The sequence below is a fragment of the Lycorma delicatula genome, chromosome 6, assembly GCF_047948215.1.
Source record: "Lycorma delicatula isolate Av1 chromosome 6, ASM4794821v1, whole genome shotgun sequence".
Lineage (NCBI taxonomy): Eukaryota > Metazoa > Arthropoda > Insecta > Hemiptera > Fulgoridae > Lycorma > Lycorma delicatula.
Window position 1 is genome coordinate 118,933,351 of NC_134460.1, and position 576,716 is coordinate 119,510,066.

Consider the following 576,716-nt stretch of genomic DNA (forward strand, 5'->3'; position numbering starts at 1 on the left):
TTTATCCGAACTTCAGATATAATTTTTAAATAAAAATAACAAAATGGTGGACAGGGGAAGAACGTAGGAGAAACTGTCATTTTTCCTAAGGATATTTTTTGTTTAGTTTTACAAGTAGAATCTGAAAAAGATTAGCCAGTCCACTTTAGAAACACCCAGTATAAGTACTCAAAAAAATTTCCAAGTACTTCAAAAGAATTTTTTTTCATTTTTTTGACAGTTATCGCTATTTTTGCATCAATAACAATGTATTTTCTGATTTGCTACAGATAATATTGTTTATAGAATTTAATAACAAAAGTCTTTTCCCTCTCCATCTTTTCTCTAAAATGAACTGTTACCAGGTTATTTACAGAAACAGAAGAAAAAAATGGATATTTTTGCAATTTTTTTACATTTTGTTTAATAAAAATTTAAGCACATCATTTTAAACTGGTACATAACAAAATAATCATTTCTGATGATATTCCGGAGGCATTTAAGCAAAAGTTTGCATCATATAGAAAAAGTCCAGTCCAAATCAGATACTGCCTGGACTATCTTGTATATTATATATATATATATATATATATATATATAAATGAATGTTTGTCCTGTAAGCGTTCTTATACCATTCATCCGATTACGATGAAACTTTGGTGAGTTTTTGTGCGCATGCCCACGAAGGTTTTTGAATTAGTTTGAACCCACTAGGTGGCGCTGGGGGTTGAGATGTTTAGAAAAATTGTATTTATGTACTGATTTGGCTTATATTCAGAATATACAGGTGAACAACATAAAACCAAACCCATAACGTAACCGCTGCAGAATCGATAGGTTATGTTGGAATGTAATTTTATGAATGATAAGGATAAATTAAATAAGAAAAACATAAAACGTAATTTAAATGTTGCATTTATTTACCTTATTGTTACAAAAGATGTTCAAAATTACCACCCTGGGCATCGATGTGCTTTTGTTCTCGACTGATCGATCAAACTGAGAGTCGTCTGATGCAAAACGTTGTTTTCAATTGTGTTAATTTCTCGTTGAATGTTCACCTTTAGTTCATCAATATTGTGGTAATTAATTGCATAAAATTTCTCTTTTAAGCAACCCCAAATGAAAAATATAGCAAGTAGACAACTCTGGGGAACGTGGAGGCCACCGTCCTCTACTGACAGCTCGTTCGTTTGTAAAAGCTGCATAAACACGATTCAGTGCAACACATTTGATGTGCGACACGTTGCTCCACCTTGTTAGAAGCTGTATTAGTTATCAGTTATCAGTTGCGCATAGAATTCTTTGAAAATTGTGAGGTAAACTTGTGTATTAACAGTCCGGTCAAAAAATATTGGTCCCACTATACAATTGATAAACGCCACACAAATTTTTTCATTGTGAAGTGGACGCTCTAATATCTCGCGAGGATTCCTCACCATCCAATAATTGGTGTTCTGCAAATTAACATGGCCGGATAAATGAAACCATGCCTTGACTGACATGAAATACGACATTGGGTCTATCTGTCCATCAACAATGTTTTTAAGAAGCCAGTTTCAATAATCAAGTTGTTTCGGTTTCTCTGCCTCCTTCAGTTCGCGGTATGGTTTCAATTTTAATTCAAGAAGAATTTTACAAGATGTGTATTAACACCAGATAGTTGGGATAACTTGCATAGTGATTTTTTTGGACTGGCAGTAATTCTCATTTCAATATCGTCAATGACCTGTGGCATCCTAATGGAAGGCTACCTATTTCGTTTTGTATTTGAAACCGAACCTGTAGTACGCCATTTTTTAACTAAATCGTGTACGCTAATCTTTGCTGGGATACAGGCATTTGTAAATTTTTCTACTAATACTTGAAACGATCCAGAACAAATATAGGCCTCAACTAAAGCTATCTTCTCCTGAATTGAATAAGGCATTTTACACAAACACAACTGCACTGCAATAAAACGTACTCTGCACTGACACATCACCACCTCGCTAGTTGTGCGAGTCTTTCATAAATAGTGTTGGATAACGGTTTTATTATGGGTTTGGGTTTATGTTGCATATCCTGTACATTAATTACGTGAAAATAAAAACTTTTGTAAAAACTATACACGCTAGGTGGTGCTGCAGTTGAGATATTTAAAAACAAAACAAATATAAGAACAGGCTTTCTTCTTCTATATATGCAATGTATAGGCAATGTTCGTATGTGTCCGCTATAGATTAAAAAACTACTGAACCGATTTACGTGCAGGGAAAAAGAGAAAACGTAAATAGGGAGAAAGAAGAGGAACAGGAAAAAAGGGGAAGAGGGAAATAATGAAAGGTTAAATTTTGTGAAGCTCCATAATGTTCAGTTTTTTTAAGTTTTATCAAACTTTCAATTGTGTTCATGTAATCTATATATATTACTCCAATCTAGACACAGCAAGCACTGTCATGTCTTCTAGTATTGTTATAAAAAGAACTTTGGATACAACTAATTTTAGTCCTATACTGAATATTTTTTTATTGGGAAAAATTATTTTATTACACTTTTTTTGTGTAATTCATACATTATTCTGTTAACTGAGAAATTTAAGTGTTCAATAAAATCTGTCTGAAATACTTTAAACCAATTTTCTGTATGTTGGGTGTAGCTAGCTATGAATTCAAGCAATCCTCTCTTTATTTTGCCACTATAATATATGCATCTACTTCATCAAATCAACAGTCATAATGCATTTTAAATTCAAGATAATTCCAAAAACTACATCTAGGTGTCAAATAAATATATGAAATTATGTACTGGTACAGGAATTTGCTAGTTTATTAACATTTTTATATAATGAATCGTAGAATATGATACCAAATAAATATTTACTGAATTGCTAATAAATTCTCATTTAATAAATAATAAAATAAATTTGACAAACTTGTTTTATTATAATGAATTTCAGTTAATAAGTAATACAGCCCGCACATATCGATCATACAGATAATACATTTTACTGATTATTTGGTAGTTGAATATGTGAATGTTTTAGTGAAGTTTATGTGATCAGGTAGAAAAAACTACTCTTTCAATTCAAGATTAACTGGATAACAGATACTGCAATATTGAATACTGACTTTGTTCCAACCACAATTATTTAAGTGTCATTTTTAACACTGTTGCTACTACTATAGCCACTATTAGTTGTTTATGTTACTACTTATCTATTATAGTCAGTTGTAAACTGTTAATGCTGCAGTATAGTAAAGTTTCGCTCTTTGCAGTTGTGTTTTTCTAAAATGCCTTATTCAATCAAGGAAAGGGTTGTTCTAAGGGAAGCTTATGTGCGTTCTGAATCCTTCAGAGAAATCCAAGAAATGGATCAGATATTCGCAGAAAAATTTTCAATGCCAATTAAAAAGTAGCATCCAATGGGATCGGTTTCAAATGCAAAACAAAATAAGCAAGCTTCTGTAAGAACTCCAGAGGCCAAAGCCATTATTCAAAAAAGAATTTCTGCCGTTCTGAAAAGAATTATACATAAATTATCACAACAAAGCTGTATAAAATGCACATCTTGCCATAAGGTTCTTCATGATTTAAATTTGAAACCATATTGTGTAACAACTGTGAAAAAAATTAAGATATCAAACAAACTGAAACATCTTGATTATTGCAACCGGCTTTTAAAAAACACTGTCAATGGAGAAATAAATCCAATGCTGTATTTCCTGTCAGACAAGACACAGTTTCAGTTTTTGGGCATGTTAATTCACACAACACAAGGTATCGGATGACTGAAAATTCTCGCCAGGTGTTTGAGCATCCATTTCATGATGAGAGATTTGACATATTATGTCCTATATCATATAATAGGGACAATATTTTGTGATTGAACTGTCAGTACAGAAGAGTAAAGTACAATTTTTCAAGTATACTCAGTTAAATCATCAAAAAGGGGACAGCTTCTTCCAACAAGATGGAGAAACATGTTTCACATCAAACAATTCACTAGCATTCGTTCATGCATTTTTTATAAAGAATGAACTGTCAGCAGAGGGCGATGGTTTCAGGGTTCTCCAGATTTTCCTTTGGGGTTATTTCACGGATAGATTTTATGAATCAAATCCTGACTTGAAACTAATTTTGTAGAAATATGGTAAATTGCCAAGAGGAATGAAATATTTTTGTTACCTTCTTCACTGATGTAAATTTACTGTTTAATATAAACACGACAATCCCGTTGTAATATAGATGATATTCAGTGCTACATGTGTTCACCTCATGAACTGGGTATACAGTAAACATTATACTATTAAAGAAAGCAATTTTAATTAGTACAATTTGTACAACAATACATGTTTTAGAATCATAAGAGACTATGAAAGTAAGAATTACTGGAACCTATTTTATGGAGAACAATGAATTTACAAACTATCTCTAGTAAGTGTGGAAACAAAATAACTAAACAAACAAATTAATGCATTAAGACTATTGAAAAAAAGTTTTTAGAAAATAATTTTTTTACTAAAAATTCTAAAAACTTTTAATTACTATTTTCTTGCCGTTTTTAAAATAACCTATTTTAAACAAAAATTATTTTCTTTTTTTTTAAATTCCATTTATAGGGAAAATAATCTTTTTATATTGTTTAATCTTACATAGATATTTTAATATTGTATGATTAGTAATAAAATTAGAATTATAAGATTATGTGTACTGCAGCAGCTCCTGTGTATCACAATTTTCCTCTATTTACAGATAAACTTTTGAATTCTGGGTGGTTCCCATTTTATTTTAGATTGTCTATAATGTCCATATACTTTAACATTCTCTGCTCTTGTACTATTTTTTACTGATTTTCTATCACTGTTTAATTCTATTTTTTTCTTGACATACCAGTTATCACTTTTCCTAATTTGAAATTTTTTTAAGCTTCTATTATCATTCAGTCCCCCAATTACTTATTTATTTTCCATCGGTATTTCTGCTTAATTTTCCTTAATCTCCTCCATGATCACATTCAATTTCCTTCAGTATTTCTTTTTCTTAGTGTCCATGTTTCATCCATAAATAGGTACATCCCAAATATAACTCATCACAAGATGTTTCTTTAACTCTAACAACATCTTCCTATATAATTACACTTTCTTTCAGTTAAATAGTTTAACTACTGCTTTTCTAATTTTTATTTTCACTTCTGTAATCTTTTTCACTATTTTATTAAAGTATTTACTAAATTGAGTACTATTTACTCAATTCTTTCTTATTTAATGGATTTCCACTTCATTAGTTTTGCTTTTTAAGATTCACTTTCATACTACTCTTTTGTCAAAGTGTTTTCTAATTCTCAAATCATCTGTTGAATATACTGCACTTCAAAAAACTCTATGTTGTGTACAAACCTTTTACAGTTTACTTCCTCATATGCTGATCTTTTTCTTCTATAAAATTTTTAAAATAATGGTACATGACATTACAATCTTCAGGTCTTTTAAAGAAGTTGTCTGCAATTCTTTAGATATTTTATATAAGGTCAGGTAGATTTATTCAAGACACTTTTTACTTACCACATTTATTTAACACAAAAGAATAAAAAATTTAATTCATAAAAAACTAATAAAAAATGCTCACCACATCCTAACAATAAGCCAATTTAATAGTTTAAACGAGGATAGCAAGCGTTAGGTTAAGGTTGATCTTGTACAAAGTTCAGCATATGTTATTATTACTAAATTCAAATTCCACTTAAACTTAGTAAGGTACTTTTTCTATTATGTGTTGTTCACTTACCACACTTTTATTTAATAATACCAGTCGTATCAATACGACTTGACAGGCAGTCTTCTTAAAAAGATTATATATAAATGGGAAATTTTGTCTGTTTGCAACAGCATCATGTTTAGAACTTACCAACTGACTGATTTCAAATTTTCAAGATATATTCATGTTATCCCAGAAAAGATTTTAAGCCATATATTGAGGTTGAAGCTATAGTCTGATGTTTTGTCCTTACTACTTTAAAATAATGTTAAATAATTCATTTTTTCAGTTTTTATTAAATTTAGGATTCGACTTCAAAACTAAAAGAATAGTTAACTAATAAAAATAGGTCTTTATTAATTATTATAATTGGAACTCAATTAATATTTAAAATTTTTAATTTAATTTAACTAGTTAATATTTACAAAACAGCTCATCTTACCTAGTTCCTAACTTTTAAATTTTTTTCTGTTTCAAGTCTACTTATTATTTTCATTTTTTTAAATTGCATAATTAAATGTGAACAACACTGTATTTTTTACAGCGAATAAAATTCTGAAGGTCACTCCCTGTTATAAATTTAAACTTGTGCCAAATATAATGATTTTTTGTAAAACGGGGGAAAAAATTAAAAAATTGATAACAATTTTATTTGAAATATATTATTTTTCTTACAGTTACATAATTTTTTCTTCATAGTTTGAAAACAGTTTCAATTTTTTTTTCTATAAAAATTATTTGCTTATTTTTTTTGTTTGTTGGCGATTCAAAGCAACTGTTGTCTGCAACGTATCCCACCGATAGTTGTTTAAAATAATTTTTCAAGGTTAAACCCCTTATTGATTTGTATTTACATTAGGCTTGTTACTTCTCATTTTTCTAAGAGTGTGAACTTGATGTTTTATAAAATTTTGATATTCTCAATTAGTACCGGCTGTATTCTGTATAATGTTTGCGTCTCTTTGTTTCTTATATTGCTATATAATGAAAACATTATCTCATATTTTATTTTTCATTATATATACAAATTACATTTAGTGTGTCAAAAGTATGGAAACTCCTCAAAACTTTAAAACCATTCCAGATAGAATACTGTAACTTTCAGGATAAGATATCGGTCTACTACTTTGCCTTTTGACAAGAAATAGAATTTCAACCCACTCTTGGTGGGAGGGGGGTGGCCAAGGGGTTGTAACTCAAATATTTTAAATGATTAAATATTTTATACAATTTTTACAAGAAAAATTGTATAAATAAAATGTTGGTACGTTGCCTATACCCAGAATGGTGGCCGGATAAATTTTGCATTTTGAAAATTACAAAATTTTAAGTTCAAATAATAAAATTAAACAAAAAAAAATTAAACTGAATTAAATTAAAATTTATTTTAAAATTTGACCAATTGATATTGTCTGCCTTTACCAAATTTGTAAGCCATTTTTGTTATTTACATCTTTTTACCCTTTTTGTATTTATTTTTACTGAAAAATTGTTGTTTTACTAATTAATTTTCACTGTGCTAATAATATTGCTATCAATATGTCACTTAGTGAACAGGAGAGGGTCACACTTTTAATGATGAGGGTGATAAAGTTAGGTTGTATAATGAATTGTTAGGTTATCTGTGAATTGTAGCAATTAATGCAATATTTAATTATCATAACCCTATTTCAAAAGGTTTAGTGTCAAAAACCATCAAATGATTTGAAGAAACAGGGAGGCATTAATAATAGGGGAAAACCAGGGAGACCTAAATCTGCAACAAACCATTAAGAGATTATGCAAGTATTTATTGAGAATCCTCATTCTTAGACTTTAACAGCAGCACGAGAACATAACAATAGTCGAAGTTCAGAGATTCGAACAATAAAAAGTGAAAATTTCACTCTTCAAAATTCATCTAGTGCAAGAATTTAATGAAGATGACTATGATCGAAGACTTGAGTTCTGTGAAATTATGATGAACAATATTTGTGCAGATCCTATATTATTAAACAACATAGTTTTTAGTGATGATATTATATTTTTTTTAAATGGTAATGTAAATCACCATATTTGTTTAATTTTTTAAACGTCCGGGACCATCAGTTAGGTATTGCTTCAGAGGATGAGATGAATGATTTGCCATGCTGACCGGGATTTGAACCTGGGACCTTCGGATGAAAAGCCGAGACGCTACCAGTTGTGCCATGGAAGCCACCATAATTGTCGATACTGGACTGATATTAATCCACACTGGTATGTGAGAAACATACACAGTATCCAATCAATGCATGGGTAGGTATTGGTGGTGGAAGATTGATAGGGTATATATATTTATTGATGGAGATTTAAACACAGTGAAATATGAAGCTTTGCTTCTCGACCATATCATTCCAAAAATTCAAAACATTGTTGACTCTAACTTCCAAAAAATTTGGTTTTTCCCTCATTTCAGTCTTTAGGTACATGAAATTTTAAATTTAGTTTTTGCTGGAAGATGGATTGGGCGAAGGAGTCAAATAGTATGGGCAGCGAGATCACCAGACTTTATTTTATTACTAATAATGGCCAACTGGTATTGACATAAATTAATTATATAATAATTTATTATTATATATGGTAAGTGAAAATTAATATATAATTAATTACCCGATTTGTCACCAATGGATTCCCTTAAATGGGGGCCACTTAAAAAGTATTGTTTGTCATAATAAGCCCCAACATATCCATGATTTACAAAATAAAAATTGAGAATCAACAAAAATATCCCAGGAAATCATTGCATAATGCAGTATCTCCTTTTACAAACGACTGTCAAAGAATAGAAGGAGGATATTTTTAACATTTATTAAAATGAAATTTAAGTAAATAAACAAACGTTATACTTCCATAACATTGATAATATTCATTTAATCAAATTTTTATAATTTATTTATTTGTAATAAACAGTTCCTTAAATTATCAATGTAATTTTTAAAAAATTCAAACTTTATCCCACCACCATTTTGGGTACAGCCAATGTACATTTTAATTTTTTGCCTGAAAGAGAGAACTTTAAAATAATGTATCACACAAAGGATGTTACCTTTTAAAATAAGTTACAACCCGTGGACCATTTCCCCAAGGGGGTTGAAATTCTATTTCTTCTCAAAAGATAAAAGTAGTTGGCAATACCTTATCTTAAAAGTTACAGTATTCTAACTGGAATGGTTTTAAAGTTGTTGAGGAGTTTCCATACTTTTGACTCACTCTGTATATGGCTTAGTGTCTGTTCATTATTTTTGCACTTCTTATAATAATAATTATTCTGGGTAACATAATCATATGTATATGTTATTAAATTCTTAGCCTCCTGTAATTTTACAATTCATTAACATTACAGTTAGTTTATTGCATTATTCAATCACAAGATAGTATAAAAAGGTGAACTGTGTATACTAAACTGTATTAAAGAGATGTCTTGATAACCCAATTTAAGTAAATGGAACATTGAATAACTGTCATAATGGAGTTTCAATCTCACTGCAATTAAAATAATTTTGAAAACCAAAGTAATGAAGTAGAAAACCTCATTTTTCAAAATCATTTAATGGAAAAGATTGAAAAAAAAAAACAATATATATTACTTTATACAGATAATGTTGGAACAATATTTTCATAATATAATTATTCTATCCATATCTTAAGATACAAAATTATTTATAATTTCAAAAGTAGCAAATGAATATTGGTAAGTGGAAGGCATTCTAATTAGAATGAACGGAAGTTTTTTATTAAAGTTTAATTTGTCTTCAAATAGATTTGACTGCTGCTGATGATACAACTCAAATAAAGAAGTCAATGTTACATAGGCGATACCTGTGCAGCAACTCTGAGTGAATGAATAACCACCACTGACTACATACCCCATTATTCTGCGACTGCATGAATCTTTAATGCTGATCGTCAAGGTATTAGAAGGGAGCCACAGTTCTTTCATTTTCTTCTCTTTATGTTTCACAATTTCATCAGACATCTGTTTAATAAATTTATAATTATCATCTTTGTTAATTTTTAATTTCTTTCGTTTTTTCTTGAGCTGCTTCAATAACCTAAGGTGATTTTTCTGGATATCTGATCGTTCACGAGCATTAGGATCAGCATGCGGTAACTCAACCGGGCGTTCATTGGTTTTTTTTATTAACAACTGTAGATCTTCTTTTGAGGGTAAACAAACAATAGAATGGTCACTTAAATTACCACGACCATAGACCTTAATATTAATACCGATTAACATGTTTTCTTTATCACTTTCATAATTATTAACATTAAAATTACCTTTACTACCGCTTAAACTTTTCTTCATTAGATTTATATTCTCCAGTAAAGCTCTATCCCTTAGAACAAAAAAACAAGAAGGCACAGAACAAGATTCATTCCAGTCCCTCAACAGTTCCTTCCATGAATAATGAAATGGAGATGTTATTCCAAGTTTGATAAAATTTGCCCGTTTTGTTGGTGGTTTCCTAAAAACATTTTAATTAACGATTGATTACTTTTATTACAAATCAGAGAAATAATAAAATAATAATTAACAGTATGTAAAGATTATCAATCCTTGAAAGGCTTACCTAAAGGTTATGATGGAATGCTGTGGTTACAAACACATTGGTGTAAGGGAGTGTAGTCATTTTTCATATGAGAAGTAATCAAAAGATTTCTGTCATATGTTTTGCCAAGAATCTTCTGGATAAATTGTGATGCATGGGCTGGAGTGTTGTCATGATGAATTTTGCATAGGTCATACTGAGTCTATTTTGAATATCAAGGCATAGTTTATCATAAGTATGCTTCTCAAGGACAAGCTGTCAATAACGTGTACTACATAAAAAACAGTGCTACAAGAATATTACTGCATCCACAGATCTACAGCCATAGTAATTATGTTAAGGCCAGCAAGACAAAGAGAATAGCAGGAAGTGATTTAAATGTTCACAAAGCCTCTGCGCATAAGATAAGTTGAAAAATATTTAAGAAATAGAATGTCAAATGTATGGATGGGATGATGGAATGTACTGATGTTAACTGTAATATTGAAAGCATGAGCTGATTTAACTATTTAACTATGTTTTGGATTCAAGGGAGATGTAATTGAAGGATCAAGAAGAAAAGAGGTTGAGGAAGGATGTCAACTTTACCTGCAATGATTGTGACGTAAAGATATGTAAAGCTGTATTGAAGGTATGTAAATTCAAAAGTATGGAATATTTTACACTGATGTAGTTAAGATAGGAAAATAAAGAATGAAACATTTACTTTATTGCACATACCTTAGCTATTTCTTCCATTCTCTGATGGAGAAGATGGTTGAGGTAAATCAGGATAAACCTAAGTGTGAATTCTAATAGCACATAAATGATTGGTTACACAATGGAAGAAGCTATATAATCAGAGTATATAACAACTAAAGTAGAATATATAGGCTGAATGGAAAGAGCTCACAGAACAAAAATTATCAAGGTGCCATTTAATAAAGTTAAGGAAGAGTGAGAATTGTTAGAAGAAATAATCATAAAAGCAGTGGAATAAGCCTTGTCAGAGTATGAAGTTTTAAGGAAAGAAAAGGTAACAATAAAGTTTAGGAATGATATTGTATGAGTAAGAACAAAGAATTTTGTACCAATTAATGGAACTTCTTCAAGAGCAACTAGTAATAATCAAGGTGTTTAACAAGGTAGCGTTATCAGTGCATTACTGTTTATTTTGTTCATACATAATACAGAAGATGTCATTAGACTGTCAAATATATGCATTCACTGATGATATTTTCTTGTTTACAGACTGACAGTAAACTACAACAAAAAAAAAGCTGAATTTATACTATTTGGTAATAAATGTAAAGATTCAACTGATAATTTAAATATAAAAATAGGAAGTCATGTAATTAAAGAAGTACAAAATTTTAAATATTTAGGAGTAATGATGACAAGCAATCAATTAAAAGTTCATTATCATATAAACCATTCATTTAAAGCCCACTGTGAATGTAGTAGTAACTGTTGATAGTTAATAAAAAAAAAACTTCTGTAAAATCTCAAAAAATTTGAACAATTAAAACCATGGTATGTAATAATATTATTCTACCTAATTTCCAATGCTGTAATGTAATTTTTTGCTTTCAAGAATATCGCATAAAATCTTCTAAAATTACAAAACAAATGTATAAGAATAATAACAACTGGTACACCTTTGTTAACACATCACAGTTTTGATAGATTTTGACTGACTCAGTGTAGACAATTTATTAATGTTTTAATTTTTATAAATAAAATACCAATAGGTAAAGCACTGGAATATCTGATATTACTGCTTATAATAAATGTACACAACTAAAAAGAAGTTAAGAGCATACATGGTATAATAATATTCTAGAACTACTCTAGTTTACAATAATTCAAAACTAAACTAAAATCATACTTAAAAACTAACGTATATTAATTCTGTGTAATATGCAAAATAGATTACAGTTAATAGCTTCTCAAATTATATAATACATTGTTAATTAGAATAATTTTCCATAAATGTAGAAGTTATATTTTATTTTTATGTATAATTAGCCTATTACTTAAACGAAAAAAAGAATAGAACACATCTAGAAGATTGAAGGGCATATCTAGACGATAGTAATAAAAGGAGAACAGAAAACAAGAGAATTTACTGTGACATGAAGATGTTGTAAGTAGAAACAAGAAAATCTAACAGAAACAAAAGGCAGAAGTTAGGGAATATTAAAAGAGAACAGGAGACAACAGAAAATGAACAATTGTGGAGGTAATATTTAAAGATGTTACTACACATAAAAGAGAAACATGAGCTGAAGGAAAAGTGAAAGGGATTGGGTGTGGACAGAGGTGGGAAGAAATGTAGGGAGTTGTGAACAAGGTAAGTCATGGAAAACATATTAAAATTTCTGAGAATATGATGATAGTAGGTTCATTATCTGTGTAATAGCTGTACATACAAAACTCACAAGTTCTTTTGTGAGTTTGTAAATGAGAATATAAACGTTTGTGAATAGGAAGAAGCTTCGGAAATGAGGAAAATGGGTGTTAAGAATTATATGTTTATAATTATGGAAATATACAGAGAATATAGTAGTAGAGTAAGCCCTCCATTCAGTAATAATGAGCATTTCAAAATAAGGAAGAAACTAGAGCAAAGAAATAATATTAAGCAATATTTTAGTATAATAGAGGGGCTGAGCAGGCAGATGATAAAACAATTTTTAATGATTATCTAGAGAACACATTTTATGGAACAAGAAAGTACCAAAAAGTCTAAGCTGTTATTTATAATATTAATTATATCCCTACAACAATATATGAAGTTAGGGCATGGAAGATGAGAGCAAACTATCTGCGGGCTTGTTTATGAACAAATAAAATTCTTGAGAGCAACAACAGTGAAAATGAGAAAGAAAGGATAAAAAATGCACACATAAGAGATTATCTCGCATGGGAGAGTGTTAGGGAGAGAATGGAATAAATTGTGATGGTATGGACAAATTAAAATTTTATGAGAAACAATTTAGTAACCTCTTTTCACTCATGGGAGTGTTGAACTACAGATAAATGATAGAAAACTAAGAAGTTCAAGGGTAAGATGGAAAAGAAGTAAAGTATAGCATGAGGAGAAGAGGATACATCTGGCACATTTAGTAGGTGACTGGTGTACTGGTAAATAGATAGATGTATGTACAAAAAGGTATATCATAAATAAGATTTAACCAAAAAGATTAAATGCCAAAATACAAGTTAATACCATTATCACACAACTGAAATGAATGTAGCAACCAGTTTTAAGAACTGGAAACTGCACAATTAATTTTCTGATGATTGTATTAACTGTTGATCCATTCAAAAGTGCTAAGATCTACAAGTTTTGAGATTTACTCAAATTTCTTGTTTCACTGATATGTACTGTTTTGTATTGTGTTCTCATTTTCACATATACAACCCTGTCTTAAAATTTTAATTACAATTTATAGATAATACAACCAGCTTATACTTTTATTGAAACATTAAAACAGATATATTTGTACTGAAACTTATTTACCTGAAATGTTTTTCAGTCATGCTAAGCTTGGCTTCTTCATTGTCAATAAGACCTGCTTCTGAGTCTGGAGTGACTAGTGGTGCAATTCCACTCTCATTATACAATGAAGCTTGCTCTCTTATACCACCAACACGAGCACCACGCCAAACAAGGGCAAGCCATACAGGCATTGTCCAGCCTGCTGGCAATACTACATCCCAACCATGGCCGACACCTATCAACACAGAAAGAAAATAATATAAACTCCACTAAAACATAGTAAGTTTCACTCCTTAAATAAGTGACTTTTATAGCTATGCTTACTTAATGACAAAATATAATGCAGTCTTGAAAGAAGGGCATTCTTCACATCTCTGTTTTCTAAATGAAAGAAATGTGTACTGGTGTGAAAAATTTACTCTTTTTAATTAATATTCTCAATTCATGTTGAAACTCTGAAAAATAACTGTCATTCTACAGCTTAGGATACTTAAAGGGAAAAATAGAAGGAAAACGAGGAAAGTGTAGAAGAAAGATAGGAATGACAACAGACATACGAAAGGAAAGAAGTTACTGGAAAGAAGTTAAAAAAGAAGCTCACGATCAAGAAAAGTGGAAAAAACTGTCCAGTTGAAACCTGTCGCAAAACAAATCCATAAAGAAGAAGGTTTTACTATTTACGATTAAATTGTTTAAATTCAGCACAAACAGCAACTCAACAACAAATAATTTTAATTTACCTTGTTATGAGTTGGATTTTTTCAGATGGTAAAGCATCAAAGACTAGGTTATATTTAAATATTTGCTACTTAATATAATTTTGTAGAATTCCTTATTAGATTTATATTATGAATCAGCAGTTTATTTCAAATAACAAACGCAAATTTTGTGTAGCTCTACACAAAATTTTATTATTTAGCTCTATCAAGCAAAAGGATGAAACAACAGTCTCAGAGAATTCCACAACTAAATTCTTCTGAATTTAAATTCTCTATTGTTCTGATTACATTATAATGAAAACAAAAATTGTAAAGTTTTTTTTTATCTAGAGTACTAGTAAGTAATAGTAATCAATTCAAAGAAAACCTGACTAACCTGTACTTTCTAATATAGTATACTATGCAAATAAACAATATAACATATATAGGAGAAGAAAAACCTGATGGTTTTGATTGGTTATTGTGGACATGGTAGGGATCTTGGAAGGGTGGGATAATGGGCGGAGCGCCCATTATCCCACCATGAGGAGTGGAGCATTCCTCACTATGTACTACTTCAGTTATCATGGAGCCGTAACACATTATTTTTGCTGTGTAAACATCTTTCAAAAACGATTTTTTAATGTTTACACAGGGAAGATTCTATTAACATTTCAACATCAGCCACCACAGTCCTATACTTTCTTGTAACACAATTATGGTATTGGTGGAGAATTTCAATAGGGCAGCATCAACATCAAAAGAAAACGATTGAGAGGATGAGATCTGAATGAACAACAGAGAACAATGAACAGGTAAGGCAGGCAATTGAAGCTAGCCCTTAGAATTTGGTGCACTGACCTGCCTGTTCTCTGAATGTTCCTAACTGAGCTGTCAACCAAATACTGTATTCTGACTATACGGTGTTGGTCTGAAACAAATTCAAGGCAACTTCAAAAGCATCCACTTCACACAACGGATCAGAGTGGTGTGTTGCTGAAGTTTGGGATTATCGGACCATATTTCTTTGGAGGTAGTTGGACAGTCACAGTGAATATAGAATTAATGCTAAAGAACTTCAAAAGGCACATAGATCAAGCAAAACTTTGGTTTCAACCAGATGAGGCAACTGCTCACATGGCTGGGGTTTCAATGGAAATGCCAAAGAAGATGTTTCCAGAACATTTGTAATTTATTTACATGGAAATATGAACTGGTCATCCTGTTTACCCAATCTTTCAGTATGTGACGTCTTCCTATGGGAATATTTAAAATGTAAGCGTATGCCAGAAAACTACATTCACTACCTGAACTAAAAGCCACAATTCAATGCAAGATGGTTGCCATACTGGGATGCTTGCAGAAGATATAATGAAAAGTTTGGTTATTGACTCTATAATTTGTGGACCAAAATGGATAGGATCTGCAACATGTTATTTTCCACACTTAATGTTAGCATACATAAAACAATTGTTTTTTTTTTTTAACAATGGAATACATGAATAGCACATGACTTGAAGTCTAGCATATGAATAAAAATGACCTTTGTAATTACTGAGGTAATTATTCTAAAAATCATCAGGTTTTTCTACCTGCCATGTACTTTTGGGTTTATATATGTAATTATTTACTTGTACATTAATAAATAATACTGTACCTTTCATTCTTCTATCACTTTGAGATGCAGTGTATTTACTGTTCTGGATTATCAATACAGGTAAATAAAATTTACTATCTTGTAAATGATCAGCAGCAATATCATCAATTGTACCAGGTATCAGTTGCTTGGACTGAAGGAGTGATATGTCATTTGTTGATAATTTACAGTTAGTTACTTTATCCCTGATACTTCGATTCCAAAGAGGATTATCACTTAAAAACTCAGTGTTCAGAGGTTCAAGTATATGTTCATCAGTACCTAAAATAAAAAAATCAACTAAATTACTAAAAATTTTGGAAGAAATATCAGATATGCTTATTTATGCATATACAAAAGTACAGAAAAGAGGAAAACAATTTCTTGATAAATCTTGATTCAGCTGTAATATTACAAAGGTTTCAGCTATGCAGAATTTAAATTCTAGGAAAGCTGGCTTTAATTTCCTGTTTTACAATCTGTATTGAAAATTAATTAGTTTGTGAATTCAGCAAGTGAAAGGACTGTTACTCCCTTAAGAAGTTAAAACTTTTACAGAAATTACTGAAATATGAAGAAAACTGTGATGCAAGAGGGAGAAAGGTGAACTCAAACTCAGAAAGTTGATTATTTCAACTCAGAAAGATTATTTCAATTGATTTTCAAGAAGCAATAAAAAGATTGAAAGGAAATTTTGAGAATGGAGTTACTATCCAAGGAAGAGAATGTCATGACTTGCCTACAAAATTATTATTTTAATGGAAACAAAATACTAATTAACAGAAATAGTCAATGGAATGAATTTATAAATCAGAAATTCAATTTTAAAATAAAACAATGATAAGATGGGAATGAGGAATTAGAATAGGAGACTATAATAATCAAGTTGAAAAATATTATTAGGCAAAAAGAATGACTGAAAAATAAATTAGAAATCAAAAGAAAGTTAAGACAAACCAAGTACTCATGTAGAAAAGAAGTTTGCTGATATCTATTAATAGACCTACAATTAGACATTTTAATAAAAAGAGAATACCAATGCTTTATGAAAGCAAAAAAAAAGATAACAGGAAAACCAGAGAAAAATAATTTTAGAAATGTAGCATTACAAATGTTGAAAAAATGTAGTTTGATAAAATACAAAATGAAAAAGTTTTAAAACAATTTAGAAAGAAAAACGTTTTGTGCCCTCCATCTAGTAAAAAGAAGAATTAAATCAGTTTGTATGTACTGGGTGACAAAGGGGAGTGTACTCATTTCTAAAAGAGAAATTACTTAATTTACCACCAAACTTTATTTTTGTAGTAAAATGTGTGAGAACTAATGCCATTTATTTTACATTTACTGACCTTGCATTCACCCGAGTAACAGTGTGGTGTGCGGTATCCAAGCGCAACATTATTAGAGCCGGGAGGTAGCCCCGTTGCTTAGGGTGCTCTGGTCCAGCCACATACAAGAGTGGGGGGTTGGAGCTCCCATATGAAGGCATCAGGGACCCTCGAGGTTTGAGAGGGCTGCAGGGAAGTGTCGGATGTGTACAATGCACATTCAGCGCTGATAGGTTAGGAGCCCCTCTGTTTTTGATTTTGTTATCGCGGTTATTGTTTCGTCCTCTGTTGTTGTTTTGAATCATAGTACCTCTGCCCCCTTGTGTCCATGTCATTCTGGCCATCCAGAAGCGGAGGTCGGCGTACTTCAATGAAGCTGGGAAGACCCCAATGAGATGTCCTAGGAGGGGACAAGACAGGGGGGCAGAGACGACTGCTATGACTCCCTGAGACAACTCTGCTTTGCCAAATGGCAGAGACTGGTGGCCTTGAGAGGAGTTAAAAACAAAAAAGCACAACATTAATGGTTCCTATTTTTTTTTTTTTTTTTTGCAGAGTGTGGGGGATAACAGTGAATTTCAGTCATTAAATGTACATGATAAACAATTTTTTTTTTGCCAGAACCAAAAATGTTGAACTTTGAACAAAATGTCTGGTTCCAACAAGATGGGCTACTGCCCACACTGCCTGACATTCCATGAACATCCTACTAGGATTGTTTCCTGATCACTTGATTTCCAGGTTCAAAGATGTCCCTTGGCCTCCTTGATCTCCCGACCTCTGATTGTGTACTTCTGCGGGTTTATAAAGGAACAAGCTTACATCAAAAAATCCCATTCATTAGACAAACTGAAGACATCTATTTATAGAAAGGTGTATTAAAAAACACAGGAGACATTTGAATATGTGTGGGGCAGTTTCACCTCTCAACCTAAAATCTGCATTAAGGAAGATGGACATAACCTTCCAGATTGATTTTTTTCTATGTAACAAAAAATTGGCGTTCCTTTCCACACATATTCAAACCAAAGTAATAAAGTCTGGTGTGTAATCATGTGTAATGTTCATTAAAAATGAGTACACCTCCTTGTATCTCTATGTATATATGTTGCATTAAGAACAATCAGCATACCCAAAAGCACTTCCAAGTCCATGATAAGCTTCTGCACTACTCTGGATAGGAGACAAGAATCCTCAATCAGATGAAAGCCCCCATCCACCAAATACCAAGGATACAATAACTCTTTTGGTATAAATACAATAAGGATTATGACTCCTCACCAAAAGCCACTGGAGAAAAGGTATTATGAACTAAGGGAATATATAAAGTAACTAATAAATATACCAAAATTAGTGCTTTAGTACCTCTATTTAGAAGACTGTGCTCTCATGTTCACAATTCCTTGAGAGGATATGTCTACACGAATGGAAGCAGAGCACATTATTGGTTAAATAACTTTGCAGCTCAAATAGATGCTGCAACAAATTAATTCATCTTCATACTATAAACAGAAATCCAAAATAATAGCTTATGATTCCTACAACAAATCCTTATACCTTAGAATTTCAGAATGTGAAAATATTCGGCTAATGTAAAAGTATTAGGATTTCAATTGAAAAGTAATTAGTTGATATATAATAAACTATTTATCCAGAATTAGTTAATCGACAGCAAAAACTAAAGGGAAGACAAAGATTAGAATATAAGTATCAGATAATTCAGGATGTAAGAATAACAAAGAACAGAAAGGAATTGAGGGTAGGGTCAAACCAATCAAATAACTGATTGAAAAATAATCACAATGTGTGTAGACAATCACAAAAGATACAATGAATTTTTACTGAAACATCTTGAACACCAATCGGCTACTACATTTTGTTAATTTGTTTAGAATCATTCCCAAATCCAATTTGCTTAAAGGAACCAAGTGTTCTATTAAGTGTTCAATCATTTACAATCATGACTCACCATATTTATTTACAACTCACATTGCTTATAGTATTTACTATTTACTATGATCTGATGTTTATTAATTTAAAAATACTACCTAACTTTAGCATTACTTGTAACATAGAATGGTAGAGGTTTAAATAAAATATGGACAAAATAAATTTCTATCACTTACTTTTACTTATTCTTAAATGTGATTTTGTAGCTTCTTTTATGATAATTAAATCTTTAGAGGTAAAGATTCAGTAAGATTTTTATAACATGGATATTAATGCTTTTCTTAGGTAGGAAAGTTTACATCTTGAGAGAATAAATAATAAAAACACTAGAATAGAATTCATTAACTCTCCTTAAAAATAATTATGTGCATGAAAAGATTTTAAAAAAAATTATTACATAAAATACCTACTTCACAAAGAAAAATGAATTTACCTTCAGTATCTGTAATGACTTTTCTCCGTTTATCTGGTAAAGTGAATCTAGGGTCACGTATAATAAGAGGCAATATCATTTTACATGGTAAATTTCCAGGATCAGAAATATGTTTTTTCATTTTTAACCAGAGTTCTTGTTTCCTTTTAACTATCTCTTCTCCGTGACATTCATTATAATAATCATGAATCCATCCAACATCTTTAGACAGTAATGAGTCCAAATCATCAGGATCCAATGGTACAAAAGCGTCAGTTAATATAGACTGTGAAAGTGGCCCTGTTAATCGTAATCTGTTAATAGTATCTTTTAATTCAATAACGCATACATCACTAAATGTATTACTGATGTACTTCACTACTTTATTTTTACTGATTTTTGTTGTTAAATTTTCAAGATTACTTTTGTTACCTTTATCAGAATTGGTACCCATCTCAATTTCATTATCACTATCACTATCACTATCACAATTAACATCCTTACATTTAATTAAGTCAAAAACATCAATAATTTGATGTAAAAAATTATTATAGAAAGCCGGATGTATCCAGATCCATAATGTACGCAGTTCAGATGAAGGTAAATTTGATAAATTACTATTGACCGATAATGATAATGGAGATTTCCATATGAAATTAACTGTACCAATAACTCCATATGGATATTTATCTTTACAATATATCATGGTTGATCCTTCTCTAGCTCCATTTAACACATATTTAGCACCAAAAGTTAGACCACATCGAGGATCAGTTAAATGATTTAAACCATTTAAAATATTGCTTGCATCGCCATTTATTTCAATACAGATATAATATGAAATATCCTGTAACACAAGGTTAAATAAATCAAAAACAGAAAACTTTAAAAAAAAAATTCATTGTTTATATCACAGAATATTATCCTCCTATTTTGATTTAACATAACAGTTTTATAAAACCAGAAATCCATCTTTACCTCTTAGCATATACTTTTTTGTAATTTCCGACAAACTGGAAGCACTAGATGGCAATACAATTGCTGTACTTCTTTCAGCAAACACAAGCTGTTTATTCCAGCCTCTGGACCAAGAAGTCATAATAAGTATGAAACGACATTATAAAAAGTTATTAATGCAAAATTTTCTGCGCAAATGAATTACAGGTAGAAGAGTTTTGGAAACTGTACACCATAAAGGATGCAATATATAATATTTTTGATGCTTGGGAAGACATCTTGGAAAAGACACTGAAGTTGAGCTGGAATAAATTGTGGCTCTACCAGCTACCAGAACCAAAAACTGAAGAAGAAAATGCAGACAAAAATTTGAAACTGAAAGAAATTTGTGACAGCATTTCTGGTTTAAATGATGTTACAAATGAGGAGATAGAAGAATGAGTAAAATTATATGACACAGATTTAGGCTACGAAATATTAAATGATGAAGAAATTGTTAATCATATTAAAAATAAAGGACGGTGATAAAGATGAAGAATTCGATGATAATCCAGTGAGTAAAATGAGCTGCAAAGAAATCGTGGAAATACTGATGAATGGATCAAATGATATTCTGATCAAAAAGAAGCACAGGTGGTGAAGTTAATTGCTATGCAACAAGTTTGTCAATTCACATTAGAAAAAGAGAGGACGTTAAAAGTGCAAAGAAAATTAACAGATTTCTTTAGAAAGTAAAATGAAGTGTAAATACGTAAAAATAAATTTAAATACAGTACCTTTTATGTTAAGGTTATCGGTTTCACAGATAGAAGTGCTTATATAACAAAACAAGGCCTACAATGTTCTGTAGATACTGTGCGTTAGTCTTTGACTTACGTATTACAGTGTTGTATGTGCAGTGATTTTTTTTTAACTACAATACAATATATATGTAATTTTTATAAAAAATTGTGTTAGTGAATCATTTACTTATGTAAGTATACTACATGTTGCTGAATAATGAAATACTAAATATTCAGTAGAATACAAGTTAAATAGTTAAATTTCATCAGTTTGCAATCTTTTATGACAAATTTAGTAACAGGAGGGGGTGATAACAGTTAGGCACTGATCTCTATATAACTGGATAAGGGATCCTTATGGCGTAAAATACAATTAAGTGTTCAATATTGAAGCATATTCCAGCGCGAATGAGATGCTTGGAACTAAATAAAAACCATTGTACACTTAGCGACTATAATTGTGATGGTAGGGCAGTGTTTTATCCCTACTCTTTTTTCCTGTGAATGCAGTTTCATTTTATTTAGTTCTACCACTAATTTTGTGGCACTAGTTTATACTTCAAATTTTACCAATTCCAATACATGGGATCCCCTATCCAGTTACATAGAGATCAGTGAAGTTAGGCAAATACAGCGTTAATTTTTATATAACACGACTTTTGTTACACTGTATGGTAATTCAGCATTTTCATTTATTCATCACCCCCTCAGTTTCAAAGGTGACAAATTTTCAGGGTCCTAGTGTATATAGCACTCAGAATACTGAAGAAAACCCCAGAGTAGGGAAATGACAAGAGCATGTCACTTACTACTTCCTCACTATGATGGTGAAAAATTTCTAATATTAATATTTTTAACTTTAGTGTCTGTAAATGAACTTCCAGATCTGAACTATTCTTTCAAAAGAAATAAATTCAGCCTTTTTCCAATACTTCATTCACAACACATAAATAAAGAAACAAAGCCAAACTTTTTCTTGTAATAGTACTTTTTAATGTCAACCTACATAACCATCACAGTACTGTGAAATAAATGCTTCGTTACTTCAAATATGTAAACAAAAATCTATATTTATTAACATTATTACCCTTCATGCAATATAATGAATTTATTACAAACTAATCCTCAAAATGAAAAAAAAGACTTAAAAGTTTATAAGTTATGTTTCTATCAGATTTTTGTTCTATCTAATTATGCAATACTGCAGAGCATTATTTTTATGACACTCACAATAGCAACGGAAGTATAAAAATTCTGTTAGAGAATATTTTAATACATATGCTTTTACAGGAATATATTTGTTACATAATAATTATACTAAAATTATTAATTTAAAATATAAAACCGCTGATAAAATACAAAAAAAGAAGCTAATAGTTAAAAGTACTACTCTAGCCTCATTTCTGCCAGACTTGTTTAGTATGCACAGCCAGTGTTCTACACTCACGAAACAAGATGTACTTGTAATAAGTAACTGCTTTTCTTTTACTGATCAATATTTTTTAGTATACTAACATAATATTACACTTATGTAGATATTACATAAATGTAAAAATTTGTTAACTTCAACCACTGTATCTGGCGTCTGTTTTGAATATGTAAATATTATTTTAGAATTGCTCTACATCTTTTTATCTTTTGTTAATCAAATAATAGATAATGGTTATTATTCTTATTTTTAAGAATAAGTAAGTAAACTCTGTTTTGACATCCAAGACAATGCTTTTCTTTTCACTTTCTTCTCTTTAAATAATTTAATTTGCAATTATTGCAAATGAACTCAAATTAATTTGCTGTTAGATTATCACATGACATGTAGTGTCAATAAAGTGACAAGTGTTAATAAAAAAAAAAAAAGAAAGAAAGAGATGATTAATTATACAAAGCCAAACTTTTTCTTGTAATAGTACTTTTTAATGTCAACCTACATAACCATCACAGTACTGTGAAATAAATGCTTCGTTACTTCAAATATGTAAACAAAAATCTATATTTATTAACATTATTACCCTTCATGCAATATAATGAATTTATTACAAACTAATCCTCAAAATGAAAAAAAAGACTTAAAAGTTTATAAGTTATGTTTCTATCAGATTTTTGTTCTATCTAATTATGCAATACTGCAGAGCATTATTTTTATGACACTCACAATAGCAACGGAAGTATAAAAATTCTGTTAGAGAATATTTTAATACATATGCTTTTACAGGAATATATTTGTTACATAATAATTATACTAAAATTATTAATTTAAAATATAAAACCGCTGATAAAATACAAAAAAAGAAGCTAATAGTTAAAAGTACTACTCTAGCCTCATTTCTGCCAGACTTGTTTAGTATGCACAGCCAGTGTTCTACACTCACGAAACAAGATGTACTTGTAATAAGTAACTGCTTTTCTTTTACTGATCAATATTTTTTAGTATACTAACATAATATTACACTTATGTAGATATTACATAAATGTAAAAATTTGTTAACTTCAACCACTGTATCTGGCGTCTGTTTTGAATATGTAAATATTATTTTAGAATTGCTCTACATCTTTTTATCTTTTGTTAATCAAATAATAGATAATGGTTATTATTCTTATTTTTAAGAATAAGTAAGTAAACTCTGTTTTGACATCCAAGACAATGCTTTTCTTTTCACTTTCTTCTCTTTAAATAATTTAATTTGCAATTATTGCAAATGAACTCAAATTAATTTGCTGTTAGATTATCACATGACATGTAGTGTCAATAAAGTGACAAGTGTTAATAAAAAAAAAAAAAGAAAGAAAGAGATGATTAATTATAATGATTATTGTTTTTAAATTCTGTAGCAGTAAAAGATAATGATTATAATAAATCTTTCTTTACAGATTAACTTTATACTGCTAACAGAGAGTGCATTAAATTAATATAAAGACAATCACCGCTTTTTTTAGTTTAAATACAGCATACTTTTTTATTAATGGAACATAACAATAAAGTTTAAAAAATATCATTAACAGAAATTAATAACTAGACATAATAAGAATAATAAAGTTAGAATAAACTTAAGTTTTAGGCAAACTTAAAACTTCAGGTCAACCTCAGATTTCAAGAACTCATAAATAAAATAAAAAGCAATTACTTAAAAATTTACATTTTAATTTCTTAAGAGATACTTCCCTTACCATTAATAAAAGTTTATTATTATTATAATCTTTTATAACCACATAGGATCACTTTTGGTCAGACCATTATCAAAATCTTTTTGATGGGACTGTTTGTGCCTTGCAGTTCTCCCAGTACTTTTTCATACATTCCAATCTTCATGCTCTTTCTAGTATTGAAAATGTTCATGTTGTGAGTTTTTTCTTGTGAGTGTTTTTGTTCTTGATTTTCTTGTTTAATTTTATCTTATCTATGGTGTCTACTGGTGATAAGGCCATATTCCTTCAGATCCTTTCTTATTTCTCTGATCCATCTGCATCCTGTCTTAGTATTTTTCAAGTAGAGATTGTACTGTATTATTATTTTCAAATTATATTTTGAGGCCAATTTTATTTGGAATGTTTTGAAGTTCTAATATCTGTAATTTAACTTTGTCAATGTCATTTGCTAGCAGTGTCAAGTCATCAGCAAAACTAAGACAAGTTTGTTTTGATCTTTCAGCCTATTTTTGTTTTTGGGGGACATTTTTTGAGCCATTCTCTCATTACAATTTTTAAAGTGCAGTTGAATAATAGCAGTGACAGCCCACTGCCTTAGTGGAGCCCTATATTGACCTCAAATGGTTTCGAGAGCTCACCTCTCTGAATTTTACCTTTGTCTTAGTGTTTGTGAGGGTCAGTTTTATCATGTTTATTAATTTGGTACATAGTTCAAGGTGTCTGGACAGCTCTTTCAGGATCTGTAACCTCCCTGGTATCCTCCTAGTTCTTTCTCGAGTTGTGAATTGATCCTGCTGAGGATGATTATTGAAAGACTTTTATATGTTGTGCCTAGGAGTGACATTCCCCTATAATTGTTAAGTCTGTTTTTCTCCTTTTTTGCATAGCAGAAGAATCTGAGCTGTCATCCTGCATTCTGATAGTTCTTTGATCCAGATGTTAATAAGCTGTTGATGAAGGGCAATTTTTGTTGATTTTCCTGCCTGTTTTCATGTCTCTACAAAAGTCTCATCTTCTCCTACTGCTTTGTAATTCTTCATCTCGCCCACAGTAGTTGGTAAACTTCTTTTATAGAGGAAGAGTTGATGTTTTCTGGTGTTGTTGTTATTGGGGTGTTGGTGTTGAAGTTTAGGAGTTCTGTTCTTTCTTCGCAATTTAGGAGTTTGTTGAAATATTTAGTTAGGATTTCCACTTTGTCTTTATTGTTATGGGCCAGTTTATAGTTTTAATTCTTTATTAGTAGGGTTAGGGGTGAAGGTTTTGTAGTAGTTTCTTGACAGTGATTTATTGAATTCTTCATCTACTGACTTCAGTGTGTCTTTTTTGGTGTTGTCTTTTTATTCTCCTTAGGGTTGGAGTGGTTTCTTTTTTTGTTTTACTAGATTCTGGAAGGATGTTTCTGATTTTTTGAATTTGTGAAATAGCCATGCTTGATGTCTTTTCTCCACTGTTCCACCATTGATGTTTTGTATGGGATTTTATTGGGCTAACTCTTATGTGATTTGTTTAAAATTGTTAACTAGATCTTAAAGTTTATCCATGATTGTTATTTTTTCAGCTGCTTTTTGGTAATTTTCATTCTTAATTAGTTGGGTAGGGTCCATTTTTGGTGTTTTATCTATGAAGACATGGTCTAGCTGCCATCTCCTTTAGCGTAGTAAGGGTGTTTCCAGGTTTTGAGGTTTCCTTTTGAAATATGTGCATTTCAAGATTAGGTTGTGTTTCTGCAGAGATTTGACAAGTCTGTCCATTTTTGTCTGTTTTCTTTTGAGCAGGTCATTTTCCGATGATGTTACGGTATCTTTTTTCTTTGACTAGTTGAACATTGAAGTCTCCAATTAATTGTTTAACATAGTTTTTGGGGATGTTATTTATAGTCAGGTGTAAATTCCACAACTTTTCTATTTCTTTATGGTCTTTTATAGTTATTTTTATTATTAGTGGTTACATGGGTGTTTATTATAGTGCAGATTTTATTAAATGCTTTTAGGGTGTGTTGAGATTCTTGGGGATTGTGATGTGAATTCTTAAATGGAGTTTATTAATTTTGAGGCTGACTAGAAAACCTGTTCCAAACTGTGGGACTTTTTCATCACTCTCTTCACAGGTATACCTTAGTAGAGCCTATATCCTTGAGATTCCATGGCATCCTGGTCAGTGTTTGTTATTTCCTCAGATCCATGATGAGAATTTTGTGTAGGTCAGTTACACCAGTTATTATTTTTTGTTTACCAAACTGCACAAGCAAGTTTACATTGTGAATGGAAATTTAGGTAATTTGCTTCAATTTGATTTTGGATTTTGTATTTTTCTTGTTCTTGGGTGTAGTGTTGGGGCATTCCAATGCTTCCAATCGCATGTTACCATCTAAGTGGCAGCCTACCATATCTGAATGCTGTCTTCTCTGAACTCTGGTGTTGCTTGGTTCAGCCAGTGAAGTATTCTTTAAAAGACCTTTCATGGTTCACTGTCAAAGAGTCACCACTACCTATGGTGAGACTAGGTCCTGACTCTAGATGTGATCTATTGAGGTGTGATTTGATAACTGAAACTGTGAGATTTGTTTAGTTCACCAGTCAAATTTTTCGATTTGTTCTGGATAAATCCAGGCGCAACTAGTGGACGCTCAATCCGACTTTTGTTAAAGTTATTTTGGAGAAAATTTACATACAAAGTCTGATCCTAAAAATTATGCCCAAATTTATTACATACGTCTATATTATTTATAAAAAAGCTATTCTTTAAGAAAATATTTAGCTTGTCTTTGGTATATCAAGAATTTTCAAATGTTGAGAGTTATATTCCTATACTTGCATTCTCTATGAATGTTTATTCAAATTCATAAATAAAGATGAAATAAATGTTCAGATTGCCAACAACTGTTCTTTTTGGCTGCATAAAAAATGTTTCAATTTTTTATATGGCAAATGACAAGATTGTCCGCAAATATAAATTTTATAAATCAAGTATTAACAAAGTAAACTAAAATAATTGAACTTGGTGATAAGTTTTTTAAAACAAACAAGATTCTAAAATTTTAATATACACATGCTGAATATGTAATTTACAGCTACAAAGTTAATCTTAATAAAGTTTACATATTTTATATATTCTAAATTTTGTTAATCCCCTCAATCTTAACTTCATTAAATGAGTCATGTATCAGACCGCTGATAAACACCCACTCTTCAACCACAGTATAACCACTTAATTAATATAACTGAATTTCATTCAATTCCTCTGCACTATGATTAATTGAAACCAAAGTAGTGTGTTATGTAGAACCGGCATGAATTTAGGTAAACATACAAAACATTAACCATTGTAAAATAAAATAAAGGATGTAATAAGGACATACGTGAAACTCCAAAACAGACGTATAATTTCTCAGAATAAACACAGTTTACAATAATCGCTTACTGTCTGCAACAGCATACACATAAATGAAATATGGTTTAATCAGTCATCAATAAAAGCTTTATAAAAGCTAACAACAGATTTACTCTTGTGTAAAAAATAAAATAAAAGTTTATTACCTGTAGTAAGCAGTGCTGTGTAGAAGCTCTATAACATGCACGATAACTTTTATCATTTGGATAGTGCGGTAGCTTATAACCCCACTTACTGATCATATGGAAACGTTTAGCATGCCAAATATGTGTTTCTAACCAAATAAATGAGCGCTGTCTTCTGTTATATTCATTTAACAAGTTTTTTGGTCTTCTGCGATACTTCCGTCTAGGACGCTTAGTTTCTGCAGGACAGCCAGATTTCTCTCTCTAAAGTATCATTAAAAAAAAAAAAACTAAATTTAATTAATATCAAATAACAAAATTAGAAATAATAAACTGTTGACATTCAATCCTTGAGCTCTTACTAGTTTAATGAAAATATTTAGGGAAACTGTGATAATATATCATTACAACAAATACTAAAAGGTAATTTACTAGCTAATAATTATTACTGATTTAATATATTTCTTTTATTTAAGGCAGTAGTAGTCTTAAATGAAAAGACAACCTTTCTTATATATAAAGTAAAATTCCTGTAATTTTACTTTACCACATTTTACTTTACCTTTTTTTTAGAGGAGTAAGTTCCAGTTTCCTAAAGTATAAAACAAAAAAAAAACAACTAGAAGCAGTCCAGTACCAAACAATACTGATATAACATTTTGTAAAACACTAACTGCACTAACACTAAATCACTGCTGTCTGCTTATGTAAGCTCAAAGTTTTACCTTAATTCATCTATTCATCGTTATTGTTAAATCAGATTCATAAAGTATTTTGATAACAGTAATTTAAAAATACCAGACATGGAAAACCTTCCACTTCAACAAACAATAACACTGATGCAATTTATGAAGATTGGCTTTTAATTTTTCTAGAGATTGCTAAGGAACAGATTCCATCAGCATGGAATTATGGCACACATTTTAACAGAAAAAACTTGCATGTACTCTATCTATCTCCATGTTTTCTAACTGATGATCAGAAACAATCATGCTAACATCATCCAAGATCTTCTTAACTGTATCAATGAAACCTTTTTGGAAAGCATTATAATAGATGAGACTTGGGTTTATGGCTATGTTGTGGAAAAGTGGCAATTTTTCCCACTGGAAAGGATCACTCAGGCAAAAAAGTCTACACGATTTGATCCTACATAAAGATGATCTTGATTGTTATTTTTTTTGACTGGAAAGAATTAGTCCATAATGAATTCATACCACATAATCAGACGGTAAACAAGTAATTTTTCAGCATTTAGGAGATAAAGTTTGTAAAAAGAGGCCTAATTTATGAGAAAACCAGGGTTGGTTTATTGTACCATGACAATGCACCAGCTCATGCATCATATCTTTTATCTGCAATTATTTGGCAAAGCATGAAACACAATCTATACCTTACCCATCCACCATTTCAGATCTCTAACAGACTTTTTCTTATTTCCCAAACTGAAGGTTAATTTGAAAGGACATGGTCTTCAACTATAAACAAGATTGAGAAAAATGTGATACAATTGTGTGCCATTCTAAAATATGTGTTCCAGAAAATATACCAAAAATGGAAGAAGAATTGAAAGGGCTGTATTGTCAGCAATGGAGACTAACTACTGTGAAAGGGACAATCCTAATAAAAAGATGAAAATAAAGTTTTTAATACATAAATTTGTTATTTTTTGGGCATGTGTATGCATGCACGCACAAACACATATTTATTTATTTTAATATCTTGCACAATAAAAACATTAGGCATATTATTGTACATACACATATATACATACACAAATTAGTTTAATTTTTCTGGTTATCACTGACAAAATAATTTTCTGCTTATTCTACAAAATATTATCATTCACAATAAGAAGTGATTAAGTACACACAAAACTAGCTCACATCATATTAAGAGTTTAATTCTGAAAGAAAATGAATAAATAACAAAAGCATACCAAAGAAGGTAAAGAAAACAAATGCCAATCTGTTCAAGGATAAATAAAGGAGATTTTTATTTTTAACAAAGATATCATTTGAGTTTTCTAAAACAGAAATTAGATGTGTAGTAACAAGTAGAAACATTTGCTTATAGTAAACTATTAAGAATAAAAGCAACTGTTGAATCAAATTTTGCAACTAATGCCAAACTATGACAATACAATTATGGCTTCAATTACTAAAACTGTAGCTATAAAAGATTGCCACTATTAGGGTTAAAATTCAATGTCATGAAAAGAAAAACAAATAGTACAAGATCATATAATATTACTCAGAACATCATCACAAAAATAATAAAGTTACAAAGTAACAATAATATAATTTGAAAGATATCATTGTCATTAGAATCCTTCGTGCCCACAGTGCTCAGTACTATGAGACAAGACAATGAAAGGAAAATTAATACTGTAAAAAAAATAAAATCTATTTTATGAAAGTGGACTCCGCATGACTTCCTTGTATGCCTATTAAATTACATATACACATTTTTTTTTGTACTTCATTTAAACTTATTTCACTTGAAAGTGAGATACGATCCTCCACTTCTTTAATAAAGTGGACAGTTACAAAATTGCATTTTGGTGGACACCACATTGTATCACATTTTTTTGTGGTATCCACATCAGCATTTTATATTGGTTTATATATTAATTTTGTTTCACGTCGCTCAAGTAGTTTATATGGTGGAAGTGAGAATGTGTCAGATCCGTAACCATGGACACATCAGTTCGAATTCGACTTCATATATATATATATATATTAACTTTACTTTTTGAATTTAAATATATTGATTTATTAATAATTATTAACCTCTGCAAAAAGTTTTGAATTAAAATGAAAAGTACATAACATTTTATTTCACTAATAACTTTTTTCATACTTTTTTTTATTGTAATTATTCAATTATTATTTATGGTAAAAACGTTTTTACAATCAGAGGTTAGTAAATTATTAATAAATCAATACATTAAATTTAAAGAAAAAGTTAAAAATAATAGAAAGGAAATGAAGTCTAATTGAAACCAATATGCCTTCCCCTTATAGGATCCAAACATTCCATTAATTACAATTTTATTTGGCTATTAGTGTGGAACCAATGAAAATAAGAACCACTTATGATATATCATTGAAAAGCTCTCAATGAAGGCTTATTACAACAGTACAAAATTCAAATATTTTTGGATTTTGGACACTTTTGGTTTAGTCGATTGCAATCAAAAGGGGAGGTGCACAACTAGATGTTACAACAGTCTTAAATCCAAAATTTCAACAATCTATGGCTAATCGTTTCTGAGCTATGGGAGATACATACGTATGTACATATGTACACACAGACATCATGCCTGAACTAGTCAAAGTGGATTCCGGGACGGTCAAAGTGGATAATTCCGTTGAAATCTGAAAACCGAAATTTTTCGTGATCACAATACTTCCTTTACTTTGTACAAGGAAGTAAAAAGAAGCCCGTTCATTGTTTTGAAATGCCTTAATAAAATGCTAAATTAAATTATTAAATATTTATTACGCTTACAGTTTGGTGCTGACAAGTATGAATCACATAGACTAATATTTAAAAATTAAAAATTTTAGCTTATCCTTGTTTACATTAAAGGAATATTCAATTTGCTAAAAAGAAGTGTTCCTTGATCTTAAAAATAAAATAGCAACCCATCATTATCAAACCAGACAACAGAAATGTTTTCTTGTAACTTAAAATAATATTCTGACTTCTGAGAAAGAGCATTATTATGGTTCCACTATCATTTTTAATAAATTACAAACTCATTTAAAACTTTTCTTCATCAATCTATTTAAACATATTTGTTAACAAATTTGTTTTTACAGAAACAATATTACTCTTTTGATTAATTTTTAAACACCAATTAAATAATACCCCATCCCATTCAATACATGCACAAATATATTATACTTAAATAATTTTCATTAAAGTCTTAGAAATTGTGAATTATTTTGTAGTTATCTTTTAGATTTAATATCTTCATGTATTTGATGAATTTAACCTTATATTTTAAATACCTGAAATACTATTCCCGACTTCATTAACATAATGTATTATTATGCAGTAATCAGAATAAGAGATTTATTTATTTATTATGCTAATCATTATCACCTGGTTAGTTTTTGACATAAAAGTTAGTTGCATTTTTCCAAACTTGCTGGCAGCTTATGTAACCAAAAAATTACATAACTGACAAAAAAACATATATTTACAACGATGTTTAAAACCATACAATAAATGAAATGTAATTCTACTATTAAATTAATACTACCATTATATCCCACAGTCAAAAGAACACATCAACACACTTTATCCTTTTATTCTCTGTTAAAATTTTAATTCAATTCGATTTATTTCTTTCCACAATTCCACATAAAAATTACAAATATTTAAGTATACAATATTTTTTTTTTTTCTTCAGTCATTTGACTGGTTTGATGCAGCTCTCCAAGATCCCTTATCTAGTGCTAGTCGTTTCATTTCAGTATACCCCCTACATCCTACATCCCTAACAATTTGTTTTATATATTCCAAACGTACACAATTTTTTCCTTCTACCTGTCCTTCCAATATCAAAGCGACTATTCCAGGATGCCTTAGTATGTGGCCTATAAGTCTGTCTCTTCTTTTAACTATATTTTTCCAAATGCTTCTTTCTTCATCTATTTGTCACTTTATCCACCCATCTGATTTTTAACATTCTCCTATAGCACCACATTTCAAAAGCTTCTAATCTTTTCTTCTCAGATACTCCGATTGTCCAAGCTTCACTTCCATATAAAGCGACACTCCAAACATATACTTTCAAAAATTTTTTCTTGACATTTAAATTAATTTTTGATGTTAACAAATTATATTTCTGACTGAAGGCTCGTTTCACTTGTACTATTCGGCATTTTATATCGCTCCTGCTTCGTCTATCTTTAGTAATTCTACTTCCCAAATAACAAAATTCTTCTACCTCCATAATCTTTTCTCCTCCTATTTTCACATTCATTGGTCCATCTTTGTTATTTCTAATACATTTCATTACTTTTGTTTTGTATTTGTTTATTTTCATGCGATAGTTCTTGCGTAGGACTTCATCTATGCCATTCATTGTTTCTTCTAAATCCTTTTTACTCTCGGCTTGAATTACTATATTATCAGCAAATCGTAGCATCTTTATCTTTTCACCTTGTACTGTTACACCGAATCTAAATTGTAAAGATTAAAATGTAACGGGGATAGGGAACATCTTTGTCGGACTCCCTTTCTTATTACGGCTTCTTTCTTACAATAAGTAAAGCACAAATGATACAATATAATTACAATATTTAAGTACAAATTTGAAGTACAATGTTATAATATGAAATAGTACAAATGTAATGTACATAGTAAATAAATATAAAATAAGAGAAATTAAATTTTATTCAACAATTGGAAAGGTATCTAATTTTAGGTATCTAATTTAAAATTTTGCATTGAGATACAATCACAAAAAATAAAGGAACAGACCAGTCCCAATGCTTAATTCAATGATTTGAACTAAATTACATAAATTATATTATAACATATTAATTTAATACAATTTGTAGCCATCATCATAAGATCTTGGTGAAAATGTTTTTAAAAGGAGCCTATTCTAAATTACTCTAACAAAGGAAATTATTTTAAATTAATAAAAAAACTCAATACTTTCAAATGAGAATAACCAATCTTTAAGAGCTTTTACAAATTTTATCACTGTTAAACATGAGTAACATAGGTAGTCGATTGATTAAGGATTTTGGGTACAACACATATAAAAACACCTGAATGCTTCATTATTGGCTTGAATTTGATTAACATGCTTTTAACACCGACTATTTGCTGCACTACGTTTTTTGGAGCAATGATAACTGATTTGACATTGAAGCAATAAGTTTTTACTTATTACTGCACAAGATATTGAATTCTTCTGCAATTATTTTTGGTTCCTAGGCAAATAAACTTGCCAAGTGGTTCCATATAGAGGAAACAAAGATTACTGCAGATAAATTCAATAACATCTTTGCAAATATCACAAATGATTTAAAGAAAAAATATCTTCTTTAGTAACTGGATGAAATAAGTATAAACTACTTGCCCCATAAATTCATACATGCAACTTTCTAACTTCCTCCTACATGTGCAGAAGACGTTGTTTTGGTTATAAAAGAGTTGAATTATAAAAAGAATCGATGATATTTCTGCATTTATTATAAATGAAGTTAAAGATATTTTATCTCCAGTTTTGGCCTTTTTGATCAACCTGGAGTTTTGAATGTGGAAAATTTCCATCAGTCTTACAATTTGCAGTAGTTAAAAAATTAATTAATTCTTAATTAATTAATTAATTTTTTATATTTCAACTATTATAGAGGACTTTCATTATATTTCTATTGAAAATTAAATATGGTGCTTGTTGTGTGTTGATTAGGTTGTAGATTGAATAAGTAGACGAATTCATATTGAGTTTATGTAGTATTTATTCATTTGTAGAATACATTTTTGTTGAGTATATCTGGTAGTCTTGTTTGTTGTAGTTTGATTTCAGTTTAGTAATAACACATTGGATATTAATAATATAGAGTACTTGAAGTATATTGAATCGAATTAACGTAAATGAATGATTGAATAATAAATGCATTGTATGTTACCGTCCCACTACACCATCTTGCAACGTGTCACACCCGGAATGTAACAACGAAGTGAACGCGTGTCGTCAGCCCTAGCGGCGTGAATTGTAACTACAACAACAAGCTACCATTACAATATTTGAATAAGAAAACATGATATTAAAACTTAACAGTGCTGTCTGCCTTTTACTACATAGAGATGAAAGAGTATGCAAGCTAGTAGTGATGCAGAGGAAGGAAAAGCCAATCTATCTCAAGTTATCCTAACTCTAAAAGAAGCTAAAGAAGAGAGATGACAAATGGAGAAAGAAATGAACATGTCCTTTGAATACTTGTTAGGTGTGGTAAATGATCAAAAGAAACTTCTGGACGAACAAGCTCAGCAGATAAAATGTTTTACAATGCTGATTGAACATATTAAGCAGAAGAATGTCAGTCTTAAAAATAAAATCAAAATACTGGAGTTTAAAGTCAATGAAAATAATCGGTACTCAAGATCCAACACCTTTGAGAATCATGGGATGCCTGGAGCAGCCAAAGAAGATGTGTATGGTAACAGACATCACTGTTGCTGTGGGCATGGAAATCATGAAAAATTCAAATGACATTGTCACAGGCTGGGGAAGGGGGTCAATTCCAACACTCCAGCTGGGAGCATTGTGAAACTTGGGAGACGCAAAGACAAACAACATATTTTGGCAAAGTGAAAAAAGCGATTTTGGACAATCGTAAGTTTAACACGAATGACTTGGGGATGATGCAGGCAGCAGTTCCAATCTATATGAACAAGAGTCTCTGTCCAGAAAGGAGGAAGAAGTTGTTGCACGACAGCTGGGCAGGCTAAGACTGAGAAGAAATTTTATGTGGAAGGAACCCTCAGCTCCTATGAAAGTAATCACAGTTGATTTATCTAGCTTTAATTATTTAATGTAAAAGTTTACTCTCAGCTTGCTAAAACCAATAAAAATTACATACCTGGTGGAATATTAGTTTTTGTGTCTAAACGGTACTTTGCCATAACAGAGCTGGTTGCTATGAATATAGGAGATATAATCAAGGTCAATGTTTCCTTATATCATTTTTTTGTCTGCAGTCATTTGACTGGGTTGATGCAGCTCTCCAAGATTCCTCATCTAGTGTCAGTCATTTCATGTTGGTATACCCCCTATATCCTTAACGATGTGTTTTACATATTCCAAATGTTGCATGCCTACAAAATTTTCCCCTTGTACCTGTTCCTCCAATATCAAAGCGACTATTCCAGGATGCCTTAAAATGTGGCCTACAAGTCTTTTCTTTTAACAATATTTTTCCAAATGCTTCTTTCATCAATTTGCCACAACACCTCTTCATTTGTCACTTTATCTACCTATCTATTTTTAACATTCTCCTATAGCACCACATTTTAAAAGCTTCTAATCTTTTCTTCTCATGTATTCGGATCGTTAAAGTTTCACTTCCATATAAAGCTACACTACAAACATATACTTTCAAAAATGTTTTCCTGATGTTTAAATTAATTTTTGATGTATGCAAATTATATTTCTGACTGAACGCTCATTTCGCCTGTGCTATTTGGCATTTTTTATTACTCCTGCTTCATCTTTAGTAATTCTACTTCGCAACTAACAAAATTCTTCTACCTCTGTAGTATGAATCATACTTTCAGTAACAAATTATCTAGATGTCATTATAGACATTTTAAAATATTTTGTATAGTAGGCCTACTATAATAGGAAGTAGGCCTATATATACTATAATAGTAGGCCTATAATAATACAGTAAGCCTGCTGTAAAAATTTCAGATTTTTTCCACCTGTCCCACATGTGGTTTTTGAGCCCCAAAAATGAGACATTTTCAAAATCTCACGATTTGGTGGCCACTATTTTTAATGAAGGACACATGGTAAATGTCCAATTTTTTTTTTAAAGTACTACCAGTACCTAAGAATTAAAAGGTAAAAAAAAGGCCTGTTACCATATGCCCTTCATTATTTATTTTAGTCCCAAAATCTGAAAAAAAAAAAATAGTTTGTAAACATAACGTCAGTAAACATTACAAGATTTGGTTATATAACAAAATGAATTTTGAGTGCGCTAAGATGAAGTTCCATGTTTACTCTTTCAAAAAAGCCCTTTTTGGCTCTGTATGATGTAAAATATGAGTGCTACAGCTCATGGAAAAAGTGATGAAAATGGCTGTTTTACCTGTATGCAAGTTAGAAAATAGTCTATTACACAAGAAAATTTTTTTTTTAAATATAAAATAAAAAAGTCACTACAAGGTGGGTAGTTATCATATACCAAATATATCATCAAAATCAAAAATAGTGATGCAATAAAATTTTTGAAAATTTGTTGAATTAAAATGAAATACCCCTCAAATTTGCTTGCAACATCTGACTCATAATTCAATATAAATTATAAATATATTTATAAATAGATTTATATTATATATTTTTTTTAATATGAATTATAACCTATATTACATACAGTGAATAAGTGAAAGAAGTATACATACTGCTTCAATGAATGACTGTCTCAAAGCTGTAGGGAACCTTTTAGCATTATGACTCATAACACGTCTTTGCATATGCTTAGGTAACCTCTGACTTATACCAGATGTCCGTTGGGGATTTTCTGAAAAAAAGAAAGAAAAAAGAAGTAAATGTAAAGTTGTTAATTTTATTCTAGTAAATAGTAAAGATAATATTTGTAATTACTTAAGGGAGTAGTACAACAATAATGGAGATTTAGGGGTTTCTTCATATTAAATAAATAAATAAATTTTTTTATAATTTCTTTTTTCAAGAACGTCTTTCATCACATCGTATGTCTCTTTCAAATTAATACAATAAGCGATTGGTATCAAAGTATATTTGTTACCGTTGTGCAGTGGAACCACTTTATAAACTATACTTGGACTAATCTATGAAAAGACACCAGTCCTCAGGTTTATGAACTTTGCAACATAAGCTCATCAATATTCGTGCAATAAACCAAATTATTTTCACCAATAAAGTATGAGAAAGTACTTTTTGTCAGCTTTGAAAGCCCAAAATTTTTGTATTTTGTAGAAGTAAATTTCAACTTTGCAGTCTTTATCCTAACAGTTCAGCTTGATTTTTTGATAAATTTAAATCCCTAACCAAGTCATTTAATTCACCTTGTAATATAAGATGTGACTTATGGGAAGATAATTCAAAATCAAAATCATTGTTTTCTTCAGTATTGCCTGATTCTTCATCGCTGTTTTCGAAACATACATTCACAGGTGGTTCAGGAATTGGAATAATTTCACTGTGAGGTACAGGCCTGATTGCAAATTGCAATGAAGGATATTTTCCAGTATGTTTAGATTTTTTAGAAATTCCAGACACAGTTGTTAAACAAAAGTAATAATCGGTTCAAAAGTAACAATCCTTTAATTAAAATTTAACAATTTTTTAATAATGGTGGGTGATAGAAAGATTCTGAGTTCATATTCATTTGCAGCATCAAAAAACAGATTAAAATCATGTATTACATGTTAGGAAACAAAAATCATTTATTGGTGTATAATTAGTAACTTTTACTACGGTTCATTGTAAAAATTACTGAAATATCTAATTAATCAGTTAAGAAAATTTGATAGATCACCTCGGTTTAATGAAGATATTGCAACAATTTTCTGGTAATCATACATCCTGAGAAATCAGATATTTTTCATGGCCAGAATGAACTCAGATGCAGTGACTACTTTTAATGGAGTTTTTGAAAAGTAGGGTGTAGTAAAGCTCAAAGTGTTAATGAATTTAAAATATCAACAAATAGATCCCAAATTTGTGAGAAATTTCATGAGAGTCAAAAATGCATTCCACAAAAGGTGGGCATATGAAGAATTTGTAACCTTAACTTTTCAGGTGTAATTGTTATAAGATATTTTGTTTTAAAGTTGGATGTAAAAAAATGAATTAAACAAGGTTTTTAGGTTTTCAATTTTTACCTTTAACTTTTCCCATTTCTTTGACCCATCCTGTACAATTACACTACAAAACGCATATGCAAAAGTGATATTTTTTTAAAAGACAACAATGATTGAGTTTACTTACAATATTAGAAAATATCTCTCAGATCTTAGTTAAACATAACATTTTCAAAATATCAGCATAATTACTATATTATACTTTTTTTAAAAGGACCCAAATTTTTATATCAAATATTAAAATGTAAAGACACAAATATTCTTTATTTTGTTACAAAATATGTGTCGATCAAATATACATTACTTGAGATATTACACTACACCAGGTTTACAGTGAAAATTTTCAAATTAAGTTTTTTTTGTGCATACTACTACCATGAACCAAAAAAGATTTTCATGTCATTCACTATCATAGATGTTATGATATAAAAGGTGCAGTTTTCACAAATTTCTACATGTTTAATTTTTTTTGAGAAAGGGAGATTATAAAGTCTCAGAGCTGAAACTCTGTTACTATTTCCCAATTATTAGAAGAAAAAAATGGTTTCTAAGCCTATTTAATCTTTAAAAGATGTACCCTTGAAAATGGAAACATTTTGAAAAAATCTTCAACTTATAATTTTTCTTTTAAACATTCTATATTAAATGCTTAATCCGTTCTTTAATCATCATTTTGAGTATTTGTTTATTCCATCTGATAGGTAAAAAAATTATTAGGATGGGATATTAAATTGTGATTTGTAATTGTGTACTACATTAATAGTGATTGATGATACTTGATATTGTGTGTGTGTGTGGGTATGCATGTGGGTGTGGGTGTGTGTGTGTATGTGGTTGTGTATGTATATGTAAAAAAATTAAAGCTTGAATACTCTACTTTTTGACAGTATACTTCAGATTTCAAAAATCTAATCCCGCAATGTACTCTGGATTGTGGTAGATTGTTCAACAATTTCTGATAGTATTCCATTGCTGTATTTGTCTGAACGTAGATTTAGTGCTGTAGCAACGTTGCTAACAAAAAACAGAAATATCCTGCACGTTACTGAACGCGGCAATTTACAGCTTTTTACAGCTGTTAAGTAAATTCGAGCCTGATATTAACAAACTCATTAAAGCACATCAGATTCATCCTTCACATTAATGCAAATGTAATTTTTCAATTGAAAGCTTTGTTTTAATTATTATATTGTTACACTGAATATGCTATCACTAATGTTGTTATATAACTATATGGATACAGTTGTAATTTTTTTGAAAGCAATTTTAATAAAAATACTTCTAAACATGATTAAATATGCGTTTTAATTGTTCTCATTTAAAATATAAGTTTTAACACAGAAATAGGATATGCTATGTTTAAAAACAATAATTGCAATAGCCTTTTTTAAGAACGCATCTTAAAAAGAGCAATTGCAATTATTATTTTTAACAGATGGCAAATTTAAAAATTTTGGGGGCGGTAGAAAATTTTTGATTCTCAATGTGGGCAGTGGGTGAAAATGTTTGAGAATCAATGCTTTAAAAAGCAATCATCTCCCAATCCATCTTACCCAAGTATCTTTGAACAATTTATTATTTAGTTTCCCTTTTTCATGATTTGCTTTATTTCTAATTCTTCTCTTCATCTCTCATTCTTCCAACCTCGCTTTTCAAGTCACATTCGTCAATTTTCAAGGAAGATATTTCTCCCCTACATTCTCAGGTTCAAAATTTCCCATTCATAAAATATCATTTTCAACATCATATGTTTTGAAAATATTCTCAATTGTATGTCCCCAATACAAGTAAACTTGCTGTGTATTGTTATGCCACACTGCCTATATTATGACATATGCTGGATTCCTATCTAACTCTCACACAATGAGGATTCTTCTTACCCCAGAAAACCACATTTTCCTGACTTTTTCATTACATCCAAAACTTCTTTGCACCACTCCCTGCAATTAACATCTTACAAATGTTTTGAAAATCAAGAGCATTCAGTTCTGGCTCAAGGTCACACAGGCTACTTACCTTTCCTTGTTTCAGTTGCAAAACCTTGGCAGATTGGAGCCAATGCAGTTACTAGTGAGGAATTGTAGGTGACATGTTTGGATGCACAAAAAGACATATGGAGCAAGTAATGTCAGATAAAGAATCATTTTAACAATGACCCACCTTGGTTGAGAGAAATGTGTATTTGCTTCCGACAGTGTTAAAAACAAGCTGCATAGTGAATGAAATAAGACACGAGTACAAACTAGTATCTCAAATTAAATCTACTCATAAATAAGCCGTCAATACTGTGTCAGTCAACATGATCAAATTAAAAAAAGACTTGAATATAACCTATTTCAAATGTCGTTTGATAATGAATTATCAGACTGAGATATGGAACAGCATGTTGCTGCAGTCTGCTGTGCATTATTGGAAGGATTTCCAAATGTGTCACACACAAAGTTCTGATAAATGCACAAATTATCACAATTTATTCACAGGCCAGGAAATGAGGTTACTAGGCTAAGGAGAATCCCCATTTTGTGCAGAAGTTAAAAAGAGACCCATCAAATTTCACAGTAAGAACTTGGAATCTTCTATATTGGAGTGACTAGAACCCTTATGTTGCTGAAGGCTTCCAACCCCCTGTGTGATCCTATTATTATTGTCTTCATTCACTAAAAGGATACTTTGAGGATTTTAACCAATGCCACTAACAGATAAACTGAAGAAACTATTTACAGTATCGTGGAAACACAGGGCAGAATAACATATTAAGTACTTACCATGAAATTAAAATTGTGTATAAGCACAATAATATGAATACAACTAACAAATAAATTTTCTTGACTTGATTGTTCCAAAAAGAAATCAACAACGGGATACTTTCTAAATACACAAAAAAAATTAACAACAGACTTGCTTATCAAATCATATGATATGTCACATAAATTAACTGCTTGTAGAAACATGACCTACAGGCTAAGATTTAGCAAATCACATAGAGGAACTTAAAACAATAAAGTACCTAGTACACTAAGAGATATAACAGCATACTTATTAACTCATACAAAATACACAAAAACAAATAAAAAAGGGCATCATACTAGGGTCAATCCATATCAAATCAATCAATTTAATTTGTAAAGGTTGCTGTCAAAATTTATTATTTTTTATTTTCTTACCTAAGTTTGTACTACACTTTTTGATCTTAGCCAAGAGGCCGAGAAGTGATAAATAAGTTTGTACTACACTAAGAGAGTTGAAAACAGGTATTCAATAATTTTTTTAGATATTCTGTATTTTTTGAGTGGCCATTTTGCATTGGTGCGTCTGTCTATTTTTCATTTTACAGCAGTTTGTGTTACAGGCTGTAGCTTATATTTTTTTTTTTAAGCTATTCAGTTCAAACAAAAACCATGTTAAAGAGCATCAAATGTACAATATTTTCTGTGCAGTATATATTTAGGCCTACTTAACTGTAAATAAACAAAAAAATTGGTAAATATTAATGTTTTCAAACTAAAAACTTTTCTTTTAAAATTAAAAATAAAGATAAAACTAAGATTCACCTTCAATTTTTTTCTCTAGATAGTCTTTATAGTATACTACTTCCCTATAACGTTTAAAACCTTAATTGTTACATCCTTTTTTTAATGGGTCTTCAAAAATATTTTAAACACTTATTACAACTCAATGAACGAATGTTTCCTGAAAATTTTGGATTTTTAATTGTCCCTTCTGAGATATTTCAGACTGAAAATATCTGATTTTAGAAAAATTGCAATATTTGAATACCCATTAAAAAAAAAGGATGTTACTCTTAAGGTCTGAAACCTTTTAGCGAAGTAGTATACTATAAAGACTATATCTAGAAAAAAAATTGAAGGTGAGTCTTAATTTTATCTTTATTTTTAATTTTAAAAGTAAAGGTGGTTTGGTTTGAAAACATTAACATTTACAAATTGTTTTGTTTATTTACAGTTATGTAGACCTAAATATATACTGCACAGAAAATATTGTACATTTTTTGCTCTTCAACATGGGTTTTGTTTGAATTGAATATCTTTAAAAACCAAGAAGGTACAGCATTTAACACAAACTGCTGTAAAATGAAAAATAGGCTGACTCACCAATATAAAATGGCCACTCAAAAAAAACTGAATACAAACTTAGGCAAAAAAAAAAAAAATAAATAAATAGATTTTGTCAGCAACCATCATTGGTTGATTTGATATGGCTTGACCCACTATCATGCAAAGGAAGGGCAATTTAGTAAACTACAAAATTCTATCCTGATGGGTAGATCATTCTTTCTAGCCACAAAAAAGGTAACCATCATTTTTTCATATCCTTTTCGAATATTATTCCCCCCCTTTTTAGTTCTACGGGTAGGTCTGATGTATTATTTAATATACTATAATATATTATATACACGTGCATATGCATAATTTTATAATTCTGAGACTCCTAACAAAAAAATTACGCCATACAGACATTTAAAAAACAAATACATAAAATGTTAAATTAGTAGGTTTTTGATTAAATAAGTTTCAAGACTTAATTTGAACTTTACAAAGAAAGTCGTTAAAGCATATAGGTATGTAAAAATAATAATTCTGGACAGTTTATGTTCTGAAGAATTCGTAAAATATATAACTTTAAACAAAATTAAATACATCCACATTCAAAGTAAGAAATTTCGAGATTAGGAAACTAATCTTCGGTGTCATGCAAAATATGACAGTTTAGGTTGTAGTAAATTATTGTATGGTTTAATATATACCTATTGCTTCTGTAAGTGCTGCAATTTCCTGAGAACGAGAAGAAATAAAATCCATAACATTCAATGTATGTGGTAATACTTTGTCACCGCCGAGGGTAGAATCAAACTGTCGCTTAATCATTATTGGAAGACAGTTAAAATTTTTGTTACAAGATTATCAATAATTAATTTATCAACGATTTATCACTTAATAGCTCTTTAACTATCATGCAACACATGTAAACCTAATACACAAATCTAAACTCAAATTCCGTAAATGCATTAATAAATATAAACTGAAATCGAAGATTCCAAAATAACACGCTTACTTGTAAACTGTTAAACCAAACTCAACACATGGTACAAAAGTAAAATGGCTTTCATTAATGGCAAAAGCTAGTTGGGATTATGATATTTGCAAAGGAAATATTATTATATACACTATGTTACTTTAAAGAAACATACATTCATACATTTTCTAGTAAAACATTAAATTTATTTGGTGATATTAACATCAGTCTAACAAACAAATTACAATACAAGATTCAAAAAAATTAAGTGTTAGCATCACTGCTATCTATGTAGTTGCTTAGAACAGTTGTTCGCAGTTCCGTGTTGTCCTTGAAAAAAATCGGGTCGGGTTTGTAAATGGTGTAGTTAAAACAGCGAAATTCTGGTTGTAAGTTTCTGGTGAAATTACTAATTTGTTAATAAAAATGTGGGGCGAAAGGAATACTATGAATATGTGAAATTCATCTGCAGGTTTGTTCTTGTTTTCTCTGTATTAATTATTTGGGCTGCTAACCACAGTTTGGTAAATGCTTCTTTGTTCCTTATTTTATCTGCAGTTGTATTAAATATCCGTGTTTTTTTAATTTTTTATTTATCTGAGATTTTATTGTTAATGATTAAGTTCGTAAGCATATTTGTTATATGAACTAAAAATTTCGGAGAGTTAGTTATATTTTATAGTTCAATATTTTTGCCTATTACTGTCGCATGTTGCAATCTGAAGCAGTTCGTACGAATTAAGTTGTCAGCGCACCTTCCTGTTCAGATAGTTACAAACAAAAACATCATCTTTTGTTTCACAATAATTAACTTCATTCGAAAATCTTAGAACATGAAGAATTTATAGAATTAATCCGATAAGACATTAAACCAAATAGCGATAATACGTTTCACAAATTATTTACATTTGACATTTTTATGAGTACACTATTGTAATCGTATATGAAATTATTTTGTGTTCAATTTTTCTTATAACTTCCAGTATCTATGAAGTAAGCAGTTTATTTATGTATTATATTTTTTTTTTGTGGTAACTGGAGGTTGAATATTGTTGGATACTAAATTCATATAGTGCATTTAAAAAAAAATAATTTAAGAATTACTGTATACGTTTTCATTTTAAATGAAAAAGACTTACAGTGAAAATTTTTATTTTAAGAAATCCTGTTTATATTCCCATTTGTTTGCTTCCTTTATGATGAACTTAAAAGCAGTGAAGGGAAAGTTACTAATTTTATATTAGGTAGAAAGGGAAAGTTTAGGTTGCATTGCAGACCTAAAAATCTGCTGTTATGATACTAGTTTTATTTTTAACTGAATTGTTCAAAATAATCAAATTATGGATTAACTGGGACAGTGACAAAATTATGTTTTTACAATATGTAATGATAAAGCTTAGCACTTTATATTATTAAAAATCATGTATAGTGGTTTTTTAATAAAATGTAATGTTTATGAATTTATGTTTAAGGTAAAATGTGGTGTAATTTATTTTAATTATATCAAGAAAATTATGAATATATATATATATAATTTTCATAATAAATATATTTCCGTAAGAAGTTATTTAACATTCATTAGCTATAGGATTTTTCTAAACATATGATGTCCATTTTTCTTACCAAATTAAGTTTATTAGCTATAAATTAGAAAATTGAGTCAAAAAATTGCCAGCATTGTATGCTACATTTTTATTGTACTTACTCATTATTTATTACTCCTGGGAGTGCTGGATGCTCCTTAATAAACAGCAATTTCTGAAATACTACTCTGATGGAAACTTCACCGTAATCCAAAATGATATTGCGGAAGCATGTTTCTGGTTATAATTTACTAATTAGAAATTCTTGGTGTTATACATTTAGTGAAACTATGACAAATCTTCCAACTTATTTTAATTCAATATGCTACTGGATTGCATTAATGCTTTATAAATTTAAAATAAAACATTATAGTTATTTTGAGAAATTAAATTAAATAATGGTAGATTATATTATTGGGATTATTTGTAGTAGTTATTAACTTCTTATTCTTTACTGCCTCTTTCATGCTCTTTTACATTGATTACTGTTTTTTATCATTAATAAGTAGAATTTCAAAATGTTGAAATCTTTAAATTCTTTCCAGCAAGCAATTCTTTCTGTTATTTAAGTGTAATATGTAAAAAAAAATTTTTTAAATTAAACTAGCCAAAAATGTTTTGGTAGATAAGTAAAAAATTAATTATTTTTTGTTGAACATTTTGATGAAGACAGATATAAATGTTTGAGAATAACATAAATATTAATTACATTTTTTATTTATTCTCCTGATAATGATGTTAAAGCTAAAGATGCTTAAGTTAAATTTGAAAAAAATTCATTAAATAAATCTTTTATTCTGATCATTATGTAACAATACATTATATAGATCATGCCAGGAATATTTGAAATTAAATATAAGATATAAAATAGTTATAATTAAAGTTCTTAATAATTATTTAAAATATTAACGCATAAAATAATATTTAGGTAAATACATGAAGATTGTAAAAATAAATAATAACTACGAAATAATACACCATTCTGAAGACTTTATTGAAGATAATTTAAGTACATATTTACTTACAGATTTAAAGGATATAGAAAATTCAGGGTTATTAAAAATGCTGAATTGATATTTAAAAATTGAATGAGTAATAGTCTTTGTGTAAAAAAAATTTGAATTTCATTTTAAATAAATTTGTAGGAAGATTTAATATTCATTTAATAGAATATTAATATTTATTTAACAGAAGCTTAATATTCTTTCTCATAAGCTGAACTATTGGCTTCTTATACAAAACAGTTGTCTGGTTTAATAGAGGTGGACAATATCATTTTTAAATAATTAGTTACTATTCTTTTTAGCAAAGATTGATTCATAAATATTAATACAAGGATAGTTAACACTTAAAATTTTTTAATTATCTGTCAACACAATTCATCCTTATGAGTGCCAGGTAATGATTTGACAGCCTATTTTTGTATATCTTGAAAACATGTCCTGATAATAGTTACCCATTGATAAGCATTGTACATATACAAACACAGTATGTTTCAATAGTACAATCCAGTTTGTGTGTTTCAACTGACCTTCCAAAAGAAGTGAATCACAGTATTACATATTTCACATTGTACTTGGGGGAAAAACACGATTTTAATGCATCTTAGTTGAAAACTACGTAAGCATATATTTTTTTTTGTCGTAAAAACTGTTACAAAACATAATTTTACAAACCTAGTTCTATATGATTTTTCAAGTAGAATTCTCTTTTAAATTAAATGATTGAGAATTTTTTTTATGTTAGATTTTATAATTTGATTATCATTTATCTTATTTTTAAAGTACTGAATTAAATCATTATCGACATTCCAACCAGCTGTTTGGATGCTGGTTGAATACTTATTGGATGGACTTTTAGAACAATTTATTTATTTAAAAGTCTTTATAAAATGTAACAATGCAATATTAATCTTAAACAATGTGTAATTTTCAGCTTGATTAAATTTCAATGAAAAGGTTAGAATCCAAAAATAAAGAGTAGCTAAAAATTATATTCAAAGTAATGAATAGAATTTATTAAAAATTTATTATTACCAGTATGTATAAAACAAAAGGAAGTACTTACGTATTAACGTCACTGGAGCTACAGCTTTATTTAAAAACAAAGTAGTCAATCTGATTTTGGTGGAAAATGGGCAGATATAGAGTTTAACATAAATATTTATTTTATAAATATAATTTAACCAAACTTAACCTATGCTCACTTCGCTCGCTAATCTTGACTAATTAATACCGTAATTTTTTGAGTTACCATAATTTGATTATTTAAATAATAAACAATTGCAATAATTACTGAATTTATTAAATAAATACTCAAAAAATTACGGTGTTAATTAGTCAAGATTAGCGAGCGTAGGTTAAGTTTGGTTAAATTATATTTATAAAATAAATAAATATAAATAACCTTTTATATTCAGTTTTGGCCCATTTCCCACCAAATTCCGATTGAATACTTTGTTTTCAAATAAAGCTGTAGCTGCGGTGGCGTTAATACGTAAATACCCAAAAGGATATGTTCTTTTAGCCAAAATAATTAAACTTTCGTAAAAATAAAAGCAAATATAAAAAATTAAAGTAAAGTATGAACATCACTACAGAATAATCTAATAATAAACAATATACTTAAATATTAATTTACATATCTGTAACAAAATAAGTTATAGTTTTATAAAAAACAATATTTAAATAAACCAATCGCAAAATTAATAATAAAGTAATTAATGAAGAAATATTAAACATCATCATTGTAGGACCAAAATACCACTTTTAGAAGAGGAAAGTGCAGTTAGGTAGCACATCAACTTTAAAAAGAAAATAATTTCTGAGGAATTTTCTAAGTGAATTAACTTAGATAATTATGTTTTGTATAACTAATTATGTTGGCTTTAGTCATATGCAGATCATATAATATAACTAAACATGAGCCAAATGTAAAGCAGGTCCTCTATACTTCAGTATATCATTTGTGAAGAATGATAACTGGAGATTGCATTAACATTAATTTTTTAAGTATTAGTTTATATACACTTTTTAAAATATTCTAATACCTAGTTATTTTATTTCATTATCAAAAAGTAATTTAATAATGATTTGTAAAATAATTTAAAATGTAAATAAATAATAACTTATTTTTAGTTTCATAAACCACATGCATTTTAATATTATATTTAAGAAATATTTTCATTATTTTACTTGAAAATATGTTATAAATTTAAAATTTTCCAACAGTTCTGCTTAGGTAATTGCTTAGCTCATTCCCGAATAAGATAAAACTAACTGTAATTTGTTATCTGATTTAAAAGTGTGCAGTATTAATGTTCTCAGTAATCTGTTTTCAAAGGCACTCTTAAATGTAATACTTTTTTAAGTTAGAGATTAGATCTACAGAAAAAAATGTACAATGTAAAAAGAATAGGTGAAACAGATAACTAACAAATTATTTATGAACATATCAATAGCATGGAATGCATAGAGGTGTTTAATCTGTTTTAATATAAAAGCTGTGTGTTATGGATATATTTTTTCATTGTTAGATGGTTTCATGGTCTTGTGAAGTTACTTGTATATTATTAGTATTTTGAAATGCAATAATTAATATTAGAAATCAGTTGTTGTCTTAACTTTATGTGCCCTTTTAAAGATATGACGTGTAACCATCATTAACAATAATAAGTAATAAAAATTAACAATAATAATAAGTATGAGGAAGTAATATCACTAAATTCTCTAAATTTATAAAATGTTGGTAATGTTTTCTTAACTGATTAAAATTAAAGTAATTCTGATTTCATACAGTTAAACAGAAATATTAATACAGATATCCATAAAAGATTAGCCTGTTGACAATGTTTTGTATCGATTTTATTAACAAAGAAAGTTCAATATAATGTTTCTAGAAATATACCTTGAAAGTCTGAAGTTTTTTCACAGTACCTCTTCGCTTTAATAAAACTTGATTCATGTGTGCTTTTAGTGGCACAGGCGATATTTAAGTGGTATTCATATTTTCTCCACGCATTAACCAGCATTTGCTGAGATATGTTTTCAATCACATGTATGAACCACTTCTGAGTGGTGTCCAAATCATCAGCAGTAGTTGTGTAAACAATATTATTACTTAACTCAACAAAAAAAAATTGCATTAAATTTCCATTGGGATTATGTGCGGTTATCTTAGAGGCCTTTGAATCTGCCATTCATGCTGATCCAATGATCTATAAATGTTGCAGTCAAAGTGTCATCATTGATATCAGCCTAGTGAGCAGGTGTTCCATCCAGCTAGAAAAAATTTAGTTGCCTCTCTTGCATACATTTTGGAGAATTCATGATTAATAGCATGTTTGTTTGTAAACATTTTCAAGTTCTTTGTTTTTCATGAAAAAAGAAAGGTCGTATTATCTTACTGTGTATGCCAACCAAATTTTGAGTCTGGAGCTATCTCTGACATATGTTCCCTAACTGTATGTAGATTTTCTGATCCACAGGTATATAATTATTCTACTATTGACATGAAATGTGATGACATTTCATGTCAATAGTAGATACAGATATATCAATAGTAAAACAGATACGATACAAAAATTGGTTATCTGCTCGGTTTTGTTCAAAGTGAGATTATGGGTCCTCGCCTTCATAAAGATGATTAGTTTTTTATTGCAAAATTTGAATGTTATATGCATAAAGATTTAACCATTTCTGTAATATTTTATGCACTGTAGACTTTGGCAAAACTGCCATGAAGCTTATCTTGCTGATTTTTCAAGTTTTGAAGTAAATGGATCTTGAGTTGCCTCAACTGATTATTCATTAACTGAAATCTTCAGGCTTTTTTTTCTTTACTGCACCAGTTTCTGTTTTCTGACCATGATTTAGTAAGTTGCACATCTGGAGAATTTGTATCATACTAGGCTTTAAACATTATCAGGATATTAACAGTTGATTCAATTAACCGTACAACACATTGAGTTTTCTATTGTATTTATAACCATCTTGAATAAATAAAACAAATGCTTCTAGTGATTAAACCTGTAAATGTAATTTACTTGTGTAAATCTGATACAAAACTGTAATATTAAGATAATGTGATTTATGGCTTAAGAATAGATCTTTCACCATAATCTTTTATGATTGCCTGTAGTTTATTTATCAAAACTGTAATATTACTAGATGGAAAAACGCAGTAGCAAACCAGCAGTTTTGTCTAAACTTGTTTCATATGTGCATTTGTCAGCAATTAATAGTATAAACATATTTTGTTATTAATTGTGACCTCATTAGAAAATAGGAAATGACACCAATCCCCTACTCTCTAAAAATATACAAAAATGGTATAATTGTTGGACCATCAATAATAGTAGCCACCATTTAGATTTAATCACTTGTGGAAATCAGGGTGCTCCTTTTTTTCTGTGGATAGATAATGGAAGAACTAGTACACTTTTAAAATAAATTGAATGCAATTTGGTTATCAATACAAAGTCTTACAATTAAATATATATCAAATGATTGTCTACATTTTCTTTATGAATACCTTAATTTAGATCTACTTATTCTATTTGTTAATTTTTTCTCTCGAAGTCTATATGTTCTTTCAAAGTTAATTAAATAAATTATATTTTTGGGGCAAAACTTATGTTCTGTTATATTTAAATTATGGACATACAGACATCAAATAATCAGTAGTACTGTGTGTTCATTTTATTCTGCACATCATGATACTATACAGTATAATTCCACTGTGGACTGTAATACAGAAATACTCGCATTTCATTTAATTCATGGAAAGTAGTTGTGCTCAACTGGTAATGTTGTACAGCAAGTGTTGGAAATATCCACCATTTTCCTGAAGGCAGGTCTGTACCTTTCATACCATATTTTTTTACACCCTTCGTAGGATATAAGGGCTAATGGAATTCATCTCAGGTCTTTTAGAGTACGTGGGTTTGCTCGATATACACGTCCTTTCAAAAAACCTCAGAGAAAGAAGTCTGGTGGCGGTAAGTCAGGAAACAAGGGGCCACAAATGTTTTGAGATCATGTATTCACCAAACCAAAAATTGCATGGTGTTTTTGGATGTATGGCACATTGCCCCGTCTTGTTGCAGGTAATAATAGTGTTCATTAGGCTAGAGAAGAGCTACAAATTGCATAATTATATCTTTGTATGCCAGAATCAAGTTTTGTAAAATAAAAATCAGGCCCACTATTCATCATTGAGAAAACACAGTGATTCATATAATAAAATGCGTGGATTTTGTGTTGAGAAATATCTGTTCTGATACTGATGTAACCGTGTAGGTGAAAACATGCCTCGTTACTAAAAAAGTACATTCAGTATGCCTACCTCATTCCTTTCCACTTGGTTGATAAACCACTGGCAGTAGTACCTATTCTTTTAATAGTGTCTGGGGATTTTAGTTCCGTACACAATGTATTCAGTATGCATGTAATTTCTTTGTGGCCTTTTGTACACTCCTGTACAATATTCCTGTCTGCAATGATAATTTATGCAAACTTTTCTTTGGAATCTTTTGAAGTAATGCACTATCTGTTCCATTTTTCCTTCTGTCAATAATGAAGCACGCCTATATTTCTTGTCAGCAACACCCCTGGTCTCTCAAAAGTGATTGATTCATGATACTGTTGATTTGTTTGGCACAGGTGCACCTGGAAATCTTTCATGAAATTGTTCATTAACGTAGTCATATGACATGCTTGTACACCTCGACAATAAACATCCGCTGTGCTATTGAAAACAGCATGATTATTCACAAGGAACACATCACTCAATACTACATGTTCTGCAAAGATAATGTGCACTGTATGCACGAAAATGATTATTGCAAGCTGAAGGCACCTACTGGTAGGTTAGCTACTATTTATCCAACACCTAGGCAAACATCAATTAACTTTCAGAAATTGCTAAAATATAGTTACTCAATGGCAGTATGCTCAAGACAAATGATCGCACTGTAGTATGATTTTTCCAGATGGTGGCAGATGTGAAGATATTGTACTCTGTAATTTTTAATGTATTTTATTAGAGGTTAAGCACTCTAGCATGTTGGTTTATAGATCTTTTCTTTTTTTTCTTAATTGCTTTATCATTATCAAATGATAATACTTTTTTTATTTAACAGGTGTATAAAAAAGTTATCAGAGTCTTAAAACTATTAAATACTTCTTAATTTTGACTTGCAGTAGTAATTCGGAAATAAAGTGAAAGAGTAACTCTTACAGTTTTTCTTACACTTTCACAATTGTTCAATATACCTTTTGTCACATGGCACACATTCAACCAAGACAATTTAACAGCACACAATTCCACAATTTAACAGCTTGTTTAGAGTAATAGAAGCAGCAGCTGCTTCAGCCCTGTACGTCAAATCTAGTAGATCAGGTAGTAGAGTGGGCACATACACAGGAATCCATAACAAAACCCCCATAATAAAATTCTCTGATCCATCTTGCAGTTGAGGAAAGTGCCTTTGCACAGCATATCCAAGTATTCAAACTACTGTTACGCTTGCGTTAGTGATAAAGAATGGCCTGTAAACTTGCTGTCAGAATATCACATAGAAAACATTTAATTTTGGGGAGTTTGTGGATTCTATGAATTCATGAGGATTTTCTGATACTCAGATGCAGATATAATTTGTGTTAACTTTTCCACTAAGAAGAAATGTTGACTCGTCATTAAACACAATTCTATCAAGAAAGTCAACATCTTTATGCTGCAATATTTGATTTCAAGGTTGGCACGTACAGTGTAATCGGTAGGCTTCAAAACCTGTAAACTGTATGGACACATGTGTAAGCACTTCCTTTAAACATTCCATATTGGCATCGCTAATTCATGGCCTTCCTGCAAATTTTTTAGGACTATGCAGGAAAGACCCCCTGATTATGTTCAAGATTTTTATCAGACCCTCGGTCATGCTGTTCTCTTCCCTTTACTAAGACATCTGATCATTTCAAATTGATTACGCCATTGACAAATGTTATTGTCATTTGGAGGATCATAGTTAAACTTTCTATGGAATGCATGTTGAACTGTAACAACTTATTCACATTTAGCAAACTGCAAAACAAAGCTCATTTTGTTCAGGATTTACCATCTTTATTAGTGGCATTGTCAAGAGGGATGGTAGGCAATCAGTCTAGGCCAAGCATGCAACTAAAACTGTTATTTTTTCTCTTTAATTCTAGTCTTAAATCAACACTTTACACCCCATCCCCATATCCAAGAGATATTATAATGATTTAAAATTCTGGTACTCTTTCTTGTACACCCGATACATCAGTAAATTATATGTCATTATTAAATACAAGCAAGATCTAATGCAATAAATAAATGATTCAAAAAAGACTTCACAAATTTATTCAGATAACTTATAAATAGATTCAACAAATAGATTCAGTTCAGGTCTCATTTCATAGCAGAACACATAAAATTTTGACGAACGTAGTTCATTAGTTCTGAATTCGGCCACCAGTGTTGATAAATATGGATACATTTACTGGTTCGGAATGTGCTCGCTGTATGTTTTGGTTTCATAATTTACAATCAACAACTGCAGTTCAACATAATTTTTCTTAAGAGTATGGTAGGGACAAGTTGGCATACAATTTACTCTTCGCACCAAACTTTTGATGAGAAAGGTTGTTTTGTTAAACATACAAAATCACCAGGACGCATTCGCATCCCTTAAGCTGTTGTGGAACATTTCAGAGAAAGCTTTGCATATAATCTGAAGAAATTGTAAAGACTTAGGGTTATTTAAATGACATATTTAATTTTTAAATACCCTTTTCACTTTTTTGCTCTTATTTAATTAAATATTGGATTTTAATTTTTATTTAATATAGGAGTTGTAAATTTAAAGATCTTTGGGTTGGGTCGGATTCATTCGGCTCTTTACACTTCATTCATCTCCTGACGATTCAGCGGTTCTTCACAGTTCACACATCTCCTTTTGGATGCACTCAGCTCTTACAGTCTTCTTTCAGATGCACTTGGCTCCTGACGATTTAGCAGCTCCACATACAGTATATAAGCAAGCTCATCACTTCATTTGGACAATCCAGTTCCAGCTCTCTGATTAGTCTACTTCAAGTATTATCATTACATTTATGGATTCAATAACATATATAAAGATTCACATATGTATGAACATTATTTACAATTCACAATAAAAATAATTACAATCGCAGCTACATAAGATTTAATTTATTTATATGAATCGGCACCAATTTTCTACAAAATCAACTCGACATCCATCATGCGAGATTGACAAACGAATGTTTTCACAAACGAATGTTTGGTGTCAGAAACTTAGCAGCAGATTCGTGATAGCACAAGGTCAATTTATTTTAACCTAGTGTGCTCTAAGCAAACAAAGATTGTACGGCACGTTCTTCCAAGACAACTGTAAATGGTATCGTTTATCTGGACATGTTTCCAGATTTCCTAATTCCTCAGTTGGATGATGATGATGATGACCAAGATGGATGTCATTATTGTCAGCAAGACAGGACACCAACTCGCTACCACCTAGAAATCTGAGATTTTCTTAATACTTGATTCCCAGGTTGGTGGTCGGTCGTGAAGGTCCAATTGCATACCCACCTCACTCTCCAGATTTGATCCTGCTAGATTTTTTTTGGGGGGGTTTTATTAAAAATTGGGTTATGTACCACCTTTGCCGCTGATCTTGTTGAGTTAAAACTTCGAATTGACGCCACAGCTGCAAAGGTAATGCCTGAATTGCTGGCTACAGTCTGGAATGAAATCGACTTCGGGTGGGAAGTATGTTGCATTACAAATGGAAGCCATATCGAAGCAAAGTGAATGTTGAGTGACAAACTTGATGTATTTTTATATGAAATGAGACCTTAGCTGAATCTGTAAGTCATCTCAATAAATTTTTATGTGGCTTTAAAGTTATAAAGTCCTTTTTGAATCACCCGGAACAAAGGGGTACCTGGATAATAGAATTTTACTATTGAACATGGCATTTTTTGCTGTTGTCATGTTCCTAACTTGCTTAAAAAGATGACTTATTTCTTAAATGCATAGTAAATGGTTGATAACATTTTTAATGATACCTTGATGTTTTCACTTGCAAAAAGAATGCAAGAAAATACAGTTTTATTTATTTAGTTGTAAAAACATAAGCAGTACATTTTAAATTGTGTATTTACATTATCTGTTTTGTATTTGTAATTTATTCTGAAATACCTTAAGAACAAGTTGTGTTAATTAAATTTTAGTTTATATACATGTTAGTTTTATTTTGAGTTTAATTAACACTCAAACACTGATAAAAGGTATACATGGTGTTTGTACTTTCTGATAAGAGTTATGTTTATATAATATTAAAGTAAAAAGAAAAAACTAATTACCGTATTTATTCGAGTATCCACTGCACTTTTTTCTTGGAATTTGAGAGAAAAAATAAGAGTACGGGGCTTACTTGAAACATAGCCTTTAGCCAGGATAATTTATGTAAAATATACGTTTTCTTAGAAGTACCTAAATTCAATCACATAAATATAGTTATTAGGCCTTCGTTTATCAATACCGGATGCCACGTATATAGAATACATCCTTAATTATTAACATCCTGTTCATAGTATCGATAGGAATAAGTTACGGTATTTTTGTAAAACTGATTCATTCTGTATGGGCTGCATCCGGTTCTAATGACTACAGTATCAGCTACCAATCGTCGTCTTGTCTATTCGCCGTAGTCGTTGTACTGTCTGTATATGTAAACGGTCATGTGCATTTTATCTGTTTAGTTTATCTTGTAAAGTTTAATACGGCGATTTATTTTAATTACGGCATTAAAATGAGTACAAAAGGACAGCGTCTACGATCTTTTACAGTAAATGAAAAACTTTGCGTTATAAAAGATGGTGAAAAATTGGAAATCTGGCGGCAGGAAGAAAATTTGACGTAGATGAAAGCTGCATTCGAGGCTGGCATAAGAAGAAACAACTTCTGGTGAAAGGCACTGGTAATAAAAGGGCTTTTCGTGGCTTAAAACCGAAATACACTGACATAGAAATAAAATTGTACGACGTTGTTTTGTAAAAAAAGAAAATGCGGTTATGCTGTCACGACAGAAATGTCAATCATATGCTCGTGAAATCGCTAAATCGTTGAATAAAGTTGATTTTAAAGCAAGCCGTGGATGGATAACACGATTTTTTTTGCACGAAATGATTTGTCAATAAGACGAAAGACGACAATTTCTCAATGACTTCCAGACGCTTACGAACAAAAAATAGTACATTTTCACAAATACATAATAAATCTTAGAAAAGATAAAGACTATTTGCCTTTTCAAATAGGAAACGCTGATCAAACCCCCTGTATATTTTGAAATGCCATTTGACAAAACCGTAAACAAAAAAGGTGAAAAAAATGTTACGATTTGCACTGATGGTAATGAAAAACAAAGGTGTAATGTTATGCTTTGTATTACTTCTGATGGATCAAAATTACCTCCATACATTGCTTTTAATAGAAAAACTCTTTCTACCATACTGGTAAATGGAGTTATTATCAGAGCACAGGAATCAGGTTGGATGGATGAAACTTTAATTTTAGATTGGATCAGGTGTGTATGGCAAAAGCGATCAGGAGATTTACTTAATAAAAAAAATACCGGTATGCCAGTAATGGATAGTTATCAGGGGCATACGACTGATAAAGTGAAAGACATTTTAAAAGGGGAAATTATTACAAACCAAGTAATAATTCCAGGTGGATTGACATCTCTATTGCAACCACTAGATGTCTGCATTAATAAAACGTTCAAATTTGCATTACAACAACTGTACAGTAAATGGATGGCTGATGAAAATTTCTTCCTCACGTCTACAGGAAGAATCAAACGCCCAGATTTGTGTTTGGATAAAAGATGCTTGGGAAGGTATTTCCACGGAATTAGTAAGGAAAAGTTTAAAAAAATGCAGAATATCTAATGAACTTGATGGTAGTGAAGACGATCACCTTTGGCAGAGCGACGTGGAGACTACCGGTAACTCATCTACAGACATTGAAAGTGTCAGTGATTAATTAAAAATCAAATCCCATATTAAAAAGTGTATTTAAATGATCCTTTTCAACATGATACTTTCTTTTCGTTTTGGCCTATTGATTCTGAACTAAACTAGTACTTATGGTAATTAATTATTAATGTAATATTAATATTGTAATTTAAACGAATTAAATGCTTTACTTTCTGAATATTTTTGTAATTACGTATTTTTTTATTATATCTGTTGCACTAAAATACCAGTATATACTCAATTTTTTTTTTAGATTTTCGGTCCGGAAAATCTAGGTGCAGAGCTTATTATAATAAATACGGTAATTAAAAATGGGAGTATTTTAAATATTATAGACAATTTTAAGGCACATGTAAGATTATATTCTTACTTTTCTTAAAAGAAATAATGTCATCACTACAAGATCATAATTTTCCATTTATGAAGTCTGATTTATTAACAGCTAGTGGTCTAAGCAATCAGAGTTCAATAAAATACTTTTTTAAGATTGTTAAAATCACAATTTTGTATATAAAGATTCTTTAACAATTGTGTAACAAGATATTTTTAATGAAGACAAATTGTTATTGCAGTTGCCGGTCAGTTTTAGTCAGTTTGTTTTTTTAATGGATAGTCAAATTTAGTAAGTTTTAAAATTGAAGTGTCTTCTATTACACTTCTTTTTTTTAAAAAGAAAACATCAGGCTTCTTTAAAAAAATAATTACCTATGTACTTAAAAAGTTTTATTCTTTAAGTAGTGAAAATTTTAACTTTAAAAATTATAGAGAATTTAATTTAAAAAGTTTTACTCTCCATCCTGCTAATACAATTAGTAAGATGATCCCTAGAGCTACTTACTTGAGTAATTAAACCATAAATAAAAATGAAATATGTAAATAAATAAATAGAAAGATTATCAACTTTTTTTATAGGAAACTAATGGCACAGTAAATTCAAAATTGTATTTATTTTTTACATAACAACCATAGACACAGATTAAACATATCTTTGGTAAGCTTGTATTGTCCAGATAAAACAGACAAACTCAAATTTTGTCCAGACAAAATCAGTTCTCTCTGAACTGATTTTGTAGTATTTTTGGCCTTTCCTTTTTTTTCATGTTTCTAATTTCTCAAAATAGTAAAAATTTAAAGTTTTATTTGTAATATTACAGTAGAGATAAGAAAATTTATTCTGTTGATTGACAATTTGAGATTCTGTATAATTCAGGAGGATATGGATGAGCAATTTTTTTGTTTGAACATTGTTTGGTTGGTAAGCTAAGACTGCTGAGCTAACAGGTTTGTAACCTTAAGAAAAAAATACCAGGTAGATATTCTGCCATGTTTATCCCAGTTGTTAACCATTTTATGGTATCAATTGAAATTATTGTTGATGTCACTAGCGATTCTTGAATTGCATTCTTGATGTCACTGGCAATTCTTGATGCAGAGTATCTATCTCTATTTTAGTCTTAATTATTCATTTTGGCTATTTATATGTAATACTTAAGTTTAAAAAAATGAATACCGTATTTTATTCTGAACTTTTTCAAGCAAGGATTGTATTGCCTTTGACCAGTTTTAAAAATTATAAAAGAAATTTTATTTATTTAATTTTTCACATCATAGTATTTTCAATTTCTCTTTTAATATTGTGGAAAGGAGAAATAAACTTGAAATTTATATGTTTAGGTTTAATTTTTAATGAAAAAAATAATAATTTTTGTATATGATTTAATTTTATTTAAATGTAAAAAATAACTTTATTATTGAATTTACTTATTACAAGTACTTTTTTTAATTTAATGTAGTAATTTATTTATTATAACAAAACACTGTTTTAGAAAAAGATAATTTAATGGTGGAGTTCACAGCACTCTATAATAATAGTAATAGTAAACGTTTGAAGGAAAAATAATAATACTTGTGTGTTGAGCTTTCATAAAAGGAGGTTAGCTAGTTAAAAGTGTATGGGAAACATAGTTTATAAAGGAACTGTTAAGATAAATTTTTGATGAAGAAACAATCCAAAATATATGGTAGTTTAAAGATCTGCCTACTTCCAAAATTTATAGTTATCAACTCTGTGTGTGTCAGTCTGTTTACTTGGTATGTGTGTGAAAGTATTTAAATTAATTTAATATAACCGTGGTTATGTGTACACACACAAGAACTAATAATAAACATATGGGGAGGTGCCAGAATGGAAGATTTTATCTTTAAATATGAAATTTGGCAAATTGAGAATGTTTATTGAGAAAATTATAAAACATATGTGCCAAACAATATGCTTGGAGTAATTTGCTTCATCGTATGATACACGTGAACCTCTTCATACAGTATGGCCTGCCAACAAACACACACACATGCATTCATACTAGTGTTGTTTACAGTGTGTGTGTGTGTGTTAGTGTATATATATATATATTTTTTACATGTCCTGTTTGTTGAATTATAATTAGTATTTATAAACCACCACATACACACATGTCAAGTAAGAATGATCATCTTACCTTCAATCTAATAAGGTCTTTTCAAATCCTACAGAATCATCATCAGTTATTAAAGTACCACAATTATGAAAGCATAAGCTGCTTTGTCAACAAAGTAAAGACTGATTAAAACTATTAGTGAAATGTTGAAATTTTATTTTAGAGGCCTACCAATATTAACAGATAATCCTGGTCAAAATTTACCTGATGATTTACTAAATTGAAACTTTTATAATTATAAATATAATATTTCTCCAAATGCTTCAGTTTGTTTTAAACATTTGAGTTTATCATTAAATAAATTTAGTTTGTTTAGTATTATTTGATGTTCCAATGTTATGTCAGAATCAAATATTACGAGTATGTCATCCAAGTTGATGATAACTAAATTAATGATATACTCAATTTTACTGTGGAAACAGACAATGACAGAACCATACATTTTTTAGATGTAAACATAAAAATTAATGACAATAATGAAATTGAAACAAGCGTGTATAGAAAACCTACAACAATAATATAACCATTCATAAAAATTCAAATAACCAATTTTCACGTAAGAGAAACACACTTACTATGTGATGATACATAGAGCTGTTATTTATTCACATAACAATGAGAGGTATTAAATAATGAACTGGAATATGTAGAAAATATAGCTTTACAGAATGGCTACAATAAATCATATATTGGTATCATTTACAGGGAATATTTAAAGAAGAAATACAATAACAAAAACACTACCTTTATTCCAATGAATGGTTCTAAAAGTTGATAGAAAATATATTTTATATAATTATATAAATAAAATAGTGAATGCTTATAATGAAGAAAAATATACAATTGCATATAAACCTGTAAATAATATTTCAAAAAAGATCTATAACAAGAATTACTTTTTTGACAGATTTAACGTAGTGACATATATAAAATTAAATGCACAGACTGTGATGCCATATATATAGGTAAAACTGACAGATCTTTTAAAGCAAGATTCTCTGAATATCTAACAGCATTTAAAGGTAAAAAGAAAAATTTTTCAAATATAGCAGATCACTTGATTTAAAATTGACATAAAATTACAGATTTAGTAAATACTCTTAAAATATTAGAAATTTGTAATGTTAACTGAAGCATTTGGAGAAATATTTATAAACATAAAAGTTTCAATTTAGTAAACCACCAGGTAAATTTTAGCAGGATTATCTGTTTAAATTGGTAGGTCTCTAGAATAGAATTTTAACATTTGACTAATAGTTTTAATCAGTCTGACTTTGTTGACAAAATAGCTTAATTAATGCATATATAATTGTGGTATTATTTTAAAAACTGATTATTAATTTGTAGGATTTGAAAAGACCTTATTAGATTGAAGGTAAGAAGATCATTCTTGCTTTATATGTGTGTGTATCTGTTGGTTCATAAATACTAATTATATATATATTTTATGTACTTCAGTTTAGTTTACAATTAAAAAAAAAACCCCAGTGAATCAACCAAATAAAAAATAAAATAATTACTTCACTAAATTTGAAAGAAAAAAACAAGTAAAGCATGTATTTAGGACCGTATTATTAAAATACCATAATAGAAAATTATATAAAGTAATAAGTTGTTTTAATAAAGTAGTTAAATCATAAGACTAGATAGATGAAAAGATAAATTTCAATTGTAGTGGCATTTACAGAATTGATACTGAAATTCATACTGATAAAACTAAGGTTCTTTAAACATTTATGAGCATACAGAAATAAAAGAAGAAAAATGTTTAATTATGCTACTCACCTTATTACATATGGACATACAATGACAGATATGGTGAGTAATTTAGAAATTAAAAAAAAAAAATATTTACAATCTTGAACATAGAAAAATATTGGCATACCTGGTCAGGCATGACATTTCTCATATGCTAAAAAAATTCCATTTCCCATGTGTAAGCTTCTGTAATAAATCATTTATAAAGAAATAAGAATGAGAAGATAAATTTTGAACATTATATAAATTATTTCAATTGGCACACCTGTTGTAATTGCCAGCTTAACTGTAATTACTATATAATTAATTTGTTCATGATAGCAGTTAGGTTTTACATTTATCAAAGGTTAATGAATTCCCTGATATAGTATTTTATAACTAACGATGAATGAAGCATATTGATTGTTTAATTAAGAAATTTGTTTTCACTGATTTTATTGAGAAGGTTATTAAGAATATTATGATATACAACACATTTTTACCTGTTGATTATGTCTTTCTGTAATCTGTTACGTGTTATTTCATTTATGTTTGGAGTTACTGGGATTGATACAATTTTTACAGACTTTAAAAAAAATGTAAGGTGTTACTTTCAGTTGCATGGTGGGAGGATGAGTGAAAATGAATTTTTGAGATACGAGGAGTACAGAAATACCATTCACTTATAATTGTGGTTTCCTTACATATTTATCCATTTTGGTCTATGTATCCAATTTTTTTGGCACGAAAATATACAAAATACTAGATCAACTTGATTGAAATTTAGATATATTGTAATAGTATATCTGAAGTTATGCATGTGAAAATTTGATGAAGATTGGTCGAGTCATTCTTGAGATACACTCAATTTAATATAGAAGAAAAAATTGAGTTGGGCAAGATAGAAGCATGGTTCGTTAAGGTGCTGCAAGTTGAAACATTGACATTTTTTTATCTGCAGTATCATTTGTTTAGTTAAATATATGACATATTTTTCCAAGTACTTTTTTTTTTAGAAAATGAATATGCGTTTTCAAAAGGAAACAAAATAAAATAATGAAAAATTTGTCTTCTCACAAGATTTTTTTTTTTAAATTTATAAAGCAATTTGTATTTCCCTATTCTACTTATATTTTTAGAAGGTGATTGCACATAAAAATAAATAATATTTTTCAGAATTGATGATAACAATTGTTTTAATATTTAATGTGTTATTACCATTCTTTTGAGGTCAGGTACACTTATATGTAGGACAATATTATGTAATAACAGAATTTTATTCTGGTATGGAGATTTATAGTCCTTGGCTATTACACTGATAGACAACATAAAATTTTTAATGTTTCTCTAAGTGTGATACCATTTCTAGAATTGTTTTTTGCATACATTGCAGATCTTTAAATACAAATTTTCTATCACCCTTAATTTTAAATAAATTGCCCTTCAAAACAAATTAAGGGAAAGTTAAAATCTGTAAAATTTATAATTTTGCTCTGCCATACCTTTGTTAGAATGTTTTCGCTGATGCTTTTCTTTAATAAATAGCCCCAGGCACAACCCGAATTAATGCCCAACAGTAATTGGCTAGCATGTTAGTATTCCTTTTCCCTTTATGATAATAGTAAATTTTACCACGTGAAACTAACTTAATTAAAACTTAACTTAGTTGTTTCTCACCTCACAAATGAAGACATTTCAGTGAACGAGCACAGTGAATGTTTCCACCTCTTGGTGAAAACGTTCGTCATTTGTGTCTCCAAGGTTGTCTGGGAAAAAATTCAGATGTGAGTGGAGGAAATGTATTTTTAAAGACATATTACATCCCATAGATCTGTATGAAGTAAGAAGTTGATTAACAGTATCGTGGTAATTGTCGGATTTTTGTTTGCTGAGAAAAGTTTTGCAAACGTCTTTAAATGAAGGCAAAGCTGCACTTTCTACATTATTTAACATTGAGTTAAATACATTATATTTGACCAATTCTCTTATTTGAGGACCAACAAATATTCCTTCTTTAATTTTTCCTTCACTTACATTTGGAAATTTCTGCCTAATGTACAAAAATGTGGGACTATCCTTCTTCATTGCTTTTACAAAATTTTTCATTACTCCTAGCTTGATATCGAGAGGGAGTTAAATTTTTTTTTTTTAGGTTCAACTAAGGGCTCATGAATAATATTTTTCTTCCCATTTGGAGTTATTGTCTCATTTCTTCCATTCTTTGGTAACATAGTATTTATCCCTAGCTCTGCTGTCCCATTCGCAAAGAAAACACATGTACTTAATATTGCCTAGCAGCATGCCGAACACAATAGCTATAACTTTCAAATCACCACATATGTTCCAGCAATGTTTTTTTATAATTTATTATTTCAAGAATATCTTTCATCACATCGTATGTCTTGTTTAGATTAATACCATAAGCGATTGATATCGAAAGATATTTGTTACCGTTGTGTAGTAGAACCGCTTTTAAACTACTTGGCCAAATCTATGAAAAGGCACCAGTCCTCAGGTTTATGAACTTGTCCTAAGTGCAACATAAGCTCATCAATATTCATGCAATAAACCAAATTATTTTCATCAATAAAGTACTGAGAAAGTTCTTTTTGTTGGCTTTGAAAGCCTGAAATTTTTCTATTTTTTTTAAAGTAAATTCCAACCTTGCAGTCTTTATCCTGACAGTTCAGCTTGATTGTTTGATAAATTTAAATCCCTAATCAAGTCATTTAATTCACCTTGTGGTATAAGATGTGGCTTATTGGAAGATAAATCAAAATCATTGTTGTCTTCTTCAGTATTGCCTGATTCTTCATTGCTACTTTCAAAACATACACTCACAGGTGGCTCAGGAACTGGAATAATTTCACTGTGAGGTTCAGGCCTGATTGCAGATTGCAATGAAGGATATTTTACAGTATATTTAGATTTTTTAGAAATTCCAGACACTTGTTAAAAATCGGTTACCCTTTGTTACATGCCAAACCATTAGTACACCAAATGGCAAAGCCTTTTATGTACCTTTCAACCACTGAAAGTACAAATGATATACTTTTTTAATTAAAGGTGTAATATTTTTTCTATTTGATTTTATGGTAAACTCGCCACATACACAACAAAAGGCATTCACTACATTTACAGAATTTTGAGGCATTATGACACTGCACTGTTATTTAAGACAACAATGACTGAACAAAATTAATTCATTCATAAATCCAGTGCTTAATACAACAACACACCCTGTGATATGATTTAATTCTTTGTCTAGTATTGTTTATTTATAGCTTACAAATTATGTTAACAAAGTTAAATAATAAAAAATGCCCTAACAAAATCCAATATAGGAGCTTAAAATGCTAACTATATGTTGAAAAATGAAAAAATCCTGTAGTTAAAATTTAAAGATTTTTCAAAAGTGGTAGATTATAGAAAGATTCTGTGTTCATATTCGTTTTCAGCATAAAAAACAAATTAAAATCATGTATCACACGTTAGGAAACAAAAATTATGTTTATCGGAGTTGTCAAACTGTTAATACTTTATACAGCAGGAGTCATGAGCATCAAAAAAAGTACCTCAAGCTTTATTAAAAAAAATTTGATAAGTTTTTCATTGTCAGTATATAAATTTTTCTTCTTTGTCACAGAAATAATTTGTTTTTCATATCAAATTTTTATATTAAGGTTATTTTAAATATATTTAAAAATTATGTTAGTAGATTTATGTTGAGTTATTGTAAGTAATTTATTTTATATTTGAAAATAGTAACTGTTTTATTTGTTGGAAAACCCTCACTAATTGATAATTTGTTTGGTGGTCAAGCTCCAGTTAGTTTGCATTTTCTATGCTCTTCTTTCCCTTCTCACCCTCTCTCTTTCTTTCTCTCTCTCTCTCTCTCTCTATATATATATATACACCAATACTATTATATAAAGAGAAAGAGGGTTTTTGTTTGTTCGGGATAAACAAAAACCTACTCTATAAATCGCAACCAAATTTTTACCCATGTTTCTTGGAATAACTGAGAAAGGTTAGATATATTTCATTCCAAAAAACCTCTGAAAAAAATATAAGTATATATATATATATATATATTTTAGTGGGATTTTCCAGTTGAAGGACAAACTTTAATGAATTGAATTAATGAACTGTGAATTGTTAGTCTCTATCACTGTATTAGAGCTGGTTTGAACTGAATGATTTGAATCAGTCAAATGAATAATATTACAGAAATAATAGAATTAAATTTACATTAAATAAAATAAATTAAAAAATTTCTGTTTAACAATAATGATGGTTTATTCCGTGATATAAATGTATATATATAAAAGTTTGTCTCTTTGTTTTTTAATCGCATCGTGTGAGAACTAATAAACTGATTACTTTCAGATTTGCAGGATACATTAATGTTTTCCCAGGGAAGGTTTTAAGCCATTGACTGAGGCCCTAGCTCCCTTGAAGTTTAATATATTAAAAATATTCATTATTTCTTCACCTCCCAAGGCAGGTGAAGTTGTAAATTAAAGATATTCATCAAGGAAAAAATAGATTAATCCTTTTACTTCATTGTTATATTTCTGCCACCGTGGCAAAGAAATAATTTGTGAATTTTTCATCGTCAAAGATGTGTGTACTTTAGTTACAATAGTTGCATTATTCTATCTTTTGTAATTTAGTTTCTTTTTCAGGTTTCTATAAAGCCTGAATACTATTATTATATATCAGTATTATTCTTACATTCATGAGGATACCATACAGTGCGGGGAAGTCCAGGAGGTTGGAGCTGTTAGGGTAGATGTGAATGGTGACTAAAGCTAGCTCTTGGGTTCCAGGACACCGGTACCCCTGAAAAATCGAAAATGGCAAACGAAGCAAACTGGAGGCCGTGAGTTGGCTCTGGGATTTGCCTGGGCTGAATTGAGCCCCGTCGATCCAGATTCTGGCTACATGGGTTGGCTAGTATATATATATATATATATATATATATACACACACACACACAGGCTGTCCTATGAAGAAACCTAGAAACTTTCAGGACCTACTCTACTAGTGTTAATAATGAAAAACGTTCATATAAACATAGATCTGGAAACGCTTTGTTTTCAAGTTAGGCTTGCAAACGATTTCACCCAGATTTCAGCTCTTCTGATGAAAAAAAATCCTGCTGTAATTTTTGGGAACCAAATTAAGGAGTAAAGTAGGTGGTTTCTTTTGTAATTTGAGCTGAGAAATAGGATAACACAGGTCCCAGAACTGTTCATTCCAGTAGTGTTTAAGATATCAGACATAAAATACAAAATTCAGTGTTGAAAAACAATTCTTTTTTAGGTTTGTAGTACAATATCTTTGTTAAATGACTAATAAAATCCAGAAGATTTTGCAATAAAACTTGTAGATAATCTAATTCTGAGAAAATTAATGGAAATAGAGCAAATAGAAACTTTTAAAAATCTGTTTTTATTGAAGCAAAACAGACAGAAAATTGTATTATTTTTTTCTATACCTAATAAACATTCTTTTTAGAAATAGAAATTCTAATTATTGAAAATAATTTTAAAAGAAATACAAAATTTAAGAATATTTTAGCTGCATATATTCAATAATTTACACAGGTAAAATAACATAATTATGTAAAAAACTAAATTGAAGAAATATATATTACTTTAGAAATGTTTAAAACAAAAATTATTGTGTTGGTAATATTAACAGCTGGTCAACAATGAAAATTGTGTATTTCGTTTGAATCATGTCATATATTTTGATACAGATAAATGAAGTTTAGTTATCATATAGTAGAATAAAAATGGTGTTTCAGTTTTCTAACCAAGAATATGCCAAAATAATTTTTGTTTATGGATTTTATAACAAAAAAAAAAATCACTGCTTGACATGAATATCAGGAGAGATTTCCTGAAAGGCAGATTCCAAATGAAAAGCTTTTCTTCAGTGTATTGTCATTTACAAACAAAAGGTTGTCATTTCCAACATGTTCATTTTTTGTTGAATGCCAAGTGAATCGTCATGTTAATAATATGCATATATTCAGCAGTGTGTGATTCAGCAGAACCCAGGCACTAATACAAGGTGAATTTCATATCACACTGATTTGTCCAAAAACTAAGTATGGTGCATCCTATGGAAAAAAATTGTTATCCTTTTCACCCGCAGAAGGTTGAAAATTTACAGCCAACAGATTACTCCCAGCAGTTAAACTTCTGTCATTGACTTCTAGACAGTGCTAATAAGGTAAATTCAGTTTTAAATACTGATGAAGTTACTTTTATTAGAAACTGAGTCTTCAGTTTCAAGAGTAGACATTTATGGAGTAAATACAATCCACATCGTACTGTGGAAACTAGTTTGCAATATAGATTTCACATTAATGTTTGTGTAGCATTATTTTCAAGAAAACTCTGGGACCATTGTTTTCAATGAAAACCTTACAGAAGATGCATAAATTTCTTGAAACATAATCTTCTGGCTCTTTTGGAGGATGTACCTTTCATCACGATGATGCAGTACCACATTTTTCTTTAGTAGCTAGAAATCACTTGAATGCTAATTTCTTAACCTGGATTGGACATTGTGAACTAATCAACTGACCGCCAAGCTCATATGGACGCCACTAGATAAGATAGTATACAAACAAAAAGTTAATACTAAAGAAGAGTTACTCATTAAAATACGAAATGCTATTGAATTTATACTAAATGGTCTTGAGATGATACGGAAAGCCACCAGAAATATTTTACATTAGGCAGAGTGCTGTGTACATTGTGAAGGAGGGAATTTTGAACAGTTACTGGAATAGTTAGTTATTCTGTTACCATTTATTTCATGTATTTTATTTTTTTTTGTTTTGCTATAAGGATAATGTTTTTTAGGTACAGAATAATACGATTTTCTGTCATTATTCATCTGTTTCGCTTCAATAAAAATCCGATTTTAAAAGTTTTTAATTAGTTCTCTTTTCATTAATTTTCTCAGAATTAAATTCTGTAAAAATATTTTTATTTACTAAATCTCTTCCACATTTATTTATATTTAACAAAGCTATTGTACTACATACCTAAAAAAAGACTTGTTTTTCAACACTGAATTTTGTGTTTTACGTCGGATATCTTAAAAACAACTGGAGTTACAGTTATGGTACCTGTTTTATTCTACTTCCCATCACAAATTATTTCAGAAACCACCAACTTTACCCCTTTATATCAGTTGCAAAAATTACAGTAGTACTTAAGTACAGGGCTACAATAGGGCAATAACTAGTTTTCTAACAATGTAAACAGTCCTGCTGTTTAGAACCCAAAACATTTTATTTAAAAGTGTGGTTAAATTTAAAAAAATGTAAATTTAAAAGAAGTGTTTTTTTGCCTCTACCCATTATGAGTTTTGAGTAAAATTAAAGTACATGAAAAAGTTTTGAGATAAAATCCTTCCAGTAAAATTTTGAGATATGGGAATTTTTCTCCCTTCTTCCTGGACTGATTGAGCTAAAATTAAATGGCATCAATATCAGTAAAACAGAAATGACTATACCAAATTTTAATCAAAGTGGTCTATCCAGTCTGGCAGTATCACACAAACAAAAAAGGTTAAGGTTCTTATATATATATATACACACACACTTATGTACATCGCACTTCTTGGAATTTTTAAATGCTAAAATGTACTTTTGGTTAGGCTGAGTCATGAAGTGTCAACATCTACAAAAACCCAACATCCACAATTTAACCTACTTAGCATACTTTCCCTTATATAATGTGCTGTACAGATGCATAATTACTTAATAACTTTGATGCATAATTCAAAGATTTTCAGTTGAAAGGCACTTACGCTTTCAGTTTTAGAAAATGCGTCAATTTACAAAAGATCCAGTCTAGAGTATTAAAAATAAGTTCAGAACAAAAGATCTGCGTTTGTTAAATTTTATGACAATACAAAATAATTACCTTGTTTCATTGGAAGAAATGGAATTTTTAGTTTTGGCAGGTTCATCTCTTTTTTTTCTCTTTTTTTTACTATTGACATCTTTCATGTAGGTATTCTGATTTAATCCGCTGGGTTGGTCTAGCAATGAATGTGTCTTCCCAAATCACCTGATTTGGAAGTCGAGAGTTCCAGCATTCAAGTCCTACTAAAGGCAGTTACTTTATACGGATTTGAATACTAGATCGTGGATACCGGTGTTCGTTGGTGGTTGGGTTTCATTAACCACACATCTCAGGAATGGTTGAACTGAAACTGTACAATACTACACTTCATTTACACTCATACATATCATCCTCTGAAGTATTACCTGAACATTAATTACCGGAGGCTAAACAGGAAAAGAAAGAAGAAGGTATTCTGATTAATAAAAGAGTACTTAAAAACATTTATAGTATGAAAAATAATGTTAGGTTTGATATGGTTGGTCATTATTTTATTTAATTTTGGTAGAAATTTATTTACTGATAATTTTCCTGATTTTAAAATTACTTTTCTTTTTTCAGAGTTGCGATATCTGCTCTGCGCTTTGAAATATTGTCTTCATCATCATTACTGACATCATAATCACCATCACTTCACTGCGACAACTTATTTTACATCTTCTCTCATCTGATTCATGTAAGTTATATGATGAGATGGTAACAGAGGGATTTATTTTTTTAGTAATTTTACCTCTGTAAAAACTTTTATATAACATAATAAACGGATTTTTTGTTACTTTTCAGTATGATGGGGAATAACATAAATTTTTTTAACATGTTATATTCGTTTGTACCATTAGGTTATTTGAAGTTAAGTGATATTCCTGCCTTTCAATGTGCTGAATAGTACTGTTGTTTCTTGAGTATAAATCTAATCTTTTTAGGGATCATGATACTCTGTTGCTAGCAAAGAGAGCTAAATGCGTTAAGTATAGTAGTGAGTAAGAAAATGAGATAACAGGTTGGTTATTCATCATCATGATCATCATCATCATCATCATTCATCATCTGGTGTTCTGCCTGTTTGTAGATCCTTTATGTCATTGATGTTTCCATCAATCTCTGTTCCAAGTCTTCTTTGTCCCCTTGCAGTTTCCAATGTTTGCCTCATCAGTTAACACCATCCTTTTTTTCTTCGTTCCCTTTCCCCTTCTACTGACAATTCCAATGTGAGTTGTCAAGATTCTACTTTGTTTAACCACATGTCTTAAACCAGTTTCTTTTTCTTTTGTGTATTTCCTGCATAAGTGCACTTTCTTCTTTAATTCTGTTCATTATTTCCTCATTCCTCACTTTATTGTTCTTAACATTTTCTTCCTCTTCATATTTATCTTCTTGTAATTTTTTTGAGATATATTTCTCCACGTTATCTTTCTTTTTCCTATATGATTGTTTCTTTTTCATTTTTGATTATTGACTAAATAATCCAATAATAAAAACTGAATATTTTACACCATAGGGTCAAAATTAACATTTGTAACCAGTATACGGAAGTTTACTAAACAGAATAGTTGAATTATTATTAACTTTTATTTATATGACACACGAGAAAGCTGAAACTTTTGTTAAACAGCAATTCAACGTACAAATAATACTGATCTAGTAATATGAGTAACAAAAAAAACTTTTACTCTATCCTAATATTTCATTTAAGATTTTTGAATTAATAATTGTGTAAATATTTGATGTTAATAAAAACTAATATTTCAACAATTATGTAACTGTCCACTTTATTAAAGATTTGGAGGATCATATCTCACTTTCAAATTAAATAAGTTTAAATGAAGTGCAGCAAAAAATGTGTATATGTAATTTAATTGGTGTACAAGGAAGGTATTTGTTATTCACATCAGATTTTTTTTTTGTGATACAAGTACTGTTTTATGTTGTATAAAATGATTATGTTGATAAAAAGTATGAAATTCACATATTTATTAAAATTGCATTTTTTTCTATTGGTTTATGAAGAAAATTAATGTAATATTCATTTAAGTAAATAAAACAGTACTTAAATAAATCCTAACTTGCTGATTACTAAGCTAAGGTTGCACATGGTAACATCTGGTCTAGCACCAAGGAGGAGGTGGACTGTATGTGAACCCCAGGCAGACTTATTCTACCCACTGCGCTGGTCTAATGGTTAACTGGTCATTGCAGATCAGCTGATTTCAAAGGCAAGAGTTCAAGGTTCAAATCCTAGTAAAGGCATTTACTTTTATATGAATTGAATACTAGATCGTATTTTTTAAATGGTTGGGTTTCAATTAACCACACATATCAGAAATGATCGACCTGAGACTGTACAAGACTACGCTTCATTTACACTCATACACATCCTCCGAAGTAATACCTGACAGTAATTCCCAGAGGCTAAACAGGAAAAAAGGAAGTTTCATTTATGTTTCAGTACAATAACAATACTTTTTTCTTTTTTTTTTATATCTTTGGACTGTATTAAACTTTTTATGAAAAATTTTGCGATGACTTCTGAATATGATGAGCTATTGATGCCATTTTATTTTGGATTACAATTGGTAAAAGGGGTAGGGAGGTAAGCTCACCTTGGGTTCCATATCAAAATTTTACTTGAAGAGCAGTATAACCTTTTTAACATAATTCTCTTTATTTGCATTGTTACAAATGTTAACATTCCATTTAATTTTTCTTAGTAGTGTCAAGACTATTCACTAATTGAAGATCTTTTTTTGCTTTTTTTTACAATTATTTCACCACATAAGCTCGAAGGTTGTGCATGAATTTATGAAATGGAAATTTTGTAGGTTTGGAAAATACATGCCTGGCAGAGGTTCAGACCTCTACTTGTTATAGGAAAGGCTGGAATGATACCTCTCCACTGTGGAGATCGGTAAAACTATTGTTCATTACTTTTAAGTATTTTATTATCAGTAATCAGCTATTTATATGTGTTCATTAATATGTATTTTTTACCCTTTATGGCTTACTCCAAATGATGCTGGTTTTAGATTTGACTACCCACATTTAAGTACAGCTGTTGGTGGGGCTATTATAGTTTTTAAAATAAAATCTTTCACTGGTATTTGTTCATTTTATTGATAAAATGAACAAAATTAGAATCAGGAAACTAACTTCATTCTTGCCGAATAAAGCCCCAAATTTTCTTTAATTTTGTTGTAAAACTGTATGTACTTATAGGTGAACTCTTATATTTAAATGATCTGGCAGTATAAAATCACTGGTTTCAGAACTACTTTTGATACGCCGTCTTCTGAACAATATTTAATAATTTAACCCTCACTAAAGTAGCTTAAAATAAGTGAGTTTGAAAGTGTTTGATCTACTATGGCTTTGTTGGTAACTAGGTGAGCACATTTACTCTTAAGATATCTGCAAGAGGAGAAACTTTCTCCTTTGGTTTTTCTGATTAATCCATGCCAGTAAATTCATCTGATAATCTCTAGTCAGTGAAATGTCATCATTTTACTTTCATTCTTTACAGCTTTCAAATTTAATTCATGCTTTACGGCAGTATAGTTATTTTTTATGATTTTGTTTTTTTCCAAAACATCCTATTCTGTGCGGCAAAGTATTGTTATAGTCTAAACTTACGTGTGTAAGGATCTTTTAAGGAAATTTATGAAATAGTTGCTGCAAAGTTTCCTAATGCCTTTCTAACGGTTTTTTTTTTGTAAAAACTTTAAAATGCCTGTTATGTGTAAAAAAAAAGTTAAGCAGTTTTTTTTTTGCAAGATATGAAGAAGTATATTTTTTTATTTACTTTATGATTACGCAAAGGCAAGTATTGAATTTTGTTATGAACATAAATGCGTGACTGTACGTTGTAAATGATATCAGTTGAAAAAAACGGAAAAGATAAGACTTCTTTTGTTGTTGTGGGTTTTTTAATTGGTCTCTACTTTACAAAAAATACAAAACCTCAGATAAAAGAGCCATAAAAAAAAATTAAAGCTCGTAACCGTCCGCGCACAGGTGGCCTTAACATCGGCGGTACGAAGCGAGTCAGTTTCGCTGTTGTATTAAAGCTCAGTCGGAGTAAAGTTTTTTGACTGTAAAATCATTTTTTTGTTTTTTAGGGTATATAGTTCGCACCATAGGAATCATTGCGTAAATAAGAAATAAAAATGAATAATGAGGTAACGAATGAATAAATTGTGAGAAAATCGCGTTTAATGAAATTTTTTTTTTTAATTTCCCGACAGAAGATAAACCGATACTCTAATTGTTTAATTGCAAAGTTCATTTCCATACGTTTCAATGACTTGTATGTAAAATTATCGCTATCTTGGCACAAAAAAAAAATTATAACAATCGAGTTACTGTACGAAAAAACGAGAAAATCGAACGGAAGTGACCTTGACATTTTTCGATCGATGTGACCGGGCGTTAATTACGTAATCACATTATTACCGCTGATGAAACAAGGGTTTGTTATAAAACTATTGATAGTAAACGTCATATAATAAAGTGGTTTATTCGCTAATTTATTTGAAATTAAAAAAAAAAAAACTCTTAGAAGCTCAAGCATGAACTTCCAGTAGTAGTTAAAAAGGAATTTTATTTAGTGTTAGCGCCTAAATATAATTGTAAATGCATTTTAACTGTCTTAATACTGTTATTAAATAAATAATACTGTCGATAGGTAATAATAAAATAGGCCTTTCAACCCTTTGTATACATTTCACATAATTGTTTTTTAATTTGTTCAAAAAGCCGATAAAACTTTGAAATTGCGTACAAATGCTGTAATTTTAAATCTTTATGATGACGAAGTCTATATTTTTAAATAAGTTCGTGATATTTGGGAATTTCTAAAAATAAAATAGTAGAAGTGGTCAACTTTAATTGAAACCTTAGGTTACATTAATGATGATTGATTTCGATTTCTGAGTAAGATGAGTAATTGATTACCTACTGGAATAGAGAAGTATGCTTATTGTAATTTCATTTTCCATTTATTCTTTGAGTTTTCAACGTACTTTTAAACCGTACGCGCAGAATGATTTGCTTTGCCAAATTTAAAAATGTATCTATTATAATAGTTGGCAGCGATTATTTTTATTTTACTTAAACGAATCTGGGAGAAATATTATTTGCACGGCCTTAGAATTATGGTTTTCTTAACGATTGTATTAATTAAACGTAAGCGACTTCTTTGGCAAAAGGTCGTGAATTAATATAGAATTTAAAGGTGGTTGAACTTATTTAATTTTAAGAGTTTCTCATCCCTCGGGTTACTGCGCGTTCCCGCCGGTGTTTTATCGGGTTTTATTTAGAAATCGTTTATTTTCACTTATCGGTTTACATCCCAGACGTACACCTATTATCGGTATTATTTATTTTTTTCTTTTCTCATCGTGTCATATATGTTTATACTGTTTTATTCGTCAGATAGTCTATGCTTCAAATTATTGATGTAGCGTGCGCTAAAGAATCGATTGAATCGGAACAAATGTTCCGATTGAAAATTCGAATATAATTTTAAAAGAAACTGGGAATTCTGTCGGAAGAAACAATATTGTTTTCAGATTTTATTTCTATAACGATTTTTTTTTAAAAATACATACTAAAGAATTTGAAATCGCTGTAAACGTATATTTAATGTAATTTGTATTTAAGTATTTACCTGTGCACTATTACTGCCAATATTATTTGAGGCTATTAATATGTTAGCCGTTTAATAAATTCTCGGTACAATATGTTTTGATCTTTGTTTTTAAGGAAATAGAATATTGCGATATTTTTGGAACAGTTTTAAATTACTTATTCTGTGTGAATTATGTCCATTAAGATCATACGGATCGTAAGATAGTTTGTTTGTACAGAATGATTCAAAGAAACGGAAAATTTTGAAAGTTGTGTTGTAGCCGTGGGCGATTGGTCCCACTTGATAAGTGGCGCCAACCTCTCTAACCTAACCTGCCATTTAGTTGTCATGGATCCTTGGAGTGGTGCGCAACGTGCATTTGCTATCAAAGCGTTTTACAAAAACAATGACAGTGTGGAGGGAGCGCGTAGAGAATTTCGCCGTCATTTTAATATGGGACGGCACGACCGTGTTCCATCAGCACATCCAATTAAAACATGGATATCTAATTTTGAGGAAACTGGTTCTGAAAAAGAAACCTCCAGGCCGTGAGCGAACCGTCCGTACACCACAGAATGTTCAAGCTTTACAAGATGCTGTCACATGAAGTCCACATCGGTCAATCCGTCGTCTCTCAGCATCTTTACAATTGCATAGTTCAAGTGTTCGAAGAATGTTAGTGAAGGACTTGCAATAACATCCATACAAGTTGCAGATCGTCCAGGAACTGAAACCGAACGATGCAGTTGTGCGAGCACAATTCTGTAATGTAATGCTTCAGAAGATAAATGATAACGAAGAGTTTGTTCACGAACTGTGGATGTCAGACGAAGAGCATTTCCACCTCAGTGGATTTGTTAACAAGCAAAATTTCAGATACTGGGCACAAGAAAATCCTACGCAGCTACACCAGCATCTGTTGCACAGCCCGTGACGATGTGCTATGTCATCTTACGGTGTTACAGGCCCTTATTTTTTTGAGGATGACAACGGTCTTGCGATTACAGTGACGTCGGCTCGTTACGTAGCCGTGCTTGAAACCTTTGTTGTGGAACAACAAAAGAGATTTCCACAGATTCTTAACACAGCCTGGTTTCAACAAGACGGAGCAACGTCACATGCTGCACGAATATCGATGGCAGCTGTACGCCGATTGTTTGGACAACGTGTAATTTCACGAAATGGTGACATTAGATGGCCTCCCAGATCGCCTGATCTCTCAGCTTGCGATTACGTTTTGTGGGGTCACCTTATAAGCAAATTGTTCCACAGTAGACCTGCTACAACGGAAGAACTGCAGGCAAAGATCCGAAAAGCAATTGCGCAAATTCCAGTTATGTCAAACCATGAACAATTTAACGAAGAGACTTCGTGAATGTTTACGTAGAAGAGGTCACCTGGAAGATGTCATCTTTAAAAAATAAACTAAAATGTATGTATCCTAAAATTGCAGCATTTGTACAATTACATGAAATAAAATTCATTTTCTAAAAAAAATTTTTCATTAACGTTATTTAATTTTTTAAATTTCCCGTTTCTTTGAATCACCTGTATTTGATGTACGTCACTAGATATACCATAAAACCGGGGATCCGTCCGCCGTTTGTCACTTACATAATCGAACGTAAAATATTCTTTCAGTAAACAATTTTTATCAGAATTCAACATGTTTGTTTGAACCGTTTTTCTAATATTGTCATAACATATTTCAATCGCGTCGGCTTGTCTCATTTGGAAGTAAAATAAAATCCGAAATCTGAATCTGAGAAAATGATTTCGGCCAAAATTAAAAAGGATTCATGAATGCTGTTCAAAAGCTCTTCGCGGGTTGTGATGGACGGCCTTCCAATCAGGTATGTCGCCGTTCAGAAGTATCTGGGTGTTATCCTTGATGAGAGGCTTCTCTTCAAGGAGCACCTCCAGTTTGTGGCGAAGAAGGCTATTGATGGCTTCTTCGGCGTCCGTAGAGTGATCCATCCCGATTGGGGGTTAAATTACCGTACCATGCGTATTCTTTACAAAGGTGTCTGTGAAGCCATTATGCTGTACGCTGCGCCCGTCTGGGCTCATCGTTTGCAATTTCAGAGTTATAGGGATATTCTGTTACGAGCCCAGCGTCTTCTGTTGTTAGCTGTTGTCGGCGGTTACAGGACTGTCGCTACAGAGCGTAGCCAGCCAGCAGAACTAGACGCGGGGTCTTCAATCCGCGGTTAGGTTTCTAGCTCAGTTCCTGAGGGCGTCGTGGTAGCTGCAGGTGTCCGTTGTCTTCTTCGGAAGGCATAAATCTAAAACTACTATCTCGGGGTGAATTTACCGATGTAGATGTCCCTCGGGGTATCTCAACGGGGCCTGAACTGAACGCTGTGGTATGTCATCAGTTTGAGGGCAGAAGAAGTCTTCCGTTAAAGCCACTACTGGGTAGGAACGGAGGGGGTGGTGTAGCGACCGAACACGCTACGAGGCGGCATCTTCTCCCCTTGGGGGGGAATCGAGAAGTTCAAAAACTCGCGTTACGCGCATCTCTTGAGGCCGAGATGCACAACTGTCGTACGACATTGAATATTTGTCACTCGTAATTAATCTTACCTGCAGCGTATTCGTGCCCTCTTCCCTGCTAGAACCGTCACCGTAACTGGATGTTATTTTTAACTGTAATTTTATTTATTAAGTAGGTCATTTACTCGAGATGAACAAACAATTTCAGTTCCATCCCTAGTAACTACTAGGGACTTCTGCCCAGAACACAGTTCTGGGCAGAAGAAATCTACTTGCCGTTTTGGTTTTCTGGTATTAGTATCAGTATAAACCGATGTCTAGGCAAATGAGAAGGTTACTCGAATATCTTGTCGATATGACGTGGCGTGACTTACTGTGGAATATTTAGCAGTTACAGGATATCGGTTATCTCAAACGGGTGGACCTCGGATCGCGTCCTCCTTTGTCGGCTGGCCACCCGACTCTTTAGATTTATAACTGTTGCGATTTAACTTGCGGGGGAATTTAAAGGCCACGGTATGGCGTAGCAGTTAATACTCTGTACGATTTAATAATTAAGATCAGTTTAAAAAGAAATCGTGTGTTACCTGGTGTATGCGACTTGTTCGAGCGTCAGCTTGTAATTTGCAATGTGTAACTTGTTCGGAGGGGAGGGCATTTGTAACGTCCAAAGCAACGATTGTGCAATAAGAGGAAAGTTACATACTTTATTAAAATAATGGCGGATTTATCAAATATACGACGATAAGTAAACGAGATAGGCGGGAGCCAGGTCCCAACCTTTGTCATTGCCGGCTCCATTGCATCAGTCTTAAGCCGAGCTAAGGGTATTGGTTTGCTTGGCATTTCTTCCGCTACCACCCCATTCGGTCACCCTAAAGCATAAGACCGAATGTCTGTGCCACAAACGGCTACTGAGCCTCGAAACAGTTTAGCGACCAGTGTCCTAAATAGCTCTTAGAGCTTACCTAACAGCGTGAGCGGATTAAGCGCGGTGTTATACACCACCGGCTTACGTGTCCCAACTGCTCACTTGTCATATATTTACTAAAATGGGTAGGCGCACCCCGTCAACTACTAAAAATATATATGACATCCATAAATTAAAATTTACTTTGTTAAAACAGCAATTCGCTGCCACGCCTAGGTCGCTGAATGCCAGCAAGTACCTGTCCACCATATTAAAGCGTTTGGAGCCATAATTGGCTGGTGGTTAGCCATATATCTCAAGGTTAGCTTTCCACAGCAGTGCATTAGGAGTCTTTCCCGTAAGTAAACTACTGATGTCGGTTGAACATAGCAACCGCATCAAGGAACTCCCACGCAATCCGACAATGCGGCTCTCGCCGCTTGCAAGTGACCAATTTTCCCCTTGACCAGTTGCAGAGTGGCCCGGTCTCTGACCCCCCCCCCCCCCCCCAAGAGCAGGGCAGGCAAACATCAGGTGTTCATTTGACTGGACCTCCCCGCAGATGCACAGCGTATCATATGCCAGGCGAAATCGAAACAGATGTTGGTTCAAATTAACATGGTTGGTGAGCACCTGAGCACCCTTTGCCCTTAAAAACGAACTCGAGGCATACCATCCCCCCTGATACCGTATAAACTTGTACAGGAATCTTCCCATAGTCGTGGTGTTCCATTCCAGCTACCGTGCTTCCATCGCGAGGCTCTGCAGCTCCTTCCGCAGGCGGGAGATGGGCAACTGAACGAAATTTTGATCCAGTGCAATGTGATCACCGTTCCGTTCTGGTACTGGCCGAAAACCGCATCCCAAATACCTCGGTCTCCCGGCCTCTCCGCAATATCCACATGGCTGCCCGAACTTTCACCACTAAATCGATTGGGAGAGCCTTATCCAATACAGTGGTAGCCCCGTAGAAGGTTGTTTTAAAAACACCAGTGCATATAATTAAAGCTCTGCGCTGGGCACTTCTTAAATGTTGAACACGTGCTCTATTCATATCCAACCTATGCGCCTAAACGGGCGCCGCGTAAGAGATCATGCTTTCGAAGACACCTCGGTACACTGTGTACATTTGACGGCCAGACAACCCATAGTCCTTCCGAGCAGTTCTCCTAAGTTTGTGCATCATTGAGACGGCGTCCGCCGCTACTTGTCTAATGTGGTTGCTAAACAGCAACTTCTCATCAAACAAAACACTGGATACGGGAAACTGTGTGCACGTTGGGTCTCAAAAATGTTGAGTAAAGATTACAAAACGCAGTGAATGGCGTCAGCCTTAATTTTTCTCACGTGTTACGATAATGAGGGGGAAGAATTTATAAAGTCTTATCGTTACTGGCGATGAGACTTGGATCCAGTGTGACAGTCCAGAAACCAAAGAGCAGTCTAAGCAGTGGATGCACACTTCTTCTCCAAACAAGCCGAAAAAGTTCAAACAGTCACTGAGCAACAAGAAAACAGTGGCTACTACAGTATGGGACCATAAATGTGTCTTGTTGGACTTTATGGAGCAGAAGACAATAATAACAAAGGAAGTTTATTGTGAATCATTGCCTCTGCAGAGCGATCTGGAATAAACGAAGAGGCATGCTCTCCGGCGTGGGTTTGATCCACAACACTGCATGACCGCACTGTGCCAACGTCACACAAGATGTTCTCAAACAATTCAAGTGGAAAGTTTTTGACCATCCACCGTATAATCCAGACCTAGCAAGCAGCTAACGATTTTCACCTCTTGTTATAATTGAAGTCATGGTTGGCCGGACAACACTTCGCCCACCAACGGAGAACTTCAGGAGACTGTCAAGATGTGCCTTACCTCACTGGCGGCAAACTTCTTTGAAGAAGGCATCGGAAAGCTGGTGTTAGTATACAACAAATGCCTCAATCGTTTTGGTGATTCTGTAAAAAAATAAGTTAGATACTACTCAACTTTTAGTGAAAAATCATTTTGTTATGTCAATGTTTTTTTTTTTTTTTTATTATAGCCCATCGGAGCTTGAAAAAACAGCCCTCGTGTATGTGTGTGTGTGTAAATCTCAAAAAATATATTTATATTAATCAAAATTAATTTTTTCTGCTCTCGTAAAAAAGTGGTGTTCTCAGAGTATTATTTTTGTCAATAATTGATAATTGAAAAAAGTACGTTCAAATGTTTTAAAAATTCATAAATAATTATTGACGATAGCAGGCCAGTAAAAATAATAAATAAATTAAACAAAATTATTATTTTATTAGATATTAACTTATAATCTACCATAAGTTATTTATACTGCCGTATCATGAACAAAAGAATCACCGCTGTAACAAAAAAATTACGTTTTTGAAAACACATTTAACTCATTTACGAATAATTGTTTACGGAACAACATTGTTCTGTTTTCGTAACAGTAGAGCACTAACTTTTAATTTTAACTTACAGCTTTAACCTTTCTTTCGTACATAAAAATTAATTCTCATCGTTTGCGCTATAGAGAAACACGCCAACGTATTCTTGTTTCTCCTGGTTTCCCTGGAAAACAGCTTTTGTTTTTACAGGTGTTTCGTTTTATCAAGCTGTTGTAACAAGACCATTATAATGGACCTGATTAACGGATCCCTGCCATTTAAAAAGAAAGGGATGTTTTCTGTTATCCCCCCCCCCCACTTTTTTATCCAATTCACTTATTTGCATGAAATTTAATTATCATTGTCAATTTCGGTGGAGCATTTTTATGTTTCATTTAGATTTATTTATTATTTTAATTTATATCATCTAACCAAACAACTTACGCTCGCTTCGCCCGCTAACCTTGACCAGCGAACGTAGGTTAAGTTTGGTTCGATTATATTTATACTTTTAGATTTATTTATTATATAAATTTATATGGGTCTGAAATAATAAAAAAACCTTAAATTATTATTAAATATTAAAAATCGGGGGATTTTAAAGTAATACTTTCTTTACAAGGTTTTTTGACGCATTTATTCTTAAACGAATGCAATTTTTATTTAATATTACTATGTATGAGTTGTCATACTCATCGCGTTTTTAATGGAGGCTTGCCGACATCTGTTATCGATTAACATTTTTTTCTATTTATTATCATTTCTAAAAAACGTTTTCCTTACAGTTTTTAATGAAACAACCTTTTTAACGTAAAACTCCAAACAAACATAATTTTTATAAGGGCGAATTTTTTTTTTAAATGAAAGTTTTGGCGATATACTGTTATTATAAAGTCTTTGCTGAGATCGATAGTCGACATTTTCTGTAATCGCTTGCATTTCTAAGAAAAGCATCAATGGAGATCGGAAAGCTTTAATCTTTAAGCCATAATGTTTACCTTTAATCTGTTTTTACCAAAGATAAATGAAATTTTGTATACGCAAAATTTTTACTTCCTTTTAAAACCTTTAACTTTAATATGGTAATTTAGAAAAATTAGAAAAAAGTATTTTCCGATGATTTCCGTGAACCTACAGTAGAGGGGGAAAAATTAATAAGAAAAATTAATTTACCAGCTCCTATGTTAAAAGTTATAGAATACGGAACAATAAGTTAAACAATTTTGAAACTGTTACATCTCTACTCGTTTCTTAGAAAATTGGTGTTATTTGTTGAAATATAACTTTTCCGAAAAATGTAGTAAAAGATTTATCTAACTGCCACCAAAATTTAAGAAGTAAAGATTGTGTTTTTATAATAAAACCAGTGCTACCACACAGTTACTCAAAACGAAATTTCCCTTTACAAAAAAAGTACGAAGAAATGTAAGGAAAAATTTATATTTCTGATAGTTCGCCATTATCTCAGAATCAAAAAAATAATTCACTGGCCAATTAAAAAATGGCGTAAATAAAAAATAATTTCGTAAATTGTATATTATTTAATCAAAATAATATTATTTTTATCAAGAAACTTTCTAACAAAAATGTTAATATTATGTTTATCGAAAAGAAAGATAACTAATGAATATAGGATGAAGGCATAATCGGCTCATAGATTTGCGTACGTTTGTATATTATTTCTGTCTCACATCGTACGGTTTCGTCATCGAATAAAATTTACGTCTGTATTATTACCTCTAATCGTATTCGTATATAAAATAAAAAACGCGTCATTACTTAAGACAGTTGATAACTTTACTGTGGTTTTACCGATCTTCCAATTCAATTAATCGTAAGCGATTGATATTATCACTCGCAAGGAAATCATAAACGATTTGATACAGATAAGAATGTGGATGTAGTCATTTGCAACGGGCAGTCAATATTTTTGAACTTAACGTGTCGGTTTGTATCAAACGTTCGTGCGGTTTAATGCGAGTGTGTATCGAATCTCGTAAATCAATAGTAATTATAACGGTCTGGCTTGCTGTCGGTGTAGCTGTTCCCGCGTACTTTACGGAACTAACCCGTAACGCCAAACTCCAAACCCCCTCTTTTACTGCTCGTCACAGTGTCGAATACTGTGACCGTCAATACTCTGCCTAGGCCTGCTGTCCGTGTTTTTCTACAGATTAGGCAGTGTAATACGTTATATATTATTTGTCGTAACATTCAGCCTCGCTAAATTTATGTTGGATTATTTAACGACTACTTTGCATCTGTTTTGGTGTTTATACGACTACCATTTCTGCCATGACTTAAATTTTCACATTTTGAAGATAATACATCATGAATATGCAGGATTAATATATATATATATATATTTGTATTTTTTTAACGAACAAAAATTTATTATTTATATATTTATTAGAAAATATTCGATTTTCGTAAATTTAATATAAAAATTTGGATCATTTTCATAAATTATTACGAAAATGCTCAAAATTTTATTTTAAGAAAACGATGAATTTTGTTATTATACCAGTCAGTCAGGTGGTTATGAAATTTTAATATCCTGCAGAATTTGCAAAATCAAATCTTGCTTATACTGCCGTCGCCTCAAAAAATTCGCAAGATTTATGCAGTATCGTGTAGAACATAACATAAAATTGTATTATTCAGTTCTGTTGAAACGTAAGCAGTATAAGATAAGTGAATTCGTTCAGTCGAAAAATGCGAGAGGCAGAAATGCTGGTCGTATAACCAATCAGACCCCCCTCTCTTCTATTTTGATCAAAATATTTTATTTGCAATGGAAATCTTTTTGATTCTCATTCTTGAACGGCTTACTAATTGTTTTTCTGTAACTGAAACTCGTAGGTTGAATTTGTTTCAAATTGTTTTACCTCTTTTTAACGTTTAAGGTACTTGAATAATGTGTGGCAGGTCGCCGACCTCTTTTTGTTTAGACAGTTGTTTTTGCATTTTTATCGCTTGAATATCATGTTAGTATAAAATAAGTCCGAGAGAAAAATTTTATTTTCATAAAATATTTAAAAATAATTTCGGTTAGTTTTTAAATTGTTTTCTACATTTCTCTGTTCTTCACTATCATCTTGATCCATCTTCCGTTGAGTTAACGCATTGTATAGTAAATTTGGGGAGAGAGTAAATACTTAATTTTTTGTTTATCCAGTAAATCACTTTTTATTTGTGTTTGGATTTTCTCGTACAATAAATAAATTGATACAAAGATAAAGAATAAATTATGTCCATGAATTGTTTGTTACGCAACATCGAAGTTTGTACTTTGTGTTATTCTGCTTCGCTTACTTTATAAAGCAGTTTTTGTGAGATGCACCATCTTATTGGCAAATAAAAGCTCAGGCTACACAATAAATTTCAAAAGTTTCCCGCGAACTGCTTTCCGGCAGTGTTATACCACCTGCCTATTACAAATTATAATACATATTAGAGCACAGACGTGATCAAATAATGAGAAATTTAATTTTTATTAAAAAGAATATACTTATTCTTCCGTGTATTGATATTGTCCCATTCAAAGTAGCCTCCCCCCCAAAATTAAATTCATTATGCCAGTAGTTTTTCCATTCCTCAAAACATTTGTGGAAAAGGATTTCTTGTATAACCTTAAAATTCATTTAGCGGTGTTTCTTTACCTCATCCGTCGTCATAATTCTTTGTGCTTTTGATATTCTCTTAATTAGTGGAAAAAGAAAAAGACGCAAGGTACCATATCTGGATAATATGGAGGTTGCGGCATCGGTGTGGTATTACTTTTGGCTAAATAATCGCTGATTAATGGCGAAGCGTGAGCTGCACCGGTTCACACTTCGCCACTAAAACGCATCATTATAGCGGTACAAAATCCAAAAATTGTTTGCTCTGATCTGTGGTAGTTTCCTTCGGATTGCTCCGCGTAAACGCGTAAAAGGCATAAAACTGCTATGTAATACTGTTTGTTGACTGTACAACCTTGTGATAAGAATTCATAAAAGACGACGACACATTGTAATCGAGAAAACTGTAAGAAGAGCCTTAAAATTCAATCAACAAATTTTGCTGCTACTCGCTTCATACCCAAAATGTCAGTTAAAATTGTTTCACGTGAGTCGTATCGATTATCATAAGCTCTTCGGCAACCTTTTAATACTGATCGGTGATTATTGATCGCAGAGTCTTCATTTTCATGATTATGAAGATACTTTCAGTGCCTTCATTATTGATGTGTTAGGACTTCCAGTCTTTTGTCATCTTCACGGTCTTCCTGAAACCGTTTTTACCACTTATAAACACTTGCGACCACGTAACATCCTTCCCAGAAATCTTCTCTGCATCTTATTCCATTTTTAGTGTTAATCCCTTGTTCCGTAATTTTCAAACAAAACTAATTGCCGCTCGTATAACACGTCCTGATTATTCGGCTGCCAAATTTGAATTACGCGTCTAATATGGCTGAAAATATTCATACACGTTGTTGACGGTCTACCATAGAGTGGGAAAAAGACGAACTCAGTCGAAAAGACAACGTGCAGAATTAAAAAATTCTGGTTTAGTAGTGAACGTGTCTTCCCAAATCAGCTGATTTGGAAGTCGAGAATTCCAGCATTCAAGTCTTACTAAAGGCAGTTACTTTTATACGCCATACCGGTGTTCTTTGATGGTTGAGTTTCAATTAACCACACATCTCAGGAATGATCGAACTGATACTGTACAAGACTACACTTCATTTACACTCATACATATCATCTTCATTCATCCTCTGAAGTAATACCTGAACGGTAATTCCCGAAGGCTAAACAGGAAAAAGAAAGGGTTGGTCTCGTGGTGTACGCGTCTTCGCACATCAGCTGATTTCGAAGTCGAGAGTTCCAACGTTCAAATCCTAATATAGGTACTTTTATACGAAGATTAGATCGTGGATACCGGTGTCAATTAACCACACATCTCAGGAACGGTCGACCTGAGACTATACAAAACTACACTTCATTTATACTCATACATATCATCCTCATACTTCCTCTGAAGTAATACCTGACGGTGATTTCCGGAGGCTAAACAGAAAAAAAAAGATGTGCCGTTAGAATATTAATTTAGCGTGGTCAAAGATACGGAATTATTAAAAGTAATTATTAGGTCTATTAAGTATTGTTTAAAATACCTTCAGATAATGTGTAGTATTTGATGATTATACTAAACGTATCGTAAATAGTACTTAGGATAAGTAATACGAAAAGTAGGAAACTAGCATATATTAAAATTTTCATGAATTCGTACTTATTAAATTTGTTAAAATTGTCTTGATAATTTTATGTACGTATTAATTTTTTTTGTTGGGTTAATATCTTTAATTTCCTAAGCATTTGGCACCGTTGGTATTAATTAATACAATTGCATAAAGTTTAAACTTTTAATTTATACAGTTAATTGGGAACTTTAATTTACTAAAAGTTTATTAAACAATTTTAGAAAAAAAATATTTATTAAGCAATTAGAAACTTTAATTTATACAATAATATATTTTATCATTTAAGGTTCGCTGTAGATTAAAAATTTGGTTTAATGTAATATTTCGTTTTTTTTATTATTGGATTTACCATTTAATTATTTTATTTTAATAATGACTAAATTAGTAGATTTAAACATTTTTATATCTTAGATATAAATAGTATTTATACCTTATACAGCAGATATTATTAAATTAATCGTTGCATGTTCGAACAAAGAAAGCCGAAGTGATCATAAATAGAACAAAACCTCGTTCAGGTCCGATGTGCAACGAACATAAGAATAAATATATATAATCTGTTAGACGGTCAGTTTTTGTACGCATGTAGCCTGCCGGCACTGTTCATGCCTGAAGCAGTTTTTTTATAATGCACATAATATTAATGCGTGCAACAGTTTGGTTAATTTATTGTAAGATGCGCGCATCACGAGCCAAAGAGAAAGATAGTGAAAATGAGCAAGTGTTTCTTAAATGTGTTTATTATTATTCGCTCGCCGGGAGGTCAAATGGGAGCTGTTGTGTCGTTCTGTCTTCTCTCTCTCTCACTCCCCCTCCCCTTTCCATCATTTTCTCCCTCCTTGCGTTTCGTGATGTGTTCTGTATTTGTTTACATCCAAGTTTTACGTTCTTTACGTATACTAATCTCTTGCCATTTGGACGGTAATCAGGAATTTGCAGTCCTACGAAAAGCTTTTTTAATGTGTACTATTGCACGTCATCGTAATATCTTTAGTATTATACGGTGGTTATTTGTGTGGAAATCTATATTGTTGTTTCACAATTAATGAATCTGAGAACTTATTTCACTCTTCGATCGCTGTAACTGCGATTCCTGGTTCGATTTAGGGTGCGATCAGTGTTTATTTTCATGACATTTTTTAAAGAATTAAAACCAATAAAGCGATCACGGCTAGCCGATGTATTTATTGATTCGTGACTCGGATTCGAAACAGGTCGTCACTAAGGAACTTGCAACTTCCGGAAGGGTTCGTCGGGATTTGATTCACCGAACCGAATGATGCAAGGTTCAGTCAGCATGTCACCCTCTCGCTAGATGCGATGTTATATGTTATAATTTTGCGGATGGAGGTGGAAATTGGTAATGCGTTGAATATTCACCGGTCGTCTGTAGGTGTTTTATGTTGCACTAGAAAATCGACAACTATATTTTTTTCTTCCATAGTAGCCGACATTTCTTCTATGTAAAGAGACCTTTTCCAGTTTTGTTGCTATTTTGTATAAAATTATATGCCCTGTATACTTTTCAGTGTAATCATTATCTAAGAAAAAAAAACCTAAAGTTTAAACCTCGATTAAAACAATGAACAGTTTAAATAGCTTTGAAATCCATTTTTATTTTATTGCAATTTGTTGGGAAATGACGATAAGATAGAAATGTATGAAACTTGTGAATGAAATAAAAAACAAAAACATAAATAAAGAAATATTTTTTATATAAATATGAAAAATATATATCTTCATTTTGTTTTGTTGTAAATTTGAGTGTGTTTATTTTGCGAGTCTGTTTTGATTACATGTAAATATATTTATGTAACATTCCTAAAAATAAACCGGTGCCAAAAAATTGCGTGAAATGCAACGCTAAAGATTTCATTTCTGCTTTATAATACTACCTTTTTTTAATCTCTAGTATGATGTTTAAACAGTAACGGTACTTAAGTGACTTCATTCCAATATTAAATACATTCAGATTCACAAATGTTTATTTAAGTATTAAAATAAGATGGAATTTTTTATTTGGATGATTTTTATTATTGAATGATTATAAATATTTATGGAGTAATTGGTTTTTTTACTTCCTTGTTCAAAGTAAAGGAAGTATTGCAATCACGAAAAAGTTTGGTTTTCAGATTTCAATGGAAATATCCATTTTGACTAGTTTCAGTGTGACGTCTGTAAGTACGTACGTATGTATGTGTATGTCGCATAACTCAGAAACGATTAGCCGTAGAATGTTGAAATTTTGGATTTAGGACTGTTGTAACATTTGGTTGTGCATCTCTCCTTTTGATTGCAATCGACTTGACAAAAAATGCCCAAAATCCAACTTTTTTGGAATTTGAACTTTTTCTGAACTGAAGTAATGAGCCCTCATTGAGAGCTTTACAACGATATATCATAAGCGGTACATATTTTCATTGGTTCCAGAGTTATAGCCAAATAGAATTTCAATTAATGAAATATTTTGCTCTTACAAGGGGAAGGCACATTTGGAGGATCGTATCTCACGTTGAAATGAAATAACTTTTAATGAAGTGCAGCAAAAAATGTGTATATGTAATTTAATTTAATGTCATACATCGAAGTCATGTGATGTTCACATCAGATTTTTTTATACTTTTTATTAGTATTCCAAAAAGAATATTTTCAAGCTCACTTTTTTTTTAATTAAAAAATATATTAATATATAAATATTTTTTTGAAATTAACGATATGAGATAGAAATGTTTATATCATATTGTTAAAAAAAAATCCGTGTAACATCTGATGAGTTGTAAATCAGGTACATTAGTTTACATTTTTATTTGCTACATTGAGTGCCACTAAAGATGGTTCATGTTTATGCACTATTATTTGTTAAAAAATTGAATAATAAAATTAAAAAATGGTGGAATCTGTGATTATTTGTGTCAAATTGATAAGTAGCTACTTATTTATTATTAGTTTAATTAAAAATGTGGAAAGAGATGATGAATTGATGTTTTTAGTAGCTTTCTGGAAATTAAAATTTAAATAACAGAAACCAATTTAGATTTAAAAAATTTTGACTTGTATTACTTGTTTGCTTAAATATTGTTTATTGCTTGACATAAAATTGTTGATAGTGTTTTTTAAATGAATTTGTGTACTTTTTTTACATACATTTTTCATTGTAATAAATATTTTGTGGAAATGGCATTTTCTGAATCAACATGAATATGACTAAAAATAATGTAAAGTGCAGGAAGGTTGAAACAGACAAGGAAACAAAAAAATGCATTTAAGTTCCTAGGTAATTGGGCTACTGAAATGTAGTGTATTAAAAAAAGTAGTTGTTTGAATTCTATAAAAACCTTTTAGAGATGTAGCTTCTTATCAAAAATCTACTTCTTTTCCCTTTTCTTAAATATTTGATATAAATATTTTCTTAAATAAAAAATCTTCATTTTTCACTTTGTAACAGCAATTATGAAAAGGAAGAATCAACATGTATTATAAATATTACTTAAATATGTTTTTGGTATTAGTAACTACATGATAGGAAATGAAGATCAATAACACAAAAAAATTCACTTTATTCTGATGTGTAGTACTACTATTAAAATATTAATAATTTATTATTATTTTTAACAACTGCGGCATATTAAAAAGAGTAACTGAATTTCTTCAATTAATGAAAGTGTAATTAATTTATTTTGATTTTCCTAGATTCCTTGTTATTTATTTATTTCTAATTTTGTTCGTTGATATTGAAAATTTTAAAATGATTGCACAAAAGTCCAGTTGAATCATTAAGATGAAACAACCATTTAACAATCATAAATTTGTATTTTCCAGTTGCAGTACATAATTACTTACCTAATAATTATACAAATAATGGAAAGTGCATAAACATATTACATTGTTATGCTCTTCTGCAGCAACACAGCGAGTCTCGTTTGTTAGACAAATTATACCATATTAGTTTTCAGTCATTGTTTACAAATGCCCAAATTTAAAAAATTGTGATTATAAATTTGAGGACGTATATGAAATTATTACCAAGAATTTTGTTATATGTTGTTTTTAATCAAAATTTAATTATTTTGTGGAAAATGCATTGTTTGCTACAGATATTGTAAAATTTATTGAAGAATTTAATGAATTTAGAAAACATTTGGATAAAGGAACTTAACAAAAATTAGCATTTTCTTTATCTATTTTTGTTGTTTAAAAGTGACATTATAAAAACCTTCCAAAAACCTTGACTTGTGTTGCTAATTAATCATTTACTTAAGCATATTTATTTGTCTAAGTAAATCTCAAGAACTGAATAAGAGAAATTCAGTTTTCTGAACTGAATGGAATAGGATAGGAAATCTTGAAAAATTCATGATTTTTCATAAGAAACTTATAGGAAAAATTCTTACATATCACTAAGAGTGCCAAAGGCTGTATATAATAACCATCTTAAAAACCCCCTCCATTATGTCTTTTAGTAACTTATCGCTGGCCTTTGTGGCACGAGTGTTAGCGTCTCCGCATTTCATTTGGAGGTCCTGGGTTCGAATCCCAGTCAGTCATGGCATTTTCACACATGCAACAAATCATTCATTTCATCCTCTGAAGCAATACCTAATGGTGGGGACCTGTAGGTTAAAAAAAACTTATCCCTGTATGGTAATAGCATTAATAATAAATGAAATCTAATTATAGTAAGAAAACCATTTATTATACATTCACCTCATTTTGAATCTGATTCAGTTGGATAGAAGCAAACATCACTTATGTTTAAACAATTTTTATGCAATATTAATTCTCTTTAAATCTGCCATGCTTTCTTCTCTTGCAAAACAAAAACATTGAAATATTCTGAATTGATTTTTCTTTTGTAAAATGTGTTTACCTCAAAAAAAGAAAAATACCATACTGGAGAAGGATAGGTGAGACATCCTAAGTGACTCACTAACAGGTGAGTGACTGACAGGTGACTCACTAAGTTAGCAGAGATTGACATATTGCGATATTTATACTTAATTTTCAAAATATGTTCTACCTTCTAAAAAAAAATATCTTATTGGAGAAAAAGTTTCTCATCTGAATCGATTAAAAAAAATTAAAATTATGATATCAACAGTTTCCTAGTTTCATCCTCTCCCATGGCTCTCTAACCCCCAGGTTTTCAAAAAATGTCTAAAAAATATTGTTTTACTTAAACCATTTAAAATGTTCAATTCTGCATACCCTCTCCTGGGGTCTGCTACCATCAGTTCAAAATTGAAAGCTGGTGATGCTTATTAAAATGAATTATTTTTTGTCTTCAAATTATGATAAAAATATTTTAATTTCAACGCCATCTCTTTCAAAACTTCTGTTTCCAGAACAAGTAAAAAAATATAAAACATGTCGTCAGTGTTCTTTTTGGTTGCTCATTACCCATCAATTTTGAAAATTTGATGGGTCCTGCAGTTACCATAATATTAATATCAATAAGAATTAGTAATTATTGAAATCTAAATTATGATTAAAAAAAAATTCTACATATTCCCATAATTTTGATCTTTTCACAAAACTTGTTGCAAGAAAATTGTTAGTAGTTCATTAATATTATTTCTATTGGTTGATTTATTTATTTGTACATAAACAGTATCAGTTATAATATAATTTGCATCAGAAGTGTGTCATTAATTGTGACTGATGTACTTTTAACATAGATATTTATGTGAGGACATTCTTCTATCTAGCAATTTTCAGATTTCCTTTCCTGCAGCAATCAAATTTGAATGTACCATTAATACATTTTTTTAGGAACAATATTTTATCTGATAGTACCTTGATAGTGTAAGATAAGTATAAAAAAGTGTGTATAAGTATAAAAATTGAAAGCAGTGGATAATATACAGATTACTCTTAACTCTATAGTGTGATTATATAACATATAATCCTCGTAAGAAAGTTTTTTTGAGGTACCTCTCTATTTTTAGTCTTGTGCTCAAGCAATATACTTACATGCACATGCACACACACACACACACACACACACACACACACACACACACACATACACACACACACACACACACACACTCTCTCTCTCTCCCCCTCTCTCTCCTATTTTTATGTTAATAAATTTGTCTAGATAACTTCATTTTTTGGGTGGTCATTAAAGCTTAAATAAGTGGCATATTGCATGTGTAAGTACATGTGTACTTACATCTACAGGTTGTCCCATATAAAACGCAACCCATCAATCACTCATCCATGAAATTTCAAAAGTCAAGCTTACTCCCCTACTCGTTACTGAAATGGGCTTGTCCAACATCTGAACATCGCGGCGATGCAGTAGAACACTACCGATAGTAACAACAATGCAATCATAACGTTCAGTGTATTGCTAGAGACAAGATGGAGTTTTCGCTAGATGAACGTGTTTTCATTGTTGAGTCGTACTTCAGTACGAAATCAGTGGTTGCAATGCAAGATTTGTTTCACCAAAAGTACCCAGATAAACCAGCTCCTAACAAAACATCAATATTAGTTAGTTGCAAAATTTAGAGAGACTGGTTCTGTTAATAACAATGAACACAAAAGATCTGCGTCAGTGTTGAATACAGATACAGTCACTGAAATCAAAGACCGATTACTCGCCTTGCCAAATAAATCGATCAGACGTTTGTCTGCTGAAATTAATTTGTCTAAATCAACTGTTCATCGGGCGACCAAACAATTACAATTACGACCTTATCGCATTCAAACGGTTCATCGACTTCTTGAGTCCGACAAAGAAAAATGGCTACAATATTGTCAATGGTTCCGTCGATTTCTGCGTGAGGGAATTAATCTTATGGATTCGTTATTTTTCACAGATGTAGCACGGTTTCATTTGGATGGCTACGTAAACAGCCAAAACAGTAGAATTTGGAGTGCTGAAAATCCCCACGTTTATCACAAAAAACAATTACACCCGCAGAATTTGGGGGTGTGGTGCGCGATATCACGGAAGAAAATAATAGGTCCTATTTTTTTCGAGTACACCATTAATGCAGAACGATATCAGGATATTTTATTTCAGTTCATTGCAGTCTTGGAAGAGGAACACAGACACTGCTGGCTACAACATGACGGTGCGATATCGCACTACGCAGGTTCAACTTCTGATTTCGTTGAGGAATTCTTTGGTAATCGTGTTATCGGTCGTGGCTTGTGGCCACCAAGATCTCCAGATTTGACTGCGGCGGATTTTTTTTCTCAAAGAAAAAGTCTACAGCAACAAACCACGAACACTTGAACAATTGAAAGTCAATATTGAACAAGCTGTATTAAATATCCAGCCACAAACTTTGAAAAAAGTTGCAAGAAATGCTGTAAAAAGAATTGAAGCTTGTATTCAAGAAGATATAAGGTTGTGTTGCGTTTTATATGGGACACCCTGTAGTTCTGTAAGTAACAGCAATATTGTTCCTGTCAGGGAAATTTAAAAAAAATTACTGAATCTTATTTTAGTATTTCATTTATCAAAATTAACAGGTTTTTAAGTATTTAATGTAAAATTTAATTGTACTGTACCCAAATTTTTGTATCTAGGTGATTGAAATAAATTTTCAAAGCCATGTATGTCAACTTAGGCCTGTACATTATTACTAAGATACATTATATTTTCTTATCTCCTTTGTAATCTCTTTGCTTTAATCTAAAGCAAAGAGCTTTCACACTATGTTTGTTTTTTTCAGTTTGTGCCAACCTTGATTTTTCTGTTTGATTACATATGAATAACAAAAACTGTCTTGAATAAAAATGAAATATTTTTTTTACTAGACATTGCAATTTAATTTACAATGAAAATCTTAGTAACACCTACTGTTTCTCTTAAGATAAAATGTTCACCAGCAGGCTGTCTCCTCTTGACAAATAATATATTTTTGATACATTTACTTACTTTGGTGGTTACATTTTACAAAAGTGTATCCTAAAAAGAAGAAGTCACAAGACTGTGGTTAGCTTGAATTAAGTCCATCAGTTTTCTGGCTTTCCGATGTTTGAGGTTTTGCAGTTTGCTCTAGTTTCTGTAAGTTTTCTAAGCGATGTTCCTAGTCAATTTTTTAATTACATTCATGACAAATAGTACGATGAAAATTGCTTCATTTTTGGTAAAACTTGTTAATTTACACCATCAGAATGAATTTTAGAAAAAATTCATGACATAAAAATTATAATAAATAGAATTCTATACAACTTTCACAAATATTTTTGGAATTTTAAATAGAAGGGGGATTCTTCCCCTAACTGGACATCTTTGTGAATGAATTTTATTTATAGATTTCAGATGAAAAATGTTAAATCAAGTAAAATTTGAAACTAATTTCATAAATTTTTCTTTGAAATTGGACTGAATTTGACTTATGGACAGTGAATAAGTTCTGATTTATAAAGAAACACTAACATTAAGAAGTTCAATATTCATGCATAAACATTTTTATGTATATGAATGATTTTTTAAGAAATGTTATAACAGATACCACTGTTATTTTATTTAATAGTATTTTGTAATTTGCTGAACCCACCAGTGGTAAAAAGAAGTTCTGTTAATTCATTCTTTATTTTCTGATGAATTATGCCCGATTTCTAAGATAACTCGTTCATTTTTTTTTTTTTTAATATGTATCTCCTGTAGTTGCCAACAATAAGTTGAACAATATATTTATATTTATTTATTTATTTTTTTGGCATAAATTTACTTTGTAAAATTGCCAGTAAACAAATAGAACTAATAAAATATGTAGAGGGAATTTAATTCTGAGAAGATTAATGCAAGTAAAGTCAAATGAAAACAATTTAAGTTAGACTTTTATTTAAAAGAAAAAAGATCAAAACATGACAAAAATGTTATACTAAAGCAAAATCTTTTTGATGTAAAAAAACTCTTGAAAAAAATTAACTTTAGAGTTATTAACAACTATGGCTTTGGCTGATCACATTTTATTCATTTTTTCACATTTACATCTTATTCATTCTTCTGAATACCAGGATATTACTATAAGTTGTTTCCTGTAACGTGGAACCAACAAATTTTATTCCATAACTCATACACCCAGAACCTATTACTAATTCATGTTCTTACTCTCTTATATAGTACCCTAACAAAAATATTACAGTTTTCACAGCATATCCTGTACAGTTAAACATTTTTTTATTTCATTTTTTCTTTTATTCAAAGGTTATTAGTTTTTTATTTAACTATTTTGTTTTTGTTTTTTAGAGGATCAGAGGAGGAGGAGGTGGTGGGCGGGAGGCGAGGTGGAGGTAAGAAGGCTGTTGTTATATTGGTGGCAGTGACTAGCAGCAACCATGACTGAGGTAGACCCAGAAACTCTGCTGGAATGGTTGAATATGGGCCAAGGCGATGAACGGGACATGCAGCTCATTGCATTAGAACAACTGTGTATGCTGTTGCTTATGTCCGACAATGTCGACAGATGTTTTGAGAGGTAATATTTTTTAATGGTTTATTTATTTTTTTTGTAGTTTGATGCTTAATTGTTTATGTTTAAGTCATTATTTACTTAATTAATGTAAACAAATAATAGCTTAAGCCTAAGCCCAATTTTGAGAAATTGATGAGGGTGAAACACCAAACATTGGTGTTTATCTTTTGTCAGCTCAGTACACAGATTTTTGATTGTTCAGAAACCTATATGGTTACATTAAAATAAATCTGGCAAATTTCATCCTAGCAGTAGAATTTATTTATTTATAAAATTTGATTTTTCCACTCAGCATTATTTTCTATGCATCTTGTGACACTATTTGTCATGCTATATATTGTTATTTTTTGGTGGTGATCAGTTAAACTAGTTAACACAAAATTTATATATGTTACATGTTACAAAAATTTTCTCAGTATAATTTGGGTGTTGATTTCAAATATGCTATTGAAATTGTGTTACCCCAAAGGTTTTACATAAATCATAGATTTGTAAAAATGTTTTAATAAACTCATTTTGATCAATTACTGGTTACAGTTAAGAATAGTTTCTGTATGTTTACTTTTAAACAATATGCATACATGCTTAATAAAGAAAAAAATATATATATATATACACTGTATCATGAGAAGTAGACATGTACAAACATGTCTGTATGATGACATCATACAGACATCTGTTGTTGCCTATTACAGAGCTTAAAATCTAATTCAGTGTAGCTTCACTTGTCTCTACTGTGTTTATAGTGTTTTAACAGAGTTATTAAAGTTTTATTATATTTTCATCAATTCTTTATAATGCAGAAGTGATTTTTCTTGTTTTTATTTGCTGCAACATGGCTTCAGACTTCAGATAATTTTTATTGTGTTTGTAGCAAATTTACGCCTAAATCTTAAAGAAAGACTATTTATGAATTGATAAAAACACCTTATAAATTTTTGTTTGTTTGTGCACTTTGGGATCATTTTAAAATCTGAGCGCCTCATATTATTTGCATATCGTGCTCAGTATCATATGATTGAAGGGAAAACAATGCCATGCCATTTGCTTACTCATGGTTTGGCATGAACCTAAGGACCACAATTTTCATTCAGAAATAGAAAGTTCATAAAATATGCAGATGTATCCTTAGCTCTAAAGCCGGTACCACAAGGAGAGGTATTACCTGTACCTGTACCACCATCTTCCTACATTTCCAGAAGAACAATCTGAAAATGAATCAGAGTTGATGTTGAAGAATTTCTTCCTGTATCGGATGAAAAATCTCATTTAATTCAACATGAACTTAATAATTTAGTTTGTGATATAAAGTTATAAAAGCACCAAGCTGAACATGACTGCATCAGTGAAATCTTTTAGCAGAAAAAACAGAAGTTACTGTGTTTAGAATATGAAATAAAACTTTTTTCAATGTAGTTTACTATGAAAAATTCATTGTGCGTTTGTACTGATGTTGACAGCCTGATGAAAGAGCTTGGAATTTAGCATATTCTTGAAGAATGACGCCTTCTTACTGACTCTTTGAAAGTTAGCATGAAAACAGTTTTATTGCATAATGGTAATAAACAGCCATCCATTCCATTAGCTCTTGCAGTCGACAAGAAAGAAACATATGAAGCTATGGCATCAATATTAGATGCAATAAAAAAAATTTGTTAATTTAAACAAATTTTAAAAGAATATACATAAATAATAATTTTTTTTTTTAAATATTAATCTCTCAATGATTATGCATATTTTGGTAAATAATCATTAGAGACCGAATTATTTACATTTGCATATGCACTTGCATATTAAGCCCATTCTCACTGGTTATTGCATATTTTCCTTAAAATGTAGTGATGATGCTTCTAGTGATGATATTTTCACTATTTACAATATTTGTCAGTAGGGTACCTTGTTAATAAATGAAATCTTTTATTGTAGCCGGCCAAACCTGTTAGCTGCATGGCTCTTAGAGCGCACTTAGCAACCGTGGAACAGTACCTCTGATTGTTTATGTTTATAAAAATAACATTTTATAAAAATAACAATTGTTAATTAGCGAATTTATCAATGTGTTATTCAACTTACTAATTATATGCTGATTTTGAAATAAAAAAATTAAAAATTATTTTTTTATTATTAAAAAGATAAATAATTAAATAAGTTGTATATTTTGACACTTTTCATGCATATATTAGGTATTTTTTATGCATATTTCAAGCTTTTTATGTTGCATATAATTCGATCTCAATAAATCATAATATCTATAAAAAAAATGTAACTTATTACAGAAATTCTGGTAACAGTTTTGAATTCAGCACCCTGAAATTAGTTAAAATCGCCATGTACAATTCCAGATACATGAAAAAAAATTTTTGTTGGCAAGTGATATTTATTTTCTCCAAGTTTAATGTCTTTACAGGGATCACTGCTTTATTAGAATGCTGTATGGAAATGAACTTACCATAATTACAATATTAAAAATATTCAGAGGTATGTTTGCCATCTCATTGATATAAATTGAACCATTGTGTTCCTAAAAACCGTGATAATGTACTATAATTTGAATCTACATTTTAAATATAAGTTGAATAATTTAATTAAATGTACAAGGGTTGTTTAGTAATTAAAAAAAGACAAATAGGAACAGCAGGAAAAACTATTTAATAGATAAGCTGAAAGTGACAAATTCAAGCTGGATCTCTTTTTTATAAAATATCAGCTGTTTGAAGAATTTCCATTACTATAATCTCTTTTGTTTATTTCAAAATGTTGGCTCTGCTTGAAATGAAATGCGTACTGTTGAAGAAGAGCATGCTAATATAAGGTTTTTATTTTTTGAAGATGTAAAAACAGTCAAAATTCACTCAGAGAATTAAAATGATATGGTGAAAAGTTCAGATTTTTATAAGTGGCTTGAACTGTGTAAATAGAGCAGAACAATTGTTACTTATTGTAGTGGAAGTTTTGACTGACATTTTGCAAAATTGCAAAAATGATCTTATTTGCAAGAGCAGATCCGTAAAAAAATGTGGATATTTGCTGAAATTTGTTGTGCGAATATCAGCAGTGTCCATTCCATTAAGCATGATAACCAGAATATCCTTAAAATGTATTTGAGATGGGTTTTAAGACTGTCAACTCAACATTACAAAGACCACCTGAATTCACATTTGTATGGAACTTAAACATTGTAATTTTGAGGAAGGTAATGCTTTTTTTAGATTGCTTAACTCATTATCAAACTTTTCATTTTGAACCAGACTCCAAGTGTCAGAGTATGGAGTAGAAACATCCAAGTTTGTCTGCCAGGAAACAATTCAAAACCTACATGTCAGCCGGTAAAAATCCTAATTGTATTTTGGGACTATAATAACACAATTTATTGTGGTAGTTTGGATGAACAACGTTCAGTCAACATTGAGTAATATTGTGACACTATGAAAAATAAAGTGAAACTCACAATAAGGAAGAAACATCCTGGTTCCCTCTTAAAAGCTGTAATTCTTCTGAATAACACCTGCTCCTGTACCACCAAAAGATACTGGAAACTATTGAAAAATTAGATTGGAAAATGACTGTCTACCTTACAGTACCAATCTCACGCAATTTTTCTGTTTTTCAGATTTTTTTTTTGTTTGGTTCACTCGAAGACATTTTACAATGAGCAGAAGAGCAATTCTTCATTACTGTAATAAGAAAGATGAAACAAGTCCCTAAATGTAGCTGGGGATTATATAAATAAGTAGCTTTAGTTTCATTGTCATTGAATAAATAATAGTTTTTTTTACAATTAATTTGGCTTTTTAATTACTGAAAGCCCTCACACTATTTCTTTAGAGTTGTATGAAATTCATATTTTACTTATTCGTTAATTTTTTTTATTATTATATTCTCTAAAATAAGAAATTTAGATTTTATGTATTCATAATATTTGCATGTTTTCTATGCTTGAAAATGATTGTTTGTTATCACTAAACTGATCAGAATAATATTTTCTGATTTCTGTTTTATATTTTTGTAAATATTCCTCAAAACCACTTTTTTTTAATTTTTATTTGTTTTCTTATGTATGAGGGTAAGTCATTTATTATTCGCAATGTAGTTATAAATTTTATTGCAATACAAATAGAAAATTTACTTGTACATCATTTTTCAACATAGTCCCCTTGCATTTCAGCGCATTTGGTCCATCGTTGCACAAGCTTCCTGATGCGCCAGCATCCTGCGAGCCAGGAATGCACTGCTTCTTTCACTGTTTCGTCGGAGGTGAATCGACAGCCCCTTAATGCCTCTTTGAGTGGACGAAACAAGTGGTAGTCAGAAGGGGCAAGATCAGGACTTTACAGAGGATGAGCCAGTACTTCAAAGTTGAGTTTCTGGTGCGTTTCAGCAGTGTGGGCAGCAGTATGTGGACGGGCATTGTCATCCAATAACACAACACTTTTTGACAGCAGTCCTCGGCGTTTGCTTCGAATTGCAGGCTTCAGCTTGGCTGTAAGCATCTCACTGTAACGCGCACTGTTTATTGTCGTGCCCCTTTCCTCATAATGTTCCAGTACTGGGCCTTGTGAGTCCCAAAAATCCGTAAGCATCAGTTTTCCTGCAGATTGTTGGATCTTGAACTTTTTTTGCTGGGCGAATTTTCCATTCCATACTCTGCCGTTTACTCTCCAGCTCGTAATGATGGATCCATGTTTCGTCACCAGTGATGATTCTGTCTAAGATGTCCATACGCTACCATAGCGATCCAAATGTTTTTGGCAGATGTCCAAGCACGTTTGTTTATGCAGCTGTGTGAGTTGTTTTGGAACCCATCTTGCACAGACTTTATGAAACCCAAGTCTGTTGTGGATAATTTCGTAGGCAGAACCGTGTGACTAATTTGCAGACGATGTGCCACTTCATCGATAGTTACTCATCTTTCTAAGAAAACCATGTGATGTGCACGCTCAATGTTTTCCTCATTTGTGGCGGTAAATGGTCATCCGACTCCTTCATTGTGTGTAACACTTGTGCGACCATTTTTTAATTTTTCAATCCATCCGTAGACACACCGTTGCGGCAACACACTGTTCCCATACTGTATCGAAAGTCTTCAATGAATTTCGGCCTCTGATACTCCTTCTGACCACAAAAAACAGATCGCTGAACATTGCTCTTCTTTGGTGCAAACAGAAAGCGGAGCAGCCATGGTAACGGCAGGGCAGCGATAATAGAACTAATCTAGTAGTATCAAACCTGCAAGACATAACAACATCTAAACCACGCATGCGTCATCGCAACACGACAGTATTACTAACATAAACAAAAATATAATTAAATTGCGGATAATAATTGACTTATCCTCATATAATTTTGTACAATTTTGCTGTCTACATTCCACAGTTATTTTTAAAGCTTTTATTACTAATATTGTAATTAGATTCATTTTTAATTATTTTATCTATTTTTTATTGTTAATGTAGTTTTATTATTTATTAGCATTCCACAATTATTTTTTTAACTAGTGTTTTTATTATTAATATTATAATTAGATTCGCTATTAATTTTTTATATATTTTTTGTTGTTAATGCAATGTATTATTAGCTTTAAAAGATGCTTTTTATAATCCTAAAAATTATAAAGCATTTTTTATTTATTTTATTGTTGTAAATTAAATTTTTGTTTATATTTATATTCATTGTTTATTAATGTATGTTTTACATTATAACCTTTGGCATCTGCTATATTTTTTATTAAATAAAATTCTTTTTAGTTAGCTGAATATTATCTTCTGTATAGTTTATTACTCTAATAATCAATATTACATGCAGTACAGTATGTTGTTAATTTATGGTGGTGTCGATGTATTGATTTATTTTAATTGTTGTTATTGGTAATATTTGTTTTTGTTATCTACCCAAACCTTATTCATTTGTATCCTTTTTTTGTGCTAATATCTAAAAAGTTTGTTATTCATTTTTCCTTGTAAAGTGCAAATCCATTTAATATTATAAGTATTATTTTGTGTTACATATTGAGTTATCTATTGTGCATTGCCTAATGGTTATCAGCTAATCTAATCTGTAATTTTTTTTGTACTAGTAGCATTGGTAATTATTTCTTCCATATTATAAAGATACTAGCTTTGACATGGTACTTGAAACTAATTGTTAAGCCTGCTTTGAAAAAATAGTAATCATCATTAAATGTAAAATAATTTTTACTTATGCAGAACTTTAATATATTATTTCATTAATAATAATCGATTGATTTATATTATTTTTACTGAATATTTCTTGTATTAAGTAGCGGTATAGATCATATGTGTAACTAGGGTGGAGCGCTTGCTCCCCCTTGCTCATTTCACATTTTAATTAGATCAATTTTTATGGTACAATTCATTTTTTGATTATTGCCTAAAAATGTTCAATTTGGTTTAAGTCTGGGGAGTTGCTTGGCTGAGTAGTTTTTTAATTTTTATTGTTTGACAAATTGTAGGTTTTTTTGGCAGTATGGCATGGTGCAAAATCTTGATGGAACACTGTTGCCTTGTGGGAATTTGTTTTGAAGTTGTGTCATTACCCTTTACTCTAGAATCTTGATATATCCATCACTTTTCAATTTACCAACCACTGGAAAAATGAACATGGAACTTCAAATGAGAAACAACCTCAAAACATTATTTTCTGAGCCAGCGTTGTATTTTCATATGATGCTTTTCTTATATATGGAGCCCTTTGCCTCTGAATATAAAAGTGACTTTTGGAAAACATAACATTTTTCTAATCTTCTTTGTTCCAGTTAACAGTTGCCCACAAGAACCTTTCTTTTTTCACATTGCTGGTCTTAAAAGCTGCTTTTTAGCTGGTTGATGAGCGTTTCGTCCAGCTGAATGAAATCAGTGTAACATTTATCACGTGTAAATCTGTTCCACCGACTGCTAATTCTCGATTTAAGTCCACAGCAGATAATTTTAAACCAAATTTACTTTTTCTTATTAATAACAGATTCTGTGTTGGAGTAGTTTTTCTTTTACAACCACATTTGCCTTGACTTTGAGTTAAAAGAAATCAATTTTTTTAAATTGTTTTAAAATAGCATTTGCTCTGTCCCTAGTCCAACACTCAGAAGCTATTTGTCAGGTCGTACTGGTGTGCTCAGAAAAAGAAACAAGTCATGAACACCTTCTGAGAGTTATGTGCATTATTATATGTTCAAGTCACAGAACAAAAAATATGAAAATATGAAAACTGGCATAAACTTTCACAAAACACTATTTATTATATGAAAATTGATAAATAACCAAAGAATAAACCTCACATTACAACTTAAGGAATGGGTGTGGTCAAGCATTATAGCTACAACATAGCAATAAATAGAAAATTTCATGCTTGAATTAATTTGCTGCATTCTATTGTACATTTGTAGTTTCTTATACTGGGAGTTGTGTTAGATATTTTTACCATAGGAAACTAAAATGGCATGGTGATTGATTTCTGTTGGTTTTTTTTCTTTTCTAATTCAGTGCTATTTCTAATGTTGATTATATTTTTAAAGTTTAAATTTTCTTTAAAAAAATTTGATAGAATTTTTATAACAATAAGTTGAATTGATATTTAAGGTTTTTTTTTAAGTCCAAAAAATGTAGGAGCTGATGATTTTTTTTATTTTTATAGATCATTTTGTTTTCTATTAATTCTTTATAATTATTTAATGTTTTAGTAAGCTTGTTTTAAATTTAATAGTAGGATCATTTTGTAATTTTTTATAAGTCTTGTTATTTAAAAATGGATTAATTTTACTTGAGTAATTATCTTTTTGTATAACAACTGGAATAATTACTTTTATTATCTACTTTTACTTATTGCATGGCTAACCTACTGTTTAAATAATTAATGTTTTATAACTTTTTTTATGTTACTTATATGTTGTTAGATTATTTCTGAAGCAATTTCTTTTATTTATGAAATTTTATTAGTTGCATTTTATAAATGACCAGTATCAGCATTTTTGATCTTACGTCTTTTTTTGCATTGATTCAATAATAGAGTTAATTTTAAAATATCAATATCAATATTCTTTTAACTTACGTGATTAATATACACTATACTAAAAAATATTATAGTTTATGTTTTAAAGAATAAGTAAAACTTGAATCTGATCGGATTAAGGCAATAGTTTATTTAGTTTAAGCTATTCAACTTATATTTAAAAAAGATACGTATTCAAATTATGGTGTCAAATAAATTTTAGTAGCAGCAGAATAGTTCAGTTTATATCAGTATGAGTTTGTAAACTCACTTTTATATATGTTTAATAATTTAATTGTTTTTAGTTTAATTTTCACTGTCACTGAATAGTTTTGATGTCATGTGGCAACTTTGAACCTTGTGGTAGCCTTGGAAAGGGCCATTAGTGTGTGATGAATTAGCTATGCAAAGGGCTGTTGAGGCTGTTTTCTGGCAAAGTCAGCTTGGCTCAAGGGGTAGTAGTCAGGGAGTTGTAACTACTGTTGGAATCGGACTGAGCCTCCCCTCAGCAGCAGTTGGGTCCCCTCTACAGCATCTACTTAAGTAGAGGTCTCTAGAGTCTCACAATGTTGTATTGGCATGGGTGTCTTCCGCCAGTGCAACTGAGGCGCTCCCCAAGCACTGCTCATCTGGATCCATGTTCTGTCAATAGCAGACTTCATGCCAGATCAGCCAGGCTGCTTGGGATCTTGTGGTATCTGCTACAGTATCCTATGTTGGGGGCCGGCCAGAGGATGTCTTCCTTCTTCTGCTCCTGGTGGTGGTCAGCGAGTGAATGCTTTTGCAGAACTAGGCTTCTCCTTATAAAGCTGGCCAGTGCGTAGTCAGCTGGCTTGGCAGGAGGTACATATGTGCAGGCGCGTGTAGGTGGACTGTAACTTCCCCTGACATCCACTGGCTAGCGTCGTGTTCTCCAATAGTAAGCACAGCATGTGGTAACAGCACAAGGTGTTGTGATGAAGCACAGATCTACAAGTACTAAAGCATGGAAGGAAAATAAAGGAGTAAGAGAAAAAATTAATTGTTATAAATGATAACTTGAGATATAATTAGAAGATAGAGGAAGGTATTTCTTTACATAATTGATAGTATCATCTCAGGAGCTGAAAAATACTCCACTTTACCATTCAGTTATTATGAAGTAGGAAAAATTAAATTTTGTTCAGGGTTCCCTTACACCTGGAAAGACAGGGAAATTGGTTTGGGTCAGGGGAGTTTTTGAAAATAGTCCAAAAGTAAGGGAAAATTTTAGTAAAAATCCTTTCAAGCGCATGTATTACTCACAGAATTTTGTATGTTCTGTGGATTGTTAAAAATCCATGATCTGGAAACGAGATAAGTAATTCTTTTTAAAGTTTTAATTATTTTCAAGTAACTGTGCATAAATATTGCACCTCAATTGAATATTTAGTTTGTGTTTTAGTTTCTATGTGAAGTTCATTTGTATTTAATTATTTTATTACTTGTTTTTCACCTTTCTTTCAATGTTAATTTATTTTATTTTCTAGTTCCTCAGTGCAATCAATCAGAAGTTATGTCCTTCTTCATTTTATAGCGTGCACATATTACTTTTATACATTTTTTGATTTCACTTTCTGATTTCTTAGTTTTACATCCATTTAATTTTATATTAATAAAAAGGATGCATATGGATGGCTATGGGTATCATGGAGGCCATATTAAATAATGAGAATTTGTTCATCTTCCCTTCTTGATGCAATAAAATGTACTGAAAGAAAGAGTTACAGTTCAATATATTGAGGGTCAGGGAAAATTTTGGAAACAGGTCAGAAAAAATGAGGGAAATTGAAAGTGAAATTTCTATGGGAAACCTGTTATTAAAAAAATGATGGTAGTTAATGCTGTTTGATTATAGCACCTGCTTTGGAAATATTCTTGTTTGCCACATGATGAACTGAAGTCTTCATACTGTTGTACTATCAAACAAGAATTTTTCTTTTTATTGAAAAGAACTGCATACAGACAAATTGTTGCCATAGTAAAAGAGATTTTTAAAAGAAGTCTATCATTCAGTGTATTTACATGTATCTCACTTCAAGTTTCCAGTCACATTACTTGAAGAATTTTACATAAAGATCACCACTACCATCCTCATAAGGTGAAAATCATTGATTTTGTTAAGTCAATCATGTACATTGAGGCACCATTACTGCAAAATAATTGCAAATACTGTAAATAATTTTTCAATGATTGAAAAGGCTTATTTCCACCTTCCAATCTTTTTTATTAAGTAAAACTTTGCTATTGAGATAAAAAAAATCCTCAGATGTAGTCATTCCATAATCAAATGTGACTTTGCAGACTGCTGCTAACAGACCTATCAAAATAACCCACCGGGTTGGTCTAGTGGTAAATGTGTCTTCACAAATCAGTTGATTTCAAAGTCGAGAGTTCTAATTTTCAAATCCTAGAAAAGGTAGTTAGTTACTTTTATACGGATTTCAGTGCTAGATCGTGGATACCCGTGCTTCTTTGGCGGTTGGGTTTCAATTAACCACACATATCAGAAATGGTTGACCTGAGACTGTACAAGATTACACTTCACTTACACTTATACATATCATCCTTTGAAGTAATACCTGATGGCGATTCCCAAAGGCTAAACAAGAAAAAAAAGACCTTTCAAAATGGTTGTTAGGGTTCTTTGAAGGCAGTTCAGTAATACTGTTCTGTTAACTTCACAAGAAAGGTAGAAACATTTCTTGTATTTTAACCAGTTTGTAGTAGAAAATAAGTGAGAACAAAGTTGTTTTTAATAAAGTGATGCTGTCAACCATATTGAATGACTTGTTTTGTGAAATTAATTTTATATCAAAAACTATCTCTCAGAAAGAGAATATTTTATGGTCAGCCAGATTGCTAGACCTGCCTAAGAGTATGCGGAACAAAATGAAAATTACCTACAGGATTTTTTTTATTTAAAATTATTAAAAAAATGTTTGTTAAAAATAGGCTGGAGTACTTTAACCACATTCAAATTTTTTTTCTGCTAAGATGGGCATAATTTTTGTATTGAGTACAGTTTAGCTAATTTTTAGTTAAGTTTTGTCTTAACTAAATTATTACACATTGATGCATTTCGGATTTATTCCATTTTCAAAACTCACTGTAGAGTACAGTGAATTTTGAAAATGGAATGTATCTGAAACATGTCAACATATAATTTAATTAGATGAAGCTAAGAAAGGTAGATACTGTACTCAAAAAAAATCTTCACATCATGAATAAACTAAATATTGTTTTATAGACCGTAATCAAATGTGTGGTTGAACTATGTAAATAATAATTTTACAATTGATACATAAATATATATATATTTTTTTTTTTTTTCATAGCCAATCGTAAATATTATAATTTGTATAATATTTTTATCACATTGAACTTAATGTGAAATAAAATTACAATTATTTATTTCTGCTGTATATATTGAATCGCACAACCAAGATTTTTGTGGTATTGGCTGGGGAAATAATTTATTTAGATTAGTTTTAATTTATATTTTTGTATTATAATAATAATAATAATTTAATTCGGATTTCAGTTGCCCTCCACGCTCTTTCTTACCTGCACTATGTCGTATATTCCTTGATGAATGTGCACCAGATAATGTTCTGGAAGTTACTGCTAGAGCGATTACTTACTACCTTGATGTTAGTGCTGAATGTACAAGAAGGATTGTGGCAATGGAAGGTGCAGTCAAAGCGATTTGCAGCCGACTGGTGGTAGCCGAAGTTGCTTCAAGAACTAGCAAAGATTTGGCAGAACAGTGTATTAAGGTATTTCATGATTAATTTTCATGCCAACTTCCTTTTAATCCTGTAGAGGTTTTGATCAACAGTACAGTGTCAGATCATCAGTATTTACAATATAGATTGTATAGAGGTGTAGACTGTATGTCCTGAATATACAATCTATACAGTTTTGTGGAGATAGATGTTTTTTATTTGTTGATTTTTTTAAGATTTTTTTTTTTACTGTTGTTTCATTTAGTATTGTTATTAATATTTGTAAATAATCATCAGTTAGAGTAAATTAACAGAGTCCACTGGTTAAGAGATATCTGAGCTCTTCAGTCGATCTTCATTCTAGATTTTCTGTTATTAATAAAATACAAATGTTTATTTTAATGAAAATCTTTCATTTACTACTTTGTTATTTGAGCCATAACTGAAAGCAGTTGAACTTTATGATTTTGGAACTAAGAATATAATAGATCAATGTAGTCAACATAAGTTGAAATATACCAGTGTTATACCATTTAATAGTACCATTTTCAACATGTGTTGGATGTACAATACAATACATCATAATTATTCTTCTCAAATATGTTACACACAGAATAAGTAACAAAAAAATTCAAAATTTTGTAATATCAGAAAATTTTAATTTTTTGAAAGTAGTTATTAATTTTGATTCACTTAAGATTGTTATCCATCATAAATTTTAACAAGTATGTGGGCTATATGATTAGCTTTTATTTAGAAGTTAGTAAGTATTAAAATGAAAATGAATACTGAAGATGGTCTAAAGGCCAAAAGATGTATACTCTATGTTTCTACTGTAATTTATATACAGGTGTACCACAAAGAAACTGAGAAACTTTCAGGATGTGTTCTAATGATGAAAAATTTGTTTTCAAGTCATGGTTAGCAAAATATTTTGCCTGGATTTCAACTCTTCTAATAGCAAGTAGCCCTACTGAAATTTTTGAGATCCAAATTAAGGAATAAAATTGGTGGTTTCTTATGTAATTTGAGTTGGGAAATAGAATGTCCCAGAACTGTGTAATTCCAGTAGTGTTCAAGATATCCAATGTAAAACATAAAATTTGGTGTCGAAACAAGTTTTCTTTAGGTTGTAGTACAATAGCTTTGTTAAATGTCTAATAAATGCAGAAAATTTAGTAACAAAACTTGTACAGAATTTAATTCTGAAAAGTTAATGTAAATACAGCCAGTAAAAAGTAAAAAAAAACTTTTAAAAATCTGTTTTTTATTAAAGCAAAACAGACAGAAAATTGTACTGTTCTTTCTGTATCTAATAAATATTAATCTTAATATAGCAAAACAAAAATAATAAAATACATAAAATAATAAATGGTAACAGAATAACAAACCTCAGTTACAATAATTATTTGAAATTCCTCCTTTACAATGTACACAGCACTTTGTCTGAAATAAAATATTTCCAGTGCCTTTCTGTATCATCTCAGGATCGTTTCAGATGAATTCAGTAGCATTTTGTATTTTAAATCATATCAATTTTACAATCAAGTTTGTATTTTTACTTCATTGTACAAAGTAAAGGAGCTATTGTGATTGCGAAAAATTTCATATTTCAATGGAAATAACCATTTTGATCATCCAAGAAATCCATATTGAGTAGTTTTATCATATGTATGTATCTTGCATAACTCAAATATGATTAGCCGTAGGCTGTTGAAATTTTGGATGCTGACTGTTAGTTGCGCACCTCCTCTTTTGACTGCAATCGACCACCAAAAGTTTCCAAAAAATTTGGATTTTGGACTTTTTCCTAACTGCAGTAGTAAGCTCTCATTGAGAACAACAATATATCATAAGTGGTATTTTTTTTCATTGGTTCCAGATTTATAGCTGAATGAAATGTCTGGATCTTACAAGGGGAAGACACATCAGTTTGAATCAGACTTCATACACATATATATTTTTATTAACTTTTTTTTAAATTTAAATATATTAATTTATTAATAATTATTAACCTCTGATTGTAAAAAAAGACAATAAATAATAATTCAATAACATCAACAAAAAAAAAAAAAAAAAAACAAAAAAAAAACATGAAAAAATCAATATTAACCTCGGATTGTAAAAAAAAATGCAATTAATAATAATTTCAATAACAATAAAAAAAATTATGAAAAAAAATCAGAAGTTATTAGTGAAATAAAATTGTATCTTTTCATTTTAATTCAAAAATTTTACAGAGGTTAATTATTATTAATAGATCAATATAATATATTTAAGTTTAAAAAAAATATATGTATAATGAAGTCTGATTCAAACCGATGTGTGCATGGTTACGGATTCGACACATTCTCACTTACACCATGTAACTACTTGAGCGATATGAAACAAAGTTAATATATAAACTAATATAAAATGCTGATACAGACGCCACAAAAAGTCTGGTGCAATATGGTGTTCACCATAATGCAATTGTATAGCTAGCTGCCCACTTTATTAAAGAATTAGAGGATCGTATTTCACTTTCTAATGAAATAAGTTTAAAGGAAGAGTAGCAAAAAATGTGTGTATTTAATAGGCATACAAGGAAGTCATGTGATGTCTACATCAGATTTTTTATTTCTAATTAAAGTTGAACTTCTCAAATTTGTGTTTAATTTTAATAGACGTTATTTACACCATTTTTCCAGAATTAAATTCTTTAAAAAGTTAACTAGAAATTTTTATTTATTAGTTATTTTATTCTAAACCTAAAAAAGTGTATTTTCCAACAAAACATCTTCATGTTATATCTTGTTTTTCGTAAAACCTAAGTGAGATAGAGCTGGTACCACTTTATTCAATTTTTTAAATCAAAATTGATAAGGAGGCACCAAATATACCCCAAGAACCGTTTTCTGACCTATGTTTACATTTTTTCTTATTTTTGACTATAGAATCATCTCTCACAAGATTGCAGTTTAGAATTATCCCTCCTCACTATCACCCCCCCCCTCTCACTCTGTGTGTGCATGCGCGCATTTGTATAAAATAAAAAATAAGTAAATTTTTTATGAATAAAATATGTATATATATATATATATATATATAAAACTACATTTATAAATTTTTCTACACAGCTATAAGTTGTACTTTGTGTTTGTTTTTATTTACGTATAATATTTATGTATTATATACATTTTCACCCACCCTCATATTAATATTCAGAGTAAAACAACTCTTGCTATAATTTTTTTTTTAAGGAAAATTTGAAAAAATGTTAAACAGGAAAACATTGTAAATGTGGAAATAAAATGAAGTGTCTCTTTCTTGGGTTCAAAAACAATAAAATCTCTATTGTTTCTGTACTAATAGAGGGTAGAATATAAATATAAAATATTATTTTCTCTGCTGAGTAGTTCCTGTGATGGTTATTAAGCAACCAATCATGAAGAATTACAAATTTTTAGTTTATAAATCCATAAGTGGTTTTTTAATCCTGTGATATTTTTTAATTTGTGGTAGTGCCATTTAAGTATTAACAATTTTTTCAACAGTCCATTAATTTTCATTAACTTTAAATTGGATTTTTTTATTTCAAAAAGGGATAACAACTATTTTGTGCTTACACAGAGGTTAGGGCTGTAAAGGTATATGCTTGGAAGTTGAATACTGATTGTCTATTAATGAAAAAATTTCCACTTGCTTGTAAATAGTGCACATGAGTGATTGTTATTAATCCTCTTACAGTAATTGTCATGTCAGTTGTCAGTTGTCAGATGATTCTTTTACATTTTTCTTGCTGTAGAACAACTAAGTGAAGAGAAAATTGATGATCTCTCAACTTCTCTGAGACATTATTGCGAATGATGCTAAACACTAATTAATGATTTACATAGGAATTTTCATGTCCATAAGAAAATTTGAAGGAAAAATAAATTATTTGTTCAAATGACTCATTTTTACATTAATTAAAACAAGAAAATGCTTTTACTAATTGAATGGTTAAAGTAACAGTTTGAAATTTAATGGATAATTGAATAAAATGACCTACCTTGTTTAAATATTTGAATAGGAATGGTGCAGTAGTTCTTTAATGGCTTGTGATCTTAGTCAAGCTATGAAACGAAGACTGAAAAATTGTTTTTTCTATTTCCACAACAAAAAAATTAAGAAAAAGTAAAAGTTAAAAAACAACAACTAATGTGGAATAAAATATTAGTCAACTCCCGATTATCTGCTTTAATAACCAGGAAAAGGATCGTGGATAATCCAAAATCGTGGTTGACCCAAAAATAATATTTAAGGTTACTGTGGGTTGGACATTTTTGTAATTTTTAGATTTTTGTTCTAAAATGTAGTTTAAAATTTCCTCTTTCCAATGCATTTGAATCACCTATCTGTGTTTTATGATTTTTTTCAACACATTTTTCATTTCTTTACAAAATGTTGACTTTCAGCTGTTTTCATTTATTTTATAGTTTTTCCTCTTAATTATTTTATTCTACTGTACTTGTTTTTAAAGTTAGTAGCATTGCTTCTCATTAGTTTATAACATAACCTTATTGAGGTGAGTATAATATTTTATTGTTATCTTACTTGATTATGTTTTATTAGAAGTGTGCTGATGTGGATATTATTTATTATTATCATCATCATTATCATTCTTTATAGTGTAAATAGTTATATTTTTAATCTAATATGCCTAGATTGAAACGTGGTCAAAAAAACTAAAAGGTGGGTTCAATTATAAGACTACTAGTAACCCTTTACTACTATGTAAAGGGTTACGAAAACCCTTTCTTTAATTGAAATTTGTAGTTTGTGTAGCATAATAATATCGCACAATGAACTAACTGTTTTTCTCATATCCACAATGGTACTGCATTATCATATTGAAAACAAGCACACATTCATATAGCAAATGAATGAAGGAATACAACCTAACACAGAACAATGAAAAAACTTTAATTTTTAGCTTCTTTATAAGTTGTTATTTCTTTATCTCTTTCTGGGTGGCATTGTAGTTAAACCGCTCATGGGTAATTGAGAGTTGACTGTTTATAAAATTTTATATGTTTTGAAATCATATGATAGTTTGTTTTTATCTATCTTATTGAGTTCTTCAAACTCAAGGCTATATAGATGATTAGTGAATCTTATGTACCATTGTACTTTCTTTTTTTTTCTTTAAAGGTGCTTGAGTTGATATGTACGAGAGAGGCAGGTGCAGTATTTGAATCAGGTGGTCTGCATTGTGTATTATCATTCATTAGAGATCATGGTGTCAGAGTCCACAAAGATACTCTACATTCAGCTATGGCTGTTGTGTCAAGACTTTGCACTAAAATGGAACCAGCTGATCCATCACTTCCTGCGTGTGTTCAATCGTTATCCACTCTTTTACGTCACGATGACACTCATGTTGCCGATGGTGCTCTTCGTTGTTTTGCATCTCTGTCAGACAGGTACTACATTAGATTATATATTAATTTGGATAAGCTTGTTTTCTAAATTAACATATTTTAATTGGGCTGATATTTTGTTATTTACTTGTGTGTAACATTCTCAGAATTCTTAATAAACAGTAATTTTATTTATCAACATTTATCTAATAAATAGGTTACAGCTGTTGAGAACAGTTTTAATTAAATCGTGCACTGATTTATATACAGGATGATTCATGCACTTTCTGAGCTTATTCTACTAGTGAAAATAATGAAAAAAGTTCAAATAAACATAGATCTAAAATGCTCAGTTAGCAAGTTACAGCTAGCAAATGATTTTGTCCTGATTACTAGACAGAAAGTGAAATAAAACTATCTGAAATTTTGGAACCCAAATTATCACCATAAACTTGATGGTTTCTCATGGTTTTTGACCCAACAAATTGAATAAAACGGGTTTCAGAACCATATCTCGAATAGTTTTCATAATATAAAACAGCAACATCTATTGTCTAAAAACATGTTTTTTTATGCTTATAATACAAAAATGTTATTAAATTACTAATGCATAAAATTTATTATCAAAACTTTTAGAAAATTTAATTCTGAGAAAATCGATGTAAACTTGACTAATAAAAAACAAATACAAGTTTAAGAAATTAAAATTTATTAACTATTAACACTCAACCATTTGTAAAATTTTAAATTTTATAAACTACAGAAAATGAAGTTAAAACAGTTGATACAGTGTTATAAAAAAATAAAAATATAATTGATGCATTTAAATAATGTTTCCAGTAAATTTTCAAAAATCTGTCCTATTTCAGTACATTTGGCTGCATGCTTTCAGATAACTTAGCGTTGCTCTCCATAATTCTGTATGGTGGCATCTGTAATATGAGCATTCAACTCTTCATGCATATGTACTTTTCTCTTGCAGAAAATACTTTTCATCCAACCTCACCCACAAAGATCTAACTGTGTTAGATCAGGTGATCTTGGGAGCCAGGGGTGTGGTTTGCCTTGGCCAGTCCATCATTCTGGAAATTGCTCATTTAAGTATGCCAATACAGCATGTATGTTAGTACCTTTGTGCTGAAAGTACAAGATGACACAAAAAAAGGAACTGGCAGTACCGCTTAATGAGGAGGTAACCCTGCTGCTCAGTCATCGTGATGGAGGAGTGGAATGGTCAACAGTGTGGTTTCATTATAAAAATGTTATACAAATCGAAAGATAGTTTGGAAGGTGTACAGAGGGAGTTCAGAAGTTCCTGTTTTTTTGTTTCATTAAGGAATTCAAATGAATGTTTGAATTTAGACGTCCTGGGAGAATGAATGATCCAATTTAGCTGATCGTAAAGTAGACTACACCACACATTGACACTAAATCGGTTTTAGAAATTACATTCTATTGTATGTGGAGTGATTTCTGCCAAAGTCTGTTGATTTTAAAGGTTATTTATTGATGCCACTCCAAGTTGAATCTCATTAGAAAATAAAATGAATTTGTGCAATCTGTGATTAATATTCAACCAGTTGCAATATTACAAAAGAAGAGGAGGCCAAAATCTCTTGGTTGACGATTTTGTTCTTGTCGATTATGGTAAGTAGATTACACCCTATACTGGAACACTCCAAACTGGCAGGGAAGCCGTCGTGTACTAACACTTGGACTGCACTGATTAGCCTCAATAATGTTTTCTCAATATCACATCATAATGGGAAAAACGGTCGTAGGGAGTACTAATGCTGGGAAATGTATCAGCCCCTCTTAGTGTTAGAGTTAGAATATTCCACTAATTGTTTTAGGATTTGGAACTCTGCGGTTAGGGAAATCTCTTTGATATTCTGCAGTACAGCAGTTGCATTTCAATCACTTACCCCCTGTTGCTCTGCTGTATGACACACACACACTTAATTAAACTACACTGGACTGGCAACATTTCACAGCAGTTATGCAGAACATGCCATACACTGATGGAATAAAATAAAATGCATTGTTGGCCAGTTGATTTCTTTGGTAACTTACAAAATCATAGTTCTTAAATTTTCAATTTCACAGTGAATTCGAGAAAGATATATAAACTTTATTGTCTGAATAACATTAATACCGGGTTTTTTATTTTATTTTTATCTTTAATAAAACACTTATCTTCATATCATTGCACTTTGTAGAAAAGCAAACATATTTTGTGCCTGTATTCTCTTTGTTTTCATACACTAGGCAGTAGTAGTATAAAATCAAATTTCTTAAACTTGTTTATTGATTACTGGGCTATTTTACATAAATTTTCTCAGAATTATATCCTATAGAAGTTTTTATAATAAATTTTATACATTTAACAAAGCTTTTTGCCATTTAACAAAGTTTTTGTATTACAAACGTAAAAATTGTTTGTAGAAAATAAATTTTCCTCTGTTTTATGTCAAAAATTACAAAAACCACTGGTGATGGGGTTTCTGAATCCTGTTTTATTCAATATGTCGGGTCAAAAACCATCAAGTTTACCCCAATATTTTGGGTTCCTAGAATTAGAATGAGATCTTTCGCTACCTGTAACTTGCTAGCAGTGCATTTCCAGATCATGTTTTTATAAACTTTTTTCATTATTTTTGCTTGTAGAATGAGCTCAGCAAGCACAGGAAACACTCTGTGTAAAGCACAGTGTAACTAATTTTACTCAGATATGTCACTGAAACTAATATACTATAAAATATATACTATAATCAAAGCCATTTAGTGAGCTGTCAGTTTATTTATGGTATTTTTATTATCTATTAAGAATAATTCTTAATGAGTAACTTAAACTTGAACTCACATCACATCTTTTAAATGGTAATTTGATATTTTTGGGAAGAAGAATTCCATTCATTTCAAGATTATTTACATAAAAATCAGTTATCTTCTAGTTGATATAATAAAGCTTAAGAAGTAATAATGATGCATTGCCATTCCTTATCACTATTATTCTCTTAGATTATTATTAGTCTGTTATATTTATGATATTATTACAGTACTAACAGATGATGTACAGTACAGACAATGTTATTAATACATAACATTCTTTATGTTATGTGCTAATCTTTTAATTTCAATATATTTATTTCACCCTATAACATTAAGCATTGTAACATAATGTATGCCCTACCAATCCTTTCTTTGATGTAGCTCTGTTGCAGACTTATTTTTCTATCTGTCTCATCTTTAAACTTGTTTTATTTTAAATTTTGTCAATATAATTAATTTTCAAACACTGTTCAAATTTGCTATTGTTTTTTTCATTTCCTAGGATCTCTAGTTTTTATATTACAGTATGCTTTATTCATATATTTAATCTTTAAAGCAATAATGCTACAAAATTTCTTTACTGCATCAATGTTCTCTTTCCATGCACAAACTTATTTCTAATAAGTTTAAAATATAAATTATATTTTTACTACCTAAATTTAAAGATTCTTAAAAAAGGGGTTATAAAATGAGTTTTAAAGTCTTCTGTTATATGTTTTCTCCTATCTTAGTAATCAATTAACTTAGCATTACCTTTACTTTATCATATTTTGTTACTTTTGTTTTCCATTTTATGCTTTCTTGATGTGAAATTAATTTTTTTTCTTAAAAAATCAAATTATCAATATTTTTTTCAACTCTGTTTTGGTTTTGATAAAAAAATAGAACTTTTGTTCTTTTAGAAGAACCATATCATCATCAATGAATCTTATAATATTTTCATTTATTTCCCCAGATTGTTATTCTGCCATTATTTTGTTTCCCCAGATCTTATATTTTCTCTTCTGATAACAATTTGTAAAATTAAAATTAATGGAGTGTAAATTATATCTTCTTCCTTTATACATTAGACTTTATTATTCTAGGTTTTGTACCCTAGTTACAGCTAGCTACGTGATGTTTTAATCCAGTCATAAATTAATAGCTCCTTATTCACTATACTTCAAGTGTACAGCGTTTAAAATTTTAAATGTTCTGTTCCACAACACATTACTGGGCATCTTAAGATAAATGAATACTGTGTAATTAGTTTTCTTTCTCAGCCAGCCTTCAAGATTAGTTCCAGATTAAATTATCTGCTACAGGTCATTTTAATCACATTTTAATTGTAGGTATTTATCTTTTACAGGTCATTTTTTAATCAAAACTGGTCATTTGTATACCTTTCTCCTAAAATTCTATTTAGGAGTAATTTCATTTTAATTCAACAAATTATCAGTGCATCATTGTTTTTGATTTTAATTATATTTGCTATATGACATCTATCCACCTTGTAGTGGCCAAAAAATATTTTTTTTATATTAAAATTTTTTTTTCTTAAGTAATAGACTATTTTCAAACTCGCAAACAGGTAATTTAACAGCCATTTTCGTTACTTTTTCCATGAGCTGTAGCATTATTATTTTACATCATACAGATGGTCAAAAAGGGGTTTTAGGACAGAGCAAAGATTGAACTTCATCTTAGTGTACTATATATTCATTCTTGTAATCTTACTTGACGACTTGTAATGTTAGCATGACTGATGTTATGTCTCTTTTTCAGACTATAAAAGTTACTACTAAACTCATTAGAAAGAATAAGTTGATAATAAATAAATAGTCAATTACAGAATGATAAATAATAATTACAAAATGATAAACAATTCAAATACATTAACAAGTTGTTCAATTCACTTTTACCTCACTTTACTCCTACTAATGGAAATTATGAATAAATCTTGCACTTTTTGATAATTAACTTAACTTAGTGCTCCTGTCATTTTTTTTATTGAGTAGAACTGATAAGTCCTCATCATCTTTGATGTAATGTTGTGTCCTCTTCCAGTACAGTAGTTGATAGAAAAAGCTCTGATGGCGTGAGAATCTTTAAAATATTTTCCAGTTGAACCCATGTTTGATTATCCCTCAATGATTTTTTGAATCATTGAATCATTTTTTTAATAAGTACCAGGACCCTGCGGATGGAAAAAGTCTATTTGATATTCCTCTTTATTTTCATGTATTTTAAAAGATTTCGCCTAACCACCACTTAGCTTCATATATGCAGCAGACAAAATTTTTACATTTTGGCTTTCGTAAACCTATAAAGCAATCAGAAACGCCAATGTCCTTGTGTACGAATACTAATGTAAATGTTTCTGATTCAGAGGTCGCCCGGACTTTCAGAATACATTTCTGACTTGTTAGAACAACTGTGAAAGGTTCTTGTTTCTGGGACTGTTGTGATTACCTGATAACAAGAACTGAGGTATATTCTTCAGTCTCTTGAACATCTTTATTATAGCAGAAAATAAATGTTATATTTTTAATATCTTTGCAATAATTGTACGTTTCAGAAGGTGTAACAGTTTGATTGTTGACTGTCCTTTGAAGGCTTTCTTTAGTCACAGTTCTTTTTCCACCAGTACCATCAACTGGTCCTTTTCCATGGTATGAAGCAAAAAAATGCCATTCAGCTGTGATTCAAAATCTTCTTGATGGAAGCACAAATTTATGAAATTTTTTTGTTTTTATACTGAGCTGAGGAGCCATCATAAAAATTAAAAAAATGTTTGTGGTAACAGTGTTTTTACTTGCTTTTGGAAGCAGAACGATGTAGTATTGTGGGTGAAGTCTAATCACACTGTCTAATCACACAGTAGCTTTGGCTTTTTAATTTTCCGTCTTTTTTAAATTATATGAGAAATGGATGTACTGTGGCATAAGTTTTGACCAGTGAGTGACATGACTGGACTTCATCTTGCATCACAAAAGGAAAGTTTTGAGAGAATTCTCCCATTACAATATATTTACCCTCCAACAAGTTTTCCTTTTTAATGTGAAGGCAATAAGCTTGTTTCTTTGCAACAAAATGATGCCTTTTTAGATTATTTAAATTTTCAGTAAGTTATCTAAGTACTCTTGAAATGGGAGAATTTGAGTAGTTAGTTCACAACAGAAACCCACTGTTTGAAAGTAATTTCAGAATCAAAATCATCCCAGCTCTCTTGCAGTAATCTGAGCACTTCATTAGTGCCTGGACATTTTTCACAGTGTGACAGCATGTATGTTTCATTTTCTGTAACACATACCATGGTTGATAGGAGAATATTTAATCAAATAACATCTTCATCAATTACGTGACTGGGTTTCTTTTTGCCAATTTTTAACAAAATTCTATTTGTTTTAACTAATTGTTTGAATTGACATGCTAAATACTGACTAACTCTAAACTCAATTTGGATTTTTTTAATGCTCAGCTGCTTGGTAATAAATTTAAAATATTCATTTTTTCCTGGGTTGATTTAACTGTTTTCATTTTATACTTTTTTTAATGATTAATTCTTCATATTCCCTACTTAAATCAGCATAATTTTGTGGTACTAAACAAGTTTCTTCTGTAGAAATATTTAAATCGACAGGATTGTTTAATTTACTGGTAACTTACTCCGCTGTTTTTGCAACATTATTTTTTTTAAATTTGTTCTTTTGTGCTGCTTGATAATTTTTTAACCTTAATGGGGGAAATGCCAAATGCTGAACAAGCTTTATTCACTAACTCAACTATAACACATTGAGGCTGAAATATATCTTGACATTCCGGTTCGCTTTCTGTATCGTCTTGTGGTTTTTGTACCTTGTTTAAGCATTTTGAACATAATGCTCTTCCTGGAATTAATTTTAAATTTGGATTGCTTGTTGAAAGTGTCAAAGGTATTTTTCAAACAGATTTATTAACTGGTTTAGTGCGACAGCTATTTAGATAAATATTCATTCAGTTTTATGAAAAGTACAGAATTTTTTTTTCAGTACATCCACTTCTTAATGATATCAATGTTATTTGCTGTTCAGTAAACTAAAATATCATGCAATACTGAAGATCTATTGTAAGTCAATTTGTGACGTACTGTTTCAGGATGATGGCAATCATCCCGAAACAGGACACTTCATAATCTGTTTTTATAAAATGCAAGGGTTCCTACAGTAACAATACAGTATAAATTATAAAACTACTAATTGCACCTCACTTTGTCTTATCCCAGTTTCTTTGCAGCTAAAATAAAAACTTCTCTAATTAATCAATTTAAAATAAAAGATATCACATAAAAGAGAAGTTCACTCCTAATAAAATTATTTTGTAAACAAGCGTACAGTACCTAACCACAATATTAACAATACAAGATATCACATTGAAATCAAAACAGTAACTTAGCCTTCTACAATATTTACATTCAGGATTACGCAAACATTCACGTCCATGCATGTCTATTAACTTTTATGTTTAAACATGAGCTTGTGTGTATGAGTCATATTTTAAGTAATAAACTATCTAGAATATAAACTTTCTATAAAATTATCAAAATATTTTTTATAGTAGGCCTACATCATCGTCTGAAAAAATACATGCTGTGAATTTTTTGTATACATTGTTAACAGTTAGAAGGAATAGTGTTTTTTTAGCGATTTTGATGGCTTCATTACTGAAAGTACTACTGGTACCTAAGAGTTAAAAGGTAAAAAACAGACCTGTTATCTTAAGCCCTTCATTATTTATTTTGAGCCCAAAATTTGAAAAAAACAATTTGTAAATGTAACTTAGGTAAACATTACAAGATTTGTTTATGTAACAAAATGAATTTTGAGTACACTAAGTTAAAGTCCTATCTTTACTCTTTATGAAGTTCATCCTCTCTCTCTCTCTCTCTCTCTCTCTCTCTCTCTCTCTCTCTCTCTCTCTCTCTCTCTCTCTCTCTCTCTCTCTCTCTCTCTCTCTCTCTCTCTCTCTCTCTCTCTCTCTCTCTCTCTCTCTCTCTCTCTCTCTCTCTCCTCTCTCTCTCTCTCTCTCTCTCCTCTCTCTCTCTCTCTCTCTCTCTCTCTCTCTCTCTCTCTCTCTCTCTCTCTCTCTCTCTCTCTCTCTCTCTCTCTCTCTCTCTCTCTCTCTCTCTCTCTCTCTCTCTCTCTCTCTCTCTCTCTCCTCTCTCTCTCTCTCTCTCTCTCTCTCTCTCTCTCTCTCTCTCTCTCTCTCTCTCTCTCTCTCTCTCTCTCTCTCTCTCTCTCTCTGTGTGTGTGTGTGTGTGTGTGTGTGTGTGTGTGTGTGTGTGTGTGTGTGTGCGCGCGCCTGCGCGCGCGCGTGTGTGTGTATTACTTTATTGTATTTATAAATTAGAAAGTAAATTATACTCATATGTTCCCCTTTCTTAAAAATAATCTCTTTATATCAACTTTTTCTTCAATCATTAAATCAACTTCAATCATTACATAACATCATATAGATTATAGGATTCTAAATATATTGTGTTACTAGAAAAATTGTATTATTCCACTAAATGTAGATGTAGTAGGAATTAGCGAGGTTTTGTTTAAAGAGGAAAATGACATTTGGTCTGGTGAATTTAGAACAATTTACTCAGGTTCAAATAAAGGGCAGGCATAAGAAGGTTTCATAATTAACAAGAAGACAGGGAATTGAGAAGAGTATTTCAAAAAGCTTAACAATAGAATCATGGTAATCAAGATAAAATCAAAACTGAAGCCAAGATAAAATCAAAACTGAAGCCATCAACTATTGTTAACGTCTACATGCCTACAACTGCCCGTAATGATGATGAGGTAGAATGTGTATATGAAGAAATTGATAAAGCAGTTAAACACATAAAAGGCGAAAAACATTTAATAATAGTTGAAGATTGGAATGCAAGCATTGGAAAAGGCAAGGAAAAAAATATTGTGCGTGACTACAGGCTCGGTAAAAGAAATGAAAGAGGGGATCGACTTGAGTTTGTATGAAGTATAATTTAATAATTACCAACACCCAGTTTAAAAATCGTAATAGAAGAATATACACATGGAAAAAGCCAGGTGATACTGCAAAGTATTAGATAGATTATATCATCTCCAACTAGGATGTAGGAACAGGAAGGGTAGCCCTCCTGTGGAGAGGCATCATGACAACCGAAAGAGGGGGTCGTAGTGTCCTCTATGAACCGGGAGAGACCCCGATGGGTAGTTCAATTCAAGTGATAAACTAAAGAAAAGGGTGGGCTAGTCTACAGCCACGTCACTTGGGATCGACCCAGACAACATCTATTAGGCAAGTACCAGTTGCCTTCAAGTGGTTAAAAATGGTCCATAAAAAAAAAGATAAATTATATTATGTTTAATCAAAGATTTAGAAACCAACTCGACTGCAAAGCATTTCCAGGAGCAGACATTGATGGTGACCATAATTGAGTAATAGTGAAAGGTAGATAAGGGTTTAAAATCCTGAAGAAAAGGTGCCAGATGAATAGGTGGAATTTGGAGACGCTTGAGGAAGAGGAGGTAAAGAAGAGTTTTGAGGAGGACATCACAAGAGGTCTGAGTGAAAAAGATAAGTTAGAAAATATAGAAGAAGAATGGGAGAATGGAAAAAAGGAAATTCTTAAATTAGCAGAAGCAAACTTAGGCAGAACAAAGAGAACTGGTAGAAAACCTAGGATATTAGGGGATATATTGCAGCTGATGGACGAGTATAGAAAGTATGAGAATGCTAGTGTTGATGCAGGTAAAAGGAGCTATCATCAATTAAGAAATAGTATAAACAGGAAGTGCAAATTAGCGAAAGAAGAGTGGAATAAAGAAAAGTGTTCAGAAGTGGTAAGAGAAACTATTATTTGTAAAACAGATGGAGCATACAGGAAAGTTAAGGAGAATTTTGTAGTACGTAAGTTAAAATCTAATAATGTGTTAAAATAAAGATGGTACGCCAATTTATAATATGAAAGAAAAGGTCAGTAGGTAGGTGGAATTTACTGAAGAGTTATACAGAGGAAATGAATTAGAAACTAGTGTTATAGAGGAAGAAGAGGATGAAAAGAGAGAGATACAACACTCAGATCTGAATTTAGTAGAGCACTAAAGGATTTGAATGGAAGAAAGGCTCCTGGAGTAGACAAGATATCTGCAGAATTACTGCGCAGTGCAGGTGAGAAAGTGCTAGATAAATTATACAAACTGGTGTGTAATGTGTATAAAAAGCGGAAGTTGTGTAGACTTCAAACAGGGTTATTGTCATGATACCAAAGAAAGCAGGAGTAGATAATTGTGAAGAATACAAAACAATTAGCTTAACTATTCATGCATAAAAAATTGTAACTAGAATTCTGTACAGAAGAATTGTGAGGAGAGTGGGAGACGTGTTAGGAGAAGACCAGTTTGGTTGCAGTAAACGTATAGGAACAAGGGAAGCAATTTTAGCACTCAGAATAATAGTAGAAGGAAGATTAAAGAGAAAAAAATCAACTTACATGCATTTATCCACTTAGAAAAGGTATTTGATAATGTAGACAGGAATAAAATGTTCAGCATTTTTTTAAAAATTAGTATTCAGATATAGAGACAGAAATTTATTGCTAACATTTATAGGAACCAAACTCCCAACAGGAATAATCAAGGAACATAAGAAAGAGGCCGTAATAAAAAAGGGAGTCCAACAAGGATGTTCCTTATCCTTGTTACTTTTTAATCTTTACATAGAGCTAGCAGTTAATGATGGTAAGAACAATTTAGATCCGGAGTAACAATGCAATGTGAAAAAATAAAGATGCTATGATTTGCTGATGATATAGTAATTCTAGCTGAGAGTAAAAAGGATTTAGAAGAAACAATGAATGGCATGGCATGGATGAAGTCCTGTGCAAGAACTACTGCATGAAAATAAACAAGAAATATATGAAAAACATGAAATGTAGTAAAAAAAATGTAGATGGAACACTGAATATAAAACTAGGAAGAGAAAAAAATTATGGAAGAAGAGAAGAATTTTGTTATTTGGAAAGTAGAATTACTAAAGATGGAAGATACAGGAGCGATATAAAATGCCAAATAGCACAGGCGAAACAAGCTTTCAGTCAGAAATACAATTTGTTTACATCAAAAAATAATTTTAACATCAAGAAAGCATTTTTGACAGTAGTATATGGAGTATACCTCTATATGGAAGTGAAACTTGGACGATCGGAGTACCTGAGAAAAAAAGATTAGAAGCTTTTGAAATGTGTTGCTATAGGAAAATGTTGAAAATCAGATGGTTGAATAAAGTGATAAATGAGGAGGTGACAAATTGATGAAGAAAGAAACATTTGGAAAAATATAGCTAAAAGAAGAGACAGACTTACTCCAGGTATCCAGGAATAATCACTTTGATATTGGGGTGACAGGTAAATGTGAAAGATTGTGCAGGAAGGTAACGTTTGGAATACGTAAAACAAATTGTTAAGGGTGTAGGAAGTAGGGAGTATACCAAAATGAAACAACTGGCACTAGATAGGAAATCTTAGAGAGCTGCATCAAACCAATCAGATAATTGAACACAAAAAAAAATTGTGTTAATCCGGTGGTTAATTTCAACCAACCTTCATTGTATGTGAATGTATTCTTGTCATACACAACTTGATTTTTTCCAGATTTACCAGAAGAGGTGTTGATCCTGCTCCATTAGCAGAACATGGTCTAGTTAATGAATTACTAAATAGATTGTCAAATGCTGCCGGTCCCGCAACAACAACCGTTTCAGGACCAGGTATGTAAAATAGTTTGTTTAATATCTGTTTCCTAATTAACTATAGAGTATGCACAGAATACTCTGTAATTATAGTACAGTCTTAATATTCTTTTCTTTTTTTTTTAATATTACAACAGAACATAATTGAGATACTTTGACTGTGGAAATTATCTTCAGAATTCTTATGCCTCACACGAAGAAACAAAATTTCAAGTTCTTAAAATCAGCTTACAAGTCAATTTTAGTAGATTTATTGTATACATTTCATAAGTATTATATGAATTTATAGTGTACTTAGATAATGTAACTTGCAACTTATTTCAAACACCTAATGTTTTTTTTTAAAAGCTTTTGTTTGACAAAACTCTTAACTTATTTAAAATCAATACATTGTTGTCAAAACTGTGCCCCTCTCTATCTGTAGTGTTCCTGTTTGTAAAATCATTTACTCTTGTCAGCCTTCTAATAATAAAAGTTATTGAAGGATATTACTTCTTACCAAAGAAAATGATAAGTTGTAAGAAATGCAATATTTTAAAATTTAATATTTGCCAAATTAAGGATTAAATTGTCTCATATTTGTTTTAGCATATAGTAAGTACTTATTCAAATGTAGATTCCTTTCCTCTAGCTAAGTACTTGTATATAGAATACTTAACAGAAATCACAATTTTATATTATTATTTATATATATTACAGTGTAGTTTACTGATCTATATGTGTGTGTTTTAATTACATTATCTAGATTGTTAATGTAGTTTGCAGGTGTACAAAACAAATTTTAGGGAATTTAAAGTTGCATTATAATTTATGATTTTATTGTTTATTTTTATTTATCTTTTTTTTTTAGCATAGTTGTAATATGTTTTTTAATCATGTGAATGATTTAAAAAGTTTATGTTTTTGCATTTTCTTCTGAATTTGTTTTGCTATTATTTAAGAACTGTAGCAGAAAGATTATTTATTGTTTGTGGCATTCTACTCTGTTTGATTGATACATAGGTTGTCAAAACCTATTGTGTTTTTTCTTTCTTTTCAATTAAAAGAGACGCTAAATATCTGTCTACAAAATATACCAATAATTATGAAGTAATCTCCTGAATATTTTGAATATTCAAGATATATCATATTGTATATATACAGTTACCCTAATAATTCCACACTAATATTTCCCAGAATTCATCTTCAAGCCCATTAATCAGTCGCCTATGATTTGTTCCGAATATCTTCCATGAAAGAGAAAATGTAACTTCAGCTTTATTTTTGGGTTCAAGACAAAATTCAGGTGGCTAATTGTGGCAGCTACAACCATTGTGAGAAACCCAGAGTGTTTATCTGCAAAATACTGCAATGTTGGCAGGAAGACATCAAGATGCATTATAATGTAAGAACAGATTGTAGTTATGACATAAGTTTCATTTGTTCCTCTATCTCTTCTCTCAGATGTTTTAAAATGTCATATAATACTCTAAATTCATTCTTCTGTAAGAAGGGATGATTTCTTTGTGCATTGACTTCTTATGTTGAAAAAATAGAACTCAATGACGTGCTCTTTGATAACTCATAATATTTTATCTCTTTAGTAATGACTGCTGATCTGTCTTGATCTCACTGTAAAATGAACGTTCAGTTCCTTAACCTTGAGATGAAAATAGAGCCACTAGTTGTAGTTTTCCAAGTGCTTTTCATATATTTGGATCCTCAGGTCGAACTTCACAATTAACTTGTTATCGTTCAAGTGGTCTTGAAGTATTGCTTAGCCAACTCCTTAAGTGATTGTAATGATTTTACATTCCTTGAATGATGTTAAAGTTTTTATAAATTATTCAATTTTTTTTTCAATATTTTGGAGTTTGTGTTAGGCTAATTCATCTTGAGCATTCAAATGTCATAACTTTCAAACATCTCTGAGATATGATCTCTGCTTAAAATATTTTCTTTGTCTTAAAGGTTGATTGGTAAAAGTCCAACATATCATTTTTTACTGATCTTGCAAATGTCTCATAAAATTTGATTCATATGTATTACTTATTTTAAGCATTGATTGCTGCAGTTCATAACATATATTACAATAACACTCCTTTGTGCAAAATGCATTATTCTGTGACATTCATAAGTTAAGCCTTAATGCAAGTAGCATACCTGTATATTTAGTTGTTGAACAATCAGTATAGTCCAGGAATGATAGCATCTTGTAATTAAGTGTAATATTACGGACTTCATATCATATCACTTATCTCATCAACTATGGTGGCAAGTAAGCTGAATCCTTCACCTAACTGCTCCTCCACAGAGATGACGTATATCAGGCAGAACTTATTGCTTCCAACCTGGTATGTTTTGTATAGTAATAATTTTTCATCCAGTATCTAGTTGTCAAATTCTTTTGTAATTGCACTGATGACTCTTACAAAAAATTGTACAGTAAAGAAGACTATATTTTAGAAGGAGAAAGAAACCCTTGAAAGAAAATTAAAGTCGTGAGATTAGATCATGTATTCAAACTGTTTGAATACATACAATTAAGCACTCATTACTGGTCTGTTGGATGATCATAGATTATTTTAATTTGAGTGATTTGATGTATAACAACCAAAAATTGTATCAATAAATCAATTACAAGGCAGCCAATAATTTTTGTTTGTTGTCACAGCTGGTCAGCAGTGATATATAACTATTGACATTACTAACAGGTTTTTGGATGTAGCAGACTTTTTTTAAAATTATATTTATAAACCATATTATCTCATTTTCCTCTCTAATTTTCATTAAATAAGCAACGCAGACACTGACACAGCATTGGCAGCATTTATGCTATCCATTAAGAGCTGGTTGCAGGATACCATAATGGAATTTTTAAAATTAATTTTACTGTTTGTATCTGAAAGGTATTTTTTTTAAAGAAGTGAACTGAAAAAAAGATCACATTTTTTTGAATAAACACATTACTTTATAAGCATCCTCTTACGAAATTATTCTATGTGTGTAGGTACACCAGGACCAAATGCAGGTAACACAGCACCTGAAAGTAAGTCATCAGCATCTGTTTCAACCATTATCAGCCTCTTATCGACATTATGCAGGGGCTCACCTAGTATTACACATGTAAGAATTTTATTATATTATTTATGGCAAAATTTCATTAAAAAAAATTTTGGATTGGTTACTAAAATTATTAAGAGTTATTTGAGCATTCTTTTATTGAGTTATGGTATTCTGAGTTGTGCAACAGATGATTCAACAGCTTTATTAATTTTTTTCTGTTTCTCAGTAGCCTTACCATATTCATTGGTAGTATGTTTATGCAGTGATTTATCTTAGACTGCTGAATTTAAGTTCTATTAGATATTATTGATGTGACAATTTATTAATATCATGTGCTTGTTTGTTTTCATCAGATTTGATGAACTTGCTTCATAAGACTGTAAAGACAAGCATTTATTTTATTTATGTTAGTTATCAAGAAGGTGCTACATTCTGTTGCACTATACTGAAATTATCTGTTGAGATTATTTTCATTTAATAGAAGTTTTATATTTGAAGTCAGTCGTTTGTTTTTGTCTTTATTATGGATTTTTAATGAATAGATAACATTTATAACTTTAAAATTAAATTTTTCTTAATCTTGCACAAGAAAGTTAATCAGTAAAATCATCTTCAGATTCATACCTCTAAAGAACATCTTTGCTAGTAACGGGCAGTATCTTAAGTAAGGGGAACCAACATTGCATACAAATTATATAAGTTGGCAGAAAAAATTATCCTCCAATCCAATGAATGGTAATAAAAAGTTTTGGATTGATTAATGAGTAATTATATAAGATTAATATTTGTGACCTATCAGATTTATAAATTACTAGATCAAGCCTCAAATCTTTTGAAAAATATGCCTGTAAAATTAAGAACTAACAAAATGTGCCAATCCCATAGTATTGTACAATGCTGTTTTTTTTAATAGATGCAGCACTGTTTTACATGACTACAAGGTTGGCAGTCTTGTAAAAGACAAATTACAATGTTTATTACACTTTCCAGTAATTGTAATATGCATATAACAGTTTGTTATCAAATGCAATACTTCTGGTTGTAATGTATATTTAGAAGATTATATTCTGAGTCAACATATTTCTGACTGTACAGCTTACAGTCCATGATTCCATTTATTCTATATTATAAAACATATGATTACAAATAAAATATCAGAGAATCTTAGAAGAATATTTTTTTAATGTAATTCCTAGAAATTAATATTTAAATAATTAATTTTTATAAATTTTTATAAACTATTCATAATTTTCATTTTTTTCTTTTTTATGAAAATCTGGGTTGTTATGATGGTGAATTTATGAATCATTGGATTAATAAACAATAACCACAGAGCTTTGCAAGAATTTCTGAGGTTGGTACCCCGTCTCTAATGCAATATCCCTAGATATTATGTAACAGTATGACAAGTTTTTTTTTCTTCTAGCCCTTAATTGAAATTTTACTGGCCCCCAAAATCAATGCCATTTTTCTGACTGACTTTTCTTTTTCCAATTGTTTCTGTCTTCAATTTTATCTCTATAAAAAACAACAATCCATTCTATTTTATCACTCAGAGGTTAAATATAATCTTAGTGCAGAATAAAGAAATTTTAAAGTAAGAAAAAATAAATTTTTACTTTTTAAATAGTGGTAGAAAAATAAGAACTACAGCATTAAAGATTATTTTTCTGTAAAGGAAGTAAATTCATTTGTCGACTATGGTATTTATTCTTAATTTCTATAGAAATTCAGGTAGAACAATAAAGAAAGGTAAGAACACTCACTTGTAAAAAAATAAGTTTGAAATATATCATGGAATCACTTGTATAATTTTCACAATCATCTGCGTAGCTTATTTAAATTTAATAAACAATTGATTAAAATGGCAGATTTCATTTTTAACTTTTAATCTGTGGTTGTTAATACACAATTATGATTAAATTATAAGTGGGACTAACATACTCTTCTTATGCAACAAAGAGTTGGTGTACCATACATTTTTTTCATTTGATTCTATTATTAGTTTGTTAATTAAAAATATTTCATAGCTTAAGCCACTGCATGAATATGATAATTTCTGGCAGTAACTTTATTTAATTGAAAGTGATGGTGATTCCATATATTAACTCTACTGAGTTATTGGTGAGCATTCTTTAAAGGTAATTGGTAATTTTCACGATATTGGATTTATTTAAAACTGAAAATGATTATAGATTAACAGTAAAGAAAAAAAGAGTTAAAAGTAAATATAAATAAAATCGGTAATAAAAGATAATTATTAAATGAAACAAGATTAATTTAAACTTTTATAATTCATGTTTTTGTGGTATTTGATTAATTAATTTACTTCAAAAACTTTGAAGATTAAAAAAGTAGCTGTACTAAGAATGGAGATTAGGAAGTTAAATTAAAAAATATTATGAACAAATATGTCATAGATAAATTTAGGTTGATTTCAGAGATTATTTATTATTATTTTCATCATCGTAATATATCTTCTAAGCATTATTATAAATTATAAATATTATTGTATATTATAAATTGTCAAAAAATATATATGTATATATTACAGTGGTGAAAATAACAGTAAAAAATCACTGACTACTTAATTATACTGATAAAAAATTGTCACAAATGTATTTAAATTTAATGTAGATGATAATAATTATAATAATAATTTATTATATCTACTCAGTAAGCTACTCAGAAACCAACTTAAAACAAGTGGATTGGCAATGGAGTAATCTACCAATTCAGATGGTGTTTTTTTATTTATCTCTCTTTCACACTTTTCCTTTCTCTCCTTCTCTCTTTTTCAACCCTCTGTTTCTCAAGTTATGTGAATTGACAGAACTCATTTCCTTTACAAACATATGTGGCATATACGATTGTTATATATATTTTCAGCATTAAATAAGCCATTTCTGAAGTTTAACCCCTTCTGGAGGACCCCCTAATGTTTCAGTCTAAATCTGCCAAAACTCTGCAATGGCACCAGATTAAAGTTAAAACTCCCTACAGTTGAGAATGTAGTGCTAACCATTTGGAAGGCTGTGGTCTATTCCACGAATACTTCTTATACCAGCTTTTAAATTGAAAACAATTTCCCCCAGAGCTGTGTTTTACCATAACTATCAGCAAATCTTAGTGACAGACTCAAAAGATGACAAGAATTGCCCTACAGAAGTTTGTTTCTCTCATGGACAGTTTTTTGTGGCCTGTTCCAGATTGAGTTCCTGGGCCAATCTCTCCCCAAAAGGGGGGAAAACTTCTAAAACCATTTACATAGATTTTTTGTAGTATTTTCTACTTCCCTTAAAATCTTACTGTCTGCAAATAACTGAACATTGCTGATCAATGAAGACTGGATGTATGAACATTCTCAGGATAAAACCAACCATTAGAAACTGTGATAAGATCAAAATCCTCCTCAAACTAAGTAGACTTGCCAGTATGTCCACTAAAATACAATTATGTCCACTAAAGTTATGGTAGAATTTTAATACAAATCTAATGTTACTTTTGAAATCTTATTCTAGATAAAATTCATTTAAATGAAGTCATGGACAACAGCTACTTTACCTCATTTGAAATGTGATTTTCTTTTGGGTTTATGGAACAAATAATTAAGATTTGGTGAGGGTCAGAAATTCTAACTACTCAGTTGAAATTGGGTATTCCTGTTAGTATGATTATAAAATATTGAAGTGCATTAAACTAGTTATTCTTATGAAGTGTGGACTTTAACTGAAAACACTCGTAGGGTATTCATAACATTTTAAAGAAATCTTACTTTTGTATTATATGTTTGTGACTTTTGTACTTTAAATAGTTAACAAAAAAGTTTTTTGTTAAAGGCAGTAATAAAAAGAAATTAACATTTCTGTTATTTGTATAAGTGAAATTTAATGACTAATTTATTGGTGATTGTGTGATTTAGTGATCTAAAAAATAATATAAACATAAATACTAAACAGCTTGTAAATTTGATTACATAATAAATATATTACTAATAATAAAATACTAGTGAATAATAAATTCATACTAGTGAACATATATATACGCACATGTATGTAAGATAAGATTCTATTGTCTTCTGTTCACCACCATTTTTTTTTTTTTTTTTTTTTTACAGGATTTGTTAAGGTCAGAACTGCCGGATGCTATTGAAAAAGCACTGAAAGGAGACGAGAGGTAGTATATTTAAGTTGTTTTCTATTTTGTTTTAGTTAAGGAATCTTAACTTGTTAATATGTGACTTTTTGAGGTTGTTAGTATTTGGGTATTATTTTTAAAAAAGATATATAATTAATAGAAATTTGACCTATGAAATTAAAGGATGAAGGTTAATGAAAATGTAATACTCTTGAATAGAGATGTTTGTTGAACTGTCTTATATTTAAGTAATATTTTACTTGCATTTTTGGCAGCTTATTCATTTGATGCTTAAATGAAAACCATTTTTTAATATATTTATGAAGTCTACATTTCCTCAGTTTATTAAAAATAGAAATTTTTCCAAACCTGATTCAAATTTAAGTCATTATTAATTCTATACAAAATATAAACTAATAGACATGTGTACTATCTGGTTTAAAGATTCTAAAAGAAAATTGTTACAGTAGATGTGTTGGGAAATATTTAGGATGCTGTAAGATGCGAGATTCAAAAATTCAAATGCAAAAGCTTGGTGTAGCGAGTGTAGTTTATAAAATTTTCATTTTATAAGAGTTTTTCTTCAAATTTTAATACTTTATTTGTCTAATTTAAAGGGACTATTTTAGGTTATTACTATAAGACTAGCTTCTTGCAACTGTACTATATTGACATATTTGAACTGATTGATTGATTGTGTTGAAGAGCCAGTGCCAGTGAATGGAATAAAGGCAAGCTTATTGTAATTATTATTTGAATTACTCTGGCAAATCTATTATTCTTAAGCAACAGTAACTTTTATGTTGAGATTGGGAAAGACTTAAGGCAAAATACATCAATGATACATTTAAAATAAAGGCAATGTGAAATTATTCAAATAGTTACTTGAGTGTAAATGATCTATTTATTACATTCATTACATGTTCATAATTATACTAAATAACATGTTTAGTTGAGACTGTTGTTTAAATGGAGGTGACTTGAAGTATTATTCTATTTAAAAAAATTGCAGTTCGCGGTCAACTGCGGGAAAAGGAAATGAATTGTTTACATTTGATATTGCATATTGTTTAACATTTCCATGTGTGTTTATTTTTATCATAACCACATATTATGTCATTATTTTATATACATATATATTTATAAATCTGTCAACAGATTTCAACAATTAATTGTGATTAATGGCTGATTATAATGTTCAGATTGGTGCAGAAATCTTTTCCTTTACAACCTCTTTAATCAATATTTTTATATTGTAGCCAGGCTTTGGCTGATCTTATACAAACCTTTTTCCTTTTCTTAATAACATATAGGTATTGTATTTTGATGAAATCAGACTTGTCTGATTTCATAAGACTCCCCAAAGGGGAGTCTTATTCTTTAAGACTTTGGGGGTTGGCGTCCCCACGGGCTTAGCCTCTGCAGCTTTTCTTCCCACTACACACTTAGCTGCAGAATACTTTTCACTATACACGTATGCTACACCAGGTACACTACATGAATTACAACATATGCATTTACTCGACTACACAACAACATCCAACACAGTTTTCTCTTTCACTTACACTTGATGGTGTTGCGACATCGTACGAAATGCAACCGTAACCCAAGGTGGGAACTATCGTGCCGATGGGTGAATGGCTCTACGTAGTGAGTCTCGAACGATGTCCTCTGGGCACCAGAGCAAACCCAGTTGTATTTAGCTCTAGCTCCAGTACGCGTGCGCTCTGCTGGAGTGGTCTATTGTATCGCCGGTTCTCGTGGGACCAAAATTTCAGTTCCTACAGCCAATTCAATGATGGTTGGTGGTCCATCTGAAAAAACCACCACTTTAAGTCTGGTGAAAAGGCCTCGTTCAGCTTCGTCTGACGAGGATAATTTTGCTACAGCCAATGAAGATGGTGTTAGGTGCAAGAATGTCCGCTTTGTTATTGTTAAGAATAATCAGGAGGGTGGCTCCCTTCAAAAGGTCTCACCTTTCTTGATTAGTAAATGCATCACAGGATGTATTGGTTCTCCGAAGAACATAAAAAAATTACGTGATGGAACAATTCTGGTGGAGACATATAACGACGAGCAGAGTCGGTCTTTGTTACGTCTGACCAATATGGGCGGCATAATCGTAAGTACGGCATGCCACAGGACCCTAAATACCATCAGAGGAGTGATTTTTTGTTGTGACCTTCGAGAAATGAATTTCAGGGAAATTGCTGATGAACTTAGTACTCAGGATGTTGTAGAGGTGAAACGTATGATGAAACGGCAGAATGGAACAGAAGAACCGACGCCGTCCCTTATACTGACATTGGGTCTTCCTGTTCCTCCAGAGAGGATTAGAGTGGGTTACCTCTCCGTTTGGGTATGCCAGTTCATTCCCAACCCACGGCGGTGTTTCAGGTGCCAAAGGTACGGTCACAGTACAACATCTTGCTCGAGGTCGGAGATCTGTGCTCGATGTGCTACCGAAGGCCACAGTGACGCTAACTGCGAGGAAAGAGAAAGATGTGAGAACTGCCATGGTTCGCATACGGCTTGCTCCCAAGATTGCCCAACTTTTAAGGAAGAGAAGGCGATTCTCAAGATGTGTACTGAGCAGAAACTATCTTTCCCGGCTGCACGCAGGGAGTATAGGAAGATAGTTAACTCACGTAAGCTCGTTCAACCTGATGTATCCTTCGCCACTGCTGCGTCAAAACAGACTGCTACACCTGTTCATCTCCTCAGTGCAGATCCTGCACGGAACTTAAGAAGCTCATTAAAATGCTTCTGATCAGGTTACTTCGCTTACAGCCACTATTTCTGGGCTGACGAGGATGAGTGAAAAGTCCTGTGTCTCAATATGAATCCAGCAGTGTGGTCCGTACAAACGTTCCTACTCCCAAAGTGCTGCCAACAGCCATTATTTCCGGGCTGACAAGAGTGAGTGAAAAGTCCTGTGTCGCAGTAACTGAATCCAACAGTGTGGTTCATAAAAAAGTTCCTGCTCCTAACGTGCTGCCGGTACGTGCAGAGGCTACCACAGATGGCGGTAAGCCGACTAACAAGGTCCCCACTAAAGTGACCCGCATGGCCACCCCCTCTGGGATGTCAGTAGCGACATCCCGTTCTCATAAATCACCTCCGCCGTCACCCCATATACTGGAGGATATGGTTGAGGAACCTCCCAACCCAAAGGCGTCGGAGTTATCTAAGGTGAAGAACACAAAAAAGAAAAATAGAATCACGTACAACTGAATTCTATATGGTTTCCTTAGAATATTTATTATTATTATATTTATATTTTTTACTTTATTTTAATTTTATGAACATTATACAGTGGAATGTTCATGGTGTACGGTCCCGCATTGCAGATATTGGAGTACTGGCGCAGCTGCATGATCCGATTGTCATATGTTTCCAGGAGACTCATCTTCTGCGACATACCCAATCGCACTCAGGGCATACTTTTGTGAGAGATTCGACTGTGTAGTGGATGGTAGAGAGAGTGGTGGAGTGGCTATTTTCATGAGAGATGAGGTATCAGCTAAAAGGATTCGACTGACCACTCTCGTTCCTGCTGTTGCAGTGAAGATCTCTGTCCCCTTCAAGATGTATATCTGTAATCTATATCTCTCGCCGAACACTGAGTACAGTGCTCTGGATATCTCAGATCTCCTCACACAAATACCATCTCCATCATTAATAGTGGGAGACTTCAATGCCCACCATGTTTCTTGGGGCTCGACTCTCTGCTCCACTCAGGGAAATATAACACGATGTGAGACAGGACTTGGACCTTTGTTTGCTGAATGATGGGTCTCATACATTCATGTCTTTATCATCTGGTACTGTGTCTAATATCGATCTCTCCATGTGCTCGCCGGCTTTACTCCCTCGTTTTGATTAGTCTGTTTGTGATGATTTTCATGGCAGCAACCATAAACCAATTCTTCTTCGTTTTGGTGTGGACCACAAGGTTCGGAGAAGGCCACGGAGGTGGATTGTAGAAAAGGCTAACTGGGATGGATATCGTATGGCCTTCCAATCGCAGTGTGACGTCGGTGCGGACATCCTTGAGCAACTTTCCTCTTTTACGTCCAAAATACTTGAAACTGCCAGCAGATATGTCCCACAAACATCGGGTAATCCTAAACGTCCTTCCGTTATGTGGTGGAATGATGATTGCAAGAGTGCTATTCGGAATCGATGGCGAGCACTACGCAAATTCAATAATAGACCTACAACTGAACATCTAGATATGTACCGCAGGGCTAGGGCAGTGTGCTGTCGGGTCTTCTTGACCGCTAAGAGGAATTCATGGACGAAGTATGTGAACTCCATCTGACGTACTACTCCCACGTCCACTGTGTGGAGAAAAATCCATGCAATTTTCAGGTCACCAGGGCAATCTATTCTCGGTCTCGTTGATGAGGGGGAACTCCTTACGTCATCTTCGCCTGTAGCAAATACTAAAGCGAAATCTTACCGTTCGGTGTCTCTCACCTCGTCATATAGTAATGACTTTCAGAGGTACAAAGCACGGATGGAAGTATTGGTGTTTCGGATGGTGAATTGGACACTCCATTCTTACTTAAAGAATTGTTGCACCCACTTAGGAACTCACGTGACACTTCCCCTGAACCAGACAACGTTCGCCTTTGTATGCTTTCGCACCGTCCTGACTCAGCACTACAACATCTTTTGAGTATTTACAATGGTTTATTCTCCGGACAAGTCTTTCCGCCCGGCTGGTCGGAGGGATTTATTATACCAGTACTAAAGCTGGCAAAGAGAAAACCTATCCCTTAAGCTACCGCCCTATTTCTTTAACAAGCATGTTGTGTAAAGTAATGGAGAAGATGGTGAACCGCAGGCTTGCGTGGTACTTAGAGAAACATGGCTTTCTTTCTTCGGAACAGTGTGGTTTCCGACATCGGAGTTCTTCCATTGACCATTTGGTGTCGATGGAGACAGCCATATAAAACGCCTTCCTGAACCGCCAACTCCTCGTTTCTATCTTTTTCCATATAAAAAAGGCGTACGACACGGCCTGGCGACGTGGCATTCTTAACACCCTTAGGAGGTGGGGGATCACTGGCAACATGCTTGCTTTTATCCAGGGATTCTTGAATCACCGGACGTTTGTGTAGACGATTCATTTTCAGACAGTGTCGTCTCTGAAAATGGGGTACCACAAGGAAGTGTATTAAGTGGCGCACCTTGTTTTCTGTGGCCATAAACAGCATTACCAATTGTGTGCAGGCTCCTGTCTCTTGTTGTCTTTTCGTTGATGATTTTGTTATTTACGTTGCGAGCCGCTCGACACCCACTGCGGAGCAACTGATGCAGAATACTATGTTTCGCCTTGAGGCTTGGTCAGGGACTACTGGTTTCACATTTTCACCCGACAAGACGAAATGTGTAGTCTTTTCTCGGCTACGGAACCCTTCTAATCCGCAGGTTTTTCTGAACAGAGAGCTTATTGCTGTCTCTACTTACATCAGGTTTCTGGGTTTACTTTTTGATAGCCGTCTTACTTGGGTCACACATATGAGAGATTTGAGAACAAAGTGTTCCAAACTTTTGGATATGATGCGGGTCCTAAGTAACACCAACTGGGGGGCCGATCGGTCGTGTATGTTACGTTTTTACTACTCCCTTGTTCGTTCCCGTTTGGATTATGGTTGTGTCGCCTATTCTTCAGCTCGTCAAACCGTACTTAGATGCTGGATGGTGTGCATCATTCTTTTCTTCGGCTTGCGACGGGTGCGTTTAGATCGAGCCCTATCACAAGCTTACTTGACAGTGGCGAGCCATCACTTTGGGATAGACGAGACCAGCTTTTGTTATCTTATTTTGCCCGTCTCAGCGGACAGCCTAATCACCCAGCTTTTGACCCAGTTCTTAAGAATCCTAATTTGAGGAAGTATGAGGACCGTCCACGTTGTACTGCGCCTGTGGGTGTCCGTACACGACGTCTGCTGCAGCATATGAATGTTGGCACTCCCTCGTTCTTAACATCATGTCCATGCTCGAATCCCCCGTGGAGAATAAACCATGTAAATTTTACGTTTGATCTTACAACGTATGATAAACAATCAACGCCACCTATTGTTTACCAATAGGTGTTCCAGTTTCTCGTCACCAAGTCGAACCCAGACATGGTGGTATACACTGATGGGTCGAAGCATGATGGTACGGTTGGTTGTGCTTTTGTTTTCAATGAACAGACTTATATGTTTGGCCTACCCGGTGTTACGAATGTGTTCACTGCGGAACTACTCGCTGTGGATAGGGCTCTAAGTATCGTTGATCCTAAATATAGGAACATTCTTATTTGCAGTGACTCGTACAGTGCTCTCCAGGCGTTGGAAAACCTTTATTCCGGACATCCTGTCGTCGTTGGCATTTATGATAAAATCGCTGAATTAGAAAAACGAAACAAGGGGGTAGGTTTTTGCTTGATCCCTAGCCATGTTGGGATTCTTGGTAATGAGAGGGCAGATTCTGCTGCGAAAGATGCGTGTATTCAACCTCCTTTCACCACCCAAGTTACTACCTTTGATTTTATTAATCATATAAAACAATCACTGCGAGCAAGGTGTCAAAGTGACTGGACGGCTGCCGTCGATAGTAAACTTTGACGGATTAAAGACTCAGTGTTGCCGTGGGGCTCCTCTTGCAGGAACTTTCATCGTGAGGAAGTGGTCCTCTGCCGGTTACGGTTGGGGCATACGAGGATCACACACGAATATCTAATGTCAGGAGGAGACCCACCCCTGTGCACACGATGCAACTGCCGCATGACTGTGCACCACATTTTCGTGGACTGCGTATGTTATGGGGTGTTGCGTCGTCAGTTTAGTATACCCAGCAGCATTCTTGATGTGTTGGGCAATGATGGCAGGGTTTTGGAGTGAATGTTTCTCTTTTGCAACTGGGTTACTGCAAAGGATTTAATATACTTATATATGTTTTTCTGTAAGGAGGGTTTTTTTTAATAATTTTAACCTTTATTTTCAATTTGATTTTCTAGCACTAAAAATTTCTATGTGTTTAATTTTACTATGTGGGGTGGGGATTTTTTCACAACCCATCAGAATTAGGTAAGTTTTTATACTTTCTTTATTCTATTATTTTATCTTTCATATTTTATCAACTTTGTCTGTGATATTAGTTTTGGGTTTTATTTTGCCTTCTTGGCTTGTTTTAGTAAATTTTTATTATATGATTAATATTACGTTTACACCTTGTATAGCTTATTATTTTGGAGTTATATTACCCTTTTAATAATAACTACCGGGCAATGATAACGCCCAAGCGTTTTTCGCCCACAAACAATAAGATTAAACATACTTCACAGCAAATTTATTGCACATACTGTTCTTTAAGAGTTGTTTAATCCTATTTATATCTTTATAAGTTAATTAATTATCCCATATATTTAGTTTCATTTTTAATTTATTTTTACCTGAAATAAGTTTAGCCAACAGAAGTGCCTGTAAAAAAAGGAAAGCCAATTAAGAGTGGAGAAAGCTTTAACTGTAGCTAATGTTCTTAAAAATTAATCCTTAGGATATTATTAATTCTGTAGTTGAGAATACTTGTGAGACAACTAAATCCAGCCTGGCTACTGTGTTTTGGATTCTAAATAAGATAAAAATGAACATGGTAATCATGCTGTGAAAAACAAGGAAAAAATTGTTCATAAAACTAGCCATAAAGTTAAATACAATGACTGTAATGAGTGCCGTAAAGAGATTTCACAATTATTTTATGGAAAACTAACTTCCAAACTTTTCACAGGTTCTAGCAGTAGTAAATAATGACACTAATCTTCCTATTTCTTCAGTTAAGGTCTTTCTATCGATTAGCGAAAGATATTTGATTTGTTTTCAGGAAAATAAATCTAGCATCTGTGATGATTGAGTGCGATGACATAATTTGCTGGCGGCATATGTATTTAAGAGACATTAAGAAATATAGGGAAGAAGAATAGTATATTTGGATGAAACTTGGGTGCATGCAACTCATACTGGCAATAAAATATGACATGTTGTCATGATTAAAATACCAAAAGATGCTTTTTTAACAGGATTATCGACTAAAAACTGTTTCCAAAGGACTTTGATATGTTATAGCTAGTGCTGGTGGATAGGAAGGATTTCTTGAAGACAGCGATTTTATTTTCTTGGTCAAAAAATTGAGTTCTAACGAATGGCAGTACTTCCCGAAGGAAGTGTTATTATCATGATGGCTAATGCCCCACATCACCCAAGGTAGAAAGAAAAGATTCCCACTACTGCTTCAAAAAAAAATTCCATTAAGGAGTGGCTTACATCAAAAACAATAGGTTATACAGAAGATACTCTGAAAAAAGAATTTCTTATTGAAGTAAACATAAATTTCAAACTCATGTCAGTGACAAAAGCCAAGGAGAAAAAATGATCCTTCTTTGTTTACCACCATATCACTGTGAACTTATCCTATTGAGCTCATATGGAGTCAGATTAAAAGTTTTGTGGCTAAATGTAACAACACATTTAAAATGGATGATGAATGAGGTCATTCAAAAAATAACTGAACTTAATGTTTTTAATCTTTGTTATTAATTTTACAGATCATTAGTCCTGGTCTCCTTCAAAGTACTCCCCTCTCCTATTCACACACTGAAGCAGTCCTGGATAGCTTCATTTGAAATTGCCTTGAGGTTCATGATGAATCTCCTTTAATGTCATCAATAACCTCAAAACGACGTCCTTTCATCACTGATTTTAATTTTGAAAATAAGAAAAAAATCGTAAACAGCAGGTCTGGCGAGTAGTGAGGCTGAAGGAGGACAATCATCTGATTTTTGACACAACTGATGAATTGACAAAGCTGAGTGTGCAGTTTGTGGTGAAGAAACCATTAGTTGTCTCACAACTCCGGTCTCTTTTTACAGATCTTTCATATAACTGTTGTAAAATTCCTTGATAGCATGCATGGTTCACTCTTTCATCTTGAAGCAAGAATTCAAACTTCACAATTCCATTAAAATCGAAAAAATCACTTTGACATAGGATCAAGACTGATGTGCTTTCTTGGGGCGTGGAAATCCTTTGCTAATCCATGTAATGATTGAACTTTTGTCTCTGTGTCATATCTGTAAAACCAGCTTTCATCTCCTGTTATGATCCTTTGCATGAATGTTTCATCATTATCGGCTTGTTCAAGAAGTTGCCAATAAATGACCAGTTGATGTTCTTTCTGCTGTTCGGTCATCATATGCGAAACAAACTTTGCTGCAACTCAATGCGTGTGTAATTTTTCAGTCAAAATGTCACGGGATGACCCAATTGAGATTCTAACCTCTTCTACAAGTTTTCTGATGTTCAATCAGCGATTTGCGTGGACCAGATTGTTGATTTTCTAAATGCAGGTGTCATGAGTTGAAATTGAAGACCTACCTGGTCGAGGGTCTTTTAAAAGTGACTGACAGCCACTTTTAAGTCATAAAAACCATTCGTAACATAGCGTACGACCCACAGCATCATCTCTAAAAACTATTTCAAAAGCTATTTCAGTGAAAGTTTTCCTCTTTTTCACACAAAAATTTACATTATATTGTTTCTCCTAAAACTCACTACTAACACTTAAACATGTTGCACTCAAATAACAATAAAAAGAAAAGTAAATGAGATATCAGCAATCCAAGATCATTTGATTACAGAGGAGGTTATGCAGAACAGAAGCTGCCAACCGCACATCACTAAATCTTTCTGTTGATCAAATTTTTAGCAGCAGAAAATGTGAATCCTATGAATATTTCATCATTTAAAAGCGGTTTACAGTAGTGAAACTGTTGACAAGAGTATTGTGAATGGGTGAGCATTGAAATTTTGCAAATGTGAAGCTAGTAAAGCAACAATTGAGGACGCACCTCACAGCGGACAACCAGTTTCTGTGACTGACGAAAAAGATTGAAAGGAGGTGGACGATTTGCTTTAAAGTAACCAGCGAATCACCCAGCAGTACATCGCTATTCATTAAGGCATATCTAAAGAACAACTAGGCCATATTATTGAGCAATTAGGTTACTGTAAAATCTGTGCATGATGGGTACCGTGCAAACTGACAGACAAACACAGGCAGTGTCATGTCAAATGTTGCAAAGAACTTTTACAGTGTTATTTTGCCAAAGGAAACAAATTCCTTTTCAATATTGTGATGGGGATGAGAGTTAGATACATCATTATGACCCGGAGGAAAAAAGATAAAGTATGGTAGACATTACAAATCGCCAAAACCTAAAAAATTTAAAACTCAAGCGTTGGCAAGGAATCTCCTTTTGATAGTGTTTTGGAATGCCAAACATGTTTATGTGACTTGAGTATCTAGACCATAGGATGACTGTGAACTCTAATGGTACACTTGAGACATTATGATACCTCAGTCAACAAGTATGTCACGTTTGAAAGAACACCATGCCCATAATCTTGCAACATGACTATGCATAGCCTCACACATGGCCACAGAGGCTCTCTGCAAGCTGAAATTTGAGCTTATTTCGCATCCATCATACTGTCTGATTTGGCTCAACTTCCACTTCTTCCCTCATCTCAAGAGGTATCTCAAACGTAATCATTACACCATTGATGATGAGATGAAGGAAGCTGTGGCTACTTGGATCTGAAAAAAACCACCAGAATTTTTCAGTGACTGAATGCAAAACTTGTCACACATTAGGAAAAGTATAAATGGGAATTATATTGAAAAATAAATACTGCATTTTGTAGCTAAGGTATTGTACTTTTATTCGTTTTTTGTTTCATTCCCATGCTACACATATATATGAAAAATTTATCAGCCGAGCTTCGTAGAACCTTCAATAAATTCACCTGAACAATGAAGAGTCTGAAAGTCATGAAGGTAATGCAGATAGTGAGTGCTCAGGCATTATGCCATTATAGTAAAAATGTAGTGGACAATAAATATCTAGGATAATTAGTGTAACATATTTACTGTACATTTATTCCATAAATGAATAAAAGTGCATATAATGTTTGTCTGCTAATGGAATATAAATGCATGAAAAGTAAATAAAGTATCCAGCATCTTATATTAATACAGCCACCCTAAAGGTATTTTTTTTTAAATTAATTAATTAAATCTAAATTAAAAAAGAATGAGATAAATCTGCACTCTGTGAAACCTTATGTATTAGTCCAATTTTGTAAAATTATTTGGCAAAATTTCAGATGTTTTATCACATAACTGAGATTTTTTAAACGTTTGAAAATTACTGTTTACTATGTGTTAGAAAAAAACATTTTGTTGAAATTATGTCGATTACTTTAGACAGTGATGTGATGAACTCCTGAAAACCAGAAAGAAGTCATGCGAATTTTACTCTACAGTCTCAACTGAACATGTCATTGAGTATACTTGCATTACAAATTACATTAATAAAGATAGTTATAGCATGATATTTTTCTTGTGAGACTTGATCAAGAAATCAGTTTATACTTTTTTTTTTCTTTTTTTTTAATAATAAATGATATAAGCACATTGGATATCAGGAAAATTCAGAAGGAGAATTTTAGATTCACTGTAATAAATAATGTTCCTTTTTAAATTAGACAAATCTCTCATGACAAGACTAATTAAGAAAACAATTTCATTATTTTAATTACACTATTTATTTGTTCCTCTTATATATTAGGCAAAAGTTAAATATGTGATTAGTAGAACTATGAATCCTCTGGGTACGATATTCTAACCATTAAACAATTTTCTTATTTAGGCAGTAAATTATTTTCAAAGGATGGATAAAATGAGCAAAATGTTATGCAGAAAGTAAATTGCTAATACCGAACATAGACTTAATATTTAAATCATATATATATATATATATGATATATATTGTTCATTATGTACGGAACACATGTCCACATGAACGATTGAAAAACCAGAAAGCTGGTAGGGGAAAGCTTCAGGTAGACAAAATTTAAATACATAATGCAAATAATGAAATATCCTTTTTAATGCGTTTAAAGTAAAATTCATCAAAGTTGTGGTTAACTTTAAAGTTCTGAATTAATTTGTTTTCATAATTGTTAGTTATCATGAAAAATATTGTATTTGTAAGTTCACTCATTGAATTATTTGAAGATGAATATTTTTCTTTTAAGAATTATACTTTTATGTTATTTTGATTTTTGGATGTATCATGAAATCTTGTATTATAGAACGTATGAAGTTATTAATAATTTCCTTTATTAAATTCTGTTATATCTGTCATTAAATCTTTTTCTAATACAGAAAGTACTGCAGAGTTATTAATAATTACTTCCATAATTAAATTCCCATTTGTACTAGGCGTAAGTTATTTATCTCTCATTTTAATTTTTTAAAGAAAAAAATCTGATTTACTTAAGTTTTATAGAAAGTATATATATATATCTGTATAACATGGTTACAGGTTTTAAATTTGTATGATTATTATTAATATGTTTGAACATTATAATAAATCGGTAAAAACAATTGCTATCTATATCATATTCTTAAAAGTTCTCTTTGTTATTATGGTTGGCATATTTAAAAATATTGTAAATGAATATTAACATAAATTCTGTTAAAAATGGCAAACTTCTTAATATTACAAATGTTTAAATTAGGTAAAAAAGTAATTAATCTTAGGATGAATCAAATTTATGGGAAAATGCAGATTAGAATTTCTTTACATCAGAATTTCAATGTAGATTTAAAGTACTCTATTTTGCTCATTTTATCTTAAAAAGTTTTAAGTGACTTTTTTTTGTTGACAGTTTTCACACCTGTAACCATAAACATTAAGTTTTAACTAATTAAGTTTTCCTGTTTTGTTGATCTATATTTGTGATATCTCTTGTAAAATCAATTTAAATATAAATTATTTTTTTAGATGTTCCCTGGATTCTATGCGTTTAGTGGATCTACTTTTGGTGCTATTGTTCGAGGGAAGGAAAGCACTGGCAAGAGGTGGTAGTTGTACCGGAAATACCGCTAGTGGTGTAAGCGGTCAATTACTCCCTCGCCTTAGACGTATGGATTCAGCTGGAGAAAAATCACATAGACAGTTAATAGATTGTATTCGTAGTAAAGATACTGATGCTTTGATTGAAGCCATCGATACTGGAGGTACTTTCCTGTGCCATTAAAATAGTGATATTTTTGTATAAAAGGGATTAACACATTCATGGCTCATGATGCTCTGTGCTGAAACCTCACTTCTTGCAGTACTTATACCATCCCTGTTTATGTTACTGTACAGAAACAATAGCACAAACAAGAGATGGATGTTTTGTATTGTATCCATAGTAAAATGTTTTTTTTATACTTGTTAAAAAATTTGATTAAATTAACCACAAAGACTGCAAAATAAATTAATGTTTATTTACTTACAAGCTTTTGTAATTTCATTGTGACCCACAGTATCATTAATCTAAACATAAAAATATACATCAAATAAAATATTTTTTATTCTGTTCTAGTCATATCAGAAGTAAACTGCATTCATCACTGCTTAGTTCATGAATACGCTTATATACTTCTGACACTATTCTTCTATAAAAAATTTAATTGGTACATATTTCATGTTTATGTCATTGATGTTGGAATCATAATGAAAGCTTTGAATCTTCATAAAACATTTTTTAAATTTTATTTGTGGTTTATTTACTTTACATTTTGTGTGTTTGTGCAGTCATTAAAATTAGTAATCAGGGTTATTACAGTATTTACAAAAATGCCACTTAATTTTAGTGTTAATGAGTATTTTTCTTCAGAAAAAGTTATTTCATTACATAATAATATCTGAAGAACTTAGTTTTTTTTTAATTCAATTGTATTTTTAACCTTTACCTTTTCCAGTTATACATCACCTGTCTGATAGATCTATTAAACTGGTCACTGTTCAGAAGCCTGTAGCTGTGAATGTGTTAATATTAGATTCATTCATCTTTTAAACACAAGAAATATTTTATGTTAAAATATGGTTTAACACAAAAATTCCTAACACATCATGAAATTCATGCTTTGATTGGTTTTCTTTTGATAGTTCAAATTCTAGTTTTTTTGTTTTTATTACATGTATATAGTTTCTCTTCACTATTTACCGTAAGAAATCATAACTTAAAACATACCATAAAACATGTTGTAATCATTTCTTTAGTCACATGAAGAATGAATAAATTATAAAAAATTTTATTAGAACCAGGTGAAAAAAACTCAATTTTAAAAAGGTTTTTAACTTATACTCTCATTTGCATTTATTTATTAGCTAAGCAGTAAAATTGTGAATGCAGGTAGATAGTCTGCGACACACATATAGGTTTTAACATTGTTCTTCGCTAGCAACGATGTAACAGAGTTGAAACATTAAAAATGATTACTTTAACAAAATTCTGTTGCATAATTATTATGTAATTATCTAAAAGATTTAATTATTTATTGTTAAAATGACAACCATGTATAATTTTACATTACTTCTGGTGCAGTACAAATAGTATGCTTTTATATCATGTTATCATTGGAGGGATTTTCTCCCAGGATGTTAGCATTGTGCTAGGTGATTCCCAAGTCTGAGGAAGATTGTAAACTACGAGGGTGGTTTAGAAAGTAACTTATGTTTGTGCCTAGCGTGGAGATGGAGGGGATAGAGTCACCATCTTTGCATCAAAATGTTTCTACACTCAGTACACATCAAGCTGTTGTAGCATATTGGAGTGTGGTTTTTCTACTTGGTTGGTTGTGAATTATTGAAATGTGTACTTCAATAAAAAATCTCACAAATTGTGAGGTGCATTAAGTGATTAGGTTTTTATTGGCAAAAAACCTCAAACCAATTGAAATTCATCAGCAACTATGTGAGGTATACGGAGATGGAATAATGCGTGAAGGTGGAGTGAGGCAGTGGTGCATTCGATTTAAAAATGGCCACACCAATGTTCATGATGAGGACCACAGTGGTCAGCCTAGCCTTGTGACTGATGAACAATGAAAATCAACGATAACATTCGTGAAAATCACTGCATTTTGATTACAGAACTCTCACTTCATTTCCCCCAAATTTCAAAATGTTTACTGCATGAAATTGTATCTGGGAAGCTTGGTTATCACAATTTTTGTGCAAGATGGGTGCCAGAAATCTAGGGCGGCAGATTTCTATAGAGAAGGAATTGAAAAGCTTGTGCATCGTTATGATAAGTGCCTCAATTTAAAAGACTACTTTGTAGAAAAATAGCTTAGGATTCCCTTTCAAATGTATATAATAAAAATTTCTTTTTTTTTTATTTGGTTGGTTTTTTATTTTAAAACATAAGTTACTTTCTGGACAGCCCTCATATTTTTAACTATCCCATTCAGTTGTAGTTCCTCTGTGGGTTGAGCATTTTCTTCTTTCTTTTTATTACTTTTTCCTTCTTTCTCTGTAGTTTTTAAGAAAATTGTATCGACGATCACAACCGTGACTCATAAATGTCATGTGGCACCTTCTAGTAGTTCCCACCACTGAAACTCAGTGAAGTGACAACTGTGTCTATGAGACTACATGATGGAACTGTTTTGTATCGGGCAAGTTAGTTGAGCTATAAGTAAAATTGATAGCAAATGTGTTTACTGACAGAAAAGGCTTTTATTCCAATAAAGATTTAATGTACAATGAGAATTAAAGGTTAAATGTAATTAAGGTTGAAGCGAAGACATCAAGTAACAAATTAAAGTTGGCAAAACATTTATTTTACAGGCAGCATATGTTAAGATTTATAAACACAAAAAGTATTTTTTAAAAATGAAAGCAGGAAATTCTACCTATGTTTAAGGTATTTTGCAATGCAATAAATAATGGTTTACATTTTTCTTAGGGAGATATGATAGTCAAAATCAACCTCTAAAATTAAACATATTTATTGAAAATAACATTTGTAATATTACTGAATCAATATTTTATTATTAAAGATAAAAATATATATATATATTGTTTTAATGTTAAAAGATTTCACTTTATAATATCCCTTATTTTCAGGGTCTGTGATCAGAGGTTGTGTCACCCATACATGAGCAAAAACTGTATTAGAGTTTAAAGCAATTATTGTTTAATAGAAATACACAAAATCAAATCCATCAAAATATTAAAGGAAATTTTATTAGTAACTCCATACAATAGCAAAAAGAAAGAATCCTGTAAAGGGGTTCATAAAAGATGTTACCAAAATGAAAGATGGGTGTAAAAAATGTATGTTTAAATTAAATGACCCATAATTTATAGATATTAATTTCAGTATAACTGAAAGTAATCAAAGTGGAAGTCTAATGAGTTCATATAAAAAAAAAAAAAAACAACTTATATTTTAATATGACTTGATGAAAAATTGATTAAAATCAAAAATGGAAGTACACCAATAAACTGAATTTTTCTATAAAATTAATTTCTTAAGAGCTTTAATTCTTTAAAGGTTTAGTAAGTAATATTAACCAACCAAGTAATATGGGAATTCTGCATACGTTTACAAATATTAATAAAAATTATGTGTCTTGCCTTTTAGGCTGTATAATAATATTTATAATGGTTCATAAACAGTAATTATGTTTAAAATATGAGTTACTACATTTATACCAGTAACTTAGTTTGTTTACTGCCCTCAATCCTGATTAGGCTTGCATTTTTCTACTGTTTTAAATTTTAATTCTCATTTAATGTCTAATTTAATTAGGTTCCAGTTGTTAAAACCTAAACAAAAATATTTTTTTATTTTGTATAAATAATTTTAAACTTGGTTACAAACGTTAAAAATTATAATATAAGCAGTATTATAAAAAATTTCTTGTGATTTGGTAAAAGTTAATTAAATCCGATAAGATGTAATATGATCTATAGGACAAATACATTCATTATATTCTTGTGTAATACATTACAACCTCTATTCAAATATTTACAAAGAAAGAAAACTGGGTTTTCAAAACTTTAAGCTTATGAATTCTTGGTTATGTTTATTTACCAGAATGGTATAATATATGGAGATGAATAACCATACCAAAAAGTGGTAATATTCATTCTAGTTAATTAGCTGAAGAACATAGTAATAATTAAAAACGAAGTAGGTATAAGAAGAAGATTACAGATTTATAAATCAGTTGACTCCCCTATTTTGTTGATGGATGTGGGTTGTGGTTGATGAGAATAAGAGTTAATTTTAGTTACTAAATTACATTTTTCAAAGGAGTTCTGGATTGAACTAGAAGAGATAAAATGAGAAATGCAACTATATGGAAAAATCTGTTTGTCAAGCAGGTATCTGGTTTGGTTGAATGAACCCAAAGAATAAGACAAGACAGACACAAGAAATGAGACCACAGATAAATAAAAGGGAAAGAGAATAATAGTAATAGATTAGTAGGTTGACAAGAGGAAGGGTAATAAATAGCTGTAATTTTGGGAGGCTGGCTGACGAGTGAAATGAATTTAGAAAATTACTACTCAGTTTAACCCTGGAAGGTAGAGTGGGATGAAATTTAAGAATAATTGAGTTTAGGAATGAAAAATGCTTTAACCATAATAAAGTGATTCCTCATCTAAGGGATGAGTAATGACAACTGTATAACTTTTTTTTTTTTTTGCAGTTATAGACTGCTATTTAACTGTTTTTTTTTTTTTTTTATTAATTCTTTGTTCTTGTTTATATATTTTGAACAATTAGTTTTGTTTTCACAATTATTTTTTGCGATGTCAAAAAAGTTTTTTTTTTGTTAAACTAAATTTTCTCCTAGGTTTTGGTCTATTCATTTTAAAGGAAAATTTGAATTTCTTAACCTTTTTCCCCTCTGTTACATGAGTTTTCTCTGAATTAAGTCCTCTGAAAACACCTTTTTTTCCAAAATTATATTTTTTGGCACCTAACAGTTTTACACAACCTAAAAGAACTTATTTTCGTGCTCCCAGTTTTTGAGCTTAACAAAACATTTCAAAACTTCTGAAAATGCAGTTATGGGACTGATTATTTTTGTTAAGCTAAAGTAGTATATTAAATATCATTTTACTCTGTAATTAGTGGCCATTAATTTTACTGTTATATTATTTTACCAGCAGCAGAAATAGAGGCAAAACTTTGCAAATAAACATGTTTTTGGATTTATGTTTATGTATGAATTTTTGTTCCAAATTATTCACCAGACTGCATTCCATGAATTTGAATTAGACTGCATGAATCATCTGTATCTATCATGTACTTTGTATTTACCATGAATGTTTAAAAATTTGTTAAGGATGGAAGTACATGTTATCTTAACATCTAAACTAGTTTTTTCTAAAAATATATTTCTGTAACGTAAACAACTTGGATTGCAGGGGGAGAATGGATTTTTTATCCCAAAGCAATATTTATTTACTCTGTTTATTCTCTCAAGAACTAAGATTTACAGATGTGTAATGGTTACAATTACTGGTTAGATGAGATTAATTTTGAACCATTAGAAATCCCTATTAAGATTCAAACTCAACCCTTCCAGGTGGAAATAGATTCATTAGAAACAAGGTCAGATGTTAACTAATTTGTAATCAAATTAGATCTATGTGAAGACAATACTTTTTAGTTCATTATGAAGTTTGGGAATGGTTTTATAGAAATATTGTGCATGTCTTTTGTCAGTTTTTTCTCCGTTGCACAAATTATATGTTGTAGTTGTATATGGTTTTTTTTTTTTTCAATATATTGATGAACTTTTTAAAATCACACAATGAGATCCTTTTCTACTAAATTCAGAAATCAGTTTTTTCCTTATTTTAGTACGTATTTTTGCATTAACAAAGTGAGGGTAGAGGGAGAAGGTATAATATCAGCTCATAATATTACTGTATGTTCTGCAATTTAGTTTTATATCATTTCATTTCCCATTCCCTTTGTTTATGGTGTGCTTATTTGGTGTCAATTGTCTCTTATTTTCTGTTGCCGGTCTGTCGCAGGAATTGAGGTCAACTTTATGGACGATGTTGGTCAAACACTTCTTAACTGGGCGTCTGCATTCGGTACACAAGAGATGGTTGAATTCCTCTGTGATCGCGGTGCTGACGTCAATAAAGGCAAGTCTTCTTATTTTTCTCCTTATTTTGTTCATCTTCATACTGTTTTATTCATTTTTTTTAAATTTTCTTTTCTTTAAAGTTATTTCTTTACCTCTCCCTCATTTATCTATAATTTCTCTCTCTTCTTTTACTATTTTGCTCTTGTTCTGCACAAATTTTAATATTGGTTTTCTTAAATTGTTCAGTAATCCGATCACAAAAACATGTAATATTTCATATACATTATGATTTACCAAGATAGAAAAAAATTGTTATATTTGTTTTCTTGTAACTGGTTATTTGCAAACATTATGTTCAAATATTAGCAATTACCTGTGTAATCCTTATATGTTTTTTGGATATGGTATAATTTTTGTTAATGATCTAAATTTGTTTCTAAAGTGATCTTGCTCTTTATAAATTATATTAAAATAAATGTAGTAATTTATTATTGTTTATGTTAATAAAACTTATTATTGGTTCTGTTTGGATTATAATTTTGAGAAATAATGTAAGAGGAGCTGCTGATGTCATTATTAAGTATTCATTATAAGATGTGTTATGTAATATAAAATTACCAATTAATAGCAAATTTTCTTTAATTAATTATTAAATCACTTAAATTAGTTACTTAAAGTCATATAAAATTTCTTGAGGTAGTGGAAGAAATAGTTTAACTTCTTTGTGGTTGTAGCATTGATGTCAACTAAGACAAGTCTTTTGTATTTTTCTTCTTCATGATCTTATTCTTTTCCTTTCTTCAATTTTCTTACTGTTGCTTTTCCCTCACTTATTGATAATTGCTATTCTTTTTTATTTTATTCTTGTACCATTGAACTTTATTATTTATTGATAATTATTTTTTAATTTAATGAATTTTTTGTAGTTAATTAGAATTTTTTGATTAAATTAATGATATTTTAAAATAAAAGCTAAGTAATAATAAATTTAGACTTAACTTCTGAACCATTCTACACTAGCTGCACTTATTATTTTTGTCATTTCAAAAAGGAGCCTTTTGGAGTATTGTCGAAAGGTCAGGTTACTTGTAAACGATAGAGAACAGAATTATGTCTGGAGATTTGTCAGTGATTATTAATACAATTGAAACATAGATTTTTAAAGTAAACAATATAAGTATGCATCTTTTAATGCATACAGTGATTGACCGTGATTATATTTAAAAATTTAAAAAGTAACTGTAAACTCTACCATTGAAAACTTTTTTATTTTATTTCTTAACTAATGGCCTCTTTTTTTTAAATTTATTAATTTTCCTATGTCTAACAGTTAAAACATTCAAAGTTTAAATTTATTATTTCAAACTGTCATACATAACATTGACAATATGTGTAATATAGTTGACAATTCAATATGACATTGATTGATTTAAACATGAACAAGAAAGTGTCAGCAAAAAGATTTTCATTAAAAAAAGATGGAGCTGTAAATTTCATAAAATTGTGTAAGAGAAGAGAAGTTTGTAAAAAATGTAGTTCTGTTCCAATGAGGACTGTTTTGAATAATTCATAAAGCAAATGAGATAAATGGAAAAACATGAATTGAGGCAGAGCCCCAGTCAAAAATTACATAAAAATTGTTTAGTCAATATTTATTGCGAATTATATGAATTTTAAATTTTGTTCTTACCAATATTTTGACTAAATACAAAATAAATGTGAAATGAAAATGGCAAAAAATAAATTTTGAACTATAAGAGGGGATGCTGACCGTACCTAAGTTTCAAATGAAGTTCTTTATATCCTATTATTCTTTTCAGTGTGAAGAATTTCAATGATGAGTTTTATTCAAATCAGATCAGAAAAGCTTTAAAACTCAGATTCTAATTTGTTATCAGACTTCTATTTTATAAATAATTCATCCACTAAATAGCACCTTAGACATAGTACAATAGTTTAAAAATTATGTAAACACATGAAGTTACACAGTCACTGCTGCCACTGAGGCATATATGGCAAGATTTAATACAATGTCAACTGTTAATGCATAGCCACATAATATAAATTTGTATTAATATATAATTGTATTTAGGAGAGTTGAATATTATGTGTTAGTAGTGCCATAATCTAGTATTACAAGTAGAGTAGCATGTATGTGTAACGTGGACTTCAATGGTTATTTAGAATTTGCAGTAGATATGAGGTCTATAAATAAAGTAATGAGACTGGATCAGGAAAACTTTTTATTTAGAATCTAATTATACATAGACTCTTATCACCTTCAAAATAGTTCCCTTGAGAAGCTACGCAATGATTCAAACAGCTTTCCCACTCTTCATAGCAGTGTTGGAACCCAGAAATTGAGAGTGAATTGAGACAGGTGCATTGTCATATGCAGCATCCAGTTGTCTTTGATGGCTGGTCTCATGTGGGCAACTCTTTTCCACAGTCTCTCAAGAATTTCTTGGTAAACCTATTGATTTACAGTCTGCCCTGTAGGCAAAAGCTCCTCCTTATGGACAATGTCATTACTATTGAAGAAACAAATTAGCATGGTTTTGATTATTAATTTGCCCATTTTTGCTTTTTCTGGGATGTGGTAAGTTTGAAATGTGCCACTCCTTGCTCTGGCATTTTGTTTCTGGGGTACTCAAATGTCCGTCCAAGATTCATCACCTATAATAACATTTTTTAGAAAACCAGGATCAGCTTCAATTTGCCTTAGAAGATCACAGCACACTACCACCCTTATGTTTTTCTGTTCATCAGTGAGGTTTTTTTGGGACCAGTTTTGCACAAACTTTTATCATGTCCAATTCGTTTGTCAAAATTTGATGGACTGTGGTTGGTTCGAATTCAATTGTTCTACAATCATTCTGACAGTTAATCACCACTTGTACCATATCAAGTCTCTGATTGATTCGCTCAACATTGTCACCACTTTTTGATGTTGACGGTCTTCCAGTGTGTGGATCGTCCACAACTGATACCTGGCCATCTGAAAATGCTTTAAACCACCTAACAACTTGGGTTCGTGACAGAGTGTCATCTCCATACACCCTTTTCAATTTTTAAAAGTTTCAGTAGCATTCTCACCGAGTAACAGAACTTGATTGCACAACCTTGCTCATAATTAGTATCACTCATTTTTGTAACACAACAAAAACTTGTTTCACAAAAAGTTTGTTTACATCTCATGTGGCAAAAATAGACTAAAAAATATTAATATCTAATATAAATCAGCTGTTCATATAACCATATGTTTACTAGTAACTTTACAGTGTTGCCAATTTGGCCGCCAAAAAAACTAGTCTGATTACTTTATTTACAGACTTTGTATGTTAATTTACCAATATATATGTATTCACATTATTTCCATTAAAAATTTTGTTGATTTATTCACTTTCTGCTTGGAAGAGTTTTTCTTATGCTTGTACAAAAAACCTAACACATTTTTATTGTATTTTAGAAAAAGTGTCAGTTTCTATCCGCAAGTTTGATAATCATTAATGGATTGATTTAATTCAAATTTTGAATGTATTGTGGAGAGGGACATTTATGTATATATCAATTCAATTCATTGCTGTTATTTCCATGAACTTCTATTTTATTATTGGATTTGTTACAAAATATTTCTTATTTTTCCAATGAGTATTCTATTTTTAAATATTTAATACAGACCATAATTTAAATATTAAAATGTTCAACAAAAGACCTGAGAAGAATATAAAGTACTTATTCTTCTCATAATTTAAGCATATTAGCCATTAATAAACATTCCAAGATTCAGTGCCACCTGTGTAGATAATATTTTTTAATACAGCACATGATATTACAAATAAATATATATAGTCAAGTTTTTCAGTCAAATATTACCAATTGTTATCCAAGTTTATTTATGATAAAAAAAAGTTAATCTCACTACCTTAAAAGACACACATAAATAGACTAAATTTCAGTAAAGGACTGACAGGATATCATACTGTTAATTTGGCTTCATCAGCCTCTTTTCCCAGTTTATATTATTAATGGTATCAAAAATAAAAACCTTCCCCACATTTTCAAATCCAAGGAAATTAAATATCCCTCTAGGTCAGGGGGTTAGCAACCTACAGCACGCGTGCCGTGCTTGGCACGCCAAGCAATTTCTAATGGCACACAGAAACTGTAAGTTTTGTACATCAATAGTTTGATTATGATTGACACAAAAGTCAGAAATATAAAAGAGCCGCATCAATCGAGCAAATAAGTTGATGTTTGAAAAATGTATTTGGGAGTATGGCGACTCAAAACTTTAACCAAATCCTGTAACACTCCACAATTAAAGATTGCTTATCACTGTGGGCAAAAATAGGTTTCACAAAAAGTTTACATTTTTATAGGTATTTTTTTTTATAAATGATATTAATTGGTGAGTTTTAAAATACAAGGGCTATTCAGAAAGTAAGGAACGTTTCCACCTGACGCCGCCAGGCGCACGCCAATCGCATATATATTGGTGTGCTTGTGCTCGGCACCTAAGTCAGCGTCCAGCCGTGACAACGGAAACATCGCACTGCCTGTTTTTTTTTTTTATATACAAATTTGAAATGTGTGCTGCAATCGAAAATCCCGCCAGTTGTGAGGTGCGGTCTGTGATTCGTTTTTTGTTGGCAAAAAACTTAAAACCAATAGAAATTCATCGGGAACTGTGTGAAGTGTACGGGAACAACGTAATGAGTGAAAGTTCTGTCAGGAAGTGGTGCATTCAGTTTAAAAATGGCCGAACAAACGTTCACGATAAAGTGAAGAGTGGACGTCCGAGCATTGTGACTGACGATCTGGTCTCCAAAGTTGATGAAAAGATTTGTGAAAACCGCCGTATCACAATAACTGAGCTTTCTCTATGTTTCCCACAAGTTTCACGGACTTTATTGTTTGAAATTGTTTCACATAAGCTAGGCTACCACAAACTTTGTGCAAGATGGGTGCGTCACTGAGTGGTTGAGATCACAGGCGGCAGAATTCTATGACACAGGAATTTCAAAGCTTATCCACCGCTATGATAAGTGCCTGAATTTGTATGGTGATTATGTTGAAAAGTAGTATTTTAGTCCCTCTTTCACGTGTATATAATAAAAAGTTTTTCTTGTATTTGGTTTTTTAAAATTCCAAAACGTTCCTTACTTTCTGAATAGCCCTAGTAAATATATTTGAATTGTAAAAACAGTAAATCCTATTCAAATAATGTTCAGACAAAATTTTTTATTAAAATCTTTTTTTTTAAATAATTCAGTTAAATTTTGATTGATGTCTTTTGATTTATTTATATTTCCAGAATACTGTTTGTGTTAAATATGGCAGTAAAGAAAAGGAAACTTGATCATCATCCATTTCAAGAAAATTGAACAAAATAATATGAATTTGTAAAACAAAAAGATCGTGCTGATTTTGTTTTCTGTTGCGCAAGTGTTGTGTGTCACACATCTAGTGTACAAAGAAACTTTTAAACCAAACACCAATTTAAGTTTAAAACCTCAGAAGAGAAAAGTGAAGCTATCAAGAAAGCTATTCTGGTTTCAAAAAACAAATTGGTATTTTCAGCCAAGCAGTTAGAACAAAGAATAAAGCTACTGAATGTGGTTACAAAATAGCTCAACGTAAGGCTTTAAAAGGTAAACCTTTTACAGATGGAAAATACATCAAAGAAACATTTTTGAGCAGTGCTGAAATTTTGTTTGGTGATTTACCAAATGAGATTATACTCTCTCGAATTAGAGAAACCAGTTTCCACAAGATCAATTGAGAGGCGCATAACTGACTTGGCTGAAAATATAACAACTAAACAAACAATTGGATTAAAACAATCCCAAGTATTTAGTGTCGCTCTTGATGAAACCATTGATTTAAATGATTTGTAACACGTAGCTATAGTTGCAAGATATTACGAGAGATATCACATTTATGAAAAGTTGTGTTGCTTATTATCCCTTCATGATACATCAAAAGCAGAAGACATTTTGACTGCATTTATTAGTTATTTTGTTAAACATGACATTGACTTGAACAAATTATTTTGTGCGACAACTGATGGTGCTGCTGTAACGGTTGGCAAGAAGAAAGGATTTGTGTAACTTCTTGAAAATCATATTAACCGCAAACTGTTACATTTTCATTGTATTATACACCAGGAGAGCTTATGTGGGGAAGACCTCATCTCCGAGTTTGGTCTCAGTGATGACAACTGTTGCAAGATAGTCAACTTTCTTGTTTCTCATTCTTCACTGGTTCACAGGCAGTTCAAGTCTCTTCTACAAGAGATTGAGTGTGAATATGGAGATCGTCTGTTATACAGCAATGTTCGATGGCTTAGTTGAGATAAAAGTTTTAACTTCTTGACGAAAAACAACATTTTCCATTTTCAATTGAAAGATGAAAACTGGTTATTAGTTGATGTTTCTGACTGATATAAACACACATTTAATTGAGCTGAATTTTGAAATTACAAGGACAGGGTCAAGCAGTACTTTATCTTTTCTGCTATTGGAAAGCATTTATAATGAAACTCAACATTTTTTCACATGACATCAACATCAAAGCATTCAACTACTTACCAAATGTGAAGAATCATTCAAATCAATTTGAAGTGAACATAGATAAGCTTCAGGAGTACATCGAAGCACTCAAAGCAGAATTTTTTAAATAAAGTCAAGACTTCCACATTCATGGACCGTTATTTTCATTCCTTATTAGTCCTGACATACTTGATTTGACAACTAACCAATTGCAACTGTTTAGTTAGATGGTTATTGATGGTTTTGAACTGCAAAAGGTTGATTTAGGCCTTTAGAATATGGACATCAAAATCTCTTGAACTAAGGAAGTCTCTAGAAGGCAAAAATTTAGAAAACTTTGTTGCTACTCTCTACTGTTGGATATCCCTCCTGAGATCTATTATCTGTTTGAAAAAAATTACTTTTGTTCTTCTTTCAAATTTTAGTTCAACTTATTCCTGTGAGCAAATTCTCTCTCATATGAAAGCAGTGTTAGTTCACAACAAAGTTACCTAACACCTGAGCATTAAGAAAATTGTGTAACATTCAGTAACAAAGTATGTTGCTGATATTGAGCAGCTGGTTAAGACCATGCAAGGGCAAGGCTCCCATTAATAAAAAAAACTTATAAAAACAGTTTATGTCTTTCAGTGTGGTTTAAATATTATTGTATTATATTACTGTATAAAATACAATGTACAACAGATATATTGACCTTGACTTGTATAAGAATATGAGTGTTGTTGGCACACTGAATGATTTTAAACCCTTAATTGGCACAGTGTTAGCAAAAGGTTGCTGACATCTAGGTCATAGCTGGGGTACAAGGAATTTGTAAGCTGGAAAACCTAACTATTCATGGTTAGGTTTTTCATAGAACAAAAAAGGATTTTCAATTATAGATTAATAAGATTTAATTTTTTTTATTGGGAAAGAATTAGAATTTTAGTAAGTCATCTCTATCATTATCCTTTTCTGGATAGAAACTTTGCATTATTCAGAAAATTGATTTGTGTACATCTGATTTTTCTAGTAAGGTAGAATTATTGCTTCTCCAATAAAAGAAAACATTTATTCTATACTATTTCTGAATTCAGGAAACTTATGGTCTGAAGCAAAAATTGTTAGAGTAAAAATTTGCTATAATTTTTATTTAACTTTCATTACTTAACAGAATTGTAGCCCTTCATACAGTAATAGTTTACAGCCCATTTTCTGTGCTTTACTGTCAATGTTTGTAAAAAAGTTTTAGTTTTTAGCACTATATTTAATGTGTCAGTGATGACACATTAAACATAGTATAAATGATTAAATTTAATTAGTAATAAAGAATTTAATGTTGGCATTTAAATATACCTATTTCTCCATCACTTAATGTGCTATTGGGGATCTTTATTACAACTGATAAACGTTTTTCTTTTTTTTTTGTAAAAAAAACTTATGCTTTGTTTCTTAACTTGTAGGTCAGAGGTCATCATCACTTCATTATGCAGCTTGTTTTGGTCGTCCAGCTATTGCTAAAGTGTTGTTAAGACATGGTGCCAACCCAGACTTGAGGGATGAAGATGGTAAAACTCCACTTGATAAGGCTAGAGAAAGGGTTGATGAAGGACATCGGGAAGTGGCAACAATATTACAGTCACCAGGTAAGTTAGTATTCTTTTCATCCATTCTTACTGTAATGTCTTAACTGTTACTTCAAATTATTTATTTTTAAATTTTTATATTTTATTCAATTCTTATCTTATAATATTTTGATTTAACAATTTTCTTTTTTGTTTGTTTTGTCAAAATTTCTTAGTCAATCCTGTTGAGGCAAATGCACAATCCAAGAATCTGAAACGCAGAACAATTTTTGAAACAGGGTGTCCCATTTGAAATGGTTTATATTTAATTTACTATATCTCCCAAAATATTACGCATTTAAACATAAAACAAAAATTAAATTAAATCCTGTCTTATCAAGTTATAAAAAAAAAAATCACATTACATCACATGACTTCCACGTGTACCCTATCAGTCACATGAAGAATATTTAGCCAATAGGTAATTTCTTGCCATTGTTGGAAGCATTTCTGGTGTAATGATTAAAATGGCTCTCATGCAGCCCCTGGATGTTTGCTACTTTTGTCATCCAACACATCCTGTGTTTGACTTAACTCCAGAAGAAAAAGAAGTCCCAGGTGTTATGTCTGGCGATATGGGTGGCCAGAGAATTGAACCACCTCTTCCAATTCATGTATCACGAGACATCTCATCCAACATTTCCCATGTCAAGGAGTCAGTGCTGGGAGCCCCATCTTGCTTGAAGAGGATATTAGAATGCCTAAGCTCAGTTTGTGGGAACACAAACTGCTCTAACATGTCAGGATATGAAATGACATGTTGTACAGTACCTTCGCTGAAGAAGAAGGGTCTTATTACTACATCTTCATGAAACCACACCACAGATTAAGTTAAGGACTGTTTCTCTCAAACTCAATTATCTCATGAAAAGGCTCTGAGCCCCCAGATTCTTACATTATGATGATTGACAAGGCCTGACACATGAAATGTGGCCTCATCAGAAAACATATAATTGATGGCAGAAAGTCAAGATTCTGATCAACGCATTCCAACACATTTTCTGCAAAAGCAGCTTTCATTGGCTTCTCTTGTGGTTTCAGTGCTTGAAGCGATTGCAGTTTTTACGCATACAACTTCAGACGCTTATCGCGTATGCTTAACTCTATGGACAATTGATTTTGGGATAGTCAGTTCCCATGAGGCTCTGTAAATAGATTTACATGGGCTTCTTTAAAATTTTTCAGCAATATGCTTCACGTTCTCTTTTGGTACCCTTTGTCGGCCACTGCCATGCTCTTTAGCCACTGAACCAGTCTCCAAAAAGTTCTCTTTCCATCTGTTAGGGGTGGGAGGGGGGTTCTCTCAAACACCTGATGAAATCATTGTTGCAAAGCTACTATCAATTGAAGTTCCGCGTACCACCAAACGACCTATGCTTTATCTGCAAATGTTGTCATTTTAGATCCTACTGTAGTCACCATGACATCTGCCATGAATTTCCAAAATCACAGTTCCCACCAAAACTGGTACAGTTCAGCTGCTTGGTTGGCACCTGGAAACAAAAAATATTCCTATTTATTAATTTATGGTAGCAGAAGAAAAAAAATACCTGCAAATCATAAGAAATGGCTTGATTTTTTTATTTTAACAAATGTAGCGTAAAATAATTTATAAAACACATCAACTATTGCTAAATTTGTACAGTTTGAAGCACTGTTATCATTACAGTTTAGATTGAAATACTTTTAATTAAGTTTTAATGGTTATTTTTGAGATAATGATCTAGTTGCATTTGTTACAAGATGTCATTTCATTCACGTTTGTATCATGATTTATTATTTTAATAAGTGTTAAAATAAATTATTTTTTACTTAATTTATTTTAGGTGAATGGATGATTCCAATGGATAAAGAGAAGAAGCAAGATGCAATTGAATTAGAAGAATCAAGTGAACCTAAAGGTGATCCAGAAATGGCACCTGTGTATTTAAGGCGATTATTACCTGTATTTTGTAATACATTCCAGTCTACTATGTTAGCATCTGTTAGGTAAGTGATATAATTATTAATTTATTAATAGCTTTTTTAATTATTTTAAAAGTAATTTTTTTTAAATATAAAAAATTATAAGCCTTAGTTTTTTTAATACAATTAAAAATTTTATTTATATTTAATAAAATATATTAATGGACAATATATACAGAGAAGTAATTTGGTGAAAGCTTACTTCAGGGGTTTCATTTTATTCAACAAATGATCAGTGGATCACTATTTTTGATGATATTTGGTATATGATACCCAGACACCTTGTAGTGGTCAAAAAATATTTTTTTATATTTAAAAATAAAAATTTTCTTTTTCTAACTCGCCAACAAGTAAAATCAGGCATTTTCGTCACTTTTTCCATGAGCTGCATCATTCTTAATTAACATCATACAGAGGTCAACATGGGCTTTTTGAAAAGAGTAAACATGGAACTTCATCTTAGTATACTCAAAATTCATTTTGTTACATAACCAAATCATGTAATGTTTACTGAAGTTTGTTTGCAAACTGTTGTTTTTTTTTCAAATTTTGGGCCCAAAATAAATAAAGTAAGGCTAAGGGTAACAGGCCTTTTTTTACCTTGTAACTCTTAGGTACTAGTAGTATTTATAAAAAAAAATTGCACTGCTACCGAGATCCCTTATTAAAAAAAATGGCCGCCAAATTGTAAGATGTTGAGACTCTTATTTTTGGGCCACAAAAACCTCATGTGTGCAAGGTGCCAAAAATCTGAAATGTTTACAGCAGTAAGTACTGTTTATATACTTTAAAACGGTATAAAATTTATTTTGTTACTCAAAGGGGTTGATAAGTAATGAAGCCAACAAAACTGCTAAAACAACATATCCAGAAATACTGATGTTATGTCTCTCTTTCAGATTATAAAAATTACAACTAAACTCATTAGAAAGAATAAGTTGATAATAAATAAATAGTAGATTACAGAATGATAAATAATATTTACAAAATGATGAACAGTTCAAATACATTAACAAGTTGTTCAATTCACTTTTACCTTTTTTTACTCCTGCTAATGGAAATTATGAATAAATCTTGCACTTTTTGATAACAAACTTAACTTAGTGCTCCTGCCATTTTTTTTATTGAATAGAACTGATAAGTTCTCATTTAGCTTTGGTGTAATGTTGTGTCCTATTTCAGTAGTTGATAGGAAAAGCTCTGATGGTATGAGAATCTTTAAAATATTTTCCGGTGAACCCATGTTTGATTATCTCTCAGTGATTTTTTGAATGAAGTACCAGTACCCTGCAAATGGAAAAAGTGTATTCAATATTCCTTTTCATTTTCATGTATTTTGACTTTAAATGACTTCGCCTAACCACCATTTGGCTTCGTATATGCAGCAGACAAAATTTTTACATTTTGGCTTTCGTAAACCTATAAAGCGATCAGAAACACTAATGTCCTTGTGTACAAATGTTAATGTAAATGTTTCTGATTCAGAGGTCGCCCGGACTTTCAGAATACATTTCTGACTTGTTAGAACATAACTGTGAAAGGTTCTTGTTTATGGGACTTTTGTGAATACCTGATAACGAGAATTGAGGTATATTCTTCAGTCTCTTGAACATTTTTATTAGAGTAGAGAATAAATATTGTATTTTTAATGTCTTTGCAATAATTGTACATATCAGAAGGTGTAACAGTTAGATTGTTGACTGTCCTTTAAAGGCTTGCTTTAGTCACAGTCCTTTTTACAGTTCCACCAATACCATCAACTGGTCCTTTTCCATGGTATGAGGCAAAAAAATGCCATTCAGCTGTGATTCAAAATCTTCTTGATGGAAGCACAAATTTATGAAATTTTTTTTATACTGGCTGAGGAGCCATCAGAAAAATAAAAACAAATGTTTAGGTTGTAGTAATAGTGTTTTTACTTTATAACTTGCTTTTGAAAGCAGAAGAACAATGTAGTATTGTGCGTCAAGTTCTCTGTAATCTCGCCAGTAGCTTTGGCTTTGTAATTTTCCTTCTTTTTTAAAATATATTTGAAATGTATGTACTGTGGCATAAGTTTTGACCAGTGACATGACTGGACTTCATCTTGTATCACAAAATATATTGTTTTAAAGTACATAAAAAGTACTTACTGCTGTAAATATTTCAGATTTTTGCCACCTTTCCCACTTGTGGTTTTTGGGCCCCAAAAATGAGACATTTTCAAAATCTTACAATTTGGTGGCAATTTTTTTTTAATGAAGGACACTCGGTAACAGTTCAATTTTTTTTATAAGTACTACAAGTACCTAAGAGTTAAAAGGTATGAAACAGGCTTGTTACCCTAAGCCCATTATTTATTTTGGGCCCAAAATTTGAAAAAAACACAGTTTGTAAACAAACTTCAGTAAACATTACATGATTTGGTTATGTAACAAAATGAATTTTGAGTACACTAAGGTGAAGTTCCATGTTTACTCTTTCCAAAAAGCCCTTGTTGACCTCTGTATGATGTTAAAAGTAAGAATGCTACAGCTCATGGAAATTGACGAAAATGCCTGATTTTACCTGTTGGCGAGTTAGATAATAGTCTATCATTCAAGAAATTTTTTTTTAAATATAAAAAAAATAGTTTTTTGCCACTGCAAGGTGGGTCTTGTACCAAATATTATCAAAATCAAAAATAGTGATGCAATAAAATTTTTAAAAATTTGTTGCATTATAATGGAATACCCCTTCAGTTAACTGTGTACAGCAGGATGCTTAAATTTAACAAAACTTATTGATGAAACCCCCCTCACGAAGCAGTCGATCTGTACTAAGATATATCAGTAATGCTATCTAAAAACTAAATAAATTATTGAACTGTCCAGTTATATTGTTTATTTGTATATCTGCAGGTAAATTGTCTCTTGTATTTCATATGAAAATTATTTTTTCTATGAGAAAAATTGTTATTGCTTTATTTTATGTAACTTTCAATAATGTATGAAAACTTTTAACAGGTTAAGTCCCACGTGTATTACTTCTGTTACATTTTAAATGTTATTTTGTTATATTTAAATGTTATGCTCAGTAGCGCCTCATAGCTAAAATTTGTGAGAATGCTGCTCCAGAAAATTTTTTTCTGGTTCTTTTCAAGGTCATGATTAAGTTTTTTGTAAAAAAAGAATCAAATAGAATAAATAGGAGCAGAATAATAATCTAATTCTACTCTTTATCACATTCAAGAATATGATACACGGTTTTTAAGCACATTGTGCTTAAAAACTGTATTTGGTTTTAAAGCCATATTTAGTTTAATCTAATAAATAATAAAACGTCAATACAGATAATATTTTTTAGTATTATTAGATAACTTAATAAAATTTTAGCTTAAAAACAATATAGTCAATTTAAATTTCTATGTACACAGAAATAATACATAATTAGTTTTTACTAATTACTTTCTCTTTCTCCCTTCCTTATTTTTGGACAGATTTGGCAAAGAGACCTTGCTTTCCCCATCTTCTGATCATTACTGAAAAAACAGCTAAACCAGTTTCATATTCCTTCCATCAACTAAACTAGAAAAGGGAACGAGCATGCCACATGTGAGGGAAGCCTCACATGCGGCTTCCTATGTGTGCATACGCACAACACCAAAATTCACTAGAACTGTGAATCGCATAGTCCCATGCAAAGATTTTTGTACTTTTTACATAAACTGGGGGATGGCTAATGACATTCAGGTTAAGGATTATATATTGTACAAGTATAAAGAAGAATTAAAGAAAAAAAGGACTCATATTAAATTAAATGTTATCGATAATATGAAGTGTACGTAGGGTGTGCTGCAGTTCCACAGTGCCTATATGTAAGCCGCAACTGGTTGTGCTTCCTCCCATGTGTATTAAAAAAAAAAATACACACACTTGGGAATTCCTTTCCAATCCCATGTATATCATTTTTAATATATTTAAATATTACCCCAAAGCCCAGGTGTATTAAAACTTATCACACTTTCAAAACTGTTTCTTTTATCTTTTGCTTGACTGCAGTACACAAATAAATGCATTTTGCCTATGCTGCTCTGTAGTCTGGATATAAGTAAATAAAACAATTCATTGGATTGTAAAGCTTGTTGAAAAGTAGTAGCTTGTCTGTCAGCTGTGATTTTTATAACCTTACATTTTTGTTTACTGTGTGAATTTTATTATGAACAAAATTGCATCTTTTTTTATTCAAATCCAATTTCTACAAAAAAAGTTATACAGTAGAAGTCCGATAATCCGGCACGTTCGGGACCGGCTCGGTGCCGGACTATCGAAAATTCTGGTCTATCGGGCGATAATTATAAGAACAATTAGGTTAATAATTAAACTACAAATACAGTATGCAAATACATACAACAAAGTTTATTTTACATTTCATATAATGTATGTACACGTACTGTAAAACATATTTCACTTAGATTTAAAAAAGTCACGAATGTCTTTTTGTTTTCTTGACTTTTGGCGTTTAGTATAAAATTTATTTCTAATGATATGGAAATCAATAATTTCTGAAGCACTGTAGCTAGTACTAGCCTCAGCAAAAGAGATAAAATTATTTAGTGATTCTGCAGCTTCTGCCCAGCTGATTTTTTCCTTTTCTTCCGTTTCGGCATCTGAGTCACTTTCTTCAAGATTTTCTTGAAGTTTCCTAAAGTTTCTGAGCCAACCATCAGAATAATTACATTCACTTTCAGCAACTCCTAAATCTTGGCCGAATTTCTTTGCCTTTTCAACAATCATTGGCCCTGTTACCGGCTTTCCTTCAAAACGTACTGCACTAAACCATTTGAACAATACACTATCTAGCTGTTCCAGTTTTGGTTTTTTTAATGTTTGTCTAGAAGCCAATTTTTCAGTTGTTACCGATTGAGAAGCAAACTTCATTAGTTCATCTTTTTGTTTTTTAATGTCATAAATAGTTGATGAGCCAATATTAAACTCATTCATTAAAACATTTCTATTCTCGCCTTTTTCTAGCCGTTTGATGATTTCTAGTTTCTGATTGAGAGTCAGTGTTACGTGTTTTCGTTTCTCTCCTTTTAAACTCGAAGGCTTAGGTTTTGAAAAGATGGTCACTGTACAGTTAGAACGAAAATCACTTTTTTTATAAACAGTTTCAAAAGTTACGTTTACTGCGATGTGAAAGGACACAAAACAACAACGCACAAAAAAATGGCGAAGACGCTTCGTGATTGATTAACGGAGCTCCACTGCACCTGAATTTGTTGTGACAGCTGAGACTAGCCGGCCGCTAATAGTTTCCGAACAATACCGATCGCTTCCGGATGATACCGAACTACCCCGAAAACTTCCGAATAGCTCTCGAGCGTTTTTATTTGCTTTAAAGACACACTTTTGGAGCGATGCCGGACTATCGGGCATTCCGGACTGTTGGATGCCGGACTAATGGACTTCTACTGTAATACAAAATGTTGATATGAGTTTATGCTCAAAATAACTAAACAATTTTATTCCAACTTTGATACCGCACTTTATATAGTAAGTTTCTTGATTTAGACCTGCATTTTGTTTTGTTGACAGTTTATTTTTGACCTACCATCTGCCATTTTGTTTTCTTGATATTATCATACTGTATGTGATTTATAACTATTAAATGAAAATTGATGCAACCATTCTATAGATGCAATGAGTATATATCTAATATGCAATGAGTATATATCTAATGATGCAACGAGTAAACCACTGTAAACACATTACTTTATTCGTTGCTGTCTAATAAAATCTGTTCTAACATTTGTGTAAAGATAATTTAATGGATTATAAAAAAAAAAACAGTTTTACTTTATTCACGCTTTTGTACAATTTATTAATTTTTATGACTTATCCTTGTATTAAATCTGAAGAATCAAATCCCAGAGTTTTATGTGTGTATGATAAAAGGTTTATTTTTCAGAAAATTTATTTATATATTATTCTTGCAAATGACATGTACGCACACAAACTGATTAAAGAGTTCAATTAAGTTAATTGTGTTTTAATATTTGTATTTAAGTAATTCTTACAGGGTATATCCAATCTTTTTTTTTTTTTGTTATCAAAGTTAAGAATAAGTGAATCATCTAATGGAGTGAAAAAATAAAACTCACCGCATCAGATAATTTTTACAGACTAATTGTCTTAATATTAGGATTGACTGTAAAACAAATATAGCTATCACACTAGTTGAAAATTCTCGTAATATAGTTCCCTTTAAAATAAATTGATTTGTTCACACTATTTTGTGGTTCATTATTTTGTTTAAATTTAAAATTGTAAATATATATATTTTTAATTATTCTAATCTAATTTTCTGCTTTTTAAAATTGAAGTTTTATTACATAAAATAATCTTGAATTTCTATTTTTAAATGTCTTAATTTATTAAGAGAAATAATAAGTATCAATGTATTTTATCGACCTTTATGCTGTGCTATCATCAAGTTTTATTTATGTGATACAATAACTACCTATTCAAAGGGTGTCTTGGTGATTTCTGGTTAATTTACTATATTTCTTTTAATATTGATTATCAAGTAAAGAGAATTCTGTATTAAATTTTTTTAAATATAGACTAATTTTTTTATACTTTTTACTTATCTGACAATAAGTATTTATACAATTTTTGTAAAAATATAATTACTCGATAAAGATTAATTAAGTGCAGTTTTTTTTTTTATAGGAAGGCCAGTCTGAGTTTAATTAAGAAGATGGTGCATTATATTCAACCTTCACTCTTGGTAGAAGCTTGTAGCCCTGAATCATCCACTTACAACCTCGGTACAATGTTAGTTGAAGTTATCGCCACAGTCTTAGACAATGAGGTAATGTGGTTGTTTATAATTATAAATTAACTAAAAAACACTAAGCTTAACATTATTATTTCACATTCAGATCATTATTAACTCTTTTCTTTAATTTCTAGATTTTAAAAGATTCAGAAAGTGTTTGACAGTTTTTAATTATGCAGATCCTACTTCCAGCTTTTATTTATCCCTTATGTAATGTATAAAATGATAGTAATAGCAAAATTACCAGATTATTTTTAAGTTTACTGTAAACTTGTTTAAACATTTTTTAAACAACAGAAAATTTTTTTTTTATATATTTCTATACAGTGGAAAAAACTAGTGATTTAATAGGTTTATGCACATGTCTATATGCAAAGAAGAGAAATATGAGTGAGTGAGTTCAAGAGAATAGTGACTTAATATGAATGTTACTTTTATTCTTGTTATGACCATTTAAGTAAAGATTAAAATTAACAATTTTTTTCTCTGGTTTTTGCTTTAGTGTTTGTCCATTGTTCTTTCATTTTTTGGCTTATATTTTCTCTTCTTTCTTCTGTCTATTGGGTTGTTATTTTCTTTTTCTTTTGGAACCCCTTGAACTTTTTTCATATTTGATTTCTGTTATTGAGGTGTCATATCAATGACAGTTATATCATTTAGACTACATCAATATGCTGGATTTTTGTGTAGTTATATTTCGAAAATCCTTTCAGTTAATCTTTTAGAATGCATTCTAATAGATAATCTTAAAACATGACTTCTCTTTTACAATTTATTTTAGAAGTTTTGATAGATTTTTTTTCATCGGATCTCATTTTATATTTGCAATTTTTTTTCTTGGAAAATTTTCTTGTAGAATTTGTCTTTTGTTTTCAATGTTGTAATTTTATTTCTTATGATAATTCGGCACATTAATGTATAGAAACTTTACCTTCTTACAGTGCCTTAACTTTGCATTTCAGATCATTTTTTTTTATTTTTTGAAAATGTAGACCTTTTGACAAAGTTGTTGCTAACTCCATTTTTTAAGGCTGATTTTATTCATTATATAAGTGTATGTATTAAAACTTAAGTTTTATTTTTGTAAATAGCTATCTATAAGTATAGATACATTAGAGCAGAGATAAATTTAAACTGGGTTTATATTATAATAATGTGTATTTTAGTAAATGCATGTTAATCTATTTCAGCAGTGACAAAATTTTTTTACTATGTTTTATCCTCCTGTTCCTGCTTGTTACAAGTTATGTAGTTTATGGAAATTGTATTAATTAATAAAATTTAGCTGGTGTGGTAATGTGATTACTTTTTTATGATTTCCTTACCCTTGAAATAAGTTATTAAAATTCCTATATATATAGAATCTTTTGTGCGTTATAGAATCTTTGAAAAGGATACTTTAGAGAATGGAGAGTACTTTCAATTTTGAGAATATCTTGGTTTTAGGCTAATCGATTCTAAGAAACTATCTGCTAGGTTCTTCTGAAAATAAATTCTCCTTAGATGTGTTTAGCGAATATTTCAGTTAATTTTATATGACTGTGTATAAATGTATTATTTACATGTAGTTAGTACAAAATTATCTAACATGAGCTAATTTTATTTTTTTTAATGGGAAAGTACACTTCATGTCACCAACAGTGAAGTTATCATGTCACTTACATTATGGTTTATTATTTCTGTTTTATGTGTGTGGTATTTTTTCAAAAAGCTGTAGTAAGTGGATTTATTAAATTGTATAAACACACAATGAATACCATAATCAAATATTATGAATTTTTCAATTTGCATTTACTAAATTGAATCGATACAGGTGGAACTGCTTTAAATGATTATGATTATTTTTTCAAAATTAATAGTTTAATTGAAATTAAATAAAATTAATAGTTTTTAATTGTGCATTTAATATCTACTCATTACTTTACTTCAAGAATGCATGAATGAATACAAAAAAAAGTGGTAACCCAAGTGAATTTTAGTTAATCCAAATAAAAAAAATTTCTCAGCCCCATACATAAAAATCTCTTTGTATTTGAATTCTTGATAGCATTTCCAATTTAGAGTCTACAAGTGTCTTTACAATCTGAATCTTCTTCATGTTTATATTATACTTCACGCTCTTAAGTTATTATTTTCAAATTATATTTTCCATCTCATCTGCTTTGATACATTTTTTTTTCAACTCCAATTTTTTAATTATATTGTGTTTTATGCTGCAATGTTAGACTATTTTCTACTTTTTACTTATTATAAACTTATCTTCCAATACATTAATGATGCACACAATCAGGAAGTCTGTAGTAAGTGTCCAGAAATTTAAAGTAGTGTTTAAATAAAATCAGTTTTCTTTATTATTTATTTCTGTTTGTAAGTAAGGTTTTGTAACACCATATTCTGAGAATTTCCAAGAGATGTTTAAAAATACTTGCTCTGAAATTTTTAAATAGTAGTAATTTGAATTTGCAAATAAAAAATATTGGCTTTAGCCCATTATAAAATTTTACATTATGGTATGTAGGTGCTATATGGAGACATTAAATTTAGGTACTGGGAATCCCTTAAAAACACTGTAGTTCAATTTTAAGTTTTCCAAAAGTTAAATTATGAAACCATTATGATTTATTTATAATTCTTTAATCAAACATTATATATTTTTCATTATTATTAACTAACCTAACAGTCTGATTAGGCAATATAAAGGTGAGAGATGTGTTTATTACCTTGTTAAGATATCTTTATTTTTTTATTTATTTATTTTTTTCACGTTACATGTTTATAAATGAGTGATATGTTCTACATGTGCCCGTGAATTCCATTATTTGTAATAAGGTAGTCAGGTGTTTTGGATGTGATGAGACGGTTTGATTATAATGACTGGCGTATTGTTGATTTGTTTCGTGAATTTATATTTATATATATGTTTAATGTAATAAAAATACGTTACACTGTAATGTTATATATTGCAGATATCATATAGTTGGCCGCCTTCACCGACTTCAAAACCGAATATGACTGTAGAGACAAAACATTATTGGCTCCCAAAAGTGGGACGTCCTATCACTGTACAATCAGCAGTGGACTATAACATGTCTAATAAATTTATTATTGTTAATAATAACAATAAAACGGTAATAGTTAATGATTTATGAGTAAAACTAAATTGTGTTAATGTGTGCTGAATTCATTATTTTAATGGGAACCTCTCATTTGCCCGCATTTACATTCACGGTAATATTTTATTTTACTGATGGATTTTTGTCAATTTTTCTCTGATTCATGTCATTACTGAAATCATTTTCTCATCCCATTTTAAGTTGTTATCAGTATGTGTTTGTTATAGTATGAGAATTAACATGAAATGTTACCCAAAATTGTAGATAGACACTTGTCTTACTATTCATTTTTGTATTATATAAATCTGATCCTGCTGAGTATTTAATATTATTTGTATTATGTTCATTTGCAGTCAAAAGTAGTTACACTTCTAGTTTATTGAATCGTATTTTATCAGTAGATAACATATGTTGCTTTTTATAAGAATGTGTTCTGTGAAAGGCTTTCTCCTTCTAGGAACTCCTAGGTGTCCACAGATTTTCAGTTATCCATTCTGTGATGACTGAATGCACCCTTTTATGGTTTTCTGGTCTTATATCATGGTATCTTAAAGAATTTGTTGCAGTAATGTTGCGCACCACAAGTATTTCTATGTTCAGCTCAGTCCACTTTCTTCCACCTGTCAAGTCATTGGTTTGATCTTTTGTTGTAGGAGATTGCATCAACAACTTATTTCTTTGTTGTAAAACTGAACAAATGTTTGATTTAGCTTATTTAATTAATTTAATAACTTCACAATAAAGCGATGTGAAAATGTTATTGACATAATAGTTTCAGTAACCTCAGAGGAAGGAAGACAATCATCCAGGTTAAAAGTTTTTAAGAAAATAAAAATTGAAAATGAAGAAATAAAGTAAAATCATAGAAGGACACGCTTATATCTTTTAATTCATTAACATACACATTATATGATGTTTCTGGAATCCATAATTGTGTATCGGAGATGTTAATGGATGAAAAGTCATTGTTTGAAAGTAGCCTTTAAGATCATTAGAAATATCATTAAGGCCCATCACCTTCTTAGGCACATTATGAACTAGGTAATGATAAAATTGTCATGGAAGATGGGGTTTTTATTTGGGAAGTATAATTTTTACCTTGTTTTGGTTAATAGTGATAATAATGTGAATATATTTTTAGTAAATGTAATCATTATGCTTGAACATCATATATGTGGGTAGAAATAAAGATGAATCAATTGATTTTGAAATTAACGTTAATGTTTTTAATGACTATAGTACCTTCACAAGTACACATTCCAAAAAAATTGAAAAATCCAGTATATTTATATGCTGATGATAATACTTAATTTAACCTTAACCACTACAGATGGTTGCTCAATTATAGTTGCTTTATTTATCATTTATTAAAGATGAACTTTTGTAAAATTCACACATGCACATTCTACTGCTTTATATACCTTATACCACAAGGTATACATAAAATATCAAAATGATTGATTGATTTTCTGATAAAATAATTTGTTGAATTTTTTAGTAACTTTTTTAACAAACCTGGTACAGGTGTAATATTTTGTAAATTAAATGTTTTTTTTTTGTGTTATATCTTTGTAATATTTTATCATTGAAGGGTGTTTCACTAAATTATTTCATACAATCAGACTCATATTGGTATACATCACAGCTATAAAATAGGTTGTGGTATATATCACAGTAATGTTTACAATAATAATACAATTAAGGGGTTTTATAATCCCTTATTTTAATCTTTTGGTTTGCTATTTAAGTAATTTTATTATATCAAACCAGTGTTAGATCTTTCTTCAGTGAGTGATTTAAAATTGGAAAAGATCAGAAATTATTAATCTAATGTTTTATAACTTGCATATTTGTGGATTTGGTCTACATAGTGAATGCAGACAATTATGTATAAAGTCATAGTAATTATTTGTATTTAATTTCATATATAAGTAATATTTTCTATAAAAGTATAAATCAGCACCTTTTCGCATAATTTCACATTGTTGCTAAAATAATCAGCTTAAGTTTTATATGTGTAAGTTGATTTTTAAGTGGTTGACATATTGTTTGTTACACATTCCTGGCAACAAAGACATTCCATCACTTTTTTAATGAAAACAGTGGTAAAAATAGCTAACTTTGCAAATATATCATAAAAAAAAATGTTAAGCTTAAAAAATACAAGAAATTTTTTTTTAAATTCTATGAACAGTAGACATTTATTTTTCATTGAATTATTAAACAGAGATCTACAATGAAATTGTGTTAATAAGCTAAATGTTAAACTAAAATGCAAATGTGATTGTCAGTTGTAAGTGACTGTGGAAGGTTTAGCCAGTGCCAAAAATAATTCCAGGGACACAAGACACCAGTGTCTTGTGACAGCAGAATCTGGAGATTCTGCTGTTAATTACTGTTTAATTATATAGTATAAACATTATATATAAAATAAAGTTAATATTTAAAGCAGTATAAACAAAAAGTAACTATATTGGATGCTGTTTAGAAATAAGAACTTTCAATAGCTTGTGTAGGAAGAAATAACATTGTTTAGGATGAACAATTTGTTAATCTCGCTTTTAGTAGTGTCCACAGAGCAGTTAATTAGCGCATTTGTTTCTGTTTCTAAATGCTTTTAAAGATTAATCATTTTTTTATTCTTTTGAATTTTTCTAGTTACGAGGAAAAAAACGTTTTTTGCCCAACGAGCTGCCCAAATGATTGCCCACGCCTTTAAATGGTGAATATCTATTTATGCTTAATTCTAGCTAAAGAAATTGTCATAGATTTTCAATCTCATCTCTGGCAACAGAACATACATGTTTGGCGATCCCAGTATCGCCAACATTTTCATCACTGAGCTGTTTGCTATTAATAAGGCCTTAAATATAATTAGCCCAACATTTCGATGTGTACTTGTTTGCTCTGATTCCATGAGTGTCTTACTGGCAATGACATTACTCCAGACACCCTCTTGTGTGTGAGATTTAGCATGTTATTTTGCAAATGAACCACCATATTACAACTGTTTCTGCTGGATCTCCAGCCATATTGGAATTTCAGGCAATGAACGCGCTGATAGCACGGCAAAGGAGGCTTGTTCCCAGTCTCTTTTCGCCAATTGCATCGCTTCAAATGATCTTGTCTGTTTCCTGAAGAGGGTGGTTCAAGATAAGTGGCAAAGTGAATGGGATGCTACCATGAACAACAAAGTTTGCGCAGCTAAGAACACTGTCTCATGTGCAGAAATAACCATCAAGATGAGGTTATTTTCTGCCATTTGCAAATAGGGCACATAGGCTCACTCATAGGTATCTGATCACTCAAACAGATGCACAAGTTTGTGCTCACTGCAACTGCTGACTGATAGTGTACCATATCCTTGTGGATTGTGTCTACTATGCGGCATTCCATCACAATTTTAAATTACGCTAACATGCAAACTACTCTAGGGGATAATGAAATGTTTTTATCTGATGTTTTACGGTTTCTTAGGGCCATTCATTAATACTCGGATATCTAAATTACTGTAGTTTGTTTCAGGTATTCATACCAGTTGCTGTATAGCAGTTGGAAATTTTATTATTTTATTTTATATATATTTGCTTATTACAACAAATATATCGTATCTGGGCGATGATAATGTGGAAGCGTTTTTGCCAATATATAAAAAAAATAAATCTCTTGATTTTAAAGTCTTATAAGTTAATTAAATTGTATCAAAAAGAGCAAAATGTAATAGAGAAGATTAAGAGTAGGATCTAGAGATCTGTAACATAGAGTAAGAATTAGTACAACATTAAGTTAGCACATAATAAATGGCAAATATTAAAAAAAAACTGGTTAAATAGATAAAATAAAGTGTGTGTAAATTGTGGTTGGGAAGATTCATTCCTATAATTAATTCATTAAAGCATTTTTAATGTTCTATTGTTAACTGAAGTACAGTTATCATCAAATGAAAAAAAAAATATGTCCATGGGAAAGCTTTCAATTGTAAGAAATTTATAAACTGCACTAGTTGAAAGTAATTATATTTATTCTGTTAACACCGATAATATGGGTGTGTAAATTATGCTTTGTTATTAATTTTATTACATTTTGTGATGGCCAACAGTTACTAATTTGTTATTTTTTTACCTGAAAATAAATTTATTTTTATCTACGATGTCTGTAAATCCAATACATGTGTTTAAGGTTTACTTACATTGAAAATAAATAAAGATTCACTTAAGATTGGAAAACATCTCAGTGAAACACTCGTAAATTGGAGGGTTCCTGCTTCAGATGTGAATCCATCAATTTTCTCTGTAAAGTTCATTTTCATTTTTTATAAATATCTAAAAATTCAGCACAGTGATTTTTTGATAAATTAAAATAAATTTTTTATGTTTGTGTTTGTAACAATCTGTGATAAGAATTATTTAAAACAAAAAAACTTTTTTTTAATGACAAATTCAACCAAATTAATGTCACATTTCCAAAATTTATATCATACCGTTTTCAATCACTTGCAACCATTTTTAGTGATTTATTTTGCTGTTTTTATTCGAGTCTCAAAGTTCGTCGCTATTGTCCGTAGTTTGAAATGTTTCTTTATTCAGCGTATTATATGTTTTGGTGACAATTTATTGCATAATACTAAATTGTGGTCAAACATGATGACTTTTTATGTATTTTTCTATACTCTCACATGCAATGAATAAAATATCAAGATTGTTATGATTGTTGATGGAGTTACAATTTGTATCTATGAGATTATTAATTGAAGTTGAGTCTATGTTGCTATATAATAGAAGGTTTTAACTGTTTGCTCATTGTACTTTTACTAGAAGCTATATCCCATTTGGCTCATGTAGATTACTGTGTAGTTAAAGCGGTTCAGTTTATGTATTCCAGGGGAATTATGATTTTTAATAATTCTCTATGTGCAGTATGTAGTTTTATTCTGTTTATTTTTCTAAATGCCATACTGCATTAGTATTCTTCTAATTTGTGAACTCTTCTCTAAATTTTTATGTTATTTGCTTTATTCACTTTTTTAAATTTATTTTGTATTTGAGTACGTTAATGACTGGTGCTGTTAATATCATGTTCATGTGATCGATTGTGCTAACTATTTTGAATCGATCCATTCTGTGGATCATACTCTTCTGTATTGAAGCTAAATCACTTGTCTATACTTCATTTACTTCTAGTTGACTTCAAAGATGTAATGAAGACTTAAAAGACCATGTTGGCAACGTAACATTTGTCAAGCATCTCATAGATACAGATAATAATGAATAAATAAATAGATAGAAATAAAGAACATATAAAATTCTCAAACATGAAATGTATGAATTTAAAAAACAGCAAAATTATACTAAATTAAAATACAAATTCAAACCAGTCACACTTTCGACCTTATATGCGTTTAACTGTAAAATAAAATAAAAAACTGCCAACAATAACATCAGCTGACACCAGAATGGGAACAGAGCAGCATAGTTATTAAAGAATACTGCACAGCAGCTGAAAACATTAAGATTATTAAATTTGGTCTTGTTTGTCATTTAAAAATTATCATTTTAACCCATTAAATGCCAGAATTAAATAAACACTACTTATTTTTTATTAATTACTTTATTTCATCTATTTGTAGGTATATAAAGCTAGAAATATTTTCATATCAACAAAAAATTCAGTAATGGCTTAGTAATAAAATGGTTCGTTTATGCACCTTTGTCCAGAAGCATAATATAAAATGTAACTTTGTAAAAACATAAAAAGAAACCAAACTATTTATAAAACTAGAAAAAAACAAATATGAATAAACTACATTAAATTTTTTTTAGTTTATTGTGGATTTATTTTCTTTGCGGTGAATGAAATTCTTTGAAACATTTAGAGTGCAGGTGGACTTTACATTTTATACACAAAAATATTGTGTGGTTTTTGCACAGCTTACATCGTCTTCTAGCTTTGTTTGCATGTTCGGAAATAACATGCCCTACTTTGTCCAAACGAATATTTTCCGGCAAACTATTTTTTGAAGGCCGACCTTTGGTTGCTAATGATGGAGAAGGAATATTATCTCCCCGAATTTCAACGATAATACAAGGTACGACCTAAAGTCAATTTGATTGATTTTTATCATGGTTTACAAGCCGTTATAGTTTCCACGAATTTACTATAACAGAATCGATAGCATTAGTAAACAATGACCACCACCACTTTTTTCCACGCACTTTTATTCTATAGTTTCCAATGCCATTGTCATGAGAATCCACGCCACCCATGAATTTCGTGTATTGTGCTACCATTAATGGCTGACTAATAGTTATTTCTTTTCTGCTATATCTTTTTGTATTTGCTAATGGGTAAATTCCATTGTGATTACTGGCAACTGTCACCACTGCATTATCATTCCATCTAGCTACTGCAAAACTAGTTTTTTTATCAAATTCAAAATCGAATGTACCTCTATCCATCTTCTGCAATACTTTTGAACTCTTTAGTGGGCAATTAGGAAGCCTATTTTCTCTGACAGTGCCGGTAGCGAAATATCCTTTTTCATTGAGTAATTTAAATAGATCATATGTCGAAAAAAAATTGTCAAAATAAATTCTATGCTCGTTCGGATAGGATACAACATTTAACAGATCAAGTACTACTTGTGTCCCCAGACCATATTCAGGTTTTTCTTTTTTAGCACCTCCGTATAGTATAAATTGGTACAAATACCCATCAGAACTACATAAACACCAAAACTTGAATCCAAATCTGATTGGTTTTCCCCTTATAAACATTTTTACTGAATGCCTACAAAAATATGGCACCATTTCTTCATCAATAGATAAATTATGAGAAAAAACGCCTAACTGTAAATTACGTATGTTTATTTCATCAAAAAATGGCCGAAGTTTTGCAAATTTATTGTTCTTGTCAAGCAATTTGTTATCAGAAAGGTGCAGGTTCCTTTTTATTGCTCTAAAGGTGTTATGTCTCATTGAATTTCTGATTATTTCAACAACCTTATCTTCATCCTTACTCCAATACATTTCTGTTTGAGGTAACGTATGATAACCAGTCAGTATCGAAATTGCAATAAATCTTTTTAGTAATGCACTATTTAAAGAAAAATCATGCAGATTGTTGTCATGTACATATTTTATACTGAACTCTAAAATCATATTCAGCAAATCATTATCAAGATAAAGGAAAAATATTTCAAGGGGTAATTTTTCTGCCAGTTTATTTTCTAAAATTTCTATTTGTCTATGTTCTACTGAAATTGGCAATTCTTTATAAATTGGTTCAATTTTTTCCATTTTGGAATGTTTGTTTTGGGTTTAGTTTTAGATTTTTTTGGTTTATCCTTGCAATTTGATATTTCAGCATCAATGTCTTTTTCTGAATGTACATGAATCTCAAACGTACCTGCTATATCAGTTGTTGCTGTAGAAGGGGTCTCGATTAGAAAATTGTCATCAAAATCTTCTTCGTCTGTAAGTTCATCAACTTTAGGTGGAATATAAGTCGCCAATAGCAGTTGCTTACGATATGTTGTTATCTTCATCTAAAATGGACTGCAATTCGTCAAGTGTCAACGGTTTTTCAAAATTCCACATTTTAAAAAATACTTAAATTATAATGAAATCAACTCGACTCTTGTAAAACTAATACATGTACATAGTAAATAAAACACTATACTAAAAGACGGTGTAATATTGTTTGAGATATTCTTGAGTAAATTTCTATAAATTATAAAATTAATACCGAATATAATCAAAATTTAATTTGAAAAGGAAACGATGTATTAGCAAAATAATGCAATACAAGACTGTGAGAATATTCCAACATAACCTATTACGATGTATGCTTAGCTCATAAGTCATCACTCATTATGCCAAAGGTGTGTCATCGCACCATTATCTTTAACGACTGCTATTTATAATGATTTTTAAAAACAAGTTATTTTTATCAATTGACAATAAAAAACAAAACCTAGAGATATAATTAAAATAATAATATTATTTATAACAACCACTCTGCTATCCAAATATATTATAAAATGAAGCAGTTACACGGAATGTTAAATTACAGTAAGTTTGAATGCAGCTAAACTTAAAAAATAGAAACGTAATCAATTATAACTTATGTTAGGGTAATCAAAGAACTTAACAAAGTAAGGCCAAATTGTAAAAAGTGAAGAAAATTATTTTAGAAAAAATAAGTTTGCCAGTTTACACACCTCTGGCAAATAATCTGTTAAGTAATTAAATGAAATTATATTAAAACATTTTCTCATAACTACTGGTATCACATGAAAGTTATATATTCTTTAGTCATTAGTTTATGATTTTTTTAGATCATAGGTGATTACCCTTTATGAACTACAAAAAAATATTTCATCATAACCCAGGAAGTTTTGAATGCAGTCCAGATGGAATAATCTAAATCGTAATTTTAAAACCATACAAAAATGAGCTACATGATCATTATTAAAATAATAAAAATTAATGTACACAAAGAAAAACAATAGAATGTCATTTATGTTTGATTTTCTCAGTGAAAATAAGAATATTAGTTTTTACAAAGAACTGGTAAAAATGATGTGGATGACTTCAGAAACGACTGATGGGAATGAGAGCTATACCATTTTTTAGCTTTGTTGATTATCAGGTGTGTATTTTTTACAAGGAGTTGAATAAATTACTTCATTAATTTATTTTACATTTGCCTATGCTGTCTTGTTATTACATGAAATTGTTGTTGTCTGATTGTGATGGAAATAGTAACATAGCCATCACAATTAAAGTAGTTTTATGACACTCTGTAACATTTAGATGTCTTCAAAATTTGAAGGAGTACGTATTAGTTACCATTCTTCACTGTTCTGAGTTATTAGAACTGCCATTTTTGTGTTGAATTCTTGATTTGTGCTCTTAAAATGTTGTCTCCAAACCTTAAATACCATTGTAAGTTACATGCATTACTTTGCTTTTATCAACTTTGTTTCAAATGAAATTTTAATCATGAATAATAGATTCTTAAACTATAGAAAGCAGAAAAAGGATCCATTAAAATTACATATATTATTTATGGTATAAAGAGGAGGCAAATGAATAAAATTAACTCTTTTGACTGCAAAAATATATAATAAATTATTTTGTTTTTTTTTTTACTCTTATTTTATTATTATGCCACATGGTTATGGCATTTAACATACATTATAAATTATGGAATATGGGCACATGGGAGAACCCCCCTCCCTTATTAATAATACTACCATTTGTTGTTTTATTTTTTTTTTTTAATGTAATTTTCTTTTTTGACTTACTAATTTAAATCTGTTCAAGAAATGTAAAAGTAATCACTGTTGGTGTTGAATAGTAAATCAGTGTTAGTGTTATATGAGTGTATGAATAATATGACTAACTTTTTATTTTTATTTCATTGATTATTGTTTTATTACTTATAAAAATGTATCAGTTTGCATTTGTTATATATTTTAAAACTATTTTAAGGGTTGGTTTTAGCAAATGAAATGGTAGGTGTGAATGGTGTTTCACTTGACGCATGCTAATTGAAGTATGTTAGTGCTGGTACGTCTTTTTTTTACATAATAAAAAAAATCACTATCAATTACAAATAAATCCTTAAATTGGATTCTGTGTACATTATTATTCACAACATATATAAACGTTACTTTAAATGTACATGGTAATAGTTAATATTTCTTCCCGATGTTTTACAAAATACTTCTCTTCTTTACAATTAAATATATGTTGTAAAAATACTTATTAAAAGTATTTCAAATTTTGAAACATTTACATGAACATCTATCATTACGTTCTTAAAATGAAGTTGAATTACATCAACCGAATGTGCACGTGCAGTGACATAATTTTCTGTTGATGAAACTTGCAACTGTTCGTGCACTACATGCACTAAATATCGGCTGTATTTTTTTATCCTTTAAAAAGTTATGAATGAAATTTAAAATTATGTAGAATGAGGGTTTCATATATGTTGTAAAAAAAAAATTTACCTAAGGCACAAATAAGAATAGCCATACAATCTTTCGATAAAAGAACAGTTTGACCAGTCTTTCCGTATAAATAAATACTTGACTAGAGACTTGGGTCTGTTACTTCAGATCTGTATTTTTCATCCTATTGTTTCATATAATATTAAATATGTAAAAACTACATTTTTTCTTCAATTTTGTATGATTGAATAGGAAAATTTATTAAGCAAGTTACGGAAATAAAGTTAGTGAACTTTAATTCAAAGATTTTAGTACCTTGAGAAACAAAAATTTAAGTAAGATGTGTGATGTTCATAGAGAAAATCAAAGAGAAATGTGCCTTTCCAGTTCCAAAATATGGGTTGTGAGGACTTTTTTTAGCTGACTGATACTTTTTCACCTTTGTAGGGCAAGGCTCCCCACTCCTTCACCATTCCATACTCACTGATTTTGATTCGTGAGTGTAGTGATGAGGTGAACCCATTTCTCATCAGATTGCAACAGTTCAATTTAAAAGATTAATTTGCTCAAAAAATGTCATAACAGTTTTAAGTATTATTTAATTTTATTACCTTAAGTCAGTCCTTAAGTAATATATTATTACTTAAGTTTGTGAATTTATCATTTATAATCGATGTTAACAATTAAAGAAGTTTTAATGTAGCTCTGCAATTTTGCAAACACCTTTCAAAACAGATTTCAAATATGCTTGATTCTTTGTTAAAATTCTGTTTCGAATTGTGAAATAGAAAAAATGTTGAAATTTTCAACTAGCCTGTGACTGTAGTTGTGTGCCAGATGTAGAATGCTGCTAAGATTCCCCATGTTTAAAAGATTATGATGTCATTAAAAATGAAGTTATAAAGTGCTACTCTTCTCAATATTTTAAATGTGTTTGATTGCTTATGGATTAATCTCTAAAGAAGGGAAGTCTTTTGAAAATATTTGTACAAAATAATTATAACAATTAAGTGCCCTGTTCGTAACATTTAAAGTTCATGTAATAATGAATGGTTCAGTTTTTCTTTAAATTATGTCCTAAAGTGATGGAAATTTTTCTGTGTTCTTTTTTGTATTTTCATTATAAAATATCTCATATTTTACTTATATTTTAATTTTATTGTTAAATTTATTTTTCTGATAGTAGTTTTAATAATCTGTTACCATACTTGAATTTTTAAACTATTTTTATATTCTCCAGTAATTAATTTAATGTGAAATAAAATGCTACATTGGTATGAACTGGTAAGATTTAAGATATTTTCGCAAATGTGTAAGTTCATTTCATTTATAAGACCACAGAATAATACTCATGTTTTTATTTAGATGTTAAAATATGCATACTGGTGATGGATGTCTTTTTTTTATATCTGTGAAAATCATATCAATAAAGATCCATTTTTGTATAAGAATGTTGATTCAGTGAATTAATTTTTGATACTTTATCTTCCACTGTACAACTGTGTTGGGAGATTACAAAGGCGATTAAGACGTACTGTATGTTATTGAAGTGGTTAGGAGTTTAAGATCATGCTATATTTTTTTTAGATTTTAGCACACCTAGATCCTTGATACCATATTGCAGCCACCATTCTGTCGGTCTAATTAACGATACATCATAGCCTAGTGCTGTGTAGAGGTTAACAAGTAAAAGGTTTATTTATTGTAAATATAAAGGACACAATTGCCTGTGAGCTCAAATTTTCAAAGTATTATACGATAACTCAAGACTTCCATAATGTTATATTTATCAATTAATTAATTGTGTTGTCTGATATTCATATGAAATTGTCAATTACGAAATAGACATGTATTTAACAGTTCTATATTGCTGGTTGCAGTTCTGCATTACATCGTTAGATATTTGTGTTGTTTAGTAATAGTGAATATAACAGTAGTAAATTTATTGTTCCTTTAAAGCTATTTAATCAACCAGTTATATTTAAAACTATAAAAAGTTTTTTTCATACATACAGTTTTTTCATTCATAATTACACTTAGATGACTTAATATAATAAAGTGACAAATTTTTTTGTTAGTTAATTAATCTGTATATAATTTTTCCTATACATATTCTTCAGAACCTTGAATTGATCTACATCTGACTCATTTCATTATAGCTTTTGAATGTGTAAAGCATACTTTTTTTTATTCTAGAAACAAACGTACTCTTCTTGTTATTTCTAATTAAAAATGAATGTTTTTCAATTAAATAAGAATGTGTTTGTTCTCTATTACTTAAAAATAAATTTCAAACTTTTTAATGTTTTAAATATTATATTGAAGTACTGTTTATTAGTACACATCCAAAGCACGCGTAAAAAAATAAAATATAAGTTAAAATTTATTTAAAATGTTTGTTAGGTTTTTAAAGCTGACTGATGGAGGAGGCTTTATAAAGATAAGATGAATTATAAGAGACTGAAACTGAAAATTTTAAGATCCTAAAATGGGCTTATGATAAAGAGATAACAAATGCAAACAAATATGAACTGTAGTCACATCAGGGATATAAGATTGGAAGTGCTTTGAATTAAGTTAAAAATTGACAAAATAAAAGTGATTACAGTCAGAAATGAAAAAAGCTCTTATCAATTAATCAGACAGAAAAAAGTTATAACAAGTGAAGGTTTTCAAATATTTAAGAGGTTTTTGGTTGCTTGGAATGAATTCTTAAAAAAGAAAATCTCAAAAAGAGAGATTATGAAAAGGTGAAAGAATTACTGACAGTCAACACCATTGAGAGAAAATTAATACGTTAGTCACCTATTTTGTGTGGAGTATGTAGTTTAATAGAACTTAAACATTAATAGCGAGAAAAGGAAATAGAAAGTGTGGAAGTATGATTTTGAAGAAGAACAAAGAAAGTGAGATGGGCTAAATGAACAAGAGATGAGAAGATTTTGAGAGGGTTAGAGAAGAGAGGAACCTGATACGATAAAGAATAAAAATCTTTATGTGTTTCATACGTTGTATAGCAGTTGTGTAGAAAAATCATAGTGAAAAGGCATGGAAGATGGAAAATATTGAAAAGGATTTCTGACAATCAAAAGCTTTGTGAGAGAATTAAAAAGTTAAGTCACCTGTTTTGTGTGGAATATATTGTTTAATGGAACTTAAACATGAAGAGCAGGAAAGAATTATATAGAAAGCTTTAAAGTATGATTTTGAAGAAGAGGGAGAAAGTGAGATAGACTGAATAAACAAGAGATGAGGAGGTTTGAAAGGGTGAGAGAAGAGAGGAACCTAATATGATAAGGAAAGAAAAAATCATTATTTGTTTATATGTTATATAGCAGCAGTTGCTTAGGAAAATCATGGTGAAAAGGCAAAAAAGGAAGATTGGAAATGTTTAAAATGTAACAAAGCAGGAAATAATTATAAAGAAATTAGCCCTCATGCTAGAGCCCAAAATACGGGGTTCATATATTTTATTGAAGTAATAAGAGAACAAGAACTCAGCATGAAAGATTTTGTGTGTAATTATGTAAAATAATTTTTGATTCTATATTTTTTGAGTAATTGTTAAAATAAAATTTCAGGACACATTTTTTATTATCATTTATAATAATTTATTATTTTTAATTAAATTTGATTATCTTTATTGTTACAAATACAAGCTATGTAATTGTTTAGAATTATCTCTGATTAGCTGTTATGATGTCTCTTTGCAATGAAATGAAACAAAACATCTGAGTAAAGGTTACTTTCAATCATCAGTTTTGAATTCCTGTGATATTGTGTATTATGATTTTAGCGGCTCACTCGATAATCAGAGACCAGACTAGATCAAGTCATTATTAGGCAGTCTGGTAGGAGGGTCAGTTTCAGTCAAATTATTTCAGAAGATTTTTTATTTATTTTCTTTTTATATTATATTTCCTAAAAATAAAAAGATGTTGATGAGCTACCTGATATATACAGAATGGATGATTGCCTTTCACATATGAAAAAGGATTGTTCAAAGCGTGTTTTGCTTTTTGAATTCCATTAACAATATTTTGTTATAATAACACTATCATAGCCAGAACTCTGTCATATAACTGTGTGGAGATTTTTTATTTTTTTGGAATTGCTTGTTTTCTATGCATGGATTGAGGTATTATGGTGTGCAATATGACAAAAACATGTCACAAAATGATTTTTCACTCTTAATTCCAAAATTGATCAATGTTCTTACTACTAAAGAAAAAGTATTTTAACATCGTAATTTATGTTATATCCTATTATGATAGTTTTTTTTATTGATACTTAAAAGGAATTTCTATTATAAATAGTTTATGGTATTGAATTTTCAAAATTTTACAATACTTGTTTGGTTGCTGTGAAACTACTGCATTTTGTTTCTGTTATACAATTGTAGTAACAAAGCAGGGACTTGTAGACTCCTTTATTGTATCTACTTCAGCAGTAATAGAAATTTTATGCTACACTATGGCTAAACAGACTTTAATTTTATTGCTAGATGATGTCTTTGCTTTGTAGCATTTCTTGTTTCATTCAGGTAATCAAATACAACTCTTTGGTAATTTATGAGATCATATGTGCAACTCTTTTAATGAACTTTAACAATGTGATTGTGATTCTTTTATCACTTTTTTTTAGTAATTATTAGAAAACTGAATTATAAATATATTTTTAAGATATACTGTGAAATAATGATGTACAAGGTTTGCAGCTCAGTTGAGAGGTTCACTGAGGCTGTACTGATTAGCTGACAGGTTATAGCAACATCTGTGATGGCAAGGACTTTGGCTTTCTTAAACATGAGGCTTTATTTCTTCTATCAAGGGTACTTATGCATTATAGTATTAGCCATCTAGTATTATATTAACTTAACTAAAAAAATTATTATTATCTAGTATTATTTTAACTTTTAAAAAATTCAAGTTTAATTTTCTGTTTTAATCATTTTAATTAATTAAGGTAAATAATTTAAAGTATAGATTTATTTTTCATAAGTAATGTTATGGCTGGTAATTTCATGGACAATGTTTCTGAGTGGTTTATTTTTTATTGTTACCAGTTAATTAGTATTAATAAATTACTATACTATTTGTATTGACGAGCAGTACAATGCAATACAGTTGTCTAAAATATATTTCATTTACAGTAGTATATCTTTCTGTATAAGATAACAGTTTTTGTGTGTGCCCCTAGGGTAATTCTATAAACATATAATAGCTTAACAGCTAAATTTATTTGCATTAATTTGTATATTTTTCTTGTCTTTATTTATAGGATGATGAAGATGGGCACCTTGTAGTTTTACAAATTATTGAAGACTTAATGAATAAAGCTCAGGACATATTTCTGGACCATTTTGCTAGGCTTGGTGTGTTTTCTAAGGTTGTGCAGTTAGCGGGACCACAAGAGCCAGCACATTTACCTCCTGCTGACAATACTATTAAAAAAGAGGAAAGTAATGTAAGTTATCCTTATTTATTTATACAATTATTTTACTGAAATTAATCCTTTTAAGATTCATATTCCTCTGTACTGTTAAATTATATTTAAATTCTACTAAATAAACCTCTAAGTACTGAATATTGAGATAAGACATACCTTAATTTTTTGTGAAAGTAGTTTTGTGGATCTTACATCCTTGTTCATGGTTGAAATAATTCTGTTATTCCATAATAAAAAAATAAAATAGTTCTCTGTGAGAAAACTGCTGTTAAAAAAAATTATATTTTTATTATACAGTAATGGAATTAATTCAGTCATGACTGATGATCCTGTGAAATTACTTCATGAAAAACTAAGGTAAAGATCATGCGAAATTAACTTTATGAAAAAAATTAAGGTAAAAAGTGTCTTATCTCAACATTGTGTACAAGTGGTTTATTTAATAGAATTTAAATATATATATATATATATATATATATATATGTATGTATGTGCATACTATTTGACAAAGCAAAGTTTGTATTCATGTAGAACCAGCACTGATGTTTTGTTTGGTTAGAGACAGATATTGAGGTATAACACAACAGTACAGTGTCTGTGCTTAGTCCTACTGAACAGTGACATGCCAGTCAATCTATTCTAAACAAGAAATGTTGTCCATTTAAAATAGGCTACTGTAATTTATTTGGTAGTAATAACACATCTACAAATTACATAATGTTTATAACTACATGCCTGTTTTAAACTTTTAACCCATAATTCTATGACTTCTGCATCTCTGTCATAATATCATTACTTAAACCAAAACAATTGATGTAAGAAATTTTTACTTTATTTACTTGTGTATACTTTTTTTTTATTACAATATATTTTCATCATGCTTGTGTTTTAAAGTACATTGACTAAGAAAACAATTGCTTTTATTACAAAATAACAGGGCAAAAGATAAAATTCATTATTTATACAAAAGTAGGTGTAATTAAACTAAAAAAACTGAAATATTGAAATTAAAATGACATCAATTAATTCATTAATATGAAATTAATAAAAATAAAACTTAATAAATAATATGTTATATAATGACACTATCATGATGTGCATCTATATTCGTACACACAGACTGTAATGTTCAAAACAGCAATCTAATCTCATGGCAGAAGTCACAATTACTTCACTAGAACCACTGGAACATGACTATATGCAGCGGTAGTTTGTAAACTCTTTGATTATCCAGTTCGCTTCATCAACTAGTACACTTTTTTTTTAATACAATTATGAAAATGCCCTGTTATTAACTAAATTGATGTTCTACTGACCTCTATAGTGAAGTGGTAACATCTCAGGTTTTCATTTAGAAGAAGAATATGGGATTAAAATCTTAAGGCTTGTTATTTTACATATGCAAAAAAGAATTTAAGTTTCACATTTCCTTACACAAGCTTCAAGCTTAAGTATAAATTAATAAAAGCTAAATAAAAAAAATATCATATATTAATTTTCAATATTCATTAAAATTTTTGACAGGAGGAGTGTGAGCAGGAGACTCTTTTAGAGGATGCTAAGGAGATGTTGCCTGGTAAAGCTTACCACTGGCGTGATTGGTGCTTGTGTAGAGGTAGAGATTGTCTCTATGTTTGGTCTGATGCAGCTGCTCTAGAATTGTCCAATGGTAGCAATGGGTGGTTCAGATTCATTCTTGATGGTAAACTGGCAACCATGTACTCCAGTGGTAGCCCAGAAGGAGGAACTGATTCAACTGGTGAGTCACTGACATTTTTTTTTCTTTTTATTCATTAGTTTTATCCTAATAAATAGAAAAGATGGATTAGGAATCATAGCTAATTTTAATGTTTTCAATCATTTATTTGAACACTTATCATTTGATAAGTATCTTTTCCTTTAAACTGAAGTTAGGTATAACATGTGTGCACTTACGTTATTTAAAGTAAGAAGAGCGTACAGATTTTTTATTTTTATCGTTGCATGTTTTGTCCATCTAGAAAATGGTCATTAAAATGAAACCATGAAAAATCATCATAATTGTCTCCATCACTTTAGCAGCTTACTTGCAATTTTGAATTGTGGCACACTAAATTTTTTTTCTACAGAATTGTTAGTCGAATTTAATTATGCCATTTTACTCTGCTCCTTTGGGCAGGATTTTACCTGTTGACCTTTTCTTTCTTTTGATGGGAGAATAAACATGCTTGTTTTATACTCCATCTGTTATCTTTAATTAAATTTTAGAATTTTTGTTTATTATTTATGGAAGTTTAGTGCTTAAAAGCATCATTTCATGTAACTGATATACCAGGTTGTTAAAAATAGACATCTCTTCCACCATTTCTCTGAGTCACCTAACTACATAGATTCAGTCTTATTCATAGACCTTTGTAAAGAACTAGAACTAAATTTGATTATTGGATAAATTTACTTGTTCTTAGTCCTGTTAATAGTAATAAATGGTGTTGTTAGTGATATCGCACTTACATTCTGCTGAATTATTTTCTTTGTTATTCATTTACATGTTCATAGGATGTATGTTCCAAAAATAATATTATAGGTAGTTGCCTGTATATTATAATTTACATCGGTGATCTTATTTATAAAGATTATATACTCTTATCTGTATGTATCTGCTAGATCCGTTGTCTAAATTTTTGGTTATTATGTTTGCATGGTATTGAAGGTGTATGTTACTTTTTACATGAATGATATATATATATACAGTTAAATATGCACGTTTGATATCACTTGGTTTTGTGTGTAGTTTGTAGTTTTATATTACCTATTCATTGTAAATTTTGATCATTGTTCAACAGTTGATTCATGTTGGATAGATGAAGTTAAACTAATAATAATAATAACAATAACAACAATAATAGTAATTAGAATAGAATGTCCAATTTTAAGTTTGTAATATTTGTCTGACATGACAAGACATTTTTAGTTTCTAATTTAACTGCATAATATTTTTTCTCTTTTTTTTTTTTTTTGTCTTCAGTCATTTGACTGGTTTGATGCAGCTCTCCAAAATCCCTGTTTAGTACCAGTCAGTTTCATTTTGGTATACTCCCTACAACCTACATCCTTAACAATTTGTTTTACATATTCCAAACCTTGCCTTCCTGCACAATCTTTCACATCTACCTGTAACTCCATTATCAAAGTGACTTACTCCAGTATTCCTTAAGATGTGGCCTATAAATCTCTCTTCTTTTAGTTACATTTTTCCAAATGCTTCTTTATTCATCAATTTGCCGTAACACCTCGTCATTTGTCACTTTATCCGCCCACCTTATTTTTAACATTCTTTAGCACCGCATTTCAAAAGCTGCTAATCTTTTCTTTTCAGGTACTCCGATCTTCCTAGTGTCACTTATATATAAAGCTACACTCCAAACATATACTTTCAAAAATGCTTCCTTGATGTTTAAAATAATTTTTGATGTAAGCAAATTATATTTCTGAGTGAAAGCTCATTTCCCCTATGCTATTCAGCATTTTATATCACTCCTTCTTCATCCATCTTTAGTAATTCTACTTCCCAAATAAGATTCTTCTACTTCCATAGTCTTTTCTCATCCTATTTTTATATTTAGTGATCCATCTACTTTATTTCTACTGCATTTCAATACTCTCGTTTTGTTTTTGTTTATTTTCAAGTGGTAGTTCTTGCATCTTCTTGCTTCATCTATGTCATTCATTGCTTCTTCTAAATCTTTTTTACTCCTGCCTAGACTTAATATATCATCAGCAAATCGTAGCATCTTTATCTTTTCACCTTGCACTGTTACTCTAGATCTAAATTGTTCTTAAACATCATTAACTGCTAGTTCTATGTAAAGATTAAAAAGTAACGGAGATAGGGAACATGCTTATCGGACTCTTTTTTATTACTGCTTCTTTCTTATGCTCTTCAATTTGGTGTTGCTGTTTGGTTCCTGTAAATGTTAGTGATTGTTCTTCTATCTCTATACTTGAACCCTAAATTTTTTAAAATGCTGGAATATTTTATTCCAGTCAGCATTATCAAATGCCCTTTTTAAGTCTAGAAATGCCATGTTTGTTGGTTTGTTTTTCTTTAATCTTCTCATTAATTTGAGTGCTAAAATTGCTTTCCTTGTCCCTATACTTTTTCTGAAATTGAATTGGTCTTTCCTAACAGTTCTTTCACTCTTCTCTCATTTTTTCTCTAGATTTAGAAATAGTGGTTAACATTTTGCTATGTTTAGTATCATGTCTTTGTCAATTTTAGAATATATGTTATAACTCTTTGTAATTTCATTTGTGATAGTTTGATCATAATTTTTTTAATAAATGTATAAATTAGGGGTGAATATTACTGGTATTTCCTCTCCGATTTTCCAGCAACTCATAAATTTTCAAGAGAGGAATGTAATGGTGTGTAAAAAGGTGTGTAGTCCACACTTCATGTTTTATAGAATAGCAGTGAGATATCCCTTAATAATGTTTTGAAAATTTTGATTGTTTGGTATCATAAATTCAGCAATATTTTTTTTAGATCAACCCCAAAATGCTCAGTTACATTTGGTTCAGAAAATCCAAAATGTCTAAAGAAAAATTGTTTCACAACATTTCATTTGGTACATTTGCTGTGAATTATTAGCCTGGAGAAAACAAATCTCTTTCTATGTTGAGACTATTATCATTTTTTTAAGAATTGTTTTCTTATAAAATAATTCCCAAAAATATTTGCATTTCATGAATTCTCTGTTATCCACATCATTTTGTCTGCTTCGAAGACATTGCCCAGACTTCATCGTTTTGTTAATTCACTCTCCAAGCTGGTCAACTTGATGAAAAGTGCAAAAGATCCTCTAGTCAAAAAACAATGATGAGTACTCCATTATTTAATACTGATTTCATTAGCATGGTAAGAAAACCTGATAGGCCTGTTCAATACAGTAATATCTTTATGTACTTAACTTTCTTCTTTAAAATTTCCTTAGCAATACTCAAATTGCTCTTGACACCATTTACCATAATCCACTTATCATTTCAGCTTTATCTTCTTGAGGATTAACAAATACCACTCATTAGCATTCACTGAATGCATTACCTTGTATTCACCATCGACTCATTCCTTCATTCTCCATACCTATTTGTTTACCATGTTTTAGGTGCTGCAGTAAAAAGGATATTACTGTCAAATAGTAATATTCAACACATTCACTCTTTTTTTCTGAATCCAGGTAAAGGTTATGAATAACCATATAAGAGTATTTTTTCCATTTAGGAGCATAACATCAGAATATGATACTTGATGTATATGTAAACCTGTTTTATAAATTAATGTAATGGTTATTGTGGTGAACTGTACATACTAGTAAATAAGGAAATTGTTGTTTTAACATGTTTAGTGTTGCGAAGGAAAACATGTTTATTCACAAAACTTGAGCTGTATGGCTGTAAAAAAAAAACTTGTATGACTCACTGATGCATCACCTGTCCTTACAAAGACACATGACTCATTAACACCACCCATTATGGTGAACTATTATTTTTCATAGTTGAGCTCAGTCTCTTATTTTAATTTATGTAATAGTTTTTTATGTTTGAAGCAAAATTTTAATTATGAAAATAATAAATTAGGCAAAATGAATAGAAATAAATATTGGTTAATACTAGACTTGTCTTCACTTAATTATTAACTGAAGAATTTACAATTGATACACAGTAGATGCTGCTTATTAAAATCGTTGGGTAATTGAATCAACCAGATTATTGAATCATTTTCCTAAAACCCTAACCAAAACACAGCAAATTTTATAAAATTCTTCGTGTAATAGAATCAAGAATCGGTTTATTGAATCAACACTTTAATATTTTACATTTATATGTTATAATACAAAATGGATTATTTATGTCAATTGCACTGCATTATGTTGTTTATGCTTTCATTTTACTGTAGTACCTATATTTAGTGTTTAAGTTGATTATTCCAAGCAAATGAGTCATATCATATTTTAGTCAGCCACTAGCTGACTAAACAGCGCAGTGCCAGATTTCTGTCTGTAAAAGATGGCAGACTAAATATGCATACATGCAGTACAGTTCAAGCCATTCATCTTTCTACACTATGTTTACTGTACATATGATTTAATTCATATGTCTGTTTAAATCTTTTAGTTTTCTTTTTGCTTGTGCTTCAACTGTTGTTAATATTTAGTGTTACGTTACTATTGTTTCATTGTGATCATTTCTGATTTTGTCTGTTATCTATTTTTTGTGTACTGAAACTTCTCTACTGAAATTTCTGTGAATTTTAAAGCAGTGTAACATAAACGTAAGTATTTAAATTTACATGAAAGATTAGAACTTTTGAAAAATATGATAAACTTCCTAAGTGTAGTAAGCGATAAGCTTTAACGACACTGGGATTTTCTCATATCATTAAAAGCTGCAAAGAATTAGATGGTGCAATTGTCCTAAATGAGAATGTGAAACAGTGATGGTAAGAATGGAAATGTTGGACACGCTTTATTAAAGTGGTTCACTGAGTCAAGAACATTAAATACGTTCATCAGTACAGATGGTTGGGTATCTTGTTGGAAAGAGAGAACCAATATTTTTTACAAGAAACTATTGGGTAAAAATTGGATGCTGATCAACCTGCTGCAGTTTACTAGAGTAAGAACTGCATTCCTGAAATTTTAAAAAACTTCAAACCTAATGATATGTACAATTGAGATGAACTAGGATTGTATTTCAGAGCACTTCCTAATCTTTCATTACATTTTATAAAAATTAACATCTCAGGTGGTAAGAAACAAAGATCACATAACAATTCCCCCTCAGTTGCAACATGATGGAAGTAATAAAAAAAGAACTAGTTATAGGCAAATCAAAGAATCATAGATATTTCCTTCCTTGTAAACTGCAATTTAAACAAAAGTATACATGGATGATGTCATGTTTGTTTTCTTAATTTTTGATCAAATGTAATGAAAAATTGATCAGAAAAGAAAGAAAAATATCTTTAACTTTAGGCAATTGTACAACTCATACATCAGCGAGTTATAATGTAAAAAACATAGAATTAATTTTTTTTACCATCGAATATAACTGTTTTAATACAGCCCTTAGATCAGGGAATTGCAAAAACCCTAAAAGTTTTATATAGAAAAAAATATGAGGAGGTTGGCAATTTAAGAGATAGATGAAGCCGAATCTGAGAAGATTGCGAATGATATAGCAAAAAATATTACTTGTAGATCCTACTCATATGTTATGCAAAGCTTGGAATAAATTAAAAACTGAAACCATTCAAAACTGCTTCATAACATCTGGTTTTATTGAATCCAATGGCATTTAAGTTCAATCGAAGATGTGGTTAATGAAATTAATCAGTGGATCCCTATCGACGAGAACATTCCTGTTTGTACTTCTGATACTGATGATGAAATTGTATAAGAAATTATGAATTAAGGGCTGAAAGAGAATGAGACTGAAGAAACAGAGGAAGTTCGGCCACAAGCACCTTCGTTAAAAAAAATAACCAATGCTCTATCACTTCTATGGAAAAATTTGGAATTTTATGGAAGAAGATCAGAACAGTTCTGTGATTTTTGCAAAGAGGAAAATCATGCCTGGAAACACTTCAAAAAAAGATAAACAGTTACATTGAATTACAGAATAACTTAAATTTATGTAGTCTATATGTAAGTTACAGATTGTTTTTTCTTAATTGCATAAAACTTGTTTATAAATTTACATTTTACAGTATTGAATTACCCCATATTATAGTATCTTTTTATAATACAGTACTGTACATATTTAATAAATAGAATTGACTAAAACAAAAACACATGACAGTAAAGATAAGTTTATCTTTTTTGTTTTTTCAGTATTAGATTATTTTGTTTTAACATATCATGTTATCTAAATTAATGTTGTACCTAATACATGTGGTATTTAAGCTGTATACATTATGTTTTAGACCTTTTTATGTAAAATCAGGTTATGTTTGTAAGCATCCAAGAGAATAACCTTTGACGCTTAATTGAATCAGCCACTTTATTGATGCACTTTTGTTATGTACAAAAGTGATTCTAGTAAGAGGTATCTACTGTAAATACTAAATAAAGATTGATTACAAATTTATAAACTAATAAAAATATGTAATGTTTTACTTTAAATATCATCCGTATGCGTGTGCACGCAACTTACATACCATATACATTTGTTAATTATTTTTTTATGGCTTTAACTAAAAAATTATTTTTGTATAAAAGAAGATAAATAAAAAATGAAATAATATATTTTATTAAATACTATAATAAATGATGCCTATTTTGCTGTTCTGTACTCATGCGTAAAATGCTGTTTCAACTTTTATATTGAACTAGCTGACTCAGCAATACTTTGCTATTGCTAGATTTGATTTTTTACACAAGATTAATTAACACAATTGAAAGTTTGATAAAACATTAAAAAACTGAACATTACAGGACTTTACAAAATTTAACCTTTCACTTTTACTCATTTTCCTATTTCCCTGTTCCCTATTTATCTTTTTCCTATTTCTCTCCCCATTTCCCCCTTTCCCTTTTTCAATTTTCCCTTTCTCCTCTTTCCCCCTTTCTTTGTCCCCTTGACTCAAGGGGACAAAGAAAGGGGGAAATTTTTCCTTTTCCCAATTTTCATGCACAAATCGGTACAGTAGTTTTTTAGTCTACTGTGGACACTCAACCAAACATTGCCTTTTATATATATATATATATATATATATATATATATATATAGAAGAAGAAAGTCTGTATGTATACTTCTTTGTTTTGTAAATATCTTGACACTGGTCCCACCTAACGGGTATAGTTTTTGCAAAAAAATTTATTTTCATGTAACTAATATATATTCTGAATATGAGCCAAGTCAGACCATAAATGCAATCTTTCCAAACATCTCAACCCCAGCATCATCTAGCAGATCCATTTTTAGAAAAAAAATATTTCTTTTCACGTAACTAATATATATTCTGAATTGAGCCAAATCAAATCATAAATACAATTTTTTGAAATATCTCGACCCCCAGTGCCACTTAGCAGGTCCACTTTTTGAAAAAATATTTCTTTTCACGTAACTAATATACATTCTGAATAGAGCCAAATCGGACCATAAATACAATTTTTTTTAAATATGTCAACCCCAACACCATCTGACCGGTCCAAACTAATTCAGAAACCTTCGCGGGTGTGCGCATAACTCACCAAAGTTTCATTGCAGTCAGATGAATGGTATAGGAATACACACGGGACAAACAAACATTAATTTTTATGTACATATAAGATGAATCATTGTTATACATTACAAAACTATAAATAAATCTGTAAATCAAACCAAAAATAAAATAGTTTAATAAATAATTAATAACAGTTACAATAATATTCAAAATCTGTAGTTTATAAAATAAGATGAAAATATCTTATGCCTTAAATGAGGAGGCTGCAGTTCTAATTATGGGTATCGTGTTTATTGTCATCAAAGTACTTTGTAACATGAGTGGTGGTTTCTTTGACCACACTTTACAATAATAGATAATGTTTTCAATTTGTTTAGTTGTAACACACACTCAGTAATGTTTTCTAATTCTAATTTTTTTTTTTTTTTTTTTTTTTTTTGACGTATCGTGTAATAGTTATAGCCATAGGTGGGTGATGTGGAATCTCCTGTTGAGTGGTGGTCAGGTAGAGGATCAGGATTTCTAAAAATTCAAGATCTGTAGGATGAAAGAAAAAGGCATATTCTTACAGATATACAGTATTCAGTTCAGATTTTTTTGGAAGTAAGAACATTTATGTATAGGAGGAAGCTGTTGAGTGGAAAATGTGGATTGCCATCAACTTTGGATAGCAAGTTTAATTTGATCAATGCAGTCAAAACAATATTTTAAATGATTTAATATTTTTCTATATAAAGAAACAAAGATAAACTTTAATCACCAGAAATGCAGAAACTGCAAAGTTGAAATTAGCACTTTGAAAAAATAAGTTTAAAATTGCCGGTGCAACATAACAGAATTATCTTTAACAATAGCATTGAAAAGCATTTCCCAAGTGATACTACAATATAAACTAACTCAAGTCAGCTTAAACAGCCATATCAACATCACTCAGTCTTCTGAGTACTGCACATCTGGTTTTTTTCCAAGAAAATGTAGCTGCATTTTCATGTTACAAAGATGGAGGTGCCTTCCTTGGTAAATAAACCAGAGGTAAATAACTAGTCCCCTGTTCAGATCCCTGGGTAGGAAGAGGGGACCGATTTATTGAATTTTACACAAGTATAATTAAGTAATTGCCAACACCCAGTTTAAAAATCATAATAGAAGAACATACACATGGAAAAAGCTAGGCGATAATGCAAGATATCAGATAGATTATATCATGGTTAAGCAAAGATTTAGAAATCCAACTATAAACCATATCCAGGAGCAGACATGGATAGCAACCATAATTTAGTGATAATGAAATGTAGATCAGGATTTAAAAACCTAAAGAATAGTGCTAGATCAATTGGTGGAATTAGAAAAGCTTGAGGAAGAGGAGGCAAAGAAGATTTTTGAGAGGACATCACAAGAGATCTGAGTAAAAAAGATGAGGTAGAGAATATAGAAGAAGAATGGGAGAATGTTAAAAAAGAAATTCAGATCAGCAGAAGCGAACTTAGGCATAACAAAGAGAACTGCTAGAAAACCTTTGATATCAGAGGATATATTGCAGCTGGTGGATGAGTGTAGAAAGTATGAGAATGCTAGTGATGAAGAAGGTAAAAAGGACCTGTTAACAATTAAAAAATACTATAAACAGGAAGTGCAAATTAGCAAAAGAAGAGTGGATTAAAGAAAAGTGTTCAAAGTGGAAAGAGAAATGATCGTTGGTAAAATAGACAGAGCAGACAGGAAAGTTAAGGAGAATTTTGTGGTACATAAGCTAAAAACTAATAATGCGTTAAATAAAGATGGTATTGATTTATAATATGAAAGAGATGGTTGGTAGGTGGGTGAAATGTATTGAAGAGTTGTATGGTGGAAATGAATTAGAAACTGGTGTTGTAGAGGAAGAAAGGGAAGTTGAAGAGGATGAAAAGGAAGATACAATACTGAGGTCTAAATTTAATAGAGCATTAAAGGATTTGAATGGGAGAAGGTTCCTAGGATAGATGGGATACCCGCAGAATTACTGCACAGTACATGGGGTGAGAAAGCAATAGATGGATTATACAAACTGGTGTATAATATTTATGAAAAAGGGGAAGTTCCATCAGACTTCAAAAAGAGTGTTGTTGTTATGATAACCAAAGAAAGCAGGAGCAGATAAATGTGAAGAATACAGAACAATTAGCTTAATTAGTTATCAATCAAAATTTTTAACTAAAATTCTGTTCAGAAGAATTGAGAGGAGAGAGTGGAAGAAATGTTAAAAGAAGATCAATTTGGTTTCAGGAAAAGTATAGGAACAAGGGAAGCAGTTTTAGTGGTCAAATTAATAGTAGAAGGAAGATTAAAGGAAAAAAAACAACATACATGGCATTTATATACTTAGAAAAGGCATTTGATAATGTAGACTGGAATAAAATGTTCAGCATTTTAAAAAATTTAGGGTTCAAGTATAGAGATAGAAGAACAATCGCTAACATTTACAGGAACCAAATTGCAACAGTAATAATCAGAAAGCAGAAGAAAGAAGCAGTAATAAAAAAGGGAATCTGACAAGGATGCTCCTTATTAATTTTTTTTATCTTTACATAGAACTATTTAACTTTACATAGATTAATGATATTAAAGAACAGGTAGATCCGGAGTATTAACAGTGCAATGTGAAAAAATAATGATGCTACGATTTGCTGATGATATAATAAGTCTAGCAGAGAGTAAAAAAGATGTAGAAGAAACAGTGAATGACACGGATGAAGTCCTATGCAAAAACTAAAAATTACTACATGTAAATAAACAAGAAAAAAACAAAATTAATGAAATGTAGTAGAAATTAAGTAGATAGACCATTGAATATAAAATTATATATTTTATATATAAGAGGAAAGATTTTTGGAGGTAAGAGAACTTTTTTATTTGTGAAATAGAATTACTAAAGATGGAAGAAACAGGAGTGATATAAAATGCCAAATAACATAGGCGAAACTAGCTTTCAGGCAGAAATATAATTTGTTTACATCAAAAAATAATTTAAATGTCAAGAAATCATTTTTGAACGTATATGTTTGGAGTGTAGCTCTATATGGAAATGAAACTTGGACGATCAGAGTACCTGAGAAGAAAAGATTAGAAGCTTTTGAAATGTGATGCTATAGGAAAATTTTAAAAATCAGATTGTTGGATAAAGTGATAAATGAAGAGGTGTTGCAGCAAATTTATGAAGAAAGAAGCATTTGGAAAAATATAGCTAAAAGAAGAGACACACTTACAGGCCACATCTTAAGATATCCTGGAATCGTTGCTTTGATATTGGAGGGACAGGTAGATATGAAAGATTGTGCAGGAAGGTAACGTTTAGAATATGTAAAACAAATTTTTAAGGGTGTAGGAAGTAGGGAGTATACCAAAATGAAATGACTGGCACTAAACAGAGATTTTGGAGAGCTGCATCAAACCAGTCAAATGACTGAAGATAAAAAAAATTCATACACATTTGGCACATCAACAGTCCCTTGACATTCATTCAGTATGACTCCTGAGTAAGTTATTAGCACCTGACAAGTAATTATTTGTCATGTACCATTAAGAGTATTTTTTTATTTTATCAAAATTAATTTGTTTTAGGAAAAAACCACTATTCAGATGATTTAATTGATATTTAAAAAATAAGTCAGGATGGATCAAATACATTTTACATTTGCACTGGAGACCAGATTGTAGCACACCACCACCACCTACCACCTTGGTTTCACATACACACACACACACACACACATATTTAAATGTATTATACAAAGATAACACAAACACAATTCACTGGCTCAAGTATGAATGATATTTTTGTACATCCTAATAAGGCATGGCTTGGTTTTTTAATTATGTTAATTTATATTGTTTGATTATTTAATTAACTAATACAAATAATATGCGATGTGTTGTTTCAAATGCAGGCAAAGGAAGAAATACAGACACGTTAACCACTGAAGGTAAGAATCATTCATGAATACCTTTTTCATATCTACCAAAACATTATTTCCATTCATTGAAATATGCATGTAACTGAACTTGTATCAAATGGAAACGTTTTTATTGTGTACTTTGCTATAAATTTGTTTTTATTGCCAAAAATGTATTCAGAAATGTATGAAACTTATATTAAAGAAACGGAAAGTAATTAATTTATTTTCTATACTGATGAGTACTGTTTATCTTTCTTAGCTTCATTCTTTTATTATATGTTGGTGTGTTTCAGAACCTCTCCAATTAAACAGTTCTTTAGTAAATATAATGTACAAATGGCTATAAACACGAACAATCCATTAAAAAAGAGTTTTAATTATAATATACAAGAAAAAGATATTTACAACAGTAATGGTATATACAAAATAAAAATGTCAATGCAATCCAACATACTGGGAAGAAAATTAAAATTAAGATATAATAAACAAATGAGATTTTAAAAAAACAAAAATAAAAAATTCTAATTATGCAATTTATTTAATAAAAGATTGACATACCCCAATGAAAATGGAATAATCAATGAAATTAATTCACAATTTTATTAAAGGAAGAAGAATGAACATTTTAGAAAATTTTAAAATCTTTAAATTAAAAAGTAACAATGAAACAATCATAAATGAACAGATCAACAGTTAAGCAGATGTCTTTTTCAAGATCCTCAGTTTATTGAAAACAGGAAATAAAATTAAAAAATAAATATAACATTAATAAATAAACAAGAAGAAAGCCAGATTGATCATGGCATCAAGTAAAGGGACGGGGCTTGACTAAATGCTATATAAAAATTAATAGAAATTTAAAAGTACTAGTACAGTAAGTTTCAACAATGGACTAGTTTTGAAACGCATTAACATATAATAAAAGAATGAAGCTGAGAAAGGTAAACAGTACAACATAGAAATTATAGTGTTCTTAGCAGAAAATGTAATTATAACTGTTATCTTAATAACAATTTTAATTAATTTTACTTTGCTAACATTTTATATATATTTAATTGTGCACATTATGCAATGGCTTTATTTGTTTAAATTTCAAACAAATGTGAAAAATATTGTAAAGTTAAGTACATTTAACCATCAATATTTATATTATTTTTTATACATATCAACTATTACGGATCATTAGTATGCATGTGGCTTTCACAACTGGAATTTTATCTTTATTTCATACACACTTCATTTTCCAGGATTCTACTCATAAGGATGTTTACTGTCTTGTTCAGTGTGCCTTTTTTCAGTGTTGCTGTGTTTATTCATCCAATCGTGAAGATTGTTGAAACATTAATTTGTTTAATTTACTGTGCTCTAAGTAGTTGAAAATAAAGAATTATATTTTTTTCAAATCAGCGATTTATATAATAATTTTTTATGAATTTCAAAATTGTATATGGATTGATAACAGATCCTCACAAAGCCATTGTGGACATATTTTACTGTAGCATTATTTTTATCTTCATAAAGTAGACTTTTTATTTATGTAGTAGTTTTTTTTTTGCATTAAACAAAAAAATAATGAGATTATTTGTGTCTAAATAATTTTGCTTAAACAATAAAGATACTTTACCACCTTAGTAATTTGAAATGAACTGTTACAGCCTTATTTATTGCTTTTTGTGTTAATAAAAATGAAAAAATTAGTTACATATATTAAATATTTTATCATATTCATATGATAATTTTATAGTTTTAAGCAGAAGCTAAAAAGCTAGAGAAACAACAAAATGTTACATAGAAAAAAAAATTAAGTTTTATTATTTTAATATTATTAAATTATAGTCTGAAATTTCACATCGGAATTTTTTTTCTTTTAGTATCATATTAATATAAATAAAATATTTAATTTTCTTACTGTAACTGCATTTTATTTATTTTCATAAGAAATGATTCAATAAGTCATACATATAGCCTCCTACTGTATGCCAGTGTAAAATTTTTAATTTCTTCAAAAAATAATCTATAATATTTTACAGATTTGATGTTAAAAATAAAAATATGTCAACAGAAGTCTGTAATTTTAGCTAAGTTCGAATAAAAGATACTTAATTCAGTTACTCAGCTAATATAAGGATACTTTTTTTTACAGAGTTTGTTACCACATCTGTTTCATGCCTACATCAAGTTTCAGTACTTTATTACTTGTTTATTGATTTCTTAGAATTTGGTTACTTATCACTTGACTGAATAAACTTTACCTATTAGCTGATTATTTTTATTTATACAATAAAAAAAACTGTTAAAATTATAGACCATTGTTTCTGTTTGTTAAGTAGTTCTAGTTATTTACTTAAAAAATATGAGTTTAAATTTTTAATAATTCTGTTTTACACTGAAACACTTTACTAAAAATGATTAAATCATGGAATGCTTTAGCAATATCAGAACTTCTTTCAAAAGTAAAATAAACAGTAGCCTGTAATTAAAGTTCCAAGTATTGATGAGACCACATGCTTACTAGCGTTATCATAACACTTTGAATTGTTGGCATTGTGGATCCAGCATGTATGTGTATTTTATAAAAGGAAAAATACATTTTTTTGTTTATTATTATTAATGTTATATTTATTAAGAATTTTATTTATTGATAGTTTTCTGTAGTTTTTTCTCATTTAATATGTTAATAATATAATAAATTTAATTTTTATTTATATTAACAGTTGATAAAGAAATTTGTATCATTATGTGCCTAACAATTTGAAAATAAGAATAAAAATTTTGTTATAGTTTATTTGTAGGGTTATGCTGAATACTATGACAGGTTCCTGAGTTTGATATCTGGTACGGATGGAAATTTTCACTTTTAAGTAAATAATAATTTACATAAAGCATTAGTAACTTCAATCATTTTCGCTTAATATTACACTACTTTAAAAAAACAAATTGTCCAGCACAGTAGCGGGAGAATATTTTAGATATCGCATGTAACTTCAATATTCATTCATTTTCCTATCTTATTAAAGTATATATTTATGTAAATATTTAACCATTATAAAATGTTTAATTAATCTGAACTGCTGCACAATTTTTTTGTGATGTTTGGCAGTAATAACTTTCCTGTTTTATCCTAAAAAAAATTCAATGTCTTATAAGTTATTATTTATTACCAGATAGAGTTCCATTAATTCATTGATTTGTGTTTTAAAGAAAACCGAGGAGAATTTCTTGAGAAGTTACAGAGGGCTCGAGCACAAGTTAAACCTAACTCACCAAGCCAGCCAGTGTTATCTCGACCAGGACCTACTAGATTAGTTGTTGGTAATTGGGCACTATCTAGTCGTAAGGATGGTGAACTGCACATACATAATTCTGATGGTCAGCAGGTATACTAAATTTGAATATATGGAACAAAATAATATTATTAGAATATTTTATAGATTACGAGTAAACTTCTGATTTAAAAATATATATATATATAATCACCTTTTACTTTTACACATTTACATTCTTTCTTTTTTTTTTGCCACCTCCACCTTGTGGTCGAAACTGCTTTAATATGAATTCAGCCCTGAGGGAAACTCAGGGAAATTATTCACCCTTGTACTTCTTTTGCTATCTTCATATAGATAATCTTGACCAACATCGCAGACACTGCGTGCCATGATTGTTTGGTTCACAGCATACTCCTCATGATGCTATTTGGGGAAAGCACTCCAAATTCCCGCCAGGATGCTTGCCTATGGTGTAGAAACAAGATCAATGTGTGTTCTGTGGTGTCCTCCTCCGTTTCATTACTAACTGAAATTTTCTTTAAGGTTAATTAAAAGTTTTTTTTTTAAATTCATAGGAAAATATTTTTAATGGAAGATTTTTTGTCAAGTACAAAATGTAATCTAATATATTTGTTCCCAGTCTTTTGGTTAATATACTTCTTGAAAAATGAATCATTCAAACTGAATATTCTCATTATTAAATCATTTGATTTGTCCCCTTTAATATACCGTGTATAAGGATGGTACTTTCTTTCATAGAAGGAGTGAGTTTGCACAGAACAGTAGCTATTTTCCTTTTGTAATAGTCGAAATAACATCATTAGCAAGTACTGCCAATAAATCATAACTGATGTCTGTTAGAATATCCATGGTGATAATTGGTGTAATAAATCATTCTTAATCCTCTTAATGTCTTAATTTTTTTTATTGCAGTTCAAACTCTTATGCTCTATTAAATTTGAAACTATTGAAAGATTTGGCCCAAATTTTAATATAAATTTGCATCTAGTAATTAAAATGTTGCAAACATATTTTAACTTACAGAAAAATTAACATTCTAGCCAAAGTCCAAGAAGGAAATTCAGAAACAGCAGTTAATAATTTCTTATTAAGAATTATTAGTTTGTACTGAAGAAGGATTATTTAAAAAAATTCATATCAATGAATAACATTAACTATAAAAAGGAGGTTAGTTCCCGTTTAGAAAATGAAAATTCATTTTTTTTTAAGATAAAAGCTAATGAAATAAGCATTAAACTACAGAAGTTTATATTTCATTTAAAACAAAAAAATATTTAAAAAATACAAATAAAATAAGTAGGTTTTCAGACTATTAATATGTGAAAGTAATTTATGAATAATTTGTGAAAAATGGTAAATTTCAAAACTTGCATGGTTCAGTACCACATTTTATTCTTTTTTACTTCCTTGTACAAAGTAAAGGAAGTATTGTGATCGCGAAAAATTTTGGTTTTGAGATTTCAATGGAAATATCCATTATGACCATCCCTGAATCCATTTTGACTAGTTTCGGTGTGACGTCTGTACGTAGATATGTATCTCACATAATTGAAAAACAATTAGCCATAGGATGTTAAAATTTTGGATTTAGGACTGCTGTAACATCTAATCATGCACCAACCCTTTTGATTGCAATCAACTGAACCAAAAGTGTCAAAAAAAGCCCAAAATCCAAAAAAAAAATTGAATTTTGGACTTTCTTTTAACTGCAGTAATAAGCCCTCATTGAGAGCTTTTCAACGATGCATCATAAGTGGTATTTATTTTCATTGGTTCCAAAGTTATAGCCAAATAAAATTTTAATTAATGAAATATTTGGATCTTAAAAGGGGAAGGCACATCGGTTCGAATCAGACTTCATCTCCTTTTTTTACCCTTTCTTTTTTTTAATTTAAATATATTGATTTATTAATAATTATTATTCTCTGATTGTAAAAAAAATTTTACAATAAATAATTCAATATAACAATAAAAAAATATCAGAAGTTATTATTAACGAAATAAAATTTTATGATCTTTTCATCTTAAAAAAAATTTTTATGTATATGTAATTTAATAGGCGTACAATGAAGTTATCTGGTGTCCACATCAGTTATTTTTTTTAAATTTTGCAGTAGTATTTCAGAGTTAAATTTATAAATGAATTACATTTGCATAGTTTTAACAAGTGTGTATAATTTAATTTTTAATCTGGAATGTATTTAATGTAACTTAAATAATATTATTCATATCTGGTTTTTAATAGCAAGCTACGATATTACGAGAAGATTTACCTGGTTTCATATTTGAATCGAATAGAGGAACCAAACACTCTTTTACTGCAGAGACTTCATTGGGACCTGAATTTGCTGCTGGCTGGACTGGAAAAAGAGGAAAGCGATTACGCTCTAAGATAGAAGCTTTAAAACAAAAAGTATGTATTTATTAATGCTGCATACTGTTAAATAATTAGTCATTTTGATTAGTTTTGGTAAAGGAATATTCTGAAAGCTTTATATATATTTTATATATTAAAATTTGATAACCTTTGCTTTTAATAACCCTAATTTGTTTGTTTTTCAACTTATGCATACAACGGTAATTCAGTTAACAGACAAGTTTTTAAGTACAGGAAGTAAATAAAGAAATGAATAAAAAATTGACTAGATTAGATGAACTTCCCATAAAATTTTATAAATATTTTAAGGAGGAAGGAATGGAAGAATAGTTTGGATGTACAGTACAGTACAGAATGTTCTAGACTTAATGAAAATGATAATCATATCAATTTCAAAGAAAACTGGTACTAGAAAATGCACAGAACACAACAGAAAGTTCTTAATAAAGTAGGAGCCCTAAACCAGCAGTTAGTAAGAATAATGGAAGAAAATGCAGAAGAGGAACTGATTGAGGAAAGGGAAAGGAACCAGAATTTCATTGACTACTAAGAATGTTCAGAAATATACTTAAAGAAAAGAAGAGAAATGAATCTGTGTTTTTTTCGATTTAGAGAAAGCAGTTAAAAAGAATAAAATAGGAAAAATCATGGGAGATTATTAAAGAGAAAAAAGTAGAATGGAAAGACAGAAGGATAATTAAAGATTAATACATAAAATAAATATAGCAGTAATGAAAGTAAATAAGAATGTGATTGACTGGTTGGGTAAAGGTCAAGGAATTAGGCAAGGATGCTGCCTTTCACTGACACTTTGCAACATTCTTATTGAAGATTTGATAAGGAATATACTATATTAGAAGAAATGGAATAAGTTATAAATTCAGGAAGATGAAAAATAATTTGCAGGTTTGCTGATAATATGGTAATTCTAACTCATAGCATACATCAGCTTCAAAGATTAACATCCATGGAGAAAGGAATGAAAATAAGTATAAAAAAACTAAAATATTGGAAGTAAACAACAAAGAGGATTTAATGGTAAGGGTAAGTGAAGAAAAAATACAAAAATTAAAAATTACAGATAATTTGGGTACTGTGGTGTCAGAAGACTGGGAGAGTGCAGTGGAATTAAAGGAAAGGATAGATATGGCAAAGAAGCATTCCGTAAGAAGAAGGAATTACAGTTTAGTAAAAGTCTGGACAGAGTTACAGAAGAGATTAACCAAAGCTAAGAATGGAATGTTTTGTTATATGGAAGTGAAGATGGAAGATGAGGAAAAAAGAGAGAAACTGGATTGAGGCTTTTGAGATCTGGGTATGATGAAGGATGGAGAAAGTTAGTTTGATGGGCAAAGTGAGGAATGAAGAAGTAATTAACAGGATTGAAGAACATGCAGGAAGTACACAAAAGAAAAATAAATCAATTAGGGGAAGTGGAATCTTTATAACTGCATCGGAAAGGTCGGTAGAAGGAGGAAGAAGAGCAGTGAACTCAATATATGAGGTGAAGATTGGAAACTACAAGGGGACACAAGAGAAGGCTTGGACAAAAATGGATAGTGGCAGCAGTGGTGTAAAGGACCTGCCACCAGGTGATGAAACTGATGATATGCAGTGAATTATGTTGATGGAGAATCAGTATGGGTTTCCTTCCGGAAAAGATACGGAGAACGTCATACTCCATATGATGAGTGTGGTAACAACCAGTGAGACGGAATACGTCCTGGGGATTTTCCTGGACATTTCCGGGGCATTTAATAATCTATAGTCAAAAAAGAGAATGTACTGTAAGTAAATTGCAAGTTATGCAAAGTTACTTCAGTCATCGGGATGTGCTGCTCCATGAGGTTGGCAAGATGCTTTTTAAGAGATGTCCCCAAATCAGCTGTTAAGTCCATTATTGTGGGTGGGGGAGTTTGATTCTCTCTTGCGGCTGAGGTTGCCCAGCAGGTGTTGTATCATGGCATATATTGACGGGCTCCTGCTGGTCAAAGGAAGCTTGCGGATGGAGGTTGAACTCCGAGTCACTCAAAGGCCATTGGGCAGTGATGCTCCTCAAAGGCCATTGGGCAGTGAGTCAGCATGTCCATGTTTCTATGGCAGGCCAGCGTATATTGTTCAGGTTCGAAAGTACCTGCAATACACGGTGCCTGTTTGGGTGGATAGGCTAAAATATAAAGTTATCAGGACATATTATTAAGGGCTTAACGCCTAATTGTTAAAGGTAACTGGTGGTTACCGTACTATTTCATGGGAAGCAATCTTGGTGATTGCAGACATGAAACCGATAGACTTGATTGCGTCTGAGAAGCAGCAGTGGTATGTTGCTAAGAAGTCGGGTGAGTTGACTTTGGATAAAGTTTGAAAAATTGAACAGCATGGCAATGCCTTGTGGGCACGCCAGATGGTGGTGGGTGTTATACGCATGATCTCTTCCCAAATGTTGTTGGTTTGCAGGATGCCTCTGGGACGCACCATAATAAATATGTGACGCAATTTCTTTCCAGCCATGGTGCTTTTAGAAACTGACTGCAGAAATTCAGCTTGGTAGATTGTGGAATGTTTCCTCATTGTGGAAAATTGGACGAGATATCTACCATGTTCTTTATGATTGTTCGAAGTATGAGTTAATGCATATGGAGACCATCTGTCGACTTGATCTTATCGGCTTGGCATTGGATCTCCTTGTAAACTGCAACAGTGGAGAGTTTTATAGTGTATTTAGCAAAGGAAAGGATTGCTGAGGGGATCTAGAGCTCTGCTTGGATTTCTCTTGTATTCTGTTTTGTTTTATAAATTATGTTTTTGTTGTGTTTTGTCTTTTTTTTTACCTCCGAGTCCACCATTAGGTATTACTTCAGAGGATGAGATGAATGATTTTTAGCATTGTGAAAATGTCATGCTTGACCGGGATTCGAACCTGGGACCTCCAGATGATAGGCCGAGATGCTACAACTCGTGCCACGGAGGCCGGATTACCCTTTGTTTTGCTTTGTTTCAATGTTACTGTGTTTTTATTGTTCTGTATAACATTTTTATGTTTCATGTTGTGTGTTGAACTTACTTTTACCTTCTACGGGTACATAGTTCAATGCCTTTGTTTAGTTAGGTCTTTTTAGTCTTGCATAAGACTCTGTGAGGTGTGTTTTGTTTTGAATTCATTAAATAGTAGTACACTGATGGAATGTCACTTGTGGCATCCTGACCAAAGCAAACTGGAGTATGTCAAAAGCTGAGGTTTCAAAAATGACATCTGGTAAAGCCCATAAGGGCTTAGAACGGAGGGGGTGGCGGAAGGTGTCTTCCCCTACGGGATCAGGATGCAGTGAATAGTTGATTGCAATCCGTGTATGTTTTTATTTCCATTAATTTTCTAAATATGGTTGTGTCATCAGATTGTACCTTAGAAAAGCAATGTGGAGTTTATTTTGGTTCTTTGAACTAAAACAAGCTAGTATTTTTCGTTGAATGAATGCCCAGTAAATTAATTACATGAGCAAGTTTTCATGTACTGGTAGATAAATCATAAAAATGGTTTAAAACCATTTGTTGAAGCATATTTCTGACATTTAAGTCATGTCAATAGAATTTTGTAAAAACAATCTGCAACAAATAACTTTAACTGATGGTTGCATTACCGTGGTAGAAATAGTATAGAAACTAATAGTATAGAAGTATGACTAATCAGCCGTAATGAAATGCAATTTCTTAAGAGATGTACTTTTTTTGTTACCAAAAATGCTTACAGAAGAAATAAAAGTAAACTCCAAGATTACTGACTGTACAAAACTGAAAGCCCATTTTGATCATAAGAGCAAAACATTTCATAGTTGAATAGTAAACTGAGATAAGACATGAATTCATCATTATGAATTGTAATCAAGAAAGCAGAGTGAGTAGCAAAACCAGATCTCTAGTCGTAAAAAAATCCAAAATGCAACCTTCTGCAAAAAAGATTATTACTGTCTTGTGATATAAGAGGTCCTATTCTTTGCCATTATTTGAAAGATAAATTTCATCAGCAGTGTCATTTAATTAGAATTTGTAAAAGTTTTACTTCTATAATCATAAATTAATCAGGAACACACGAATTTCATGCAAAATATTTCTACAGTTTGATGAAAATTCTGCATGTAGCTTATTCTTCTCTGAATTAGTTTTATACTAAGTACATTATTTTGGGGGTTTATAGTTTACAATAAAGAAACAGTTTGTTGATGTTTGGTCTGTGTTTCAGGTAAATCATTGTGAAACCGTTTAGCAAATCCAGTTAGCAGTGTAAAAGAATTACCCTTTGGTAAAAACTTTATCTTGGGTTTTATGATCAGAAAATTATTAGTCTTCAATTGCACATTTTCATTAATTAAAAACGATTGATAATTCTGTTCCCAACACTTAATAAAGTAGTTTTTAAATGAGGAAATACCATTTACTGTTTTCAGTTTGTCTCCACATGCCTCTGTACAATAGCTGATTTTTTTCTTATTTAGTTTAATGTGTTGTTAGTAATTCTATTAATATATATTTTTAGGATTACTTAGTTTCTTTAAGAGTTTTACTCAGTCACATAGTACTCTTTTTTTCTATAATTTAACTGGTTTTGAATTGTGTTTTTTCTTACAGGTTAGAATACAAGCTCAGGAAATATATAATAAATATTTTAAAGTGGCTCAAGCTCAACCGCGTGGTGTTGTTGCTAAACTGGGATCAATTGTTGCACAGATAGAGCGCGCTTGTCAAAAACAGGTGATTTTGTTTTCTTATTATTTCTTTGAATAATTAACAATTATTCCATTTTGAGCTAACTTGTTATAAATTATTCCTGGACAAAGCTGGAATTTTAGTTTCCTAAATTAAGTTATTGACTTTTAAATTCTTAATTAAATTAATTTATGCTTAATATATTTATGCCATAATTTTTTGTTTGAGACGATAAGTCGTTTTATAACCAATTTCATTTTTTTTTTTTTTTTTTTTTTTTTTTTTACCAAATTTTATATATAAATTAATCTGCAGTCATTATTCTGACTGTATCTGATGGTTATAATATTATAATTGTTAAAACTATTTATGTGAGTGTGTACACATCTATATACGCACACTTTACAAGTTCATACATGTTTACATGGGATGTATATTTATATAGAGTGTAACATATATATATATAGATAGATATGATTTATGACGGTCCATTCCAGAACTGTCCATGTTAATGATCCTCTTAATTTGTTTAAAATAAATAATTTATGAGCCAGCTATAGAAAAGAAATAATTTATTGCTGTCTAGTATTAGATTAGATTTTTGTCTAGTAGTATTAGATTTTTTATTATCCCTTGAACCAAAACCCATGCTTCTTCTGCTGATCTGCATGCATGAACAATGACTTATGATTAATCAAGTTATCATTCTCACTATTAAGTATAATTTAAATCATTGGACAAAGATACCGTTAATATACTGTTATCCATCTGAAAGAAAACATCACCTGAAATTATTTAATTTCCAGTGATTATAGAAAGTAGATCAAATGTGGTTTTAATGGTGGCACTTATCTGTACTTTATGTTCATTTTCCAAATATTATTACACAAGATATTCCAGATCAGAAATACCAAGTAGTAAAGAACAAGCATGGTTTTATGCTTTATGTTATTTTGATTTGCTGTGCTCTGTTCCCACTTCAGTACTGGGATTTTTTCATAAATGCAATATATAAGTTTTAATTTAAATGACTTCATTTGTTTAACAATGCTCATATAAAAACATTAGATATGCAACTGTAAAAATAAAGTGTGTTTTGTGAACAGATAGAATTAAATAGCACACTCTATAAATATGAGCAAATAAAAACTCACAATACTCTTGAGAGGTTACATTGTGTTTGCATTAATATTAATGTGAATTGATCAGTAAAGTTATCACAAAAATTAATTAATCTTAATTTATAGTGCAGGTACTCTTAATCCTTAAAAACATTTCTTTGTATATAATGTGTATATCGACAAGAGAGCATATACAGCCTTAACTACAATAACATTTTATTAGCTTCAAAATATTTTGTATTTTAACATAGCATCCCACACACATCCTTCTAAATAAACCCACCAAAGATCAAAATACATCGATCTACTTTCTAAATATAACTGAGTGAGAATGTAGGCATATATTTTTTGTATTTTCTCTTGCTGTATTGGTCTTAATATTATCACCAAGAACTTTTTCAGCTTTTCTTCTATTGTTTTTAAGTTTTTTGTGATCTTGAGCTGGTTATGTTTATAAATTCGATTGAAGATGTTAAATATATCCTCCTAAACAAAATGCTGTACCCTGCTGACAAAGAGTGAGAGGGGGGTATATGTAATGTTTGGCTGATAGAATTACTTCATGTTACACCCAAAGATATATGTAAAAAGATGTATGAGGTTAACTACACCAATATGCCTTGCATTTTCAATATAATGAGGATGAAGTACCCATTATAGCTGGATCAGGTGGCCAATTTATTTCAGTCATCCATTACATTTTGAATGATATGAGATGGGTGGGATATAACAACCATTGGAGTGGAAAATTCATATTCTACCAGAGTTGATTTTTTAATTTGATTTGAATGACCAAATTAGGTGATCAATTGATAATATTCTCTTAGAAGATGTTTGCTAAAGACTACAAGACCAACTAGTGGATACTAACTGTTTTCACTGCATATTATGTGACATTTTATCTCAAAATAGAGTAAAAATAATAATAAAATTGTATCACAGTAATCCTGTAGTTCAGACATTTTACTAAATTTATCTCCAGTATGTACATATAAATATAGCTTTAGTAGTTAAAAATTATAAATGAAGTTTCTGAGTGATGATTATGTTGTAGTTACATAAAATATAATATTTTGTTCTTTTTTTAGCATATGAGGAGTCGTGAAAATGGTACTGGAACTGGCTGGCGGGAAATATTACAATCAGCATTATGTGAATTGACTCAGTTGTTGCAAGAAGAGGGTTTAGTATCTGCTTATGAAGTTCATAGCAGCGGACTTGTTCAGGCGTTATTGTCTTTATTAGCCACTTCACCTTGGGACCACGGGTGTACTCTGTCAAAAACGAACAAATTGCAGAAACAAAGAGTTGCACTCTTCAAAAATTGTTTCAAGGTAATCGTTGCATTATAATTTGCCGATATAGTCATCTTCTCCAATGTGATGTCTTAAGTTAAGTCTTGCTTTTGGTCTTAAATGTATCTTACTTACTTCCATCTCATTTAACAATCAATTTATTTTCGTCTAAGATGAAGCCTAATTGAAACTTTTATTTGAATCAGATCAACCTTGATTTTTTTTTACGCTATTTCTTTATTTCTTAGATTTCATGATTTGCAAATTCTGAAGTGTTATTTAAATTTATTATATTATTTCTGGCTCACAGTTTTTGTATTAAAGAATACAACACTCATTAATTACTATTAGTACATAATTTTTACAATCTACTGCTAACTGTTTAGTACTACATCGATTTAACCCAGTTGATTTTCATTGATTAATATTAGATAAATGAATTGTTGTATAATCTATTGATGATATTTTGTTTAGAATATGTTTATATGTGTACAGATTAAATGTGTTGTCTGTTTTCTTTTGTTTAGGAGAAATCTGGTGAGAATGGTAATGTTAATACATCTGTGATATTAGTACACAAGTTGGTTTCTGTTTTAGAGTCTATAGAAAAACTTCCTGTTTACTTATATGATTCCCCAGGATCTTGCTATGGACTTCAGGTATGATATTTTAGTTCTTTATTCTTATTATCATATTAAAATGTAATGTTGTGTAGTATTTTGTATTTTTTTCTTTTTTTTCATATTTTTATACTTTATTTGGCCAATTATAAACCGTCTCTTTGCAACAAGAAACAGAGTCAAAACAGAGATTCTTTTAATCAAGACTTTTTTTAATAGCACATTTATATTTATAAACTAAATTATCATTTGTATGGGGTGGGTGGAAAGTTCCTTAACAGTAATAAATCCAGCTTAATCAGGCTCTACTGCTGCCAATTCTCATCTTTGGTGTTGCTCAATACCTTTCCTCTACTGCTGGAAAGGGTGAGAAGGATAAGCTGTGGTGAGGATCATCTTGTGTGTTCATTCATAGTGGGATGATCTTAGTCGTTCTCGAGTGTGAAATGATGGCAGATAAGAGTACATTCACTATTGAAGAGCAGTTTTTGACTTATTTGTGGGTCCACAAACATCCACACTCCAATAAAACAATGGAGAACATTATGAATGGCCTCTTTGTATGTTTTGGGAAATCGTCACCATCATGGTAAGTGTTACTGACATGGTAGAAGAAGGCTTTTGCAATGGGAAGTGTTCTTAATGGACCATGCAGTGGGAGGCGAAGCACTCGAGCTGAGATATGTGCTGCTCTGAAGACATCGATCAAATGATCATTGATGAAATCAACATGCTAACATTCTGCAGAATTAGGCATTCCAAGATCAACAATGTGGAAGGACTTGAAAGATAAATGTTTTTGTTCAGCCACAGTTAATGAGCTTAATGACAATGACCTTGACAAATGTGTTTATGCATGTCAGCTTTCCAAGAGCAAACTATAAAAAGAATAGCATGTTCTCAGATGAGTGTACAATTGAAGCTTTTGTAACCAAGATGTTTTTTTCTGGACAAACAACAATCCTTAATTTTTTTAGGAAATTGAACACCATTCACCTCATGTTGTGATTTGGGCTGACATGGCAGCTGAACATCTCCTTGGACCTTATTTTTTCAATGGCGTAATTAATAAATTCAGTTATCTAAGAATGATTGACGAGTGGTTGCTTCCAGAATTAACACCAAAAGGGATCAATGCCAGCATTGATCCCTGACCTCATCACACCTGACGAAGTACTCTGCGATTTTTTAAAAGAAGAGATACAAAAACAGATACGTCAACAACAAGCAGCTCCAAGGTGCTGTTTGGTAGCGTTTGAAATGATCACCCCTGGTATGCTGTTATGGATGATAAACTGAACATTGTGATCCATACAGCTATGTTTTGAACATGATGGAACCCACAAAGCCCATGTTAGATCTGTAGAAGGTAAGTTGCACCAATCCTAATAATTTCATAACTAGCATAAAGGGACTTCATACTGGCTTCACTGAAAGATTTCCAAATTTATTTGCAAAGATTTTACACAGCCCTTACATGAAGTTGTGATGAGTAAGTTGGATTACCATAAGTTTTGTGCCCCTAGGTTTCAAAACAACACAAATTATAGCTATAATTTTAATTATAACTTTTCTCAAGGCCTATAACACAGAGGATTAGGCACTACTCGTTCAGATTGTAACAGTGACAAAACTTGGGTCTTGTAAATGAATGTCGAAACAAAACAAAATCTATGGAATGGGGCCACACACACACACACATAAAACATGATATGACAGAAAACCCTGTTAGCAAGAAAAATGATGGCTACAGCTTTTGGATAGAAAAATCTTTTGAATTCATGGATTATGGCACTTCAATAAATGCAGAAGTATATTATGAGATCCTAGAAAACTATGGAGAGCATTCAAGATAAATGACGTGGCATGTTGACTTAGTGATTTTCTTCATCTGTAACAGTGCTCATTTGCATATGGCTTACTGTACTCAACAACTTTAGGAATGTTTGTGTGGGAAATCATCGATTATCTTACATACATCCCAGATCTGGTACCAAGTGATTACCATTTGTTCCCTCACATAAAAAAACATAATGATGAGGAGCTCCGGGAAAATTTCACTGAGTGTTGAAAAACTAGGCAGCAGAATTTATGAAGGGACACAAAACTCAATCACAGATATGAAAAGTATCTCAATTTGTGTGGTGAATATGTAGAAAAATAGTTTACGGATATTTTCAAATTGTATGTAATAAGTCTTTTTCAGCAACTCGTTTTTTTTTATATATATACCAAAACACAAGTTACTTTCTGGACAGCTATTGTATGTATCTTCTGATGTATATATATGTTTTGGGTACTGCAGCTCCATCAAATCAAACACACTGTTAACAACCCACACCAAAAAGTTTAATTGTTTAGAGAACAGAATTAATTAATTAAAAATTTATTTTATCAGTTTTTTGCTGTAATTATTCTTCAATAATCTAATATTTATACTCTAACTTATCCCTTGTATTATTAGTAAATACCATGTAATTATTTTATGCTTTTGTCTGACTATTATTCCATTTTTAAAATTGAAATATAGAAACAATAAATTTCATTGTTTTACACAGCATTTAATGTTAAATTAAATGGTCATGTTGCCAATTTAACAAATAAATTGATTCAGTCAAATCATAATTATGTACAAATTAGTTACATGAGAATTTTGTAAATGTATACATAATTTTTTTTTTCTTTCTTCATACTTTTTCAAAGTATCAAAATTTATTTTGATGTTTTAAATAAATTGTTCAGCAGGCATTTCTTTTGATTATTCCTTTTATTGCATCACTGTAATTTATACATTTAGATAATTTGTTGTAACTTCTCATGTTTGTTAACAAATTTTATTTTATTGATTTTTTTTTCAGATTTTAACTAGACGATTAAGGTTTAGGTTAGAAAAGGCTCCAGGTGAGAGTTCATTGATAGATAGAACTGGTCGTAGTTTAAAAATGGAACCTTTGGCTACAGTAATGCAGTTGGAACGTTATCTGTTGAAAATGGTAGCAAAACAGTGGTATGATTATGAACGTTCGACTTTTGCATTTGTAAGAAAACTGAAAGAGCCCGGCACAAAACTAACATTTAAATACCAGCATGACTTTGATGAAAATGGTGTAATACACTGGATTGGAACAAATGGAAAGTAAGTGATATAATAGCATACTTTAATCTGTTTCATCAGGGTTAATAATTATGGGAAAAAGTTTCTAAGTTATGAATAAACTGTGGAAATTTAACATAAAACTATATACGTGGATACATTTTTGTGTATTCTAAAAAGATTTATCACTCCATCAGGGATAAGTGATGTATTTTAAATTCTTTTTTTTTACACTTTGTTATATCAATCTTTTTTAAAATGAACTTGTGAAATTCTTAATTGAAGGTAAATCTTTTATAACAACCTTTAAATATAATTTTAAATTGCATAAAGAAAGAAATGTGTGTAAGTGTTTTTAAAAATTATTTTAAAAACACTTGCTTCGTAAATACGTAGAGATACAATTTCAGGAATTTTTTTACTTTTGAAATGCATCATAATTCTGTAAAGATCTGGCTTTTTTTATTATTTAGAAAATGAGGAATCATCACTACATCATATTATATAGTTCCTTTACTTATATATGTCTCTGTTTACTTATATTTCGTGCTGATCTTTTGAATTCCTTACTGTTGCAATTTCTTTTTTGATAAACATAAGATTTTATCAAATATTGGTTGAAAAAAGAAAAAATAATTCAGTATTATATAGATTAATTATTGGTGTTTTTTTAAGGAGTTCACGTAAAATAGAAGTATAACCTATCTATAAAGAAGCCAAGTTGTTGATTGTATGACTAAATTTTATATAAAATGAACATAAATAATACTGGAATAGGATTAGTATTACGGGAATAGTATTATAATTTCTTGCATGCATATGTTCTCAAAATGGGAACTTGTATAGGTTTGTTGAAAACTTTTCATAGAGTTTAAGTAGATTGAATGCAAAATGTTTCAGAATAATACACTTTCAATTAATTTCAACTGAATGAAATAAAAATGTATCGCATTCTGACTAAATTGTCTCTGCTTAACATAATAAATGGCTCACTAGTAGGTTTATTAATATCCTGAAAAATTAATATAAACAACAGAATGCTATTATAACCTCAGTGATAAAGTGAGACCAAAAAATTGAAGACATGTAAATTTTCTGATTTCTTAACGAAAATAATGCATCAGCAGAAAAATGAGAATTTTTTAGTGTAGCTTTTCTTTTCTGAATTCTCATTTTTCTGCTGATGTATTATTTTTGTTAATAAATCAGAAAATTTACATGTCTTCAATTTTTTGAAAAGAAAAGCTACACTAAAAGTTAGTAACTTATCTAATTATAGATGAAATAGATACAGAAAAACACGTAACATGTTTTTAGTTTCTGGATAACCTCTTTTTTTTATTTGTGAATTTTAACAAGAATTTAAAAAAAAGTATATCAGTTATACACTTATTTAATTTACAGATCATAATTAAAGCAATCATTGAGGTAGGAAGCTACCCTTAGAAATAAAGCAAGTGATTGTAATAAGTAATCAGTTTCAATTTGTATAAGTAATAGCTAGTGCAAATTTAGTACTAGCGCCAGCCTATTTTTAATATTGTATCAGTATGTTAACTTTAGTGATTAGGAGTCAAAATTATCCCATTGTAGATGATAATACTCTCTACAAAATTGATATACTTTGATGATGACTGTTTAGTGGTAGAACTTAAATTTTTTTCAGTAGATTTTAATTCACAACATTCCTGTGCATGGTAATATGGAATTGAAATTTTGCAGTATAAGAGATGCTTATAAGCTTAAAAAGTAATAATAGCAAAAAAACTATTAAATAATATTAATATCATGATGATAGCTGTTATTGCCTAATGTTTTTAGAAAAAAATGAACTCAAATATCTTAGTTATAGAATAATACAAGGGCTGGTTTTTTTCAACCTCCGACGGATAAAAAAGACACTGACATAACAAAATTAAAAATGATTTCATTACTAAAAGTTGAATAGTATCTAACTTATTTTTCTACTCAATCGCCAAAACAATTGAGGCATTTGTCATATCGTGACACCAGCTTTTGCATCCTTCCCCACCTTCATCATGGATATCCATTAACCCTTCTTTAAATTTCCTACACCATTTCCATGCACTACCATCAGCCATAAAGTTTTCACCATACATTCGGCTCATTCTGCGATGGATTTCAGCAGCGCTACATCCTTCTGCTGGCAGAGAATGTATCTTACTTAGTGGAAGCATCGATCGTAACAGCCATGTTCAATTGTTCATAGCTCAGCTCAGATTGATGCAATGGAGCTGGCAGAAGTTGTGGTGAGTGGGATGGTACAATCACATGACGCACAGACCTGGCTCCTGTCTATCTCTTGTTTATCTAGATGCATGATCAGAGATTGAAAAAACAGACCTTGTAAATGTTGGTTGGTGAAAATAATTGATAACAATAAATTGTGGATTTATAATAAGTCATAACATTCAGTTTTTTTGAGGATTGTTATCTATATAAAATTTAGAAAGAGTTTCTAAGCTAGAGAAGAAATCTAGACTATTTGGTAATTTCAACTATATATTAATAATACTTTCTTTTTTTAAGCAGTAGTTGGTTACCATCAGATTTTAAAAGGAATTCATTCATAATTATGACAAAAAAATTAAAAAAGCAGATTTTTAGGTGTTTACAGAATTTAAATACAAACTACCTTATTTTGGGCCAAAGTACAATAATAAAATTACTATATGACATCAGTAATAACTAATAATAAAATATTAATAGATATTAATGATTAGTAGATAAAAAATGCAATTTTTAATTATGCGTAACATATTTTTATGTATATACAATTCAGATAGTAATTAATCACATATATACAGGATGTCTCCTGAGTGGGTCAACCCTGGACAGTACGGTTTAGTGGTCGTAACATCATCAGATGGAAGGAATTTACCATATGGTAGATTAGAAGATATCTTAAGCAGAGATTCATCAGCATTAAACTGTCATACTAATGATGATAAGCGTGCTTGGTTCAATATTGATTTAGGATTATGGCTTATACCGACTGCTTATACTTTACGTCATGCAAGAGGTTATGGAAGATCTGCACTTCGAAACTGGTTGTTCCAGGTAACTATCATGTTATTACTTAAAAATTAATAGACCAATTAAAAGAATAGGTAGCTGCTATGATTTTTATGAATTTTTTGCTGGCAGGATCTGAGTTTATTTTGAGTGTTAGTTATGCATGATTCTAAACATTGTGGTCTAGTTGGGTATGAATTTGGGCTTAAGGAGTTGGCTTAAATACCTGCTCTATGAAACTAGTATGATCATTATGGAGCTTTTGCTGTACTTATGGTTTTACATCATATTATTAAGGAGGATGGTATGTTTTTGAATGTTATTTTTCCGTTGTTCTTCAAACAGGTCAGATATAAAGATATAAAATATGTTGCAATAAGTGTAACAATAGTTTCCCCCCCTCCCCAGCTTAGCCATATTTTGGTACTGACTAGTACAAATAGTTTTGTTACCCCTTTTTCTCATACATCATTATTCGATAATCTTTGTTCTAAATTAATTTATGTTGTGTTCCAAGTCAGCTCTATAAACTAAAATAGCTTTTAGAAGTCATATACTTCATTTAATTCTGAAATATAATTTTTCTTTACTAATGTAAAGCTGCAATATAATACTAAAAGCCTTATATTTACTTAATTAATTTTAGACAAAACACTATAAACTGTTAAATGGTTATTTGAGTGAAGTAGGATTTTAGAGTTTTCATAGATATATTTTAATTTAGTGAGAAAACAGTTAATAGTTAATACATTATGTTGAAGATGTGCCTTGCTAAATCAGCATCATTTATCATTAAATTTAGTTTAGGTCTGTTAATGAAAGCAAAAACCATTCTGTAAACAGTTCAGTTTGTAGTACTGAACATTATTATTGTACAATTTCATTGGCATTCTTTTTAAAATATTTTTATTTTTTTTTTTTTGCAAGACAAAAATGTAAAATTGATTTGATGAAACAACATTCCAGATTGCTGTCATGTGAATTGATCACACAATTAAAACATTTTAAAATTGTTTCTTGTAACTTATTTCGTCTTAATTTATAGAATTAAAATATAAATATGATTAAAGATTTCCCTTGATTTATCTTTGTAGTATTAGCTCCATCAAGAGCTAATGTTGTGTTTAATATAATTTAAATAATGGCCTGTACATTGTGTTCTTACTGTGAATTAATTTATACTGACGTAGAAGGATTTTATGTACCCAGTTATTCTGGTAATGTTACCCCACAATTTGACTTATAAACAAGATCATCTAAGTACAAATAACCTATTAGATAATTTATGAGTCTTTATGTCATTTGTTGATATTGCTTTAATCTGTTTCAGGTATCAAAGGATGGTGTTAATTGGGTTACGTTATATACACATGTTGATGATACTTCACTTAATGAACCAGGAAGCACGGCAACTTGGACTCTGGACCCTGTACCTGCAGATGAGACACAAGGTTATAGACATGTCCGTATACAGCAGACTGGTAAAAATGCCTCAGGGCAAACGCACTATTTGTCTCTTTCTGGTCTTGAGTTGTACGGAACTGTTACAGGTGTTTGCGAGGATTTAGGTAAGTGTTATAAAACACCCAGCACTAGTGTTATAACACCATTATTGTGAAGAGTATTTGTTTAATAAAATACAATTATATTACTGTGTTAGTGCAGTTGCTAATTTAATAGGTTTTAAATTTGGCTGCATCAGATCTTGGTAAGCACAGGAAAGAATATTTAATCATGTGATTTAACAATATTAACATAGTTTAATTGCCTTGATCATATAATCGCATCTGAACTGAGCTAATATACGAGGTGCAACAATAAAGTAATGAGACTGATATTTCTTTGCAAGATGTGGCAACCCTGCAGCTTGCATAGGCATACCATCTTTGACCTTGGTCTATAAGCTACTTCTAGTCCAAGCAGCACATTGTTGCAACTGCTCAGTCGTGAGTTGTGCTGTAATAATTGAATACGTTTTGTGTCTCTCGTCACAGAAATGAAACCGCAAAATATTGCGCAACGGTATGCCATTTCTTTTTGCGTTAATTCGGGTGAAAACACGACGACAACTTACGGTAAGCTTCAGAAGGCTTTTGGAGAGGAGGTTATGTCAAGAGCTCAAGTTTTTCGGTGGCATAAAAAGGCAGAACGAATGTTGAAGATGAAGACCGCAGTGGACAACCATCAACCTCACGGTCAGATGTCAACTTGACCAGGGTGCGTGAAATCGTACGATCTGATCGAAGATTATCCATGAAAATGATTGCAGAAGAACTCAAAATCAATCAATAAATGGTTCGTCTAATATAAACTGAAGATCTTGGTATGAGAAAGATTTGTGCAAAAATGGTCCCCAAAAATCTCACACAACAATAGCGAGAAACACGGAATAATGTGGCAGCCAATCTGTTTTAGCAAATGGAAATCAATCCAGATTTGTTGAGCCGTGTTATCACTGGTGATGAAGGTTGGTTTTTTCAATACGATCCACAAACAAAACGCCCAAATTCGCAATGGTGCTCAAAGGGATCACCCAGACCAAAAAAAGCTCGCATGTCAAAGTCAAAAGTGAAATGCATGCTTGTGTGCTTCTTCGATTCAAAGGGAATTGTTCATAAAGAGTGGGTGCCGCCTGGACAAACAGTTAACCGATATTTCTACAAAGAAAATTTAGAAAGACTTCATAAACGAGATCTTCGTGTCCGTGCCAACATTGCTGATAATTGGATTCTGCATCACAATAATGCGCCATCCCATACTGCTCTGTCATTACAGCAATTTTTAACCTCAAAACAAATTTCAGTACTACCACAGCCAGCTTATTCACCAGATATCGCTCCGTGCGACTTTTTTCAAGAGTCAAAATGGCGGTCAAGGGACACCATTTTCAAACAAAAGATTTATAAAGAGCTGTGATGAGGGACACAAAGACGTGTTCACTTATTACAGCACAACTCACGACTGAGCAGTTGCATCAATGTGCCGCTTGGACTAGAAGTAGCTTATAGACCAAGGTCAAAGATGGTGTGCCTACGCAAGCTGCAGGGTTGCCACATGTTGCAAAGAAAAATCAGTCTCATTACTTTATTGTCGCACCTCGTATGTAGTAGCAACCTTGTTTCTTTATATATTACTTAGAGCACTCTGTAACACTACCAGTATGCTGTGTTAATTTTTAAATTGGATATATTAAATTTAATGATTAACTGAAAGGAAGTGTTCGTTAATTGAATGGTTCAGTCTAAAATATAATTCTGTTTTCCTGAGTTTGTTCATTCATCAACTAATTATTACATCTAATCAGAATATTAAAGAAGTTAAACATAAACTTCTTACGTATTTTGAATACATATCTAGAATAACATAAACAAATTATAGAAAAACACAAGAACAATGAAATTATAGTTCATAGAGATAAGAAAACATAAAAAAAGTGTCAATGAATCCGAATGAACAAATATTGCATCATGAGAAGGTTCAGTTATCTCCAATAAAATGAATGAATATTATTTATTTTCAACAATTTTTATTATCTGTTACATGAAAAGATCACATGTGTTAATGTAGAAGATAGTTTTATTTTTTTTTTTTTTTTAAAGACACAAATTGCACTTTTGATGTGTGTCGCTGATTATAATGACTGATAAAATCTTATTATTTATAAACGTTTAAATTTGGGAAAATCATGAAAAATTTATTAAATAAAGATTTATGTGTGCTACCACCTAAATATGAGGCTAATCGTTAGGTATGTCCCAAGAAGATCTTTATTTATAAATAATTTAAATCTATAAAACTGGTTTTTTGTAGAAACTTAGAGATTTGATTATTCATAAAGGAGGATTTTGTTCAGTAACGGTATAAGCTTAACTAATTATTCAGATATGTAGAACCATTTAGGTAAAAGTGATTTGTATACAGTATAATAAGAAATTATATTAGCTGAATTGGAAGATTAATTAAATTATTTGTATTCTTAAATAATTGTGCTAAATATAGGTACATAAATAATTATTTATGGTTTCTGATAGGCAGAACATGATGAAGATTTCAGTGGATGAAATCTTATTACTTAAAATTTATTTTTTGTAATATTGGCAGATAATTTTTTTATTATGGATAATTGCGTTAAACATCTTGTATTTTGTCTCAATGTAGGTAAAGCAGCCAAAGAAGCAGAGGCTAATCTTAGAAAGCAGCGTCGTTTATTAAGAACCCAAGTATTAAAGCAGCTAGTTATTGGTGCCAGAGTAATGCGTGGATTAGATTGGAAATGGCGTGACCAAGACGGTACACCGCCTGGTGAAGGAACCATCACTGGTGAACTACATAATGGTAAGTTGTACTTGTTTGTGCACATGTCCCAAGAATAATGGCTGCCAAAAGTAACTATACCTTTAACTGGGCTTGAACTACAGACTTGTAACATAACAGAACAGCTGTGAAAACAACTGATTAACAATGATGTTATATTTGCCTATATGTTATTAACTGATGGGTTGGATTTGTGTAATCTCAAGAAACAATATATAAATTTTTTTGTTGAGGTTTCTACAAAAATTTATAAGTTTGTTTTTTCAAAGATATCACTAGCCAGTAAATGTTTTAGCTAATATCAATATTAGCCTTATTGATTTTTCTAAAACAAATAAGTTTAGATCATAGTGTCTTCTTTTCAGAATGAATCTGTCGAATTTTTGTCAAAATGAACTTCTTTAAAGGTTGTATATTTTTGCTGTTGTTAATTTCAATTACTTGCAGGTGGGTAGGAAATCCCTTTAGTACATAGCAAGAATTACATTTGATCTGCTGTTTATTTAATGGGTTGTTTTTCTAAAATTGAATGCATTTATAATTTCATGATGTTAAATCTTTGAGATCACGGCTTTTTCTGTGATATATGGAAGGCTTGTATGTTGTTGTTAGTGTGTATCTTTGTGTGAATGTAAATTTCCTATTATTGATTTACAAAGATTGATTCTGTAATTATGTATGGTGACTACACAAATTCTCTTCTCTTAGGTGAACCAACCAATCTCTCAAATCCCACTATTTAGTAAAACCATTGAAGTTTAATTATTAATCAACAAACTCTGCATCCAGAGTATTACTAGTTTAACTTGTGTAGATTGTATTAACTAACCTTTTTTTACTTAAATGCTCCACAAGTTGTATATTTTATATACTTAATCAAAAAGATTTTACTTGAAAATGGATTACATGAAGTATCAGTTATATGAAATATTCAGATCCTAACCAATATTTTCCCAGTATTTTACAGTCCATATATACTTTGAGGGGAGTCATAGAAAAGCACTGGAAAAAACAAACTAATAATATTTGCATTCGTTAACATCAAAAAAGCATTTGATAGTATACCCAGGATCAAATGTGGGAAACACAAAATTTCAGATGCTGTACAATAAATGTGTAAGTTCTCTTCAGATTGGAAGTGGCCACTCATCATGGTTCAAACCTAAGAGGGGGAGTGTAGCTGGGAAAAGTTTTAACTATAATGGATGAAATAATGAAACAAATAAAACCCAGAATAAAAGGTGATTTTAATGCTCTGGCATTTGCAGATGATGTTATATGGTGACACGGTTGAAGAAATGAAAAAAAAACTAAATCTTTGGAACAATTTAATTATTTGGACTAAAAATTGGTAAACCAAAATTGTGGTAATGGTGGTGGAAAACACTTATCTAGTTGAGATGAAATTGGGTTAACAAAAGTTACAAACAGTATAACAGTTTTCTTACCTTGAAATCAATGCTGCAAAGGATGCCCCAGACAGATATGAAGTGATAATTAATTAATAAAGGTTCTAATTTCTACCAACAAGTTAAGAAACTGTTATGGGATGAAAAGATACCTAGAAAAGCAAAAGTGATGATATTCAAGTCCTACTTTTTACTAATAATATCCTACAATCTGGAGATCTGTGTACTAAACAAAAGGAACTTCAGTAGATTACAGTCAGAAGAAATGAAGTTCCTAGCAACAGTAATTCAGAATACAAGGTTTGATAGACTTAAAAATGAGGATGTTAGACAACATATTGGATTCACAACAACACATTTGGCATGATAGGAACAGTAAGACTGAGGTGGTTCGGCCACGTTAAAAGGATGATTAGCTGTAGTAAATGGGTCTAGCCATATATATATATATATATATATAGGGCTAAATAAGGAAGTACTGGGCAAGAGAAAAGTTGAAAGATCCAAGATAGAGATGGATTGACCAAATAAGCTGCAGTCTCAACCTAAGGGGAACTTCACTTCCTGAAACAGAAATAAACAAAATTTACTTGGACAGAATGAAATGTAAGAGGCTACTAAGCAACACCTGGGAAACCGGAGTTAACCACCAAATATCTATGTTGATATTGTTATTATTTAATTACATAAATAAATAATGTATTTGTTCACATCCTAAAGCTTTTTAGATGCAAGTTATTTTTTCTTCTTCAAAGAGAAAAATAGTGGATATGTACTACTGCATATAAAAGTCCTTTTTACAAAGATGTTTATCATAAACCATCCCTTTTCACTGCAATTCATTAACCCATAAATACAATTATTTGGAAATTAATTTGTTTACCCAAAGGGAATAGTCATGTAATTAAATAGTACATTTTGGTATTTTTGTTATAAAAAAGACTCTAGTGCTAGTGTTATGGATGCTGTGATATTCACAATTAAAAATTATTAGAGTTATAAATAATCTCTTGAGTTAAGAATTTGAATTATAATCGGAAGAAATTTAAATTGAACCTATACTTACTGAAATGTTGCATTACAGGTTAATTGTAATTGATATTTCAATTTCTAAGTGATTGTTGATGAGAACATAACTATGGCTCTAATGTAATAGATAGTACCTCTTGCGAGAGACATGAAAATTTAATGCTTCTATCATTATTTATTAATTTCATTGCTTATCTGTACTTGGTATGAAGATGCTGTTCCAGGCAGTGAAATTTTTGATGATATCCTTTTATTGAAACTTACATTCAAAATAAAATAGTGTATACTTGTGTTAAAAGCAAGTTAAATCAGAAGGATAAGTAAAAAAATTGCACACAAGGAAGTACATGCTTATCAAATGAATATTGTTTACTGCGTTATTTATTTTATCCCCAAGTTTGTTAATTGTTTGTTTGTTTTGCATGCACATGCACATGCACACTCCTCTCTTACTTATTTTGTTTCACTGTGTGTGTGTGTGTGTGTGTGTGTGTGTGTGTGTGTGTGTGTGTGTGTGTGTGTTCTCCCTCTCTCCCTAACCTGAAATTCAGTTACAAAAAGGATAACCAATTAATTGGTTCCTGCCATTTTGAATTAAATGTTATGCAAGTGATTATCTATATATGCAATATGTATGCACAACACATGATGATTGTTTATTAGTGAAAATAATCAAAGGGTCTTGAGCCTGCATCTTTTTTAATATCTTTCACTTTAATAACTATAGGTTTTTCTTTATATTATACTCTTAACAGAAGTAACCAGGTGGACATCACATATTACCAGGAAATGTTAAATATTATTTCCGTAGAAAAAATTGATTAGAACAATTAGATATGAAATTCAAATTTGATTAACTTTCAGTATGCATAGCAAAGACATTTGATCAGAAAAAATATTAATTTTTTTTATTCTTAAAAGTCTGTTTTAAATGTGATATATTTTCATTTTGCTCACTTGAAATTTTTGATAAAGTTAATTTTTCAAACATTAAATAAAAATTAACTCTTGAAAGTTTCATTTAAATTAATTCTGTTATTTTTAAGTGATAAATGAAAAACACAATTTATATTAAGGAGATAATTTTCATTGTTTTCTTAACAAAAATTTAAAAAAAAATGTTTTAACAATATTTAGACTAAAGTGTTCAACTTTATGTCTGTATATTTCAGTAAATTTTGTCATATATCAATTTTATTTTATTTAATTATGAGGCCCAACAGATTTTTAAGAATGATTGAGTGCCTGAGGGGTGTGTATCCAGACTACTTCACACCCAGTGAGTTTTTTCAGTGAGAAGGAAGGTTTTTTATCGCAGCATCGTAGAATGAAGCTGGTTGCATCAGGAGCCAATTACACACGAATCCCTCCATGCCCTCATCATCTTCAAATCGTTGCCCTCCTAGAGCTTCTTTAAGTGGCCCAAACAAATGAATCATAAGGCGATAGGTCCAGGCTGTAGGGAGGACGATCAAGTTGAGCCCAGTGCATTTCTTCTAGTTGTGAGACCATCAGAGCTGCAGAATGGGGTCTGGCGTTGTGGAGGAGGATGCCCTCTCGAATCAGTTGGTCATCTTTTGCAGTGATATACAGCCCTCATCTCGTTCAACAGCTCACAGTAGTAAGCAACATTGATTGTGCATCGCTCATGCAAAAAAATCAACGAGCCAAATGCCTCACCAAAATCAAAAAATGCAGTTAAAAAACTTTACCAGCTGACAGTCAAGTCTTGGCTTTCACTGGGGCTGCCTTTCCTATCCTTCGTCATTTCATACTGGCTGGCTTGTTTCAACTAGGGAGTGTAGTGATAGTGATGGACCCACATTTCGTTCCAGGTGATGATCCAACTCAAAAATGCATCACCTTTCCCAAACCTTGCTGTAAGCTTCTGACAGAAGGTAGGTAATTTGTGATGAACTGTAGGTCATTTGTAATGATCGCTTTACAGCTCCCATATCTTATTCCAACCTGTTCTGCAATTTCAGATACACTCACCCAATGATCGTCTTCAAGAATGTCTCAAACTCTGCGAATGTTTTTGTCTGTAATGCTGGTCCAAAAATGGAGATTGTGTTCCTGATTTTCTACTCGTTCTCATCATTCTTTGAACTCTTTATGCTAGGCAAACACACAAATCCTTGACAATGTTGTGACACAAAAACATCAATGCAACTTGTGTCTCTCGTCACAGAAATGATACCGCAAAATATTGCGCAACGGTATGCCATTTCTTTTTGCGTTAAATCGCGTGAAAATGCGACAACAACTTACGGTACGCTTCAGAAGGCTTTTGGAGAGGAGGTTATGTCAAGAGCTCAAGTTTTTCAGTGGCATAAAATGTTTAGTGAAGGCAGAACGAATGTTGAAGATGAAGACCACAGTGGACGACCATCAATCTCACGGTCAGATGTCAACTTGACCAGGGTGCGTGAAATCGTACGATCTGATCGAAGATTATCCATGAAAATGATTGCAGAAGAACTCAACATCAATCGAGAAATGGTTCGTCTTAATATAAACTGAAGATCTTGGTATGAGAAAGATTTGTGCAAAAATGGTCCCCAAAAATCTCACACAACAACAGCGAGAAACACGGAAAAATGTGGCAGCCAATCTGTTAGAGCAAATGGAAATCAATCCAGATTTGTTGAGCCGTGTTGTCACTGGTGATAAAGGTTGGTTTTTTTCAATACGATCCAGAGACAAAACGCCAAAGTTCGCAATGGTGCTCAAAGGGATCACCCAGACCAAAAAAAGCTCGCATGTCAAAGTCAAAAGTGAAATGCATGCTTGTGTGCTTCTTCGATTCCAAGGGAATTGTTCATAAAGAGTGGGTGCCGCCTGGACAAACAGTTAACCGATATTTCTACAAAGAAATTTTAGAAAGACTTCGTAAATGAGATCTTCGTGTCCATGCCAACATTGCTGATAATTGGATTCTGCATCACGATAATGCGCCATCCCATACTGCTCTGTCAGTAATTTTTAACCTCAAAACAAATTTCAGTACTACCACAGCCACCTTATTCACCAGATATCGCTCCGTGCGACTTTTTTCTTTTTCCAAGAGTCAAAATGGCGGTCAAGGGACACCATTTTCAAACAACACAAGATGTACAAAGAGCTGTGACGAAGGACACAAACCCGTGTTCTCTTATTACAGCACAAAATGTGCCGCTTGGACTAGAAGTAGCTTATTTTTACCCCTTGGTAAAAAAAAAAGCATTAGCAATAGCTAGGGCTTAAATTCCCTTTACCAGGTTGATCGATTTACCATAAACTTCTTTTTACTGGTCTAAGAAGTGAGACAGTTTGATGAAATGGCGCAGTATTTAAATGTTTGTTAGTTATAAACTGAAGTTTACAATCAGAAGTTTACATTTTGTATTAACGGTGGAGTTATGTTTATTAGTATTTTACATCAGTTTTATCATATTTCTTGTTATCATATTACTTTCCTATCTTATTTGAAAATGTTATAGTCTTCTTAACTGAAAATTTTAGTAATTTCTTCTTTATATGTTAACATTACATATTTTTTATTACTAGATTTTTATTTTCATTTCTGTTTCTGGTTATGTTAAATGTTAAAATTAAAATGCCTAGTGATTGAAAATACAAAACTAAGTAAAATTTTTATGAAATAGGCAACATTTTTAAAAGAAAAGGTTATAACTATATATTTTTCAAAGCAGTTGTTAATAGTTGTACATACAAAAATATTTACTGTAACTTGTAAAAATATAGATTGCTCATAAAAGCTGTGGTTTCAACCCTCTTCATTATTATAAAATTTACAAAGGTGAGATTTAACAAATACATTTTACTTAATTAACAAACAATCTGATGTAATATTCAGCCAAATTTTAAACAATTTTGCTTGAACACTTAAAATGTATACAATTAATGACAGCACAGCATGAATATAAACTGCTGAAGAAGGAGCTGAGAAATAGCTCTGAAAAGGTTAGAAGTTGAATCTTATTCATTTTTTTTTATTCTTTACATATTATTTTTTTTACTGTCTTTAAGTTCAATTTTCATATATGTCAGCTGCCTCAAAAGTGTTCTACTACTATCCATTTTATAATTGTTATGTGGCCCTAGAAAATATATCAAGACTATATTTTTTCAAGCTGACCAACCAGTACATTTCCCTTCACAAGCTTATACTGCTGGATATTTTTATGCAAAAGCATATTAACAAAGTGTTTATAGATAGTTAATTATAGCTTCATCACAAAATTTATGACTAATCAGCCGGAAGCATGATCCAAAGAATTCTATTCAGTGTGCCTATTTTAAATTTTAGGCATTTTTGGAATTGATTTTTTTCTTTTTTTTTGTTAAAATTCATAAAGAAGTTGTACTCCTTGCTTCAATCAGTGGGTATTTCTTCATTTGGATTATAATCTTAAGATATTCAACTGCAGAATTAAACATAATGATGGTTATAATTTTGCCATGTTGGATCAATATATAGTATATAATTAGTAACAGAAAGAAATTTTTATTCCATATGTCATTAGAAGACAGTGACGTTCGATATCTCACAGTTTACTTTAATTATATCAAAAGAGGTCAAACTGTTGTAAAAAAGAAACAATAAAAGAGAATAGATGGAAGGTAATGATTTAAACAGAATCTTCAGATCAGAAATTATTGACATGGTGTATGAATTAATATAAATAGTTCATTCATTACCTTGAATAAATTTAAAGATGATTTACAAAAAATGACCTAAAACTAAGCAGAATTGGTTATAAAATTATTTAAAGCCAAAACTTAATTTGCTGTTAATTAAATTATGTTAAACCTGCATTTTTTATTCAACAATCTTGAAAAAAAAATGTAAATTACTTTACTTTTAGAATTTTTTAAAACAACTTTTTTAGTTGTTGCTGAATTTCAATAAAATTTTCATTCATATACAAATTATCAAAATAAGTTCTATTATATAATGTTTAATGTTTTTCTTTAATTTGCCTCTTTACTTCAAAAATTATAGAATAATTTATGCTGAAGTTGTTATTGGTCATAAAAACGTTAAAATAATAATAATCAAAGAACTACAGTCTTTATGAAAAATTATTAAGAGGTAGTGGAATTTTTCTTAAAAACAGTTCAAAGCGATTACAAATTTACTTCTGTTATTAGCTAACATGTAGATGAAAATTCAATGGTTTGTTGGTGTATTGGTATTGGTATTTAACAATAATAATATTGTACTATTGTGAGCATTGTGTTATTTATTTCTAGTTGGTTTTAAAATTTATATTTTAAGGGTAAATAATAAATGTTCAGTTTAAGTAGTTCATGCTTCTTTTAATAGAAGTCATAGATGCTACCCCTCAAAAATCTGCTTAATGAATATTTCTGAAATGGATTATATCTTATCTGTTTTAATCCATGTTATTCCCTCCATCAAAAAGTTATTACATTTGATTTAAAAAAGAAATTAGTCCAGTTTCATTATTATCCATATCTTCTAAGTTATTTTATAAAATTTATACAAAATACTGTTAATTTTCTTGAAAACAATATTGACAAGTCCTTAAGATGACTTTAGGAAAAATTATCTATTGACATTTCTACTGGCTTCTTATGAATTGTTTTTTTTTTTACTATCGTGTCTGCAAAATTTTTATACTAATGAAAAATAAAGTAGTTTCTTACAGGAGAAACTACTTGCTGTTGGTTAGTCATACATTACTAACTGTCATGATTCTAAATTATGGCATTTTTCTATGTTTTTAAGTTCTCCCAAGGTCTAAACTATGTATAATCCTGAGTTAAATAATAAACTATCCCACCAATCCTGATGATCAGGTAATCCTTACTTACCCTCCACTCCTAGATACCTTTTTCTGAAAGATCAGTTAAGTGGTTGCAGTTTTCTTTTTGATTCTCAGTTCTGAGGCCTCAATTGTTTATTGTTTTCATTAATTATTTATCTTCCAAGAGCACCTGATACCTGCTAACAAGGCTGCCTGTTCAGCTCATACTTATTTTCCCATCACATCATTGCACAGTAAGTGTAACAGTTTAAACTCTCATGTTTCTGCCTTTTGTTGTTCAGCAATTTTATTGTTTTATGTAGATTTTTAATATTGTTTTCACACTTAGCATTCAACACAGGAATTTTATATTGTTTTAATTTTTAAGATAAATTTTAATTATTACTTTAATCATTTACTATGATAATTTTATCTCCGGGCACTGATAACAACTTGTGTCCCCAGGAAAATAAATAAAAAATAAATGTGTCAATATTCAAAGATAGTTTTATTTTAATTAAATGATTGTATTTTGTAGCTCATAAAATCACTTATTGAATAGATTGTAACAATCCTAATTTTAACATAGATAAGACAAAACAACTGTGCATTTCAGATAAGATGTTAATCACATTAATAGTAAAACTTTTATAATATTGTGAAATTTTTTACCATCTTTTTAAATAATAAATTCTCATTCTCGTGGGACAGTTAAAAATAATTTTGTCTGCCACAAAATTAAACCTTATTTTTGTCCCTCAAAGCATTATAACAACACTATGCTTGACGCCATTAAAATATTTTGTCTATATAAAATATATTTCCATTTAAAATAAAAAATAAAATATTTTAAAACTCAGAAAGTCTGAACAAATTTTAAAGATTTAAAAATTGGTATTAATATCATTGTTTGGCACCTACTTATGAATTGTGTGTATTGTTTTTAAATTTTAAAAACTCTTATCTTTAAACTTCTCCATATATTTATATTGTGAAATACAGGTTGACCACAAAAAATTAGCCCTGTCAACATCTGTTGACACCTGTACTAATCTTCAGAGTAAAAGTTGAAAATGGTCTCCACCAACAGCTAAACACTTATGTGCACAGTTTAATAAATGGAAGTATACCTGAATCAATTCTACCAGGGTAATACTGCTAATGCATATCCTGATATCCTTCAGTTCATCAATTTTATGTAGGTTGTTTTGATATGCTCATCCTTTCAACATTCCCCAAGTAAAGTCACATGTCAACAAGTCTGGTGGCCACAGCAGCCATAAGCTTCTACTCACTGTTCGCTCAGCAGTTCATGAAAACAAGCAAGGACCTCTCAGATGTATGATAGGTTGTCCCATTTTGCTGGAAAAAATCAATAATCACATTCTTCTGTGAACAAAGTCATCCAAAATGATCAGGTATTTTCTCTCTACTTTACGTTGAGGCCTGAAGTAAACAGTTTTCATATATGTGTTTGTAAATACACAACACACATACATATGGCAACCTTCAACCTGTTTATGCAATCCACTGGATGGACAAAAATGACACATCACTTTTAAAAATAGCTACCATATAAGAATGTATATTAGGTGCAGATTTTCTGATAAATGAAAGGTACACCTCATGTATTAGATGCGAATCTTCTGATAAATGAAACTGTGCCATGTCGGACATGGTAAACAAATGAGTTCAATTGACCATCTGCAACCACATTACAACCAGCAACAAAAGACACATTTTCCCTTCTCTGGTTTCTTCGGTTGTTGCACAACTGTAATGCAGTGCAGTGCAGTTTCAACTTCAAACACTTTGGGACGCGTCTGCAGGTTGTTCTACTCACCCTGACCTGTTTTGATAGTTTTCTGGTAGACTTCTAAGAAAAAACTATTAATAATCTTTATGTTGTTTTCTTGTTGCAATTTTGTAAAACTATCATGATACTTAATTCTCTGCTTTTTATGTATCTTTAATTTCAACATTTCAAAAACCATTAAATACTGTTATTTGTTTTATTACATTTATTAACTTCTTAAGTTTGATTTTATTGTTATGGATCATACAGATCAGTTTTGAAGATGATTCTTTAATTAAAGACATAGTGGGTTATAGCAGTTGGCAATAATGTTTACGAATGTAGTTGCATAATGGTTTTTAGATTTACATCATTCCAGTTGGCAGTGAAGTTGTGGTGTTCAAGTTTTGTGGTTGTTAGGGTTTATGTTTTCTGAATTTTTAAGTTTTTATTACTTTTTTGTTTTTTGATGTAACTGTAGAATTATGTGCTGACTGATGATGCAAAAGTAGACTTTTGGTATTAGTTTTTCTGTTAATGTGTTTGGTTGTTAAGTTGTTGTTATATTTTTTTAATACATTTTTATATAGAAGAAACAGAAACTGTGAGGATGAAATAACCACTTTCAAAAAAAAAATTAATTTAAATTGCTAGGCAAGATAACTGAACTACTTTAACAATAGCATTTAAAAGCACCTTTCTGAGTGGCGCACTACATATAGACTAACCCAGGCCAGGTGCCTGAGCTCGAATAACATGATATATTAACCATTTGCATGTCAATGTGTGTCATCATTCCCTTGGCAAAGTTCAGTGTAATGCATCAAATCATTAGTGCTAAATGTGTTATGTTGTAACATCGAGATTTCAGAAACAATTTAAATGATAACTTATTTTATTAGAGAGATGATTAGATGATTTTAAATGAACAGATGATTCTCAAAATAAAACATTTCCTTTCATAGGTACTAATCAAATTTTACACAAAAATTACAAAACTTACACAAAACAAAAACTACACATAAATTTTATTTTTATTTTATATTATTTTAAGTGTTATGTTAATTAACCCTTGTGAAAAAAATGTAACACACCTTAAACCTTTGTTACTATTTTAGTAGTTTACAAGAAGGCTAATTATTTAATAGGAAAAAAACCCGGGTTCAACCAGTTTTTCCCTTTACCAACTATCTGTCAGCCGATTGAATGTGTTAATAGGGCTTCTATTCTAATAAATTTCATACCACGCGATAAATTTATGATCTCCGTGGTGAAGTGATAGCAACTCAACCCTTATCCAGAAGGTCCAGAGTTCAAATACCTGATCAGGCATGGCCTGATTCATACCCGGGTATTTTTTTTTACCAAATTTCCACTACTTAATCCTATGTACAAGCTTTGAGTTTGGTGAATTAATAAAAAGAAATTAGAAATAAAATAATGTAAATTATTTTTTTTAGTATACAAATTGCTTTTTAAACTTATGTTTAATTTTAACATTTTTAACTTAAAATTTAATATTCTATTTACAAATTTGAGTTACTGCTGTGATATATTTTTTATAAGAAAAAATTTTGAACAGAATTTCTTTCCCATAATTAATTGCCAATATTTTTAAGTAATAAATAATTTGATCTCGATTAAAACGTCTAGATAGTATGGAAAGTTTATTCATAGTTGTCTCTAAATTACTTTACTGCTAGTACCAATTCAGCAAACCCACCGGGTTGGTCTAGTGGTGAACGCGTCTTCCCAAATCAGCTGATTTGGAAGTCGAGAGTTCCAGCGTTCAAGTCCTAGTAAAGCCAGCTATTTTTACACAGACTTGAATACTAGATCGTGGATACCGGTGTTCTTTGGTGGTTGGGTTTCAATTAACCACACTTCTCAGGTATGGTCGAACTGAGAATGTACAAGACTATACACTTCATTCACACTCATACATATCATCCTCATTCATCCTCTGAAGTATTATCTAAACGGTAGTTACCGGAGGCTAAACAGGAAAAAGAAAGAAAAAAAGTACCAATTCAGCAAGCAGTACTGTTTAACTTATAGCCATTATTTCAACTTATAGACCATTTAATGTTCTTAATTTTTGAATAGTGAGTTTCAGGAAGTTAAGTGTATGTGCTGTGGTGAGTTGAATTCTAAAATTTATTATATTTCATATATGTATTAAATTTGTAAGTTGTCTGATGGAAAACATTGGAACAAAATTATTTCCTTTTTAAAACAAATTGTCATCACCTAACACAATTCAATTCCATTATGTCAGTCTCCTAAATATTTTCATTACACATTCATTTTCAACGTTGCACAATCATCTATTTCATTGAAATCAGATTTCTTATTTGTAATACATTCCTTTGTTATAACAAAAAAAATGCTGTAAGAAAATAAAATGGAAGAAGTAAATGTGGAAAAACAAATATTAGATGTCCTTATAATCACTAGACAAGTTAAGGCAATAGCTTGGACATTATTTTATACTTCTGTTGATTTCTATCAGTTACTAATTTTAAAATTAATTATATCTATTCACCAGCAGAAGACTGCATTCATTAGAATAATAATCATAAGAGTGCATTGTTGTTGGATAAAGTAAAAGTTGAAATTGTATATATATATATATATATATATAATATATAAACTAGCAATTATTAATTCTTTTTTTTTTGTAATTGAAATTAAATGAAGTGATTCAGATTTGATTGTCAAACCCTCTTATAAAATTTCAATTATTTATTTACAATAATTAAAGAGACTGGATTCCCAATAAAGATAGTTTTCATTCTCACAATTTTCTTTTTCTAAATAATGATAAAGTTGTGAGGGAGGAAATAGAGTTCAATTGACATAAAATATGTAACAACAGTCTCAAGAATTGTTGAATGCTGAACAAATGCTGCTGCTCTCACAATTGAAATTTAACTTTTCATTGTGTCCAAGAGTAACAGGACATATTGATTTTGATAATGTTAAGCGATAATTTTTAATCCTAAAATATGATCTCTTAAAATAACAAGAGATGATTGTAAACATAGTTACATGTAGATTCAGTACGTGTATGATTAAATGTATTTTCCCTATCACTTTTGTGATCGGTGTGCTTTCAGGGTGGATTGATGTCACATGGGATCATGGTGGTTCAAATTCATACAGGATGGGTGCTGAAGGCAAATATGACCTTAAATTAGCATCTGATTTATGTGATAATACTTCATCAAATACCACAAACAGCAACAATGCAAATAATGTGACTACAGTTGCTGCTGCCACCACTACTACCACTACTACAACGACCACATCTACAACTCCAAATACTGCCACCAATAAACCTGTTACACCCACAGGTAGAGATCTGTCTTTTTTTAAATTATTTAAAAGTGTATAATCTATCAGTAACTGAGACCAAAACCAGTATGGAAAACATTGCCTTCCCATAGCATTTATTTGGATTAATTGTGGATAAAACCTAACTGCAGAAGAAGATTGGTTCAAAACATGTGCTATGAAGTAATGAGGTCAAGTCACAGCAGTTCTGATTAATTATTATTCCTTTTTAATTAGATATAATGTCATTACATGAGTAAGAAATCTTATCCACTAATTAAAGGTATAGTTACTTTTGTTTGCATTAATAATCCTGTCTTGCCAGTTTAATCATCAGGCGTCAGTTAAAGGTAGTGTCTCAGTGTTATTCAGCTAAGATGGTACTGCTAACTTGTAGTTTGACTTTATTACTTATATGAGGCAGGTAGTATTATAGTCTTGAAACTATGATAATTTTTATCTTACATGTTTAATGTTCTAGATTTATCATAGGTATTTTTTTAATGCACTTTTCAGTTCAATTTAATAAAAAACAGTTTAAGTCAAATTTAAAAATTAATAATTTGATTGGGAATTTCTCAAATATGATCATACAGTTTTCTTAAGCTTTTAATATATTTATTTTCGTTTATGATTACATATATTCGTACAAAATTTTAGCTCTTGAAATAACTAGATTATTGAAAAAAAATTATCATTTTTTTCACATTTCTTCAAAATGCTAAAATAGCAGTTTTGAGTTTTTCAAAAAATAAAAAATTCATATGATTTTACTTACTTACTTAATTTTTCCCAATTTCTTTATTTTTGTAAACATAAAGAATATGCATATTAAAATAATGAAAGAAAGAGATATAAGAAAATATGAAAAATGTAAATAGCTATTCATGTCAAATTTTTTTCTAATTTCAGTACTAGTGGTTTAAAAAATATTCTTATGTATTATATTTATTCATCTTTAAAGAGGATTATAACCTCTTATATCAAAAAGTGGTGAAGAAAACAAAATGTCACTATATACAATGTTACAGTGTGCCTAATATCATTACAATTATTACAATATAATTTTTTAATAGGTGATTACATGTTATAAAATGATTGTAACACCATGGTACCATCATTTTTATTTATTATAGAGCATTACCTTTTTGAATTGGTAATCAATCTGTTTATTATTTTCTGATTTAAAAATATTTTTTACCATTAACTGGGCTCATCCTAAAGACTACTATATTTAAGGTGCAGATCCAAAAACATGATAAGCAGTTAGAAATGAGTTGTAGCACATAACTGAGGATAAGATTTGGTGAGACTAGTAGAAGATAACTTTTTATTGATATCAGGTGTAATATACTTTTCAAATTTAGATTTTCATCAATATTTTCACTTAAGAATCTTGTAGAATGTCTCAGAAAAAATTTTCTTAAATGATATAACTTTGCATGGACTATAAACTATAAACATTTAGTTTTCTACATTATACATCAAACTAGTATTGCTTACATTCCAGTTATACATGTTTTCTAATATGCCGTGTCACTTCCAACATAACCATAAGGCTTCTAGTAAATACAAATAAACTTCTAACATAGAATTTACATGTATCCTCACTCATTTTTAAACCTGGACATCGAAAAATTTATTAGAGGGCAGGAAACCTGGTGAATTTTTAGCTTCATAAAAAACTTTCTTTTTTTGTCTTCAGTCATTTGACTGGTTTGATGCAGCTCTCCAAGATTCCCTATCTAGTGCTAATTGTTTCATTTCTCTATCCTACATCCCTAACAATATGTTTTTCATATTCCAAACGTTGCCTGCCTGTACAATTTTTTTCTTCTACCTCTCCCTCCAATATTAAAGCGGCTATTCCAGGATGTCTTAATATATAGCCTATAAGTTTGTCTCTTCTTATAACTGTATTTTTCCAAATGCTTCTTTCTTCATTTATTTGCCGCAACACCTCTTCATTTGTCACTTTATCCATCCATCTGATTTTTAACATTCTCCTATAGCACCATATTTCAAAAGCTTCTAATCTTTTCTACTCAGGTACTCCAATCTTCCAAGTTTCACTTCCATATAAAGCAACGCTCCAAACACATACTTTCAAAAATCTTTTCCTTACGCTTAAATTAATTTTTGACATAAACAGATTATATTTCTGAGTGAAGGCTTGTTTCACCTGTGCTATTCAGCATTTTATATCCCTCCTGCTTCATCCATCTTTAGTAATTCTACCTTCCCAAATAACAAAATTCTTCTACCTCCATAATCTTTTCTCCTCCTATTTTCACATTCAGTGGTCCATCTGTTATTTCTACTACATTTCAAAAACAAAAAACTTCTATTAAGTCCAAATTTCAAAAAAATTAAAAATTTATATAAAACGTTGTCATAATAATCTCTTTTTCTTTTTTATTTTGTTAATCATATTTACATTAATAACTACTTCTTACCAACTCAATATAAAACTTTATAATGGTAAATATGTGTTTTTGTGCAAATATGAAGTTAAACAACACATATGATAACCTGTAACTATAACTGCTACAGCGCTCATGATTCAATGTCTTTTTTATATCTGAACGTATCCCCTAAATAATGTTAAAAACTATATTTTAAATAAATCACTGCAATAAGTTTGTAACTAGCATAGTAACAAATATTTGTCTGATCTCTAATCAGCCATCAACTGAACATGTCAGAATTACTCAAACACAAGCCTAATAGTGATTAAGACAGTGATATCATCAGCAACTAAAAACAATGATTTAGTATTTTAGCTTTATAGACAATAGTACATTTTTTATCACCAACAACTAATTTTAATAAAATTAATTTAAAATTGTCTTTTTTTGGAAAAGTATATAGTCTGTTTCCATCAATATTTGTTTGAGACTTCATAAGAAGTTTTAATATTTTGTGGTGACTAGAATTTGACCAATAACCTTGAGAAATAAAATAGATTTTTGGCATTTAGTTTTCAGTATTGCACTTTAAAAAAAAATACTCAACAATACTAAGAAAATACCCAAAAAAATACTCAACAATATTTTAGTAAAATTTTTTTTAATTTAAATTTTCAGGTTGCAGTTCGGTAAAATAATTTTCAAGTTATAAAAGATTAAAACAAACAGAATTGTGTACAACTTTCTCAGAAACGTTTTTGAATTTTAAAACTAGGGTTCGATCCCTATAGTGACACTTTTTTTTACATTTTGTAAATGAATTTTAATAAAAGATTTCCAGAGTCAAGGCTTAAAGCAAGCAAAAGAGATTTTTTTTAACTTATTCAAATTATTAAAAGTAGGTTGCATTAATGTGTTATGTATTTATGATTGGGAAATTGAATATGAAAACTTTCAGCATTTACTGCTTTGGTATACTTACTGTTTTAATAATTATGTAGTGTGTGAGTAGAATTATGTAGTGATATAAATAAAATAGAATTTCTTTTTATCTACTAACTCATGATGGCATTTACATAAAGATGGCAGCAGGGGTACAAATATCTGCTGCAGAACGATGGTCTTGTCTCTCTGTAGGTTTTATATATTGAACATATATATTATTTGTGATTTGTATGTATATATATATATATATATCTTAATCTTAATATTATGCTTTGATCACCCCATCCTTTCTTTAGTAATGGAAATATATTTGCATTTGATGTGAACAAATTGATAATTGTCCATGGAAGCGTTTTTCACCCTAAGAAACCACCCAAAAAATTTTTGATAATTGTTCCTTGTCAAGCAGAGAAAGAATTTTTGAAATGAATTAAAATTAAAAAGTATTTTTTTTTTTAATTTTTATTTTTTTAAGCTACTTGATCTTGAAAGATTTAAAATAATTATATGTATACCTACACCGTAGTAGTTAAAAGAAATAAATTAATTTATAAGTAAGTTTTATTTTAGGAAAATGGAATAAATCTGGTGGTACAGTAACAGGTCCAGATGTCACAAGGACAAGTGTTTTAACTAGTCGTAAGTCCAGCTCCACTCCCAGTCTTCCAGATGCCACAGAAAATCAGGTTAAAACATCAGTTGCTAGCACAGAACAAGCTGCTTCCGCTGACAATCTGGCTGCCAAGGTGAGTAAATCCTGTATCAGGAAATCTTTTTTTTTGCTGTTATTTTTTTTAACTTTTTTATCATAGTTCCATATTATATTTGCTTGCTCTGTTAAGTAGAGACATATAGTGTTGTACTTTAAACACAGAGTTTAATAACAGTTATTTCCATATAATCCAATGTTTTCTGACTAAAGGGATATTTATATTAATATAACAGCACGCATTAATCTAAATCACTTTCTTTGAGCTAAACATCTGCATTTCAGCGGGCTTGGCAAGCCACTATTCATTAGAACCATTTGGGAACAGTAGAGAAAGCAATTAGAAATCTCTTCATGCCTCACTTTCCCTAGTGAACCTGGCATGGAATGTAGTCATCTTGACAATGGCTGTTTGGTTTCAGAAATAATTTATATATCATGTAAGATACCTAAAACTGTTCAAGTTACAGCACCTAACATATGGAATCTTTGCTTCTGAATTTCAAATAAATTATTGATGTTGTTCTTTTGATCATTTTAGTCAATTCATTACTGTAAAATTATCTGATAGATAATACATATTACCTGATGACATTTCAATATGATTTTTAATCATTTTATCAGACTGGTAATCTAATGTTATTACCAATTACAATTGCCAAAAGTGTATTTACCCTCAAGCAACTAAATTTTTAAAGATTATCTTATAAGGTTGGGATTTACGAGTTATATGACAGATTTGGTTAGAAAATTCCTGAACAAAAGAAAAAGTTTAACTCTGATATTCACCGAGCCTGTAAATTACTCTCACATTGTTGTGAATTTTATTTCTCTCGTTAGAATTGTTTTTCCACTTTCTAATCAATGGATTTATAAACATAATAAATCTAAATTATGAAATACTTATCGATTGCATTTTATTGTTTAATTGAAAAAAAACTATATCTAATTATTATATCATGGATTTTGATAACTTTATGATAATTTTTAACCTTTTACGAAGTTTTATCTACTCTTTTATTTTACGTTTTATGCCATTTAAATTCTTTCATCAATTTAGTAAGTGACTGAATAACATTTATCAGAGATGTAATAAAATTAATGTTCTGTTTTCTTAATTTATTTCACAAAAATTCTGATATTTGCTGTAGAGATAAACTATTAATTTTGTAACAAGTGATAAAGTAAACTAATTCACTTTGTGTTAGATTAAAATGTTCATAATTTATTAAAAAGTTATAACAATTATAATTCATTTTAATAATTTAACTTTAATTGTAATAATGCTTTAATTTTAATAGTATTACTTTTTGTTATAGCCTAAAATTTAGAATGAAGTGCTTAAATTAAATACATATAATTAAATTGATATACAGAATGATCACAAATTGCCTGGCATTCTCTTGAGAGATGATTCTGTAACCAAAGATAAACATAGATCAGAAAACAATTCCTTCGTGAGTTTTGACTCGTGAAACATTTAACTCTGCTTCCTGCTCCCTCTGTGAAATAAAGGTATACTAAAATTCTTGGGGTTGAATTGAAGGGTAAATTTGATACCTCCTTATGGTTTTTATCTAAGAAATAGAAAAAGTGGTCCCAGACCTCTGTCTTATTTAGGTTTTAAGAAAAACAGGATATAACATGTAAAAGTTTTGTCGAAGAATACAGTTTTTTAGGTTTACAATAAAATAACTTAATTTAACAATAAACAAATAGAAATTTCCAGTTACCTTAGTAGAGAATTTAATTTCGAGAAAATTGATGTAAATTACATCTATTAAAAACAAATTTAAAAAGTTCAGCCTTAATTAGAAACAAAACACATCTGTTCAGAAAAGTGATATGATTTTAATAAACAGAACAATTTTCATTAATGCATGAACAACATAATGTAAATGAAAACAAACAGAAAATATATCTGTAGCAGAAAAAATAAATAAAAAATATATATAAAAAAAAAGTAAGTCACATACTTTTTGGTTTTTTCTACAAATGATTAAATAGGAAAATGGTTACTTTATTCAGCTGCAAACATTTCTTCAAAGCAGTTGCTCAATATGGCTGCCATTCTGTTCAATGCATAGTTCAGCTCTGTGAATACATGCATCGGGCACATCTAATAGCATCATTATTATTCCTAATAGTAGGTCAGCTTCTATTATATGAAGACTCAATTCTTGTGTGCCAATACAAGTGGAATAGACTAACGACTTCATTTAACCCCAAAAAGAAGCCTGTTGGATTGAGATTGGGAGATGGGGGTGGCCATTTTATTGGTACATTTTGACCAATCCATTGGTTATTACATTTGTTATTTAAATGATTCATCACATCATGACAGTAGTGCGCATGTGCAACATCATTGAAAATCCACATCTGCATTTTTTTTTTTTTTGCAAGTGGAATATTTTCCAAGAGTTCCATCAGATTTGTTTGAAAAAAATGCAAGTACCGCTCTCCATTGGGCCTTGTTGGTGGTAAGAAAAAAGAGCCTATGAGATTATCACTAAGAAGACCACATCAGACAGTAAATGAAAAAATGCAATGGAAATGACTTGTAGCAGTCTCATGGGAATTTTCTTCTGCCCAAGTATGAATGTTTTGATAATTTATAATGCCATTCCTTGTAAAATAGGATTCATCAGTAATTACAAGGGACATTCAATAATTAAAGGGACAAATTGATATAGAAAAAAATGTGTGTTTTTACAAAATGAAACTTACTACTTCTCAACATATTAATACACCAATATTAATACACCTGTCCCAACGATGAACAAGTTTTTTTTATACCTGATGCAAAGAAGTCTTTGTCTTGTTGTTTGAGCCACTTTTCTCCACGTAATGCCTCCTTGAGTGGACCAAACAAATGAAAATCCAAGCGAGCCAAATCCGGACGGTAGGAAGGATGTGGTACCCATCCTTCCAATAGTTTCTTTGGTCAGCTGGGTGGTGTGAGGGTGAGCATTGTCGTGCAGCAATATCACACCTTTTCCTTGAGATCCGTGATGTTTTTCTCTCACTGCCAGCTTTACTTTTTTCATCAGCAAAATTAAAAACATCTATTACATAGATGTGTAATTGATACACATCTATTACACATTAATAGATGTTTTGAGTAGTAGGCACTGTTTATTGTATGCTGATTTTCCAAATAATCACAAAAGACTGCACCTTGGGCATCCCAAAAGATGGTCAACATGACTTCCTGCTGATGCTTGCATTCTGAATTTCTTTCAGACAGATGAGCTAGTGTGCTTACATTCCATGCTTTGTCTTTTGGACTCCGATTCAAATGCTGAACCAAGTTTCATCACATGTTAAAATCTTGTTTAAAAAAGGGTCACCTTCCCTTTCATAGCATTTTTTCAAGTTTGTACACATTTTGAATCTTGTTTCCTTGTGTTGTTGCGTTAAGTCTTTGGGAACCCACCTTGCACTTGTTTTGCTGTACTTGAGCTTGTTACTGATTGAACTGTGCCAACACTTGCTCCAACTGTTTTTGTTATATGTTCAACTGTAATAAGTCTGTCTTCACGAATAATGTCAATGCGGGTTTCAAGAGAAGGAGTTAACACTTCAACTGGCTGCCAGGACGTTGCTCGGCAGTCACTGAGATTTGACTGTTTTTGAACTGTTCTACCCACTTATAAAAATTTCTACGGTTCATACAACTTTCACCATTTTGTAAAATCATTTGAGAAAAGATTTTAGCCGGTTTTTCACCTACAGAAAACAAAAAACCGATCACTGTTGTTCAGCTAATGTGGAAACTTCAAGCAGACATGCCATTGTTAAATGCAATATTGAAGTTATAAACAAAACAATTTTTATCTGTTAGCTGTTCTCAGCTCATGCAATTAATGTCAACCTAAAGTAATGAAAGTACAAAACTCCTACAAACTGTTTCATTTCTGCATCAATTTGTCTCTTTAATTATTGAATGTATCTTGTAAAATATTACTTAGGAAATCAGGATGATTTCACATCTTATTAACCATCTACAAAATTTCTTTCGTTAATCAAAATCAGATTTTAACATTCGTCAGATTGTTACAACTCGTAACAATTTTAAAATATAATAATCAGTCAATCAGTTATAAAATATAATCAAATTTACATTGTTTTATTAATCTGTTTAAGATATTTCTGTACTTAATGTATTCAATTTTTGAGTTTGTGTTGAAAGATTGTTTGTTTAGTGCTCAGTTTTTACTTTGCAGGTATTATTATTTCCTGTATTCTAATGTTATTTGTGTTTTCTATATATATATATATATAAAGAGGAAACAAAATTGAACTAAATTGGGTATAATTGTTGCTCCTGTAACGTTCTCCACACGCTTGATTGAGAATCATGAAAGCAATGTGACAACCTACTTGTGCTTGATGTGGGTGATACTTATACCACATTCAGCAATGGCATTTCTAAAAAATGTTCATGCCCACCATCAAATTGTGGTTTAAGTATGTTTCTTGAACTCTCATCTTCAAAGCCTCAAATGTTTTACAACCTGGTACTCTTCAATCTGGATAATTTTCCTGGTATTCACACACAGCTGCCAATCCATTTTTATTTACTGTACCATAAATAACAATATATCCATCAACTCTACAAATGAAAACAAATTTGTTGTATCCCCCATTGTGAATTACTGAAAGAATAATAACAGCACAAACGTCGCTCAAATAAATATTAAAATGCTAGACACTAAACTTAACTATTAATCAGCTGTTATTGCCAACCTATGAAAAAAATAGAAATTTTTAATATGTTTTAGAAGGATGTCTTTTAAATTTATTTTTATAATTTTTAGCATTTGTATGTAAATTGTCCTGTTTAAAATTGTCACTTTTCCGATCCTTTCTTGTATTTTTTTTTAGTTGAACTTATATATTATATGTTTATTTATATATTTAACTTGTATATAAATATATATATTTTGTGTTTAATTTTAATAGACATTATTTACATCAATTTTCTCATAATTAATTTTTTTACAAAGGTAACTAAGAAATATCTGTTTGTTTATTAGTAAATTAACAAAGTTATTTTATTCCAAACCTAAAAATTGTATTCTCTGACAAACCAACTCTTACGGCAAGGGATGACCAGAATGTTGCTGAAATTGTAAGAAGATGTGGCTTGTTGTATGATAAACATATGAAATGGTTTTCACATGCATCCATTGTCATATTGAGTAAATTGAAGTTTTTCTCAGCTTTAAGGTGGAAATCTTTTTTATCCCCTATTTTAGCACTTGTGAAATCTACCTCTGCCTTCTGGCGTACCAACAGAGATTTTTTTTTCAAGACCCACTGACCAGTGTAAATAGCTGATATATAAAATTTACATCCTTTTGTAGTAATCCCTCGATAAATACATTGTATGAATAATTACAAGCTTTTAAAAATTGAACTTTTGTAGTTTTTTTTCTAAAATGAGCTATAATATACATATATTAGACGCATACTGAATGCTTACATAAAAAAAAAATATAAATATATTATATCAACAATGTACTAAATTTTAGAAATATTATGTAAATGTTTTGATTAAAGTTATATATTTTATTCTATAATTTTTCAATTAAATTAACTTAAAAAGTTATTACACACTATAGATTATATATATATATATTAAAAATGGTAATGATGGAATGCTCATTACCCCCAAAAAATGCCCAAAAATTGATACTATGCATAAGAGGATACTATGATTCTTTGGACATATCATGAGGATGCAGGATTCAAGACTTCTGAAACAGCTAGTACAGTAGAATCTCGACTTGAAAAATGACCAAGACAGGATGCAGTTGGATCAGAGAAATAAGAAAGGATTTGAAGGAAAGTAGCCTTACATCAGAAGACGCCATAGATAAGATAAAATTAAACAAGAAAATCAAGAACAAAAACACTCACTTAACCCTCACAAGAAAAACATTTTCAACACTAAAAAGAAATATGACACTAGAAATAATAATGATATATATAAGTGGTGATATTAGTATATAATTAAATCAGTAGTACACAATTGTCCTATGTTTTAATCTTTGAAAAAATGTTAATCGAGCTGCCCTCTATGACTCAAGTGGTAGTGTCTCAGCCAGTTCTTAATTGTTCCATAACAAACCCTTTTATAGTTTATAACACGTTAAAAAAATTATGTAAATATAATTCTCATAACTACATAACTTTTTTTTTCATTCATTTGAAATCAAATAATTTCTTAGAGCGAATATATTTTTCGTATATTTTATGAAAAAATATTAGTAAACACTAATAGTTAAATATATATAATTTTCTGTTAATCATAAACTTCAGAGGGCTGTGAAAACATCAATGTAGATATTATAATTTCTGTTGTGCGTGTTCTTACTTGGCCAAATGATGTGATGTTAGACAGGGATTTATTTTATTTTCTATATTATAAATTTTGTTGTTTGTTGATAGCAAGCTGCTCAGGCTTTGGCCGAAAGTGTTTTATCAGTAGCAAGAGCTGAAGCTATAGTCGCTGTTACTAATGAAAGTCAGTCTTGCTCTACTCCAGCAAGTGAACTCAGTGTGGTTGTTCATGCACTAAGGGATACTCATTCTGCTACTGCCAGTGATTTAGCCACTATAGTAGAAACATTAGCTTTGGATGATACTTCTAGAGTTAATGCTACTGCAGGTAAGTTGTCTCTTCAGTATATTTGATTTTTGATGGGTGAAATGCAGTTTATTTGCCAGTTAGTTTATGATCCTAGTTAAAAGGTAGTTAACTTTTAAACAAATTTGAATACTAAATCACGGATACTGCTGTTCTTTGGTGGTTGGGTTTTAATTAACCACACATCTCAGGAATGGACGACGACCTGAGATTGTACAAGACTACACTCATACATATCATCCTCTAAAGTACTTTATGGTGGTTCCGAAGGCTAAATAGAAAAAAAAGAGTCAGTTTATGATGAATAATGAAGCAAAATGGTTGAATCATCTTAATGATTATTAAACCATTTTAGTAGTTTTTCTTCTTTTCTTTTAATTTTTTTATACAAGTATTTTAACAGTTTAGCAACCTTATGAGACTTATCAATCCCACAAATAGTATGTTATGCAGGCACAGCAACACTGATCGATCCCACATGCAAAACTGTTTTTAAGGGACTTGTCAGTCTCACAAGTAGTCTAGTACTGCAGACATTACAATACTGAACAGTCCCACAAGCAATACTATTTTTAAAACTCGAGTGACACTTTTTGGTACCACTTGCTAATTTAATTAGCCAATCAGTCAGTAGAGAAGAGTCACGAAAACATTTCTATATACTTGAGCATTGTATTGGAATCTGATAATGTTTTGAACGAGTCATAAAAAACTCGCTAGTTAGCTGGGTAACTAGTTTTTGTCTGTTGTTGATGCAAACCTACACTGAATAAGTGCTCGAAACCTGCACTAAAGTGCATTGTGTGTGATAAAAATGTTGGTATAGGTTTTTTTTTTTTTTTAATCTTCACATGTGGATTAAAAATAAATCATAGAACTTGATAATTTCTGTTTGTTTTTTTTTATCTTTGCGACTTATTAATTTATTTTTAAATATTTAAGTATTCTAAAGCTGCAATAAAAAATAATATACATTGTATGATTTTATTTATTATGATTATGTTTTTTATGTCTCAGTTGTGTTGTAAAAAATTGCTCATCTTTAAATATGGTAGGTTTTGAAATTTTCAATTTCTATGGACATATGTTTGATTTAGTTTTGTAAGTTTCTTAGGTTTTTTATCATTTTTGGACATCAATTGTTTGTTTAAATAGGAAAAAAATCTGTAGGCTTTTACAGTAATTTGTGGTTAAAATAATATACGTTCTTTATATTCTTCAACTAAATTTAATGAAATTAATTCATTAAATTAATTTTATAAAATTAAAATCTGGTTATAATTTTACGCATAGTAATAGAAAAAAATGATAGGAGGATCCTATTCAAAAGCTGTAAAACAAATAAAATAGTCTGTTTTTTAAAAGTACGACTAAAATAGTGCAGGATGTATCAATCTCACTAGAGTATGCAGAGCCAATTTGATTGGTGAACTCCTATGGAACTAATCATTAGTCTCGTGCTCCAAAAAAGGCAAATAAAGGGGTTACTGCAAAAATAGACAGCTATTTGTTTGTTATTGTCAAAATATTGTAAAAAAAAATCATATAGGAAATAAAAAGGCAAAGGGTAACGAAACAATGAAAGTTGGCACTGATGTTCATTTTTATATCATTGATTTTCTTCTTTTTTTCATGGATCAGTGTTTCCTCAGCATGATCAATGGGGTAGTGGTGATGGTGGTAATTTTAGTTGTAGAAGGAAAAATTCTTAATTTTTTTCAAATAATGATTTTTATCAAAAAGTGTCAAGTAAGCTTCATTAAAGGCTGTAAAACTTCCTTAAAGTTGGTTTTTATTTGGTCATTGTTTAAACAAAAATTGACCAAGAATTGTTTTGAAATATCACCATTTTGCCCTCTTTTAAAAATATAAAATTTTAGTTTTCCATTTTCATTATTCACTCTATAACAAAGTTTGCGATGTTAAAAATTGTTATAGTTGAGAGCTTTATTAGTATCTGTAATTTTAATTTGGTTCTCATCTTGTTACTGTTTTGTCAAAGTTTTGAAAGTTTTTAATTTACCAAATTTAAAATCTTAAAATTTGTCTTCTTCAGAAGTAGAAATGTTAATGATATCTTATTATTCATTAATTGAATATATATTTTAGCTCTAAATATTAATAATTAAAAAGTAGAACATGTAAATTACGTTTATTTCTTTGCCCACTTTGCATTGATGCAGGAAAAATGATAGTGTTCTGATCGCAGATAAAAGCCTCTGATTTTAAACATAAAAGGTGTATTTGAATCTTTTTTTTTATGGTAAGTTACAGTAATTTAATACCAAGGAATGCAGTCTGTCCAACCTGCTGCATGTGAAGAATTAACTGTGACTTCTTTTATCTGAATTTATATTTATATATATTTAGTTCTTGACATGCCATTTTATTTTTTTTATACAACAAACTGTCATATATAAAAAGTGCAATAGGAAAACATCCTAATTGTTAATATATGTACTTATATACTATCATACTCAAACCTTTATTGTATTTATTTCAAGTAAATAATTATTTGAAGATAATTAACATTATGCACCGAAGGTACTGGTTATTTCTTGTGTGGGCAGTATGCAGTTATAGTTAACTTAATGGAGCAATTAAATTATGGTTTTACTTTTAGTTAACTAAAAAAAAGTCACTCTTATAGTGAAATTTTTTTTTCAAACTTAAAGAAAACAAATCATTAGTTACTAAATTTTAGCAAAATATGTCATTTAAATGGTCTGTCATAAACTTAATTATAAAATAAGAAAAAAAATGTAGTTGTTACAAAATCATTTATCCTCTCTTTGCTGTTATAATTTTATGAAGTAAAATAAACACTTTGCTCTCTTAAAATCTCAATTTTATGGGTGCTGAATTTTCTGATACCTATGTCGTTATAACATCTAAAGCAATATGCAAGAAATATTTGGATTATGTTTTTGAATATTTTATACCTTGATATGCATATTCATTTTTACAGGTACTTCGATTTTTCTTTCACACATTCCCCAGCCTTTTTTCAGTACTCATTAGCTTTATTAAGTATCTTTGTTGTATTGCTAACTGTAGAATTATTTGCATAATTTTGTTTTAATATTATAATCATACAGGTGTTAATGGCTCAAATAACTTGCGTCGCCAAATGAGTAGCAGTAGTGACAGTGAGAATAAGCCTCATCAGACACAACAAATGAACACAACAGCCACAACAACGCAACCACAACCACTGGTGTCATCTTGTACAGTTTCATCCGGTGTTAATGTCGATACAACAGTCGCCAAGACTAATTTGTTGGCAACATCTAATACTATAGCTTCAACTACTATTAATAAGGCACTGTTTTCAAGCAGAGCTAATAAGGTAATATTTTAAAGTTTATTAAATTTTTTTTCTGGGCATAACAAAGTTGAATATCAAAATTAGTAGCTTTTTTTACATGAAAAAAAGATTTTATATGAAAAACTAATTTACTTATCTATGTGTTTGTAAGTTTACAAATACTTCTTTTATACACCTATAAATTTTTTTGTAAACTTCATTATTAAGTTTGCTAAATCGTGTATTGTCTTTTTCATTATCTATGAGGGTTATTTTTTCAAGGTCCGATCGATCGCAAAATAAAAACCCGCGCAAAAATCGGATGAACCTTTGCACGTATGTGTTGCTCAGCGTCTCTAGTACGGCCTTCAATCACGCCGCATCACTTCGTTTAGTTCTGAAAATGCAGGTAGCACATGAAAATGTCTACTACAATAGCATCTCCTGCCAAGTGTGAAGTGTGTGTGGTAATTCAATTTTTCAGGCTGAGGGGTGTAATGTAGCTGAAATTCATCACGAATAAGTAATGTGTATAGTAAAACTTCAATGAGTGACAGCAAAGTGTGACAGTGGTACAGGAACTTTAAAACAGGACGTACAGATGTTCATGATGCAGGCGGTCAGGGAAGGAAGCGAGTGTCAACCAATGATCTTGTTGAGCGAGTGGATGAGGCAATTTGAGAAAATCATCAGTTCACAATTTCTGTATTGAGTGACTCGTTTCCTGAAATTTCAAAGTCAGCTCTCTACACCATTGTGAGAGAGACTTCAGTACCGCAAACTGTGTGCGAGATGGGTTCCCAAGATGCTGTCCGACCATCACAAAACAATGAGAATGGACGCCTCCCTAACGTTTCTCCAGCGCTACCACAATGAAGGAGAAGATTTTTTTAACAAAATTGTCACAGGGGACGAGACATGGGTCCATTTCAAAACAAAAGAACAATCCAAACAGTGGATGCATTTTCATTCTCCCAGTAAACCAAAGAAGTTCAAGCGAACCTTCTCCAACAGAAAATGTATGGCTACTGTGTTCTGGGATCGGAATGGAGTTCTATTGGTGGAATTCATGGAACGTGGCATGACTATCACTGCAGCCTCATAATGCGTGACTCTTCAACGTCTATGAAGGGCAATTCAGAATAAGCAGAGAAGAATGTTGTCACCAGACATTGTCTTTCTCCATGACAATGCTTGGCCGCACACTGCAGCTATAACAAAGAAGCTCCTGCAGCGTTTTCATTTGGAAGTGTTTGATCACCCACCATACAGCCCGGACTTGGCTCCATCCAATTTTCACCTCTTTGCTCACATGAAACGCTGGCTAGCAGGACAACATTTTGGCACAGACATCGAGCTGCAGACCGACGTAGAAACGTGGCTGAAAACAGGCGGGGCTCTGTTCTATGATGAGGGTATTGGAAAGTTGGTAGCACGCTACGACAAATATCTAAATCGGAGTGGCGACTATGTAGAAAAATAGCGTAATTATGTAAGTACTTGTTACAAATAAAAAAGTTTTTATTTTCAGTCTGGTTTTAATTTCGTGACCGATCGGACCTTGAAAAAATAATAACCCTCGTATCTTTCATTGAACATTAAAACATCATTTTTTTGTTTTTCTTAATGTTATCAAATGCCATTTAAATCAAGATTGTAAACAGCTATCCAATAAACTGATGTAAAATTTTGTGCTGTTTACAGCACACCTCCATCCAGAAGTTGGATGTTTATCAAATTCATGATATTTTTAATATTAATCAGTTTAAGGCAAGGTTGGAAAATATCAGTGATGTATTGCAGTGTCTCTTGGGTTATTTAAATTATTTTAAAATTCATTTCCAAACTATCTGGTACTTGAGTGAAAAATGTTTTCATATGGAATATTGACAACAAGAAGTATCACTTATTTAGTGTTAAATAGTATTTAAGAAGTCAACAGATAGTATAGTGGAAGTCTGTTGACTTCCACTATAGGAAAATAATTCATTAGATTGTTGTTTATGTCTGTTCTCTGATATTTTCATTTGTATAAATTTGTTAAAGTTTCATTGTTATAAATTAATCTTTTTTGCAAGTCAAAAATGTTTGTAATCAAATATATCAAGATTTTATATTATTGATTTCAGAATTTAATTATATTAATTGCGAGAATGATTTAGTTGGTGAAGAATGCTTTTGTAATTACACACATTTTTATTTTTGTTGATCTTTTTTTATTGATCCATATTTCTTTTGATTGTTGTTTTAAATCTATACAGACTTAAGCATGAATTTTAAAATGTGATCTTTTGTTATCATTATATTATCTGTCAGTGCCTATTTCAAAAATACCCATAATTTTTTTTAAAAACATTTGCTTCTGTGTTTGCTTTGATTTTTTATTTTACTTATATTGTATTCACACTTTCAGTTGGTTGGCTCCACATCGGAAGATTACAGTAGTGAAGTATCAGACATTCAAAGAAGTATGAGAGAGGGTACAGATATATTACGGAATAATACAAATAGTTTTCTATCAGGTACTACATATATACTCGCTTATATTATTTTAAAGTATTTTTTTTAAATATCTGCATATATTTTTATTACATTTCTTTTGTTCTACTTTGAATTTTTTTGTTAGATATTTTTTTATTTAATTATAAAAATTTAGTAAAAACATAAACATATCCCTTTACCTATCTGTTTAGTTCAGTTGTTCATTTGTGTTCTTGTTGATGAAAACTATGTTGACACCAGTTCTAAAAATATACCCCTAAATTAAATTATTATTAAATTCAATATGGTACTGGCATTTCTGTTGTATTCCCAGTTAAGGAAATAGTTCAGTTTAGGTCTCTGAATCTCAGTTACAACTTCCTGTAATCAAAGTTTGTTGGGGGAGATTGCGTAAGGAAGATTCAGCCAGTAAGGAGAAAGGTTTTATTGCTAATCAAATTGTTACTTCCAATTAACAATTGAAGTATTTATTAAATATCTTTATATATTTTTATTATATTTCTTTTATTCTACTTTGTATTTTTTTGTTAGGTATTAATATTTTGTTTAATGATAAAAATTTATTAAAAACCTAAACCAATTCCTTTACCTGTATGTTTAATTCAGTTACAAGATAAGAAATATCTTCCAAAGCTGGATTCCAAAATCACATGGAGATGAGAGGCACCCTTGACATTTTGATGAGCTACACAATAACTTGAAAATAGTTAAATATTAACTTTTTTTTTTTAATTTTTAATGTTAAAATATTATTTATCCTGTTAATAAATTTAATTTTTTTTGTGAAAAGTAATTATTATTAAATAGGCCAAAAAACATTACTAATCTGCCACTACTCTGGACAAGATGTGTAAAGGTAAAATGGCTAGCATATATTTATTGATAATTAATCAAGTTGATTCATATATGACTTGTTTCTATTTAACTCATTGTGTGAGTTTGTTATTCCCAGCCTTGTGAATTGGTAATCACGAAGAAAATACTGATTTTCTGAAACTTAGTTGTCAGACTGACTGAAAGACATATAGATTTTAAGCTCATCCCAAAAATTCAGTATTAATTTTAAGGATGGTTTTTTTTTTAGTAATTGTTTTCTACTTAAAATATTTTATTTTTTTGTAACTAGGTCTTATGGGTGCTAGGGGAGCAGTAAGAATAAGTGTGTCCAGTAGTAATGATAATCAGGATTGTCAGGAGGACAATAAAACTCCAAGGATAAAGCCCTCAAAACATCAACCAGTTACTGATTGTAAGTAAACAGTCTGAAGTTACTTAAATTCAGCAGGTAGAATGTATATCTTGCATAATATTTTTGCATTTTCTAATCTAGTTTTTTTCTTTGTTTATGAACAATATCTGCATTATTTTATTGGTGAGGTATTAGTTTTCTTTATATGCTTCTCTTTTGTTTCGCCTTCATTATTTTTATTTAACTAAAATGTGCATGCTGACATTCATACATCTACCAATTCTGTTGACATTTTGCATTTCTATTATAAAACTATTATCTGAAAATTATCATCCTCTCTTTTATATTTATTTAGTATTTTGCACGTTACAGTCATTAGAAATTTTTAATTTTAAAAATATATCTAGAAATCTTTATTAAATATTATATATATTTTCAAATGGTTGAAGCAACTGATAGTTATATCAAAGAAAGAATTGAAGGTTGTCAGTCAATAATAACTTCATTGCTTTCATAGAAAAATAAAATTTTAAAGTAAAAGTAAATTTATATATGATTAAAATATAAATGTTTGGTTAAAATCCAGCCTTATGTCAGTAGTTTTATTTAAATGAAAACGCCATGAGTATGTTAAATATGTTTTATTATCAGATTTTTGTGCACCTCAAATTCTAGACCTTAAATTCTCCAGTAAATGCTAAAAGTAACTGCTAACTTTAAAATACAGCTTCTTCGATATTGATCTTGTTGTGTAGTGTTCATGATTCATTGCTGTAAACTTTTTCTTTGGGTTTACCTCAAAGAAAAGGCTGTTTCGTTGAAGTTGCTATGAAAAAATATCTGGCAGTATTGAATTTGCATAGTGTGATGCACTGTCATATTATCACCAATGATATCGATCTTCCTCTTCCAAGAATCTGAACCAAGTACAACTCTATAATAAAAATATATTCTTGTAAAAATACAATCTTATCTTTCTAACGATACACTGAGCATTCTGATCGCTTTGTTATGGCTGCTGGTAGTAGTTTACTGCATCGGTTGCATTTCATAAAACGTGGAAAGTTGAACAGTCAGTTCAATTTTATTGAATGCTGATTAATGGATTGCGTTTTATATGGGACGTCCTGCGTAATTATATTAACACATAAATTGCATAATATTGTACAGGCAGTAACTCTGTGATGTTTTCCAAATTGATAACTCTGCTTAATGAATAATTCTCTTAATGCAGCAGGTGTTATTGTGAGCTTGTTCACAGTTTTTAAGGTTATTATTTTGCCTTAGAAAGCATAGCAATTATACAATTACCAATCATCTAATTTTTAATACAATTGCAGAATGGTGTATTTATCATAGGTTTGGCTGTTAAAATACTATTTAACTTTTTCCATATCTATGTTTATGATAAATGATTTTCATATGCCTCAAAATATTGGTTGATATCTTAAAAAAATAAATAAATAATGTAAAATTACCATTTATATTTTTAAAATATTTTGATTATATCAATTACTAAGAGCCGAGTGCAGCTTCACTGAAATAGTGCTTTTTTGTAAATTGTTTATTACTGTTTTTTACATAAAGAATATTCTATCTACAAATTTTTGTCTTGAAAGAAACCAAACTTTTCAAAATTATATTATTATTTGTTATACATTTCATTCATATTTATCCACATTAAGTACTGTCCTCCACCATTAATCCATGATCTCAAGGAAAAAAGATAATCAGATCTCCAGGTTTGTTTTGTAAAATTCCAGAAAAGTCTAATGGGAATTAACTACAATGGTAAGGATGAGAAGTGAAAGTGTTGTAAATGATTTAGTGAAGGAAGAACCTTTGCATGATAAAATAGCAATAGTGAATATAAAAAAAAGAATAAGATGCTATGGACATAGAAAATGGAAAAGGGTCTTTAACAGGAGCATGTATGATATTAAATTGGAGACAGCAAGAAGATTTACAGATGACAGATGACTGAAGAGGTGATGGTCCATGTAGGAGAGGAGGGAAATGGAAATAGGTGATTATAGAGAGGAAACTGGTTTATGTTCGCTTACTGCTTGAGGTTGGTAATTAAGATTCACCTTTGTTTTGGCAAAAATAAAATGTTGAATATGACCTTGAATATTTTGTGGCAAAGTTTTTTTTTAATTCTCATTTAAAGAGCGTTTAAAAAAATATGAGTTAGTTTCAAATAAAATTGAAAACAACTTAAATCCAAATATATTTGAAGCTGTTTAGACAGAATTATTTGATATTTACTGTTATACCATTTAAATTCATAGAATCAACATTTGTTCAGTAATTTGTTTGTTATTATAAAATAATATGAATAGTCCTTAGACTTGCAACTCTTTAATTTAAGCAGAATAGTCTATTTTTGTTTCTTTGATTTCTGTTGTCCTTTCTCAATTTGAAAGGGATTTTTTACAATTAAAAATTTTTAGGGACATTGTCATTTTTGTATACTACTGAGAAATGGTTATTCTATTTTTTTAAATTTAAACTTTTATGTCAAAAAAATTGTACAAAGAAATGCCTTATTTTTAAATGCATTTTTAATTCAGTCTTAAGCATCTATTGCTGCATTGCTTGACCTACATATGAACTATGAAATATTGTATTAAAAATAGTAGTTTATTTTTCAGTTTGTCATTAAAAGTTTTTATTTTTAAAAAAATAGTTTACTAATATTAATGTGTGATTTGAAAATACTGTTTTACGTAGTGGATTTTTTTTTTTACTTAAAATGCCAAAACCAAAGTATGATTTGTATTAAAAAAACTTGTTATTGATTTCTTTAGTTATTAAATCAGCAAAAGGTAGATATCCGTTAGTACTACCTGTCATTGAGATTTTTTTATTTCCATGGTGTAAAAGGTGATGATGATAAATATTTAGTTATTGGAAAACATAATGACAGTTTTTTGTTTATTGAAAAAATGTAAAAACAAGTTTTTAGTTATTTTAAAGAAATATAGTATCACAGAGTGAGTTATTCCATTTTCCTTTTCTTACCATTTCTGTTAGAATACAATCTTCCAGTAAGTAATTGTGACCATGTGAAGTAGGTTCACTATTTAGTAATAATTTTCCTAATTGTAAGGTTACAAAAAAAAAAAGTTGTGGTACAGCAAAGACAACTACAATCATTTAGGCATTTGGCTTTTATAGTCATGCCTATAACATAAACATATAATCTACCATACTTTTAAATAGGTGTGAATTTAACATAGGCAAGTTAGTTTACGTTCATAAATAGTTTTTTTTATTGTACAGAAAATAATAATTTTGATAATCAACATGGATCATTAAAAATATTTAATGACAAGGTCACTGAAACTTGAAAACTATTTAAAAGGTGAGATCATTAAAAATATTTTAGAATATTTTATTTAATTTACAATTTTATTAGTTAATAATGAATGCCAAATAAATTTTATCAGAAGTATGTTTTGTAAAAATATCGTCCGTACTAGTATAGAGTAAAAATCACCTGAGTTTTGGAAATTTCAATTAGCAAATTTGCTAATCTTAACATATTATTCATGAATAGGGATGTAATTAACATCACTGGCATGCCTAAATTTATTCAGGCAGCTAGGTATACTAAACTGCATTATCCATGCCACCTTAGTTTGCATGGTTTCTAGATAGCATTTCATTTTATGTGGTTGCATGCACTTTGATGCCTTTTTTGACATCACATTGTTGCTTCTTTTCACCATTGACTTGCAATGTAAAAGCAAAGTAGTAGTAGTAATCATATTTTTGATTTTTACACTTCACACTTGCAACTAGTTGATGATGTACCCTCATCATTTTCACTCATAAGGCTTATTGCTGTTTAGTAAAAACCAATCATTATTAAAAGTGCACATAAGAAATAATACTTCAAAAACTTCACTTGACTTACACAATAATATTCAGTTAATACAATCTCCAAAAACTAATTTAATACTAAAGCCGTGAAAAACTAACATTTATTTATGTATGAAAAACAAAATACCAGAAAATTCCAGAAATTACTATAACAATCGAGATATTAACTAGTGTCACATCAACTAGTCTCAACTAATTACTGCAGAGGTTCCACAAACAGTAAGTAAATGGTTTGCAACCAGCTCTGGTAGATGTAGCTTCCTATGAATTGAAAATTGAAATAAAATCTTTTTTAATTGTTTAATATTTCATGGCGTTGAGGCATGCGCTTTGGGAACTATTGATCTAGGGCATTGATTCTCAAACTTTTTCACCCATCGCCCACATTGAACAAAAATCTAGCATCCTGCAAAATTTGTAAACTTACCGTCTATTAAAAATAATAATTGCAATTGTGTTTTTAAGATGTGCTCTTAAAAAAGCAATTGCAATTATTGTTTTTAAACATGGCATATCCTATTTCTGAGCTGAAACTAACATTTTAAATGAGACAAATTAAAACTCATATTTGGAAGTATTTTTACTTTGAGAAAAATTACAATTGTATCTGTATAGTTATATAGCAACAATAGTGATAGCATATTCAGTATAACAATACAATATATAATTAAAACAAAGCTTTCAATTGAAAAATTACACTTACAATAATGTGAAGGGTGAATCTGATGTGCTTCAACAAGTTTGTTAATATCAGGCTTGAATTTACTTAAAAACAACTGTAAATCACCACAATCGGTAACATGCAGCCAATTTCTCTTTTTGGTTAGCAGCGTTGCTATAGCACTAAATCCACATTCAGACAAATACAATGATAGGAATACTCCAGAAATCGTTGAACAATTGACCATAATCCAGGGTACAGTTGTAGGATTGGTTTTTGGATTTTTTAAATCTGAAGTATAGTGTCAAAAAGTAGAGTATTCAAGCTTTAATTTATTTTTTTACTAATCTCTAAGCCTCTTGGTTGCAATGTTAAAGTAGTTTGAATATAATCATCTCTTATAAAATATAGGTGTCTAATTTCTTGTACTAGTGTAGTAAGTATTTAATTTTAGTTGGAAATATCAGAAAAACGTAATTTTTGCCTTTTTTTTAATCAGCCAACGCCTTCCTAGACCACCTGAATAACCCCAATTTTCTGTGGGCCTTCTATCCCCCCCCCCCTCTGAAGGCCTCCGCACTCACAAGGGGGTGTTATCATCCACTTTGAGAACAAATGATCTAGGGTATTTCCTTTTTTCATTAATAGGCTCCAGGGAACTTACTTTACAACATAACCTTTTAATTATGTATTTCAAAGCAGCAACAAGCTTGTGCCTCATTATAATCACTTCATGGTAGACAAATTTTGTAGCATATGAAAACTCCCTGCCTTTAGGATTCAGACCCAGGACCTCCATTTCTGTTGTATTTTTGAAATTTGTACCATTCTTGTTAAATTTTATTGCAGTATACTTTTTCACAAATTTTTTTTCTCTATCATTGATTTTCATTTGTATTTCTCTATCAAGTGTGGCTTTTAAGACCTAAATTTAATTTGTGTGATTTTATTTTTTAATAAATTCTGATAGAAAATGCATCTGGTAATTGTGGGTTTTTATTCTAGTTGAGCACATTTTGGTTTTTACTTAATTTTCTACTACTTCAGTAAATTATATGTGTGAATACTTAACAGGCAAATTTCAAATGTATCCTTCTAAAGATTACATTAACTAGTTGAAAAAAAATTAATTTCAATAATTATAGTATATTCTTGGTTATAACCTAAGCACATTTTTGACAGTTTGTATTAGTTTTAAAGATTAATTGTAAAACAATGTTGTATGGATTATATTTATGGGGTAAATTATAGCTCAGAAAAGTTTAAATTGCATCTAATATGAGTATGCTATTCATAACAGTTATACATCATATTTTGTAATTTTTATATATATTTTTTTTAATTGGTTTTCAAAAGAAATCTTTTCTAATTTATTTCAACAAAATATTGTTGATTTTCATTTATTAATTCATTAAATATATAAGTTACATATACAGGGGTCATCAAAAAAGGTTTTAGCAATAAAAAAATCATATCTCCCTCTGTAATTGAGATACAGTTTTTTTTAGACATAACCTTGAGCCAATACACACAACGCCTCTGTTCCACTGTCGATCAGTTCAATGGTGACAGTTCAGGAGAAAGCACAGTGTGTTTTGTGGTAAGCAGAGTTTAAATCAGTTATAACTGTTCAACAGACTTTCTGGTGTGTTTATTTATGGCAATATTCAATCCCCCTCATGCAGACAACATTATTAGATGATAGTATGATTAGTTTAAGGAATCTGACAATGTGGAAGCGAAAAAGTCCCTCGGACAGCCCAAAGCAAGTGGCGAAGCAATTGAGCATATATATAAAGTTGTTTAAGAAGCCTTTAACTAAATTGAAGTAGATGTATGCCCCCACACTTTAGCCTAGGCATTCAGCACGCTGTCAATGAAAGATTCCCTAATTGTTGGATTGGTAGGGCCGGTCCTGTTCTTTGGCCTCCGAGAAGTTCAGATTTTTGACACCTTACACCTTTTTTTTATGGGGATACATTTAAAACATTGTCTACAATGAAAAAATAAGAGATATACAACATTTAAGACAGATCATCGCTGCTATTGCCACAGTTAGCGCCTGCGATGCTCCAATGGACCTGGACAGAAGCTGATTTTCAGCTGGATGTTTGCAGATTGACAAACTGAGCTCATATTGAAACATTCTTAGGTATGTGAAAAAACATTTTGAGTTGGTGAATTTTTTAAAAAAATATTCCTTCGATTAATCTGTAGTAGTTTCTGAAATACATTGTTTTTTAAATTGCTGCAACTTTTTTCAATGAACCTGTATAATAATATACAATTATTTGTCTTTAGCTATTGTAATTTTCTTGGCACATTTACTAACACACTTTTGGAGAGATGCAGGCTGGTCAAAGTAATTGAGTAGTTATAGATCAAGAATTGTAAATCATATTTTGTGTTTTTTCATGTTGTTGAGCAAAATTTAAAGTTTCTATTCTATTATTTTTCATGTCTTGTGTCCAGTAGTATTGACAATGAATGAGCAGTTGGTCATGCATACCAATCTTGCATAACAATCTTTGCATTCCATACCACATATTTTGTTCCTTTTTCATGATAGCATGTTTAAATTTATCATGTTACTACTATTAATAATAATAATAGTTTACAACTCAAAAAAAGTGAATATGTAATTAAATAAAAATACAAGTTAAACCTATATAGTACAACAAAAGTCATTAAATCAATGTTTTTGTTCTTATACAGGTAAAATAGTATCTATTATGAATCTCTAGCATTTATTATTGTAATGCATTTTTCTTGAAACCAAGTACACATCTAACAAGTAAAACATTTAATTTTATACAATATTGTTCAATAAAAATTGTTGAGTACAGTTATCCTTCTTACACAGTTAACTAAACTGAACAGAACACAAATAAAAACCTGAAAAATTAGGTATTCCTGAGATTTACCTGGTGGGAGTTACCACCCCTTACACTTATAAAAAAAAACCAATAGAATTAATTAACAATTCATAATCTCTATACTTCTATATGTTGAGACAGTAATTTCCCTAAATTGCAAACTATTAGGCTGTTAAACAGTTGCCTCATGAGGTGTCTAGTTGAGATTTGCGTACATTAATATTTAGGTCTGTGATTGAGATCTCCCTTTCTTTCAAAATATCAGACACAACTAGAGAAAAAGAGTTGTGCATTTTTTTTTTTTTTTAGTAGCCATTAGTTTAATTCTTTTCTAAATTTGATCTTGGCGTTACCTGTTAACAAAATAGTTAACATAATGTGTTTGATATTTTTGTATATTATAGCATCAGACATCACCTAAGGTAATGGTCGGTAAAATAGGTAATGCCACTATGTAATATTAACAGTAAATTGAAAAAAATAAAACCGTTCTTCTGAAGTTTTTGGGGGAAAAAAAAATTACTATTTATTTATGAAGGTTTAATAATGTTAATTTGTTTACAAAATCAAAATGAATGAATTACTTTTATTATTAAGACAAGTTAACCAAACTACTAGTATAAATTATTAGAATTTAATTTATTGTTTTAGCCGTTATTTATTTTTAGCAAGATAGTATGTGTTGTACTGAAAGCTAAATATAATTCCTTTTCATGTGAATTTTTTTTTTTTTTTATTTTGAATATTACATAAGTTTTGTTCTGACTACTTTTATTTATTTTTAACACCTAATTGTTAGATTTTTTAATCCCCTTTTTTTCCTGTCTTATCAACTTCTATTGCATAGGAAAAATAATACTCTATCTATAATAATAATAATAATTAATAATCAAATGTAACATATTTTTCATGTGAAATAAATATTTTATATAATATGAACAAAGTATATGGCTTAATGCTTTGTTATCCTTACGATAAGAAAAGAGCTTGGAAGCTTGTTAGATGTAGATTCAGGGAAGAATAGAAAAGATTAGCTTTTTATGAATGAAATATGTAATGTTGAGTTATTGGAAAAAGTGAGCGAAGAGAAAAATTGAGAGCCATGAGAAATTAAAAAAAAAAGATACATTGGACATCAATCAAAAAGTGATTGCATGCTTAAGGAATGGTGGAAAAAAGGTGAAAGGAGACAGAGACTACATTTGAAAAAAGGCATAATGGTGGATACACTTGAAAGTCAAGGCAGCTATTTGAGACTGAAGAAAACAGCAGAAGAAAAACACAGAGAGTAGGTGCAATGTTTATTACAAGGAGAGAGAAAAAAGTGGCCCAATTTTACTAAAGCTGACAGTTAGGATAATGAGCAGTGTACACCCTGATCTTTAACTTGCACACTAATAATGTAGTGAGGATAAGCATTCTTTGAAGAATTAATTAGTAAAAGCAGCTTTGTTGTTCTATTTATTTTTTTTCAGCTTCTCTTTTAAAATTAATGTGAGGGCTGAAATTACCTTCCACTCACTTGTAAACTAAGCTGATATTCATTAACTTATGCTGGTTGTTTTATAGTATATTTCCACCACACAATTTGATTGAAATTATCTTTGAGAGCATTTTAGATGTGAGATCTCAAACTGATAATCCATGAATCCTCAGCTTAATCTCATTTTGCTTTTATAGAAATAGCATTTGTTAAACCTTCTTTGAAATAAAAGTGCACTTTTCTCTTTCATTATGTTTTTAAATAACCTGCTTTATTTATAGTTGTATTGAACTCTAATTGGTGTCTATATTCATCTATTTCTCGGTTGTCTTACGTATTCTGTCTTTCATGTTAATTCTTTAACAGTTTTCATCCATCTTACATTTGTTTTCACCCTTTAGTAAATTTTTGTTTACTGCTTTGCAATTTTATTTCCCTCCCCCAAAGATCTATACATTTGTAATTGCCATAGTTCATTATATTAGGGCTGTCCAGAAAGTAACTTACATTGAAATAAAAAATAACCAAATAAAAAAAAGAAATTTTTTATACATTTGAAATGGACAATCTTAAATTATTTTTCTACATAGTCGCCATTTAAATTGAGGCACTTATAATGATGCACAAGCTTTTCAATTCCTTCTCTGAAGAAATCTGCCCTGCCCCCTTAGTTTTTTGGCACCCATCTTGGATAAAACTTGTGATAACCAAGCTTCCCTGATACAATTTCAAGCAGTAAATGTCGTGAAATTTGAGGGAAATGAAGTGAGTGTTCCGTAATTGTAATGCAGCAATTTTCACAAATTTTATCATTGATTTTCATCATCAGTTCATCATTCACAAGGCTAGGCTGACCACTGTGGTCCTCATCATGAACATTGGTATGGCCATTTTTAAACTTAATGCACCACTGCCTCACTCCACCTTCACTCATTATTCCATCTCCGTATACTTCACAAAGTTGCCGATGAATTTCAGTTGGTTTGAGGTTTTTTTCCAGTAAAAACCTTATCGCTGAACACACCTCACAACTCACAGGATTTTCTATTGAAGCTCACATTTCAATAATTCACAATGAACAAAGTAGAAAAATCACAGTCCACATACTATGACAGCTTGATGCGTACTGAGTGTAGAAACATTTTGATGCCAAGATGGCAGCTCTACCCCCACCCATCTCCATGCTAGCCACAAACGTAAGTTACTTTCTGGACTGCCCTCATATAATCTTATTATCTCAGGTTTTCAACCATATATTTTTTCTCTTAATTTTTTTTTTTTAAATCTATTAATTTTCTGGTGTCTATAAGTAGATTGCATTCTTTTAAACATCCTGTTTCTTGATTTCTATATATGTTGCTTTACCTTCTTAATTGTAACAAGCATTTTGTCATTACTAATAATTACTGCTGGTAATTATTGTTTTCATGTACTTCTAAATACTATTTATACTCAAACCCTTTCCTAATCGTTCTGTCTTACACCTTATAGAATCTCCTAAATCCTTCCACACATGTTTGCAAATTTATAAACAGAATGTTTACAATACCTACTTTACACACACACACTTAACGTAACATACCTAAAAATGTTTTCCTCCTTTTTTTGCCCCAATAATTTTCATTCCTTTCCTTATATCAAAACATTTTCCAGTATTCCTACAGATTTTAATTTCATCATCTTCCTTACATTGACATTACAACATAAAAATGCCAAATAGGATTAGTTTTAAAAGAGTTGTTAACACTATTAGTGTTCAATTGTTACTTTTCTGAAAGTTTTAAAAATAATTAATTTTTAAAAGCGTTTGTACGATCCAATTATTATTTTATTTTTGTTGTAAAAAATAAAGTTTTGTTAAATGTCTTATTTTTTTTATCTCTACATTGGATGAGTAATAATGTTAACAATTTCAAACAAAAAATTTGCTGCCAGAGTGCTTTTTAACGTTTTATTTAGTTTGAACAATATATAAAAAACTTTTTTCTTACTTTTTTGCAGAAGTTAAAACAGTCAGGAATTTATTTATTGTTTAACACCACTTATTAAATATTGAAAAAATAGTACTGTTAATGTTGACAGAATACAGAGTTGAATATAATAGTCTAATACATTTGCAGATACCAAGTTTAATGTCAGTTGAAGTTAATGTTGTCGATAGAAAATGTGTTCAAAGATAGTGTTTGAAAAACAAAGTAATTTTTTTTATTTTTTGTCCTTTATTTTCTATGATGAAAATTAACTTTGAAACAGCAAATTTAATTAAACATAAATAAAGTATTTATTTTCTAATTTATTTAAAACGGTTATTTTTACTTCGGAACAATGTTCAAAATGAACAGACACAATTAAAATCCAATATACTTTTTGAAATATGCATTTTAAAAATAGTCTGCTGAATAAAAAAAGAATTTCCCATCAGCAATAAAATTTTGAATATCAAGTGAAGGTAGCAGTACCAGAAACTGAAGTTCGTTACAAAGGTGACTGAAGATGTTTTTAAGTAAACTATTAAAAAAGTTTGTAAATTTTGATTTATTGTGTCATTTGAAAAGTTTTTAGTTCTAAATGAATCAGTTTTTCAATGTAAATATTACGTCATTGATGAATGATGTACTTCTACCATTTTAGCAATTATTCAATGAAGAAATACATTATCATGCAAAATTATGTTGATACTTAATAACATGAGATTTATTTTAGTATAGTGTAATTAATCACAATTTTCTCAGCCCTCAGTTCAAAATTTATTTCCTTTTTTACTATTTCTTATTTTAAAAGAACATAGTTTTTTTATTGCAACAAATGTTTTTTCATAATTGTTAGAAAAATTTTACAACAGATCAAGATAGTGGAAGAAGATTGTTATATGATATTTGGGCTTAATGTGAAGATCAGATTGGTCTATTTATACATCTTATTTTCATAAAGTTTTAACCAGCTAATTTTTTTTTTGCATTGTGCACATTTAAAAACCTTATTATAGTTAAAAATTGTTCTAATTATGATTTACATGTATTTAATGCATACATTTTACTACCCGTTTACTTTATCTCATGTTGATTATCCTGTATTCATGTGAATCAAATATTTAGCTCTTCTTCCATCTTATCCTTGCTTACTCCTTTTGAACAGACCATTTTCCTGTACCCCCTTTTAATTAACCGATCTATTGATCTTTGTTCAACTCATCGCATTTCATGATTCAATTTAGAAAATATAATCTTTTTGAGTTAATTCTGAAATGATACCTTCTTGAATAATTTTCTCTCTGGAGATCCAATTGTGAATCGTCTTACCTCCATAATGTCTCAACATATTCCACTATTTTATAAGTGTATACCACTTTTATCTCAGAATTTATGATATAAAGTGCATTAGTACATGTTACTAAAGAATTATCTTCTACAGACTTTTATGCATGTGTACACACTTATGTTTATTCATCAAGTTTATTGTACATCTTAATCGTATTGTATTTATTATATATTTAAACATTACTCATCTCTTTCCTTTATCTTGAATGCCTTGCATTCTTAGTGCACTAATAATACTATACTACTTAATGCTCTTATATATTCATACTTAAGTAATTCTTAATTAAACTTTAATAAGTACCGTAGGTGTTTAAAAATATTATTATAAAATTCAGTGAAAGAACAAGCTCATTCCGTACCATATTTGATTAATCAAAGAGTGAAGCAAAAATTAATAGAATGAAAAGTCAAAATTGCAGTAGTCTGTTGTCTAATTAACATGGACAACAAATTGCTTAAAGTATACTTTTTTATTGAAATAATTTTACTTTATTAATTCTAGTGTGAAATATGTTCTGCTTTGGCTTGAACAACCTCTTTTACTTGTTTTGGCATTGATTCCATCAAATTTCAATTCATATTTTTAACCTCTTCCAAATTTTTATATTTTTAATTAACCATACTTCAGTTAAACAGTATCTTGCTGAGATGGATCTTCAGTATATTCTAAACCTCATTCTGGTTTAAACCTAGAGAATTTCCAGATTGATCAAGGAATTTATATTGCTTTCTTGCTTAAGTATGTTGGCTGGTTTTCTATTATAGCCTGACACATGGTCGTGTTGGAAAACACCACAACTCTCAGAAAATGTTTGTATAAAAGATACAGTTTTTCCTTTTTGTAATTTCTACAATGAATTCATAATTCCTTCTCATAGCACCAAGATTCCAGACCTAGTAGATGTGAATAAGAGTATAACTTTTCTTTTTTTTTGGAGAGTGCTTTATAGTTCGCTGAAAGTGTTAAGCTCGTATTGGTCATTGCTTTGTCTATCAACACTTGTTCTGAACCCTTGGACTAAAAAGTGTAATTTATCACCAGATATTGATTGCTCTCTTCTTATCTTGACTCCAAGATTCATAATTTCTGGCCTGAGCCAAACTTTTAGCTTCATTGTGAATGTTAGTAGCTGGGTTTCTTTTTTATTGGCTTTCTGGCCTTTCGTCCTGCTTCAGTAAGCCTGTACCATACTGTTGATGAATCAGTACTAGTATCAGTAGCCAATAAATCTCTCTGAAGATCCTTACTTGACTTCTGAGTATGAATTCTTCTCTTCAATGCCAAAATTTTATCTGTTCTAGAATTGTTTTATGTTTTTGCCCACACGTGGTCTTTTGTTTTTGAGAAAATGTTTCTTAATTATGTTTTCGTCCACCAATTCTAGAAACACTCAATTTTCTAGTCTTTGCCTTTTCTCTGGAGTTGTATTCATTTATTTATAGTTACAAACAAATAACTAAATGACCAGTAAATGCATACATTTCTGCAATTTAGCTCTGAACAGAGACAAAGCAATTATTATTGAACGTCTTAAAATAATGAAAACTAATTTGTTAAAAATATAGTAATGTAGTTTCTATTCTGTAAAACTTTGTTCCAGCACAGTCCAACTTCCATCTATACTTCATTGCTTGTCAACTTTCTACTGTACTCACATCCAATGCAGTTCTTAATGTTTTCATTCTTCTCTTTAAGAGTTTTTTCAGCTTCATATATTCAAAATATAACTTTTTCGTTTTGGTCTTTTGATTTTTGTATTTAACCAATTATTGAATCGTTTAGATTTTCAGTTAAGTTTATGACTAATATTATTTGTCATCATAATAAAAAATTTTAAATGAGAGTTGAAAATTCAACCAAACAATTCTAATTTACTTAATTGATTAATTTTATTTATTTTATATTTGTTACAAAGATAATTATAGAGATAGCAAATACATTTTAAAAGTCTGAATTTTATTCATAAGCCAATAGTATTAAAATTTTGTTGGTCAGGCCAGACAAGTGTTGAACTGACATTTTGCCATGAAAGCAAGCCCTAATACTCTACATGACCTTGTTATTTGAAAAACTAGTTTGATTCCTTTACATTAATTAGTATTTTTACCTGACTGCATCCATAGGAAGAGTAGTGTTGTATTTAATTGTAATGTTTGTTTTGTTTGTTCCCTTCTATACTTCACAGTTAACCAACAAATGCTATCTAAAAATTGTCTTATCTAGAAAGAGGATCACAATACTGAGGGGCAAAATTTTAAAATTATTTTATTTTCAATTTTAATGATAGTATTCCATTAAAAAAAACCACTACCTCTTTTGATATTGTTCAAAAAAATTTATCATTCTTGAAATGCAAGTGAAAAATGTCCTAAACAAAAGTAAGCAGGAATGCATCACAATTAGCACATACATGCATTATAGGCATATACATTATCATTTATTAACATTGAAATTTTTATTTAGATAAATATTATATGAATAGTAAAATTATGGAAAAAACAAAAAAGTGCTAAATAAAATAATTATTAAAAAATGATGAGGTTTTTATTTTGTTATTTTTTTTAAAAAAACCCGACTACTAATTGTGTACACATCTACCTAGTATAATTATAAAAAATGAACAAAACATAGTGAAAACAAGTTTTTCTTTCTTTTCTTACAGGCAATTTTTCAGGATACAGCAAGTTAGTCAGAGATGTGAAGTTAAATATTCTACATTTTATGTTGTAATCAGATGCATGCTTAATTTATTTGAAATTGTAACTTTAATTGCCTCTACTTTGTTAAGATGACTAACAGTTACCCAAATACAATATTAAATGTAGAAGTAATATTACATTTCACATCATTGACTAACTTACTATATCTTGAAATAAATGTCTGTAACAAAAGAAAGAAAAACTTGTAAACTGCTTTTTTGTTCGTTTTTCATAATTGTAGGTATTATGTGTACATGTGTTCAAGTAGCAGTCAGGTTTTTTGTTTTTTTAATTATTTTATTTTACAATAGATTCAAAATAATGAACTGCAATGAGCACTGGATATTTTTTTTATGAAAGCTGGGGTTTCTTACTATTAGATGCATGGAAAAGATGACCATTTATAAAAATGAAAATAGAACCAAGCTTTATTTGATGAGAGAAATTCTTTATAGCATTATTTTTCAATATGCTTCTTCCTGAAGAGTTGTGTATATAACACAAATATCATTAGTCTTCTTGGAGTCCTTTCTATACGCCCTCTCTGTGTATTCTTACTGCTTGCTAACAAGCTTTTTCCCTCTGTAAAACCAGTTTTCTGTCTACATTTTTATTAATTTGTCAGCAATATTGTGACCTTAGCTTTGAATCTAATTAACTAAAATAATTTTTCCGCTTTGTGCTCATGATAACATCCCCTTGCCTTCCTAACTTATTCATTATTCTTTTCCTATGTTTCTATTATTTGAATTTCTGATGAAACTAATTCCTTTGTGAAATATTCTGCCATTTTACTTCACTGGTTCCTACTACATTTAGCTGCAATCTATCCATTTCTCATTTTAAATTATGCGGCTTAATACTCTTATTTAAATTAATAACACTTCATATTCTCTTTCATAATATTATGGTATTTTCTGTTGAACAGATCGTACCAGAATTTTGATTAAATTACCATTTTTATCAAAGATGATATCAAATTGCATTGTAAGAGAACAGAAATAAGGAAATACTTCCTTGCCATAGTCAGTCAAATTCAATTTTGTCAGTTTTGCAGTACCCAAAAAAGCCTAACATAAGAGTATTAGTAGCTAAACATGTAAATGGAGCTTTAAATTTCAGTATTTTTGGTTGAATAAAATAACAAACAAACATCAGCACACTCTCAACACCTACTGAAAGGGTTGGCTGTTTCTTTCATGAATCATTCTTTAGTTAAAACTCTCCTCAGATTCTTGTCATATATAGTACAAGTCTATTGTGTACCTATGTGCTAGAACAGTACATGTCCATACTGGTAATAAGATCACATCATTCCTACAGAAAGTTTTGTTTCTGAATATGATCAGGCAGTTTGCCAATCCATGTAGTAATAATGAAGGAAACATTTTTAGAATTATTTAAATGAAACAAGATGGCAGAGTACATTGAATGTAGAACAATATGTACTGTTGTTTTTATCTCAATTTTGACATCTTAGTCATTAAGTTTAAATAGCAGTTTTTGTTTGAACTGGAGTCTAGTTTTGTGTAAAAATTTACTTTGTTGGTAAGAGATGCAAATTAAAAAAAAAGTGGCTGTGTTTTAATAAATGGTGTGCGTTTTAGATATTTTGATGCATGCTTCCTTCTGCATGCATGTAATATTATGTATGTTTATTAAATTATTGATCGACAGATTGATTATTTTTCAATTAACATAAATTTTGTGACTGTTAGAATTACACTGTTTGTAATGTGTTATGGTGGGTGTGTTGCGTGTATATATAGGCAAGAAGGAGAAAGACATAAACAGCGGTCGAGGCCCGTCCTCAACAAACCCGATGAGCATCAGCGTACCAAATCTAACAATGGCAGCCAACTCGACTGGCATGGAGCAAACGAACCCTGCTGGCCTCCTAGAGACATTTGCGGCTATGGCACGCCGTAGAACAAGTGGAGGCAGTGGGGGTGCCGGCAGCGGTGGTGGTGGTTGTGGTGGTGTTATGGGATCGGCCAGCCCGCAGGTTGGCGGTGGTGGCAACATCCAGACCGGTAATCCATCACCATCCACCAACACTCCGTCCTCCACGCCGACATCCGGATCCTCCCTGTTCCCTCGTGGCCCGAGCTCTGTCTCGAGTCTTGTTCGTTTGGCCCTCTCATCCAACTTTCCAGGTATCACAACACACACATCGTATTTACATAATTTTACAAATAAGTATAATATTTTTATATATTTTTTTTTTTTTATTAGACATTTATACATTAAACAATTAAAATTGATATGAAGATTATGTTAAACTTGAACCCTTTATTATATTTACCAAGAGTTATTCACTGAATCTTTTCGGCTTCCTCAGTATACGCCCTTTTTTTATGAATCTTTCCCTTTTCTTGTTATATATAATTTAAAATAACGTTATTTCCTTAGTAAAAAATCTCATTATTGAAAATACAACCATTTGTATTATTGTGCTTTGGATGAAATATCAAATGTTCCTTAATCATTTAAGGTCATTGGATTTTTTACAAATTTTAATGACACTTTTCTCATTTAATTATTAAAACAATGCTTTGTTATTTAATAATTCTGTTAAGATAGTTGAGATCATTTTAAAAGTAATTTTTTAATTCTTACTTTCTTGTAAATAAGAATAATTTTTACTGTAGCTTGGTAATGATGTGTAAAAGTAAAATTAAGTACACCTTGCTAAGTAACAAAGAGGAACATGCTGAGAAAGAATTAGTTGTGGGACGAAAAGGAATTAAGGTAAAAGTTTGTCATATTAGTTTTAGGAGTGGCTTTTAAATTTAAATTATACAAAGGAGTGGCTTTTAAATTTAAATTATACAAATCTAAAAGGGTAGTTAAAAAACATAATAATATATTCTCTGTAATTCATCAGTTTTACTTACAGTTTCAAATTCACAAAAGAAGCTGAATCCTTGATTAAGACTCATGTCAGATAAATTTTTTATTGATTTGCAGACTTATTTAATTTATATAAATCATGTTTGTGTAATATGATTCTTGTCTTGTTGGCTGGCTAGGATACCAATTGGTCATTTTATATGTAGAATTAAAATAACAATTTTCAAAGATTTTTCAAATAAAACTTCATCTTCTTTTTTCTTTAATTCATTAATCTGTGTCTTTTATTATTATTTATGTAAATCATTTTAGACAAGGCAGAACATACATTAATATAAATTAATATTAGTAGAAATACAGAATGTCAGATGATAGAAATGTAGGGTTATCAGTTCATGTAAAAAAAAGATACAAAATATTGATTTGTAATATTTTATTAATATTTGACACTTGAAAATAGAGTCGTGAACAGGAGGTCATTTGGGTTCTTTTCTTAAGCTTCAAGACTATTTCTAAATTATATGAATTGTGGTCTGGTTATTGTCTCCTAAAATGCTCTGGTTATAGTTGCATTGTGTATTAACTGTTTATAATTAAGCAATATTAAAAAGTGAACAAGATAATACTATCAGAATTTGTAGTTCTGTATGTTTTATTATTATTTTTCTCATTCATATTTACTTTGCCTCATAAAGTTTTTTTAGCAATTAAGCATTAATGTTGATAAAAGAGTTTTATAATTTGCAAGCAGTACAATGGAATCAAACTTATCATAGTTATTAAATCTCTTCTTTATATCATTAAAATTTTAATTTTTGAAATTGATTAATTGTTAATATGCAGAAAATGTATTCATATTATTTATAACACTTAAGCATACATATTAATATATATATATATATATATATATATTTTTTTTTTGTACTAACACTTATTCAGTATATCACTTTAAAATTAATTTTTATCCTTAGTTTTATATTAAAAAGAAATTGTTTGACTGTACTTCAAACCTTTCTGACTCTGTACTTAAAAAAAACTGCTGATGTGTGATCCAGTTGATAGTTGCTTAACAGTAGATTATTTTGATTTTCATCAAATGTATGTCTATCTTGCTGATTTGTGCTCTCTTGAAAGAATTTTTTTACTAGCTTTTTTTATGTATGAGGTTTAACCAACTAATGTACATCTATGTTTGTGATGGTTTTTTCTTTTTTATTGCCTAATTTAATGTTGATTTACATTTGGCTGCTGATAAATTAAATATTATTTTATTACTTTTTCCGTAAAAAATTGAAATTTAATTTGCTGATCTCCATCGTAGAGGTTAGTACACATATATCTGGCTTTCATGCACAAGATCAGAGCTTACACTTACAAATTAATTGTAAGAAAAAAACAAAATTAAAAAATTATTTCAGTGTTTTTTCCCCTACCAATTCTTTTTTATTATATATTAAACATTACACTGTACGGAAAATATTAATTTAAGTCAGCATAACATAAGTATGGTCTGATGGTCAGTTCTTGGCTGCTTATTTTCCTTACTTATATAATGGAAATTGTTAATTTAATGCTTCAAGATAATGTGATAATTTGTGAATGAAAAAACTAATTCTTAAAACATTAATTTGGAGAAAAATTGAATAATTTTGGTTATTTCAATAAAATATATTCTCTTATCCATTTCATTATGTAATAACACTAATTACATTTTTTACTTAAACATTTAAATAACAACCTGGTAAATTTGAGTTAAAATTCCATGATCTGGTGTAAAAGTAAATATAATTGTTTAATTCTGAGCAAGAACAGCCTATTTAACAATTAACTTGGAAAAATATGTGGTTATTAGTCAGAGATAGTGTATAGGCAAGTCAGCTTACAAACTCCTGTTTGTATTTAATTATTAAACTTTGTTTGCTTATAAACAGTTTTTATATTTAATTGGGATTATTTCATTATTGGGTAGTAGTTAAAGTTTTATTAAATGTTTGTTCAGTAACAAGAAGTATTGAATAGTTTGTTTTTAAAATCAAACTTAAAAATAACCTACTGACTTTATCATTTATTTATACATTCGATGTCTTTATTTGATTACCTTAATAGTAGTAAAATGATAAATTACTGCTGGAATACACTTAACATTGCTATTTGCTGTTGATCATAATATTAAATATTTTGGACAAAAACAAATTGTCCTATTTAGGAATTAATCTTATTAATAATAGCAAATGTCTTGTTTGTCGATCATTGTGTTTACAGTATTGTCTTTTGCCAACCAAATGATCCATGTATTCCTTTTTGGTGTGGGGGGTGAGCTACAGTATGTTTATGTAAATATTGTATATGGTGATGGCTATTTATGATTTGGGATTTAATATTCTGTAGTGCTGTACTAGGTGGATCAATATTTGTATCAATAATAATTATATATGTACTATATCAGTTGATCACCAGTCTTGTGTTCGGTTTCTTTTTAAATAAAAGATTTACCACTCATTAAAACCATTAGCTTGTTATTTCAAATATATTGCAGCATTGTGCCTATAAATATGTTATGGTTTTTTAATGGTTTATTTTGAATCGTTGATGTTAGAGAAAGAATTAATTGCAGATTTTCTGCAGAGGTTACTTTGTAATTCAGGTAAATTAGATATTAAAGAAGAGTTATTATATTTACTAAAATAGTTAAGATTTTCATATTAGATTGTTGACTAGCAATTCTACAACACCAGTATTTTTTTCTTGATTGATCAAGATCATATGATAATAAAAGGTAAAATACTACCATTAAAACTTAAAAATGGTTATTAATTAAACTAAAAAATTATAATAAAATATACACACGCAAAGAAACCTTTTCATTAAGTGCGTGTTAATTCTCATAAAAGCTTATGATAATTATGTCCTGATTATTTATGTTTTATAATTTAATGAGCTCTTACCTGCAACTTCGCACAAATACTTATAACAGAATATTCTATACAAAAAAAGAAAGAAAGGAAAAACGATTCATCAAAATTATTGCAGTAGTACTCAGGAAATAAAGAAATTTACACATTTTACAAACTGATAGAGTTTCAAAATTGCATAATTTCTTCATTTTTTTGAAAAAAATTAGCATGTTATCAGTTTTTTGTAGTCTGTTTGTTTCTCTATAAAAAAGAAAGAAAATAAAATAAACCGGCAATATTGGTGCGTTTTTGTTTGAGTAACAAACAAATTTTCAGATTAATATGATATAAATGAGTAAATGGTGTGATATTTATTTAAAAATATTTTCGATTGTGTTTCATAAACCGTCATACAAGACTGGCTGGGCTCATGTACAGGTGGAAGGGTACAGGGAGGTAGCTGATGAAATGGTGACTAACTCTGAGGATAAAGAACAAAGCAGTTGTGCACCAATTTTCAACTTTGATTGTTAATAGCTTCTGAACTAAGAATGCTATCATAGTCAGGAAAAATGCAATTTATAGAAATTTTATGTTCTTTCAGAAAAACACTTCCACTTTACTCAATTTCCTCACTGTTTTCAATGTATTAATGAAAAATCACAAATCTGTGCATTAAAATTTCACTCCATTGGACTGTTAGTGTGAAAAATTTCATCATGATTAGAATAAATATAAAAAACAAATGGACAAACATTCTTTATTTATATATATTGATATACACTTTAATATCAAAGGAAATATAAACTACCAAAACACAGAAAATAAATAAGTTAAACTTACCATGTTAATTCCAAGAATCGATTTTCACAGGCTCCTGCATCTTCAGTTGATATTAAATTCTTTAATTGCATTAAAAACATATATATTTACAGTTTTTTAATTTGTTGAGATTTAATTTGTCCATTTATTATGGACAAATATGCAAATGTTGCTGTGTAGTACTGAATTGATGTCATCATTCCACACATTCTAGCTTTCAATGCAGCAAAATTTGCCTTTTCATCCGTAATAAATTTCAAAATTTTTAAAAAAGAAAACAAATTAACAAAATTATTAATAAATATGTGTTTTTATATATTATAGAATTTAATGACAACTAAAGACGCAGGATCCTGAAAAAAATCAATTGTTAGAATTAATATGGTATGTTTAACTTATCTATTTAATGTTTTGTATTTCATTTGATGTTAATTTGTATTAATTCTACAAACATTCGACAATTGACAATCAATTCAAAACATTCGACATTGGTCGATATGTTAATGAGTTATTTGAATTTTTTTTTAAATGTGTATATATATATATAGGTAACCTTTCATTAAAATTAAAATAATCTTTTTATCTAGTGGCATTTTTTATATCCAGTATTACTGTGTAAAAGTTAAATCCCTAAATCACAGAAGCGCTTGAATTAGTTTGTAGAGCAATACAAAATGTTTTATAAAAATCTTGAACAAAAACACAAGCCTAGTGCACCAATATCATATCAAAAATCATTTTGAAAAATTCATCAAAAAAAGATCATTAAAGATTATCAAAATGCTAAAAATTTGAAGAAAGCTATATTACCTGTTTTTAATTTAATTATTACTTGAATCTTCTTTTTAAGAAGGAACTTGATGTAGAATGATTAAAACTCATTTTAAATAAAAGCACATGTTTATTGAGTCTCATAAAATAATTACAAAATATAATTTATATAAATATATTTTACTGATCTCTTACCTAAATAATAGTTTTTCCAATAAATTACAAACAAACCATATGTACTCACTCCTTTAACTTGTTCATTTATTTTCTACACTAATTTTTAATAGTAGGTTTATAGAACAGCTACTTTAGTTAAACTTTTTTTTTTGTCTTCAGTCATTTGACTGGTTTGATGCAGCTCTCCAAGATTCCCTATCTAGTGCTACTCGCGTCATTTCAGTATACCCTCTACATCCTACATCCCTAACAATTTGTTTTACATATTCCAAACGTGGCCTGCCTACACAATTTTTTCCTTCTACCTGTCCTTCCAATATCAAAGCGACTATTCCAGGATGCCTTAGTATGTGGCCTATAAGTCTGTCTCTTCTTTTAACTATATTTTTTCCAAATGCTTCTTTCTTCATCTATTTGCCGCAATACCTCTTCATTTGTCACTTAATCCACCCACCTAATTTTTAACATTCTCCTATAGCACCACATTTCAAAATTTCAAATCATTTCTAATCTTTTCTTCTCAGATACTCCGATTGTCCAAGTTTCACTTCCATATAAAGCGACACTCCAAACATACACTTTCAAAAATCTTTTCCTGACATTTAAATTAATTTTTGATGTAAACAAATTATATTTCTTACTGAAGGCTCGTTTAGCTTGTGCTATTCGGCATTTTATATTGCTCCTGCTTTGTCCATCTTTAGTAATTCTACTTCCCAAATAACAAAATAATCTACCTCCATAATCTATTCTCCTCCTATTTTCACATTCAGTGGTCCATCTTTGTTATTTCTAATACATTTCATTACTTTTGTTTATTTTCATGCGATAGTTCTTGCGTAGGACTTCATCTATGCCATTCATTGTTTCTTCTAAATCCTTTTTACTCTCAGCTAGAATTACTATATTATCAGCAAATCGTAGCATCATTATCTTTTCACCTTGTACTGTTACTTCGAATCTAAATTGTTCTTTAACATCATTAACTGCTAGTTCGGCTTCTTTCTTATGTTCTTCAATTATTACTGTTGCTGTTTGATTCCTGTACATGTTAGCAATTGTTCTTCTATATCAGTATTTGAACCCTAATTTTTTTTAAATGCTGAACATTTTATTCCAGTCATCGTTATCGAATGCCTTTTCCAGGTCTATAAACGCCAAGTATGTTGGTTTGGTTTTCTTTAATCTTCCTTCTATTAATCTGAGGCCTAAAATTGCTTCCCTTGTCCCTGGTTTCCTGAAACCAAATTGGTCTTCTCCTAACACTTCTTTCACTCTCCTCTCAATTCTTCTGTATAGAATTCTAGTTAAGATTTTTGATTCATGACTAGTTAAACTAATTGTTCTGTATTCTTCACATTTATCTGCCCCTCCTTTCTTTGGTATCATTACTATAACACTTTTTTTTAAAGTGTTATAGTTATATAAGTTATAGACGGAATAGAAATATATATATATAGACGGAATATAAAAGTTATAGACGGAACTTCCCCTTTTTCATAAATATTACACACCAGTTTGTATAATCTATCAATCGCTTCCTCACCTGCACTGCGCAGTAATTCTACAGATATTCCGTCTATTCCAGGAGCCTTTCTGCCATTTAAATCTTTTAATCCTCTCTTAAATTCAGATCTCAGTATTGTTTCTTCCATTTCATCCTCCTCAACTTCCTCTTCTTCCTCTATAACACCATTTTCTAATTCATTTCCTCCATATAACTCTTCAATATATTCCATCCAGCTATCGACTTTACCTTTCGTATTATATATTGGTGTACCATCTTTGTTTAACAGATTATTAGATTTTAATTTATGTACCCCAAAATTTTCCTTAACTTTCCTGTATGCTCTGTCTATTTTATCAATGTTCATTTCTCTTTCCACTTCTGAACACTTTTCTTTAATCCGCTCTTCTTTCGCTATATTTTTTTTTTTGGCACCATAGGTTAAACTTATGGTTCATAAAAGGAAAATCCAAAGAAAATGTTACTCATTGTAAAAATATATGTTATTTTAAAGATAAGTTATTTTAAAGTAACTGTGTAATTAAAAATATATATATATATATATATATATAAGCCACCAAAAAATGTGCAACACAGTGAATAAATGGTCATGAGTGGTCTTGGATAAATTATTTAAATTTACAAGCCAGGTTAGATTTATAACATAATTTTTTTTTCATACCTGTGAAATCATGTTTCTTTTGATCAGTTTTTTTTATTATTTAACAGGTGGTCTGCTCAGTACTGCTCAAAGTTACCCAAGTTTGACTACAAGTGGCCCTACTGGTACAGGATCTTGTGGAATATCTACTACTGCCGGTGCTGGACCGCAGTGTCTCAGTCAGGCTTTAACAATGAGCTTAACTTCTACTTCTAGTGATAGCGAACAAGTCAGCTTGGAGGTAATTGTACGTGAATATGTACATACACACGGGCAAGTGTTGGACACATTATTAGTAAAATACAATCCAGAAACAAAAAAAGATATGTAGTTCTCTGCTCAGTTTATGAATTTACCAAATAGTTTTATGAGTTTCAAATAAACTGTTAGTAGTTTTTTCTGTAATGCCATATCTGTAAATATTGAAATGATGTAAAGATTTAGATATAGCCATTGAACAGAAATTTTAATAATATGCTGTTATGCAGTTACTAGATCCCCCTCCTGTATGACCCAGTCTGATTGTTAGACAATCTGATTTTTGACACAAAACTGATGAATTGATAAAGTTGATTGTGCAGGCACATTGTCATAGTGAAGGAACTCGTGATTCCTTCACCACTCTAGTCTCTTTGCAAATTTCTTCACATTACTGTAAAAAAGGCCTTGATAATATGCACGGCTCACTGTTTGTTTCACCTTGAGGCAAGAATTTAAAATGCATAATTCCATTAAAATCGAAAAAACAGAGAGTATCACATTGACATAGGATCGAGACTGACGTGCTTTCTTGGGGCTTGGAGATCCTTTGCCAATCCATTGTGATGATTGAACTTTGATCTCAATGACATAGCCGTAAACCCAGCTTTTGTCTCCCGTTATGGTTGCATGAATGTTTTATTATCACTTGCTTTTCAGGAAGTTGCCGACAAACATCCACTCAATGTTCTTTCTGCTATTTGGTCATCAAACGAAGAACAAACTTTGCTGCAACTCAGTGCAAGTTAATTTTTCAGTCAAAATGTTGAGGTGTGATCTAATTTAGATGATAACCTCTTCTGCAAGTTCTGACAGTCAATCAGCAATTTGCACACACCAGATCATTAATTTTCTGAACATGGTTGTCATCAGGACTTCCTGGTCAAGGTTCATCTTTAATTGACTGACAACCGCTCATATGGTTAAAACAATTCATAACATTGCATACAACCCAGAGCATCATCTCTGTAAGCTTGTTTCAAAAGCTGAACTGTTATTGTGAGAGTTTTCCCCAGTTACACACAAAATTTTACATTATCATTGCTTCTGAAAATCGCACATTACAAAAATTGTTACTAACACATGTTGCACTAGAATAATAATAACACAAAAACTAAACGAGATATCAATAATCCTAGAACATGTGGCTACAAAGAAGGTTAGTGCTGCCAACCACACATCACTAAATATCTCCATTGGTGCGTAATTAAAAATGTTATTTTCCGAACAGACCTTTTATTTGAAGTAAAAAATTTAATCTTTACTCACTAAAGTAGGTTCTTTACCTGAAATTAAATATAATAGAAGAAGCTGGCCTGAGAATGTCCAGCTTCTACTAATGATTTGAAAAAAAAGATTTAAATGAATAGTTTTCAAAATATTAGTGAAATTATTTTTATAATCTAATAAATATTGAAAGTAATTATAATAAATGAACAAAAGATGTAATTTATCAAACTAAATCTCATTACAAAAACTGATGAATATTTAAGTACTTGAGGTGGTCATGCAAAGTACATGAATAATTTTTATTCACTTTCCAATATAAAATAATTTTCTTAATCATTTTTTATAACATTGACAGCTATGGTCACTAGAAATTGAAGTATCCCAACAGCATGCACCTAGCATTTTTAACTTATCTATAAGATAATGAATGAAACAGGTTTATTATATGTGATATCAGGCATTGGCATTTTAGTTTATTTCACACCTACAGATTCCCACAATTCTACTCCTGAGATATCCAAATGTTTTAGAAGTATCAGGTTGTAAGGGTTTTGTTCAGTCTTACCTATGATAGATGTAATCATTTATCTGTAACTTTGTTTTATACCAAATTATAAATTTATTTTATCAGATGGTTATTTCAATTTAGGTGAATTCAAATATTTTTTTTTTAAATCTTATTAAAACTAGCCAGAGCCTACATTTTTATTTACTTTTTAAAATTTGCAGGTTTACCAGGTTTAGAGTTTGAATCCTAGTAGCTATGCATTTTATACCTTCAGAAATGTCATTATATCACACTTTAAGCTTTATTTAACTTTAAATTAAAAAAAATTTTTTTTCTAAAACTATCACAATTGCAATAATCAAAAAGCCCACTTGATTACGAAAAAAACCTGATAATGAAATAAAACCAATTCTGAAAATGGCATACCATTGTGATAATCATCCCATCCCCAGCATATAAAAAATGAATAGTGAAGTAGTTTCCCACTGCCTTCTTTTACTGAGCTGACTATCAGTTATTAACCAGCTTGATTGTAGTCTGGGTAATTACACTAAATCCATCAAAGTACAGGTGACATTCAATCATACGTGTAATTTGCTTTGTACACCATAGAATCTGACTGTGGAAAGTGAACATTGTCTCTATTAAAAAAAGAATCAAATGCATTTACTCCTTTTTGCCATTAAACTATTAGTACAGTCAGAGAGTACAGCTTTTCCAATGGTTTTGGACTGTGGATCAGGACTATGGTCTGGTTTGTCCAGTTTTAAGGTTGTACTGCATATCAGGTCTGCATGTCCCCATTACTACAACTCGGTGGACTACAGTCCCTTGTATTTTTAAGATCACCACCTGTGACAAAACCCTCTGCATTAATGTACAGGGACCCCCTTCCCTCAATATAGGTATTTATCAAACCTATGATGGCTGCCATTTTTTTCAGCTTTCTGAGACACATTTGTCATGTGCCTTAGGAATGTGGTGTTTTGTCTATCCATTCTCCAAGATATTTCACTGAGGAGGACCAGCGGACAACCTTGTTTCTGACCCCCAAATTGGATGAGCTCTCTGCCTACCTGAGACCACAATCACTTTGGTCTTCTCAGACAAAAACTGCCGGCAGAAATTATGATACTTACCACCTTATTCAGAGTGTCCATCACAACCCGCTCCAACTTGGCCATCATGATCAGAGCCAAGTTGAGAGCTAACTGTCAGAACTGCTCTTTTGGCAAGCAAAACGAATGGGACTTCATCATAAGCGATGTTCCATATTGTTATGTTTAACTCTGAGCCCTGGGGAACACCACAACTTCAGTAAATTGAGAACAGTTGTAAAGAGGTTGAAAATGTTAATGGATTTGAGAATGTTAGTAAATGAAAATGGAAGAGTAAATATTTAATTCTAATTTATTTATAATTTAATTCTTAAGACAGTTAAAGAAAATGGATTTACTATAGTTTGTAGTTGACCAACCAAAGATTGCATTGGCCTTAAATTCATATTTGCTGATGTGTTAATGTGAATTTTGGGTCTAAGAAGAGATTGAAGATAATTTCTTTTTATCTACCTACCTTCTAACGACAACCGTAACTGCTCCCTACTTATTTTATATACTAAATTGTATGATATTTGCCAGTTGTTAAAATAAGGTTTACAGGAAATCTTACATTACATCTAAAAAAAAAAATTACAAATATAAAAAAATGTTAATATGTCCGTTTAATGTAAGAAATTAACTATTCTGAATGTATAATCATATACATTATTAAAGCACATGCATTTAATATTTTTTCTATAAAGATTTTTTTTATTTTTAGGATTTCTTGGAAAGTTGTAGAGCACCGACGTTGCTAGCAGAACTAGAAGATGATGATGAAATGCCTGATGATGATGACAATGATGATGATGAAAATGAAGATGATGATGAATATGAGGAGGTCATGGTTAGCAGAAATTTACTTTCATTTATGGTACATCTGACCAATTATTTTACTAATTACTTAAATGTATTGTATAATATTTCTTCTATTGTAAACAAAATAATATTTATATAAAACTAATCTCATAAAAGAAAGCCATCTTTATAATGTATGTTGTATAAATGTACTATTTTTTTTAATTTTCACAACATTTTATATTTCTTCTAGGATTATCATGATTTGAGTGTTTCTGCTCTTGCTAGCATTGTCACAATAACATTCATAGCTGACATGTTTTCAGAGTACTTCCATTCTCAAAACTAATTTTAGCACTCTAGAATGCTAAAATTGAAAATCAAATGTAACATGTTTAGGTCATCCAGCTGTTTTTTACCACACTTTGAATTATATTCTGTTCGAACATTCTCTATTGAAATTTGATAAAATCCACATCTTCCAGTCAGTCAGTTCAGAAAAAAATGTTCTGCAGTAATCTCTGGGCATTCGATTTTCTTATCTGTGGAGCAGCACAGTTCCTGCCCATTTGTGTAATTAACAGATTTATTTATTGTTGTACTGCTCACAAATTAAACATATAAGATTTTATTTTTTCATTACGAAAGTTGTGTTAATAATTTATGTTGTAGGAAAATTTCTATCGAATATCAGTGTATGAGTTTATTTTTAGTATTATCTCCATTATTAGTTATATGCTGAAGACGTAACTGATATAGTGTAAATGTAGTTGTAAAATTACATATCAGCAATGTGAATGATTCAGACATTCCTAAATATGAATCAATAATCTTGTTTCTTTCCTCATTAAAGATTTAAATGTGCACTTTTAATCCGCCTTAATCTGCCTTAATTAATTCAAATTAACCTTCATATTTCTGTTGTCTGTTTAAAAAATAATACAATCTGGAAACAGACCTCTTAGATGAAAATTTGAAAAATTTTATTGTTCTACCTAGAATTTACCAGAAAAAAAAAGATTTTTACCAGCCATCTATGCAGTGTATAACAAACTACTAACAAAATAATTTGCACAGTTGTAAAATTAATTTCATTAAACAAAAGTTCAACTCAGAAAATTTCCCTGAGTTGAATATCATTCCATAATATCTTTCCAATCATCTTCAAGAATCAAGAAGTTTGGCAGTTATATGCAACATGCAGTCAGCATAAAATAATCATACCTTGGAATGTATTATGATAAATTATAACATTTGTTTTACAATATATTTACCTGTAAGCATTAATTATAGTTGTCAAAGAAATGGCAGTTTTGTAAGATTCAAATTCTCTATTTAATTTCTGTTTGAAAATGTTTTTTATTTTATAGAAGGTTCAAGAACAAAAATTTACAGGGGAAATTATGAATATTATGCACTTACATTATGTTAAAAAGGAATCTTGACCAATGTGTAGAAAATCTTATTACAAATATTTGCCAACAACTAATGATTTATGTAAAATGTTCTCCGGACATGTTGATGGTTGTTTCCTGTTATTAACTGCCAATCAGTATTAATTCATCAGTTCTCTTACAGATAATCAGCATCAAGTGATTTCAACTGATTATGAGTTAATTAATAAGAAATGTTTTGTTTATTCACGCGCTCTTGTAATCAATTAGTCCCATAAGTGACATCTCAAATGTTAAAATGAACTTGGCCAATCAGATAAAAAGTGAGGGGGGAATATAAATGAAGAAAGATAAGGTTTCTCTATCATATGCTATATTAATAAGTTATTTATGACCTCTTCGGTTTGTATTGTTAAATGCCATGCAGTGACCATTGGTCATTTTTTGAGGTGACTTAATTTGTTTTTTTTTTTTTTTTAATTTTTAATATTCCATTCATTATTAAGTTTGTTATTCTACCATATAAAATGTTTAAATTAATCAAAATGTTTTTATGGTAAAAAACATTTATTGCATTTACAAGTAATGTTACAATGTTATTATTACCTACAAGAAATAACTAAAAGGATGTGTACAGGATTTTTTTTTAATACTCTTCTATTTATCTTTTCCATGAACTAAAAACTGATCATGTATTATTAAGACCTATAAGCTACTGATGTAACTATACTGTTGGTAACTTTTACAAATTTTTTTCTTTTAAACAACCAGTTATGATTCTGAGGTTCCATCTAAATATTGTTTTCATATTTTAAGGTAAAGGTAATTTCTCAGGTGATATTGGAACAGCAGATTTAAGTTGTTTAACTAATATTTATATTTGTGACGTTATTTAAGCCGCTTGATCAGAAGTATTAATAAATTATTCATAAAATTTTATTTGTTTTAGGAGGAAGAAGGTTATGAATCACGCAACGGAGGTGGAGGTGTTGTTGGCAGTGGCAGTAGTGGTGGTGTTACAGGTGGAGGTGTGGGAGTTGAATCTGGTGGTGGTAGTGGTAAAAGACGATCTTGGGATGATGAATTTGTATTAAAGCGGCAATTCTCAGCTCTTATTCCTGCATTTGATCCCCGGCCTGGTAGAACTAACGTAAACCAGACTACAGATCTGGAAATACCTGCTCCTGGTGGAGAAGAATCTAGTGTGGGTATGTCTTCTGAAAATGAGATACTACCACAACCCAGACTACAGTTAATCTTGAGAGGGCCTAATATACCTGGGGTAAGTTGTGTTATTTTACTATCATATCTTAATATAATTGTTAAACAATTAATTATATGTATATAGTTTTTGTAAAATCTGTATGTTTCTAAAATTTATAATTCTTTTGTTTTGTAATATTGAAAATTTTGTCTCATTTAATACTTAAAATCTGCCATATTTTGATATGTTTTGTTTTGAATAAACTTCAAAATTCTTATGTTTGTATTTATATTCTGTGGACTTTATACACATCAGTTTACTAAGAATCCAATTCTCTACAAGTTTGGTTCAAAACGTTTTTGTATTGTCCATTTAACAAAATTATTTTATGCCAAACATGAAGTAGTGTGTTTTTCTGCCACAGATTTATCTAAAACAACCAATAAAACCACTAACTTTACCCTTAATTTGGATCCTAAGAATTACAATCTGGCTTAATTTCACCAAAGGCCTGTAAATCGTGTGTAATCTTTTACCAGTAGAATATGTTGTGACAATTTGTTACATTCTTTGTGTGTGTGTATATATATAAAAACACACAAAAAGAATGTATATAGATATATAAGAATGCGTATATATATATATATATATATATATATATACACACACACATATGCAGTCTGGCAGCAATTCCAACATTGTTTCTGCAAATTGATGTCGTCTGATATGAAGTCCTTTTGCTGCAGTCCCTGAACAACCATTATCTTGTAGGGATGGAAATGGAGGTCAAAGTGTAAGATTCCCCAAACTGACCTGTCTGACATTCCAAGAGCACAGACATGATGCACCACCAAACGACAAGGGCTGGCTTCCATCACTTGAGGTCTGTACAGTTCGGTCATCTCCCCGTGCAGTCCCTGGTCTCATAGATCCTGTCATTTGAAAATTTCTCACCTACTTCATAATGGTATCTCGTAGAACGCAACCATGACAACCAACACTAAAATGGTTTCAAATTCTTGCTGTTTTAGCTCTACAAAACGACCCATTTCAATAAAGACGTTATAAACAAACATGCGATGCACTATAGACCAAGGCTTCATTGCAACTGAAATGGTATCTGGCAACGAGTACATTCAACCATTCTAGTTTGTATTCGGCCTACTGCAGCGCTCATGACTTTCTTTTCAAAACCACCCCCCATACCTCATTTTTGTACTGGGTATTTTTTTTAATTACAGGTTTTATTTTTATAAAAAATTTCAGCTAAATTTAAAAAAGATAAAAATAAATTTTTAAAAGCCATGACCTCTTTAATACTGTTTTTCTTTACTTGACTTCCATTTATTATTTAATATAATTTGAAATTCTCCTTATCTTTTGCAGTAGAACTGCATGGTACTCACCTCTTATATAGTCAAGCATAAATTTATTTTGATAATAAAAGACTGATGCATACCATTGTGAACACAATCTACTAAAGTAACATTCTTTCTGTAGTAAAACCAGATTATTTTGGCACTTTAGAGTGAAAAGTTTGAATTGCAAATATTTTGATCAAAGAATGTCTAAAAATAAAATTGAGAAAGAAACTGTTGTCCAAAATGGCACAGGCCAAGGTATCAGATTGTAGCACTTTTTCTATCTTCATATCAGCCCTCCCCTCCAACATTTAAAATCAAATAAGGAACCTGTGGTTTTGAGAGGGATAAAACATATGCTCACATGTATTCATTTTAATAAAGATCACATAATGTACCTTGTGCTTGAAACAAAACATCCATTAGAAAAGCATTAGGCCTATCATTGGAGTAATTAAAAATTCAGCTGTTTGATATATCAAACTGATCTGAAAAGAGTAATTAAATTATCAGTATCATTGTTTGTCAGTTTCCACTATTATTTCTGAAATCAGCTATTATTTATGTTCACCTAAATAACTTATACCTTTATTTAATGTCATTATTTCCTATTTATCATTCATCTTCCTCAAAAACAATAATATAAGTTTTTGATATCAGGTCAAACACCCCAATTAGTGGGCCGTAAAATAATAAACATAATGATAAAACTGACTAACCTGAAAAAGATCAATTAAAAACAAAAAATTGTTCACTGCTTATACATTGCTCATGCATAACTCCCAGTAGATCCAATGCGCTGAATACTTATGATATTATAGAAAAATAATCTCAAACCCTCTGATACTGTTTCAAAACCAAGTAACAAGATCGCTAGTTGGCATTAAACAAAAAGTTGTTCCTTTTTACTTACAACTTAAAAAAAAATACCAGCCATTTGTTAATCATTGAATCTGAATTTTTCCATTTCTTTTTAATACAGTGATCTATTTATTATTTTTATTATTAGCGATTTAAATTATAAGCAAACTTAAAGTAAGAAAATAAACTATCGATATGATTCATGAGTGTAGTGTGCACATATCTCCAGCTATGTATTAATATTTCTTATTTCAGTTCATGCATGTTTTTTTATATATTATTTGTTTATGGTAATAAACTTACCTACTTTTTTGTTCCTTATTAATCATAATTTCTTTCAAAGGTACAAGATGTGGAAATAGAATTATCAGATCCAAAATGGACTATATTCCATGCTGTACAAGAACTTATACAGATGGCTGATCTTGGAAGTCGACAAGAAAAATTAAGACGTATATGGGAGCCGACTTACACGTAAGTCAATGTGCTGTGGCCATTTGAAATTATGTTTTTTCTCTCGGCTTACACACCACACAGTATGTGCTGACTTCATGAAGTCAGCATGCATAATGTAATTGATAGGCTTCAAAGACAGTAACAGCTGTACATGGTATGGATGCATATGTAAGCATACCCTTAAAACATTTCACACTGGCATCATTACTTCACAGATGGTCTTTTTGTAAGTTTTTTTTTTAGGACTATGCAGGAAAAACTCCCTGACACGTTCAACATTTTCTTCACATACCCTCTGTTGTCCTGTAATTTTCTCTTAACACAGATATTTCTTGTTTCAAACTAGTTATGCCATTGATGAATGTTATTAGTGACTTGAAGGATCATAATTAAACTTTCTACATAATGCATGTTAAACTGTAAATACAGATTAACATGCATTCAGATTAGCAGGCTGTCGTGTGCAAAACTAAAACTGTAGTTTTCCCCTTTGATTTTACCTTAAATCTTTACTTTACACCTCATCTAAGAGATATTCAAATTAAGACCCTGATATTTTTTTTTTTTTTTTTTTGTATATCTAGTATAATGATATATATTTTCTTTGCTGCCCTTCACAAGGATTGAAGTTTGAAGAATTTGATCTATTAATTTTTTTTTATACTCAACATTGAAGTTTTTTTCTATTATTCGTTTCTTATTACCACACTGCTTTCTGTACATCACATAGATTTTTAATTATGTACTACTTTAAAAATTGATGATTTTTGTTGCTAACTTATCTGTACTAATATATAAAGAGGAAGAGGGTTTTTTTCCGGATACTCGATCTATTGCTTCAAAATTTTTACCCATGTTTCTTGGAAATAACTGAAAAGATTTTTAGATATATTTCATCAAAAAATTTTGAAAAAAAATATATATATGCGTAGTGGAGATTTCTCAGTTGAAGGACAAACTTTAATGAATTGAATTGATGAACTGTGAACTGTTAAATTGAATGATTTAATAAATCATTTGAATGAATAATATTACATAATATTAGAATTAAATTTACATTTAATATAGTAATCTATACTTATACATAAAGAAGATGTTGGTTTGTTGGGGTAAACAAAAAACTACAGAATCAATCACAATCAGATTTTAACCCATGTTTCTTGGCATTACTTAGAAGGTGTTTAGATATACTTCATTTCAAAAAATAAATATATGTAGTAGTGAAGATTTGCTGGTTGAAGCACAAACTTTAATGAATTGTGAGTGTCTATCACTCTGAGATGGGTTTGAACTGAATGGATTACGAATATTTGAAAACCAAATTTTAGATTCTTTGAAATTTCAATTTTCAAGGGATAAAATGGATTTTTAATTTTTTTTTGAAACCCTCTTATTTTTTCATTTCCTGATAACAAATGAAGCAATCAACTTGATTTCTGGTGAGTATAATCTTAATGTCAATAAAGCAATTTCTAGATTTTTGAAATTCAACCTTGAAAGGTGATTAAGAAAAGTAAAAAAATTCTTGAACAATGATTGTAAATTTTCCTAATCCAGCTATATGAATGAAACATTCAGTAGATTTGTGCTTGCAAATTTTCTTCAGATAAATATTTAAAAACCATTTTCGGTTTTTTTTAAGAGGTGCAAAGGTATATAGTGGTGCTTTGGCTCAACTAACACAGCCACTGCCATTGTTAGTGTATGTATAACAGGCTGCACCTGCCTCTGGTTACTTTACCAAGAAACATAAAATAGTAAGATGGGAAACGCAAGTAACCATATTGCGCGGGCAAAGCTGTGACAGGGAGCTAGTAATTAATAAAGTGCCTTGAACTTTACTGCTAAAGGATTGGATGATTTTGTTTTTAAAATGTGAATGCAATGGGAAACCACTACAATCTAAATTTTCTCTAGAAAACTTGGCATTAAATGCTTATTATTTTAAAGAAGGTTATGTCAGTTTGGAGTAACCTGTAACCCATTGGGTTGGTCTAGTGGTGAACGCGCCTTCCCAAATCAGCTGATTTGGAAGTAAAGAGTTTCAGCGTTCAATTCCTAGTAAAGGCAAGTTACTTTTATATGGATTTGAATACTAGATCATGGATACCAGTGTTCTTTGGTGGTTGGGTTTCAATTAACCACACATCTCAGGAATGGTCGAACTGAGACTGTACAAGACTATACTTCATTTACACTCGTACATGTCATCTCCATTCATCCTCTGAAGTAATACCTGAATGGTAATTACCAGAGGCTAAATAGGAAAATGAAAGAAAGGAGTGACTTGTGGCAGATCAGCTGTAACCAATAATGGTTACATCAATTAACATGACGCACGTATTAGATTAAAATAACAGTATATAATTTAGTAAATATAATTGACAGTATAAATAAATATGCTATTTTAAAATAAAAATTATGAATAAAGAATATTGCCATTGTAATAAAAAATTAATTTAAATAAATGTTTACCTTACAGAGGATGAAATCAAAAATCCAATATATATATAAAAAAAAAGATAAACTGGAATATATAAATATTTAATGATATTATTACCATAAATAAATAAAATGTTGTAATAATAATATTGAAAGAATATCAACAACTTAATTTAAAAGGCGATTTCTAAAACTATTAAAAAGACTACGTAAAAAAATTATATAATTATGACAATAATAATTTTTATTGTCATATAAAAATCCTGTCGTGCAGGATCTATCCATCCTGCATGAGTCAAGTGTTGGAACATTTTAAATAATTTACTTTCTTTTGCTTTATATTAAAGCTTTTTATGGCAAAGGAAAGTTAGCATAAATCAAATAACTGCAGGAAAAACACACTGTTACTAAGCAAAAAGATATACTGAAATCAAGATTAATAAGTTTTTTTTTGCTTGATAAATTAATTCACCACAGAAGCTTAAAAAAAAGCTTGTAGGGATATGGAAATGGAATTTTTTAGCATATGAAAAGAGATGCCTGTCCAGGATTTGAACCTAGGGCACTGGATGAAAGGCTGAGATGCTGCTTTTCTGCAAAGAGATCAGCAAATTTTGCTTTTCAGTAATAAATAAAAATAAATTATTTATCTAAATATTTACAAATATTCTTACTCACAAAATATAATACAATATTTTTTTGTGTAAACTGTTAGGTAGATTTCATAAGAAAGCTATCTATTGTAAAGGGTACTATGATTTGACTTCTGGAAAATTTTGACATATCTTCCCATTTTACATCCACCAAACCCCAAAACCACCATTACTTCAAAAGTTTATACATTTATGTATATATAAACTTGTAGACACGATAACTGCCGTAACTTTACGCCAATCACTTTCAAATTGATATATAAAATATAACAACCTAAAATCTCGGTTGAATTTGTTAATGGGCAAAATGGAATCATGGAGTGGAAATGGGGGAGAGCTTTTTCGAAAAAACAAAATATTGCTATAATTTTCATATTAAGTATGGAATTTGTTTAAAGTTCTTACTATTCTTTGGATAATGGCTTAAAACTTATCTAAGTAAATTTTTTTGATATCGCCAACCATTGGCCCAAGGGGTAGAAAAATGGGGTTTCAAAGACAAAATAAAGTCATACCTCTCTTAATAGGCACAGTATCGAATTGGTGTAAAGTAGTCATTAGTTTTCTAAACATCACCTAAACTTTTGTCTGAAATAATTTTGATATGACCAACCCTTACGGCAAGGGATGATCAAAATGTTACTGGAATTGTAAGAAGATGGAGCTTGTATGCTAAACATGTGAAACTTATTTCATATGCAACCATTGTCGTATTGAGTAAATTTGAAGTTTTTCTTAACTTTAATGTGGAAATATTTTTTTATTCTCTTCTTAACACTAGTGAAATCTACCTTTCTGCCTTCTGGTGAGCTGAAAGGAATTTTTTTATTTGTTGTAGCATTTGAATGTAATCATACATTATGTAAATTGCCAGTCTGCTGTTTCATTCAGTTTATTTTATACCAATATCTTCATGTATATTAAATTATTAGTTAGTATGATATGAGAGAAGAGATGTCTACTTGTGCTAGACAAAAGAGTGCAAACTTGTGTCACTGTCAGTGATTACATTGAACATTTCCAATTAAATGCATTTATAAATGAGCAACCGAACTTAATATATAGGTAGTCAACAATGCATTATCATGCTAAAAATGACTTAAATATGAAACCATTTCAGCCAATCTTTGTGAATGAATTCTCTAATGGAACCATGGAATAGTAATATGATGTGCTTTATTAACACGATTTCTAAATATAGTCCATACACAAAAATTTGTTTTCTGAATGAATGCAATTTATCACAACTAATGAGCTAGGAATTCGGTTTCTAAATTAATGAGAATCCTCAAAAGGAATATACTAAACATCCTTATATGGAGAGAAATGACATTGTAATACTTCTTTGGACCATATTTTTTTAAAGAGCACATGAAGAATAGTTATTATTTGAAATTGTTGGAAAGATTGTTATATCTCAACTTAAAGAGAAATTTATCATGGAATGTGTCTATATACAGCAAGAAGAAGTGTGCAATTTTCTGATTGAACAAATTCCAGACCGCTTGATCGTCCATGGTTCATAGCATCTCCAGCCCCATTGTAGAGGTCACCTCTGCAATGACAGGTCTTGGTTAATCCAAGACCTGTCTGTGTTGATACACAGCAAATGAAGAATTGCTTATCAGTGTGCCTTTCAAACAACTCCAGAGCTGCTTTACAACATGTCCAAGAGATATGGTGATGCATACACATAGACCTACTGAAAAAATAATCAAAGTAGAAATATGTATAAGTGTTCAAACTAAGTCTAGATCATATATTTGCCTAGAAGTTCATGAACACTGTAAATTACCTCCACTCTCCTAAAAAAGTAAATTATATTTTACATGTATCAGAGTTCATTTTTTCTTTTTTGTAGAATAATCTACAGAGAAGTAAAAGAAAGTGGAGAGCCAAGAAGTCAAGATGGAGGTGAGACTACACCGGTTGTGACTCTCTTTTCTAGAGGACATTCAGCCAGCACTTGTAGCGGAGGTAGTGTTCTTTCTCCTGCCACTCCCACTCCTCTCCCTTCATTGTCATGTACAGTAGAGGATGTATTACAATTGTTAAGGCATTTATTTGTCATAACCACCAGCATTCAACCCGAAGAACTTAATTATGGTATGTAATATTTTAATTTTGTTATTAATTTATAATTATTGATTTAATAATTTAATTATAATAAAGTAATTCTTAAGTAATATTTTTATATCTTAAACAGTAATGGCTTCTTATAAATCATGTTCTATATCCTTCTATAGCCGCACATTTTTAAAATTGTTGTTTCTGGTTATCCTATTCTCTTTTTTTGGATTATTGCTCTGCTCTCTAATTCTTCATTGCTTTATTGCTCCTTTGTACAAGTTAAACACAAAAGTAATATAGTATAGAATGACTCTTCTTTTTTCATAAATTTCTTAAGCTTTATGGTTCTTCTAGTTAAGACTGAAAATAATTCTTCCCTCTCAATTCTTCAAACCTGTTTTCCCTAAAAATTAGAATATTTTATTCTACTTCACTAGACTGTATGAAATGTTTCTCAAGATTCCGTGTTGTTAGTTTTATTCTTCTCCCTCCCTTCTAGATTTATTCACTTACCAAAATACTCTCTTGTACCTGTGTTTTTTTTTTTAACCAAACGGTCTTCATCTAGTACATCCTCCTCCATCTCTAGCCATTGTGTAACTTTTTTCAATGCTTGAGATGTTGAACTAATAGGATGTTGGTCACATTGATTTGCTCCTCCAACTTTTAATATCATTAGCCATTAAGACTTTTATGAAAAGCTGGCAGAGCCTCTCCAGTTTTTAAATTATATGTACTAAGTGTAGCCTACAGTGGTCTTTTTTCTGTAACAATGTAATAATTCTGTTAGTTAATCATATCTCTACATATACTCTCCAGCTTATATTTAAATTTTTCACACCTCTGTTAAAATGTGCTCTCAGAATACTTCTTTCTGAGCTCAATTTTTTTTTTTCTAAAAACCCCATACTTTTCCCCAAAACTCCAACCAACCTTTATCAACCCTAGAAGCTACCTGTTGTCTATGAGCTCTTTCTTCTTTCCCTGAACTCCAGTTTTCTGTGTGCATACATTTTATCTTACATTATGTTAGGGTTTTTATATAGATCTTTTGACTTCATTTTATAAATTTAGTAGTTTATTATGTTAAATGAGTATGATTAAATATCTTCATTGTTTATTTTTAAGAAAACGAATCAGAAGGTCAACTATCAACTGAAGAGTTCACCAGTAAGAAGATTACAAACAAATTGTTGCAACAGATTCAAGATCCGCTTGTGTTAAGTTCAGCCGCTTTACCAGCCTGGTGTGAAGAACTCAATCATTCTTGTCCATTCCTCTTTCCATTTGAAACTAGACATTTATATTTTAGTTGTACTGCATTTGGTGCATCCAGGTTAGTAATCATTTTATTTTTTATAACTGTTGATCTACAGCTTCTGATTAATTAATTTCTTACAGAGTTTGTCAACAAGTTATTGTCAGACATACATTTCCCCCTCATATATAGAAATTTATGTAATTTTTGAAGGGAGACTAGCTTGTTTCATATTATTTTGTATTGCTACTTTTCATTCAAAAATAGCAAATGTTTAACTGTTAGCTTTTAAAATTTACATGATGAAAGAAGAAACATTATAGATTAATCAGTCTGTTTCTAATCCTGACAGATAGATGGTAGCATACTTTTATCTCAATAATTTTGTATTTTGTTTGTTTCAAACTACATTTAGACAAACATTTTCAAGATTTAAAAAATAATTCAAATGTGAGAAGTATGATTGCATAATTAGTTTGCTTTCTCTGAGTAATTGACTTGTGATTAATACATATAATAGATATGTAAAATTAAAAAATAGAATAACTTATTTATTTTATAATAATAGTAATAAGAATTAATTGCTCTGACAACTAATAAATAACTTCAGATGATAAAATAAAATACTTGTTTTCTGTCCCATAGTTTTGAAAACAGAGATGATTATTATTCTTCAGTGGCGTCTCTAAAAACATAGGGCACGATCTGAGGTTGTTAAAGCTATTCACAAGATTGAAAGCTTATAGAAAACATGGCAGGAAATTGTTGAGAGAATGATGAAGATGGAATTGGAAATATAGATACAAGAGATAATCATGAAAGAGAATTCCTACCAACTGATGGTTCAAAAATTAGATTAAGGATAATTTTGAAGGGAAATTGCTAGAATTCTTTTAACACAAACTGAACGAAAGAAACAACATGATTAAGTGATTTCTTCAATGCTAGAACAGGAAGGAGAATGAAGAATTCACTAGTTAGTGATTATGAAGAGCAGATGATCAATAAGAATGGAACTTGTCTAGAAGAATGTAAATTTTTTTTGTTGAAAATATTAAATTGTCATTTCCAACACAGATATAAACGTTTATATGGTGCCAGCCAATTAGAAAATGGCAATTTATTATAATGTTGAAGAAAAAATTATTTTAATGAATATTGAAGACGTTAAGTGTACAGAAGCACAGAATGCAGAACTGATCCCTGTCTATATAAAATATGTACCTATCACGTAGGAGGATGAATAGGTAATGATAGAGAGAAATTAAGTAACTTAACGCAGAAGTATGCTTTACAGTCTATAAGCACAGAAATAAGTAAGTCTTCTCTGTAAATTAAGGCTCTCCTCTAAATTATCAAATAACTTAGTGGGTATGGTTGAGCAAGAATATGTTAAAAGATTCAATAATTAGTGTACCATCCAAATCTCTGGGGAAAGTGTGCACAGAACATGAAAAGATAAAAAAAGCACTGATTAAATGAAGAACTAGAATAATTGTTGGATAAAAAAAGAACCAGCACAATGTGTGAATAACCAGGGGAGTCTTTTAGTAGAAGAGCATAGCAACAAAAATGCAGAAAAGTGAAGAAAAAAGTACAAGAGCCAAAAATGATGAATAAGACAAAATTGTGCAAATAGTAGAACAGCACATAGGAAGATACCTAACAAAAGAGAACTAGGGTGGATCAATAAGTACCCATGTTAGGAATGAAAATGCAAGTTTTTCAGAAAAACCTTTTTTTTTATTTTTCAACATAATCTTTTAGGCGGATATATTTTTCCCAACGTCCCTGCCATTTTTTTAAACCCTCAAAAATATGATTTGTCAACCTCTTCAAAATAGGCGTCTTTCTTGATGACCTCTTCGTTTAAGCCGAATTTTTTTCCCACGAGCCACGTTTTCATGTTTGGGAACAGAATGAAGTCAGGTGAGTACAGTAGATGTGATAGCAATTCATGCAATTTAGCCGCAACAATTCCGGATGAGTGAGCTGATGCATTGTCATGATGAAACAGCACTTTTTTCTTTCCCAAGTGGCCATGACTTTTTCAATTTCTCGTTGAATCGGTTCAATAATTCACTGTAGTTCTGCCCCATGATTGTGCTTTCTTTTTGCAGAAAGTCTATGAGGATTATTCCCTTCGCATCCCAAAAAATCATAGCCATGACTTTTCCGACTAATGGGATCGTCTTTGCCTTCTTTGGAACAAATTTACCTGAAAAACCTATTGTTTTGATTGTCATTTGGTTTCTGGAGTATAGTAATGGATCCAGGTTTCAGTTGCAGTTACAACTCAACATAAAAACTGTGGATTTTGCTTAAAGAGGTCTAAACACTGTTTTGAAGTTGGCAATCATATCCGCTTGTTGTCCGAAGTGAGCACTCACAGAACCCATCAGGCTGAGTGCTTTCTCATTCTTAACTTATCATGTAAAATGTTTATTGCTATTCCATGCAACACTACAGCCTCTGCTACTTCGCACACTTTCATTCAGCGATCAGCAAGAATCACATCATGAACCTTTTTAATGATTTTCTCAGTAACCACATCTGCTGGGCTACCTGGGTGCTCTGCATCAAGAACAGATGGACAGCCACGTTTAAATTCATTAAACCAGTATCTCACAGTTGTCATAGATGGTGAAGAGTCCCTATAAACAGATTCCAACTTCGCTTTTATTTCTCACACCTTCCATCCAAAAATAAAAAGTGAATTATGGATCGATATTGTTCTTTTTCCATTGTATCAAAAACGCCATAAATGTTTAATACAAATGACTGTCAAATAAAAACTAACCTATGAATCAGTCTGAAATTTTGTATGGCGTCATTTGATAGATGGTAGTATACTGTAGTAATGCCAACTTTCCTCAGCAACAACACCTGTCTTCAAACACAGGTACTTACTGATCCACCCTTGTATTAAGCATGTAAATTCAAGAACATAAAATTTTGATTTATATATTAATAGAGATATCTTTTAAAGCATAATGATGAATCGCCTAAAGATTAGAGGATTTGGTTACTTGAAACCCATTCTAAAAAAATAACTCCAAGAAATGATTGAATGTTGGCTACGGTGGGATGATGACTTTACATTTGATAATAAAGAAAGTAATATAACAGGAAATAATGATAGGAGAAGAACAGAGTGCATTTACTTCAGGACAGTCTTATACAGACTGTATGTTCCCTTTGAAACAAATTACTTTTATTGTAAAATGGAAAATAAGACTGGAAATATCTGATTTTCATAGTTTTAAAAATCGTATGATACAGCAGCAATATAAAAGTATTCTCAGTTGTAGACAACACAAATATCAAGAGGAATTGTCTATACCCAGTGACACAGATGTAAAAGGACCAGAGAATATAATCAAAATCTTCAATAAATTATATACACGATTTGCAACCAATAAGATCTATATCAGGGGTGTGTGTTGCTTATCACTAACCTTGTTTAAAATATATTTGGAGAGAAATACTACTGTAGAAATCTACTGCAAGATCAGAAGAATAAATGTATATTTATAGGAATCCAGTAGATTATAACTGTATACATTTCTTACTGGTTGTTGACGACCAGGTAATACTTGTGTAGGATATGAACATGACATTGAATAATTGATGACAAAATTTCTAGTTATGTTGAATAAACAAAATGAAAATAAATTGCATGAAGGCAAAACATATAGTGAAAACAGAGGTGAAGGATCTGAAAATATATAAATAAGTTCATGTAATTCAGTTTTGTAATGAATATAAATTCTTTGGATTGTAATATCTGCAAGGGAAAATAAAAAAAATCACACAGAATTGGACAGGCCAGATAGACTACTCAATGATTAAATTGTTTATTATTGTAATCAGTATAGTATCAGAAATAGGATCAAGGTACGAATATATCAAGGTCTGGTACAAAGCATTTTTAAAAAATCAGTGTTTTATTGTTTGATGAACATTTTTTTTTTTTAATTATTTGTAAAATAAACTACACAATTTATCCTTTACATTATATAGTGTATATGTAAACACATATTGTTAGTTTATTTAAAAATTTACTATTGGTTTATGAAAATTCTCTGACTTCGTAACACAATAAAAGTCAATAAGCTGAGAGTATAGTTGAATTTTAGAAAACAACTTTTAAAAAGTAAAGAAATACAGTTCATAACAAAATTAAGTTATTAAATCTTTATAATTATATATTAAAAATTAAAAAAAATATTATTGAATATTACCTTTTATTCTTGTGCAGAATTTTTGGTATATAAATTTTGGTTTTATTAAACTAGCTGTATATTGTAACAGTGTATTTTATTTTGATAATTGTGTTATATTTAGATTTTCTTCAAACAAATATAAATAATATAATAAAAATTTAACTACATTCATCATTCTGATAAGCAGGTATAATAAATTGTTCTTGTAATAATTGAGAGAAAAGGTGGTAAGCCACTTAAGTTAAATAATTTTTTTTTTCATACATAGATTAATCATCTTAATTGTACATTAATTTTTTAACAGATCTATTGTTTGGCTTCAAACTCAACGGGATGTAACATTAGAACGTCAGAGAGCACCTGGATTATCACCTCGTCGTGATGATCCACATGAATTTAGGGTTGGACGATTAAAACATGAACGTGTAAAAGTACCTCGTGGTGAACAATTACTGTCTTGGGCGATACAAGTTATGAAAGTTCATGCTGATAGGAAGAGTATACTGGAGGTATAGTTCATAATCATTAATATAAGTATTTTCATCCAACTATATTAACTAAAAACCATTAGCAATGTGACTTCTGCAACAGATAAACTGATATTGACATAACTTAGTCATACTGATTATTTGTAATATTTAGTAATTTTACAAGTCTATTTCTAATTATATGTTGGTAAAAAATTTTTAATATACAGGGTGTTTCTAAAATGGCTGGCTATACTTTTTCAGATTGTACTTTAAAACTAATCAAAAAATATCTTTAGGAAAAGTGACAATTTCTCTTTCATCTCCTCCCCCTGTCCACCATTTTGTTATTTTTATATAAAAGTTTATATCTCAAATATACAAATGAGATTAATATTTGGTAAGCAACTAGCAAAAATCAGGTCTTAAGTACCTTTGCAAATTACAAAATGGCTGCCATATTTATTTTTCAATCTGTTATATCTTTATAAATGTTAGTTTTATCAAAATTTATGTTTTTGGTAAAATATTAAGCCTTTTATTTTGAACAAAATGACATTTTATTTTTTTAAAGCTGTTAACAAATAGTCAAGTTGTGGGAGAAAATTGATGTTGTAATTTTGTATCATAATTATTATTATTGTGAATTATTATTGTGGGCTATTATTGTGAAAAAATTATTACTTAATTTGATACTAATTTACAATACTAGAATTAACAATAAATAAAAATAATTAATATTTAATCAAATTGAATGTAAAGTAGAGGACATGAAAACAAACACAAATTACATCAATTTTCTTATATATATATATATATATATATATATATTATTTCTCTACATATTTGCCATTCACTGCAATACATCTTTGATATCAGCTTACCAGCCTTATTATTCCATTACTGAAGAATTTTCCTGACTGTGATGTAAACCAGTTAATTACACTGTTTTGCAATTCCTCTTCATTTTCAGACTTCTGCAATGTAAGCCATTGTTTCAAATGTAGAAAACAGTAATAATTACTCAGTACATGATCTAGATTGTAAGGTAGATAGATATTTGAAGATTTCCCAATGAAGTAATCACAATTGTCTAATGGTTTTGTTTGCTATGTGAGGTCATTCGTTATCATGGAGAAACAAAATCCCATTGGTTAGCTTCCTGTCCGTTTTGTTTTGAATTGAACATTAAGTTTTGTAAGCGTTTCACAGTGCATATCAACATTAATAGTTCTTCCACATTCAAGAAATTCAATCAGCAATATCCCTTCAGCATCCCAAAAAACCATAGCTTTTTCATAAAACTTTTTGGGCTTCAGGGATGATGAATGCTGCCATCGCATTGATTATTGCTTTGTCTCAATATTTGATTAAGATATGCACATTTCATCACTGGTTATAACATGTTTCTTCTGTAAATCATCACCTTCATTTGCAGTACCCATCTCGAAAACAACTTTCCGTAACCCAGTTTTTCAGTTAAATTGCTGGTTGCGAAACAAAGTGAAATTCAATCAATAATTTAGAAACAGTAAGCCTTCTGTTTTCATGGGTTTTTGCATTCACATTTTCAATCGATATCATTCAAAAAGACAGAAATCATGCCCCAAAAATCAACACGATTAAAAGAAGTAAACATAAATGGCAATAAAATCAAGGTAGTTACCCAGTTTAAATACTTCTGAGAATAACAACAAATATCCCAAACAAAAAAACCTCAATCAAAATAAAAAGAAACAAACTAGCTAAAGCTCAGATATTAACCTGGTACAGTTACAATAAAAAATACCTATCAATAAATGCAAAAATAAGATACTACAACACAGTTATAAAACCAGAAGCCACTAATGCAGCAGAAATGCTATTCCACCCGATCAAACAGTCAAAGAACAGACAGCCTCCAGAAAATCGAAAGAATTGGAAGAACTTGCATCAATAAAATTACCAGAAAGACGGGTAATGGGGAGATTGTGCCCAACAAAGTTTTGTACAAAGAGTTAAAACCCATCTTTGATGCAATGCTTAAGAGGAGACAAGGATTCTTTGGACATATCATGAGGATGCAAGATTGAAGACTTCTGAATTGGCTAGTACAGTACAATCTCGACCCGAAAAACACCAAGACAAGCAGATGGAACAGAGAACTAAGAGAGGATCTGAAGGAAGTTATTGGTCTTACACCAGAACACACCACTGACGAGATAAAATTAAACAAGAAAATCAAAAACACCCACTTCACACTAACAAGAAAAAACTTGCAGCACAAACATTTTGAACACTAGAAAGAGCACAAAGATCGGAACATATGAAAAACTACTGGGAGGACCGCAAGGCCCAAACAGTTCCATCGAAGAGACTTGGATAATGGACTGATTAAAGTGATCCTATGCGATCATAAAAGATAAAAAAACACAGGCCACATAATGGATGAAAGACACATGTGCAAACATGGCACATGTGTGCACCTGTTGCAGATTCAATTAACCAGTTTCTACTTAAATGTATTCACAATTAAACAGGTGAATTTAATATACTGTGGTCAACAATGTATGCTTATACTAAAAAATGCTTGAATATGAAACCATTCAACTTTTGTGAATAAATTATCAAATGGATAAATGGAATTTCATGTTGCTATCTGCCATGCTATTAACGTGATTTCCATACGTAGTGCTTACAAGAATCTTGTTTTCTGATGAATGTACAATTTGTTACAGTTCACAAACCAGAAATGTGATTTTCTGGGCCAAAGAAAATCCTCATTATGTGTTCAAGTAGAAAGGAACTCACCATACGTCATGATATGGACCATATGACATCACAGTACTTGTTCAGACATATTTTTTTGAAGAATACATGAATGATTATTCTTATTTGCAAATGTTTAAAAGATGGTTAATACTTCAAGAGAACAGTATCATGGAGCATGTTGGGATACAGCTAGATGGCCTCCAGCTCAATTTGTGAACTAAGTGAACAATTGCAGATTTTTTATATGATCCTGTACTTAGCCTGTTTATAGAGCATTAAAATATATGTCTTTAGGTCATCAGTGTAAACAGCAAGTGCAAAGATATGTTAGATCAAACATTTTCAAATCCTTTTTTGCTTGCTCTCCCTTAAGTTGATAATATTATGTACCCTCTAGTCAGAGAAGTCAATAAATTATTTTAGTAGCCTTCTGTAATCTATAGACTAATATTTAACATGTTTGTTTATTTTTAGTGTTTGAGTATGTTTATTTCTTTATATTGTAGGTCGAATTTCAAGGTGAAGAAGGAACTGGTTTGGGACCTACACTTGAATTTTATGCTCTAGTTGCTGCTGAATTACAACGACGTGACCTAGGTAACTTATAACAAAACTTTAGTATTAATACTATTTTTTTTACATTTTTAAATTTTATTTTCGTACCTTTGAAAATGCATGATGGCTGTCATCTGCTTTCAAGATGTTATTAACTCCATTATGTATTATAAATTTACTTCAGATAATATATTTGAAATTTATAAAACAAATTGACATTTATAAATTAACTAAACTGGCAGATTAATAAGTGCAGTGATTGGCATACTAACTTCTAAATCAGCCAGTCTTAGAATGAAGACCAAGAAGGAAACTTCTCAGCACAGAATATTAGCATTTTTATTTGCCATTAATTCACTCATACATCTTATCTTTGTTGTTGAAGTTTGTGTATAATAGCATTGAAAAATTTCAGAATTCAGCAAATTTTGTTTAATGTATTACTTTTTTTTTACTTAACCTAACCTTTACATTTACTTAACTTCACTTTTTATATATTAACTAACCTAATCTTTTCTTTCTCTGCATCCTGATTTTTTATTACACAGCCTATATCTTAGCTTAAATCCTATAACTGTAAAAGCATGTATTACATTAAGGATTAAATAAATAGATTCCTTCTTGCAGTTTATGAAGTGGTATTTATACCATAAATATATGAATATAATAATGTATGTTCAGCATATGAAGTCAAAAATACTTTCACTATATACACCCTGAAGTGTATGGGACTTCAATCTGTATATTCTGTCTTATTATTTCAAATATATTGCAATATAATTAATACAGAAGAGTCTCAATAATTTGAGTTTGCTTGGACCAGAATCAGTTTTGAGTATCAAAAACTCTGGTTTCTGCAGAAAATAAAAATTACACACAATTGTTAAAAAAGATGTACTGTAACAAACAACTAAATTAAATGTCAAAATAGTTTTAATATTTGCTTTAGTTAGATTGTTGAAGAATACTTCTTAAAATTAATGTTTTTACCTTTTTTGTGAAAAATTTATTTAGTACATTTTGCTTTTGAAATTATATTGAATTTCCACCACTATCATCTTTTCTTGCCAGGATTTAACCAGAAGAATAAACTATTTTGCACAGCACAGCATATTCTTTAAAAATCTTACACCGCTACTGAGATGTATTCTCTCGGAGATATGTTCCTCTTCATCACTTCCATTTTTTTTTTTTTTTTTTTTTTGTTCAGGATGTCTACAATAAATGTATTATGTCAATTCAAGCTTTCATCTCTAGCCACTTTTTTATTGATACTAATTTCTGTATAATTTTCACATTTTAGAAGATGGCTAATTTCTGAGATGACATTTGATTTTCATTTCATCAAATGTGTGAAAGTAAAGGAATATAGCAAAATTTTATTCCACAATGTTAGTAATTACTGCAAACTTAATTAATTACTGTTAACTTATCTACAAACACTAATTTATTTAATCTCACTTCACAATATAGTAAAACACCCCTTTGCTGAGTTTATTTTTTGTCATAATCCTTCAATTCTTTTTCCATTACTTTTATAAGAAACTGCTGCAACAGTTGACATATATATTTCTATTGCATATTCTCTTAAACCTCCTTGCCCATAGTTTTGTTAGACTTACGATGTCTGGTGCAAGGAATAGCATAAACAACACAATTCCAGCTATAAGAGCAGTTTTACAATTTAAAAAGCAGAAATTAATTATCTTTTGGTTTTGATGAATTGCATTGCAAATGGCTCAGGGCTTAGCTAACTTGCTGATAACAAGAAATTTTATTTTGTGTTTTTCCAATGCATTTGTTGTACCGATAGAGCAAATCATCAGTCTTTCTTTGCATCTTTTGTGACAACTGCTACAATTTCTCTATGTTAAGCGTATGTTGCTTCTCTATTTTTCTGTAAGAAGAATTGCATTATAAAGTTTTAAAGGTCATTTATTTCTTCCAGTTTAATAGCTTATTATTTTATTATCTACAGTATACCTTTTCTCATTGCATTGCACCTTTTCACAGCTACATGAACAGGATGACTTAATTTATGTTAATTGCATATAGCTGTAATTTTAAGTTAATCATTGTTTTTGATATTTCATTATCCTCATCTCAACTAAATCATCATGACACATTAAAAAATTGCCGCCTGTTTGTAAACATGATTAGAAAGAAATTCAGAAAAATATCTTTTTTGTATCTCAGTTCTATGAAGTGCTAAAATTTTGATTTTGGCAATTTCACATGTTATATGTATGTTGTTAATATTAGCTTCCTTATATTTCATTTTTAATTTGCTGATTTTTAACCCATATGTTTATAGATGTTTTGTAGAGTTTTTTTTTCTCTAAGTCGTTTATTTGTTATAAATTTCTACAGGTATGTGGCTGTGTGATGATGATGACGATGATGATGGTGATACGGTCGAGACAACTGGTCTCGATCTTGGTGAGGGTATGAAGCCACCAGGCTATTATGTACGACGGCTGAGCGGCCTCTTCCCAGCGCCCCTGCCCCAGGATTCATCAGCATGTGATCGAGCCGTGTCTCACTTTTGGTTCCTTGGTGTTTTCCTTGCTAAAGTTTTACAAGATAACAGATTGGTTGACCTTCCATTGTCACAACCTTTTCTTAAATTAATTTGTCAAGGAGATATACAAAATAATATTAATGAAAGGTCAGTTTTAGTATGTACTTCTCCAACATTCTTTTGTAGATAAAATACAAAGATTAAAAAAAATTACTTAATTATTCTTATTAATTTCAACATTTATAAACAAAAAAAGCTTACATACCAAGTAGTGTATGTATGTATGAATTTGAAATATTAAGTAGATTAAAACTTAAGATAATTAAAAAACAAAAATTAATCATTAAAAATTGGAATTGTTGCAAATTTATTTTAAAAATATAATTAACTGCACTGATAAAAATGTAATTATATTGTCTTCATTACTTACCTCAATTAAATGAACATTCAGCTGTACTTTGGAAATTAACAGCTGGCAATAGACAGTGAAGAAATCTCTCCAAATAAACTTAAGCTTTGTTAATAAAGAAATATAACTATTAGTCTCTGTTGAAGCTGTAATTACCATATTGCAGTAGGCTCTAAAGAAGATATCTAATAAATTAAATCTACTTACAGCTATTAATCTTATTACTATCATCTATGCAATATAATGATGACAGTGAACAAATTATACTCTACAGTCACAAGCTGAGAAGTGTTAAAAATAATAGTATTAGAAAATAATCAAATGTAAAATATTGAGATGTAGCCCAACTTGTTCATTTATTTATCTGGGAAGAAATCTTCAAACTTTTGATTATTTTCATCATAGCAGACCAGTGGAACTTTTGACTGGCACTTTGCAAAATAGTATTAATGATCTTATTTACTAGAACATGCATAAAAGTTTGAGAAACTACTAAATTTGTATTGTATCAGTATCGTCCCATTATCAATAATAAGCTGAATTTCTGTAAAACATTCTAGGTGGATTTCAAGACGATTAACTCAAAATCACAAGACACCAGAATTCACATTATACAGAATTTTAAACTACAGTTTTTAATGGAATGTAATGCATGCTATTTAACTTGTGATAAAACTTGGATTATTTGTTTTGATCTAGAATTCAAACATCGAAGTTCAGAATGAAACATCAGAGTTCACCCATCGGGAAAAAGTTCAAAACCTATGTGTCAACTGGTTAGGTACTAAACTTGTTTTAGGAATGTAAAGCCCAATTTACTGTAATTATTTAATTAACAACATATAGTCAACAGCGAATACAATTGTAGTAAACTGAAAATAAAGTGAAACCTGCAATAAAGAGGAAATGTCTTTGTCTCGCCCAAAGGATGTAATTTTTCTGCATGATGTATCAAACTGCTCAAAAGACACAGAAATTATGACTTTTGTGTGAGAACAAAGATATTTCCTCCTTATTGCAGGTTTCACTTTTTTTCTAGTAAGTTTGGCAACAATGGGAAGGTCGAGACTGGTAGAATTGTTGAAACCCCAAAGTGAACAATTTTTTAGTAATGAATAAGAAAGTTCATAGAAAGATGGGACAAGTGTCTAAATGTAGCCAGGAACTACATTGAAAATTAGCATTATTTTCATTGTCATTAAATAAATAATTTTTTTTCAGAAATTCTTGTACAGCTTCAATCTTAGATCAACTGTCATTTTTACTTTTATGACCTTTCTTTTATGCACTTAATCACATAATCATCTTCAGGAAATGGGAAAGTCATTTCATGTAGTTGTTTATTTACAGAATCAGAATTTTCCAAAATGCAGTAAAAAAAGTGGCATGTATTGTGATAAAACTAAGAACTGTTGAAAATTATCTTTTTAATTCATTGCGTTGCTAATAATGCATAGCGTAACTAATTACCCTATGTTATATTTAATTTAGTTTTTATATTTTTATTCCAATTAAGCAATTGTTAATTTTCACGCACAAATTATACGAAATGCTGATGTTAAATTTCAAGTTTCATACTCTATATATAAAAAAAAATAAAAGTATGAAGTATGGAGAAAAATAAAGTATGAAGGCCTTTTATGTATTATACATATTGTATAATACTTATAGAATATTATAATACTTTTAGAATAATTAACTCAGCTTCAAATAATGGACAGGCAGAAGTAGGTTTCATAATGAACAAGAAGATAGGGAAGAGAATAGAGTATTTCAAAACGCATAGCGATACCGACAACGATTGTTAACGTCTATATGCCTACAAGCGCCCATGATGATGATGAGGTAGAGTGTGTATACAAACAGATTGATGAAGCAATTAAACACGTAAAAGGAGATGAAAATTTAATAATAGTTGTAGATTGGAATGCAAGCATTGGAAAAGGCAAGGAAGGAAATATAGTGGGTGAATACGGGCTGGGCAAAAGGAATGAAAGAGGGGACCGACTTATAGAGTTTTGCACGAAGTATAATTTAGTAATTGCCAACACCCAATTTAAAAATCATAATAGAAGAATATACACTTGGAAAAAGCCAGGCGATACTGCAAGGTATCAGATAGATTATATCACGGTTAAGCAAAGATTTAGAAATCATCTCGTTGACTGCAAAACTTACCCCGGAGCAGACATTGATAGCGGCCATGATTTGGTGATAATGAAATGTAGATTGGGGTTTAAAAGCCTGAAGAAAAGGTGTCAGATGAATCAGTGGAATTTAGAGAAGCTTGAGGAAGAGGAGGTAAAGAAGATTTTTGAGGAGGACATCGCAAGTGGTATGAGTAAAAAAGATAAGGTAGAAAATGTAGAAGAAGAATGGGAGAATGTTAAAAAGGAAATTCTTAAATCAGCAGAAACAAACTTAGGCGGAATAAAGAGAACTGGCAGAAAACCTTGGGTTTCAGACGATATATAGCAGCTGATGGATGAACGTAGAAAATATAAGAATGCTAGTGATGAAGAAAGTAAAAGGAACTATCGGCAATTAAGAAATGGTATAAACAGGAAGCGCAAACTGGCGAAAGAAGAGTGGATTAAAGAAAAGTGTTCAGAAGTGGAAAGAGAAGTGAACATTGGTAAAATAGACGGAGCATACAGGAAAGTTAAGGAAAATTTTCGGGTACATAAATTAAAATCTAATAATGTGTTAAACAAAGATGGTACACCAATATATAATACGAAAGGTAAAGTTGATAGATGGGTGGAATATATTGAAGAGTTATACGGAGGAAATGAATTAGAAAATAGTGTTATAGAGGAAGTTGAGGAGGATGAAATGGGAGAAACAATACTGAGATCTGAATTTAAGAGAGCATTAAAAGATTTAAATGGCAGAAAGGCTCCTGGAATAGACGGAATACCTGTAGAATTATTGCGCAGTGCAGGTGAGGAAGCGATTGATAGATTATACAAACTGGTGTGTAATATTTATGAAAAAGGGGAATTTCCGTCAGACTTCAAAAAAAGTGTTATAGTCATGATACCAAAGAAAGCAGGGGCAGATAAATGTGAAGAATACAGAACAATTAGTTTAACTAGTCATGAATCAAAAATCTTAACTAGAATTCTATACAGAAGAATTGAGAGAAGAGTGGAAGAAGTGTTAGGAGAAGACCAATTTGGTTTCAGGAAAAGTATAGGGACGAGGGAAGCAATTTTAGGCCTCATATTAATAGTAGAAGGAAGATTAAAGAAAAACAAACCAACATACTTTGCGTTTATAGACCTAGAAAAGGCATTCGATAACGTAGACTGGAATAAAATGTTCAGCATTTTAAAAAAATTAGGGTTCAAATACAGAGATAGAAGAACATAAGAAAGAAGCTGTAATAAGAAAGGGAGTCCGACAAGGATGTTCCCTATCTCCGTTACTTTTTAATCTTTACATGGAACTAGCAGTTAATGATGTTAAAGAACAATTTAGATTCGAAGTAACAGTACAAGGTGAAAAGATAAAGATGCTACGATTTGCTGATGATATAGTAATTCTAGCCGAGAGTAAAAAGGATTTAGAAGAAACAATGAACGGCATAGATGAAGTCCTACGCAAGAACTATCGCATGAAAATAAACAAAACAAAAGTAATGAAATGTAGTAGAAATAACAAAGATGGACCACTGAATGTGAAAATAGGAGGAGAAAAGATTATGGAGGTAGAAGAATTTTGTTATTTGGGAAGTAGAATTACTAAAGATGGACGAACCAGGAGCGATATAAAATGCTGAATAGCACAAGCTAAACGAGCCTTCAGTAAGAAATATAATTTGTTTACATCAAAAATTAATTTAAATGTCAGGAAAAGATTTTTGAAAGTGTATGTTTGGAGTGTCGCTTTATATGGAAGTGAAACTTGGACAATCGGAGTATCTGAGAAGAAAAGATTAAAAACTTTTGAAATGTGGTGCTATAGGAGAATGTTAAAAATCAGGTGGGTGGATAAAGTGACAAATGAAGAGGTATTGCGGCAAATAGATGAAGAAAGAAGCATTTGGAAAAATATAGTTTAAAGAAGAGACAGACTTATAGGCCACATACTAAGGCATCCTGGAATAGTCGCTTTGATATTGGAAGGACAGGTAGAAGGAAAAAATTGTGTAGGCAGGCCACGTTTGGAATATGTAAAACAAATTGTTAGGGATGTAGGATGTAGAGGGTATACTGAAATGAAACGACTAGCACTAGATAGGGAATCTTGGAGAGCTGCATCAAACCTGTCAAATGACTGAAGACAAAAAAAAACCTATTGTATTTGTTTATAAAAGAAAAAATAACCTCTGGGCCAGAAGAAATCAACACATGCATGATAGATAATGTCGTGCACTAATGTCAAACTTGAACATTTAATTTCACGCACTGTGCATCCAGTACACCAGGCCCCTATGTCTATTTAATACTGTCAAGAGGTCACATCTTCATCTTGTTTTAAATCTAATTAAAAACTTTTCATAAGTAAACTATTTTAATTAAATACAAATTATTCCTTACTATTTTTAGATTAGAAAACATCAGTTATCTTGGACATATAAAAGTTTATTTGTAATGTTATATGCTACATGTTTATTAAGATAATAATAAAATTTTCTGTAATTTAAAAAAAAAAAATCCAAATGACTTTATCAATGTATTTGCCAATTCTTGGTGATATCATTGTCACTAATAAAGTTAAAAATATGATGCATTTTTAACAGGTAAAATTATGTGCAGTAGACATTTGTAGATAGAGTAAATCTTATCCATCATTTTATTTGATTTTTCTATTTGTAAAATAGGATTGGTTTATTGCCAAGAAGTCGTAGTGGTGCAATCGATGATGACATGATGGTATCTTCATTGATATCTGAAGAATCAGAAAAAGAGCTAGAATTGGATCCACCAAAAATATATACTGAAGAAGTCAAGCCTTGGTAATGAAGTTTTTTTTAAGCATTTTATTACTTACTTAAATAAAATTTGTACAATGCCATCTTTCTTTCCCATAAAAAAGGATGGTGCATGGGTTTATTTGTAGTATGTGCTCACATTTTTACTTTAGCTGCTATTGGCACATAACAGACCAATGGTGGTGTGCTGGGTAGTTGCACATGAAGGATTCAGTCATTTGAATGATTTATACTTCTCAAATTATTCATTTGTTTGAATTATTTATACTTCTTGATACAAACAATTTATCTAAAATATTTGTGTTTTGAGGATAAGAAAGGAAATCATTGGGGTGAGAGCTGTGTTAAAAATGACCAACTCAAGAAACAGCTAATACTGTTCGGAATTTTGAAGCTTTTCATTGTAAACGTTTTTGTGGTTGGTTGTTATTACACTTAATTCATCAACATTATTTAGTTACAATTGGCAAAAAATATTTAACAAAATCATGTGTAATGATTAACATAAACCATGAAACACTTTTGCAGTAGGCCTGAGGCTTGCCTTTTTCCTAGTAATTATAATTCTTAGTAATTACAGTCAGAAAAGAAGAGAGAATTATTTGATTGTAGAAATGAATCAGTATAGATTGTAAAAAATCAATTCACACAATCACTTTTTTGTAAATATTTCAAAGTGGATATTTATTATAAGTATAATATAATAAATATTGATTACTTGCCAGAGTACACTACAGTTCTCAATTCTTTTATACTTGATTATGTATGTAAATAAGCAAAGTGCTTTATGAGCCGGTAGGTATTGGTTTATATAACATAAGAATTATTTGTCTGAAAAACTACAAAGATTTTTTACAAATCAAGTACTAATAATTGAAAAATCTGTCTTAATATTGGTAGCTTAAAGATGATTAACGTAAATGATAGATCTGAAGTGGAAAATGTAGAATTTGTTTTACCTTAAAATGACGATTATAATGTATGAAAACCTTATTAAAAGAAGAATAAAAATTCAAATTTAATAGAAGTATCACAATGCAAAATAAATATAAATAACAAAAATATTAATGTAGGTACCAAAAAAGAATTTCTAATGAAAATTTCAGCTGTAAATTTGAATTGGTTACTATGTATGTAATATGTAAAAAATATATAAAAAGTGTGCTATTATATATTTTTTTTTTTTAAGAAAACTAATTAATAAATTAAATATAGTTGTTTTATCTAATCATCAATCATGTTGTAGTTTGTTAGAGGCTTTAGGTTGTTTCTAATGTTTGTTATGTTAGTACCTAAGAAGTATTTGAATTCAGAAAAAATGTTATACCTAATTTTAATAACACACTTCCCAATCATCTAAAAGCAACAGGGATGGGATTTTCCCTTCCATCCTTGCAGTTTTGTAACTTGTAGTTTGCCATCTAGGCTGGAAAGCCCATAGACACCATAAGCCTCTTCCAGTCTCAAGGGCTCAGCTTTTTTTTACCAGCAATCCACCAAGAAATAGAACTTTAAACATTAAACTTTTGCAATATCATCATCCACTTAAGAGTTGAATGAATGTAAAGCTGAAAACTTAACTTCTTTCAAGCCAAAATGTCATTTAAGTTTATTAACTATTCAAACTAAGTTGAAAAAATTAAGTCTGGTTGAGAAGCATAATTAATTACACCATCTGAAGAATCACTCTTACTGGCAGAGAGAGAGCGAGACCTCTTGAGTAACTACTGTAGGCATCAATAGATTCATGACTTAATTACAAAGGCATAATGACCCTGAAGACCAATTTTTAGAGTTTAAAGCTTTAGAGCAAATGTATGTGTACTCATAATAGAAAAATCAGTTTTTATCCAAAATGAACTTGCTGGGCAAAGAATCTATGCTTAGTGCTACACTATTTCCTAAACTCCCTAGTAAACAGCTGATGTCAGATCAAAAATTTGTTCTGATAGCTAGATCTTTTTTTTTCCATAGTAGTGCTTCTTCTGTAAGGTACACCCAAATGAAAACTGATCAAATATCAAAATTGATTTATTCAAATGAAAAAATTGTATTAGAAGTACCATTGTCAAAATCACAATGCTATTTTTTTTACTTATTTTATACGATCTCAAACAACAAAATAACCACCAAACATAGTAACAGAACTTAAAAAACTAATACCAAAAGTTGACTTTTGCAGGATCCCACATCACCAGTTGATAGAAAATTCCTAAAATATAAAAAAGAAAAATATTTTAATGTTTAATGTTTTTATTTTATATAATATATTTTTTCTGCAGATGTTCATAATTTGTAATGAATGTGTTAATGTACAGCAGTTAATGAATGTGGATTGTTGTAAAAGGATATTGTGAAATTTTTGTCTCAATGAAAAGTTTTTACAGGACCTTAAGGATGAAACTATGTTACAGGTTCTATGGAATTCTGAGTGCCGAAGATTTGTCAGAAATTGATCCTGTGAGGGGCAAGTTTTTAAAGGAATTACGTGATTTAGCTACTAGAAAAGCTAAAATAGCACAAGACAACACTCTATCTCCTGAAACTAAATCTCATCAAATACAGAACCTATCTCTGGTGTCTTGTAGTGCAGGTCCTGTTGTCCGCCTCGAAGACCTTGCTATTACATTCTCTTACCTTCCGTCATCAAAGGTCTTTGCTTTCCCAGCTACTGATCTTATTCCTAATGGTTCTGATATCGAGGTAAATTAGATTTTTTTTAGTTGCACTAGTTATTTACTGATTTTTTTAACTCTTAATAAAATCATGCCTGTTATTTGGAGTAAAAAGTTGATTTGTAAGTAAAGATATCAGTATAACAGTACAGATAAATTATATAATTAGATAAATTAATTATTGCTATTTGAACAAAGAAGAAAACCCTATGTTTTTTAACAGTTTGGTACAATTATAATGAAAACCAGAATGAAATAAATATCGTGTTTATATTTATATTTACTGCTGTGATAAGGGATAATGAATTATGGTCATAACTGATAGATTTTATTCTACATGTTATTTAAATTTTCAATTGAACATGATCATCCGCAAGAGACATACATAGCTTACAAAGAGACTTAGAATGACCTGCTAGTGTTAATTGTTATACCAGGAAAATTTAATTAATAAACATTGAACTTTTATGAATTATTTTTATTTTCAATTGTTGAAAGCTACTTTCTTACAACAAAAATTATTTTATAAAAACACATTAAAATTAGTTCACTTGGAATTATTGCATTTTAAGCTCTTACTTCAGTCTGGCTTCTTAATCTTTCATTATTACTTTCACATCCATGTTTTATGTAACATTTCAAAAGCAAAATATAAAAACAACTGGAAGGTCAAAATATACTGTAATGAACACTTAACATGAAGTCACAGTTTCGGTTCAGTAAGCTTGATATTTTTTATAACACATGCATTCCAGTAACTGTGCACATCATGTTATGTATCTGTAACAGTTCCGAGTTTCACATGATTCAGAGTTTATTCTTAGTAAAGCAATAATATACTGAAAACTGCAAATGTAGCAAAAAAATATATATATATTTAGGTTAAACTTTTATAGTCCAGTTTTTATTTCCTCTGTATGTAAATGTTCATATATATATATATATATATATATATATATATTATAATATTCTTTCAGCCTCCGCAAAGCACAGAATTAGAGAAACACTCTTACCTTTAATCTTTTACTCCATCAAAGTGCTTTCAGGTCTAAGCCCATCCTTAGTAATATTTTTTTATAAACTCTTAAACTGTTTACATTTACACAATAAAATTATTAGCTTTTTACATTTTGTAAAAATTGTTTGTTTAAAATAAAATAACAATTTTAAAAGGTTTTTAAAAACAAAAAAATTAATTTAGAACAAATATTTGTTTAGTCAAGAATAAGAAAAAGAATCTCTTTTTTTATTCTTGACGAATAATTTCATTGTGTAAATGTAAGCAGTTTAAGAGTTTATAAAAAAAATCACTGAGGATGGGCTTAGGGCTGAAAGCACTTTGATGGAGTAAAAGATTAAAGGTAAGAGTGTTTCTCTAATTCTGTGCTTTGCAAAGTCTGACAGAATATTTTAAATTTTGTGTGTGTTTGTGTGTATGTATTTATTATATATATATTCTACAAAATTTAATTTTACCAGAAGTTAAAACTAACTTAAAAAAATTCATGAAAGATTTATGTAATCCAAATTAATATACTTGACCTATGGTATTTCATATTTATTAACAGGTGGAAAGTACAAGCTTGCAGAATACTGTTGAATCAGTGGCTATTCTGATATCATATTTCATGATAATCCTTAATATTTTAAATGAAAGCATTTCTTCTGGTTAAACATTAAAAAGTAAATTGGCGCCCAAACGAGCAACTCTTGAATAGAGTATCTCAGGAACAAGAAAAGATTGGAAGTTTTATTATTGAATTTTCTCTTCTAAAACCAAATTATAAAAAAATATATTAAAAATAAAATAAGATTGATAAATTGTTATCACATATCCCTTTTTATTAATTATGTTAGATCTACTGCTCAGATGTACATATTATAGTAAATGAGCAGTACTGCTTTAAAAAAATAAAGATGTAAGAGAAAGCATTAGTATTTTTTAAGGAAAGAGAGTGAAGATACAAAGGGTGGCTGAAATGTGTAATGCATAGTCTTGCATAACTCCAAATGAAACAAATGTGGCATAAAATTTATTTTCTCTGCTACAAAAAAAATTTAAGTTATTTTTCCTCATAGTCACTACAGATCTCTTCCAAAAGTAAACCAGAAAGAAAACCACAAAACCAGAAAAGTAAACCACAATTCACCAAATCTGTTGAGTATGTAGAGTATGGAGTTGGTCCAAATTTCAACTTTACAAGAGCCTCAGCAGTTGTATGCGAAGTGTATGACAAGCATTCTTGGTTCTTTGCATTGTCAAACAACACACATATGTAAGGTGTTTTAACCTCTTTACACATCACAAAGAATTTACATAGAGTTTCCAGGTAGTCGGTCATGTACATAGGTTTGGAATCCCAGAACACTGACAAGAGAACTGATTTTTTTAAACCATAGTGCTGATATTCCATGTTTGCTGTTTTTCTTCTAGGTCATGATTGTGCACTCAAGTTTTGTCTCTTTTTACAGTATCGAAAAGCAAGACATTTCCACTGTCATGATTACATTTCAGAAGCTGTTCACAACCTTTCTTCCTTTTTGTTTGTTTTTTCTGCGAGTTTGTGTGGCACTCACCATGAACAGATTTTATGATAGCCAGTCTTGCAATAATTCTTCCTACTCATTCTTTCAATATGCCTATGTGGGTAGCAGTATGTTATGTGATGTGAAAATCATTTTGAATCAATTCATCCACCTCTGTTTGGTGCTTTTGATGTGCAAAATTTAATTGTCCACCTATTCACAGCACTGATCAACAGTTTCCTCACAATAAGCAGCATTTAAATGATATTTAACATCCTTAATATGTCTCTCACAAGGTATTCAGATTTCATCATTTTGATGTACAACCAGATACTGCAAGGTCATATAAATTGTATAATTGAGTGTATCAAAAGTTCTTCAGCACTGTTTTATGTCAATGATTTGAAGATGAGGAGAGAACCAGATGATTGTATGAGTGCATTACAATAGTTGAATGAGTAGAAAGAGAAGTTTGATTCTTATTTTTCATAATTTTTTTATAATGATGAATACAAACCATTTTTGAAAATTTAGTTGTAAAGTACAAAATGGAAGTAAATGAATTAATGGCCATTTTAATTCACTTAAAATGATAAATTATTTTAGAATTAATCTTCTTTTCTTGGCTTTATTATTAAATTGTGTAGGCCAGCCATTCTGAAACATACTAAAATGGCATTCTAAATTTACATAAGTATTATGCTAGTTCTAAACTAAATTATGCTTTTGTTTGGACATTATGTTTGTTTCACACTAGTATATGATTGAAGCGATGTAGGAAAGGTTTCTCTAATACCTGTTTTTTAAATTGTGTAATATATATTCTTTTAAAATTTCTTATAGTTATTTGTTACAGTTATTTGAAATATACAGATGATGAATGAAGAGAGAGAAAGAAAGCTTCATTAATTTTTTCATGCTAGTTTGCCCAGAGCAAGATTTAGAGACCAGCATTTCTAGGAGGAGTCAATATTTATGTACCTGTACATTTAGTAGATCTCTGTTAATTTTTTACAGCCATAAAGTCAGAAGAAATTATGGTTTCAATTTTCCATTAAATGCTATGATGCAACTATTTAGCAACCTAAGTGCTGATTGCATACAATATTAATATCGTTTTTTAATTGTTTTCTTAACCCTTTCATTTTGGTTTTGTTTAGATTTATTGTTTATGTTTTAAATATAAGCTATTTAACAACGTAGATGCTGTTTGCGTTACCTTTTTTTTATATTGTCCACAACTGAAGGTAATGAAATACACATTTGTATATATAATATAGTATGTAGTCTCATTGGGCTCAAATGAGCTTGTTATGGTCAATTGAAATACATAAAATAAAGTACACTCACAAACTTATTATATAAAAAATATAACTTAATATTTTTGTAATAAAGAATGTACTCTTTTTTTCTACACTACATACTCAGTAGGAGCATTCATTTGCAGTATAGAAAAATTTTCCTATAGAATAAAAATTATCTTTAAGAGAGAGAAGTATATACTCCATAATGCAATTTTAATACAGGTTTTTTTTAGACGTATTTGATTTGTTCATTAAGTAATTATAAATATTTATTTTTCATTTACGATTATATTTTTTATTGCTATATTGCAACCTCCTTTTAACGAAAAAATGAAAATAATTATTTGTTATTTTAATTACGTAAGGTTTCATAGTTTAAGAATACTTAGATTAACTCACTATAAATATATATTTATATATATGATCTTTTGTTATTTGAGTTTAATTCTTACCAGTAGAATAAAATTAAATTAGAAGTAAATATAACTTTTTTTTCAGTTGGGTTATTCAATTATCAACATATATTTTAAAAAATTATAAATAATTATACATATATTTAGTTACATATCTCAATGAAATCTTTTAAATATTTTAAGAAAAAAATTAATTATTCTGAGGCATTTTATTTATCCATATTTTTATTTTAAGGTTTTTATCTGAAAGTCTTGTTTTTCTACTCCCTATTAAAAAGTTTTAAACAGGTTTACATCAGGCATGATATGATTTTTATTTGTGATGTCAATGAGATTATTTCTTGTTTTGCAGGTAAGTCTAGATAATGTAGAAGAATATATTGAAGGCACTACACGCTTCTGCTTGGAGAAAGGTATTGCTCGACAAATGGAGGCATTCCGTGCAGGGTTCTGTCGTGTTTTCCCTCTCAGCAAATTAAGAGCATTTACACCAACAGAAGTCCGAGTGATGTTGTGTGGTGATCAAAATCCTCATTGGACCAGAGAAGATCTATTAAATTATACTGAACCAAAACTCGGATATACAAGAGATAGGTAAATGATATTACAGTTGTATACATATTTATAATTATTCATTATTCATAATTATTTCAATGATGCAGATCAAGTATATAACCAATTTAATCATTTATGTGATGTTTTAATTATCACTATTTGGACTCTGTTAATCAATATCTAAAAACATATGTATTTTATATTTCTAAATTATAAGGTATAATAATTCTAGATTCAAAAACTATTGTGAATAGGGACATTAAACAGTCTTACTTTATTAAAAAATTTAGCATTTAAAAACTTGCTTAATACATATTGTAGAAAAAAAGTTGTATAAGATTTTCATCTGAAAGGGGTGCCGGCACCCCTTTCAGATGAAAATCCACTGGTGGATGAGAATTTTTAAGAGTATAAATATGATTTTATGAACAGTGAAGCTCAGTATTCCAGTTTCTTGTGTTCTTTATTTTAATATTTTTAATGTATAAAATGTTAATTTTTCGTATAAATTGATTTCTGTACCTTCATTTAAATAATAAATAACTACACATCCACCTAATAAATATCTTAATCTAGCAGTAATTTTTAAGATTTTTTTATAAACAGGCAAAGAAAGATGTAATAAAATTAAAAATGCCCAGGTAAGATATTAAACAGCACTTATAACCTAATGATTCCACAACACTGAAACCTCTCAGAAAGTATCATCCTAGAAAATGAAGGGTGTGAAGTAAAAGATTAAATTCTAATAGTCATAGCAATATACAATAAACTAATTTTCTATATTCTATCAAAGTAAAAAATTATTGGATGCAGTTTTATAAAAATAATAAAATTACATTAGGTAGGGCAAAGATAAAGTGAATGAATGTAATATGGTGTTGACAGTGATGACCCAGCTTACTGATGGTATCCAAACCAATGACTAAGAAAATATAACTACCAATTAATTGTTCATAAAAAAAATTCTGACATCATAAAAGATTTAAAGCCTGCTTGCTAATCCTAATAAATCAAAAAATAAAATACAATAATTTTCTCATTAAAATAAAGAAATGTAGTAGTTAACAATGTTGATACTCATTTCACTCGCACTAGGTTTCATTAAATATATTTTCTTTGTTATATCACCACAGTTTATATAGAAAAATAAATTTTTAATTTAGAGATCTAATATAGTGCAATTTCAGTCTTCAATTCAATTATTTCCAAATAAAAATTACAAATATTTAATTATACAATAGTAAAGTATAAATTTCAAGTGAAATTATACAAAAATGAAGATGGCTGAAATGCCAGCACATGCTGAACTTGAGATATCTGAGTGACACGTGAATTGGTTTGGTATCAGACATATGATAACATCTTTACTATGCTTTAGTAAAGAGCATACACCCTTGTATTTCTTTCTGTGTATTGTTATGCTACTATTTTGTTTATCTCTATTTTTTAATAATGTTGTAGATTCTTTTATTTATTTTTTCACTAGACTATGTGATCACTCTTTTGTGATTCCAATTAATGTAAGCATATTTGTTTCTATATATGTAGTTTATATACATATAAAGTATGTGAATATATATATATATATACTTTATTGAGGGTGTTTGCTGGAAACCCCCTTCACACGCTTTTTTTTTTTAATGTTATTTACTTGTGGTTGTTATGCAAGTAAATATATATATGTATGTATTTATTTTATTTTAAAATTCTTTAGGTTATACAACCATAAAAAGAAAGTAGCAGCTACTGTATTTTACTGTTAGAAAGAAAATGATTAAAACATTACCTTAAAAGTAAAAACAATTTTTCAATGATACCTTATTTATTCTGAACATTATGCACTTATTTAACTTTTAACAAGTTTTTGTTTACTTTCACATCCTTTTCCAGAAACCAGTGCTTAAGTTTTACCTTTATGAAAAGTTGGAAATCATTAAAAGCCAAAATAATCTATTGGCTGGTTAGTCAGTGTGAAACACAATAGATGATGTTGTTTGATCAGAAGTTTGGCTCGGACATTTTGAGATAGAGCCCAGTGGGAGACATCTCTAGTTATTAATTGCCTGTTGCAGTCATTTTAGCATTTCACATCATGTATTTTTATTTATTAGCCTCCTTAATATATATATTTGTTTGGTTCTGGAACCCATCTTCATGATTTAATGGGACAAGAGCTTCTGTTTAAAACTTCTTAGGTTTGGTTGTCATCCATCAGTTAGTGTCAGGCATAAGTTAAATTCACATTTGCTGTGATGTATGTGAGAAATTCATTACTCTCCCTTTCATAAATAAAAATAATAATAATAGCATGACATTGCATGCTTTGCATTGTGAATGTCAGAAAACATACATAGAACCCGCCTCTTACAAATTTTTAGATGCCCAAAATTGAGGGAAAGGTTTTATGAATCATCATGTGAGAAGCATATGAAATGTTTCATAGATATGGAGGATGTGACACTGATTCTGCCATGTGAATTCATTTTATCACGTTGCAAATAATCTATGATGACAACTGGAACTCCAGTTGATTCATCATGATGAATGTTTAACATTAAATTTTCTATATAATCATTCCATGTACGACAGAATACCTTTTATTATATCATTCCTAGAAATAAAAGGGTGCTAGGCGCCTTACTAAGGCATACTAAAGATGTTTATCACATGTCTGATAACATACTAATTCAGGTTTCATTTTATCATTACTACAGATCTAATATAAAATTTCTATATTAACTTCTAAATACAAGCTTCAGAGCAATGAAATTTGTGTGGAGTATGTATAAATAATCAGTTACAGAGATTACCTGCCCTTGAGTCATGATCATCATTTATTGTTGTGGTGGACAAACCGCTTCTAATTTCCTTACAATCTTTAATATTATTTTTTTTAAGTATGAAATATTTTTTTTAAATACTATTTTTTTCTATTATCAATTCTTCTAAATTATTTTATGTAGGAGTTCAGTTTCCATTCAGGTCCAAGTGACCTGTGTGGATCATGTTTCTTCTTTAAAATGTTTTACAAACTCTTCCTTCATTGACAATGAAATAAGAATTTGTTTTGGCATAATTCTTTACCATAAACACATTCTTTTACTCGCAATGTAAACACAGTTAAGGACCCTATCCTTAATTGAATTCTGATGACACCTAGTTATCTCTGCAGTGACTAAATAAAATATATGTGAATTGTAGTTCCCCAATCATCAACTCTTACTAAATTCCTTTATATAATACAACCACTTCATCATTGTATAAAAAATCAAGTATTTACAGCTGCTACTTCTAAGTTGAAAGCTAGCTGTAGTATACATGTTTTTTATTGTAATTATATTTTAATTATTTTTAAAATGAATTCAAAAACTAAATAATTTTGTCTTGACTGTTTTATCATTGCAGTCCTGGTTTCTTGAGATTCGTGAATGTCCTTGTGAAAATGAATGCAGAAGAGCGTAAAGCATTCCTCCAGTTTACTACTGGCTGTTCTTCATTACCACCAGGTGGTCTCGCTAACTTGTACCCAAGGTTGACAGTAGTACGCAAAGTAGATGCGGGTGAGGGCAGCTATCCTTCAGTGAACACATGCGTCCATTATTTGAAGTTGCCAGATTATCCAACCGAAGATATACTTAGAGAAAGACTTCTTATTGCTACTAGAGAAAAAGGATTCCATCTTAATTAATTATTATAAGTTATAAATTATTATTTATAATTAATATTGTTTTAGGATCTCAAAAAAAAAATGCAAACAGACCAGTTAAAAAGTGTGTATTCAATCATATTTATCTATTTTCGCTTCTTTTTTATTGTTATTTGTATTTTGTCGTTAATTGTAAGAACTTACATTTTATTATAATTATTATTATGATTTATATTAATACTGTTTGTTTCTATTCAGTGATGGAACTTACATTTATATTAAAGTAATCATGTGGCCTGTATGTATATAATATATACTTGATTTATTACATTACAGCTGTCTCAAATTGAATTGCTTTTTTCCTTTACGTTTGAGAATTTTGTAATAGTCAAAAGTAAGTAAACATTTGTTATAGTTGTTATGAAAAAATTGGTTGCATTCTAATCTATCAATAAATGCGATGTGAAAAATTAAACTAAATTCTTTTTATTTTTAACTGGAAAAGTTACATGAGACTTGAGCTAAATGTTATTATTTTATTAATTTTTAACTGCAACATTGTCAGAGCCATTAACCTGAACATTTTGTAAAGAAATACGGTTATAACTAACATAAATTTCAGAAGGAGGTATTTTATTATTTTTATTAGAAATGAGACTTTTATGTTTAGAATTTAATTATGTTTATGTTTTGTTTACTTACGGTATAATAAACATTTCATTAATGACTTTCTTTTCTATTAAAATTAATTTTTTATAGTTTACTTCTTTTTCAACTAATGATTAATATTATTAGTATATTCTTATTAATGATGATATTTTAATAAATTAACATTCATAAAGTCAAGTCTGAGGTGGAAAGTTTTTAAGTCCCTAGCTTTTTTATGTTAATATTATTTATATTCCATGATTATAAATATACCAGATATCAAAAATACAAATAGCATGCACATGATGTATTTTCCCGTGCATAGTAATATGGTTAGGAAATTAGGTAATCTGTAATGTATAATGCTCATTATGATCGATCAGTTTTTTTTTCAATCATTTTTGTTTTTTTTATAATTTACTATTGTTACCTCAACTATAAGTGGCATTCTAATATGCTACCCACAAGAGTCTTATTCCAAAAACAAAAAATAAAACGTAACAAAATGTTCATGTAATTAACTTAATATATTAGTTTTTATCGGTGTTGATCTAATATGTTCTGAGAAGGCAGATAGGGTGAAATACGCTAAGAAAACAGTCCTACTGCTGTCCAATATTGAACTAATAAGTACATGCTAAATATGCTAATAATTACATGTTTGATTGAATAGACAAGTTTGTTGACTGAGTTGCTTATAGCAGCAATATTAAAATACACCAGACCTGCCATCTAGTATTAAAATATACTTCTCACTATATGTATAATCTGCCTCTCTATAGGGCGTCATGATCACTTATTCATTATATGTTAAAGTTAACAGTCGCACAGATTGAAGTTCTGTTAAAATCACTGAATTCTATGGAACTGTGATTAAATATAATCAAATTTGACAGTACATAGTAAATGTTATATAAATGTATACAGCACTTTACTCATTACATACTTTCAGTGTCTCTGTACATACATACTTTGGTTATTAATAAATAAAAATAAGTGAAAGCAGGTTGTGTTGAATTTAATGCTTCATAAAGATACTTAATTTAAATTATCTGGCTTTAGTTCTGTAATCAATTACACTATTTGTCATTTTTACATCTAGTTAAAATATTTTAACTATATCATTTGTATGCACTTGCTGACATCTCTCAACCTGCAATAATTGCAGTTGACACCAGATTAAGTTTTAGTTTGTTGTTGTACAGTCCTAAGTAATAATCCTCATTTCATTTTTGTTAGATGATTAATCCCCTCTCCTGTTTTTGATGGTGTTGAACAAATGACTTCTTTAGGCACCACTTTTTTTTAATCCATTTAACACACCTGACAGCATAAAACCAGACACTTAGTTTAAAATGATTAAGAGTTAGTTGTGTTTGTTAGATTTTTTTTTATATTCACATTTATTGATATAATAATTTGCTTCAACTCGCCTGATGGAATTCACCATCTAAAAACTTGGAATGGGTCTTTTTTTCATTTTTAAGGATTGAAAATACATCCACTGTATATAAAATATTTAAAATGCAGTTTATTATATTTTATTGATATCAAAGATTATTATTTTTTATTATACCCATTGTATTGTGGTTTTGGTTTTTGAGTTCTTTATTCTGAAAAATCAGTACTTTTGTACTGCAATAATTCCACTGTTTTCTTTTGGTGTATTATCAGCTATGAATCATTTTTACTCTGATATATACAAAACATTGCATTTTTATATAAGTAAATTTATATCTAGTACTGTATATTATTTATAATGACAGAAGACTATTTTTATTTTTATTGTGCCTTACTGCACAAATACTATACCATATTTTGATGATATCAATTTTATTATTGTTATATGAGTTTGGATATAAAGGTGAAACCGTTCTATGAAAATTAGAGTCATTGTTTTATTGTAAATATTGATAATAAAATAAAATATATGTTTTATTAGTTCCTCTTCCTCACATGCATATACTAGTTTAATATTCTATTTCGTAACAGTATATTTTAAATTTTAGTATTATATAAGTTAAAATTAAGTTACTTCAAAAATAATTATTAGTTTTTATTGATATATGGATATTATTTTTGTTATATTACTATTATTATTAATTAGTTAGCTTGTATTATATATAAACTATATATATATTAATAAATAAATATTTTAATTAAAACAGTTAAGGCAGTTGGGGGTTAATAATTTTGATAGTGATAAATTAAAAAAAATATATATTTCTTTTGTGATTATTTTTACCCACACATATATTTATATATTGATAGTGTTATATAATTACCATCAACTCTATTTAAATTATAATATATATGTAAATGGATGAAGAATATAAAGATGTAAATGTGAAAATGTGATGTACTACCACTTAGTTATAAATAAAATTAATTTATAGTTACTTATGTGATGGTGATATCGACTTAAGATGATGACATTGGCGATTGTATGATGATGTAAATTATTATAACTGTTGTGTATTATGTTGCAATTAGAAGGAAATAAATCAGAGAAAAGATTATTAGAGTATTTTGTTTTAATTTATGAGCCTGTCAAAATTACGTAAGCTTTGCCTGAGAGAAATACAAATGTGATTTTTTATGCTTTTATTATTGATATATTGAATTATACTCATGTACACAATTTTGTTTATATTTTTTGAGCAATGTAGAAAGGGATTATATAAGTTTTTGGAAAGTCAATGTGCATCTGATTTCACAGATTCCAGATGCTTAACATTTTTTACATATTTCAGTGTAATAGAAGAGCTTATTAAAAAAAATTGAAAGAAATCCTTGTACAATCTTGTCACAACTTAATTTTTTTTTACAAATGCATAAGATTTATTTGATGTTGCATTGTCTACAGGAGAAACATTTAATTCATTTCAGTGAATAAATTAATTCTCAGAATTTGCACAACTTTGGTCATCTGAAATTTGTTATTTCTTTGTACAAAAGACTACTCCATGATCAGACATAGGAGTATGATGTGGACTTACTAGAAGCCATATATATTGCAGGCCTCATCTTTTTTGAAAAGAATATTAATTGCAATTGTTTTTTTTGTAAATTAATTTTCATCAATCGCCTAATAGAAGTGGAAATTAATGATGTTTGGTTTCAACAATATTTTTTTTTTTATTCATTATCAGTATTTTATTTTATCAGTATTACAAGTGAGGAGCCTGTTGGAAATTAGGTTCTTTTTCCACAAACCAGTTTCAATGATCTGCTGTACTTAAAATTATATTGTTTTCAAAATTTCACTTTATACTCACTTAATACTCCTCCAACAGAATATGCTATATGTTAAAGTATTACAATCTGTGGCTATACTGCCTATTATTTGAAAAAAATTTCAGTAATTTTATTGAAGTGATAATTTATAGTTTAATAAGTGAAAAAGCGGGTTTTTGAAGAAAAGAGGACTAAAAAAAAAGTTAATAAAAGAAAGAGGTAAGTAAAAAATGTTAAAAGATGAAAACTGCATTAGCATGTCTGAAATAGTAGAAGTTTATAAAATATTTAATAATGTTTAAAAAAAGGGTCAGTTGAAAAATTGTATAAATAAAATTATGTTTTATAATGGGGTTAGTAAAAAATTTCAGGATCTGTACTTCCCTAACTGTATTTCAAAGCACAAACCTCAGAAACATTGTCATTTGACACCAAATCAAAAGAAAAACATAGGCAACATCTGGCAGCATTTTTTAAGAAAACAGGATGTTCCTTTTAATAATTGTAGGAAACTATTAATGAATTTTTAAATTTTCCATAATGGATTTTTTTAAACAAAGCTATCATATTTTAGAAAACATGAAAGATCTGTGTAAAATGAAAATTGTCATTGTAAATTTGATTTTAGTTTATGAAAACAGGCAATGTAGCTGCCTGTAATAGGATAAGTAGCCTACCTGCAATGTAAGAAAGATATGGCTCAAGCTAAACATGACCATTCAATTATGGGCAAAATTTACTGCTGCCAAAGGTTTAAATGTCTACATTCATAACATAGATGCTTCACAATTTTACTGTTTTTGTTTTTCAGAATCAGATTCTAGAAATTGCCTGATTCTGTGGTTTCGTTGTATATAGTCCTTTAACAAATTTGATGGGAAAATATCAACATAAGAATTTCTTGTCAGATGTAACTGGATGCCAGAGCAGAAATACAATGATATATTTTAGTCATTGATTTTCAAGACAATGAAAATATTACACATTTATTTACAAAAAGGAGTCGCTCATTTGACCAATGTGATATTACTTTATATTCATAAACTCCATAAACAAAATTAACAATATCAAATTTTTTAAACTGTATTTGGAAATTACTGTTACATGTTGAGGGAACAAAATAAAAACCTTTGACATCTCTCTTTTTCAAACAGTCAAATATTTACTATGTAGATTTAAAATATAGAACCTATGAAACTTTTTTAAAAGACTAGTGAGTGGACTTTGCTCTAAAACTTACACTGATCAGTTTAAATCTTCAGTAAAAAATTGATGTTTATTTCAACTGCATTTTAAGGAATAAAAACACTTACAAAAACGAATTAATTTCATTTTATTTCTAAGAAAATAAATAAAAAAGAAAAAGACATTATGACATATCAGTATACCAAACATGAAAGTAGAAAATGGTTTGAAGAATTTTTTCTTGTGGTGAACAAATATTAAGTAACATGACAGCATTGAATTTACACATAGTAGAACTCAGATAAAGGTATATTTGATGCCAATTATTTTTATCACCACCTGGTCATACACAAATGTGTGAGCTACTAAAAATGCTGAGTGTTCAAAAAGTTGCTGTGCACTAGAATTATATAAGCGTAATGACAAAACTTTTCTTAACTGTTACTTTGTATTTTTATTTCATTATTTTATAGAAACTTACAGTAACTGGAATAGTTTATTAAAGGTGTTGAAAATGAATGACCTCCTCCATCAATGCAACACTGCACGTTTCAATTTGTTTTCAAACACTGGAATCTCATATGTATGCCATTATTGCAGTTTTAAGTTCATCAATCATGTGTAGTCTGTTGCAGAATACTTTGCGGCCCCCCCCCCCCATAGAATGTAATCTGGGGGAGTTAGATCGGGCAGTTTTGCAGGCCACAAATCCCTTGAAATGATTCATTCACACATTTCATAAAAAAAGTCATTGACCTGTTAGTTGTGTGCGCCGAGGTACTATCTTTTGGAACCAGCTGTGATTGTTTCCTATTCTGTTAGTTGCCTGTATAAGTATTAACTGTATTTTCAAAAAAGATTGGACCCGCAATGTGCTTTCTCACACTGATACAGACTGATTTTTACTTCTCTTGTAATTCATGTAGGTTAGTTGTCAACCAGTCATATATTTTGTGAATTAATATACCAAATGAAACCATGCTTCTCATCTGTAAAAAGTCATTTTGAATCTATCTGTCAATAAAACATTGAAATTTAATTGACAATTATTGTCCTACCATAATAGTAAATATTTAATATAAAATATTGTCCTTATTGACAGTTTAGTTTCTTGACATGGCTATAGGTTTTAGCAACACACATTACTTTGTTGAGAAAAAGTTTCAGATCTTTTCTTATAGCTTTGTGTGCAGTAGCAAGTTCTAAAATCTTGCTGCTGCACTATCTTACCCATTGACTTTGATGGACACTTTCAGCCACAGCATCCTAAATATCAAGCAGCTTTTGTTTGTTTAGTTTAGGTGGTCTTCCACTTCGATCAGCATCTTCAGCAGAGCCTGTTGCCTGAAATTTTTTGATGAAGAGTTTTAACTGCATTGCAGTGAAGAACAGGAATATTTGGAAACTTTTCAGAAAACTTGTGAAATAAAATTATCATTTACATTTTTTTTGCAACTATTGATTCCAGTAAACAAAACGAAGCACATTCCAGTCACTGCTCAACAATTGACGTCTTTGTTTATTACTGAACAGTGCCTAACAAGCCCATAGGACAACCAACTTAATGCCAAAAAAAACAGAATATACATAATTATAAAGCATACTGCACAGTGGCTTCCTGAATGCAGTAACAATGAGCTACTCAATTAAAATAAAAATAGTATCAGTTACTACACTGATATAATGACAGTACCGGCATTTATACTCAAAATCAAAACATTGGCAAAAACCTTTAACTTTGACATTATTACGTTATTGCAAATTGCACAACAAATTGACATGTAATTCAGTAAAATGAATTAACTCATCTTTAATTTTTTATGAACTTTTAATTTTATCATTATTTCAACACTGGTTACCTCTTTTTCTGGCATTCTACACTTATTGGATCGTTATATACAGAATGTGGTTCAACAGTGAACCTCATTTTTTTATAATGGCAAAAGTAGCAATATTTTCATTAAAGACGCCTGTTTTGGTTCTGTAATGTTGTGTTCCAAACCTTTACCAACTGATATTTTTAGATAACACCTATATCAGAGTGCTTAAACCTTTGATGCTAACAGACTTGTGTTACTCCATTTCAGTTCAATGGTTTTGAAGGACACTAATGTGTAGGACAATAAGGGGTGATTATTTATCATGGTTTCCAAGAAAAATGCATTGGTAATTTCAGGTTGATTCGATTTATAAAACTAAGTTAGGCAGTCTTCATGAGCTTCTGACCGATTGCATGTTTTAATGCGGTGTCACGCCTATTGTTTTCTATTCTGTGATTTCCAGATATTTAATTTATAAGTTAATACAGTAGCTTCTTAAATTATTTTAAAATTAAATTGCTTTTATCATTTTTAGATGTTATCGTAATTTAAACTCCATACTATTATGCATATGTTAAATAAACTTATTTATTTATATGTTATGCATATGTTAAACAGTTTTTGTTTTAAATTTTTTTAAACAATTTGGAATCATTTTATTAAAATGAATCCATTAGAAATAAATAGTTTTTTGTGTGCAATGCTGCAAAAGCAATTTATCTCTTCTAGCACTTGTTTTATTTTTTAATTGAAAACCCTGTTTGTTAACTGTTGGGTACAGTTAACAAAAATAAAAGAAAACACATCTCGTATTTGCCAAAAGAAACTGGACTTTAATTGGAAAGAAAATAAATGAACTTAAGTTAAATCATAACCTTAAAAAATAAAAATAAATTATGAAATTAACAAAACTTAATGATATTAAATGAGAAAATACATGAATATACATTTTTCAATATTCATCGAAGCTTGGTCTTCCTTACTTGGAGGACCAGGATCTGCACAGCTTGAAAGTCAGGACTAGAATGACAAAAGCTGGCGTGGTGAGAGGTAGGGGAAGCGAACAAAGCAATGGACAGAAGAGTGTGTCTGACAACAAGAGTAGTGTCTTAGTGTTATTATGAGAACGATTAGAGAAAACGCGTGGAATTCGGGAACGAAGACATAAAAATAATTTACAAGCAAGCAGACCACTAAAGAATTACATTAAGATTGATAAAATAAATTCTGAATATGCAAGTTGAAGAAATGACATCAGGGCAGACAAAGAGAAATAGACTTCTAGGAACTATGACAATATTGAAATTGGTTGAGAATAAAAGAACACTATATATATATTAAGACTAAACAGCAATAAAATAATGCGTGATAGAAATAAGTTGACACCAATATGATGATGCAACAGTCAGTTAAAAACCCAAACAACCTATTTAAAAATACATGTAGATATGCCTTACAAAAATGCAAAAAAAAATTACCAAGCCTGTAAACTACAAGACTCGACACCATAACCTTGAATTCATTGGAATAAAACGACTTTACGCAAACGGCGTAAACATTAACTGTTGGAAAATTGTGCCAATGAATATATTATAAATTTGGAGGGTAAAAATATTAAAATGCAAAGTGGTATGGAAAAAAAAAAAAAACACATTTTGAAGCACACTGTTTTACTAATTTAAAAAAAAATGCTGTAACTACCAAAACTTGCGTACATGAAGAAACGATAGATGAAGATCATTATGGGAAATTTGTGTGTTGATTTTTCTTCAGATCCAGTTTTAATTGAAGCTGATGATTCAACAAATTACCCTGATATTGTCACTCTTTTACAAAATTTAAAAAATTGTTAATCAACCACTAAAAAATTAACCATCTTACTTAGCATCTTTTGGTTTCTAATTAACAGTATGAAGTAACTGCTATGATGAAAGGTTTATTTTTGTTATTTTCAAATCTTTTCAATAATAGGAAACTAAAAAGCTGTTTACAAAACTTTAATTAAAATCTGTAACTATTATAATTAGATAGTTGTAGATTTTATTTAAATTTCTGTAAATGGTTTTTGAGTATTATTAATTTCCCATTTATTTTAATGAAATGTACATAATAGCACAGGGTTGGTTTGGGTAAAATTGGATCTTCATACTCTATGCTCTAATAATTCTGACATACCTGAATGTAATATAATATCCTGTAAAGAGGTAATCAGATAACTTACCAATGGCCAAACAGAGTTAAATAAAAAATTATTTTTTTCTTTTTATAATGTTTTGAAAAATAAAATTTGAGTGATGGTTTTTTTCTTAAACAGGATTTTTAGTAATTACTTAGCTGGTTTAATGCCTTCTTCCATTCATTTTTGTTTTGAACTTATTTACTGAACTGTAGAAAATGAATAGTTTGTTTTACATGCCAATTATTGTCTTCCTCTTATTTCTTTTCTTTTATAGATTCTCTGTTACCAAATTAACCAAACCTGATATATAAACAGCCCACCAACTTGTTTTATCTCTTACAACATTCTGTCATGAATTTTCTCTTCAGTTTGTCTCCTCTTAAATTCAATCCTTTAAAATTTCAACACCCAATTTTCAAGATACTCTTGAAAAATCATACTTTAAAGGTCTCTTCTTTCTTTCCCTTGTACTCTTCTTATTGTCCATGTTTTGCTATAATGAACTGTATTATAAACAAGTATTTTTAAGAATTTCTTATTAATTCTTACATCTATTTAATACCAGCTGACTTCCTTTCTGCAAAAAAACGTATTGCTTTCGATAATCTTGATTAATTAACAGATTATTAATTTTTAATGATTTATAATCTGTTTTGCCACACTTGTTTTTTTGTTTAGTTTTTATTTGTATTGTTATATTTTATATTATTAAATGTTTTCTCAACAAAAAAAAGTCTGCCTTCTACAAATGTCATGGAGGTGACTTTTTTTCTCCTTAATGAAGCCTTCTTTTTAAAATTAATTAGAAGTCCAGAATGAATTTAAAATTAATTAATTAAGTCCAAAATAAAATTAATTAGAATATGCATACTCTTTCTTAAAACAATGTGGTCTTTATATAGAATTAATGTACTGATAAAATGTAAAGATGATTTTAGGCATTAAAAAGCCTGACGGACCCAGTACAGAAAAAGTTGAAGAAATTTGTGCTAATAATCGGTAAGAGCGATTGCACAAAATAATTTATCTCTTAAGTGATCAGTGCAAAAAGCAGTAAAAAAATATTAATACAATCCATACAAGATTCAATTAACATAACTTATTAAAAATGATTTTGATAGGAGGGTTGATTTCAGTGAAAACAGATTTCTTTCTTGGTTCCAAGAAAACCCTCCTCACCAGTAACATAAAAGTCATACTCAGCAACATCCAGTACAGTTAAAAGACCAGAAATTTTGAAAAAAATATTTTCTGATAAGTCTACAAAAGGATGTAAAGAAATAGAAAAGGTTATTTCCTGTCAAGTCTTAAAAGGTTGGAGTTAATATTCCATATTTTATTTATCAAACACTGGCAGATAAAACAGAATTGAATATTTGATTGAGGTCATGGCAATCTTCAAAAAATATTTGAAAATCAAATCAAATCAATCCGGGTTTTTTTCTATGGGTTTTAAGTTTTATTTGGTTATTGACAATTTAAACAAAAGTAATTTATGTCAATAAAAGCAAGTGTTTACTCTATTTTTTGAGCAGTTTACAACCTTCTTGGAAACCACTATATTAAGTTCTGGGACACACTTTTTCCAGTAAAATAGTAACAGTTTTTTGAATAAAGATTCTAAAAAATTGTATATTCAATCATGAAACTTATGCATTGTACGAAAATTTGATAGCCGATTTGAACATATTTATTCTCAAAATAAATTACACGTACGTAATATTCGTAAATAAAAAGAAATCGGTTTTTCATAAGTATTCATTAATATTCGTTCAGCTTCTAACAACTTCATATATGGCTGCTAAAAAATCACCTTACTAAGAGAAATCATGACTCGCAAACACAATTGGTGTGGAATGTTTTTATGTACTTTTTAAGCATATACAATCAAACCTCCTTAATACGAATATTTACTTGTCCCCTTGAAATCACCTCCTTTATTCAAAAATTTCGAGTAAATTATTTACATATTGTACACGATTTCCAAAGAAGTAAATCCAGTGTGTATACCGATCGTTACTTTGGACTGTGAATTTTATCCGGTACACTATGGCTAACGTTAATCAACTTCAAACTTCGGACGTGTCACTGACACTGCGTGATGATTAATATCCGGTCTTTTTCCTTACAGCAGGCTATGCATAAAATAATTCCTCAAAATTTTTATTACAGTATGCATTTTGATTTTACGTAGTTAACACTAGTTTTTCTTGCGTAAGTTTTATTTCATTTTATGATTTTATTACGTACATTTTTTGGTCTTCTCGCTCAATTTTTGTTAACTTTGATACGTAGGCCAACTATACATTTTTAATAGTCGTGTTTTATAATAAGCGTACAGCGAAAACAAAGCATTATCTGTGATAAAAATATTATTTTAGAGAAAAAAGGTAACAAAAAAATAAAGACATTGCTCACGAATTTGGAATTCCTTCGTGCACTTATAATATTCTTCGAATGTGGACCGCAAAAGAAGAAGAGGTAGAATTCGCCGATATTGATCAATGCGTGATAAAATGGTTGAAATAATATAGCGATAATAATGGTTAGCGGGTCCCAAAGAAAAAGCACAGATGTTTGCAGAGGCTTTTTTTTAATTTTTACATAATACTATATACATTTTGTCTTTTCTAACGTATTTTATTACTGTAGTACATTATTATAGATTAACATTTTTATTAAATTTTGAAATCTCTCTGTACAATTTTCGAGTTTCATTATTTTATACCTATAAATAGAAAATTCCTTAAATCAAAAAAATATAAGAAAGCTACCTACTGTAATTGGTACCATGATTCGACATTATATATATAATATATATATATACGTTAATTAGACGAAGTTAGCGACCGTAGGTTATGTTTGGTTAGGTTATATTGACAGTGCGCGAAACGTCATGGCGCGGAATTAACAATCTAATCAAACATAACCTATGCTCGCTAACCTCGTCTAATTAACGAGGTTCTTTATGCCAGTTGTAATTTTAAGATCTTCCGTGATTTGAACAAATCTCTATCTCGCGGGTTATATTACTTATTAACAACCCAAAATGGGCAAAATCGAAACTAAAGTTTCGAAACTTTTTGAAATTTTTTTAAAACTTTAAAAAAAAATATCGAATTCGTTTACTACTATTCTTTGGATATGGACCTAAAATTTAGGGTTTGCTGGAATTGTTAATATGAGGCTTGTCATGCTAAATAAGTGAAACATTTTTTCACATGCAACCATTGTATTGTGTAAATTATTCTTAACTTTAAGGTGAGAATCTTTTGTCCCCTACTTAGCACCTGTGAAATGTACCTCCACTTTCGGGGCGTGCCGAAAGGGATTTTTTTACTTTGACTATTTAATTTCTAGGCATTTTGTAATTTTGAAATTACAAAAATGACTAAAATTTCTTAAACCCTTGAATGTTCAGTTGACATTACCTACATAATATTCTCAGAATTAAATTCTCCACAATTTTTATTGTAAACATTCTGCTTACTACCAAATTAAGTTATTGCAAGTCAAACATAGAAAATTGTGTTTTCTACACCAACTTTGTGTTTTACAATAAACTTTTCCAAATAACAAGCCATGGCTTGTTATTCTTGCGACACTTAATCCTTACTTCATAACAACCTGAGCTGTAGAAGGTATAATTAGAATACACCATCTAGCAAGGTAATTTAATTTGTTTTTGTAAAACAAAGCAAGAATGTATAAGAGGTCTTGTTCAGAAAATAACCGAACATTTTTAATTAGTGCGTGGCAAATTGAAGATTGTCAGGGAACTACAGAAGAGGCTGGCATCTCAATTGGATCATGCTGTGACATTTTTGACTGAAAAATTGACAAAAAACACGCATAGAGTTGCATAAAGTATGTTCGTAGTTTGAACAAGCCAATGACGATGAAACATTCATGCAAAGGATCATAACAGACATGAAAGCCGGGTTTACGGCTACAACATTGAGACAAAAGTTCAATCATAATGGACTGGCAAAGGATCTCCACGCTCCAAGAAAGCATGCCAGTCTTGATCCAATGATAAAAGTGATTTTTTGATTTTAATGGATTGTGCATTTTTAATTCTTGGCTCAATGTGAAAGATTGAACGAAGTCTACTATCAAGGCGTTTTACAACAGTTACATGAAAAAATTTGCAAAAAGAGACCATAGTTGTGGCAGGACAACTCATGGTTACTTCATGACAGTGCACCCTCAAGCTTTGTCAATTCATCAGTTTGTGCTAAAAGTCCGATGACTGTCCCTCATTCTCCCTACTTACAGACCTGGCTCTGTTGCAATTCTTATTTCTGAAATTAAAATCTGATGGAAAAAGTAAATCATGACAAAAGTAAATTCATCTCGATGCAGGACACTTTGCGAAGTGGAAACACCGCTGGGGAACTGTGTTAATGGGGGAGGGGAGTAGTTTTGAAGGGTTCAAGGATAATTCTTGGCTCAAGGTGAAAGATTGAACGAAGCCAATAATCTGTAAAATCAATATTTTGTAAAAACCTTTTAAGAGAATGATAAAATTATCCTCTTTAAAGGTCTTTACAAAACTAAGAACAAAAGCAAAGAAATCAACTGTCAACTTTAATAAACCATTTTATTTCTTTAGTTAAGCAAAAATAGATATAATTTTCTGCCGAATTCCACATTTTTGATGTTCAAAATTGTACAGGAACATCCTGATTCCCATAGAAGAAGAGGTGACGATTGCAGTTGCCAAAACCATCCCCTCCATTCGTATCCCTGATGGGCTTTACCGGAGGTAGTCTATTAGACTCTCTAAACCTAAAACACAATCAACAGTAGTTGATGCTTCTTAACAAAAAATTTTTCTTAACAGAAAAATAACTGATCACATCAAACTCAGTTTCTCCAGCCAGTCGTTAGGTAATAAGACGTTATAATTTTCATTCCATAATGAACAATTACAACTTTCCTGTTAAAAGTAATTCCCAATATAAACTTTACAACAAAATCAAGTTATACCATTAAATTACAAGTTTAACCATTAGAAATACAGGTGCTGTACAAATTTGTGATCTATAACAGAAATAAACTGTACTTTAAATTAGATTATAAATTTTTCTAATTTTTCTATTAAGCTCAATCAAATGAGCTTTAAAAAAGTTAATAAGTTGAAAATCTGAATTCAATCAATTCAAACAATTTGAGTTCAATCAACAATACAACTCTATTGATTGTTAACCTGCAATTTTCCAATGTTAAGTGTCTCAAATAAGCAGTATACCCTAATAAGTTAAGACACTTTGATCAAGGAATCTGGAAGACAAAACAGAACAAAATTTTACACAAACAATTTTAGAAAAATTTAAGGTTGATAGAAAAATGAGAAATGAGATGAAAGGATTGAAGAAGAACACTTATGTGGGGGCTACATGAAATTGTTGGGATATCTAGTTAGAAGTGGAATCTTGACAACTGCATTGGAAAGGTCAGTAAAAGTGAAGAAAGACAATTAATAGGTGACGATGGAAAATACAAGGGGGTGAAGGAGAAGACTTGGGACAGAATTTGATATTGACACTGCCATCAGGCAAAACAAGATTATTTTCACTCCAAATGAATAAATTTATTTTATTTAGTTTTTCATCTGTCACTTAACTAGTTATATTTTTTTTACAATTACTTCTGTTAAACACTAGTCTTTAATCTTAAATTTTCTCCATTTAATAAATATCCGAGTTATGTTCACTGTATCTTACTTTATGACAAGACAAAGAAATGTAGTGGGGGGGGGGGATTTATTGCAGATGACTGATCACTAATAAAATTTGATACTTGCACTCTCTGCTGGACATCTATCATTGGTAAGGGCATGCATGGTTAAAAAAAATCATGCACAATATCTCCCATTTAAGGCAAGAAAATGGGGGTAAACAATTCTTGTATTTCCCATTTTCTATGTCAAAAGAAACAAATAATCTATCCCAGGATGCTTTAGGGCACAGCATGTTTTTCACTCATTTAGTTTTTTCATTATATCAGTACTCTTCTGTTGGTGTCTTAGGAGGAAGAATAAAGTAATCCCTTTCATCTGAAAGGTTCTAGATTGCATGCTTAAAAAAAAGTATGTTAACTGCAGTCATCTATAAAGTCTATTTGCTGTAAACAAATACATGCTGTACAACATTGGAATAAAAACTTCATACTTCAACTATTTATAATACATGTAACTATATGATTAGTAGATCCCTAACTTATGTAGAAGATAACATTGAGTGAATGAGGAATGTAATTTAATAAAACACAACTTAAAAATATTATAATACAAAGTGCATTAATAAAATAATGTTAATAAGATACATTTACAACATTAAAAAAACAATTTTTAATGGTTAAACTAATCTTTTTTTCAAATTTATGGTCAGTTATTTATTTTTGTAATAAACAGATTTTCATTTAAATTAATTAAAAGTAAAAATGTATATGCCAGGTGTCAATGATAATGGTTGCAGATAACCTGACATGAAATAAGACTCCTGAAAACAAATTCTAAAAATAACAAACATCCCATTATCAGGTCAACTAAGGTACATTAGGATTGCAGTGACTTCCTGTTTATTACCTTCTTTCCTGAGAAGGTATATTTTTAGTATATGTGCATATCCCTAGCTCACTAAAATAAATGAGTTCTGTTGACACCTTTCTGTTCCCTTCAAGGACAGGCTGTAATATTGAAGCATTTTGAGAATATACAACTTGATTCTTGTACCTCAGGTTCTATGCCAAAAATCACAACCAACTATTTTATGTAAATGGCTGACACATTTATGTTAAGAAGTGAATTAATGTATTCCTTACTGAAGTGTAAGACATTGCCTTATTCAATAAAGTAGTCACATGGAAACCCCTCCTAAACTTTAAAAATGTTCCAGATAGAATGCTGTAACTTTCAGGATAAGGTATCGTTCAACTACTTTACTTTTTGACATGAAATAGAATTTCAATCACTTTTTGCGATGATGGCCCAGGGTTGTAACATTTTAAATGTTAACACCCTTTGTGTGACAAGAATAATGGTATAAATAAAAAGTAGGTATGAAATCTGTACCCAAAATGGCAGTGGGATAAAATCTGGATTTTGAAAAAATTAAGGAACTTAAAATTTAATAAAATTTTCATAAATTTGTGAATGGATATTATCAAAGAAATTTATAAAAAAATTATATATTAAGCCTATTGTTTGCTTTTTTACTTACATTTAATTTTAAGTATTGATTGTTATAAATAAATGTTTGAAATGTCCTGTTATTTGATAGTGCGCCAGTTAGATGTAAAAAGATGATACTGCATTATTCAACAATTCCATATTGATATTTTGTGCAGATTCTTGAATTTTATATTTTGTAAATCATCAATTCTATGATTTACAAAATAGTCCCATATGTCACCAGTTCATTAGTGACAAGTCCATTGATCTTACTGGCCATTCTATTTGACCCCTTCAGGCAACCAATCTCAAGGAAAAAATGAATTTAAAATTTCATGTACCTGAAGACCAAAGTGATGTAGGAAACAATCTTTATGAAACCAAATGTTTAGGAAGTTGGGGCAAACAAAGTTTTGAATGTTTGGAGTGATATGGTTGAGAACAAAGACTCATATTTCACTGCTTTTAAATTTCCTTCAATAAATACAGGCCCTATCAATTGTCCAACCAATACCTACCTGTACATTTACTTTGACTGGAAACTATGTGCCTCACAATACCAGTGTGGATTAATATCAGTCCAGTATAAACAATTATAGCAATTATATTGCCATTTAAAAAAAAAGGCCACCACTAATTGTTTTAATAGATTAGGAACTGTACAAATTTTGTTTGTAATTTCACTAGTCTTTGTAGTCATCTTCATTACAGCAAGTTCTTGGACCAGATGAATTCTGAAAGATTTTAAATTTTCACTTTTTCATGTTTGAATCACCGAAATTTCACTAGTGTTATGTTCTTGTGCTGCTGCTTTTTCAGTCTAGGAATAAGGATTCTCAATAAATTCTTGTATAATATTTTAACGATTTGTTATTTGTTGCAAATTTAGGCCTCCCTGTATTCCCTTATATTAATACTCACTGTTTCTTCAAATCGTTTTATGGTTTTTGACACTGTACCTTTTGAAATAGGGCTAGAACAATTGAATGATGCATTGAACAAATTCACAAACTTCATTACATGACCCAACTATCACTAAAACCCTTTATCATTAAAAGTGTAACCTCTTCACTAAGTGACATGTTGGCAGGTAGCACAGAAAAATTAATTTAGTAAAAGATTAATTATAAAGAAGGTGAAGATATAAAATAACTTATTAGATATAAATCTAAGTTACTAATATATGATAAAGGTAAATCTTAATCTTACTAATTTGGTAAATGTAGACAAAATCAATTACCCAACTGAACACAATGAACTCTCATAATATACTAAAATTGGAGTAATGAAACATTCTAAATGTAGTAATATACAGCAATAAAGTAAGTTTCATTTTAACAACAATGGTAAGAGATCATCAATGATCAGCTGATTAGCTTGATTAGGTAATATTTATTTATTAATATTTTTATTTATTTACTCATTAAATTTGAAAAATTAAAAATTTTTTAAATTTAAATTTCAACTTTTAAAATAAATTTTAATTAGCTTAAATTTTAATCTAATTCAGTTTAATTTCTTTTTATTATTTATAAACATATTAAATTTAGTAAGTTTCAAAATTTATCCCACTATCAGTTTGGTTACAGACTTCATACAAACGTTTTGTTTATGCCTTTATTCTTGGCTTAAAGAGACATTTAAAATAGTTCAGTTACAACCCCTGGGCCGCCCCCCAAGAAGGGGCTGAAACCCTATTTTTATATCAAAAGGTAAAGTAGTTGAACAATACCTTATCCTGAAAGTTTACAGTATTCTATCTGGAATGATTTTAAAGTTGTTGAGGGGTTTCCATACTTTTGACTCGCTCTGAATATATATAAATATGTGTCTTAAGTCAAAGGATCAAAGTCTTAAGGATTTTAGGGGTAATTGTATACTTAAAATACTGGAGAAATTTTGGAACACATTTTAAAAAAAATATATATATATATTTATATAATAAATAATAATTAATGTATATATATATACATACACCCACAACAGAAAAATGATATAATTTATTTGTTTAAACAATTTAAAAAAAGTGTTGCAAATTTCTCCAGTATTTTAAGGATGCCATTACCCTTAAACCCTCGTAAGATATGTTATACATTTTTTCTAATTTAATTGCTTCATAATTGACGTGTATAGTTTTATATTATTATAAAAACCAAGATTTAAATTTATATATATAATAAAAGCAACATATATATTCTAATATCGAAAAAATTTACTAGATAACATAAGTTTCCTTCACGGTTTCATTTATTTGCTGGAGTTTAAATCTGTTAACTTTATTCATCGTGTCCGATGAGGGGTTGGTTAACATCTTAACGCTTCAGTTCATGGAAATGAACTTCCTTACGGCTCCGTTGCTCTTATTTTTGTGTCAAGGAACTTAGTTTTTCTACGGCAAATTAAGTTCTACGAAAATATGCACACTCCTTGCCTCTTTTTCACTGTAATCTCACTAAACGGCAACCGGGTTTAAATTTTTAAAATACATCATCCGTTAAGTGCTGCTCTCTATTGATGAAGCCGAAGCAGAATTTTAGGCAATGGCTGCCTTTGTGTTTATAACATTAAGCGTAGCCAACAGAAGATGATCTAGTGTGTTTTTTAGTAAGGTGTTAAACTTTCCTTTTTATCGCTTTTGTTGTCTTGGTTTTTTAAATTTAAATGTAAATATTATATAGGATTTAAAAAAATATATACCTTTTGTTAATAAAAGTATTTTTGAGGAGGAACGTTAAAGTTGTTTTTGATTTCGTGTTGTCTGCCTGATCTTAGAAGCTCAGTAGCAGCCGGTTGAGTAATAAAGTTGTTCGCGGGTTAAAGTGTCGGTTGTGTTATTTTGTTTATTTTAATATCAATAAGTTTGTATAAGACTGTTAAAAATGCCGCCCAAAAAACGTGATAAAGAAATTGATACTTCAAAAAATACAAGAACGGATCACATTCAAGCTGATCATGAATTATTTCTTCAAGCGTTTGAAAGTGAGTATAGATATAGACCAACTTGGTGAAGCCTACAACCAACCACACAGGGTTGGGCAAGGACTTCCTCAGTACTTTGCCAGTATTTTTTTTATTATAAGTAGTTATTGCGTTGCACTCATTTATTGTTATAGACTATTTCCCCTTATTATTAATTATTTTCATCTTGACTGAACAGTTGGAAAATTTTCTAACATAGGGTATATTTTTGTCAGTTATTTTTGGTGTACTTATAAAATTCGTTACTTTTGAATTTTAGTTTGTTTTATTTTCGGCGTTAGTTTTTAGCCGTTTTCCTTTAATGTAAATTCTAAAAATCTTTTAACCTACTAATGTTAATGTACCTTTCACAACTTTCTTGAATTACTCATATAAACATGTGTATTTTTATAACCTAGGAGTATGTTCAAGGGTTAAAACGATCACCATAATTTTTATCAAAACTTTAATTTTTTATTAAGTAGTGAGTAATATAATGTGTTAACTTGAAAATAATATATAACATTTGTTACAGTATCATAATAGAAGCATCATTTTCATTGTTTCAGCTTGGCTGATCATGGTTTTTGCCTTAGTGTACAATTTGATATTAATTTTTAATTTTAGTATAACAACTTCATTAACGGTTAATATTTATTTTACTTATTAAGATAAGATGATGAAATTTCATAAAAAATTCATGTTGAATTTTGAAGAAGTTCAGTTTTAAATATAAATAGTGTGTTAATTAAAAGGTTAGGCTTTCCTGCATGAATTTTATTTTTGCAAATTTCCTTTTTTAGTGCAGGACAAGTCCAATTACAGTGAAGTTGTATGCGATATACGCCATTCCTTGAGCTTAAATTTAAACTACATCATTAAATAATTTCATAATTAACGCTAATAGTGTTGGGTGTATCCCAAATGAAATCTCATGTTGTAAATAAATTTTTTCTAATTTATTGGTGTAAAGTTTCATGAAAACTACATGCCAAGTCACCATCAACAAAAGGATTTGAGCACTTATAAACAAAGCTAGGTTGAGTGTCTTAGACTGATAGTAAGGATTTTATTTTAGTCATTCAAATTATTTAAAAAAAAAAATCAATGACAGGAGAAAGTTGAGTACTGTTTTAACATATAAATAAAAAATTTGGTTGCTACCGTATAAGTAATATGAGGCTGAAATAAAGATATTTTTAGAACCTTTTTTTGCATTATTTCTATCTACCTATCAAATGTCGACACCAAATTATGAACTCAACTTCTAAAATGCACCTGAGCTGTAATGTTACATATAAAATTATTTCAACAAAAAAAAATAAACTAGATTTCAGATTCCTGTAAACTGCTTTAACAGTTTGAAGAATGTGCAGACAGAATTCAAATTTTGCATCAAATAGTATTATCAAATTTTTAATCTAAGCAAGTGAGTAGAGGAAATTGTGCAACTCTATGAATTTATTAATTCTTAAGAATATGTCATTAAAAACCAGTAAGATAATTTGAATCATTTTTCACATATTATCTAATAGGGAGAATTCAAATCTCTTGGTAACACTGCTGTTATGGAAAATTATAAAAAACTTGTTGTGTTCAACTGACTCTGCCTTTGACCACAAAATAATTTTTTTCTGCTGTCTCACAAAAGCAATGAATTCTTAAATAAAAATCCCTAACAAATTTACGTTTATCAATACATTTTGTTAAATGTCATTAATAAATTTAAAATTATGAGGTAAGAAAAAAACCTTGTGTCATGTTTGCATATCATGTAGATCCAAAGATAATATGGTTTTACAAATTGTTTGTCCAGAAACAAACAATTAAAAGTAGGCTATTGATCTGAAATTTGTAAGTGTTAAGGAAATAGGATGGGTTGGTTATGTAAAAATTTGAATGCGATTGGTCCAGTTTTTAAAAAAAAAAAGATAGCGTTTTCATTTTCACTCTGATAACATATCTTCAAAGATATGTAAAAAAAAATTGGTACTTACGTATTAACGCCACCGCAGCTACAGCTTTATCTAAAAACAAAGTAGTCAATCGGATTTCGGTGGAAAATGAACAGTCTCTGTATTAATTTTAATAAATGGTTATTTATATTTATTTTATAAATATAATTTAACCAAACTTAACCTACGCTCGCTAACCTTGACTAATTAACACCATAATTTTTTGAGTATTTATTTTAATAAATTCAGTAATTATTGCAATTATTTATTATTTAAATAATCAAAACACTCCTGTTAATTAGTCAAGGTTAGCGAGCGAAGCGAGCGTAGGTTAAGTTTGGTTAAATTATATTTATAAAATAAATAAAATGGTTATTAAAATTAATAAAGAGTCTGTTTTGAATCTATGTTAAACTCTATATCGGCCCATTTTCCACCGAAATCCGATTGACTACTTTGTTATTAAATAAAGCTGTAGCTGTGGTGGCGTTAATACGTAAGTATCAAAAAATTTAATATCTTAAACCTCTGCATAAATTAATTTAAAGGAAAAATACATTTTTTTTTTAGAATATGATTGATATTTTTATTTTTTTTAAAGCTGAAACTTGAGTGTACAAACTTTCTTTCCTATTAATTGTTTTTAATTTAAAGTGAATTATTACAAAAAGTTTATCATATACTTTCACATCTTTGCATATTTGTTGCCCACCATACCATTTCAGCATTATCAGTGCTTAGTTAGCCAGGTCTGCTATGCTGCTCCAGTGTTTAGTTTTTATTTCTTTATGATATGTGAATACTACTTGCGTTTTCTCGAGTACTACTTATATACCAGTCAGTTTGCAGTTTTTTATTCTTATCCAGTTTTGTAGCTTTTATTCTTCCTTGCTATTTAGCATTTAGTATTTTTTTGAAGATTTTTGGGAATTTAAACGTAGTTTTAAACACCCTTACCCTCCATGAAACGAGGTCCATCTTGTGTATATATATATATACAAGATGGCCAAATATATATATATATATTTTGAGTAGAAAAGAAATATTATGTTCATTGTGGTTTTGCTGGAATTACTTGTAAATTAACATACTGATTAGTACATGATGAAAACATCTTGTCAAATGTTATGTTTAGAGTACATTTCTATATTTAAGTGACATTAAGTTTAATTTTTTGAGTATCTGTAACACAAGGAAATTAAGAAAAGGGAAAAAGAAAGGCTAATTTGAAATATGAGCACAGAGGAGATTGAAGAAGATTAAACAAGCAGAAGAAAAACAAATAAATAATAAGAAGTGAATGAGAGAAATGTAGTCGGAATAGTTAAGAATTGGAATCTGGTCGGGTTATATTATTAGACTAGAAGAGTTTATTAAAAGTTTGCGGGAAGGTGCAATATCTTTAATATATATAATTACTTAGAGATGCTTAAATTAAGTAAAAGTTACAAACAGTTGAAAAGAAAATGGAAACTTTCAGGAACTAAAAAGTTTCAATGGGAATAGATATAAACATGTGGAAGGAATCTGCCATCTCTTGGTTGTTTTTTGTATTTGATCTGTGTAATAGCCTCTAATTAAATTTCAAAATTTTACTTGATTTTCAAGCATAAAATAATGAAGTAATTTAGTAAGGTTATTTGAGAAATAAAATTGATAGCTTTTTCAGGAGTAAAAAATTATATACTTTATTGAAAGCCTTAGATAGGCCAGTGTGTAGATAAATTTTTAAACCCTTTCCTAAAATGTATTCCAAAAATCTGATTAAGATATACGCAGGTTAACGATAGAAGACCCATGAATGAGTTATCATAATTTTGTTACCAAAAATTAGAATAAGCCAACAAGGGGTTGAATTGTATTCCTGGCTTTTCCCTTTAGAGATTTTTATTTCAAATTCGACATAGGGTTTTTCAATATTAATGGCTTTATTATGCAGTATTTAGAATATAGTTACGAAAAGTATAAAAATATTCATTAAAATAATTAGATCCATTTGATTCCTTCATCAGATGATCTTTTTACCTTAAAAATTCTTCAGTATTAAAAGCATAGTTGAGAAACAGAATATTCTTGGAAAGAAATGTTGAATCCCAGTTGACTTCCTCGATCAAAAATATTTTACCATGAAAATTATACACCATTTAGAACATTGTTGCTAAAAAAAATTTGGTTACTATTTGGCTCCCTTGTTTGATGCTACTTGGCCCGTTATTATATCGCATACAATTTTTTTTTTTAATAACAGCTACAACTTGAAAAACAGATATATCAAAAATTATAAAAAGTTTTAAAATTCCTAAGTCTTGCCCCGCGGGACCTCTATTTAAAAAAAAAACGTTCTGTGTCATCTACACTATACTAGCTACAGTTGGATTTTCAATCTTGAAAATTAAAGTTTAAAAGAACTTAAGTTCAGGTCCCATTCAGCACCCTTAATTTTTGGAGCGTAAACGTGTACTTATTGGAGTAATAAGTTGGGCCCAATTTGGTAGAATGTTATTCCACTAAAATAAAATAACAAAATTAGCATATTAAAGAAAAAATTACGAGGACCATATTCTGATGTCCTTTGTCTGATGAGGTAAAAAATCAGGTCAAAGCTTTGAATGTACTTAACTAAATGTCAACTTTTTTTGTCAACAAATTTTAGAATTGTCAAAAATAGTTTAGAGATATTATTGATTATCCCTGCCCTAAGTTTGGTAGACTTTGGAATTTTAAATAATTTAATACCTACTTTTATCATATTAAAGCTCAATTTTATACTACCTACATAAAAAGTAAAAAGTTCAAAATGACAAAAAACTACCCCTTCTCTTTTTTTTAATTTTGTTCAAAATTTAATGCTATCTATAGATAATCGGAATTTCTGAGCCATTTTCAAAGAATTTATGTTGAACCAATCTGTTTATATTATTTGGAATACAGACAAACACCAGAAAGAAGATGTTCATACATCTTCTGGAAATTTTTATTAATTTTTTTGTGTTGTCTAAGAGGACATTGTAAAAATCAACATTTACAAAAATCCTGGTACCAAAACGTTTTCCCGATTCTATGCTATACTCTCTCTTTATAGCTAGCTATCTTGATGTAGCAACATTAGAGCTATATCTAGGGCAGCAAAATACATGATATACCCAGTTAATCCATTTACTGTTATACATTATTTTGTTAGGTTATATTGATTCCGTGTACTGACTTAGGAAATCAACATTAACCAAACATAATCTACACTAGCTTCGCTCGCTAACCTTTTCTAATTAATGGTATATATTGTTGCTAAAGGTATTATTCCTATTGCAGTATCTTATTACAGATATATATTGTTAAAAAAGAGAAAAAATATTTTTGGGGGAAATTCCGAAAAGTACCATTTTTTGCATGTTGACATGGATTCCATCGTTTTTGTGGGTTAAACCTTTGAAATTTCACATACCAGAACATTTTTTAAAGGTTGAGCTCCCGTAACTTTTATTAATAAACATTGACAAAACATGTTGAAATTTCAGGGAGTAGTTCTTTAAAATTAAAAAATTCTGGATAATTTAATTCATTCTTTAAAAGGATGTCAATTTTAGCGTAATCAATAAATTAAAATAATTTATTTTTTATGAAGTATTCATGAACCATACTTTTTTAGAATTTAATGCTTATACACACTTACAGAAAATGTTAGAGTTTTTCTTAATATGCAACATATTTGTGATTATATAAGTCTCATGTTCTGACTGAGAAGGTCGACCGGTTACCAAAATTCCATAAGAAAGACAGAAAATCCAAGGCATCTTAATCACAAATTAAGATGCCGTTTCTGAGTGAAACAGTTCATAGATATACTATTCTCATACGGGAAAAACTGACTAAACTTATAATTTTAATGTTGTTTCTAATTTTTTTAGACATTTTCCCTATAGTCTACTAGAATGTTTACATATGAAATAAATAAAAGTATTTAGGATATAAAGTATTTATTTTCAGATATTTATAGTTTATTGATTGGCTGATTATCAATTAGTTGTGGTTTAAAGGGTTCTTCTGGCTCTTCTGATATCTGCTTGATTACCCTTGTCAAGTTTATTTACAATATATTTATATTAATTTTTTTTGTATTCATCATAATTATAAATGTGATTGTTTTAATTGAATGTGAAATTTTTAATAACATTCAGGACATTTTTGATCAGATTAAATGTGAGAATAATAGTATTCTATCAACAGTCACTCTCCAGATTTTGTAATTATTAATCTTTGTTGTACTGTGAAAGCAAAAATGATAATGAATTTGGTGACACTGAAATTATTATTGGAGATTAAGAAATTGTACTGTTGAATTTGAGGCTATAAAAAAAAGAAGTAAAACTTTTTTAGGGTTTAAGTTGGTTTAGAAATGGATGTATAAATTAAATTAAACCATTTTTTTAAAGGGTTTTCTTAAAGTAATTTATTACCAATGATTTGGTCAAAATACTACACTGCTTTGGATTTCTCTTATCAGAGGAAGTCATATTTTTTCCCTCCTCTTTCCTTATTAATTATTCCAACCTTGAATGATAGCTATCAGTATTGTGTCGGCTGCCACCCAGGTATTGTTAGTGGAGTAATGTGGTTTTTTTTTTATAGTCGGCTAACCGGACGCCTTGTTTTGAGGGGTTGTGGGAATGGCTTGGCAGAATAGCAATCTTTTGTGACTGTGGAACTGTTTGAGGATTCTGTTGTGTGCAGACGTTGAAATAAAAGATGAACTAATGTCTTGACAAACTTGCTGGGTAAAACCTGGAATCCTTTATACGTAATCTAATCCTGTGGAATTTTTTATCTTAGATTTTTTTGTGCTTTTTGACTTCGGAAACTCCAAAATGTAAAGATATACAAATATCCAGCGAAGGATAATTTTTTTATTAATGGTAATATTTTTATGAAATACATTAGTTCTTATAATTAAACAACTCTGTTTAACAGATTAACTCTGATTTTTGACCGATTGTTAATTATGTTCAACAGATATCTATATTAAAACAGTGTAATGTGAAATCATTAGTATTGTTATAAATGTTAGTTAAATTGCATTATGTATTTCGTCAGTTACTACATTACTTAATAAAATTAACATTGTGTGTATAATATAGCAGTAGCACTGGATGAAATTTTGACTTAAGGTAAATAGCAAATGTTGGATAAAGATGTTACGTGAAGATTGCAGCAATTTTGTGGATGTAGTATAAAATCCATGTGCTGAAGATTAAGCACATGGAAATTAGCATTTGCTGAATGACGTAAAGTAGATAAACGGTGCAGATTCCATGCTATCGGATATACATGATTTAATGAATGCAGTGGATATGAATGGCTATCAAGAAATAAGATTATGAGCGTAGATACAATTATTATTAAAGTATGAGAAGTAAAAATCAGATTAATGAGAAAAGATAAAGAAGGAAAAGTGGAAGAAGTGCATTGTACAAAGTCAAAAGATATTTTTGACATGCGGTAGGTCACTTTGAACAAACAGTATAATGGACTTGCTACAATGCAAGTAAAACTTAAAGAAGTGTGTGGAAGCTACACAGTAAAGCCAGATGTAAAAGCAAACAATGACAATATATTTTTTTTTACAGAAATAAACGCGAATAATCTTAATGTTTAATTCTACGTAAAGCCAGACAGTTAGAAAATATAATCATAAAAAAGAAAGAAAATCCCAATCCGTAAATCAGTTAGGATTTGATTATAAAAATCTAATGATGAAATTTACAAAAAAACAGGAAAATATTAGAAATATATTTTGCAAAATATTAGATAGCAAAAATTTTGTTTTCATGGATATATTTTCCGAATGAATTATAATAGATGTTCTGTTTCGTGAAAGCAGAAAACCACCTGGAAGTATTAAATATTTTAGAAAAAGAGTTATTTAGGATAAAGGTATGTAATTTTGAATTCCAGAAAATTGGAAGAAGAAAAGAAACTTCACAGAAGAACATCATGAAAGACAGAATTACAATGTCAGAAATTCAGAGAAAACACTGGAATAAGGAATTTTAAATGCTGTTTCTTAGTTGGCTGTGGAAAAAATTCACTGGAGTCATTGGACTGATTTTTGCTATTAGTTACTTGTTACTTTACTCATTTAAGATTAAAATATGATCATTTACAAAAATTTTTTAAATATTGTCTGTAATAGTGCTTTGTTGTACCCATAAAGTATCAAGAACAGTTAGTAACCGACTAAAACATTTAGTTTCATAATTGTTAATTGTCTAAAATAGTACCTAAAAAAATATATTACATGAATCTGTAATAAATATGTAATATTGAATGTTATTTAATATCTTAAACTGTTGTCTTAATTTAATGCTTTGTAGAGGAGGTAGTTATTGCAACAGTTATTAATAGGAAAGTAACTCCAATTTACCCAGGTGTAAAACTTAAATTTTCTCATTTGTTTCGCCTGTGTTTTTTTATTAGAAACCAATAAAACTATTTTTATGTGAAATTTTAATTAAGATCAAGAGAAAAAAGTAGTAATTATAATTTGATGCTAATATCAGATTCACTAATTGATACTTTTTTAAAACCATTGAAAATCAAAATTTTGGAATCTGTCTAAATGTATTTTATATGAAGAAAAAAAAGTATTTTAATTTCTTAAAGTTTAGAATTTTTTTCATTTTTTTTTTGTGTGCAACATCTGTACTCATTCACGTATGATAAGAAAGGTGTGCATGTTTGCTGTAAATGTTGTTTGAATTTAGTACGACCATTGCATTAGCTTAATATCTGTCCTGCATTCATGTTTTCTTTTTTCTTTGTATTGTCCTATAATTACAATTTGTTGCAAGGATAGTGTTTTGTTCTAAACTGTAATTTTGATACTTACTTTTCTTTTCATATAAAATATGAAAAGAAAACATATGTTTTCTTTTTATATATATATATAACTTACAATAACTATAAATGGTATGGTACAGTTAAGAACAAAATACTATCCTTACAACACATTGTAATTATAGAACAATACAAAGAAAACGAATGCAGGACAGATATTAAGCTAATGCATCGGTTGTACTAAATTCAAACAACATTAACAGCAAACATGCACACCTTTCTTATACGTAAATGAGTACAGATGAACGAGTACAAAAAAAAATGAAAAAAATTCTAAACTTCAGGCAATTAAAATACTTTTTTTTTTCTTCATATAAAATACATGTAGACAGATACCAAAATTTTGATTTTCAATGGTTTTAAAAAAGTATCAGTTAGTGAATCTGATATTAGCATCAAATTAATTACTACTTTTTTCTCTTGAATTTAATTAAAATTTCACACAAAAAAAGTTTTATTGATTTCTAATAAAAAACAACAGGTGAAACATATGAGAAATTTAAGTTTTTTTACCTGGGTAGATCGGAGTTACTTTCCTATTAATAACTGTTGCAATAACTACCTCTATAAAGCATTAAATTAAGACAGCGGTTTAAGATATTAAATAATATTCAATATGTTTTATATATATATATATATATATATATGAATTCTGTTTATCCATATTAACTATAACTTTTCAGTTTATCCTTAATATGGTAAAAGGATTTGTCAGAAACTAAAAAAAAAAAAATCAGTATTGACCTCTATGGTTCCTCTGATTTATTACTTAATGTATTCAGAATTACAGTAAATTTTACACTGCTGCCTAAAGTAGCATTAATTTTTTGACAACTTATTACTTATAAGGTAATTAATTTTTTTTAAGCAATTTTTATAAAATTATTTGAAAGTGATATAGGTCAAAACTATTCATATTTTCTTCTCTTGATTATTAAGGAGAACCTTATAGTAATGTTGATAAAGTATCTTTATAATACGTTAAAAAGAGGGAAAAGTCATTACTTTATATTTTTGAGATTTGCAATTCCACGCACTTAAGATGCAGGTGTAAATGAAGTGTATTCTTGTACAGTCGCAGTTCGACCGTTCTTGAGATGTGTGGTTAATTGAAACCCAACTACCAAAGAACACCGGTATCCACGATCTAGTATTCAAATCCGTGTAAAAATAGAACGGGTAATCACTGCTAAAAGGAATTGTTACGTATTCTTAAAAATTAATAATATCTACCATCTCTACATACAAGTTAGAAGAAAGAGCCTTAAGCTTCCGTTGCAGTTTTTAATTAATTATCGAAACGTTAAAAAAATCTTCCTAACCAATTTATTTAAAATACAGTTACACATTTTTCTTTACAGAAACGGTATTACTCTGTCAATGAATTTTTAAATAATACTAATTAGAAAAAAAACATGAATTTTCTGCATCCCATTTCAATATGTATACAAGTAATTTCAATTAATGTCTTCCGTATTTTGTAGTTATTTTTTTAATTTAATATCTTTATGAGTTTACCTTAATATTATTTCACATGTTTGTATTTAAATTAATAATTATGGACTTTAATAGCATCTTTTTTTATTTTATGTATGTTTTAAATAGGATTTTATCGCAGTTTCTCTTAATCAATCCAGGAAGATGCTAGGGTACTTCCTTTTTTATCCACGAGGCAGCATATCTTACCATTCCCTATGGAATTTATATAATGTGTTGTTATGTACCGATCAGAATAAAACATTTAATACTTTGTTTCATTCTTTAGTATTAATTGAAATGTAAATTTTTAACACCGGGCTACTTGTGAGATTAGAAATCTTGGCGAAATCATAACCTGTTACTACTCCGCTACTAAATTGTGGTTCGTATATAATGCGTGATTTCATAACAAATAGGTACATTAGTGTGTTGCTTTAAATATCTGTTGTGTTCTTTGTTACGGCTGTGTCCTTTGTTTTGATTTTTTTAGTGCTGGAGGTAAAAGTAGAACCGGCCTGAATTTTTATTTTTTCTGAGAGTATTGATGTTGATATGAAGTTGTCGATTGCGGGTTCTACTGCCGCTTTTATTTCGGTGGGCCTGACTGCTGCTTACGTGCAAGAGTAGAGTCGAGTCTATGGAAAACCATTTCATTCCTTATATTTTGCCGGTCAGCCCGGTATAAGACGCTTACTATTCTTTAACAAGGCTGTACCTTTTCGAGATCGATTTGTGCTTCTTGTCGTGTCGCCTACAATTATTGGGGAATCTAACAGTGCTTTTATACGTGTAGTTTAACGAGGAAGAATCGTTCGGATGAAAAAGATAAGCGTTTAGATTTGATATTGCATTGTGCCAAATATAAATTCACAACAATACGGTTAAAGCGCAAAATTTGCCAAAATATTATATTCTGTCGTTAGGAAGTTATGTTAAAAAGTTGTGATAATGGGATTTACATTTTAATGCATGATTTTCCTTTACATGGTAATTTTTATGCAGATATAACAGCAAACACAGAGTAGTTGAAGTAGTGAGTGTTTAATGGAGCCATTTCTGGCGTGAAGTGTTTCGTTTAATAAGGCATACTTTCAATAAAAAATAAATGAAACTATGATTGACTGATTTTAGACTTTTATAAGTTTATACGGTTTTTAAAAATTAAAGTTCACTTATTTATTTTAAACTGCTTTAATCTTCTGTTAGTAGAGAAGTTTTTTTATTGGGATACTGAATTCCTGAAACTAGACTGGTTTGCAACTGCTTTATAAAACATAAATATTGTAATCTGTTTTAAAAACATTCTTTATTGTTCAAGTAAAAGTTCTTTGCACCGTTACCCTTGTCTGCATTGCTAGTTTCTGTAACCGCAATAATTCTTTTGTTTAGGAAATGGATCTGAATGCTTTTATTGTCGAAAAACAAATTAAATTAAATTTTATCGTTTGGTTCTTTTTTTTACTTTAATTTCGCGTATATTAATAATGTTCTTCTTCGTGATAATATTTACTGGGTTTGTGACTTCGTGAAAATTTAAATTGATGCTTATATTTCCGAAATAATCTAAAGATTGATATTCTATTAAAATCTGATTATTTTTATTAAAAAAAATTCTCCATTAACCTTTGAGAACTCGCGCTGTTGTGTTTTGTACAACAGGTTTGATATTTTTTGTATTCCTTGATTCGTTTTTTGTGCGTAATGTATGTTGTTACCAGACTTCACGAAAAATTCCTACTTTTCGAGATACTGGAATTTAATTTGAGACATGTCATTTTATTTCATAAAATTTTTTAAGAAATTATCTTGTAATTATACATTAAATACAATGAATACAATTTTGTGATACAAATATCGTTTGGTGAAATGAAACCGAAAATGTTTTTATTAAAAATTTTTTTTTTTTTTTTGTTTTTAGTATACTTCAATATAATTTTTTTTGATGCAAACATCATTTGGTCAAATGGGACAGAACATTTTTTTAAGCAATAAAATTTTATCAGTTTTATATTAATCTCAGTTAAGTATGTCACTGTTGTGTAAAATACAACACGGGATTACTGTTAAATTTTTGGCGGTAGTTTCTGAAGATTAAAAATAGTGCATCTGTTCTTTAGTACTTACAGTGGCGGCTCTCGTATAGGCATTGTGGAACTGCAGCATCCCCTATTTCCACTTGCTATTATCGATAACATTTAATATAATGAGTTCTTTTTTGTTTAATCCTTTCTTTATACTTATACAATATGTAATTCTTAAGCTTAATGTCAGTAGCCATCCCCCCCAGTTTATGAAAAAATACAAAAATCTTTGTATGGAACTATGCGCTTTGCAGTGTCAGCTGCATGCTGTTTGACTGTTCTGCGCATGCGCATATAGGAAGCGGCTGGGAGGGAGAGAAAGAGCGAGCGAGCACTGTCGCTTATGCAGTGCCGGCCCTACCGTGCTGGTGAAAGGTAGTTTTTTTTTACTCCGTGTGTATTGTGCTTAAAAACTGTGTATCATATTCTTGAATGCGATAAAGTGTAGAATTAGATTATTTTCCTGTTTCCAGCTATTCTGTTTGATTCTTTTTTTTCGGTTTTTTATTTTACAGAAAACTAACTCCGGGCTTGAAAAGGCTCAGTTTTTCTGGAGCAGCACCCCCACTAATTTTAGCTACGAGCCGCCACTGGTACTTTAGAGAAAATTACAGGTTTACTAATGCTTGGCAGTTATATTTTATAGGAAAAATATAATTTCCTTATTGAGGAATGTAGAATACTAGCTGACCCTGCAATGCTTCGCCATTGTTAGATTTGAGTATATATGTAGGTTAAATGAACACAAATGAAAGTTTGATAAAACATTAAGTTTTAAAACTGAATGTTACGGAACTTCACAAAATATAACCTTTCACTTTTACCGTAGTTCATTTCCCCCTTTTTCCTACCCCCATCTTCCCCTTTCCCGCTTCTTTTTTCGATTTTCTCATTTTCCATGCCCCCTTTTCACTTTTCCCCTTCAGCCTTTCCATTTCTCCTCTTTCCTTTTCCCCGCGCGCAAATCGGTCCAGTAATTTTTTTAGTCTACAGCGCACACACATATGAATATTGCCTTTTATATATATATAGAAGAAAGTCAGTTTGTTTCGTAAATATCTCGACACCGGCGCCACCTAGCAAGTATAGTTTTTGCAAAAAATTTTCTTTTCACGTAATTGATATACATTATGAATATTAGCCAAATCGGACCGTAATGCAACTTTTCAAACATATCAACCCCTGAGCCATCTAGCGGGTCTTTTTTTTACAGAAGTATTTTTTTCCATGTAAGTAACACATACTTTGAAAATGAGCCAAATCGAATTATAAATGCAATTTTTCGAAATATCTCGACCCTAGCGCCACCTAGCGGGTCATTTTTTGCAGAATATTTCTTTTCACGTAACTAATATCGTATGTATTCTGAATAAGAGCCAAATCGGACCATAAATACTATTTTTCGAAATATCTTGATCCCATTGCCACCTAGCGGGTTCAAATTAATTCAGTAACCTTCGCGGGCGTGCCCACAACTCATCGAAGTTTCATCGCAATCGGACGAATGGTATAGGAACGCATACGAGACAAACAAACATTCATATATACGTATATATAACACATAAGCTTTTCTTAATCAGTCTTATTTGAAAACATATTTCTGTCTCGTTCAGTGAAACAGGGTTTTTCTTCACATCGTGTATAAATGTTGAATTACTTTTCGGTAAATGAGTCCCCAAAATCGTATGTTCTTTACCTGTAAAGTGTGAGTTATTTTAAACATTTTGCCCATTGAGAATTTTTGTTTGTCGAGTCGATAGATTTGTAAACCCAGTCGTTAAAAAAAAATTTCGTATTAACGTTTCTTTCAAAAAACACTTAAAAGAAATCTGTTTTCACTAGATTTCATCCCTTAAAAATTTTGAAAGATGTTTCTTTTTTAAAATCGATTTATAACTTATTCGTTTTAATTTTTGTTGTGTGAAAATTATTTGTTAATAATCTCTATCCATGGTTAGTACTGTGACAGAAAAGAATTCCATCAGTGGAGAAATAGTATGTTGAAAGTTATTAAAATTTTTTTCGCTTAACTTTTAACTTTTGAAATATTTTGTCATAAATGCATCCTGAACGAGGAACCATATAACAATCTGTTTGTTGAGGCAACGTTTTGTAATCTCGTTACAAATTTTTCCTGAGCTACTCGCCTAGTAGTTTACCGACAATTTGAAGACAATAGTTCGAAAAATAATAATAAAAAAAATAAAATATCACAACAAAATATTTGTTGCGAATCCATTTTTATTTATTTATTTTTTGTGTTAACTATTCGGTTTCGTTTCATTAATGACATTTTTTCCCAAACAATAAAGATAAACCAAAGAAAGTATCCATTTTACTTCCTTGTACGAAGTAAAGGAAGTTATTGTGTTCGCGGAAAATTTCGGTTTTCAGATTTCAACGGAAATATCCATTTTGACTAGTTTCGGCGTGACGTCTACGTACGTATCTCGCATAACTCAAAAACTATTAGTAGGATGTTGAAATTTTGGATTTAGGACTGTTGTAACATCTAGTTGTGTACCTCCTCTTTTGATTGCAATCGACTGAACCAAATATGCCCAAAATCCCCCAAAATTTTAATTTTGCACTTTTTCTTAACTGGCGTAATAAGCCCTCATTGAGAACTTTTCAACGATATATCACAAGTGGTACGTATTTTCATTGGTTCCAGAGTCTAGCCAAATAAAATTTTAATGAAATATTTGGATCTTACGAGAGGAAGGCATATCGGTTCGAATCAAACTTCATCTCCTTTTTTTAATTTAAATATATTGATTTATTAATAATTATTAGCTTGTCATTGTAAAAACGTTTTACGATAAATAATTCAATACTAACAAAAAAAAAAAAAATTGAAGAAATATTAGAAGTTATTAATGGAATAAAATTTTATGTAATTTTCATTAAAAAAAAAGAAAAAAGTGTAATGTAATTTAATAGGCGTACAGGGAATTCATGTGGTATTCACATCAGATTTTTTTATCTTATTTTGCCAGTAAAGAAGCGCAGAAAATTCTAATATCCTGTTACTGTTAACTTCCTTATAATTAATCTTTTTAATTATATTTTTTCCGGTCTGTGTCATTTGGTCTAATGATTTTATAAAGTAGTTTATCTTTTTCGATGAGGATTGCTTTTATTTTTAGAGTTACAAAAATCAATTCTAAACCTTGTTTTGATAGGCTAATTATGAAAACGTGAGTAATTCAAAGTAATTATTTCTTTAGGAACGAAATGGTATAACCCGCAATCCATTGCGGGTTGCTGCTCGGGAGATAAAAGGCCGATATATCATTTTGTTGAAACTAATATCGTCCGTGTAGGCGCGAAATATTTAATCACATTTTTATTTCACTGTTATCGTTTAATTAGCTTTCGTTTAATTCGACAAAAAGTAGGTTTAGATTAAAAAGGATTCTAAAAGGTAAATATTTGTTTGAATTTTGTAGACGGATTACAGTTATTGAAATTTAGTTACGTAAATTAACAATGGAAAACGTTTTTATACAATCGGACGATTACCATCGATTTTACCGTTATTATAAAGCGAATTATTTATCCTTTAAACTTATCGGCAAATGTATAACGCGGTTAAAGGTTTGTCGCCGCGACAAAACGGTTACAGAAACAAAATCGCGCCAGAAACATTACTCCTACCGCTATTACTGATCGGCAGTTATACGTCTTTTGCACGCCAAATGCATCCGTTGATCCCGATCCTATTACGCGCATTGTAATAGTTCGTTGACGTATATTTATCCTGCGAGTACAATACATATTAAAAAACAAAATGCAATACATCGCGTAGAAAATAGTCAAGCATATTTACAATTTATGTTACCACTAATATATTAAATACACAACAATATGAGTCATAACGTATTTAATTTACATAATATTTATGAAAAAGGCTGTTGATATTAATTAATTCGGTTAATAAAAATAAATTCCAAGCAAAATAGACCGTTTGAAAAATTATGTAGTTAATTTATTCAATAGGTATTTTACTTACTCAACCGTGCAAAAAATTCTCGTTGCAACTGACATTTATTTAAGTGTTCATTTCATAACCGTACATTTTGTTTTATTAACATTATGTAGGAATAATTTTTTTTTTAAATAAAAACGTTACATCATGTTTTAAAACGTCTTTTGTGTGTGTGTGTTGCAGTCAATATAATTCCATCTGTGCGTTATATTATTTGGCTGTATGAAGGAATTTAATATTACGAGTAAAACTGATGATGTTAGGTTTATTGATAAGGAAGTGTCGTAACATTAAGGAATCTTAGCTGTTTATTTATTATAACATAATTTTTAAATACGAATCCATTTATTTATGAAATAATTAATAGTTGTAAAAGTTATTTATAAAAATAATAAAGTATGCCGCGTAATATTATTTCTTAAACATTATTAATAAATGAGAAATAGAAAAGATTGAGATCAAAAATAAGACATGAAAATTGTTATTTTATCACGTAAACTACACAGATTTACAAAATATTTTTTTTGTTTCTCTAAGTGTGATACCTACGCATCGCATTGTTTTTTTGCGTAGATTACAGATCTGTAAATAGAATTTTACCCTCGCTCCCAGTAAAATAGAAATGCCACATTAAAGGTCTATAAAAATTACGATAACTAATGTTATGGGATGTATATATCTCGTATTTATATTAAAAAGATGCTCTCCTTTTTAGGCAGCCTTAGACAAATAATCAATTAAAATCCAATTGTAATAAGCGAGAAAATCAACAATCTATTTGTGCCTTATTGATATATCTCGGTTGCAACGTTCACCGTGTTCCTTGCTTAATGTCCCAAGGTTTGGCGGGAAGAAATCCAGATGTGGACTTTTAGTAACGTATTACATCCCGTAGCTCTATTTGAATTTACAATATCGTGGTAATTTCGTGATATATGGACATTCAGAAATTTTCGCGAGTGTTTTTAAAAACGCTGTCCATGCAGCGAGTTCCAAATCGGATGACACAGATTTAAACATTTCATCTCTGACCGGTTTACCTTATTTGCGGGCCGATAAAAATCCCTTCTTTAATTTTTCGTTCGCTTAGTTTTTGGAATCTCTGCCTTATGTACAAGAGTCCTCCCTCGATTGTCCTTAATAGCTTTTACAAAAGATTTTATTAATCCCGGTTTGATTTGAAGGGGCGGTAAAAATACATTTTCTGATTTAATTAGAGGATTGTGAATAATGTTTTTTTTTCACCTGGAGTTAAGTTGTCGCGTTTTTTACGGTTTTATTATACAATGCTGATCCTTAGGTCGGCTGTCCCGTTCACAAATAAAACAGTAGTACTTTTTATACCCTAACTGTACGCCTAAAAAAAGAGCTATTAATTTTAAATTACCGCATACATTCCAACTATGATTCTTATGATTTTGCAGTAACAGTTTTCATAACGGTATGCTTCTTTCATATTAATTACAAACTGATCGGTACAGAAGGATATTTTTTACTATTGTGAAGGAGAACTGCTTTTAATTTATACTTGGAGGAGTCGATGAAAAAAGGTCAAATCCTAAAATCATGAACTCGCCCTAATTTTAACATAAGCTCATCGCTATTTGTACAATAAATTTAGTAATTCTCTTCAGCAAAGTCTTTTTGTCGGCTTCGATAGTCAGAGATTAAGTTTAAACTTCTTACAGAGTCGTTTAGCCCATCTTGCGATATGAGATGTGGCTCGCTGGTTTGTAATTCAAAGTCTAAATCGTGATTGTCTTCTTCCGTAATAATGTCTGCTTCTCCATCACTGTTTTCACGAAAAAAGTTTTCAGGAACCTCGAGGTGCTGGAATGGATTCGTTGTGAGGTACGGGTCTAAGTGCAGATGGCAGTAAAGGATGGAGTACAATGAGTTTAGACTTATTAAAAATTCCAGACGGGATTAGTTAAACAAAAATAACCATCGGTTAAGTCATCTTTTGGTTCACGTCAAACCGTAGGGACACTGAGCGGTAAGGCCTTATTTGTGCCTTTAGCCATAATTTTTAGTCGATCTCGTGTCAGTATATATTATTTGAGGAGCCCATGTCTTATCCTGATCATCGATTTTAAAGTTTAAGTACACTTTATAAGCTTTTTTAATTAAAAGTGTTTTTCTTGCTTAGTTTTATAGTGAACTCGCCATACACGTAACAAAAACTATTACGAGACATTTACATACTTACAAGGTGTTGTAAAACTTCACTGTTCACTCGCTTAATACAGTTATTACACTGACTGAAGAGATTTTATGTAAAATCTCTTCATGCTTGTGAAAAGCAGTACGTTAACAAAGCCGTCAAGCTTTTGAATAGTACAGACATGAACTTGTTCATGTACGCTTCAGTAGATAAGTATGATGTGATGTGTAATGTTTGTGTTATGATTTAAGTTATTGTATGAGGTTAAAAACCGATTAAAAATATATACTTAGCACATAAATATAAAATCTTTCTATTAGATGAAGAGGAAATATTTATTTTTATGTAAGCGAAAATCTCAAGTAAACTAATCGCTACCAAATTTTAACAGTAACTTCGTTGTTATCGTGAGTGCCATAGGCTATATGAAGATGAAGAATTATTTATTAAAATGAGTAAATAATAAACACTCCATTGCGGTGCTGCACTTCTCATTCGGGCCGCTAGACGGCGAGCCGTTAAATTTTCATGCCTTTTTCTTATGGCGAGCCGCTTCCAAGGTATTTTTTAGTAGAGAGATTTTCCAGTAGAGGTCTTACTGAAATTGAAGACAATCAATCGTGAGTAATTCATAATTAACGCCAAGCAAAATCTACTGAAGGTAAATTGATGAGCATTTTTATACACTTTCTTTTTACAGTGTAAGTGCATACTAAAAGGATTATTTTTAAATTCCTAGTAAAATGAAGTAACGATGGGGATTTACTATTTTTTGAATTTCTCTGTAATAAATGAAGATATAAGCTTGATTTTGTTGCATGTGTAATCTTCATGTGAATATCTAAAAACCAGTTTCTAAATTTTTTTTAATTCAAAGTTTAAAGAGTTAAAATGGATTTTTAAATTTTTTTATCGGCTATTTTTTTAAATTTATTGTAACAATTGAAGAAATCAACTTGATTTTTGGTATGTGTAATCGTATGTGTAATTAATCTTATGTGAATAAACAGATTTCTAATTTTTTTAAATTCGACCTTGAAACGGGGTGAAAAAAGTAAAAAACATTTTGAACAATGATTTCAAATTTTTCCAATCCCCACTGCAGTAAACGAGAGATATTCAGTAGATTTATGCATGCAAATACTCTTCAGATAAATATTTAAAACCATTTTCGGGGTTTTTTGAATTCCGATTTTTTTATGGGTGCGGCGGTATACGGCGCGGCGGCTCAACCAACACAGCCACTGCCACTGTTGCTGTATATGCAACTGGTTGCACCTTCCTTCAGTTACTTGACAAAAAAACAGAAAAAATTGACCGCGATGGGGAACTAGTAATTATATAAAATGAAAATAAATATAGTAAATAATCGTGCATCATATCAATAATTTTCAAAATTTAAATTTTGTAATCTTTCAAAAACGTTGATTGATGGAAAACTTCTGACTTAGATTTGTTTTAGCATTAAAACATAGGATAGGTTGCATGTATAACATATTAAAAAAAACATATATATATATATATATATATATATATATATATATATATATATATGCAAGGTGTGTGAAAAAAGTAATGAGACTGACGTTTTACTTACCAAAGTTTTTATTTTTTTCAAACAACAATGTTATTACCAAAGTAGTTCCCTTGGGCAGCTATACACTGGCGGAGTCGTTGTTCCCACTCCTGGTAGCAGCGCTGGAAGACTTCAACTGGTAGGGCTTTTAACTGCTCGGTCACTGTCTTTTGAATGTTCTCCAGAGTTCCAAAATGATGTCCTTTTAAGACATGTTTTAATTTCGGGAAAAGGAAAAGTCACAAGGACTCAAATCTGATGAATAGGGGGGTTGAGGAACCGTAGGAAGGCGTTTTGAGGTCAAAAATTCCCTGATGGAAATGGCCGTGTGATACGGGGCATTGTCATGATGAGCATCCACTTGTCTGCAGTGTCTGGTCTCACGCGAATCATTCTTTTCCTGAGCCTTTCATGGACACCTTTGTAAAACACTTGGTTGACAGTTTGTCCTGGAGGAACAAATTCTTTATGCACGATACCCCTACTGTCAAAATGATGTTTGATTTGCTCATTCGACATTTTTTCGGTCGAGGAGATGACGGAGTGTGCCACTCTTAGCTTTACCGCTTTGTTTCAGGATCATACTCAAATATCCAGGATTCATCACGTGTGATCACACGATTGAAGAATTCTTGGTCATTGTCATTCCTCTCAAGAAAATCAACGCACACGTTTCTTCGATTGTCCTGTTCCGTTGTGAGGTTTTTCGACACCAATTTCGCACAACCTTTCGCATGCCCAAATCGTCTGTCAAAATTTGATGTACGGTGAAGGCGTTTAATTTTAACTGTTCACTCATCATCCTTATTGTTAAACGACGGTCTGATCTCACAAGAACCCTCACACGCTCAACGTTTTTGTCAGATTTTGAAGTTGATCTCCCTGAGCGAGGTTGATCTTCAACTTGTTCTCGGCCTTTCAAAAATGATTTGTGCCGGCGGAAAACTTGTGCTTTTGATAAGCAATGTTCCCCATAGGCCTGTTTCAACTTTTCAAAGTCACACTCGCGGATTCCCCAAGTTTAACACAAAACTTGATTGCACAACGTCGCTCTAAATTCCGATGCCCATTTTCGTAACGCACAACAAAAACACAACTTCACTGATGGCGCTGTCAAAAATAATGTGTTGGCTGACGGAGTTGAAACTGGTTCTGAGCATGTGGAAGGGATGAACTAACCGGTCTAGCACAGACCGGTAGACACAGCGTTGCCAGATCGCTGGCAGTGTTACCAATCTCATTACTTTTCTCACACACCTCGTATATATTTATCAGTGTTATTGTTAAAATAACTTGTTATTCGAGATATACTTTCTTTGCAAATGCACAATTTCGACTAAGCTTGTTTAGAAGTAAATAGGGTTCTCTTCCGTTATTCTCTCGCCAGTTATCAATCGAATTTATGAGTCTGTGATGATTTTCAGTACTTTTACAATATTATGCGTCTATAGTAATTAAATATATGTATATTACAGAGAGATAGAGAAAATATGATTATATCTTCTCTTAAAGAGTGAATTAATTACATTTAATGATTCGCTTACTGACTTGTTCACTTCTCGAAGTTTTGATGCTTTGCAACTGATTATTCCTTTTCATTTGATTTTACTTATCCAATCCGTTGTAACAAAAGGGAATACCGAGTGGCGTTCAGTTGCGTCCGAATATATGGTAGCAAGGTTCCTAACTATGTCCAGATAAATATTGTTATTTATATATTCTTATATTTATATATTCGAGTTTTGAAATATCGGTTAAATTCCGTTACTGAATTAGAAATTAACCGCAATACATTTGTGGACAATAGTAATTTTTTGTTCCCTACCGTTTATAAAATTTAACTTTATCAAGGTTTCAGTTTTTTATCACCATGGTGGTATTTTTTTGGTAGGATTACGGTAAAATTAGTTACACAATTTCTCATGATGTAATTCGCATACCAGTATATCTGCTAATTATACATGACTATTGTCTTTGGATGATTAAAACGATTTTAGATGGGTTAGACCGTCTAGTTAAGCGTATTTCCTTAAAGTTAAACCCCCTACTCTTAATTTCAACCTAGTCTTAACGTGATAAATATTAATGGGATCATTTTTTCATTATTTTCCTGAACTTCTACAAAATTACAATAATACTGTGTCTATTATTAGCAACAATAAAAATTTAACATTTGGTGGGCAGTGGTCCCGGCAATTATCTGCGGGAGATGTGTGGTAATAAACTTAAATAATTAGTTTTATTAGTGATCAGAAATGACCTTCGAAATCGATGAATCTCTGTTCGTTAAAATACGACGTCGGCAGAGTCCTGCGTGAGCGATGGATTTTCGTCGGGATCTGCTCTAAAACACGCGAATGTTTTATGTTTGCTGCTGCTGACCGAAGTGCGGATTCGTTATCGCAAGTAATAGTCGATTTCATCGCACCGGGTGCCTTAATTTCATATCAGTGGCCGACTCACCACGGGATATGAAATTTGAACCGTAATTATGTACTTAAGACTGTTAATACTGTTGCTCTCAAAATTTTATAGATCCGATTATTGGAGCGCTTACCCAGATTGTTGAATGACTGGGGGATAGAAAAAAATAAGCTTCTTCGAAAAAGTGGGACGGCGAGAAATTTATTAGGTAGCTCTTTATACGAATTTCTCTAGTGCTGCTATAAAGTAGAACTAGAGGGTCGGAATCCGTTCCAGTTAATTCTGAAAGACATTGCCGCCTTTTGACCTGGACAATAAGTCCCTAGTTGGGTTTTCTGAATGCAGTAAATATCACTTTCATTCTATAATATATTTTATATAAATATGTCGCATATAACGTACATACTGTAAAATAAAATAACGTAAATTAAAAAATATTAATTTTTATAATAAATTCATAATTAAGAAAATAAGTATTACAAAAATTCATTTGTAAAACGGGCGGGATGATAACGTAAGACAAATAATTTTAGTTGTTTAAACAAAAAAAAAATGAACTAAGTGGTCGTGTGGAGGCCTCGATCAAAATTTCTACGAATATTTCGTACAAAGGTTGTTACATACGTTTATGGTTATTCGTTTTTTCCACTAAATTATTATTAAAAAAAAATCGTTTCTTGAGTGAGTTAATATCAGGGAAACGTTCATTTAGAGGTCGAGGATGGTTTTATGTGTATATTCTGTTAATATGTACAAAATCGTTAATATTTAATCATGGTTAAGGCAGTGCTGACTCCCAAATTTTGCTAAAGTAGATTCGGCCATTCCTGTTTGATGTCCCTTTTCAGGGACGCCAAAAAAAAGTAAAGGCCCAACAAAACGTACAAGTAAACTTAAATCTTTTAATCATAGGCAATATATGTGTATATTGCCAAAGAACATATATACAGAGTTTCATTTTAATCGTCCCAGGCGATCTTTTCGTTTACTATGCACAATAAAAAAAATGGCGTAATCAAAAGTTACTCAGAGGAGGAAAACTCAAGATGACCTTGGAATTGACCTTGACCTTATTTCAAGGTTAACAAGATTTTTTCAAATGGAATGACCTATTCTTGACTCCATAAACGAAAGCAGAAAATTTTACGCTGGAACATGTGGTCACACGTATAACCTTGGAACCTTTTTGAATGTCATATTATTAACCGTCAGAGATAATGTAGCACGGGTGCTGGATTCTTTTCGCAGATATTTATAGTCACTGGTTTCTAAGTTGTGACAAGAGGATTGCTATCTGGTACTGTCTTGAATCAAAAAATTGTGTTAATCGGATGCCGTATGTGATTAACTCCTGAACCAAATTTATAACCTTCAAGAAAGTTCCAAGGTGATATGTGTGACAACATATTCCAGTGTAAAATTTTCTACTCTTCTCATTAGTGGGGTCAAAAATAGGTCATTCCATTTGAAACAAATCGTTTAACCTTGAATCAACTTCAAGGTCCAATCCAAGATCACCATGTGTGCCTCCCTCAAATCTTAGTAACGTATGTTTTGTTTGTATTTTTTTTTTTGAATTGTGCGTAGTTTACGAGAATATTGCCTGGGGCGATTAAAATGAAACACGTGTATATATATATATTTTTTTTTTTGTGTGTGAGAGAGAAAGAGTGCCGTAACCAAAAACGTAGTAGGTGGGATCCTATATGAAATTCAGATTACTCCTTAAATTTGTTAAAATAATTCTAACAATAAATAATTCTAATTCTATTTTGTTAAAATAATTCAAGATAAGAAAATTCTGCGCCAAGAAGCATACTAAAGAAAGCGTGGAGCGAAGTAGTTTTCTATTAATTTAATTACTGAGCGAAACATACTGCTGCAAATCGATATGCTCAGTCCATCGAACTAAAGTTCAACCCTATAAGGAATACTCACTCTATTCATTTCAGAGAGTGGCTCTCTTATAGACATTGTTACTCTCAGCGAGAATATTCTTATAGTCTTTCTTGTACCTCAGGTGTTTAAAGTTCATCACGGCCATGAGAAATATACGAGGGATAGTGCAAATCAACAAAGAATTTATTAATACATACCTTTCTATCGAGAAATAATGGGTTATGTACATTGCATTTATGTTAATTAAAAGGTATGTGTATTGAAGTTTTGAGAACGGTTTTAGTTCTTAATTTATCCATATGAATTTATTATAGAGTAAACGGTGAAGCTTAAACAAGAATCTTGCTACATTTTTACAAGCCGCTTTTCGTTTAGTAATATCACCGATTTAATCGCGTTCTAAAAACATTTTACGGAAGTGAATTTTATTCGGGGAAACTAAGCAGCCTGAAATAGTTACGCGTTGTAGAAAAAACTTAATATTATTTATCAAAATCGGGTAAATTTTTGTCTCGAAGTGACGGCTGTTTCACGGAGTATTTTATTGAACTACAGTTTTCGTACGTAGGGGATTGACGTTATTTTTCAGAGAGCGCTCATCTAGTATCGTTTCTACCAACCTACCGGTTTGGTCTAGTGGTGAACTCGTCATCGCAAATCAGCTGATTTCGAAGTTGAGAGTTCCAAGGTTCAAGTCTTAGTAAAGGCGATTACTTTTATACGGATGTGAGTACTAGATCGTGGATACCGGAGTTGTTTGGTGGTTGGGTATCAATTAACCATACATCTCAGGAATGGTCGGGCTGAGACTGTAGAAGATTACAATTCATTCATACATATCATCCTTTGAAGTAATACCTTGCCGTTGTTCCGGAGGCTAAACAGAAAAAGAAAGAAATATCAATTGTACCTACTTCGATTTAAATGAACCGTTCCAGCGTATTAAAACTATTCGTACGTGGCCGACAAATTTATAATATATCGTCTATTTGCAGGCGTCGCCAACGATAAGAAAAATGTACAGATAACTAGTAAATATATAACTTATTGTATGTTATTTTAGTATTAATTTTTTTAAATGTTGTTTCTTTTGGTGATTTTTTTACTGATATATCTCTGTTGAGTGCTAAGAAAAAAATAAGATTTTTGAAAGACATAATTAACATTTTAAAATTATAATAATGAGTGTTTGCTATCTAAGTCATTGAAATGAAAAAAAAAAAAGACTGCTCCTATTACAATGTATCGGTTGATAATGATAAATTGTGTCAGCGCAATATTTAAAAATACTTTATTATTTACATTTATTTCCTTATCCAATAATGTTATAATTTTACTTGTTCATTAATTATGTTTTCATAAGTGAGAGAAATTAAAAAAATTGTCACTATTGATTTTTAAAATCGACCTGTTTTCTAGATTTAGAAATATGTGTTTATATTCCTCTACATCAGGCATGTCAAACTCATTAACGACCGAGGGCCATATTAAGAAGCATTATTATTAAATCGCGGGCCGCTAAAACAAAATAAAGATGAATTATAGCTTTTATTATAAACAAAATAATACGTACAAATTAATAATACACAGAATATAAACATTAAAAATGACGTATATATGTAGGAAAGTTTCTTTTTTTCGATTTAACATTATTTAAATAAAATATATATTTTTTAAAAGAAATTTGGTAACGTTTTTCAATAACCAAATTTTCAAAATTTGGTTGAAGTTGTTGAGCTGTAGTTATTTTTAAAATTGTTTGCACATGCTTGTCTGTTAATCTTGTTCTTTCCGCAGTTTTATTATTTTTATAAGTGGAAAATAGTTCGCCAAATACGTGTTACCGAACATAAATAAAATACGTTTAATTGTTAATAACACATTGGGAAATCGTTCCGGTGATAAATAATTATACAAATGTGGAATTCCAACATCCATATATTTTTGTTTTAATACGGAATCGCACTGAATTTCGATTAGTTGCAGTAGTAAATTTTCATCAATAATTTCAACATAAATGGACAAAGTAAATAATTGAAATTCATTTTCACATTTCTTGAAGTCCAAAAAAATCTTCTTTCGAATTCATTTTCTAACAATTTAATTTTGTTGACATATTCTGTCTGAAAACTTCAATTGTGGTGATTTTTGTAATAATTACTGGCAAGATTCAAAGTGAGATAAATCTTCTTTTTGAATTTGTTTTTGCCAGAGTAATAATTTCTGTTTGAAAACGTTGATATTATCATTTAAGGTTGTAACCACATGCTGTTTGCCTTGTAGTTTGAAATCAAGTTGACTAAGGTGATTTTTAATGTAAACGACAAAGCCAGATCTTTTATCCATTGATGATAGTTTTTAATATTTCACATTCATAGTTTTTGGATTCTAAAAAAAGTGATAATTTCGTTCAACAATTGAAAGAATCACTTTATGATTGGAAAGCCATGGAATTTCTGTGTGATAAGGTAGATTGGTGTATTCACTTCCTATATCTTCTAGAAATTTACTAAATTGACGAGTCCTCAAGCGCGAATATAATTTACAATGTTAGTAACATCTTTTATAACATGTCCGAAATTTAGAACTTTGGAGCATAATGTTTGTTGAAGAATAATACAATGAAAGTATTGAAGAGAATTATTACCTTGTTCTTTGCATTTTTCTTTTACTTGTGTAATAACTCCTTTAACAACACCAGTTATGGCAGGAGCACCATCAGTTGTAAGAGAAACTAATTTTTGTAATGGTAAATTATATTTATTCAGAACATACGTCATTGCATTAAAAATATCAACCCTAGTGGTGTATCGTGCACTGGGATGATCTCCAGAAGCTCTTCCAATTACTTTCAAGTTCGCATGACATCCGCGAATAAAAACAGCTAGCTGAGCTTTATCTTGTACGTCTGTGCTTTCGTTAATTCCAATGAAATAAGTTTGAAATGTTAGAATTATTAATTTTAGTTGATTACGTAAATTTTCAGCTATAACATCAATTCTGCTGGCAATGGAGTTTCTTGTTAAGCTTATAATATTTTAATTGTTCTGGTACAATACTTCCACCGCTTGAATCATACATTCGCTAATAAATTCCCTTTCAGTGAATGGTTTCGACTTGGTTGCAATTAAATGCGATATCAAATAGCTCGTTTTTACAGCAGCTGTATTATATTCAATAGATTTGGCAAATATGCTTTGTTGTTTTTGAATTATCAACCTTAATTCTGACAATTTATCTTCACGAATTTCCCTACGTATTTGTCATAATTTTCTTTATGGACTGTATCACAGTGTCTTTTAATATTATACGTTTTACAAACCGCTATGGAGGAGTTTCTGCATATCAAACATAACATTTTATTTTTTCCTTGAGTACTTTTGTACTCAAAAGTACAAAATGGAAAGAAATTTCCATTTTTCTTGAAAAGTGCGACGCTCTTCTTCAATTATGGTTTTCTGCTCATACTTGTGGAGGGCTTGGGCATTGTTTTAATAAATTGTCAGTTAATCACTAAACAAAGAACACTACTTTTTTAAACCAGATGAAATTTGTTATGTGCAAACTAAACTGGAACGCAGCATTCGTTCACTGACTGCTAACGAAAGCTTCTGACTGTTGGCATTTCGTGACTCATTGTCATGCGGAAAGTATAACTGTTCTAAGTTAAGAAGGCGTGAACACACGGATGCGCAGAAACTCGATTGGGAGTGGCATGTGAAGTGGTGTGGGCAATGCTAGTACACTAATGTACTAGCATTAGTACATTAGTGTACTAGCATTTGCAGCATTGACTTAAAATTTTGAATTTTTGAATAACTCATCGTTATCATCATCGTCTTGCAATAAAGTACTTTAACCGTACTAAAGGTCAGTTTTCTACGACCACTATACAAAAATGGAGAAAACTACCGTAGCACATTTTCAATTTTTCTCAAAATATAGTGCCACTATAATGCCCATTGTATAAAACCTTTTTGGGCCATTTTCAGAGAATTTATGTTGAGCCAGTCCGGAGGTATAAAATGTAGGCCAATACACGTACGTAGATATATCTTCCGGAAATTCCTGAGGTTTTTACATTTTTTGGACTCAGGGGGGGGGGGGTTCACGAAACATCGACATCAGAGAAACCTGACATCGAAATTTTGGACCAATCTATATACACAATATGTCTGAAAAGTTCCGGAACTAAATTAAATAAAAATACAGATTTAAAGATAAACATTTACTCACATCAGCCCTCTACATAGAATCCTTCTGTAGTTATACACTCCTTGCAGCGCCAGTAGAGCTCGTCAAACGTTTTGGAGAAATCACTTTGTGGGTTTGCCTTCAATTGTTCGGTGCAAGCCCTTTGGATGGCCGGAATGTAGTCGAAAAAGCGGTCTCATTTTCAACTAGAGTTTCGTGAACAGAAAATAGCCTGCTGGAGTTAAAACCGTTGCCATATAAGCTGGAACATTGTCAAGAGAGTCCAACTGCCTGGATCCCGGTACTCGGGCCGAATTGGACGAATACGACACATCAGCCGTTTCATTACTGCTAAATAAAATTTAGAATTCACGGTTTGACCAGGTGGGACAAATTCATGGTGAATCAGGCCCTTTGAATCGAAGAATGAAATCAACATCGTTTTCACACTTTATTTTTGCCGCCTTACTTTTGCCGGTCTTTGGTCTATCTTTCCGCTATGATCTGAAGGATAAGGCGAGGTTGTTAGAGCAGGAGCGCACTTACTTTCGCAACGTTTTCTTCGTGAACAGCTGCTGATGGCCTCCCGCCTCGTTCGTCGTTATCCAACGACTCTACTAGTAATGGGAAGAGTCGTGAACGAGTCGTTCCTTCGATTCGATTCTTTGAACTGAACAAAAGAATCGAGAATCGGTTTGCTGGAGAAACCGTTCCTGTTGACGATTCTCAACAATGAATTGGATAGGCTATAGGAAACCAAATCTTTCTCAGTTACGATTCGATTCATCTTTCTTAAGGAGTCGAGTAAGAGTTGTAAAGAGAAGAAATGAAGACATTTAGTAGGTATGCACATGCATCAGTTGAGTCGAAAAGGAGTATGAAGAGAGATGAACCGCAACTACGTAGACTTGTATTGACTACATTAATTTAGTTAGGGGACTTTTCAGACCTACTGTGTACTTTCCATTTATAAAGGTATAGCTGCTGCATAGTAGCGGTAGAGCTTTATTTGGGAAAATAAGAATAAAACTTTTGTTGTTTTCTAGTTCCAGATTGTCTACACCAATTTAAAAACAAAAAAAAAAAATAATTTTTAAATTGTATATATATATAAATGACAAAAAATCTTTAGCGGGCTTTAAAAGCATATTTTACGTGAAATAAACAACACTAATTAAAAAAATATCTTCAAATCTAAAAAATTTGCCAAAATATAGTTTTGGAAATTAATAGTTTTATTAATGTAAGACGCTACAAAAAATATATGAAATAAAAGACATTAAAAATGCAATTAATGAACAAATAAAGTTTCACAATAAATTTAATTATTAAGAATTAATCATTTACATAAAATATTTTTAAATATTGTTTCAAAATAAATTGTCTTATCTATCAATATGTTGTAATAACAGAACAATTCATTTTATTTATTCTTTTTATTTTATTCGAAATTCCTAATTTTAAAATAATTAATTATAAAAATTCGTTCTGGAGAAGCAGAAATCTGCTAAATTTCTCAGCGGAAATAAAAAATCCAGTAAGTAGAATAATTTTCAGATTAATTTTATTAAAATTATTATGATCTACTATTAGCGTGCAGTTTGTTAAACTAATTGTGTCAATATTATATATATTATTTTTAACGAGATGTGCCGCGCCAAGCATTTCCACTGAGTTCAAGAACATAGACAGGCAATAAACGATTATAAAGTGTTTATTTAACATCAGTTGCAAATACAATATCAGATTACAGTAGATTGAAGTATAGTACATATTTTATATACAGTTTATGTATATGTGGTGAAAGTAGTCTTTAGATTCACGCGATATATATATATACACAGTAAGTCTGAAAAAGTTCCCAAACTAAATTTTTGTAGTAGATACAAGTAGCGCCATCGCTCGGACTAGCAAGGAACTGTGTAGTACAATGTACGATGTCGGACGTGTGCGTGTGTGTATACACAAAATGTCATCACGTTTCGTCATTCCAGTCTCGAGTTAGTTTCGGCCCCGTACGATGTTTCGCTTGTGCGAGCTCGTGACATGGAACAGAGAAGCGCGATAAAATTTTGTGTTTGACTTCAAAAGGTTTCGTTGAAACTTATTCTATGAAAGAGCAAGCATTCGGTGTTGAAGCTGCATCTCGTACTGCAAGATACACGTGGTGGAAGCGGTTTAAAAATGGTAGAGAGTCGTTGGATGACGTCGAGCGAAGCGGGAGACGTCAACAGCTGTTTACGACGAAAACGTTGCGACAGTGAACGCGCTCCTGCTCGAAATACCTCATCTTATCCTTTTGGCCATAGCAGAAGAGCTAAACATCGGTAATGATGCGGTACGTACAATTCTGGCAGAAAAAATGAAATGCCGAAAGCTGTGCTCTCGTTTCGTTCCAAACTTCTTGACCGAACAAAAACAGGTGTGCGCCTTTCTTGCGCTTAAGACTTCGTTGAAACTGCCGTTAGCGACCCGACTTTTTTTTGCAAACAATCGTAACGGAAGATGAAAGCTGGTACTTCATTTATTATTTGCAAACAAAGCGTCAATCCGCTCCTTGGTCGAGTCATGGAGCACATAGGCCGGCGAAAGTAAGGCAGCAAAAATCAAGTGTGAAAACGATGTTGATTTCATTCTTCGATTCAAAGGGCCTGATTCATCATGAATTTGTCCCACCTGGTCAAACCGTGAATTCTATATTCTATTTGGAAGTAATGAAACGCCTGATGCGTCGTATTCGTCGAATCCGGCCCGAGTACCGGGATCCGGGCAGTTGGACACTCTTGCACGATAATGCCTCGGCATTTTCGATAATCTATGTGGTTTTTTCATAAGTATGCTTCATTATCACTTGGCAACCTATGTTAAAAAATTAAAAGGTTTGTTCAATTTTGTTAGGAATCATATTGTAGTAAGCGCCATTGACAGTAGGCTATTGTGGCATAAAAAAATTCGTAGAAAAATTTAATTACAGCATTAAAATCACCTGTCTTCTATGCGTAAAATGTATAGAACAACATTCATAGGTCGTTTTCCTTTTTCTTTTTGTCAGTATGAAAATAAAAAAAAACTTTGTTTTTAGAAGATTTTCGGATAAGTAAAATTAAAACAACTTCAAAAAGGACGTAACGTATGATGATAAAGATGTTGTTCATCTAACACTTATTTTATTTTTTGGAAAGGGGGAAAAGCGTTTTCAGCGATCTAAATATTTTGAATACTTTATTCAAAATGCTGTCGGGCGTTTTGCGGTGTATTTGGTATCAACCGTTCGAATCATCAGTGCTATACGAATTAGCCAGTAAAAATTCGAAATCGATATAAAATTTTGGAGACGTGTAACGTGTCTATGGACCCGTTACACGTCCAAATGCATGTGGACATGGATTTTGAAACCTTTTTATGAATTAAAAGTACACAGTGTTTCAGATGAGTATTCTGCTGCTAGCAGTAAAATACGAATGTTATACGAATAATATTCGTATATAGAACAACAACAAGAAATACGAATGTTTCTTAGACGAATAGCTTGTCAAATCTGCTCTTTGCAGAAGAAACACCTTTAAGAAGGTGCTACTTGGGCGTATCAAGTACAGTGAAACTTCCCTTAACGGGCACTTCCCAGTAACGGACTCCTCTTAATACCGGACACTTAGATTCCCCGGAAGTTTTATAGTGGTATTAGTGGATAAAATACTTCTCGATAACCGATATTCAAAATAACAGACGCGGACAATGAATTTACCTATAAAAACTGTTCAATCCAAAAAAACGGCGTTGAATTCAATGGCGTTGAATATTGGTGCTTCGGTTGGTGAATTGAACACTCCATTCTTATTTAAAAAATTGTTACACGCACTTAGGAACTCACGTGACACTTCCCCTGGACCAGACAACGTTCGCCTTTGTATGCTTTCGCACCTTCCTGACTCAGCACTACAACATCTTTTGAGTATTTACAATGGTTTATTCTCCGGACAAGTCTTTCCGCCCGACTGGTTAGAAGCATTTGTTATACCAGTACTAAAGCCTGGCAAAGAGAAAACCGATCCCTTAAGCTACCGCCCTATTTCTTTAACAAGCGTATTGTGTAAAGTAATGGAGGGGATGGTGAACCGCAGGCTTGCATGGTACTTGGAGAAACATGGCTTTCTCTCTTCGGAGCAGTGTGGTTACCGACAGGGGAGATCTTCCATTGACCATTTGGTGTCGATGGAGGCAGCCATACAAAACGCCTTCCTGAACCGCCAATACCTCGTTGCTATCTTCTTCGATATAAAAAAGGCGTACGACACGGCCTGGCGACGTGGCATTCTTAACACCCTTAGGAGGTGGGGGATCACTGGCAATATGCTTGCTTTTATCCGGGGATTCTTGAATCACTGGACGTTTCGTGTTCGTGTAGACGATTCACTTTCAGACAGTGTCGTCTCGGAAAATGGGGTACCTCAAGGTTGTGTATTAAGTGCCACCTTGTTTTCTGTGGCCATAAACAGCATTACCGATTGTGTAAAGGCTCCTGTCTCTTGTTGTCTTTTCGTTGATGATTTTGTTGTTTACGTTGCGAGCCGCTCTACACCCACTGCCGAGCGACTGATACAGAACACTATATTTCGCCTTAAGGCTTGGTCAGGGACTACTGGTTTTACATTTTCACCCGATAAGACGAAATGTGTAGTCTTTTCTCGGCTACGGAACCCTTCTAATCCGCGGGGTTTTCTGAACAGAGAACTTATTGCTGTCTACTTACGTCAGGTTTTTGGGTTTGCTTTTTGATAGCCGTCTTAGCTGGGTCACACATGTAAGGGAATTGAGGACAAAGTGTTCCAAACTTTTGGATATGATGCGGGTCCTTAGTAACACCAACTGGGGGGCCGATCGGTCATGTATGTTGCGTTTTTACTACTCCCTTGTTCGTTCCCGTTTGGATTATGGTTGTGTCGCCTATTCTTCAGCTCGTCAAGCCGTACTTAAGATGCTGGACGGTGTGCATCATTCTTTTCTTCGGCTTGCCACAGGTGCGTTTAGATCGAGCCCTATCGCAAGCTTACTTGTAGACAGTGGCGAGCCATCACTTTGGGTTAGACGTGACCAGCTTTTGTTGTCTTATTTTGCCCGTCTCAGCGGACAACCGAATCACCCAGCTTTTGACCCAGTTCATAGGGATCCTAATTTGAGGAAATATGAGGACCGTCCACGTTGTACTGCGCCTGTGGGTGTCCGTGCACGACGTTTGCTGCAGCGTATGAATGTTGGCACTCCCCCGTTGCTTCCATCATATCCGTGCTGGAATCCTCCGCGGAGAATAAATCATGTGGATTTTAAGTTTGATCTTACAACGTATGATAAAACGATAAACGCCTCCTATTGTTTTCCATCAGATGTTTCAGTTTCTCCTCACCAAGTTGAACCCAGACGTGGTGGTATACACTGATGGGTCGAAACATGACGGTAACGTTGGTTGTGCCTTTGTTTTCGATGAACAGACTTATATGTTTGGGCTACCCGGTGTTACGAGTCTGTTCACCGCGGAACTACTCGCTGTAGATAGGGCTCTAAGTATCGTTGGCCCTAAATATAGGAGAATTCTTATTTGCAGTGACTCGTACAGTGCTCTCCTGGCGCTGGAAAACCTTTATTCCGTACATCCTGTCGTCGTTGGCATTTATGATAAAATCGGCGAGTTAGATAAAGGAAACAGGGGAGTAAGTTTTTGCTGGATCCCTAGCCACGTTTTTGCTGGAATTCTAGGTAACGAGAGGGCAGATTCTGCTGCGAAAGAAGCGTGTATTCAGCCTCCTGGCTGAATACACGCTTCGTATATTGGGTGGTGAAAGGATTCATCACCTGAGTTACTACCTTTGATTTTATCAATCATATAAAACAATCACTGCGAGCGAGGTGGCAAAGTGGCTGGACGGCTACCGTCGATAATAAACTTCGACGAATAAAAGATGCAGTGTTGCCGTGGGGCTCTTCTTGCAGGAACTCTCGTCGTGAGGAAGTAGTCCTCTGCCGGTTACGCTTGGGGCATACGAGGATCACGCACGAATATCTAATGTCAGGAGAAGACCCACCCCTGTGCACACGATGCAACTGCCGCATGACTGTGCACCACATTCTCGTGGACTGCGTATGTTATGCGGCGTTGCGTCGTCAGTTTAATATACCCAGCAACATTCCTGATATCTTGTGCAATGATGGCGGGATTTTGGAACGGATGTTTCTCTTTTTACATGGTACTGGGTTACTGCAAAGGATTTAATATACTCATATATGTTTTTCTGTAAGGAGAGTTTTTTTAATAATTTTAACCTTTATTTTCGATTTGATTTTTTAGTTCTATATATTTAATTTTATTATCCGGGGAGGGGATTTTTGCATAACCCATCGGAGTTGGGTAAGTTTTTATACTTTCTTTATTCTATTATTTTAGCTTTTATATTATATCAACTTTATCTGTGGTATTAGTTTTGGGTTTTGTTTTGCCTTCTTGGCTTGTTTTAGTAAATTTTTGTTATATGGTTAATATTACGTTTACACCCTGTGTGGTTTATTATTTTGAAGTTATTTTACCCTTTTAATAATAACTACCGGGCGATGATAACGCCCAGGCGTTTTTCGCCCACAAACAACAAGAAAAAAAAAATTGAGTTGCCGTGCAATTGTATACTGTACATTGAGCACGTGTAATATTTTTATTACGGTGAAGTACTGTATTTTTTCTTCTACGTTTTCTATACGTACGTCCAGTTTTGTGTATTGTATAAAAATCATTACTGCAACTTAAAAAATCTCAAAATTGTAAACGCTTATCATTAAAAGAAAAAGTAGCAGTTATAAATGTCTACGAAAAAGAAAAACTCAGATAAGCCATGTCTTAAAAGCAAACTTTATATCCTCAGAAGTCGTGGACGAAAAATGACAATCGGATAAGCAGACGAGAATCTCCTAAAACGCCAGGCATAGCGGTTGACATTTTGATTTATGAGTGGATTTGTAAGGCTCGTGCTGATAATATTCCGGTCTCTGGATCTTTGATACGTGTGGAAGCCCTAGAAATTGCTAAAGAACTCTGTTACAATGATTTTAAAGCATCAGGAGGTCGGTTGGTTAAATTCCGAATTAGATATAACGTTTCATATAAAAGTGTTTGTGGTGATGCTGATTCTGTAGATGAAAAACTGGTGTCTTAGTAGAAGGAAATTCTGTACTAGTATTTAATTTTATTCTCTTATTCTATTAGTGGATTACAGCAGTACAGTATTTTCTTTTTTTATTCAAGTGTGAACGTAGAGGACAATGTTTTCAGAAGAAAAAACTTGAATTTATGAAGTCGTATTAGCAACTATTTTTTTTTTTTATCTTAATTCACATGAAATAAATAATGCTGTTCTATTAATTTTCTGTACAACTGAACATAATACTATATTCACATTTTTTCTGAATAGCGGACGCTTTAAAAAACGGACAGATTGTTGTTTTCGAGCCGTGTCCGGTATTGGGAAATTTTACTGTATTTAATAATTCATAATAGTAATTTTATTTAGTTACTTTTTTCCATCGTTTTATTTCAACTTAAAATTGTTTTAGTCTAATTCGTGTGGCAGTTATGATTTCAACGTTACCAAATTTATTGTAAGACGCTCAATCAGATTCCGGAATGATCTTTTGTAAAAAAAAAATCGTCATGGTGTTTTAAAAATCGTTTAATAGACTGTTACTTGGCATAGTAATAAATAAGAATTAACGTGTTAGAATATCAATTTTCTACTGTCGTCAGTTACTTTTTTGTTGTAAAAAATTTACAAAACTCTTCAGAAAAATAGTTTAAAAAAAATATATTTTCACGCCAGTAAATTGAAATTGGAAATGGACTGCAAATGTAGTTTTATTCAGAAAATAAAACAAAATGATGATTCATAATTATAAATGATGGTTTAGAATGATGGTTCTAAAGTAAAGTTAAATTTTTGATTGTACAGTAATTCGACAAAATCAAGCGCCAAGTTATATAAAGGTCAACCCCTAATATTTGTTGACAATCATAAAAAATGTTGATATAGGAATTTCATTAAATACGTTGTACGCGGTTTGTTTATTATTGCTAGTCATTTTGTTGAAAATAAAATTATAATATAAAGGGGCGTCGCAATCATATCTTTGTTACATTTATCTGTTAAATACGCATATTGAATATTTTTTTGTTTTTTAAATGATGACGATTGTTGTGAGTTTAAATGTTAATAATAATTTTATACACGTCATCAACCGAACGTATCGTTAGAAAGTTGGCTCATTTAATAAATAAGCAAGGTTCAGGTTTATTGAATTGAATCTAAAAATATAGTTTTCTCATTCCAGTAAAATACTTGAAAATAAGTGTTGTAAGGTTTTTACGTATAAGTTGTAATTTTTCTTCTTTTTAAATATATTAAAGAAGTTGCATCTCGTAGCCCATTATGTGTATGTACATAAAATATTTACTTATAATAAAACCTGTTGCACGAAAAAATACAACTGGCTCTTCAAAACTCTTGGTAATATTTTTTATTATAATGTAAAATGTCGAACCATTTGTTAAATCATCCGTGAAAAGGGACGCGAATCCTTTTTCGTTTGTTTCTCATCGGCCTATCTGAAATAGGAACCTCGACTGACATGGGAAAAAGAGTAGATATGTCAGTCTAGGAAGGGCTTTTAATTTTAGAAGTAAGAGCAGGGAAGCGTCGACCATTAGCAATTTAAGTACTCTAAGAAACCCACCGGGTTGGTCTAGTGGTTAACGCGTCTTCCCAAATCAGCTGATTTGGAAATCGAGAGTTACAGCGTTCAAGTCCTAGTAAAGCCAGATATTTTTACATGGATTTGAATACTAGATCGTGGATACCGGTGTTCTTTGGTGGTTGGGTTTCAATTAACCACACATCTCAGGAATGGTCGAACTGAGAATGTACAAGACTACACTTCATTTACACTCATACATATCATCCTCATTTATCCTCTGAAGAATTATCTAAAACGGTAGTTACCGGAGGCTAAACAGGAAAAAGAAAGAAAAGTACTCTAAGAAAGTTTAACCAAACTTTGCGGATTTTATGTTTTGTCACAAAAATTACTAGTTTTTTGGGCGGTGAATTGATTAACAAAGTCCTCAGTACGATATTTTTATCTGTTAAGGAGTTGGGTAGGTATTTCGATTTTCCAACAGATCTACCGTGAAAAATGTCATTAAGAAGTTTTGAAAAATATACCCTGTTTCTTTCTTTTTCCTGTTTAGCCTCCGGGAATTACCATTCAGGTATTACTTCAGAGGATGAACGTGGATGGTATGTGTGAAACAAAGTGTATGTAGTCTTGTACAGTCTCAGTTCGACCATTCCTGAGATGTGTGGTTTATTGAAATCCAACCACTAAAGAACACCGGTATCCATGATCTAGTATTCAAATCCGTATAAATTGAAAAATATACCCAACAAAAGGTTTCGAACAACCCCAAAAATCGTTCAAAATCGAATCCTTTCGTTATCTACAAATAAGCATGTTTTGATAAAGATTTTTTAATATGCGAACAATATTATTTTTATATATAATAATTCCCTCTAGCAGTATTATGGATCGGCCTAATTATTTTACTGCGCATTCGATGAGCTGAAATTTTGCATGAGGCACCAATTTAGTCATAAATCGTACGTAATAATAATACATATTGGAACAAAAAAAATATCCGTTGTATAATTTTTAAACAAATAAGAACTTATTGCAGGGAAATATATAGTGCATATTGTAATATAAAATTTTACTTACAATTTTCATGATTGCTAAATTTGTCCTCCGATACATAGGATATATCTACACGATAGTTAAACTGGTGCCATTCTTGAGCCATCATGTCTGGTGTTATTGCAGCCAATGCTGTTATGCGGGCGGATTCGCAGTTCATCCAGAGTTGCAGGTAGAGAGAGCACAAACGGAGTCAAACAAGAAACAAGAAAAAATTACAAACGGTAACCTTGGTGGCCAATGGTGAAAATGCCAAATCGACAGGCCCCTTACACGAATCCATCGTCGTGAAAGCTCTGAATGTTAAAAAATGTCAAACAAGCAGATGCTTGTGCGGTGGTACTCTGTTTTGCTGGAAATTGAATTAATCAGAATCTGCTTGTAACTTCGGGAAAAGCCAGTTCTGCAACATTTCCAGATATGAGATTCTTTTAAGGGAAACACCGTTTCCCTTAAAAAAAATAAGAAACGTTAACCTTTTCTTGGAAAACGGCACAGACATTGTTTTTTGGAGAGTCATTCATGCTCGACTTTTGCGTGTTGCGGCTTTGATCCCCGTATTTTTAGTTTGTGGTGGTTCTCTTTCCACTTAGATTAAACATGGCCTCGGTCTTTAAACACTAAGCTTGAAAGAAAAATGCCATTTCCTTTCTGCTTGTCTATTATAAATCCACAAAATTCCTCACGTCATTGTTAATCACCTCTGCCGAGGACTTTTACCGACTGAATCCTGTATGAGTTTGAGTAACAAACGTCGCTTCAAATACGCTAGACAGTTAGTTATGTGAGGAACGGCTAACACGACGACTGGGCTTTTTCGAGCTACGTTCGAAACTCCTGGACACGTTCAATGTCTTCATCCAACACAGCGGGCGAGCTGCGGATTCCCTTGATGCAAACATCCTGCGTTTTGTGAAACTGTTGTTGCCAACATCGAATACTGTTGATTAATAGGAGGTGCAGTGCTGGAGTGTTGTCGAAAATCCCTTGGTAAAGTTTTCACGGATTCACAATTGTTGAAGCATGTTGAACAGTGCCTTCTCGGGGTTGCCATCTTGACGCAGACTGAAGAGCATGTCACAAGGGAGGTACTCCCGGAAATCGAGTGAATCTAGAATCATTCCCTGTTTGTATGCTACATGATTCGTTTTTTAGCGGTGAAAGATTGTGAAGTTATAGCCTTTTGAAATCGGCGAATTTTTTGATGCACTGTACGTTACCATTTTTATTGTACACACCCAAAATTGTGATCTTTTAAAATAAAACTTAATTTTCAGTATTTATTAAATTAATGTTATTCTGAAATAATTATCGGTACTGTTATGATAAGCTGAAATGATTAATATTTAAAGTTAAAAATTTTCAAAAATGGTGCTATTAAACTTGAAGTCCATGTTCCAGAGATACATGGTTGACAGCAGTTCACAAGTAACGTGTAAGCATACCGGAAAAATTTGTCGGAATTTAAAGAAATCGTTTCTTTCGATAATCCTCGTCAGTATAGTGAAATTACACGAGGTATAAAAATAATTCCATATAATTAAAAAAAACTGTCGCAGTAAGTGAAGAAGGTCGAATTTCAGGTCTTAGTTAACTTGAAACTTATCCAAAAACCTAGATTTTTCCCTCTAGCTCTGATTTCTGTGAACCGATTCGCTTGAAAATCAATAGACTTCAATTTCTACTAGGTTTACATCATTCTACCAAATCAAAATCGATTAAAAATTGTGCCCAATAGAACGAAAAAAGCTAAAAATGTGTAGCTAAAAATGTATAAAACTAAAAGAAGTAGTTTCTCTGCAACAGTTATAGTATTGATTTTTAAAAATCAATTTGACGGTTATCTGCATTTCATTTACAATTTTTCCTTATAAAACGATCAGGAATATGATTTTCTATGCTTATAGGGAAGGCAGAAGAGAGCTTGCCCCATTTCTTCATTAAAGTTTTAAAATTGATCAACATGGCAACAGCGTGCCAAACGAAGAGGGTAGTATTATCGGAATTTTCTAAAGGTAGATGGAGAAATCGAAACTCCTTTCAACTCTGGAATGCAAAAATACGTTCATACGAACATTATTATTTTGAGATTTTCATTTTAAGAGAATGATTTTTATTATTTCCGTTTGGTATTTTATTTCAATAATTATTTAAATTAACTTTCATTTTATATACTTATAAAACAAGGTTTAATTTTGCTGTTCTTTTCTTACTGTATAACAATAACTGACCGAAATGGGATTTTTTTTATTGAGAAGTTTAGTTCATCTACGAACCTCATTAAGATAATTTGATGCAGCATTTTTTTCAGGTTTGGACTAATAACTCGACTCATTTTCTTTCTTCTTTCTTACGATACAGTTTTTTCCACAAACGCCTTCCTTTTCTGTTCCTTAAACTCGCATTATAAATTAAATTTCTAAAGAGATCCTTGCTTAAAATATCTTTTTCTTTAACTTCGACCTCTTGTAGATGTTTCTTAACTAATTCAATCCGATTATTTTTGTTTTTTTTTCTTCCGGCATAAATGTATTAATTTTGTCAGTGTTTCTCTTTTTACTCGTTATAAAGATGTGGCCAAAGAAACGCAGTCTTCTTTTTCTGGATATTTGAGAGTTTTCACTTTTTTTTATAAATCTCTTAATTACTTTTTGGAATTTTGATATTATCTTTTAATATTGGGCCTGACTGTTTCACCTTTAACAGATTTATTAAAAAAAAAAAAAAATCATAAATGCGTCGATAAAAGGTAAAGATGTGTTTTTATCGGGCAATTAATATATTTTCAAAAGGTGATGTTTTTATTTGTTAAGTTTATCGATCAGCCGGTCTCCGTGGCGGGAGTGGTAGCGTCTCGGCCTTTCATCCGGAGGTCCCGGGTTCGAATCTCGGTCAGGCATGGCATTTTCACACACGCTACAAATCATTCATCTCATCCCCTGAAGCATGCCTAACGGTGAACGCGGAGGTTAAAAAAGCTTTTGTTTTTCATAGAATGTCAAGGTTAAACAAAACTGATAACATTTCGTAATTTGTGTGTTTCTTTTAACGATGACTGTCAGTGAAGTAAAAGACAAAACACAATAGCTTAGATTTATATGAAATTTAATAATAAAAAAATTATAATTTTTTATTATTTGGAAACTTTTAAATCGGTAATGTAGAATTTTATTTTACATTTTAATCTTTATTTAGAAATAAACATTTCCCTTCAAAAGGACATCTTGCAATAATTTTGATAGGCGGGGCTGGGAACAACACCCCCAGATGAATTTCGTAATGGGGTTAATGTCTTTGTAGAACGGGCAGTGCTCTTTTACGTTGGCGTGTATAATATTAAATAATTCTGTACATTCACGTTTGAATATCATGAGATATTCCTGAGATTCTGATCGATGATTCTTATTATACTGTTATAATCTGTATCGCTAACAAGATAGTTTTGCTTGAATAATATCGATTACACGAAAAAATATATTTTTAGAAAATATTTGTTATTTTTTACTGGGTTTAACAAAACCGCGTCTATGTAAGCTCGTAAGCCATATTTTTTCTTCCAGCGAGAAAGTTGGATGCAGTTGAGTTTTATTTGTAAAGTGCGTACGATGAAAATAAAATCTTGCTTGCACGAGAGGGACAGTTTCTGTGCAGGGCATTACAAGAGTAATTCAAAATGATAGATTTAATTTCATAACTCTGTATTCCAAATGAAGAACTAATGACAAATGTGAAGTAAATTACATCTGATTATACTCGCAATAAACTTTATAGACAGAATTCATAAATGTTCACTGAGGCCACATCCGGCTGCACAGCACACATTAAGCGGTAGCTGTACTCGTCCCACAGCTGGAGATCCGAATGGGGGACTAGTTTACCTCTGGACTATTTTACCAAGGAAGGCGCCTAGATCCGAATGGGGGACTAGTTTACCTCTGGAATATTTTACCAAGGAAGGCGCCTAGATCCGAATGGGGGACTAGTTTACCTCTGGAATATTTTACCAAGGAAGGCGCCTCCATCATTGCTATATGAAAATGCAGAGAGCTACGTTTTCTTGGAAAAAAAGCAGCTGTAGTTTTCCATTGCTTTCAGCTGCGCAGTGTAGTTTAGGAAACTACACTAGGAAACAGCGCACAGTGATCGAATTTTTAACAGCAGTAAATGTAAATCCTACGAATATTTTTCATCATTTGAAAGCGGTTTACGATAGTGAAACCGTTGACAGGAGTACTGTGAATAGGTGGGCATTGAAATTTCGCGAATGTGAAGCTGGTAAAGCTACAATTGAGGACACCTTGCAGCGGACGACCAGTTTCTATGATTGATGATACATATCGAAAGGAGGTGGACGATTTGCTTCAAAATGACCGGCAAATCACTCAGCAACGCATCGCTATTCAGTTAGGCATATGTAAAGAACGAGTAGGCCGTATTATCGAGCAAATTGGTTACCGTAAAAAATGTGCACGATGGGTACCGCGTAAATTAACGGACGAAAACAAGCAGCGTCGTGTCGAATGTTGCGAAGAACTTATACAGCGCTTTCGTGCCGATAGAAACGATTTCCTTTTCAATATTGTGACCGCTGTGCTAATATATATATATATATATATATATATATATATACATTATTTAATTAGATTAAAGTAACGGTAACAAGCTACTTCTGTTAGTAATTGTAATAATAATAGTAATAATTACATTAATAAATTGGAAAAACAGCAGTTTTGTTGTTTAAATTAAAAAAAAAAAAAAAATCAGCAATTAAGTTAGTGTAAGATGTTTTCAGGATAGTGAATAGTGCGGTAAGCCAGCCGTCAGCCTATGCGCACAGCTATACGCCGTTGTGCACAGACAGTTTAGTCTATAATAAGTTTGCAATGTCGTTCTGTTCGGTCAGCAAGTAACATTAAATGATTTATTGAAAACTTCTTTTTTTAAGTCGGTTTTACGAGTATATATTATGGAAATTCTTATGCGAGGGAGGAATTATTCGTAATAGAACTGTTAGTTGACGACGATGGCGTGTGTGTATGTAAATCTTTTCCAGGAAATAAGTAATAAATAAAACAAAAATTTTAAACAAAGCTATTTCCTTTACAGTTAATGGTAACTACGGTTATTTTATTTATAATTATAGTAATGTTTTAGTTTAATTGCGTATAATTTTTTGGCGAATGTAGTACCTTAGGACTTTTCTCCTCGTTTCCTGAATCGTTGAGGTGGTGTTATTTTGTTAATTATGTATTTAACTTATTAAAAGAATTTAAATTTTAAACATATTGGATTTTTTAACTGTCGTTTCGTGAATTTATGCGTTACGGTCTTGTTTGATTATGATAAGCTATGTAAAGGCCATTTCATAATTGTAACAGTCTTATCCGATTATGAATGAGCCGTAACGTATTTTTTGTGTATAAAGTGTGATTTCGATTGGGCGAGTATGTCAATAATTTCAATAATTTACTCGTATTGTTTCCCGTTTCCCTCCTTTTATAACTAACTAATGTAAAGTACCTGAGGTAGAAGAGGTGTCGGTCAAAGTTATATTCTCTGAGAATGACGATGTTCATTGTAAAACCAGTTCCTGTAGTAAGAGTGAATAGTATCACTTTAAGGACTGGATATCATCTACATTCGTCGGTGGGCTGGGATGTAGGTGTGAAACCGTATATACAGCTCTGTTAACAAGGAAAAGGAAAACCGGGTATATTCTTCACTTTCTTTAATAAATCTTGGCATGGATTGGTTGTTGTTCTTTAAAATGGCTGCCTTTTTCGTTATTAATTTGTGACCGGTCGCATAAAACCATTTACGGTTACGGGTCTTAACCTGTATTTAGATCAGTTTTAGAAATTTGTCTTCAGAAAATGATGGAAACATAAAGAAAAGTAGGATTTTTCTTAACGTTTAACTGCAATTACTAGCTTTTGCCCGGAGCTTCGCTTTCGTGGATTTTGGACTTGTACCAAGAATAAGTTTTTGAAAGAAACATTAGAATTTTGTTATAATTCTACCGTATTCTAAAGTTTGATATTTTTAGTGGGTACTTGTTTACTGAGGCTAGAGGATTTCGGTCTTGTCTAATTGTTTCTAGCGGTCGGCTTCTTCCTGAGAACTTTCGTACTCTGTAGACTTTGTTGACCGGCAGTGTTTAGCGTTCGCGAACAATATTTTCTTTTAGGTAACGCTACAAACAATCTTTTTGAGCAATTCCTTTTAAACTGCATTAGAGTTCTTTAATTAACTATCTCGACCAGAAAGTTAAGGTGAGCTTATTCTGGAACAGGCTACGTAAAACTAACCCACCGGGTTGGTCTAGTGGTAAACGCGTCTTCCCAAATCAGCTGATTTGGAAGTCGAGAGTTTCAGAGTTCAAGTCCTAGTAAAGGCAGTTACTTTTATATGGATTTGAATACTAGATTGTGGATACCGGTGTTCTTTGATGGTTGTGTTTCAATTAACCACACATCTCAGGAATGGTCGAACTGAGATTGCCCAAGACTACACTTCATTTACACTCATACATATCTTCCTCACTCATCCTCTGAAGTAATACCTTAATGGTAATTCCCGGAGGCTAAACAGGAAAAAAAAGGCTACGTAAAACTGCCCGTGGGGAAGTTACCTTCCTTTCTGTATGTCAAATCCCGCCACTTGGGACTTGATAGGCTTGGCGAACCAGACAAAAGAATCAATCGATGCTAAGTCCAACTGCCTGCTAATACAGTAATAAACAAAAATAACTTCTGAGAAACCGACGCAGACACTATTATTTAATTTCTATTTCACTGTTTTTCAATTTTAATTTTGATTGCTGCAACGATGTATCCACATTCGCTTGTGTTGTGCCTGTTCCGGTGATGCTCTCGCTGATTTTAACTTCCTGAGCTTTCGAAAACTGCCGTCATATCTCGTACGCATTAGTTGCATGCGTTTAATTATTTTTAACGTGAATTTGTCAAATATAATCATGAATAATAATAATTTCTGTAATATATAGAAAAAATACATTTAATATATTAATCGAATAATTTGGTATTATAATCGCTTTAAATAAACTAAAATAAAAACGTTTTAATTATATATTTAATATTAAATTTACTACAGATTTTTTTCATCGTATGATTTTGTATTTTTTAATTCGTCAATATATGGCATAACATATAACGTATCTAATGTAATTTTTTCGTGCACGTGTGTAAACACTTACGACTGAATCGTACCGTGGAATTGTGTAGATATCGTTACTAAATAGAAAAACACCGAGCTAGTAATTACGTAAAACCGATGGAGGTTTTAGTTTGTTAACTTGCTCAGTGTTTTTATTTTGCATGTAAAAGTAAGTTGTATACGTTCATTAGTTTTTGGTCTTAAAATTCAGTCTTAACATATTGTTAAGATTTAAAATTGTCATACAAACTTTTTGTTCGCCTCATCTCCCCCGAATTAGATTTTTGAAAAATTGTGAAATACATGTAATTTTATTTTCAAAGGAATGACTGAATACCAACTTTCACGACTGAAGAATATTCGTTTTTTGATGTAGACTTTTTATGAAAAATTTAAAAAAGGTATTTAAAAAACTGATTTTCTTATAGATTTCGCCACGGAATATTTAATAATAATTTGTGTAATTATTATATATAATTATAATAATAATCTGATGCTTGCTGCCTGGTAGGTGTTGCACTGCATATCAAAAAATATTTCCTGGAACCAGTGTTCATATAACAGAATCCACTCTATGTTTTCAGCTTTTTGCAGAATTTGTTGCCGCGAACAGATGTTAAATGTAATGTTAGTCAAAATACTACTAGTATTACCTTTATAATTTTACACACTAAACTATTAACTCTTGTATCAAGAATTTTAATTTTTTTGTAAACTATCTATTAATAAATTATTTGTTGTTTTGAAGATTTATTACCCAGTATTTAAAAATAACAAATTTATACAAGATAGATTAATTTAAGATATTTTAAACCGATATATAAGCAGGTTGTAACTCAATCTGTAACAGTTTCCTGTCTACTGAAACAATTAGTCATAACAAATGTTTAGAAATGTTCAGAACAGTAGCCATACATCGATAGTAAGCATCGTGTTCAAAATTAAAAAAAATTATCTTAAAATTTGTTATAAAGCCTTTTGCTTTTCTGAATTTGTGATGTGTATCGTTTATAGGATAAGTTGTACAGTGGATGTATTTTTATTTCATGCTAAACGAAATTCACAAATGAACTTAAATCCACGGTGAAAAAATTTCAGCGAGCTCGAGATAATCAATAATGGGCACGATTTCATGAAAAAAAAAAAAAGAATAGGTATATTTGGAAAATTGGGAAAAGAGTATCAGTATGTTATTTTGATTCTGAAGTGTGAAGAAAGAATAACTACTGCGTGTATTTTATCCCGATCACTAGTTCAAAAAGTAAGAACATATAAAATTAGAAAAGAAATGACTCTAAACCATTCGTTGATAACCACTTTTTTCAATACATCTAGAAAGAACAGAAATCGTGAAACTGTCACAGTTGATGATGTCGACACGGTTGTAGTTATACTGATCGTAAATCAGTTTCACAACACAAATAAAGTAATAAGTATTTGTAATTTTAATTAAAAGTATAATAATATTAAAAGTATAATTCGCATTTTGGGTCGTTTAATTTTCCATGTTGGTGTTCATTTTTTCTTTTTTTAATTTTTAATACAACTTTATTCGTAAAATTATTACATTACTACTACGGCATACAATTATTGTAAATAAATTAGTAGAGCAATATATAGTACTGTACTATAAAAATATTTAACCTGTTTAATTCAATGACTTGTCCTCTTCAAACTAGGCTTCTTCTCATGTAACACACTTATCCCAGCGATGTTTCCATTGCCGGAAGGATTTTTCAAAGTCATTCTTAGTGAGCACTATAAGTCTTGTACTTCTTTTGATCTCTTCTCTGTTTTCAAGTCTCTTTCTTTCCTTTAAGCGGAATTTTAATCTTAGGAAAGAGCCAGAAATTGGAGGGAACAATGTCTGGTGAGTAAGGTGTTTGCTGAAAGTCGTTCGATCCTGTGCTTGCCAAAAATCTCTGCATAAGTGTGTGTAGAGAGAGAGAGAGAGAATGAATGTGTGTGTGTGTGTGTGTGTGTGCATAATGCACGGTGTGGAAAGTTGTGATGCATTTTTCAGTCGCCATTTTCCCAAAGCGATGGTCTCTTGCGTCGAAAAGCATTTCTTAGCGAACGAAGAACATTTATTGATAGCGTATTCTGTACTGACAGTTTTATCAATAAAATGAGGAACATATCCGTGATGAATCGTGCTTTGGTAAAAAAAAATTGTCGGTATGACCTTCACATCGCTTCGTAATTGCCGGACTTCTTTTGCCGCGGAGAACTTGAAATTTTCCAGTGGTATGAATGCGCCTTTGTCTCGGGGTCATAGGTATATTTCATGTAACATGGGTATTTCATACCTACGTTTTACGATTACTTTTTTCCCCTATAATTAGGATCACCATTAGCACATTCCAGCATGTTTACGCAACTTACAGTAAGTTTTCTTTTTGTTCATTAATGAGACATTTTGGGACAAATTTAACTGTTACGCGCCACATCCCGAGCTCTTCCGTTAAATGATTGCGCTTAGCCAAATGAAATTCCTATTTCATTTTCAACTTCTCTAATTGTTATTCGACGATACCCTTTGTCGAACTTGCTCAATTTTTTCGGGATATTTGTCTGGTGGAAGTTCTTTCTCTCCCTTTTTCTATTTAGTCTCCGGACCACCGTAAGGTATTACTTAAGATGATGAATGATGATGATAGGTATGAATCTAAACGAAGTGTAGTCTTGAAGTCTCAGGTCGACCATTCCTGAGACGTGTGGTTAATTGAGACCCAACAAATAAAGGACACTCGTATTCAAGATCTAGTATTCAAATCTGTGTAAAGTAACTGCCTTTACTAGGATTTGAACCTTAGAACTGTTGGCTTCGAAATCAGCTGATATGCAATGACAAGTTCACCACTAGACCAACCCGGTAGGTTGTGGTTGGTCTGCCAGAGCGTTCGTTACTTTTGACAGACGTTCGGCATCTTGGAAACTACCTACCACTCTTTAATTTGTGAAACATTCACAGCTTGAACTCCAAAAGCTGTTAAACTAAATCCCAACCGATCCAGTTAAGGTCACATTCCACAGCGGTCCTTCTCCTACTCTACAACTTGTTACCGCAATAAAAAATAATTTTTGACACTTTTTGTTACACCTTGTACACCCCCAACTACTACCACATTTAGTCCATCGGTCATATTGTAGTCGTCTTTCTCTTGAAACATCTCTCTTTTCCATGTAATCTTAAGCCGATATTAATCGGTTTAAGATATAACCCCTTGCCCTGTAGTCATATGCACACCGAAAATTAATTTTCATAATCAGGTTAAAGGGAACAGTTCTGTAATGGTTGTAGAGAAGAAATAGTATTTTAGAGAAATCATACATGGACAACTATATATAGTTGCTGTTACGGACTGTTACTTATAAGATAGTATGTTGTGACCAAACGTACTCTTTCTTACATAAACTATTCTTATCGGGAGGGAATTTTTAATCGCTTTTTTTATACGAATATTAGTCGACCGCTACTTAAAGTTTGTTTTCAATTTTATACACATTTTATCACTAGGCCTATTATTTCGAACGCATCGGATTTTCCAAGTTTTAAAAATAACTGTTCTTGAATGAAACTATTCTTAAAAATAACTATTCTTGAATAGAAAAGTTCATTGATCGAAAAACACCAAAATTGGGCGAGTACAATGTAAAAAGATTTATTAATAGGCAGTGCGTTGGTAATGTGGCATATTTTTGCAATTTTTTGCATGTTTCATATGGGCGTAAATTTGAGGTATGTTAAAAGCGTTCAAAAAAGTTAACTTTTTTAGTTTTCGTTCATTTTTTAAACAGAAATTTATTAAAATTAATTTCTGAAAGAAAAAGAATTGGGAAGTAAAATAACTCCACTTTTTTTTTAATCCTTACGAAGCGAATATTTAACATAAAACTCATCGACAGATGTACGATACGACTTAATCAAATTTTTTTTATTGCTGTGTTTTTTTTTTTGTAATGCAACCTATAAAAATCATTTCAGTTATGATATGATTGGAAACTAAATAATAAGCTGGTTTGATAAAGAACCTTTAAAGGACTTCTGACATTTTTATTTTTTAATTTTAAATCTCAGTCATATATGAAATGAAATTATTATTATTCGGTATTTACATAAATGCTTCATAAAAGTTGATCTCTTTCTGGAATGTACGTCTAAAAATTATAATATTAATACGTTAAAAACAAATATTTGAATTTTTTTCCAGGTGAGGGCTAGTTTATTTGTTTGGACTATTTCCGTTAATTTAAAAATTTTAATGTTATAATTATAAAATAGATATCCGTATTTTAATTTATGAGTATATTTACTTTATTTTGGTTGATAAGTATAAATACTGTGCACCCATTATGATAATTATCTTAATGAGAATAATATTTACTAAAGTGTACTGAAATCCATTATCTTCTATTATTATTATTTTTTTTTTTTAGCTTATGGATGTAAGAATAAGTTCGTTTCTGGACTCTGCAAAGTCCAGATTTTTTCCTTATTGCGTTATTAAATTTTAAATACACGATTGTAGTCGGTCAAATTAATAATCGATGTACATATTTGTTATTAATGATATATTAGAAAATGATTGGTAATTTTTATATCACGTATTTCGTTTCCTTGCTTCTTTCTTTTAATCGCATCCTGTTCGTAATTGTATAGTTCGTTGGTATGTACTACAGATCGCAATATGAAATAAATGCCGTAATTTTTGGGTAAAATAGCTTTATCTTGAAAAAATCTGTTAATACTAAATGCAGAAAGGAAGGAGATCCTTTATAATGCTCATATATGAATATAAAATTTTGCTGTATCGAAACAAGAAAGCTCGAAAAGAAAAGAAAGAGAAGTATATTTAAGTTAGCTATTTAGAAGAATGTTGGAAATTAAGTGGCTTGATTAAACTCGGAAGTAAGAAGTCTTATATAAATTAAAAATGATTTTGTTACAAAAATTTACAGAATTTCTTGGATCCAGCGTCTTCATGAGAGGAGCGTACTATCCAGATCGATATGACAGAGCGATATGGAATATGGTATAAATGAAAACGGCAAATTAAAAAAAAATTGTAGCACAATCTTCAATTTTGTAAAGTTCAAACTTTTTTAAAAATGAATCGTGCCAAATTAAAAGCAATTCATTATACTAAGCGTTGTACAACTTGGCGAGTACTTTTATGTTAACGTCCCGTAAAAAGAACCGTAGAAAACTGTTAACTTTTTTACGATTAGAATCTTTGATTTTTTCTGCGTAAAATTTATAAAATAAAACTTGCGTGTCCTTTCCATTTTTATTTTATTTCATGGAAATAGGTAAAAAGATGACTTCAGGATATTAGGAACACTGTTTATAAAAAAAAAAAAAATAACCGACGAAGAAACAAAAGGGTGATAATTCCAACACACATTGTCCAACCAACCTTACTTTTATCACTGCTGAGTATAAGTTGATTTAACGATTTTTAAAATGGCATGAGTTTTTTTCAAAAGAATCGCATTCTAGGATCTGATGGAGTTAAGCGATATTTAGTATCGTTTTAATCGTCAGCGCAACAAGAATTCGGCTATAACAATTTGATATAGAAATAAAATTATAGAGACTCGTGATGTATAGAGCGGCCGAGAAATCATCGTACCTCCCCCTCTCCGAAAGTTAGAACTAAAAATTAGTAATGAGTTGTAAATGAAAAAATGCGATATAATAATGAATTGTTTTATTTACTCACTTTACACGTAGTATTAATTTTAACGGTCCAGTGGGTCTCTATGTTCGCCCTAATGTTGCACGCACAATTCTATACGTCGCCATGTAGGTACGTGTGCCTTGATAATTCCCCATAATGAATTTGTCGGTGCAGTGAGATAAGGACTTCGTAGTGGCCATGATGACGGAACTGGTGACGCTGGAATACTGCGGCCAGTCCGACATCCTGGAAATTTTTCATTCAGAAACGCGCGGACTGATAGAGCAAAATGTGGCAGGTGCTCCATCCTTTCAAATATGGTGCAACCATACTTGTTTCATGAGATCCTTCTCTTGAAGTTGTGCCTCCACAGTTTAACCGTGCCTCCAACGTCTCTAATTAAGTTTGTGCATTCACTGGCCCGTTAAAAAAATAAGGACCAAACAAATGACGAGCTGTCGTCATTCCAGCCCGTATCATGACGTGTGGTGGATTTCTTTCCGACTCTGTCGCGTAACAAGGATTTTCTTTCGTCCAAAATAACATATTTCTGGCATGCGAACTGCGATAGATTGCACATTCGTCACTAAAATGTACGGATGCATGCAAGCGGGGAATTTTTCTACTAAAACCCGCAGGATGAATAAATCGCGTCGTTCCATGTCTGCATCTGACAGTTCATTCATAAACATCGGACGAAGTGGCCGAACTTTCACGTCCTTTTCATATGGTCTTGCATTGTCGTTCGCGGTATACGAAGTTCAGCTGACCGTTTACGAATTGATGGGGATTGTTCAGTGGAAACTGCAACACTAGCACACGTTTCTAACCGCGTTAATTTTCGATCACTCCGCGGCCTATCTTTAACTATGTCTAATTCAAACGCACGTTTTTCCCCAGCCAACACTGTTGCTTTTCGTGGTGGCGGCGGCTTATTAAAGAGTTGCCAAAACATATCACTAATTAGGTTCATTGTTTGATTTTTATGTTGTCGTTCATAAACCATATGACACCTGTCAACCGTTCCGCGACGCTGTAATTAGAGTCAGCCATTTTAGCACAACTTTCTTTTACTAAGAGTGTGTGACGTTGTATAAAACTTTTACCTACCGACCCAGCGAAAATATGTATGTTCTAAACACATATCTTAACTCATATTTTTCGTTAACGTTAGTGTGCGGTGACTTCCCGGCCAATTGTGCAGTGGCGGTCATACGGCGAGCTTGGATGTTCAGCTCGCACATCACTGCTATACTATTGTTCTCTGAAACATTGGCACACCATGATTAGTCATGTCTTTATGTTTTTCTATGAATTTGAAGCAGTTTGTTTTTGATGTTTACAGTATTAAGAAAGTGACATCATGTTTCAAATACAGAACAATTATTTTTATTTTATGTTTGTTTCTCTTTTGCTTTTCCACGTACATAAAGTTCAGTTCTGTGGTTATGCCTCTCGGAACGGGTTTTTTGTTGTGTGTTGTGTATTTTGTTACGTAATCAGTTAATGTACGATAAGATATTTTGTAAAAGGTTTTTATCGTGGTTTACGGTTCAAACATTTTAAAGTAACTTTGTTCACGTGCGAATATTTATGGCTGAATTTAAGTGTTGTGAAAGGTAAAAAACTTCGAAGACAGGCGCGCGAAATTCTAAACAACGGGTTTGATTTCATGAAGAAAGAATCTTTAGCTGTTGGAAGATTAAAAATTGACATCAACATATTTAATATCAAATTTTTATGGTAGTCTTTTTTTAGACCTTTTTTCTTTACCGAAAATATTCTGAAAACTCTACGGATGTGTTGTGTTATACATTTTCACAGAAATTATTGATTTAATAGTTTAGTGCAACTCAGTTTTTTACCGCAATTTTTTTTTTTTTACGACTTACACACCAGTCACCCGCCAGATTTTACTACGTTTAAAATTATTACTTACTAATTCATAATTCGGTGCTAACTTCAAAAAGTCAAAATTTAAAGAATTGTAGTTAGTTTTTGAGAGTAATATTTTACTTTGAAATACAGATAGACAAAAAAAGATTTTCAAGAAATCACAACGGCGAGTAACCTGCATATTAATGAAAATAAAGAAAAGAATGTTGAGAAAGGATGTAAAGATCCTGCTACCGAGTTTAAGATAGGTCCAGGCTTTTGGGATGTATATATATATATATATTACACACACACACACACACACACACACACACACACACACACACACACACACGCACACACACATATATATATATATATATATATATATATATATACACACACACACACATATATATATATATATATATACACACATACATATATATATATATATATATACATACACACACACACAGACACACACATTTTGTGAAATCGATTTTTTACCAAAAGAAAAAAAAACTTTATTATATATTAAAATAAAAATTCGTGCATGCACATAGAATTAAGAAAAGTTTCTATTTTTTTTAAATCTGTTAAAAATAGAGCGGTTATGTTACATGATCAAGTGCTAATCTGATGTTTTGAAAATATTAAAAGTTTTACGTATATGCTGGTAGAATTCAAGTCTTTGTATTTTCCGTATTGGTTTTATGAAAGCTTATTTTGTGAACGCGCGATTAATAATCGTTACAGGACACGAAAGAACTATATTTGGATGACAGGCCCTTGAGAAAACTATTGATTTGTAATGTAATTACGAATTCCAATTTCCCAATGTTAAAATACATTCGTTCACGTCGTCCCAAATCTGCGGTATTCGTTGCTATTTGCAAAAGAGAAACGTATCTAGATAAAAATCCACTCTACTTGTTTTGGAAGCGATATAAACAAAAAGCTCCACGTGGTTATTGATAAAATATGTTCTTGAGCTTACCAAAAATTAGCGCGGCACATTCTGAATTATTACTTAACGCGGCCTAATCCTTAGTACGGCACATATTAGATTTAGTACAGCACAATATATTTTTTACCCGTTTATTTACAAGTTTGTTTTTTTATCTTTCTTTCGCTGCGGGCTCGTGGTGAATCTGGAAACAAACAACGGATTCAGAAATCTCCGTTGTCGCGTTAATAATGTTTATATTTAAGGATTATTTTTACTTCCATTCTAGACTTGACTGAAGTGGAGTATAGATTATTCAATTATAGAATCGCGCGCGCGCGCATCAATATATTAAAGGTTTTTAAATGTAATTTTTGTAGTTTCATAAAAGTTGTAAACTCGGCAACGGTGCGTTGTAAAAGAAGGTTGGCGCAATCAGAAGTTATACGAACGTAAAAAGTAAAGTTAAATTTCCGTTTTACTTTGCTTATGTTCAATATGGATTACTTAAAATATTCTTATTATGTAGGTCTTTTTATATACCTGTGATAGAAAACGTATTGATCGTGCGAATATTTAAGTTAGTATCGGTGCGTTATTGAATGCCTGGAGTCGATCGAGCGAAAATTATATAAAAGCATTTCTCATTTTGTAATAAAAATATAAATGATTGAGTTTCATTGATCTATTTTGAATTTTTATTCGTTTTTTAAAAGTATTTTTATTTATTTCTCTTTGTTGGAGTTTATTCACGGTCATTGATCTGAAGTTAGAAAAATGTTATTTATAGACTCGAGTTTAGAGGCTTTTTTAATGAATAATTCATATTGTGTTTATATTTAAATTTATTTTAATATTAACACGAGGGCATCGTTTCAATATCACACAAATGTTTAAAAATGCGACGAAGATGTAATTAAAAAATTAATTTTAAAGATTAAAAATTTCCATAATTGTAGAGCAAAGTTTTTATTAATACTTAGATTTATTGATGTAAGAAGATAAAAAATTTAAAGAAAAAAAGTTAGAAATAGTTTATTAACCATAATTGCATTACCTTAATGAAGGTAGGTCGATGATAGACATCAAACTGGTATTCATTTCAATCCAGGTACACTCGGTAATGCTCTGCGTAACTGTTGCAACAAAATCGTGCAATTTGCAGGTGTTCCATTATACCAGTTTTTTTGATAAATGCACAATGTTTTCTGTCCTCCCAAGAAAGAGCTTAATCGGTGTAAAATGTGGATTTGAACGGAATAATCCTTCTCTGCCATTCCATTTATTGCTGATTTTTTCATTCGGTACACCAGAGCTTGAAGGCCCTCCGTTTTAGTGGAATTTTAAAGAACGCGAAAATAATCTTATTTTTCATTTCGAAAAAGGGGAATGGTTGTTGAATGCAGGGATAATATTTATTTATGACTTTTCCATTGAAAAAAAGCGTCATTAGTGCCTTGTCCACCATTCATGAAATTTTGGGGTCTTATTCCAACTACCCGATCGGGTTTTTATCCTTCTAAATTTCGAAATTGTACGATTAACAGTCGGGATATGAAGTCTATTTTCTTTAGGAAAAAATACCCAATTCAAATAATAATCAAACTGTATTCACAAAAATGTTAAAGTACCTCAGGATCCTTTAGTCTAATTTCATGAAGCTAAACTTTGTACAAGAGCAATTTTAAATTCTTTTTGTGAACACTGCACAGAGGTCAGGTCAAGATGAAAAAGATGATCCTGGATTCCTTGTACACAGGCAGTATAAATATAAATGACAATAAAAACAATATGACAGACAATATATTATGTACTCCACATTATTTTAATTATTTTGCAGGTGAATTTTATTTTTTCTACTTTTTTTTGTTTCTTTTCATGTGTGTTATCCCAGCATAATTTCTTTATAAAATGAAATTTGTCTTATATTTTCACTCTTAAGTTACACTACACACACACAAATGCTTGTGTTTTCTGTACCACAATAAATAACCTTCTGAACTGTAGCGATTTCAAGGCTTGGTAAACAGTTAGACAAAATTTGTCAATATAGTTTGAATATTTTTTTACCTGCGTTAGAAAAAGGAAATTTCCAATATTCTGCTCAGTTAAAAAAAATTCAAATGAAATTTTTCTTTATAAATTTATGTTGGTACATCTGTTGAAAAAGTTAATTTTTTTTATTATGAAAGAAGAAAACTATTTGTTGTCCGGTACTAGGATTCTTCAGCTTAGAATTCCTATAGGAACTTCCTACTACTGAATTATGTATTTCTTTTTTGTACGAAGAAGACAGAGGATTTATTGATTATGGATTGTTTTTTTTTTTTTTTTTTTTTTTTGTGTGTGTGTGCGTGAGAGAGAGAGAGAGAGAGTGCGCGCGCGCGTTCAAACATAAAAGTCATTAACTGTTGGTCGTAATATGCTTTACAACATTGTCACTCGATTGAGACACATGTTGACATTTATTTCATGAAAATTATTGCTACCATACTTAGTTAAAAGGACACAAAATGCATTCCATCTACACCCCTCTTGTATAGGTAGACAGTGATGCCATTTCTCTGTGGTGGAATCTCTAATTTAGAGGTTCTAAATTTTAAACCCAGTCTACCTTGGGATTTTTCACATGCTGCAGAAGTTTGTTGTGTTTGCATTTCATGAAACATTTAAAAAAAATTAGTCTGTAATTTGGTTTTATGGTTGTTCCTTTACACGACATGCAGTAATACCAATAAGAGCGATTAGTTCATCTTGCAAGGTTTATTTATTTTTATTTTTTTAAATTGCAATTTGTATTGTGTGGAATAATACACAACTCGAGATGGTCATCAGTTTAGTTTTGGTTGAAAAACAGATATTAATATAAAACCACAAATGCTCATGTCATGTACCATTAGAACTTAAGTTTGAATTATTTAATAAGTCGTAATTTACAAAAATTATTTAGTCTGATTTTATTTAATAGCTAGTGTATATAATCATTAATTAAAGTATAAAAAACTCCTGTATTTTTTTGAGCCTTAGATAATATTAAAAAAAAGAAAAAATTTATGTGTACAAAATGTTGCAGAAAAAGTTAAAACTTTGAAAGGATATAAGGTTATCAGAAGAGAGAAAGATAGTTAGAAGTTGTGTGATCAAGTGTACATATGTACAGTCACACATGTTCTGTCATATAAATGACAAGAAGTGGGAATGGATGGATGAGAGAGAGATAGAGTGAGAGGGGGGAGAGAGAAACATGGTTTAAAAAAATTGATAACTGAGGTAATTTGGATCTGGAATACCCTGCTTAAAGTGTTGATTGATTCGTATAGTGTTCTAGAGAGTCCAAGTATATTGTGCAGCTTTATTGATTTTTGAGATATGGAGAGCTGGCATCCTTTGTTCATTTAGCCTGTTACCATCTGTAGATTGCCAGGTCTGAATGTGTTGTTAATTAGAACCTAACAGCAGTAGTTATTGAACAGTAGTAAGAAGCTATTAGCATTAAAATATAACTTGTTCAGCCAAGACCCAAACCATCAAACTTCAGGATAATTTGCACTAACTATTTGTGTCACTTCAACTCCCTTCAAAATAATTATTAAAACAGTTTCATAAGGTTGTTTTAAGAACTTTCTGGTATATTTTGTGAGGGATATACCTTTCATTAAAAATAATAAAAAAAATTCATGTAAATATAGGTTTGGAAAGCTTTGTTTTTGTGTTATGGCTAGCTAGCAAAAGATTTTGCTCAAATTTCTTACCTAAAAGTCAAATAATACTAGTTTAAAGTTCTGCAGATTCAAATTATTGAGCACAATTAGTTTATATACAATCATACATAAAAAAAAGGTAAAAAAAGGGTCCCAGAACTATACCTCCAGTAATTTCAGAGAATATTGTAAAACCCAAAAAATTGGTACTGAATATAGGAATTTGGTGTAAATTTAACTTTTATTGGAGCAAATGAAACTTAAAACAAAATTTGTAGAGACTCTAACCCTGAGAAAATTGATGTATCGATAAAAACCAAATAAAATGTTTAAAAAATCCATTTTTATTGACCAAGCACAACATTTCATAACATATACCAGTAATGCTGTAGGCATTTAACTTAAAAGAGGCCTCATCACTCAGTAGTTTACAGTAAATGCACATTTTTATTAAAATGTATATTTTGGTGTGAGATGGGTAAAATAATGAACATGTTGATACAACTGAATCTGGACTGAGGATGATTGTTTATTGCCTACACGTTTGGATATTGCCAGTTTGTGGTCGATCATTGGTTTTGAACAATGTTGGGCAATCCTGTATTCTTAAAATGCGGTAAACTGTTGTAAAATGTTGTGTGTCAGGTTCAGGGAGAAATTTCAAAAGCAAACCACCTGTGAAAAATGTTATTCAGGAGTTAAAAAAAAATTGTGAAACAGGTTTTTTGTTATACTAGAAATGTGCTCAACACAGGTCAGTTTTAACAATACAGTTTATACAGAACATTAAAGCTGTAGTTACAATATCTCATAAATCTTTGCGGAGACTAAGCTGGGAAAAAATTATTTCACTAGGTTCAGCCCACACTGCAGTTAGAAGAACTGAAATGTTATCCGCATTGAATGCACTTTCTCCATGAGGTAACTAATGCTAATTATGCAAAAAGAATTCACTAGTGTCAATGGTTCAAGAACTTCATTAGCTGCAACAGTGACATTTTATCAAATGGTTTTTTACAGATGAAGCGTGGTTTCACCTTGGTGTATGTTATTAGTCAGAACTACTGGACGTAGAATACTAAAAACCTGCACATTTTCTTTGAATCTTCCCTGCACCCACAAAGAATAGGTATATGGTATGCAGTTTCAAGGCAATGAATAATAAGACCCTTGTTTTTTTGAAAAAAAAAAAGTTGGTTGCTGTTGTCTGTTAAGAAATTATATAACAGTTCATAGCCTTATTACAAGAGGATAACTGACTGCTTGCTCTATTATGGAGATGTTGGTACATGATTTTTTCAGTGGAAGAATCGTTCTAGATTTTGGTCACCAAGATCCCCTGATCTGACTAGTCCAGACTTTCTGTGGGGCTACTTAAAAGAAATTATTATAGGAGCAATCCACACAATCTGCAGGAATTGAAGACAAACATTACCAATGCTATCCAGGAAAGACAGAGTACAGCTAACAAGAGTAGCCAGGAACATGGTCAAACGTGTTGACAAGTGCATAGAAGTGAATGAACATAATTTTCAACACCTTGTGTAAATTTTGTAAGTGTTTGCCAATAAACTATTATTTATAAACTGAACTAAGTGATGGGGATGTCTCTTTTAAGTTGAATGCCTTCATATATAGATTAAAACTCCAAGCGGTTAAACAGTATACTAAAAACAAATAAATTATATGCAGTACAGTAGAAAGAATCTTTATTTGCAAGATTTTCAGATTTTTTTAATGTATTATTTGTTTTATTTATATTTATCATACTCTTATTTTATTTATCTTTTTTCTGGATAAGTATGGCATTAAAATTCTCCCAAAGTGTTCACAATTCACGAAACATCTTTATGAAAAATAATGAAGCCCCATTTTAAGCGATAAACAAATAATGTTCTCCACATAGCTGCGACAGATACTTTTATTGGCTTTGATTCTTTATTTCACCGAATAAATACCAACACTCTGAGTGTAAGTGCTAATAAACAATTTTTTTTTATGTTTAATAAAAATTGATTCTTACTTTCTTAAGGGACATGTGGATAAATAGACATAACTCAGATTAATGGTATTTGGTTCAGTTATATACGAGTATGAAATGCATAGTATTATGAGAAGAGTTCTTCTGATTAAAATATTGAAAAACTTCAATTTTATGTTCTTGTAGATACATGATATTTTGGTAGTAAAAACCTGTGTTTGTAAAGTGTGGGCTTTCTTAGGACTTATGTATGCATTCAGCCTTTCCCATTTTGTTACGCATGTTTGTGTTTATTCTTTATAAGATCATTGTATTGAAATGTGGAAGTAAATTTTCTTTGTATGTAAAACAATAGATCTGCCCGTGACCTATTAACCGTATGGAATAGTTGCGGTTAGATGGTACTAGTAAAGTAAACACTTGCATGTAACAATGTTTAATGAATGTTTTGTGGGTCACTCTGATGCCTGAATAAATAATTTTTTTGACATTGTATACTACTGCCTTTAATGACAGACAATTTTTTAGTTTTTTTATTTAATCATTTTTTTCAATATATCTCTCTGATATTGTGATATTACTTTTCAGATTTATTTATTGTATTTTAATTTGCTTACGTTAAATGATTATTACAGTAAAGAGATATTTTTATCGACTTTAAAAAAGGAGGTCCACAGTTTGGATTTTTCAATCGTTTTGACCAAACATACTGATTTTCAATGATTAGTTTTAATTTTATATAGATAATTTTGTGTGAAAAGTTACATTGACTTCATACATGTTTAGAAGTTGTTTTTAATTTGTTTGCTGTTGAATTATGTAGTATTGAATTATTGTAGTGTGATATGTACAAACTTGATGTCATTTTGAATAAAGTATTTTCATGTTTTAACTTAAAGAAAATTAATAACAATATTTAAGATAAAGAAATTTTTTTTCATTCCTGAAATCTTTATCTTTTTGAAATCTTTATGTAATTTCTTTGCGTTTTATTTTTTACTTTTATATCATTGTTACTTGGTATTTGATTATTGTAGAATAATGATCTACATTAAATTTTTTCAAATTACTTTCATGTGAAAAGTCAAGAAAATTAATTTGAAAATGTTGATTAAAAATTCATGCATGTTTCCAGCATTCCAGAATTTTCACTCCAGCATTCATTACATTTTTAATTCATAGCAACATTATTTGCTTGTTTTGTTTGTGTTTCTTTTCTTATTGTTATTAAGATGAAGATTTTTTTTCTTTTTTTTTTTTTTTGGAAAATGTATATCTCATACCATCGGCAATTTTCATAGATCTGTGTGTAATTTAAATAATGTAAAAAAAAGAGAAATTGTAAAATTAAATGAACTTTAATTTTGTAAACACCACATGAAATTATTCTTTTTTTTATGTTGACTTTAAAAAGTTACAATTTTAAAGAACTGAAAAAGTTGTTATTTTTGGTGCCTTTTTTAAATTTAATTTATTTTTTAAGTTTTATTTCATTATTTGTTATGCCCTCTAATATATGTAATAAAAGAAAAAACTACTAATTTTAAATATCTGCTGATTAAGTGTTTAAGTAATTTTATTTCCTTTAACAAGGTTTTATTACAGATTGTAGGAAAATTACCGATTGATAATATACAGGATTAAAATAGTTTGTAGGAAACCCCCATTTCCTTGTTATCTTTAATATTGGGGTCATATGTGTTTGGCATATTTTATATTCTGAAAGAGCTTATATAATTGGTAATACTGAAGGCTTTATAATGCCATTTTCATTCAGTGACAATTCTGCACAGGGTAATGTCTGGCAGAACTAGTCTACATTTATCAGTTGGGTTAGATTTTATTTATAGGGTTTATATTTTAATTATATTGTGGTACTTGTATTTGAACACGTGCAATAATTTACAGAAATTATTTCAAGCATATGCTCAAAACATGTGTAAATTTGTAATTGTGACAATATTGCATTATGCATTTGTTACATAATTCATTAAATGTAAACAGTCTATTGGTACCTGCCATATTTTGTAATTATAAAATCAATACAATTGTCCCTACTTTAGGAACAGTAGGTAAAATATTTTTTAACATCAAATGACATGCAATTTTTTTCTAAGATTTACTTTCTAACATACTCTTGTATTTTTCAGTTTTAATATTTATTAGTGATATTTTCATATAGATGGTTTTTTTATATATTTTTGTTTTTCTTAGTTTCATTGTTTGGTTTTTGTCTTCTGTTTATTGTTTTTATTTAATTAATTTTTTTACAATTGTTTGCCCAAGCTGTAAGGTCCCATTTACACTGATTTTTTTATAAGGAATTTCATGAAATTCATTAAATAAAATTCATAGTGGTGTGGGTCCTTCTGAAGTTAGTTCCGATCTTTAAAAACGCCCAAAAATCAAAATATTTTCATGATTTCATGTATTTTAAAATACATGATTATGTATTTTAAAATACTCCAGTAAGAAGATATCTTTTTTTAGTGGTATGCTTTGTTTTTGCCCCAACTAGAGTGGTTGAAACAACTCGTGAAATATATATCAAACAAATTATGTCTATCATATAAATGACAATGGATGATGTTAACAAGAATATTGGTTTTGCACATAAAAAATATATGCTATACAAATGATAAGGAAGTTCAACAGCCTGAAGATAAATTGCCACCAGTTTTTTGTTTATTAATTTTAGGGAACATGGCATACCGGTCAGTTCCAGTCTTTCTCATGATTTTATTATAACATCTTATTATTTATGTTATTAATGATTATTTTTTTCATTTCTGTTGCAGAACCTACACAAATATATCGATTTTTAAGAGCGCGGAATATGTTATCAGTGAGTAAACATTTACGTTAAAAGATATTTATTTTCATTGTATGTAGATATTTTTATTTTTATATGCTTCAGTTATTGTTTATTAATTTGTGTGAATTTACTGGAACACATTAATTGAAAATCTAGTATAGAGTTGATAATGCTTAAAGTTTTTCTTTTGTTACATTTTTAATTTTATTGTAAATTATTAATGAACTTTGCCCTTCTGCAATACTAAGAGAATTGTAGTTTTCATGTATTATACATTGTAAATTTTTTCTAATGGGTTTTTTCTTTTTTTAGTTTTTATTTTCATCTGTTTTGAATCTTTTAAAAAGTTATTTCAGTGTTCCTTAACATGTGGTCCGCAGACCCCAGGGTACTTCAATTTTTCCAAGAATGTTTTTGAAGAATTGAAAAAAATTATATATTTTTTTTGCTTACAATTGAAAAAAAAAGAACAGTAAGTTATAAAAAAAAGGAAGACATAAAAGGAAACTATTTGAAGGATGATATATTTGTTAACAGACACAAACATATATGAATCATAATAATATGTGAATTATGAATCATAAGAAGAATCTATTTTGTAAAACTTATGAAAAATGGGTGGGTTATATTCCTGTGGTAAGAAGGTGCTTTGCTTGAATAAATTTGTGCGTAAAAGTGAGGATTGTTATAGATTTGATTTTAGTAAGAATCCTTGCGTCTGTAAATTTGAGTGAATATTCACACAGTTTATGTTATGAGTGTTTACTGGAATTGTTCATGTTTCTTTTACATCTCTGTTTGTTTAATTAAGTTCCTTGTATATCGTTAGTAGTGAATTTAGTTTTATTGTGACAAAATTTGTTACTACATTTAAGAATAACTCTCAAGGTAGATAATTGAAACTGAAACAATACAATGGCGGTAATGTGAATGCATTTATGCAGAGCAAATTGAAGGTTACGTCAGTCATTTAAAAAAAATATTGTTATATTAAAGACTAGGGAATGTTTGTTGGCTTCACATGTACTGGTCTAGAAGAGAAATTACCACAGTGTGTTAGTTTGTCCAGTGAGATCATGAATCAATGAAAATTGTAAAAGAATATTAGTACTTAACATAAAGTACATTGACATTGAACATAAATAACTTGCTGTAAAGATAATCAAAACTTTTAATTTGCTGCATAAAGAGCTTTGGATTTAAAAAAAATATATATATAAGTTTGGAGAATCAAGAAAGTGGTGAAAATGCTGCTACTGACTTTAACAATGCAGAAGTTACAGTAGTTTTAACCAGCTGAAGAAGTCTTGGTTTCTGCATGGATTCATACAAAAGCTGTTGGTACTTTTTTCTCAAACTACTTGACAATAGTCACTGATAATGGTTTTTTCACTGATATTAAGTAACAGTTATCAGAAAAACTAAAAGACTAAAATATTTCTGCATATTTTGCTTTTCAGCTTGTTGAAAGTAGCAGATATAACAAACAAATGTTTTTGATATTTAACATTAAAAAGAAATATGAAAGAAATATTGTCAAAATTTTCATGTTTACATCTTCATCAGTACACACTACTGATGAAGAAATATTCATTTACATTAGTGATTGTATAACAATTTCAGTGAATTTATTGGGATGCATTTGATTTAGTAGATGATCATTGCATGGAAATGTGACATGACTTATTGTGTAGATAAAGGAAATTATAGGTAAATGGCAGGATCAGCTAATAATCACCTGCATATGTTGTTAAAAGTTAACATCATCATCTTCTATGTGGTACTAGCTGTAATTTTTGTTTTATAATGTATCCCAGTGCAGTTAACAACTGCACTAAATGTTCTGTGAACAAAGTATATATTTCTTATACTGGGTATTGAGTTCCCTATAATATCAGATGCCCATCTGTGTACTTATTTCCAGTGGACGTTTCCATCACTTAACCATTAACTTAAGTTAACCAGATATAAGGAAACTGAAACTACCTACCTGATGCTCATTAGGAGCAGATGTCTGCTAGGAGAATCCAGTTGCAGTGATTTATATTAATTGTTCTAAGCAAGATCAGTTGTTCTTTTGTAATTGGTCACTGAAATTAATAGTTCATTCTGCTTCAAGAGTTCAGTATGTTAACTTCTGAATTCTATGCCATACAATTGGGGCTTCATCATGTTGCAACTTGTCATATTAATTTTGTCTGTCATATTATAGTGTATTTTGATTTAGTTAGTGCCCTTTAAGGACTGATGTACATCCAGACAGTATAAACAATCATGTGTCTGTTTCTATTCTTAGCAATTCTACTGTATATATTTTAAGTATTTACTGTAATTGTAATCGCATAGAAATTTAAGGCGTAATAAAAAAGTTAATTTAGTCTGTTATGGAGCTTATCCTCAGCCACTCCATCATCAAGCACGTAATTCAGATAATGCATGGTATGTTCTGCATTACCTGAAGGTAAACTAGCAGAACTAGCGATCAAATGATGTAGGCAATAACCTGTTGTCAATTATTCATGATTACTACCACTCATATTAATTTTATAATTATTGTTCATAGATTTAATTCTGATTGTGAAAAGATAGTTTCCTAAGTAAATATGTAACTTCATTAATTGATTAAGTGCATATTAATTATGTTTCCAGAAAAATTCTTTTTCTTGCAGTATTTTTAGAATCATGTGTGTAATACAGTAACTGTGCTAACATTATTCATTGAGAAAAAAAACGTATATTTTATATCCTGCAATTTTTATAAATGTAAATAACATATTTTCAACTTTTCATAGACTTAACTAAAGACGAATTTTTATTGCTTGAAAGAGATTTGTTTTAAACAAAAACAAAATTGTTTGTAAAACTTATTATATCTGCTGTATTGCTGTATCTGCTGTATTTTCTTATAATTATTATAAAAAATTGCTTGAAAATTATAACAAAACTGCCAGCTTACTTACCTCATAAAATTTTTAGTTTCAATTGTTTTGATGAATTGTTTGATATCTATTTCATATTGTGCTATTCTTCAGCTGTAGAACTCCTAACAAATAAAAATAAAAATGTCTACTCAAAATTGAGTGACTGCTTGTTAGAGCCCTCCTCTCAGACCACAGTCTGATAGAATATGTTATGTAATGAAAGAACATCTAATAAAACTTTTTTTAATTGTAGAAAATTTTCAAAATAACCTTAAATAATCGAAAATGAGTACCAGTTGTAATATTAAATTGTAAGAACTTCTGTTTTTTTAGTATTCATAACTATCCATACTCCTAGTACAGTATTATTTCTTGGTATTTGTGATATTATATTATTGATGTAATAATCTACATAACTATCCATACTCCTAGTACAGTATTATTTCTTGGTATTTGTGATATTATATTATTGATGTAATAATCTATCATTCTTTGCGTGGTAATAACATTTGTCATTTAATAGTTTTTAAATATAATTATGCATATTCCTAATTTTTATCAGAGTTAGAATTAAAAAGAAACAATATTCTTATCATAATTTAAGAAATCATTTCCTTTATTCGTTTATTTATTTATAAATGTAATTACATTGAACAAGTGCCATAATTGTTTTTTAGTAAGAAATAAAATAATTAAATTTTATAATAAGATTTTTATCTATAAATTATTAAGTTGATGTAAAAATGAGTGTAACCAGGAATGATTAGTGATTTCCTTTTTTGTTATTTTAATCAGTATTTAGAAATTATATATATATATATATATATATATGTATATTTTATACTTTTGCCTTTGAGATATATGTATGTATATATATATATATATATTTTTTTTTTTTTTTATTTGTGATTTGTAAGCATCATTCCATTCTACAGTTCCTACTGTTGTATTTTAATTTTTTTCATTAGATTTCAATTAACATATCATTTAATTAACTATTAATAATCAGAAATGTAGATAATCGATTACCAAACTTTAATGAGCAAATACCATATAACTTTTTCTAAGCCAATAAATTTTGGAATAAGACTTATAAATTAACACAATTACAATTACATTGTCATGTTTTTAAGAATTTGTTAATTTTTGTGTTATCCAGCAGCCTAAAATTTAGTTGGGACTAAATTTTTTAGGCTTCTGTAATTATTTATTTACATGGTAGTAACAGGCTCTTATGCCTTCTTATAATTACTAAATGAAAAATGAATTTTGTAGTCAATGAAAAATGCCATGACTGACCGGGATTTGAATCCTATATTATTAATTAATGTAGGCTTCTTGATTAATGACGAGTTCTTAGTTTAATCTGTGGTCTGAACTGAAAAGTTATTCAGCATTCTAAAAGGTACCAGATCCTATCCCAGCAAATTCTGTCCTTATTATATGGGTAACTTTTGAACAAAAATTACAAAAAAAGGGCTTCATTTTTTATCTTAAATGTCCTCTGATATCTCGTACTAAAATTCAACCTGGTGAGAAAAATCACTAAGAAATACTTCAGTTTTTACAATTGAAGATTTTGTCAGATGTTCCTCTGAAAAATATTTATTTTCTAATGTATTATTTTTTTTATGTTTAATTCTATTAGGTGTTTTTTAAATTGCTTACTAAGAGATACACAAATTTGCTAAGGATGGATTTGATGTCCTTGCTTATAATTTTAAATGCATTTTCCTTTTAATTTTTTGTCCTTTTTAGATGTTTAGTTAAAGAATTTTTATGGAGCATATTAATATCAAAGAGTTTCTCCCATAGTGCCTTCCTTCCATGGCAATAGTTTATGTTTTCAGTTTGCAAAAATATTTTCTTTTTTTTAAATTTGTTCTTTGCTCTATGCTACAAAGGGAAAGTACAGCGAATGAACAGAATTTTGTTATCAAAGGTTTTGCAAATGTCAACATTTTAAGACCTGTATTACAAAAAAATGTTATAGAAATTTTCAGAAGTCTTTACATTTATACATGTTGCCAAATTCTTCAAAAATGGTTCAAAAAATTTTTTGTATTTGGGGCATGGGTATGACATTGAGTTTTAGAAAAAAGTAAAAAGGGAGAAAGGTTTCAATGCTTTTAATTTTTTTTATAGTCGTAGAAAATTGAAGTTTAATATAATGAAAGTAATATGAAATTCAAAAGTTTTAACCCACTAATTTAAGGGTGAGTGATGATATTCTGTAAAATCGGGGTAAATATCTAAACAGTCTGCCTCTCATATCTTGAAAACCGTTGACCAAAAATATGAAATTTGGCACATATATATTATGGGCCAAATTTCAATTTATATATATATATTCTAACGTAGGTCCAATTTTTTCAACCCTATCGGATTACAGGGGAATCCTTATAGGTATATTTTTAACCTGTTGAATAATGGGCCAATGTATGGAAATAAAAAAAGAATTACTCTAATAAATTAACTTTCAAGCCCTGTAAAACAAGAAACCTGAATGCAACTCTGCACTTAAAGTATCAATCTTTTTAAACTTTAATTTTAGAGATTGAAACTACCACTGTGTCATGATTTAATGTAGATAATATGGATACATTTTGTAAAAAGGAAGTCTCATGGGACTGTACATAAGAATTCAAGAAGTTTTTTTAATCTTTTATAATTTCTGATCTTTATGTGTTTTTCAAATCGTGGCTGTTGTTAAAAATGTTGTATGAGTTAGTTATTATCTAGCAAGAAAGTCAAATGGGTCAAAATCCTTTTCTTTAAAATTTTTTTTTTTAAATTATACTCTAAATACAATATTAATCTTATTTATAAAAGAGGTCAGCTGGGACCCAAAATTTGTTACCAAGAATTTTATTTATTATTTTTTTTGTAGCTTTAATTTTTCATAGTTTTTAAAGTAAAATATCATTTGATGAAAGTGTCGAAATTGGACCCAAATATTTTTACTGAACATTTGTTTTTTTTTTGGATGAAATCTTTCTTTCCTGGTCAACCTATATTTAATAATGTCTTATTTTACTTAATTTTATTGTATTATTTCTGTTAAAAATTTTTGTTGAATGTTTAGGATAGCAGAAGGAAAATTTTGTAATCCTTTACTGGCTTTTTTCTTCAGATTTTATTCTGGTTAATGTTGGTTCGTTGACATGTTTTGGTAGAGTGTACTTTAACTGAGTAAATCCCGAAAAACATTTTTTTATACAATGCATTTAGGGTTTCAAAAAAAAATGTTTTCTTCACAAGTTTTGTATAATTTTTATTCTTGGATTTTTTTTATGTATCCTGAGCAAAGAAATTCCAAAACTGTTATTTATTAAAAGGGATGGACCTACTGGAATTTTCTTTAAAGTCTGTTAACATTTCAGTTAAGGTAAAGATAAGATCTTAACATATTTTTTAAAATTGGTTTGGCATTTCTTGTATGATTGTGTCATACAGACGATACAAATCAAGATGTGCCAATTTCCACGAATGTATTTTATATTAAACGCTGTGGTGTCAATGAAGACACCAATGAAGGCATAGTTACTCTCTGGTAAATTTTTTTATGTCAATTGTAAGATTGTTGTTATTTTACATTGTAACAATATTTTTAAGTAACTTAAAAAATTATGTGTTAATTTTATACTGTTATTTATGTTTACCTACATTCTTAGGCATTAATATTTGCTAATTAATTCCTTTTTTTAATAAACTTTGAGAGTCATTGATGCTTACTAAGAGACTAATAAGTGTCTCCATTTTGCAGCAAAACTGTACCGTCTTTTAACATGTGAGATAAGTTTAAAAAACCTGTATACTAAATGTGGCCTTGAATGTAGATATCTTTTATATCCTTTAATTTATGGGTTGCTATTCCCTATTTATTCTAGTTGTAAAAGCATTAAGTGAGGTTCATTGTCTTTCCCAGAATGTGTCTAGTACAGTTAGGACTTTCTAAAGCTTACATTTTGTAAAAGTCAGCTGTTAAAATTAAGTTCTGTATTTTTAATAAACAGGTTATTAATTTAAAAATAAAAGAATAAGATAAATTTCAAGAAATACAGTAAATATTATCAAATAAGTTTTGTAATCACATTTTGTCAAAGATTTTGATGATAGTTAAACAAGGTTTTTTCACAATTTTTTATTTGCTGTTCATAGCCTATATTTAACTGGCAACAATATTTTGTTAATTTGCTATTATCATTGTAAACATCACTAACTCTAAACTTGATTTCATACAATATCGGGTTGTTTTTTTAAGCAGTTAAACCATTGCCATTTGTTGCTTTGAATTCAATTTTTTCTATTATTGCAGAGTTTAAACTTGAATAATAGGTCCTGAAATAGATACCGTTTCACTTTCACATTATCAACTCTACCAAATAGCATAGTTAACTTTATTATTGAAATCCTTTTTGTTTACTTAGTCGCCATAATGCTGACTGTCCATTCAGCCATTTATCTACTTTTGCATACTCTATTTTTATTTATGTTTTATTGCAGTGATATTTTTAAACTGACTACTTAAAATGTCCAAATATATGTTTTTTTATATACAATTTATTGAAATGAAATACAGGATGATCCAAAGAAACGGGAAATTTTGAAAGTTGTGTTGGTAGCCGTGGGCGATTGGTACCACTTGATAAGTGGCGCCAGACTCTAACCTAACCTGCCATTTAGTTGTCATGGATCCTTGGAGTGGTGCGCAACGTGCATTTGCTATCAAAGCGTTTTACAAAAATAATGATAGTGTGGAGGGAGCACGTAGAGAATTTCACCGTCATTTTAATCTTGGACGGCACGACCGTGTTCCATCAGTACATGCAATTAACACATGGATATCTAATTTTGAGGAAACTGGTTCGGCAATGAAAAAGAAACCTCCAGGCCGTGAGCGAACCGTCCGTACACCACAGAATGTTCAAGCTTTACAAGATGCTGTCACACGAAGTCCACATCGGTCAATCCGTCGTCTCTCAGCATCTTTACAATTGCATAGTTCAAGTGTTCAAAGAATGTTAGTGAAGGACTTGCAATTCCATCCATACAAGTTGCAGATCGTCCAGGAACTGAAACCGAACGATGCAGTTGTGCGACCACAATTCTGTAATGTAATGCTTCAGAAGACGTGTGGATGTCAGACGAAGCGCATTTCTACCTCAGTGGATTTGTTAACAAGCAAAATTTCAGATACTGGGCACAAGAAAATCCTACGCAGCTACACCAGCGTCCGTTGCACAGCCAGAAAGTGACCGTGTGGTGTGCTATGTCATCTTACGGTGTTATAGGCCCTTATTTTTTTGAGGATGACAACGGTCTTGCGATTACAGTGACGTCGGCTCGTTACGTACCCGTGCTTGAAACATTTGTTGTGGAACAACAAAAGAGATTTCCACAGATTCTTAACACAGCCTGATTTCAACAAGACGGAGCAACGTCGCATACTGCATGAATATCGATGGCAGCTGTACGCCGATTGTTTGGACAACGTGTCATTTCACGAAATGGTGACATTAGATGGCCTCCCAGATCGCCTGATCTCTCAGCTTGCGATTACTTTTTGTGGGGTCACCTTAAAAGCAAAGTGTTCCACAGTAGACCTGCTACAACGGAAGAACTGAAGGCAAAGATCCGAGAAGCAATTGCGGAAATTCCAGTTGAGATGTTACGTCAAATCATGAACAACTTAACGAAGAGACTTCGGGAGTGTTTACGTAGAAGAGGAGGTCACCTACAAGATGTCATCTTTAAAAAATAAACTAAAATGTATGTATCCTAAAATGGCAACATTTGTACAATTACATGAAATAAAATTCATTTTCTAAAAAAAATTTTCATTACGTTATTTAATTTTTTTTAATTTCCTGTTTCTTTGAATCACCCTTTATTAAAACATTTTAAAAAATGTTGTGTTTCTTGAATAATGAGTGGCAGTTTATTTTAGAATTTTGTGTTACTAGTTATTAAAATTATGTTTTAATAAAATTAGGGTTTTAACGTAATGTAGTCAAATTGTGTGTGTGGTTAAATGTGGACATAATGTGTGTCCAGTAAGGCAGGGAAAGAAATAACTGTATTTAACTGTATTAAAATATTTAACTGTATTTCTACAGTTAAATACTTTCTTTCATTTTTGCTTTACAAAGGTAAAAAGGTTTTCTGCTTTTGTTTTAGAAAAAGTTGTAGCCTTACACATTGTGTAATGATCAGGACTTAACTTGTTTTTTGATTAAATATTTACACCCTTGCCTTACTATTTATCAGTCTTTTTAATGAGTTAATTCTACCATAGTTATTCGAGGGTATTTGTAAGGTCCATACAAAAATAAAGAAGAAAATATTTCAGGAATAATTTCTTTTCAGGTGCTCAAGTTTTTTAATCCCAACCTTATTGTATGATTTATCCAAGTTTTCAAAATAGGCAGTTATTTTAACAACAATCATCATTTTGTGTAAATGTCTTTCCAGCTAGCCACTTTTTCATACCTGGAAATGTGCTAAGTTTCGTGAGCAGACTGGATGCAGGAGAATATCATAGCATAATGTAACAGTCTTAGGAGAGTGAGTCAGTGGATTGATTGTTTGTTGAAAAAGAACCTTCCATCTTCACCAGTGTCTTCATTTTTTCTTTATTTTCTTATTTAGAGATCCAGCAAAGATGTATATTATTGTCTGTACCAAATTCAGTTAGCTTATTATAGAGTTGAAGTTAACAAACTGCAAATACGAGTGTTCAGGCGGTCAATTCACAAGATCTCAAAATTGAACATGAGTAAAAAATAGTGATCATATAAAAGATCAAGGGTTTTAATAGAACTAAGAGACATAATATTATAAATTTATGAATTTGTAATACATAAATTGAGGTTTTTCTTATTGTAGGTTTTTCTTATACCTTTTTACTTCTTTGTATGAAGTAAAGGAAGTATTGTGATTGCGAAAAATTTTGCTTTTGATTACATTTGATTACATGGGTGTTATTTGACTGATTAATTATACGGTGACTAATATGAGTAATGATTATTGTGTTGTATATAGGTACAGTCGGTTTGTGAATTGCCACTGAAACAAGGGTTGTAACTCAGCAGAAACATGATGAAATTACTAATCCAAACGCAAAATTTGTTTCGTCTTCACTCTACATGCTAACTGAATACAATATTGTTTGGTTATGTTTTACCCTTCTCCATAAACTCAATAAAGATTGTGTCATAAGCATCCCAAAAGACAAGTGACCATCACCTTCCTTGCTGATGGAACGGTTTTTGCCATTTTTGGAGCAAGTTACCTTATTGCTACCCAGTGTTTTGAATATTTCTTGATTTCAGTTTGGTTGTGATTATCCAAATTTCATCAGTCATGAAATCGTACATAAAGCCTTCTTGATTACATTGAAATATCCCCAAACTGCGCTTAGAAATTTCTACTCCCTCACACTTTTGATCAATTTTGAGCAAACACAGCACCCATCTTGCAGATAGTGTTTTCATATGTAAATATTTGTGTAATATATGATATGCACTCTTTATTTGAAATGCCTATTGTCTTAGCTATTTCATGCATTTTCAACCTTCCATCTTCTATATATCATAATGTTTTCAATATTCTCTCGCAGTTATAATCTCAATAAAACATCTGGGACATTCAGTGTTGTTTGGGCCCATGTGACCAATTTTAAAATAACCAAACTATTTGTGAACAGCTTCAACAAAGTGACTCACTATAAGACTTTTTTAGTCTTTCATAAGTCATAATACTTAATTATCTGCCAGCAAGAGAATTAAGAATTTGACTAACTGAAACTTAAGGCAAGCACCTAATGAAGATGTGGGAAAATAAGAATGACCTCAACATTGTGCTACTTGCACCATCCTTGATTTGAACAAACTTATCAGCCAGCACCCTATGTATGTCTTTCATTGAATGTATTTTTTTTTTATACAAGTATGATTTGCCACATTTACCCTATTAATTTCTTCTAATATTTTATTTAGCTTTATTTTACCTCTACAACACCAGAAAAGTAAATCACCAGAAGTTTTTTATTACTTTATTCTTGTTTTTTATGCTGTAGGTTTTTCTTATTGATGTTTTTCTTATTGTAGGTTTTTCTTATACCTTTTTACTTCTTTGTATGAAGTAAAGGAAGTATTGTGATTGCGAAAAATTTTGCTTTTCATATTTCATCAGAAATATCCATTTTGAACATCCCTGAATCCATTTTGACTAGTTTCACTCTGACGTTTGTACGTATCTTGTATAACTCAAAAACAGTTAACTGTAGGATGTTGAAATGTTCTATGTAGAACTGTTATAACATCTAGTTGTGCACCTCCACTTTTGATTGCAATCGACTAGGCCAAAAGTGTCCAAAAAAGGCCAAAATCTGAAACATTTGGATTTTGGTCTTTTTCTTAACTGCAGTAATAATTCCTCATTGAGAGCTTTCCAACAATACATCATAAGCTGGTACTTATTTTCATTGGTTCCAGAGGTATAGCCATATAAAATTTTAATTTATGTAATATTTGGATCTTACAAGGGGAAGGCACATCGGTTCAAATCCAACTTCATATACATATATCTTTTTAAACCTTTTTTTTAAATTGAAATATATTGATTTATTAATAATTATTAATCTCTGTAAAAAGATTTTTACAATAAATAAAAAAAAAATAAAAAAGTTAGAGAAATTAAATTTTACGTAGTTTTCATTTTAATTCAAAATTTTTTACAGAGGTTAATAAAATGTATTTAAATTAAAAAAAAGTTTTAAAAAATATATGTTTATGAAGTCAGATTTGAACCGAGTGTCCGTGGTTACGGATTCGACATGTTGTCACTTACACCACATAACTATTTGAGCGATGTGAAACAAAATTAATACATAATCTAATATAAAATGCTGCACATTTGCACCACAAAAAAATTGTGATGCAATGTGGTGTCCACCACAATGCAATTGTGTAACTGTCAACTTTATGAAAGAATTGGGGAATCTCACTTTCAAATGAAATACGTTTAAATTAAGTGCATCAAAAAATCTGTATTTGTAATTTAATAGGCTTAGCAAGGAAGTCATATGGTGTCCACATCAGATTTTTTTAAATTGATTTTTGAAAAGCTTTATTATAAGTGAAATTAAACTTGTGTATTCTACAGATTGTGCTTCTTATGTGCGTGATAAATTTTTGTTGAGTAAGCCTGTTTCATCATAAAGTTAGGTCGTTTTTGAAGTTGACTGGAAATGATGTGCATAACTATTAGAGTATCAATATTTTAATTACTGTGAATTGATATGTTTCAAGAAATTGTAATTTGGAAAATATTAAAAAAAAAAGGTAAATATTATAATAGCTTGAATTAGATTGTTGTAATCATTCCAACATAGATGATACAACCCTAAAAATAGTTAGTGCTTTATTTTATGTAAATTCTTTCTGCTTATGCCATTCTTAGTAGGTATGTATGTGTTTTGTTAAAAACATAAAATTTTTGTTCTATATTCATTTGTTGTTTGTGACTGTAACATGCAATAAAATAAATAAGTTTGCAATAATATATGTATTTTTAATTATTATATTTTGATTAATCATTTATGACAGTGAAGTGTTTTGCATAGTGTTCCATCAGACTTACCTATTATTCTACAGAGGTTTCACTTAGTAATATTAAAAACACTAGTGCTTTTATTACTGTTACCTTAAAATAACTGTTTTTATCATTTTTGTTATTAGTTTACGTCTAGATTCAATTGCACTGTAAAATCTGGGTTTCATTTACAAGATAGTATGGAATCCTTTCTCCTAGAGTCGTTTAAAGTTGGCATGAAACACAAGGTAAAATTATCTGTAGTTAAGCTAGCCTTTATGATTGGAAATTGAAAACCAAAAGTATCTAACAATGCGAGTTAAATGCTTCTTTCTGATGTGTGATTAATGGTATTGCAGAAAATATCTCAAGGAGTGTATGGCACTGCTTGTACCCAAAAGAATTTTTGTTTGTTTTAATGCAAAAATTAGTAAAAATCATCTGTGTATTGTTTATAAAATATGCTTATATGTTTATGTTCATCTATTGTTATTGTTTTTTAAAATGTTTTCAGGTTACTTAAATTGAAATTATAGTTTTAAGATAAACCTTGGTGATGAGAAAATTTGTTACTATTGATTTATTTCATGCTATCCACTCTTTAAAAATATTTCAACTGTTTTATTTAACAATTTTTCATACTATTTTTTAGGAAGAAAATATTTAAGCCAGTTTGTAAATTTGACAAGACATTAATAGAGTTTTTTTTTATTTTGTTGGCTTACCATTAAAAGTTTTATATTTATGAAAATTGTTAAATTGTTCATTTATTATTTTATTTAAATTGTACATTTATAAGCTCAATTATAGTTAATATGAAATTAAAAAGTTGAATGAGCAATGAAATGGAAAATTCATGAAACTAGTCTAGTGACTTTAACAATATAACAGCAGTATAATGCATCTATTTAAGCATAACTTATTTACTTGCTATGAGAGTTAGTGTTAATGAATTCTTTATTTTAATAGAAATTTTGACCTCCTTTTTCTATTGTAGTAGGTATTAGTGTATTTAAATTGCATTAGCTGATCATAAAATTTTAAAGATGAGTTATGTTTTGTTACAGCCTGTTTTTCTTAATCGTACTTTAAGTTATATGCGACAAAGGATGTCAAGAAGTCATAAGAAAAGAGCAAATTTCAAAGTTGATTCATTACTGGAACAAGTTGTTTTACGACAGCAGACACCTTGTGTTACACAGCCATTTATAGGATTTATGACGCTTACATTTCTTGGCTTTTATGATAAAAAAAGTAAGATAAATTATTAGATTTATCTATTTTTGTTATTGATTAATTAAAATTAAATCATTGTTTTGGAGTTCATTAAATGCAAATTGATCAATGAGAAATGAAAATGTAATGAAATTATCCTTGCTTTCTTGTGTTCTATCAGCCAAAAAAAAGGATGGTATTTTTTTATTGATGGTCATACCTCTTTATTGAGAGAATTTTACAAAGATTACACTGGTCAACATAAAATTTGGAACTGAAAAGGGAGTAGCTGTTTTATAGTATTTTATATGCTGAATCTGAATTTGTAAATTCTGAAACCACCCATCATATAACGCTAAGTTACTATCCCTTAAATTATTTGTTCCATCATTCATGAAACAAACAATACAAATAAGATAGTAGTATCTGGCTATAATATGTTCGCTTATTCACATCTGATTTATATTTATGTTATGATGCATTCTGTAGACCTATATTTGATTCATAACAGTTGAATGATATCATTTCATGTCAAGCCAGATATGTATAGACATGTCAGTGAGCCAAGTAATGAATAATTCAATGTGATGAAGTTTCTTCAGTATGAGTTCAACTCTTGGTATGACTTGCTGTGTTGTTCAGTTGTGGTAGAGGTTTTATCATATACATATTATAAAGATTGTTTCATAAGAGGTGCCATAAATTTAGTAAATGATTTTTATGACAGAGCAACATGTGGTATTATTTTATTGAACATCAAGATTTGTTGTGTTTGTGTTTTGCACTGTGTTTTATTGCACTCTGTGGTGACAAAATTTTATGAAATATTTTAAGTAATTATGTATGTATAAATTAAAACTTAATTATTTTTCTAATTAAGTTAGTATTTCTGTAATATTTAAGTTTACTTTCATTCATTAAAACATTTTGAATTTTACAATGAATAAAAATTGGGCTTGTAAAAATTCTCCAAATATTTTTTGTTATGTTTGCAGAGAATTCACCATGAAAAGTCAATGCAAACCAGTATCCAATGTGCTGAAAACTGCTTACAAATATTATTTTGATTGTTCCTTGGGAGACCAAGATAAATTCTGTGCTCCATATATAGCATGCATCAAGTGCTATGTTAAACTAACCTAGTGGTTCAAAGGAAAAAAAGAGCATTTTCCTTTTGGGTTACTTCTGATTTGGCAAGAGCCTATTAACTTTTATGATCACTGCTATTTTTGCTTAACAAATGTTACTGGTTTTAATTCAAACAATAAAAGCAGTATTGCATATCCAAATGTTCATTCAGCTATGAGACCAGTACTTCATGGTGTTGTTTTACTGATTCTGATTGCCCCAACTTCTTGGAAATAAAGTTCTGATTCCCCAGAAGGCACAACCGATGAATTCTCAACTTCAATAGATATTAATTACATTCCAGAAGAATCAAATACTGAACTTCACCTCATTACACAAGCAGAACTGTGCGATCTAATTCGTGACTTGTATTTGTCGAAACAATGCACAGAACTCCTAGGTTCACGTTTTAAAGAATGGAATTTATTAAACAAGAATACTAAAATTTCAGTATATTGAAATTGAAATGAAAATTTACTGAAATACTTGATAAGAGATGGTTTAATTTGTTCCTGCCATGATGTTAGGGGGCTAATGTCTGAAATGAACATTGAGTTTGTTATTCATGATTGGTGTTTATTTATATAATTCTCATCAAAAAGAAGCTTAAAGGCAGTGTTGTCGCATAACTGGAATAAGTTTACTTCTATACCAGTAGCATACGCTGTAGGAATGAAAGAAACATGAAAGTATGTCAAAAATTTTAATGGCTCTTAAGTACGAGGTCTGTAAATAAAGTAATGAGACTAGTTTTTTTGGCAGCCAAAGTGGCAACACTGTAAAGTTACTAGTAAAAATATGGTTATGAACAGCTGATTTATATTGGGTATTAATATTTTTAGTCTATTGTTGCCACATGAGATGTAAACAAACTTTTCATGAAACGAGCTTTTGCTCTGCGTTACAAAAATGATTGATACTGATTATGAGCAGCATTGTGCAATCAAGTTATGTGTCGAAACATTTCAGTAGCATTCTCACCGAGTTTAGAATGCTACTGAAATGTTTTAAAAATTGAAAAGGGTGTATGGAGATGACGCTCTGTCATAAGTCCAAATTTTTAGGTGGTTTAAAGTATTTTCAGGTGGCTGGGAATCAGTTGCAGACGATCCACACTCTGGAAGACTGTTAACGTCAAAAAGTAACAACATTGTTGAGCGAATCTGAGACTTGATATGGTACGACTGGCAATTAACAGTCAGAATGATTCCAGAACAATTGAATTTGAACCATACCATAGTCCATCAAATTTTGACAAACAAATTAGACATGAAAAAATGTTTGTGAAAAATTGGTCTCAAAAACCTCCCTTTTGAAACAGAAAAACAACAGGGCGGAAGTGTGTTGTGATCTTTTATGGCGAATTGAAACTGATCCTCATTTTCTGAAAAATGTTAGCACTAGTGGTGAATCTTGGTTATTTGAGTATTGAGTAAACGAAACACCAGAGCAAGGAGTGGCACACTTTAAACTCAACACATTCCAAAAAAGCAAATCAGAGCCATGCTAATTTGTTTCTTCGATAGTAATGACATTGTCCATAAGGAGTTTTTACCTACAGGACAGACTGTAAATCATTATGTTTACCGAGAAATTTTAAAGACTGTGGAAAAGAGTTGCTCGCATTAAACCAGCCTTCAAAGACAACTGGATACTGCATCATGACAATGCACCTTGTCACACTGCATTCTCAGTTAATGAGTTTTTGGCAAAGAAAAACATTCCTCAAGTTTCTCAACCACCTTATTCACCTGACTTGAGTCACTGCGACTTTTTTCCTGTTCTTGACTTTAAAAATCACCTCAAAGGACACCATTTTGGAACAGTAGAAAACATTTTTTAAAAAAATGTAATCGACCGTCTGAAGAATATTCCAGTTTCTGAGTTCCAAACCATTTTCTGAGTGGAAAAACCATTTGAAACATTGCATGGCTTCCCAAGGGAACTATTTCAAAGGTGATAAAGTTCATGTATAATTGGATTGTAAGCAAAAGGTTTTTCTGAACCCATCTCATTACTTTATTTACAGACCTCATTTGGTGAACACTAGTGGTAAATCATTGCTGATCTAAAAGTGATAGGGCTTCTTCTCGATCTCCAGATTGGCGTTAAAAAATGTGTGTGTTTCTTGTGTTTATGAGGTAGTCAGGCTACAGATAAACACTATGCAGTTAAAGACTGACCAAAAAGAAATCAGTTTAATCCAGGAAAGGAAAATGTTGTCAATATTCTCCTTGTCGAAGCAGATTGTATTATTTTACCACCTCAGCTCATAAAATTAGGCCTAATGAAGAATTTGTAAAAGCATTAGATAAAGATGGAGATGGTTTTAAATAATTAGTTGAGAATTTTTCACGATTAAGTGAATCCAGATTAAAAGAGGGAATATTGATCCGGCCACAGGTAAGACATTTAATTCATGAAAATATATTTAACAACAAACTGAATCCTGAAGAACTAGCAGCATGGAAGTCATTCAAAGATGTTGTTACTGGTTTTCTTGGAATCAAATAAGCTGAAAACCATGATCAACTTATAAATGAAATCTTAGTGAACTACAAAAATTTAGGCTGCAGAATGTTATTGAAAATTAATTTTTTACATTCTCATTTGGATTTTTCCCTTTAAATTTGGGTGACATCAGCAACAAACAAGGAGAAAAAGGTTCCACAAAGATATATTGCTGGTGGAACAAGATTATTAAGGCAGATGGGATGAATCTATGATGAGTGACTACTGCTGGGTGATAAAAATAGAAGACTTCATTGAACACAAGAGTAAAATAAGAAAAAAGAAATTAAGATAAACGTAAATGTCTGCAAAGTAAAGGTAGACATTTTAATTATTATTTTTGTATTCTGTTATTTAAGAACTTCAATATTTTAAAGGATCATTACAAAAAATCTGAGGTTGGTGAAGAAAAACTGATTTCATTTTAAGATCTAGCATAAAAAATACATTCTAATTCTAATTCACCTACTTTTGTCACAGTTCCAATTTTTTTTATTTGCTGGCCTGTGTTTTCTATAGTTGAAGATTATAATAATTTGCTATTTTTGGTTGCTATATTTGTTAAAGAGTAAGAATGAATATATATCATTGAGAATTCACAAGTACTTGTCAACATTAACATTAATTTTTTTTTTTGTGGAGGCAAGATAAAATACTACATTGACATATTACACACAATGGCTTAACTGTTCCAGCTTCTGTTGAGTACTATGATACTTAGTAAATTAAATTACTTTATAAGAGCAATTAAAACATCTAATCAGATTTATTACATCAATGAAATGATCTTGGATGCAACAAGGCCCTTATGGAAGGTCTGTTGAATGCCAATACATTCTCTTTTTGTTATTTAGTCAGCAAGCAAAGATGAGGTTTTACTGCAACATGGTACGTTGTCAATTTTTCATTTAGAACCAAGTCACCTAAGTTAACAAATTGGTTACTTCTTGTACTTCATAGATGTTAATGCTGACTTTTTCAATATGATTTTTGTTGGTTGATACATTTTCTAATTTTTCATTTTCCTCAGCTGTTATTCTGCCAAATTTAAAATACTTAAACCACTCATTACCTAATTGTGTGTTTGAATTACACATTCCTTCTCATTACACTTTTAAAATTTTGGTAAAAGTTTTTATAAATTTAAAACATAATTTAATACACATAGGACCATATGTTCTTCAATTCTGTATTTTCATTAAGGGAATTATCACATACGATCCAGAACGTAATTCAAACCACTGTGAGATGTAAAGTGAGAATGATCATGTGGAAATTGTAAGAGAATTGTATTGTAACAAACCCCACTGTGCAGCACCATAAGGCAAACATTATGGCATCATATTTGGAGGCATATTTTCAAGATTGATTTCACTGTGAATAGGCTTTGTCTTCCATTTTGTACTAGTTACATGATGAAGTGTAACTGAAACTACGTCAATAAAAAATTAAGAAATCAAAAGGTTGAATTTTTCAAAACCAAAATCGGTTATGAATGATATTCTTTAACCATTATTGTTTAGAATCAGTGGTTTTTTTGTAAAATATTTTATGGGACGATTAGAAAATTGCATTATTTTACTGTGTATATTTTTTCAGGAGAATGTCATGAAGAACCTGTTAAAGTAGAAACATTATTGTTGAAGATCTGTCATAAGAAGAGGAAAGAAGTATCATGTCCTGTAATGACAGTAAGTTTATTACTGACTGACATCGCGATTTTCATTTTTATTTAATTGTTAGTATAGATCGGTTCGTGTTTACTAGGTTATTTTTGTTCACTTTTTTGATTATCTAGTTCACACTTCCGTAGTGTAATTATTAATTTTTTTCAACAAAACTAACAGCTACATTGTGATGTTTTAGAAAAAAACTAATTAAGTGATTTATAATTATTTTGCTTATAGTTCCTAATGAATATTTATATGTAGTTATATTCTACACTGAATGTTTTTTTAATTAAATAAAAAATAACAATCTTATTTTATATTTAGAACATTAATTGTAAACTTATTTATACAACTAATGATTGTGAAATGCTAACCCCGAATGGCTTGGATGCGTAATAAAATAAACAGTATTTTAAACATTTTGATTAAATTTAAAACCCCCTTATGGGATAACTGCAATATAAAATATATTCTAGGTAGGGTGTCTAATTAAATTGAAATGTTAAAAATAAGTTAATAAATGTATTGCAAACATTTTCATTGTAGTAGATGTTCTGGAATAATGGAAAATCAGTGTAGTTTTGTTTTATATAATTTGCATAACTTTTTTCACAGTTGTATTCTGTTGTATTAAGGTATAGAACAGCATTCATTTCTAAAATTAAATTCTCTACTTAATAATACAGAACTTAACATTGTGTTGAACTTTTTGTCATAAGAGAGAATTTTTATCGTAAAATGTCATGAAATGGGCGATTAGTACTATAATAGAGTTGTTTTAATCATAACTTAATTATATTTTCTGTTGTATTTATTTGTATTGAAATGAGACTTAATTTATTCCAGGTATCACTTGGTTCTAGTTATGTTCCATACAATCCTTCAGAAGACTATCCTCCTCCAAAGGCACCAGCTGTTTCTATACCAACAGAGTCATTTAGTTTATCTAACGGTCATCTAGTTAAATCATACCATTTGTTACTTAGGGTTGGAGCAATGTCATCGAATATATTAACGCCAAATAGCGACATTGATTCAGGTATTATTTTTTTATTTTTAAAAGGAAATTTTATTTTATAAAATTGAAATAAGTTATTTTTGTAAATGTTTTATTTTTAGGCCATTTATCAGTTTAGCATAAAAAATGTTATATCAAAGAATAATTTATATCCAACTGCATTCTCTTCAAATCTGAAGCAGGAAAGAACAGCAAGAATATTCATGCTAAAAAGTGGACAGGTTGTAATTGATTTTTCTATCTGGTTAGCAATATTTTTATTCAACATTAACAACTTTCAAGCTATTGGTAGCGTGAAACATTACCAGAATGTGGTTTTATTGCTATTCAGAAGAGTAAGACACATGTGCCCTTTTTTCTAATCCAAGCATTTTACATTTGTTTATTTTCATATAAAAAATTAACAGATTTGAGTTCGTTAGATTTCCTGCCACACATGTAATGTGGTCCTTTCATTTTGTAATACTGATATCCAGTAGCATATATTTACATTTTCATGGCAAATAATAGTTTGCTTTGGTTGCTGCAGAACATACCTCTGATTATCTATTGAAGGGTGTGACAAGAATATATTCCAACAGCTGAGACTACATATAATAATAAAAGGTTTCTATAGATCACTGAAGTTAAAGAATACTAAGTGGAGAATGTTAGTGGCTAATAGCTACAGCAGTCAATATCAGTTAAAATTTTAATTTGAAAAACTAGTTCATCCTACTATACTTATGAGGAAAGTAGTTTTTATAAGGAAGAAATTAGGAATGTGTTTTTGAGGTTTTATGGGCATCGACTGCTGTGGTCATTAGCCCCTTCCACATCAAAAAAAATAAAAATAAAAACATACTTTTCCCTCCCTGATGAAAACACGAGCGACATAGTCAGTAGATTTGTCTTGTCAATAGAAATCATCTAATAAATAGACCTGTCATAGAATTAAAACTCCAAAAGAAACACAAAATGGCAAGGGTGTAAATGGTCCTTGCCACTTAAAAAAAAAAAAATTCACTTCACGTAAACACTATCCAAATCACAATTACAAAATATTAAAATCATTAATATAAAAAAAGTTTTAAAACACATAATGACAAAAGGGCTATTGCCACTTAGCATTGCACAGATCACTTATAATAAAAGATGTTATTAATGTTAATGCATAAAAAATTAAAATCCCAGAAAATTAATTTATTGCCAGAATCGTGTTCTCTGAAGTAAAAATCTGTTTTATATGATTATGTTAAATTACTTTTTTCAAATGTACAAAGGAGAGGTATGATTTAAACTGTTTCAAATTTAATTTAGGTTCTATGAAAATTTAAAAATTGATCATTATTATTTAAATGTAAGGAGATAATATGTGTTATGTGTTTTAGGATAAATATATGGTTTGTTTATTGTACATTTGTTTTAGATTGCATAATTATAACTTTATTTTGCAAGAAGTTTCCGATCCGGTCTGTTGTTCTTGGGATATTCTAAGTAGAATTTGGAACAAGTTTTTTGAGAAAAGAAGATATTTTAAAGTGTATTGAATTGTAATTTTCATCGGTGGATTGATTCACTTCAGTATGTGGGTGTAAAAGAAATTCAAGTAAATTTGTGTTTGCTTACTTTTTTTTTAATCAAGAAGAATGAGAAAATTTTATATGTACAATTGCTGCAGTGATATTTGGAGAAAATAAAGCTCTGAAGATGAAGTTAAAGGTAGAAGAAATTAATTTGATGAAGTCTTAACATCACTTAAAAGGAAACTTATGCATATTGATGTATTTCTTAAAGTGTATGTTTGCTTTTTGTGCATTTTGTAATATTATTATATACTTGGACAGTATAATTTAGAATTTATGTTTCTCTAATTTATTATTTATTTCAGGAGTGCGTATTGTTTTTGTAGGAAGTATTTTTTTATACTTCTATATTGCCAGATCAGGAGCATATGATAGTGATTACCTTTTATTATTACTTTACATGATCGTCTTACTAAAAACAAATAATTTATAATTAAAAAGTTAAATAAAAATACCTTTTTAAAGTGTAATAATATAACATTTGTTTACTTGTTCTGCTTATTCGTGAATGAAATAAAGGGCAAAATATCTTCATAATGGATACATAAAATCTATTAACGTTTATATTTTAGGGATTATGAAGTCTTGTTTCACCTGATAATTATTTAGCCATCAGGCCTATTATGCAGCTGTGATGGTCCATATACTCATGATATGGAGGAATGGCTGCTCATTGACTACACTGGTTCAACAAGTTTCCCAAATCCTTGGTGCAGAACTAATCTGATCGTTACCTAAAATTCAGAAGAGAAGTTAAGGGTCGGGTAGCAAGTTTACCTATAGAAGAACTGTGGCACAAGATTGACAACCCTACCAATTCTGTCTGTTTTGTTATTATTTAATCTATTTAAAATGCTATAAAACCATTATGTTCTTGATGAGTATCAGCTATATTCTAGTCTTTGCCTAAGACTTTTTCCCATTTCCTAAAAGGGTTACATCTCTGTTAAAGCTCAGTTTATTTAGTAAACTACAGCCTTAATAACCTTATTCAGCAAGTTTTTTTTGTCATATTTGATGTGACTTTTGAGATCAGTAGTTCAGTGTTTAACGGTAAAAATAGAGTATTACCTCAGAATTCTTTTGGACAATATCAATCTTTATGAAAATTTAATTGTGCTTTAACCCTCTGCTTCAAAAGTTATATGTTCCTGATGTGTGCTCTTTGTTTTTTGGGGGTGAAAACTACCTGTTAAAAAACAAATTCACAAACCATAGATTTAAATTTTTCATAGATTGAAATCAAGTGTAAATATATAGAACAAACATTCTTTTATGTTATGGAATATAATTTATGATGTTTTACTACGTTCCACCCCTTATGATGAAATTAAAAAAAAAAATAGTTTTCAATAGTTTGAGATGTTCTAATTGTGCATTTATAATGAATCAAAATCCCTTTACTGTTTATAATATAATGTATGATTTATTGCAATGTTTCAACCCTCAGTAATCACTCCATATAAAAAAAATTGTTAAAATGATAGATTTAAGTGTTGTAACTCAAAATCATTTAAATGAGTAGAATAAACATTGCTCCATATTTTGAAACATAATTTATAATGTGTTACAATGTTGCAACCCTTAGAATCCACCCTAATGATGAAAAAATAAAGAATCCTGAATAAAAAAAAAAATGAATCCTGAAAATAAATATTATTTTGTTAATTATACTTAAAATACTGATTTTCTCTTAAGATTAGTCTATTGAAATAATTAATTTATTTGAGTTTAAGGTATTAATAGAAAAGAAACATTTAATAACTAGCGATATTTTAATTATTTAAAATATTAATTTCAGTAAACAACATGACAATATATATAATTGCAAATCTTAGTATATATTATTTGTAATGAACATTTTCTTGACATCATAAACGTGCAGCGTTGTTATTATTAATTAATGCAGTCTTTCATCTGCAATTATGTCTTTTAAATATCCAATGATTCAAAACTAGTATGTATAGGTGAATTCTGAAAATATGAAACGTGTATAAGAGTTACCCGAAAAAATATGTGCATATAACCCTAAAATATACATTATAGAATTTGTAACAATTTTATTTAATACTGTTAATGTGTATTTAAAATGAAGTATCACAGAGAATGTTTTTAAAGTTAACCAAATAAAAACCACGTTTAAAAATCTATTCAACATTCAAATTAAAATTAATGAATTATTTAAAATAATTAATATATTTAATTTTATCATGAAAATTAAATTTCTGCTCGTTTATTAAATGATGAAGTGTGAATTTGATGTATTTAGATTTTTATTAATAAAAAAAAAAGAATTAACTTTAATTCAATAATTTTTGAAAGGTAATATTAATGAAGTGCACCAGGTGTTTATTCTTTCAGTTTTGTAAATGCACTGACTACACCTTATAAAAGATATATATATATATATATATATATATATATATATATATATATTTACATATATACATGTTCAATATACCTATATACATCTATGTACAAAGTTCTATCATCCATCAGCAGGTGTTTGCCTACCGGTGTGCTCTGTTACTTTTCTTCTCTTATCTGTACTTTCATTGATATATAAATGGTATGTGTGTGTGTGTGTGTGTGTTTGAGAGAGAGTCAGGATATACTTATACATATGTACAGTTATATGTGTTCACATGTATTCATAAATGCTCTGAAACTGTTTAGAATATAAAAATTTACATGCTTGGAAATTTCACTGAAAAAATGTGATTGGTTTTTCAACTATAACTTCCTTAATTTTTAAGCTATCCAATCACTCAAAAATCCATTTTGCAGGAAATTTCAAGGGCTACAAAGCATGTAAAGTTCAGATTCCTTGAGCCCTTTGTTTTTGAAATTTTTGGGCTTGGGGAAGGTGGTCCTCACACTTAAATGCAAACTTGTAATGGTGGTATCTCAATCAATTTTTATTCTACAGAAAAAAAACGAAAATTTTCAGTAAAAAAAAAAAAAAATTAAATTTTTGTACTCTAGTATTTTTTACTATTTTCTTTAGTTTTTTAATTACTGTGAAAAAAATAAAAATTTTTGAGAAATATCAAAGTTTTTCAAATTTGAATCAACTTTTTTTCAAATCTAGGCATTCCAAACCAGTCAAACTTCTAGAACATATTGTTAGTATTAAATTGTTAGTAGTAAATTGTAAAAGGATTACATTCAATTCCAATTCTTGTGGAAAAGACTTTTGTTTCATTGCTGATTGTTTTCTCTGAAAAAGCAAGACAAACATTTTATTTTCACCATAACTTTGTTAGTTTTCATACTAATGACTGTTACCAAAGCTAATTTTAAAGCTCTTTTCAAGTACTTTAAAAAATATCCTATAAGTTTTCCTCGAAAAATGTTTTGTTTTACCGTTATTTAATGTTAAAAGGTTCAACTTCAGTTTTCACAAACAAAAAGTTACCTTCAACGAGGCATAACTCAGTTCATACTGCATCTACACAAATTAAAAAAACACCACTCTTTGTTATTTTATAAGCTTCATTTTTGCTAATAATAATTTTTTTGATAAAATGTAAGGTTTTTAAGTTATTCGTGAAAAATCGTTCATGGTTGGATGAAAAATCAACATTTTCAATCACGAATAACTCAAAAAGTATTTACTCTACAAAAAATTTTTATAGAACATTTTTTGCGTAGAATTTACCCCTCCATTGATTTCTGTAGTTATTTTGAATGTAATAATTTCCACCCTCGAGAAGGGTTGGCAATCACCCCTTGGGTAAAAGCACACATTGGCACTATATAACTTTTGTTTCTTGAGCTATTCCCTAATTACTTTCAAAATTTCATGTCAATCGGTTTTGTCTGAAATAATTCTGAGCGAAAAACTGTCAAACACTGGACTACAGTAGGAAGACTTATTGATTGATAAACTAATATTCTTACTTAATATAGCTAGTTGGTTTGGACCTACCTCAGGTTGTGGATGCATTTTATTCTTGCACTAATAAGCAAGAATACATAAAAATGCACCATTACAACTAAATAAGTAATAGAATAGATTTTTGAATAAACAACTACAGCTACTGTAGGAAAGCTAACATACTCTGGTGAGTGATAGCGCTGTTGTATATTGAAAAGTATTGAGGATTGCCACCACTAAACCGTTATATCTTTGTGTATTATCTTAAATTTCAGTGATATCTCTTGGTTTGTGCACTTCTCTGGTTCTCTTCAGAGTTTTTTCATATAGATGTGTCAAACAAAAAATCATGTGTAATAGAAAATTGCCTTCATTTTAGATGATTTCTTAGTGAATTTATATAATCTATATAGACTATAAAGCCTTCAGGTGTTATAGGCATGTATATGGGAAAATGTTCCTTATGAAAAATTCCAAGCCTGTCCAGAATTTGAACTTAGAAAATTACTGATTAAAGAAGATTCTACTACTTCACCCTAGAGGTTGGTGAAGTGGAAAATTTAAGCCAACATTTTTAATGTATTTCCTCCTTTAGGGATTGGCTAAATGGTCTGTGGTTATGTTAAATACCGGTGAACGGTTATGTCAAATACCGGTGAACACCATAGCCGCTACAAGGATGTTTGAGATTGTTCAGTTGAGAAGTTTGCAGTTGGCTTTTTAGCTTCGAGAGGAAAAGCAGTTCTGTTGCAGCATATTTAAGCTCACCATTGTAAATTGTTGATCTATTTTGTGCTGTTCCCATGGGGGGTAAAAATTTTGTGGCTCTCTCTATTGATGGCTTTAGATACTGCTATTATTAATATTATGCTAATATTAATGGATACTGCTATTTAATCTGAATGGCATTATCCATTTAGATACTTTAGAAGGCTACCTGGAAAAAAGGTGTTAAAATTTATCTTCTTTGTTTGGTTGTTGATCCCATGTCATGGTTCTAGTGGGTGTCCTACCTTGCTATTCATTCCCTTGCCTTATTCTTGATCCTTTCTCTGTTTAGATTGCTGCTAAGAATAATGGGAATCTTCTGAGTCAGTATATTCTTGGATATTTTTTTTTGGAAGTTTTTAATGGCTGCCTGTCAGAGCAATTGTTACTGCATGGCTGCTTATTAGATGATGTCAGATCTTCTCCTTACATATTCTGTCTCCTATCATTAATTGTTTAAAATACACTTATGAAGATATACTATAAAGATGATTTTCTTTAATTTTTTTATTCAAAGAGAGTAAAGTTTAACCAATCGTAAAAAAATGTAAAAAAACATACATTTTTCTCTTTCCGTTTGTAAGTCTTAAAATACTGTTAAGCTGTGGTATACTTTATAATAGTTATTTGTTCTGAATAATATACTGAAAGAAATCTTTCAGATTAGCAGTTTACTTATCTTTTGAAGTTTATGTAGGTGATTAAAGTAATTTTTTACACCACAAAATTTACATTATGATCTTGAATTGATATTTACCTTTAATTTGATTATTTGTATATTAAAATAAATCTGTTCGAATTGCTCATATTTCAACATATTGTTTCAATCAGGTCTTATTTTATCTTTATAGTTTGAAACAGTGACTTATCAGACTTCTATAACGTAAGCAGAGATCTGTTACTTATTATGGGTAGTGTTTGTAATACTTATTTTGTATTTTTATTAGTTTTATTTCTCATTTATTAGTTTCATATGAATTAATTTTTTCAGAAGATAGGTAATATTTAATGAATTTAGTATTAATATAAGTTCATTATTGTATCAGTAAAATCGGTTATTTTTTAATAAATTATGGATAAGTAACATTTTATTACAAAAATAAATAATATGTATTATTATATATTTTTTAGAACCAGCACAGAAGAAGAAAAAATTGAATGGTACTGGTAAACCAGTTGGTGTAAATGGTATTGAAGAGGGATCTAATAATGGAAGCTGGCATCAGTTTGGAACCGACCTTGTTATTTACGACAAACAAAATAGATGTCTACTATCTGATGGTGATTATGAGCTACTTCTGGAGGAGTTGAACACGAACCCCGCTGCAGGCACCAAGGTTTCCACTGCACTAACATCTTGGGAGTATATTGGGCCAATTAAAGAAGTAAATATTATTTGCCTTCTTTAGCTATTTTTTATGCATTGTATAACTTTCAAAAGAATATTAATTATGTAATATTTAGAAAACTCATTTCCAAATTTTTAAATGATTTATCTTTAATTTCAAAGTTAAACTTTAGTTTTTTTTTTTTAAGAAAAATAATGAACTTATCTTACGTAAAAAAAATATAAAATAATCGAATGATTTATGAAAGATTAAAAAAAGCTAACAAAAGTTGTAATACTTTCCAGGCATTGGTTATTTATTCTTATAAAATGGAAAACATATATTTGTACATATATATGTATGTACCTACATACGAAGGAACAAATTTTTTTTTTGGGAGGTCCTAGGGTCATGCAATTTTGAGAAATGCAAAAAACCCATACTCCATTTTTTGACTGATTTTTCATTCTTTGCTTCTTACAGCATAAATCTAGAGCTATGATGCCAGGAAAGAAAAAATCATTAGGGGATTTGCTTGATAAAATTGAATTACTGTTATCTGAATAAGAAAGATACTAATTCATTTGGTATAGAAAGATAATGATCATTTGCTAAGGATCTGCAGAGTAATGCGATGCATAAAAACTTTTAACTCTTTGTTTAACCTGTTACCTGCTGTTGCTGTTGTGAGATGTTTATTCATCTGATCACTGTTATCATTAAATCATTTTTCTGGCTTTCTTCTATATAATTATATTTTAATTTGAAGATAATCAATTGATTTTGTTGATATATTATTTTTTTTTACTTAGTTGTTCTTTGGAGAGTAAAATTTTATACTCATATGGTGGTTTCATAAACACGCCTGCTGGTATAAATTCAGTGAATTGCTAAAATAAATGCATATATTATGTTCTTTATAACTTTTTTTTAATATATCAGAATTAAAAAAATCATACAATATCTAAAAGGTTGGTGGTGTAAAAGAAATTGAATTGCCAATCTATGGCAAATTGTTTTATTTATCTGTCTTCTTTTATACAGAAGTTTCAGAGTTCAGATCCCATGAGGCATTTTCCTCATTCCCTCTGGTAGGTTGGCGTCTGGCCAAAAAATTCTATCAAATTCCACCCATGTAACCTCAGAAAAAAGAAACTGTGGAAAATGTATTTAAAAAAGGATAAACACTAGTTTTTAAGTATAAAATAATATTTTAGAAATAAAAATTTAATAGTATTATTTAATTTAATGTAGAAAGAAACATTATTTTAAATTAAATATTCCTTTGTTTTACATTTAGTGTAAATGCTCATGATTTAGATCATGAGCATCATTAATATTAATGAATCTTTTCCATCACCCAGTATTCAGTTAACAATTCCATAAGTATTTTTTATTTCAATACTTTACTGCTAGCAAATCTGTTGTATAAAATCATATTGTATTCTAAAACTGCATTTTTTTTACATTGTCTTAAATGAAGCCTCACAAACTGAATGACTAACAAACTTCAATATTTTTTAGGAGTAGAATTTTCTTAATGTATTGTGAAATCTTTTACTTAAAAAACTTTTGTTAATTTTGCACAGCAGTTTTTTTTATAATACACATGTAATAATTACACAAAAGATTACAATTTATGTACATCTAGGGTCACTCAATACATTACTCATAATGTGTTTTAGGTGATGTATTGATAATGCATTAAAAATATGACAGTAATCACAGTATATTTTTTTTTAGTTTGTCACATAACTATTAGTTTTTTTGGTGGTATGATTTTAACAATGTTGGAGACAAATTATCAAAATTAGAGTCATTTGATACACACTTAAGTTGAGCTAATGAAGTTGTTGAGAAAAATTTATTTTTACTTTTCTCTTCAGTTTGCTAAAATTAGGATCTCTTTGACCTATATTGAGAAGAATTTAATTTGCTCAGACATTAGAAGCATTTTATCCTCCTTGTGGTTAGGGTATTTGTTACAAATAAGCACTTACCTGAATTCACCATGCTGTTAAAGATCATTAAATGGTAAAAGTATTATCTCTTAAAGTATTGTCTATTCCATTACCTCACATTTGTTTCATGACTGACATGAACATTTTTTCTTAAAAATATATATTTTTTTAACTACTTTTTTTTTAACTATAGTAATGTGTAATAGATTCACATAAACCCTTAGCTATTGTATATAACTTGATCATTACTGTATTACTTGTCTTAAACCTGTAGCCCCCTAGTGAATGATTTTCATGTTATACTTCAATCCACGAATAAATGTTATCACAATATCTTCTTTTTATATGCCTCTAACGTGTTTCATTAAAGATACTGTCTGTTATTAAATATAATCAATTGTTTCCTATATTCTTTACCAAGTTTGTATATCGCATTATTGGACATTCTGCCAAATTTCACTAAAAAAACCTGTATTTTCAAATTTCTATTGTTTTTAAAGTGTTACATTTTTTTTAAACTTAAAATTAAAAATGTACTTGTTTTATTCTCTGTAATTTTAAATTTATGATATCACTACAATTTGCTATGTGATCATTAACAAATAAGCAAATGATCTAAAGATAAAATCTTTTTGAAGGAACTTCTGCAGCCTATATTTTTTTTTAACTTCAGTGCGTCCAATTTATTTAATATAGATTTTAATTACTTAATTCTTATCTTTTTATTTTCAATGTCCTAAATCTTTCAGGTTGTAGTTTTTGGTAGTACAGTTAAGCTTGTGCAGTTATATATGTAAATTAACTGGCATGAATGATTAAAAAAATAGTATATTTTCAGAAATTTGAAACCGCATATTTTTTCTGGATGATCTTCTTGTAACTTATTCAAATAGTATAGTTATTTTCAAAGTTAGTGCAAATTCTCAATCGTTCAGTACAACTTAACACATTCACTTAGCCGTTAGATTTAATTTACCCCCACATCCCATGAACAGATCCATTTGGTACTTAGAGCAGTTTCACCTTCAAAACATTTTTTGATTGTGAAACCTGTACATATGTACCCAGTTGTTACTTATTTTTGTTAAATGAGATCATTATGGATTTCAAATTTCTGATCTTTAATGAAAGGAATTTTGGGTTTTTATTATGATAATCGGAAAGTATAAGAGTGTTTACATGCTTTTATAAAAGTATTGTTTTTTAATCGAGGTGCTAAAAAGAAAGTATTGAATATTTATGTTATTATAAAAGAATAACAAGTACGAGGGCTATTCAGAAAGTAAGGAATGTTTTGGAATTTTAAAAAACCAAGTACAAGAAAAACTTTTTATTATTATATTCATGTGAAAGAGCGACTAAAATTCTACTTTTCAACATAATCACCATACAAATTCAGGCATTTATCATAGCGGTGGACAAGCTTTGAAATTCCTGTGTCATAGAATTCTGCCGCCTGTGATCTCAACCTCTCAGTGACGCAGCCATCTTGCACAAAATTTGTGGTAGCCTAGCTTCTGTGAAACAATTTCAAACGATAAAGTCTGTGAAACTTGTGGGAAACATAGAAAAAGCACAGTTATTGTGAAACGGTGGTTTTCACTAATCTTTTCGTCAACTTTGGAGACCAGATCATCAGTCACAATGCTTGGACGTCCACTCTACTCTTTTTTGTGAACGTTTTTTCGGCCATTTTTAAACTGAATGCACCACTTCCTGACAGAACTTTCACTCATTACGTTGTTCCTGTACACTTCACACAGTTCCAGATGAATTTCTATTGGTTTTAAGTTTATTGCCAACAAAAAACGAATCACAGATCGCACCTCACAACTGGCGGGATTTTTGATTGGAGCACACATTTCAAATTTGTATATAAAAAAACGGGCAGTGCAGAGATGTTCCCGGTGTCACGGCTGGACGCTAACTGAGGGGCCGAGCACGAGCACACCAATATATACGCGATTGGCGTGCGCCTGGCGGCGTCAGGTGGAAACGTTCTTTACTTTCTGAATAGCCCTCGTACTACAAGAATTAATCATTTTCATTTACTGTAGTCACTTGCTGAGAAACGTTATAAACCGTTAGCTATTAGTCTAGCTGGTATCGTAAGTTTTGGGATATACTAATTAATAAGTGTAGGATAATTTTCTTTAAGCAATATAAAACCTGATTAATATTGATATATGGTGATGCACCTAGTAGAAATGGACGTTAGTGTTGCTTCTAATCTGTTTAGAGATGGTCATACACCCAAAACATTTTACAAAAATAAAATCAAATATTATTAAAAATATCTTAGAACTGTTATGTATAATCAGCTATTTACCATTTTTTATCTACATTACACCAAATAAAACCAGCAGCTTATGTGAATGTAGGTCTCTAGGAGATCATGGTGTTAACCCTGAACCCATGCACAGTATGCACCTTGTTTATTCAGTGTCCTTCATGCTATACAGTTTTTCCTAATAACGATAAATATTTTTAATATTGTGTGTGAACATGTATATCGATTTTGGGCCAATTTTTTTTTATATATTCTGTAACCGGTGATTTATTAAATTCTTAATTCTAATAAAATCATGTAAAAATATGTTTGTTTAGCTTTCTACAAATTTAAATAAATGCTTTAGATAATCAATATATTGCCATTACACTAACTATTTCTGTTTTATAATTTTGTTTATAAAGCAGCAGTATAACAAAAATTGTAATTAATCATTAAAAAAAATAATTATCACATTAACAATATTTTGAATGAATGCCACATTGTTTAATCTATTTTTATAATTTTATTCTTTTTAAAATTTTTGAAATTTTTTTTCTTGTTCATAATTTTTTTTTTCTTTCTATTATCACATTGTTTAATATATTTCTTTTTAGTTTTAATATAGTGGGTTTTTATTTATTTTTTAATATAAAATTATAATTTAGAGAGGAAGTATTTCTAAAATTGTTTTGAAGAAAAGTAAGTTTATTTTTGTAACAGCAGTTAAGGTGAACAACTAAGGTGCATTAAAAAATCTTGCGAAATAATTTTGTTTTAAGCTTTTGAAAGTTGTACTATGTAAAGAATGAACAGAAAAGTATGAAATATTTATTAATTTTGTTAATAGTTTTAAAATTTGAATTGAAACTTGATTTAAAGGTGAACAGTTTACTGTTTTTTATTTTTTTTTTAATTTAACTTAAAAAAGAGCACAATTTTATATCAAATTAATGTAAATTTAATTGATAAATTAATTTTTTTTTGTAATTACATTTTTTCTTATTTTTAATACATTCATATTCTGTTCATTCTAATAATTGCATGAATTCTATTTTTATTTTCGCTTAAAAAGGGGTTTTCAGTTTATTGTGCTTGATGTTTATTGCAGTAGTTAAAATAGTTTCATCTTTTTTTTATTTTGTTGAAATCAAAGGTTTAGGGATGTTGATGCCAAAAATGATTAGTCTTGAAAACAAATAAATACATGTACACATTTTTATTTGTGAAATCTTTTTTTTGTAATCAAAATTTTTATTATCAATGTATTATTGGATATCAAATGTAGAATTCATCGTTACTTTTTATAAATTCAGCTTAAATCCAGTGTAACTTTTGGCTTTTGTTGAATTCATTTTTTTTTAAAGAAAACATGCAAAAACCCAATACTTCTGCTGAATGAAATCACAGTGCATTAACAGTTTGTTGGTTTCTAACAAATTACCTTTGCTTAGCTGAAAACAATTTAATATCAGTAGACATTTCTTCTGCTGTTGTACCTAAGATTTGGCTCATATTTTCTACTAACTGTATCTAGGCTCCAAGTTAAAAAGTTATTTTTTAATATTCCAGGTAAAGAATTTATAAATTCCTTTATCTTTGATTTAGTTAGGCTTTTAATTATTGTACTTAAATATAACAAATATATTTACTTATCTGTGTAACTTATCTGTGAAACAAAATGTTAGGTGTTTGCAATGCTGGTAAGATGTTGCTAATTTCTTGTTATATGAGATGTGTTCCACATTGCTCATCTGATTTCAAGTCATTTTTTTGTAAGTATAAAAAAAATTTGATGTATTGTTTCAGTTAGACTTGGAGATTTTATCACATCTTTAACTTATAATAAACTTTATAATCATGTATGTAATTTTCTTTTGTCCAATGTGACAATACATTTATGTGACATTCAACCACTATGTAGCACTAATTATTCCACACAACATATTCGGTCAAGAATAAAAATTAAATTCCATATAAAATATTTCATGAAAATGAAACCGTCTAAACCATGGCCTTACTCTGAATTGTCCATATTTCATATTGGTTTTACCAAATATTTTATATGGTTTCACTTTTTTTTTATTTTGATGAAGTGCTGTGAGATTTAAGGTAGAAGTGATATCAAGTGGAGATGAGTGTTGATGTTCTTATATTATCTTGTTTATATGTTACTGAATTTAAATTTTATTTTAAAATATGCATAAAAAAATGTATATCTTATTATTTAATTGCCTGGTTCTAGCAAGTATATGTGTTTCCAAAATAAAACCTTTTTTTTAGTAATGTTATTCTGCTTCTGTTGGTGTTTGTTGATAACAAATGAAATTCAAAATTATGGTTCAGTCTTTTGTTAGTATTGAAGGTATTTGATATGATACAATCAAATCTAATAATTAATGTGATCATGCATATTTATGAAAAATTCTTTTCTTTCAGTAGAGTAATTTCTTTTTCTGAAAACAATTTGGCTAAAGTCGAATTTAAGGAAACAAATTTAAGTTAGAGTATACTTATTTTATTTTTAACTAATTTTTATGAAAAAGAATTTAATAAAGAAATTTGATGAAAAACAGTTTAGGAATGTAAAATCAGTTTAGAATATACATAATCAGCAGTTAATTTCTTTATAATAAGATAGTGATACTGAAGTAGGAGGTGTGCTTTATGTTTATTAGTTATTTAATCATGAAAGTTTTTTCTACATTCAGATTTTATTTTCAAGTTCTTATTTAATGATAATTCATAATATTGATTGGTATAATTTTTTTTCTGTTATCTTAAAAATTTTTATTATGCAGATTGTGTAAACCATGATGTAGCATTTAAATGTTGTATGTTTATTTATTCTTTATATATCAGGTTGGTAATCCCTTTAAGAATATTTGTTTTTACTAGAGTAAGAAAAAATCTTTTATAGTTAAAAGTACAGATAAAACTAATTTCCTTTCAATTATAATTAACTAATACATAACACCACTTTAATCTGATGGAAATTCATCCTGATAATTAAAATTTTGCATTAGACTATTTTATTTATATGCTACAGTATTATGTAAGAAATTTTTATTTGTCCAATGAAAATCAGTTATTCAAAATTAAAACATCAAAGTTCCTGGTTAATTGAAAGTCTCATTTGTTCACAGTGAGAATTTATAATCATTACAATAATCTGTTGGAATAGTTTATTTTATTTTTCAAACACTTTGTTAATTATTTTTGTAGAATTTATTGTTTTTGATATAGCATGCTGTACATGTATTGTATTGTCAGTTAAGTATAGAAATTAGTTTTTTTTTTGTTTTTAAGGTTTTAATACTTTTTGAAAGTAGTTAAATAGATTGCATTGATTAATTTTTCATGCATGAAGCCTGTTTTTTTGTTGTTGATGTGTTTTATTATTATTACAAATTTTTTATCAGTGTAATTTATGTTCATTTACTGAACAAAATAGTTAATCATTATGTTAATTAGTTTATTTAATTCTAATATTGAAATGTTACAGAAAATTCTGAAAATAAGAAAAAAATAAAACAAATTACTTTTTGCTGAATATTTTAGAAAGGATTGATCAAGAATTGTTTAAATTTCTTCCTCATTTGATATATGAAATTATTATTATTAATTAGCTTGAACTCATAACAGTGGAACAGTATCAAGCTTACCAAAAACCATTTAATGAACATTTGATCATCTTGAATCTCTTGACAAATTCTCAACAAACTTTCTTACCATTTCAGTATTGTCATCTTAGTAATAGTATCTATAATACAGATTTGTAATTATAAAATTGAGTTTCATTAGCAAAATTCATTATTTTGAAGATACTTTTTAAGAAGTGGCTTTTTTCTCAAAAATAATTTTAATGTTAATTAGTTTTATCTATTTCTGAGGTTTATTCATATTTTACAGTGCATCCAGAAAGGTTCTGTGCACTCAAATTAAGGAAGTGTAATGACAAAACTCTTAATTATTACTCTGCATTTTCATTTCATTATTTTATAGTAACAGATTGTAATAACTGGAATAGTTTTCAAAAGTTGTTGAAAATTACTTTTGCCAATATCAATACAACAGCGCAAATGTTGAAACATGTGTACTGTTGTATAATAATAGTTTGTTGAACACTTTAACCAGCTGATGCGCTGGGATGTCTTGTATGTATATCATTATTATGGTTTTTAGTTGTATTAGTCAGTTGTACGTGGTCTGTTGCAATACATTGCTTATTTCACTACCCCCCATAGAAATTTGGGAGAGTCAGTTCAGGCAATTGTGCAGACCATAAAACCCATAAAATGATTTTTTCACCAAAGACGTTTCATAAAAAAGTCATTTAACTGTTAGCTTATGCGCTGTGGCCACCAACTTGTTGAAACAACAGTGATTGATTTCCACTTCTGTTAACTTACTAATGAAGTTTGTTAAAACAGCACAATAACAATCACTGTTAACTGTATTAAAAAAAAAGGACCCACAATGCACATTCTACTTACACCAACCCAGACTCCAATTTTTGCTTTTTGTAAAGATTGTTCATGTAATTCATGGGGGTTAGTTATCGACTAATCATGTATTTTGTGATTTAATATACCCTTCCAGATGAAAAATGTAATGTCAAGAATACCTATAGAATTTTGGTCAATAAAATGTTTAAACCATTGACAGTAATTTAGTCTTTTGGCATGATCTATTGGTTTCAGTTCTTTTCTTACTGATTTATATGCAGCAGCAAGTCTGATATGTTGCTGCTGTGCTAATTTATGCATTGACTTTGTTGGAATTTGGCCAAACCATCCGAAATATCAAGCAGCTTCTATTCATTAGGTTTAGGTGGTCTTTCACTTTGATCAACGTCTTCAATAGAGCCTGTTGCCTGAACGTTTTCGATAAGAGTTCGAACTGCATTGCAGTGAGGAACAGGTGTATTTGGAACTTTTCAGAAAACACGTGCTACACTAAATTAGTATACTTGTCACCTTTATGAAAGACGTGTTCAATGAGAAAAATGTGTTCCTCTCCTGAAAGAACCATTACATTTTTTGCAACTATTGATTCCAATAAACGAACAACATGAAACAAAACTAAGAACATTCAATCACTACTCAACAAGTGACATCTTGGTTTATTACTGAGTAATGCCCAACAAATTCACAGAGCAACCAACCTAATGCCAAAAGGAGAGAATGCACCACATAATTCTAAAGCATACTGATCAGCGACTTTCCGAACACTCTATATAAGATTTATTTATAGTTCATATATTTATATTCATATAATATATTTATATGCAATTTAAATGCCTAGTCTCTTTTTATGAAATTTTCTTATTAATAATACAATTGCCATTAAGTAATTACTAAATTATTCTGCGGTTTTTATTACTTCCTTTTCTTAACTGATCAATTAAGAGATTTTATCCAGTAAGTATTTACTTAATTATGAAATTGTATAAAGTATTTACTCGTAATTAGTTTAATGAACTGCAGTTGCCCAGCCATCCACATCTAGTTTAACTAAGGGTCTGTATTTAACAACTTATTTCCATAACATTTGCTTCTGTACAATGCATTTAATTACATTTGTGCAGTTTTTCTAGGTAGCCAACCATTAACGTGACTGTAGTGAAACAGCTGTGAATAGTTAAAACACTTCAATGTCTCTGTTTGGCCTGTTTTATGTACAGTATTTTCTCTTTGTCATCTAATAATATTCTTATTGCTTGGTTTTTAAGGATTTTAAACTGAATTATTTCTTCTACAGCCAATAAATGGTAAATTATTGTTATTCATTAAAACAACTTGTTCAAATGAGTTGAAATATAAAAAATAAAATGCCATTGAATGACAAAGAAAAAAAATTATATGCAATTAACACATTAGAATAGGTAATACATATTTGTTGATGTGTACTGTATTCATTTCTTCTTTAAATAATAGTGTGTATATGTGTTTTATGCATATTGTGCATTGCTGTTTATTAACTTCGGTTAACTCTGCTAGTTAAACTGATGAACTTCCCTATAGTTGGTTGGATTCCAGGCATCATTATGTTATTGCTACCCTACAATAGTTTTGATCTAATATAATGCTGTTTTCCAAAATTAATATAGCTCAATCATTTTGTAAATCTGGTCTGAATTCATTTTATTTATTTTTTTTTTTAATGCAGAACCATTGATTATGGAATTTTGTTGTGAATGAAGAGTTAAAAGCTTGAGGTGGTATTGAATAATTTCTATTTTTATATAATGATGATATATGGTTATGGAAAAATTGATTATAGTTGATAAATGTGAAAAGAAAGTATAACGGAGTGATAAAGTAAAATTATTTTTGCTTAAAGAGAATTTAAAAAAATTCATAATGAAATAATTATGACTTTCTGTGCAGCAAACAATGGCATTTTCATTCATTTAAGATGGAAAATCTCTTATGATATTATTTGTTTAAACTTCTACTTACCTAGATGGCATCTAATTTTATAATACTAAATTGTTAGTTGTTTATTATCACTTAATCTCCTAGAATTTTTTTTCGTGGATTATTATTCAGTTCTTTCTTCTATTTTACCATTTATTGATATATGATGTGTTTGCAGGTATTATTTTAGTGTAATTGATTTGGTTGACTAATTGTTTCTTGGACATGTTCAGAAAAATAAATTTATTTTTTACAAAAAAAAAGAAGATAAATCTGATTTTATTATATTTCATGTTCTAGGAGCATGGTGATCATTTAACATCATTTGAGAAATTTAGTTCAGGACCAACCTTAAAATTCAGATTACAGTGGTCTAAGGAGCCAATAACATCAATAGTGGACCGTCCAAAACCTCTTGGACAAATTGATGAATCATTAGATAATAACAGTAATAAGGAAAACAATAGGCCAGGTAACAATATCTGAAGAAGAAAATGGTGTATATAACAATTTACTGATGTTAATGTAAAAAAGTAACTTTGTTAATTTTATGTAGTTCTGTTAATCCTCCCGTTGCTAAACTTTTTGACACCTTTATTTTACCATTTGGGCTATTTTGACTACCCCAATACAATTTTGTGATTTAGTGTAATATTTGTTTTTAGATTCTGTTATTTTCAATGAATAACTTTATTTAATTTTGAAATACAGTTTTTCAAATTATTAAAAGTATTTAAACTGAACATAGATGCAAAGTACAATAAATTTCATATCATTCACAAGAGAAATTCAATATTAGGACACCAGTAAAATTAAAAATGTATACATTTTGGCTGTCATTGCAGTAAACTAGTATTTGGCCTCAAAATAACAAATATTATTTTTGAACTTTTCATTCAGGTACATTTTTGCACAACATGCACTTTACAATAACAGTTATAATAAAGGTATACATGCATTAATTCATTGCTTTAATCTATCTTCTCAGTAATTCTTATAGGTGTGATGCATATAAAGTATCTAGAGTACAAGTGATATTAAAAAGTATTGCTATTTTCTCTTAGAGCTAATGTGGACAGAGATGAAGGTGATATTTATAGTACTGAATATTGTCTGCATTTCAGTGGGCTTGGTATGCTGATAAGCAGCAGTATATTTGATTCAATACATAAGGTAATTGGAAACCTTATTATTCACGTTCCCTTTCCCTAGTAACACTAATAGTGGAATGTTGTTATTCACAGTAGTGGATATCATTTGTATAATTTACTGGTATCTCATATTAGATTGGCTATCACCATTATGGTTGTGGCATTTAACATGTACCATGTACTAGTAAGATAGCACCTATAGTACAGTATGTTATAGAAGAAATGTCATGTATGGTAAACACACACACATACACGCGCATAGAATTCAATGTGGACTATGATATTTTACTGTTATAGAGAAATTTCTTCTAAGGAAAAGTCATAAATTAGTAAAATCATAAAATTGGTTATTGTTGCTTACTCTTTGAAATTATCCTATTTTCTTAAAAATAAATAAAATTAAATTATAAGTAAAAAATTAAGGGATATAAACTTACAGGAATTTGCAGAGAACCGTTTTTCAAACAGACATTGAACACTAGGCAGTGTGTATTTTAAAAAAACAAACTCTTTTTCATGTAATATTTGAAAAACATACTAAATAAAATTTTACATAAAAATTTATCAGGTTTTTTTATTTAAGACTTATAGTTTAAAAAAATCACTAAACAGTTGTAATTGTTCTCATTTGTTTATTGAACTTCTTGTAAATGATTTCTGTTTTATAACAAACTGAAGTAAAAAACTTCAGCAAAACTGAAGTTTTTTGTTAGCATAAATAGTAATGATGCTAAAATTTCCTGGCAACTTCTAAGATTTATGGGCCAAACATTATGAGTGAAAGTAAAGTTAGGTAATCTAGTTGGTTTACAGAATGAACGTTTATAATGAAGGGCATAGTGGTTGCCTACAGTAATTGCAGTTGAGTTAGTGGAAGAAGTGAGTATGAAAGTTTTTGACAGTTACAGATTTATGGTTTCAAAATCCTCTGTTCAATTTCCTTACTTTTCATACTCAGAAATTAACAAAATTGTGTCGGAGAATTTTGATTACAAAAGATTTGTGAGGCAGGTACCAAAATGGATATACATGAAAAGAAATGTTTTAATTCAGTTTAAAATTTTTGGCAGCATTTTGAAAGTGAGTGATCCATTTGGCCACTTTGTCACTGGGGGTGAAACCTGGATTTTCTACATATAGCCAAAACAGCAGTCAATGCAGTGGCAAAATGATCTCCATAAGTAAAGAAGTTTAAGCAATCACCTTCTGTCCTAAAAATTTTTTCTTTGTGAGGTCAAACATGTTAACTTTTTAGACATACCATTCAAAACTGAAAACAAGGCTTGCTAACCAGTGAGGTTGTGATTATACACATTAGCACTCAACCATATTGAGCTCTTCAAACTGTTAAGTTGTAAGAAAAATTTGGTTGAGAAATTTCTACTATCCACCCTATAGCCTTGATGTCGCATAAGGTGAATATCATTTATTCATGCATTTAAAGAAATTGGTAAGATTGAAGCAGTTAATAAAAGACTGCAAACTGAGGAACGATGTTAGTAACTGGTTCTAAACACAATCCACAAACTTTTATGACATTGGAATAAAGAAATTATTGAAACAAATTCAAAAATGCATGGAACTCAATAGTAATTACATGAAAAAATAAAGAAAGTTTGTAGACTGCACTGACTGTAATCAGTCATATTTATCTTTGAATCTTTTTTCAACTTCAAAATTGACCTATTTATATATTTTATATAATAATTTTAATTTAATATTGTAAGAAGTATTTAAAAGAGTATCATGTTTGATTTTTGTAATATTCAAGGAAGTAATGAAACTTGTAGATGTTAAATTCAGAAATATCTCTAAATACAATCATTAATAGTTTTTTATTTTTTAAATATTATATAAATCTTTTGTATATGTATAAAATGTATATTTTAATACTTGGTGTGTTCAGAAAGTGTTAGCCTTCTTAGAGCCTTGAAACAGAATATTCATATCTTAGATAAGTATTTTATACGCTCAGTTATTGCTGTTATAATTTTCATTCAAATTATAATTATTCAACTAATCTCATTAAGCCCAGTTCTTTTTCTGCTATTGAAAACATTTTTTAAAGTCTTGTTTCAGAATAGCATTCAGTCATCTCTTCATCTTTTGCATTGTGTTCTCTCAACCATCAGATTGCAACACTTGTAGTGCCATTTTTACTTTGCAGAACCATCACTTTTTTTAGTTAAAAACTGGAGTTGTATTTCCAGTTCATATTTTTAAAATTGCTTGTGCTTAACCTTCATAATGTCAATGTTATCTCAAATTTAGTTTATCGCAACACTAGGCTGAGCTCTCTCTTGACTCATCTTTTGATTACAGCTGCTTCTAAGGCAAAAAAATAGGTAGAATGAATATGTAAAAATTTTAAATTAAAATTTATTTTTTTATTTAAAAAATAAAAAGTGAAATTTAGTTTCGTTTTATCTTGGAAAGAAAAATAATATACAAGAAACCACAGCTTATTTCCTTAATAATGTTTATTGGTTCATTTACTTTTTCATTGTTATCAAAATACATTTCCATAATGTTCCTTAGAATTTCATATGAAAGTCACAGTTAAGGATGTGATATGGTTTCTTATTTGTAGAATATTTCAATAGGCAGCACTTCTGGTACAACCAGACTTCTGTTATCATACTGGATAATCATTCTGGTGAACTTAAGCCTGGCCACTTGTTTTGAGCTGCCTGACAAAGATTTCTAGGAGATTCCTTTTAATTGGTATTGATATTTGTTTCTCAGTCTTAAAAAAAGAAAAGAAGTGAACAAGAATAATTCCTACGTGAAACATAGTTGTTCATGTTGATAAAATCAGCCTTTACTAAACATTTTTCATCCATGGAACTTATTCCTAAAGTTCACACTAACTAATTCTTATGTTTGCATTAATGCTTCATTAATTTCAGGAAGTTTTATTTTTTGTCCACTGAAAACCAGTTGTGGAGTGCACCTCTTTTTGGACAAAAAGTAACAAGAGCAAGTTCATTTTACTGTGTTGTTACTGTGGACTGAAAACACATCCTGAGGCTGGCTGGCGTGGTGCTTTCTAGTCCATGAGAAATCGTAGTTTCCATATCATTTGTCTGAGAAGGCTCATGCAGTATTCGTGGTAACAGATTTGAATGAGGTGTTGCTTTTTGTGAATATTCATATGTTATCTAGTAATGTGAAATGAACTCTTGTAGTTATAATTCTTAAACAAATATATTTTCAAATCTTAAAAAAGCCGTGTAAATATATGAAAAATTGATCAGTTATGTGGGTAATTGTTTTCTCTTGTTTTTGCTTTTGATACCCATCATGTATATTTCTTGCATTTGTATGTGTGAGATATATATATATATATATATATTATTTATAAAACATGTGAAAAAATAATTATCGAATGTTATACATTAATGTTTTGAATTCTGATTAAATATTAGATTACATTTTTATTTTCTTAAATTGGATATTTTATCATTTAAAAACCATTTGATATAATTTAAGTATTATATTTTTAGTTGCATAATTATTTTAATTCTGTTGCAGAAAGAACTGCAGCAGGAACTGGAAAGAAATGCAAAAATGAAGAAACTGCTTCAGCCAAGACAAGCAAATTAAAAATAGTCTACCAGTTTTTATATAATAACAATAGCCGTCAGCAGACTGAAGCATGTGAAGATCTGCATTGCCCCTGGTGTTCATTAGATTGCAGCACATTATATGCACTACTTAAACACCTGAAATTATGTCATTCAAGATTCACATTTACTTATGTTGTAAGTTGTATTACTTTTCTAGATAGTATTAAGTTTATAGTACTTTCCAATTATCAGAATAATCTTGTGAGGGTTGTTGGGAAATTCTCGACCTGACTCAGAGGTTGTGCAAGTATATCCAACTGACGTGTTATTTATTAAGTATGATCCTGTAGATGATGTGCTACTAAATTTCAGACAGGTGCGTTAAACAAATAATGATTGTACATTTTTACAGCAGTGATATCTACAATTGATGTTTATTTTTGATTACGTAGTGTAAAAGATATAGAGGTTTTTTTTAATTGCAGCCAATACCTCAAGGTGCTAGAATAGATGTTGCAATCAATGAACATTATGATGGGTCGTACACTGGTAGCCCTCAGGATTTGATTTCACAACCTCCAGGATTAGCATTTTCCCGCAGCGGTCCTGTACGAAGAACATCTGTTTCAAACATTCTTGTTTGTCATCCAAAACGACCGCGTCCATCATTATCTGAATTTGTAGAATTGGATGAAAATGAATTTGATTGTCAACGACCGTATATAACTGGACATAACAGGTAAACTGAATTATATATTTTTTTGTAGTTTTTTTACAGTTTCATATATATTGCCTTTTGTATCTTAATTTCTAACCCTTATCTTTCCATAGCTTCTATCACATTATTTATTTAATATCTGAATTCTCAACCATGTTTCTTTGATTCTTTTTCATCTAAACTAATAACAGTGCTTTGATTATTTCTGTACCATTTTAATCTCTTCTCCCCAACATCTAGAACTGTCCTTATTATTGGTATTTTCTTTCTAATTTTATTCTGAATGCAGTTTAGTTTTTAAATTCTACATTCCTCTAAATCACTAATGCTCCCTAATCACTCTCTTTCACTTTATAAGTTGTGAACCATGCAAAATGATGCTTTTTAACTGCTGCATTAAAAATTAATAACTTTGTTTAATTTATTTGACCATCGTGATTGGTAATAATAGCAAGCTGAACCAAAGCTACTGCTTCCATGCACATCCTCTTTGCTCATTCTATTCTGTAATAAAGGAAAATGTAAATATTTAAAGTTATCTCATCCCTTTTTAATGCTACTAACTACAATTAAACATTTTTGTAAGATGTTGATTATGAATTTTCATTTACTATCAGTTACATTTTTAATTTAACAAACTTTTAATGTTTTTTAATTTCGAAACTCATATATGAGTAAATTTGTTTTGGCAATCTTTAAACGTCAGTATCAAAAATAGCATCGTAGAATATTTTCTTATAATTTTTATTATTCTGTTAATATTGTCATGTGTTCGCGACTTGATCAGGATATTGAGAGATTAACAAGTACAAATGTTTACAATTACATTCCTTGCAAATGCCTTTGCTGTTTACAATAAATTACCCTAACAATTTATAAATGAGTTTAATACTTTATAACTTTCGTTTATTGTGGATTAGTAACACGTTGAACAACTTCTGCATTCACCCCTGTCCACATTGAAATGTTTGTGACATCACTTTACTCATTACTATACACTGACTGATAATGCCGTCACACAGTCGTGTCAAACACGACGTGCAGCACTACTCACTTCCACTTGCTCAAACATACTGGTTCGTGCAGTGTTTATATACTCTGTTGAAGCGTGAGAATTCTCATCATCCCTTACATTTTCCCATGAATTCCTATTACAGTTCAGTAACCCTTCTTGTCAAACAACAGCTGTTGGAGGTGTTACCATTGATGGTAATAGAAAGAACAATTGTTAAACGAACCTATTAGCCTGAGAAAAGGATCGCTTTTAGTACCCTTCTGGATTCCTTTCTTAAATATTTTCTCATACTTTCTTCTTAATTGGAAGGACTCCATTGCTCAGGTCTGTTATACTGATCTTAATACATGTTATTGATCATTTAACATTAATTTTTTTAATCAGAAATTGTATAACATTAACATATTTTCAATAAAATTTTTTTTTTTGTAGAAATATTTGTTTTTTAATAAAATTTATTGAAACAAGTACAGTTAAATTTTTGCTTGCTGTTTATGAGTTCTATTATATGTGTTGTATTGTGCACTGCTCTCACATTCTATTAATTACAGTATTCATTTTTTCTTATAATTTTTTTTTGTTTTAAAAAAAGAAAGAGTTACAAGAAAGACAAATCATGATCATTGAGAATGGTTAAGAATAAACAAATTTTTTAAAGGTAAAAATTTATGTTTAAAGTACATAAACATTAAATATTTTGGTTGTGGATGGAATATGTAGTCCAAATAAATTTATATATATAAATATATATATTAACTATTGTGGTATAAGCATAATCTCTAAGTACATTATTTTATATCTCACCTTATTTAGTATTTAAAGAATTTTATCCTTGTGCAAAATTGTACATCCTAACTATTTATTTATTTACAAGGGGCGTTCGTAAAGCACTCACCTGCACAGAGATGGCATAAATATGACCGAATAACTTTGATATTTGTCAAATATGAACCTTTAGATGTTGTGCTGTGAAGTTTCAGACATATATTCAGTTGCTTATTTAATAGGGTAAAATCTTATTTAACAGTGTATCTGACCAAAATGAAAAAGAAGTGCTCTTTCAGCAAATAATGCACCTGTACACACGTCTCATATTGTTGCTAAACTTCCTTCCACATTCTACATATTTACCGAATTTGACTCCCAGCTACTTCCTCTCCCCCAACCTGAAGAAATGGCTCATTGGATGAAAATTTACTTCAAATGATGAGGTCAAAGCTGAGATAATCACTTATTTTGCAGAGTTTCACAGAATGCACAATGTTAGTGTATTAAAAAGTTGGAAAGTCCCTTGGTGTAATTGTATTGAATTGCAGGGTTGACTACATTGAAAAAAGAAATAAAAGTTTGAAAGATTTTGTTTTTTCTGTGACAGGTCGAGAACTTTCCGAATGCCCCTTTTATAATTTTGAAAAAAATTATTTTTTTAAACAGTATTACAAAATATATGATTGTATCAAGTATTCTACACAAGCTCTCTCAAAATGTTCACAAACAGTTGAATAAATTCAAATTGATAAAACATATGTAAAAGTAAAAAAGCATAGATCTGCTTGACTGAGTTGAAAATTTAGGCAGTTGCAATAAGTAGAAGTAAGGTCATAGTATGTGTAAAACTTGTATAAATGACTTTTCAAACAAGTATGGGTTAAAAAATGTCAAGGTAGTTAAGTGTATAGATTTCAAAATAAGGGATTTATAATCTAGACATACCACGAGGTTTCAGGTTTAATAATATAAGGCAGGTAGTATCCTGCTGCTTAGGAATGTCCAAACTCTTAGTTCTCAGGAAGAGAAATAAATGATTACATTATATCTTTGCATATCCACTGACAATAATTTTTAGTATAAGGCTTCATTTGTTTATTCTTAAAATAAATTTTTATTTATCTATAAATTAATGTAATAGAATTTTTATTAGTATAAATGATTTCATTTGAGGTAGGTTTTTTAATAACGAGTATATAAAAAACCTACCTCAAATGAAATCATTATAAACAAGAATTCTAATCATCCTTGGTCCCAACAAATTAATATTTTTAAAAACATGATAAATAGAGCAATAAAATGCATAAAAGATAAATAGGAATTGTATAATGAAATAAAAAATATAGCTATAAAAATTGGATATCGTTTGTCATTAATTGATAATATATATAAAAAAATATAATTCAGAATTTTTCAATAACACAAACAATACCCATAAATAAAAATAAAAAAATAGTGAAAATATTTATATAAAATAAGGCTAAAAATATATATAAGTAATATATACACAAATATATATGTGTATATAGATCCTTCTTGTAGAAAGAACATGTTCTAGTCATTCATTATTATGTTATATCATTTTTTTTTTATATGCAATTTCTTATAAAATTTTTATCATTGTGTTTTACGTATTGAAAATATACTTTAGGAAATAGCTGCAGTATGTTTGTTCTACTCTTCCTGAATAAAATATACTTGTGTAGATTTTTATGCATTAATTACTATTTTTTACTGTTATGCATTTATTATTTTTTTCCAACTTCAAGTTATTTAATACATTTTTATGTATTGGCTTAAAGATTTTTTTTTTTAAATACTTCATGGAATAAGTTAAAAGTAAATTTGCAATTTATAATTTTTTTCAGATAAAACATAATCTGATCTTCAAAAGCTCCTACAGTTTGTTTTAATTATGAATAAAAAATTATTTAAAAAAAAAAAAAAAATTTGGATAGAAGGTCATGTATAAATAGGTTCTTGCTAATGTGCTGTAAAAATGATGTTAACAGTATTTGAGCAAGTTAATATGAGGTTTGTTCAAAAAAAGACCGATTGTTTTTAATTATGTGCCAACACATATTTAGTGATGTATGGATGGCGGCAGCATTGTGTTTCACGTAACCTCCTCTGTAACCACATGCTCTTGAATTGTTGATATCTCGTCTAGTTTTCATGTTATTGTTATATTTGAGTGCAACATGTTTAAGTGTTAGTAGAGATTTTTGTAATGTGCGTTTTTCGGGAGCAACCGTACAATGTAAAATTTAGCATGAAACTGGGTAAAACTCAGAAACTTTTCAAGTTTTGAAACAAGCTTATGGAGGTTATGTTCTGGGTTGTACGCAATGCTGCGAGAATGGTTTTTCACAATTTAAAAGTGGTCGTCAGTCAATTGAAGATGACCCTCAACCAAGAAGGCCTTTGGCTTCAACTGATAACACACATTCAGAAAATCAACGATCTAGTGCGTGCAAATCGTCGATTTGACTGTTAGAAAACTTGCAGAAAGGGTTAGCATCTCGATTGGATCATGCCATGACATTTTGACTGAAAAATTGAACATGTATTGACCTGCAGCAAAATTTGTTTCTTGTTTGATGATCAAATAACAGAAAGAACATAGAGTGGAAAATTTCCAGCAACTCCTTGAACAAGCCGATGGTGATGAAACATTCATGCAAAGGATTGTAATGAGAGACAAAAGCTGAATTTATGGCTATGATATTGAGACAAAAGTTCAGTCATCAAAATATCACATATTACAAAAATTGCTACAACACAAACATCTTACACTCAAATAACAATAACACAAAAACTAAATGAGATGTCAACAATCCACGAACATGTGGTTACAGAGGAAGTTATACAGAACACAATACTCCCAACCGCACGACACTAAATATCTCCATTGGCGTGTAATTAAAAAAGTTTGGTGTTCTTTTAAACAAACCCTCGTATACCTCAAGAAATTTTTGTATTAAGTTTATTGTATCTTTGAGTGATTAAGTATTTCTGTTGTATCTATTCATAGATTGCTTTTTTTTAGATTGTATCATCATACAACTACATGTTTGCCTATTTATCCTAAAGAAATGGATATTGATAGTGAAGATGAAAATGATCCAAAATGGTTACAAACAAAAACACAAATGATGATAGATGATTTCACAGATGTTAATGAAGGTGAAAAAGAACTTATGAAAATGTGGAATCTTCATGTTATGCGACATGGGTACGTTTTATTTATAAAATTAACTTGTTTTTTTATTTTTCACCTATAAAAATCTTTCGTTTTGAAAGATGCCTTACACTCCACTCACTGACCGGTTGCTTATTGAAATGCCATGTGCGTATTTTACATGTATGAATATTTTTACTTCACACTGCTCTATATTTATAAATAACATATATTTATTTAGGAAGGCAAAAACTTTGTATGTGTAAGTTGCATCACAGTATCTGTGATTCATATTAGAAGTAAGCAGTAATTTCTGAATGAAAATGACAAAACTCATTAACTATAATTCTTTTTATTTTTATTTTTTTTTTTAATTTTATGCTTATTAAGATTGCAAAAATTGAAATAATTAATGCAACATGAATTTTTTTTGTTCAGTCTTGATACTTTACATTTTGAAAAAGTTTTTTAAATTGTAATGTTTTTTTAAAAACGTCACAAATTACAACAAATATTTCAGAAAATGTTATTTCAGTATATTCTAAAATTGTGTTATGTTATTTTTAAGTATTCTCAAAAAAAGAAAACCATTAATAACCTTTAAAAAAACAATGAAAAGTTATGCTACAAGTTCATTTAAATTTTTGACCAGTAAAAAACAACCAACCATTTTGGTATTTCTTGTACATCAAAATATCTACACTACTTTTTTTAAAGCAACTCATCAGTGAACTGTTTCCATATTTTGTTCATGTTTGATGATTTGATTTCAATTTTTTTTTCAGTTTTCTTGATAAACACAGGTTTAAAAATGGCGATTCTTAATACCTTAGTACTATAATTTTCTATATTGCACCTTGTCTTTAATACCTAATCTCTTTAAGAAATATACCTAACTCCTCTTTCCCCTGTATTTTAATTATGCTTGTGCAATTAATTTTAATTTCAAAGTGATTTTCTATGATAAAGAAATTATAGCACAGTGAACACAAATGTAGAAATGTGTGAAATTGTTATTTGTTAGAGAGTTCTTGTTATTTTGTGGAATAATTATTATTTAGATGTTAAAAATGTAACGTTTAAATGTAGGAATATTAAGTTTAGTGTAAGAGATAACATACCTCTAAACAAATAGCTGCAGTATGATATTAAATGTCTAGAATATGGTACTATTTTTTTTTTTTTTTTTTTTTTGGTATTGGTAATAAAGGGGACAAAATGTTAAAATATAATCCAAGTTATATATGATATAATAAAATTACTTGGAGTTAAGTCTAAGCATTATGAAGACATTGAGTGTTCTTTAATCTATTTTGTTTTGATTAGTATGAGTATCAATCAAATATAAACCAGACTATTGTTTATAACATTTTTATTAATACAGAATAAAAATACAAAATATATTTGCTGCTTTTTTGTGTAGTTTTCTTGAATTTACATTTTTCCCAATGTGTGGGGAACTTTAGTATCCCTTTTTCTGCAAAAGATTTGATGGTGTGATACAAACCAGTACACAGGCTACGATGTTGTTGCTCTGGAATTTATGTCCTCTCAGTGCCTCTTCAATGGCCTAAATAAAAGAAATCACAGGGGGATAGATCTGGACTGTACAGGGAAAATGTTCTAAGGTTTTCTAAGTAAATTTTATCTGGATTATCCAGTGTTAACGGCTCTATGAGGTGTGGCGTTGTTGTGAAGGAGAATCACATCTCTGATTGGCATCTTGTTTCTGTTGGCAGCTTTCACTTTGTCCAGTAGCTGGCAGTTAGTACTCAGAATACTAGTGCATCATGGAGAAGGTCTGTTGTGCCTTCTTTGGGTATTTGATGAGTGGTCAATCCTGATTGGGATCTTAATTTTAAGACTGAGTATCCTGTATAAGGGCTTATGCGAGGCAGTTATGCTATATGTGGCACTTGTTTGGGTGGATAGGCCAAATATAAAAACTATCAGGATATATTATAAAGAGCTCAATGCCTTATATTATTAATGGTAATGGGAGGTTACCATACTATTTCATGGAAGGCAATCTTAATCATTACAGGCATGAAATCAATCGATTTAATTGCATCAGAAAAGCAGCAGCGATTTGTTGCTAAGAAGTCAGGTGAATTGACTTCAGAAAAAATTTGCTAGATAGAACAGCATGGCAATGCTGTATGCCAGGCCAAATGGGATGAGGTATAGTATGAGTGTTATATGGATGATCTCTTCCCAGGATGTTTTTGGTTTGTGGGGCGCCCTTTGGGTTCACCCTAACAAGTATGTGACACAATTACTTACTGTTCACGGGGCCTTCCAAGACAGACTCCAGTGATTTGGCCTGGTAAATTCAGATGTGACAGGTAGATGACGCATACCATGTAATTTATGGTTGCACAAAATATGAACTTATGCCCACAGATACTATTTGTCGGCTTGACATTGTAGGGCCGACATTATATCTCTGTGAGAGTTGGAAAAACCAGGATGAATAGGTAATCATTGAAAATTTCATCAGATACCTGGCAAGAGAACGGATTGCCGAGGAAATTTGGGGTTCTGCCTGGTCTTTCCTGTGTTTTGGTTTTGCTGTTCTTGTGTTATAAGCTTTGATGTTTTTGTAGTGTTTTGTTTATTTAGTTTTATTTTTAAGTTAATTTTTATTTCTTGTTTTGTGTTATGGTTGTGTGTTGAACTCGACTTTTAACCTATCAGGTAGGTAGTTGTGCTTTTAATTTCAGTTCCTGCAATGTCACTAAGTCTTGTTAAAGACTCAACATAGATGTGTTTTGTTTTAAAGAATTCATTTTGTAGTAGTACACTGATGGGAATATCAGCTGTGGTATTCACATTGATGGCATCCAGACTGAGAGAAGAACAAGGCTGAGAGATGGCTTTTGCTGAGGTTCTGAAATGACCTCCATAAGCCCATAAGGGTTAGGTATGGAGGTGCTGACCAAAACTGCTACATGGAGGGTGTCTTTCCCTATGGGGTCATGATGATACACACATTTTCACCTTTACAGGACAAGGCTTTTTACTCCTACAGTATTCCATACTAACTAATTTTGACTTGGGAGTTATTGATGGACCCATATTACAAGTACTTTTTTGACTTGATGCAAAAAAAGTATTTCCCTCTCATCAAAATCAATTCAGGAGATTGCCAAATTTTCTGTCTAACCGGTTTCTGCTTCTGTTGGAACTCAACCTACACAGACTTTGCAGAACCCGTAGTACTTTGTGATAGTGAAATGGACACTTCCATAACTGATACCTCTTCGAAAGTAATTTCATCAACCATAAGGTGCCAGTTGTCTTCAGTGAAGTCCCATTAATTGGTTAAATATTATCATCCATCCCACTTATCCTTGAACACGTATTGTAAATCTCATTTTCTAGTTTCATGCCCTCCTTTAAATTTGCTGGCCAGTTGTAGATTTGCATATCTGAAAGTGTTGCATCCTCACTGCACATACAGTTTAGTCAAAATTTTGGAGAGTTTGACATCCTCATTCATGAAAAATCTCATGAAAATATATTGTGCAACCGCTGATTTAACCTGTTGCTCTGACATGATGCTATTGATCGTCGAGACAGTAATGCCAAGGCAGCTGGAGCATTCATTCCTTTGCCATATGTTAACCATCATCTCTCAAGCCAGCCCACTCGTGTTCGTATTTGAGCTATGAAGACAAAAGTCAGTTTATGAATGACTAACCTTTTAGCTAATGAAATTTTTAAAATATTTGTTGAAAATAAGCTATATAATGTTGAACCATATGCAAGAAAATATTGGTATCAAATCTAATCTATGATTAGTAAACCATACAAAATAAAACTTAAGAAATTTTTTTACTAAAATTAACTAAAATAATCACTGTTGAAGTATCAATTATGGTAACGCATCTATTAAAATTCTGAGTTTAAGATATCATTTTTACATACCTAAAATTATCTGCCAATTGTATTATGAGTAAAGTTTTACAACTATAAAGTTGTAAAGTTTCATTCTACAATAAAACTTTACTACAGAGTAAAGTTTTATTCTGTCACATGATTTATCTATAAAGATTTATTCTGTTATCAGATATTTTAAGTACCAAAAAATAAATAAAGACCCCCAGAGCTTTTGGTAGTCAAGCTTTAATTTCTTATTTATTGTTCTAATAAATGGTTTACCGATGTATTACACTTGACTTTTTTCTCAAGATAAAAGTTTGAAAGCAGATAGTCTTCCTACTCTATTTTTTGAAAATTTTTGGTAAGTATGATTTACTGTATATCTCTGAATGCAAAATGACTCCGAATCCAGGGCAACCCCCCATTTTTCAACAAGGGATTATAGAAAAATGTGTACAGCACATACTAGGTATATTCTGAGAACTTACAAATGGTTACTTTCTTACAGTTAACCGAAGGAGGCGATAAAAGTACTAGCACACAAAGAATAAAATCAGATACAGACCTCTCTTAATCAGATACAGATCCAAACTTAGTCCTCCTCACTGGAATAAAAAATCTGCAGTGTTACTGCCACGGTTATTATGATCTTATGTATTTGTTATACAACACTTCTTAAAGCTGATCAGAATTGATGCATTGGATATGCATATACAAGCAGTCTGGATCCACTCCGCATTTTGAGATAATGCTAACGGCTTCTTTAACTTCGTGGTAGGGGATCAGGGCTTGACCACCTTGAAGCAACCACATGCTGTACTGCTGCTTCAGATGGTCTTTAAATGTCTTATTAACAACAACATCTAACACTTGTAGTAGTGAACTCATGTCTGTGGTATGATGACAAGATCTGTTTAATTTCAGGATTTCTTCCTTCACTGCTGGTGTCAGATGCCCCTTTAAAGATTTAAGGATCAACATCCCACATTTCTTTAGAAAAGTACCTGGCTTTCTGCTACAGACTGTGTAGAGCCAATCTATAACAAGCTCATTGGTCATTCACCCTCTTCCATTTCAAGGAAATATGACACCAGGTGGTAGGTTTTTCTTTGACATAGTTTCTAATTGAGGGTGGCACAAGGTCGCATCTTTATTTCATTGGTAAGCATACACAACACAGGGGTATTTACGATTTCTCATTGTCTGTAGTGCAAACCATTACACTTTGTGTATGAATGGCACCTTTCTCTTCAACTGTTGTACTGGATGGCATGTTAAAGTAAACAGGAGTCTTGTCAGGATTTTCAATGGTTGCCGTAAGAAGTAATCAACTTCCTTTCTCAATCTTATAATGATTCACTAATACTTGACAACTTCTCATACAATGCTCTGGAAGATGTTGAGCAAGTGATGTTTGATGTCACAGCACAAGTCTATTGCAACACATCCTTGTACACCACTTAAGAGTTGGCTTTAAATTGAACACCATGCTCCTGTGCCAATTCACATGCTTTAATTCATATGAGGTTGCAGGAAACTGCCAGTCTTTATTTACGTTTCTTATACATAAATGCCACTACTTCCATTTCAGTATTTTCAAAACATACTCTGTGGGTTAGTGAAAGTTTTCCTGATTGATTGAACATTTTTCAACATTATTTGTCCTTACACCTCTTTTGAATATTAGATTCTGTGACTTCATTCTGCCATCATGCCACACAGTTGTTTGTTGCTTCTGCTTGCCAATTTGTGTCGTATTAAACTCTGTTAGAAGTTCAATGTAGAACCACGTTGTTCAACACTATGATCCATTACATATGAGAGTTACTGTAAAATAAAGTCAAGAAGATAATGTATTGCAAAACAATGCTCAAAGTGCATGCAAACATTAAAGTGTTTAAAGCTGAAGCGGTAGGCATGGCAAAGGGTAGTGTTAGGAATTAATGAAAGCTTGAAAAAAAACCCCACATCATTTGACCCCGTACTTCTGGGCATGAAATTGTGACAAAAAAACCTCATCATGGATTCAGAAATATACAGTAATATTGAAAGATTTTGTTTAATATAAATACTTTTCTAGAATGTATTTAATTATGGAATAATATGAAATAGTTATTGTAATTTAATTGTATTAATTCACTATTATTATTTTTTATTAAGGTATGTTGGGGACTGTCAGATTCCATTGGCGTGTACAATGTTCTTAAATGATCGTGGTCGTACGCTTCTTTTAAAAAACTTATACAGAAATTTTGTGCTTCATATGTGTAATTTGTTCGACTTTGGTTTGGTAAGTCCAGTTACTGTTTACACAACTATACAAAAACTTCAAGAAATGATTAGAACTGAAGAAAACGATGAAGTCAGCAAAGTTTTACAAGAATCATGTAAAGCTCAGAGACAGCATTGGTTATTAGAAGGTGTTAACAAACCCATAACTGAAACAAGGCGTCGTAATAAAGCATCGACTCATTTTTCTTCACCTAAACCTGAACGCCAACGAATCGCATCTGAAAATGTTTCCAAAAAACGAACATCGGAACAACCTGTAAGAAACATTGATAAAAAATTAGCGACAACTCCTGAAAAAAGGAAAGCTTCTACTAATTTAAAACCAGAAGGTAATGCAAAAAAGAAACAGCCTGTCACAGGGGGAGTTGTTTCACCTCGAATTCAGTTAACGAATACTAAAATTCCAAAAGAGCCACTAGTTGGTAAGGAAGCATCTGGTGTAAAACTTAGACGGAAATCGTCTTCTGAAATGACTAGTAGTTTAACAGCGATTCAGCAGAGAAGAAAGTCATTCGCTGGTGCCACTGAAACATTGCGAAAGAAAGTTGTCGAAAATGGTATCGGCCCCGCTATTGCACATGTTATTCCTTTAGAAAATTCAAGGCGGAGACCACCAGAAAATAACGGCACATCAGTAGGAAATAAAACTAATGTTAGCTAGTCTTAAAATAATTGTATTTATTCACTGAGTGAGCGATAAATTTTGAATAAAAGAATTTTATTTTAACGGGTAATGTAAGAGTTAATTTTCTTACAGTATAATTACATCTACTCATTACTCGCATTTTGTAAGTTAAAGGAACTCAACCGGCTGTTACTTTCTTCTTTTTTAAATTATTAATTTACTGCAGTTGCTCACATTTTACTTGGATACTGTAGTTTTTTTTTGTTTTACCTTTATGCCTACACTTAAACACTTCTACTTGGTGTATATACATGGTTTTATGTGTAGGTTGTGTACATATATTTATATAATTGTTAGTAAGTCAGTAAGCAATGTTTTAATAAGAGTATATTTTTATTCTTTTAATAAAAGATTTATACACTTTTTATAATGAATCAAGTGTTTTTATTCATATTAAAATAAAATAAAAAGTTCATGCAGAAATCTTATTTGAAGTTTCAGATCAAGAATTTGTAAATTTTAGTTTTATTCGGAGTTTAAATTATACTTATTATTTTTATCAGTCATACAAGTGTCCCAAAAGTCCCACAACATAGGAATATATGCAATATATTTATAATATCTGTTCAATATGGTCTCCGTATAGGTTGAAATATAATTGAAAATGGTCTCTCGTGTCCCGCAGAATGTTGATCACCAAGTCAGGCATTACAGATTGGCACACAGTTGTGATGCACTCTTGTAGATGGTTTTTGTCCCTGATCTTGACTATGGGTTTAAATCCGGGGATCCTGAAACTCATTCCACTCATCCCCTACGAACGATCCACTGGGGGAAGTATTCATCGAGCCAATCATGAACCTGTGTATTGTAATGCAGGGGTGCACCGATCTGCATGAACCATTTGGTTTTCCAGAACCCAGCAAATACAAATCGGGTAGTAATTAATTTTCTAATATTGCCAAGTAAGTTTCACTATGAACTGTCCCATCAAAGAACTAGGAGCCAATGATATCCAGTCTTTCCACAAACCACACCAAACCATGACATTATCAGCTCCTTGCTCCTTACTGTTGATAAACCAGTGAGGGTTATTGTCGAACCAATACTGTAAGTTATGTTGGTTCACCTCACCGTGTACATAAAAGCTGGCTTCATCAGAGAATATAACTTGAGAAAAACTCTGGGTCCTCTAAATGGGTCAAAAACCAATTGTACATTTCCATACTGTTTACCAAGAAATGCCCACCTGCAAGCTTGTTCAGCGAATTGATTTTTTCAGACTTACAGAGATACCTTTGCCAAAATCCCTTCTACTACTTGTAGCCTTGAACTTTGCTAGCAGTTTGCCAACTGTTGTGTGTGACACTGGCTCTTGTTGTGGATGTTTCACATTAAATTCATGTGCAACTTGTCTATGAGAGAATCCTTCTCTTCCACAAAGGAGGATAATCTCTACCTGCTCTTCAATGGTCAACATCTTTCAGTCCTGCAACTAGAAAACAGAGCAAAATTAGTAAAATCCCTATGGTGCGGGACTTTTGGAACACTTTATATTTTGAAATGCTTATTGAATTTCCTTTATTAGTTTTATAATATTTTTTAAGTTGTCATAAGATTTATCTAAAATCTTCTGATTACCAATACTTTGTTTTAAAAATAATTTGAGTCTGGTTGTACTACATGCTTAACTGTTATACAAATTTACCAAGTTTTTGTTAAATCTGAAAATTATCTTGCATTTATTTAAATAATTATTTTTTAATAGAAAATGAATTTTCATTTAGAATTAAAGTTTTTTATACTTTTGTTTTCTTTGTTCGTGTATATTTATTTTTTACTGCTCAGAAATTCTATAGAATTGTCATGTTAAAATATGATTAATAACTTTAAAAAAAAGTTTTTAACATTTCTTTAAAACCATACAATACACTTTGTCATTTTGCATGATCTATTTTAATTTCATATGTAAAAATCTTTTTCATGTCTGATTTTAATTTTGGAGATAAGAAAAAATTACAGGGATTGAGTTATGCATTAAGATTGTGCCTTTCTTAAATTATTTAATTTTTTTTGTTTATTTTTTTGTATCACTTATTATGTGGTAATATAGTGACATAAGTTAATGAAAAATAGTTACAGTGAATCTGATGCTGTTTAGTGGATTGGCAGACAAAGGATAAATGTAGCACTGTCTGGTGTTCTTTCTATCTTTTGTGTAAGTTTGTACTAGACAAATTTTTATTTATCTATTTGATGTTTAAAGAATAATTATCTTAAATTACATTGTATTAATTTAATATTAATTCGTTTTATATGTTTAGTTTTTAAAGTGTAAAAACAAACAAAGAAAAAGAAAGTTAATATATATTTTAAGTGATTAATTTTATTACACACCTGCATAAAGAGGGTAATGGGTTTCACAATCTTTATACATGTATATATGAAACTGTAACTTCATTCCTCTTCTTGTCAGTGACTCAGCTATATGCCTATATAAAAAAAATAATAAAGCACATGACTACCGTGTTATTTCATAAAAAATAAAAACCTGATAAATCTTAATATCAGAAATCATGACTTCAATTTATTCGGAAGAATGCATATGTTGACATTTAGTGAAGGTAGATAAAATGGTTTTCTTTCATATTCTTTTTTTTTTAATTTTAATAGTTTTTTTTACTTGGTTACCCTCACCATTTTATTTGTTATTTTTCTTCAAAAGTAGGTGAGCAGTGCAGTGAATTAATTTTTTTTTTAGTGAATTTATTTATTTAGATGTGGTTAAAAATATGATTTTTAAATAATTATTTATATAATTAATCTGCTATTATTAATTATTATTGTTTTCTAATAAATGAAATAACACAAGCCTATCTCTTCTCCATTTTTATATTATCATAGATAACAATTTTATAATTTCAGTTTTTCTTTTAATTTACTAAAAAAAAAAAAACTTCTTACTATAAATATGAGTAAAAAATTATTTGTTTTGTACAATGTCTTACAGATGCTATGCAAGTAGTAACTTTTCTGTAAATTCTGACAAGTACTTTAAATTAAATTTATTTTTAACTGTTCTATAAACTACATGCAGTGATAAACTAATATATCTAATATACTTAATTTTTCTTAAATTGAATATGGTTATAACCAGTAATAGTTTTATTTATTTATAGGAAAACCTTTTTCATCATGTTCTAATAGGACTGAAAGTAATTCACAACAAAAAACTAGATTATTAAAATTTATGAAATGTAGCATATAACGAAATTATATTCTTATATTATTTTATACAATTGTATATTCTATATATGCCCATTTATGATGATGTGAAATGAATTCACTAAAATTTTTCATTTTAAAACTGTACTTTATAATTAAACATCAAAATATAATAAAGTGGAATTAATATTAAAAAAAATTGAAGTACTTTTTTCAATTTAAAAGAAACATTAATTTTTAAAACTATTACAAGCTGTTTAATGGCATAAACTTTTACATCCAGTATTATAATATTCAGTTAAAATTTTATTGCCATTCTATGGACAATTTTAGGACCATCATTATTGCATTAAACCAAGAATTTACATTGCTGTAAGTCACTTAAAATAATCATCTATTTTTATAAAAAATTTACTATCATTTTTCTGAATCTGTAACCCAGTAAATTTTTATTGTTTCTTTGTTAGACAGTTACTTCAGATTGTATCTTTTAACAGAATATTTGAATAGTCGATGCTTTTATTTTCCAGGACATTATGATTATATAAATATGACATCTTTAATGCTGATAAATTTTAGACTACAACACGTATTCTTTTTAGTTCATTTTTTAATTATCTAAATTAGTGTTTTTCTTCAATAGTTATTTTTTATATTCTCATTTGTTTGTGTATCCCTTGTTTTGTGAGTTGCAAAGGAACTTTGCCATATAAAAGATTAAAAAAAAAACTAATATTTATAATATATATATATATATAATATTTAGACTTAATTTCAGAGGATATGGTACACCTGATGTGAATTCAATTGTGTTAATTTATAGTGATTAAAAAGTAGCTTGTATTATTCTTTACTGCTTTGTTAAGTGTTTATATGTAAATAAGTTCAGTATATAAGTAATCTGATATTATTTTAAAATACTAAAATTGTAGAACATTACAATTTGATTAACTACATCAAATGTTTATATCTAAAACTTTTTATTCAGTAAAGCTGATAATATCATAGTAACTTGTTATTTATAAAAATAAATGAACTATTTATTAGATACTTTGGAAGAGAAAATTAAAAAAGAAAAAGCAATGAACATTTGTTGTGAATGTTTAGGGATTTTTTTTAAGTAACCAAATCATTGTTCATTTATTGGGGGAAAATACAAAAAGAAGAAGTTTGTCAAAGATTTCTGAATTTTGTACTGGTCATTCTCATCATTTTACAACTCCAGTTTCCCAAGTGTTGTTTAGTAACCTTTTTCATTTTATTCTGTTTCAGGAAGTGAGGTTTCCCTTAGGTTGTGATCATGACATTTGATCTTCCTACTTTTCTCTTGTTTGATACTTCCTTATTCAGCCTTATTTACAGTACTCTGCTGCAATTCATCCTTTTAATATGGTCAAACCACTTCAGTATTTCTTTACTATCATGTCAGGTAGTGTCATGAATCCAACTTGTTGTCTAACAACCTCATTTTTAATTCTATTACATCTTGTTTTTTGAGTTATTGTTCTTAAGAACTTCATTTCTGCTGATTGCAGTCAGTTGAGGTCTCGTTTGTTTAGTATACAGGTCTCCAGGCTGTAGGATATTATTGGTAAAAAGTAGGACTTGAACATTATAATTTTTGGTTTCCTAGGTATCTTTTCATCCCTTAACAGCTTCCTAACTTGGTGGTAGAAATTAGAATCTTCATTAACTTTGTTGGTCTCTTCATATTTGTCTAGGCCATCCTTCATGGTACTGTTTCCAAGATAAGAAAACTATTATATTGTTTGTAATTTTTCTTAAACCAATTTATCTCAACTGGTTCAGTGTTTTTCCAATTTTCATTTTTCATCCAATATAATCATAAATAAAAGAGGAGATAGTGTACTTCCCTTGTAGTTTCTAACCACGATGAAGTAGCTGCTTCTGACCTGAACAAAACTTAAACGTACATCATTCAGCATTTGAATTTTTGTGATTAGGGTTTTAGATAAACTTTTCTGGGCCAGGCACTTCTTATACCTTGATCCTGGGTATGTTATCAAATGCTTTTCGATGTAATGAGTAAATATTATTGGTTTGTCTTTTTCCCAATGCATCTCATTTTTTTCCAAGATTTTCACAGCTTATATAACTAACAATAAAGTGATTCCCCTATAATTTTCACATTTCTGCTATGACCCTTTTTTAGTAACAGTATTAGGTTTCCTTTTCTTTCAGTCTGCTGTTATCTTTCCCTCTTTCCATGTCACATTTAATACTCTCACCAGCCATTGATGCCCATAAATCCATTCTGCCTTATTCATATTTTATACTTAATTTGTCCACTCCCACAATTTACCATTTTATATTGTAGTTATTGCTTTTTCTACTTCTGACTAAGTTATTGGTGGTTCCTCTTTGAGAACCTCTTCACAAGCAGTTAGTACCGATAGAATTTAAAAATTTGTTTTTAACAGTATTAATTTTTGTTAATGTTATTATAAATTGAGACCTGATTCGATTTTTAATTTCTTATTCTTTTCCTAAAAATCTTTCTTTCTTAAGGAAAATTCTTTTCCTTAAAATTTTATTATGTACTTGCTAAATATTTATTTGATTACAGTTTTATGTACATAATTCTAGAAAAGTTTTAGTATCAGCAAAAACTCTATTGTTTTTAATTAGAGAAGAATAATTTAAAAAAAAATTTAGGTCTTTCTAATTTGTGTGTTACTATTTTAAGTGTTTTTAACAAATTATTCTTGTGAAATGAATTTATGAACCCTTACAAAATGTTATTTCTTTTGAAATGAACTTTGGTTAAAATTTGTTTAATGCAGACATAATTTAAAGGGAAAGAATAATTAAATTTTCATATTGATATCATAGTTTCTACACATTTTCTAATGCAATAAAATTTTTCAAAGGATATTCTCTGAACATCAAATGCAATTTGACGAGATGCATTGGTATAAGATTGTTTATCATTTTTCTTCATCACAAACCTCTTTTTTGGTTTTATTTAATATTTTTTATTTTTTATTATTTTTAATATGTTTTATTCATCATTGTCTAGCTAGTAATGATTAATAAATGTCATAACATTAACAAACATTTTATAGAGGTTATTTAAATTTATATATTATTGTTACTTAATTTATATAACATTAAGTTATAATGTTTCTTATTATTTTATTTCTTGCTTGTATTTTTTTGGTGGCTTTCTTAAAAATAGCTAAAGATGGTTTAATGCTAAACATCCAATTATTTTTAAAAATTATCTGACATTTAACAAATAACATTTTTTTTCTCATCTACATGTAAATAAGTATAGAAAATGCTACATTTCATTTATATAAAGATGCAAATTGTCATTTTATAAACCCTTTTGTTTTTCTGCAAAAAGGAATGTTATATCTATATTAATCATTTTGCAGAACATAGAATATGTTAATATACTTTGCTGCTGTTGATTTCTAGTCAATCAACCTGACTATAATAGTGATTCAGCGTGATGATAATGTTTTGATTGTATATGTTTGTTAATTATTTTTTTAATATTTCCTTAATAATGACAAATCTTAAAAGGAGTAAAAGCTGTATTTCTAAGAACAACCATATAATAAATTATGACATTTAGACATGGCTTGTGTGATTTCTTCAACAATAATAAATATCAAAAGCAAAATTAAATTTCACCATAATAAAAATGGTTAGAATAATTATTAAGTAAATTATTTTATAATTAGTCAATTTATTTAATTAAAAATATTATTACTATTTATTTATAATTGACTTACTAAATAATAACTGCCATTTATGATTGTTGTTCATTCTTTTTTTTTATTATAGTTTTTTTTTGTACACTGTGAGTTGTGATAAAACTTTAATGTGCTATTTTTTTAATACACTTCATGTGTTCTTAGCTTTATTATAATTATTATTTGGAGTCTCAAAAAAAAATTGTATATATGTAAAACATTAAATTTATTTTTAATGATGTGTGTTACAAATGTATGTTGCCAGTTACAGTTGATGCATTCCTCTTAAATTTATGTTAAAGCACAAAACTATAAATGGTAAAAAATTACACACTTAAGTGTGTAATATATTTTGTTAAAGATAAAAAGGTTCTAATTTCATTACATGATATACAAAAATACCTCTCAATGTAATAAGTATAGTTCACTATTAAGAAAAAAAACATTAAAATTAATATAAATTCATTTATTTAGCAATAAACAAATCATGTGTTGCCTTTTTTGTGTTTAAAATTATAAATAATCTATAATTATGGTGTACAAGTAGGTATTGAAGACACACTATGTGGTAGAGAGTAATGGGCTAAAGCTTTTAATTGTCTAAAAAGCACATTTTCAAATATTTTACAAATAAAAGTTGTTACTAAAAAAAGTAAGTAAAAATAAAATATTTAGAGTTACCTTTTTAATGGTTCCAAATTAAAGAGGAGAGTGTATATTGAACTTAACTCTATTTCACCTTCAGTGGTGCTAGGTTGAAGTATTTTGAAAAAAGTAGTAGTATAGTATTATTAACTTTATCTCCCTCTTATCTCATAAATCATTTAACTAAATCATATGTAGAGAACTAAGGATTATTTTGTTTGAGTTCCAATATCATTGCTAGAAACCCCTAATATTTGTTTTCTAAATACTATTCATACATCGCTCGGGTTTATAGAATTATTTTTTGAGGACAAATGAGGACCAACGTTGATTTAGTTTTTCTTACTATCACCTTAACAAAAGGACATTACAGATGTTCAAAGAAGGTTCTAGGGAACTGTAATAATTAGATCTTTAATTGGTTTTTAAATTACCATACGTGACAGTTGATATATACTTTTTTTAATAGCACTTTAAACGGCATTGATTTCTATGTTAAATCGCATTGTTAGCAGTAAATTTCACCCGGCATTCTTAACTTAAATGGAAACCAGTTCATTGATAACATGCCATTAATCACTGATGTTTTATGTTCATGTTTTGAGATAACCTCCTTCAATTTTCAGTTTTTTCTGAGAAGTTCAGATTTTGTAGAGTAATCAATCACATTATAAAAGATTGTATTAATATTTTTAATCAGGAACTTTTGTAACTAATTGTTATATTACCGTTTAAATATGAGAGCAGTTTTAAAGATCTGTACTTGTCCAAATTTAAAAAAAAAATAATTTTTGAATCCATTCAAACATTTATTCAATTTAAAGTAAATGGTATGGTTAATATTATAGATGTAATAATTACTTGTAACTGAAATTAATTTAAGTACTTAGCTTTTTAATAAATTTGTTTTTGCAGTATTATTACTATATTGAAAAAATAATTTAAAAAAAATTACATTATTAAAAGAAAAATATAATTTGAGACTCCTATAATAAGATTTAATAAATATCACTGCCAACATGTATTTTCCTCCACTTCATTATTATTATTTATAATAATTTTAGTATACCTGTTCATTATTGTAATTTTTTTTTATAGTGTTGGTGTGTTTGTGTTTATAAATTAAAGTCACTTGTTTTTTACGAATGTTATAGATAATAAAATTAAATAGAAAATTGTGAACTTAATTATAATTTTTAAATAATACGTTATAAGTTAATACGCCATATAAATCATTGTAGTATGTTATTTTTCATTGATTATTTTTTTTTATTGTAGTTATTTAAATATATATTGAAGGTATTTGCATATGAATAAAAATTATTTTGCCAGTTAATAAAGGGGAAAACAAATTTAAACCCAAATTTTTAAAAAAATACACTAAATAAAGTTTTACTTTTTAATTTATACCAAAGAAGAAAGCATTAACAAAAAAATTATTATCTAACCAGTAACTAATAAATTTTATTTATAATAAATCATTCTCTTTGAGTTACATGTAGTTTAAACAAACTATTATAAATTTAAAAAAAAAATATATATATATATCTGATTATATAGGAAACGAATGAAAATGTTAAAAGAACACTGAAAAAGACCATTAAAAACATACTTAATATATCCTCCAGCTTTAGTGACAGTAATCCGTTTTAACAGTAAAAAATGGTTATACAAAAATTTGTGATCTTCATTCTGTTGGAACTAAACTGTACTAAAACATATATAACAAAAATTGTATATACAGCAATATTGAATTTAAAAAACAATTGTGACATTTTCTCTGAGATTGTAATCTACAAATGTAAATCTAGTTACATTCCAAGAAATATTTTTTAAAAAAATAAAAATATTTTATATCTCATAAGAGGTTAGAAGTAATTGTGTTATTGCTAATTATCTTATGGATTGGTAAAAAGTAAACAAAAACAAAGGCTTAAACTTATTGTGCTGTGCATCTTGTGTAAAATTATTCCTTAAACTAAGGGCACTTTCTTAAAAGATACAATGATAAAGCAAGTAAAATCAGTACATTTTACAGCCAGTGGTACAGAAGGGGGTACCATTGGCTGATCGGTATCATTATCTAATTAACATACCTTATTGTTTTTGAATTTCCTTTATCATTGAAGATGAGACCTGTTACACTGTATTGACTATGGACGTCATCTATTTGGTTTAAAATTTTTTACCAGTTAAGATTTGAATTTGAATCGATTAACCACTGAGCCCTCCTGACCCTACATCTTGGTATAATGAGAACAAAAATAGATTTTCTGTTAATGTTTTGTTATAATTTTTTTTTTTTGTAAATTGATATGTTTAAAAAATATTCTATTTTATTATTAGAACTTTTCCTTCTTATACTGTTAACTTTTTTCTTTTTTTTTTAAGATAAGTAAGTACTTAAGTATTTGTCATGTTATATTCATTACATTTTAATTATTTAACTATTATAATTTATTTCATTATTTATAATTAATTACTCTTTTTACTAGTGTTTATTACCAAATTGTATTTCAAGTTTTTAATGAGTAAATTTTTATAAAAATCTCATTATGGTGTTGAGTAAATGAAATTATACTTTTTTTTTGTGATCTGTAATCCAGTTGGTTAATGTGCGAGTTTAAAAAAAAAATGTATTGTGTAATACTTTAATACACTTATTTTATTTTATTTCTTGTTTATAAAAAATATTTTAAGAAAATAGATTTCATACTTGTCCATATGAGATTAAATGTTCATAAATTTTTAATCAAACTTAAGTATATAGAATCTTCCATATTTCTTGATTTTTATTTTTTTTAATATTAAATTGTTACTACATTGCATGTTTGACGTAATTGAAACACATTTTGTTGACCAGCTCATAATTCTGAAATTCCTATCCATGGGTACAATATTTATTAAATTTAGGCAATTTTTAGAACAATGCAGTGTTATGCATTTGACTTCTATGTGATTATATAAGAGTGAATAAATTTTTCGCTGTAGTCAATTTATATAATAAACAACCATAAACAGTCTATTAACTTTGTATTTTAAGAAATCCTCTTACTGGTGGCATAATATTCTCATTGTAACAACTGTGTAAAAATTTTTTTTAATTACTGATTGGTTATTGAGGGATAAAACTTTATCCTCATATTTAGATACTTAGGTATCTAAACAGAAATATTCTTTGTTATTATTGAATATAAGAGAAATGTCTATTAATCATGGTCTTAACAGTTTTAATTTTATCCTTGATTCACACTCTTCTGTTGTATGTTCAGGTAATAGTTATTGTCTTTGATAGAAGGTGGCAGATCATGAAATGTTAATATTGATTTCTTGAGTACTGTCCATTTGTTTGGGGATTCTGTCTCTTGTGTAGTGACCAAAAAATGTGTGCAGCAATATTTAAATTCTGTAACTTTCTTAGGACTGAGGGAGAGAGTGATTGTCTTTTGACTTTATATGAGAACTATAATTATATATATATTATATATATATATATATATATGGCTGCATGTAGAGATTTGTCTATAATATCTCTATAGTAATTTTTATAAAATTGAGACTAAAGTACATCTTTATTTGTCTTAAGATGGGAGAAATTTTATATTTTGTACAGAGATTTATTGCACTGAGTACAGTAAAAAAATTAGATATTCATTCACAACTCAGTTTGTACAGAAGAATAAGATTAGGGATATCTTTTCCTTCTATTTCTACTATTATATAATTTCAAATTTTATTTTTTTATTTTGTTACATTTAGATGTGGAAGCAAATTTATACTTCACATATGCACATAGAAAACCACTTTACATAGCATCAAAATGCCTGATAAATCTGAATATTATAGATTGTGTTTAGGCCGCCATGATTTTGTTAAATTAGTGACATGATTCTCTACAAATGCTGCAGTTTTCAGCACAAGAAACAGATTACAACTGGTTCAAAGTCCTTACTTAACTCCCCTCTTAATTTTCATGAGATATGGAAAATTTCTGGAATATTACATAAATTAGTAAATTCTTTTCTTTTTCTGGTGGCTAGTGTTACAGAACACTTAGTTTTAGTTAGGACAAATTTCTCTTGTTGCCTTACCTAAAAAAAATTGGTTATTTTAACATTTTTGCAAATGTTAGCAAGAGGCATCTGTAATTATTTTATTATTGAAATACGTATATTGTGTTTCAGCTGTACCACATTGACTAACTTTTAGATAATTTAGATAATAGAATTCAACAAATATATATAAAAGTTTTTAATTTACAAAAAATAAATAATTTAAAAGTAATTGAAATAATAAATTGTAAAATTGTTTTTAAATTAATTTTTAAAGTTGATAAATGCAATATTACAACCATTCTTGGGTAATGTATATTTGAAGAATTAATATTCTTTCAGGTGTGAATTAACAGATTCCATTAAAATTGGTCATTGAAAAAATTCATTCAGTATATATATATATTTAAACAAGAGTTTTGTCTTTATAAAAAATTTGAACTAATATATTTCATTTCTTAAACTTAAATAGTGAATGTTCTGTAATCTGTTGATGTTTCTTTTTTTTTTTTAATATCCATCTGTTCTGTAATATAATTATGATGATTATAATATAAATAAAGTATCTGTGTATTTATAACATGTATCATTAAATTGTATAAATAATAATTTTATTAAATAAAGCAACAACCAATTCTATTTTTTTAATTCATGGGCTGTAAGTATAATTTTTTATAATTATTTTTAACTGGAAAAAAAATTAAAACGATATCTCATGTACCTGAGGTACTTTTTAATATACCTCTATTTGCATAAAGTGCCTTTTATTTTATAATATTCGAAATTTTTGGAAAATATTAGATTGTGGTACAAGTTAATTGTTTTCTTTATTGCCTATGTATGATGTGAAGTTTTTGTTCTTAATTTTTTATGATTAAAAATTATTTTTTAACATAGTTATTGTATTTTAATGTTGAATGAATTTAGGGCGACCCTTTTTTTTTTAGAATGCTATCGTAATAAAATAAAATCACTTTATTGCTAAAGTGATCTTTATACATACAACCTTTTAATACTTCATGTTTTATTTGTGTCAATTAACTATGTACATCATTAAATATTAATCACTTTATATATAAATATTTTAATATGTTTCATGTAATGCACTAAATTCCACTTAATCATAAGTAACTTTAAAAGATTATTCTATTTTTCACGACTAAAAATATTGCACAATGTAAAAAACAAATTAATGAATCAAGCTGATAGCGGTTTTAGTTTTTAAAAACTATTTTTAAAAATGCAGGAGAGATGCTTTGTCTTTCTTTTTAACTTATTAAAACAACCTTATTAACCTAGAGTTATGGATAAAACTTAAATACAAATTAAAGTTGTGTCTTATTTATTGTAGGTAGCAAAATTGTTGTTGATTTTTTTTTAAATTATTACTTAATTTCATTATAATTATGATTTTTGTTTCTTAAAACTTTTATGGTAAAACTGGTTATTATAATTTGAATACGTGATAACAGAGCTGTAATCTTATAGTACTTATATATGTAAATTTAGAACAGCTCTCCAGCAGTTTCAACTTCCAAAAGAGAGTATTGTGTTAAAACTGGAAAAAGATAAATATTAAAGAAAAAATCCTTTACAAAGATTTAAGTTTCTTCTTCTTTTTTGTTGTTGATTTTGCTACTTTGCAACTGGTAAACATATTATAAAATTTTATGTATTATTAAAGTTTCTATATTAATAGATTATACTTTCAGTTGAAATTTTTTAATTTGGTCCTTCAGCATGAGTTCCTGCCCACTGAGAAGATCTGCTTCTAACAGAAGCTTTCATCTCTTCCTATCCTGTCACTTCCCTAGTTTTCTATGACTTTTTCTTTCTTAACCCCTCTTCTATTAACATCTATAGAATCTTATACACATTTCTTTGCTTATCCATCCTTACAAGTTAGACATTTTAAAAAGTCTATTTCACAAACCCACATTTTGTTTATGTACCTGTATTTCATAATCTGTATCTCTTTATTCTTCTTCAACACTATAGCCCAATTTGAGTCTTAGCCTCCATCATCAGTAACAATAACAATGCTCTCCAATGTTTCCTATCTGTTGCCATCTCCATGTAACTTCCACACCTATCCTTCCAAGATCATCCATCCATCTATCCATCTTATTCTCAGGCGGCCGCTCCTTCTGCTCTTGTTTACCTGTCCTTTTAATATTTTCTTTGGCATGCACTGTGTTCATCTATTCATTCTACTTGTCCCAGCCTCCATATTCGTTGCTTTTATGAATCTATCGATGTCTTCATGGTTTAGTATTTCAGTCTTCATGCTCTATTTCCCAGTTATGTATCTCTTTATCAGTATTCAGTAAAACATTTTAAAAAAGAATGCCGATGGTATTTTAAACCTAAACATATTCTATAGGTAATTTGCTAGAGTTTGTTTAGAGATTATTGGGGATCAATTTGTCAATAAAATCTTTATGTATGTATATAAAAATAGGTGTTTATATTTTCGTTTATACTGTTTTGTAATAGTTATTAAAGTGAATGATCTGCAGATAAAAATTGTTGATTTTCTCTACAGTTACACCCATAAAAATTATTTTTTAAATGACTGACACTAATATACTGTTAGTGCTGTAAGTGATTAAACTGTTAACAAAAGATATGGATTTTTAAAAATAGTTTCATTGCATAAATTTAGTTAAACTTTCATTAAATATCAGAATTTTATTAAATTAACTCAATGTACATTTCCTCAAAAACATTTTATTGAATAATTGAAGAAGTGAGGGTCGCCTTAAATTTGAGTTCATCTTAAATTTGGTGTAATTTAGTGAAATCTAGTATACAGTAAAAATGTTATTTTTTACATTTATTAAAAACAAAATGAAATTTTATTACTCAGGAGAAAGGGAGTATCATATTGTTCATAAAAAAATATATATAATGTATTGTATCTGTAAATATTTAATAATATTAATAATCGGTAAATAGCCAAAGTAATATTATGGCATTGTGTATTATGCTTACCAAAGCTATTACAAATTATTAAAAAATAGTTTTTTTTTAAATCTTAAATATATTGTATAGCCTCAGCATTATATTATTTATAAAAAAGAAACAAATTCTAATATAATGGTAATCTAAAATAGGCTATATGATATGTTTTTGTTTTCTCTAAGCATTATTTGTTATTCTTTATGTTGTAAATAGTATATTAATCTAAAATGTAATAAATAAGTAACATAAGTACTGTAAGTTTGTTTTTTTTAATTACAGTAAAACCTCTCCAAAACAGAATCTAACGTGGCCAAGTAAGAAATTAATTTTTAAGAAGTTTCAGTCTTACAGGGTTCCATTAAAAAACGTGTTAATTTATAATAAAGTCCTATGGAATGAATTACGCAAATGTAAAATGAAGTTAGATGCTGATATACATTAGGAATATTTTGGAAACTTATATACTGTATGTAGACTACATTATTCGATAGTTTTTAAAAATTGTAAAACTGATATAGGTTATTTTTAGGGAATACATATACTATTTACTGCATCAATTTTGACTACCAGAGGGGTAATGAGAACTTTTCATTCACTAATATAACATTTTTCTATCTTCAAATTAGTTATATTTCATTTGAAGGTTACACTTATAAAATAAAAATACACTTAGCGTAAAACTCAACATGAACTAACACTGGTTCTAAAACAAAATAATTTTTTAAAATAATAAAGTACTATATTTAAACTAAATAGATATTAATCAAAACATAACTAGAACAACAGTAAACGTCAAAAATGAAAACATTTACATCTTCCAATCATGGTTTTCATGACAGTGAATAAAATTTTTCTCGTTTGATATGTATAGCAATTTTAAGGAATGGTTAATTTGTTGAGAAAATACAGCACATAGATTGTTTACATAAGCTGTCGCTTACTACTGTACTTTATTAATGACCATCGGTTTATAAGCCAGAAGTTAGAGCCATAAATGTGATAGTGTACTTTGTACTAAACAACAATTAGTAACATACTGGAATTATTATTTTCCATATCGTGATTTGTGGACAAACTTTTTTTTTAATACTTTATTTTATTACAGAGTACTTCATTTTCTTAAATTTCCTTTCCGTCTTATTGGATAAATTCAACATGTGAAATTAAAAGTAAATCCATTTTTCTGTTCTGTTTCCATATTGTAGAATTTTCCATCTTGATGAGATTAATTTCTGTTAAAATTAATTAGACTTGGGTAGTTTTGAGGAGGTTTCACTGTATTTTTATTTAATTTATATATTACACACAATCTTTTTTTAGATCATATATATTTTATACAATCAAATTAATTAATTAATCTTTTTAATTTATTACCTATTTGTTAAAAATACTTAAAAAATATATTCCATTATATTGTAATAAAATTTCAGTTAAAAGTAATATTTCATCAAATAATTAACTTAAATTATTTATTTTATATTAGATATTATTTTTATTTTTGATGAAAATTTATACAGTTTGGATTAAGCTGTGTAAGAGATTTAATTGTCTTTTTTGTTTGGGATATTAAATCTTGCAATTTCACTTCTTATAACATAAACTTAAGCAACCTTTCTATCTATTGACCTTAAAAATTTAGGGCAGAAAATGTTAAATTTTATTCTAACTCGTTAGTTGGACTGGTATTAAGGGTTATTTCATTTGTTCACTATGAAAATAATTTTTTTGGTATATTACTATAAACTTGTTTATCTGGATTTGATGGAGGTTATGTATTATCCCATGTATAAATATTTTTTTCTTTTTACTCTTATCTTTAATTATTGTAACACATTATTACAACACTACAAAATGTGTTGAATTAATGTTTTTGTTTTGTTTTATACCTAGTCCTGATGTATTTTAGTAAAGATAATGTAATATATACTTTATTCATTGACCAGAATAGAAAAACAATGTATAAATTTTACATAAATTAAGCTTTTTAGCACTTGTACATTATTTTTATGTGTTCCGATATTTTTCACAAGTATTGAAACACAAAACTATATTTTACAGTAATTTTGACATGATGTTGGGCTGTAGTTTTAGATTTCACATCCTGTAATTGAATGGAAATGTTAAATTAATTAAAAAGAACAAATTTAATTTGAAAGTACTTGAGATATGCTAGGCAGCAGTTAGATTTTGTTTTCCCCTTGTGTGTTTACTTTTCCAAAGTGAAGGCTTCTATATAGAAAAGCTTCTACAACACTCAAAACTATGAATGTTGATTTGCAATTGTGTTTAAAAAATAATATTAACTGTTAATATGTTTCTATAGTAGTAGTATTATTAAATAGTGTTCAAATTAAGAGGACAAGCATTTTAAAAGAACTATAAGTACAAAAAATGTTTGTTTAGTAAGTCCTGCACATATTTCATGATCCTGTGTGAATTGATTGCTCCTGTTAACTGGAAAATAATATAGTTTTCAAAAAAAGTTTTCATTTTTGGATGAAGTTGGTCAGAGGTTTCAATCCAGACTCCCCAGACTTTGAAAGCCTGGTTATACAGTTCGTAACAGCAGTGGATTGGTGACCTCCTGGGCTAAAAATTGTTTCCTGCAACACTTCATAGTACTTTGTTATCAAAAGGTTTGGGCTGAACTTCAGTTTGTTAGGAATGGTTAGTTGCAGAATGTAATTCTTTAGCCACATCTCTGGTAAACAGATGCTGACCACTTTGTTGCTTGCTTCAAGTCAGACGCAAGGTGGGTTTGAAATGTCAGTTTGGTCTGAGGTTGTATTTTATTCCAATCTATCCTGCATATCTGCAGAATCTTCCTCTATTTGCCACCTGGGGCCGCACCAGATGGGGGTCGCAAATCCACACTAGAGATATCACTATATATAATGTAGTGATATTACACTATATATAATTGAATAGTCATAATATATATCCATAATTGTTTAGTTATTTAATTACTAATTGTATGCAAATAACCGATAATGGTTCCCGTTTTTATGACAATTTTCAGATGAATTTTATATTATATAAAAAATGTATGTATGATTGGTATTCAGATCCAGAACTTTCCAAATGAAAGGCATTTCCTTGCTAGACTGGCAGATTTTATAACTATGTAGTCTAAGTATATTTAGATTGCCAGAAGAAATATAAAGGATTCAAGTTTCAAAGTTTTTTTAAAAATATTCTCACTGCTGCCCTTCTATCATATACTTGTTTTCAGTTTGAATATGGAAATCAGAACTACTATCTCATATTTTTTATGTAATTTATTTTTAATGCAGTTTTAAGCTATATAAAGTTCTATAGTCATCATTTGGCTACTAATGTATGATAACAACATGCATTGAAATTTCATTTTTTAATTAAAATTATCAGTCTGAATCAGCTTATTTTATTCACATCTATGTTTTTAGTATGCCAAGATACTCTAGTTATTGCAGAAGCATCCAGGTATAAATGATTAAATATTTCTTACAGCTTTTGAATAATTTTGATAAAAAAAAAATTATTTTAGTTTGTGGTGCATACTTAATATATATTACAAACACACAGAGCATTTACTGTTAGTCAGTATGCTTCTCCAGATAAACCATTAATTCCTCGATCATTTCAAAAATTTAAGTAATTTATAGACCAGTATCATCAGTCATCTGTTTGGACTGTAGTATTTCTGAAATAAAAAAAAACTTACAAGACAACTTTAGATAACCTAAAATATTTGTTATTACTGTTTTAGTTTCGCTTCCATTGCTTAAATATTATCTAGACACTAGACAATATTTTTTTATTATAATATATATAAACAAGTTTTTAGTAACTATATACAACTAAATCAATCAGTACATATTTGCCAAGAGACATTTTATAAATTGTCATCACTGATATAACCTACTATTTTAATGGGTTAGTTCTGTGGGTTATAACTGTGAGATTTTCACATGCAGGTCTTACAAAATCTAGGAATATTATTGGTGATCTCTTAAAACTACATATTACCAAGTTTATTTATCTATTCATATTTTTTTAAGTGAAGTATACATTTTTCTGTTAAAAAATACTTTTATTTACATTATTATAGTATTTTTTATATATTTCATTTTTATTTAATGCAATTATATAGCTCTGATATAATTTCATTTATAAGAATGTTTATGGTACAGGACCTTGTTTGAAAAAAATTATAAAAAAGTAATATGAATAAAGTTGCAGTATTATCCAAACAAAGAGAATATATATATATATATATATATGTATAAAATTTTGATGTAGTTACAATGTATTATTTATTTTTATTTAACTAATTTCCATTGTAAAATTTTGCTGATTATTTTCTAAATTTTAAACATTTGAAGTAGCCTGAACAGACAAACAAGTATTTACTTGTTGATGAGGGTAATTGCTATGGAAAGTAATGGTGCAATACTTGCTTTATATGAGCAGTATTGTTTTCTGCTTGTTTTTTAGTTACAGTGTGAACATCCTTTAATCTACTTAATTTATTACTTAGTTGCTAGTACTTGATTATATGTGTAATATTTTTCATGACTGTACTTTTCTGATCAGTTCACTTCCTTACCTTGTAAAAAATTCCCTTTTCATCCACCTACTTTTTTTGGTGTACCTCATTCTCCTAAATATTCTAGTTCTATTACAAAAGTTTCTTTTTAATATATTGGAAAAAATTAGGACGCTCAACTTACCTGATAATTACCTCGGCCGACTGAGATTGAGGTTTTTTAAAAATATGATAGCTATCGGAAATAAAACAGTCACTGAGCAAGTTCATTGATAAAGCCATCACATCAAATCACATGGATTTTAACTCATCCACATTCTTAACTCAATTCAGTGAATCTTTACCTACCCATAGAAACCACCAAAAAGTAAAAGGAATATAAACACAAAAGGTTAGGTGGTAATAATTGTATAATCTACACATACAGAATAACCATGAAACAGGGCAGACAACCCTGTCTGTCCTGTTTCATGTTTTGAAGCCTCTCGAAGTTCAAAATATCTCAGGATATCTTTACATAAGATTGGAGAAGCACATTATTGATCAACGATTTTTCATAGACCAACTTTAATTATGCTACAAAAAACTGATCTTCGTAGTTGCTAAAAAACTAAGTTATACTTAGTTAAACCAAAGTAAGTTATACTACGTAGTTAAACCTCCTCCTTTAAGTGATATTATTCAAGCTACCTTTTAAAATAATTCTTGCCCATTCTAGCATTTGTAGTGAGGATTTTCTAACTGAATCATAAATATAAACCTTGAGTCAGATCTTATTAGAGGGTTTTTATTCTATCATTTCAATTGTCAATAAATTTTCTGTTGTAGCATACTAATGAATTATATTTTAATGTACTGTGTACATAATTTTTGTTAATCTCAACCTTTTTCAACCAACAAACAACCTTTTCTTAATTTTTATATAAGTTACATAATTTTTATTCGTAAAAATATAAAGTTCTTGACGTCTTCAGCACCCATAAAAAAACTATAATAGCATCATGATTTTTTTTTGATTTTTTAATATTTTGCTGATTTTTAATTTTAATGAAAAAAAATTAAATTAATATATATATATATATTTACCAAAGGTGTGAACAAAATTTAATAGGTTAACATGAATTTTTAAGCCAGTGAACAAATATTTAGTTGTGAGTTAGTTGTTAGACCCATCATAACATATCACATTGCCATTTTAAAAATGCCTACATAAATGGAGAAGGAAAAGGATTTATTATTTAAAAATATTTCTCATGGATTTTAAGCTCAAGAAATAAATTAACATTTTCTTACATCCCTTTAATATCTAATGTTAACAATAGATAAGTTTATAACATTGAAATGACTTAAACATATGGTACACTTTTCCATAGCAGCACTCCTATTTCCACTAACTGACTTTCAAGATTAGATCTCATCTGTTCAGGGTGCCTTACTAGATAGGATTTTAATTGGAATATTATCATTTTTTCTGTAAATACTTTTTATACAGTTTGTTATGTATACAAATCTAGATTTGAAGTGTATAATCGTAACCTTGATTTCTTATTGACATTTTAAAGGTTAGACTGCCATTTGTTCATTCTGTAATTTTGTTGTTACAAAAAGAAGTATATGCAAAAGTTTAATGTATTGTATTGTTATATTATTTAAGTTAGGTTAAATTAGTAGAAATGTTGGTTATATATGTAAAAAAAAATTTAATTAAGATAAATTATTGTTAGCATTACTGGAATATTTTGTTGTAATACAGTTATATGAGAAAAGTTAAATTTATTTTACTTTTTTTTGTTTATGTTTTTAAAGTATTTTTGTTTGGAAGGTTTGGTGTATTTAATGATTTTGGTTCAAGTTTAATGCAGAACTTATGTTGTGTGTTTGAATGTACACACCATAATCTGATACCATTGCGACCATATCTTCAGGTGTTATTGTTAGTTGATAAAAGATTATGATAATAGTGTACAAAGACTTCTTGTAGTTTGTGGTGATTTTTAGTGATGTATATGCTTTGTAAAATCATTGAAATTTTATTAAAGAATGAATCGTATGTATGTAGCCTTTTTTTATGTGTAATAGTTTCATTTCAGTTGTTTCCATGTGTACACTTTTCTTTGCTACATTGCCAGTTTTAACATTTTTATGAAAAGTATGACTAACAATTAAAAAATTGATAGTAATAATCCCTGTTGGGATTTTGATATTCATAATATTCTTAGATCACTTCTAAAAATACTAAAATCTGCATTACAAAATTCTGTATAAATAAATGTTGTGAGTATATTTATTCCTTTTGTTGTTGTATTTTTAGCTAGTTGTAGGAAACAACACTCTTGAAAAAGAATCATCCAAGAATTAACAATGTTTAAATTTTTGCTAACTGAAGAGAGATTCAGAAGTTAGAGGCTTTAGGAGAACTGCCTAATCTCTTTAAAACCATTACTTTTTTTGAATCCTTGACAACAAATGCTGCAGTTTGTCAATTTTTGCTAATTTAAGATGTATTAGAGGCCTGGTTTGGTGGAGAATATCAGACTTCTTCAATATCATTAAATGTTTTATAGAAGAACTAGCACAATTTTATTATTATAAAACTGGGTTATATAATATCATTGTGATAGTAGTTTATCTTTAGGTGCACTATAGGGATCTAAAAAAACCTAATACAAAATAAATTATTCTTTTAGTAAAAAGGAAAACATAATTTATGTTTAATAATATAAAAAAACTAAATTTACTGAATATGGCTAATATTTTTTTTTTACTATAGCCTTAAGTAAGTAACAAAAAACTGATGTTGAATTTTGTACAAACTTTGGTAGGACAAAAAATGGAATGCCTGGCTAATGGGAAAGTACCGAAGAACTTTTCTATGAATGAACAATACTTGTATACTGCCTATGTATTGTTAAAAACGTAAGATTATTTACAGAAATAGTCAAATTTTTTCTTGTAGTCTTAGTATCATTATTATATTTATTTCTGTACATCAGTGATACTCCACCTTTTTAGCCCTAAGACTCCCAACCCACCGGGTTGGTCTAGTGGTGAACGCGTCTTCCTAAATCAGCTGATTTGGAAGTCGAGAGTTCCAGCGTTCAAGTCCTAGTAAAGCCAGTTATTTTTACACGGATTTGAAAACTAGATCGTGGATACAGGTGTTTAGTGGTTGGGTTTTAATTAACCGCACATCTCAGGAATGGTTGAACTGAGTCTGTACAAGATTACACTTCATTTACACTCATACATATCATCCTCTGAAGTAATATCTAAACAGTAATTACCGGAGGCTAAACAGGAAAAAGAGGAAGCTCTAAGACCCCCAAAAAGTAAAAAAAGAATATATAATGAATATTTTGCAAATCCAACCCAATGAAACCTAGTTAAAACTTTTTAGCTGCGTTGATTGTGACGAGTATGAACATGCATGTAGTGTACAAACATGATGCATTTACAGGTTTACACAACTTGATGTGTTTGTATATGCTTCTTGTAATGTGGTCTGCTTGCATAAAATTCGCTATAAGAGTGACATGTTCGAACATGCATACGATACATTTGAACATGTGCTCTCAGTTGTATAAAAGAGGCGTAAGGGATTGCAGAATGTTAGTTTACTTTTGAATGCAAAATGTGTATCTAGTGATACACATACCCCATTGATGCCTCCACACACCGCGAAGAAAACCAGCCACTATAGACCACTGCTCATGGGTCATCCAGATAATACGGAGATCCAGAAAGAAATGTATTCTCTCGAGTTCCCTAACAGCTCGTGAACGTTTGACCTCGTATCGGGGACAGGCGTGGAGAACATAGTCCACTGTATCATCAATCCGGGCATTGACTCGAATCCACCAAACGAAACCTAGCCAAACTCGCCCGGAAAGAAACTGTGTGATATACCGATTGGGGGAGACCATCCAATCGCACTTAAATCAGACTCTACAGGAAATGCAACCTGTGGGGTATTCGTCCCACCTGACCTGCCTGCCAAGAGGCAAGGCCACGGTCTTCAATCTCCTGCTTTCGTTCTGACATCAATAGGTTATTTACCTTGGAATGTAGCGTTCCTTACGCTCATTAACAAAGATATCTAATGGTTACACTTCGGCTATAACACAGACTGCCTCCCGCAAGACTTCTATAACAGCCAGCAAGAGGAGTCGCTGGGTCCGCAGCAAAATGTCCATGCAATACCTAAAAGCATTGCGGTGAGCCCAGACAGGCGCAGCATGCAGCATAATAGCTTCGCTGACACCTTTGTAAAGGTGTAAAACAGAAGATTTGAACATTAGCAGTGAACTTGTGTTCATTTGAATGAACTAGGTAATTTTTTTTGAAGTAGGTAATTCATTCTTCTTTGAGTGAAATTCATTAACTGTTCTTTTAACTACACCTAAATCAAAACTGTCCAGTTCACTGACAGGTTTCGAACGTCGTTTATACTTTTTCGGCCTGTTGAAAGGACGCGATTGGGATGTTGATTGAAGAATCATGTCGTTTTCTGTACAGTCTTTCAACCTGTGTTCTTGATATCCCACAAGCAGCAGCAGTTCTTTCTTCGCATTTTTGATTGCCAATTATCGTCAGTTAATTTACCTAGCTTATTTTTCATCATAAATATTATTTATAATTTCACGTGCTTGACTCCTAAGTTTTTTCCTTAACAACGGATTTAAATTCCGCCATAACAAACCGCACTAATAAAATAAATAATATATTACAAAACAGTGAGTAATTATAAACTAATATGACCGCACAAAAATGCTATCCGAATACCTTTTACTGAACACAATATAAACTGGACTAAAGTTTACTTCTTTTTACACACATTGTGTACTACGAATGACGGATCTAAATATAATCATGACGAAAGACATCATTTCTAACTGCATTATAATTTGTTATAGGCCTGTACATAATACCAATCATTGCATTAGTCACTGGTTAAGAAATTGTTATTGTTTACAAGACGACTTGTAAACAAACGAAAATTAAGCATTTTTATACATGTAATCAATTGAAGTGGAAAAATGAAACAAAAATAATAATTACGCGTAAAAATAATGCTTTGGAAAACAATAATGTAATGGAATGTCAGCACGTGACGTCACATCCTTGTAAATTCGCTGGGGCAACTACACACTCGTACACTATTGAGCCAACTATCTGCGCGCGCGGCCATGTCCGTTTAGCCTAACCGAAAACATTACTCGCTTCTATCTGCTGACACCTGTAATACGGCTAATGTGAATTGCTAAACTAGCATTTATCAAAATTAAACTATTTGATAATACACTTCATTAATTTATTATTTAGTTTGAATTTATAATATTAAATCAAAATATGATCTTTATTATACATACAGTACTTTATCTATAGCATACACTACACATATTATTTTAATACCAATTTATCCAATAAAATCCGATTTATTTAATAAAATACGATGACCAAGTATGTTATTGTAATTAAATAATCAGGTAGTGTAATATTTAAAAGCATATTTTCTGCCAATTAATTACAACTATTATGAAGTATTTCGTAAGTACAGGTGATTCAAAGAAACGGGAAATTTAAAAAATTAAATAACGTTAATGAAAAATTATTTTTAGAAAATGAATTTTATTTCATGTAATGGTACAAATGTTGCCATTTTAGGATACATACATTTTAGTTTATTTTTTAAAGATGACATCTTGCAGGTGACCTCCTCTTCTACGTAAACACTCACGAAGTCTCTTCGTCAAGTTGTTCATGGTTTGACGTAACATCTCAACTGGAATTTCCGCAATTGCTTCTCGGATCTTTACCTTCAGTTCTTCCGTTGTAGCAGGTCTACTGTGATGGAATACTTTGCTTTTAAGGTAACCTCACAAAAAGTAATCGCAAGCTGAGAGATCAGGCGATCTGGGAGGCCATCTAATGTCACCATTTCGTGAAATGACACGTTGTCCAAACAATCGGCGTACAGCTGCCATCGATATTCGTGCAGTATGTGACGTTGCTCCGTCTTGTTGAAAGCAGGTTGTGTTAAGAATCTGTGGAAATCTCTTTTGTTGTTCCACAACAAATGTTTCAAGCACGGGTACGTAACGAGCCGACGTCACTGTAATCGCAAGACCGTTGTCATCCTCAAAAAAATAAGGGCCTATAACACCGTAAGATGACATAGCACACCACACGGTCACTTTCTGGCTGTGCAACGGACGCTGGTGTAGCTGCGTAGGATTTTCTTGTGCCCAGTATCTGAAATTTTGCTTGTTAACAAATCCACTGAGGTAGAAATGCGCTTCGTCTGACATCCACACGTCTTCTGAAGCATTACATTACAGAATTGTGGTCGCACAACTGCATCGTTCGGTTTCAGTTCCTGGACGATCTGCAACTTGTATGGATGGAATTGCAAGTCCTTCACTAACATTCTTTGAACACTTGAACTATGCAATTGTAAAGATGCTGAGAGACGACGGATTGACCGATGTGGACTTCGTGTGACAGCATCTTGTAAAGCTTGAACATTCTGTGTACGGACGGTTCGCTCACGGCCTGGAGGTTTCTTTTTCAGAACCAGTTTCCTCAAAATTGGATATCCATGTTTTAATTGGATGTGCTGATGGAATACGGTTTACCCACGGTGAACCCAGATTAAAATGACGGCGAAATTCCCTACGCGCTCCCTCCACACTGTCATTGTTTTGTCATTTGCTATCAAAGTGACCGCTTTGATAGCAAATGCACGTTGCGTACCACTCCAAGGATCCATAACAACTAAATGGGAGGTTAGGCTAGAGAGGCTGGCGCTACTTATCAAGTGGTACCAATCGCCCACGGCTACCAACACAACTTTCAAAATTTCCCGTTTCTTTGAATCATGCTGTGAATCATGCTAGTCTAAATACGATAATGTAATAATATTACGATAGACATAATAATACGTCAACTGTGGTGAGTCATTCCTTATAAGATTCGAATGAGATACTGAAAGTGTCGTGATGACAGATAGTCAACACTATGTTTTTGTAAGAGACTACTCAGCCTGCCAATCAGTCGGCCGGCCTGATTGGCAGTACGGTGCGTACAATGCGTACAACCAGTACGCACAGATTAGCACAACAGAATCATCCACGGTCAAATACCACGGAGCGTCGTAATGATGTGGTAAAAAGGGCACTGGGGTTAGCCCTGGAGCAGGATGTACATCTAACCTAGGGTAAGAGTTTGCAGTGTGCCATGAGTGCTGTCTGCTTTAAAACAATCGGGCCAACGCCGTAAACAGGACGCCACCAAGTGAACATTTTTGGTTCATGAATAAGAAAATTAAATTTTATGAACAGCCATTTTATTATAATAATATTTTAGCTTTAAAAAATTTGGGATCTTCTAACAATAGAATATAACTTATTGGCTAAGATGTCCATTAATGTAATGTAATAGTAAGTAATTATTTTAAAAACTATATTCTCACATATTTACTACTGTACATCATTTTGATTAAATAATTAATTAAACTTTTTACAATCTATTAATTCATCCAGCCTTTAGTTTTTTAATTATCCTATAACTAACTTAGTGTTATTTTAAATTCATAAATTTAATATTAATTATTAATAAATTTGTTTGATTGTCATTCTGAAAAAAAATCATACATATTTTTTTTCGACAAATTCTCAGAGCAATTATAAAAAAAAATTGTGTATATATATATATATATATATATATATACATATATTTTCATTTTTTAATTGAAATAATAGAATTTTTTTACATTAATATTAAAGAAATTAATAAAATTTTAATTAAACAGTATCAAAAGTGAGTTCAGTGCCTTTTAAATTTTCTTCTGTCCATTTATCAAATCGTTCTGATAATTCTGGTGACATGTAATTTTTCCAGTCTCCAACTTGACCTTTTCGTATAAACATTTGATTTTCATCTTTACTTTCATATTCTGGTCCATTTTTAATTTTAAGGAATGATTCTAAATTTAAAGCTGGATTTTCTTTCATTTTATTAAAACTTAAATGTTCAATTAAACTTGATATTTGTTCTTCAGTTAATGTCTCTTTTAAAAAATTGGCTGCTTTGATTATTGCCTTCCTGTGATCCTGTTAACAAAATAGAATATTAAAAATGTATACTGATATTATAAGAGAATGTTTGTTGTTCATTTCTTTATGGCAGAAAAATTATGGATTCACCAATTGAAAGGATTCACTAGAGGAAATTTGTATTTTTCTGATATATTTGGACCCTTCATTGTTATCCTACCATAAAAATCTTTGACTAGCAAGATAAAATATGAAGGAATTAGAGAAGGAAACTGGAAAATATACAAAATATTATCAAGGGGCATCCAAAAAGTTAGTTGCGCTAACATAAAAAGAATAATGAAATCTTTATGAAAATTATTCTATTTTCTTGAAGTATAACTGAAGATGTAACCACCAAATTTAAACACTTATCGAAGCATGCCCTGAGATGTTCCATGTCTTTATTGAATTCCCTTGCTACATGGTATAACCATTCTTGCATTGCATTTTGAACTTTGTTATCAGAGTGATAATGCTACTTGCTAGGGCCTTTTTCATGAACCCACCAGGTTGGTCTAGTGATGAACACATCTTCCCAAATCAGCTGATTTGGAAGTCGAGAGTTCCAGCGTTCAAGTCCTAGTAAAGGCAGTTATTTTTATATGGATTTAAATACTAGATCATGGATAGCCGGTGTTCTTTGGTGGTTGGGTTTCAATTAACCACACATCTCAGGAGTGGTCAAACTGAGACTGTACAAGACTACACTTCATTTACACTCATGCATATCATCCTCTGAAGTAATACCTGAATGGTAATTCCCGGAGGCTAAAAAAGGAAAAAGAAAGGAAGAGCTTTTTCATGGGACAAAATGTGGACTACAAAGTGCAAGATCAGGACTCTAAAGAGGGTTTCCCATTTGAATCTTTTCAGGTCCTTCATGGTACATACCAAATGAAGTATAGCATTGTTATGCATAAGCATAACTAAGCAAACAAAGAGTGTGCCCTGACCGTTCATTTTAATTAAAGTTTTTTTTTTTATGTAATCATTAGTTTTTTGGGCAGAATGTTTCTACACTTCATTCCTCAGTGTTTTATTTATTTAATTCTTTTTCTTTCATTACAGTTCTTACCTTCTATAATCAAATTCTGTTGTTAAAAACCTTTGTAAATGTTTATATCAAATGTCTAATGAATTTATAAATATATAGAATGATTTTACATTAATTTACTTTTATTTAATTGTATAAAATTAATGTATTGAAGGAAAAAAATATCTGTACATAACTTTAGCTTTATAATAAGAAAGTAAGTTGATGAGAACTTATTTTGGCTTCTAAGGGAACATATTTCTTCATTGACTAAATTCATTATGTTCACACAAGCAAAAAGTACTTTTTTTTCTAAATAATTTAAACAATTGTGATTAATTAATAATAGCAAGAATTTCTTACATTTCTTTAGATTTGTTCACCTTAAGCAAAAAATAGCCAGACTTTAAGAGAATTATTTTGCATTTAATGGTTTTCTTTTATTTATTTTTTATCTTTGGTTCTGCCTTGCAAATTGTAATGGCTCAACATAACATACGAGGTCTGGAAATAAAGTAATGAAACTAGTTTTTTTTTGCAGCCAAAGTGGCAACACTGTAAAATTGCTAGTAAACATATGGTTATATGAATAGTTGATTTATATTAGGTATTAATATTTTTATTCTATTGTTGCCATGTGAGACAAGCAAACTTTTCGTGAAATGAGTTTTTGTTGTGCGTTACAAAAATGAGTGATACCAATTATGAGCAACGTTGTGCTCAACAAGTTTTGTGTTAAACTTGGTGAGAATGCTACTGAAACATTTTCAAAATTGAAAAGGGTGTATGGAGATGACGTGCGTCACAAGCCCAAGTTTTTAGGTGGTTTAAATCATTTTCAGATGGCCGGGAATCAGTTGCGGACAAACCACGCTCTGTAAGACCATTAACATCAAAAAGTGATGACAATTTTGAGCGAATCAGAGACTTGATATGTACGACCAGTGATTAACTGTCAGAATGATAGCAGAACAATTGAATTTGAACCATACCACAGTCTGTCAAATTTTGACAAGTGAATTGGACATGAAAAAATTTGTGTAAAATTGTCTCAAAAAAACCTCACTGTTGAACAGAAAATAACAGAGTGGAAGTAAGTGTGCCGCGATCTTCTAGGGCAAATTGAAACTGATCCTGATTTTCTAAAAAAAAATGTTATTACTGGTGATAAATCTTGGGTATTTGAGTATGACCCAGAAAAAACATCAGAGCAAGGAGTGGTTCACTTCATGGAGTGGCTCAGAGCACTTCAAACTCACTACATCCCAAAAAAGCAAAAATGAGCAAATCAGAAATCAAAATCATGCTAATTTGGTTCTTCGATAGTAATAACATTGTTCATAAGGAGTTTTTGCTTACAGGAGAGACTGTAAATCACTATGTTTACTGAAAAATTCTTCAAAAACTGTGGAAAAGAGTTGCTGCATGAGACCAGCCATCAAAGACAACTGGATGCTGCATCATGTCAATGCACCTTGTCACACTATACTCTCAATTAATGAGTTTTTGGCAAAGAAAAACATTCCAATAGATCTTCAACCACCATATTCACCTAACTTGAGTACCTGCGACTTTTTCCTGCTCACAACTTTAAAAAAACAACACAAAGAACCAATTTTGGAACAGTAGAAAATATAAAAAAATGGAACCTATCATTTGAAGAATATTCCATTTCTGAGTTCCAACACTGCTATGAAGAGTGGGAAAACCATTTGAAGTTGCATGGCTTCCCAAGGGAACTATTTTGAAGGTGATAGAGTTCATATATAAATAAATGAAAAGAATTGTAAATAAAATGTTTTTCTGAACCAGTCTTATTACTTTATTTACAGATCTTGTACTCATTGCAAATTTTTGTGTTCTTTGTAATCTCATCCTATATAGCTCATACTGCAGAGTGTGTTTCTGCTTTGTTTTATCTGAATGCAGATAATGATGCTGTTGGAGAAGGAACATGTGGAAATTATCCTGTTGTGTGGCCATAAAGGTTATTCAGATTGTGATATTAGTAATAAGTCTAATCACCATCATCCTGAACGCCAATCAATATCATGCAGCACTGTGGGAATATTACTTGACAAGTTTAAGGGGACTGGTAATATTGTTGAATGGCCATGGAGTAATGTTGCAATATAAGCAGCTGTGATTTCTAAGGTCTATGTCAGTCAAAAGAAGTCAATACAGTAAACCAGCCATAATCTGAACATTCCTTGATCCACCATCCACGTCTTGAGAAAGGAAAAATTTCACCCATTCAAGCTCAACTCCTGCAACACTTATTTGAAGATGATCCTGATCATAGCATGGAAATGTGTTGATGGTTTTTGGACAGGATTGAGAAGAATGTGGACTTCCTATCCTCAGTACTGTTTTCAATAAGTCTGGTTTTTATGAGAAAGGTGAAACCAACAGACAAAATTTGTACTACTCATTACAGAAGAATCCTCATTGGTACAATCCATCCATACAGCAGGAGTCAGATGGTGGTGTTGTTTAGCACCTGGAATGATTGTATCACTCACCCATACTTTTTTGAAGGAAATGTGGACGGTGAAAAGTACCTGCAAGTGCTTAGAGATTGGTTGGTGTCTACATTGGATATCAATCGATTTTTCTGGGTGATTCATCCAAGATAGAGCCCCACTCACATTGTGCAAGTGCTGTAAGACACTGGTTAGATGAATATTTTACTGAACACTGGATTAGTCACAGAGGACTGAGTGAGCTCTACAGCCTCCAGATTTGAATTCAATGGACTTTTCATTTTGAGGTTATCTGGTATCATAGGTGAACAGGGTGAAAATTCATGATATGGCCCATCTCTGAAACTGGATTGAGGATGAATGCTATGCCAAAGTCAGTCATTATAGCCCCAAGGTGTTAAACAACCTGAAATTCACTTACAGACCGTCTAAAATTCGACAAAGGCGATATTAAACCAATATGGCAATTTTGCCTATGGTGTGACATTCTTTATTTTGCTGTGGTTTTAGACACCTTTACTATGGTACAGTATGCTACTTGTACTGTTTGCATTTATCTTTGGATTGTTCTGACTGCAATAATAATATATTTCACAATTCAATCTGCTTACCCCTTACCTAATCTAAAATATGTTACTTTATAAACTATAGTTATAGCAGTCATTATATCATCATGTTACCACACATATCAAAATCATTTTTACAATATCATCATTATGTCAAAATCATTCCTTCCAATCAAGTGTCATCAGTATTTAACATATTAAAATAGTGCTGTTAATTGTATGTTAACTGTCTTGGATTATTAGGGAGTAACCAGAATATCCAAATGTACCTGTTATTAAACCATTTAAAAAATATCATTCTTTGCACATTTTAAAACAGCAATAATTAATTACAGCTGATTGGCTGTAAAAAGGTGTCTGTTTACCATCATTTTTTTAAATAGCAATATAAATTACTTTGAAAAAATTTAAATGTAGCTTCCTTTTCAATACCAACACTTTTTTGAACATGTTAAAGTTATAGTTAGCCCTTTATCTTTTTTAATAGTTGTTAAAAAATGCATCGAAATTGATTTGTTAATTTTCAAGTTATTTTTGAAATTCATTGAAATGATTAAAAGATGCTAAAATTACTTATAATTTGAAAAGTTTACATTGAAGATTTTCATGGTTACTATTTCCCATAATCGATTGAAAGAAAAATGTGTTTCAGTGATGAGAAAAGAAAGACACAAGGATAAATATTAAGAAATCATTATGGGTAATTCACCTTCAATCAACAGGATGTTGTATAAAAGGAATTACGACAGGATGTTGTAATTCACTTTCAATCTGGTCCTGTGAATGTTGCCCAGATTTACCTCTAGTAAGCTAGTCTCACTAATTACCAAAGTGGAGCAATAACATTGACTGTCATTTCCATATAAGTGTACTTGTTCAAGGATTTGAAACTGGTTTTATGTACCGTTATATGGTAGCAGTCCTATCATCAGTGACTGACATTTGAAATTAATGTTTAAATCATTAATTTTGTAACATGTTTTAGATAATATGAGTACATACCTTTTTCATATCTTCATACTTCAAAAATAAAACATTTGGTTCATTACGTAATTTCCAAAATCCCAAAATGTGATCCCAAATTGGTCCATATGGAGCTGTAAAAATACAAAATAAATTTATTTTTCTCACAAGCATTGTTCTGAAAAATAACAGAAAACTCTCTTCCACTATAGTTTATAATATTTGAGAAATTTGTATTATCATTATCTTTTATAACTGCATAGGATTACTTTAATCAGTCCATTATCAAAGTCTCTTCTATGGGACTATTTGGGCCTTGCGATCCTCCCTGTACTTTTCTATGTTCTGATCTTTGTGCTCTTTCTAGTACTGAAAATGTTTGTGTTGTGAATTTTTCCTTGTGAGTGTGAAGCAAATGCTTTTTTCTTGATTTTCGTGTTTAATTTTATCTTATCTTTGTTGTCTTCTGGTGTAAGGTCAATTTCCTTCAGATCATTTCATATTTCTCTGATCTATCTGCATTCTGTCTTGGTGTTTTTCGAGTCAAAATTATACTGTACTAGCAGTTTCAGAAGTCTTGAATCTTGCATCCTTATGATATGTCCAAAGAATCCTAGTCTCCTGTTATGCATGGTATCAGTGATGGGTTCTAACTTTTTGTACACAACTTTCCTAGGCATAATCCACTACTGTCTCTTATACTTTTTAATGATGCAAATTCTTCTAATTCTTCTTTCGGTTTTCTGGAGTTTGTCTGAGTTTGATTGTTTGTTCAAGTGGAAGAGTGTTTCTGCTGCATATATGGCTTCTGGTTTTATAACTGTGTAACCTCTTATTTTTGCATTTATTGATAGGCATTTTTTATTGAAAGTGCCACAATAAACCAGGTTAATTTTACCAAAATGCAAAGGTTAATAATTACCAGGTTAATTTTTGAGCTTTAGCTGGTTTTTTTCTTCTCATTTGGATAAAGGTTTTTTTTATTTAAGTTGTTTGTTAATATTTCTCCGAGGTATTTAAATTGGGTTACTATTTTGATTCTGTAACCATTTATTTTTACTTCTTTTAATATTGTTGGTTTGAGAAAGTTATATATAATAGGTTAACAAAATATTTTGCTAAGTATGGAATTGATTTCAAAAAATCAATGTGATTTCCAGAAAGGTAAAAGTACCAGTCAGGCTTTAGCTTGAATTTCAGATTTTATACATGAAAAACATGACAACAGTAGTAAACCAATTGTAACACCTTTCTTTGATTTGCTAAAGCTTTCAACATAGTTAATCACAAAAAGCCCTTTAAAAATTGTGTGCTTATAGCATCCTTGGCCAAGCTCATGATCTATTTGGGTAATATTTGGAAAAGACTCCAGTCAGTCAAAACAAAAAACCTAGAAATGATTTTCAAATATTAAATACTGGGATCCCTCAAGGATCAATACTAAGACATCTTTTGATTTTAGTATATATTAATGATCTTTTAGATCTTCTACCTCAATAATGTATTGTAGCATTTACTGATAATACTGCATTTTTATATTCTGAAAACACATGGGAACAAACATATAATAAAATGGAACACATTACTTACAAATAATTTCAGATTGGTTTAAAAACAATTTACTTTCTCTGAATGTTGAAAAGACAGTATTCATAACATTTACAAACTACAAAAATTACATAAATATATATAGTTTTTAAATAAACAAACAAGAAATAAAAAGAGTGACTAGTACTAAGTACCTAGGGATAGCTATTGGTGTGCATAAGAAATGGAAGAGCATATTGAAATTATACCTGAAACTAAGAGTTTTACTTTCTATTTTTATAAAATGAACTAAATTTTTAAATGTTAAGACTTTATTATACATATATTATGAATTGTTTAATAGTAGAGCAAACTATGGGGATTGATGTATAAAAATGAACTTATGTCTTTATTAAATTTACAAAAAAGACTTCTTAAATTATGGAAAAATATAAAATAAACATAAAAAACCACTCGACCTATGCCAAACCTATGTTTGTTTTATCATCCTACAAACAGTTTCAAAATACATATAAAAATCTAAGCATTAAACCAAGACAAAAATCACTGGTATTACCAAAATAAACTTAAATGTAAGTACAAAAAAGAATCATTCAGTGTCATAATGTTTTATAATGAAATTCCTGAAACTCACTTATAAAGAATTTGAATGCAAAAAATGAAACTGTTAAGATGAAATTAAAAATTGGATAAATGATAAAATGTAAATTTAAAAACCTACAAGAATTGTAAATAATGTAAACAAATGATTATTAACAAAGACATGATTGTGAGGATTTGGTTTTAAATATATTTAACCTTAAGTTTGTAATTTCAGTTAATATGAAATGAGGTCTGAGTGCAGTAAATAATACCTCCAGCAGAAATAGTCTTATTATAATAAGAAGAGCTAATTACTTGTACGTACCTGACAAATAAATTAATAGATCTCATGTACTTTAGAGTGGGTTGAAAAATATATAGTAGTATTGTTTTACAACTTTTTTCAAGCAGGCTGAAATTTTCTGGTACATTGTACATACATATTACATTGCATACATGTTACATTATTATCCAGTAATGTTTAACAGCCAGTTTAAGGTCTCAAAATAACATAAATTATAAAGCTCTTAATGTTAATGTGTTTTCCCATAGCTATTTTTAGCCCTCTTCATGGTTCAGTTTTTTAAACATTTTTTTACTTAGATAAATCATAAGTCTGTATTACAGAACTATGCTGTTATATAAAAATTAAAACTATCTATAGGGGAGTAAGAAATATTTTAATTTCTGTCCAATCTTTTTAGACACATTAATTATAATAATAATTAGTTTTTAAGCCATTCAATTATATTTTACAAATTAATACTTTAATAACCTAAATTTAGGTATTTCATTGATACTTTAATTTCTTAATGTAAAAAATATTTTGACAAGAAGCACAAATTGAAAGTACAGCAGAAATTTTACAACAAAAAAATTTCATCTAACTTAATCTGGTACATGCTAAATCTGACACAAAAAATAAGACTTTCAAAGCATTTAAAATTTTTGAAAAAAAAATAATCCGAACATTTATTTTTTGTTTATTTTGGTTATTTCTATTAAAACTGAAAAAGAAATTAAGACTGCTAAAATCAAATTACACTTCTCGCAGGCAATGCAAAAGAAAGGCTGATAAAATTTTCAGCTGTTTATTATGCAGAATAATTCAAGGTTATAGGGTCGAATTAGTCAGCTTGATCAACTATTCTTTGAAGAAGATTTTGAATCTGAAGAAATTTTAATATTTAAAAATCAAACTCCTCTGAATTACAAACCAGAGAGCTGAAAGTATTTTTTCTTTACTTTAGGGATATTAGTTATTTGCTAGCCTATTTCTACTGCTATTAATCCAATATTCATTCAAGACCTTTCCCATTAAGCTAAAGCATGTAACCACAAATATATATTAATAAATATTGTTGAAACCTCCAAAGATTAGATTCAGAAAAGATTTAACCTCTGTCTTTTACACACTGTCAAGAAAATCTGATAATTAAAGATGGCTAAATAATGAGCTGTTCATACAAATTCCTCATGTTTACATTTATTACAAGAGATATTTTTAATAAAATAATTAATAAGTGATATATCCACCTTACCAGCAAATAAATGTTAAGTCCTTGAGATCTTTTGGTTTTTCAAACCATTATCAGGAGTTAAAATATTATAATGAAGTCAAAAGTAAAATACGTATACAGTCATGACTGCATGTTAACAGTATACTCAGAGTTTACCAAGTATTCTGAATATACAAATTTTAAGATAAAATTAAATATTTTATAAATTATAGTATTTTAACTCCTGATGATGGTTTGAAAAACCAAAAGATCTCAAGAACACTTATTTTCTGGTAAGCTGGATATATAATTTATTAATTACTTCTAATTATTTGATTAAAATATACCTATGGAACCATGTTCAAGAAATTTATTTAGATATTTTTAAGTTTACACCTAAAATTTTGGCAATGTGCTCACAAAATTTCCTTGGGTATACTTAAACTCATCATAGGTTAAAGGGAAACTATGCTCATTTGTTTTAGAGATATTAGTAAAATAGATCCACACACACAAACATCCAGAATTGGTCCCTTGATTTTTGGACTAGATCTCTTATTTTTTAAAAATTCTAAAAGCCAGATATTCAAAATTTTACACATTACAAAGCTTACCCATATTCTACACTATAATAATAAGAAAGTAATTTAAGTTTATTAATGTCATTATTTTAATTTAAATGAGATAATTCTACTGCTGAATTAAAGCAATATACATTGTTTTGCAACAGAAAGGGATAAATCAATCTCTCTTTTTATAATGTATGCCTCAGTTGCTTATGATTTTGATACATGAAGACACTTCAAATACAAAAGGCACCAGTCATCCTTGATTTCTCTGAGAGTAATGATGTTCACTATGCATCCAGTACATGTGGTGAACATAATAAAGGAATCACTTGCATTTTTGTAAGCTTGTTATATTGTCATGCAACAATATATTTAAGCCTAGTGAAGAAGCTGTTGAAAAACCACTTCATTCCTAAGTTTCCTAGTAACCCTAGTATGAGATGCTTGTTATTCTTAAAGAGGGTTTGTTTGGGAATAACTTGTAATAATATTAGGCTGCCTACAACTGTTAACAATTATTGAACTTAACATACTTACAAATGAGAAAATTGTATGTAGTAGAGAGCTTAGTCTAAATAAGTCATTTTAACTGTTTTATTGGTAGGATTTTTAATAAAATTATCATAGACAAATTGGTGACATATGAATAATGAATACACAGAAGGAGTATTCCAGTGTATAGCATGAGCCAGTTACTAATGAGAATGTACTTAGAAAAATGGAGCAAAAAGCAAGTGAGGAGCTCACAGTAACTGGGTCAAATAATTCAGGTAGATAAGCAGTAGTGCATCCAAGAAATTATTCAAAAGAAAATACAAGGGAGGTGAAATTGTGGTAGAAAATACATCTAATGACTTGACAAGAGCAAGGTTCAATTGCACTTCCAACAGAATAATTTAGAGCCATGACATGAAAGATCAGAATTGTACCAAAGAAGAAGAAAAGATAGTTTTTCTTTACTATTTAAAATTAGATCAATGTTATAAGTCATACAAAATGTTAACTTTCATAAACTGACCTTTATTTGCAAGGAATATATCACAGAATTCATCAAATGTTGCTCCTAAATTATGTATAAGTTTACAATAATAATAGTATGATACGCACATATCCTTTGGATTGCGAGCCACATAGACAATCTGAAAAATAAGATATTGTAACAGTTAATTAGATTAATAATCCCTAATTAAATATTACTTGCAATGAGTGTGGTTAATTAATGATTGCTCATCAAAACACAGTGGAGGTGTCATTTCTCTATGAATATTCATATTTAAAGATATATTTGTACTATTGAGTTTTCAGACCTAAATGCTATATAAACCATAGAGAATAGTGCCTTATAAAAAGTGATATTAAAAAATGTAAAAAAAGCATTTGGGTGATATGTAATCTTACTTGAGTTTAAGGTTTATATAGCCTAGTCTAGCCTATATAGATTGGTCTAGTTTTGATTATTTTTTTTTAATGCTTGATTGTTGTAGTTAAAACTCAACATTGTAATCATGTCCATCTTATCAGTGTTTTTAAATCAGTAGCTAATAATAATGAATTTCTATTAAGTGAAAAAGTTATTATTATAATAACTTCATTTTGATATTTAAATAGGTTAAACTAATTTTTGTATTCAATAAACATATAGCCTATCACTAAATTTATTAAGAATTAAAGACTATGATTTTATATAATTTTAGCCACTATTTTGTCGTCTAATTAATATTTACACCATTAATTTCCGTAATGACTATACTATTATTAAAAATGCATTCTTCTTCAGTTGAATTACAACTTCACTTGGTGAGTTTAGCTTGCTGATGAGGAGTAATATTTTTAGATTTGTGAAGAAGCCAATAAGAGACTACTTCAACCTGCACAAGAGCAACCTGCTCTTGTGCAGGTTTCAAGAGCAAAATTATTGCTCTTGAGCTTAAATATGTGCTGTTTTCAGGTATGATGTGTGTTTTATGATTGATCATCTACAAATATTACAGTAATTACATTAATAGACATAACTTTAATACATTCTTTGTTGTTGGAATATTGGTATTGTTTTGGTATCATCGATAATTAGTTTAAAATATATAGTTTTGCAACAATAAACTGATTAAATTTTACTACATCTTTAATAACTTTAAATGTTCTCAGTTGTCCTTACAGCAATCTTCACTGATGCCTATGATTCACGGTAATTACTAAACTGAACACTTCATTGAGATTTCATGGCTTAAGCGACTCATCATGTGAGTCACTATTATTTACTAGAAACATTATATTATAAAATTTGGTTCAATGTTTTATTGTATAATTTTTTACTTTTAAATTAAAATAATTATGATTCTACTTACTATTTTAAAACTGAAAAATTTGAAGAAACAACTTTTAAGTTATCAACAGAGTTTTGATTAATAATTGTAAGTATTATGATAGGATATTTAATATAAATCTTTTAATCTAATTTTTAAGAAATAATAATTTATTACTGCATAAAATAAAAGTAATACCTTTGGTTTAACGGTTAACAATTGTTTTGGCAGTAACTCTAGAGGAAGATGAGTTTTGACAAATCTAGGCTTATCTCTTGGCATAGATTCAATTATATCAACAGAATTTCCAAGTGATTCCTTCCACTTTCCTTCCTCATTACCCATTACAGCTGTTAATCTGAATAATAGTAAAAAAAAACAAATATTTTATCCAATTCAGTACACTTTATAAATCTCTTAAGAGGAGAAAGTTATGTTTTGTAATAGTTAATGAAAGTAATTGCTGTTACATTTTCCTCTTGGAAAAATCAAAGAAAACCATGGGAATATTTGATTATAGCAGTAATTTTTTTTTTTTGTCTTCAGTCATTTGACTGGTTTGATGTAGCTCTCCAAGATTCCCTATCTAGTGCTAGTCGTTTCATTTCAGTATACCCTCTACATCCTACATCCCTAACAATTTGTTTTACATATTCCAAACGTGGCCTGCCTACACAATTTTTCCCTTCTACCTGTCCTTCCAATATTAAAGCGACTATTCCAGGATGCCTTAGTATGTGGCCTATAAGTCTGTCTCTTCTTTTAACTATATTTTTCCAAATGCTTCTTACTTCATCTATTTGCCGCAATACCTCTTCATTTGTCACTTTATCCACCCATCTGATTTTTAACGTTCTCCTATAGCACCACATTTCAAAAGCTTCTAATCTTTTCTTCTCAGATACTCCGATCGTCCAAGTTTCACTTCCATATAAAGCGACACTCCAAACATACACTTTCAAAAATCTTTTCCTGACATTTAAATTAATTTTTGATGTAAACAAATTATATTTCTTACTGAAGGCTCGTTTAGCTTGTGCTATTCGGCATTTTATATCACTCCTGCTTCGTCCATCTTTAGTAATTCTACTTCCCAAATAACAAAATTCTTCTACCTCCATAATCTTTTCTCCTCCTATTTTCACATTCAGTGGTCCATCTTTGTTATTTCTACTACATTTCATTACTTTTGTTTTGTTCTTGTTTATTTTAATGCGATAGTTCTTGCGTAGGACTTCATCTATGCCGTTCATTGTTTCTTCTAAATCCTTTTTACTCTCGGCTAGAATTACTATATCATCAGCAAATCGTAGCATCTTTATCTTTTCACCTTGTACTGTTATTCCGAATCTAAATTGTTCTTTAACATCAATAACTGCTAGTTCCATGTAAAGATTAAAAAGTAACGGAGATAGGAAACATCAATGTCGGACTCCCTTTCTTATTACGGCTTCTTTCTTATGTTCTTCAATTGTTATTGTTGCTGTTTGGTTCCTGTTCATGTTAGCAATTGTTCTTCTATCTCTGTATTTGAACCCTAATTTTTTTAAAATGCTGAACATTTTATTCCAGTCTACGTTATCGAATGCCTTTTCTAGGTCTATAAACGCCAAGTATGTTGGTTTGTTTTTCTTTAATCTTCCTTCTACTATTAATCTGAGGCTTAAAATTGCTTCCCTTGTCCCTATACTTTTCCTGAAACCAAATTGGTCTTCTCCTAACACTTCTTCCACTCTCCTCTTAATTCTTCTGTATAAAATTCTAGTTAAGATAGCAGTAAAATATAAATTTAATTCATAGAAAATTTTTAAGTAAAATTAAGACATCAAAACTATGTAAAGTAAAAGTGATCTAGTGCTTAAACTTGTGATCGCAAAATCAGCTGATTTTTGAAGTCGAAAGTTATAATGTTTGATTCCTTGTAAAGGCAGCTGCTTTTATATTGATCTGAATGCTAGACTGTGGATACCGATGTTCTTTGGTGGTTAAGTTTCAATTAACCACATGTCTCCAGAGTGGTCAGCCTGAGTCTGTTCAAGGCTACACATTTACAATTACACACCAGACTGTGCACAGATGCCTTGGAATCTCTGCAGAATACTGTTGACATCATGTTATTGTGCTGTTGCTCAGTAACATGGTATATCTAAATAAATAAATAAATCAAATATTTCAAGAAATTAGTGCAGAATTATATATATGTAATGGAAATTCAAAAATTTCATAATTTGAGTTACCAGTATGCATTTATACACAATGCCAAAAATAAAAAAGTGTGTCATACAATTTATAGTCTAACCACACAAAAATCATACATAGGTTATGAATATGTCACCACTTATTAAAGAAAAGGATGTAAGAAAACCTGTTAATGATTTCAAGACAGTAACAAAAATGAATTGTATTTATTTATTTCATTATTTATTTCCTGAGTCAGGAGTAAATTAATATAACCAATGTTTGAAACAATTGTGTTTTAAGGAAAGAAATTATTTCATAGTTGTTTAGTTGGAACACTCTTTTCAAGCATACCCACAACCAGCATTCATATAAGTTGTAATTATTCTTTTGATAACTATGTCTTATACAATTTTATTTAATAAAAAAAGTTCACTATTACTTTTTCAATTTTAACTATACTCATTAACATTAATATCAGCCAGTAGCATCTTGCATTGTTGCCTCCACTGACTCAATTCGCCTACTCCATGTGGTAGTGTACAAGTTGCTGCAAAAAAAGTGTACTGCTTTTGCTGTGCAGAGTACGTCTCTTTATAATTGTGATTGTAGAAATGTTTTCTTGTGTCTGTGGTTATTGTTAAAAATGTCTATAGTTTCACCTGATATAGGAAGTCTGAGTAAGAACATTGTGAATAATGTTTATTGCTATTTTCAATATTTAAAACTTCAATTAAGTGATGTTTTTTGTGAGTATTTTTCCAACGCTCAACAAGCTACAGCATCTGTTTTTTGTGTTTCTCTCAAAATGGTTGAGCAAATTATTGCAGAAGGTAATAAGAGCGCTAAGGAAAGCTGATAACAAAACACGTGTAAATTTTTTTCTTCTCCGAAGAAAAACAACCAAATAATAAACCCGTGACAGATTTGAATGATTTTGATAAGGACATGATCTGTAGAATTGTAATTGAGTTCTATGACCATGGGAAGTATCCTACCATTCACAAAATAAAAGACACGTTACAAGAGAAAATTAATTACATATTGGTAGCATGATGTCTTTATGGAGAATTTTTAAGGATCTTGGATTTTCATTCAAAAATTCTGATGTGGACACCACATGATTTTCTTGTACGCCTATTAAATTACATATACACATTTTTTGCTGCAGTTCATCTAAACTTATTTAATTTGAAAGGGAGATACGATCCTCCAATTCTTTAATAAAGTGGACAGTTACACAATTGCATTGTGGTGGACACCACATTGCATCACATTTTTTTTGGTGTCCATATCAGCATTTTATATTAGTTTATATATTAATTTTGTTTCACTTGCTCTAGTAGTTATGTGGTATAAGTGAGAACGTGTTGGATCTGTAACCATGCACATGTCTGTTCGAAGTCTACTTCATATATGTATTTTTTATTTTTTTTATTTTAATAAATATATTGATTTGTTAATAATTATTTACCTATATAAATTTTTTTGAATTAAAATGTAAAGTACATAAAACTTTATTTCACATAATAACTTAGATTTTTTTTTTCATATTTTATTATTATTGAATTATTATTTATTGTAAAACATTTTTTTACAATCAGAGGTTAATAATTACTAATAAATTAATATATCTAAAAACAATTTAAAAAAAAATGTATATGAAGTCGGATTCGAACCGATGTGCCTTCCCCTTGTAAGATCAAAATATTTCATTTATTAAAATCTTATTTGGCTATAACTTTGGAACCAATGAAAAGAAATACCACTTATGATGTAGCGTTGAAAAGCTCTCATGAGGGCTTATTACTTCAGTTAAGAAAAAGTCCAAATTTTTGGGATTTTGGGTTTTTTTGACACTTTTGGCTTAGTAGATTGCAATCAAAAGAGGAGGTACACAACTAGATGTTACAACAGTTCTAAATCCAAAATTTCAACATCCTACGACTAATAGTTTTTGAGTTATGCGAGATACAGACGTTACGCCGAAACTAGTCAAAATGGATCAGAGATGGTCAAAATGGATATTTCCGTTGAAATCTGAAAACCGACATTTTTACAATCACAATACTTCCTTTACTTCATACAAGGAAGTAAAATGTAACGATGCTATTAGTTTTTAACAGAGGCGAAATATTGTTTTATTACGGGAAGTATTCCTTCAAAAAATGTATAATATTCGAAACGAAGAAAATCTACGCCCTATTATTTATTTAAATGAAACTTGAGAAAATCAAAAGATTATACTTGACAAAATTAGTCAAGTACAGGTGGCTTAAAGGTTCGTGTCGGTAAAAGTTGCCGTTTAATTTTGTGTCTTGTTGGATCTGTCAGGTATGGTTTTATTAATAATGCCAAGCTATTGCTTCAATCGAAGAAATCTGGTGATTTCCATGACGAAATGAATGCAAAGGTTTTTATCGATTGGTTTACGGATTTGCTCTGTGGATTAGAAGGATGCGACAGTATTATGGATAATGCAAGTTAACATTCCAGATATACGGAAAAGGTACCGACTAACAACACAAAGAAATTTGACGTAAGGGAATGGCTAAAATAGAAAAACATTGACCCTGGTTTTTCAGTTACTAAGCTTGTGATCTTCTAATTATTGTTCAACAACATAGAAAATACAAAATTTACGATCTGGCAGCAAATATGTATTACGCCTTCCACCATACCACTATCAATTTAACTCGGTTGAACTTCTGTGGGCCCAGATTAAAAGAGATGTTGCTGACGAAAACAGTACTTTTAAAATAAAAGATGTTAAAGTGTTGCTGAATGAATTTATTTTATTCTAAGACATACGTTCAATTATTATGCTATAAACTGTACATAAATTACACAGAAGCAAAACACTGCTTATTATTTTAAACAATCTATGTGTGAGAGAGCATAATTGTGTATGAACTAAGATCTTATGGTGGGGACTGTATGCTGCACGCGCAACCTGCCTATATTAATGGTAATGAGTATGTATAGAATACTATACATATACTTATGTATAGAATAAGTTCCAGATGTGATAAGCTACCATTAAAAAAATAATCTCCCTCTGGGCGGAAAGGGAGCGCGTCGCGGAAGATAAGCTAATTAGTGCATCAATCTGTCGGGTCCCTACCGTTAAAAACCTCCATTGGTTCGGAACGCAGTCCATACTTCACCAAATGAACTAACGCCATTTTTCTATTTGTAAAAAGGCAGTCCATTAGAATCATCCAGCAGCAAAGGATGCAAGTCCGTATACTGCAATAAGTAGGAGGGTATTGCACCCTCTGACATCCTTGCGTTCCGTTACGTTCCTGTGACAAGCTACTTTAATAGAATCTGGTTTAAAATTGGAATAAATATGCGATAAATTGGAATAAATATAAATAAATTTGAATAAATATTGGTTTAGAATTGGATAAATATGAGATGCAGGATCATATTTTATTTGTTTATTTTTATTTCATTATAAAAAGAAATTGTACGTATGATGTATGAATGTTAGTTGTAAGTAATCATCAACTTATGTTCTTCCTGATGAGAGGTCCCTTTCGCCAATGCTGATTCCAGTCATCCCTGTTCCAACCTTTCCCTTCATCTCCTTTTAGTTTTCAAGGATGTTGTAAGTGTTTATTTTTTGTTACTAGGCGTTTGATTTTTTTTCTTAATTTTATGAAACATGTTGTGTGTAAGTGTGGTTACATAACATTTGAATTCCAATATTAACAAAACAAAAATGAAGGATTTTATCTGTCCAGATTAGATTAGATATGTATGTGTGTGTGTATATATATATATATATATATATACACACACATAGAATGATTGCAGATTGCACCGCAATATCTCGGTAGTTGACTTTGTAACCAAAAATAAGAAAAAAGGTTCATATAAAAGTCAGAACACAGTTCGTTAGCGAGTTTCGGCTCGCGAATCATTTAGCTCTGCTTTCCGCTCTCCCTGTGAAATTAAACTGTATTAAAATTCTTGAGGTAAAAATTTAGGGGTAAATTTGGAGCTTCCTTATGGTTTTTGAATTAAGAAATTGATTATAAGTGGACCCAGATCTCTCTACCTTAAAGTTTTAAGAAAAACGGTGTAAAACACGAAAACGTTTTGTCGGAAAATACACTTTTTTAGGTTTGGAATAAAATAACTTTGTTAACTTACCAATAAACAAATAAAAATTTCTTATTAACTTTATAGAGAATTTAATTATGAGAAAATTGATATAAATAATAATTATTAAACTTAAACACAAATTTGAGAAGTTCAACTTTTCAAACACAACACAAACTTCTCATTCACACACAAACTGGATCGAAAATGTTATGCACTTTAAAAGAACAATTTACGTACAAATGCTAAAAATTATAAAAATAAATCTTAAAGACATCCTTCTATAACATTAAAAAATTTTATTTTTTCGTAGGTTGGTAACCGATGGTTATTCAACTGATCAATAATTAAATTTACAGTCTAACATTTTAATACTCATTTGAGCGATGTTTGTGGTGTTATTGTTCGGTCAGTCATTCACAATGGGTGATACCACAAATCTGTTTTCATTTGAAGGGTTGACGGACATGTTAAAAGTAAGCAAAAATGGATTGGCTGCTGTGTGTGAATACCGGGAAAATTATCCAGATCAAAGAGTACCGGATCGCAAAACATTTGCGGCTTTGGAAAGGCGAGTTCGAAAAACAGTTATTAAATCACAACGATTCGATGCTGTCGTGAACGTTTTGTTCAATACCAACCCTGTTAGATCAGACGATCGTGGTGGCCAGGAATGTGGACCTCCGCGACTGATCCATTTCTTAGATTTAAATGAGTGAAAACGGCACAAGCGAAATGTTGAGGCGCGCGCTCGTGCTGGAGGTATACTTTGCGTCTCAGCGCTAGAGAAACATCTTCAAGCAGCTGCGGCAATTCTTCTTCAAGAAAGTACTACTAGACCTCAGGATTAAGCAGCCAGGTAATATGAACGCTCCTAACCGCTGCATTGTGAAGAAGGCCGCACCATTCATTGACACTAAATCGGTATTGAAAATTGCCTTCCACCGTTTCATTCGGATTTACTTCACCCCATGTATGTTCATTGCATAAGTTGTTTATCGTTGTTCATCATAAGACGCCATCTCGAGTGAAATTTGCCTCGTCAGTAAACAAAACATACTTTTAGCGTTGTTAATTTTCATTCCGTCAGTTGCAGAACACCAAGCGAAGCGGACCATCTCCTGGTTGTAAATGTTGAACTGGCTGTCTTGTTCTGTTTAAGTGTCCTCCAAACCATCGACTTCGAAACTTCGATCCGCTTAGAAAGACGTCGTACTAACGCCTGAACTACGCTGCATCGATAATGATTTCACCAATAACAGAGTCATATGGGACAGATAGTTCGTAACTGGTACGAATACTAGGAACCTGTTTCCCGAAGATAGCGAAAAGACGTATCAATTGTTTTGAGATCTGGAATCCTGCGGTTCGGAAAAAATATTTCATATTTTACTGCAGCATTACTATTACACACCCGAAATAAATAGTATATCAGCGTATTCCTGTGTTGTAAATAAGTACAACATTACTTCAATGGCAAACCGACACGTCCCCTTCTTTGGATCATAGAATTCGATTTGATGTTGCGTTTAAGGTTGCCATGTGGGTGGGTGTCGTGCCGTCGCTTATGCTGACGACGCGCTGCTACTGTTTGAAGGGGATTCGCGTAACGAGGTAGAGTTCCGAGCTGCTCGTGCTTATGAGACACTCCGACTGTGGAGTCTCCAACATAAGATGATTTTCAGCCCAGAGAAAACCACAATGATGTTGTTTAAGGGCCGATTGGCTGCTACCCGACGAATCCGGATCCGGATGGCTGGTCTCCCATTCGGTACGTTACGACTCAAAAATACCTGGGTGTTATCCTTGATGAGAATTTTCGGTTCAAGAAATATCTACAGTATGTAGCAAAAAAGGCCGCTGATGCTATTTATGGAATCCGTAGAGTCATTCATCCCGATTGGGGGTTGAATTACCGTACCATGCGTATCCTTTACAAACGTGTCAGCGAAGCTATTATGCTGTATGTTGCGCCTGTCTGGGCTCATCGCATGGCCTTTAAGTATTGCGCGGACATTTTGCTACGGGCCCAGGGACTCCTCTTGCTGACTGTTATAGGCAGTTATAGAACAGTCTCGCGGGAGGAAGTCTGTGCTACAGCCGGAGTCAAACCAATACATATTTTGGCTAATCAGCGTAAGGAACGCTACATTTCCACATCATGATGGGACCGAGTGGGGGGACGGGGTTTTTCCCGGCTCCTGCGCGGACCGGAATGAGGTTACGTTCCTCTTGTTAGGTAACCTAAATTGTTCGTCTTAACTGGGTGTAGGTCTGAATTTCTATGTTGCGTAAGACATAAGTTTGATTGTTATGAGTGTAGCATTGTTTAACTTTAAATTCGTTCATTTTCTGAGGCATTTACAGTCACGAACAGTGTTGTCAAATCTTTACTAGGCGCGGGGTTCGCATTTTCGCGGTTTTAGTCAGTTAGTTTGAGCGAATCATGTTAGGTTAGATGTGAAGATGTCCGTTTGAGGCCTACGTGAAGGCGAAATTTGATTTGTATTTTACTGATGCAGATGTCTGCCGAGGTATTTTCATCAGTGGCATCCCAACCGAGGCCTGGTTAATGACTGTGAGATGCAGTCAGATACAGGGTCTAAAGACGAACTCCGGTAAAACCCCTCAGGGCTTGGAACGGAGGGGGTGGTGTGGTAACGTGACAAGGTGTGTGTCTTCCCCCTACGGGGTTAGAAAACCGATCCCGTTAAAACTAAAATTCACATAAAACCTTCGCTAACGGCAGCACAATTTACATTACCCGATATACTTAATGTATCTAACAGATGATTTAAAGCAGAGGTTCCCAAACTTATTTTTCTCATAGACCACTTTCAAAATTTTGCTGGTTCTGGTGGACCCTCTGCAGCTACATTTCTACCATATTTCCAGTCAACGGAAAATGTGAAGATTAGATCCAACTATGAAAATTTGCGTTACGGCTGAGTTCCACGAACTAACAGGTTCCGAAAAAAAGTGAGAATTGATTGGTTAATTTTTGATTGACTGTGCTGTGAGTGAGTGTCAAAAAAGTAAAGTTGGCCAATCAAAAAAAATGCTTCCATCCAACTTTACATTTTTGACATCTACTCACAGCACAAGAAAGCAATCAATTCTTACTTATTTTATTTAGAAAACTTCCCATTCAGAGTGGTAAAAAGCAAAAGAAAAATAGTATATTTTTTTGTGTTGCATTTATTCAAATATGTAATCATTACACTATTAATTATTATTGTTATCATATTGTAATGTAATATAATAAAATTTTCGTAATATAATTAAAATTTTCGTAATATAATTAAAATTAAACATTAATAACGTAATGTAACTTCTACAATGACAATCACAACATTTTAGTTCTTCACTATCGAAACCAGATGAATTTTCGTGGACCCCCGCTTACGAATTGTGAACCCCCATTTTTTGTCACGCCAACGTAGACCCCCGTCGAGTCTCCCGTGGACCCCTGGGGGTCCACCTGGACCACTTTGGGAATCAATGATTTAAACATACAACATTGTGCACTGTTGATCAAATGTTATCTTATTGCCTACTATAAACAATCATTTTTCAAATACTCGTAATTAATTTTTATTTATTTATTTTTATTTAACAATTATCGATTGTTTCTAATTTTTAATTTTTAAAAAATTCTTTAACAGTAATTTTTTTTCTATAAATATTTCACATGACCAGAAAAGAATTTGGTTTTTGTTTGCATTAAATAAGTACTTTTCTGACAAATGCAGTATTATACTGTTTCTATATAAAATTCTAATTTTTCTAACTTTTCTTTGTTTTATTCAACTTATTTTACACCATTTTGTTCAGAATTAAATTCTCTACAAGTTTTTTTAAAAAAAGTTTTACGTATTTATTACCTATTTAAGAAAGTTATTGTATGTCAAATATAAAAAACAGAGTTTTTTTACCTCATTTTATTGATTTTCACCCAGATTTCTCAAAACCTACTGCATAAACGGTTCTGGTACCTATTTTATTTGATTTTCAAGTGAAAAACCATAAGAAATCACCAATTCTGCCCCTTAATTAACATTCCAAAAATTTCAGTACGACCTCATTTTACTAGGATAGCTGAAATCCAAATGAAATCTTTCACTACCCGTAACTCACAAATGAAAAATTTTAGGACATAGCTTTTTCCATTATTTTCAAGAGAAGAATAGGTTATGAAAGTTCTGGGAGAACTTCATGATACAGTCTATACAAGTATATACGATATGTTTATTTAAACTTACTCAATCAATGGAGTACGAAACATAAATGGTGTTTGTGCTGCCTCATAATCAAGGTTGTTACAAATACACCAGATCATCTCCTGTGTCCATGTACTACCTGTAAAAAATAAAATAATTTTTAAATTAAGAACAGGAATTTAGTTTAAGCTAAATAACGTACACAGTAATATAATGTAACAACAACCATAATAATTATGTTAAAAATGAAATTTTTTGTATGAATATAAATTAATATACTAATATTATAATGGATTGTTTTATTTAACTGTAATTATTCTTTCCAGCATATTTATTTATTCTGTATTTTGAAAAGTTGGTAGTGTTAATATCACCATAATTTTTTTTCTTAGTTAAAACAAAAGTGGTTGTATTTTTATGATATCCATAATATCTTCTGAATTATGATTTATGAGTATTTTGTAGTTATTTTCTTTATTTAATATCTTTGTGTATTATTATTATCATGTATTAATACTTAATATCATGTATTTATTTTAATTAAGTAATATGGACTGTAATAAAATCTACTTTTTATTTTATGATTAATTGAATGTTCTGTGATGCTGCTTTGATTAATATTTTACCACAGTGTCCCTTGATCTATCAAGGAAAATGCTGGAATAATTCCTTTTTCATACAGGGATTAGCATATTTACTCATTCCTGATTTGATCTATATAGTATATTATTATGTACCGATCAGAATAAAATATTTATTTATTATTGTTACTTTAGAGAAGTTGTGTGATCATGTAGAGTGTATGTTGACTGCTGAAGAAAGAGATTACTGCTTAACAGGGATCATGCCATATAGAAATCAAAAAGGTTTGACAGTTAGAACACATTGTTTAATGGAAATACTGTTGAAAACAGAGAGACCAGATAAAAGATTTTATTTAAATAAATATTTTTTTCTTAAGATAAAAAATAATGATAAAAATTTCAAAAAATACCTTTTTGGGGCGTTTTTAAAATCTATAGCTATGTATATTAAGTATAAGGAAGAACAAAGTAATACATGTAAACAAGGAAGTAGGATAGTTCTGTTAAATAAAGAGAAAGTGACCTTCACTTTTAATGAAAAACAATAAAACCAGTTTTTTGTTGGTCCATTTTTTTTAAGAGAGAAAGTTTACTGTAAACTAAACAGAACAAAGCTTAATCTATTACTACTTGGAATTAATAAAATACTACATTTATAAAATTTCTCCACTTGAGGAAGTACAATCATACCCATTGACCTTGAAGTACTGTTTCAAAATTCATTATATAACAAGGTTTAAAAGAAATTTTACAAACAAAAATATAATGGTGTAACATTCTATTTACATGAATTTTTAGAAATATTTTTTCAATAAGTTTGTCATAAAACAAAAATATATTCTTTGACATTCCTCAGCTGAACAGGAGCAGGGTATAAAGCTGTATATTAATTTGTTGAATATACAATTTTTTCCAATCTTTCTTATGACTATGATAAACAGATATTTCTTTCATTTATTTCTGTGAGAGTAATGATGTTTACTATTCAGCAATCCCTGTGGTAAATAGAGTAAAGATAACAGTTGTAAAACTGCATTTCAGGGGGCTTGGCATGATATGCAATAGCACATTTAGCTCAATGAAGAAGGTAATCTGAAGTCATTCTCATTTTCTTTGGTAAGCCTGAGTTATTACTTTTATGAATGATTGTTATTTTTTTTGGTGATTTGTGACTCATGAAAATGTACATGTACATTGTGACTCATGTAGGTTACTTACATCAGTTATGGTTATGCATTTTAAAACATACAAAGAAAGTAATCTTAAATTTATAAATTATAAAATATATTATCAAAATAACTAATTTTTGTTCCATAAAAACATAATGCCCTCATAAACTAAAACTTTTTTTCTCTTTAACCTCCAGAACCACACAAGGTATTATTTCAGAGGTTGATTGAGGATGATATGTATGAATGTAAATGAAGTGTGTTCTTGTACAATCTCAGGTCAACCATTCCTGAGATGTGTAGTTAATTGAAACTCAACCACCAAAGAACAACAGTATCCATGATATAGTATTCAAATCCATATAAAAAAACTGCCTCTACTAGGATTTGAACTTTAGAACTCTTGACTTCAAAATTAGCTGATTTGCAACGATAAGTTCACCACTAGACCAATCCAGTGCGTAAACTAAAACTTACAATATTTTAAATATTCTAAACCGAAATCTGTATAATTGATTAGTAATAAAATCAATAAAGTATTTTCTTTAAGTTTAGCTTGTCATCCACAATAACACCAAGATACTGGTATTTTAATCATCTGGTATTATGAACGTTAAACATTTTATATTTGTTTTTGAGAGATTTAGGGCCAGATTGTTATGGTAAAACCAGTCTACAGTATTTGTTCATGATTTAAATAACTGTAAATAAAAATACAATTTAATTTTAAGAAATTAGTTAACATTTAATTACAAAATAAGTTACTGAAATCATTTGATTATTATAACAAATGGTTTTCTGTTAATTGCCTAATAAAGATTTATTAATGTAAACTTAATTTGAAGGTAAAATTAAGTTATTAATAAAAGTCTTATTAATAGTAGGATGATAATAATTAAAAAAAAAAAAAAACACAAAAAATTCTAAATTATGTCAACGCAATTATTACATTTTTTTAATTCTGCTGATGAAAAAAAGCAATGTGAAAAAAGCAGGAGCTGGTAAGTATGAGAACTACTACTGCTTTTTTAGTCTGACATCTGATGTACTGAAAATATCCACTAGATAATTTGCTGGTGAATAAATTGAGTGGTAGAAATAGTATTAAATAGTTTGTCAATTAGGTCATGAAGAGCATCCTTACAAGGAAGGTCACTCTGGTTTTCAGCCTAATCTTAAAAACAAGCTTAAGAATAATGAAGCCACATATGTGACTGATATGATTCAGTTGGTCCAAAAAATGTTAAACCTTTATATTTACAGTTATTACTTAGCACTTGCACTACTTAAACACATTATTTTAATAATACAAAAAAAAAAAAAATATATATATATATATATAAATACGTAATAATAACATAACATTTATTTATAATCTATATAATTATTTTTGTACTATTATTTATATCTTAATAAATTTTTTTTTTGTCCTCAGTCATTTGACTGGTTTGATGCAGCTCTCCAAGATTCCTTATCTAGTGCTAGTCGTTATCTAAATAAAAAAATAGTATAATTTTTACCTGTTCTTGGAAATGAAACCATCCATACATCATCTGGGCGTATTTCTAAATTAACAATACGTTCTCCTATATCTTCATACTTAGGGGGTAATAACACTTTGCCTGGACTTATTTCAACCAAACAATCCTTTACTCCAAACATCGAATCTAATTTTTCAGCAAATACAGGTTCTGGTCTACTGATTTTGATATGCATCCTGTAAAAACAATTAAATGGTCATGAAGTTGGTTATTAGTAATATTAAATTATAAATTTACTTTACTTTTTCCGAATTATAATTTTTTTTCTTTAAATTAAATATGTTGTATAACAATGGCATTTTAATTCAAGGGTTATGGCTTCAGATCCTTCCAGAGTCAGCTAGTTTTTCCGTCTGATGTGTGGTTCTCAACTTAGTTGCTGTTATTACCCATCACATAATTGATACCAAAGTCCCTGATATGTTAAGTTTTGAATAACTAAAATTGTATTGCACCCATAAATCTTCTTTAAATAATTATAAAAAGATTGTGTCTTCATCTTAAAATTTATATTATCATGAACAAAAATATATTTTGGAGAAAATTTGGGTTAAATTATATTTTGTGCTCAGATTAATGGTGAGAGAGTATTGCTATCCAAACAAATCTATGATTTCATTTTTTTATAAAAACATAAAAAAACTTTAGCATTTATTTTCTTTTTATATTTATATTATAAAAAAAATTCTGAAAACCCCCATTTACCAAATAACTATATAATATTTTATAATAATAAACTATTATAATTTTTTCTAATACATTTCCTCATTAAAAAATTACAAACCATTTAAAAAATACATTTTTTTATCATAGTAAACCAAATCTTGTCGTTGATAAATAAATACAAAGTTAGATGACAGTCAAAACAGATTAAGAATGTTAGACATAAGCATCATGTTCTATGCTGTATAAACTAAACAGGGAACACACTAAACTGAATGAAAATGAGGAATCAAGCTAAGTATTTTATTTTAATATAAGTAGGTATATTAAAAAATACTTATATTTAATTAAATACTTATTTAACAAATAATTGAACCAATAAAATCAGCCCTTTACAGTCTTAGTCAGAAACTGGTGTATTTTAATAGTTTACTATTTAAAATACTAAAATAACTAAATTAAAAAAAAACTAAAATAAATTATCTGATAAATAAATGTATTACAATTTGTTACTAGATAATTTTACTACAAAATAATGTAAAAATTTAGTCATAAAATATAAAATTGCAAGAAAATTATATGAAATTGTTTATTATTTAAATTATTTTTTTTATTAAAGTACAACTATTAAAGTACACCCATATAGAAAAGGGTTCAAAAATCATTTACAAAAAAAAAATTCACAAATTGATGTGCACTTTGACTTAAATTGATTTCATTACTAGATGCAGGGATATTCACAAAATTAAATTTGAACTAGAAAACAGAACATCAACAAGAGATAAAAGATTAAAAAGCATGACTGCCAAAAAAAAAATTTCTGTCAAACATTGCTCTTTAATACAGGATAATCAAAGGGCATTCGGGTGACAGTTTTGTATATATTTTTTGTTTTATATATATATATATAGGCTATACTGAGCTGCTACGGAGGAAGAAACATATATACATACATATACACATATACCCTAAATACATTACACTCATTTTGGGGCAGTTGTGTAAAAACATTAGTAAGACAACAAGCTCACATGTATGAGATACGAGGTTTTCAAATCGTTCAGAATGAAGCGTTAAGATGTGCAGTATTAAAAAACGACTCATTCATCTGATTGACTTTTTAATTTAAAAAAAAATTGTTTAAACATAAAATCAGATACTTTAAAACGTTGTTGGAGCATTGATTCTTAGATTCTATTCAGTTAGTATATTACACATCCAGGGAAAGGAAATACGATATACTCTGTTAATATTGGACAAAGTTGAATTAGTTAAGATAGAAAAAATGATTTACATTCCATCATAAAAGCTTGTTTTTACAATACGTAAATTGTTTTCAAAGGTATCAGTCTTTTCAGTTTCTTAATGACTATGTTGATTACATTTACACTGAATTTAATGTGTTATATTTTTGATTTTTGTACCACAAAAAATCTAAAGTTAAACCTACAATTACCTAAATAATTTATTTTTGAGGTAAGAACTAGATTATTCAATGAAGTAAAAACATTTTTCAGTCAAAAATGGGTTTGACCATTTTAATAATTTTTATTTTTATTACTTTTTTCATTTTTTAAAAAACTACCATTCATTTTCTAAAAATAGGTAGTAATGTAAATGGTTCTTTATGATTTCTGACTTGTTATAAGATGGCTTGGCTTATTTTAATTAAAATAGTCGTATGAACTCCCACAAACCTATTTGTTTTATTTCTTTTGTTATAAATATGTGTATTTAAATTTATTTTAAAACTTTTCACCTACAATGTATCCTATCGTATCTAATGGTTTTTTCACTATTGCATTCTGCTATGTTGAACACTGATATTTTTTATTCAAAAGAAACTAGTCTTTCATCAAAAGTTTTACATGATATTTGTTTTTAAATACATTCTGCATAAATACTATCTTGACTGCAGACAATTGCATTCGTATTTCACATGGCTTGCATATAACCAACTATGTTCTCATTAAAAATTTTCTCCAGCTGTAGAAAAAACCACCAATGGCTGTGTCAATACCCTAATACATATTACATATATATAAATACATATCTGCTACCTTAAAAGTTTTGAAAATATTGCTTCTATGAATATTTTGTGTTAGATGATGTAAAACAATGTCATTTTTATTATATAAGTCATTATTTTAAATTAAGAAATACAAAGAAGATAAAAATACTAAGTCTTCTTATACAGGCCCAAAAGAAAAATGCATAAAAATTTCAAAAGGGTTTTAAGTAAAAGCCCCTGAAAAATTTAGATCTTCATTTCTGTTAAAATGAAGTTTATAATTTAAAAAGCACTCTTAGGGGCAGAAATATTTTTAAATATTTGTATTTTATGGTTAGTTTAATAAAAGAACCAACAAAATTGGTTAAAAAAAAACAAAAAAATTATAAAAACTGCAAATTTTTTTGATTGTAATTTTTTTTATCAGAATTTTTGTTAAAAATCATGCAAAGGTACAAAACATCAGGAAATCTTGTTGTCTATCTCTATTTAGAAATTCACTTAAACATTTGGAAAAAAGCAGTCAATAATTCACACACATATTTGGGAAATTTTCTTGCAACACATCCTAAATGAGAAAATGGAAATAAAAAATTAATTGAGAAAGTATATTTCCCATTTTGATATAGTACTAAAATTAACACTATGACACCCTTTTTCCACATTAATATTAAAATGTTAAAAATAATATTAAAAAACGCAAATCTTAATTTAAAAAATGTTTCAAATTTCTAATAAAATTTCTCTCTTTTTTTTCTATTTAGCCTTTGGAACCACTGTAAGGTATTAACTTCAGTGGATATAATAAAATTTGATTTTAACAAACATTAAAAAATATTGATTTTAATTTAAAATTTAATTAATAAATATAATTTAAATACTTACTTGATATTTTGTTAAATTATTAATATCTTGTGTAAAATGAATATATTTTTGTGTAGATAAAATAATAAAGAATACAAACTCTCCAGATGACAATTTACTACTGAATGAATCCAAACTCAGATCACTTTATTAATAACTGTAAAAAAAGAAACCAATCAACTTTCTCCACAACATAACAATCTATCTTAAGAAAGAAAGTTTCCTTCTCATACATGCACGCATGAGAACACACGCAAACGCGCTCACTTACATTAGACATGATAGATTAGTTATAGCAGTATCATCCGTACCACTTTCTTTAACGAAAAAATTTGTCATTTTTTTATCAAAGTTTATGTAGTATAATGCTCTTGAATATATGAAAGCTAGAAAAAGTTAATATTATATAATCTTCTTTCTTTCTTTCTTTTTCCTGTTTAGCCTCCGGTAACTACCGATTAGATAATACTTCAGAGGATGAATGAGGATGATATGTATGAGTGTGAATGAAGTGTAGTCTTGTACATTCTCAGTTCGACCATACCTGAGATGTGTGGTTAATTGAAACCCAACCACCAAAGAACACCGGTATCCACGATCTAGTATTCAAATCCGTGTAAAAATAACTAGCTTTACTAGGACTTGAACGCTAGAACTCTCGACTTCCAATAATATTATATAATCAAATTGCAATAACTAAACTTCAAACTATAAATTATTGCTTAATTAAAAATATTTAATTTTCATTGATTACTAATTACAATGTATATTTTCCTTGATTGGTTGATCACTTATAATTTTGCCAGTCATTTTGCCTTCTGAAGTTAAAGATTGATAAATCGTTTTACTTTAATAATACAAGTATGTTATTTTTATTAACCCTTAAGTAGTCGCCCTATGTAAAGTCACGCAAGTGGTCGCTGTTTGTTGTAGGCCTACATACCCCGGCCAACTTTTTTCACTTTTAACACGTGTGTATTCATATTTTTTAACGGTTATGCTTTTTTATATAATTATATTATTTTTTGTTGTAATGTTAAAGTATTTTGTTAATTTTTTTTTTTTTCATTGTATGAGTACAATTCTTTTTTTTTATCATAACAGTACATCGTAATATTACTTTTTTTTCTATATTTTACAACTGATATTACTAAATAAACAATACAAAACATTACTATGATTTCTGAATTACTTATGGTATACATTACGTATGGTATTCAGTTACATAAAAATGTAAAGCATAACATTTTATGTTCCGTGATATAAAATTTTTGTAATGATTTATCTGAATTATTCTTCCTTAACTCTACTCCAATAAAAGTATAAGTATTTTTAATGAAAATTTTATTCTGAGTCATCTTAATCTGCACAGGTCTTGCAGTGTAATTTGTTGCTGCGTTGTGTTATTTACAAGTAAATTTATTGCAATTTGTGTAAAGAATCGTCATATTGCAGTCGCATATAACATAACTTTAGTGTCATACGTTCCCAAAAAACGTAAGGCAGTTATTTTGATTTCAACAATGCACAATGACGCAGCCATAAATGAAGCAACTGGTAAACCAGACATTATATGTGACTGCAATATGACGAAAGGCGGTGTAGATACTGTGGATCATACGTATGGGTCCTACTCGACATCGCGTAGGACACGAAAACGGCCACTCGCCTTGTTCTTTGTATTACTAAATATTGCAGGAATAATTTATAGAATATTATTTAAGAACGTATGACACTTAAGTTATGTTTCTTTGAAATCCGAATAAGGATATTCCGACTTCACGATCTTTAGCCGGCAGAGATTCTGTTGAAATTTCTTGTTTGTTGCGTCTAAGAGTTCCTACAAAAGTAATGCCATATTCAAGTAATGACTTTACAAGTGGATAACTAGAATACCAGTTGTCGTATGTGAGATTTCTAGATGAATAGGTGGTCTAATAATCTGTGCACAATGCTTCACGGAGTATTGTCTACTCCGCCCTTCTGGCTGTAATCCGCAATAAATTTCAATATTAATCATATAAAATGTTTTAGAATCGACTAAAGCGAAAATCTTTAATCCATATTTGGCGGGTTTCTTAGGTAAGTACTGTATAAAACTGTACCTCCCACGAAATGGTTCGAATTTTTTGTCAATTGTTATAAAATCCCCAGGTAAGCAGGAATTTTTACAATTGGTCGTGAATTGTTCCAAGAATGTTCAATGGAGCCAATTTATCAGCTTTCTTCTTTTTCGATTTCGTACTTTTACCGTCAAATGTGATGGCTGTAAGCAACGTTTCAACGACATTACGTCACGGCAAATTTCTATGCCAGTACCATCAGAATCCCAAATTTCTTCTAAACTGGTTCGATTTGCTTTCTTTGAAGCTAATAGGTAATAGTCCAATAAAAGCCATAATCTATTTCTTATTGCTGCCGTTGGCATTCCTTTCCCTTACGTAAACTCCAGAATCACGTATATTTATTATATTTCTATTTGTATAATCAACAATTTCTACCAACATATTATCGTCTACAATATTCAAAAATGACTCCACTTTTCTATTCACGCTATTCTTTACTGAGGCAATGCCAATAGCTGCTGAGAATCGTTTCTTCAAAATATTTTTTGAAGAAACGCATACTTACTATTGACATTTTCTTCCATTTGTAAATTTTATATGCTGCTTTCTGTGGTTATTTTTTATTTTTCATTGGAAATTTCTTGTACATAATTTTAGTGAAAAATTCTTCATTTTCTTCAGACCAAATTTAATTTTCCTCATCCTTCCTTGTTTGTTTGAATGCCTAATTCGTCAATCTCTGAATTAGTATCACGACCACTTCTTCAATATTTTTCACTTCCGAATCAGTGGCATCGTCAAATTCATTGTTTTTCTCATTGTTGGATATTTCTTGTAATACAATGGCCACCTGGTCATCTTTTATAATTTCCCGATCCCTGTCAAAGAAAATCTCTTTTAATTATTATTCTTATAAATTATAATTAAAAAATTAAATTTAAATGTATTATTTTAAACCTTTTAAATTGAAAAAAATAGAGTTCTAAAATGATCATTTTTATAAACCTATAAAATAAAAAAATAAAAAAATAATAGCCTCTTAGAAATAAGCTTTTATCAGATAGCTAACCACACCTGATGATTTTTTGGAAACTACAATTCTATCTGAAAATAAATTATGTTAAATAAATAGACATAAAAGGCATGTAATATTATGGTTTGAATAATTTTATTTTACTTAAATAATTTGTCGCGTGGCATATAGAGTACGCCAAAGGTGTAGGCACAATACAATTTCCCTTCAATTACAAAACTCAACGAATCCACGCTATTTCCATGCTTACAAATAGTTTGAAAACATATTAACATGGACTGATTTTCAAAAAAATTAAAATTTCTTCTACCACTATTATTTCATATAATTATTACATTATATATTATAATGGATTATAATCGCTTCACTTCTTTACTTATTAGTTTTTTACTTTGGAATGCTGTTCTGACATGGTAATAACCATCCTTCCAGGATCAAGGAGAATCTTTTTGTTATCCATGGAAACCCATCCTGAAAAAAATATATTTAATTAAATAAAAATATATTTATCTATTTATTTATAGTAATATTTTGGATTGATGTCAAAGTTTTATTGATATATATATATATATATATATAATGAAGAAGAACCAGAATTAAAAACAAATGTAATGACTTATTCTGGAAATTTGTGCAATTCATTCATTTGTTTGTCTAAAAAAGACAGTTAATAATAAACAAATACAGTATACTGTAGTATTAACATTGCAATTATTAAGTTACAAAACAGTTTAAAACATTCTACAAAAACAGGATTTCAAGAATACTGTATTAATTGAAATTCTTTAAGTTTATTAAAAATCTAAAGTTGGCAACACTGCTCTTTTCAGAAACAAAATTTGAATCGAAGTTATTGTACAGCTGTTCAACAATTAACCTATTATTAAACATAACTAGTCTTTTATCTCTGATTTGTGTAGCATACGTGTGAGTTTTATGATTCATATAAAGTATTTGTAAATTTTAAAAAAGCAAGATGCCATTCAAATCAAGAATATGCAGATATTGTGTTTGTTTATGGTTTTACTCATGGAAATGGTTGGGCTGCAAAACATAAATATCCGGTCAACTGAAAATCCATATGCAATTAAAGAATCAAAACTTTCAAACTCGATTTTCGAAAAATGTATGGTGTGGTATAATTGGGGACCAGTTAATTGAACCATTATTTTTCAAAATCACCTTTCTGATATTGTGTACAAAGATTTTTTTTCAAAATCAAATGCTAGTTCTGCTAGAAGATGTACACCTCTTGAAAAAAGGGAGAAAATATTATTCAAACATGACGTTGTACCATCTCATTATTCACAAGGCGTAAGACAGCATTTAAATTTAAATTCCCAAATTAAAATTTAGATAACTATTTTATTATGAATGAAATAAATATAAATTTTCTTAAATTTCTAAAAAATAATTTTTTACTCATTACTTTCTTTCTGCAATATGGTTTGAAAATTAACTTTGCTAAATTTATCATTGCTAAAAATACAACCTACCTTTAAACGGCTAACTATATATTCATCATATAACTTATGTTTTTTTTTTCTTTTCCTGTTTAGCCTCCGGTAACTACCGTTCAGATAATACTTCAGAGGATGAATGAGGATGATATGTATGAGGAGTGTAAATGAAGTGTAGTCTTGTACAGTCTCAGTTTGATCATTTCTGAGATGTGTGGTTAATTGAAACCCAACCACCAAAGAACACCGGTATCCACGATCCAGTATTCAAGTCCGTGTAAAAATAACTGGCTTTAGTAGGACTTGAATGCTGGAACTCTCGATTTCCAAATCAGCTGATTTGGGAAGACGCATTCACCACTAGACCAACCCGGTGGCTCATATAACTTATGTTAGTGGAAGAAAACTTAACTGGCTGTTTTACAGATTACATATTATTATACCATTACTTCTGTTACAATATTGTTTACATATTAAAAATAGTTATAGACATGAAATCTGATATATAACTGAATACATCAGATAATTAATATTATAAAAAGAAGAAGGAACTGGTCATATGGTATACAGTCATAATTATATATTGGAAACATCAGCTTAATGTAAAAACTGGCAGTACTACTGTCCTTTTGATAATAACCTCTTCCTTTAAGCTGATAACTACACAGATTATGAGTGAATGAATGAAAAAACCTACAGGTTGTGTATGTGGTTAGCATTATTATTAATCATTGCTGCAGGATACATAATTTTAATAGGATTAAATATTGATGTTTGATGGTCGGAGTTTATGGTATTGTCTTAGGACTAGTCGCCTTAACTTATTAAGAAGTGTAACTGCTAGTCTATAATTTGGTTTATAGTCTACTTTAAGGCAATATAGGTTTCAGTAACACAAAACTATTTTTGTTATAAAATACCTTGTTACAATATAGTATAATCCTTGTAACAAGAATAATACTAAGGTATTATGCTGCAGGATGCTACCAAAGTACACATGTAAGAGCAAAAGTACTTGAGCAAAAAGATGGATTTACACCTGTTTGAATATTACTTTCGTAAAATTATTTATGTGTATATCAATTCTAAAATTAAGAAAGCAATCAGTTCATACTTTAACCAATATGACAAAAATAATTAACATTAAAACATAAAAATATGTAAGAAATACATAAATGAATAATGAAATATGAGCATCGTAAAACATTTATAGCTAGCTCTGAGATGTACTATTTATGTAATCAAAATCCTCAAAGAAAATAAACATTGGACTACCAATAAAATTAAAAAGAGTTTGAATATAGTTTTTCACATATAGACCAATTATTACATATTTTATTATTAACAATTCTCAATGCATATTTTATATTTCTACAGATTGCCAGTTAGGAATTAAAATAAAAAAATATTTGCTAAAGGGTGTACTAGACAATTTCATGATATGAACAGTATGACAAAATAAATTACAAAATGATGTAATATAATTATTTTATGTGAATTCACCTATGATTACATCATATAATCATGACATTGGAATTAGATTTTAATCATTCTTTTAAGCAATATTTTAAAATAATTCAAAATATAAATAAAGTACATACAATATAGCACGATCATATTATTAAGGGTTCAGGAAATATTAAATCTATATATATAAAAATATTAAGTTCGTTTGTGTACGGCTTCAAAAACTCAAAATGTTCTGCACCGATTGAGCTCAAATTTTAGCACGATATGTAACCCGCATCAAAGATGTTTTCGTCTATTTTTAATTTGGAAATGTAAACAAAGGAAAACCAATCAGATCAATGCAAGATGGCCGCTGTCAAACACAATGACCAATATTTCTTTGAATTATATTTAACAGCTAAAACATCTGTATTTTATTAAAAAAAAAAAAACACCAAAACAAAAAGAAAAGCCACCAAGAAGGACAACCGCAGTTGGTGATGATATCAATGATTTATAGCGTATAAAAATGCCATGCCTGTCCGGGATTCCAACTCGGAACCACCGGATTAAAGTCCGAGACGTTACCACTCGCGCCGCGGAGGCCGGCAAACATATTCGTTAGGAGCCGAATAAAAACACGACTTAACAAATATGGCGTTGTGTGTCAAACCAATTTTATACGGACTATAATTACTTTTAATACGCGAAACCCTTTGCAATGATTGAACATTAACTTAAACCTCTTCAAAAATTATTCCTTTTGAACTAAGCCACATTTTGATATCATTGTTTTTCTATAACACGGCTGGAATTCTTTTGTTTAATGATAAGAAGCGTTGTCAAAGACAATAACCGAATTCTCTTCCAAAGGACATAATACACCGCTAAACTATTTCTAAATAATTCAAATTCGTGTAATTTTTTTACGAATCGCGTTTTTATCAAAATCTCACCTTTTTCTCAATTGAATTGCGGGGTTTTGTGTTCTTTGGAGACCGTAATTCATTAGTAGATTCATACTCGAGAATCACGTTGTACACTGAAGCAGCACAACTTCTACTTACGTTATCAGTTTATTAACATCTGAAATCAACGTCGTTTGATTATTCTGTAATTTGTAAGCATTACAATGCTTTTGTAAGCATTTAAAATGATGTGTTTTTACGCACGACTTAAGGGCTTTTTTTTTCGCAGCCCACAAATCTTTATATATAAAAATGTTAAGTACGTTTGTGTACGCTTCAAAAACTAAAAATGTTCTGCACCGATTGAGCTCAAATTTTAGCACGATATATAACCCGCATCAAAGATTATTTTTATCTATTTTTCGCATCAGTTACATACCTGCGACTGCGAGAAAACAGTTTTTTTAACGGTCAGTTGTGTACCAGTGACCGCGCCATCTGCCGGAAGGGGAACACTCGCCATACTAGCTAACGACAACCGCAGTCACATGTGAAACAATACCTGTTCCCAATTACATTGTTTATTAACAAAAAAAAAAACGTATCCACTTGCATCTGATTTTATTATTATACAATCTGAATTAAATATTCACTTTAATCGAGGTACTTTTGTGTGATCGTGTCGTGATTGAGCTGCGCCTTTCACCAAGCTCTGAATTTATTAGAAAACGACCAACAGTGGGATATATGTATTAATGACGCTTGCAACACTGCACATCCAAACCAAATTCACGCATTATTCGCAATTATATTGACCGCTTGCTTCCCTTCATCTCCCACAGAGTTATGGGAAAGATATCGATCACATATGGGTGAGGATATTTTGCATAGAGTATGCCTAGAAAATACCAATATGACCATGGAATTTACAGTAGGCATTTACAACGAAGCATTGATAAATATTGAAGACAAGTGCTTAGTTATTGCAAATAAAGTTCTTAGTCAATTGGGAATGCCGCACCCACCCAAGCTGCGATTGCTTCATCTGATGTGGATTTACGCCGTGAACAGAGTTAGAACATTGGTGATCTTCAGTCATATGTCCAATCAAACATTCCCATATTAACGTGTGAACAGAAAGGCATTTATGATCGCATAATGCAAATGATAAATGACGGAGTTGGGGGGACCTTCTTCTTGGATGCGCCAGGAGGAACTGGGAAAACATTACTCATTAGATTGATTCTAGCAACAGTTCGATCAAAAAATGACAATTATCCTGTTGCGGAATATTAATCAGCCAAAACTCTGCAACGGCACGCGACTTGCAGTTAAGAAATTGATGAATAACGTAGTGGAAGCAACAATTTTAACGGGGCCTTTCAAAGGTGAAGATGTCCTCATTCCTCGAATACCCATAATCCCAACCGATACACCATTTTAATTTAAAAGATTGATATTCCCAATTCAATTGACATTTGCAATCACAATCAATAAAGCTCAAGGTCAATCTTTAGAATTGTATGGTTTAGATTTTGCAGATTGTTTCTTACATGGGCAACTGTATGTTGCGTGTTCCCAAGTCGGCAAACCAGATAGCCTTTATATCTACGCAGACAGTGGAAAAACAAAAAATATTGCAAAATTAAACTTCTATGAAACGTATGCTTTGTTTTGTTTCTCATTTCTCATCCATGCAACCACAATGTGCCACAGCGAAGCGTGGCGGGTAGAGCTAGTAGTTTATAAAATGAAATTATAATGTAGACCTGTTTATAAATAAAGTAGCCCTAATGGATTGTATGAAATTTATAATTGTACAATGATAATATGTATTATAAGACAATAAATATAAGTGATAATAATAGTCACCTTTGAAAATGTCACAAATTTCACATACCTGGGATTGGAAATTAATAGTGACAATAAAGTGCCCTTCAAAATTAAAAGAAGACTTATGCTTGGCAACCATTTATACTTCACCAAAGCTAAGTTAATAAGGTCTAAAGTTAATAAGGTTTACACAGAGTACTAAAATGAAAATCTATAAAATGTTAATTCGACCAATCATGACCTATCGATGCAAAACTTGGACATTGAACACAGGAGACATTAAGGCTTTGAAGGTGTTCGAATGAAAAATAATAAGGAAAATATATGGACCTGTTTAAAGAAGGAACAATGAGGATAAGAAAGAATGAGGAGATACTGTAAGGACAAAATATAGTACGGGTAATAGAATTACAAAGAATTGGTTGGCTGGGTTACATGAAAGAATGACAGAACAGAGATTGCAATGAGGGATAATGCATGGAGAAATAGACAGGATTAGGAGAAAAGGTAGGCCAAAAACGTGTTGGTTCCAGGATGCAACAAAGGATCTGTCAGCGATGGGGGTAAGAAGATGGAGAGAGGTGGCGACAGACAGGGAAGATTGGAGGCAAATCATGGAGAAAGCCAAAGCCCAACATCAGACTGTAGTGCTAGGATAAGAAGAAGATAATAATAGCACTCTTGCCTTATTTACTTTAACATAAGAAAGTTTTTTAAAGGATCTTCATCAATATTCTACATGATCTTCCTAATTTGATGTACAGTAGATTCAAGTAAAACAAACATTATTACTGTATTATTAATTTGATTTATATTACTCAACTGAACAAAAATAACAACTATGGAGACAAGAAAAAATTTTAATGAAATAGAATATAGTTTTTTACTACTGAAAACAAAATCAGTTCTTAGATGCATGGATAATGAGTTGAAAGAATAAGCTATTATAATAATTAGTAGACATGCAATTTCTATCAAGTAATGAAAAACAAAGCCAGTTTGGACAGCTATAATTGCGCAATATTAGGGAGTAAGAAGCATGTCCCCACTCACTTTTACTACATACAAAAATTTTTTAGCACAAAAGGTGAAACTGTTTTAAAAAAAGTCCCGTAAGGATAACAATTTTTTTAGGAGAGTAGTGATATTATTGACAATGCAGTCAATACCACTTTAAAAAGAGTTTGGAAAGGTCATCTTTTTCACCTTAAGGTGCAATGAGATATTTTAACCCTTATGGTTGCAACCCTGCTACACTGTGTGCTGCCCGTCCATGTAACCTTTCTTTAAATTAAAAAATTAATTTGGCATAACGAACTTATACAAACATCTTTGTAACAGAAACATTTTTTATTCTTAAAAACAAACTAAAACAAGAGCTCATCTCAGAAATCATAAACATACTAAACATTATTTCAAGACAAAATTACTTTACATTGAAAAATAAATATTACGTATGTCCTCCTGGCTATCTTGTTGGTTACCCTAGCTGAAATTTTTCTACATAGAACAAACACTTACAGTCACCAACAAACAAACAACATGTTCATAAAATAATATATTGGAACAAATACGTTGATGATTAATGTTAGTAGAGATAAGGAATATTTTATGAACTAAAGATTTAATTCTAATTATTACATGAATAGATTTAAAGAATTAAGAAAGAATTAAAAATATAAAATAAAATTAGTGCATGCATATTACATATCTAAAATACAAAATAAAGCCAGGATTTTAGGAATTTTTAGTCATACACAAACCATGAAAGGTCAAATAATGATAATAGACCATAATATATTTTTTCTTTTTTTTCTGTTCGTAATATTTTAATTACGTGGCAGGAACCTGTATCATAATGAGGGTCATTATGAAACCAAATTCATTATTATAGGTGTTTAACCAATCAAATACCTACTTTTCAACTACTGACCAATTAGAATTGAGCACTGTATAATGTATCAGCTATTTTTTTACTTTGATTTTAATCCGATTTACTAGTCGGCAAGCCCACCAGACTGGTCTAGTGGTTAACTTGTCATCGCAAATCAGCTGATTTTGAAGTCCAGCGTTCTAAGGTTCAAATCAAGTAAATGCAGTTACTTTTATATGGATTTGAATACTAGATCATGGACCCAACCACCAAAGAACACTCACTGGTGTGTTCTTTGGTAGTTGGGTTTCAATTAACCACACATTTCAGAAATGGTCGACCAGAGACTGTACAAGACTATACTTCATTTACAATCATACATATCATTCTCATTCATCCTTTGAAGTAATACCTTATGGTGGTTCTGGAGGCTACGCAGAAAAAAAAGTGAATAGTCAGCAAGCAGAGGTTAACTTGAAAGTACAGAAGAGGTAAATAAGTTTCTACATTACACTGTTTAACCTTTTGTTAATTATGTTGTAATTATGAGAAAAAAATGTCTTTAACACTGATCAGTATTAAAGAAAAGGCCGAACTTATGACTAATAACCGATTGCCACAAAAATGTATTATTTAATGTATTTTTTGAAAAAATTATAAAAAAATATTTCGTAAACAACTTATTTTATCATTGATTTGAATCAATAATACCAATATCTTCTCAGATGTAGAAAAAATACAGTTTGCAACTCTGCAGACCATTATTATAGGCCCAATGCATACAATTAATAAATGCTAGCCTAATTGTAATGAAGAAATTACTCAAGCTTTTCTGAACAATTTCTATATTGTTTATACTGTCTCCCTGGCCTCATCTAAACAATCAAAAGTAAGCCTAGTAATTCAAATCTATTGGTTTTCTGCTATTAATGTTAAAATCTAAGAAGTCATTAAAAGGATTAAATTAAAGAGATCGATTGGGTCTGATAAAGTCATCATATCTGTAAAAGATTGTGATGAAATGTTGGCCTTCCCTCAAAAAATAATTTTTAACTGTTAAAACTAATGCCAACCGTATGTTGGAAAGTGACAAAAGTAGTTCTGTTTTCAAGTCCAGTAAGAAAAATTAAATTAAAAGTTTAAGACCTTGTGATTCTCTCTCTGCTCCAAGTAAAATTTTTTATTGTAATTATTGTTGAAGCTTACTCTTCCATGTAATATTTCTAATTAGTGATCTACAGATGGTCAACAACCACTAATTTAAAATTAGCTAAGTTAGTAAGTAAAATTACTAATTTCAAAACAGATTTTGGATTGATTTGGACAAATAGATGTAATCTACACTGATTTTACCAAATCTCTGACCATGTAAATCATTATATTCTTTTGGATAAAATTCAAGGTATGGGAATTTGTAATGATTTATTTCACCTCTTTTGTTCACATGTGTATTAGGAAACAATATGTGATTTAAAAAATCAAATTCTAAAATCTTTTCAAATTTTACAGGAGTGCCATAAAACCACTTTAGAGCTCTTTTTGTTTTTAATGTTTATAAATGGTAGATACTTTCCAGTTACTTTTCCAGAAGGAAACTGTATTCAGCATTCTGTGATTTATAGGATCTACTTTATTAAACGTGACAGCTTTGCCTGTTAACAAGGTATCATTATTATGATAAGCTTGAAAACTTCAGTCTTTGGAACTATGTGTTTTATAAGGCATGTACTGTTTTTTGTTCACTATTTTTTTATGAATGAAATAAATAAAAATTTTCTTAAATCTCTAAAAATAATTCTTTACTCATTACTTTCTTTCTGCAATGTGGTATAAAAATTAACTATCATTGCTAAAAATACAACCTATCTTTAAGCTGCTAACTATATATTCATCATATAACTTATGTTAGTTGAAGAAAAATTAACTGGCTTATTAAATTATAATAATTTAAAATAAATTTTTATTATTTGTAGATTAATAGATTCTTGAAATACAAATCAGTAGTAAATTTGAAAATAAATTATTTTTATATTCTCAGATTACTAGATTTTTTTTTTGTTTTTACCACTTTTACCTATTGAAACTTAATAATTCTTGTACCAATAAGTTTCAGTTTTCATAATTAATACAACCTGAATATCAGCAAATCTTTAAATACAGCCAGGTAGTTGTAATTTTATATCGGTTAGTTTTCCATGTTATTTCCCTGTCTTACTTTTTTTGGACCACCGGTATAGAGCCTACCAGACTAAAAAACATTTGCGTAGAGTGCACACTGTAGGATGTAGGGGCAGTGAAATATTTAGAGCGGGATCTCTCAAGTACTAAATCCGCCACAAGTGTGAATGGAATTTATAAAACTGGCTGAATGTATTATGCATTATATTTCATTCATCATAGTGAATAAACGTTTTTGAGGTATTAGCAGTTATTACTGTTTCACATTTTTCATAGGTTAGTAAGGCTGTAATAAATAAATAAATCTTTATTAGGTACATAAAAATACATTACATAGATCACGTCAATATAAAATAAACTATAACCATAAAAACAAATTATAAAATAAAAATAGATGTGTTTAAAATTAATTTTACTTATTTAAATACATACTTACGAAATAATGTTAAGGTAAATAAGTTAAATATAAAAAAATCTGATGTGGACACCACATGACTTCCTTGTACATCTATTAAATTACATATTCACATTTTTAAAAGTACATAAAATTTTATTTCATTAATAACTTGTGATTTTTTCATATATATTTTTTTATTTTTATTGTTATTATTGAATTATTATTTATTGTAAACAATTTTTACAATCACAGGTTAATAATTATTAATAAATCAATAAATTTAAATTATAAAACAAAGTTAAAAAAAAGAAGGAAATTAAATCGTATTCGAACCGATGTGACTTCCCAAAATATTTCATTAATTAAAATTTTATTCGGCTATAACTCTGGAACCAATATAAAATAAGTACTACTTATGTTATATCGTTGAAAAGCCCTTAATGAAAGCTTATTACTGAAGTTAAGAAAAAGTCTAAAATCCAAACATTTAGATTTTGGGCATTTTTGGTCAAGACGATTGCAATCAAAAGGGGAGGTGAACAACTAGATGTTACAACAGTCCTAAATCGAAAATTTCAACATCCTACGGCTAATCGTTTTTGTGTTATGCGTCATACATACGCACGCACATGCGTACGTACAGATGTCACGCCGAAACTAGTCAAAATGGATTCAGGGATGATCAAAATGGATATTTCCGTTGAAATTTGAAAACCGAAATTTTTCGCGATCACAATACTTTCTTTACTTCGTACAATGAAGTAAAAAGTATTACAAAAAATCCACAATTCAGAAGCTGCTACTCTAGATTATTTTGAACATTTATTTATGTACTAGCGTTATCATTGATGGAAATTATATCCACGCGATCAGCAATGCTAAGTCTACCTGAGAAACACAATGTAACGGTTTTACCCGTGTTTAAAGTTGAATGGTTACAGTCTATCCTGTGAATAATATTTTTAACTTCTATTGTACAATTTTCAGTTCCTTTTAAATAATTATCTTTATGTATAAATACAGCTGTGTCGTCTGCGAAAAGGATTACAATGAATGGCTCAAGATTTCGAGGTTTGTCACTAATTAACAATAAAAAAAACAAGGGACCGATAACACCTTTCTGAAGCACTTCGCGTTCTACATCTTGAAGTGCGGACCTAAATTTTTCAGTTGTATTCTTACCAAATGATGAAATTTCAACTATTTGTTTACGGTTGGTAAGGTATGACTTTAGCCGATTGTAAATAACTCCTTTTATACCATAGCTACTAAGTTTTTCATCAGTAAAAGATGTGGAAAGGTCACAAAAAATTGAAAATGGAATCATCTTGTTATCTATAATATTCAAAATAACTTCCAAAAACTGGGTAATGGCTGTATCAGTAGCAAATTTTTTCCTAAAACCATGATAAAGTTTTTCAATACGGTATAACTTTTCAAGAAAACTTATACGATTAGTATAACGTAACCGTAATATAAAGTATACGTACATAAATGTACGTTTAACCGTAATATAAAGTATTACGGTTATATACTTTTGAAGAAAATATAAAAATCGATTTTTTATCATTTTTTCAAACACAGAACGTTCGGAAAATTATTGTTTACTGGAATTATGGAAGTATAATGACGAAAATTTTTTAATTATTACTTTGTATTTTTATTTCATAAACGGATATTACATAAACTGGAATAGATTAGAAAAGGTGTTGAAAATGACCGCCAACATCGATACAACACTGCACACGTTTCAGTTTGTTTTCAAATACTTTAACCAGCTGATGTATTGGAATGTCTCGTACGTATGCCAATACGTACATTGCGGTTTAGTTCGTCAGTTGTGCGTGGTCTGTTGCGATACACTGCTTGTTTCGCTGCCTTCTCCCCATAGAAAGTTATCTGGGGGAGTCAGATCGAGCGATTCTGCAGGCCACAACCCCTCAAAATGATTCGTTCATCAGAAAATTCGTAAAGTCATTGACTTGTTAGCTGTATGTGTTGTGGCGGAATGTTGTTGGAACCAACCGTGATTGAATTCCAGTTCTGTTAAGTGTCTAATGAAGTTGGTTAAAACAGCTCAATAACATAATAAAGTATGTAGTAACATACAGTAATTTTTACGAAATTTTTTTTTTAAAGTAATGACATTAAATTTAGTATTTTGGACATCTCTGTGAGTTTAAGGTAGTTATTCTTTTGATTTCCGTACCTAAACTGTACCTGTATACAAACACAAAGTATTCTTGATAACAGTCAAGAATGACAAGTTATTTTTATTGAACTGGTAAAGGGAAAGTTTCCAAGGTTCTCTTATAACCCATTAACAATAAAATTCTAACAAAATATTTAAACACGTGTTCTGCAGTTACTGTCTGCCTACACATTAAAGTAGTGGAATTTCCTGCAATTCATTAACTAATGCAGAACATTAAAATTACTGTGCAATTTTTATTCATTTATCTAAACGAGACATTCCTCTACAGTACTTAGAAATAACAAATAGAATTCTTAGAAAACATTTAACACGTACTCCCTCTATTGTTCAGTGCATACATATAGTTCAGCAATCATTTTTTCTGGGATTAATTCAGGTGGTCTCTGTCTTTGGATTACGTTAATCGCGTTATACAGTACTGTACTGTACTGTTTCTTTAGTGTACCGTATAAAATGTCAAAAAGTTAGTTCGTCAAGTGCCTTAATGTTTTGAAAAAAAATTAGCCTTATACACAAAAATGACAAAGGTGTAAAAAAAGCAATCGCGCAAAAATTTGGAATCCTACCAAGTTCATTGTCAACAATTTTAAAAAATCGGGAGGGGATACTACAAGAACTAGACCGGCGTAAAGAAAACCCTAGTGAGAAAAAAATTAAAAAACAGCACGTATGATGATATCGACGAAGCCATTTTAAGATGGATGACAGTGATGCGCGAAAAAAAGCTTCCGTTATCCGGGACATTAATTAAAGAAAAAGCCCTGGAATTTGGGCCCGCATTAGAACACAAAGATTTCTAGGCCAGCAATAGGTGGTTAGAGAACTTTAAAAAAACGACATTGTGTTATTCATATAGTAATTTCTGAAGAAAGTTCAAGTGCTAACGTAATGACTCTGAAACTTGGAAGCAGATTGTGTTGAAACCGATTTTAGAAAAATATCCGTGAAAAGAAAAAAAAAGAAAAATTGTACTTTTTATTGATAATTGTACGGCACATCTTCAAGACATTATTAATTCTGTATTAAATAACATAAAAGTCGTATTCCCACCAAACTTAACGTCAATTATACAACCGTTGGATAAGGGGGTAATTAAAAATATTAAATTGCGCTACCGAAAAAGAATCCTGGAAAAGATCGTAAGCATTGTAGAGAACAACGAGACTATCTTTGTTAATATTTATTGTTGACCTCCAGGAGCGTATTTCTGAATTATTAAAAAAGTATGGACCAATGATGTTAACGATGAAACAATATTCTGTTCTTTTTGTAAAGCTGGTTTCAGTACCACCACGACAGAATGGAATGAAGAAGATGATTTGACACTAGTACAGTTAAAAGTCACTGGAATTTTTTTCCAAACAACTGAAATGCCAGTAACGAAGTTATACTAGAATATTTCATCACTGCTGATGAGCAGGTTACCGTTTCTGATTTTCCGGACGATTACGACATACTTCATAGTGTTATTAAGTTCTCTGAACTGGTAGAAGAAGAAGAAGATAATAATGACAAAAATTGCAAAGACCAGCAGGAGGAGAGAAAACTTACCAACGACGAAGTTTTACAGTCATTTAAAACAATTAGGCTTGGATTACAGGTCAAGGATGAAGAAGTTACCTGCCAGTACTTTTGAGTAATTAAATGAATGTGAAATTTTATTGAACGTAGTACCTTATTCAAACACAGAAAACAACAGAAAATGACTCGCTTTTTCAAGTAATAAATTAATACTGTATTAAAAATTATATACTGTAAACATTACCGATCAATATCTATGAAAAACTGACGAATGCATTATGATTAGCAGTTTTTTAATCAATTTAAAAAAAAAGTTTATTCATTTTTTTTCTGTTATCGTTGTGAAAAAAAAAAATGTGCTAGAATTAAAAGTACAGTGTGTTAACCTACAACCGAATAGAACAAAATTTTAAGTATACCCTACATCCATTCTAAGTACGAGCTAAGTCCTTACCTGTGATACATACTTTTAATGCAGTATGTATAATGTATTAGATTAATATATAACGCGTCATAAAAAAAAAAAATTACATTATTTTCAGTAGCGCTATTAAAAAAAAAACTGTACTTAATTTTAATTCATCATAAAACGGATAACACGTTTATTAAAAAAAATTAGACTGGCAATTCTTGTTACCTCTATATAACGAAAACCTCTATTTAACGAATTTTCTTCCGAGATTCTCGATTTCGTTAAATTAGCGTAAATTTGTTTGTAATTTTTCAGATGATTCTGGAAGTTATCAGATAAATAATATTTAGATATTCTACGGAAATTTCTTAAGTAGAATTAGATTTAATTTAGTAATCCATGTACTTTTCTTTTATGTTTAAACTGTTTCTTTGTTAATAAAGACAAACTAGAAAGTAAGCCGTCTGAAACTCATTAAGAAAATTATAAAGTTTTTCATCACAGTTATTACTTCCCCAATTAGTTTCTGACAGCAAGGTTCTCAAATTTCTAGTTGAATTTTTATTGTCCCCAAATAAAGAATAAAAGTAACGATTTTCTCGTTGCACGTTTTCATTGATGAAGATGTATTACAATTTGACAATTATGATCTGAAACTGCACAAAAAGATCGAAAATTATCTTTTGCAAAATTTGTAAAAATATGTCTACGTAGTTGGCTCAAGTCCTTGTAATTCTGGACTAGTAAATCCTTGTAATCCGAAGTCCTGGTTGGCTAGAAAGTAGATATTTAGATTTGGTACTTAAACTGAGTTAGTTCGTCGTAAAACTAAAAGTGTCAAGAAAGTTAACATTAAAATTACCACACTATAACATTGAATTTATTAGAATTTTAAAAAGAGTTTCCGATAGTTTATGGGTGAAGGTTTCAAAAGATCCAGGAGGTCTATAAATTACCACCGATATCAACTTTAGACTAAGACATTGAATTGTTCAGCATTCGAAATTAATTTCTCCCGAGAATATCGGCAACTTTCAACTTTATTAAAAAGTTAGTCTTTAACAAAAAGTATGGCTCTCCGTTTTTTATGAGAAGTTCTATAAAAAGCTTCCGCAATTTGAAATTACCGAGCTCAGAAATGGCTTCTGTGTTGGTCAGCCAGTGTTTTGAAAAACATGCAAAATCTGATAATTCATTGGAAAGAAATATTTAAACTTTTCAGCCTTATTTCTTAGGCATTCGATATTTATATGGGAAATCTTAAAGTTTGTGCGTTAAAGTTTTTTCGGGGAGGAGGAATCAGCGTTTGATATTATAAAATCCAATGACTATTTTGATGAATATTGACTGCCAATGTTGTAAGTGTTAATATAATTAGAATTTATCATATTTTTAGGAAAACACTTGTTAATTTTAATTTCTGTATTAGGGATAGATGGAATTCTATCATCGGATGTATTTGAAGAATTAAAAAGGAGAATCATTTCCAAAATAGAAAAAAGATCCCGCTGACATTTATACGAATTTCTTCCTCAAAATTTCCAATCACAGGATTTCACCCAAAACTGCCTACCACATGAATGTAAATGTAGCTCGTGCCGCGTGTACATTCGGCGGCTAATAGCCATTTTTGGATTCATAAAGGAATAATGTGAGGATGTCAGTGTATATCACACTTGTATGGCTAAATCTGCCGGTATTCTTCGGAACACCGGAGATCTGCACCGAACTCTATCGATGGCATCCGTACAACCGATAATAACATCGTGGTCACCCGGACTTCTTTATAAGGATTTTAATTGGTTTCATTTGATCGACTGTTTAAAAACATTTTTCAAAATTTTCATGGAGGGTTGCCTTCTGAGCAACTTGAATAAACATCATGTACTAGCTTGAGAGATAATTTAATTAAAATAGTATATAAAGAACAATTTTATTTTATTTTTTCCAATGTTGAATCCATTACTTAAAAGGGGTAAATGGAAAAAAATTGGAATAATCAATTACAAACATTTTAATATAAAGTTCTACAGATTCCTTTGGCTTAAAAAATGAAAAACTATTATAAAAAGGTGATGTTTGTCATATAAGCGAGAATGATGCAGCAGGCTAGGCACAACTGTTCAGAACATTTTTTACCCGGTAAATTCCACTTCTCAATAAGTTAATTTGTATTGTAATTTTAATTTATAATATTTTATTTTCTTACTGATATTAGACTATTCAACTATTTAAAATATTTACTATCAGCTGTGTTGGATAGTTTTTTTTTTCACCTTCATTTACCCCGCCCCCCTGAGCCAGAACAGCATCTAGCATAACTCAGCTCTGGCGGGTGCCTTCGTCTCAAACTACCTTGGCAGAACACAAGATTCCATCCAGGTAGCCGGGACTCAGTCTTGAAGTACATTCCACGCCTCTTCGAGGTCCCGGTGAGGACCCCAAAGGTGTCCCTTCACCAGGACCAGGACTCCGGTCTTAATGCCCTGCTTCTAATGGGGAACCTCCAAGGGGATCCCCACCGGGACTACGGTCTTACATTCCCTCCCCCAGAGGTGCTGCGAAGAAGTCCCCGTCCAATCATTGATGATGGGACGCCAGAATCTCCCACCCCTCCTGGACAGGGCTGTCCCCCACAGATACCCATAAGAACTAAGCAGGCACCGCATCTTCATGTTGCAGGAGAAGCCTTGCATCTCCCACCCCTGGGTGCATGTCCATGCAACCGACAGGAATTACACCGAGCCTCTCATCAGCAGTCCTTCCGTAGATGACTGGCCTCACCACAGGTGAAACAGTGGCCAATATGTCCTGGCCCGGTACACGAATTGGCCCTGAGGTCTGGAATCTAGCAGGGAAAACAAGGTTTGTCAAATGAACGTCTCATAACCCTACAAGCTACCCATCCAATATGGATACATCCATCAGCCAATTATTTATCTGCAAGGGTGGGCGGCACAGCCACAGAGACCAGCTACGTCGCACCATAGACCGGTCGCATGGACATAACTTCGATCAACTCTGACTCCCCGTGATTTTCCGAAACTCCGTAATGAACTCATCATGAATGGTGAGTAAATGCACATCCTTAATAAGGTTGTGGACCCTCCTACCACTCCACCCTGTCAGAGTCGTAGTTGTGCCCTCGATCTTCGCAGAAATATTTGAGTGTTAGGTAAATATTTGAGTATCATTTTTTTGTGAATGTTTAAAAAACAATATCCTTTTTTATTTCACTGGTTTTATTTCAAAGATGTTGACTTTTTCTTAAAAATGTTTAAAAAAATGTTTCTCTCTTCATATCGTAATAAATTAAGTAATTATTATATTATACATATCGTAATTATTTTTTTTTTTTATAAAATTTATTATTTTTCAATTAAAATTTATATAGTTGTTCTCCGCAAAATAATAGAAGATTACTACGATATTTAATTTTTTGCATGATTTTCTTCAGGAAGATGCAATAAAATGTAATTTTTAGTAAAATTAAACATATTTTTAACAGTTTTTAGTGGCGCACAATATAAATATTTAAAAGTTCGTAAATATTAAGTAATAATTTCTAATACTAGTATTGCCTAAGTTAGTATTGAATAAAACTTATGTGTACTTACATTTATTTGTTGAAATTGAGACTGAAAAAATTATTGATTTATTATAAAAGAAAGATCAAGATAAAAATAAATAGATAAATAAATAAATATTTCATAAACGAAGCAACATATTTTAAGTGAATATGAAAAATTTAGTTCATTCCGCTTATTTGTGCATTGAGTACGTGCGCAGCGACGGTTGTGCAGTGAAATTTACAGTGAACGCAAATAGAGAGATGATTTATAATAAAAGTGATTATTTCAAAAGTTTTTTAATGGTATTTTTTTTAGGGGTAGAATATTGTGATGTTTATTACCCAGCTGGAGGGAACATGAAATAAAATAAATCATGCAATAATTTCACAACATTCTACCGCTTGCTGTGTTCGAATTGGAGAATTACTTCATATTGTCTCCGATAGGTAGTGTGTTTCATTCCAGTAGGTAAGAGGTTAACGGAGTGTAGAAACAAAGTAATTTGAATGAATGAAGTGTTATTGGATTGATATATCGATTTGAAAAGAGATTTATATCGTTCCTAAAGTGAGGTCAGCTGATTTAACTCTACATTGATTAGAGAAGGGTTAGGATAAATTTAATCGTGTTTATTGATATAAAATAATATGAATTATCCAGTGTCTGTTGGACAAAAAGTATTGGTTGTGTGGGATAAAGGTGCTGATCCTGAAAACCTTAAAAAACTTCATGGTGAACTTTTAAATGTTGTCGGTACTAGTGGCTATGTGCAGTTGGAGAATATCGACAGACTTGAGTTTGGTACGCAATATAAATAAATTTTTAACTTTGCTAGTTGTTGCATTTAATTTACTATAACTGTAATGTAGGTAAAGCAAACCTTAAAATTGTCCATAACCTAATCACGTTCCTTCTAAATATCTTTCATCATATTATGCAATTCTTTGATTTAATAACCAAATTATTATTTTTATTGAGATTGTTATAGTAAAATATCCTGTATTCTCTGGAGACTTGTTTTAAAGACAGATATTTAGTTAAATTTCTTGAATTTTTCTTCATTGTATGTATACTGAAGGTATTTTCTACTGAAGGTCAGTTGTAAGAAAAGCAACATTCTTTTTTAATTCATTATACCTTATCTTAGAAATTTATTTCTTCCTTGGAAGAATTAGAACAGAATGATTTGTGTCCTTTCATATCTGTACATCCAATAACAGTTACTGTGCATAATTTAAATATATAAAGATTTAAATCTGCTAATATGACAAATTTTCAAAAAAATATATATTAATATATATGCCAGTAATTATTTCTAGCTTACCAATAAAAACATTTTTTGTGTTATTAAGGTTACATTTTTAGTCGTGTTTATTGTTCTTAAAATTTTGCTGTTTATGGCAAGAAACAGTTAATTGTCAAATGGAAAACACAAACTATTTACCTAATTATAGATATATTTATAAATATATAGTATTCAAATAAATATAACAAGTAATCACCTTCTGTTTTTTAGTATAATCAAATCTATATAAGATTCAAAGTGTTTGCCATTTATTTCATTAGTTAAAATGTATGTTATTGGTAGTTCTGGACAATTATACTTCATCACCTTCAGTTTTGTTCATATTTTATTTACTGTAAAGGCATCTTTAGGATCAGGAAAACACAAGATTTAAATGTGGGTAAGCAGGTTTGGGTAGCGAGTGACCCGTACAAGGTTAGTCTCTGTCACATTATCAGCAATCAATTTTGTGAGTTATGGTGACCTCTTAGATGCTAATCTGTTCTATGCAGAGAGGTTAGGGTTAAAGTTAGAGTTTTGTGAAGAAAGGAATAAATCATCAATGAACCTTAATAGTTGTAAGAGTTGGAATCAGAGTCAGCCATTGAAGATGATTGATGGTGCTTTTCGTAAGGTGATTCTCTGTTGTACACATGACTTTTATCACGGAACATGTACTCTAGTCTCTTTCTCTATAATGAATTTTTTTTTTTTTAAATATAAATTGGCCCAAGTATCCTTCAAGGTGATGTTTAGTATTGCGATATCCTTGTAGTTTACCTACAAACTTTACCCTAAAACTCTTAACCTTAACTCCAACCTATATCTGCAGAATGGATTAGCATCTGAACAGGTTGTCATAACTAGTTAGATTGATTGCTGATTGATCTGAGTACTGATAATGTGGTGTAGTCTTTGACTTTGCATGGGTCCCGCTGCCCAAACCTGCTTTCTGATATTTAGATCTTGTATTTTCCTGATCCTAAACATGTTTACTAATGTAATAAAGTATGAGAAAAATTGAAGGTGATCAAGTAATTGCTTTAGAATTACATTGTTATATGCTAATGACTAAAAAAAAGAAGATTTTTAGATCTATTAGTGTTTGGGAGGTTAGGATTGCTGATTGTTTGAGTAATAGCTTAGTATATTTGGTTCAGATACAGCACAACTATATTTCACCCTAAACATTAAAAATCTTTGATCTTAACCATTATCACTTGTTATAATATTTGTTAACAACCAGTATCGCATATTTTTTTAATTGTTGTAGTTAAGAATGATTAAAATTAGTCTATGTAATTCCATTCCATACTGTTGGCTGAAAAATTAATTTTACCGCCCCACTTCTAATTCTAATAATGAAGCAGTATAGTAAAATATAGAAATGGAAGTTTGAAAAACAGCAGGCTCTTTGCTGATAACATTGTGAGGTACTGTTAATGAGTGAAGCAGAATTAGTGGTTTTACAGTGGGGGTTGAACCTACTTATCATATGAAGCAGTGGTTCAAGTAAAGAAGTCCTTTAACAAAAACTTCAAAAGTCTATAGTCTGTTAATCTACTCATTACCAGTTTTCTTATGCAGAGTTTTAGGCACAAAAATGTCTTTGGAAACTCATGTGCAACTGAGTTTAATCAATTCAAACTACATTGAAGAGGACTTTTTGGTGTTACAAAGCTATTGTTAATGATACAAAATGTATATTGTAATTAACTTAGTGTTTGTATATGTTATTTATTATGAGACAAGTTTGTCATATCTTTATCCAAACTGCTTTTCAAAAAAAGTAGCTAATTTGCTATTGTGTGAGAAATTTCTAGTTCTATGCCTGCTCTGGTTTTATCATCCCATTTGTTCTGCTTTTTAATAAATTTTTACTTAAAGAAGTACCTATTTAATATTACTTAATGGTACAGTAATGCTTTTTATTGTTTAACTCATGAAAATATGTCCTATGTTTAAGTTGTTGAAATATAAAATAATGGGATTTTTTTTTCAGGTGAATACAATAATTCAAGTTTTGATGTAGTATTATCTGGTATTGTACAACCTGCAGCTACATTACATTCTGATGATATTTTAGGTGAAATATTAAGATTAATTAAACCAAGCGGTACATTTGTATTATATGAACCTGTCAGCATTACTAAAGTTTCTGAATCATTAAGGTGAATATCTTGTGAAATTTTTAAATGTCTTAACTTTTTAATTATTTCAATGTAATTAAATTTTAAAGTTCATTTACCTCATTAGTTACTTATTTCTTCTACAGTGTGAATTTAAATTTTTTCATTAGCTTGTCTAATGCAGTTTTTGTTTTTCCTTAAGTTCTGTTGTGATTTGTTGTCCTTCCATTTAAATATTCCGATTTAATCTATTATTTCTAATTTATATGATGTAGACCTGTAATTTCTGCATCTTGTATTTTTATTTTTGTTTTACCTTTTAGGTAAGAATAATTTTTCCTTTTTAGTATTTACCTTCTGTACTTTCTACTTGAAACAAATTTACTTTGCATGATTTTAAGATGCAGTCCATCAACTTATTTACTTATAAGTTAAGTTATAAATCTATTTATTTATAAGTTATTTAATTTACTTGTAAGTATATTTATTTATTAATCAGCTTATTTATACTATTTATTTATAAAAAAGGTCTCTTCTCAAATTCATCTTAAACTTTTAATTACAATCACTCTTGGGGCAATAACACATTTCAAAAGCAATATTCTGTGTAATGAATGTAAAGCTGATTTAATAGTTTTAATTTTATTATGTTGATTTATCTATAGAAAGAAGTTTACAATTTAGAAAATAGTTGAAACAGAATTGATCCTGTATAAAGGAATTATAAACTCTAATAAACAAACATTTTATCAAGCAGCAGACAATAGTGGTTTGAAAAAATGATTATCTCTTATATTTACTGTAGGCCTAAAAAAATTTTTTTATTTTATATTAGAGACAAAGAAATATAAATATAGTTATTAAACAGAAATGTGCTAAAATATTAGTGATAGTACAAGGGTGAATCAAATATAAACTGTAATTTTTTTAAAAATAAATTTATTAATTAATTATATACATAATTACCTTCATTCATACCTTCATTTTTTCTTTATATAATCTCCTGCATGATCTGCACACTTTTTCCGCCAATTTGGAAGCTTGAATATTCCTTGTTTACAAAAAGTTTGAGGATGAATCGTAAACCAATTGTATACATGCTCCTTGACATCTTCATTTTTTTGAATTGCCCTCTCCAAGAGATTGTTTCAAGGGCGCAAACAAAATATTGTCACAGGGGGACAAATCTGGACTGTAGAGAGGGTGGTTGAGAGTTTTCCAATGCATTTTTTCCAATTTATCCCTAGCCAGAATTGCAGTGTGTGGCCTGGCATTGTCATGGAGAAGGATGACATCTCTAATGGGCATACCCTGTCTTTTGTTTCGGTAGGTGGCTTTTGTTAACTAACATTAGTAAGCTTTTGTTGTCATAGCTGGCAATAGTAAGCCATATTCATTGATAGTGGAGAAAATCAATGAATAACATTCCTCTTGAGTCAAAAAAAATTCTTGCAAAAACTTTTCTGGCTGACAGACAGGTTTTGGCCTTCACTCTTCAGAAGTTTCTTACAGATCTCCAACCTGACCTGTTTTTGATTTTCGGTCAACAACCTTGGAACCCATTGAGCATTAATTTTTCTGAAACTAAGATGATCAGTGATAATGGATTGAACACTCTCATAGCTTATACCCACTTCTGATGCAATTTCTTCAACCGTGAACTGGCGATCACCTTCAATAATCTGTTGAACGCCATGGATGTTGTCAGCTGTGAGACTTGACCTTAGATGCTCATCAATCATGACTTTTGTTTTCTCGCTCGTCCTTAAATTGTCTGGTCCACATATGCACTCGATTGGTGACAGTGTAGTGTCCCCAAACTGTATAAAACGAGTTAAAATTTTCGTGGGTTTAATGCCTTCATTAGTTAAAAACCTTATGATTATATGTTGTGCAACAAACAACAGAACCTCTTGCTCACTCGTGGCTGTACTGATGACAGAACAGAGCAGAGGAGCTAACCAAGCTGGTTCCCCCTCTCTAACACACTGAACATTAACCACCCACTCTGCCATCCAGCTCGGAACTGTTTGCTGCGTAGAATAGCAAAATTACTTTTTAAGGTGTGATAAGAACATAATGAGAATTGTAATTATAAAAAAGAATTTTCTTATTCTTTTACATTATTATGTCCCATTTAAAATATTTTTTGAAAGATATGTGGTATACCAGTGTTTCTTCCAATCCTTGAAACGTTTATGGAAAGCACTTGTTGGATTAACCTTAAGTTCATTTAGTGATTTTTTTTTCTTTATTTCATATATCGTCACAATTCATGAACCTTTTAATGTTCTCTTAATCAGTAGGAACAAAAAAAAATCACACAGAATACAGGAATACAATGGGAATACAGGAAAATGGGGATATGATGTTTGGAGAATACATTGGCTGTAACTATGATATTTTTGGATGTATATTTTTTGGCTAAATATGACTTAATAGTAAAGTGTGAACTGTAGCATTATCGTGGTATAAAATACAAGAATTGTATAACTACATTTATATCATTTTGGTAAAAATTCATAATGGACAATGCCCTTGTAAGTGAAAGAAATAAAAAACAATGAGAACCTTAACATTCAATTGAACTTGTCATGTTTCTTTTCAGTTTTGGTTTTTCAGGAAGATTCCATCAGGTTGATTTTGGAACTTCATTTCAATATCATAACCATAACATGTTATGACATTTTATTCATCAGTGTTATCAGCTAACAATTATTCTGTCTTTACCATGCTGTCTTTGTTAAAATTCAGCAGTTTTAAAACAATTGTTGCTTCTACTGTTTCCGACAGTAGACACAGAGCCTTTGGTTCACAGACCTTTTACCAAAAATGTAAAAAATTACTTCATCAAACTGAAAAAGATTCCCACCTTTAATTATAATCCTATCATTTGGGATTATTGACATGGTTTTTTTGTGTTAATTCAGGGGATTAAAATTTTGAACTGATTATTCATGTACCAAAACTAGAAAAGTACTAAAACTATGACTATGTTACAGGAGTGAATCAGAACTTAGATCTTCACTAAAAATTTCTGGATGGGTTGAGATTTCAAATTCGCAAAATGTATTGCTTTCTGATAGTGAGAAGGGTTTAATAAAAGGATTATTGAAAAATAATGATAATTTCCAGTTAATAAAAGTTGAATGCAAGAAACCAAATTTTGAAGTGAGTATTTTCTTTTAGTAGAATCTTTTTTTAAATATAATTTGTAGATTATGTGATATGTCTTTGTTGTATGTATAATATTATCCAAATTTCTAAAACCCATATAACCATTGAATTATTACACAAAATTGATCAGCTTAGATTCTTAGTGTTAGTGCTTTTGGGGATTTCAAATTGAAACAATTTTTTGTTATATCATTCATTAAAACTACATGCATTGATGTTAAGTGAAGACAAAGAGAATCTTCTTGTAATATGGAGATCTATCAGTTGAAAGCTTATGAAACATACGTAATGATCATGCGGAATTGATTAAATTATTAATTTGGTCTCAAGATGAGAATTATTGGATAAACTGTGAAGGAGAGATATTGCATTTTCAAGAAAACTTAATGATTGGAAATATACTCCCTCTGCCCAGAAACACTCAAGACTTTTCAGAAAATTATTTTGAAGAGAAAAACCAAATTTTGACTACAATAATAATGCAGCTGGTTTTGAGAGCTACAGAATACTTTGCTTTATATTTGTTAGAAACTTGTTTTTATATCTAAGTCTACTGGGATTAAAACTAATTCTCTACCTAAGAAAAAAATTCAAAAACATACATAAGGACCAGATATGAGAAGTGAAATCTGGAGCAAGAAGTGCATTTTAGTTGTTAAATTATCATAGTCATTTGTTAAAACTATTTACTTTTACTTATAGTTGCAGTTTATTTTTTAAAGATAATTTTATTTTATTTTTTCAAGTTCAATTAATATTACATTTTTTAGTTTTACCTTTGATATGAAAGACCTATTAAAAATTCAGCTTATATGAAAAAAAATTGTTTGTAAGAGATGTAAACCTGAGAAACTTGCAACTTGTTCAAATAAGTAGTAGAAGTATTGCAAATAAATAATTATTACCACTTGGTATTAATTACATAAGTCTTTAGATAACTTATTATTATTTTAATTTTATTAAGTTGACACACCTAGTGTGTCAACTTAATAAAATCTGAGAAATACACACCTTTATTAAGGTGTGTATTTCTCAGATTTGTATTTCTAAAGAATAACATTGTTTATTTTTAAAAGCAGAGTTTTTTCTTGATGTATCCATATTAAAATTAAAAAAAGAAACTATAGAAAGTAAGTTTTAACTTTTTAACTAAAATGAAATTTAATTACTAAATATACTAAAATAAAACAGGATTGTGCACTTTTAATTTAAATGTTAACTTGACTTTAACTATGAAATTTGTGCAAAATTTAAGATTTTAGTTGTTTATAGTTTTGACAGTCTTCTATAAAATATTTAAAGCGTTGAGAGATATCATTTTCATTATGAGTTTTTGTGCAGTTTTTTAAGTCTGTTTTACTTGTTTTTTTAAAACGTTAAAATTTTGTTTGTATATTTTGAGGTATGTTGAGAAAGTAAAGTTACAATGTGTCTGTAACTCAGAAGAAAATCTTCCATTTCAAAGTTGGCACTTTTGCGTGAAAGAAGAGAACAAGCTTAGGTGGGGGTCAGTAGCTTGATTGATGTAATCAATCTTGGCTTGGGGAGTCTAAAAAGATTTTAGGTATGAGCATTTGCTAAATTTTAATTTTTTTAGTGTTTCACTGCTGAGGAGTTATTTAAGAAGGCACTGTAGAGACTATTTTTGAAAAGTGAAAAACATTAAATGGGCATCATTTTGATTAGAATAGTCATAGCCAGAGTCTTTTTACTTCAAAACTTTGTTTTCAATGAACAGACTTATATGTTTGGCCTACCTGGTCTTACGAGTGTGTTCACCGCGGAACTACTCGCTGTGGATAGGGCTCTAAGTATCGTTGGCCCTAAATATAGGAACATTCTTATTTGCAGTGACTCGTACAGTGCTCTCCAGGTGTTGGAGAACCTTTATTCCGGACATACTGTCGTCGTTGGCATTTATGATAAAATCGCTGAGTTAGAAAAACGAAACAAGGGGGTAGGTTTTTGCTGGATCCCTAGCCACGTTGGGATTCTTGGTAATGAGAGGGCAGATTCTGCTGCGAAAGATGCGTGTATTCAGCCTCCTTTCACCACCCGAGTTACTACCTTTGATTTTATTAATCATATAAAACAATCACTGCGAGCAAGGTGGCAAAGTGGCTGGACGGCTGCCGTCGATAGTAAACATCGACGGATTAAAGACTCAGTGTTGCCGTGGGGCTCCTCTTGCAGGAACTCTCGTCGTGAGGAAGTGGTCCTCTGCCGATTACGGTTAGGGCATACGAGGATCACACATGAATATCAAAGGTCTGGAGGAGACCCACCCTTGTGCACACGATGCAACTGCTGCATGACTGTGCACCACATTCTCGTGGTCTGTGTATGTTATGCGGCGTTGCGTCGACAGTTTAATATACCCAGCAGCATTCGTGATGTCTTGGGCAATGATGGCAGGCTTTTGGAGCGAATGTTTCTCTTTTTGCATAGTGCTGGGTTAATGCAAAGGATTTAATATACGTATATATGTTTTTCTGTAAGGAGAGTTTTTTAATAATTTTAACCTTTATTTTCGATTTGATTATTTAGTTCTATGTGTTTAATTTTACTATCTGGGGTGGGGATTTTTGCACAACACATCGGAGTTAGGTAAGTTTTTATACTTTTTTTATTCTATTATTTTATCAACTTTGTCTGTGATATTAGTTTTTGGTTTTATTTTGCCTTCTTGGCTTGTTTTAGTAAATTTTTATTATATGATTAATATTATGTTTACACCTTGTATAGCTTATTATTTTGGAGTTATATTACCCTTTTAACAATAACTACCGGGCGATGATAACGCCAAGCGTTTTTCGCCCACAAACAATCAAAAAAAAAAAAAAACTTAAAAACTTTTGTTTTTCAACATCCTTTAAAATGGTATTTCACAATATATTCAGCGTTGGTTTATTTTAGTGTATGTTGTTGCATATACAAACATATTAAAATTATTAATCTATTAAACTAACTTAGTTAATTAGTTTATTTTATTTGTAGGTTGGTGCTTCGTGTCAGTTGAAATTAAATGTTCAGGCAGCTGTACCAGCATCAGTTGCTGCTGTCTGGAAGTTGGATGGTGATGATACTGTTGAAGATGATTTAATTGATTCAGATAAATTATTAGATGCTGAAGACCTTAAAAAACCCGATCCTGCAACTCTTAAAGGTATTTTTTATTGTATTGGCTAGACTCCACTGATTAGTCACCTTACGATTTCATTGTTATTTGTAAAAAGTAACTAATTTGTAATGAAATATACCATCTGTCTATAATTTTAATCGTATCCCATTCATTGAAGCTCTTTTTTATTATTGTTATTAAAACCTTGTAAATTTTTTTATCCATTTGTCTTTTAAAAAAGTTGAGATAAAATAGATGAAAAAATGCCCAGATACTTGTCTGTAGTCAAATTTGATTGCATGCTACATTATAGTAATGTATTTCTTAACTGATTTTCTGTAGTTTGGTTTAAGTGACTATATTAATCATATTATACTTGATACAGAGATTATACAATTAAAAGTTAGTTTTCATTGTATAAGAAGTATTTTATACTGTAATAAATTCAAATTATGAAGAGAAAAACAAATTCAGTTGTTTCTTTATTAGAGATTAATAGTGATGCATTGTAATGGCTAGTCAAAGGCAAGTCTATTTCAAAAGATTGCTCTTGATTTTGGAGTTAGTGACCACATTTTGATTATAGTAAAGGGTAAATCTAAAGGTGTCAAGTAGTAAGTAGGTGTAGGTAATCAGTATAGAATGATTTCATTATTGAGGATAATTCTGTATGCACACTCATCTTGTAGCCTTTCTCAATCCAGTCAGTCTGCATATAAAGCTATTAATTTCAGAATAAATTTACAGTATAAACTTTTAAATTATTGATAACTCCTTTAAAGCTGTATCATATACTATATAATATATAATGTTGTCATTAAACTAAAAATTATATCTATCAAAACAATATGTGTTAAGTACTTTCAACAATATAAATTGTTAATTAATAATCTTTACTGTTTACTTTGCCCACATATTGATGAAGTTTGCTGGGAGAGAATACAATAATATATGTGTAAAACTGGCAGAAATTTTATTTTTCAAAAGTAGACAGAATTTACAGTTTATATTGTTACTGTTGATACAAACTGAATGAAAAAAAAAAATAGCAGACAAAATTAGTTTTCAATTATTGTAATTTGAAGATTTTAAATAATAACTTTAAATGCTATATCATACATTACTTTCCATTATTAATAAAGTGTTTTTTTCTTTAATAAAGTGTTCAATTTCTAAAGTGAATTTAGTGACATCATTCATTGTTAATAGAGAATTACATGCTTTATGTTTTACTTGTTACAGACTAATTCATTAAATTTTATGAGAATTCTCTTCTCAACTTGGACTGAGAAAAATTATATAATTAGTGTGTAAATTTGTCATTTCAGACAGTAACTAAAGCAAAATGGTAACAAACTTAGTGTAGAAATTGTAACAATATTCAATTTAAGTTAATGTTTTAATGAAAACTGATGTCTAGAAATTCATTACTGATAAAAAAAGTATATACCCTGTTTTATTGTGTTCATTTAAAACATTATATTTATTCAATAGGATGAATCAAGAAAGAAAACTTTTATACAGTCACGTAAAATGTTTAATTAAAAAACTCATTAACTTGTATGTTTGATTTTTCTATTTTCATTATAATTTATAATTAGGTTTTAATATATATAATTGGTTTTTCATTGATATTTTTAGTTTAGTTATTTATCTCATTCACTTTTTAAGTCAATTCTAATAACATTAATGATTACATGTAATTTTTGTTAAGAAAACAGAAGTATAGATAAAATAGAAGCAACCTGATATGTAGAAAGGATTGACTATCATGTAGGCCTTTCTGTGTTGCTTTTTGAGGCCTATTTAGAAGAGGCCATAGGATATGTGAATGAAATTTTTTAATCCCCTCACAATCTAAGGACTGGATTTTTCCTAAAGATTAAAATGTCAAGTTTTACTGTTGCTATTGTTATTTTGGTTGAAACTATGAGTTAAAAAAGCAATAAAATCAGTGACAGGAGAGAATTCAATTTGAAAATAAGTGTAAGCAAAACAAAACAAAATATGAAAAAATAATACTATAAAACCATATCCTTTCTCTAAAAAGACAAGATAAAAAAAAAATTATTGATTTTTAATTAGTTTATTAATAATTAAATAGGATAAATTTTCAGTCAATATGGGTACAGTGTAATGATGTTTTATATTCTGTCTGATTTATAAATTGGATTTTAAAATTCTTGTTTACCAGTCTGCACAGCTCATAACATGGCAGTATACATCCTATGACATATCTGAAAGTTGAAACAATGGTTTAACAAAATTTTTGGATTTGTTTTTATAAATAGAATATCAGAAAAGATTCATTATATCATATTGTAGGGATCTGCACACATCAGTAAATTAAAGTTTCATTTGACCTAATAGAATTAGAACAAAACTTGGAATATCATATGGAGTAGTATATGAAAAAATAATGTGAAGTAAGGGTGAACACTAATGTTCATTGCAGAGTTAAATAATGATGGCTGTAGTCCCTGTTTTGATGGTTAACTGATAAAATGAATGGTTGGTGGATTAAAAAGTATATAGTATGTCTCGAACACACATTCCTTTAAATAACAACAAATAGATTTCTTGTTATTTAGAGGAATGTGTGTTACAATAGGAAAGTTATTTGATAAAGGGATAAAATAAAATTATCTATATGAATATATTTATTGTTAATAATAAAATGGACTAATTATGGATTAGGTTATTTATTGTTCCTATTCTTGTAAAGTTTACTTTTTTTTGTTGATTTTCTGTTTGTTGATAAAAATACGGTTTATCTGTTTCATTCATTGTATGCAGATTTATTTGATGTGCTTGTTTGAAGAAAGAACAGTCACAAAGACATAATTATGTTGCATATTGGAAAATATGCCATCGCTTTACTAAGTAGAATATTTTTCCTTGGCTAAGGAAGTCTGCATTACTGGTGAACTGTAATTTTAAAAGTGTTATTTTCAATCATAATAGTGAGTTATGAGCACTATATTTTTTCATAAAAAAGTTTGAGTATTATATTTTTGCATAATTTGGGAGATGTGTTGCATTGATAATGTACTTAATTTTATAACTGTTATGTTCCAGTGTGTGGTACAACAGGAAAACGTAAAGCGTGTAAAAATTGCTCTTGTGGATTGGCAGATGAATTATCTGGTGCTGGTGATGAACCGAAGAGCAACAGTACAATTGCTGCTCCCACTTCATCTTGTGGAAACGTAATACATTTTAATTATAATTTGTCACAATTATATGCTTAAATCTTTGTAATGCATGCTTTTGTGTGTATGTGTATGTGTGTGCATGCACACGTGCTTGCATGAATGCATGTGATATAGAGAGAACATTTTCATTGTACTGGGTGGGCTAAAGGTCATTTTCCCAGTTACTAATAGAAAAACGGTTTTTAAAAAAGTTAAAAATATGTTTTTTTATTGCATTTTTAATGCAAATCAGAGGAACTGTTTGAAAGTATTGTCCTTTCCTTATGCATTTGTGGTAGAAGTTTATCACTGAATTATTTATATATATTTTTTAATTTGAAAAGATTAGAAAAAGTTTTTTCTGATTTATAAAATCAACTGAGCTTTCAATTTTTAAACTCAAGTTCATTGAAGTAGTCTCTTGACTAAAAGAGAATAGCGAGGAGGTATTGCTACCAATATCTTGATGGTTTATATCAAACACAGGGTTGTTTAGTTGTTTAGGGATAGCAAAATTTCATAACATTTTAAGATATGAATCACCTGTAACACTTTCACTGAAGAAATAATGTCCCCACTCTCCCTTTTGTTATATTTTCCTATTGAACATGAACTCCAGGCACATGAAAGTTCTTCTTGATAATTACACAAATGAAAGAACAATTTTGGTTTACTCGGCAATTCAGTTTGAAGTTGTTTCAAAATGAATTATAAATTCCTTTATTATTTCATCCTTCTATCAAAATCATCTTCACAAAGTTTGTGAAGTAATCTTAGCTGAGAACATTTAAAGTTACAATTCCTTAAACATTTTTCATAAACTTGTTCTAATGTTTCCAGCCTAACAGACGTTTTTGTGGTTGATGTTTTTTTTCTAAAGTGCAACTAGTTCTTGGCCTACCTGATTGTAGACCAACTCTAGTATTTTCAAATAACTCGTTCAGATTACAGAAATGTTGATGGAGAGTTAGATAATCTCGAATGGACTTGTTAACTGTAACGATATTGTTGTTGTTCTACACTTACTTTATTTTTTCTTCTTTTTTTTTTAATGAAACACTGTTATTTTCAATACAGATACAAATGTGAACTGAAAAGGGGAGTAGTGATAATTATATAGCTAATTATTATCAACTATAAAATCAAGTGATTTCACATTTGTTTAAAATTTAAATGTGCTTATAGTGGAAACCGACTTCTGTATCTGACCAGGCAATATTGGTTTCATAAAAGTTAGTAAATATTACTCATTTGCAACAATTAAAAAGGCTGTATGTTGTGACAGAAAATCAAAATCATAGTTTTATTTGGATATAATTTACTATTGAAACTTGCATGTATTTTGGTTTGTTATATATAAATAAGTTAGGTTATAAATTTGGATTTATTGATTCCAACTTATAAATTTTAGAATGTATAGATTCCAAAACAATGTATTATTAAATACTTTATTCAGAATAAAAGTATTATTGAATTTAATTTTGGAGGATTAATTATTTGTTATAAATAGATTTTTGAATAATTTCTAATCTGATTTTTAAATAATTTTTGTTTTATTACAGTGCTATCTTGGCGATGCTTTTCGTTGTTCAAGTTGCCCATACCTTGGAATGCCTGCTTTTAAACCTGGCGAGAAAATACAACTGTCTGATAGACAACTTAAAGCTGATGCATGAAGATTTCAGTAAATTTTGTTTCTGTTTGTATTATATTAGAACCGATTTATTTTTAATTGTATTGTGATCAATGAATATCTTATAGTTGTGGAATACATTAATCTTTTTTTTACTTTTAACAAAGTTAATTAAAATTCAATGACTGTACTTTTTTTTAAATTTGCATAAATTGATCTTATTTTCAATAAACTCAAATTCAAAATATAATATTTGTTTTTGGATTATTTATTATGTGTATGTTAAAAAGGAAGGGTTAGTTATCCTTTTTCTTGATGGCCTCTTTTTTTTTAGTATACTTTTGATATACTTAAATATCCCAACAAAAAATTAGATCTTTGTGACCAATGATTTCTTTAAAGACTGGAAAAACTCTTAGCTGAACACATCATTGTGATGGTCAAACTTCATTTCATCCTTAATGCTCTTAATAAGATCTCTTGCAGTTTGTAAAATTTGACAGAATGTGTTTATATAGTGCATTTGGAAAGTTGCTGAGCAGTATTCTTTCGAATTGTATGGTGTATTCTGTTCTTTTGGCATTAGGTTGGTTGTCCTTTGGATTCATTGGGCGTTGCTCAGTAATAAACCAAGACATCACTTGTTGAGTTGTGATTGAAATTGCTTCATTTCGTTTCATGTTGTTTCATTTATCAGAATTAATAGTTGCCGGAAACATAATAATTCTTTTGTTAGAGGAATGCATTTTTCTCGTTGAACACGTCTTTCATGAAGGTGGCAAGTATACTGATTTAATGAAGCACAAGTTTTCTTAAAAATTTCCAAATACTCCTTACCTTCACCACAATGCAGTTTGAACTCGTATCAAAAAATTTCAGGCAACAGGCTCTGTTGAAGACGCTAATCGAAGAGGAAGACCACCTAAACTAAACGAATGGATGTAGATGATGAACTGGTTATTTATAAGGATAAAACTTGTTTTGTTAAGTATCCTCCAAAACATTGAATGTGAAACTCCAATCTGCTTAGAAAGCTGTCATGTACTGACACCTGGACTATGCTGAACTGAATTGATAATAATTTCATCAATAGCAGTGTCATGTTCGATAGATTGTTCAAAGCTGGTAGAAATACTAGGTAGCAAACTTGTTTCCCAAAGATTGCGAAAAGTTGCGCTAATTGTTTTGGATCTGGAATCCTGCAATTTGGAAAACTTATTTCATATTCTACTGTAGCAGCTATAGCATTACCATTACACACACCAAAAATGAATATAATATCAGCTTATTCTTCTGTTGTAACTACAGCATTACTTCAATGGCAAACCAATCACGTTTAAACTAAAATTCACAGAAAACCTTCACTAATGACAGCACGGTTCACAATACCGAATATACTTAATGTACTTTACAGAATGATTTAAACATTAATACAGTATTGCACATTGTGGATCTTTTGTTATTAATTTGTCAACTTCCAAGTTTTCAAATTTATTGTATTTCTGTCATTTAAAAAATTATTACCTAAGTAATTTTTTTTTTTTTTTTTTTTTTTTTTTAATAGCAGATTTAACAGTAAATTATGTTTTTCCAAATTTTTCACATCAAAAAAAGAATATGGTTTTTGTTTACATTAAATAAATATTTTTTCTGACAAATGCAGTAATGTGCTGTTTCTAAATAAAATTGGAATTTTCTAACTTTCTTTGTTTTATTCAGCTTATCTTACACTATTCTGTTTAAAAATTATTTTCGCTACAAGTTTTGTAACAAAACTTTTAAAGTTTTGTATGTATTTGATAAATGTACGTATTTTGATTGTATTTAACTTTGATAAATGGGCAATGATATTGCCCATTTATCAAAGTTATTGTATATCTCACATAAAAAACAGTTTTTACCCCAATTTATTACTTTTCACCCCAGATTTCCCAAAAACTACTGCAGATAAGGTTCTGGGACCTTTTTGTGTGGTTTGTCAGGTCAAAAACCATAAGAAATCACTAATTCTGCCACTTAATTATTTTCACAAGAAGAATAGGTTATGAAAGTCCCAGGAGCACTTCATGATATGTTCTGTATAATATATTTTTTATGAATAATAAAGGTCACAAAGACTTGAAACCCAAATAAATTAAATTCTTGTTTGTATATGCATTGGATGTTTTCGCAATAAAAGAATAAAATATTCAGCCCTCAGGTAAATTAATTTTATATTATTGCTGTAATCATTCATAAAGATTAAAAAAAACATTCCTTTTCCTTCACTGAATGGAAAAAAAATTAAAAGGTAGAAAAGTAGCATGCAAATTAATCCGAACACAGATGTTATTTAATAAAAAGTAACTTTATTTTTAAAAAATCATCCCTTCTAATTTGTAAAATAACTAGTAATTAATATGTCCTCCTTCATTCTTAATCAATCACTTCACATAGACATAGCATCAATTAAACTAACTACATATTTTATTTAACTACATATTTTTTTGATTTCTTCATCATGAAATTTTAATGATATTGCTTTAACTGGTCAGTTTTTTGTGGTACAATAATTTTTGAGAGTTGTTTTTTGACTATTGTGCAAAAATTTTCTATTGGGTCTAAGTCTGCGGAATTGCCTGGCCATGGGAGCACTCATGTTTTGTTTCTAAAAACTTTTTTTCACTTTTTTGGCAAATCCTGTTGGAACATTCTGTTGCCTTGTGGGAATTTGTTTTGATGTTGTGTCACAACCTTTCCTTCAGAACTTGACATATCCTTCACTTTTCTACACTCCATCTACTGGAAGTAATGAACAAGGACCTTCAAATGTGAAAAAACCTCTATAAACATTTATTTCTGGAGATGTTTAACTGTGTTGGATATGAGTCGGTGATGTATTTTCATCTGATGTTTTTCTAATGTATAGAACTCTTTGTCCTTCAACATAATAATATGACTCGTCAGAAAATATTACAGTTTTCCAGTTAACAACTGCTTTGGCCCACAAGGGCACTTTTTGTACATTACTCGTGTTAAAAGCTGCTTTCAACTAGCCAGAAAGCTTTCCATCTGGATACAGAAATCAGTGTCTAACAATTGGCTGTTAATCATTGGTGTCTGGTGACGATTAATTCTTGATTAAAATCCACAGCAGATGATTTTGGATTAAGCTTACTTTTTCTCACTAATAACTGAAACTGTGTTGGAATAGTTTTTCTTTTACGGCTACATTTGCCTTTCCTTTGAGGTGAAAAGGGACCAGTTCCTTTAAACTGTTTTAAAACAATGTTCACTGTCCCAAGTGAACACTGATCACTTCAATCAAGTAATCAAAATAATGTTAATTTGTTGGACAATTCTGATGGAGAATGAAGTATAAGTAAGTAGTGACAGGTTTGTATTGCAGTCTCTGTCAATGAAGTAGTTACTACTATTAAGGAAGTAATCAACCTAAATTAAAAAAAGGATTTCCTTCAATGTAAAACATCTGTATCCTTGGTAAATAATTCCTATTTATACAAGCATATTACTCACCAGAAAAATAAACAAAATTTCACTTCTTAATTCAATACCATACTCAGAAGGTATTTGTTGTGTCGTACTGGTATGCTCAGAAAGAGAAACAATTTTCAAACGCTTTCTTGGAATAATATCCATTATTATATATTCAAGACACACACAACAAAAAATATGATTATATGGTAAAAAAATAATATAAATTTTCACAAAACACTATTTATATCATGAACATTGCTAAAAATCGAAGAATATGACTTATACACAGACATTAAAAGAATTGGTGGGGTCAAGCAATGTTGCCACAACTTAGATATAAACAAAAAATTCCCTATATTGAGATTAATTTATAGGATACTGTACAAAACTTGATCCTGTTGAAATATTTAACTTTTTTAAACGTAATATAAAATATACAAAAAAGCATTTCAAAACTCTTTGTATCAATGAGTTAATATGAATCAGTGTTATAATATTTATGTTAATGATATAATAATATTATTTTATCAATCAGTTAATATGATAACCAAATTGAAACAAATACATAAATTAAAAATATTACAAAAATATAACTCAAATAAAAGAATTAAAACTTTTAATGACAACTGGAATGTGCTGGTGCTCTTATTGTGTATATGATCTTGTTCTAAATGTTAGCCTAATTAAAAAAAAAAACATCAGGTGCAATCAATCAGATTGAAAAACATCAGCACCTGTCATTGAAGATGTTAACAAAACATTTTGAAATAAGTTATTAACATTGCTTTATAATAAATGTTTTTTCAATTTGTCATAAGAAAAGTTGACATTCTTAATACTCACAAACTGCCACGGATCAAAATGCAGCCAAAAATTAAATATTTTGTTTCTTCTCAAAAAACTTATTTTATGTACAGTATACAGTACTTTTTTTAATTAAATATAAATAGATTAACCTTGAAAAGGTTAATTTTTTAAATTATAAGAAAAATGTTTAATAGCTTTTGTTAAAACTTTAAAATTAGTGACATTGCAATATAATTTATTTAAGACAGTTCTCTGAAATTAAGAAATAAGACTTATCAAGGTTATATTATTAGTTTTGGAAAGTTTCATTAAATAATAAATTAATACAATTATTATAGTTAATATGATCAAATTTACACAACTGGTTGTTTGTAAGAAAATATTATAAATTAAATTTTTTTTAATGTTATTTAAAAGTTTGTTTTCATTTTTTAAATTGTGAAGATGAACTGTCAAACATTGATAACAAATCCTACTTTTAATGTATACAAATTATAATCAGTTGTCTATCTGCTGAAAGTTATTAATATTTACCCTCTCTCATATTAAGTTGATCTTGAGCGTAACAGTACCGGTTGTGTCTCTTGTTTTTATTGCAGCAGTTATTATTGTTTGAATTTATCCCTACATCTTGGGATATACAACTATGCTATTATGTAGCATTGCTTTTATAACAGTTTTACACCTGGTTATAGGAGTACCAATTTTTTATACTACCATAATCTGATGCCATTAGCATGCATGTTTCTCACATTGCTTTCAGTTTTTCAAAATTAGCTCGAAGAGAATTTTCTCAACTAAAACTACTTCATTGATGATTGAAGTGATACTATAAGTGAAATTGAGCTGTAATTGAATAAAGGAAAAATTTTGTATCCAGAGAAAATAAACAGTATTTATTAAATTGATACGTAAAAAATAATGTTAATTTGTTAGACAATTCTGATAGAGAATGAAGTATAAGTAAGTAGTGACAGGTTTGTATTGCAGTCTCTTTGTCAATGAAGTAGTTATTACTATTAAGGGAGTAATCAACCTAAATTAAAAAAAAGATTTCCTTCAATGCAAAACATCTGTAACCTTTGTAAATAATTCCTATTTATACAAGCATATTACTCGCCAGAAAAAAAAAAATTTCAACAACCCTCATTTTTCGGGTGGATTTAGAAAAATCAATTATAATTTCAGAACATCATATCTTTACTTCTATAAGGTCTAACGACGATTTTTTTTTAAATGTAGGGCATAAATTAATATATAAACTGTAGTAGTATGCTTTTTTAATACCTACTTCTGTATTAAAAAGAATTACATATAAAATGAAAACTAGTACCCACATTACTAAATTCTTGATTTTATTTTTAAATTTGTATAAATGGGAATGAAATGTATGCTATTTTGAAACACGATAAATCATAATTTTTGGAAAACAAGCATTAAAGTATACAATGAAAAATATAGAACTCGCCTAACAAAATCTTTTAAAATTCTGCTGCTTTGTATGTTACACCTTCCTTTTTTCTTCAGATTTTTAAACCTCAACATTCTTCTCCTTTTCTGGTACTTAGAAGATCTTGTCTGTTTCATCCTCAGTTTCCATTTACAGGTGACTGTTTCCTCCCAGTGTGTTTCCTCTTCCTTCCTACAGTGACTGTGTTTCTACTAGGTGATAGAGCAGACTTCTTCATGGATTTAATTGTGGTAATATTTCCATAACTGAGGTCATTGATTGCTTCAGCAACAATGATTTCAACCAATTTTTTGGGTAGATTTTTAGACTTTTAACAAATGGCACCAAGTGCAACTATGCAAACTTTCGTTGACATTTTGTGTGCGCCCTTGGGTACTTTCCAATAGTGGAGGATCAACTAATCTCTAACATATCTTAAAACTATTGTGTTGAGTGGTGTGTGGATATTGTCCTTATGACTTAAGGTTTTTCACCATTAGTAAAGGCTCTCTGGTAGAAACACTAACTCTCATTGTCTACAGGACACTTGGTGTGATATTTTGGTTCTTAGTGGAGAGGCAGTGTTGTAAGGTTTTAGTAAGGTATTATTCCCCGTTTCATTGACTCAATGTCGTTACCAATATTTGCTTTTTTTGATTAATCAGTATTATTATACAGTATTAGTTATTATTATAAATATAAATATTCTGCAATATTTTGAATTATAGCAAATTAACATTTAAAAAAATTGATATTATATTAAATGTTAACATGTTCATTTTTTTTATTTCAATATAAAAATAAATAATTTGTAAATGATTCTTACCTTACAATGTAAAAAATACAAAAAGAAAAGTTTAAATTCAATATGAATTTTTATATATATATAAGTTAAGTTTGATAAAAGAGTTACGTTTTTAAAAAACAAACTTTATTTATACAATTAGTATACATGCAATTGTAAATAATTAACTGTTAATATCATTATGTGTGCATGCTAATGTGTTATAAAATAGGACGATATAATATTGAATGAGTCTAAGAATTTAATAGAACAATGTGCATTGTACAGGTCCATACTTAAGAATGAATTACATTACATTAAGAATTATTACATTAAGAATAAGATAATTATTACATTAAGAATAAGAAACATAGGTTGCACCTGCATAACATTTTTTCTCACGGTGGCTTTTCCAGAAAACTAGGGATAGGCAACACATGTGGCTTATGGAATGTAATGCATCTTCTATTCTTAGGCTATTCTCAGTAATGTAGCTTTAATATATATATATATATATATGTATATGACGGTCAGGTTCACTTCACTCGCTCTTCCTGTCTAGCCAGGAGTTCTGCCTCCTGGACTCCTCTGTGTTTATTAAACTCATTCTTGTGAGAATGATAATGATAAATAAAAATTAAATCCTGTTAAATTTATATAAACTATCAGTGTATTGTAATTTCTTTAGAGCAGCAGTTTGGTCAGTACAGAACCCAATAATTGATTTTATCGCAGCTTCTCAGCAAAATATGTAATCAGAATTACAAACATAAATTACCATCACAATGTTACTAAATCTTTTAAAGATTGTTTCAATAGCGGTAACATAAAACTTAAGAAATTAAAAAAATAATTTGTTTTTTTTTATCTCTTAAAATATTAACTTTCAAAAAGCCTGAAAATTATTTTTAGGTAACATCTGAGTAGCATTTGCAAGTTCAAATCTACTGAATATTTCATTTAGTACAGTTGAAAATTTTCATTGTTTGAAAGATTTTTACCTTTCTTTACCCCTTTTAAGGTTGAATTTTAAAAAAATCTAAAAATTGCCTTTTAGATATACACATGAAGATAATGCACACCAAAAATCAACTTGATACTTCCACTTGCGGAGAAATTTAAAAAAACAGCCGAGTTTAAAAAAAATTAAAAATTAATTTTTACCCTTTACATTAGGAATTTCAAAAAATCTAGAAATTAGTTTTTAAATACACACCAAAAATCAAGTTATATCTTCATTTGGTAGAAGTCTTCATTTGTACAGAGAAATTAAAAAAATATTAAATTTCATTGTTACTCTTATTTTAACCTTTTAAACTCAGAATTTCAAAACATCCTTTCTTAGTGTGCACTTACATGTAAGAAGAATGTATATATAAATTTTCATCTATATATCTTCAGTAGTTTTTGCTGGGTGTTAATGAATCACTCAGTCAGTCAGGGAAAGTTGCTTTGCAGGTAGGAGCTCCAGATCATTATAGTCAGTCAGCAAAGAATTTTTTAAATGAGTAATTTTGAAGGGAAGTGGAGTAGGGGCTCCCAAAAAGGGGCTTATTAGGAGCTCCCAAATTCAGTGGCAGCCTAGAAGTCCAAACTTAGCAACAGGTGACAACTCACTCTGGGGCATAGTCAAAGAAAAAATCTCCCATTTGCAACAAAGGAATGTTGATGACCTGCTGTCGTCAGAGACTGTTTTTACTGTTTTGATCCCTCAACATAAAAGAGGAATGTCTAAACACACTTTGCGACTGATAAAACTATCCGGACAATGCAGTTATGTACAGATGTAATTTAAAGTAAGTTTCATGTGTTGTAGTTTTATTTAAATATATTAAATAAACTAATTAAAAACAATTCATGTGTATTTCTTTATATGGAAAGGAACTTTGTGGCCTCACTGATGAAGTGTTAGTAATATACAGGAACCATTAAATAACTTTTTGACAGAAAAATTAGATTTAGTAAATTTTATTACCACCAGATGATCTATTTTCTGGCATGAGACAGTCACAATTCCATGTGGGAAAAAGGTAGAGCTGTGAAACCATTTTAAAGGAAATTGAAAAATAATAAATTTGACAAAAAAAACTTCAGGTTACAACAACCTGTTTTTTTAATGATATCTGTAGATCTTAATGCCTTATTTATTTTTTGTATATTACATATGATATAAATTAACCTAATGATATGAAAACATATGAAAAAAAATAAATATATATATATACATGATTCAATTCTTTCACATTTGGTTAACTATTAACTGGTTTTCTGTATTATATTGACTTTTAGCATATCAGAAAGTGGTAACACGCCCCCAACAAATATTTCATTATCTTAAACAGGAAAACTACATCACAATAAATTGTCGTACCTGATTTTTTACCATTCAGTCCACCTGTTTTAAATTCCAGTTACATCCCACAAGTTGATTCACCTAATAATAGAAACATTAATTTTATGACATAACTTTCAACTGTAATTTCAGAAAATTTACACTTTTCATTTAGTGTATTATTGATGTTTTATCTTTGTTAGTAATAAATATATTCTTTTTTAAGCCTGACTGGGATCCAAATCGTGAAACTTCTGTATAAAAGCAAGATATTCTAACACAACACCACACAGGTTGATGAAATAATGAAAATTTAACATATACCTTGAGAGTGAAGAGAGAAAAATTAAAACAGTTAGTTGTTTTTATATTATTCATAACTTATTTAACATAAAAAGTAAGATTTTCTTTGTGTTACAATTACTATACCATTTTATGCATATCTTTGTCTAGGCTGATGATATAAGATTACAACGTCATCAACTAATTTCTTCCACTGGGTTTTGTTTTGACGGAGGTTTGCAGTTTGTGTTAAGTTGTATTGTATGTGTTTCATGTCTTCTTGGATATTGTCTGACCACAGTTTCCATTGTCACCCTCTTGATCTCTTCCCAACTTCAATACTGTTGTATATTTGGTATAGAATTGTTATTATCCATTCTTGAAATATGACCAAACCAATGAACGTGGCTGCAGAGAGTTAGTGTAGTAGGTGACATTTCACTGGCTTCTATCCACATCCTTGTTTCTATAGTACTGCCACTATTTTATTTTCATTATTTTCTGTAAGCACCATGAGAAAACTAATGGCATTTCTTTGTTCTTGTTTTTTGAGCATCCAGATTTCAGATCCATACCAGTGGGTTGATAAAGTGACTTATTTTAATTTTCATTTGCAGAAGAGGATGCTTGTTTTTCCACACCGTTTTCTTAAGTTTGCAAGTGATGCTGCTGTTAGGCCCATTTTCAATTTATTTTTTTGTCACAAAAATCATCATTTGTTATCAAGCTTCCATGACAGAAAAATGTTCTACAGTTTTTATTGGAGTACCTTTGTTTTGTACTTTAAAATTTTAGTCAGGCAATTTTTTCTTTTCACTACCACAGTCACAGTTTTCTCTGCATTAATTCTCAAACCCTCCTCTATGAATCATGAGACCTTGCCGTTGGTGAGGGGGCTTGAGTGCTCAGGGATACAGAGTAGCTGGACCGAAGGTGCAACCATATCGGAGAGGTATCTGTTGAGAGCCAGACTAAGGAATGATTCCTGAAAGAGGGCAGCAGCTCTTTCAGTAGTTGTTAGGGGCGTGAGTCACAATGACTTAAACGGCCGTATCAACATCACTCAGTCCTCTGAGTACTGCGCAGCTGAAAGCAATGGAAAACTACAGCTGCTTTTTTTCCAAGAAAATGTGGCTCTCTGCATTTTCACATAGCAATAATGGAGGCGCCTTCCTTGGTAAAATATTCCGGAGGTAAAATAGTCCCCCGTTCGGATCTCCGGGTGGGGACTACTAAGGAAGGGGTCACCAGAAAATTAAAAAATAACATTCTACGAGTCGGAGCGTGGAATGTTAGAAGCTTAAAAAAGGTTGGTAGGCTAGAAAATTTAAAAAGGGAAATGGATAGGGTGAATGTGGATATAGTAGGAATTAGTGAGGTTCGGTGGGAAGAGGAAGGCGACTTTTGGTCAGGTGATTTTAGAGTAATTAACTCAGCGTCAAATAATGGGCAGGCAGGAGTAGGTTTCGTGATGAACAAGAAGATAGGGAGGAGAGTGGAGTATTTCAAAACGCATAGCGATAGAATCATTGTAATAAGGATAAAATCAAAACCTAAACCGACAACGATTGTTAACGTCTATATGCCTACAAGCGCCCATGATGATGATGAGATAGAGTGTGTATACGAAGAGATTGATGAAGCAATTAAACACGTAAAAGGAGATGAAAATTTAATAATAGTTGGAGATTGGAATGCAAGCATTGGAAAAGGCAAGGAAGGAAATATAGTGGGTGAATACGGGCTGGGCAGAAGGAATGAAAGAGGGGACCGACTTATAGAGTTTTGCACGAAGTATAATTTAGTAATTGCCAACACCCAATTTAAAAATCATAATAGAAGAATATACACTTGGAAAAAGCCAGGCGATACTGCAAGGTATCAGATAGATTATATCATGGTTAAGCAAAGATTTAGAAATCAACTCGTTGACTACAAAACTTACCCTGGAGCAGACATTGATAGCGACCATAATTTGGTGATAATGAAATGTAGATTGGGGTTTAAAAACCTGAAGAAAAGTTGTCAGATGAATCGGTGGAATTTAGAGAAGCTTGAGGAAGAGGAGGTAAAGAAGATTATTGAGGAGGACTTCGCAAGAGGTCTGAGTAAAAAAGATAAGGTAGAAAATGTAGAAGAAGAATGGGAGAATGTTAAAAAGGAAATTCTTAAATCAGCAGAAGCAAACTTAGGCGGAATAAAGAGAACTGGTAGAAAACCTTGGGTTTCAGACAATATATTGCAGCTGATGGATGAACGTAGAAAATATAAGAATGCTAATGATGAAGAAAGTAAAAGGAACTATCGGCAATTAAGAAATGCTATAAATAGGAAGTGCAAACTGGCGAAAGAAGAGTGGATTAAAGAAAAGTGTTCAGAAGTGGAAAGAGAAATGAACATTGGTAAAATAGACAGAGCATACAGTAAAGTTAAGGAAAATTTTGGGGTACATAAATTAAAATGTAATAATGTGTTAAACAAAGATGGTACACCAATATATAATACGAAAGGTAAAGTCGATAGATGGGTGGAATATATTGAAGAGTTATACGGAGCAAATGAATTAGAAAATGGTTTTATAGAGGAAGAAGAGGAAGTTGAGGAGGATGAAATGGGAGAAACAATACTGAGATCTGAATTTAAGAGAGCATTAAAAGATTTAAATGGCAGAAAGGCTCCTGGAATAGACGGAATACCTGTAGAATTACTGCGCAGTGCAGGTGAGGAAGCGATTGATAGATTATACAAACTGGTGTGTAATATTTATGAAAAAGGGGAATTTCCGTCAGACTTCAAAAAAAGTGTTATAGTTATGATACCAAAGAAAGCAGCGGCAGATAAATGTGAAGAATATAGAACAATTAGTTTAACTAGTCATGCATCAAAAATCTTAACTAGAATTTTATACAGAAGAATTGAGAGGAGAGTGGAAGAAGTGTTAGGAGAAGACCAATTTGGTTTCAGGAAAAGTATAAGGACAAGGGAAGCAATTTTAGGCCTCAGATTAATAGTAGAAGGAAGATTAAAGAAAAACAAACCAACATACTTGGCGTTTATAGACCTAGAAAAGGCTTTCGATAACGTAGATTGGAATAAAATGTTCAGCATTTAAAAAAAATTAGGGTTCAAATACAGAGATAGAAGAACAATTGCTAACATGTACAGGAACCAAACAGCAACAATAACAATTGAAGAACATAACAAAGAAGCCCTAATAAGAAAGGGAGTCCGACAAGGATGTTCCCTATCTCCGTTACTTTTTAATCTTTACATGGAACTAGCAGTTAATGATGTTAAAGAACAATTTAGATTCGGAGTAACAGTACAAGGTGAAAAGATAAAGATGCTAAGATTTGCTGATGTTATAGTAATTCTAGCCGAGAGTAAAAAGGATTTAGAAGAAACAATGAACGGCATAGATGAAGTCCTACGCAAGAACTATCGCATGAAAATAAACAAGAACAAAACAAAAGTAATGAAATGTAGTAGAAATAACAAAGATGGACCACTGAATGTGAAAATAGGAGGAGAAAAGATTATGGAGGTAGAAGAATTTTGTTATTTGGGAAGTAAAATTACTAAAGATGGACGAAGCAGGAGCGATATAAAATGCCGAATAGCACAAGCTAAACGAGCCTTCAGTAAGAAATATAATTTGTTTACATCAAAAATTAATTTAAATCTCAGGAAAAGATTTTTGAAAGTGTATGTTTGGAGCGTCGCTTTATATGGAAGTGAAACTTGGACAATCGGAGTATCTGAGAAGAAAAGATTAGAAGCTTTTGAAATGTGGTGCTATAGGAGAATGTTAAAAATCAGATGGGTGGATAAAGTGACAAATGAAGAGGTATTGCGGCAAATAGATGAAGAAAGAAGCATTTGGAAAAATATAGTTAAAAGAAGAGACAGACTTATAGGCCACATACTAAGGCATCCTGGAATAGTCGCTTTAATATTGGAAGGACAGGTAGAAGGGAAAAATTGTGTAGGCAGGCCACGTTTGGAGTATGTAAAACAAATTGTTGGGGATCTAGGATGTAGAGGGTATACTGAAATGAAACGACTAGCACTAGATAGGGAATCTTGGAGAGCTGCATCAAACCAGTCAAATGACTGAAGACAAAAAAAAAAAAAAAAAATTCTCAAACCAAGAGGCTTAGCTTCTTTCACAATTGTATCCAACATAAGCTGAACTGATGCTTCATATTTTGCAAAAATGACATCATCTGCTTATCCCCGGCTTTTTTTCTGCTCTTCTACATCTCATTTATTTGTTTTACCAAAACATCTATGGTGGTTAAAAACCTTCCTTGAATCATTCAAGGATTACAATTCTTAATGGTACTTGTGACAAATAATTGTTGAATTGTAAGCAAACTGTAACCTTATTTATTAACTTGAATGAGTACATTATATTGTTCAATGATAGCAATTGAAAGCGTTTAGATGAATTACAAATGTATACTTATAGACAAGGTTGAATTTGATTTGAATATAAAACACCATACAATTGTAATAATTGAATATGTTAAAAAATTGCTAACTATGAATAAATTAATGTAACATTATGTAGTAATTAATGGAGAAAGCCAATAGAACGAAGCAACTGTTTCTATACTTGAACTTTTTTTGATTAGTGATAATCCTTGTAGTAATAAGAGAAGTCAGCTATTGAAAAAATTTAAATGCAGTTAGAGATTGTGCATGAGGATGCTCCAGATTACTCATTTATTGACACAAAACTTTTAAAATCATTAATAAGTTCACTGGCTTGCCCGAAATGTTTAACTAGTAACATAGAACTTGTAATTAAAGGCAGATTGGGGTTTGTGCAAAACTTTGTAGTTCTGTGTAAACTTTGTGAAGAATTTGAGTCCTGCTCATTTACTTATCTGAAAATTGAAAATTCATTGTCTTTGATGCAAATAAACAAGCAACACAAGCAGCTTTGTCAATTGGGAAAGGCCACAGTGGTGTAGAGAAATTTTGTCAAATAATGAGCATGAATCCCCTTTCCCACCAAACATTTCACAAACAATCACATGTAATTTATTCAATTCTAATCTAATTTGATTTATTCTTTGTCCCAAGCTTGCCAGTTTGTTCGAGATTATTATGAACAACTTAATCAATCACTAATAAGGAATGAATATCTAGATATTGCTGTTAGCTATGATGGTACATGGTATAAGAGAGGATACATCACATTACAGAGTTGCATGTGTAATTAGTGTTGACACCGGCTTTGTAATAGACTATGCTGTGCTATCAAAATATTGTCAAAGTTATGCTGTAATTAAAAATCAGTTAGGCGAAAACAGTCTTGAGTTTTTCTTCTCCTATAAGATGCACCAGTTTGAATGGTTAGGCAAAATTATGATGGGTCACCGCCAAGTATGGAAACCATAGCTGCAAAGATTCTGTGGAAGTGGTCTCTTTCCTATAAGTTACGTTAATTCACTGTTTTTGGCATTGGTGACTCCAGTGTTTTTTGTCATTTTCAGAGTTTGAGTGTGTATGGTAGCAAAACTAAATTAAAAAAACAGGAATATATAAACCACATAGCCAAAAATCTAAGTACACCCCTGAGAAAATTAGTAAAAACCTGACGTGCTCAAAAAGTAACATTAAGTGGTAAAACCTATGGGAACTTCAAAGAAAGCACTATTATTAAATAAACAAGATATTAAAATGCAATTTATGTAAATCTCAGTAAGCACATTGAGTCAATGTAACAGGGAATAATGACTTCGTTACACCACTGCCTCTCCACTGACCAAGAACCAAAGCATACAAAGTGTCGTGTAGACAATGAGATTTGGTGTTTCTACCAGAGAGCCTTGACTAATGGTGAAGAACCTGAAGTCATAATGAAAATATCCACCCACAATAGTTTTAAGATATGTTAGAGATTAGTTGATCCTCCACTACTGGAAAGTACCCAAGGGCGCACACAAAATGTCAACAAAAGTTTGCATAGTTGCACTCTGTGCCATTTGTGAAAAACCTAATAATCTATCCAAAAAATTGGTTGAAATCAGTGTTGCTGAAACAATCAATGACTTCAGTTTTTGAAATACTGCCATAATTAAATCTATGAAGAAGTCTGGTCTATCGCCTGGTAGAAACACAGTTGCTGTAGGAAGGAAGATAGATAGTAAATGGAAGCTGAGTTTAAAGTGAGCATGATCTTTTGAGCACCAGAAAAGGAGTAGAATGTTGAGGTTTAAAAATCTGAAGGAAGAAGGAAAGAAAAAAGAAGTAGAAGGTGTAACATAAAGAAGGAGAATTTTTAAAGATATAGCTAGGTGAGTTCTATATTTTTCATTGTGTACTTTAACAGTTATTTTTCGAAAATTATTTATAATGTTTCAAAATATTATAAATTTGTTTGTTTAAATGATAAATCCATGATTCTTTTTGAAAAATGTTTAAGAAAATATGCTCTACAAACTGTAGTGTTGATATTTCATTCCCAATTATACAATTATAATTACAAAAATAAACTCTAGAATTTAGTAATGTGGATACTAGTTTTCTATGTAATTTTTTTTTTTTTAGTACATATAGTAGAAGTAAAAAAAGCATACTACAATTTATACATTAATTTATCCCCTACATTTAAAAAAAAAATTAAGTCGTTAGAACTCATAGAAGTAAAGATATGATGTTCTGACATAAAAGAGTTTTCCAAATCCATCTCAAAATAAGGGTTGTAGTTGAAATTTTTTTCTGGTGAGTAATATGCTTGTATAAGTAGGAATTATTTACCAAGGTTACAGATGTTTTGCATTGAAAGAAATTTTTTTTTAATTTGGGTTGATTACTCCCTTAAATGTGCAATTAATCAGTGTGTTAAGAATTTAGTATAGTTCTAATAAGGTGAGCTTTACCTTGCTTTGGTTTAATTATGTGAATTTTTTGCACATGACATTTTCACTCGTTAGTTATTAGGTTAGGAACAAAAAAATGCCAGACATAACTCATTTACAGAGTTGCCCTTTACATAATTCAGTTCTCTGGGATTATGTGAAATTGATATTTACAGAACGGAGCTGTAAAATACAGATGAAGTAAGACATTTTATAATAAGGATGCATGGTTAACCTTATGGGAGACTATTGGTGGAACACTATTATTGTAGTTGGCAGTGATGGAGGGAAAACTTCTAGAAACTTGCTATAGAAAAAAAAAAAAGTTAAAATTTGAATTACTCATTATCCTGTATGTTAGTGCACAGCAAAAAGATGATGAAAAGTGTAAAATAAATATTCCTTTTACTTGTTTTTCCACATTATATTCTTATTTTGCAGCAGAGAAATGTTAGGTAATAATTTACCCTATTTAAAATTAAAAAAAAAAGAAATTGCAGCATTATTTATATAATTCTCTAATCTGATTTAAAAGTTTAAATGGGTTGAGTTAGAATATTGATTTTTCCTTTTAACGTTTAAATAAGGTACCAGCAACCTTTATTTGCAGTTTTTCTTCACTATACCCTGTACTTTAAAATGAGATTTTTTGATGGGTGTTTACATTAACATGGAGGCATTTACATTCACTTAGAGGAAAGAGGTAAATTTATGTCAAACAATATTTTTTTTTTTTTTACCAGCAAACATTTCTAAATCTCAGTTTTCTTGCATTATAGTTGCAAGAAATGTTTTATGTAAAAACATTTAAATGGCTGAAAGTAAGTAATAAAAGGCAACCTAGTTATAAGTGAAGCAGGCACCTTGTCAAAATCAGTACAACATTATTTTTGGTAAACTATGCACCTTCAAAAAACAGGAAACCTCAGGGTGTATAACAATAAATGTTGGGGTTTTGGAGCTATATAATATCGTTTAACTTATAGTAATGAATCACAAATAAAATGAAACAGAAAATAGAAGTGTTCAATGTGAGAATCTTATGTCATGTGGCACACATTCAATTGGGGGGGAGTGTTAATCTCGTGCTTTAACCAGTATGTCTGGAATAATGGAAGCAACAGCTGCTTCAATCCTGTGCCTTAAACCAGATAGATCAGTAGGTAGCACAGGCTTATATAACCTCCAAAGGAGGAAAGTATAACACCAAAGGAATGTATCAAATGGTGTTATATTTTCTGTAAAAAGGTTCTTTTCATGCCAAGCGAATGGAAAACATCATTCAACCAATCCCATACAGAGTTATTCTGGTGAGGAGATGCACACTCTTGTTGCTAAGTAAAATTTTCTTGTCCACCTTGCAGTTGAGGGAAGAGCCATGTATGCAGCTTATCTAAATAAGTAACTCCTGTTACAATTGCTTCAGTGAAAAAGAATGATCTGTAAAATTGCCAGGATATTGCACAGAGAACATTTAATTTTTTGGAGTCCCTTTTGCATCATAAGAGCATGGAGATTTTCTGACCTCCAGTTAACACACAATGTCCAGTTATGGGCATTGTGTGTAAACTTTTCCACTAAGATGAAATGCCAACTCATCATTAAATACAATATGATCAAGAAAGTTGTCATCTTCATGCTGCAACATTTTGATTACGAAGTCGGCACAGGCAACGTAGTTGGTAGGTTCAAAGCCTATATAACAGCTGTAAATGGAATGAATGCATATGTAAGCATTAACTGAAAACATTTCACTCTGTCATCACTGGAATTGCTAGTTTGCGACCGATCTTCTTAGCAGACATCTTAGGATTATGCAGAAAAACTCCCCAACAAATTCAACATTTTCTTCAGGTCATCCTGTATTCTTCCCTTTACACAGACATCCGGTCATTTCATACTTATGCCATCACACAATTTAAGTTATTGATGAAAGTTATCTCTTGGGGGTTCAAAATTAAACTTTCTACAGAAAGCATGTCAAATTGTATAATTACAGATTCACATTTAGCAAACTGAAAAACACTGTTCAGGAGGAATGCTTAAATTCAGGATTTGCCATCTTTGCTAATGGCACTATCAAGGAAATCAATCAACAGCCTAACAGGCAACTAAAACTGTCCTTTTTGCTCTTTGATTCTAACCTAAAGTCAACAATGTATAACTCTTCCAAGAGATATTACAGCAAATTAGAACTCTGATATTCTTTTTTGTACACCCATTATTAGTTTCTGAATCTGAAATAATATATGATGTGTAATATGCACTGTTACACATTCAGGTAATTTTTTATAAAAATATTCCTGGTTGGGTTTACCTATTACTTCATTTCAAAATTAAATTTGCTCATTGAAACTTACTAATTGAAAGAAAGTAGATGACAGAATTACCAAAATTAACCAGGTAATATCTTATACAGTACTGAGTCACCCAGGTGAGTAACATAGTTGTTAGCTACTCAGTTTATGCTAGTAATGTATTTTTATTCTTCTAGATAGTACAAATAATGAATGCATTATATGTAGAAAGGGTTATATTAATTATTACAGGGTAGTTTGATGCTTTGCATTTTTTTTCATAACCTTATGGTTGTGATGCATTTATAGTATCAAGGTTCGAGTGATGTTAAGTTAGAGTTGCTTTCTCCAATTAAATTAATTGTGAAATGATTTAACTGCCTTAAAAAATATAACAAAATGTATTCACAAATAATTGTTATATGTTAAAATAATGTGGAAATAAATCAAAAGTGACTGGCCTGAATTTTATTTAATGTATAAGTTTAAAAAAAAAAATGTATTTTCAATATATTCATCATATAAATTTTACTACCTTAAGGCCTCGTACTAAAATCATTTGCTAAATTTCAAACTATATGGAGTTATTTAGTATAATGAAAATTGCACCTTGTGTTATTTAAAATCTGTAATATACAGGAACTAGTTCATTAATATATATAATATCTTTTCTTAATATAGATAAAACGTGAAATATTTTACTTGTGAAATCCCAAGATGTGGGATACATAATAAAATTTTATGTTAAACTCAAATTTTTGAAGATCTGTTTCAAGCATTTTTAAAAATGAAATAAATCTTTTTAGGTGGCAACACACGTATAGTATTATAATTCCATTTAATTGAGTGTATTATAAGTAAAATGTAAACTCAAATTGTATTAATTTAATTAAATTATTTACAAATTTTGTCACAGTTTTTATATAAACACAAAAGAAAAATTACTCAACATTCTTTAATAAAATCTACACCCTTTTTTATGTCTTTTATTATTTCTGGCAATGCAGCATTAAGTAAATTGCATTCAAAATTATCTAGTTTGCCAAAACCAAGATTTTTTTTTATTCCTTCTGGTCCTAAAAGAAGAGGAGTTGCAAAATATGCAGCATCCGTTAGATCTGATGCGACATATGCGCATTCCACAATATCATTTTCCCCTCTTATTCCGCGACAAAGGGCAAAAATGAATCTAGCAGCCGCATAAGCTGCACTTAATGTGGCAGAACCTTTACCGGCCTTGACCGTTATTATTTCGCTTCCGGCATTTTGTATTCGTTCACTTAAAGCTTTTAACTTATCTTTAGGTAATTCGATCGTAGGTTTGGCCTGTGATAGTAACGGCACCACAGCTATTCCTGTATGACCACCGATAACGGGTACGTTTACTTTTGTTGGATCTAAACACAGGATCTTAGCGGAAAATGTACTAGCTCGTACAACATCCAAAGTAGTTATTCCAAATATTTTTCTTGAATCAAAAACATTAGCTTTCTTAAAAACTTCTGCAGCAATCGGTACTATGCTATTCAACGGATTAGTAATAATGGCAAAAAGAGCTTTGGGTGCCATTCTGCTAACAGCAACAGAAATTTCTTTTATGATTTGTGCATTAGTATCAAATATATCAGCTTTTGACATACCTGGCTGCCTCGGCTTACCAGCTGCAACCACAATAATGTCTTTATTACTAACTGCATCTTCGAGGCAGTTAGGATCATCATAAGAGGTTATTTGTACTTTTGTATTAATGTGACTTAAATCTGCTGCTACCCCATTCACATTGGCTATATCATAAGTCACCAATTCTGAAACAAGCGGCGACATTTTTAGCAGTAATGCAAGCGGCTGTCCTACTCCTCCGCTCGCGCCACATAGCGCAATTTTAATGTGTAACGGCTTCGAAGACGATAAATTTCTACGACACTTATTACTTCTAAAAACTAATTTGTGCGCACTCAAACATTTTGTGAAATTAAACATTTTATATCGAAGAAAATCACTTCTTGTGGGTTATAATTCCTTTAATTCGGATTTTATTATTAAATTTAAACCTTTTGATAGTAAAATTATTCACTATTTAAACTTCACTTTTACGCCAATAACAATCCTCCTCATTGTTTATAATACTACACTTGCTACCTTGATTTAATCACTAATGAATTTTAATGCCATTATCTTCATATGCTTATAAATTTAATATTACTGGAAAAAAATTAAAAGATAACGGATACTTTCAGCAGTTTTAATATTTTGTATTTTTATTAATTAATTTTTGAATAACGTGACTCATTAATCGATTAATTTTGTTATATATGTACTTCAAATCGACTGTTTCTGATCATACTATAACCTAACAAATTAACCTTATCGTACAGAATTCTCTCTTTTTCTGCTCAGCCTCCGGAACCACCATAAGGTATTACTTAGAATAATAAATGAGGATGATATGTATGAATGTAAATGAAGAGTAGTCTTGTACAGTCTCAGGTGAACCATTACTGAAGATGTGTGGTTAATTGAAACCCAACCACCAAAGAACACCGGTATCCACGATCTAGTATTACCGGTAGAATCATGGATCATATAGTACTGCGCAAATTAATGGAAACACTTAAATTTGAACTTCATACTTTTTTCATGAGTTTACACTGTTTACAATTTTGTTAGTATTTAACGTGTCCATTTTTGTATTGCTTCACCTCTTTCTTTCTTTTTGGCATATATTAAATTATTTTACGGATTGTACTTTAAATATTTCATTCCGAAACCATACACGGATTGCACCCATAATAATGTTCTTTGTCGAGGAGTATACCTTTCTTTTATATTTTTTTCTACGTGGAGTCTCGACTCCATAAATTTAATTATGACCTCACCATATATAATTTAAAAAAAAAACTATTATCGTCTTTCAACAAATGTTTTACCAATTTCTATTCAAGACAAACCCAAATGCAACAGTATACACAGACGGTTCGAAGTAGATTGGTCCGTTGGATGCACATTTGTTGTTAATGAGAGAACCTGTATGTTCGGTCTACCTGGTATTATGTCTACACTGCTGAACTGTACGCAATCAATAAGGTTTTGAATATCATTAACTCAAAATACCGTCACATCCTTATTTGTAGGAATTGGTGTAGTGCACTTCAAGCTTTAAAAGATTTGTATTCTAGACATCCTTCGTCACCGAAATTTATAATGCAATCGCTGAGTTGAACCATTGCAACACATTAAGTGAGTTTCTGCTGGATCTGTAGTCATGTGGGAATCCTGGGAATGAACGTGTGGATTCCGCTGCTGAAGACGCACCGTAGTCTGCTGTAGTCAACCGTCTTTCACCATTCCTGTTACTGCTATCGATTTTATTAATTATTTTAGGGAAAGGTTAAATTTTGTGAACTTCCGTAATGTTCATTTTGTTAATGTTTCATCAAACTTTCGATTGCGTTCATTTAATCTATATATATATATATATATATATATATGTGTGTGTGTGTGTGTGTGTACTCAAATCTAGCAATAGCGAAGCATTGCAGGGTCTGCTAGTATATAATACAAATTAAACCTTTAAACATTACCTTAAAATCTCCTCTAAATTATAATTTTATTTTTGCAATTTATAAAAAGTATTAATTCCGTCCAGTTACATCCTTTTGAGTTTTAAATTAAACATTTTCAAGATAAACGAAGTTATAAAGGACTTTGAAATGTTGAATTGTGGAGGTAATAAAATATTAACGATTTTATTTATACTAGTCATAAAAATTTTGATTTAGTAACGGTGAAGTTGATGATAATTCGCATAATAATCGGCCAAAAGTTGGTGTTTTATTGGGGGCGGGGGGGATTGTATGCACACATGTTTACAACTGAAAAAAAAGTACATTTTTTACGAATGGCATAAACAGGCACTTTATAGCTGGTTGTTATATGGTGTTCTCAACGTTCAGAGTGGTGATTGGTCAAAGAATGATGTATTATTGTTGCTATAAATTTGGTGAATTCCTATTGGGCAGGAGTATTCACCCTTGTGATTGGTTAGAATGTAGGCAAATTTAAGTAGTTGCAATTTATTACTTTGTAATGAGTCAGAACCAATTAGTTCTGTGTTAGGTCCAAATATGAGGTTTTTAAATCGGTCAATGTATTCATTGTGAACCATTAAGTAGATACAGTATTGCTTATCGGTCGAAATCTGTGTTTTATAATTAGTCTGAACGATTCAGCATTGGTTTATTAGGAACGGTTTCGTAATGGGGCTGAGATGGTAACTGAAATCTGAGATCAATGATGCTTGTGATCAGGTCATATTTATAAATTCGGTTTGTCGCGATTTTAATCATTTTACATCGTGCCACATTTAATTTTGTTTAGCAGATTAATTAGCTTTTACAAATAAACAAATTTTTATTACATTTCATTTTATATTAATTTTGACGATTTTGAAAGAAGCGATTGTTACCGTAATTTTTTATTTATTTTGATATATATGCAAGCGATTATAACAAGATATATAGATATAACAAGCGATTAGGGGTTTTGACATACATACACACTTATTATGCACAGTCTTACAAAAGATAAAACTTAATAATATAATTTTTCGCAGAAAGAAAAGTAAATTTTTCGAACATTTTATTTAAAATAAAATATTTAATCTGTGCTGTTTTACTAAAGAAAAATTGTATAAATATTGTTACCATTTCATGGGAGCTGATTATATTAATTTTGGAAATGAAATAAACACAAGAAAAAAGTGTCCAAGTGTAATTAATAAATAATCTTTGAAATTCAAACTTGTCTATCGCATGACAATCATTGCGTTTCATTATGAGAGTGCGATTCAGTGTTTCATTAATCATGACTGTGTAGATTAAAACATGTTGCTGAAAACATAACTGTGTTGTTTGTATTAAGCGCTGGATTTAAGAATGATTAATTTTATTCCGTTTTATTGCTGTCTTAAGTTTGTTAACAGTGCAGTATCATGCCTCGAAATTGTGTAAATGATGTGGTTGCCTTTCGTTATGTATGTGGTGAGTTTAACGTAAAATCAAATAGAAAAAATATTACACCTTTAATTAAAAAATCATATCATTTAAACTTTCAGTGTAAAATTGGTGATCAGGGATATGACGTGGGATCTTCATATAGTATGCACTAATTGTTTTGTATATTTAAGAGGATGGCTGAAAGGTAGACGGAAGGCTTTGCCATTTGGTGTACCTATGGTTTAGCGTCAACCAAAGGATCATGTAACCGATTGTTACTTTTATTTAACAAACGTGTCTACATTTTTAGACCTAAAAATTGAACGTATTCCTAATTAGAAGTTTTATAGCACATCATAATTCTTTTATTTATTACAGAATGTGGAAAAAAATCAAAGTAAAAAAGTAATTCAATCAATTTGCCAGTAGTAGATTTTAGAGCGAAGTTGGACTGTATGTTCATAGGTGATTAATGAAGACAACGTCTTGTTGCTTGTTGAATAACGGTTTAATGAATTGTTGTCTTGACAGTTAATGAAATGTATAATTGAACTTGATACATATCTTTACATATATAATTAAATTAAATAACATATAACTACTAATAAACTAAACGTTCATCCGAACATGTCCATCCGGACTGAAAGTGCATACGAGCGCTCTGGATCGGATTCTGACGTAAATAATAGAAGGTCGCTACATCATAATGACCACTCCCTGCGGCATTATGACGTGAGAGGTGGCGTGATCAGACCGCCCGACCAAGCCTGCCGTGGGGCTTCCAGCTCCCGCTAGGTAGTAGCACCCGATGGCACAAGTGGATCGGAACAAATAGTAAAAACTGGAAGTAATCGTGTATTTAAAGCTAAGAAAAGGCGCTGAGCTCTGATGCTTAGTGGAGCAGTAGATCTCGGCTGTTCCTGATATCGATTAACATGCTGGTTGGAGAATACCGCATCAAAGGTTGAATGAGTTGGTTACGCTTTTATCCGAGCCACACAGGAGCATATCATTTGTTTTCGTCTATTCCAAAGAGATGGCTCACCACTGTCCACGAGCAGACTTAACACTGGGCTTGATCGAAACACACCCGTGACAAGACGGATAAATATACGATCGGCACTCCAACGGGTATTAGGTAGAACCCTCAGCATTTCTAACATTTTTAGAGATTTTACCTTCAGCTCTTTCAAATGTGTTGCCCACATTAGTTGTTGGTCTAACCACATCCTAGAAGTATAACCCGCGTGCATGTCTCAACTGGTTCACTATGTAAATACAGTTGAGGGTCAACATGTTCCCTCATCTTTATCATCCGGTTTTTCTTTTTGCTGTTACTGATTTTTTAGGAAGTGCTGTGGTTCTTCAGGCACTTCTTCAGCCTTCATATTCTCGGAGGTACGCCAGGTACCTCTGGCTTACCCACCGGGCTGGTCTAGTGGTGAACGCGTTTTCCCAAATCAGCTGATTTGGAAGTCGAGAGTTCCAGCGTTCAAGTCCTAGTAAAGCCAGCTATTTTTACACGGACTTGAATACTAGATCGTGGATACCGGTGTTCTTTGGTGGTTGGGTTTCAATTAACCACACATCTCAGGTATGGTCGAACTGAGAATGTACAAGACTACACTTCATTCACAGTCATACATATCCTCATTCATCCTCTGAAGTATTATCTAAACGGTAGTTACCGGAGGCTAAACAGGAAAAAGAAAGAAAAGGTACCTCTGGCCTGTTTTTGTAGATCCCATCATTGGGATCTCATTAGTTTGCTACGTTGTTGATGCAGCAGAAATTTTATTGGATGGTGTAGCGATAGTTTCAACCTTGAGTTACATTCGCGTTTCGTAAGGTATCGGCCGGCCTCCATGGCGCGAGTGGTAGCTTCTCGGTCTTTCATCCGGAGGTCCAGGGTTCGAATCCCGGTCAGGCATGGCATTTTCACACACGCTACAAATCATTCATCTCATCCTCTAAAGCAATACCTAACGGTGAACCCGGAGGTTAAAAAAACAAAAAAAAAAAAGGTATCGCAACATCACCGAGTGTAAGTGTAAAAAGAAATAGTGGGCTGTGTAAGGGTATATGTAGTAATTTGTGTAATGTTTTTGGTGTAGTGTATGTGTATAGTATAAGGCATTCTGCAGCTCTGTGTATAGTGGGAAGAAAAGCTGCAGAGGCTAGAGCTATGAGGATGCCAACCCGCAAAGTCTTAAAAAATAAGACTCAGCGACCGAGAGATTTTCTTAGTTTATCATATCTCGATATTTATGAAGATTCACTTGTGGAAATATTTTTTGATTATAGTAAAGCATACACATCCTGATCTGGGAACAATATAAATAATTATTAAAATGTATGTACTACTGATACGATATGTTTTATATTATCCTCCCTCCCAAAAAAAAAAAAAAATTAAAAAAGCGATCTTGAATCAAGAATGGTCACAGGTTTAGCAAGATCAAGTGTATTCAACAGATTTGAACTGGTAGCATCCTTATTCCCTAGGGGAAGACACCCTCCAACCACCCCCTCCGAACCTAGTCCTGATGCCACAAGCGACATTCCCATCGGTGTAACGATTACTAAAAATAAAAAACACATCTCTAGTCTCAAGCAAGACTGAAAACTATAGTGGTCGAAGGAACTGAATCACCTACCTACTCGAAAGGTGAAAAGAGTTCACATGCGACACAAACACGGAAAAACGCCAAAACAAAACTAATAACGAAACAACCAAAACCAATATAACACTAACAAAACAAAAACAACACTAACAAAATATCGTAACAAAACAAAGTACACAGGAACAAGACCAAGCAGCAGCCTAGATTCCTTCCGCAATCCGCAATCCGTTCCCTACTCAAATATTGCAGAAATTCTGCAATTCTGATGTCAAGCGTTGCTACGATGGTATCCAGTCGACAAATTACTGCGGTACGCTCCAGATCGTATTTGGCGCACTCATAGACAACAAATGGAAGGCACAGACCCGAATTCACCCAGCCTACCACTGAAAGTCCCGTGATTGGTAAGAAAGTGAGTTACGTACTTGTTAGGAGAAACCTATGAGGCGCCCCACAAGCTTTAATATCTGGGAAGAGATCGTACGTGTGTCACCCATCAATAGCCTCATCCCATCTAGTCTGCCATATATCATAACCATGTTGCTCGATTTCCTGAATTTTCTCACCAGGGCAGAGGGCAACTCACCCAACTTCTTAGCAACATA

The 576,716-nt window shown here is 30.3% G+C and overlaps 5 protein-coding genes and 1 pseudogene across 19 annotated transcripts; 3 read left to right on the forward strand and 3 right to left on the reverse strand.

Annotated features, from left to right (window-relative positions):
* Nucleotides 1-9,268: 9,268 nt before the first annotated feature.
* On the reverse strand, nt 9,269-43,896 carry Pop1 (POP1 ribonuclease P/MRP subunit). 2 transcript variants are annotated; one of them, XM_075368432.1, is made up of 7 exons: nt 43,871-43,896; nt 37,355-37,473; nt 28,214-28,456; nt 19,816-20,641; nt 16,126-16,386; nt 13,792-14,005; nt 9,269-10,202 (listed from the first exon to the last, which is right to left on the reverse strand). In XM_075368432.1, the coding sequence occupies exons 2-7, from the start codon at nt 37,424-37,426 to the stop codon at nt 9,380-9,382; spliced, it is 2,439 nt and encodes an 812-aa protein (XP_075224547.1). In that variant the 5' UTR covers nt 37,427-37,473; nt 43,871-43,896; the 3' UTR covers nt 9,269-9,379. The 2 variants fall into 2 exon arrangements, with proteins under 2 accessions (XP_075224547.1, XP_075224546.1); XM_075368431.1 differs by lacking the exon at nt 43,871-43,896 and adding an exon at nt 43,563-43,864.
* A 246-nt stretch (nt 43,897-44,142) lies between these two features.
* On the forward strand, nt 44,143-324,508 carry Ufd4 (ubiquitin fusion-degradation 4-like). 14 transcript variants are annotated; one of them, XM_075368433.1, is made up of 46 exons: nt 44,143-44,303; nt 70,207-70,321; nt 95,528-95,756; nt 107,317-107,551; nt 112,676-112,947; nt 124,361-124,476; nt 127,448-127,563; nt 131,621-131,679; nt 144,545-144,780; nt 150,599-150,715; nt 158,654-158,836; nt 160,642-160,804; nt 167,473-167,614; nt 170,548-170,709; nt 185,933-186,118; nt 187,625-187,859; nt 199,229-199,264; nt 202,439-202,614; nt 204,770-204,937; nt 209,525-209,647; nt 211,812-212,057; nt 212,546-212,677; nt 215,497-215,774; nt 218,561-218,813; nt 220,099-220,336; nt 222,927-223,103; nt 236,212-236,448; nt 240,352-240,527; nt 246,947-247,166; nt 250,244-250,494; nt 252,866-252,974; nt 254,081-254,203; nt 270,838-271,224; nt 278,822-279,000; nt 282,571-282,723; nt 284,991-285,323; nt 287,811-287,941; nt 292,880-293,124; nt 294,217-294,424; nt 298,877-299,081; nt 302,297-302,387; nt 304,716-305,013; nt 310,104-310,238; nt 312,629-312,917; nt 317,485-317,726; nt 321,096-324,508. In XM_075368433.1, the coding sequence occupies exons 3-46, from the start codon at nt 95,617-95,619 to the stop codon at nt 321,376-321,378; spliced, it is 8,484 nt and encodes a 2,827-aa protein (XP_075224548.1). In that variant the 5' UTR covers nt 44,143-44,303; nt 70,207-70,321; nt 95,528-95,616; the 3' UTR covers nt 321,379-324,508. The 14 variants fall into 14 exon arrangements, with proteins under 14 accessions (XP_075224548.1, XP_075224550.1, XP_075224549.1 ...); XM_075368435.1 differs by having other exon boundaries at nt 282,571-282,696; XM_075368434.1 differs by having other exon boundaries at nt 278,822-278,994.
* Nucleotides 324,509-340,380: 15,872 nt separating this feature from the next.
* Su(z)12 (Polycomb protein Su(z)12) lies at nt 340,381-458,713 on the forward strand. Its single transcript, XM_075369520.1, has 11 exons — nt 340,381-340,561; nt 403,142-403,188; nt 416,744-416,930; nt 422,130-422,221; nt 423,047-423,239; nt 430,563-430,816; nt 441,712-441,883; nt 446,097-446,326; nt 446,617-446,870; nt 451,682-451,867; nt 457,859-458,713. Exons 1-11 carry the CDS (start codon nt 340,462-340,464, stop codon nt 458,649-458,651), a joined length of 2,508 nt encoding a protein of 835 aa, XP_075225635.1. The 5' UTR covers nt 340,381-340,461; the 3' UTR covers nt 458,652-458,713.
* A 26,843-nt stretch (nt 458,714-485,556) lies between these two features.
* LOC142326808 (luciferin sulfotransferase-like) lies at nt 485,557-511,373 on the reverse strand. Its single transcript, XM_075369521.1, has 6 exons — nt 511,178-511,373; nt 507,947-508,043; nt 497,595-497,754; nt 496,112-496,232; nt 490,935-491,029; nt 485,557-485,865 (listed from the first exon to the last, which is right to left on the reverse strand). Exons 1-6 carry the CDS (start codon nt 511,371-511,373, stop codon nt 485,557-485,559), a joined length of 978 nt encoding a protein of 325 aa, XP_075225636.1.
* A 24,734-nt stretch (nt 511,374-536,107) lies between these two features.
* CIAPIN1 (cytokine induced apoptosis inhibitor 1) lies at nt 536,108-550,442 on the forward strand. Its single transcript, XM_075368448.1, has 6 exons — nt 536,108-536,454; nt 538,941-539,109; nt 542,070-542,238; nt 545,242-545,410; nt 548,444-548,574; nt 550,122-550,442. Exons 1-6 carry the CDS (start codon nt 536,301-536,303, stop codon nt 550,233-550,235), a joined length of 906 nt encoding a protein of 301 aa, XP_075224563.1. The 5' UTR covers nt 536,108-536,300; the 3' UTR covers nt 550,236-550,442.
* Nucleotides 550,443-569,438: 18,996 nt separating this feature from the next.
* LOC142326926 (malate dehydrogenase, mitochondrial pseudogene) lies at nt 569,439-570,473 on the reverse strand (annotated as a pseudogene).
* Nucleotides 570,474-576,716: the final 6,243 nt, after the last annotated feature.

What these genes read in the sequence shown, in the direction of transcription:
- Pop1 (XM_075368431.1), bottom strand. Translation starts at nt 43,683, where the DNA reads ATGATTAAGCGACAGTTTGATTCTACCCTCGGCGGTGACAAAGTATTA. An exon ending in CACAGCACTGCTTACTACAG is followed by an intron (nt 20,642 to 28,213) that starts GTAATAAACTTT and finishes CTTGTGTTACAG; the next exon opens with GATATTTCATATTATATCTG. An exon ending in ATGACTGAAAAACATTTCAG is followed by an intron (nt 10,203 to 13,791) that starts GTAAATAAGTTT and finishes AAATGTTTTTAG; the next exon opens with GAAACCACCAACAAAACGGG.
- Ufd4 (XM_075368433.1), top strand. Translation starts at nt 95,617, where the DNA reads ATGACTGAGGTAGACCCAGAAACTCTGCTGGAATGGTTGAATATGGGC. An exon ending in CCACAGTCTTAGACAATGAG is followed by an intron (nt 167,615 to 170,547) that starts GTAATGTGGTTG and finishes TATATATTGCAG; the next exon opens with ATATCATATAGTTGGCCGCC. An exon ending in TTAAAAAAGAGGAAAGTAAT is followed by an intron (nt 186,119 to 187,624) that starts GTAAGTTATCCT and finishes AATTTTTGACAG; the next exon opens with GAGGAGTGTGAGCAGGAGAC.
- LOC142326808 (XM_075369521.1), bottom strand. Translation starts at nt 511,373, where the DNA reads ATGCATATCAAAATCAGTAGACCAGAACCTGTATTTGCTGAAAAATTA. An exon ending in GGTTTCATTTCCAAGAACAG is followed by an intron (nt 508,044 to 511,177) that starts GTAAAAATTATA and finishes TATTTTTTACAG; the next exon opens with GTAGTACATGGACACAGGAG. An exon ending in TTTCGTACTCCATTGATTGA is followed by an intron (nt 497,755 to 507,946) that starts GTAAGTTTAAAT and finishes ACTATTATTCAG; the next exon opens with ATTAACAGCTGTAATGGGTA.
- CIAPIN1 (XM_075368448.1), top strand. Translation starts at nt 536,301, where the DNA reads ATGAATTATCCAGTGTCTGTTGGACAAAAAGTATTGGTTGTGTGGGAT. An exon ending in GCAAGAAACCAAATTTTGAA is followed by an intron (nt 542,239 to 545,241) that starts GTGAGTATTTTC and finishes TTTTATTTGTAG; the next exon opens with GTTGGTGCTTCGTGTCAGTT. An exon ending in CGATCCTGCAACTCTTAAAG is followed by an intron (nt 545,411 to 548,443) that starts GTATTTTTTATT and finishes GTTATGTTCCAG; the next exon opens with TGTGTGGTACAACAGGAAAA.